The following is a 561251-nucleotide window of genomic DNA, read 5'->3' as shown; positions in this document are numbered from 1 at the left end:
TGTTCTGTTACAGTCCAACCAAATTTCACACAATTTTAATGAGTCTTCATTATTAATATGATATTGATATCGTGAAAGTTCAAGAGGTTGTTTATCGAATATTCTTTTGTGAATATTATATAAAGAAGGTAAGCAAGCAATGGATATAATTGAATCGAGCCGGCCATTTTAAGAATTATCTGTTTGTTTCCGAAATGAGAAAATGCCTAAACAAATTTCAATTTTAAAATTGAAAAGGTATAACCTATATTCAAAATAGAATTCAAAATTCGGCTGGTTTCTTTTTTTTTATACATCGGCATTGGCATACAAGTTGACTTGACTGTTGCCTATATAGAATATATATTGATGAACAATATATGTAGCACTTTATTATGTAACCCCCCTAGTACCACTGACGGACTGAGACTTCACATCGGTGGTCCAGTACTTAAACACACCGACCTACTACCAATGGTCACCGGGCTTGATTCCTCGTACAGAACAAACTTTTGTAAAAGTTGTTTAGTGAAGTTGTTTTACTTTTATAAGAAAGAATATTATTGTTTGTATTAGTCTGAGTATATTGTATGTATATTATGTATGTAATTAATAAAAAATATATTTAAGTATTTGTATTAGTTGTTAATCCATAAAATAAGCTTTCCTTACCTTCGGAATAGATATCGCAGTGTGAATTATCCAGGGTTAATATAATTATTGTGAAGTAGGTTATTAAAAAATGTTCGTATTTGATATAAAATAAAATATTTATTTTACATTAAATAAATATAAAACAATATAATGGCAGGAAGTACAACAATAAATTGTACTTATGTAATTGTAATTATACTTCTCGTATCAGTAATCTTTCACCTTTAAATCATTTTTTTTACTCACACACATTTCCATTCATACGTGTGGAGGCGTCAGGGAGTGAAAGAGTGGACTGTTATAGATTCTCCAATGCGTTTATTACTAGAACTTTATATTACAACGCTTTAGCCCGACATTAATAATACGGAACGCTATGAAAATAAACTAAAGATGCGCGTGCGGTTGTTACGGCGTTAAAAATCAGTGTGTCGCTGTGTGCGGCCGGCAGCCGGCCGCAGCTATATTGTCCGACGCCCCGCGCCCCCGGGTCTCCCCGGGGACATCATCGCGCTCGCTGTTTATGGCTTGACCATAGACTCCCCGCGTTGAAGTGCCAAGTTCAAAGCTCTTGACAGGCAGGGGGCATATGGTATTGTATGCCCGGCGAATGACACCCCTCTTCGTTTGGATGTCTGCAACCCTTGCTACGCCGTCTCTTCCAGGCAGGACACGTACAACGCGTCCCAGAAGCCACATCAAGGGGGCAGACGTCTTCTCCTTGATAACGACGAACATTCCCTCTTTCAGCTCGCCATAGGACCGGTGCCATTTGGTTTTCTGTTGGAGCCATACAACATACTCATTAGAAAATCGACTCCAGAAGTGTTGCTTGAGTAGCTCGATGCGTTGGAAACGCTGAAGAGAGCTAGCTCGGCGATTGACGATATCAGGATGTGGCAAACAGATCAGAGATCGTCCAACAAGGAAGTGAGCAGGAGTAAGGGGATATAAGTCGGATGGATTATCAGATAGAGGTGTGAGGGGGCGAGAATTTAGGATGGCTTCTATTTGAATAAGAAGAGTAGCCATTTCTTCATAGTTTAAGTGAGTCATGTCCAAAACGCGCCTAAGATGATGTTTTACGGATCGCACGAGTGATAAACCACCGAAGTGAGGAGTGTAGGCAGGTATGAATGAAAAGTTGATACCTATTTCAGCTAAACCCGAAGTCAAGGATGATTGTGTGAGAAGTTTGGAGAGCTCATGGAAAGTTCCAACAAAGGTCGTGCCGTTGTCCGAGAACAGCGTCTGCGGCTTACCTCGACGTGCTATAAACCTGTGTAGTGCTGCAATAAAAGCTTCTTTGGTTAAATCAGAGACAAGCTCCAGATGCACGGCCTTTGTGGCTAGACACACAAACACACAAATATATGATTTTATAAGTTTACAGCCTCTACCTTTGCGGTCAGCTATCAGCATTGGTCCAGCATAATCGACACCTGTTTCTAAGAAGGGAAATTCTAAATGGACTCGTTTTTCTGGTAGGTTACCCATCAAGGGCTGGACAGTCTTCCCCTTGAATCTACTGCACCTAACACATGAACGAACTATACGTTTCGCTAAAATAGTGCCGCCTATTGGCCAATAATTATGTCTGGCGGTGGCTAGTAGTAATTGTGGACCAGAGTGCATGTGTTTTTTATGAAGCATTTCGAATATTAATTCACATAAGCGATGTTTACCTGATAGAAGGATAGGATGTTTGACGTTGTAGTCGTAGTGAGAATCACTAAGCCTGCCACCCACGCGGATGAGGTAGTCAGAACCAACAAACGGTGTCAATGACAGAAGTCTATTTTTATGGGGTAAATGCTTATTGAGTAATAGTAACTCACGTTCCTCAGGGAATGAATCCTGCTGAGCTGTACGTAATAGAACATTTGTGGCATTATTTAATTCTAATAATGACAAGTTATTGTGTAATTTACTTGCATTTTTATGGCAGTTATTAATGAACCTTAAGACAAATGCAAGTACACGTTGTAATTTTGTAAGCGATGAAAATTTATTTATTAGTGATGAAATTAAATTGGTGTTATTATTATTTATTGATAGCTTGTTATTAATATGGAATGTTTGAATTGTTTCTGGTAAATTGGAAGTGTATTTATTTGGATTAGTTGGCCATTGAGAGGAATCTAATTTTAAAAAGGCAGGGCCTGTCCACCACAACGAAGAATTACCTAATAAATCTGCTCTAACACCTCGAGACACTAAATCTGCCGGGTTTGATTTAGTAGGTACATACCGCCAATAATGACAATTTTCTTGTATTTCTAAAACTCGGTGACGTACGAATGGTTTAAGATGGTTTGGTGGAGAAGAGAGCCAGCCTAAGACGATGGTAGAATCAGTCCAAAATACACTACGACTAAATTCAAGAGTAACCGACGTCATTACCTTCATGAATAGTCGTGCTCCTAAGAGCGCGCCACATAGTTCAAGTCGTGGAATGGTGGTGGTTTTAATTGGAGCTATCTTATTTTTGGAAGCCAAAAGACGGACATCAATTGATTCATCGCTAGCTATACTTCTTACGTATATGCATGTACCATATGCCTTCTCCGAAGCATCTGTAAATATATGTATTTCTGTTTTATTTGTTTTGTCGTTTTTAATGCACCTAGGAATTTCAAGTTTATTTAACTGTGGTAGAAACTGTATAAACTCTGACCAAATAATTTCTATGTCTTTTGGGACCCTTTCATCCCAAGAGCATTTATGTATCCACAATTTTTGCATTAATATTTTTGCTTCAACAATGCATGGTGATACTAAACCTAGAGGATCAAACACTTGCGAAATTGTAGACAAAATAAATCTCTTTGTTACTTTATCTTGCGGTATAATATTAATAGAAAATGATAAATAATCAGTTGAACACTTCCAATAAATACCTAACGTTTTTGCACATTCTTTTGCACTAAGATCTACGCTACTAGATATCTCATTATTTTGGTTTATACTATTTAAAATAAACAAATTATTTGAATGCCACTTTCTTAAATTAAATTTGGCTGAATTAAGTGTATCAATAACACCTTGACATAATGATATACAGCCTTCAATTGTATCATGACCAGACAAAAAATCGTCAACATAAAAATCATGACAAATAGCGCGTTTTACTTGAGAATCACTGGACTCATGACCTAATTGTGTGAGACATCTAGTGGCTAGAAACGGCGCTGATGCCGTGCCGTAAGTAAGTGTATTTAGGGTATATGATTTAATTGGGTGGGAGGGATCGAACCTCCATAATATTTTTTGTAATGGACGTTGTGATTCATGTAATAATATCTGCCGATACATTTTTTCAATATCGGCTGACACAACAAATTTATGTTGTCGAAAGCGTAATAATATAGCTAATAAATCGTCCTGCACAGTAGGACCTACGCGTTGTATGTCATTAAGAGACTTGCCTGAGGACGTAGGGGCAGAACCATCGAATACAACACGTAGTTGTGTGGTTGTACTAGTTTTAAGGACGCCATGATGTGGCAAGTAGCATTGAATTGTGTTTTTATTACTACTACATGTATCTTCATTCAAATGTCCCAGATTGGCATATTCATTTATAAATTCTATATATAGACGTTTCAAATGTACGTCTCTTTCTAAGCGACGCTCAAGGGAAAGAAATCTATTTTTTGCAGCATTATATGAATTGCCTAAAACGTCAGGAGGCTCCCTGAGCGGCATATAAACTACAAACCGTCCATCTATGTTACGCTGTGTAGAATTTATAAAATCACGTTCACATGCCTGTTCTTCTGGAGTGAACTCATAATTTGATGTAATTGTATCTAGTTCCCAAAATCGGGTTAAGTCGGTATGGTCGTTTGAAAACATACATATATGTTGTTTGGGACTAGGTTGAAAAATGCTACCAGAAACCAACCAACCGAGTTTGGTTTCAAAAAGAGTTGGCTTGTGCTTGCCTAGTTGGATACGATTTGTACCGATCACATTCCAGAAGACGTCCGCACCTACAAGGATATCAATGGATGACGGCACGTTGAAATTTGGATCGGCTAAGCAAACCCCAGGCGGTATTTCTAAGTTATGCACATCTATATATGTATTTGGAAGTAAGGCAGTGATGTTAGGTAAAACGAAACAATTGATATCCGTCCTGTAGACACCACAATAAGACTCCAATGTAAGAGAGCATGACAATGAACTCGTGGATACCTGTTGATTGATGCCTGTTACTCTTGAATTCGTAGCGTTGGTAAGAAGATTGAGTTTGGCACAAAATTCCTTTGTGACAAAGTTTCCTGTGCTTCCATTGTCTAATAAGACTCTAGCGGCATGTGATTTTCCATGGCCGTCGAGCACCTTGACCATAGCTGTGGATAGCAAAACATGGTTTGTGTTAATTAAAGACTGAGATGGTTCAGCAGATAACACAACGCTGTCATGTGCGACAGGCTTATTATGAATATCGAGATGAAGAAGCGTGTTGTGTTTGGATTTGCAATATTTGCAATGTGATAATTTACAGCGTGATTCGTGGTGACCAGGCCGAAGGCAATTTAAGCATATTTTGAAGGTCTTAGCCTTTTCAATACGCGTCTCAACAGGAAGCTTTCTGAAGGCATCACAATTAAATAAATAGTGCTCATGAAAGCATAATGGACATGAAAATGATTTATTTTTACCTGAAGAAATTATAAAGCTATTGGATTTGTGAATATGATTAGATTCAGAATTACCTCTGTTATTTTTTGCCTCCTCCAAAGTCTCCAAAAGATCTGCTCTGTTAGTTAAAAAGGTTAAAAAAATATCTAAAGTAGGTGGATCGTTGCGATTGTTTCTGTATTCCTCCCATTCCCTATTTGTGATAATATCTAATTTAGTTGACATCATATAAATTATTAAAGTATCCCAACTTTCTGTAGGCTGGTCAAGCGTAGCCAAAGCTTTAAGATTTTTATTTGTGACATCAACTATGTAACGCAAGGCTTTACTAGACTCTTTTTTGATGGCATTTACATTGAAAAGGGCGTGAACATGATTGTTTACAAGCAAGCGTTTATTATCGTACCTCTTGCACAACAATTCCCATGCGGCAGCATAATTCTCAACCTTAAAATCTAAGCTTTTGATGACAAGGGCTGCACTGCCTTGCAAACAAGCACGAAGATAATGAAATTTGTTTATGTCGTCAATGACCGTGCTGGAATGAACTATAGAAATGTAGGTATCGCGGAATTCAAGCCAATGCTGGTAACTGCCATTGTAAAAAGGTAGCTGTATCTTGGGAAGACGTACGAAACTATTGTGTTTGTGCGCACAAGCATCATGAGAGCTTACCTCGTGATTTGAGGAATGTGACGAAGTTGATGATGACTGGCACAGGGTTTTAGCAGTCGCGACAGCCGAGTAATACTGGTTCTCGAACACGTCTCGTTCCTGATACCTCTGATCAGGATCGTCAGCGAGTTCCTCGATCTCACCCTGAAGATTATCAAAGTCAGAATATAGTAATTCCATTTTATCAATACGCGATTGCAGTTCAAACTGAATAGCTGCATTGCTAACAGCGGAACTTTCTTTTAAAATATTAATATAATTGCAAAAATTTGTAAGTTTACTTTTAAATGTTCCACGTCTTTTAATTAATTGATTTAGTTGTGTTGATTTAGATTCTGACATTGTAAACGTTAATTAAGATGAGTTGAATGAATACTATATGATGAAGTTGAATTGCAAATAAAAGGAAATAAAAAAGAATAATTATTTTTATTTTGTTATAGCTGATAGTTTTAAATTACTATTTTTATAAAGTAGCAAATAGAAACGATACTAATCTGTTTAATGCTTCTGCACCACGCTTCGCAGTTTTAAAAAACAGTAGTACAAAGTCGAACTACCGAACGACCTAGGAAAAAAAACAAAAATTAATACACAGTAATAGAAATATTGTATACTTATTGGTTATTAGTGAAGCAACTAAACGCAGACTAATGATATTAATTGCATTTCTACTATTTACAAGTTGCAAGATCAATTATTTGTTTTAAGGTTATAATGTTATTAATTACGTTATGATTTTATGAAAGAATGCCACGTATTATGGTTATGAATATGATATTGATTGTGATTAATTCGTTAAATGACTGTGTGTGATTAAAATAATAATAAGATTTGCTAATCAATCACTATCTACGCATTATTATGCAGTACTACGCAGTACACTATGGAATCACGCATATATATACTATGACTGCAAATAACTAATGAAGTAAATGGCAATAACCTTTTATGGTTTGTAATGAAAATGATAATTATATGAATGGTAATTATGATGGAATGATTATGATAATGGAGAAGTTAAAGTGAAGATGATATGAGGATGGATGTGTAAAGATAAGATAATGGAACGATCTCACGGTCTTTATGCACTATCCATATAAGTAATCCTCTTCTTGTTCTTCTCTTAGTGCGTTGTAAGACCCGTAGAATTCTGGTCGGAAGACTAAACAGCAACGTTGAAGTGCGCAGTTGAAAGAAGCCAGTGCGCAGTTGAATGAAGCCAATGCGCCGTTGAAAGAAGCCAGTGCGCCGTAGATGCTGCTTGCGTCGCAATAAAATTCCAGTCGTCCAAGTAGTGGTCGAAGGACCAATTTGGAGGCGTCAGGGAGTGAAAGAGTGGACTGTTATAGATTCTCCAATGCGTTTATTACTAGAACTTTATATTACAACGCTTTAGCCCGACATTAATAATACGGAACGCTATGAAAATAAACTAAAGATGCGCGTGCGGTTGTTACGGCGTTAAAAATCAGTGTGTCGCTGTGTGCGGCCGGCAGCCGGCCGCAGCTATGTCCGACGCCCCGCGCCCCCGGGTCTCCCCGGGGACATCATCGCGCTCGCTGTTTATGGCTTGACCACGTGTTATAATATTTATCATAAAGTATACATTTTCCGAAAAGTTTTCTAAAACATTAGCAATGAAACTGCACATCTATTTGAACTGTTCATTAGTATCCTCCAAAGTAGCCTTTTTAGCATTAAAGCCTGGTCGATTACAAAAAGACAGATTTCAAATTTTAAAATCATAGTATAAATTGGAATTTAGTTTTTTAATTAAAATCGACAAGGTTTTAATGATAATATCAATATGACCATAAGGTATAGCATCCAGAATAATATAAGTCACTAGTTATCCAAAGAATGATGAGAAACTGTTAAAACAGGAAGTATGGAGGGTAACAAGAACGTGACAGACTGAATTGAAAAGAATAAGGAGGTCTTACATCGATATTTCATTTACATTGTTAGAGAGAATAAAATAGTGACCTAAAACAGAATCTTTTATCAAATGGCTCCCAAGGAATTGTTCCTTTTTGATTAACTAATTACACTAATCTATTGGCACGTCGTAATCGTTGTTGTGAACTTAGATAAAAGTCAGATTTTCACAACACTGTTCCAATTCAGGGTGTAAATTAATTTATCTATGACAAACTTAAATTCGCTTTCGACGATTCTACAAATATATTTTCTCTATAAGTAACCAACTTTGAATAGGACTAGAAATAGCTGTTGGATTTACCTAATAATTAATTGTTAAGCATTTATTAGGCATGTTATTTATTTCATATTATATTACATATATTTTGTTTTATTTAAAAGTATTTAAAAAATTACTCATTGTTTATGCTACCATGTAATTTTAAGTGTATCTACAGTGTAGGATAAAAGTACGGAAATCCAATATTATATCATGATTTCTTTGCAACCTTCATTATAAGTATTAATCAACGCTAACGATTGTTGAAGAGGTAATACGACGGTCACTCAACCATACGAACGAGCTAAGATATTGCGACCGTCGACCGACCCTTTCAGACTTCCTACTGTGGTTTAATTTAATCGCATTTTCTTCTTTGCTAAATGACCTCATTCCATTAAAACATATAAGGTTTTGGGATCTTATTACAATAATGTTGATAGACCGTTTCATATGACTGTAAATATACAAAAATATTCATACAAGCTGCGTCTGTGTACCTACGTTTTTAGATACCATCTGTAATAGTCAAACAACAACATATATTAATTTTTTTAAAGAATAATATATGGCGAAAATAATTAAGTCAACCCTTTTTATTTATATCCTATATTTTCGGTAACATTCTAAAGAAAGCTAACGAAAATACTGCGGCTGAAGCGGGTTTGATCAATTTTTAACAACATATTGTGTGAAAAATTTCATTTTAATTCCTCCAGTCATTTTTACGTGAAATAATAACAGAAAACAGTTTTCGCCTCGTCATGACATATTGTATATATAAAGAAATAAGTTTATACCAAGACGTCAACATAGCAAAAAGCTGTGTCTAGTCTACTGTTATTACTCGAAGTAGCATTTTACTATACATATATTATATATACTATATATATAGGAAGAGAGGTTTGTTCCAAGTGGGATGACAATAGCTAGCTATATTATGACGACTGTCAATCAAATTTTAATGATTATATAAATCAATTACATTTCAATATTTCTACTATTGTTAAACCATTATCTTCTATTGTTAGACTTACATTTTAGTACCTTTCTTAGAAAGTTCAGGCTGAAAGCCAGCAGGCAATTATCGTAAAAGGGAATTTGTTGGAAAATACCCACTCTATTATTACATCTATTGTATCCTTTCACAGGTCAAATGCTTCGATGGTGAGGATTAGAGTTTAATCTCTCTATATCTATTATGCTTACGGAATCTTACATAATGGCATTCATTGTTATAATAATTTATTACGCTACGTTAATCTAGAATTAATTTCTATAGCATAAAACGAATCTATTTTAAATAGCTAATCAGATATATACTTACATTCTACATTTATATGTAATCTTAGATTCGTATTCTGTTATGTTTTTTTCTTGATATTTCTTCAATAAATCTCCGTTCTCCGAGTATTTTTCCTATAATGTTAGTTTTAGTAATACTACAAAAGCAAAATTTGGTAACTGTGAATGGATGAATGGTTGTGTTACTCTTTCACGGAAAAAGTATTGAAGGGATTTTATAGCTTGTACATCAGAATAACACATAGCCTATAAACTTGACGTGGCTGTAACCGCGAGCACAGTTTACCTACATATATAAATATCAAAAATTATAACAGTCTTATTGACCAACACTAAAATTATATTAGAAGGAACATACTAGTACATATCAAATCACATACATACTTGTTTTAATCGAGATTTATCTTTTTATACTTAAAAGCAAATATTAAATTAACATTATAAATAGGAAATTTTGTGGGAATGGATGGATGTGTTTATCACAAAACGAACGAATACATTTTGGTACATATTGTAGATTAGCACATAAAATACTTTTTCACCAAATTTCAAGGTACAGCAAGCATTAAATACAATAGCCTATGTTTTAATCAGCTATACTGACATTATTCAACATCGACTTTCCTATTTTAAGAACAGTATCCCCAGTTTCCGGGTAATCAGTATCTGGAGTAATTGCCATAGTAATTAAACCTGTCTTCAGCAATCTGTGGCATGATATACTACTTGTGTAAGCAAACGAAATACTTCTAAATGATTTATTGACGGCTCTCCTTTGTACTCCCCTTGCGAGCTAAATATCAATGACAGTAAGAAAGATTTATGTTCCGCAAGAAACTGTTAGTTTCATCGTGGATGGGTGGCAAATATCTTAAACGGAATGCTATTTCGGTATTTCGAGGCTTTTAATCGTAATTGTTTCAAATTCGTTTAAAATAATTTACTACCATCTTTCGTTTACTATTTTTATCAATTTGTTAGTGTAACCTACATTAACAAATTTTGTGTCAGAAAAATAATCACATAATATTATTCAATATGTAATAGGCATATAGCTAACTGCCAATTTCATTCAACCCCGCAGGCGTTTGCCAGAACAAACAAACAATTATTTGCTTGTATATAATGCTTACAATATTTTTATCATATCTATTATATGTAGGAGGTACAAATATTTTTCTGTAATAAATATTATATACTCGTAGGTTAATAAGATTATTTATATATTACGTAAATAAAATGCTTAAAATTATAGTATAATATTTATAATTAAATATTAGAATAAGACAAGTAGAAGTTCATTTATGCATTAATGAATTTTCTATGACTTCATTCATTTCATTCATTAGTAAGAACAAAAAAAAAATATTATTCCAAAAATAGAAAAACGTATTCCTAAATTTAAACCGGATTAATTACAAATACAGACAGTGTTGTCTAAATTAATTAAAATAATTGATTATGCATTACGAAAGGCTTAAAACCAACACTTTTAATTAAGAGAACTCAAACTGGACAGCTTTTTTCTCTGTAATTACAATAGGCTGATTTTTATAGACAATCTATTAAAATGTGAATGTCATTTTAAATTAATAAATCTCTTTTGAAATGACCTCTATACTAGGTAGTAATATTCATAAACATTTCATTGAATCAATGAAACTAATTGCTTTTATGCATATGTAAATGCTGTCGTATATAGTCGATATAAGAAAAGTAATGAACTAAAATACATTATTCAAACACAATTTCTTACTATTACTATGTCATATTATGTTATCTGTGCTATTACGGACAACTAAATTATAAGCACAATTTAAAATATTACAAAGAAAACATAAGAAACAATGAGCCTAATGAAATATATGTACAGTTTAGGTTAAACATTGCAATGTATACATTTTAAAAATAATTTTATTTTGAAATTATTTAAAATATCTGTATAATATTAATTATTATACCGTCCAATATTACAGGAATGTAATAATATTTTTTATTATATTCCTATAATAAAGAAATATTTATATAATGTATTTAAATTATATAAATATTTCAGTACGTCAAATCGCTGAAGTAAGTAGATACGGTCAAGTAAAAGAGATTAGAGATTATTCAGGTATATAATAAAGATATTATATACCTGAATAATATAAATAGTGATTAATTAGCATTACTACAAGTATTCTTAACATCTGATTCCCACTACTTCCATTAGTCGTATACACTAAATCCTTTCCCAGCTGAAAATAGCACGATTGGATGTTGAAACCCTGAACTGTCCTGTAAATTGTCAATTAACAGGTTGCGAGTTAGATCCATACACTGGCAAAATAGAAAACAAGTGCAAAACAATCTTCTATTTTTTATTGGCTTTCCGTGTTCTATTTTTCTTATGTGTAGATTATTCAAAAGGTTGCTGGTACAGTATATGTCAATCTGAATAAATTTTATATTTGTTAACTTTTGGTGATGTTCCAGTAAGAAAAAAAAATGGCAGTGCAATTACAAGTGATAGAGACATGGTAACTTACCTCTTATGAATTGTAATGGACTTTGTGTAAAGTCTACCGAAGTACTCAAAATCGTCAACATATGGTATCATTTATTTTAAACGCTATGTAGCTAGCTAGCGTTGTAACATGTGTTTGATCATCTTAGTTCTCCGTACTGGCAACGAATTAATGGTACGGCGGCCCTTACATAATAACGTGATTCCAGTGATGCTGTACATTTATATAGAGACACCTACCACTTATAATCAAGTAGAACGCTAGTTTGTTTGCTAGTGTAATTAAATAAAAGAAGTAATGTCCAGTGGATATTGTCCTCTATGGTTCACACGTCTAAAGACGACTTTGCCGCTTTTCATGTGGGCTGTCAGCTTATTTTCCCTTCCAGTTCCACATAAAAAACCATGCTTGTATTTTTTTTACTTCTTGCATGTTATAAAATAACATCAATCACGTTGAGATAGTAAAACGCAACGTAAAACTTACACAGCTAAGTTAACTCACCTGGGCTTCTTTTAGTTTTCAACTCACGTCTCGGGACACTTGCAGCCCTGTTCGACCAATCACCGAACGTTTGAGACAAGAATACATTAAAACTAGATCCACTTCAATATTAAACTTTTAAAAGACCATCCAAAGCCATTTTGGATGATTGCAAATACAATCTTCTCGATGTTTGTACTGCTTTAGTTACAGTTTAGCATAATATACAATCTAATAAATAACATAGAATCATTGAAAATAAAAATAGCTTATAGTTTTTTCTTTGTGTTGTTTTTTCTTTTCTTAGTGAAAAGGAACAACAAACATATAATTATCTAAATTACAAATAAAAATTCTAAACAAATATTACATATTTTAATATATTTAAATTCAGTTCTTTCATCTCGTAGACATTCGTTATGCAAACTTATCTCTAAGAAGTCTTCAGTAAAATCAAGGATGGGAACTAGGAACTGTAAATCCTTAGATAGTATAAAAAAAAAAAGAAATTTAAATTAAATTTCGCATAAGTGAAGCATTTTCTTTTAGAAAGGTTTATAGAAAATATCAATAAATATTAAAAAGTTAATGCATAATTTTAGTTATAACAATTTCATAGATTTTTTTCAATCAGATCTAAGTAAGACAAATAACAAGCTGTGCATAGTTTGAGGCAAGAGGGTTGTTTATTCTAAGATAATCAATGAATTTCTTTGCTGGTTTTGATACCAAAATCACAGCTATATATCGCAGATGAGCATAAAATATTACTGACTATATAGTCAGAAATCTGGCAAAAAGTACACTACATAGAAAAGATACATGTGCTTACAGTATCTTTTTACAATTCCTAATTTACTATTATTAGGTTTATTAAAATAACGACAACTAAGAGTTAAAGACCAACTTTGGCTAAGAGTGAAATAAAGTAAATGAATAACGATTTTTATTACTAGAAATTACAATATAATTTGACGAAATCAATAACATACAACAAACAATAAGCCATGTTTTATCTAGTGCTTTAAATTTTTGTTAACTCTACAATACATTATATGATATAAACTTTACTATAATATCTTAGGAAAAGGAATCGAAAAATAGCAGACAAACAGATGTGAACACAGATGAAAAAAGTTTAGAAATTGGAAATGCTAGATGATTACAGTACACAGAATGGAGTTGCGGCATTATTATGAACTCGCCTTTGTACTGATTCCGAATGTTTCCCTTTAGAAGTTTGGCAAAGTTTATGGCTTAGCCCGGAATTATTATACTTATACAAAAAGTTCAATTTACATTGGACTGTGTAATTTTTTATTGTTCTTTTTTGTTTTTCTTTTCCGTTAACATCTAAATGACAGAAATTCTATCGGATTTTGATGGTTAATCGAGATTGGAGGTTTCTATTTTATACACAACTTAACATATCAGAAAGTGATCACCCTAATATATTATGATTATTATAACAATGTAGAAATTATACGTCTTCCAGCGAAACCACATAATTTAAGTACTCATATGTATTCTCTCTGATTTAGCTAAGTCAAGTAATTCTGACCGTAAGGACTTTCGAACAGTTTAGGAAAAGGAATCTGGCCACTAACTTCCATACCTCAGGATGTTTATGTACCTTTCTGGAAACAAAAGTTTTCAGACCGCCATCGCTCTTTGTCTCGGCATTCATATCAGTTATCCTCATATATCTTAACTACTATAGCATCCTTCTACCTACTCTAACGGTATACGCTAGTATGCCACTAGTGGAAAATTATGGGATACCAATGAAATCAGGTTAGTCTAAGGCAGTCTATGTCATTAAAAAGGATAAATGTCACAAGAATCCATTCCTACCACGGCGTTACCTTCCATAGTCTATACATTATAACACAAGATATATTGCATATTAAGTTACAAAAAGCCTGTTTAAAATCTATCAGTTGTTTGATGTCAATAGTACATGTTCTGCTTGTAACAAATTTGGGACTAGCTGCAGTGTGAATTTTATTATTTAATCCTGAGGTATTATGAATCGTAATTAAAATGTATGTTAAAAAATTTGACGCTGTCACCATTGAAAATGAATATTCGTCTGTACTTGTGGGGCTGCGAAGATCTATACCTACATGTATGTATTATCACATCTACAGCCACATCAAACACAAGTTGCTCGGCGGTGACAATTCTCATTTCCTTTTTTATTACATCTTCTGTAATTGAATTCCTCAGCTGACAGACATGATCTTTGTCATTTAATATGACATTTGTTTATTATTTTGCCCGTTTCGATTGTATATTTTAATACATTCTTTGCGTATATATACATACATTTTTTATATACAGGTGTCTACTTAAATATACATCTCGATGGTATAACGGTTTAACACCCTGCCTTACCTCCGACGATTCGCAGGTTCGATTTCCAAACAATGCAAACATTTATATTCAAACGATTGGATGATTAGAAGTATTGGTGTTGTCCATAGAGCCGATCTGTTCTATGGTTATTGTCGATGAATATATTATATTTAAAAAATAAATATGTGTTTATTTAAGTATTTCTATCGATTGTTTAGTACGCTGTGTACAAATTATTCTTAGAATAGCATTTAAGATGACTGTTAGATAGTATTGTGTCAATTATACTATGTTATCTATATGTATATTACCGCATATATTATTGTACGGGCAACCGCACATACCTGCTTAGGGACAACACAAAATCCGTTTCTTCGCGAAACGTTAAATTTATATTTTCCAGTGTAGATTCAGGGACACAAATAGTTTAAATTATAAGTTCGCATTTAATATAAATGACTTTGTTTATCTTCTTGTTAAAATAATTAACTTGTACCATTTAAGTATATTAAGTAGATTGTCAGAAATTGTTAATAACCAACAATGCTCTGATGAGGTATGTAATATAAATTACATACCTCATCAGAGCATTGTTGTATCATACATATCAATCAAGCATTTTATGTCACATGCATCCTCTCATATCGTGCGGCGGCAGTATGTACGGGCAACCACACATGCCTGCTTACTGTGCAATACACAATTGCCGACTCATGCAATTTCACCTCAATGCATGTCACCACATTATATTTATTTTAGTAATAAAAATCTGTGTTCGAGTAGTATTCAACCGAGGCGGTTTTATTTAGCAAAAACCCCTCATCAATCAATCAATCAATCAATATATCAACTAATATCATACTATATTATCAAAAGTAAAGATTTTGATTCCAAATTTTTTTTAAACAATACATTCTTTGCCTATTTTAATTATTCTTTCTCATATAGCAACATTACCGTATAACATAGCGCGTATACAAGTGGACATCGCCGCGGGATACAGATAGTTACATCATAAATAGGAACACCTTTCCATATCGTGTAGTTAAACTTGCCCTGTTAAGCGGAAGCCGTAACGTCGAGCTGACACAAATTAATCCTATTTAGACGGCGACATTACTTGATCTGAATATTCATAAAGGCTCGGTTTTCTTCAGTGGACCTACAACTTCAAACGAATTAGCCTAACGGGAAACATGAAGATTGCGTCATAAATTTGATTTGATACAATATTCCAGTAAATCTTTAATACTCTGCATAAATTAAGTCGGTTATTGAAGTAGCCGAATATTATAAGAAGATTTTGTAAACGGGATGTTAATTTCTTCGAGAGGAAGACTATATACCAGGCGCCAGTAAGACACGTTCATACTTGAAACTGCTTTACCTACCTTTCAATGGTCGCGAGTTCAATCCTCGGATCGCACAAATATTCACCAATCTGTTTGTTTTGATCTAATTACTTTTTATCGTTATTAAGTACGTATTAAAAGAAAAGGCTGTAGAAATTTCAAATAGAAAAAAATAAGTAGCAGCAATTTTGTGATGATATATTCAATATTGCTGTATCCATCCCACCTGCGGAACTAAGAGATTAAGCCAGTATCCCTCCTATGGAAGAGGCTTATGCCCCGCAGTGAAATTATAAATACCATAAAGAATTTTTATAGAAATAGCTTCCAATCCAAACAACACAGGCTTCACTAAAATCTCCTAGAAAAAGATCAAAATTTGCCGCTAGAATATTTTTATATGATAATTTCTTTAATCCAAATATTTATACTTACTTTTTCGTACAACTTTTTTTTCATACTACATGTCCTAATATTTATAGATAGTACAACAAAAAATAATTAGCGAAATAGCTCTTCTGAAGTGATGCGCTCATAATTCTAAGCGCATAATTAAATTTCTGTTTTATAGAAATAAATATTGCGCGCAAAATATAAGTAATATTTTTTTTCCATGCTAATAAATATAAATCTATCTATTTTGCCTATTCATGACTTAACGACTGATCTACGTTAATGAATTTTAAAGTAAAGATATAGAGTATCTTATATCTCAAAAAGCAGGCGAGATGTAGTCGCATGTAGGAGCGAAATAAAATATAAAAAGAATAAAAAAATATCCGAAAAATATCGTACATATTAATTACCATCATGTACACATTCCAAATTATCCTAATTAAAAAGTCAAAGCATAAATTCTTATAATTTATAATAATAACAATTTTAAAAATCAAATTATCTCATATTTAGTTTGTGGCACAGTTTAACTTGATTAAAATTACTATTTACTTTTTATAATAATATTTAATAAATAGCGTATTGTAAAAATAGGACGATTATATTGGGCATAAAATATCCTGAATTTTGATAAACAAAGTTCTTATTGAAAAACCTTTTATCATGATCATACTCTGCTTCTTCCTTATCCCATATCCTTTTATATACGTTTTATAATATATATTACATATATATTAAATTGCCAATTAGTACTTATTTATACCGGACCCAATATTTTCCCTCCATTATTTTGTGTGGCGTGAAGGTTTCGATAAAGCCAGCCTAATAATACTGGGTGGGGTCGGGTTGAAGGGGAGAGGATGGCTGTCAAATTTCATGCACTAAAGCTCTAGCAATGGTCTTCCACCCTGGTAGCCAGATGCGGACAGGTACAGTGGTTAACATAAAGTTGTTTAACTATTTTATGACATACCACTGTGACCCGCAATTTTGTATGCTTTTTTAGAATAAAAATAGCCTAGGCAAGATAAAGATAATAATCAATCATACTTTCGCATTTATAAAAGAACTAGCTTTTGCCCGCGGCTTCGCTCGCGTTAATTTATCCGATCCTACGTCAGTCACTTTTGAGTTTTATATATATTTAGATAATTTAAACCATAGAAAGCAGTCAACGTTGATCGAAGAAAACAGAGGTACTAACAATTTGTTTTGTATCACAAAAAGATGTTAACCTTATTAAATAATTAAAATTATTTTTCAATGTTTTTTTTTCATATGGTAACATATAATAATAATAATAATAATAATAATAATCTCAGGACAATTCACACAGCGCCATCTAAACCCATTAAGCTAGCTAAAGCTTGTGTTATGGGTACTAGACTCATACATATACATAAATAGTTTTTTTTTTTGTAAATACATACATATTATATATAGAAAACACCCAGACCGATACAAACAATCATACTCATGAATACAAATGTTTGTGCCGTGCGAGGAATCGAACCCGCGACCATCGGTCGTAAATCGGTGTGCTAGACCGCTAGACCACCGAGGTTGTCATATGTTTTACAAAGTTTTATATAAGCAATGTACACTGTAATAATATTTATATATATTACCTATATATACAACCGCAGGAAAATACTGCAAGTATATTTTATGCCAAATAATTATTATACGTAATATATATATACATCCATATAATTAAACACGAAACAACATTTTCTACGTGACTGTACTAAATGCATTCCACTCGACAGGGGTCATCAGTGGTCCGCTTTATCTTCACCATACACTGCCTGATAAGAAGCTTACGAGGCGAACTTAATAAGAGTCGACGCGACCCATCCTAACAAATGAGAATAAACCTTTTGGATGCTCATAATACAGCCTAATTTGGATTATCGGTTTCATTGGTGGACAGACCACCTGGAGGTATATGTTTGGAGCAGTATGCATAATAATGCTGTGGGCTTTTTAGGTTTAAAATGCACAATAGGGATGTAACAATGTTACGTAATCCTCATTGACGTAAGAGGTAAGCAAGGGAAATTTTGTATACATTATGTTTGTTATGTTAGTTTTTTTGATATACCCAACAACTGATTTATATGGTAAATGCAAAGTTCTAACTGTCAGAAAATTGTTTATTATGAAACTAATTTTGCGTAAACATTCAAGTATGGTATTTGATCATAATTTATTTATGAACAAGCGCAGGACTGATCATATTTGTAAACAGTTTCCAAGTAGACTCAGGCTTGTGGATCGACATTTTTGCTTTATTAGTTCTAAAGTTTATAATCGAGTGAATAAGATTTTACAAATATACTCCCTTAATCATCGCGAATGTAAAATTAAAATAATTAACTGGTTATTGAACCTCTCTTATGATGAAACCGAAAATCTAATAGTTTAATTGCTGTATTTATAGTATGTATTCACATAAAACTGATACAAAGTTATGCTTGCGAATACAAAAACAAAAAAAATAATAATTATAATAAATGAATACATAAAACGCATACAGAGGTGCAATACACACACACAGACACACACACACACACACACACACACACACACACACACACACACACACACACACACACACACACACACACACACACTACACTCTTGTTCTAATGCTCATAAATTATAAATATCATTTGTTTTATTTTATATACTTTGTCTTTCTCTAAATGTTCTTAAGGAGTAATATTCATTTATTTTCATTTGTTTTTATTTAAATTGTATACAATGCTCTGGAGATGGGCGCAAATAGCTGCAACACAGTTTTTTGTAAACTAATGTAGTTGTTTACGTTTAATATGTTATTGTTATAACTTTGTTTTTGGTTTAAATAAATTCTTTAATTCTTTAATTCTTTTGCAAAATGTTTCTTCTACTTATCTTTACTTAGGTATATCTCTATGCCTCTTTAAAAATTAACGTTGTTTGATTGATAAAATCATTGACAATGGTCAAAGTTATTTTAATTTCCCGTAAAATATTTTGAATAACAACTATCTACATTTAAAATGAAGAGCTAGAAAGTATTATTTTCGTAGTATTCATAACATTGTCTGGAATATGTAACTGGAACAGTTCAGTAACTAATAATTTCAATTTTATTTAATATGTTTCGCAAATTTTGTCCAATAACGAAAAAATATGTCTAAATTGCTTAAATTTAGGCAGATAAAAAAAACTTATCTACGTAATTCGTTCTCTCTCTCTGGAGATGTTTAGAATACATATATCACAACTTTTTTTCTCAGGACAATTCACACAGCGACATCTAGACCCAAGTTAAGCTAGCTAAAGCTTGTGTTATGGATACTAGATAACTGATACAAATACATAGAAAACACCCAGATTGATATATAGAGATATTGTTTGTATCGGACAAACAATCATACTCATGAATACAAATGACTGTACCGTGCGAGGAATCGAATCCGCGACCATCAGATAGTAAAGCATATAACCACTAGACCACCGAAGCCGTCGAATTATTTTCCTTCCGAGGATGGTGTAAAAGATGATTAGGGATACAGCATATCCCTCCTCTTCAGAAAAAGAGCATATAATCTCAATTGAGAGATTATACCTCAACGCATATCTCACAATTGCAATTGAAATCTGTATAGAATTAAGAAAAATATAGTATAACAAAATAAACAGTTACACTAAGAATTTCTCCCATTTTAACTCGATTAAAATTGCATTACATCAAGTTTATAAGCTTTCTGCATTTCATTATCTCACCCTCAGCGCCTTTTCAATTTCATGGTGGTGTTTAATAAAAGCAAGCCCTTCGACTCGTTTTAAATACGTCTATTAGTATAGTTTACGTTATAAGACTAATTAATTAGTGAACGAAACAGGTGGGAGCGTTATAAATTCTCTTCAGTATTAAGTATACAAAAGCCCAGCGGTTTCGCCTTTCCAAATAGCTCAACTTGAGCTAAGAGGTAGTAGAGCGAAAATGACGTCAATAAAATGAAGTAATACTTTAAAATATTCTAGACTAAATAATTACTATATATGTAGGTTATAGATATATTGTTACACATGAAAATGAACCTTTTCAGACAATATGTAAATAATAAGCACTAAAAAATTATTTTGCGACGTATATATTTAACTTTAACTCACCAACCCATAACATTTCCACACATACAGTAAACTGTCGGTTGTCTTAATCTCTATAATGACTTTTATCATCATAGTCATCTTAAAAACTCGAATTGTAGAGGTAACTACCATACTATATTAGGTATTATTTTTCCCTTCATAATAATTATTATTTATAAAAAAATATTTTTAGAGATAAGCTTTACCATGAATAATAATTATTTTATATAAGATTGATATTCATTGAAAATAACGTAATAAATATTACTATATCCAAATATAAAGATATAAGAATACGTTTTTGTTGCTTCCAAGCTAGATAAAAAAAATCCAAAGATTTTCTGAACCTCTTTTGAAATGTGAAGATGTGTCCAATAATAAATTAGTAATGAAGCTATTTATATTCCTCGTGACATTCAATTTTTAACAGTGAAATGTAGTTACCATTGGCGCTGATTTAACAATGTTCCGTGTTCCACTTTCGAAGCGAATCGTTCGACCAGCGCAGGCGTTAGGGTGATTAAATTGATAAAAAAACAAGACAAATCTATATATTAATACATAAAGCAAAACTTTGTACCCCTTTTATACGAAAATAGCGCTGATGAAGGTTTATGAAATTTCACACCTATTTTTTTTTCTTAATTATGCAGAAAAAATACATTAAATCAATAAAAAAACGTTACATCCTATTTATCATACGCATGCATATATACTCTATTGTTTATTGTTAAAGTCAGTTGTTAAATTGAGAATAGATTAAAATTGTTTATCTTTAATATTATTTGTGTGTAATCTCTACTAAATAATATATTAATTCACCACAAGGCGATCACTGGATTATTAAATACCTGAATAGTTTGGGCAAATATTTACAGTTATTACAAAATTGCAGAATTTCAGTTTGGTATTGACGACAATTACCGAGTACTTATAATGGGATATGAATATAGAAATATATTAATAAGGGTAACTTGTTTGTATTGATTTATGAAATTGATAGGCTGTTGATTAAATATTCATAAGGGTAACGAATTCACAATGTTATATTTATTATACAAATATTGATCATCATATGAAATCAGCAGAATATACCTATTCTATAGATACCGAATATTCTTTTATAGTACCAATAAACTAAATACTATACTGTTTCGTTCACTAATTAATTAATCTTATAACGTAAACTATACTAATAGACGTATTTAAAACGAGTATATGTATGTACTCGTATGTACTCGTAAGCATGAATTTTAGGGTATAATACAGTGTTTATCTCTATTTTATCTAAAATAATCTGATAGTTATTGATTTTATAGTTTTCTTTTGGTCACACACGAGGGTCATGAGTATAATTTATTTTACAAACAAAACAATAACGGTAATGAATATATTTCTCAAATATATTTTACTTTTGGACGGTAGTCCGCCACTGTCTTGGAGTTGGAACAATTTATGGTAGGACACGTGTGAAGCGCTCTTGGTTTTAATATCAGTTGTAAATTAGACCTAGCTAGCGGATACTGCACAAATTGGCTTTTGTCTATGGTTTTGTATAGAGTACTAAAATATGTTTAGAACAATGTTTCTTTATGTTATAGTAAATTTTAAATGTCAATTGTGATTATAGAATTATATTCTGACTATTATACTTTATACAATAAATTAAGTTTTGTTGCAACATACTTTGTCTATACAATTTTTTACGCTCTTCCATATTACTTTTTTTAATATAATATAGATAGTCTGTGTCTGTCCTCGTAATATCATCTATCTTCATATCAAACATTAAGATCTGTTCAGCTGTTTAGTCATAAAAATATAATAAACAAACAGAGAATTTCAAATTTATAATAGATGTAATAAATTATGAGATACGAGTAGCATACTTGATAAGTAGGTAGTAGAGTAGCGCAATATGTTTATTAGAACTTTCCTTCCAAAAAGTTTTTATTTATTAAAAAAAATACCTAACATCTTACACCGGTCGCTCAAAGGCTCGCCTAATGAAAATAAATTAAGCACCATAAAATTAAATCATAAACTTCTGACGCTAATATAGGAGTACAACCTTTTATTCAATCTAACTTTCTGAACGAAATAGGCCCCGGTAATTCGGTGTTATTTCCTCATTAATGTGACTCTGGAAGTTGGGGCCGGATTAAAAACTCCCGTGGGATCCCATGCCCGCACAATTACTCGGAGTAGGCTAAAGAGGGCCGCTCTGTCCTATCCGCCTAATTGAGAGTGAGTATTATTGGCGTTTCGATTCTGATCTAACTGGATTGCACTACAAATAAATTGCGGTGCTGACAGGCAAATGGTGATATTACGTAGTTATTGGTGAGAGCTAACTAAATTAACATTACATGTTTTATTTTAAAAAACCAGCGTGTAATATTTTGATTATACAAACAATAACAATTTCTGTGTACAGGCTGTAGACCTCATAGTTATTCTAATTTTTAGCTAGATAGTGCGAGAAATCAGATAAGCGAAGAATATAATATATCGTTTTACAACTGTAATAATTCATTTATAAATTAATGTAATTAATATTACATATTTAAAATCAAAATATTTTTATTAATTTATATCAAATCATTAGAGTAATCGTCTATCATGGTATGGACATGTAATGCGTAGGAACGAGGATAATATTTTAAGAAAGGTGTTACAAATGAATGTGGATGGTTATAAGGGCAGAGGAACGCCGAAAAAGAGATGGATGGACTGTGTGAAAGATGATATGGTAAGAAAGGAAGTTAATAACGCGATGACTGCGAACAGGGATGAATGGAAGCGAAAAACATATTACGCCGACCCCAAATAAATGGGATAAGGAAGAAGCAGATGATGATGATGATGATGATTATAACTCTGGATAATGATATAAGTTATGTAATTATGCATAATTTATGTAACAATAGAGTACTGTAAAGTTTGTTACAGAGAATAACTGACTACCGTTCAACAAATGGACGTTAGTCAGTTATTCTCTCAAACAAACTTTACATTATTTGATCCCTCTCCCCATATTACTTGATAGGTAGCAATAGTCCAACTTCCACAATTAATATTCTGCCTCAGGCTACCTGTCGATTTGTTCACGTTATGAATCAGTTACGGGGTTACTTATATAAAACAATTATTATATTATAAAGAAATCATTTACTTTAGAAGAGAGTCTATAACTACAATAATACCTAAAGCATGATAATAATTGAGATTCTAATAATATAAATGTTGACTTTATTCGATTCTTCTCCTGTTCAATTGGATGAAAAATAGGCCTATTCCAACTGAAAACAAATTAAGTACTGTGAACGATTTGAGAATTTCAGTCCTTAAAATAAGTAAAAAATCAATTACAGAAGACTTTGCTTAACGTAATATATTATTTTACCTTACATAAATATTGTTTATTTACTTAACCGGCAGAAGAATTTTAAACAGTCAATTCTGTGTATTTTAAGCCATAAACAAAAATACTAAGCATATGTGCACAGCGTAGATATGACTCGTACGCGGCACTATACTTAAACTAATACTAGTGAAAATTTATATACATAAGTATAAAATTCCATAAAGGTAATTTTTTATTACCTGAAATAAAGTACATTGAAATATTAACTATTAATATCATAATGTCAATTTTCACATAAAAAAATGGGCTCGCGTCATAAAAAATACTAGAATATAATTTTATAGAGACATAAAAATGTGCTTGCCATTTTTCTTTAACGGGCACGTAATATTTTAAGTTTCAAAATAAAAATCACGACTCTATTTTAGGCTTATTTCAAATACGAACATCAATCAAATAAGCACTTATTCGGAAAATACCGCCCATAGGTTAGCTGCCCAGAAATATATCACCGAAACTTCTACGAGGGAAAATTGATTTAGAATTTTTCTTTATGACATTGTTACCTTTATTCAGAGTTACCGAGTTTCGTAAACTTCTTGCGAAGCTTGTGTTATCATTGTAGAGTTATTACTTCCGAATTTGTATTAGAATAACATTTATAAAGTAATTCGTGACGGTAATAATTAATAGTAATTAATAATAATAAGAATGTCGTAGTTAGGTGGATTGCCCTGACTTATACCTAAATAATCGTTACTTTAAATCTGACCCACACAAATAAAGACTTTGTATGTCAATTTATATTTCAACTTAACTCAGCTTCTGGTAAAGGAAATACGGACGACATATAAAAATAGTGCCGACCCTTGCTACATTGGATTCATATATGTATACTCAGCGAAATGTGGACACGTCGTTCGTGCGGTCACTGCGACGCTACGTCGCCAAATGGCAAGGCACCGTCCCCCCTCTGGGATAATAGTCGTATCAGTCGTATCAGTTGTACATAATAATTATTATAATCGAATGTCACAATATCATGGATAAAGTGGCAGAGCACAACGGTGTAACCATCCAGTGGATAAAAGGGCATAGTGGATCATATGGAAATGATGCCGCGGACGAATTGGCGAGAAGAGGATCAGGCATGACGGTAGCACCGCTTCTGCCAATACCATTCTCACAATTTCGATCCTGGATTCGCCAAAGATCCACTGAGATACAAAACCAAAGATGGAAACAAACCACCGATTGCAAACAATCAAAAGTGGCAATTCCCAGAACAAATCAACGAATGACAAAACGCCTAATAAATCTGAACAGGCATAACATGAAAATAATGATAGGGACAATGACGGGCCACTGTCCCTTAAACAAACATTTGTACACAATAGGTGCTACAGACAGTCCCCTATGCCGGGGCTGCTTTGTAGCCGAGGAAACGGCCGCTCACGTAATCCTGGAGTGCGAAGCAGTGACCACACAACGAAATCAAATCCTCGGAACGGCCAGGTCGCTCCGAGAAGCCTGTGAAGACACCAGGAGACTTCTGCGCTTCTGGGAGGAGCTTGGCTGGCTACGTTAGTAGCCTGGCTCTACACGCACAACGGCCCGAATGAGAGGCCAATTGCGGAAAATGGAGTCCAACCTACACTACACTACATACACGTACATAATAATTAATTAACAATACTGAACAACAACTATCTCAAAGTGTCAAACCACCTCAAACCTAATGTTGCGAAATTACATAGAATTTTTATTTAGAAATTAAACATTTAATTATAATTTTAACAATATATCAGACAACGTTTATTATTTTATTGAAATTTCAATAATTCAAATTATACAGACTTAGATAAAAATTTGCTATAAACTATATTTAATTATTTACTACTTCTTATATTTATTTTTTAATACAAGTGACATACATGTCATAAAGGAATCTAAAACTGAATTGAATATTAATAAATACTATCATGACAGAAAAAAAAGCATTTTTGATGCAATTTGTAAAATGTCATTTACCTTTAATGTCTATATTTCACTTTGCCCTTAATTCTTTAAGGGCAAAGTGGAATATAGATTTTAGACATTTTTGTATTGTTGCGTTTTTAATATCTGATATCCTGACCATCTTATATGTAGTATTAATTATATCTTTTTAGGTCCTTAACAGATAAATTACAGTTTGTCACTTATTGGAAATAATACTTGATACTGGTACGGAAGTATAGATAAGCATTTTATACATTTTTTTTCAGTTTGCAGTCTAAATCACTTTATAATGTAAGTAGACAACTAAAATAACCCCAAAAGGGATATTGTATTAAGATTTGTGTTTTACAAATTCGTATTTTATTACATGAAGAAAACAAGATATATTCGTGTATCAAATCAGCGCATCGTTGAAGAAAATTGTAACAAGTCATCGAGTCGTTTAAGTCACATCTTAACGCACCATTAGGGGCAGATTGCGTGAGCGGAATACTAGTTATTTGCTTAATGTTGCTGAGAAAAACCAATTTGTTGCCTCCACGTCTACACGCGGGACTTTGTAATTGAATAGTTTTCAACCGCCTTCCATACTTAATAATTAAATTGGAATTACGACCTCTATGGCTGCGTATTGCTTTGGCTAAATAAATTATAGGTTCCATTCTCAATCACCTTCCACTTTGTAAATTCAAATATTCATTATAATATATTGCCAAGAACTTTTAATGTACCAGCTACGTAATTATTTAAGTGAAAGGTAAGACACGAGAATATACCAATTATCGCAAAAGACAAAAACATAGAAGTACATTAAATTTGTAAGTAACTAAATGACCATAACATTAGAAGCAATAATACAAAAAGCTATATTACTAATTTTTCACCTTCCTTTGCATGAACTATTTTTAAATTATTTCAGTATTAGGGAGTACTCAAATGAATATGGTAGCTCTACATCAGGGTGGGAGGATTTTTTTTATAAAAGGAACTCTGAGCCGTATTAATTGACCTTAATACGGCTCAGACTTCCTTTTATTCAATTCTTCCTCATTCTTCATATACCGTTGTCTGTCCAATATAGCATACATTTGTATTAACTATTCCATCATCATCAACAATAAAAACTATAAATAGAAACAATATTTCATCATATTTACCGTTCTGCCGTCCGTCATCATGACTGTTGATATCGCCAGGGTGATGTATATACAATATTACTAATAAGAAATTAGCAATAAAAATATTTTTGACTACTTTCATGGTAATTATATCACATAGTGAAACTAAAATAGTGCGAAATTGCAATTCTCTGTACACGTAATAAAGTTAGACAAATAATTCAGCACGAGATTAATGCGTCCACTCGACACCTCTCATATGCCCGTGAGACCTTGCCATCCTGAGGCTTATACCGACTCAGCTTATCTACGAGCGGAATAGTGTTATAAACGGAATTCCCGTTTGGTACAGCAGCCGTGGCAGTTTGACCCGTGCTCGTGTCGCCGTCGATCGTAAACTTTACGATCGCCTCTCGAAGGCTTCCTATAATGATCGTCATGCTGAGGCGAATTTTTCTGATAAGACGGCATAGAAACAAACGTTGTGGTACGTAATGAGTTCGCGTAATCGTAAATAAGGATTACGTATCTTCTTATTGGTAAGTAGTACTGTACAATTACTTAATACTTCGTAACTGATCCCATTGTCTGATTCGTTACAAACTACTCTATGTAAATATCTCAACATATAAAAAATCCCAAAAAAAAATAAAGAGAATAAAAAAAAAATATTATTTACGAATTACTTTTGTTTGTCACCTAATAACTGAATGACTAGACTAATTTGGATGAAATTTTATGTCTATATTTCTACTAGTTCCGAATAGTAAGAACATACAATTGGACCTACTACGTGAAACTGCTTGTCCAGGCTTCGATACATGTTTGTATGTTCATATATCAACAAAAATTTATATATCTAATGAAAAATTATACGAACGGGACATCACAACTTATTTCATGTGAAAAGTAAGGGACTAAATAGTACTTAAATTAACTAAACCTACACTATAAACGAGTAATGTATGTAGAATATATTAGAACCATAACCAAAGCCATTAAAAATAATATAAAGAATTAAAATTCTGTAAATAACACAACATTGCATTTATTTTCAGTCGAATTGACAACGAATGTCGCTACAAGAAAGACGTGAATAGAATTCAAATGTGACAAATAAAAGCTTTAATTAAAAACGTCCTTCATTAAAAGGTTGATGAGTAGATAGATGATTGAAAATAGAATGATAAAAGACACCTTTTTTGTAAACTCTGAATTAAATTGAATTGGCAACACGCAGTGAGACTAATATCTTATATTCTCATTTATATGTACAATAGTCTCAGTGTAAATAGTTCCAGTTCTACTTATTTATCTATAATTTTATCACATTTGTATGATTTGTAGGGTGAAGATATGAAAGTGAAATCACTAGGAACGGAGGTATAGAGGAACATTTTGCACCTCCAGAATGGCATATGGCTATTGCAATTATTACGTTCATGGAATTGCTCAGGTATGTAGGCGAGAGGTGCCACGTTTCATCAGATGGACCGTCAGTATGTACGCTTGTAACATAAAAAAATAAAGATAGTTATACAAGGATGCGCTTATCTCTGAAAGAAATCTCTTCCAGCCCATCTAACGCTGTGACAGATATGATAGTTTGCGGGTAAAGATAGTGATCGAGTTTAAGTAATTACAATATTCTAATGTATAATTAAAAAAGAAACATAGATAGACGTACTAAAATATATAAATAATTTGTTTGGCATATCAGATGCATAAAAAAGCTACTTAGAGATTAAGGCAGAGATTCACACGCAGTCAGCTTTATACAAAGTCTACCAGTAAAGAAATCTTTGCAGTTAAATATACTGAGAAGCACGCAGCGCTGAACAAAGTAGCATGCCATTGGCACTAGTTTGTTCCCACACTCCACACGAAACGCTTGACGGCCGATCTCTTTCAATTAACTTGAGGGCTCTCGACATCGTGGTTCGAGAGTCCAACGGCTTATTTAGAAATTCGGGTCAGCTAGTTGTTTTACAGAACAATCAAGAGTAAGCTCGGTTATGTAACGCAGGATAAGTTGACCTTTGTTCGGTCGGGAAGACAGTTTTTGTCTGTTGAATGCTGGCGTGTTCTAGTTAATTATATAAAAAATCGCCAAGTGATGTAGTGCCAAAAAACAATAGTACTGTAACTATTTTTAATATTGAAATTTATTGTCGTTACTTGTTATATTATAAGAAAAAAATAAGTGTATAGACTGTCGCGTCTATATGAACCCAAATCTACAAAAAAAAATCTGAGTATACCTAATTAAAAAGTATCAATTAAAAAACTGACACAAAAATTGTTTATACAAGTTATTTTATATAGGGCACAATATTGTAGCTGGAAATTCAATTAGGCATTTGCGATCGGTCGGGTAGCCACGGGCGAGTCGTGCGTGCCGCCCGCTCGGCGGGCACGTACGCGACAAAGGAACCCTTATTTTTAGATTATGTACCTATTGGGGAATGGTGAAGAATTTTTAAAATATTTACTCATGACAGACATATGATGATTACTGATTTATCAGGTACAACTTGTTCTTAAATCAGGATATTTTTTTATATATACGTAGGATTAAACCTAAAGTACGGGTTCATTTTCTTCGGAATGTGCATTCATAATAAAAAATTTTGATTCTCTTTGTTATCTCTTTCTTTACCGCTATATTTATCTTCTCCTCCTGTTTCTATTGCATTATTTTTAAATTCAAGGATAGTATGTATGTATCGTATGTAAGTATATATGTCAAATAATATGTAATTTACTCATTTATAATTGATACATTGAATATTATGTATATAAATTATGACGTAAAATTCCCACGTAGGTTAGGTTAGGTTATAAACATAACCTATAATACATATATAACGACAGTTTAGGCTGTCAGCTTGTATACCATTCAAATTACACAGAAAAATATAGTAACAGATATTTAACCCTAGACTTGACAACCGGAGGATTTAAAATATTACTAGTAATAATAACGTGACATCTTTTTATAACCAAATAAATAAAAGAATACCTTACGAAACCTGTGTTTAGATTTCGCTGTATAAGTACTGTATTTCTTATCATAAATCCCTAAATTAATAGAATACGTTAAAATAATAATTGTTAACTAATGGTGAAATATATTTTCCCAAAAAAAGCAATGAACTAAACCCCATATTTCTAACCCCAAATTCATGTATCTGTATCTACCCACATATATTCAATGTTTTAAGTTTTTTTTTTCTTAATAATAACCAGATTTATCATCCTTCTAATATATTGGACTGTGTTAATTTTTAACGTGAATGTGTTATGTGTTAATAATAATAACTACGGTCTTATAAATTTAAAACAGTATATCTTATTATCAACGGATATTATACCAAAAAAGGCACGATTCAAAGAGAAGAAAAATTAAATAACAAGATAATTTCAATTGAGCTCACTCAGCTAACGAGACTCGACGAATAAAAATAAAAAGTCGACTTGAAAAAAGCTATCTCAACTACGCATCCGGCCTTTGATTCATTACAGTTTTCGATTAGCTGCCGTTAGTTCGTTCTAAATTCAGCATTTTCAGCAAAGTTAGCAGATTTTTGTATGCAACATTCGTATTTTATTTAATCCAACATATTTTTCCGTGACCACCAAAAAAAGATGTATGTGTTTTCTGTAACTGTTCATTACAAGTAAATAGTTTAACAAATACAACTATTACTTAGGTATTTATATCATACGGTAAAATATGTCTATTTGAATGTAATCTTTTCACAATGACTAAATGGATCTTAAGAACTCCTGAATTTATTATATTGAAAAACATGAATTTATTACATATTGTAGCAAGAGGACGGACATAGGCAGAAATATATGATTGTATTTTATTATTAATACTAGCTGTTGCCGCGACTTCGTCCCCGTGGAATTTAACCTTATTTTTCTAAAATAAAAGAATGTTGAAAGAAGTTTTTGAAAAATAAAACAATTTTCAGAGATCAGCCTGAACAAAGACAAACAAAAATTAAAAATAAATTATTTTGGTGTATGTACACCAAATTTTTTTTTAATGCTTATATTCATATGTATGTAGTAAAAAACGGTTATTTCAATATTACAAACAGACACTCTAATTTTATTTATATGTATACATTAACATAACTTCTAACTAAAAAAAACTATCTAATTATACTACTTGCGCATTCCTATTTCAGAGGACTATTAGTCCTCTGAAATAGATCTTAATACATCTTAATGTCATGCCTCTTATTCTGTAATTTAACTTGTGTAAGTTAAATTAATAATAGAATATAATAGTTTTATCAATGACACATAAATTCCCGATACTTATCGATGGCATGTTAAATATGGATACATTCGTTGTTCAACCTCCACCTGTAAATAACTTTGTTACCAGATTATGTACAACATCATTTCCCTGTAGTTCTCCTATTTCTGCTGTCGAGCAGTTTGCTTTGTAAACTGTATATCTGTCTGAAGGGTCGGATATGGCAGTGAAATTACTTGATACAAAGGTATATCATGTTAGACTCACGAACTGTAGCATGACCGTGATGTTATTCGCAATCTTAGAGAGATAGCAAAATCTTTACCAAGGATGTTTACTATTCCAGTGATATTTTATATAAATTTGTGGTCGCCTAGTGGTGAAATTCGACCATTATTAAGGCTCTATTTTCAAGTACTTGCTTTACGTATAATATTATGATTATTTTAATAACAGAACATAAATAAACCTCTATTTGCTAATTTGACATTGTATTTTTGATATCTGTTTTTATATGTCACTTTTGATTATTGGTACTGTTTGCTCTGAGCCCATTTGGGAAATATACATGATTATAACTATTATTTGATTTTTAATAATAGTCGTTGTGTTCCTTCTCTAGTCACAACAATATTGACATTTTTATTTGATATCAACTCTCTGACATATATGTCTGTGGAACATGAACTGCACCACGGATATCATCATGATGATACATCATCATGATGATATCCGTGATGCCTGTATAGCTCATACGTTATCATTGCTGCGTAATAAGATATCATACCTTCATACCCTGTAATCTCAACAAACCAGTACATAGATTACAAAACAAGCTGCTAGTGGCAGAAATATGTGAGACGGAGATACCCGCTTAGCAGACATGGGATTATAGCTACATGGTTCAAAATATTATACTTGTCATGAGGATAATAATATAAAATTTATGTATCATAAAGAAGTCGCAAGCAAAGCATACTGAAATAACAGTATGCATCGCATCTACAATGTCTATTGTAGAGACCGCTCCAGTTCTTTATTTAGACAATTCGCCTCCTCTACACAGACATTTTCTTTCGTCCCGTACGATATCTATCGTTCGCTAAGTCGAGACGACTGCATAAGCCGCAGCTGACAACTCAGTCAGTCCCTTTCCAATTTGCGTTCGAATAAATGGAAACGCTCGAATCGCATAAATGAAAACGGTGGAACAAATTGATTTCTCACTCAACAGAATGCGCGCTGGTATACCTAGTACTTCGTTGTATTTGTTTGAAAAACATTTCTGTATAAGGCTGTTTCAAAGAATTGTATTCAATCAGGAGAATATAATGCTTTTGTTGAGATAATGAGACCTGGAAAATATAAGTCGCCACCCCTTGTTTGGATATAATTTTTCCAGTTATTGTTATCAGACAAATGTTGCAATTTGTTCGATAGGATTTATATTTTATTATATTCTATTGATAAATGTAACCTTTTTTAATATTCAGCGATAAATTAATATTACATTTCTTTTACAATCAAGAACAATCCATTCGAAACCAGATTATATAATGTTATTATATTTAGAAATATTTGTGTTCAAGAAGTTATGTTTATATTGATTTACATATTTCTTACAGATAATAAAATTTAATATCTACTTTTTTTAGAAGTATAAGATAGCGCATGTTAGTTCATGTCTATCAATATTCGTTCGTTAGTGCTGAAAATATAATTATAAACTATGGATAAGGATGTCTAACAGATATTTAGTATCCGTTTATATAGTTAGAAATCAGGTAGCACTAAGAGATATATTAATATTACTTATTTACAATAACACAACTATACCCATAAAATATTTATTCTAACATCTTTGACAGTCGGATAAAGAAAGCGTTATCAGTTCATATTTATCTTATGTGGGTTAAAGTATAAGTATTTTCATAAGTAAAAGGAACTCAATACTTATAGATATCATAGTGTCATCCCTCGTATAAACTACAGCGATTTAAGGCTGACCACTACGCCACAATGTCTTCACAAATTTTGTAAGGGATCGTTAAACGCAAGTAAGGTCCGGTAAGGACCGTCCTGCACAACGACATATGAATCTCCACAATTTCAGCACTAAACTAACGATATGTAGCATAATACCATGAGTGGAATAGTTTATTTTACGCCTACTTGATTTATTTAATCTTACAGTACAATTTTATATTTTTTATTAGATAAAAGTATTCAGAAATAAATATTCTAAGAATATTACATCGCTTACACGTACTCCATTTACTTTGAAGTTTTCCTTAAATGGGTTAAGATAAAGAGAATTCATAAAAAAAAATACTATTTAAAAAATAATCAATACAGTCGAACTGATTTCATTTAATCGTTTATTATTCTGAATAGCAGTATACTTCTAGAATGAAGCTAATAACCGAGTTTTTCTATTAATTCTAATTCGTGCAAACATCTGCCTCAGGGAAGAATCGATTTAACACCGTCTTTCCATTTATCTACATACAAATCGGAGTGGGACGCCTGTCAGTCGCGGTTGTGCAGTCGCCCCGCGACAAAAGGCCGCCGGCACGCAGCATAAACCGCCCCTTTTTGCGCCACCTCTTTTGAAATGATGGCAGATTGCAAATTAACTTCTTAGTAAACTGAAAAGTTTCGACCTAAATTACTTACATAACAGAAACGAACATTTCAATTTATTATTAAATATGAGTTGATTCCCTTTTTATTAGCTATTCAAAGGTACACAATAAAATAAACTATTTTCTGTATTACAGAGAGCGAGCTATGTAATAATTACCTAACTATTATACAATCATATTGGAAATAGTTTTATTTAAAAATATTATTTTTACGTATTTTACAGATATTAAAAAAATATTATTTTTATAATTATTAAAAAGAACTATTACAAATTAATTTTATTATTCATAACACAGTCTTCTACATACTAAATTTAATTTGGGGTTATATTCAACAAAAAATACAACAATATGAATTTATCGTCTTCAGTTCCACCGTCAAAAGAATATAATTTCATACCTATAAACACCATACAGAAAGCTAGATATCATGTGTACACCACATTAGTGTCACCTTACTCATTATGCGCCCATACTTCAAAACCACTGACACCCCCTTGACACACTGAAGTTGAGAATTATCTGATTAATCCCCCACGTCCCCTATTTTCTTCAAGTTAAAAACTGACGCACCCACGCTCTCCGAGCTTTTCCTCCTTTCACACTTTTTGTGAACGCTTTTGTGACACTTCATTTATAATTCTGCTTAATCCAAGTGAGTGAGTTCTTACCGAATGAATTTGTAATGTAAAGATTAATGATATATGCGCTACAAGTTCTGTGAAGAGTCCTCCCATTCCTATGATTTATCGTATTACAATACGAACTAAATGTATTATATTATTGATAATATGTTTATTATGTAATACAGCAGTGTAGGAGTATTACAAACACTTTTAAATAATGAAAATAATATTTTATTTATTTTGAACTGTTGTTTTCAAAGATATTTTTTTCTTAGTGGATGTAGAAAAAATCACTATGACAATTAGACTATGTTAATAGTCGTTAAAAAAATACAAAACATATTATTTTAAATATAAATATAACTAGATAATGGTCCGGGCCGTCTAATAATTTTATAATCGAATATCTCCCATTAAACGAAACTTCATTCATTACAATATTATATATTTAGAATCATAATCTATAATAGCATAAAGGTGAGAGAGAACAACCGATTCTCTATTGAAATATTATGTTTAGACTTGAGTAAATTTAATTGTCGAAGTTCAGATTGAAAAAGTTATGCGGTCGCATAATTCCACAAAACGAGGTTCTTGCCTGAGGCGTAATTATTAGATATGTTTGTTTCGTACAATTTGGTTAATGTAGCTCGTGCCTCCTACAGGGTTTTATGGGCAGAATTTTCGGGAACCTCTTTAAACGTAGGTGGAAATTATTTCTTAAACTTTTATTGCACGGCCGTAATGAAGGTTCTGGGTTGTGTATCGTCCTATGTACGTGGAGTTGTTTATACGTTGAATTGGTATACGAAATTGTATTACAGAATAAAATAGATGCTAAAAAGTGAATTTGATTATAATCCAATAACATGACGTAATAACAACATTTCAATAAATATCAATTTGATGTCGGATATAGGAGAATGGGAAGGATAAGCTGAAGTGAAAAAGTAACGAACTAGGAAATATTAAGATGTTGAAATGAACGAAGAGTCCGATGAAAATTATTCGGAAAGCCTAGATGCAGCGCCGTTTTAAAAGGGCGACGGCTTTCTAAAGAATATCCTGGAAGGAAATAAGATAAATTAAGGAACATAAAAAGTGAAAACTAAACGTCATGTCTTATAGGAAAGTTAAGAATATGGTTCGGACTAAAACAATGACTACAAGAAATTAAGTACGACGAATAGAACAGTTGCTTCGACAAGTAAAACTTCTTAAATATAATATTATATATGAAAATAAGATATCGTCTCATATATTGTATTAAAAACGATGGCCATTACATCGTTCTGACGAATAGTTCCACGAAAAATATTATGCGAGATACAACCATATGAAATAATAATGGAATATTATTCAAGAACTTTATCAACATAACTGAACCCAAAATAATTTAACAGCTTAACTGTTTTAGTTGCAGTTTTCACTAATATATCCCTTCATATCCATATCGTGGTATAATAACACGTATCATACCACGGTGTGGATATGAAGCCGCGAGTTCAGGTAATTTCAATGTGCATGTGTTATAAATAAATTATTATGGAGGCACATAATAATGTCACTCCGCTTCATCTACTTCCAAACTAAGTAGAGCATATGCTATAGATATAACACATCTAAATACAAACATGCATTGTATTATTATTTTATCATTTAATATTCGTTGAATTACTGACTTTGTTATTTGTTATTGACTAAACACACACTAAAGGATAAAATAATAATACAATTATTTGTATCCTGTGGGAATCAAAGATGCGGTCGTATTTAAACCCGAAGTTAACAATATAGTAGAAGCCTTCATTGATCAATTCTTTCTTTCTCCTCAGCTCATAAGGGTTAAATTCTTAATTAAAAGAAAAAGAAAATCACAGACATTTATAGTGTCTAATAGAGGTTTTAACCATCTTATAAATAATTTAGTAATTCATTTTATATTAGTATACTTGAACTCTTAGAATACTAACTGAAACAAAGTGTAAAATTAGTCTTATGGTAAACATTATTGTTTATTCTCGCTTTTATGTGATCCAAATTTTGTTAAATTTTATTAATTCTCTCATCGTCACTTCATTTAAAATTCTCTCTGTTTCAAGTATAAAGTAAAGATAATAGATTAAAGTGAAAACAATATTGTAGAACAAAGTAATCTCTTAATCATAAATGTAAATCCCAAGGTACGTGTATAGCATTTACGTATTCTATATCGACAATGGAAAACGGAAGAATATTATTCCATTAATTTAGCACCGATAACAAATAATAACACACCTTCACAACTGTTATTCCAGATGGGGATGTCAGTGATATTCACAAATTTCGAGCCGTATATTTGAATCGTACGAACGGGAACGAGAGTACCGCCAGTCAGTATATTTACAAGTGTATGTTAAATGTTTATTTTATGCAATTATATTGAACTGTGGATGAGAACTTCTTAAATGGCAATTCACTTCAATCAGACAAATATTTTACAATGTAATAAAAGCACATTTGTTATTTATAAGATTGTAACTGAAGTTTAGATAGGTATTGTAATAGATATTTAAATGTATAAAGTACAATTCGAATGGATATAAATCAGGGAAACTTTTTGAAGCATTCGTAACTTTCCTTTCTTAACGCACTAGTACAAAGTTCCATTTTAGTATTTCTTATTTGGCGATAGTTTATCGATTTATTCCTTTATATAAAAGTTTTCAAAGGTCTCCACATGTTTTTTAACATCGCCCTACTTGGAGAGACTTTATACTATAATAGTGGTAGATATATAGATAGGTAGATAAAATGTAGATAGGGTGAAAAGAATATATTCATATTTAAGTAGACAGCGGACGTACAGACCGTCATATATTCGTGGCTTAAATTTGTACTTATAGGTAGGTTCTTCTTCTTATGCGATTCGCTCTTGTCAGAACAGTCGTGGTAATGCCCACGACCGTTCTGACAAGAGCATGCATAATGATGCAGTAGAGTGAGAGGCAGATGTCATCCGCCGTACAACAGCTCGCCACTTCTCCCTACTCGCTGCCATTCTGTGCACTCGTGGAGTGGACCGCCCACTGCTGCTTTTACTTGGTCGGTCCGTATATAAATAGGTAGGTACATATATGAATTTTATATATACAAACATAGTTTTACTAGAAACTAGATTATTGGAAACTATTACTTTGATTATACAATATTATACATATATAATTGTTTCTAATTTTGGATTAGAGTACCCCAAAACAGTAAATACCCAAATTTTCCTCTCTGATGTGGCCCCATCTGAGCAATATATACTATAATATTATGGAGGATAGATTTCATTGTATGTATAATGTAGTAGATAAACTGAAAACATAGTACCGATGATGTACATTACTTCAAAATAACATAGGCTATGCATTAATATCTACAAAAATTCAAAAGTGGCACGACCACTGGTTAGGTAATATGCTTCCAAAAATATATTAGAAGTAAAATGTCAGTCTGTCATTGCTAACCGAAGCATAACTTTTCATAGACCTTAAGCGAAATCATCGAAAAAGATTACAAGATTATTCGACATTACAAAGTCTCTGCGATCAATTAATTAATATAAGTATATATATGTATATATATATATATATGTAATTTCTGTAATATAAATCTAACTCTTGTCATACCGCCACCAGTAAATGTTCGTACAATATGTTCCACCATGAATTAATTACAACATGTACAAATACATAAAAAGCTATGCAAATAAGTTGGACCGCATACAGTTACGTTATTTTGGACTCATTAAGCCGGGCCGATTTTACACACATTCGTTGGAGATAACTTTGCGAGTGTTATGCAGTTAAACGGATTAAATTCGGCCGCAGCTGGATTGTTCGCGTAATGGACACAGCGTATATGAAATGATATGCAAACTTGTTAATAAATATCGAATTTTTTATCATATTAGTAGGTACGCGTTTATAGTTCTATCTATAGTTATATATCTGTCCTCCCGTACAAAGTCAAAGCAGATCGCTAGTTAATGACAATAAATACTTAAAAAACAACACAGCGCCATCTAGTCTCATAGTAAGCAGAGTGTATACTATTAGATATTATTTAATACATTTTTTAAAAATACATAGGTTTACAATAACAACCATACCAACACGAACAATCATGTCATTCGAGAATCAAATTCAAGAAGTAAGGCAGTTTATCAAATGGTAGTAAGTAAACGTACCCGTATATGACATTGTAAACTTAAAAAAACTCTTCAGTCTCTTCTTACGTCTCAGGCTTAATATTGTAAATTAGGCGTTGATAAGACAACTTTTATTTATACATTAGTATTTTATCAAATGTACTTTCATAGTAAAAGAAGAAGATGCTAGCTATGTAGTTTTGTGGGCACCTGGATCCAAATACATTTCCGTGTGTCTGCCGCATTTGGTCCACTCTAACCAGAGAGCATAGGACACCTGTATGGATAGGAGCATAGGTAGCCTCTACTCAAAGTAAATTAGAAAACTATCCAGCAGGATCTTTTGGCGATCGGTTAACATTTGAGATGACGCAAAACCGCCGAAGGTTTTGCGTCATCTCAAATGTTAACCGATGTTGTGTGGTGTAGAAGCTCTAGGAGAGCTGACTTAAATAGGACAAAAATGAGGAGAATGATGAAATTTATCATAGTGTTTTAAACGCAAATGACTATGTACTAATGTAATAATTTTGTAGACAAAAAGGATATGGACTATTTATATACACAAAAAGGAGAGAGAGGCACTGATTTACTGAGTTAGAATTACTTTTTATAGAAAAAAATCTAAAAATTTATCTATTTTTAATACTGTAATTAATAGCAATGCATGCAGTAGCATACTCATTATATTATTTTATTCCGAATATTATTAATAACATAAAACAGAAGTAAGAACAAGCATTTAGTGTAAATTTATAAAAGCATTGCCATTGTAAGTTTAATGAATAAAACTGAAAATGTCTAACGAGATTTCGCATTGAAAGGCAACACGAAAATACTATTTTTCGCAAGCACTCTATTTGATTTACTTCGAGAACGTTCACGGTTTTGAAGCGTGCAAACGGATTAAAGCTGACAAAAATATCTATGCCATATTAGCGAATCTTACAATTTTATAACAATAAAGAACGGCAACATTTTTTGGATACTGCAAATTTTAATGGGGCTATATATCCATCACTATTATACGGTATATATATATATATATATATATATATATGAATCCATTATTACTTTTGCTAAATGTTCAAAAAACTATACTACAAATGTAGTATAGCTTTTTGAACATTAGTAACTTAAATAGTTACTCTAATAATAGAGTAACTTAAATGTGGTATAGCTTTTTGTACATTTAGCAAAATTAATAATGGATTCAGCTGTCTTATTATAATTTTGCAACTATATTTACTATAGATAACAATATTCGTACAAATATTTAAAAAAAAATGATAACATGTTGGTGAAACAGAAGATAATGTCGTAAATATACTTTCAAAATACACAATTAATATTAGTAGTACACCATACCAGTAATACACCGTCAATAATAATTTTAATGTTGTAGTTTGTCAGTATATTTTTAATTTATATGGAAATTTTATTGATCCGGTGATAGAAAACCGATCATAAACTAAGTTAATCTTAAAATGGAGTGTCCTCTTTCTAGCTATAATATGTAGATAAGTATTGCATTGCCAGAAATCTTTAATTGCCGACGATATCTATGCCCATTACAATGTATATCTTATTTATCTTGTTTTAAAATAGAGAAAGATAATTTGATATTAATGAAACAGTCATGATTTTATATTTAAACAAAAATGTCGTTCATTTCAAATGTTTAATGAATAAGGTTATTCTAAAAAGTATCTGGAACAAAGAAAAGAAAATTGAAAACATTACAAGATTAAAATAATCTCTTTCTATAAAGAACAAATCATTTCTGTTTCATTTATCAGCACGAAATTGAACAGTGTTCGAAATCAAAGTGGTACATTTGGAAAGAAATTTCAATTTCCTATCGGCAGGCCCGTCTGAGTTAGGACGAGCCTCTGTTATACTAGAATTTTATAGCACCACACTTTATAGTATAATATATAAAAGATATATATTTATTAGTATATAGACTAAGAATTTAGTGTTCCCATTACAATAATATTATAATATGAAAGTTTGTGAATCATTAAAAGTAACAAACAGTTCACGTTTTCAACCGGTTGTAGAGTCCATTAAAACTTAGGAAGACTGTTGCTTTTGACAACAACAAAATTACATGCCTTTTAACATTGTACTATTATTATAAAAATTATATTTAAAAAAAGACGTGAAATTATTTATACTATAATTTTCACTTTATTCGTATATGTGTACTATAATCGACGTAGTGGTAGCTATTTTATTCATGAATGACGCTATACTTTCATATCAAATGGTGAAGAAGATTACTTCCATCTGTATTGAGGAATGGAAGTAATCTTATATAATGTAATCCTATATAAAATTTTTATACGCATAATAAGTCAGTACACCACGATTGACTACGAACGACATATTACCAATACAATAAATAACAAAATGTATCAAGAATATTCACCATTTTCATGATCGATAGATGTTTTACTTATTATATAAATACAGATGATACATTCTGTTCCCTTTAATCTGTAGTCACGGATTCTTTACGAAACTCAGTCAGATGTATTTACTGTAAAATACAATACAATCCAATCAATTACTCAAACAAGATGAAAGCATACATCAGTATCAAAGGCTGCCGTTCCCTAATCAGGTGTATCGCTTACTAATGATCGGATCTCAGCGTTAATCTAGTTTCAGCCAGTTGGAGGGTTGAGGCACTTTTTCTCTTTAATCCCTTCATTAGCGCATGTCTGCTTGAGCTTCGAAAATAAACAGCTTAATCTTGCCTAGGACTCGTAATTCTGGCATTTTATATAAACATATACCTACGTGTAATTCAACAATTGTTATTTACGATAGTATTAGTTTTTAATTAGCAATATTAATTATTTGTGGCGTGACAAACGCGATAAGTTAATCGAGATTAGAATTGCTGTACCGATCCTATCGAGAATAATACTGTCCTACTAACATCCCAATAGATCCCAAAGATAAGGCCTAAAATATTTATATTAATGGGATGGCAAAAAGCTGCTGGCTCACCTGATGGTAAGTGTTAACCTATATATATGTTAACGTATATATATACGTTAACATGTGCACTCATGCGTTACCATTCGGGATACCTCTTTATCCTGTAATTCACTACATTATTTTACCCTTAAACCGAAATACTGCTTACAAATCAAGCTGCATGGTGGCTAAAATAAGTGACAACTTTTTAAAAAGTATATCTCGGTAAAAATGTAATGTCTTAAAAATTAATTATTATACTCATAAAAGAATCACAGAATAAGTGCAAATTAATTGGAATTTACTGAGCCTATCCTACAAAAATTGGTCACAAAAATATAATAATTTATCTATTACCTATTGCAATTCCTATCTTCCGGTAAATATGGTTTCTAACTTCCGGTTAAAGTTAATTCCAACAATCAAATCTAAGAACAACCATCTTATCCGGTCCGGTTGAGCTCGGTCCGGCTTTGGCATTCGGACGAGTAGGTTGTAATATTTTATAGATATTGGACCGCGTTTTCTGTCATTATCGTAAAAGGAGCGTCAGCAAGAAAACTATTCCCTCTTTTCTATTACTTTCATAATACTTAAGTGGATCCGATACTTGCGTAAAGGAAATTGAATCATTTATTGTAATGGTATAATACTGCTTTATCAGATAGGTTTCAGATAGACATACATACGCTTGTTTACTACAAAGGATCTTAGTTAACCCTTCCTCATGCGTGGGTCGTATACTCTGTCTCGCTTATTACAATTAAGGTACCGTATGTATTGAAATTCATTGGACGGGAATGATTATTCCATTAAGGTTGTAATATGTCAAAATAATGAACATGTAAATTCTGTTCTGAGATTTAAATTAATAAACTATAATAATGTAAATGTCATTCAATATTTTTAAAAGTCAGTTGAAAATAAAATCTTGTCGTACATAAGTATTATTTATATTTATTACAAACGACTCCGTCCACAATTTTTTTCATTTATGAAGTTTTATATAATTATGACAAAGGTATTTTTACGTCGTTCCGTATACACGCTGTCATATCCATGTCACTTACTGAACCAGGTCGGTCTGTCAGACCGATGTGAGTGTTTACCACTGTCGTAAAACGGACGGAAAGCATAGTGTTAATTTATTTATGAATGAAGCTAGGCGAATATTTATAAGGATCCGTAAAGGTATCTATCTATCTGAGTACACACTATATATATCAGACGATAGTTTTTTTTAATATACTTTAATGCACTTATAACATTAAAAAGGTTTCAATTTATACGATTACTAAATATTTGCTTTTTTAATATCTTTTTTTAAAATAGTGACGGGACACGTGCTAGTAAGGGGTGATCGCCGTATATATACATGAACAGCACTGACATCATGATATCATATGTCACCTGTAATATTACTTATGCGTTACCATTCCAGAGACCTAATGTCAAACCTCTTACCTTGACATTTCACAGCCTATTCTCACCTTTCATTCATAGCACAGTTACACAGGTACAAAGCAAAAAGAAGAAAGGAAATAGGTGAGACTATGGTAACACGTAACGACCTTTTTCAAAGCTATCTCAATCATTACTATTATATATTTAATCATTTTATTTTATTTATTACTAGCTACTCGCCACGGCTTCACACGGGTGTACATGTATTATATATATTAACCTTCTTCTAAAATCACCCTATCTATTAAAAAAAAAACCGCTTCAAAATCCGTTCCGTAGTTTTAAGCATACATAGGGACAGACAGCGACAGCGAAATTATTTTATACTATGTAATGATAATGATAACGAAGAAAGTAAGGCAGCGTGCTTAACTTCTAGACCACTATGGCCATTGCACATTCGCAAACAATTTTTTACGTACAGTCTATCGTACTATCTTACGTATAGTGAGAATTGGTACTTAAATGCCAAACTATATTAACAATTACGAAAACAAATTGAGAGGAAACGAAATAGGTTATGTACTTAGTCTTTGTTTTTACTTGTTTAACCTTGACCTGGGTGTTGTGTTACAAATACCTACACCTATTTTAAATACGAGTGTTTGTAACGGGAAGACGATTAGCGTACCACCTGTTTCCTTGGGCTCGCAATACGACCCAGGAATGTGGGTCTGGATCCTAATCTCACCTACACTGGCACCTATATCGATACTAAGGTCAAACCATGTACTTGTGTAGTATACATAATAATTATTATCTATGCATATATGTATAGTGCTAACACTTTATTTACTTTGTATTATTACATTACTAATGTAGTTATTATTATTATATGTTTGTTGTAACTCTCACGTGGAGAAATAAAAAAGTTCTCCTTATCGAGAAAAAAATGTCAAGAAAATTTAAGTTGGGAGATCTATAAAAACTACAATGTGTAATATTATTATAGTGTAATATGTTACTATAATTTTAAGCGAGAGGTAGATAATCGTGTGTTTTAAAAAAATATACTATTGAAAACAAATACTGGCCTAATATGCACACGGATATACATAAATCAAAGTAGATACATAATGTGTGTGACAGTACGAAATCTGCATGCCAGCACCGACAGAGTAAATCCCACCAAAAGCTGATTTGAGTTTGGTCCGAACAGATTAACTGAAAAGTTTGTTGCAATTTTTCAATGAAGTCTGACGCCAATATAAATAACAGGTATTCATTCAAATAAAATTAAAGGACCTGTTCATTACCTAAAATAAATAATAATGATAATAATAATAATCTCAGGACAATTCACACAGCGCCATCTAGACCCAAGTTAAGCTAGCTAAAGCTTGTGTTATGGGTACTAGACAACTGATACAAATACATAGATATTTTTTTTTTCGTAAATGCATACATATTATACATAGAAAACACCCAGACCGATACAAACAATCATACTCATGAATACAAATGTTTGTGCCGTGCGAGGAATCGAACCCGCGACCATCGGACGTAAAGCGGTGTGCTAGACCGCTAGACCACCGAGGTCGTCAAATCGTAATATAAATAGTCATTAAATTAATACCTTTTTTGCTGTTGTTTATTGAATTGTTATTGTTTGTTTGTCAATTCTATGTCAGATATGAATGGATTTAATAAATAACTCTGGACAATTAATACTGCGCCATCTAGTCCTACGTTAAGAAGAGCTTGTGTTATGAGTACTAGACAATTGATATAAATACTTAGACTTTTTAAAATATATACATGTATACATGTCATATAAATAGAAAACACTCAGACCATTACAAACAATCACACGCATGATTACAAATATTTGCACCGTGCGAGGAATCGAACCCGCAACCATCAGAAGTAAAGCGGTGTGCTAAACCGCTAAACCATCGAGGTCATCAATATATATAATATATTTTATTTACTGAAAAATATTAGTAATAATTGAAAATGTTATATACAAATTGAAAATACAAAATCACCTGGCAAGTAGCAAATTTTATCACTCACTTTTATGAAGATTGAATTGGTATATATATTATTTCTTTACAAAATAACACAACCGGCTACTACCTGCCTGTTTTCTCGTTAAGCTGAGCATGCTATAAAATCTTTTAGTAGGAACTATGTAGATAAAAATAATCCCACTTTTATGCGTTCTATATGACCGGCTGAAGAAGTTTGAAAAGTAGACCGTGATAAAATGTAACTTGTTAATTATGAGAAATTACTCCACAGAAATAACAAGTTCCGTCGTAAAAAAAATCAAATAAGAGTCTATTCTGTGAAGAATAAAATTATTAAGGCTCTATCCTTAATAATTTTATTCTTCACAGAGCGAGAATAATATGTGTACCTATGTAATCAAGACACAAAATACTTTGGAAATAATAAATACTTAGAGAATTACTATAGCTTACATATTTAATAATATTTTAATGACGTTATAGGGATTAGTATTACTCGCTATATACTATATATTATTGTTATACTACTGTTCTATAATTTATTTTTAAGTACTCTGTCTTCCCTGACATTACATACAAAAACCTAGTAGTAAAAATGTTACTCGGCAGCGCAAGTAAATTTCTAAGATATATTAAAATTTTGTATTGTACTGATATGTCTCTTTGTATGTGTTTATCCTCCTTGGATCATGATACGTGTTTGCGAGCTACAGAAGAAAAAAAAGCATCGCAAAGCTATCGCAGTATAAACAAGGTACTTGACTAACCTTATTGTACGGTTATATTACCGGATTAGCCTAGTAACAAGAGTAGCAAATGCTCTCACGCGCTATTTTTACATCTAAGTTTTTTTTTACTTTTGTATATAGACTATCTTCAGTAAAAACTTTGTTATTTGTTAGCATTGTTTGCTAAAAAGTTGTTTTTCAATACCGAAATTAAACAATGGGCCTATTGAAAGATTTACCTACAAGCCCTGCACTGGCTTGACCTGGCACTGTAATTAATTATTTATCTATCTATCTGTAAAGTTATAGTTACTATATACTTTCCCTGACAAAAAATGCCTGCATTGAATGCAAGAATATCATCTGACCTATACTAACTCGAAAGATTCCATAATAAAGTCATAAAAACTAGAAGAGACATTTCTGAACGAAATTATAAAAGGCAATAAAACATTGATTTGCTCATCATATTTCACCATTAAATATATCTTTGATAAGTGCGATTTTGACACTGAAATTTTATTGATATACAATCATTAGTATTTGGCTTCATGTCACTGTATTAAGGAAAATTGTGAAAAATTTTTCTTTTACCAAAACACTAAATCTAAACACTTTTCAGAGTAAAAATACAAAGTTTTGCAAGCCGTTCTTGCATTATTTAATTAAGATAAAATTAAATAAGCATTTTCAGTTGCTATCGTATTTCTTTAGATAGAGCTTAGTGTAAAGAAAATAGTTTGAATAATTTCATACATTATTCTTGATTTATTTTTTCCTTTTTATTACACAACTAAGCATTCTAGTATATAGTTGATGGCCTCGGTGGTCTAGTAGTATAACGCCTTAATTTCGATGGTTCCATTCCTCGCACGGCACAAACATTTGTATTCATGAGTATGATTTTTGTATTGGTTTGTGTGTTTTCTACGTATAATATGTATTTACAAAAAATATATTTATCTATGTATAGTATTTGAATCAGTTATATAGTACCCATAACACAAGCTTTAGCTAGCTTATCTTGGGTATAGATGGCACTATGTCATTGTCCTGAGATTATTATTATTATAGTTGTCTATTTTATCCACATTTATGAGTAGACAGGGTGTAAACAAAACCTAATTAAAAATTAATCAAAACTCTAACTATGAAGACAGAAAATTGATAACCTACTATCGAGTACATAACTAATAGTATAGTTGATACCTATAATTTAGAAACTGATTTACCACTGTCACACACACAACTGTTTTACACTCGCAAGTGTAAAAGGAATCGCGTGATATTACAATAGTAAAATTCTACATCATTGTTATCATAACAAACCATTACAGTTTAACTGTTTACGGAGTCAATTAAATACAAGTAGCTGGTCTCTACATTCTTCATAATTAAATATTTACATGATTCTATTTTTTTATCTTAATAAATTAGTACTAGTTCGTAGTTTGTATTCACAGATTTCGACTTAAGAATGTCTCCGGTATCCGAATGAGGGGTAAATTAAAAAAATAACTATGACTATTCAAAAGTGCTTAAATTAAGTTTATTTGAATAAAGGACTTTCAATAAAATAATTAAATAAAAAAAATAAAAATAATAATTACAGTGCACTTAGTAATTCCACTTTTCATTTAATTTTATATATATCATTAAATTAATTATGTCATATAAAATAATGCTTAGATTACCATATACACAATATCATAACCAACCAAAACATTTCATTTTTTTATCGTGTACAACAAAAGTTTTTCCATTTGCCGCGATTCCTGTATCGGCGACATTTCCGCAAGCAACTTTTTCATTTTCTGTCCTAACGTTGGTCTACACAAGCGCTCTCTATTCAGAAAGCCTCCTATTGTGCTATGAAAATATTGACGCTGTCTATGTATGGGACATAGAGGTAGACTTTATACAAAGTAGTCTGGATGAATACGTCTCACCCATCCATATTTGGCTTCAAAAAATTTGCTTACTATGTCTTATGAAACGTGAGAATAGAAGTAAAATTAATATGGATGCCTGCCCAGTAACATTAATTGAAAATTTAATATCTTCAGGAATGATAATGTTAGGAGTATTGAAGATTCCATAAGTCAGATACATCGTAGCCTTATGCTACCACGACTTGAACCCCCAAACAGAAATGAAAAGTCCGGGGTATCGAAGAATCCATAGGCCCGATAGCGTCGAGGCCTTACGGTTTACTACCCGGACTTAAACCCTTGAACGCCGTGAGTTCTGACTAAAAAAACTTTGTGTATCAATTTATATTGTTGACTATCTCTCCGGGACAGAAATACGAATACAAAAAACATACCAAAATAAAACTATATACCCATCGAACCCATGCTTATTCACTGTGATATCCGCAGTTGATAATGTTAGGGATATCTGTAAAAACAATTATAAAGAAATATTTTTTGTAACTTACTAAATGCTTACCACGATTAAATATCACTTATTATTTCTGATATTTAAAAAAACATGTCACGAATTTGTATTTAATAAATAAATTCGTTACATATCCAATATAAAAAATCTGTGTCGGGCATCTCTCATTATCCACAGTAATATAAAATATATACAAATATTCCAGCTAATTATCGAAATTCATGAAAACAAAATATTCGCGTATTATTCTCTTCATTTACAGGGTGCTGTTGATGACCACGACTGATAACATTCGTTTGTTGGTGTTGCGTTCGTTAATTGGAAATACAGGCGAAAATTGATAAATAAACCGTTGTGAATGTATATTTTAATTCAAGTTCTGTAATCTTTTATGAAATGATGCGGCTTAAAATAACAACATGTTCATTTATTAACAATTATTTTAACTATCGTTATTATGTATACATAGTAATTTAAAAGTTATTTATGATTATTACAATATCTAGTATATAGAAATTAAATAATACGTCTATTAATATGTAAATATATATATTAATAAAGGTATTATTTAAAGGCAAATTTCTCATGGACTATACTATATATGAATGTATACAAGTAGTACTATCAGTATAATAGGTATAGCGTAAGTATTCAAATCTATAAGGATTTTTTTCATTTAAAAACGGTGTAGATGTTTCAGTATTAAATCAAACTCTACTTGCAGTTCCAACTAAATTATTGCACTAGCTCAGGTTAAAATTTAATTTACAGTAAAACAATGGCGGAATCTACATAAAGATGTCTCTAGCTTCAGATTCTCGCATACTTCGTGGCAACTCATCAGTTATTACGACCTCAACTATCTACTGGAAAAATGGAGTACAGATGGCAAGAATTGCAGTAGAATTTTTATATTACGTACAGTATATGTATGAGATATATGTATTTTGTAGGTACAAACTTGTCATAACTGAGGCATTACACCGTATACGTTAATGCATAGTACTTGTAAAGTCAGTTACCAGTTCCGATAACTTGATGCTTGAAAATTATCGTTTCGAACTACAGCTAACTGTTCACAATTATGGGTGTATCATTTATCGGGTAGAGTTAAAGTTATAATTTTATTTATTTTTTATAACTTTAAATACGAAAAATTTGTTAAGAATTTTTAGTTAATCACCTAAATCACTGTAAATACTATTTATTGAATTCACTTCACTTTTGACACAAGTTAAATAATAAAAAGCAAATAAGGAACTTCAATATGATTGCTTATTTCCAAACATAAAATTCGTTGGTGATTGTACAATCTCAAATTCCACTCGGAACGAACGAGTAAGTTGTAATTTACGAGTAATGCACAAGGGGCTGACGTAGACCTGCAAGTTTATGATTCTAAGCTGAATTGTTCCGTTTTTCGAGTTTATTACTTCTCTAATGTCATAAAGATTTACTTAGGCATATAATAAGTTTATTGCCTTATTTTCTCCTTAATTATAACGTAAATTATAGAAAGTTTGCTCGTAATTAATTAAACAAATTTAACTCAACTACCAATTTCCTTTTAAGTATATAATATATTCAATAATAGTAAATATAAATTAAAAACAAAAATGGCGTAAAGTAAATACAATGTAACTATTTTTCTTACAAAAGTTACTAAAAAGTTGCCAACACTTTGGTGTGATAAAATCAAAATTACAAAAACTAGTTCAAACTAGTACTCCTGAATTATAGCTTGCTTATTGTACGCGTAAATTCTGACTGTTGTTTGCTGTATAATATTTCATAATTTTTCGCATAAACTATAAACAAATCTTGATTACTGGAGTTCATAGCCGTCATTCCATCAACTTTTAGAGCGGAGAATTCGCTATTCCACTTTGAAAACTTATCATTCAAAAGCACTAGAAGTTCATTTATTCTCGTAGGTATCTCTTCAAACTTAGCACATAGCGTTTTACACAAATGTGTACCTTAATAACGTTGACTTAAAATCTAGATGGAACGATGTTTATATTAATTGTGCGTAACATTTCTTTGTACTAATGAAATCAACAATTAGAATCCTAAAAAACTATCTACCCTAAACCAGCTAGGAAGTTTGTGAATGCCATAATGTATATTGCCAATTTCTACATTTCCAAGTTCATTTCATGTAATCAATCCTATTTATGAAAATTTCTATGAAAATATTATATATTATACGCATATAGTTATAAGATTTTACTTAGGTATACAGTTTTTGATTATTAAATATATCCTATTCCAAATATTATAACCAAAATAAAATAAACTGATTTTGATGGATAAACTATCGCAATCAGATCTTATGTAATACAATTGTATTATGATATAAACACATTTTTTTTGTACAATAAGATCGACTTAAAAAATTTAACATTATTTAAAAAAAATTAAACGTTGATTACATCAACCTTCGAATAAATCTAAGTAAAAGCGTACATCAAAAACAATACACAGAAAAAAAAATACTTTTTTATGCATTATTAAGGTCAGCAGTGTGTCTTTATTACCACTCCTTTTCGCCTCGTCCCTTCCAGTAATCCATCCAACACCTCGTACATCTGAACCAAATCGCAAAGTTGGAAGCACGTTGTAATTCCGATGCACTCCAAGATAACTTTCTGGATCGTGCAAGAGCCAAACGAGCTGACAAAGTTGGCGTATCTAGTCTTTGGATTGTTACATTGTATATAAACGCTGAAATATTCCGGTCATCTTCAAAATGAAAGGTATCCAAGCTCCCGCTTTTACGGCATTTCGAGAGAATCGGACTGTCGCATGCCGCAGATGTTTATTTCGAAACACTTTAATACTTTCTCTCAAATAATGTCTTACAGAAATAACATGTTTCGTTATATATATATAACGATATAATATTGTAATAGCCTAATACCTTACTCTATATTAAAATATACATCATTATTATTTCTGCTTCTCTGTCTTGATCCAAGTCGTAGATTCAAAAGACGAAATTTAAACCACATGGACGAAAATTAAAATAATAATCAAATATACACAGATATTTATCATGTCGATGCATTGTTAACTAATCAGTATTCCTATCCAGTTATAATGTATTACCTCGTTATTCGAACTATCTTATGCTCAAAATTAAGATCGAACTGCATAGGCAATCCACGCTTCAACTATTAGATATTCTTACTAACTTAGCGTTGTCACTATTTTGAATCCAAACGCAAACTATACGGTACAAGTTCAAATAATGAGTTGTTTTAACAGTATAGATATCTGTAAAGTTATATATTTATATAGTAATATTAATTACAGATTTTAAATTTATGAGATTTTAAATTTATCTGTCCCATATTATACTAAAAATCTTGAATTCAAATTTCTATTATGGATACACTCCTCAGTAATGGAAACATCGATAACAACCAGAATAATCTGACAACGGTGGGTACATATTTTTACGATTTGGATAATGCTTCCAATGATCCCACCTTAAATCTTTTTTTTCTCCCACTATTTTAAAATATATCGACTTAAATATACCTTGTACTGTTATAGTACGTAGTAATATTGAAAACATTATTTTTTCTCCCAAATACCTAATTTATTTGAATATAACTTCGATATCTCTGCATCTGATTTCTCTGTGAAATTGTAAACTTAAGGGTAATTGTTTGTATTGAATTAGAAATACTTATTATAAATATTCAAGGATCTGCTCCGTAAAACAAATGAAAATTATTAAGAAAATATAATTGTTTTAAAAACTAAAAAAATTTAACTAAAATAGAATAAAATTTATCTTCATTTGAGAAACCTTTTAATTCCGTTTACGCATATATTTTTCAATAACACTACTCGTAGATTCAAAATGTTCATCTTGGCTGAAAACTGACAAGAATTTCGAATTAATTGAATTTGCTGTTTTCAGATAATTCTACAATGTACCGACTTCAGAAGTTTGCTAGGAGTCTTAATAGCCTAATGCTTCTACGGTAATGTGTAGCTAATAATAATGTTTTTGAAACATAAAGAAAATTATATTTACATAACAAAGATAAGTAACTATGCTCTATTGTATTGAATAAACCAACCCATAATTGTAGTTAACTGTCTTTTATGACTTTTTTCTGTAACTGGAATGACAAAGAAGCCTACGGTCAGTCTGGTAATAATGGCATCCGTCGCCTATACCCATATGTACGAAGAACGGTACGAACACATTCGAAACAGTACGAAACATTACGTTATCATATGATGCCTGTACTAACTCCTAACATGCATTACCATTTCAGAGGACCAAGGTTGTAACGAGGAATACCTTGTAATTTTATTCTGTAGCTCACCCTCCAACAGAATTAGCTTACTTAGTATGCTACATGCAGCTGAGTGTATAAGAGTAATACAGAGGTACGCAGAAAATTTTATACATAGGCGCCAATAATTCAGGAGTCATATTGCATTTGACAGATGTAAAATGACTAATTTCATTTATCATTTCATATACAAGTCATCAACGTGCAAAGTTGTATAATAGCATAAATAATATATTTATGAAATTTCAGTGATGATAACAAGCCACAATATTGAACTGTCAATAATGATGAACATTATAACCAGTTCCCGAAATCAGATTCGGCATTTCACGCAGCAGTCCGTGACCGGCACAATAGCAAGATTGAGATTAACGATTGTAGCTACGTGGACGATATGTTTCTCCTTTGTATCATTTGATTGAATGACTTTCCATAAACAATAATAGTACGTTTCGATATTGGATACCACTATAAAGATAATAGGAGATGTATCCCGTACAATTCCTTCTGATTGTTAATAAACGTGAACTTTGGATTTCTATTTCGGAATTCCTTTTGTATTTAATACGGCCGGAATTTTCTTTGCGAAATTTTATTCTATGATAATCAAACTTATGAATTTGTTTCGTCGGATGCTTAAGTTGAAAATTATTAAGTAATTGACCTAGGAATAATAGAAATTATCGTTGATCTTAATGAGAACTTAGAACTGGTTCTATATTTGTATAGGCTTCTATTTTATACCCATTAAGTGAAAAATCTTTATTCTTATACAAACAAATAATTAAAATAATCGCTGTCAATAAAATTGTATATACTTTTATTGTATATAGATAATACATTTTCATATAAAAATTAATAACTTATAAGCATAAATAGTCCAATTTACATTTTACCTAAGTTATCTATCTTCATTGTTCTAGGTATATCCCGTACACCAATTAGAAATAATAAAATATATAGTATAATAACATTTTGTTTCCATTAATAGTACTTTATTAGAATACTTGTAACAACAATTTCGTCCTTAGATCGAATTTTTTAGGAGATAAGTAGGAAGTAATTTGAAATGTAGATTAGTAGACATAAAATATTTAAAGTGTAATATCGTAAATCAGATATAAAAAGAAAAATAAGATTTAATTCCATCGTATTACCGTTGAATTCGTAACTCATTAAAGTTGAATTAATTTTCATACACTTGTTGTTTCTCAAGCAATATTTATAGTAAACATGCTAGAAAAAACTTTGAAACATAGGTTTATTCTCTTAGTAATGCAATAAGGTAGTAAAATCTATAATAAGATGACTCTAACTAATTATTTACTCTCAAAACACGTTCAACATGTAATATTGGCCAATAATTCCAAAATTAATGACTCTTTATGAGACACTGATTGTACATTATAAGACTATTGTTTTATAATGTATGTCAGCATACATAATGTGATTCATAAATTTGTATTTAAAATTAAAATAGGTAGCATTTTTTAAGAACTATAGAGATACAGGAATTCCCGCAATATGTCCCATATGTCGGCATCAACGTCAAGTCTGAAATAGAAGGAAACTGGAGAACACTCATGTAAGAACCTCATTATTCCACAGCACGGCCCTTTGTATGACGAAATAAGATTCTTTAACAAAACCTCACATACCCACATATACCGCCATCGATCAACTACAAAAGGGAATGTACACTTTCAGTTGAGAAAACGTACCACAAAAACTTCCCTAAAAAGATTGTAAGCAATTTCATTAACACATGATATGATTGTTTAGTTATATCAAAACGTCTTCAGTATTAGTATGTAAGACTAAATCAATCACTTTTTTTCTATTTATTCTAACACATTTGTGTATTATATCATATCATATTGTGACATTAAAATACTTAGTGATGACCACTAACTGATAAAAGTAGGAGTTTTCATATTCGCCACTGTAAGTGCTGCACGGTCAATAAAAAATAATGCAAAACCACATCTCTTCATCTTACGTCGAATTAACCGATTTTAATGTAGGTCTTTATTTGATATTTTACGTAATCGATATGGTTATTAGCTATAATATATGAAGATCAATTGTGATGTTTGAAACATTGATGTTGAGGCTTTTTAAAATTGTAATGAAGTCTACTTATTCTTTATAAATCAAATTTTGTTTTAGGTATGCTCGCTTAGGAAATGTAACATTAAACAAGACTACATATCCTCTGTTCTAGTAGACCGATTGTACCACAGATAAGAACAAAGTGATTTTTTGTCATCTTCAAGAAATTTTCTCGCCATCCCGGAGACACGCACGTGTTATAAAATTAATACAATTTTATAGCAAACGCGTGCAGAATTTATTCCTGGAAAAAATATGGAAGTCTTTTTTCATGTAAAAGATAAGGTCAATAAATAATTTACGGTCATACCTTTGTGCCGATATAAAACTTATCATTCGTATTGAACACAATTATTACGAGTTTTTGTTTTAGGAAACAATAGTATATCTATACAATTGTCAGATACCTCATTCTCTAAATTTATCACTAAAATCTTCACCGAAATAGACTTCATACGAAATCGTTTACGTAGGTATTTCAGTACCAAAACAGCTTATTTTGTAAATTGTGTTATGGTTGAAGGGTATCAGTGATTTTTTTATTATATACTATATAATGATGGCAAATAAGCATACGTCTTATCCGATGGTAAATGGTTCCGGTAGCCTATGGACGCCTTAGACTACAGCGGTGTCCAATGAGCGTTGCTGACTCTTAAGAAACCTTAATATACCTTTCTTTAAAAACCTCATACTGTAGTCTCTATAGAAAACCAGTGAAATTATAGGATATGTAGGAAGAACATCCTAATCCTCTCTCCATGAATGGTGCCACTGGCGTATTATGATAACATGCTTTTCATGTATAGAGCCGACTTTTATTATTTACCTCCAAAAACCATTGTTTGGACCTTGTTTGGTATTCCAATTACATAAAAAAATAAGACTGAATGCAACAACAATCATTGTTCTTTTTAATACAATGGTAATCGATTTATTATTTAATAGATTCTTTTGACAATCAAACAAGGTCCAAATAAAGTGGTAAATGCTATGATCAACTGTGAGCTTTACACATTCAACCACTCGACATGACGAGCTAGTACAAGTAATCTAATAATAATAGTAATCGTAAAAGTTTTTATTAAGCTACTCGCCTTAATAAAAACTTTAAATTTAAATCGAACAAAAATGACAATATAGACCGGTTTAAAATAACGGGCTTTAGGTTATGCAACGTACTATGCTGAAAGATCATGTGCTAAGCGTAGAGTAGAAGGTGCTAACTCTATGCTGCGATAGTGTCGAGTCAAATACGCTTTCAATATATTAAACATACGGCGAGAGACCCTGCAGATATTTGTACCAACGTAATATTCCACTTTCTTCTCAGAGTTTAGTCCCGAGTATAATACAACTTTATATTATATATATTTCATAAAAACGATCGTTATAACAGAATGACGCAGTGATATGTAAATAGACAACTTATCACAAACAATATGCTTAATAAATAGAAATTTATTTTGTGAAATATATGAAGTAACTAAACCTAATAAAATGGAAATGCTGCTTGATAAAATATATTATAAGTATGAAACTTTTAAACCGCGAACTACATGGTAACGCTTGCCAAGTAATTTCTTAACTAAACCTTAGAATAAAAATATTTTTTATCCGAACTGAATATAATTTATTTTCAAAATATTTCATTACATAGAACTTTGAACTTTAGAAAAAGTAACAAATATTGGTAATACATTTTTAATCTAAAATACAGTAAAGGTCTAGTGTTTGTACTAAAATAAAGTATTGTAAATTGGAAGTATTAATAATTAATTGAACTGTTATATTGTTCGAATTTATTTTATGGAATTATTGTGTTAATTATGTTTGTATTAAGTGTTATTTTTCGAAAGTCCATTTCACTGAATGAATTTACATTATTTTATTTAATTCCGCTACAATTAGCAGATATGAGATCTCTAATAATCAGTGTGGGTACATGACTACCGTTACGACCTTCTCTAATTGTGATCAAATTCTGACCATTATTAAGTCTATACCCACATTGCGACACGTGTTTCGCCTCTGAACGCCATCATCATCATTGAAAAAGTTCAGATGTAGTTTCGAAGCCTTGTGTTGTTGACTGTTCTACATAGTTTGGCAGCCAAACAAGCCAGTCAAGGCTTCCATGGAATAAAAATATTATACTTTCTAAATCAAATTACACTTATAACTAAATTTATTATTTATTGGTTACAGGTGGAAAATCCTAAATCACACGTCTAGAGAATTACGTTGAGGTAAAACAATGGCTCAACACGACGCGAACAGCTCTCAGACGCGAGTTAGTAAATCATTTCTGTATAGGAAATCACTAAGCTGCCGCGCCGGTCTTAATGCTACGAATGGGTTCCCCTTCATTCCGGTTCTTATTTGCAGTACTAGCTTTTTGAATTGTTCATTTATTTATTTCCTGAAAATAAACCTGATATACTCGTGCCCGTCTTCAATGTGCTTTGAACTCTAATAACGGTAGTACGTATATAATATAATGTAAAGCGCATGTTCCAGCATGACTAGCAATATCATGTTGCCTACAATCAAAATGATTAAAGGCAAAGCTCCTGAAACGTGCAATGAATTAGTGATATTAATTTTGTTTTCATTTAATTTTATAAGTATATATTAAAGATATAAATTTTTTAACAAGAGGGAGACTGTTATTCAAAGATACAATTCTCTCACATTTTCATAAATTCTGCATAAATTAGAGAGAAAAAGACATAGAGTAAGCTTAACCGTAGTATATATACATGAACAGCACTACAAATGTCACTTTATTATGGGATACCCGTGATACCACTTATATGTTGCTATTCAAGATATCATGCATCTTCTCGTGTAATTTCACTACCTAATCTGACCTTACAACGAAAACATAGTTTACAAAGCAAGCTGCACGACGGCAGATATAAGTTATACTGAGATACCCATTTACACGACTTTTACGGTCTACTTTTGTGACTGAATTGACATCCATTTTTGTGCCAGTGCACATTTCTCTCAAAAGTTGAGGCAGTATACCATTAGATTCTAAATAATAACCGGATAATTAAACACTACCACTGATATGGACAAACTAGCATAATAGTAAGTGCACAATGCACATTGGCGGATATTACGTAAAGTGTGGCGCAGTTGTTGTGGGACCTAATTTTCCATACGAGTACTTTATCCAGTCGTTTGTCTCTAACATGTAAAGTACTCTATAATCTCACAGCCCGGAATCATATGAATATAAAATCATGTAATAAAACAATACATCTTTTTAATGTGACAGCTTCGGTAGTCTAGATCCTGACTAACTAGTCTATATATATCTAAATATGTATTTAAGTTCCCATTAGTTCTTTAAAATCCATAGTATTAGCATTATAATGTTGGATACACGATGGAGCTTTGTGGATCATTCTATGTTATTATTATTATTATATCTATAATAATATTTGTTTACATATTATTGTAATTTAGAACAATTTTTTTAAGTTATAAATACTTATTTACTGTAGTTGCTAAATGTAAAAGTTTTCATTAAGTACAATATGACTGTAATCTTCTATACTTAAAACATATCTTTCTTCGTTTTTATATTCATGCACCATCAATAATATTCCGTCTATAGTATTATTTTTAATGAATTTGAATGGAAACAGGCTGATGGTCCATCAGATGTAAAGCGGTAACTGTCGACTATATACAAGAACTTCATCGGACATCACGTCATCATGAGACATCTGTGATACCACTCATAGGATGCGATACTAAAGAATTATCATGGCACGCCTGTTAGCACAATCATCCTGCTATCTACTATTATCGAACAATTTAAATTATTTCCAAACATCTTATTACGAAAAGTTAAATACTCGTACTTTGCAATAAACTTTATTAATAATGCCAATCCACGGCGTGACACAAAATAGCAGAAAGTCAAATAGAATTAAGACTGAGTGCAAATGTAGCTTACTAACTTTATCCAAGATATCTACGTATCGAATGTAACTTGTTTACTTAATTCCTAATCAATGCTGTACTTGGAAACTTTGAACCATTCTCGAGAAGCTACTGTGTAAACTTTCAAAACAAATATGTAATACAAGTGCTATATCCAATTCTATAATACTAACTTATTCGAATCTTACATAACATATTTTAATATTAGATTACGACCCTTGGAATATTTTTATGTATGTTTTATCAGTTCTAATGACGACATATTAAAATCATATTATTAAAAATACATAAATGAGCATCGGTTTATATAAATAATAAGTTTCACGAACCAAGTTTATAATGTATTATTACTTCTAAGTTTTGCTTATAAAAGCTACTTCACAGAAAATACAATACTAGCGATTCGTCCCGGCTTCGCACGGATGCATTACAAATCTTAAGTCAATTACAAATACAAATATGAATTTAAACTTAGTTTAGTTTCATTAAATAAATATCACATAGTCTATAATTTTCCATTGTGTTAATTGTAATTACAATAATTTAAGTATAATCAAGGTATTTTTAAGAAAACTATTAAGATGATAGCGTATAATGCTATCAATAATTTTGAAACCTTCTCTTACCTTATTGTAGTAATACTATTTTAGATTGAACATAATATATTATGGAGTAAATATATACAGTGTTCATTTATTCAGTTATGAAAGGCGTTGAAGTACATGTGTTTACGTTTCCAAACTTCTAACAATATGTATGTAGACGTTACACTTCTAACTAAATATGTATGTAGAAAATTAATGGCATACTATAATTAGATAATGTAACATATATTGGCTTATGTATAATAATAATTATATATTTGTTTTTCATACGCAAATGCAATTCTAAGATACGATACCAAAAATACGATAATATTTTATATCGAAATTTAATGTCAACATTATCATTTAACATACACATACAAATATTATAAAATAAATATTGTAAAAATATTTTAATTTCACACACAACCTGGGTAACCTAGGTACGATATCCCTCTTATTTTTTTAACTAAATAAATATATTTGGAGTTACTAGCTAGGTATTGCAATCCTAATCTAAGGATCCTAACTAAATAGATTTGAAAACTTTCATCCTGAGTGTACAGTCCAGACGAAACATGAACGTAAGTTTAACTTTCGGTAATAGAGGACGGCAGAGAAAGAGCCAAGCTGATTAAACTGCACTACGGAAAGAGATAGGATTTCGAGGGGATTGGAAGATATTTTAAGTACAAATATTATTGGAAAATAATATAAAGTGCTCAGTAAATTGTGGATAAACAAAAATAATTTACTTCGGTATACGATCAAATATTTTCGTTACAATGAAAAACGAAACAAAACGAAACAGTTAGGTATTTATAAATATATGACTATAAAAAGACAGTTGTAGTGTTCATATAAAAAAAAACAATGTAAAAAACGAAATTTTGTTTCAAGAAGTAAGCGGAAAAACAGAATTTGTTTTACATTATATATATGATACATATAAGACAGACAATATTTATAAAAATAATTTACAATACATAAAATTTACATAAAATAAAGTCGCTGTCGCTGTCTGTCCCAATGTATGCGCAAATAGTTAAAACTACGCAACGGATTTTGAAGCTGTTTTTTAATAGATAGAGTGATTCTAGAAGAAGGTTTATATATATAATACATGTACAGTTATACACCCATGCGAAGCCGGGGCGAGTAGCTAATATTCTATAATACACGAATAACAATAAACTGTAATGACCTTATTTAACCGACCTTACTCATGAGATCATTTCAACTGAAAACCATATAAACATACTACTAAATTTCAAAAATGTTGTAGTAGCTACAATAAATAGAGTGTATTCGTTACAGGACAAAATAATTGGCATATGGTTGTGAACAAATATAATATAGTATAAATTTTAAAGGCACATATTTCATGGCGCAGCGCTTACATTTCTAATTTTAACGTGCAGGACCAAATTTATGCCCCGTACATGTGTTGCCATATAGAGAAATGCCGTAATAACATTCGGCATTCGGTGCCTCACACACAAATATTTGTATATCAAATTATACAGGAAAATTTGGATGCACCCTCCTAATCATAACAGGTTATGTTGTTACTCCCAAATTGATTTTGATACAATCAAAATGTGCCATAACTGTCGTGAGTTGAAATCATGGATGTTTATCAGTTATTGTTTGATACTAAATTAACTTGATGATTTACTCGGTTGCCGCAATATCTTATTTTTTTCGTAAAAGAAATAACGTATGTTTTATTCAAGAAAAATCTAATTGAATTTGAACTTATATCTATACATATAATCAATATGGAAATAGTAAAAAGAATAATTATGAATGATATAGAGGTAACTCCCGACCAAATTCAAAAATATTATTGATATTTACTTTTATTGAAAACGTTTCATAATATGTATACAAAAAAATACAGTCTAATTTAGAAATTACTCCATATAACTTATATTGAAAAATAAAACATCCTCAATATCATCATCACTTCATAATTTATTGACACATAAATAGCTGTCGAATTAGTTCCTAATTTATTTTAAATTCGACGATAAAAAGAAAAATACAAGTGAAACCGACATTACATAAATTATAAAAATCGTTTATATTCTAGTATAATATAATATATAAATTAAAAAAAAATATTAGCTGCCTAAATAGGAAAGTTTATGAAAGCTTAACTGAGTAAATACGAGTATATTGAATCGTTTGAAAGACGAACTATATAACAGTTGAAACCGTTAGTCCAGTTGAGAGGTTTCTGAGGTTGAGATCGTAGATCTGTGTAATATATATGTATAGATATATATTACTAACTACTACCTTTGTGGAAGTTTGAAACCTTAGTTTTATAGTAGGTATTATGTTATCTGTGCCTCTGTATCTCTGTAAAAAGATATCTGATGTATTTTATTGAATAAATGGTAATATAATAAATATTGTATTAATTAATATGTTTACATTTCAAAAGCTGTCAGTTTGTCTATATGAGTTAATTTGACATCAATTAATTACCGAAAACACATATTTTTACAATCATATATGTAATGGAAAGGCAGAGAGCGGATTTTGTTGTGAGAAGTATAAACTCTGAAACCACTGCATGAATTTGAGCAATTCTTGATTTTTTTTAAACGTAAGTATGTTCTGGAGTGACAGACGTTATATATTATGTTAATATATACAAAACTCAAGTTATTACCACCTGGATAAAACTGATCACAAGTTAAATAAATAACTAAAATAGCATCACAATTTATATTTATATATGACGAAATAGTTGTCGAAAATTAACGTCATAAGTATAGCAAAACAATTATAAAATCATATAGCGTTGTATTAAAGTTTGTTTCTCAACGAACTTATTTATGACATTGGTAAACGGTAGTCGTAGTAAATACTAAACAGTAATTCAATGCGAAGAGTCGGTTCATCGAATCAGTAGCTAAGTTTTAAAAAACTCCGGGGAATGCGTTAATTCTATTAATAATAATATTACACTTTGTTAAGAAACTATCTAGCCACCAAAGCTTCAAACGTGTGTACATGTACATATAAACCTTCCTCTTGAATCGCTCTTTCAATTACTGAAAACCGCATTAAAATCCGTTGCATAGTTTAAAAGATCTAACCGTACAGACATCGGCAAGCAGAATATTAACAATATTCAACATTATGTCCAGTATACTCAGCTTGTATACAGGCGCGCAAATTTCACAATTTATTACTATACTTTGGATCTCCAAATAGTAGGTAAATATGATTTCGTATAATATCTAGGTAAAATTTAAAGTACCAGCATAATTACAATAGTCTGTAGTTCCATTTCATAATATGAATATATTGTGATGAAACTTTAGATGCAGAGTTACGCGTACACCTTTACAGAAACTAAGATTGCGAGGTAGGAATTTATGCAAATGAATCTTATCTCAGTTGATGGAATGCACTATTCAGATCATGTTTCATGCTATGTTAAAGTTAGTCTACTTGTACACTATCATTTGTTTATTTTTGTTCGTTGAGTATTCACATTATGTATTATAAATTTTGTTAAACTCTTATATCTTTGTATATATGTTTATATATTTTTACAATTAAATTAGATGTCAACTTTTGAAAAAAGTAAAATAATCTTTGTATGTATATTTGACCTTTCTGTATTCCTAAATCAGTTATTTTAATTCAATGTTATAAATACATTATAGTATTTTTCGGATTAATCACCAGGCATATTCGATTTAAAGCAAACACGAAGAAGCACTCAAAATATATTAACTACGAAGAAGTACTGAAACAGTTTTTTTTATTTATTAATTTTAATATTTTCATTCAGGTTCTCGGTGAAAGTAATTCAATGTTATGAACTAAATGGCTACTGCTAACTACCCCTATTATCTATACGAGATTTTGGTATAATAGTTTATTTAGATACAAAATTTAAACTTGTGGTATATTATTTTAAACAAATTTTATTAATATATTTATATCTGCATATCTATTTTGAAAATAAATAACAAATTATTTTTTGAAGCATTTAAGCATAAATCTCATTTCGATAAAAGTATCCGTAGCTACCCAATTTCTTTACTTCTCATTATATTTTAGACGAAAGATTTGACAAATCAAGAAAAATGCAAAATTATATCTTACGCCGAGCTTCATTCTGGATTCAATTTATTATTTGGTATCTCTCGATTCAGAGAAGGGCCCCGTCAAATTTCGTAAGCAACTGATGCCTCGAGGCAACAAATTTGTCATCCACAGGGTCCTTTGTTTTGTTAAGCAATATTGCGATTCAATTAATGATGTCGATATTTTACTGTCTGCCTATCTCTTTGTGATGAATCTTAGCTACTAACATTTGACTTTTCTCCTGTTCATTGAATTAAAAAGAAGCGTCTTTCCATGTCGATGATTTTAGATGTTTGTTGCAAAATTTGTTTCTCTATTTTATACCCTCATCTAAAAATAGGATGTGTTTTATACAATGAAGTGTCGATATTGTTTTACAAAAATTGCTTTTGTTTGGATTTGAAAAATACGAAAATATTAAATATACTTATTAATTTAATAAAAATATTACAGAAAATTATGCTTTTAAATTTGAATAGACGAAACATGGTTATGCTTCATTAAATAAACAATACATAGGTACAATAAATATAATTGAATTCATAAATATATCAACTTAAAAAATAAACACACGTAATTTATAAAAACACGTATCTATTACATAGAATAAATAAAGTTAAGATGGAAATAAAGTTAATAAAATTATTTTTACATACAGCGTATACAAAATAAAAAGGATGAATAATGGATGCAAAATATTATTAATCTTCAAACCACACATTAGCGACTCCCACACACAGTATAAGGATATAGTATATTAATATAGAAGTTGTAGAATCCCAGTTGATGAATAGGAAATGAATTTAGTAGATAGACTGTTTCTTTTAATATTATTATTATTTAACTAGCTTATATAATAGATATTGTCTACAAAGGCGCGAAGTATGAAAATTACAAAGTAAGTCAAAATAGTCGTTAAGTTTTAAATTTTTCCTCTTAAGTATTTTCTACAGATCTAAAAAAAAAGAATTAAATAAGTTGATCGTTCCTAATAATAAAATAGACGTTATCAAGTACATAGAGATTAATATGTACATAGCTTAATTACCTAATATATAATTTTGAACTATACAAAATGTTTTACTTACTTAATATCTTTTATAATGTATTAAAAAGGTATTTATATCGCCAAAATGCTTCTCTCTACAGGATATGAAATCTAAAGATATTAAATGTCAATTCGAGAATATTGTCTTTTTTCCTGCAAACAAAAACGTCTAACATAATTCCATGGAATCTATCGCGTATTTGTATGAGAAATCGAATATTAATTTATTGAAAATTTAATTACATATCGATATTCATTACAACTACAGTTTATTACTAGATACACGAATGTATCCTATATTATTTTATAATAAAAAAACGAAAACCGATTCCATTTATTTATAAAATGACAACAACCTTGCACGTTATTCGGAAAATGAAAAGTGGCAAGATCAATAAAGACCGAAGATAAATTGATGGAATAGCCCGAAAACCCTATGATATATAACTTTAAAACCGATAGCTAATAAATTTTAATTTAATAGATATGTATTCTCAAACAGCAATGGCAAATTCTTAAATGCAACCGAACGCATGAAACTACGAACTTCCACCACGTATTTTGCTATTGAATATAATTTTCCTAATTGAAAAGAATTTAACAAGGGATGTTTCATATCTAGACTACCCCAAAAATATTATCCTGTTTTCTTTGGCAGTATTTCATAATACCGCAATGATGAAATAGTTTTATGTTCAAATTAAATTATTGAAAAATATATAATACTGATTAGTAAAGTAACTATATAATATCATTTTTATATTTCATTCTAAGGTTTGTATTAAAAAAGTTATGGAAAAGAGGAAATTTTCCTGAACAGCGCCCTGGAGCGAAGCGTTAGTTGTTTCTAAAAATCTCGAATTTGGAAGTTTCTCTACTGAAATTGTTTCCAACTCAGAACATCAACACGCCTACTTAATTTGACTTTTTCTAACTTGCACAATAAACTGAGAGGCAACCTTCACGTTTTTATATTTTACGTTTCTTCTTACCAACTTCAATGTTCTCAAGTTCACGAAATTCGGATGTTTCTATTTTTTCCGTAAAAATATTGTTTGAAATTAAAATATAAGATTACGATTCCTTTGAGTGGTATCTCGTAAATGTCATCGTTCGTTAAATTTTAATAATTCTTGCAGTTTAAGTGGCTATTAGGTATATTGAAGTACATTATTGATTTATTATAGTTTATATTTAGGTTTATATATAGGTACTTTTACTTAATTCATTCGATATACCCATGAACTATTTTATTTATTATTAGGTGTGAAGTGGATGTAAAATTCTATACAGACATAGAAGTAAACTAAGGAAATAGATTGGATACATGAAAAATGTATATGAATAAATGTCGGACAAAAGATTGATGAAAAAACATGGCACACATAACATACAAAACAAAGCACACAAGTACAAAGAATATACTCAGTTATAATAATAGAATATAGTAGATTCAATATCATGTACAGCAAACTATTTTATTCAATGTTGACGTTGAATTTTTTATACATAATAATACACAAGATCTAGTTACCAGAATTCTATTAAAGCTAGTGTGAACCCTCTTACAAAACCTTCATACAACAATGTAGTATGACAAATGAATTTTACACCCTCCCATCAAAAAGTTTTCAGTATCTACACGAGGTGTTTTTAATTTGTTTCTTTTCTTCTGCGTTCCATATTCAAAGTTGCTATTAAATTAATAGTCACATCACTCGAGGGGGCGTTTATACAAAATGTTTTAAATAATGCCCGTACGTGTTGTTCCCGTGTCGTGAGGGTTGCCAAATGGCGCTACAACAGATTTTTGTAATGTTCTGTATTGGTAAGCGAGGTCTGGATCTACGCCAATTCGGCCATCGATTTACAAGTTCACTTTATGTTTTCCAGATACTTTTCGTGAAAGACAAAACCTAGGTACTTCAAAAGTTTTTTAATAAATTGCAGATAGCAGATTTTTTTTGCATTTTTTATACTTTAATAGTATACAGTGTTAACTTTAAAGATATACTAAATAAAATAAATACTCAGATATAGTAAAATGTGTTAGCACTATTTTTGTTGACTAGTGATTACAGATATTTGTTAACTATTCGATAATTGCGCATACAATATCTGCACTACTGTAGTGATGAGTGAATTTGTTCGTTTTCTATATTATTTTAAGTATTATATTTACAAAAAATATATTTTAGGCTGCCTATTAATTATCCTAGGAACATAGTATAAGCTATAGTTATTGTATGTATGTTGTATGTGTATTTTGTACATAAGTATTTATTTAAAAAAATAGATCAAAATATGCTTGCAAGTAAATCAAATTAATAAATAAAGTAAAAATCCTTTTCATATACTTTACGTTCCAAGGCATATCAATCAGGTTCACGTAGGTATAGTACAAATTTAGAGTTAATACTAGTTTTAGATGTACAAATATACCAATCCTATAACTATTTTAGTTATCAACATGCCAATATTATTTTCGTCTAGGGAGTCCAACAATTGCCCGGGGCATACAAGAGCAACGCTTGACGATTTTCAAGCGAAACGTGATATGCATCCAGTATTACGTACGTACTTATATCGATTTTGAGAAGTCTATGTACAAAGTGACTAACATTCTACTAGCCAGACACTAGTAGAATGTTATGCTAGACAACAATTTCTGTTAGAATCTATATCTACTGATATATTTTTTAATAGAATGATTTTCTTATAAGCAAAACTACCACTTAGATACTATCAGGTAGATTTTAAGTTTGTTTGCCATTCCAGATACATAAGGAATAAAATGTGTACTATCGTTTCTCCATCCATATAAAAAAGATACAGCTAGACCCAAGAATATATACAGTTTTTATCGAAGAAGACAAGCTACATCTTCAGCAAGGACACTACAAGTAAAAGTCACTACACAGACACTTGTCTGTCACTTACGCATTTTTACGACATCGTAATACAACCGAACATTGTCTTGTCCCACTTTACTACACTACGGTCATTACTGAACCCTTTTTTTAAAATAAATATTAAATTAATTCCACTAGTTTACCAACCGGATGATATCACGTTATTATTTTCAAATCATCATTATTGTAATCATTGTTTAAATCACATTTTGACGATAATTGAAAAATAAAATAAATTAATAAAAATTTAATTTATAAAAAGACAATAAAACTGCACTAGTATCACTTGAAAAGAAATTACAAGTATTTTTTTTAATAAAACATAACTTTATATATATTACCTAAATTTCTTTTTAAAGTCAAAATTAAAAATATATGTAGATTCATTATTCTTCTGCGATAAATTAAGAATATCTAATAAGTCAAATATAAATAACAATCCTATAACTTTAATGTGAAAAGTTAAAACTTAATCCTAAAAAAATGAATTACCTTACGTCTTGAAGAGCACTTTAAAAACTTTTAAGAAGCGTATTTGGTTAAAAAATCTGTTACAGACGATGCAATAAGGGGCAAGTAGTAAATCCCCTGTCTTGAAGCGTGGAGCTAATGGTGCGTAGGAAAATTGCATAAGTTATAGCAATTTTCCTCTACTTTAACTTTAGCAACGCGTCATTTGTCGTTTCGACATGTCGCCATATTATGGTCAAACGGACCATTATATTAGTAAGTAAAAGTAAAATAAAAACCATCACAAGAAATCATCTTATTTCCTTTCCCGTTGAAAACAGTAGTTAACCCTTTCTAAATTATTTCCCTCTAACAACTTATGTGAAGATTTTCTAGTTTGTAGTTATATAATATATTAACTATATAAAGTAACATATATAAAGTGTAAACCTGAAATATTTATATATATAATACGTAGGTTTTATAAGTATCCATATAATAAAACTTGTGATAATCAACAAATGTTTACTGCTGAAATCTTATTGAACATATTTTTTAAAACTATGAAAATTTGTTCTTCTCTCTAAATACCTTCCAAAAAAATACTCAATACCTAGTACTTATCGTATCGAATAAAATGTATATGTAATACATAGGGATATAGGATAAGGATTAATACTTTACTAGCTAAAATTAAAGCACATTAACATGAAACCAAGTCACCCTTCATAGCTTCCATAAAATAATCTTAAAGTTTTAGATGTGAGTAAGTATCGATACTTTGATGGTATTCATATAAGTAGTATTGAAAAGTGTTTGATTACTTCTTAAATGAATAGTATCGATATCTAGTGGGTATCAGAACATCCCTACTGTTATCTCAACATATGACACGCAAAGCATAATACTTCATTTTTCTGTTTCATGCAATAGTTACATGCAAAACATTTCATTAACTAGTCTCTACACTTAATTACTAATCGTCACCCAGATCTAATTAAGTTTATAAAGTGAAGTCGTAACAACGAAAAAAAAACAATTTTCACGTTTTTATTGGCGAAGAACGTCAAGTGTTAAGCCATGAATAATTAATGACACCTTTCCTGTAGGTAGACAAACGGTGCTAGCTGGTCATTTATTTATTGTGAAAACATCTTTATAGCTTACTTTGCATCCTACTTTATAAAATGGCAATTTTTATTTCAACTGTATTTTAATAATGCACAATAGATTTTGATGGATTGAGGTTAGATTTCTGTTTAAAGTAATTTATGGAAGACCATGATTCTTACAAGGTGAATTGATAAAAAGATTTTTGAAATAATTGGCCTTACTTACCTTATTGGTAAATAAGGGCAATAGGTACTTTATTAATTATCATGATTTCTGGTAATAAATAAGGTACTATTTATTACAAATCTGTAGTCAGCATACATAAATAGTTTAAGTATACTGGCTAGCAATACAACATGTTTATGTCAATTGGCAAAAATTCCAATAGATGACTTTCATTCACTTATATATTACAATTTATACCTTTTTGATCCTAGATATATTATAAAAATATTTTACAGAGTATGTTATATTTTATTAAATAACCGAACATATTACTTCAATAAATTAAATATTGGAGAGATTAACGCAAACAAAAGCAGTCCTAACAAATTTGAGGTAACGATGTAATATACCCATAAAACAATATTTTTTTATGTTACTACATAACTTTAATTCATTAGATATTTTAATTATTTTGTATCTAATTGTTTATTTTTGTATATAATGTTAGATATATTAAAAAAAACTATTCAACCGACATAAACTATAAACAAAGATGTTTAATATGAGATGCGTTTCTTTTTGAAGGGACATGACTATAAAATTACAAATTACTACTCAGAGTATAATTTTTGTACAATTGTCCAAAATTATAATATTTTTCCGTCTTACTCCGACTTAACCGACGGTACTCGGGATAACTATACCACTTTTTATAGGTGTATAGGGCAGAATAGGCAGGTATGTAAACCGCGCTGTACATTACGATTGCAAGTTTTTACTGTGTTATCTGAAAAAATAAAAAATCCTTAGTAGTAGTGACTACATGTAATGTTTGTACTTTATATAGCCCTTGTACTAATTTTCACCAAAAGGAAATAGCCATTCCACATAATGGGAATTTAGTTAACTTACAACGATTATGTCTTCTGAAACAATTGTCTATAAAGACTGAAACGGTAAGTTATTAAATTCCGTTATATATAGTCACAATAATAATGGGCGGCTAAAAACTGATCTCTTCCAAGCAACCTTAGGATGGAGACGAATGATTAGACGTGCGTCTAGTTGTAGCAATAACAACAGTATATTGAGAAGTGATGACAAAATAAATATACATACTTGGAATACTAACATACAACTACAAAATAATCGTTTACCACGCGGCGCCGTGTAATATTTACCGTAGCAGCAAACCGCGTTAGTTAGAGATCCGCGCGCGAACATTAATCCTGTGATGTATTGCCGCCGTTCGCACGGCTTATCCTGTACATTTTACTAACAACAAATACTTATCAGTAAACGGATACAATAAACAAATACAAATATATCTTCACGTCTATACACGAGCATAGTCAGAAGGCATTGTCTGTTAATGACGTTATGATAAACGTAATACTTGACATGCCCTAATTGTGCTGAGTATATTTGTACAGAAAGGAAACCTACTGTCGTCTCTTAGAAAACTTTAGGTTTATTGTATTTTGATCACCAAAGAGTTAATCAAATTATTGGTGGCAGCCAAATACAAACTCACGACTTTCTGGTATGCACTTGTATTAATAGGATTTTTTCTTTATTCACCAAAAATAGAAATCACTTGTAATGAAAACATAAGGACTATTTTCATTTAAAACCTGGTCCGTATAGATCTCATAACATGATCGAAAGAAAAATTACTAAAATATGATTTACTTAAATATATTTTATAAAAATACTACTCTATAAACATTAATATTTCCAAAAACAAAGACAGAAGTTAGGTTGTGTATTGTAATCTATGTGAAATAGAATAAAAATCATTTATTCATGTAGAATATTTTGAGGCGTTTATGATCGTCGACGTTTAGTATTAATATTTTATTAGCCTACCATCCAGTTCAGTATACATAAATTGAAAAGAACTGGCACGATAGCACCTCAATTTCTTTTTTTAAAAATCAGTTTGTTAAGAATGTTACTTATTTTAATATGTCTAACATTAATTATGGATAAATGTTATTATCATTTACAAGTTTTTTTTGCAAACTTGCATCACAAACACTTAAACGGTACTTACTTAGCATTGTATAATGAAAGATAGTTAATATGAATAATTAATTATTATAGAAAAGGAATTGTATAGGAAGAATTAATAATGGAATACTGACTTAATTATCTTCACTCTATCAATTAGTCTGTTTATTGTAAGCACTAGTTTGCGTTCATGATTGCGTGGGATTCGGTTATTGTTCACTAAGAATTTGCACTGAAATCTTATTTATGTGGGACCCACAACGCTGTATAAACCATTCCTATGAAACAACAAAGATAATTCAATTATAAGGGACGAAACAGACACTTGTACCCGAAATTGATATACATGTCAATAGGTAGTTCTGAAATTTTAAGTAAAACCTTAGTATATATGTGTTTTATACTTATTATCCAAATATATGGCATAACTCCCAAAAGGCTAGCTTACATTTTTAATATTATCTCATTTTGAAATTTAAATTACACAATTTCAAACATACATATCGATATTGAATATGAACTCATTAATCAAAAATAGAGACTTTAACGGTAATAACAATATGTCAGATCAATGTAGATTAACGTTAAAAAATATCTAGATAATAATGTGTAGTAAATGCCTAAATTTTAAAAATAGGTAAATATTATTATGAATTATAGGAAATATTTACTGTGGAACCCCAAAAATGACATCGTTGTACAATATTCCACGGGATTAACATAAGATGATAAAAAAATCTTAAAGCTTAAGCTCCCTTTCCCCTTGTCACATCATCAATCAATCTTTGTGTCGTGTGGTCGTATGTAGACAAAAAGTGTAATAAAAATAAACATTTACATTTAATCGTTAAACTTTGTAGCTTCTTAAGTGAATTTTCCGAAAATATATAATAATAATTCCGAAAATAATAATAATAATAAAACAAGTCTCGCAAATTAAAAAACTTTCAAAGTAATAATCGTTAAAATTATTAATCACGTGTAGTATTCCTTCACGGAAAGAAAGGTGTTAATAATTTAACGTTACAAAGAGTAATAATGAATTACAAGTTATAGAACTTAATACATCATTCAAATTACAGACTATTGCACATAGATTGAAAGATTTATATTTACCAAGAATACTTTAAAATTAGATTCCTTTATAACTATGTGATAATTATTTTTTATTCCATACATAACTTGCAATTTAATTATACTCCATATTCTAATCTCGTCCAATCTAATCTAATTTTTATCCATAAAATCTGCGGGTAAGAAAATTATAAGCCATTCGTATGAATTCAGCAATTTCTCCTCAGACACGATTTTCGTGCATCATCTTAGTAGTAAATTATCTTGTACACATCATTAAAGTGTTTTGATGTAGGTACATGTGAAACGGCTAATGCCGGACTAACTAACATGACTTCAAGCCTATCCTTTATATTTCAGTATATAGTATATTTTATTTATAATATACGTGTTAAAAGGGTCTGCCAAATGCCCAGCACATGCCATACGAGTGACATATGTAATTGTACATATATATTTGTATATCCTAATAGAATTTATAAAATTACAAGCTACAAGCCCCCTAATTTGAACAACTAACAGAATATGAAATTTCATGTACTACTAATAAAAGATTCCTCGCCTGTACAGGTCTTAACAATGGCTACAATACAATACCATGATTGGATTAAATAATATTCAGAGACTAAGAGTGAAAGTGCTGTATCCCGGTGACCACGAATTGTGGCAATAAAAATGATTAATGATTGTTGTGATTTAACAAACAGCCGCGTAACATATGACATTTTATGAAGATTTATCACCGACATACAAGCAAAGTTCCAAAAATTAATTATTATCTTTTTAATTATTCTCTCCACTTCAATGTCAAAATCTGTAAAATATATCCCTAGGTCTTTTTACTTAGGTATATTTTTCTATTGATCTAAATACGTTTAGATAAAACGCTAATAGAAACTGTCACAAAATTAATATTAGAGCAACACGGAAATAAACCTATCGTAGTGCAAAAAGAATCATCAAAATAGATACAGAATTGGAGATGTAGACGTAAACATTTATATATATGCTTATTTTCAATATAAAGATACCTAATATATAATTACTATTCAGTATTGTTTTTGTTGAAATAATTGTTTAACAAACAGGCATCTAGTTCAAGATTTCAAAATAATACTTAAACTTCCATCAGTTTGTTTTAAAAATATGTATACAATAAATATATTATCTGCAAGAAAATACTGAATCGGTTCACAATATGAATGTAGTATGGACTTAAATTAAAATCAACTTAACAGGGCTGCTGCAGATAAATGTAAATATGATATAGATTATTAAATAATACATAGAATAATTAGATGACAACTGGTACTGGAATGAAACAAGTAATTTTTAATTTGATACCACATTCCATTCAGAAACTGTAAGCCGTAATCCGAATCCAATAAAAAATATCCTAACACAATTTCATCTTATGAATTTGTTTGTTTCGTTGAAGACATTCTTCTCAGGAATTACTGGCTTGAACTGAAGAATTATTTTAGAAGAATTGTTATCATGACATCACCAATAAGAGCGAATGATCAATTAAAAATGTTCTGAATAAAATGTTGAGGAAATGTAACAAAATATTATAAATCAAATCGAACTGGAAACAGTGTGGCAACCCTAGGGTCAGACTTCAGTCCCCTACCCACAGCTCTAATAAGAGCATCTCGATCTCAACAGCAATTTAATCAGCTTTGTTCTATATAAATAAGGCTCCATTTTCTCCTCCCGTGCACTATTACTAAGCTTTTCTATTTATTTTATGCGTAAGCGTACAACGCATATTTTTCCACTACAAATTAGGTTTAATTAAGAAAATAAGTATTTTGCAAACAACAAAAAACATGCAAAAAATCGTTCTTTACAACTAGTAAAGAATATAGTACGATAAAGATCATACTTATGAAATTAAACCATTTATGCCAAGAAACAAAATGAAAAATCTAAAATGTATAAATTTACAATTATTCATATAAATGGAATACGTAATCGCACAATTTATATAAAGGTTTCTTAGTTTCTTATTGAAGATTATTGCTTATTTGAAAATTGTTCAGTTTTATGAATCATAATTTTTGATATACACTTTAGTATTGTCCAAGTTTAATTTTGTAACTGTTGGAATCAGTTTTATTAATATAGGTATCTTATTTTATTTTCTGTTACGTTTTTTATAAAATTTTATATTTAGACCATTTCAAAATTTCATAAATTATGAAAATTTTGAATTTTCATAATATATATTCAACTAAATTGAATATATATTATTTATTTCATTAATAGCTATAAAACTAGTAAATCTTGTCAATTAAAAAAGAAACAAAATAAATTATTAAATTCATATCCTATTTCTATATAGGTTGAAATTTCATTTTCATGAAATGCCTGTTCAAACGCAGGCAGTGTAATAATTCACAAGAACTAAGTACAGTAGTCTCAACCGGCCAAATGCTATACGATAAAACTATCAATCCAAAGTTTGGTGGGGGGAGTAGAAAAGTGGCACGCTGTGGAGACGGAGCTCTGAACGAACGAGTTCGTTATCTTCGAGGGTGCATCGGTGCATTGGTCCCCTCACCCCGATGTGGACGTGAGGCAACGCTACTAGCTAAGAATACCAGGAGCTTCTTAAACACGGATATTTCATAATATAAAATCGGTATAACATTCACTTTTGGAGTTCTTATTATTATTAATTTAAATTACAACAGCGTCTGATGATGGGTGACACAAGGCATCTTAGTCTACCGGAATGGCGACGACTGAATCACTACGGATGATCACGTGATCACTTCTACCACCTATCCTTAGATGGTCCATGAGATTGTTTATTGACATTTACATAAACAAATACTATAATTTTTTTTTTATTGTATCCCCCGGCTTAGAATGCAAATAAACCATTTAGCGTATTATTTATTTTTTTAATTATTCAATTTGATGATCTTACATTATGATTATAAGATTATTTGTTTCATAAAATCACGTTCAAATATGGCGTATTTCCAGAGACTACTTAGACTATCTCTTGACTTAAAGTCTTAAGCCGCTCGACCTTATATCGAAAGGGACAGATAAAATCTGAAATAGAATAATTTATATAATTTTTATATATTTTAGATACTAAAGCATAGTAACGTATTAATTTGTTTGTCTATATTTCAAAAACCCTTAGTTCGACCATTTTTAAGGTACTGGGTACATTAACATATAGTAAAAATCTAAATACATAATGTATAAGAAACATAAAAGTCAATTTCAAGTTAACAAAAGCTTCTGAAAATTAAAGGTACAAATGAAACAATACAAACAAGTAATACACGCGTAGGATTGAAATTGGTATTACGAGAAACTATAGCGAATCCAGAATAGAATAAAGATAAAACGAAGCATATATAGAAAAATAACATAGCCTCGGGATTTGCAATAAACAGGCGTGACCGTATTGACAATAGAACAAAGACAGTCCTCGTTTCGCCGCTAAATATGTTACACTATCTATTATCTAAAATATTAACTAGAAAAAGTAAACGATTATTTTATGAATTCTAACTATATTAAGGAGTTATACGCAGTTGCGAGGAATAAAAATGATATTGATGAATAAAGACTGTTAAACCATAAAAAAAATAAAAATACGTCGTTTTTGAGCCTTACAACTTAAAAATAAAGTAATATGTAACAATAAAATAATAATTTTCGAAAATAAATCATTGCTTGATTTCGGTTAAATTCAAAAGGAAATAGTGAAGTCCAATCAGTATAATACCCACAGTAACAACAGTCAGTAACAACTATCCTGCTAATTAATGCAATAATACTAATAAAAACAGGACTTGAGAAATAACGTCAAACTTAAACAAAATTACTTATTTTACTTGCGTTCCCTTTTCCACATATTTTTTTCCTTGAATACTTTAATATTCTGTATAATAAGTTTAACCTGATTAATTACATTATGTAATTTACAAAAAGATTGCAGCAAAATTACCGAACTATTGTATTTCTTTTAAAGCTTATTGTAATTGATAACTGTAAATGTGGTAACTTTTGATGAATAAGCCTTGTTAGTATCTTTCTAACTTCTTGAATTAAAGACACGTCCACTAATTTATACATGCACGCGGCGCTCACTGTGTCTTCGTGAATATCAGGACGTATTCGATGCAGCACCTGTTCCTAACTTTGGTTCACAAGTTTGCTTTAAGTATTACGAAATTTCGAACGTCCGCCTCCCAAGTTGTCCCCATATTATATTTGTGAACTGATCATATCGCCCTCGTAAACTTTCATCTCGTTATTCGCATATACAAAAAATATATTCCTTATTTTCGGTCATAAAAATTAGAAGTGAAACTTCAACTAGAAGTTAACTCGCTCATATCCCTGCGCTTGGAAAAGTTACGTCGAGCAGTTACTTTGGAAAATAACGAATAGTATTTCACAAAGAGGCTTCCGATAACTTGCCAATGCTCGAAAGTTGTTTTAGAATTTTTCTCGTCCTCCATCGAGGTACTCCGGATTATCACTCACTCAATTCTCACTTATACTGGATTATGCCGGTCGCTTACCATGAGAACTGCTTTATTACTGTTATACGGCAGCGAAACGTTCCATTTTTACTGCCACGCTCATGTCTGTGTGTAAACATTTTGAGAGTTGTGAGTGAGAATTGGGTGACTAACGACGTGTCGTAATACCACAAATTTAAAAGAAAATACAACCGCATTTCTTTACGTCGAAAAAATAGATGATCCCCTTTTTACATTTTTCCCTATTTCTAAGCAACAGTTCCTGTGACTTCGTTTGCGCGGACTGAGATTTATTCACAAGGGTTGCTATTTCATTTTGTATTCAATTTGATTGAACATGACTACCTCATTTAGAATTACGGGCGTAAATATATTTAGTGTTATGTACACATAAGAAACCAAAATAATTATGTCTTTGAGACATGTGTTTTTAATGAAATTCTTGCCATTATAGTAACCGTCAAAATCGTATAATTCAATAACACTTCAGCATAATTAATGTTACAGTTTTTAGCGTCGAATCCACAGATGTACATAAATAAATATTGACCACCCGAACATCCCAATTTTAATAAAAGCCACATTTTTTTGTTACATAAACTGTATATAAATAGATAAACTCCCTATTGCAATGTCCCTATCTATTTTTTATCAATCCTCTATGCTTTTTTCCAGATAAATTTTTATATAAGAAAATAATTTTAACGATGTTCAAAATACAATGACTAGTAAATAAGGTATACTTTTAGTATGAAGATATATATCCATATTATTCAAATTCATATTCAAAAATCATTTGAATTTGAATTTGAATTTGAATTGACTGGAATAAATAGAACTCAATTTTCCCTATTAATTGCATAGTACAGATACAAATTCATTTTTCACAACGAAAACCCCATTTTAATAAACTGTCAGCAAAAACGCAAGCAATATTCGATTATCCTGCAACGTCCAATTTAAAATAACAAGGTGCATAGGAATTCGCATAGGCATAATACAGGAAGGGGTACGTGCCATCGGCTTTTGCAAGCTAATCGGAGCTAGGACGCTTGATTGCATGCACCGGGTTCTCTTTTTTTAGAGACGCGTCAAATAACCTGCTTCATTGGACAAAGCAACTATCGCGGAGTCAGATTATTGAGCCAATTTAATTTCAGCGAAATAAGCTTTTTGATGCCGTTGCTTAATGAAGAAAGGACGTGATTGTGTTACTTTTGCTTTGTTGGGGTTGAGCGTTGAGTTGAATTTTGTTTGTTATTTGTGAGTATACAACATTTTTATTTATTTTATAAATTATATCGTTTATTGGTGGTAGAGATCTGAGTAACTATATTTGGGCAGTGAAACAACAATGCGTGCGTTCTTGTAATTCGCACAGATTACATGGAATCCCTATTTACACAGGTAACGCCCAGGGTTCCGGCAGAGTCGTAGTGTATTCATTAGAAAGTACCAGCTTAAGCAATTTTTTACTCTTTTCGTTCATACAATATACTCAAAATCTTTGTTCACAGAATTCCTTGTCGACTTTTTCTCTTAGTTGATTTCTTAAGCCAGCATAACAATGTTTTATCTTATTTCTCTACATCATGTGTATTTACTTAATACAATCACTAATAAACAATACATAAAACAACGACAAGGATAATATTTTTGAAATATCCCAAACCATAATATCCAACGATTAGTACGTTTAGCTAGATATTATACATAGGTAAATTATACACATAATGTATAATATAACATTTTAATAAAAGTAATATTTTTACGACTTCTCTGTCTACAAATTGTATGGGAACAAAATAAATTAAAGTACCAATAAATTTTGTCAAACAAGTAATTATAATATAATTGACTGCAAAAATTTACAACGTGAAATATCAAAAGTGAGAAAATTACAGTGATAATGAAGGCACCAATTATGCGAAGATAATAATTTCTATTTACGAAATATAAGAGGTTCGTTACTCTTGGTCACAATAATGAATAAAACATCATAATCTTGAATTATTCGTTCATTTACTTGCGAAGATGAATTTTGATTTGAGTACACTTAGCACCTTATTTACATGCAAGACAGACATTGATGCGACGGTTTAATCAAATCTACATTTATTTCTATTTACATTTTCTGTAGATATCTAACTGAAAATTACGTATTGCTCTTCGTTGAAAACATTACAAATATGTATTTTTTATGTTGCAATAATAAAATACGTGCAGAAAATAAAAGAGAGACGGTAATGTTATAAATAAAAAAATATTGAATATTAAAATACCTATTGAAAAATATGCAGTGACCTTAGGAATGTAATAATAAAAACCCAGGACAACTGACACAGCGACAACAAGATACAAACTAAGCAGAGCACGTACTATGGATACTAAATAACTAGATACTAAATAACTATAGTATAAATCATTTTATAGGTAATAAGATTATATGTACATATAAAACACCCAGGTTCTTTAAACAAATAATCATACTGATAAATATAAATGTTTAAAAAATTAAATTGTGCTTTGATTTGAAATAAAATATTGATAATTTTGAATGTCTCTAAAGCCAAATTAACACATACAGATCAAGTCCCATGTATTATTTTCAATATCATTTATTATATTTTGTGCATCAAAAGCCGCAAGTGTTCAGTGGCTTTTGATCAAATTTACCTACTAAAATAACTCGTATTTTTTAATATTGGTTTTGTGTCATCATAGTACACGGTTTTACAAAGTTGTATGTTTGGATCCCCCGTTTCGAAGATTGAAGCAAAAATGCAGGGCAGAAGAACAGAAGAACAGAAGAACAGCTATTCGGATAACGTGATTCCATGGTACTGTTTATACATATATACATATTTATATATGTGGGTTAGCACACCACCAGCTTGTTTGCAATTACAGTTGCATAAAAAATAAATCTTAACTACTATCAACAAATTTTTGAAATACGAAACAACATGGCATTCATGGGTCTATATAAAACCAGAAATTTTATAATCTTAATGTGTACATCTACGTGACCTTTATATAAAGAACGAAGTAAATTGAAATAATTTAATCACTGAAGCATAATTTTGAAAATTGAAAAAATTGTCGCCTACTTTTACATCAGATAATTTGTACAATTTTATATCAACCAGTTTATCTGTGTCTTATATCTGGTGTCTTGTATCTTATATCTTAAAACATCATTTTAGATTTAATATGGATGTTACCAGTCCATGTAAATAAATAATAAGTAACAAAATAATAAAGGATTGAGGCAGAAATTCAATTTATTTATTCAGTAGATAGAAGAAAATTTCGTGTCTACGGTGTCGCGAACTCGTTATCTAAAATTCCCGTGAGATTTTCCAAAAAATCTTTCTTAGTGGATACCTAGGTTATATATAGAAACTATATAAACTTAGTACATGTTTCTTATACATTGATACACGTGGACGACGTCGACTTTACTATAATAGCTTTAGACATTCTTCGTCATTATAAAAAGTCGTCCAAGTAGCTGTATCTCTGTTGGCTATTTCTGAAGCCAAACAGCTTGCTAATAGCTAATAAGTTATGTTTGATAAAAAGGTGAGAGATAATTGGAAGCAGTTGGAAGACGTAATTAGAATTCATGGAAGCATGCCATCTTAGTGCTTCGACATGACAAAGCCTGAGTAATATTTTGACCATGAAATAATATGCTGAGATGTCAGGTGTCAGCTTAGGTATCAACTAGTTTATTTTAAGTAAGTAGTTGAATAAAAAATCATAAAAGCAACCTAAAATAAGTTGATGCTGTATGGCAAAAATCTCTACCAATTGCCGTAACGCTCATAACTCATGATTGTCGCAACAAAATCTCAACAGCCATAATAGACCAAAAAGACATTTCCCCAAAATTTATTCCCATCGATAAGAAACAACGAGGCGTACCAACGTTAATCACATAGAGTGATGATCGAAAAAATGGCTAGATAAAACGCGGTTTAAAAATAACCATTCGGCACCACCGGCGTCAGCGGCGTTAATAAATCATGACGGGGTCGTTATGACCCACACCAGCGCTCCATGCCAGCGGCCTACGAAATGCGCAAAAACATCCCGAATCCGTCTGGGCCCACCCTTGTAATCGCTGGATAATGGTAGTGGATTGAAAAATCATTCTCAGAGTATTTTGGGGGCACACGCAGTGCGCCGTGCGACATATGACATACACGAATACCTCATACATACACACGAGTAAATGATGACTGCTTAAAAAAAATTCTCTCAAACATCATCACATCACCTCTTCGTTAAATTTCATAAAGATTCATTCGGTATATTAGTCGTCAATATGTAACAAACAGACGCACAAAACTACGTATTTATTTATTATAATATTTCCCGAGAGTGCTATTATTTTCATAATTAAGAAGAATGCATTTAAGAAACATTCTGACATCTGATATTATGGTTTAATAATCTGACGGCCCATCTATTGCAAAGGGGAAATGCCCGTTGCCTATAGACATGAATAGCATCACGAACAACAAAGGAGTGGGACGTTTGGATTGCTTATATTATAAAGATAGGTATATCTTCGAACCGAGTAATTTCATTCACATGTCCTATTGACGTAAAGGTATCTATCGGAGCTTTCGAAGCGAAACATAACCATGCAAGTTTGACCAGCGTCAAATTAATAGATACGACAACGACTTTGTAAGATGACTTGCTAAGTGTGGATAAATAAATATATTCGTATATATATATATATATATGATAAAAAAGTAGCAATGCCTATTAGTTAACAGCACTTGCATTGGATATTAATGAAATTGTTGGAAAGTATTACACATTAAAAGAGGGTATCCAGCATATATGTCAATCAATGTACATACATTTTAGCCATTTGACATAAATTTCAATTTTAATACAATATTCGTGTTAAAATCTCACTCAGAAAATATTGAATAAAAGCAATATTTTCTTTGACTGTCGTAATTTAAATTTATTGATCAATACTTGCATGAAACGCACATGTACACATTTAGACATTTATGTATTTCGTTTCATTTATTTCATTTTTATATTACTTTCTTAACAGAGGAAGTAGTTCGACGAGTTGTTCAACATCGTCAACTTCGTCACTGTCTCGTAAAATTTTACGGATAAGCATCTAGCCTAGTAAGTTGCTTCCAATTTCAACTGCGAGATACGGCATTGAAATTATAGGATATCTTCGAAGACAGTAACATAGGTGTGACCAATAGCAGTACATGAGTAATATCAGGGACGTCACAACGTATTACGTTAAACACATGTGGTGTGTATAGGTGATATTACTCGCTGATTTGCTTAACCAAGTTCAATAAGAAATCATCGTAATAATATTATAAACGCGGAAGTTTGTGAGTATGAATGAATAGATGGATGGATGGATATTTCTTACTCTTTCACATGTTCAGTAAAAACGAATTTTAATGAAACTTTACAGTATTATAACTTGTACCTACATCAAAATAATGAATAGGCCATAAATGTAATGGAAGCCGCGGGCACAGCTAGTAATATATAAAATGCAAATAAAGTAGTTAATATTGACTTGATGCGTTGACATTTGTGTATATTTCGATCATATTTCTATTCTTACCAATCTCCCACAAGCCAAGACTTATTCAAATCAATTTCTTATTTACTTTTATATCATTTTAAGGAAATATTAAAATTCATATTAACTCGATAAGTTAATTGATATTGAAACATATTTTCCTTTTACGTCTCTTAAGTCGAGACTTGTTAAAGTAAATTTCTTATTTTCTGATTCGAAATTAATATTGTAAAGTATCAAAAGTACTGAGCCAGCTACTTTGCTACTGAAAATAATATATTCCAATCGGTCGCTTCCATCTAAGACTCTTGCAAGGAAATCAATTTTGCTACTACATAGGTACCATCCACTTTACCGGTTATTTCAAAACGATTGGTTTTGTCTAAGAACTATGAAAGCTTTAGCTATTCTTTAAAGAGCATAGTTTTGAGTTTTTATTCCCTTATTTCACCAGTGTCCAAATCATTAGATATCGAAAAGATGATCATCGTAAACGTCAATAGTGTATATGAAATTGCAAATCATTATACGACCTAAAACTGTTGAAAACCTATTGATTCTTCATTCATTTTCTAATTCAATGCATTTTACATTAATTAGTACTTTTTGTGTAAAAGGGTCTTATAATCTAAAAACTGGAAAGTTTTTATAAAACTGTAGAATAAACGGACCGTATGCGGTTTACCTGGATTACATGTAATATGTGAGAGTCATCCGTCAAGCTCCATGCAGACACCGTCCGTATTGAGGATCGCTGGCTTACTGTCGTTTGATGCTGGGCTTATCCTACATACATGCATGCAGAATAGACATGGAGGATTTTTATTTATCTGTCAAGAGTCGAGTTTCTTTAAAAGTCACCTCTGTAAAACTGCTTTCCGAACAAAATATTAAATGAGAATAAACTAGCAATGATTTTATATAAATTACTGCAAGAGTACGATTTTATATATTTATCATTTAAAGAAGTATACTTAACAGAGTAAATAGGGCACAATAGGCGGTCTTATCGCTCAAGCAATCACTTTCAAACAACTTTTAGGTAGAGAAAGAAAAATATTTATTCCGCTATATATTACTTTTTGACTGAAGTAGACTTTGTATAAGTTGTATGCGGGGGTAACTCTGTCTGACCTACTTCTACTGTCAAGCTGCTTACTTGTAAGATGTTCCAGTTTAAAGGATGAGATTTAGCAAAGATTGCAAGGTATGGACGTAAGACACATTTGTGTTCTGAACCGACAAAAGCAACTACGATATGCGTCACATGACGACGCGATATCTGTGATGCTCATGAATAGAGACGACAGTTGTTATTTATCATTATGTAGGCAGTCGGTTTGTTTTGCACCAAAAATATGAACATAATTAGCAATAGCTGGTTTATTCAAGTGGTCTTACTGATTTTGACTGAATTTGATGCTAGAGGATAACCTGCAAGAATTTAGTTGAATGTGATAAACAACTATTATTATCCTATATCTCGACTATCTATATTACTTCTGTTCAGTATACATATGTAATGGTCGAGGACATGAACAAAATGAATAAGCAATTATAAAAAATAATATTAGGTAATATATATATATATATATATATATATATATATATATATATATATATATATATATATATATATATATATATATATATATATATATATATATATATATATATATATATATAAAACATGAAAAAATGGGTATATTGTACTCTAATGTGGCAAGAGAGAATGACAGTCTGCCGCCGACTCCTGGATTATTCTTATGTTTGTTATCAATATTTTCTTTACGGAAGAATCAGTCAGAAAAATAAATTAACTCACAAATTTTTTTTTTGTATCGTTCATATTTCAACTCACGTCCTTTCGAGTGGAAGTTGAGACAGGAAACCACTAGGCCACGACGCTTTCTTTATTAAGATTTATCAAGATATTATTAATTACAATGCTGGTCAAATACAATGGTAAGTTTAAATTAAATGTAACTCGTGCGCAAAATATCGGATTACGCGGGATGTCTGTCGGCCGTTTTATGTCTACTGCATCGGTCGTGTTACACAGCCGGATCCAATTTGCATAAATAGTCAAACACACAAGGGCCAAAGTAAACCATTCTAAATTCGATGGTCCAAAAGTTGTATCTCAGCAAACATGGACATTCGGAGCGGCAAATGTGACCTGAATTAATATTTGACTGGGCTATTTGTCCCTCTACAAGTTGTACCTTCATTTGGCTTCTGTAGAGACTTTATGAATGATAATTTTCTATGAACTCTAATTTCCTAGTTAGTAGGGCTACCTCGCTTGTGCATAGGTACCTACTTAAATATTTGCCTTCTGTGAATGATTAAAATACTTTATATTCACGACTTCTTGTTTTCTTTTATCTCTTAATAGGATCTATGGATATGATTGACAAACTATGAATTAATATAATTTCATGGTATTAGAAACAGAGTTTTTGAGAGAGAATATATTATTACACTGAAGTTAAACTAAATACATACATAAAGAATTTTGTACATAAATAAGTAAGATGTAAAATAATATAGGTACATAAGTAAGTAATAATAATCGCCTAAGCCTTAGACCTCAGAGTCTCAGTTCCAAGAAGTTTTAATTCATTTTTTTATAGGTACTTGTTAATTAACTTACCTAATTGTATTACTATAATTTCATTCTTACTTTTTAGAGGGTATCATTCTATTTTATATATATTATGTAAATTAAAGTGTGAATATTAAATAATACGAATATGAAACCATTTATAACACCCCACAATAATCCGACGCGGAATGAAAAAGATTAATGTTAATATACAGGCATATTCAATTAACTGATTAACCTTTTCTAGATGAACCTTAGTGTGCGACCATTAACTCGAATCTGTTCATAAAATAAGGCTGATAGAAGCCCGAATTCTCTTTATAGGTTGATAACTAATTTAATTGTCCTCTATATATGAGCCCGTAGTAGGGCTGCCATCTTTCCCCGGGTTTGTCCTAATTTGAAGGGCGTCCGGCGAGCGACCCGCTGACTTTCACTAAAAAGAGCTTAATTTTTTAATAATTGAAAACAATTTTATAAATTTACATTCATTTTAATCTACTTCAAATATTTTGTATAGGTACTCTAGCAGACACTTAGTAACATAGAAGCTCATACTTTTCAGATTATTCTAATTCAACATAAAATAAGGGATTTAATGATTATGTGGCAACCTTAAATCGGATTGGCGTATATAGTCCCTGCACGAAACGAAAGACAGAGATGAATGGAAACCCTGTCAATAATTCAAAGAAACCCTTTTAGAAAGGAATATAGTGCTTTTCTGTTTCTGGCTTATCGGTCAAACATCTGTATGAGAATAAAATTTCTTATTTCTTTATTGTACTTAGATTTCCTGATGATAATGATTATTAACCAAAATTAATATTCATTATCAACGATAATATTCAGGTGGTTGAATATTTTGTTATTAACTTGATATATTAGAGTAGAAGTAGCATCAAGAAGTTTTGAAAGAAATTTTTTCATTGCGGTAATTTGTAAATGAATTTAGTATAAGCCTTTATATTTAAGTAATAAGACTGATCTCCTGTTATAAACATATATTAGACAGTTCTTTAAAACCAACGAATGCCGGTGTGTTGAGTTACTCTTTTTAGCACTAAAAAGTAAATATTTTGTTAAAAAAGAATTAACACTGTGTTACCTCTATATTGTAATTATGTTGTTTTTTTTTAATCACATCTATACTCTGCCTCGGCCCCATTTTTCTTCATACAATCCTTTATAATGAGCTTGCCTAAATTATCAAAAACGTAAAGTACATTTACTGTTAAGCATGCTATATTTATTTACACAAATCAAGCGAATACTAGTTAGTGCACCACCAAGCGGAGTTCAAGAATCACAGTATACTATTTCATTGAGACTATACAATAGAATTTATTCATGGTACTATATGCTGCTATTTAACTATAAAATCCCTACTTTAGGCCCCACAATAGGCAATGGTAACCATTTACAATTAGGCAAGAAACTACTTTCTTTTTAATAGTATAAAAGACATATTTCATTTTAAAATAGTGCAGTTATCATTGGAAAGGGCGAGGTAAGCCCTCAAGCGGGGTGGCATTAAATATTTCATTTTAGAGAAGTTTTTATTACAGCAGCCGAACGTGTCCGCGATAAACGTAACGGACGTGACTAGAGAACGTTGCTTAGATCACCGTGCACCTATCAGTCAGAGATTTAACATTCTACTGGAAGAGCCTTAAGTTAGTAAATATGACGTAGCATAACTCTACGAATGTTATCCAGAGGAAGGTAGTCAGACGCTATTTCAACTATCGACGTTGTTAAAGTTTCTATATGTTAAGTTAATATTAAGAGAGCAAAGTTAATATTATACTATTACGTTATTATTCTACTAGGTATGCCCGTGTTTTCACGCGCGTGAAATTTATATGGCCTATGGGTTATTCTGATGGTAAAGCCTTATTATATTACTGTAATGTTTCATTAAAATACGTTCAGTAGTTCCGTTATTCGTTAAAGATTGATAAACTTCCATTCATTTGTCCATCCATCCATCCATCCATATTGTCAAACTTTCACGATTATAATATTGGTAACATATCTAAACGCCTATTAGCTTAAAATGACATAATATGACTTAAAATGAATGACAAATACATCACATTATTTTTGTGCTAATACATAATTATGGGTTATAATTCATTTTCTGTGTACCTTGTTTATTCAGATATTATCATTCGAATTTTTAAAAGTAACTCTTTGCCACCGTTTTAACGCAATCACGTACTATTATTCAAGAAAACTATCTTTAATTCCATTAATCGAATGCAACTTGAATGTTACATGCCCACAGTCTCACAGAACACATTAATAAGTATGTTTGAGTTAATATTAAAGTTTGAATTTTAACTTAAGCTGACAACTTCGTACACGCATGAAGCATACTTGTTAGGCAATGAAAACAATTCAACGTTGAATTCCAGGTAACTAACCGTACAAATGATATACTATTGACTGACTAACATTACAATGTTAATAAATATATGTTGGTTCAATCTCAAGTGTCTTAAAGATCCAGTCAGCCGTTTAGTCGCGAAAAGGTAACGAACTGATACAACGATATTTAAATACTAAAATTAAATCTATATAATATAGAATCAAATGTTACTGTGGATGTGTACTTTTTGGAAGAAAAATTATGACGTACTTTATGCTATCTCATTACAATGGTACCTCTCCGATCGATCCCCCGTCCAATTCAAACGAGGACCGAAATTACGACGGCCTAAGCCGAGGTTCCAATCCCTAGCGGTGCCCTCAGGTTGGCCTTCAGCCCCTCCATAAGTCCTTCCGCGGGTTTGGAGTGTCATCTGCACTCACCCCGTATCGTCCGGTGAAGCTGAAAAGGCCAGCTGCGGCCAACAGCATTACATTAGTCCGAAAAAAATAAAATGATACGGATTATTTTCAATGTTTTTTTTTACAGTTAATGGAATGATGTCCTACATTGATTACATGCAAAACTTTGTCGCAGTCGACTCATTCTGTGACATATCTATAATGTAATTGTTGTAGATACTATCAGCTATTCCAGTTAATTTAATTCGAAGCAATCGATCGACGTGCACGCTTCGGCGACTAAACTTTGTGTAATACACTTTTCAATAAGTAATACCGTGTTCTATTCACTAAATGTTTTTCATTTTCTTCGACAAATAATCCTAATATAATTAATCATACTCTCCATCAGAATATTTTTTATATCATTCTGATGAAGAGTATTATACTCATTTATGATACTCATATTTAATTTTCAAGTACCTTCCGACTACAGCCGCGAATTATAATAATTAATCTAGATAATTTTAACTATTTGTTTTTAAATAAAAAAGACCGCATTTATTGATCTCGAAGGCGTCTAAATAATGATTACTTTTTGCCTTTTTAAGTTTTTCTCTATAGGTACTGAACAAATGTATTCGTAAGTATATAGTAAGTAAATCTATTTGTAAGTTTTTTACAAGAATGATAGAACCATAATGAAATTCGATATGAAGATAAATTGTATCACGAGGAAGGCTATAGGTCAAGATAATATAAGACCTTCCTGTACATCTTTCAGATACGTAAAAATAAGACATTTGCATAATAATATTTTAAATATCTAGGTTCTTAAAGTACCATAAGAACCTATTCCTTAAAGTAATGCAAAAACTAAATAATGACATCTGATAATTATTTTTAAACATTATTAATATCCATAACCTAAAGGAAGTCCTAGCACACGCCTGGTGACCACAACTAGTGCAACTTAGCCGAAATGTTAAGAAAGGTAAATACCTTCATTTACCATAGAATTATTCATATTAAGATCCGGTATTAATAACGAGTTCTGATAATACGTTAAGAAGTCTAACTAGAGCAACTAACTCAAGATACTCTTAAAGAATCTCATTACTGCTATTTACCAAGCAATGCGGATTATATTGTAAGTAACCTAGTTAACCTTTATACTACTTCCAAGTAAATGAGGCATATATAGACTCCGGATTTTTAGTCTTTGTTAACTAAATTCCAATGTCGTAATATAAAAATACAAATTAAAGGATCTACCTTTAATTTCATCCCCCAAATGTTTAGGTTATATAGGGATACTTTAGCTGCAAAACAAAGGAGGAAAATCAAAAGCTAATGTAATTCATAAAAATAGCATGATATTAACAATGCTAAGAATACTTAGTAAATAATAGGATCACCATGAGGAATAAAACAGGTTTTTTTTATATTTATTCATTAAAATTTGTCATTAGTTCTCTTCAAGAAATCTGCAGGAGTAAATTTTTGTATTATGTCCTACCCACATCTTTCATCTTTTTTCACAATGGGCCTTCCAGCTGAAAAACGACAATCAACATATATATACGCTTAAAATAGACAACAAATTCATATATTTTTTTATATGGACAATCTAAGGCAGAAGCATCTAATAATGACATCAGTAGCAATATTTTACCGATGTCTACTCCCAACTCCTCGTGCCAAACAAAACAAAGTGCTTGCACACACAAGCCATTTGAAACGATACCAAATCACGGATCTCGTTAATCACACGTATTACTCTATGTTTACTGTTTATGTATACTGTTTGTGTTATTTTATTTCTTTACTATCCTCTATCAACCTTAACATATATTCTTACATCGAGTCCTAGCGGTATCTGGTTGAAATTAAGGGATCGTGTTAATTTATATTTCCAACTGACTCTCCGGTATTGCAAGCACCGTTAATAAACTAGTTTAATTAGAAAGGTAGCACTATACTAGCTCCCTGCCACTTTGAATTCACGAAAAACGTGATCAAATTACAAAATAAAATATGTATAAAGGATGTTCTATAGTTTTGTGAAAACCGTATATAAATCTATTGCGTGGTGTAGTAAAAGTAATTGACAATAATTTACATTACTTTATACTATTTCAGATAAAATTATATAGATTGTACAGGCAGCCTCCTTTTCCTTTTCAGTAACTACTTATTATGACATATAGACACATTATCCGAGAGACCAATAGATGTCCTTATCATATCAAATGGGAAGTATATATACAACAATTTTGTTCTAACAGCACAATACAAAACCCCAAAAATGATCCTTCCCTCATTTTGTAGATAACACGGCTTCTTGCCAGCTGGGGACATGAGAATACACTGAGAATTTCTGTGTTCCAATTTTGCACACGACGGTGCACAAATTTGCCTCAAATAAGTGGCCTGCGCGGTTATCGAAAATTCAATGGCGGGCAGAAATGTGAATACTGTGTATCAAGCCAAAAAGGAAATGTAAATTGGAGGGATCTAAGCGGAAATTGTATTTTGACTAGATTAAAATGCGCGATGCAATTTATTCGTTTCACACGTACAGACGTATGTGTTAATAACGTATGTAAACATGTACTCGTATATACAAATCGAACCCGCGAAATCGGTGTGCTAGACCGCTAGACCACCGAGGCCATTCAATGAATTTTTTAAGTAAATTACAAGTAATTGCAGGATGTGAAAACATGAAGTCTAGACCTCGAGAAACGCGTGAGGGATGTAACTGGCAGTTTGTATGTCATTCTTTTTCTAAATCTTATTTTGATACTATTTTTATGTTATTATTATTGTAAACTTTTTCTACTTTTTATTTAAGATTAATCACATAGCAATCTCGCTCTAGTCACAAGGTGTCTATTATAGGCTAACGTAATGTCCATGATGCTGTTCAAATATGATGTCAACGGGATTTTTAAGGTTTATAGAATCTCCTATTTATCTTTACTATTAAGATACTCTGTAAACCTAAAACAGTTCCACTATCTGTGTACACTCGATAGTATTCAATAGTAGTAGTAGACGGTTGCTTACTATCAGATGAGCCATTACCTTATTTGCCATTACAGTTACATAAAAAAAAGTTTCCAGCGTTCACTGTCGGCCTAAACTTATTTCCTTCAAAAACTACATCTAAATATCTCCTATTTGGTATAGACCATAAATCATTGTGACATTTCAGCGGAGGCGACATCGGTCGTTAGTCGCGCCTCCGCCCGCTGCCGATAACACGCAAAAACAGGAAAACTAGCTCCAGCTACTACGACAGCACTATTTCGTACACTGTCTTTATATTGATAGTTGGGAGATTGAAAGCACTATCGCGTTTCACTAGATCTATGTTCTGTTTCTATGCAAAGAATTACAAATATGATTTCATAATACTCGTATTTCTTTAATGATAACTAGGGGAATATTACTATATATATATGTATACGAGTATATTAATATACCCATTAACATACTCGTAAATACCCACCGTTGGTGACCAAAAGTTACAAACTCTTTTGATAATTTTAAAATTAATATTTTTGAAATAGTCCTTGTTCTATTATTTAATACATTTCACGTATTATCTTATTTTCTTTACAATAGTTCGCCGATTCGTTATATTTTGGTCTTTTGAGGGTGTCTAAATTATGAAAACACATAGATTATGATAATAAAATGTATTAATATGCAGCTACTCTTTCAAGCAAAGACCAATGAATAAATCTATCTCAATTAAATTTGGCATACTTCTCATACATTTTCACCGCAGATTTGATACAGTATACATGCATTGCATATATTATTGCGATGCATTCAATTAGACGTTTCTGAAGCCATATAGTATGTTTCTATATGAAAATCTTTAATTGATTTAAGTACTAAAATATCGTTCAATAAAACTTTTGAATAATTTGATATGAAATGTGGTCGTGGTTCAAAAGCTAAAATTAATAAAATGACTCGGGAATACTCGTAATCTATTAGTCTTTTAGTAATATACAAATCAATATACTTACGAGAAATTTAACGAATTAACGGAGCCACTGTTTCTAAAGTTGGTTAATAAAATAATATTAATGGAAAATTTTCGTACAATAATCATATTGAAATTTATTTTAACGTTGTCTTTTACAGAATACTGCAACAGACAGGCTTCATTTATATTTTCATGTTTCCAACTTAAAACGTATTCTACGTATTATACATTCCCATATCTTAATATTCAGGGGTTAAGCAGTTTTGCTTATCTGGGGAATAATAGATTTTTACATATTGCGTGTTATCTAGAAATAAAAAAAAAATCGTGTTATTTATAAGGTTTCGTTTTGATAGATATTATTATATTATTATATTTTCATTGTAGTAAAATAAAATAGGTACATTTCAGTACTAATGAATGTATCTGTATAAATACAATAGAGCAGCTATAGGATAGTGTCGTTTTATTTTTTTTTACTTTCCATATATTTATTCTCTAGGTAGACTTTGTACAGTGCCATGGACGTAGCTGCCTCAGTCTCACCTATTATCAGTACTATCTATATTTTTATTGAGGTAAAATATGACAGTCAAATCACAGTGTACAGAGTCGCCTAACATAAATACTGTGGGGAGGTATTATGTGTGTTAGAAGTCAAGGGGAAACAAACAGCTAATAATAAATACAATGACATGTATTGTATTGACGACATTAATATTTTACGCATTTGAAAATCCACCTACTTTTATAATTGTATATGGGAAATATATTTTTTATTACATAAATATATATTATTTTATTACATAAATTTTATATCGAAAAACACGTTTCATAATAAGCATTGTTGATTGATTGCCGAGTGCTTGCGTGGATCGGAAAGATCAATTAGGTAAAAATTACTGACAACGTTTGCCCTAGATTGAATGTCATACGTAAAATAAATCGATAAATGTTACAAAAATGTCACTATGTGACATATAACGACCCAGTGACCCGAGATATAGAGAAATTAATCGTTACAGATATATAGGTGTAATAAACTTTCCATTTCTCATATCTTATTAGATATAACATGTTTGAATACTGGGCCCATGTTTATGCACTTCTTTGTTTCTGTATTATATATGATAAATAGAAAGAACTTGTTTTGTTTATAACGAAACTACTTGACTAAATTAAAATATCTTATAATATATCAAATATTATAGATTTGTTTGATATTGTCAACGAATAAAATTGGCTGTAAAGGTAAGTTATTTTTCAATTAATTCGGGTAAATTATTCAATTACAAATTTCATTCGATTTTATTTACAAAACTGAGAGAGAGTAAGACAGAGATTAAAGAACATGTTGTACATGTAGAAAGAAACACCTATGAAAAAAATTTTTTTTATGTATATTAAAACACAACAAAACGGAATCAACGTCATTTAATTTGGATCGAATCTATCCAACAGTATATCTATCGTTACATTTTAGCTTAATACAAGTATAACGACATCCTAATTGTTTCTATCGAAAACAATAGAACATACGGTGAAGGGAAGCAAGTAGTTACAAATATTTGTCTGCAGAAGTCCTTGGCAGATCCTTTGAAAGCCCCGATTCACTCACGCTACAGATTTCACTCTTATTAGTTTGTCGTAGTACTTTAGAAATTGTTGTTCAAATAAATGAATAAAGTAAGTGAATAGTTGAACATAAACTTATTAGTTAAAATTTAACTACTCACATAATTCATCTGAAGACTAAGTTAAAACAGATAAACACTTTAGAACGACTTTTGAATTTTCAAGTGTAATAAATGTAAAAACGTACAATATTCTTATGTTGCCGATTGGAATAAACAATACCTATCCGAATAAAATAATATCAATAAAATAATAGAAGAACATTCCCAGACTGCCAAATCTATAATAAGTTCTATTTCTAACATAAAATGCCTTTACCTATTAGTCCTTTATATAATCGAAATGTCAAAAATGATGGTCCTCTGGATAGAAAATTGTAACCGTCACTTATACACGCACGAATAGTATAAAAAGAATATTGCATAACCACGAATTTAATATTTTCCACTTTTATTATTAAATTTTATGAGTACAGCTTCAGAGTTGAGTGTCTACATAAAAGTGGATCGATATTTCAAAAATTCCCACAAGTTCCACCATAAAGAAACACTTCAGTGCGTTTTGCCCACTTGGCGAGCAGAGAATTCTTCAAACTTAGGAAAATTCTCAACTTCGCCACGATTCATCATTCCTTATATAGAAGCGGCAGCGGTAGCTTATAATATCTTCTGCGCCATTAAATCTAAATTATTCTCCCTCCTGTATTCAGTAATAAGGTAGCCACATTTCTTAATAAGCACCTGAAATGTTTATCCGAATATTACATAAAAAATATGACAGAATTTTATGTAACGGCTGTTACATTCGGTTTCATTAAAAACTAAATTCTTGACATTAATACAAAATAACCGTTTGAAGCTTATTTTTTTATCCACTTTAATACAAACCACATAGAAGAATTTCAGTATATAAAAAAACAATATGATTTATACTTATATTTTAAGCTATCGACGAAGCGAATCGTACAAAATTCTACCACCAGTAAACTTTTTAGACAACTCTGTATTTGTATACTGTCTCTTTCGTATTACGTGAAACAAAAAGGAAAAGCAATATGGCAACATCTGCGTGGAGTTTTCCGACGGCTTTTCTTTTCATGTAACAACAGTGGAATCTTGCAGATCTCATTTAGGATACCATCCCCTTTGTTCTTTGACGGATAATCAAAGAACAAACCGCATAAAAGAAATAGTGATCTTTTGAAATCCAACAAACACCTATCTGGCGTCGATTGTGAAGGTATACATACCTACGTATATGAGTAGATATACCTTCGTGAGGTTTACAAAGATAGTATCTATGTAAACCTATATATTCTACAATTCCTAGCAACTTATATAATGTACCCCAACTTGCAGTTATTTAAGAGTTAAATAATGAAATATTTTTGTCAAATAAGAAATAAATAGTGCTCCATTCTGTTGATATATTATATTGGCTGTAACCTACAACTTCGTCTGCTTCCTAGAGATACAATCTGCCTTCTTATAAAGATCCATTCAGAAGCTTATCTCTAAAGAGGTAACCAACAGACAGTTATACTTTTGAATAAGGAAACTTTTAAGGAATAAATAATTATTGAAATATATTAAAACTATATATTTTGATGTTGTTTAAACTTGAAATTATTAAATTTCTGTACCTATAAGTCATATAGAAACTCGTATAATATAAATATGTATGTAAATGTATATTTTATTAAGGTACCACCATAACAAGATATACGTACCTATGTACCTATAGGTAAATATTGATTCATAATGACACCCGGGATTAGAACTCATTATAGGCGGATTTGTGGGTGGAAATCGAACCTTTATATTCAGTCGATGCGTTTATATCCTTCATTAAAATGCCATCGCACGGCATTAATATCAAAGGCAGAAAAGCGTGATGGCCGAATAATATGGCCGAAGTTTATGCTTCAAAGTGAGATCGTTTAGGGAATTCCACGAGCTTTATAGAAGCACGAATAAATACGTATATTTGTATATCAATATATTTATATTTTCAAAGTGAATGGAGCGAATATTGAGTGCAATATGAGAATTATGCATCAAAAATAGTAGAAAAATAGGCATCACAAAACTAGACTCGTCTTTCGTAATCAAATTGGCAATATATTCTTTATGGCATTCGAAAATACAGTAATAGTTACAATTAGACATAAATGAAAAAGTTTATCCGAATAAATATTGAAGTCATCATCATCATCATCATCGCAGCCCGAAGACGTCCACACATAGGCCTCCCAAAGATCTCCACGACGATCGGTCCTAATGCTCGCATCCAGTTCTATCTTGACCAGATCGTCGGTCCATGCCTTTACCTATTAGTCCATTATATAATCCCAACGGCCATCTGTCAAAAATGATGGTCCTGCCCATTGCCATAGAAAATTGTTCGGACTATGTCCATCACTTCTGCGGATCTCCTCATTTCGATTCGATCAGTATAAAAAGAATATTCTCCAATTTAATATTTTCCAGCTTTTGATGGGGCCCATTATTAAATCTCTGTTCCGTAAGTCATCACTGGCAACACACATTGGTCGTAAACCTTCGTCTTGAGACACTGCGGAAATTTGGACGAAAAGATATATCGGAGCTTCACAACGCTGCCCATCCGAAACATTCGACGATTGACCTTTTGCTCGAAATTGGCGACCAGAGGATAGTTCTTCAAACTTAGGATCGACAATTTCGAGACGTTTGACATAATTTTCGTCTTGTCCATGTATATAAGACCTACTCCGGTGAGACTTATAAGGTCTTCTGCGCCATTAAATCTAAATTTCCATTCTCAGCCATGACCACGATATCGTCAGTAAATCGAAGGTGATTGATGTACTCGCCGTTAATGTTGATAAGCACCTCCAGTCCAGAAGCTTGAATATTAACGCATGCGGTAAACAAATATGACAAATGACATCGCCTTGTCTGACACCTCGCTGCAGTTGGATAGGCATTCGGTTTCATTAAAAACATTTCAACGCTTCGATATATCAATACAAAATGGCACCGCTGGAGAGACTGTAGCACATTTTTTCTCGATCGAATCAAAGGCTTTTTCAATACAAACCACATAGAAGTTGTATTCTTCGGTATTCTAAAACAATATGATTTATACTTATATTTTAAGCTATCGACGGCGTCGTCAAACCTCGTACAAGACGATTCGTACCACCAGTAAACTTTTATAAACAACTCTGCATGTTACGTAAATTCTTCTCTTTCGTCTTACTTGAAGAACAAAACCAAAAGCCCCTTATGCCATCTGCGTTTTGTTTTGACGACGGCTTTTCTTTTCATGTAGAACAGGGAATCTTCCAGCCCTCTCATTTAGCAGTAACTCCATCATCGCCCGGCGCCTTTTGTTTTTGACGGATTCAAAGAACAAATCTCGTACAGGAAATACGTCCGATATCTTCGGAAATCCAACAAACACTCTATCTTTCGCCGATTGTTAACAGGTGCCCGTGTTGTCGTGTATAACTGTCCAGATATCTCAATTTCCCTCAAAAGTTCGGGTTTAGACGAAACGATCCTGCCGTCATCCGTAAAGTCGCTATATATTCTACAATTCCTGTTAAAGACTTATATTGTTTCTCTCCAATAGCCTCTTGCAATTTGTGTTAAAGTGGCGTAAGTCACGAAATAATTAGAATATTTTTGTCGAATAGCAGAAAGACTAAATAGTGCCTTTCATCCATCAATTTGATATATTAGATATTTTTCCGGTTCTTTCTGCGCGGCGGGTTTTGTCTGCTTAGACCCAGAGACGGACAATCTGCCTGTTGTTGTAATCGTCCACGTCAACGCAGTCACCATGGCTTAAAACGGTTTTGCAACAGACAGTTATACTTTTGAATCTGTATAGGTGTAAACGGAGCGTTTTAATCAGTCTGGATCGTTCGAGTTTCAGATTCAATTATTGAAATATATTCCAAACTGTATATTTTGAAAATCTGTTGTTTAAACTTGAAATTATTAAATTTTTGTACCTATAATCCACGTCATTTAGAAACTCCGTTCCTATAAATATTCATCATAAATGTATATTTTCCATGAAGTCGTACCAGCATAACAAGATATACGATACCTATATACCTATCTCAGGTAAATTTGTTTGCCCAATTTTGCGTTAAAGTCCCCCATGATAACGTTATTATAGGCTTTGTACTATGTATGGCTCTGGAAATCCTCATACATTTATATCGTCGGAGTCGATGGAGCGTTTATGACCTTCATTAAAAATTCCATCAGGTACGCTACCCTAGTCGACATTAACCTATAACATTATTCACAAAAGGGACTTGTGGACGAATAACACCGCCTTGGGACAGTTGATCGCCCTCAAAGTAAAGCAGATTGCCCGATTCCAGGGATCGAGTCCTCCCCTTTCTTCGACTTTATATAATCCCACGAATAAATCTGCTCAACTTTCCTCCATTCAATATATTCGGTATATGTTTGAACGTTGTATGTTGCCAGGGCCAGTGGTCGTCGTTTGTGGTAGTGGTCTTATGAGAATTATGCATCAAAAATTTCCATGACCGCTAGAAAAACTAGGCCGCCGGGGACCGGGGCCTTGTGTAAATTCATTTGGGGGGATATTGCCATAATCGCCACGCTATGGCATGCGGGTTGGCAATCGCAGTATGATGGTAGGTAAATACAGTAATAGTTCCAATTCGATGATAGTATGAGAAACGGGAAGGTTTATTCTTACAGCGACAATTCAATATTGAAGTAAACAAATGAAAAATTAATATTGTAATTTTAAAGTCTATGGTTTACAAAAATAATATTCCAGTACGGGGTCATAAGATGTTTAATGCGTATAGTACAATCTCCACTAAGGTAGAGACTATGTGGTTAAAATAGGTTGTTATTGAGGTTATAGGTTGAGACAATATCAATATATTAATAAAATTAACATATTTATTTGATCATTCTAGATTTAACTCGTCTTCTGCTTTCGTCCACTTTCATATTTTAAGTTCTTAACATATTTCATCATAGATCAATAGTGATTTATTGTGAAGGTAATTGATATAATTTTATTACCGTTAACAGCTTCCCACATTCAAGTTATGATAACAATACTCAATCAGTTTAGACAGTTTTATCTAAACTGACAATTCATGTTAAATAGAGTAAAGAGCAGTCGATGAATTCTCCGAGCATCGATTATTTCTATTGAAATATTTACGAAATTAGGTGTATAAACACCTGATTTCGTATATATTTGAAACGAGTGAAGGATATACCTACCTACCCTCTCACCTCTCACGCCAACTCTTACATGATATACACATATTAATATGAGACATAAGAAATTAGTTATGTTATTTTCATACACGAAAAAAATAAGGTGATTTTTATGTACATTAATCCCCATTTATCGCAAGATATTTTGGTATAAAAGTAGAATTTATATTTCTTAGTTTATAAGAGAATATTGTCTTTATAGAGTAAGAAATATAAATTGTATTGTTATACTGTACCGAATTTTACTAATGAAAATATAACTTAGAATTTAAAACTTGACGATTATAACCAAAAATATTAATGTTAATAATTATATATAATATATAAAATTATATATATAATAAATATAAATTTTATTACTTCATCTTTATCTAACCTTATTATACCACTTTTTTTCGGGACGGCACACAAAATATTACAATTATGGATATTTCATAATTTTGGAAAATCACTTAATTGTTACTCCTCCGCCACCATTAATTCGTTGAAACGGCATCAGTTGATAATACCTCACATTACCTCACAAGCTATTATGTATATCTCATGAAATAATTTCATAAAAAGGACAGGGGTAAATATTTTAATTTTATAAATAAATCATTCGTATATTAGATAACTACGACAATATAAAGAAAAGTATGTTTTAACTGCTGTTACTTTTTTAACCAGTTCTATATATTTCCGCATAGGGACACGTAACTATCCAAGACGGCTCTTTCTGAAACAAAGTAAAAAGAAATTCTAAAAAATCTATAAAAAAATATCGTTTAACAGAGTTTACCTAAAACGTATATAGACTTTAATAATAGTAGAAACCGTGAACCAAAAAACTGTGACATTTACAGATGTGGGTAAATCAATTCGGAACGGGGGTGCAAACATAACCCGCGTCACAACGAAGGCCGCCCGTCCAACATACGATTGTTTCTCATAAAATTGATTTGAACCCTATCTAAACGACATAAATTTCAGAACGAGGATAATATTTCAGAACGCTCATCGCGACTTTATAGGACACATTATGTTACTAAAAAGCGACTGTCCCGTACGAGTTGCAACTACAAGGCGTTTTAGATATAGAAAATAGAATAGTATGTTATAAAATATGGTACAAGGCATTCTTTTTTATATATTTGTGTTTATTTAGTTCCTATATTTAAACTCAATGAAAAGATTACTGATTTTTTTTTTCATCCAGATTACACATATGCTGACAGTAATATTACAGTGGTTAACGCACAATAACTAATGGAAAAGGTAAAAAAATACATAACTGATTTCAGTCATTCATGTAGCTACATAAAGCTACTATATGAGCAAGCAGCAGGAACTGTATTTTGTCTTAAAATTATTCTAGTCTCTACAATAATTGCACATATGCGTGCCATGGCGAGTCTGTTCTGCGAGTACATAATAATATTATTTTATTAGTCGAGAGGTAATTTCAAATATTAAAGTGATTTTTATATGGTTTCCTGGTAAATAAAGACTCCCTATGTTTATTTAAAAATTCTTATCAAAAATATACCAATTATGACATAAAATGCTATAGAATAGATATATATATTTAACGGCGTATGTTAAATATGTATATATATCTATTCTATAGCATTTTATATCATAATTGGTTTATTTTTGATAAGAATTTTTATTGCGATTGGTAGAGACAGTTGTCACAGGAAATAGAACGACCGACACCAACTGAGGTAAACATTCGTTTCGTCAAATATTATGCGGATGAAATTTCAAGCAGGTATTCTTAATCTAATCCCGTGGAATATTTCTCGGTTATTCACCTAACTTTTCTTTCAACACTGCAACTGTTTCCAGCATTTAATATCACAATATCGAGTATATGCATTTTGTATAAAGTATTTATACTGTATTAACACCTGTCTGTAAATATAAAACACAAGGTATGTCAAACCCAGATCTGTCAATTCAAAACAGCCCAAATCCAATTGGACTTGTGACTTATTGGGAACTTATTATAATCTTCTACATCTTAGTCTTAAGAGAATACTATAACAAGCTGTTGTTATATATTCTGTTAAGACTATGAAATTATCACAAGAGTAGCTTAGAGTAGAGAAACAAGGTAGACTTTGTAGAAAGTTCATCAGTCTCACCTATTTCAGCCGCCAAGTAGCTAACCTTACCCAGTTTTTACATCCTACAACTGAAACATAGCTTATGTTTCAGTTGTTGTAGGGTGCAAAACTGGGCATCACATATTAACATTTGGTTCTGTAGTGTTTACTATTTATGTATTTAGAATACAGTTACCAGTTACTATCGGGTGGGTGGTATTCCAATTACATAAAAAAAAAGAAAGGAAAAATAAAATATGAGACAAGTAAAAGCTTGTAAAAATTTGTATTTTTTAACTAATCACCGATTTCATGCGTCATTAACCAGACATACGATACTTACACTGGTGGGTAGATTTTTTATAAAATCCTATACTAGGTATTAACTGGCTTGGCATTAAAGGGGTCCGGGAGCGGTATGAGGTTTAAGGGGGGGTGAAGGGCGGTGTCCGTCAGTTGATCCGATCGCGCCGGGACGAGCTGATTGATGACGCCGATTAGTGATGCCCAACCCGCCCCAGAATAAATTGTCGAACGTTTTTTGCTTTGTAAACTCGATAGAACCTTTTTGTATGTCGAAAATTTAATGAGTATGTGGTCTGCACTTTCATTTATATTATGTATATACACTGGAGTGCCTGCATAAGTTCAGTATAAGGTTTTATATCGAGTTTGAGTTTTCTTAAACTGTTGTGTTGCTATAATCCCGAAGTTACCAATTTATTTATTTATTTACTTACATTGAACATTATTTCATTTCATTATTAATTTTAACCTAATAAATCTAAACATATGCAAGTCAGCCAGACTTCAATGTAAGGTAAAATTCAGAAAGAAAGTAGGAAAAGTCGCGACGACATTATTCTCCTTAACTTAATGTATAACCCCCTTAAAATATAAGTCATGTCATGACTTGTCTACAACTTACAAGTACGTACTACTTAACAGTTGAGTACGTCGGAACAGATTGTCTCTACAGAAGCATTAGAACAACCATCAATCATACGTTATACAGACTACAAACCACCACTCGATAAGCGAGCCAAAGAACAAAACATGATCACCGTTACAGTGTAATCTTCTATACGAAATACTCTCCAACGTTCTCTTATCTAAAAGTTAATCGTGGCTAAAAGCTGTTTTCTTTAAGATGTCAACGGTAAATGACTTATTACATATTGAGATAAACGAATGCGCTTGAACTCAGGTTAGTTACGCTATTCTAGCAAATTCACCAGGGATTAACCATTATGGTTTCAGTAAAACCGCATGGATGTCGATCTGACCTATTGCTAGCACTAAAAACTTTACATAAAGATTTATTGACATAGTAATATTGTTTTTTATTATTTTACGTTAGTAAAGTGATATACTACAATTATTATAACTTATTAAAAATATATCACAGTAAGTACCCTAATAAAAAAATCTAAGCGTTCAACAATTAAATGTTCCAATAAATAGACGCTCGGAAGTGACATCTACACATCTTGGATCAAATTAGTAATTTGTGATACTATTATACCCGCGTAATGTTTCCATGATAGATATAATTTATAGTAATGTATAATATTAATATTTATATATTTTTTACAAGATTCATTATCGATATGAAAAAAACAATTTGCCTGAAACTACTGTTAATACGTCCCTTCAAAGTTGCGTAGTCACGGGCGGCTACCTCCGTTTCGTTTAAGAGTTGAAATAATTTCAGCTTTACGCTTTATTTATTTTCCATAATGGAACGTGAACCAGCATTTTTTTCTACACCCGACTACCGTAGGCTGTATTTACAGAGGATATTGTTGAAAAAACGTTTATTGCCCACTTGTAAATACGGCATTACTCGTTTATTGAATATAATACAACCTTATTTTGTACGGTTAAATATTTGCGTTGTCTGCAAGGAAATTAGAAGGCAAGAAAATAAACAAATTATTAGCTATGTAAGTAATATAAATATTTACTATTGTTTCAGAAATAATCAAACGATATTGTTGTTATCCAATAACAATAATATCATGATTTATATCTAACATTTCTAATTCTCATAAAAGCATGTCAATATTGATATGTATATAGAGACATAATTAACCCAGAGGAAAGTAGAAATAGACTATATACGAAACAGATAAAATGTCATTTACATCGTATTTTTTTATTTATACATTTTCTTTATTGGGTTAGTTTGGTTATTCCCAAATATTTTTAATTTGTAGAACTACGACCTTAAAAGATTTAACTAGATTTATATTGAATATTTTTGGGCTGCCAGTCAAAAAATATGACACCTTTGTGGCTGGTATAAGCTGGTGTAATAAAGTAAGGACGCTGTCATACAACAATAATATTACTATCAATATAATATATCCTATAGTTAGGTACCTCCGTCGGTGCAGTGGAAAGGCTGGCGCACATCAGCAGCGTCCGGCGCCGCGTCCGCTCCCACCGGACGTGACGCGTCTTCGCCCATACCTCCATCTTCCGAACCGCACACTAACATTCAAGTTAATATTTTATTACCAGTGCACTACGTGCTGTTTAAGTAGGAAATATATTTAAAATTATATAAGATAGAACGTAAATGCTATTTGGTTGCCTGTAGAGAAATTATATAATAATAATAATGTCCCTGGATAATTCACACAGCGCCAGCTAGTTTTAAATTAAACAGAGCTTGTGTTGTGAGTACTATACAACTAATATAAATAGATAGATACATTTTTTGTCAATATACATAAAAAACACTTCGACCAATAACAACAATTATAACGCGACTATCAGAAATAGCGGTCTGCAAAAATTCTAGACCACCGAGAGGGAAGAATTAATAAAAATGTATTATAAAAATTCTTGATATTTGCATCGTAGCACCCACCACTTATCGTTAATTCGGACTTTTTGCAAAGTCTCTGAGGATCGTAGCATGATTTTTATTATGGACTAGCTGGACCCGCGACTTTGTCCGCGTGGAATTTAACTTTATTTTTCTAAAATAAAAGAATTTTTCAAAATAAAAGTAGCCTAAACTTTCAAATCCGTCTGGCTGTTCTAAACGTTTATACATTCAACAAAGCGTTCAGTATTATATTATGTACGCACCTACTTAATACAATAGCACGCTAGAGTATTACTCTCTATTTGTCTGTGCGTTTGTGCATATTTCGAATCACATAGACAAAGTCGTAGGCACATCTGTTAATCAAAATATTCATAATATTACCATTTTCTTCCATCTCTTGACACCGACTTTCCCTTCTATATTATAATTATATTGTTTTACTTGTAATAATATTTATGCTTAAAGTTTATGAAACCGTTATTTTGAATATACTTTTATATGCATTAAAAATATTATTTTAGTTTCTGAATAAAATGACAGTCTATTTACGTCATACTAATCTAAAAATAAATTGAAGTTAATAATTATTATAAATGGTCAAATCTGGAAGTTTTGCCAATCTGAAGAGGAAATGCCGCTACATATCCTATATGGTTGTAGCCCACTCATGCATAATAGTATACACTATCCTGAGGAGATAAAAATCATCCTTACTAGGAATATCCTTCAATTTTTGTCCCTGACGGGTCTATGTAGCAAACTTTGAAAAGCGGCAAGCACAACAGATCTACGCAAGTCGCAGTGCTAAGAGTATATAGTCTTAGCACCTGACAATAGCTCAAAATTCTCAATTGAAAAAAACTGGTCAAATTCATCTCATTTTAGTACTTACTTATACTCAATCTAGTATATGGTCATCTTATGTACAAGATGAATTTAGAGATACAATTTGTATTAATGACATTTTTCATTAACTTTCATGTAAATTTTTAAGTCCCGTAAAAAGTTTAAAAATGTATACGTTTTTATAATGACGTTTTAACTACTACACTACTATCTATTAAAGAACCCCTATAAAGCAATCGTGCTTTTAGAATCGTCGACTTAGCTGCAAAACTTTTATTATACAATTCTATTATATAGTCAATTAATGTAATTTTTATTTACTTGCAAATCCTTCCAAAATATTTATAAATTCCATCTCTCTCCTTCTCAATAAAATATTACTTTAAGTTGACTAAACGCTTTAATGTGACCAATAACAAACAGTTAAAGTTTAAGAAGATGTATTTTCAGCTACAAAAAAATACAGGCGAAATGATGATTTGAATAAATTACCTATTTTTTTATGTATATTACTGAACCCATGACTATGGCTCGCATTATAAATAGACTGATATAATACAAATAAATGTTTATCGAAAATTGGCTATAAATACTGATGTTTTGGAACGAAATTTAATCACCAACAATCAACATTAACTTTAGGATAGTGACAAAACTTATTACAATTTCCTTTTTACTAGCGTATTTTCTTAGTAAAAACTAATTAAATTTTCACTTCAGAAAGTTAATGGGGTCAACCTTTCAGACTGTTTGAACGTGTGCCTAAATTAATTAATTAAGACATAAAAGCAAAGTAGACCATCCATAAAAACGTATCAAAGGAACGATTTATTCTTTGATGTCAATCGTTCGATTGTCGACCTTAATCTTGTAGTATATTCATTTTGAAGAACAAATCATAATCAACGGCCTCCAATGCCGGGGATCAAAGAAAACAATCGTGTCTTTGATAACAGAATTCCGGTAGAAAAGGTCATGTCGAAAATTAATGGAATGCTCAAAACATTATACGATGGCATGATGCGTATGTTGTAGTCCATACTGATATTATAAATATAAAACTATATGTGTCTATTTGTCCATCCATTTATTATCTTTTCACTACTGTTGATCAATACTTCGTAATATTTGAACTGAAGATATCACTAACACAGAGCAAAGGAAGTGCCGGTATATATAAAATTCTTGTGTCACAGTTTTCGTTCCCATACTCCTCCGGCTGACCGATTGACCGATTCTCATGAAATTTTGTGAGCGTATTGAGTAGGTCTGAGAATCGGCCAACATCTATTTTTCATCCCCCTAAATGTTAGGGGTAGTCCACCCCTAAATATTTTTTTTTATATTAAGGCAAAACAACGTTTGCCGGGACAGCTAGTATATGTATATATTTGGTCATAAAATCGGAAGTGAATATGTCACTTCTTATATAAATACACATCTTCTCATTTTACATACTTTATCGTAATAAATTTAAGATATCATTTACGTAAGACGGGACTGCGCCTTTCTCCTGATTTCGTTTTTTAGAAATGTTTTTTTCATTAATACTCTTGGTCACTGACAACTTTTACAGATTAATTAAATGTTAAATATGGGAGCGCTACAAAAAGATTTACGATGCAACTTAAAGGAAGATTCTTCCGGACTGATACGATAAGGATATAAAGGTACCTTAATTAAGCAGACCAAAATAGGCCATTAATTAAAAAGAATATTCAGTAACGGGAGTAGAAACCATGAAATAATATTTTTAAAGAGGTTAAAAGAAGAAAAAGTCAGTCACGACAATAATCCCTTTACCGTGTACGTTAAATAAGATAGTAAGTTATATGTTTGACTTTATTTCTTCACTAGGTGTGCTCGCGGTTCCACAGACGTAAAATTTATAGCTTATTTTGATATATCTATAAGCCATATTATTGTTAAGTTTCATTAAAATCCATTCTGTAGTTTTTGCGTGAGTAGAAGGAGTAAAAAAATCCATTCATACTCACATACTTTAACAGCGTGTATAATATTACTAAGATTATTTATTTAGGTACATAAATACCTACCGTACCTACGGACGATTTTTTTTTATTTACAACATTACAATTAGAAGTATACTTTAATTTGACCCACGCTGTCTCTCTCCAAGCAAAATGCTCTTGAAATCTCAAATTTCTAACGGACTCCGTAAGCCAAATGAAGGATATGCTTTCTTTGATGAAAATATTAATTGATTTTCTAATAAATCACGGCGGATGTCTGTGTATTTGCCGCGAGGCACTTACCTTGTAATTTGAGGAATACAATTAATTAAACAGAAATCAATGTCTCTCGGTTCCTTACTTTGTGTTTGTAATTGACAGTTTATTTCTAATTGTTCTATGTAAAACAATATTACTCATAACTCTTGATCCGATGGCCTCAGCGGTTTAGAACATCATTTTACTTACAATGGTGCATACCTCGGACCTAAATTCAAGAGTAAAGTTGTTTTTATGGGTCTGGGTGTTTACAATATATTTATATAAAAAAACTATTAATTATTCTATCAGTTCCTTAGTAACAAATGCAGAAGCTATACTTAATTTGGGACAAGATTCTGCTATATAAATAGTGTTATGTAATTGTTACTAAATATATGATTTTCATTCGTCGATTTTATAGTATTTCCGTAAAGTGGTCTATTTCCCTTTACTATTCTAAATTATAACTCACTATTAATAAGCTTTCTGTAAACACAAGAGTTCTTAAAAGTAAAGACACCTAATTACTCCACGATTATTATCTGGAATGGGTGTAGTCACAGTTATTGCTAGATGTCGATGTCGCGTCATAGTAAACGTATTTGTCCTGCGTAAATTCTATATAAGTATATATGTCTTTAATCTATTTACGAGAATTATGATTGATTAGATAATATAATTGGATGACACTCAAAACATCTTATTTTATAATAAGATCCACTTCAATTTTTTTCTTCGTAACAATTAATAAATATAACAACGTAACAACTTTCCCAATTTTTTCGTAACAATACCAAATCAGCGTCAGATACAGCGAGTACGCGACATAAGATAGAGAGTGAAAAGCCTTTTCATATCAAGTCTGTTGAAGACACGCTGATTGATGACGAAGCTACGACAATAAATCTATACTTGAACTATATATCTACAAGTATCAGTAGTAGATGTTGCTCAAAACGTACATGTATGTTTGTACTGTGTTTGGAGTAGTACAATTGATTTCAACGTTTGTACTTTAATGGCAAAGTAACTGATTAAAGATTATAATGTCAGTAAGCTTAACTCCAACTATCTAGGAGCTGGAGTGTAAGATACCCTAATATTTTGTACGTATCCCAACTAAAGAAGGATGAGAAATGTTTTCAAATTTTTATGCTCAACATATAGGCTATCGTTGACGCAGTTGTTACGTTGACATATTTTGAAGAACGCTTTATTCTTAGATTATTTATGACAAATAATACTAATATTGATTGTGTTAAATACACTATTTATGTATTTGTTTATCTTATAAATACCGTATGACTCCATTATTTTTTATCAGTAGCAAACCATTATTAGCGCTTCATACCAATCAGATTTGGTTAAATGAGATAGGTATCTTGCTTCATTTATATTGTATCGACTGTTTATTAATAGATAATACATCTAGTATATTTCTTGTTGTGAAACTGAACAACATTTTCATTTTTTATTCTATCATTTTAATTCCAGCAATAAGTTACGACTAAGTATTTACATAATATCAACGACAACAAAATCTCACCCTCGTTCCGTCACAATTCCAGCAACATATTAAAATAGGAGGTCAAAAAACAAAACGAATATTTACGACATATTTTATGTTTCTCATTTTCTATTTGAAGCATTAATGAAATTTTTTCCCATTCACGATATGAGGTAAACGAACGTTATTCGAGCTGAAATATGGGCTACCATATGTTCCCCGGGTTCCCGTGTAATTGACTTCACCCTAATGAAACGTCATTGGGGTGTTTACCATTTTAACATCCAGACGTCTACTTAACGAAGACGTATATTACCGTCGTATCAGATTCAGAGAATTGTGATTTAAATTTTATGAATCTTACTGATAAAACTTTAGGAAGAATGGTAATATAAGAATAAATTGCATTTCAATACATGTTGATAAATGCTATGCAATAGATTTTGGAAATATGTTACTAACTAGTCATACTAATGTAATAAGAATAATTAAATTGTATGCAATATATAATATGTATTATATATATACACAATGCATAAAAGTATTAAGAATAAAGTAATTATGTAACAGGCAGTTAGGAACAAGCTAAGAAGAATGAATAATAACAGAATAAGAATGTTTACTTGGAGCGATAGTGAGATTTAACAGAGTTCTTTAAAATCGGGTAGTGAGACACTAGATATAGTGTTTCGATATTATTTTAAAAATAAACTACAGGCCATGTTACTGGCAGTTAGTGTAACTTATTGAGAAAAAATGGTAAGATTATGTTTAAAATAGCCATGAGTAACATTTCATTTTAACGAGTAGAGCCATAACATATAAATATTTCTTCTTTAATAACTATTATATTAATACCAGTTATCTAGCTTTACTTCTTTTTTAATGGATTAACATAATTTTCATAAAACAATTGACAAGAAGATAGACAACAAAGTCTGTATATCATTTACATAATATGCAGCATTTCTCAACACGATCTTAGCTTTTATCTTGTTATTTGAGAACTCATCATCGTCTCGTATTCTATTATGATAACTCATTTATTTTCATTTTATATTTTTTCTTAAATAAATATAATATACGTGCAAGCATGACTGTAAACCAAGGTTGGATAGTCACGGGTATTTTTCATTAATTGATTATAATGGAATAGTGCACCCGCCTACGCTTACTGTCCACGTTGATTGGGCATCTGTGATATTGATGGAATAATAGCATTTGCCAATCACGGTGTATTTCCTAAGAGTTGAGAACGTGATATAATACTTTGCTACCAATCAGTCTTTCTATTAAAAGTCAATCAGAATTTATATTTATAAATTTTCACACCTCAACCCATATACCCAATAAGCCACATTCAACCTCACGACCGTCCGTTTGGGTCCAGTTAGTGTACCACTAAGCCACTACGCTCAGGCTTATCTTTTCTCAATAAATGGGAAATGTTTAAATAAGCATAAAATGTTGTTTTTCTTCTTGAAATCTTCTTCTAGCTTAAAATGATAACAAAGGGGCAGGTGAGAGGTAATAAACAGAATGGCTTTGTCCTCTTAACGAGCTTTCGCGGAAAGACTTAGCCGTGCAAATATAAATAAACTGCTATTGTTTTCTCCTTTGTACTCGTACCTACTGTCCGGACCTTTGCTTTACTATTACATCAAATCAGGACAATCTCCCATTACTTTCATTTTCACGCTGAAGTCAATTATCTCTATATATATTCATAGGTAAGTAAGGCAGTTATTCCTTTTATATATTAAATATACTTTTAATTATATTATAAACTAGTTATTACCGATGCCTTTGTGTGCTTTCTTTTAGACAAAAGATGTTCTATATGCGACACAATCTATTTTCATACCAAATTTTAATTTAATCCGCTGCAGCCATAAAGGCCATCTACGGCTATTAGAATAGTTCGAAAAAACCATTAAGCCTTTTTATCAAACAAAAGGTAAGAAATATATAGACAGACAATTTTTTAACAGAATTAGTGTGGAATGTGATCTTTAATATGTTTATCTCTTGAATGGCCAAACCAATTGTCTAAAAATTTTGTGTAAACATGTCATTCTGGGACAGAGGAATAGTGGTAAACTTAAGCGACTACTTAAAAAAAATTACCTATTATATTTTTTTCAAATGATATAAGAAACACCGCGGGCGAGCATAATAGCTCTACACGGGTCGCAGTATTTTACAGGTATCATTAGCAGCGAGTAATAGCCCAAACCCCTTAATAAAAAAAGACCATTGTGTACTTTTTACTTAGGTCAATCAGCTAGAAGAACAAGTTCAGATGAAGTCGCAGGTAACAACTAGTTCGAATTCCAAAATTATGTAAATCGCAGCTATCTACTTAATAGGGTACAATCATGAAAATATTACCCCATGCAGGCATTCACGAAGAATTCCAGTTAATTTTAAATTATTTTAAACGTTAACTTGAATAAAGTGTCGTAAAAAAGATACGAAACTCAGTTTTTATTGTCATTAGACTCATACCTGAGTTGGTTCGTTTCCCGACTTTTTATTTCAATCTCTCTACATTTGAAATAGGGTAGTAAAATAAATTTGAATAATATAACCAGATTTACAAGTAGGTATATGTTTTAATATATGACAATGCGTTCTGTTGTCCTTTAAAAGGTTTTTTTGAACAGTTTTATATTTTACTAAACAAATATATACACTTTTAAATTTATAATTGTTAGAATTAAATCATGTAAAGAATATAAATTCGAACTATTTATGCTACGATAATGAGTGCCCACTGTTGCTAATCGCATCGGACAATTGGCAGCTTATAGTTACAAGAAAATTAAAAATGGGAAAGGAAAACGTGCCAGCCGCGTCACTAACGCAGTTAGGCTGGGTATTGTACGGTACTACTCCCTGCGTAACAATACGTATGACAAAAGGGAGTCGGCATTCATTCATGTCACAACAGTAGCAAAAAATAAACGATTGCACGAGCTCTTCGAACAACACTTCGTATTCGACGCGATGGATATCGAGAGTAAAATTAAAATAAAGTCATAATAAAACAGATCAACGAGCAATTAATTGTTTCGAGACAAACGCGCGCCGTAGGGACGACGGTGCATACGAAGTCGGCTCGCCGTGGCGTAAATATGACGTCACACTGCCATCGAGTTATAACATGACACTGAAACGACTGAAAACACCTGATAAGCGTTTGGGACGATCACCAAGCGATAATAATCAGTACACACAACAAATGAAAAATTTGTTTAAGAAACAGTTTGCTAAAAGTTGCGATAGGACCGACAAAAACAGTCCAGTAGCATGGCACTTGCCGCATTTTCCTGTAAGTAACGTGAATAAGCCGGGAAAACTACGGCTTGTATTCGACGCTGCAAGCAAGAAGCTACTGAAAATCATTGAACAATATTCTACTTAACGGCCCTGACCTCTTAAGAAATTTGCAAGGAATATTATTCAAATTTAGAGAGGTGACAGTGACCTATGACATTGAAGAAATGTTCTTACCAATAAAGGTACGAAAGGAGGATCAATCCGCTCAAATGTTTCTATGGAGAAATGATAAGAACGCTCCGACCGCGAAATATAAATTAACATCCCTAATGTTCGTGGCATCGTACTCTTCCTTTCTCGTGCAACGCATAAGCGATAAGAATGCGCAGGAGCACGCCGAGACACACCTCAAGGCGCCCGCACCGCTGTAGAGCAGGTAGATGACGTTCATGAAAGAGCAAAATTTGTACTACGCGGTTTGAATACAAACAATGATGCACCTATAGCCTCCATAGATAACCAATGACGGACTACACATCCACAACACAGCCGAGGCAAGTGAAAAAGCATATGCAGCCGCAGTGTATTAGCGGCTCAAATCCGTGGACGGACTAATACGAACCATTCTCGTCACGTCTAAGGCCAAGGTAGCGCCTCTGCGGGCGCAAACTATACCTAAAATGGAGCTACAAGCTTGCTTAATGGGTGCAAAGTGAGCTGACGCTGTACTATAGCAACATAGATAGCGTGCCGACATCGTTACGTATCCTCTGGTCTGACTCGCAAACAGCTTTACACAGGATAAAAAACGAGCAATAAATATACACCGTACGTTGCGTACGATTTGAGTGAAATCGCTGAACGATAGAGCAACAATAGCGCTGGGTACCTACGACACTTAACATAGCCGACTACTATCTCGTCCACAGCGAAAAAACGGTACCGGTGTATTCAACAAACTGTAGTGAACGTAGCCTACCGCGCTACAACGATTCTGTTTCTGTTTGGAGATAAATGTCGCCATAAGAACACACGTCTCGACATTGAACACCTAAAAAAGGCTGAGCTGGTATGGATTAAAGATGTACAGCGCGACTCTTTCGGCGCTGAAATAGAGACATTGAGAAAAGAAGGAAAATTATCAAAATCGAACCCTCTATTTAAGCTAGATCCGCACCGATAAATGCCGTGAACGTGTCATTAGAAACAAAAGGACCTATCGTATTGGACGGTCGGTACTCATACACTAGACGTCTTATAGAGAAAGCGCACCGATCTGCTGGGCACAATAACAACGAGAGAGTCGTAAATGATATGCCACAAAAATATTATATAATAAAACTCTGATCAACCGTACGAGTCGTAGCAAGAAGCTTTATCTGGCAAAGTATGAGAAATTTCATAAGAAATTCTAGCCTGCCGTTTAGCTTGTCTATGGTTCGTTCCATTATGTCTGTCAGCATTGAAGTTAGTCTTCATGGTTCTATGTCTTGATGTGGGTTTTTAATCGTCCCTGGTTCACGTGGTGAGTCGGTTTGGTGCTTGTAGATACCGGTTCCTCTCGTATATTGTCCTCGGGTGGTCCATTTTGTTTCAACCACTTTTATTTTCTTCCATTTTATGATTCACGTCCTGTACGCTTGTCATTATACGGACGGTGTCGGTGTTCCCTTTCTATAATGTGACTTCTTTCTTCATCGCGGTGAAGGTTGACGGCGTATTGTTCGGTGCCAACCATCCAGTTTTCAACCTGATAACTACGACGTGTAAAGGGTACGGTATCACAGGAGCTTCAATGTTCTAGGGGGCTCTCCCTATTCATTAACGGTGACTGTGGTGATTTTTCAGATAGCGTTGCCGCTTGTTCATCACATTCCGCATCACCTCTTGTGATTAACATTTTATCTCGTTAGGTCGCTGTCAGCAGATCCGGCGCTTGAAGGTGCAACACTGTTGGCGACAGCTGTATTGGGTCTATATGAAACTACTGTGACTAACTATTGTAGAGTAGTAACGGACTATAACTTCCGGTCTTACTATCTCTGACTATAACAGCCGCCGGAGTATAACTATCCGGCTATGTCTGTCTGATTACAACTCTCGATTATAACTAATTTAATACTAAAAATCCTCGCCTTTTATGTGGAGGTATGGAATGTAGAGGAGACTACAGTCCTTACAAAATTCTTACTGGCAATAAACCAAAACCTTATTTCAAACAGACAATGCACAAGAATATACAATTTTATAACAATATCCTTTAACATTGCCGAAATCCCATTACTTACTTTTTCTCACAAACTAATAGTTATTCGAAAGGAATCAATTACATATTACAACTCTACCTAAGAATATTTAACAATGATGTAATTACCAATTTCCTTGCCTAATTACAATGCACTGTAAACACGAATGTTACAGTATTCATAAAGACATGAAAGACCGTGGTCCGTCTGTTAGTCTACAATAACAATATGTTTATAACAAGAAACCCTACGGTCATTATAAAACCCGATGGCTTGTGGATAGTACAAGCGTTATTTTATCACAAAAAGCCAACAAATATTCATTGTGTTGCTAAACAATGAACGTCAAATGAACGCCGATACCCAAACAGATGTTCAACCGTTATCGTAGTTTTGTACAGCTAATTTATGTCTTATTCTAAAATGGCATATTTAAAACCAAAAATTATTTCTAAGGAATTGTCTGATTACAATACTTATTGTCTACCTAATCTACACAGATATTATAGGTGGGTCGCGACGCTGCTCATATGTGTTGCCTGTCGTCAATATTAGTATTACAGATAAAATAATATTACATAGTATTAGTATGAATGTCTTAAAGTTTAACTTGTCTGTGATATCACAGCTCCTAAACCACATATAATATGTTATTTATAAAAGCTGACGTAATCAATATCTAATTCGATAGTATTTGAATATTCAAATCTGCCGCATTAAAATAAGCGGCGACTTTGTCGGTCTTATTACAAAAAATCTGTTAAAACTCGGACGAAACGTGGTCTAAATGGTCGTGGTTTAAACCATTCCTAAAGTTAATACTTGGAATAAACCTAACATTATTACGAATCCAGATCTAACAGAGGACTACTTAGCACGTTCATTATGTATTCCATACAGAAATCAGTCACTCATGTCTGTCACCGTACAATTACGTTCCATTTTACCAGAAAACTGAAAAGATCAAAAATAATATTAGTTCAAAGAAAAATGTATAAACTAAAAATAAATTTATTTCTATTTATCTAGGTCTTCATTATAACTATTTCATTGATATATAATATTTGTTAATGTACTATTAGGCTGAAAATCAGTTTTAAATTACAAGTAGGAGTCCTATACGGAGAAAAGGAACGGCGAGATATTTTTATTGGATCGTTCGAATGATGACTATTTCAAAGTCAAATGAGTGAAAAAATAATAATTAACGTCTTTTATATGTTTTTATTGTCGTAAAATTTGCTTTAAATATTTTTAGTTAATATATTTTTAATTTAGTTAAAATATTTTTCCAAAAACTACAGCTAATAATAGAATTTTTAAAATGGAGTTTGTATTTTTGCATTTAGACCACTGTTAAACTAGGGGCATCGCAGGTCTAACTTTAGACCATAGACGAATCACGATTTAGAGATAAACTTCATTTTGTAATAAGGAATACATTGGTGAATGGTTTATTACTAGTGCTAAACCAGATTTATCTTTTTGTAATAAGGCCGTGTATGTCTATTTAAATTAAAAATAGCCGACTTTCGACATGACGCAATCGTGAGTGATGTTTTATCATAGATATTTTTAAATTATTTATAGAAAATCATTATAATTGTTTACATTATGATAATATTTTCAACACATACATTTCTAATCAAATCTATAACTAAATTTTGGTTATTCACGGTTATTGTTATTATTATAATAATAAAAAAAAATATTTTCACACAAGTGAAACGGAAAGGAAATAGAGTCAAAGTATTTTATTTATCATTTCACGGGTCTTCCATAATACGGTCTACCCATTTTACCATCATACTTAAGAATTATCGGCATCGCCACCGTCCATTGGAGCCACAGGGATAAACAAATAGAGCTTATTCGCAAAATTGGCATGTAGCCAGTTATGCAAACTACCTACAATGTATACACTGTAGATTTGGGAAACCTACTTTTTATGTCCTAAACCAGAATACAATATTCTATAGTGAAAATTCTCGTTTGATAATTGTCTCGTTGTCTCAAAGTCGTTAAGTTAGAACCTTTTTCTTTTATTTCATAATCGTGGAGTTTACTACAATAATGAAGTAAAAAAATAACAATTACCACGCAGACAAACTCGCAGGCTTCTAGTATACAATATTATTATATGTATAATATTTAATTTACCCTATAGAATGTGACTTGCCCTATATTATAAACTAAATTTATTTCTCAATTACGTCACAATTTATAAAGCTAATTTACTCTGCATACCGAATGAAAAAAGTTCATGCAGATCTGCTACACAGTAGACATTCATAAGATAGCTACTTTCTTAGCTACATATGTCACATAACATGCCATACAATATAATTCCAGAAACATGTTTCCGGCACTCCACTATTCTTCTTGCGCATTGTTTGCCAGGTTGACTGGAAGAAATCTTATTGAGATAAATGAGCCCAATAATTATATATTGTAATAGTCATAAATTATTTCCTTAATTAATCTATATCCTGATTTTTACAATACACTATATTTTATAGGTATACATATCACTTAACAACAAAAATATCCACTCTAAAAAAATATCTAATGGCACGGTATATCTATTACTAACACATAAGCCTGGACCGTGGGTCAGCTGATACGGGCAGCCTGTGGTTTAATGTTAAGTACTTCTTACTGAATACTGACGCTTTTAGGCCCCCGATAACTGGTATGTGTGCTGGAAACTCGGCTTTTAAGAGGTTATTTAAAACCGACACTATCTTGAAAATAGTCTGCTGAAAGAAGTAGTGTCTTGCTGGATTTATAAGATATTACCTTTTACATGCAATTTCATGCCACCCATTATAGTATTAATAAGTATTTAAAAAAATAACCATATGTTGTATTTAAGATATTTAACTATAAAAACCAATTAAATTAGATTTTGCATTACGGTAAAAAGAAATGTATAATTATTATTTACATTTTATCTTTAATATTACAGTACTTAGTAAATTGAAAATATACCTATAACTAAAAGTAAAGTATTTATTAACTTCCATATATATATATACAAATATGTATTATGATTAGATACCACAGTATTCATATGTCACCAATATTTTAGTAACTCTGCAAAATATCTATAGAAAACGGTATATAATATTACCTATATAAATTACAAAGATAAGCCGACCAATATTCCAAACCACGATGCGTTTAGTTTACACTCAATTTGATGATGCGAATAAAGGTGTAACTCCACATAGAATATTATACGTCGCCGTTTCGACAGACAACGGACTATGTGTAGAGCAGGGATGCCAACCGTACTAGACATAGTCTGTACATTTTTTTACGGACTCTAATGTTATTGACCGCAGTCCTTTATAGCTTCACCGGACCGGATGGCAGTCCAAACCCGTGTAACTATTTATGGAGCGGCTGAAGGCCTCCAGTATGAGGGCACCGCTAGGAGTTCGAACCTCAGCTCGGGCCGTCGCGAGTTCGATCCCTGTTTGAATTGGACGGCAGTGGCAACTTCTGAGTGGTATGGCGGGTGTCACATGATAACGTGATGTTTGTAGTTCCGTTCATGTATTATGTAATATATGTACCTTATTTTAATTACATAAAAAAGCCGTACGAAGATCTTCATACAAATATGAGATTATTGACTGATACGGGGCATTTTTATCTTAAATTAATTTATCTTAATTCTTATTGAATTTCAAACTGAGGCAAATTAGAATTGTAGGAGGTGTGTAAGTGTTTTAAGGGTGGCAACCCTTGTGTGGAGTCGATTGCGAAAAATGCTTCATCAATTCAGTTCCAGTTCAACGGATCTGATCGATGACAGTACTCTGATATTTGTCAACGGCACGACATGTAAAATACGCTTGTTACTACTACACAACCCATTTTGTATATATCTTTTATATTGTATACATGTATACATTTTTAAAGCCTTCTCCATATTTTTACTCAATTGTGAAATTCTTTTTTATATATTTTTATGTGATTTTCACCTTGTCTCAATAATACTTTATTAAAGTAGTTAAAAAATGTTAGTATTTCTCCACTATGTTTACTACGACACGTTATATTTTTTATATTGTATGAAAAATTAAAACATATGTCCTTTCTATATTGCAAAAAATATTGATAAAAACACCATTTTATGTGCATATTTCAATTACATAACCACAATCAGTTCAATTACTTCTAATAAAATTCTGTATAAATATATAGATACTAGCTGTCCCGGCAAACGTTGTTTTGCCATATAAATTAATAACACTATAAAAAAATAGGGGTTGATGATATAAGGGTGAAAATTTAAGATTGTATGTATTTTAGTATGTTGTATCATAAAAAAATAGAAACTAAAAAATTTGCCTAAAAAATATAAAAAAAATTAGGGGTGGACTACCCCTAACATTTAGAGGAATAAAAAATAGATGTTTGCCGATTCTCAGATCTACTCAATACGCTCACAAAATTTCATGAGAATCGGTAAAGCCGTTTCGGAGGAGTATGGGAACGCGAGAATTTTATATATAAGATTATTAATAACAAATTCTATAAGACCTATTAGAAATAGGTCTTATAGAATTTGTTAATTAATTAATTAACTAATTCTAATTAATGCATGTACATTATATACGTGCAGTAAGTATTATAGTCGGGTATACTCAATTTTGTAACCAAGCTCACTAAACCTAGTGTCATTTATTAAGAGCGTGTTATAATTAAACTAATCTATTAGACAAGTGTGTATCACTATTTTCCCAGTGTAACCAGAGCTCTGGAGCCACTAGACATTCTTTGGTCGTCGAAAATTTTCTAGACGCTGGAGGGATCTTTTTATAATGGATATGTGTAGTAGCTCGTCTGATCTCGTAGACGCCTTCTTGTGCTGGCAGGCTCCTTTAATTAATGTCTCTGGAACTACATGAGCCACACGTATCCAATATTTCGTATATACACGACAGAAATTCTAAGTTAGATAGTTTGATTAGATACCGCGGCGAATATTACAAGGCGCTAAATGAACACGCATTAATTTGTTAAACAATATTTCAACCATAAGCTTAGGTCATGTTTATGTAATTATAAAGTACGAGACTTGACTTTCGTTAAATAATATATATATATATATAATATTACTATATTATAACCTGAGTTAGAATCTGTCTTGTTCTCCACACTCCTAAATTAGATAAAGTATCCGTATATATATATTAACCTTAAACCTTAATATCTTTTTAACCATTGTATATGTCATAATTATTATTCACTAGTGGTCCACCCACTCCCAGATACTCATATTTTATATGAATATAGTATACAGTCTGTGTAAACAAATAAGTTGAAACAATATATTTATATTTAAATTAAAATAATATGCCTCATTTTATTTAAATCTGACACAGGCCGTATACTACGTAACATCAGTGAAGAAATTGTTAAACTGAAGCATTGGATCTGTGCCCCTCCGATCGATCTCCCGCCCAATAATTCAAACGGGGATCGAAATTAAGACGGCATGAGCTGAGGTTTGAACCCCTAACAGTACCCTCAGACTAAAATCGTACCCGTTAGGAGGGAGTTGACTTTCAACCGCTCCATAAGTCATTCCGCAGGTTTGGAGTGTCATCTGCACGCCCCTCTTATCATCCGTTGTAAAGATCAGCAGCATTAGAGTTGTCCGAAAAAAAAACTTGTTTATAGTTTATTTGCCTATCAAACAAACAATAAAATTCCCACTCACTGTTTATTTCTTTGTTGAATAAGTATAAATTATTACAATTATCTATCTTTTTTTAAATGACAAGAGGAATGATTATTCTGTTGATGTCAGTACATCAACAGAATAATCTCAATCAAAATATAGTATTATGAATCCTGTATATATTTCACAATATTATTAAGCCAACAATAAATAAAATGACTAAAATGTTCACTGATCGGCCGTACATCATTAATCTGCCACGGCCAAGGACAAAACTGATTGATGACTGATATGGTTGGTACCTATTTCCCGCAATATCAATCAAGCGCACCCAAAGCCTCCAAATATAATATTGGCCATACGAGTATTATCGCAGTCAATATTATGGAAAAATACAGAGACCTTTTCATTATTTTCTTTGGAAAATGTCTAACATTTAACGAAATCGCAAAAGCAGAGAAACTGTACGTGGACATATTTTACTAGTGAATATATTATTATAGTTGGAATTTTTGGCTTGGGTTAGGGATATCTGTAAAAAGACATATATATAGGTCCAGGTTGAATATACATCGATTAAATGATATGAGACATAACTGGACATGTAAAATACATGACACCTAGCAATTACACGAAGGTACGTCATACGAAATAAGTATATGTATTTACATTTCTTTGTACTCTTTTTTATATAAATATTATTGAATAAACTAAATAAGTATTGTACAACCCAACACTAAACTCTGGACTACTACAGCGTCCTTTGGTGTGAATAAATAAAACAACCAGCGATGTTGGATTGCTGAACTTAAAAAAGGGTTTATTTTTATAAAATGGCGTACATATATACACAGTAATACAACGAAACCATATCGACGTCTACTTTTAACACAGCGCCATCTAGTATGTAGCTCGAGTACTAAAGCTTCTATATAAAATAACAAACTTATACATTCCGCCCACCAAGGACATGATTTGTCCTTCACACTTGGAGCCGCCCACCATGGATACGTAATAACAAATGTAGGGCAATAACATATTATAAACAATTAAACTATAGATAGTAGGGCTAAAAAAAATAAACTAAATAATTAATTAACTAAAAATGAGTAAATCAACACTAACACTATAAAAAAAATAACAATTTACTCTGTAATAGGCAGTACACATAACTTTGAAGTGGGGCGTTTAATTAGTGAATTCTGATTCCTAATAGTGACTACCCGAGTGATGTTATCCATGCCTAGATGTTTAGCAACCACTCTCCGAGCAACCATCGACAAGGAGGTAAGTCGTCTTCTTTTACTAAAACTACATCCCCAACGTCAGGTTCTGGTTTTTGATGTGACCACCTATACCGATGAAGAAACCGTGTAAGGTATTCTTGAGACCAACGCCTCCAAAAATCTTGCGTCAATCTTTGAACCAACTGCCACCTACGAAGATTAGATATGTTGGACCTTTCAAAGTTGTAATCTGTAGGAGCTAGTAATGGTCCTCCGATGAGGAAATGCCCTGGTGTCAAAACATTTATTGTATCCTGTTCTGAGTCTATTCTGGATAGTGGACGTGAATTTAAGCACGCTTCTATTTGTGCTAAAGTTGTGGACAATTCCTCGTAAGTTAAAATTAAATCTCCAACTATTCGCCTTAGATGAAATTTGGTAGATTTTATCCCGGCTTCCCATAACCCTCCAAAATTAGGAGAGCGTGGTGGTATAAAATGCCACGTAGTACCTTGTGTGGCTAGAATTTCGGCTACCTCTGTTGAAATTTTTTTATTCTCAGAAGCGAACAAAGTTCGTAATTCGCGCGAGGCGCCAACAAAATTTGTTCCATTATCGCTCCAAATATCTGTACATAAACCTCTGCGAGCAACAAAACGTCTAAAAGCCGCCAAAAACCCTTGTGTGGTAAGGTCTCCAACCAACTCAAGATGTATCGCCTTAGTGGCCATACATATGAATAGACAAATATATCCTTTTGTAGAATGATAACCGCGACCCTTTGTAGTTTTAACATTCACAGGGCCTGCATAGTCAACACCACTACACTGAAAGGGTCTTCCTGGAGATACTCTAGCTGTAGGTAATTGACCCATTAATTGAGTAGAAGTAGTTGCAGAGTAGCGAATACATTTAACACACTTGCGAACATAGGCTTTAACTAAATATTTCGCACTCAAAATATAATATTTAGTCCCAATAAAGGACAACATAAGTTGTGGTCCTCCATGCAAAGTTTTCGTATGCGCATCAGCAATAATAAGTTTTGTAAATGGTGAATTTTTTGGCAATAATATAGGGTGTTTAGCATCTAAATTGAGTTGTGATTTTTCAAGTCGCCCACCTACTCGTAAAACTCCAGAACTATCAATAAACGGATTTAACGATTTCAGCGGACCCTTAACTGTACTGTACTCTATATTTTTATTAATCTGAGCTATTTCTTCATGGAAATTTTGTTTTTGGCAAATTTTTATGCAAGTTTTTAAAGCACCCGCCAATTCCTGTGTTGAAAGAAAAGTAGTACTCTGTCGCTGTTGTCCGGTACGTAGATTTAAAAAACGTTTACAGTATGATATTACTCGAATTAATCTTGTCAATGAATTGTATCGATCCCAAAGTGTAGTTTCAGTGACTGTTAGGTGTACTTTACTTTCTTCTAAATGTGTTGCAATATCCTTTGGTTTATTGTAATGCACCTCATGTTTATGTAAAAACTCCGGTCCGTTAAACCACATTGTATTTTGCCATAGATCTGATGGACTAACACCTCGAGACGCACAATCGGCAGGATTCTGTCCTGATGTTATATGTGCCCATTGTTGAGAATCTAAAGTTGACAAGATCTCGGACACTCTATTGGCAACAAAGGTTTGCCATTTACTTGGATGGCTATTAAGCCACGCTAAAACCACCGTAGAGTCAGTCCAGGCTCGAATGTCTTTTTTAGGGATGCCTAAAACTTCAGCTACCTCGACCAAAAGACGTGTCACCAATACGGCACCACACAATTCCAATCTAGGGACTGAAATTTGTTTGATTGGCGCGACTTTGGTCTTAGCAGAAACCAAAGTGACATGGATATTACCATGTTCGTCTGTTAATCGTATATAAACGGCTGCTGAATATGCTATCTTCGACGCATCTGAGAAGCCATGTAACTCGACTCGTGAAGATGTGAATTTAGTTCCGAACCATCTCGGTATGTTAATTTTTGTTAGCTCCGACAAGCCTGTGCGGTAAGTATGCCACTCATTAATTATATTATTTGGAACTTCATCATCCCAATCAATTCTCAAGATCCAAAGCTTCTGAATTAATACCTTTGCTATAATCACGCTAGGGGCTGCCCAACCCAGCGGATCAAATAATCTTGCTATTTCTGAGATAATCTTTCTTTTTGTTACAGGTCCAGACACCGGAGGAAGATTCACCGAATATTGAAAGGTATCTGCTGAACGATTCCAGGTAAGTCCTAAAAGTTTAACTACTTCATCTAACTTTATCTTCAACCCTTCCTGTGCATGTTCATTTCCCTGCTTTATTTCATTTAACAAATCTTCACTGTTAGTCATCCATTTTTGCAGTTGAAAGCCACCTTTTTGTAATAGTTGATTCATTTCTTGATAAATAATAACACCTTCTTCAACAGTATCACAGCCTGTCAGAAGATCATCCATGTAGAAGTCGTTTTTTACTCTTTGAACTACACTTAGACAATTATCGCCTTCATCTAATGCAACTTGTTGCAGTGTCCTTACAGCTAGATAAGGAGCAGCAGCCGTACCAAAGGTAAGTCTTTTTAATCTATAATCTTCAATTGTTCCATTTTCATTATCTCTCCATAGTACTCGCTGAAATTCTGCATCTTGTTCGTACACCTTAATTTGCCGATACATTTTGTTGATATCAGCAGCTAAACATATCTTATATATTCTCCACCGCATGATTAAATGGCGCAACTCTGGCTGAAGTGTTGGCCCTATCATTAATAACTCGTTTAATGATACACCATATTCATTTTTTGCAGAAGCATCGAATACTACGCGAACCTTTGTTGTATCTTTGGCATTATTTATCACTGCATGATGAGGTAAGTAGAAACTTAATCTATTTTCTTTTTCTGTTTCTGGTATCCTTTCCATGTGCTCTAGATGTAAGTACTCTTTTATAATCTCTGTATACTTTTCTTTCAGTGTCTCATCTCTATTTAATTTCACCATTAATCTCTTCAATCGTTTTGTAGCTATATCTCTCGAGTTTCCGTTAATATATTGCAGATTTTCAGACTTAAATGGGAGTTTGACAATATATCGTCCCTCACTGTCTCGTTTTGTAGTTTCTTTATATAGTTGTTCACAGAGTATTTCTTCTTCTGTCAAGATTCGTTTTAAAGTATAAGGATCACTTTCAATTTCCCAAAATTTTTTAAGGTAATCATTCTCATGCGTACATAAATGCAAGGCTGTAACATTAGTTACTGATCTAAATGATGCTTCCTTTATTGTACCAGAAAGTATCCATCCTAGCGACGTAGCTTGTGCCACTAGTGTACCATGAGGTCCTCTTTTAACCCCATCTTCAATAATCTGTCCATATATCTCAGCTCCCAACAAAATATGGATTTTGTTTGGAGTGTGATATTGAGGATCTGCAAGTTGTATTTCATTTAAATCCAACCAATCCAATTCAACTACTTTCTTATTTGGTAGAAAAGTAGTAATTGTTTTCAGTACATATGCTTGCACCATGATAATTATTTCAGGTTTGATGCGTGAGCGTATCTTCAGCTGGACCATATATTTGGCAGTTACATTTTTATTTCCTTCTAGACCAGATATCGTTCCCTGTACTGGAATTTTCTTTACCCCCAAATATTGAGCAGTCGCTTCTGTGATGAAGGATGCTTGTGAACCTTGATCCAGTAACGCCCTTATAACCCGACTCTCCCCGTTTTGAGTATCAGCTTGAACGAGTGCGGTAGCAAGCAATACTTGACTATGAACTGCAGTTTGACCAGCAGAAAAACATGAAACTATATTACTAGATGTTTCCCCACTATCTATATCTACTTTTTTATCTTTACTTTCGACTTTATTTGTTGAATTACCAGAACCTGAAATTTCTAAATGGTCCCTTTTCTGTGGATGCAAGAGAGAGTGATGCCTACGTTTACAAACTTTACAAATAGTAGTACTCTGGCAGAACTTGGCAGAGTGGTTGCCTCCAAGACAATTGAAACACAAACTATTTTTAGCTACAAATTCATAACGGTGAGTATAATCTAATTTTGCGAATTTTTTGCAGAAACATAATTTATGCGTTTCCGAACAGAATTCACAATTTATTTTAGCCACGTGCATACAAGTTTTAGTTTTAGGATAAGACCCGCTACTAGGAATTAAAGATCGCTGTTTTGGTTCTATACATTCTAAAGCCCGAAATCTACTTTGAAGAAATTCTGAAAATTGATTGAAAGTGGGTAGTTCATTTGAATTCTCAGCTGATATTTTCAATTCCCATTGTTTGCGTGTTTCCTGATCTAGTTTATAATTTATAATGTGTATTATAATAATATCCCATGTGCTAACATCTATATTCAAATTTTTTAACGCGTGTATACAATCAGTTGTAGTATCTAGTAATTCTTTTAAAACTGATGCGGATTCATTACCTAATGATCTTTGGCTAAACAATCTTTTTAAAATACAATTTGCCAAATATCGCTTGTTATTGTACCTATTCTCTAACTGTTGCCAACACTGTATATAGTTTGCAGAAGTAATCGGAACATGTCTAATTAATTGCTCCACTTCTCCGGTCAAATGCCCCTTTAAATAATGTAACTTCTGTACATCATCTATTGAATTATTAGAATGAACCAAAGAAATAAACAAATCCCTGAAGGAATACCACTCCGTATATTTTCCTGAAAATTGCGGAATAATTATTTTCGGAAGTTTTACCGCAGAAGAGGACCCATTGCCTGCTTTAGAAGAACCAGAATCTTTATCACCACTACTAATTTTATTTTCATTAAAACTTTTTAAATATCTTTTAAGTGTGCTTTTATAATCAGAAAATATTTCTTCAGTTTTGTCATATATTTCATCTTTAACATAAAAAGTACGTTGTACATCTTCCCACTTATAATCCTTAAGTATTTGCTGATGTGTAGTGAGAAACTCAACCCACAACTGTTCTATATTATCCAGTTTAGTTTCTACATATGACTCCGTTATTCGGTCTTTCGGAGATTTTTTAAAGTTAATTTGTGCCTTTGATATTCTATTAAAATTGTCTCTTTGACAATTCAATAAACCTTCCATCTTATTTAATTACAGAAATTACAATTATATTTTAAAGAGTTAAAAGTAACAAGAATTGTACTAAGTCTCTAAACCTTTATACTTAGTAAATTATTCTATGTCACCGATATACTAGTACACAAATGAAAACTCAAACTATAAAATATTCTAAGTTCAATTTGAAAGTAAAAAATATAAGTTTTAAATTGTACTAAGTTCCTAAATTTTTAAACTTAGCAAATTATTATATGTTCCCAGTATACTATTACACAATTGAAAATCGAATCTATAAAAAATATTCTAAAACAAATAAAGAAAATGTCCCTAAATTTATAAACTTAACAATTTATTCTATGTAGGTTTATTACTATTCAATTGAAATTTCAAACTATAAAAATATAATAAGGTCAATTTTTAAGTAAAAAATACAAATGAAAATAATTGTACTAAGTTCCTAAATGTTCAAACTCAGCAAATTATTTTATGTTCCTGACATATTACTATACAAATTAAAATTCAAACTATAAACTACTCTAAATTCAGTTTTACAGTTAAGAATTTTACAAGTGTTTGAACGTAATAAATAAAAAATCAGACATAGGTTCTCCGTATCAACTCTTTTCTTAAAACTATTAAGTGTTACAAATTTTACTAAATGTTATATAATAATTATTTTCTAAATTATTATTGTCCATATAACTTCCAACCTTATTTTTTCTCAAATAGAAAGTTCAATTTCGCGTAACTTCCGTAAATAAATTTAAATGTACTCACAATATTTTCCGTTTCACTCACACCACAACAATATTACTGCAACTGCACTTGCACTTGTCACACCATGTGACATTTCAAGGTTACCGTGACGTCGTTGGCTCGCCTCTGACCTCTCACTCCAACGCCGTCTTCAGATCTGCTGTCTCGCTCACTCCTTGAGCGCTTAGCAACTCCGATGTCCTCCGATTGTAAACCGAGTAGCGAACCACTGCCCCTACTAGGTTCTATCTTCCGCCATATTACCACTTAATACTGGGGAAGATCGGCATTCGGCTCGAATTTGGACCAAAAAATGTACAACCCAACACTAAACTCTGGACTACTACAGCGTCCTTTGGTGTGAATAAATAAAACAACCAGCGATGTTGGATTGCTGAACTTAAAAAAGGGGTTTATTTTTACAAAATGGCGTACATATATACACAGTAATACAACGAAACCATATCGACGTCTACTTTTAACACAGCGCCATCTAGTATGTAGCTCGAGTACTAAAGCTTCTATATAAAATAACAAACTTATACAAGTATATATTGTTTTAAATTTGATACGGTCATTATTTATATGTATAATTAGTAAGTCAGGGTAAGATCCCGTGATTTACTGATTATATGTATAAGTAAGCATATTCTAAAATATTTTATTTATTACTATGTAATATTAATGAATATTAGGTACTTTTTTACAATGGATTTTCTGTGTAACATTCAAAGGCAAGTACGCTTTCAATGTACGAGTTTACTCTCAACTCCATAAAAATAACGGATTTAACCATAATAAATTCGATTAGAAATCGTGTGAACAAAACATAATTCTGACGACGATATCGGTAATCAATACTAAAAAAAGACTATCGACTTTCGAAGGAAGAAAATTCTTCCTTTGTCTGTCATACTAAAATTTCAATGCAATTTAATCGACAGCGTTGTCCAACGCTAATATAATAAAGCGTATATATATTATGAAATTCCGTTGCATACCAGTATGTACACCTTTATAAGAACATCTAAAACAGGTAGCATAGAGAAAGTAACTTCGTCGTAAATGGCTCATGTTGCGTGAGTCTCGGGCCGAGCTTGTCCCCATAACAAAATTAACGAAGAATCTTTTACAAGCTACGAATTTTCTCATCACGCAACGCATTTTTCATGGAGAAATATGGGACATCGTTCCCGAAATTATAGTACATTTTTGGCGCGGTACATATTTATGGAAGGCCATTAGAGTATCTACAAAACGATATCTAATCGATATTCAGTATTCCATTAAACACTTTCCTTTACCAATGATTTTGTATGTGATTTATGAGTTATTTTTAGGAATCTGAAACGATACAGTTAAAACAAATATGCGACATTGAATATTAAGGTTGACGATCTATTACAGTACATTTGTATATTTTGTAATGATAGTGAACAAAACTAATAGGATTACGTACTTAATTTAGTGCCGCTTTTTTCCGTAGCAGAAACGTCTAATAATTATGATGGTAAGTGGTAACATTCGCCTATATACATGGATGACATATTATTACGAAACGCCCACGCGTTACCATTCCAGAGATCATAACAGGCCTCTTAACCTATAATTTCACACCCTTTTCTCATCCTACAATCGAAAGACATCTTACAAAACTTTCTGCTTGGCAGGAAAAATAGATGAGACTGCAGTGCCCAAGATGACAACTTTTTACAGTCCACCTTGTTAAAATGTTACTGATATATAATATGAAATGGTGCACCCGCCTGCGATAGGATAGAGTACCAGTGAAGAATAACAGAATAAGCATAAAGTCAGATCAGTTAACCTATCCTAATTAATTCACCACTAATTAACCAGGTTTGTTTCCATGAGGACCATGAAAGGTCTACTTACGCTCTACACTTATTATGATGTCTATATATTTTTTTATATAATCAAACCTAATGATGTCTTCATAAGTCTACACTTATAATGATCTTTACGACTTCATTATCAAGACGGATACTAAAACAACTCGGAATGAACGCCTGTGAAAACTTCATCATCTCTAAAGTTAACAGAAAGTGCATTATAACTTCCACCTGGCTGCGGGTGAAGTGAGGGCTTAAATAGGGACACGTCTGAAAGCTTTCCAATCTTATCTTTATAAACATTGAGAATAGAATTAAATAAAGAATTTTATGACAGTTGATTTTAACTTTACTCATACATATATATTATAAAAAAAACGTCAGGTCATGTATGCCTTTTAATTCTTGTTTTACTAATAATTATAAGTGGAGATCTACGACAACGCATTACGTATAGGGTGTACTAAAAACTGTTTTTAATGATGACGAAATAAATAAACATGAAATAATCATATTTATTTACTTTGCCATCGGTTGAAATTAGCCAAAGGAGATAAAAGTATCTACATTTTAAGAGATCACCTTATAATATATGGTTTCACCGCTATGAAATACCGCATAACCGTATAACCGTATAAAATAACCATAGAGGTGACTTAGTATTAATAGTCAAAATAAATAATTCAATCAATTTACAATCCAATTGTCTAGTTTGGACATATGGAATTTTACTTAATTCTAAGTGTAACATTAAAAATTATATATGTACAAAAGAAAAAAAATTAAACAAGTCACAAACAACTACATATCATTCGCACAAAAAAATAATCATTGTAATACAAGGCGGCACATCGAGGTGTACCCAAGATATTTCCAGCGTTGGCTCTTTGAATAGCCATACTTCTGTACAAAGTGGCTACCAGCTCCCTGTATACTAGTAATCTCAATGAGCCGCGCTGAATTACACGTCATAATAAATAAACAACTTGGATTGGCTATACAGGCTTAACGTATCTACAGCAAATGATAAAAACCAATACGACCGCTCCAGATTCCAGTATTTACGCCTCTTTATAATTACCGACTGCATTGCTACCGCGCCGGCATGAGAGGACGCTCCAAATATATAACTTGATTCCAATATTTGCCACAATAAAGATTTTCTTAGTTCCTACGGCCTTCCGAGGCAGTTTCCCCTCTTTCCGGACAATGTCACTAGGTTACAAAATTATAAAATAATATACTATTATAGAAAATAATAGTTGTAATCGTAGAAAACGTCATAAGACTGAAACAGAAAGAATAATTACAGGCATAAGTAAATAAAAGAAATAATAATTTCAAGATTATGAATATATTCATAATCTTGAAATTATTATTTCTTTGAAATTATTTTCTTTTATACTATACATACATATGTATGTATAGTATAAAAGTACAATGTAGGCATTTAAATAAAGCTACTGAACGTGCATTGATCACTGACTATGACTGATATGGTAGAAACATTTCCATCTGAAATAAAACTACAAGAAAGTGTACTATTCGCATATTCCACTTTCGTATTTGCTATAACATATGTATATTGATAGTTGCATAATCAACATTGCTCAAACTTAATTTCACAGACACGTGATCAAAGATTGATGCAGCTATAGTAATAACAATGTTTTGTTAATCCAAGTAATTATTCTGTAACACATACACATCTTTATTACTGCACAAAAGGGATACTATAGAAGGTCAAATCCCCCAATAAATTTTCCCATACAAAATACACAGGAAACGATAAATCTTCACGAAGTCACTACCAGCAAATATGAATAGACCTTCACCTTTTGCCCGACAAAGGTCAGTAATTTACTCTCAATAATTTACCCATCATATAATCTCACAACTTGTATTCCTATTGTTCATGCGACAAAGGATCTTCATCCCGTTAGAAAATATTTTCATATAAAATTACTATATAAAACTATGAACATTTTGATTTTCCGTGTCATGATTGAATATAATAAAATCCAATGTATATAAAACAACATTTTGTTTATTGACTATTCAATTCAAGTTTTAGAGATATACTTAATTCACAAAATATTCAATTTAAATATTTCCTTTTTCAAAATGAAATTCTGGAAAATTTTAATTTCTGAATTTAAACAAGAAAAATAATAGCAATTTTCCATTATTTTAAGTGAAGATTAAATTGATATTAAAAGTATTGTAATAAAAAAAAACACCTAGCGATTAAGAATAAAATATTTCGTAAGTGTATTATAATATTACTAGCGAACCATCCCGGCTTCGTACAGAAGATACATCACATTTTTTTTTAATTTCTCGACTGTTCTATGCTACAACCTGCATATATTATATTATATTATATAAAAACCTTCCTCTTGAATCACTCTATTTATTGCTGATAACTGCATTAAAATCCGTTATCCGTAATTTAGAAAATATAAGTGAACACACACTATAATACAAAAAAATATGGGTAGTTGGTAGAAGGGTTATAATGTAGGATTGTGTGTATTTTTAATGCCGCATCATAATAACAAATAATATATTAAAATAAAAAATAGTCCAGATAAAATTTTTGGGGTGACCTTATACTTAGGAGTATGACTACACACACAAAATTTCATAAGAATAAGTCAAGGAGTTTTGTTTGCAACACTGTAACACGAGAATTTTGTATATATATATATAGATATACATGTGGGTCTTCTAGAAAACTAAAAATAAGATACACCATACCATATAGAAGGATACCTATATGGTTATATAAGCACTATCAGTATGTACTAGACGTAATATATTGTAATATATATCAACGTGTTATAATTCGCATCTAGTTTTCATTTAAATTAGGTACAAACTTGTATTGCCTATCTACGAGTTACATCTGCCTCCCGTTCGGGATTATAATAGGGAATTTAGACTTAGTACCTAATAATTTTCCACTAGAATAATAATAATTTAATAATTTATTTCATTAACATAGATGTTTTACAATTTTTTTTTTTTACATATCAACAATCACATATTCTTATTTATATATTTCCTTAAGCCGGGGCTGGGATCTCCTTGTAAGCATAATTAAATACTTGTGATAGGAGATCACGCTCTTCTAGGGTTATTTATTATTATATTAAGAATTTGTTTCTACTGTAAAAGACTGTGTGCGTGTGTGTGTGTGTGTGTGTGTGTGTGTGTGTGTGTGTGTGTGTGTAAGTGTGGATGTTGGGTGCAAGTGTGTTTATTAAAATATTATAATCATTGTATATATATATTACATTGTGACTACATTCCTCAGGACTACAGATATCCAGATACAAAATAGCTAAGATTTTAGCCATTGTGTTAAAACTTTTTTACAGGTATAAAGATTCATAGGGTAGATGTTAATGATGTTAAGAATATAGATATAAAATTGTTATTTACATAAAGCTGTAAATTACCATACGAGTCCATACGTTCATATTAAAACGAATGAAGTCGTAAGGTAATTTACAGACTCTAGGATTAAGGCTAAACATATCGAAATATTTAAAATTATATTTAATTATTGTGAAACAGTAAGTAACTGCATTTTTGTTATTCTTAAATATACTAACAATAAAATAAAATATACCATTAATAGAAGCAAGGTACATTAAACGTATACTGAAATAAACTTTAATACTACTTTACAATAATATTTCAAAACATACATAAATATTGCAACTACAACAGAGCACACTCAATGCATTAAAAATAGAGTCCATTTGCAAAAACAAAGCATTGCGAACAAAACTGGTATTTATGGAGCAAAAATAGTCCACTCTATTCCCGGTATGATCAGTCTATTTCCATTAGGCGGCAGATAGTCGGCACAATGGTAAGCAAGCTGTTAGGGCATAATGAAGGCATTGTACGTACAAGCGACACAGCCGAGCGGGCGTCATTATGTGCAACCTCTAGCCGACTCAGCTGCCACGCCAATGTAATATATCACTACGAAAACCCGATTTATTGGTATTTTGTGCTACAACGCATCGTCACAATATTTCCAACAAATGCCGATCGCATATTTTCCTATGGCTGGTCAGCCGTTCATTCTGCTGATGTTGATTATGTAGAAATAAATTGGTGACAAAAACAAAATTATTATCACAGATTTTATGGGTTTGTAAAAAAATATACTTCTGTGGAATGTGTATATGTTGTACGTGACAATATTTTATTATTACTTTAATTACTCTTATTGACAGGAATTGATTGATTCAATAAACCTCTTGGAATCAATACTGATTGAATCCTGGTGAATTGACTACGATTGGCTGACTGACCTGACTTCCTCCATTGGTGCCCAGCCGGCATATACCGGGCAGATCTCCACACCATATTCATAAAAACACGATGAAAAAAGGACAGGTCATGGCGTTTATGCGAGTCCCCACAATTTTTCTTAACTACACTTATCTAATATGAAAGTCACCTCAAATTTCTTATCTTTTAAACTGTATGTGTCAATTAAGTTCTTTTACTCATATACTCGCCAATAGATTGAATACACCCATTAGATACAATAAGTTAGTCTGGGTAAATATTTTGCGACTCTACTTGTTAACATCTCTTCTTTACTTTCTCTGCGAAAATATCGTTGGGATTTGTACAGTGTCGAAATAAATCACCGCCAGTACAATTTATCGGCACATCGACACATTCAATTACATTGAATTTAATAGACGACGACATTTTAGCGTTATTAAGTCGAAAAGTAATATTTTATATGTCTAGACCATTTGAAAAACGCCATCATAGGGAAATACTTAATTGTGTTTTGTATTAGTATAAAAATAGATACAGTATGTTGTCAATCTGGCTTACTTAAGCCTCATATTACGAATTAAAATAATATTGATTGAATATCTTCAACCGCCAAATTTTAATGAGCATAGTTATAAGGTACACAGAGTGCATAAGATTCAGAAATTATAAATAGTCTTTGTAATAAGCAGAATAATAAGAGACGACTCAGGAATAAACATTTTAAGTATAATATTTTGTTGAGTTATTAGAAAATTCTTGTGTCGTCGCACTTTTATAACACAACAAACTATTTTAAATTTTTAAAAGTTTTCTACTTTAAATTATATTTTATCCAAAAGCATATGACTTGTGGACTAAGTGGTGTATGCTGTAGTACTGAAACTTTCAACATACATTGATTTTATGTCGAACAGTACGGAACTGTACTGGCTCAAAAATCGAAGGCATGCATTTCTATTGTTGAAAATTTAAACTTCTTGATATTTATTTCTAATAAAACTTATGGTTATATTTCTAGAACATTGTTATGAACATATACTCATAATATTATATTCAGTGCTGAAACAAAAATAAAAGTTTGTAATACTCTAATAATATATTGTTGCCCCAAAATGTGTCTAGTGCTTGTAATACGTTCACAATAAATCGCTATTCCGTATTGGGTGCTCGGAAGTAGGAAATGACTCGACCCAAATGACGGAAACAAGTTTTGGCTTATTTGTGCTCACTCCGGATGCATACTCTTTATGTATTTCCTCAATGAACTTACGTTTATTTATCCACTAACTTGGTATTTTCCATTCGTCATTTGATATATTTTTCTACTTTTACATAATTGCTCCTAATAATTACTGTCTAATGGGAAACATTTGATCTTCTGAATATTATTATACCAAATTAATCTTGCGAGAACAGCCTCAGAACAGTATACTACCATTCTTAATTTATTAAAAGAAATTTGTTAAAAAAACATTTTATAATTTGTACTCCATGGAAACTAACTCAACTTTTGTTTTAACAATCAGTTGAGCTCAATGAAAACCATAATACCTTTTTTTACTGTACAGCGTAATCAGAATTACATGCAATATTCTTAATTAAATAGTTTGTTAATTAAATAGTTCTATAAGTAACCTATATGTGGAGGAAAAACAACATGTTACGAATTTTTCAGAAGTCACTCAAAACTCTAAACTGAAACCTAACATAATTATTATTATATTTATATACTGTTATAAATATAATAGTAATTATGTTAGGTTAGGTTAGGCGTCAAATGAGAATTCATATAATCCTATAGTAATAGGTAGATATATATTTTCTTCTCTGAAATATCTTTATAATGTTGAATTTGACAAAACAAATCAAAAATCATTTATTTATATAGGACATTTTGACAAGAATATTCATAACAGTAATGAATTTTACTAAGTTCAAGTTTATGAGTTTGCAATATATGTAAAAGTAGTATGCAGTATTGCAAACCTACAAAATTGTACTTCGTAAAACTTTGCAAAAAAATTGGAGAAGTATCGTAAAAGCAACAAAATTGGAGAGACACTACTAAATTAAATTTTGGGTAGTTTCCTCATAACATTATCATATGTTCTTTGAAGTTTATTTAGGTCATCTTTAAAACGGGTCATCATACATTCCACGTTATTGATAAATTTATCAGTAGTTCGGTCCTCCTGAATATTAGCTGTCTCCACGGCTTTGAGGAGACTAAAACATTTGGAATTTCTTTCATTATTAGTGCCGTTGTATTCGGGTTTCATTGCTTCGATTCTCTTCACTGATTCTTTAGTTACATTATATACAATTTTTTAATTTGTGCGCAGCGTGGATTTAATTCTGCAAAATTGCCGTGGTAAATAATGGTTCTTTTTGGTGGTTTCTTTCTTTCAAAAACTATACTCAATGATTTATCTTCAAAGTTCAAATAATCAGACATTATTTATGTTTTATATCACATAATAGAATGTTTCATTATAAGTAGCTTCTTTGGTTTGCGACGTTCAATTTCATCAAAAATATTGATATAAAATATGTATAATACTATCTTGAATGCTAAAAAAATCAAACGAAAATTACTTCAACATTACGATTCACACGTTTGTCCCAAGCATGTGTCACTCAAAATATGTATTATAAAAAGAAAGATGACAATGAAAATTATATTCAAATAGATCATGATAACTAATAAATTACTAATATTAAAAATGCAAAAGTAACTCTCCCTCTCGCTGTCTGTCTCGTTTTCACATCAAACTTTAATGAAATTTGATACATATGAAAAATTAGTTCTAGAGGGTTGAAAGCGGAGATGAAAGGTTGTATGAAAGTATTGTCATTTTTAAAACTAGAAGCTTGAAACTTATTTTTTAGGATGTTGATTAAATATCTATAAATAAATATGACATTCAAAGGCTGTAAAAATGTTACTCTTAATGAGGATAAGACAAAACAGTGAATGAAAGTTTGTATCTAATTATCAAGAACAATTAAATTTTTTGAGGTATTCTACACGGACGAAGTCGCGGGCACGGGCATGGGATCATTCAATGTTTTGAATTTTCGGTTCGGACTACATATTGACTACACATACAATGAAGCAATCTCATATTGGACTAATGTATTTTTTCTATGACACTATGCTGTTTGCTTTGCTTAATTTTGTACTAGATGGCGCTATATGCTAGGTTTTTCAGAAAAAACATGACTTTACATAAAATTAGTGCAATAAAGATTCTTGCACATGATAATGATTTGATCACCACAGATAAAATGAACTCCAATCATACATAAATTTAAAGTCTCTAGCTCCATCTTCCTAAATTTAATCACCGAACTTCTACTAGACAAAGCAACGATTCTGTTACCAGAAGTATAGTACACACATAAATAGATGGCGCTTGTAGTATATTTCACTGTAAATATGTTATTTAAATATTCCTACAGTACTTTGTTCTGCGACTCCAGTAAAATATTATTGCTATAAAAATATACCGTTAGAACTAATAAACTAATTCAATATTTTTTTAGAATCTTAGATACCAATTTATTTAACCATAACGTAATCGCATCTGTGGTTGTACCTAATGAGAGTTTAATTTTTATTTTATGTAAAAGTATCTATATTATACGCATTTCGTATTATCATTCAACCAAGTCATTGGACTTTATTTTGACATTGTTTCTGTTTATAAATGAAAGTGCATTGTTGTATATTTTGCGAATTATTTCTAGGTATATTACCAACATAAGAATAATAATTTTGCTGCTCTCATTTTACTAATACGTTATTTTAGCATAACCACAAGAAAACACGCAAGCCAGTATGCTCCAATAATGTTCTTTTGAATAAACTACATATAAAAATTGTATTAATAATACAATATTAAATAAATAAGTAGATATATAACGAGTAAAGAGAAGGAAATAAAAAAAAACAATCAATATAAGAAAATAGTTATGAAATTTATTTTACACAACAATACATTGAAATCATATACATAAATTATTTGTGATAAAAAACTTCGAGGCACTCGAAATTTTTTATCGCAAATAATTAATATCAAAATAATATTTACATAACAACACACTAAAATATTAAAAATATCACACTGTAGATTTATTCATAAATTTCGACATGCACTCGAACAATACATCATAAATTTAGGTAGAAAAATATTTATCTTTGTAACGATTGAGATGTTGGCATTTTTATTGGGACTGTCATAATAAAATCTTACCTTATGACTACCTACAATACTATGAATATATCGTGCGCGGTTTCGACTCTTGAAAAGAAAGATTCACATCTATTTTGAATAAATCCTAAACGCATAATAATCTAAAATATCAGGACTCATACCGTAATCTGAACGACCACTTAAGAAGCTCATTTGAAACAGTGCTGTACGCGTACTTTTTATGATTTTTAGTTATTGTTACGGGCATATATGATAATACTAGATACACGATTTCCTGCGTCCATGCCTGATAATGCAAATGCGTTACACATCATATAAAAGCATCTACACATCTATCTCCTTGGAATCTAATTATGCAGCTAAATATTACCAATATACATGCATTTAGTTGTATGAGATTTATACTCATGCCTCCATATTGTAATGTTGACTACATATGTATGTAGTTACAACTTACACTGACATTATGCTATATATGTATATACATTAAATGCACCTCAGGTTTTCACTGTACTAAGACATTCATCAACAGTACTATTTGATTTTTGTTCATCTCATTATATTGATATCTTAGCACCTATCAATAATGATAATTAATAGATTAATTTACTCTTCTATATATTATATAATAATAAAAACAGAATGTATAATTATCTACTACCCCGTCGCAAAAATTTAGAAGCAATATATATATATATATATATATATATATATATATATATATATATCTACGTATTTGTATCAATACCTATAACACAAGCTGCTTAACTTGGGTCTAGAGGGCGCGTGATGGCGCGTGTGAATTGTCCTGAGATTATAATTTTATAATAATAATAATAATAATAATTCATTATCAACCCATAAATTAGTATTTTTTTCGATTGATGTATGGAAAATAGTTGTTCCCTACATCAATCGATAAAAGTGAAGATAGATACAGTTTCTTCATTTCATTTACACCCACCAGATCACACAGCAATGACCTCATAGCCGTTTCTTTATTCTAAATGTTTTTTGGTATCAGCTATTTTGTCTTTGAGAATGTCTTGAATATTAGGTTCAAAGACAGTGTTTAAAATCCATCTATACTGCCAACTCTTCGGTGATCTGTCTGTGGTACTAAATAGCCGTCAGCATCTCTGCCTGCCACTATCATAGCTGCAAAACCAGCAGTTCGAGCCAATTCTGTTGTAGAATGTCCACGAGCCCGAAGGGACGCTATCACTGACTGTGAACAGATCATGAAATATATATATACTTTAATGCACTTGTAACAATATCAAATAAATAGATGTTATACGTAAATGTAAGCAAGGTTGGGCTTATCTCTTTCAGAGATAAGCCCACCCTTGCCAACCTAACACTGTGACAGAGATGGTAGTTAGCGGGCAATGATAGAAGCTCGAGTTTAAAAAAAATAACATATAAACGCTTACTAAAATATATAAACGACAATAAAACGTTAATATATATTCAATATATTTAATAAATAAATTTTACATTATAAATATAATAAAATAAACATATATAAATACCTAAACAAATACATAAGCAACGAAAATTACATATAATGATTAACTAAGTAACCTAAATTCTAGGGCACTTTATTGAACATTATATATTCATATAATGACTGATGAATATAATCACTGAACGTTATCATTATAGCTACCTATAATGATAATGTTCAGTGATAAGCAAAAAATCTTGAAAACTGTCTAAAATAGATTTTGTATTTCTCATTATAGAAAAGAATTTCTTAACACATATCAACCGAACAAACACCTTATGTAAACGATGTCAGGACATACTTCAATCTTTAACTAATTATGATTAATTACAGTTTAATGAAATTGGACCAGACGCAATTGAACAGAAATTCTCCTTAGCCTTTCATTCTATACTTGTTTCGCCAATGTATAACAATTATTTATCTCAATCAGAAGTTTTCTTCATCGTGCCCATAAATGAAAGTGTAACAAGATTCTATTTTTGGCGTAATGGTTTAATACACTGTTTTTTGTAATTTCAATTTAGTACTCCCATAATACAACCACTCATACTATTATATAAATCTGAATAGTTTGAGAAAAGGTAACTAGATCACTACTAAATAATAGAATCCCATCCTATCATCCTCCATCAATGACTTGCCGGAGTATACCGTTAGCACCGGTGTATGCATAATTCATCCATAATTTTCGAAGTACGTTCTTTTACTGAATGGGTTAAAAGAACCAACGATAACACATCCTAATTTATGTCTGATATAATTACCTGACTAAAATCTGCCTCATGTTCCACCTCCATAGGTATGAGCTGATGATGTAATCGCGGTCGCTGTACAGTATCTGGTATATCGTTCCCCTCTATAATTGCTTTTCTAACCGCCTGAAACAAAATTATACACATTTGCAATCATAATTTTACACAATACAACATTTGTTAAAAAGAAATATAAATTCGGTACTTTATAGGATGTCAGAATTTGTCCAAAGATGTAAAACAGTATGTAAGGATGCTAAATATTCAAAGGACTTACAGGGCCGTTTCTGATGAATACTAAAACTGAATTACTATATATTGATTAGTTTAAATTTTACATTTAGAAAAGAATAACTTAAAAAAGAAATAATTTTGCGCGTTGTCAATAACGTTGAACATGTTTGATTTCAACATGGTATAGTATGATTCACCAACAGCTATCAAAACTTTGGATATCAAAAGATAATAGACGTCCTAGGTATTTTTAACATTAGTGATAAGGTGAAATAATCTTGCAATAAATAATAATTATAAATAACAAAGTTTACAATAAGTACTAAAACATTTACCAGAGCTACTTGTGTCGTGATCTTAGTGCCTCCCGCAGCCCCCAACAATAGCTCGACCGTTCCATTTCTTAACACTATACTTGGCACCATGGAACTCAAAGGCTGGAGTCCGGGCTCCAACATATTTGCCGGTGAAGGCGGCAGGCCATATGTTGATTTCCGGTTAGGAATCGCAAAGTCATCCATCTCATTATTTAATATTATACCCAATTTGGAGGATCTTCTCTGACAACCCCAACTGAAAATAACAATTTACAATATTTTAAAATAGTTTTACACTCATAAGAAACTATAAAGCCTATCTATCTTACAATATATAAGGGGGGGATTGTTATTAATGAGAATTAGTGCTAGCAATGTCGTGTCAGGTTGAACTCTCCGCTCCCTTCTGGAAACAATCAATAGTTTATTGACCCCGATGGACTGACTAAACTGAGTTCATGGTCATCCTATTATCATCCACTGAATACCAGTCAGCGAATTCACTCAGATCAGGCGAGAGCACTATACCATATTCATCCATTAAAAATAATATATACCTATGACGGGGTAAAGGAGCTGTTAGTAAACTGTACTAATGAACCCATAGCTCGCAGTTTACCAAGTCAGATTCACCTCGACGCGGTTCCTCTGGAAACTATTGAAATAAATTACATCGATATTATGCCGCGATATTTTGCTAACCGGTGACCTAACCTCATGCACCCTATGATTCTCAACTTGGTGCCCCTTCTCTGACAGACCGCTAGCACAGGTAGGATATAAAAGAAAAATTTGGGATACGGGCAAAGTTATATACCTACATTGTAAAACTAAAAATAAGAATTACTTTCCTTATTAAATTGCTTGCTTTGATATTGTTGGGACTAATATAGTATTCTACTACTCTAGACTACTACTACTACTAGAGACTACTCTATTTATTATATTTAGCTGAATTTAACTGAAACAACACTTAGCACCAGGTTGGCCGTCAACTAGTTAAATTGACATCAACAAACCTATCAATGATACGACATCACGTTACCATGTGACGCCCGTGGTATATACCACATTGTAAAACTATTACCAATCCTTAGCTTGCACTGAGACGACATTCCTCCGCAACCTGTAATTTCACTGCCATGCCCTTGCAACTGAAATACAGCTCATAAATTGGTGTTCTTGGTGACTGAAATAGACTTGATAAAAAGTCTACTTTGCTGAAAAATAGACTTAAACTGCTAAACGGTAAGATGATGCTGTCCTTAATATGTCATTAATATACATTTATTACTAAATGGAGTAATACGAACATGTAATTGACAGTACTTGTAACCGAAACTGCACTGCCGTCTGGTGCCACTACCACTATTTGTGCAGTTCCGTGGTCATTAGCCCCTTCGAAGTCACCACCGTAATGCCTCCAGTCGTTGACTGTTTGGTCATCATCTACTAAGTCCCTGTAAGCGGCTGCCCATGATGGAGTGGAAAGGTTACGTTCGAGCTGAAATATTAATAGAAACTAATTCCATGAAATATAAAATTTGAGACACATAAACTTAAGACTTCACAACCAACGTCAAATAATGTATATATTACATGTAATATATGATATGTGAAATATGAAGAACACAAATGAACGACATTAGGAAATAATTTTATAAACTTTCATATAATCAAGAAGAGATCACATAATAAATTTTGTGTGAAAGGGTTAAACATTTGTTTATTATATGTCTGCTATGTTTAATGAAGAATTTATTACATATCTGCTTTTTAGAAACGTCCATTCTCCTGATACAATCTATCTTCACACTAAATATTGATATCAGTTCAGCCGTTAAGTCAAAAATCTATGTTACCCACATACAGACAAACTTTCTCTTCTATAATATTAGTATGGAGCACATGTAAAGGATATGTAAAATATTGCAGTATATTTTTTATCGCCATAGCATTTATAGAAAATTGGACTGAACGAATAAATATAAATCACTTGTTAAACAAATTGTATAATTTTTCCATTGTAATAACGACCTACATTTTATGAAGCATAGAGAATCATTCACCTTGAGTCTTGTAACTGGTACATGTGTTTATGGGTATTAACATTGTGTGTACATATATACTATACATATATAACTCATGGTCACAGTCACGTGGTCTCCATAAAATACAATGATAAATTAAATATACATGCAAAAAACGAAATTTACACGCAAAAAATTAAAATATAATGATGATAATTATAAAGCAAATAATGTTGTTATTTCTGTATTATATCACTTATGTACGTAATTAAAATTATGTAGTTAAGTAATTTTATCTAATCATTCTAATATATCTATGAAATTGGGAAAGTTAATCGGGCGTATTAATCCTATACTTATAGTCCAATATCAAGAATTTTCAAACATGAAGAAAAAACATCTACAATGTAAAATATAAAGGACTGACAACAATGTAAAAATTTAAGGATTTTTTTCCATAATTGATTATTTTCTAGTAGTTCCATATTTTCCAAGTACTCTAAGAATAATAATTTATATCAAATGCAGTTTCTAGTCTATAAACCTCGTTCGTTATATCTATACTAGCAGTGGCCTTTCACACAGCTTTACCTAGATGAAATTTGTTAAAACAAAAATAATGTAGCACTGTATTACATAAATGACATGTAAAAATACACAATAGAATTAAAGAACACAAGCGAATAACATTAGGAAATGCTTTTAATAACTTTCGTACAATCAAAAAGACATCACATAATCACTTTTGTGTGAAAGGTTCAACATCTGTTTATTACGGAAGCCTCGGTGGTCTAGAGGTATTTAGCACACCGCCTAAAAACCGATGGTCGCGGGTTCCATTCCCCACACGGTACAAATATTTGTATTCCTGAATATAATTGTACGTAACAAAAAAAAAATGTATTTAAGTATTTGTATCAGTTGTTTGGCATCCATAACATCTAGTTTCGAGTCAAAATGCTTATTTTGACTCAAAACTAGATGGCGCTGTGTGAATTGTTCTGAGATATCAGATACTATATATTATTGACAGCCTCGGTTGTCTAGTGGTTTAGCATACTGCTTTATTAACCGATGGTCGCGGGTTCGATTCCTCGTACGGTACAAACATTTATATTCATGACTGTGATTGTTTGTATCGGTCTGGGTATTTTCTATGTATAATATGTATTTATTTTTAAAAAATGCATCCATGTATTCATATGAGTTTCGCAAATAAAACCTACATTATTAAAAAATAGGAAGTTGTGTGGCCTGCTCACCTCGGTAATACTGTACGTCAAATTACTCTTATCATAGCGTGTAGGGTCGCCGAGGCCTGTTCGCTTTCCGTACGCATACTTGAAGGTTTCTACGACGCGGTGCCAATACAGATTGGAATCGGGAGGGGCCTCTGTTCCCTCTTCTACCCACCCTCGCAGCATGTTCAGCATGAACGCCAGCACCGAGCCGGTCCCTGGCAGGGGCACGGAATATAGCGTGTGTTGGTCGGTTACCGGCACCTCTATTGGTTCTTGCCACACCACTCTGCAATAATTATTATTATTTCATAATGTCGACAGTTCACAATGACTCAGACTAGGGTAGTCTGAATCTACCCTATTCAGGCAGGCATGTCTTGAATATTATAATATTATTATGTCTACCAAATATAAAATATTGTATATCAACTCTTCATATAACTTAGAAGTTACTTGCTCTTCTAATAATTGGGATGGTCAATGTTGATGAAGTTACGGAAATTAAATTATTTATAGGTCCTATTTATGATAAAATTAATCTATCCATATCACTCATATAAAGGTACCAGTGCCTTTGTAAACTTCTTTCAAATTATCAATTCGTAGTTTTATTAAATTAATTGTTCATTTATCCCTTCAACTTTAATATAATAGTAATAATAATCTGCGTACTTGTAGTTCCTGAGGTCCTCTTCTGTTATGATACCTCCGTGTCCCTGGATATCTTGTACGAGCAGCGCCGTCAAGGAACCGTTGTGAATCGCCTCCGGGCCCTCCTTCGCGATGATATCGAGCGTTCTCGCTAGTGTTGGGTGCCGGACTATGTCGCCTTGTTGCCACACCTCCCCTGTTTCTGGATTCACGTATGCCTCTCTAAAAATATTGAGCAACATCTGATAGAACCTTATAAAAACTGTGATACTATGAAAACGAAATTATTGCACATATATATTATTTTTTGTTTATATTAATTTTTTTTATTATTAATTTGTAATATTAAATCGATACTTCGACTCACATACTTTTTTTTCCTGCTCATATAATTTTTAAGACGTTTAGGAATTTTATTTATTATGTAAGTATTAGAGAGTATGTGAGATTTATAGCTAAGCTGGGAAAAGATGACGCCGTTGTATAAATAAATATCTTTTCCCAAAAACATCAAGCAAGTTGAAAATCGTCGCAATCCCGAATAGATATCTATCTATCAATACCATATAAAATAATTATACATGTTGTAACAGTGTCCGAACACTGGATTTTAATCATTACATATTAAATACAATATGCAGAGACTCTATTCTACAATTTCTCACCTCATGGACGGCTCGGCCTTGATTCTGTCGCTGTGGGTGCCGAGAACGCGACCCATATATTCGGTGATGCGATGGCCGTGGCGACATAGGTCTGCCGTTGGGCGCACTAAATCTGCCCACGGTAAACGGCCGTATCGTCGATGGAGCTCGCCGTAACCTCTCAACTCCCCTGGCACGGCTACAGCCAACCCTCCGACGGTTGATGAGGCGTTCTCGAACATGTTCTTGTGAGCTTTCAGCGGCGCCCGCTCCCGTGCGTTCAGCACTGAAACCTGCCCCGTTGTTGCGTTGTATATCGTCATCAAAAATCCACCCCCGAGTCCCATACATTGTGCACAAGATAAACCTTCACAGAATAGGGTTGCAATAGCAGCATCAGCGGCTGAACCGTTCTTTTCTAATATCTCCCTGGAATTAAAATATTAAATTACCTACAGATACACATAATTATTAATCGTATTACACCATCAACAATTTCGATATCATCAACGTTTAAAATATTTCCTATCATTCATTGTTCTGAGTAATTTATTTATAGTTTCCTTGATAAGGTTAGTGCAAAACGATTTGTTTTCAATGATTGATGTCTAAATGAGATTGGTTATTCTTTCCACAAGTCCGCATAAATATAGCAACATACATTAGGTCCGCAATGAACTTGGAACTCAATAAAGCACGTGTGATATAAGAAGATTAATATGAAAGAAAAAAGTGACAGTTATAAAGGTGATATGGGTGGGAACTATTGCACCTCTGGACCCGGAGTAGCATACCCATATGCTGTTTCTCTGTGACCAGAATGACTCTAGAATGCGATACCTCTTATCCAGATCAAAACAAATCCTAATGCTATATTATAAGTAATACATAAAAAAGTATTGTACCTTCCAATAGAAGCACACTCGTAGCCATTGGCGGCAACAGTGGCGCGCGGGAAGCGCGGGTGGTCGTGGCCGGCCCAAGGCTGCAGCACTAGAACGGCCACCAGCGCGCCCGCTACCAGCGCCACCAACACGCTGCTCACCAAACAACAGCGTCGTGACCTAAAATATTACCACAGTGTGATATGTAGATGCGTATTCATAACTAAAATAATGCATGCATCGTAATATGAGCAGTTCCGATTCTTCACTATTTAAATTACTATTATTATTAAATGTCCAATTTTGAATTTATTGTCAAATACAAGCCGTGATGTTTCAAATAATCAATAAGACACCTGACAAATTAAATAACTATTCATTTATAAATTGCAGTCGGTATCAGGTTACAAAAAAAGGTTTGATTATATAGTCGTAAAATCTATCTACATTTATGTATAAATATATATAATTATGATAAAAATGGAACTGCTCGCAGTTTATACCTACATGATGAAGGAAAAAATTATGGGATGTCTTTGTCAAAATAACCAAGACCCAAAACATTCATCTTTTACTTTATCAGTGCGTTTGTAATCTTAAAAACGGTTTAACCAATAAATACTGTTGTCGCTAAATTATTATTCACTTCACTTAAATTTAAATGGCATGATTTTACATATTACTTAACATATTGCTATTATCCTATATTATAAGACTATTTTTTAGACTTTAGATGGTAGAGATATGAGAAAACTGTAATATCATTGAGGAACTTTATCAATGTATTATATAGGCCAAAACAATGATTCTTCAAATTTTACTGTTTACGCTTGTGCACACTAATTTCAGAAACAGTGTAACCAATTTGACCTACCTCAGTTAGTATCTTACTAATACTTATTATAAACGCGAAAGTGTGTGTATGGATGGATAAATGTTGGTTACTTCTTCGGGCAAAAACTACTGATCGGATTTTAATGAAACTTTACAGTAACATAGCTTATATATCAGAATAACACATAGGATATGAATTTAATGCTGGTGAAATCTCGGGTATAGCTAGTAGTTAATAAGACGAATATAAAAATTAAATAAAACGATTTTAAGACGAATATAAATATATTATAACTTATTCTAAAATTTTCTCACAGGTCTTATAATTAAGTCGTAATTACCTACATATTAATGAATGGTTATGTTTCTTTTATTCGACTCATGCGCCATCCACCACTTTCTTTCTTTTCTCCTTTACCCAAAGTTTGTCTGGAAGAGATCGCTTAAGCAATAAGACTACCTTCCATACATACATACGAAAATAAATACATCACTTCCTACCTTAATATTATTACCAGTTTACTCAAATTCACATCACTCCGGTCCGTAAGTAATTGTGGCATCTTGATGTAGTGACCCTACCTACAATCACGATTATCCGGCTGTTAAAGACCGCTCGAGTCCAGTTTGTTACTGTTTCGCATGCGGTATAACCGTCCCAACTTGTTTAACAATAAGCCATGAAGCGTGTCACTTGTCAGCGTAACTAATATATTCGGAGCAAGGTCACAATACTCGCAGCCACAATCATTCAAACATGAACTCTTGAACTTAGAGATTTACAATGTGATTATTGTTATATAAATACGCAAATTGCCTAATAAAACTAGTACTTAAAACTTAATTAGTAACTGTTACCCGCGACTTCGTCTGGTTTTTTATGTCCGTTTCCGTATCTACACCAAATTTCATTAATACCCGCTCAGCCCTTTAGTCGTGAAAAGTTTACAAACACGCAGACACAGTTTTGCATTTATAATATAAGTAGAAATTCCTATAAATGTCGATCGTATAGATTAAATTTTATATTATATAAATTATGAACCTACAATGTTTTTATTACAATATTATTTAGCAGTACTTGTATGTATTATGAATATGTATGTGTAGGTATATATATATATATATATAATTTTTGTAATATGTTGTATGAATGTTTTGTATGCGCCAAATAATTATATTTTGTTTTATGTCTTTTCTTAATTTATGTGAATTTCTGAATATTATGGTATCTGGACGACATAAAATAAGTATACTTCAAATAAATCTCAATTAGGACTTTCCATCAAATTAAATGTTCTAAATATATACTTTTATTGCCATCTCACATGATGAACAATTTTTAAATGAACGAATAAAAAAAGGCATGCAAATGTTCAATAGGAGCTGCCTTAGATGTTGCTGATATACAGCTAATAAAGCACACTCTCCGTGAAACTCAGTGCACCTAAACAACGTTGATTTTCAGTCAACCCTCATTACTAATGAAAACTTTAACAATCATGCTGGATTTCATAATTCAGAGATCAAAATAATTACTAAATTATCATCAAATAACAATAAAGTATAATTGCGGTATTTATCTATATAAATACCGCAATAATAAAAGCGCGCTTACATAAAACTACAACGACGCCTTTATTAATAATTATATAATAAGTTTACGATATTGTAACACGGTAAACGTACGTATTGTTAACATTATTATTTGTATAGTCGTGACGCGAGAAATCTGTAGTTATATGACAATCTATAATACATAGAAAGGGCCTAATTATGTAAGTAAAACTGTTTATCAATCAATCTGATGTCCGTGATTACGTTTGCTTTGTATTAGCACAGATAAGATAATAATATTACATAGTATTAGTAAATATTTCAAATAGTCTGCTTATTTTTGCGATGTGTTTTATATCCCTTACTTCACAGTATATAAATAATTGGCAAACAAACTATCATGCCCCATTTCACCTCTTCCAAATTATAATCAATAAAACAAAAATATATTTTTATAACAATATAATTTAAAATGTGGATATATTGATGTTATCTACTTATCCCCACTAATATGTAAGTACACTTAAGCCCATCTTTTGTGAAAGCATTAATAGTAATAAAGATAAAATATATTACATTCTTAACTGTATCTTTATGATTGTTACAATATCAAATCCTTGAAACAGAGAAGTTGCTATATCAAACCTGCATAGATACCAGGAAGCTTCTGCTCTTGTGGGAGAAGTATTAGCTAACTACTTTAGTAATCTCAGCCCTGCACGTACAATAAATAGCCCAAATGAGAGGCTAAATGCGTAAAGGGAATTCGCTTTACATTAAACTATCGGAACTAAAATTATTTAGTTGGTGTGTATTAAAATTTTTGGTTATAATGAAAATGAAACAATTTCATTTTTTAAATTAGCTAAGGTAACTAACGTTATTATGTGGAGTTGTATAGTCCATTAGGCACGCACACAGATTTTCTAAGCAATAATGTCACAGTAAAAAATAGTACCTAGTGTATTACTGCAGCCATATTTGTTGCTCTTATTTATGTATTTATACATTTAACTATTATGTATTAGGATGTTTGTTGTAACAACTTTTATTGTTCGTCTATTTCGTTTGTCACAATTATACAAGTGGGTTTGTATATTTTTTGTTGTATATTTATTTATTTTATTCAATCTTTCTATATTCGTAATTATTATAAACCAGGTTATCTCTAAAAGGTTGCAATCCGCGGACACTCTTACAAATTGTATAACTTTGTACTTTTAATACAATTACATTCATACGTACAGTCAACATACGGTAGTAATGATTACAGTGGCGACACACCGTCTTGAATACCAAAATGTGAGACTTTAGTAATCGTCCTCGACCTATTGTTTGATACACTAACATCGATTTAGTGAGATAGATTACGTAATAATTATCTATTCTTATGTTCTGCACCTTACTGAGACTCTGTCCTAGTTAATAGGGATCGAAATTACAACGGTTTAACCTGAGATTCCAACCCTAAAGATATAGAGGTAATATTCTAGAAGACTGCCGTCAGGCACTAGTTGGAAAAAATAATTTGAATAATTGAATTTCTTTGAAAAGTTTCTTTTTCATTTATAAGGTATGTTGTACCTACGTTTTTCAAAAGAGAAATAGGTTTTATTTATTTATTACTGAATAAAGTGAAATCTGAATAAACCGCTATTATATTCGAACTAACTCTATATATTACTTGTAAAATAATACACATACATATATAATGTTATGAAACTAATGTAGTCACATTGTAATTTGTCACGAACTGGTCACTACGTGCTTTGTATATAAAACACGTTACATATACCCATGATTTAATGAGTAATGTCCATAATCATATCGAATACATTATTTTATAGGAACCATAGTTATAACAATACTAGTTAAGAAAACAATGAAATTGAATTATGACGATTTAGTACGGCACGGCAGTAAACTCGATCGGATTGGAAAGAGTAAGAACTATCTGTAAATAGATACGTGCAAGTTACATGAGCAAAACTATTATCTATTATTGGAGTTAGGTATATCAACATAAAATAACCCAAAATAATAATTATAAGAATTTGTATTTGTGCATTTCTACTCGTTAATCTTAGAAACTACACGCACAACGGCCCGAATGAGAGGCCAATTGCGGAAAATGGAGTCCAACCTACACTAATCTTAGAAACTAATTTCCTTTACAGTTTTCAATCATGCATTGAGATAAGCATCAACTTACCTACCTATATACTAGCTTTTGCCCGCAGCTTCGCTCGCGTTAATTTATCCCCTTAGGGGTGGTTTTTATAAAAATCCTTTCTTAGGGGATGCCTACGTCATAGTAGCTTTATGCATGTAAAGTCTCAGCCCGATCGGTTTAAAATTGACAAAGTTTCATACAAACTTTCATCCTCTATTTTATCCCCTTGGGGGTAGAATTAATCAAAATCCTTTCTATCTACCTGCATGCCAAATTTTAGCCCGATCTGTCCAGTGGCTTGGGCTATGTGTTGATAGATCACTATGTCAATCACCTTTGAGTTATATATAGATTACATTTCTTTATTGGAACTCAAAAATGATATTTTACAAAGTAGGTTAGTTAGTGTAACGATAAGAGCCACAGTAAATAATACTGTGGAAAAAGACAGAAACTAGTATGTATGTATATATATATATATATATTAGTTTTATTCCAATTAATTCATTAACAAAAAAGTTTTAAATTATTGGTATTACAGTATTACGAATAGAATTAAATTGTGAACTCTTTATAACACTTAAATTGATCAAGTGACAAAAACTGATAATATTTATTTGTTATTAACTATTGATATTAAATTTTATCTTTTGTTATATTTTTATGTAAGTATAAAAAACGAGTAAACTGCAAAGGAAATGTGTACATACATCAAATTAATATCGACAATAGGAAAAACACAGTTAGATATAGGAATCGCAGCGTCGGTAGGGACAATAATTATATCTCGACAAATTAAGAGTTTTCTTATAGGATAGACAAATACCTAAATATCCATATTGTACCATAGTAATGATGTCTTGTCATATAATTTGCTATATCAGTTGGCTGTAGATATGTTTTTAATATTGGAAGCCAATTTATAATGAACTTTCTGATATTCACTATATTATTATCATTATTAAAAAAATATCTCATTGTATATGACCTCCACTGTCACATTTCAGGGTTTTCTTTAAAAGTAAGTCATAATGATTATTTGAGATAATTCATTTTTAAAATTTGATGAGACCAAGACAAAGTATTATCAAAGATTAGATGAGATCAAGACAAAGTATTATCAAAGATTTTAGATATATACCATTTTTAACTTGTGTCTTCTTGGGGTTCACTAAGACCGTGATTTGCTCCAAACAGATACGAGTTTCGTTAATATTAGTAATGAATTCCATTACCGAGTTAAGTAAGGTTTATAAATATAAATACATAGATGGAAAATTTTCATATTAACATAATGAACGTCTTAGTTTATTAAAGAAATAATATTATTAATAATGCAAGATTATGATAAATTTATATAAGATAAATATATATACTAGTTGTCCCGGCAAACCTCGTTTTGCCATATATATGAAAATCACTATTATAAAATAGCGGTTGATGCTGTAAGGGTGAAAATTTAGAGTTGTATGTATTTTTAATATATACAACTCTAAATTTCCATATTATTATTATATAAATATAAAACAATAAAATATTTGTCCAAAATTTAAAAAGAAATACTAGGTGTGGACTACCTTTCTCACTTAGCGGTATGAAAAATAGATAGTAGCCGATTCTCAGACCTATTGAATATGCATATAAAAATCGGTAAAGCCGTTTCGTTTGTGTATGGTAATACTATATACAAGAATATTATATACAAGATATATATCAAGTTTTTTTATATAACGCTGCGGGTTTGTATCTGAGTCTAAATGAGTTAATTCATTATTCGCTCATAACTGTGGAAGTCATAAGTGTACCATAAGTAATGGTTTTCCTTGTATTCATATTTTCCAACATTTAAGTATCTACTTTATGACATTTTTACAATACTAAACTAATTTCGACATTGTTTTGTTTTAAATATGAGTATGTTTGTCTGTTTGTTGCATATTCTGTGTTAAATGACTAAAAGGTTAATTAATAGATTGTATAATGAAGACACGTTCTGTCTTTTATCGAAAAACAAACATACAAAAAGTACTTAATTTATTTTTTATTTTCAAGTACCTAATTTAAACTGTAAATCTTATCGCGCCTAAAAATTACTTTCTTTTTTATTTATCTAGACTAGATAATTGACAGTTATCTAGAGATATTATTACAGTTTATCCATAATCAGATATGAGTATCATTATTGTATGGTCATTGTAATTACATTATTTCAATGACTATAATACTATAGTGGATTTCTATGTAGTATTTAGACGGGAGAGTGATTGTGATCAGGGATTTCGGATACCACTATAAAATAGCGTCCTAGCGTCCTCTCCATTTGGCCAACCAGACTAGTCCATATAAAAAATGGCGGTCATGTTTCAAGACAATCGATTAATATATTTTAATCGTTTTCTTAACAGTTTTTGCCTTATTGTAACCTGTACACTAGTATAAAAGAGAAAAAACCGGATTAATCACGTATACGAATGCGTAATAACATAATGGCACAGACTTAACTAGCTACATTACCGATAAAATCATGTATTGGGGTATGCCCCTGTTATGGAATATTTAAATAGTTATAGAACTAATTATTCTTAATTTTTTAACTTAAGTATATTGAATTACGATAGAATGTTATAAAATACTGTAATAATTTGGAGTTAAAATTGGTTTTATAGAGTCGTGACTTGGTTTACTACCCTTGCTTAGTCCAGAAATAAGTGAAAACCTTAGAAACATCTTGGAAATTGGAATTTGAACAATACCAAAAAAGTGTGTATCAATTAAAATTTCTGATATACTGTCCGCTAATGTAAACACTGATAACAAAACAAATTCGAGAAACGACGACAATAAACACGCGGACAAGTCAAATATTAAATTACATATACATAGTAGACTATACCAAGTCTGTTAGTTTGTATTATACAAAACACTATTGTTTTACCCATTAAATGCAAGATTGCAATATTTTATTGCCTACAGTCATTTGCTTTGTTGATAAGAGATCGCATTACCTTCTTACTAATCAAAATAACTCCAGAGGTTACACAATTTCAAAAAGTAAAATAGGTTCATTAGATGTTTGATAGTATATTAATAAGGGATACCCATCTGTATGGTTTATTTTAGCATTTTTTCGCATTTCGTGTTTTTCTAAAGTAGTCAGTCGCTTCGCCTTACAGAACAAAACTTGTTAATTAATAATAGTTCTAATAAGACGTAATGTATACGTAACAGTCTGTTTACGTTATAATGACAGGGATGATTGCAACATACGCGAGTTTTAAATAGGGTTGCCAACTGCCCCAATTTAATCGTAATTACGGTCTCTTTTGTATTGTGTACTGAATAAGAGACGGATGGAACATCCCCATTTTAAACACAGTATAATCGGAAGAAGGGGATTTTGAGCAATGAGGACTATTGGCCCCGTTTCTTGCAATACACCATATCGACATCATATATACCTCCACGTGGTTCCCCTGTAAATAGTCGTGGTTAATTTCTGTTCAATTCGCAAGGATGTGTTATCTTCGTGCTCATCCTATTATCCTGTATTGGTGCCCGCCAGCGTACCAAGTGAGTGCACCACTACACTATCACCAATTAAAAACATCTTTTATTCATGTTCTCACCATATTTGTAACTAGCTGCAGTCACATAGTACCGAGTGTCACATAGCCTGTCAGACCAGTACCGTATCTACTATGTAGGTGAAACCTAAAACTAGAAGCGTAAAAGCGGGTAAGCAAGTTCAATAATAGAAAAAATAAATATTTGCTAAGTGTCCGAATTTTTTCTTGTCCTAATTTTTTGTCCATTAGGTATATCCCGGAAAATAATTTATCACTATCAGAGTTGACAACGATAGTTCTAGATTTCATTCATTGCTCCAATATATCGATATCTCTGACGTCAGAGCAAATATTAGGTAAATTGATTTAAGTTTATTTTAATATACAATAGATAAAAGCATACTAGTTGATAATGATGATTCGACGTAATAAACATATATAGATATATACGTAACGTAGATATACTTCATCGATGTACTGCAATATTTTTTATAAACAATGTTGTTATAAACAATAGTAGTAGAATAATAATTATCATAATAACACTCCGTGTCCCCTACAAAATTTTACCACAAAAATAATCGTACTTATTATTATTAATAGCATGATTTATATATGGTTTAATTACAAAATCCGTTCAGGCATTTATGCGTGATTTACTAAGAAACATTGGAAAGTTCAGAGAAACTTTCAGATTTATATACTTACTAACGATCCACACCGGCTCCGCGCGGGTATTTCGAGCAATTTGCAGAAAGGATTTCTGACAACCCACAAACCGAATAAATATATATAAAATATAAATTTAACCTTACTAATAAATAACTCTGTTGACGGATCATAATTGCATGAAAATCCGTTCAGCATAAGTGAATTCAAATGAAAACTATAGGTGGTAATCTATATTACAGGAAATGATCTATCTGAGCACCGAATTGTAATCGAATCCCGGCTGTGTAGTGTGTATACATTATTGAGAAATGTCCAATCATAGGAACTTTCAAATTGATTAGTAGGATTATAAAAGGTTTAACAAACTATACGCCACTATGCTATTGATAATTGCATGACACATCATCGCTTCTGAAATATAAAAAAGTGTGTTTATAACATTTCCTATAATTTCCTAATTACCATATTTATAAACATAATAAAAATTGACAAAAGTAAATTCAATATTCACATATTCAATAATGTAAACAACTAGACAACATATAAAAAATATATTGCGATAAAAAAAAATTATCGGAATGATAATAGAAAGTACCGATATCTCACCTGATCATTTTACGAGTACACACGACAACTGTTGCGTGATTCAATACACAGACTGACGACGACAGACATTTTCCAAAGGACACTCGCCGCTACTACCAACTACTACATTCTAACTTTAATTGGACAGTCTTGTCTTTGGATGCAATACCTGTTGTGATGTAACATCATAGACGAGTTACGGATTATGATTAACACGTAAATTTGATGATTAACAATCATTATGCATATTCAGGTAGTCTAGATAAAAGAAAAATATTTGTGTTATCATCGATATCAATGTGTAATATATTTTAAAATAAGCATATCTATACTAGCATATATACTTTCAATAGGATCATTACATACATAATACGTACGTAGTAATTTATACATAGATTGGTAATAATTAATATGCTTGAACAATAAGAACGCAATTACTAAAACAATTATTTGTTATATTGCTAAACCTTCAGATTAGGTCACAATTGTAGATAAATTAAAAAAAGATTAATATAGTTTAGAAGTCATATCATAAGTACTTACTACTTAGGTACAGAGCCTTGAAAATACACTTAGCAGATGTAAATATGTAACTACTATATGACCATTTCATCAATTTAATACCTTAAAAAATGCCGATAGCCATCATTTTAATTAAAAAATACTTCATAACCTAATTATATCGTTTCAATAAACATATACATTTTTGCAATATTCAATTATTATATTGTTATGATGCACCCGCCTACACTAACGGAATACGCTGGCGAAGCACCAGTGGACGGATAAGCTCCAAATCAAAATATTTTGCAAAGGAAACGGTGTAGAATGTGTAAGTTATAGAACATATCGCTAGCAACTGTGTTACTAGCCCCCACTAGTAATATTTTCTCACCACAAACTGCAAGTTTTGTACAAATATTGATACTATAAATTATACATATAACAGATAGGGCACGTCCCTATCTGTTATATGTATAATAGATTCATAATTAGTTAGTTAATAAGCATAGGAAGTTCATCATGGATCATGTCGCATGCAAATGTGGGTAAGAATATTCTTACGTACCTAATAGCAAATGTTTTACCAGAATTGTTAACATACTGACAGCTCTCCCCATATATATCGGCAATGGTAACCATCGTCATGATGGACACGTCATCGTTGTTACGTGACGCCTCTGGTACGCTAGCATACCTGAGTAGCCTGTAATTTCACTGCCATAATTCTCTCATATAAAACTTTTTTTTTCAGTATCTTTTTTATGTAATATAATTGATAATCAAGCTGACGGTCCACCTGACGTAAGTGTAAGTAAGGTCGCCTATATACATGAACAGCACTACGGACATTAGGTGGTGCCCACTCTTAAGTACTAAAATTACATAACTCTTATCCTGTAATTTCACGAACTTATCGCACCCCTCAATCGAAACAGTTTACAAAGCAAATTGCTTGGCGTCTGAAATAAATGAGACTAACGTACCCAAGCAGACAACTTTAGGTCTACCTAGGTAAAAAAAACTTTAATACTGTATTTAAATATATGGAGCCAAATGTCGTTACGACACTTGAATGTCAGTACCATACGGCCATATGGTACTCACATTCGTGTGTTGCAACGACGTAGAGGTGAATCCTCCACGTCGGCAGTTGACGATATAACATACATTATTAATATATGTTTTTTTACAAGAGTTACATATATATAGTTTACATTTATACAGTTATCGCCAAACTACTTGACAATTTCTTGGAATAAATGCGCTATTTTTTTTCAATTTCGCTTAATTTAAACTATAATATAGAACTCCTGTTACCTACTACTGCAGACTTGCCATAAAAGCTTAGAGCCGATCATTGTAGCCAATGGTTACTCATGACAAGAACTTGGAACATAGGAAATCACTGGAAAACGACATCAAACATCTAATAACCTATTTTTTAAATGAAGATAACACTTTTTAATATGTGTGAGTCACATCACAAAAACCAATTTACTATTTTTTTTCCAGTAACCTTTTTAGTTTTAACTTACTATATGTTTATCTACTTGAACAATGTGACTACTCATCTGGGATTGCAGTTGTGTCTACACTCCTTATTGTTAAATTTCTTACTCGTATTTATAATATAATTTAATTTATCTATAATCTAATTTAATCACTAATTACCTACGTATCTCAGTATCCATGAGTTTAAACATTTAAGGGCAGGGTTACTTTAACTGATAAAAGGCTGGTTGATTGCGACTTAGATTTCTCATATATTATTACTTAACTAAACCAACAGAGCACCGATTACATAATTGAATATTGACAATTCTACATACATCGTATTATCGCACCGTATTTGAAATACGGGTATGAACGAGACTGAATAAATATTGACCATTAAACAAAGCCACAAAACAAGATTCACACGCGGAGTTTCATTCAGAACAAACAAAATTATTCCGAAAAAAAAAAATAATAAGAAAAGAAAACATATAAATTAATTATTTATTTTTGGGTATTCTTTCGTAATGTTTCATTTAAAAAATCGGATAAAATTTATTGTAAACTTTTTATTACATATTTAAACTTTATTTTAAACGTATAATTAGGAAAAATTCCGGGATCTTACCACGTTCTATGTATTTATTTTTATTGTCCCGATATTTCGGCAGTGTTTCAACCGCCATGACTCATTTCAAGAGGTTAAATAACAAATCTTTTATTATTTTCACGGAGGAATAAGAAGATGTATTTATTAGTAGCTATGTAGATTTACGATGTTATCTTACTATTGTTATCGTACTATATAAGTACTAATCCCTATTGAAACCAACAGAAACACTAGAATACAAAATATTCCAATGCAAATAGAAAATTCGCGTCCTCAGTCATTAAAAACCCTGGACAATTAATACAGCTGTCATATCCCACGCTATGCAGAGCTGGTGTTATAAGTACCTACTACACTGATATACATAAATACTTAGACTTTTTTTTATAAATACATACACAATATACAATACAATACCCAGACCGATACAAACAGTCATATTCATGTATACATGTATGTTTGTAATCACGACGAGAGGAATCGAACCCACGAACATCGGGAGTAAAGCGGTGCTAAATTGCTAGACCACCAATGACGTCAGTCATTAATTCTACAGTTACCGACAAATATTTTCATATAAAATTACTGCCTATAACTACTTATTGTAGGGTACCTAAGATCTAATTGTGTTTTTCTTACTATCAGCAAGAGAGCTAATTGATTTAAGGTATCCTTCTCTTATTCTTAGTCGATATACTATTTATCGATATTGTAAATGATTCTTTTAGATTACTTTATAAATACAAGTATATATGACCAATTGCTAGGATCTATCTTTGTATAAAATATGTTACACATAGACACTTTCTAAATGCCACGTTAAATAACAGATTTCTTCAATTGTTTCAAGTAAATTAGTAACTAACAGAAGAAACTAGTTGGATTGATGGTATGTGCAGTTTTTTTATACCAGGATGGTGACATTCGCGGTAGAGACAGAAAAAAAATAAATGCAGAATTGGTAGAAAGATCGTATATGAAGAAATAATTTCAACTTTCTGTATGTTTACACCAAAGGGAGGAACGGATTTTGTCTGGATACATTTTACTACCTCGCGGAACAATTAAATGTGACGCAAAAAGCAGTATCTCTTCGTCTGAAAGCTATGGGAAAGATTCAGAAAGTGGGAAAATGGGTACCACACGAACTGAACGAAAGGCAGCAAGAAAATCGAAAAACCACTTGCCAAATGCTGCTCGTCAGATTTAAAAGAAAATCATTTCTTCATCGAATAGTGACAGGTGATGAAAAGTGGATATATTTTCAGAATCCTAAGCGTCATAAATCATGGGTGAATCCAGGCGAACCATCAACATCCACTGCAAGGCCAAATCGTTTTGGAAAGAAAACAATGCTTTGCGTTTGGTGGGATCAAAAGGGTATAATATATTATGAGCTACTAAAACCTGGTGAAACCGTTAACACTGATCGCTACCAACAACAAATGATCGATTTAAATCGAGCAATACTTGAAAAACGACCGGAATATGCGAAAAGACAACAGAAAGTAATTTTGCTTCATGATAATGCCCCCTCACACACAGCAAAACGGGTCACGGATACGATCGAGGCGTTCAATTGAGAAATACTAGCCCATGCGGATTATTCTCCAGACTGGGCTCCATCTGATTACCATCTATTCGCATCATTGGGACATGCACTTGCTGAGCAACACTTCGATTCGTATGAAAATGTACGAAAATGGCTTGACAACTGGTTTGCTTCAAAGGAAGAGTTTTATTTTTGGCGTGGCATTCATAACCTGCCGAAGAGGTGAGAAAAATGTATAAATTCCAATGGATCCTATTTTGAATAAAATAACTTTTAAAATTTTCAAAATACAAACATGCAATTTTTACAAAAAAATTCCGGTTTCATACTTCTACACTTATGTAAGTAAGGAAAATGGAATAAATTGCGATTTAACATTTAAGAAGTTCAAATTAAGTATAAGAATTAAACAAAAATACTACCCAACTAGTACTAACCTGGTTAATACAATATTTAGATAGGCATATTAATATAGATATATGTTATACATCATGAAAGTCGTTCAAAGGTAACTCAATTGTACCATATAGATAAGGCAAAGTATCTTGTTTCTTATGTAAAATAATTAAGACAGATTAGAGAATAGTATCTCAGGTAGGTCTTAATAACATTATAAGATAAGATGTAAAATTATAAGATTAAACATAAAACATACTACTAGACTACATAGGAAAAGAGTGGCTACCTATGGGCAAAAACAGGAAATCTTGTAAAAAGATGCAGGAGACCTACACTCATAGAAAGGTCCACAAATAATATAATTGTAACACTAACAAGTAGATCATAAAAAAAACAGTAACCACATTTTACTTTTATTTATAAGAACTTCTGATGGATACGGAAATAAAAAGGCTTTATTATGATTATTATTATTATAAACATAAAATAAATGAGTGGATGGCCTCTACTACAGACAGCCTCATGAAAATAGTGTCAAGAACAGTCTATATTATCTGAAGCGTCTAATTAATCAGCGATCAGTTATAATGTTACAGATCACTGTACAAGAAAGATATATGAATAAATATATTATTGGGGGACTTTATCAACGAAACAGAACTAAAAACAATGATTGCTAAAAATTTTTACTGTGCAAAACAATGGTTATTATATTCTCTGTTCTCTTCGCTGTTCTCTGTTCTCTGTTCTCTGTTCTCTGTTCTCTGTTCTCTGTTCTCTGTTCTCTGTTCTCTGTTCTCTGTTCTCTGTTCTCTGTTCTCTGTTCTCTGTTCTCTGTTCTCTGTTCTCTGTTCTCTGTTCTCTGTTCTTTGTTCTTTGTTCTTTGTTCTTTGTTCTTTGTTCTTTGTTCTTTATTGTACACACACAGGAAAAAAAAATTGCAGTAATAAAATAAAAGTAATGTACAAGGGCGAGCTTATCTCTAAAAAGAGATTTCTTCCAGCAAACCTAGAAAATGTTATAGGATAATTTGGTCATTAGATCAGCCATACATACGTGTACGAGAAAAGAGAAGAAAAAAAGGGGAAAGGAAGACATTAAAATTATATAAATATTAATAAGTCACACTATAAGAAGGAATAAACATACACAAATATATAAATATATAGACATACATAAATTGTACATAAATAATATATAAGGTTTCGGTTAATATATAATTGTAATACATATATATGTATAATAATAACAAGCGGCTTTTAAATAACCAATGATTGCTAAAAATTTTTACTGTGCATTTGTACGAATTAATCTCAGGAACGCGTTCATTGGTTTAATGCTGTTTTTACTTACAATGGTTATTATATTTTGATTTATAAAATTATCGCGGTTTCAGCTAGTTTTAAATAAGTCGCTATAATTAATTATCCTTTACAGTGTGATTGAGAACTTTCAAAGCTAAGTAATCATTCATTTTCTTATAGTAATAAAATTATTTCAAGACAATTCACACAGCAACATGTAGTCCTAAAGCAAGCAGAGCTTGTGTTATTGGTACTAGACAACTAATAAAAGTACATTTCTTTTGTAAATACTTACCTATCATGTACAGAAAACACCCAAACCGTTACTAATAATCATACTCTGAATATGAGTGTTTGTATGGTGCAAGAAATCGAACTCGCGTCCATCGGAAGTAAAGCGATGTGTCAAACCGCTATAACGCCTATGCCGTCACTTCATAATAAATATGTGCATATGGGTAACTACAATTTGTTAAGACATAAATAAGTATTAGAAATGCGAACTATGTTCGTTTGTTTGATATCTTTTCATGACTAAACGGTTAATCTTAATCATTGTATAACGAAGCCAGACATAAGATACCTTTTATGCCAAAAGCTAAATGGGGATGAAATTAGGGGAGAAAGTTTGTGACACGAATTTGTAGACAAAATCTACTAGTAGTATATATAATTCAAATTAAGTGTTGAATATTGAAAGTTTTGGTTACGATTACGGAAGCAAATAGAAACATAAATATTATAGAGTGGCAACTCGATGGAGACGCGTTTAACCTGTTCTATGATTCCATGCGCTTTGATCTCAATATAAAATATAGTGACATAACTAAATTTATAGCATGAAATCAATTATATGCAAATGGCATTGATAAATCATTCAAGTTCATAAGATTAACTGCTTCTCACACACTGTAGGCCGTTATGTAAACTTACTCATCATCTGCTTCTTCCTTATTATATTTATATGAGGTCGGCGTAATATTTTTTTCCCTTTCATTCGTTCGCAGTCATCTCGTTATTTACTCTTTTCTTTTTCTAACGGCTTTAGATGAAACTTTACAGTAGGTAATGTAGGTTACATATAAGAATAACATAGACTCTAAATTTCATGCGGGTGAAACCAGGGCACAGCTGGTACCTAATAATGCTGTTAATACCATAAAATAAGAGACTTTCACTGTGAAAGAAAGTAAGAAATTTTCACTGTGATCACCAGTCTTTTTTTTTAATACGGTCTGGTGCGAATCAGATTCCCACTTCTAGTCCGCGAGCCAGATCTTAATTTCATCAAACATTTGCGCTATCTAGACCCAAGTTAAGCTAGCTAAAGCTTGTGTTATAGGTCCTAGACGACTGATACAAATACAGAGATATTTTTTTACGTTAATACAAAAACATATTATACATGGAAAACACCCAGACCGATACAAATAATCATATTCATGAATAAAATGTTTGCACCGTGCGAGGAATCGAACCCGCGACCATCGGAAGTAAACCGTGATATGCATATAAAATATAGTTATACAAAAATGCCTTATATTTTTCAAAATGACATAAAATACACAACCGATCTAAGTTAAGTAAACTGAGCTGCCTTAATCAGTCCTTTAAAAATCATATTATCTTTCACAATTCTATGACATGATCTCTTACAAAATTTCTATCAAACAAAACGGAATTAAAACTTTGATTATTAAAAAAATCATCACTATTAATTCAGAATTGACAAATACACCTAAATATATAACATCCTTTACATATACATAGCTACATAATGACCGAAATTATTTCTTCCACCATCAGATGTAATCCTAACAATCTTGTACATTTGTAACGATTTTGTCGAATCATCTATCTACAGCATCATTATGATTAGTTTGTACAAGTGAGAAGACAAATTTAGAATGTGTTTATTTTATTGATGGCCTCGGTGATCTAGCGGTTTAGCAAACAGCCTTACTTCCGATGGTTGCGGGTTCGATTCCTCGCACGGCACATACATTTTGTATTCATGAGTATGATTGTTAGTATTGGTTTGTGTGTTTTATATATCTATATATATTTACAAAAAAAAAGATATCTATGTATTTGTATCAGTTATCTATTACCCATAGCACAAGCTTTTATTTTAGCTAGCTTATCTTGTGTCTAGTCGCTGTGTCGTGTGTGTCTGTGTCGCTAGTGTCGCTGAGTGAAATGTCCTGAGATTACCTCATAAAAAACAAAAAGGTGAACAATAATGACACAGAATTAAAACGAGTCATTTATTTAACATTTTGTTCAGTGATCCCGAATCCATAATTTTAGAGATCTGGTAAAAAAATATATAATGCATCCATAATTCTTTATACTACATCATAACACTTAAAAGTCTGTCATAAATCTAGACATAGTAACGATTAACTAACAGCTGAATTCTGTTGTTATATCAAAAGGAACCATCTTAAATTACGTCATATGAATTTCATGACATCCCTTAGTCTTTGTCACAACTGGTCACATTTATGTAACTCCATCTCCGTATTGTGATGTCAACAGCATTTTCGAATTTAGTTCTAATTATATTCATAATTATTGATAAAATTATCATTAATAATTATCATTAAAATGCAATTTTTGGAATGTGACATCACTAAATTTATTACCGTGTCACACTCCGTCGTATCCCTCTCCTCCACTTAATATATGACGTAATTTCACGATCACGAATAGGTGTTTTACACTCTTACTCTTTATTTGCGTCTTGTTTGTATTTTGTGTTGTAACTCATACGAGAGCGTAAATCACAAAGTACATATTTTACAAGTACACATATCATATTATCAAATATATTGGATCGCTATATCAATTAGTCAAATTAAGTTCTGTACAATTGATGTATTTTTTATATTACTACGTTATTATCAAAATTATGTGCCTCGTTATAATGATATTAAAAATACATCAATAACTTCATAAATCAACTGTTATGTATCTTTAATCGAATATATTTGAGGATGTATTATAATAAATTCGATCCGTACACAATCGCTATGTATCCTACTGGTTGTTACCTATAAAAATAAAAATATCATGTTACACATCACCTAAAAATCAAATAGAGCAGTATCATCTTCAAGAGCAGAGGCGGATCTACCTAAGGGCTTTTTGGACTGCAGCTCAGGGCCCTGAAGATACAAAGGGCCCCCAGTCACCACTGAAATGATATTTAGAATATAAAAAAATATCTAGAATGTTAAAAAAACCCTATCATAAGGTTGTCAACCATGATCAATCAATCAATCAACCCATGCAAGTGCGCGTCTATCGAAACGGGGATTTTCGAGCCGCTTGTTTTTGGTCGGTGAATTTTTTCAGTTGAGTAATACAATTAGGTAGGCCACTAAGTAGATTTAGCCTAGAGCACCACAAATTCACTATCCGCCCCCGTTCAAGAGTCTACAGTTTAATTAACAATACATCTTTTATGTAGTTGTAATGGCAACCAAGTGGTTGACCTTCCTGATGGTGAATGATTACAATCGTCTATACATGGACATCACGTTATCAAGCGATACCCATAATCACTCATGCGTTGTCACTTCGGAGGACGTAAGATTTTATGCCTCCAAATTCTATAATTTCACTACCATATCTCACCCTTGAACAGAAACTCAGCTTACAAAGCGAGGTGCTTGGCGGCTGAAATAGGTGACACTGAAGTACGCAGACATTTTTTAACAAAATCTTTGTTGGTAAAAATCTATAACAATATACATATAATATAGTATCAGTATCTGTAGAGGACACATTATGAAATTCTGCTCTATTTTTACATACTCATAATAGAAACTATAATTTACAAAATGACTGGTATGTCAAAACTTTATTAAAATTTAATTATTTTGATCTTTGGTCATAGGCATACCTAAATATACAGAGTAATAATAGTATCTATATCTAAAATATCTTTAAACTGTATACGTTCATTGAATACAAAGAAAATATATGGTGCATTTATAACTTAATCCATTTTTTCCATAAAAAAATATTGGTATCAAGAAGAAAACCTTATCAATAATAAAGTAACATCTAGCTTTCTACCAGCTCGCGCTGGACAAATAACAACTACCTATATCAATATGCCATTTTTAGTTACTACTCTTATACATGCTTCCCCACAATTATAATAATTGACATTACACTACAGGTACACCTTTTGTTTTAAGAACGTCGAAAGAATCTAGCTCACTCTATGTATGATCTTTGAGAAAAGTGTAAATTTATCCGCGCCAAATAATCCATAGTAAGCGTATTCTTCATAATCTTAAAAATTATATTTTCTTTGGCTTTTTTGGCGCGGTATTAGCCTATTTGTAAGAGATTTTACTACATTTTAATGTAAAAATCACTATACTGGCAAGAGATTGTGATGTTGGCAATCTTACGTAATTATGGGTAAGTACGGTACTGATTAACACTTAATAACAGTTTAACGGCTATTAAAATATTTACTATATTTTGTTTTTATATTTGATCTATTCTAATGCTGTTGGCCGCAGCTAGCCTTTATAGCATCACTGGACGGATATGGGGGCCAGTGCAAAGAGCACACGACACCCGCGGAAGGACTAAAAGAGTGGCTGAAAGCCAACTCCTGCTCGCCCGTCACCTATTTTATTACTCTAAGCGACTGTTCATGCATTACGCACACAAAATTAACAAATTTATATACTTATGGAGTTACATTTTGATATAGTTAAAATTTGAACTATTTAATATTTACTAATCTTTAAGGCATCTATAAAGCTATAGTCGTTATATTGTAACAGTAAATTCTAATATCATATTTTAAATTTTACTTAATTCAAATATTATATTAAACCCATTTAAATAAGTAGAATTAAATATTTATAACAGAGTGAAGTATTATTTTATACTAAAGTAAAATTTAGGTATGAAAAATGCATAAAGGTTAAAAACATATGAGCGTAGTTCTCATGCAGTGGAATTTAGTACCATAAATTATTGTGGCAAACCATTTTAAGACACTGCTTGTGTTTTAAGTACGGATTATACAATAAATTTGCTATACTATAAATTCAATGTAGTGGACTTAATCTAGTTGATGAGCACTTGTTACTAATCTGGTGGTCTAGTTCTTGGGGATTCATCACCAAAACAATGTTTATGTGCGGGGTCCTTATAAGAATTCTCATGTAGTACACTATGAGAGCTAGTACGACATTTTGTTAAACACAGTTCATAGTCGTCAGTCAGAGAACGAAATAATACATTCTCCTCTGCAGACAGCTTTGACAGTACCAATTCTAGCATGTCTCTCTGAAAATAACAAACATATACATATATATTATAAATAAACATTTCACTATAGGCATTATTTTATACAATATCATGTTTATGGATCTATTATATTTCTGTAACCACTTGGACAGGTTGACATTACATGCTGTGTTCTAGGTTAAAGGCTTTATTAGGCCAGTAAACAACTGGAGGAATATCACCTAAATTCTCCAGAGTGACAAGGCAAGTGTCAAAAGACATTATTTTATCAAGGCCATAGTACCTACAGTTCATGTCTATAGGCCTACAGTTACCACTTTTCATAAGGTGAGTCCTCAGCTTGATTGTAGTTCTAATTAAATAATAAATATACTACATTGTCTATATTAATAACAAAATAAAACAATGTACGAACCTTTCCAGGATCTAAACAACAAGACACACAGTACTCATATATGATACAACAGTTATTTTCTCTACAACTCTCACAACTATATCTGTGTGTAGACTCAGCGTCTATATCACAGCAGCCATTCTTCAAAACATCAGTCCTTTGACAAACATTGCCTGAAAGATACAATGATTACTGTTACTTATAATAATGGGAGATAATTTAAACTCTCTACATTTTCAAGCTCAGGACTTCTCTTGACTTATTCTTAATTTTCTTCTTACTCTTGCTTGTACAGCTATTCTTAGCCATATTTAAAAAAATTACATGGTAAGTCGAAAACTAACTCAAACATCAAGAAATAAAAAGCAAAACTTTTTTAATGTATTTCATTTTCTACCTACAATCAATCCTTGAACTAATAACATAACATATATAACTTTTAAATGTGAGATCAAATAACAGAATGGAGGATTTTCTGATTAGGATGCTTCATGTATATGGACTTTCATTAATGAACCAAGGGAAACCCAAGGGATATTATCCTCAGTATAATATATTACTCCTATTAGATGATGTTTATATGTGACTTTGAGGAATATTTTTGTTAGGAGAAAAACTGAAAATAAATTTCTAACTTTCATACTAAACGGTAACCTTACAATATCTCTATAACCCTACAATATAGAAGTTTTTAACAGCTAGCATTTACAGGTTTACCGAAAGATAGGTGAGTGCAGATGGCATGCCAAACCCTTTGACTTTATTTGTTTCAAATCATATCTTTACCTCTGTCATCAACCAATAATTGTTTCCCTTGTACTGAATTTCTACACATAAATTGGTTGATTGTATCATTGTGTTCTTGCAATGTCCTCCAAATAAATGGTTTTCTTTCTATTGATATATCTTGGTAAATCATATGTCTGGTGTTACTCTGGAAATTAAATACACAAACAGTATAAAGACAAATGTACACGAATGTAAGCAATGTAAGCAATGTTCAGCAGAATAAAATAGATTCTTAAATTAAGTTTCTAAATTTATATTAAAATCAGTTTTTGGTTGAAATAATGTGATATTTGAAACATCTATTATACATTTTTATTAAATAATTAACTTACAAATATAAACCTAGCATAGTTATATAATTAACTAGCTACTCGCCCCGGCTTCGCACGGGTGTACATGTATTATATATATAAGTTGTCAATTGCGTTTTGTTATTTCAAGTCTGATTCTTTTTTGTTATACCATGTTTTATAGTGACTGACGTTTCATGTCAAGTCACACGGGAATGCTGTCGAACGGGATAAAAAGTATCCTATGTCCTTCTCCTGGCTCTAAACTACCTCCCTGCCAATTTTCAGCTAAATCGGTACAGCCGTTCTTGAGTTATAAGTGGAGTAACTAACATGACTTTCTTTTATATATATTAATTATTATTGCCTTAACCATTAAAAGTAATATATCATAATTATAAAAGGTTGCTATACATATCCACATTATTATTATTATTATAAAAAATGAAACATTTGTATTTTTGAATATTTGTAACAAATACACTGAGAACTACTGCACAGAATTTTCCTCTCTGAATAACATATGCTAAAATAGGATCCCTACTATACTAATTTAAACATTACATTACATTGATACCAAAACTGTTCAAAGAATAAATGTTCTCCTGTGCCATAAAGCCTGGATTACTAGCATTAAATGTACAATTAGTTAAATAAAACTTTATTAGGTCACATACTTGAATTTTTATTTGTCTTCTAGTAACAAAAAAAAAGGTTAATTTAAGTATAGTTTAATCATTATTAAATAAGTAATTATTAATATGCTTATTTTTCCTATTAACACTACAAGTACTGATGAACGTAAATAGAAATTACTAACCTCTCGTAAAAAACTGACGATGCAATAAGTCAGTGAAGACGCAAATATTATGCCCAATACTAATCGCCTTCGAATAAACCTGACTAAAGCCGCATACCACATCTTATGTATAATGTTTGCTCTACTAGTGCGTATGCAAAATCTAATATTAAGCACATATAAATGAAAAAACAAGAACATTTTCGTTCAGACGTAGCTTGGTAACATCGTAGTACCAAGCAGAACTTTCTCCCAAACCATTTTATAACAAAGTAAAGCACTATGGTTCAATTACAATGTGTTAAAAAAGATTGTAATAAAAGGATAATTATGTAAAACATGTTTCTTATTAATTTAACTATATCTATTATTGTACCAAAATAATTGTAAATAATCTCTAATATTCTATATGAAGCTACCAGACGTCAGTTTTTTTCCAGTCAGTCAGTTTAGTGTTTACCAGAAGTCAGTTGGACAGTCAGGACGACGACTTTGACGCTGACAATATATGTATGTTCATATAGAGCGTAGTGATTACTTACTTAGTGGTCTGAGGTCTTAAGTAAGAAGGGTTCAAATTCGTAAGGCTCATCATGAATTCATGACTCATCTTTATTACATGATATAAATACCTGCAAAATCTTAAATCTTATTATATATATATACCATAGCTAAGTTTGTACAATATTCATCAATGGTTCAAATGGTTTTATTATTAAATTTTACTTTTGAATTAGATGTTTATATTATAATTTGAGTACTATTTGAGGAAGTTAAATTTATTAATTAAATTAATTAACTAAATTATCAATGAAAGAAATTTTACTATTTTCAGGGACATTAGACAGTGATCTTTTCGGCCAGAAATATTATTGTTTTCATTTTCCTTTCCGATGTGACCAATATCTACAACTGTTCCAAGTTTGAAACTGATAACATTAGTGGGCAAGAGGAGACGAACGAAGCAATAAAGTCGCTGTATGTAATGATTTCTTTTTTCTGTTATGGATCGAAACACAGAGTTTGTGTTTTCAGTGGGTAGTTTTAACGTGATTTTTTTCCGTCTGGCTATTTACAAAGTGAGCAAAAAAAGGACCATGATGGTAGAGTGTAAACCATCAGAATTGGGTAATTTAACACCTAGTTAAAATAGCTACCACTAGTTCTGATGATTCACAATTAATATCGCTATTAAAGTGGCTAAGTTTTAAAAATATAATCAAATGTTCTAAGGCATTCACTTTATCATAGTTTATTTGCTCTTTGACTGCCTACTATGAAATAAAATTAACAGATATTCAATAAAAACATGCTCGGAATTTATATTCCTCATTTCCAATGTCATTATTGAGATACGTCTTATTTGTAAAGCAGTTAGACATAATTACGGCGACTAAAGATAACTTGGTGTTAAATGACCAGCAGAGAACTATTATTGACATATCTAATAAATGGACACACGCAGGTAAGCTACGTGTTTTGGATTTTCATTTTCAGTTTCAGCAGTCGCTCTCAGTCGTGAATCGGTCGAAGGGAGAGATTCACGTTTTATCTCTCCTGTGTATAGCGCTATGAGTTTTCCGACCAGATGAAAATGTTTCCGTGAAATCGATACAATACTTAAGTACATTACAGTCATTTATTAAAGATATAACAATAAAGTTTTGTGACACTTTAAAGGTGTATCATTAATATTAGTCATATGTATTTTTTTTTTTTGTAAAATATGAGAATTGTAACTTAGTAGGTTTAATATAAGATGCTCTTATTAGTGATTCATAAAGAGATTTTGATGGATTGTTCAACATTGTCTTTTTAATTTATTTTTAATATTACAACGCCATTATGAAAGGTAAGACGAACGTATTATTGTATTAGATAGTTGGTACATCTAACTTAACGATTGTGTGTTAATTTTGGACCGTTATTATTTATGTAAATATATATATCGTCATGTCTAAGTAGTACCTACATATCTTAGATATATTAGGCGTATCTTACATAATGCGTGACAACTTGACTACCTATATCTGCACTTTCTATTAGACACCTACTTCACGTAAAATGTAGGTACTAAACAAATACTTAATTAACTTTTACATGCGTTGTTATTCTACCCTGATAGATGACAAATGCATGCGCAATTTAATTCACCTAATGTAAAAATAACAACAATAACGCAGGAAAATTAAAAGCAACTTGGTATAGAGATTAATAAAACAAATGAATTCTTATTAGTTCTGCCACAGATAATATAGATAATATTGCATAGTTTCTAAAGAGATTTATTAAATGTTGATAGTTTTAAAATTAGGTGATTTAAATTATTGACATAACATCTGTTTAGATACAATAAAGTAAATAGACATACATATATACTTCCTTAAAAGTTAGTATGGAGAATAGAGTCTCTAAATAATATAGGTTTACCAGTAGATGTATTCGTAGAACTCAGGAATATGATTCTGGTTCAGCTTATATTTCTTTATATACAGCACCCCAATATCTCATACCGATGACTCATGGCCTGAAGGATGATAATTAGATGATGATGATAGTCATAAAACAAACAGTGTTCTTAACTGAATGTAACGTTATGCAAACATTTATTTAAAAGATCGGCGGCAAAACTTTTGTCTTATCTTTTTGTGCTTTCCGAATCAATTGTAGAATACGAAAAGTGTCATCATTCAATTGATTATATTTCAGTTTATTTAAATAAATATCACCCCTATGCTTTTATTTTACAGTAACACAACAAGTTATACTATTAAGCCTTGTAACGGCGGTCACTCCGGACTTGCACCAGCTTAGAAACAATACAAATTATTTTATGAATAATCCCTGTTCAATAGTAAAACATACTGGCGGTCATTGCGAACTGATTAGTTTTAAACTCACCTGCCGAAATGGATTTACTCAAGAATGGTTGAATGGAGTCATGTAAGTAAAATAATTTGAAAATCGCTATCCATATAAATATTGTCTTGCCTAAATATCAGATTAAATATAGTTCATCTTATTTTTTCGTTTTATATATTTTCAAAATAAAATAAATAGTTAAATATGAGACAGTTTTCATGCTTTTAATTGTAGTTATTAATCTATTTGCGAAATAGAATACGAGTAGGTAGATTTGAAATTGTTGATCATTTCGAAATCAAGCAGTACAAAGGAAATACCTAAATATTAAACTATCAGAGCAAAATTCTGTGAAATAAAATATGCGTGTATAATCATATAAAATAGTATTTTTTACATATCAATGAATTTATGAGTCGGCAAAGTGATTAAGCCGGTCAGTCATGTCGAAGATCTAACAATAATCGTCAATTAATAAAGTAAGATTCTCAAGTATCAAACAAATAAAATGTCGCATGTACGGAAACTTAAATGAAGCTAATACTTCACAAAATGTTCCCCTTTACCCAGGTAGACTAAGTAAAAACTTTATCTCAGTCTCATCCATAGCCGTCAAGCAGCTTGCTAAAAAGACTAAAAAACGCGAAGTCCGCTGTACGTTTGCATATACTTATATTTAAATGGGCGACGGTTAATAAAATATATACCATCAGGTTGACCTTTGTTTACCATTCTAATTACATTAAATGAAAGGAAAAATTCTAATTGCAGTAAATGCACACTTAAAGATTAGATATACCAAACGATGCACATAGATATATTCTATAGTATTTATATAATTAACTAGTAGTATAATAATAATATATCATAAATCATAACTTCCATAGCGAGTCACATTAAACCAGTGTTTCCCAACCTTTCTAGTACCATGGTGGGGACCTTAGCGTTTCTAAAAACTTATGACCCCACCCACCCCATTCCATGTAACTTGAATTGTTCTCTTAAGAAACTTAACTTTAGGAATAACTCACCAGTTAAAGAAACAGTAAGTAAATATTCTAAAATACATTTACTAAAAAGTTAAATAAATATATAAAAGATTATATTCACATTCCATATAATTTTAATAAAGAGTTGTTAGGAAACACTGCATCAAACCATTCGGTATAAACATCATCAATATATAAATTGTTTATGCGCAGGTACGATATATTGCATTTACGTGTAATTGGATGGCCTGGCAAATGTTTCAATATAGGTCGCCTTCAAGAACGTTTTCCTAACTTAAGAAACTTCGAGTTAATTAACTGCACAAAGCTGAATTCTTTCAAAGGAAACTTCGAGGCGTCAACCAGAATAGAGGTACGGCGTATTGCTTTTCCGACTACGAAACTACATATTTTATAAACCTTGTTTTACATTTAGTATCTAATTTATTACATTTTCAATTAATGATATCACATTTATTGAACTTAAATTTGTAATTGTGTTGCATTCGATATAGATATGTAATAAATATGTAGGTACTTTAACTTTATTTTTCTAAAATAAAAGGAGCCTAAGTTACTGCTTATTACATCAATTAAAAAAATATGCTTATTACCTGCCAAAAAAAGACCCGTCAAAATCGGTCCAGCCATTTCAGAGATTAACCGGAAAAAGCAGACAGACAGACAGATAGACAAAAATTGTAAAAAATGTTATTTTGGTGTATATATTTAAATGTATAGATAATCATTTTTTACACATAGATTACACTTCATTTTAGGTGAGATTAAGTGAACCTAATTTTTGACTTCTTTTGATTCAATGACAACTAAATGTATTTCCCCAGAGAGATACAACTTTAGCGGATTTTTTACCTAATGCTTATCTGTTGGGGTATTTCTAAACATATAACTTCAGCTATTCCCAACAAATTAAAAATAAATCTTTCACGGTTGCTTACAATGATAATAACATGATAATGATAAATATCCCGTTTATAGAATGTGCATCTTCTTACAGATCTTAGCAGTACACGGACTTACATCCTTATGGGAAATACCACCAGAAATCGTCAAAAATATGAAAGAACTACGGATTATAGACCTAAGAGGAAATTTGTTGAGACACATTAAACCTGAACTCTTAAGAGGAAATAAATTGCAAGAAGTTTACTTAAGCGGTAAGTTATCTACAGCCGTGCGTGCCTTACTGGAAAAGTTACACATTAGTACTTTGTAATAGTGATACTATTTATTACTACGCGCACCCCGCAACTTCGTCTGCATCACTTACATCACATTTATCGTTGTATTTCGCCCAATTTATATAATATCTTTTAAAATTATATCCTATATGTTATTCTGATGTATAATATGAGCTATATTACTTCTTATAAAGTTAGCTACAATACAACTTATAAAGTTTCATCACAACCCGTTCAGTAGTTTTTGCGTGTAAGACTAACAAACGTCCGTGAAACTGAGCAATCAGTTAAAAATTACATTGATGAACTTAATAACTATAATTGCAAAGGGATTCATAATCTTGTCATGCCGTTTTAAATACAAAAAACAATAAATAGATTGATAACTCGTATTAGCATCCTAGTACATTCTGATTCTTAATAATATTGTTTCATTAAGTAATTATTTATGTCATAGAAGATATTATAATATTAAAAGAAAATATTCTAAATTCGGGCGTTAGGCTGTGAATTAACGGATCATTCGGATAAGATTAGTCTCGTAGTGTACAGCCGCGAGTAGCCAATAAATATATTTTTATTATATATAATTGAATGGCAAACAAGCTGATGACCAGTTGGTAATAGGTAGGTTTTATTTTATATTTTTATTGAGGGTTTTGGGCTATTGTCAGGTGCGTAGTAGTAGTGCGTATCTACATTGCTTGCCCTTTTTTTCAAAGTACTCTACCTAGTCCCACCAGGGACAAGAATTGAAGTATATTCTTAGGAGCGATGGTTTTTATCGCCTCAGGTTATAGTGTATACTTTCCAATGGAGATATTTCGTTTATTAGTGGGCTACAACCACATAGGAATGGTAAGTGGTAACTATAGTACATAAACATGAACACACTACCAACATTACATTTACGTCGTAACGTCCGTCCTACCACTCATAAGTTACCATTCTAGAGAACTAAGATGGCATGCCTCTTATCTAGTAACTTCACTGTATAATCTTACTTTACAAACGAATAAGAAACACAGCATACAAAGCAACCTTCTTAGCGGATGAAATAAATGAGACAAGCTACTTTTGTCTGCGCGTATTATATTTATAAAGTCTACCTCGCATATTTTATTTATTTCAGTCGTGTCGTCACAATGCTTCCACTGTAGATATGAATAGTATTCCGTAACTGAAAGCAGAATCAAATTACTCGACACTATATTCATATTTGCGAGTCTTTTGACCCTTTATTGAAAATGGCAGCGGAGTGATATTTTTGCCCATTTCTGCTATTTTTATACCTATTAATATATATATATATATATATGGTATATTAATGGTAACAACTTATTGCTCCAATAATATAATTATAAAAACACTGTCCTGGTTTTTTCCTAGTAAATAACGTTTCGCAATTTGTCTTCATAAGCAAGAAACAAACTGCGCTTTCTCATTTTTATTTTTCGCAGCATGTCGTCAACAATTAACTGAACCTAAGAAGAATAACTTTAGTTATTCTTCTTAGAGGCAAACAATCAATACGCCCTACTTCGTCTATTAACATAATGGGTTCTATCTGTCAAGTGTAAATATATGCTAGCCTGGTCTTTATAGGGACGACGAAAAGTCGCGATTTTTTGTGATTCCCCCCCTAGCACTTGAAATATTTTTTGTTAATGAATGTGTGAGAAGTTAAAAAATATACCTAAGTATTGGTAAAATATATGTAAAAAAGTACGATCTTAAAATATTAAAATACGTACCAAGTATACTTGAGCCGACTGGTATTGCAGGAGACGATGGTAAGAGACCGGACGGTATGAGTTTGATTCCATGGTAGATGGGCCGGGTGCTGGTATGGGATGCAACCTGTGCAGACACGTTGGCCCCAGCCCATCTACATGGAACCAACAACAGAGCTGGTGCGGCATGTGAAGCGGCTGAAAAAGCCAAAATATGTAAATACAGGGATCTAGTCTCCGAATATGAATTTGTCCCATTCGGTGTCGAGACCCTTGGTCCGTGGGGTCCTAGCGCTATAAGACTTTTCAAAGAAATAACGAAAAGATTAGTCGACATCACAGAAGACCGAAGAGCTGGCAGCTACCTTGGACAAAGAATTAATCTAGCTATTCAAAGAGGGAACGCTGCCAGTATCTTCGGAACGTTGCCTAAACGGGACCCCTTTTAATAATATATTTTAGTCATCATATTATATATTTTTTTTAAGCTTTTTAATTTTAGGTTCTTAGTTGTACAATTAGGTTATGTAAATACTAGTAATAAATTAAAATTTTTATTGTATTATAATACTATTATTTTAAGTATCATTATAACTATAATTTTTTTACAGACAATAAATGGGATTGCTCTGATGGTGGTCTGGATTGGTTGGCGATGGAACGTGACAATAACACACTTAGAAAACGTATCGTAGATTACTACGACTTAATGTGCCATCAAAAACTGTACATGGGGAAGCCGCTCCACAAAGTTATGGATATTATATGGGTAATTAAAATTAATTAGCTAATATTTCTAATTTATCATTTCATGTGACATTATGTGGAGATACTTTCATGAACGTATTAATTAAAGTGATTACATTTAGTAAAGATCATACGTATTATTTAATGTATAGCCAACGCTAGAGTTTTTAAAATAGGCAATATTATGGCAGGCTTTGCCTGAGCGAATTACGTATCATATTGTAAACTAGTATAAGAAATATTTGAGTACCTAACGTTCTTTATAAAGTCTACCCAGCTTATTAAGAATGATTGAGCAATAATTTACCAACCTGTACAAACTATCTCATTTATAATAGAAGTAGGATAGATGACAAATGGATAGCTGTGAGAAAATATAATATAACATATGTAGTATGAAAGTATGTCACCTCAGATCTCATTACAGATGTTACTGTCATGCCTACGTAATGTTGTAACTTTCCCCCCCTTTCCTATGAAAATGTTTCTACGATACCCTCTCTAAATATCAGAGGATCAGCTAAATATAATAGATCAAATACGCAATGGAACACTCAATCCTTTGGCCATATAAATAAATTATTGTGATCGTCTAGTATCGGTGGACCCGTTGTGTATGTAGTAACTATAGATTCTTTTATTGGTATATGATGGAGTAATAACTGCAAGATAAATATATATCTCAATAATATAATTATGATATAGAGTATTTGTTATGAATAATAATTATCAGGTATATAATTAAATCATTGAATCATTATGATTTTAATAAATCAGGTAGGATATGCAAAGTAGGGTTGCACTATACACCATTTGAATATGAAATGGGATGAGTATTCTTAGCACCAAAACAAAATTAGTTTATATTATTAAATCAACATTACAAGTGGTTTCACCAAGCTTGCGATGCTTAAAGTAGGTAGATAAAAATATAGTTGCCAAAGGCAAATCGAGACTGAATTCAGGATCTCACGACACAGAAGCTTACTTATGGATATAGACTCCTTCGGTTCTATGTGGCGATAGAGAGACTGTCAAAGAGACTGCCCGATCTCGAAACTAAATCCCAGCATCACTCGGTCACGTAGCTTACTTAATGGGGAATACCCTTCGGCTACATATAATGTGACATTGGAGATCACCAGTAATTGCAGTACGATAAATAATAATAATAGAGTAGTGTGATAGCTCAATGCCATCAACACCACAATATTGGTCAATCCAATATATAATGTTGATAATTGCTATATTACAAACATAGCATGTAAAGTTTATAAATTTACTTAATACCAAGAATACTCAAGGAATTAAGAATTAGATATTTGTGAATAAGAGCTAGGCTCTAATGTGATTGATTATATGTAAATTAGAATTACTTACATGGCGAAGTAATCTTTATATTGATGAGATATTATAAGCGGGAACTATAAGTCCCAAATCTGAATATAGATGTCTGGATGACACACATAAAGATCAATCATCAACCAAAAGGTAATGTTTAGTTTATAAGAAAGACTGTATGTCCTAATATAGTAATCAGTAATATTTGATTAATCACATAGTGAAATAGTCAAAATAATATAAATAATAGTGTCAGAGGTCTGTGACCTGGATTATTGTGATGTATGGACAACCACGAGGTGGATAGTCAATATGATAGAGGACCGGGGTCCTAGATATAAAAGCCAAGGCCTGATAATTGATAAAATGAGTAACCATAGGATGGATAGTCATAAATTATATTTTCATTGAGGACCGAAGCCCATGAATGTAATTATGTTTATGTATTTATATTTATATATGTATGTATATATACACATATAATATGTATATATAAATTAAAGTACTAAGAGTCCTAATATTATTATACTGAATATTTACGCTCAAGTAATTAGTATTTATTATTAAGGCTAAGGAATTGACTGGAACAAGAAGAATAATATTAAATATATTAATTAATAAAGAACCGAAGTTTCATAAGAATTGATTATAGAATAAAGGTGTAATACTATTATTACATATATGGTTGGTTATGTATTCAAATATATTCAAAATTATACATTAATTTTGATAATTGATCGTTTACATAAATCTCCGATTGTCCAATGGGTGATTGATAGAAATGACTGGAGATGTTACGATCCCATGTCTTATTTATATATTAGTACATTGAAGTTTATTAAATAATAAAACTATATAGTCCTATTATGATACCAGCTTAATTAGCAATTATACTTTTATATGTACATGTTTATTAAACCCACTAGTTATGATGACGATTTAGTCTTCATACCGACCACTGATGATTCAGGGAGAGAACCACAAGTGGTGCCCGAGACTTGTGACTCAGGTGTAGGTCTAAAGGATCCTTTTAGAATGCATTAACACTCACCTTCACTACTTCTGGTAACCTCCCATTCCCAACTAATAACCCCCCAAAAACTACAATATTCACAATTACATATCTTTTTACTTAACTGCTTAATATACACTTCTTCACCTATTAGTTAACGTTAATTTATTACAACCTTAATTATTAGTTTATACTATTCATGTAGAATATACTCAACAGAAAAGATAAGTGCACTTAACGTTACTAATTTCAATGTGATGTATTTTAATAGTTGCATTCGTGTAAATTCAATATGATAATTCTGTATTAATTTGATAGTTCCACTATTTATAGAATGCGAAAGACATCTCTATATCTATAAGGAAGTTATACTGAACCGAATTGCTACTGCTTCAGCTGGTTCATATAAACAATATTCAATATGGATTAATTCGTCTATTAATTACATATTTACTTTGTGCAGTGTATAATAAGTTGTAATATAATAAATGTAATGCGTCCTAAACTTTACCCACACAATGCTGCATATCCAGAGTAGCATCTCTATATTGATACACCAGCCATACAACATGCATACGGTAAAACTTAGGGTGTTAGACCTAGATAACCACTCAGTTATCAACTAAGTTAAATCCCTACTGGTTGTAGAAATCTCCACAGGGATCGTGGTCTAAAACCTTCATTGCGAGCTTTGACTCATCTCTCCTCAAATGATGGAACATGTGACTTCATCATAGATTCATCGATCTGAGCCTCTCTCTCCTCCTGATAAAAACTTCCACAACCTATTTATTATAAACTTCACTTACTTGCTAAAGTCTCCATAGAGATTTACGGTTCACATTTGATCATCATAAATTATTGGAAAATGTTACTTCAATAGTTTATTCATCGATACAAACATTTGCCTCCTTCTAATAAAGCCTTCAGCAAAAATATATATAAGACTCAAGGATCTTCCTCTCACTACATCTTCCGTGTAATGTAATATAGACATGTACTAAATATTAACCATGCAATATCTACATATTCGAAATAGTAAACGTAATTTACTATCCCAAACAAAGAACACCACACAGCAAGACATTTAGTGTGAATAATAGTTTATTTGAAATAAGTAATAAATAGTTGAAATAAGTGAATAAAATATTTATTGTTGATAAGTAACTGAACTATTATTAGCCATCATTATAAGTACAATAGGGTTTTACTATAACTTCCTTAAATTACCTTTATTTTAGACCTAGTAAGTTTATTATTAATATAATCTATAATATATAAAGCTGCATTACGGTGACTCACTCACTGATTGACATAGTTGTTCTCCCAGAAGGAGCGTCCGGGGGTCGAGACGATGTATGGGGGAAATGTTCCTTTGGCTAGGGTGACCACGAGAAAATTCCGAAATTTGGGAAAATCCAAGATGGCGGACAAAGATGGCGGCTAACTTTTACAGTTTCGCTCGGATCGATTCCGTTCAAAGAGTGATTTGGCACGTCTCGGCGGGACCCAGAATATGGCGTAAAAACAAAAAAAAAAAAAAAAATTAAAATCCAAGATGGCGGCGAAAAAATTGCCAAAAACTGGTTGAAAATTTTCTAGGGTTTCAAAAACCGAAATTCCCAGGGTAGTTGCGGGGGTGCTGGCGACACCGGTTGTAGGGCATAGGAAACTCGAAGGACCCGACCTCTAGGGAAAATTATGAAATTTCGAAAATCCAAGATGGCCGACGAGTTGGGGGCGTGTGAATTTGGTCCTAAAAATCCGGATTATTTTCAAAATCATTTTTTAGGTACAGGGCAACCCCGCAGCGAGTCGGCTTCTATGGGGCGATGATGGGTCTCGGTAAGAAGTATTGCCAGCGATAAAAAGAATTTCCGAATTTAGGGTAATTTGGGAGAAATGTCCCAAAAAGTGGGAAAAAATTTTTTCGGCATTTTTGACAAAAGAGGCATCAAGGCCTATCGAGAAACATCCCCTAAAGGGTTTTAGGTGGGTTTTGTTGGAATTTGCTGGCAACACCCATACATGGTTTGACCAAAATAGAAATTGGGGTGTCTCTCCAAAAACTGAAATTCCTAGGGTACTTGCGGGGGAGCTACCGATCCCTATTATAGGGCATTGGGAGGCTGAAAGACCCGGCCTCTAGGGAAAATTATGAAATTTCAAAAATCCAAGATGGCGACCAAGCTATGGGAGATTTAGTTTTTGGAAAAAATTTGGGATATTTTCAATCGAGTTTTTGCTGCACATGGCAACCCTGCAGCTAAACGCCACCTACTGACATGGGTAAGTCTGAGTAAGAAGATTTGCCAGGTCTAAAATTTTTCCCCGATTTTGGGTTAATTTTGGAAAAAAGTCCCATAAAGTGGGAATTTTTTTTTTTTGACATTTTAAATGAAGAACTCGTTTTGGTCTACTACAAATCGTCCCCTGAAGGGTTTTAGGTGGATTTCTTCAGAATTTGCTGGCAACACCCATACATCATCGGACAAATTTTGAAATTGAGGTCTAGCTTCAAAAACTGAAATTGATAGGGTACCTACGAGTACGCTAGCTCAACGCACTGTACGGCGTCGGATAGCCGAAGGACTCGGCCTCTAGGGAAAATTATGAAATTTTAGAAATCCAAGATGGCGGCAGAGATAGGGGAGTTTTGCTTTTCGGAGAAAAATTGGGATATTTTTAAATGTAGTTTTAGGACACTTGGCAACCCCACAGCCAGTCGACTACTATGGAGAGATGATGTGTCTCAACACAAAGTATTACCTGGTATAAAAATTTTCCCCGATTTTAGGGTAATTTTTGAGATAGGTCCTAAAAAGTGGGAAAATTTTTTTTGGACATTTCAAAGAAAAGAATGATGAAAATCTGTCAAAAACAATCCCCCTATTGAGTTTAGGTGTTTTTTGTCAGAATTATCTGGCAACACCTTACATCAGTTTTCTTAGAGAATAGAACTAGAAGGAGTCGCTGAGGCTCTATACAATGTATGAACGAAATGTTTCTGTCACTAGGGTGAATATGTCAAAAGTATTAAAAAGTAAAAATCTAAGATGGCGGCCGAGTTAGGGTACTTAATTTATGTTGACAATTTTAGGGACTTTTTAAAATTCAATTTTGGGGTACAATTAATCCCTGACGCGAGTTGACTTCTATAGAGCAATGGAAACTCTCGGTGGAAAATTTTACCTGGTCTAAAAATTTTCCCCGATTTTGGGGTAATTTCGGAGAAAAGTAAAAAAACGTGGGAATTTTTTTTTTCGTTAATTTGAACAAAACAGTGATGAGCATTGGTTCAAAATCATCCCCCAAAGGATCCTAGGTGGTTTTTGTCAAAATCATCTGGCAGCACCATACATCGATTTTCATAGTAAACCGTACTAAGGAACTAGAGGTGTAACCTGGGCTCTGTACAATGTATATATGAAGTGTTTCTGTCACCAAAATGTATGTGTTAAAAGTATTTAAAAAGGAAAAATCCAAGATGGCGGCCGAATTAGGATACTTTATTTATTATGACAATTTTAAGGTCTTTTTAGTAAATTCAGTTTTGTGGCACCTATCAACCCTGCAGCGAACTGACTTCTATTGAGGAATGGAAACTCTCGGTGCGAAGTATTAACTAATTTTCATAGTAAACAGTACTAAGGAAGTACTAGAAGGAGTCACCTTACATCTGTACAATGTATGGACAAAATGTTTCTGTCACCAAAGTGGATAAGTTAAAAGTATTTAAAAAAGGAAAAATCCAAGGTGGCGGCCGAGTTTGAGTATTTTTTCTCTGATGATAAATTTACCTGGCTTCCCTGCAGCGAGTCGACCTTTATTGAGCCGTGGTAGATTTCGGTTCGAAATATTACCTAGTTTACAAATGTTCCCCGTTTTTTGGGTAATTTTGCAAACCCAAAATGTGGGATTTTTTTTTCGACAAACTATATATAAGAGCAACGGAGATCTATAATAAATATCATTTTAATAGTTATATGCGATTTTTTGTAAAATTAGGTGGCAACACCATGCATCGATTTTCGTAAAAAGTAATATTTACTAAGGACCCACTAGAAGGATCGTGTCTCTGTACAATATATGGACGAAAAAGGAAAAATGGTATGAAAATTTTCCCCGATTTTGGGTAATTTAGAAGACAAGTCCAAAATGTGGGATTTTTTTTTCGATATTTCAAACAAAATAATGATGGATATCTGTCAAAAATCATCCCCTTATTGGTTTTTGTCACAATTATTTGGCAACATCTTAGATCAGTTTTCTTAGGGAATAGTACAAGAAGAAGTCACCGAGACTCTACATAATGTATGGACGAAATGTTTCTGTTATTAGGGTGAATACGTCAAAAGTATTAAGAAGTAAAAATCCAAGATGGCGGCCGAGTTAGGGTACTTTTTTAAATTCAATTTTCAGGTACCCATCGTCACTGCAGCGAGTTGACTTTTATGGAACAGTGGAAACTCTGGGTACGAAGCACTATCTGGTCTAAAAATTTTCCCCGATTTTAGGGTAATATCGGAGAGAAGTAAAAAAAAACGTGGAATTTTTTGTTTCATCATTTTAGACCAAACAATGATGACGATCTGTCAAAAATAATCCCCAAGGGGTCTTAGGTGTTTTTTGTTAAAATGAGCTGGCAACACCATATATAGATTTCCATTGTAAACAGTACTTAGGAACTACTAGAAGGAGTTACCTTGGCTCTGTACAATGTATGGACGAAATGTTTCTCACCAAGGTGTATATGTTAAAACAACTATTTAAAATGGAATCATTCAAGATGGCGGCCGAGTTAGGGTACTTTATTCCCGATGACAAGTTTAGGGACGTTTTAAAACTCATTTTTGGGGTAGTATTTTATTTCTTACAGCAAGTTACTTCTATGGAGCAAAGACGTGAAGTATTATATAGGCTACAAATTTTCCCCGATTTTTGGGTAATTTTGCAAACCTTAAATGTGGGAATTTTTTTTCGACATTTAAACATAAAAGTGACGGGTATCTATAATAAATCTCATCTTAATAGTTTTATGCAATTTTTTGTAAAATTAGGGGGCAACACCATGCATAGATTTTCGTAGAAAGTAATATTTACTAAGGAACCGACCGAATATTTTAAAAGGACCGTGTCTCTGTACATTATATGGACGAAATATATCTGTCGTCATGTAATATATACGTCAGAAGTATCAAAATGGAAAAATCCAAGATGGTCGCCGAGGTTGGCTTTGAACAAAATTTGGAAGATTTTTTTATTTTGGTACATTGTAACCATGCAGCGAGTCCGCTTTTATGGGATGGCATTGAATCTTAGTATTGCCAGCGCTAAAAACTTTCTCCGATTTTAATATTTATGATATTTTAATTAAAAGAGTGTTGAGTGGTTATTATTTATCATAGGTCCTTTACCTACGATAAATAATAACCCTAAGGCTTTTATCAAAATTATTTGGAAAACTTTACTATGAAAACCGATGTAAGTTTGATACATCGGTTTTCATAGTAAACTATTAGAAGGAGTTGACAATGTATGGACGAAATGTTTTTGTCACCCGGGTAGCTAAGCCAAAATAAAAAAAAATAAAAAGTCGAAATGGTATATAGAAAGGTAGGTTAGGTTAGGTTTTGTATTGCGACTCTTACAGTAGAAATTATGGCCTCAGAATAATATAGTAAACAAAAAAGTAGGTTAGGTTAGGTTTTGTATTATGATTTCTACATTATAAACTGTGAACCCAAATTAATATAGTATACAGAAAGGTAGGTAATGTGAGGTTTTGTATTGTGCCTATTGCAATAAAAATTAAAGCCACAGGTCGAAATGGTATACTGAAAGTTACGTTTGGTTAGGATTTCTATTGCGACTCTTACAGTAGAAATTATGCCCTCAGAATAATATAGTAAACAAAAAGGTAGGTTAATCTCTACATTAAAAACTTGACCCTAGACTAATATAGTATACAGAAAGGTAGGTTAGGTTAGGTTTTGTATTGTGAACATTACAACATAAAGTTTTGCCACACTGTTACAATTTGAAGTCACATGAATGATTTCGTATCAAAACAGACAACTCTACTTGCCAACCAAGTCTATTCGAAAAGAAAACCGTCTTCACAAAAAAAATCAGCGACAACGCCTCGCGGGCCTCTTGAGGCCCGCGCACACACGCACCCTCTAGTCTATAATATATAAAGCTGCATTACGGTCACTGACTGATTGACATAGTTGTTCTCCCAGAAGCAGTGCCGGGGGGTCGTGACGATGTATGGGGGAAGTGTACCTCTCGCCAGGGTGACCACGAGAAAATTCCGAAATTTGGGAAAATCCAAGATGGCGGACCAAGATGGCGACTGAACTTTGTCAATTTCCATCGGATCGATTTCGTTCAAGCGGTAGTTCGTAGCGGGCCGCAAACGGTTGTATTTTAGGTTAAAAGAAAAAAATAAAATCCAAGATGGCGGCGTGAAAATGAAAATGAAAATTGTAATTTTTCGAGGGTTTCAAAAACCGAAATTCCCAGGGTAGTTGCGGGGGTGCTGGCGACACCGGTTGTGGGGCATAGGAAAGTCGAAGGACCCGGCCTCTAGGGAAAATTATGAAATTTCGAAAATCCAAGATGGCCGACGAGTTGGGGGCGTGTGAATTTGGTCCTAAAAATCCGGATTATTTCCAAAATCATTTTTTAGGTACAGGGCAACCCCGCAGCGAGTCGGCTTCTATGGGGCGATGATGGGTCTCGGTAAGAAGTATTGCCAGCGCTAAAAAGAATTCCCGAATTTGGGGTAATTTGGGAGAAATGTTCCAAAAAGTGGGAAAAAATTTTTTCGGCATTTTTGACAAAAGAGGCATCAAGGCCTATCGAGAAACATCCCCTAAAGGGTTTTAGGTGGGTTTTGTCGAAATTTGTTGGCAACACCCATACATGGTTTGACCAAAATTGAAATTGGGGTGTCTCTCCAAAAACTGAAATTCCTAGGGTACTAGCAGGGATGCTACCGATCCCTATTGTAGGGTGTTGGGAGGCTGAAAGACCCGGACTGTAGGGAAAATTATGAAATTTCAGAAATCCAAGATGGCGGCCAAGCTATGGGAGATTTAGTTTTTGGAAAAATTTTGGGATATTTTCAATCGCGTTTTTGCTGCACATGGCAACCCCGTAGCTAAACGCCACCTACTGACATGGGTAAGTCTCAGTAAGAAGATTTGCCAGGCCTAAAATTTTTCCCCGATTTTGGGTTAATTTTGGAAAAAAGTCCCATAAAGTGGGAAATTTTTTTTTTGACATTTTAAATGAAGAACTCTTTTTGGTCTACTACAAATCGTCCCCTGAAGGGTTTTAGGTGGATTTTTTCAGAATTTGCTGGCAACACCCATACATCATGGGACAAATTTTGAAATTGAGGTCTAGCTTCAAAAACTGAAATTGATAGGGTACCTACGAGTATGCTAGCTCAACGCACTGTGCGGCGTCGGATAGCCGAAGAACCCGGCCTCTAGGGAAAATTATGAAATTTTAGAAATCCAAGATGGCGGCACAGATAGGGGAGTTTTGCTTTTCGGAGAAAATTTGGGACATTTTTAAATGTTGTTTTAGGACACATGGCAACCCCGCAGCGAGTCGACTTCTATGGAGAGATGATGTCTCTTGACACAAAGTATTACCTGGTATGAAAATTTTCCCCGATTTTGGGGTATTTTTTGAGACAGGTCCTAAAAAGTGGGAAATTTTTTTTTCGACATTTCAAACAAAAGATTGATGAAAATCTGTCAAAAGTCATCCCCTTAAGGATTTTTGGTGGTTTTTGTCAGAATTATCTGGCAACACCGCAGATCAGTTTTCTTAGGGAATAGTACAAGAAGAAGTCACCGAGGCTCTACATAATGTATGGACGAAATGTTTCTGTTACTAAGGTGAATACGTCAAAACTATTAAGAAGTAAAAATCCAAAATGGCGGCAGAGATAGGGGAGTTTTGCTTTTCGGAGAAAATTTGAGATATTTTTAAATGTAGTTTTAGGACACTTGGTAACCCCACAGCCGGTCGAGTTCTATGGAGAGATGATGTATCTCAACACAAAGTATTACCTGGTATAAAAATTTTCCCCGAATTTAGGGTATTTTTTGAGATAGGTCCTAAAAAGTGGGAAAATATTTTTTGGACATTTCAAACAAAAGAATGATGAAAATCTGTCAAAAACAATCCCTTTATTGATTTTAGGTGGTTTTTGTCAGAATTATCTGGCAACACCTTACATCAGTTTTCTTAGAGAATAGTACTAGAAGGAGTCACCGAGGCTCTATACAATGTATGAACGAAATGTTTCTGTCACTAGGGTGAATATGTCAAAAGTATTAAAAAGTAAAAATCTAAGATGGCGGCCGAGTTACGGTACTTAATTTATGTTGACATTTTTAGGGACTTTTAAAAATTCAATTTTGGGGTACCATTAATCTTTGCAGCGACTGACAGTTGACTTTTATGGAGCAGTGGGAACTCTCGATGGGAAATATTACCTGGTCTAAAAAATTCCCCGATTTTGGGGTAGTTTCGGAGAAAAATTAAAAAACGTGGGAAATTTTTTTTTCGTTAAGTTGAACAAAACAGTTATGACCGTTGGTCCAAAATCATCCCCCAAAGGGTCCTAGGTGGTTTTTGTCAAAATCAGCTGGCAACACCATAACTCGATTTTCATAGTAAACCGTACTCAAGAACTACTAAGTGTAACATGGGCTCTGTACAATGTATACATGAAGTGTTTCTGTCACCAAAATGTATGTGTTAAAGGTATTTAAAAAGGAAAAATCCAAGATGGCGGCCGAATTAGGATCTATGATGACAGTTATAAGAACTTTTTAAAATTCAGTTTTGTGGCACCTATCATCCCTGCAACGAATTGACTTGTATTGAGAAATGGAAACTCTCGGTGCGAAGTATTAACTAATTTTCATAGTAAACAGTACTAAGGAACTACTAGAAGGAGTCACCTTAGCTCTGTACAATGTACAATGTATGGACAAAATGTTTCTGTCACCAAAGTGGATAAGTTAAAAATATTCAAAAAGGAAAAAAAGTTTGAGTATTTTATCTCTGGTGATAAATTTAGGAATATATTTTGGGGTACCTGGCTTCCCTGCAGCGAGTCGACCTTTATTGAGCCATGGCAGATTTCGGTTTGAAATATTATCTAGGCTACAAATTTTCCCCGATTTTTGGGTAATTTTGCAAACCCAAAATGTGGGAATTTTTTTTCGACATTCTAACATAAGAGTGACGGGGATCTATAATAAATCTCATCTTAATAGTTTCATGCGATTTTTTTGCAAAATTAGGTGGCATGACCAAGCATACATTTCTGTATACTAATACAGAATGGTAGGTAATGTGAGGTTCTATATTGTGATCATTGCAATAAAAATTAAAGCCACAGGTCCAAATGGTATACAGAAAGGTAGGTTAAGTTAGGTTTTGTATTGCGACTCTTACAGTAGAAATTATGGCCTCAGAATAATATAGTAAACAAAAAGGTAGGTTAGGTTAGGTTTCGTATTATGATCTCTACATTAAAAACTTTGACCCCAGACTAATATAGTATACAGAAAGGTAGGTTAGGTTAGGTTTTGTATTGTGACCATTACAATACAATGTTTCGCCACAGGATGGTACACGATACGTACATGGAACAGAAAACCGTCTTCACAAAAAAAATCAAAGACAACGCCTCGCGGGCCTCTTGAGGCCCGCGCACACACGCACCCACTAGTCTATAATATATAAAGCTGCATTACGGTGACTCACTGATTGACATAGTTGTTCTCCCAGAAGGAGTGCCGGGGGGTCGTGACGATGTATGGGGGAAGTGTACCTCTCGCTAGGGTGACCACGAGAAAATTCCGAAAGTTGGGAAAATCCAAGATGGCGGACCAAGATGGCGGCTGAACTTTGTCAATTTCCATCGGATCGATTTCGTTCAAGCGGTAGTTCGTAGCGGGCCGCAAACGGTTGCATGTCAGGTTAAAAGAAAAAAATAAAATCCAAGATGGCGGCGTGAAAAATGAAAATGGAAATTGTAATTTTTCGAGGGTTTCAAAAACCGAAATTCCCAGGGTAGTTGCGGGGGTGCTGGCGACACCGGTTGTGGGGCATAGGAAAGTCGAAGGACCCGGCCTCTAGGGAAAATTATGAAATTTCGAAAATCCAAGATGGCCGCCGAGTTGCGGGCGTGTGAATTTGGTCCTAAAAATCCGGATTATTTTTAAAGTCATTTTTTAGGTACAGGGCAACCCCGCAGCGAGTCGGCTTCTATGGGGCGATGATGGGTCTCGGTAAGAAGTATTGCCAGCGCTAAAAAAAAATTCCGAATTGGGGGTAATTTGGGAGAAATGTCCCAAAAAGTGGGAAAACATTTTTTCGGCATTTTTAACAAAAGAAGCATCAAGGCCTATCGAGAAACATCCCCTAGAGGGTTTTAGGTGGGTTTTGTTGGAATTTGCTGGCAACACCCATACATGGTTTGACCAAAATAGAAATTGGGGTGTCTCTCCAAAAACTGAAATTCCTAGGGTACTTGCGGGGATGCTACCGATCCCTATTGTAGGGCATTGGGAGGCTGAAAGACCCGGCCTCTAGGGAAAATTATGAAATTTCAGAAATCCAAGATGGCGGCCAAGCTATGGGAGATTTAGTTTTTGGAAAAATTTTGGGATATTTTCAATCGCGTTTTTGCTGCACATGGCAACCCCGAAGCTTGTCTCTTCCTACGGACTTGGATAACTCTCAGTAGGAAGGTTTATAAAGCCTAAAAAATTTCCCCGATTTTGGGTTAACTTTGGAAAAAAGTCCCATAAAGTGGTAAAATTTTTTTTCGACATTTTTAATGAAGAAGCCTTGTTGGTCTACCAAAAATCGTCCCCTGAAGGGTTTTAGGGGGATTTTGTCAGAATTTGCTGGCAACACCCATACATCATGGGACAAATTTTGAAATTGAGGTCTAGCTTCAAAAACTGAAATTGATAGGGTACCTACGAGGGTGCTAGCTTAACGCACTGTGCGGCGTCGGATAGCCGAAGGACCCGGCCTCTAGGGAAAATTATGAAATTTTAGAAATCCAAGATGGTGGCAGAGGTAGGAGAGTTTTGCTTTTCGGAGAAAATTTGGGACATTTTTAAATGTTGTTTTAGGACACATGGCAACCCCGCAGCGAGTCGACTTCTATGGAGAGATGATGTCTCTTGACACAAAGTATTACCTGGTATGAAAATTTTCCCCGATTTTGGGGTATTTTTTGAGACAGGTCCTAAAAAGTGGGAAAATTTTTTTTCAACATTTCAAATAAAAGAATGATGAAAATCTGTCAAAAGTCATCCCCTTAAGGATTTTTGGTGGTTTTTGTCAAAATTATCTGGCAACACCTCAGATCAGTTTTCTAAGGGAATAGTACAAGAAGAAGTCACCGAGGCTCTACATAATGTATGGACGAAATATTTCTGTTACTAAGGTGAATACGTCAAAACTATTAAGAAGTAAAAATCCAAAATGGCGGCAGAGATAGGGGAGTTTTGCTTTTCGGAGAAAATTTGCGATATTTTTAAATGTAGTTTTAGGACACTTGCCAACCCCACAGCCAGTCGACTTCTATGGAGAGATGATGTGTCTCAACACAAAGTATTACCTGGTATAAAAATTTTCCCCAATTTTAGGGTAATTTTTGAGATAAGTCCTAAAAAGTGGGACAATAATTTTCGGACATTTCAAACAAAAGAATGATGAAAATCTGTCAAAAACAATCCCCCTATTGATTTTAGGTGGATTTTGTCAGAATTATCTGGCAACACCTTACATCAGTTTTCTTAGAGAATAGTACTAGGAGTCACCGAGGCTCTATACAATGTATGAACGAAATGTTTCTGTCACTAGGGTGAATATGTCAAAAGTATGTAAAAGTAAAAATCTAAGATGGCGGCCGAGTTAGGGTATACTTAATTTATGTTGACATTTTTAGGGACTTTTAAAAATTCAATTTTGGGGTACCACTAAACCTTGCAGCGAGTTGACTTCTATAGAGCAATGGAAATTCTCGGTGGGAAATATTACCTGGTCCAAAAAATTTTCCCGATTTTGGGGTAATTTCGAAGAAAAGTAAAAAAACGTGGAATTTTTTTTCGTCAATTTGAACAAAACAGTGATGAGAATTGGTCCAAAATTATACCTCAAAGGGCCCTAGGTGGTTTTTGTCAAAATCTCCTGGCAACACCATACATCGATTTTTATAGTAAACCGTACTAAGGAACTCCTAGGTGTATGTAACCTGGGCTCTGTACAATATATGGATGAAATGTTTCTATCACCAGTGTATATGTTAAAAGTATTTAAAAAGAAAAAATCCAAGATGGCGGCCGAATTAGGATACTTTATCTATGATGACAATTTTAAGAACTTTTTAAAATTCAGTTTTGTGGCAGGCAACGAATTGACGTGTATTGAGGAATGGAAACTCTCGGTGCGAAGTATTAACTAATTTTCATAGTAAACAGTACTAAGGAACTACTAGAAGGAGTCACCTTAGCTCTGTACAATGTATGGACAAAATGTTTCAATCGCCAAAGTGGATAAGTTAAAAGTATTCAAAAAGGAAAAATCCAAGATGGCGGCCGAGTTCGAGTATTTTATCTCTGATGATAAATTTAGGAATATATTTTGGGGTACCTGGCTTCCCTGCAGCGAGTCGACCTTTATTGAGCCATGGTAGATTTCGGTTCGAAATATTATCTAGGCTACAAATTTTCCCCGATTTTTGGGTAATTTTGCAAACCCAAAATGTGGGAATTTTTTTTTTCGACATTCTAACATAAGAGTGACGGGGATCCATAATAAATGTCATCTTAATAGTTTCATGCGATTTTTTTTGTAAAATTAGTTGGCAACACCAAGCATACATTTCTACTAATACAGAAAGGTAGGTAATGTGAGGTTTTGTATTGTGACCGTTGCAATAAAAATTAAAGCCACAGGTATCGAAATGGTATACAGAAAGGTAGGTTAGGTTAGGTTTTGTATTGTGACCATTACAATTCAAAGTTTCGCCACAGGATGGTACACGGTAAACAGAAATTCTCTGTTACATTAGGAAGTCACCTAATAGTATCAAAACAGACAACTCTACTTGCCAACCAAGTTTATTCGAAAAGAAAACCGTCTTCACAAAAAAAATCTACGACAACGCCTCGCGGGCCTCTTGAGGCCCGCGCACACACGCACCCTCTAGTTATCATATAAAGTATTAGGGTTATTAACAACTATTAAAGAACACAATTAAATTCATTAGCATCTAACGAGGAAATAGACACATTTAATATTAAACTCCCAAACCTTTCAACCTAACTAAAGAGAATAAATCAATATAATTCAGATTTAGGTACAAATTGAGACTATTATCGTAATATAAGAAAGACACAAATAAACCATGTTCGTTAAATTTTATATTATAAGTAATTAAACTAAATCAATGTATTCGACAACATATTAATTCTACGCAAATCATAAAATAAATAAACACATGTACATTTGCTAATTAACTTGGCAGTTTATCTAAAATATCCCCATAATACAGTCAAATGATGACGGACATACAGTATATTGAAAGAATTAAAATGACTTACCAATATGTTGACAAGAACGGGTATTAAAATTATTAAAATCACTTACTAAAATCTCCTTATTTACGAATATTAAAAGAATTAAATACACACTTGTTACCCCTATGAAAACTCACCGACGACTACGGCTCAACTTTTGTTTCTTCGTCCTTCCTCACAATTCTACCGACTTTGGTTTTGCCAAATATATATATCTAAACATAACTCAACGTGAGAACTTCGTTCTTAGGCAGTTCACACTAATTATACAGGATGATTTTTAAATTTATTTTGTAACACTTTTCTTTATCCTAAATTTTATTTTGTTTTACAATTATTTTTCCTATATAAAATATAAACAACCATTTACCGAGTTTGCATAATATATTTACTTGTTTATTAATTTAATGCTGATATAACATTATAATAGATTGCAAACACATATATAATATGTAATCAAAATTAAAATCTGTAATAAAAAAATAAAAATTTAATTTATAATTTACTTAATAAATAATTATAATTAGATAAACGTTAGTATTCATATATAAATGCTCATTCTGTTGATACTATTATTTTACATACTGTGTTTTTATAAAATTCTAATAAATTCCTTTCTATTATCAAAACCTGAACTAATGTTTCAATACAATTAAATCCTTAGAAATCGTTTTCTATTTATCTATTTAAATCATGATCTCTTACAATGTAGTAAATTGGAACATCCTATGTATGCATGTCGGCTTTCTTTTGTTAAACACAAAGGATGCCGTTCTATTGTCCTATTTGCTAGTAAATATGTTTACAGAAAAATATTTAACAGTTCTTAATGGTTTTGTTTTTAACACACGTGTAATATCTGTAGATAGTGTGTTTGTCGGCCTTCTTTTTGACGAACACAAAAGGATGCCGCCCTATTGTCTTTTCTGCTAGTAAACATGTTTACATATATGCATTTAACAGTTTTTTAATGGCTTTATTTTGACACACAAGTAATATCTATAGATAGTTATAGCGAACTATCGTTTTTCTGGTATTGAAAGCTAAATACACAATATTGTTTTTTTTTAATATTTTGTACTATTTTACATATAACTTATTTTATGTATTTTATTTATCAAATAAGACTTGCTTGACGATGCTTCTATTACAATTATTTTGTCAATTAATAACAGAATATATGCTAATTTATTCTATGTTTAGTTATCAAATACAATTTTTGAAGTGCATATTTTTAATATGTACATTTTTATTGTTATTTCTTTTTATCACCCATTTTATGCAAAATATGACGTTAAAACTAAAATGAGTACTAGGCGAACCGTCACAGTCGACCTCCTAATTATCATGGAGTTTACCAGAGTGATAATTACATTAGATTTATCTACTAATAACTATCCTTTCTTTTGTTTTGTTTGCTTTATTTCCATTATATAACTTATAAGTTTTAATCTTTAAATAATAATTATAATTATTTTCTTTTATCATAATTTTATAAAATATATGATGTTAACTAAAATGAATAACAGGCGAACCGTCACAATGTCCGTGATGCTGTTAGACTTTTGCCATTTTTTATTACATGGCCATTCTAATTACAGCTATAAAAAAATAATACACAAAATAAAAATAATAAATTAGTCACTAGTACACTAAGCCCACAGAGCTACGAATAGACTCGCCTAGTCAAATAGGTAAAAAATGACAATTCCATTTAAAGTCCTGTATTACCGACAACTCCGCGAAGAGAGCAGTGGATTGTATTGTCTCAGAGTGTTCTAAAACAAATGATTGTCTCTTGTAACCGCTTTATTCTCTCCATGGCAGCTGTTACATTAAAATTTCAGATGCTGTGCTCGAACTGAGAGGCGCGCCGACCCCTATCAAGCGCCTGTAGCAACACATTTTCTACACTGTGTTGCTACACGCCTATTTTTTCACAAATCTTTATGTTGCACTTATTAAATTATATTATTTGTTAATTTTACCGAAATAAATGAGAAGTAAAGTACTATAATAGTATTATAATGTTAAATAAATAGGTAACTAAGCATTTGCCTCAAAAAAAAAGATCTGATCTAAAGTTGGTGTAGCTTGTTGTTATAGTATATGCTATTGAATTTAATTAATTAAAAATAGAAAACAGTATTATCATAAACTAAATTTCTTTAATAGTTTCCATATGGTCTGAAATAGTTGTTGCTAACTTTGTTGGGGCGGGTCTGTTGTTGGGACTGGACTGGTCAGGTTGCGAACACTGATTAAACTTTTTGTTTGTTCCAATAGCATATGCTGGTGGTCACCCTATTCTCCCAAATTTGCATTTAAATGAATATGTACAACATTTATTTAAAAAAATACGAGCTAAGTTTCTTGTCAGTTCTTCTCATCTCGAAATCATTCCGAACTTACGATAGATTTGACATATCATAAGAGTCTGTAATAGACCTACATGAATAAAGATATTTTTAATTTGTTGGCTTCAAAAAAAAAGTATCAATGGCGGCGCGTGGCGCTTCTACTGCCTAGGCGCCGGCGCCGCCGCGCCTGTGTGCGCCGCGCCACCTACTTCGCACATAGGGACGGTGCGGCCCTGCTCGAATTGCACTGTCCCTACGATATAACTACTGTGACACTTATCCTATGTTCTGATTGCAAACGTCAGTATGTAACATTCGTCAACTATAACCTATATTCTAAATTTTAAGTGCTCCACTATAACTTGCGGTCCTACTAGAAAACTCTAACTGCCGTTATCAATCTCATATTTATATTGTATCCCCATCTACTAGCCCTATCAATTTTTTTATTGATTAATCGTTTCAAACAGACAATGCAAAATGTTACACAATACTGCAATTTTACAACTGTAAATATACATATATATATATATATACCATCTAATATTATCTTAAATGTGCTTATACCAAAATTACCATTTTTATTATTACTCATTATTTCTTTCAAACTAACCTTTACTCACGAACAATGAACATTTATTGTTATATTTATTCTGTCTTCGTTTACAATGAGAAGATCCTTTGGTTACAACAAAACCCGACGGCTTAATGATAATGGTTATGGTGTTATTTTATTACTCGACAAACAATAGTTATCTATCTATTTAACAAAATTATTTGTATTCTTCTACAATGAATTTAAAAAAGAAATGAAAAAGGCAACACGAAAACCGTGTGATGTGAAAAATATGTTCGACCGTTATGAAAGTTTTAGACACTGAAGAAATATCTTATTCTAAAATAATATAATGTTTAAAAAACTTAAATCAAAGAAATTGTCCATTTACAGAACATTATTACATGCTGCAATAACTTTCTTTTACTAGAAATGAAAGAGGTAGAGTAGAGGTAGAAATGAAGTGGGTAACAGTAGAAATGTATTTGAGGGGTGGAATACAGCAGGATCGGTTTTAGGTGAAAATCTATTGTATCTACTTTTTCATACTATATGCATTTTTCAATATACACAAGTTACTAATGTAATTAAATTAAATAAATCATAAAAATTTAATCCAAAGTAATGTAGTGCGTCATTTTTTCCGACAAAATAAGTTCATTTATATGAATAACTTCAGTACTATAAGATTGAATGTCCTTGAAATTGTACTATTGTTTGCTAAAGTGATATGCAGAAGCGATTTGATAAGTCTGATAGGTACTTAGTTTACTCTCATGCTGGTATCTTAGAAATTATCTACTATTTTTTTGCTAAGTAGAAAGGAGAGATTTCTACTTTATAAAAAGAAATATTTAATTATTTTAGTTATTATATCTCTACAAAATCATAGGACGTTTTAGCGGCTAGTGTGTCCAGTTTTTTGTAATATGTAAATATTTTTCCCTACTATGCAGTTCAGTATACAGATTCTATTGTCCTCAATTGAACTGTTATGAAATTAAATTGAGTTTCTTTTTTAAAAAAGCAACTTTACTTAATTTTATGGTTATATAGGTGTCTATGTCTAACATTAAATGAAACTATTGGCATGTCGGTTTGTCAACTTCTAACGTTATTACGAGATGGAACTATTATTTTTGTATACAACTAATTATGGAATTACTTTATACAAAACTAGCTGACCCGCGCAACTATATTTCACATGTTTATCCAACATTTTTACAACTACAACATCTCCACTCCTGTTGGTGATGTTTCGGTAGCCTTCGTCGATAAATTAGCTATCAAATACTAATGGAGTTTATAAAATCGGTAAATATCAGTAGTCCCGAATATTACCCGCAACATGCAAACTCAGAAACCTTATCCCTTTTTAATATTAGATAGAACAATAATTTCATAGATACCTGGAAACATGGTCACAAATTAAATAAAAGAAGCTGTACAGAGCAATTTTTTTTCCAACATTTTATTTATACTTTGGCCAGACAACAAATGAATAATTAAGTATCACTACACCGTTACTACGTATAATATATATTTTATCTGCCAGCTGTAAACAAAACAAACAAATAACCCAAACCAATGCGAAGCTAAAATTTTGAAAATAACATACAGAGACATTACAGTTTTATTTACGTGGCTAAATCATTAACAGCTACTTAGCTCAAGTGTGGTAAATTCCATAACATGTTATCGGATATAATGTATCCATACAACAGCATTATTGTAAGTGGCAATAGCATTAAGTGGATAGATTTTGGTACCATTTTCGGAACCACTTGATTTTTAAAGGATTGCTCTAGAATTGATTAATATTTTAAAACATATATAAATAAAATTGTATATTAAAAACATTTTATATTAAACATATAAAACGTAAATTAATGTCACTAATAAATATTTAAGTCACACATTTATATAAGATATATTTTATAAATTTGGTTTAAAACGAATATTCATAAAATAAAAAATAATCTGTACTGTGAGAAGGTACATAATTGCTATACCTTAAACTTTAAATGACCTTCACAAAACCCTAAAATCTGAGGAAAAGTGGGGTTGTGATGGTGAGAGTAAAATCAACACGGGCGGCGCGGCGGGGTAGGTACTGTGAGAAATTGATCCTAATTTCCCCTCCCTCCCCAACACTGCTCTGATATTGTGGTTGATTTATAAGCCGTGTGGACGCCGTATAAAAACTAAGATTTTGTTACTTGAAGTAACGCAACGTACTGAATGAATTTGCAACTGACTTGAAAACTGAGTAGTTCTGTAACACTCTATTCCCTACATACCATATACTGAGTGTAATAATTATATAACTATCTCAATACTAACGTAAATACATCGTTGTGATGACCCTGTGATCATCTAGGACTCTATGTTCTTGGAATATATACCTAATGGATAAGAAGTAAAAAAAGTGAAGTGAAGAGTAATAAGAAGCCTACCTGAATATTACGAACAGCGTTATTTGGTTTTATTGTTTATTTTAAAAGATTTTTGTTATTAAATGACTCTGGCCAACATCTAATAAAATATACTAATATTATTAATATACACTTATATATGAATCAGTACGAGATTCCGATTGTGACAGTCACAAGATAAAACCAAAACTTTTACCAGATTAAACTCGTTTTCTTCTAAGTCAGTAGACAGGTACTTATTGTTTGCTAAGGTAATAATTTTCGGTAATTAAAATTACTCTATATTGTTAATTTCGCATTAACGTGTCGCTCCCACTGTATTTTATGTTCTTATTTCTATTATTATTTAGTAAGTATTTAGTATATGTATAATTCATTACGTACATTTTATTATTTGCAACATTTCGCCAACATAACACCAATTTCTATTCACATAATGAAGTAGCGTAAATTAATATTTTTGCAAGTTTTTCATAATTAAAAAACTAAGGCATCGTTTATCAAATTTTCAATACGCGACAATTCTATAAATGCAACTATGTAACATATTACATACCTTTTAAAATCATTAGATAGAACTCCAGACAACAGACCTTACAAGAAATATTCTTAATAATAATAATAAAAATAAAGAATCATCATAACTGGACAGTTTGTACCTTACATTAATTATATACCTACTTAATTTTAATATACTAGCTGTTCCCGCGAGGTAGTCCGAGTGTAATTTAACTTTATTTTTCTAAAATAAAAATAGTCTAAGTTACTCCTAACATTTACATCAGCTAGCTACCTTCCAAAAAAGTCCCGTGAAAATCGGTACAACCATTTCAGAGATTGGCCGGAATAAACGGACAGACAGACAAAAGTTGTAATTAATGTTATTTTTGTGTATGTACCGTATATGCATGTAATAAAAAACGGTTATTTCAATATTAGAAACAGACACTCCTACTTTATTTATCTGAATAGGTTGTACTTTCATTATTGATATCCAAGATGGGGTAGACAGAGACATTGACGTTGCCACATTTTGTAATACAAATTTTAATCCAGCATGGCTTATGGGATTTTTAATCTTTGTTTAAATTTCTAACTAGTCAAGATAAATATAATTAAAGCGCGTTGCTAATAACGAAGAAATTTACTAAATTCAGTGGAAATATATCTATTGTTTGCATAATCAGTTACAATAAATGCTTACATAGAATGTGAATGATACCCAATACCTCATCACTATTCTGCAATCTTGCGACGTTTGCACTTAACTAATGATTCACCACAGTTGGATGACCGGGTAAGCGGAATTCCACCTACAGCGCATTTCGACATTGACATGTGCTACCAGTGCCCTGGTAACTCCATACGTAAGTCGATATAATCCTGATGAAGGTGAACACGGAAACGACTAATTAAAATAATAAAAAAACATGGCTAGTATGTATCGTTGTATTTAAATTGAAAAGTAACTATACATGTACAATAGTTTAAGAAATTGTAAATATTAGATACTAATCATCTCCTTACTAGCAATGAGTACATTAGATCGAGTTCCATGCGATGCTCTCTGAAAATCATAGTGACGAATTCCTAATAAATTTACCATTATGGACCAACTTGCCCGATTTTTACTCAAACTTTCTAGTGTCCACCGCAGGCGAGCACACCAATCCATGATAACACATAAAAAATTGTTTTTTTTTCATCAGAAGATGAACGTGAACATTGTGACTCATCAAAATCATATAGAAACAACTATCGAGTATGATTGTAAATATTTCTTTTTAAAGATACCTATGATCGTAACTTTAACAGTATACCTATACAACTATTCTCGACTAATAATGCAATATATGCCGACTTTATTTTTGACTAGCTGACCCGCGCAACTTCGTCTGCTTGACACCTACGTGACATTTATCATTATATTTCGATATCCAATTTACATAGTATCTTTTTAAATTATTGCCTATGTGCATTGCAGTATATTCTGATGCATAAGCTATATTACTATAAAGTTTCAATAAAATCCGTTCAGTAGTTTTTGCTTAAAAGAGTAACAAACATCCAACTTACAAACTTTCGCAGATATAATATTATTAAGATTCAGATTAATATTTCAATATATTTACGGGGATCGGACACCCGTATGCATTGGAAGATGAGACAGAGCTACCCAAGGAAGTAAGCATAGAAGACATATCAATTTGTGTTTATTAAAATAACGAAGAAAAATGTGATCATACCTTATTCGTTTGGCGAATTGTAAGCAAATTGTTAGATAATGAAAGCCCAATATTTGGTTAAAACGGTATTATCTGTGTATATTTGCCATTCACATTAAGTACTTATAAATAAACGTAATTTTATTATCCGAAATTCATTCATTGTCCTTTTATCTCCATATCACTTTATATTGTTTGACCATACTTATGGAAAAGTCGTATTCTATTTTAAGATTTATAGTCCATAATCACGAACAAAGTGTTAACTGAAAATTGAAAACCTACGGAAAAAACCTAACGATAGGTATTTTTTTTAAATTATTCCACTATGTTAATTCCATACCAAATACCATATGCTATATATGTATAACTCTAGTAATATATGTATAACACGTCCCGAACTGTGTCCTTTTAGCTCAATCAAAGACTCTACTCTATTTACTATGAGAATTGATTTACATTTCACTTTTTCTCTGTTGTTCAATATTTGAATAGCTGTAAAAATAAAAGTTTTAAGACTGTATTGCTTATAAAATGAGTAATAAAAACACAATCACACAATATGTAAATATACCAATTCATAAGAACTAAAGAAAATAAGCGGAAAATAAAAAAAATAGACGTAGTTGATTGATAGATATAGTTGATAGATATATATATCAAATGCAACAGTAAAGAAAAGTTCAGACTAGACTTTTCTAATAATAATAATGTGTATGAAGATGTATTATGAAGAATCAAAACATAGTACCTTGTATACATCTTATTGTTATATATCATTGTAAATTAATACTAAAACATGGAAATCTCTTTTGTGCCATAAGATGATTTTTCTTATCTTCATGCTACTTTCTTTACCCAAAGGTAGTAATCGCATAATGATAAGGCCGCTTTTGTTAATGTTTATGTTAAATATTTTAACTATTTAATTAAATTACTTTCTGTATCTGATGCAATAAGGAGTATAAATAAATATAAGGTGAAATTAGTAATTGGTACTTGGTATGTGGTTTGAGGATTTATTTCCGAGTTTTCATTCTCTATGGTGCAATTTGCAAAAAATTAAATTTGTATTATTGTTTGGATATCAGAGAAAATAAAATGGGAATATTTGTTTTATTCTAACTCATCATCTGCTTCTTCCTTATCCCATTTATTTTGGGGTCGGTGTAATATGTTTTTCTCTTCCATCCATCCCTGTTCGCAATCATCTCTTTATCGGTCTTCCTTTGCCCATATAACCATCCACATTGATATGTAACACCTTCCACTTTGTTTTATTCTAACTGTAATATTTAATTTGTTAACACAGAAAATTCGGCATACATGTCCAGTGCCGTGTGCGTGCATGATGACGCACGTTGTGTCTGATGCAGCCGGTACAGTCATACCACTGATCACAGTCGACTGCGCAGGAAGACGACTAGACCAGCCACCAGCGAACCTTCCGCCTAGCACTACCACACTGCGACTAGAAGGCAATAAGGTAACATTGACACAAGTTCTATAGATTTTACAGAAATATGATTTCGAAAAAGGTTTTTTTTATTTCCCTGCGTAATACCTGCGCGTACCTGAAATTGAAAAATGAACTATTAAAGGCTGCATGTCAAGATATGAGTATAATGTTAAAACATCGGTAATATGAAAAAAAAATCTATCTACAAATATATATGATGACACAATGATGGAATAAAATAAATGATCAAAAACAGTTTATTACAGTGAATCCCTGTTTATTGCCATTTAGCCTCCTTCGAATAAAACATTTATTTCTCTCGCTTTCGTAACAACTGCAGTGATCAGTAGAAGCATTATTTTATAAAGGAAGCGAATAATATTTACAAAGATATTTCGCTATTTCTCATTCTAGTCTTCAACATAATTGTTATAAGTACATAAATAATATAAATATGAAAAATATATAATACCTACATAAAAAAGAATTCTCAAAAATAGTGGACACATTAATTTTTGATACAAAAGTATACCTATAGAGTATAATGTATATATATAAAGTACCTAATGGCATTCAGTGAAAAAACTCTTAGTAGTGTAAGTATAAAATGAAACAACGTATTCATACTAACTGGCTTGAAATATAGTTCCAATACTTATATTTACGTGAGCATTATTAACAACATTTAAAGAAGTTATAAGTACCTATAATTACTTAAATGGTGTGTAAATAACTTGTTAATATCCTGTTCAATTGTTTTAAATGGTTATATTTTAGTTGGCTCATAAATAGTGTTATATACCTATTATCTTTTTAGAACCTCCCTTCCTAGTTTTAATTTATTACTTTATGCTATACTTACATTATAGATTAATCGAAAACACCAATATCCTGGATGTGATGTCATAATGTAATATCAATTCAAATGCAGTGATAACGACTTAACATATTAATTCATGAATCTATTCACAGTAAATTGCTATAATCACATATTTTTAGAAACTGAATTATCTACAATATTGATTTCTAACATAAACATACCCACCTCAGTTCTAGTCTTCAAAATACAATGCAGTATTACGTAATTTTTGACAAATCGATTTACCGAATGGAAAATGGTTACCGTCAATAGACATAATATGTACAATATACAATAAACACCACTAAATACATATCGTTTCAAACTACCGTCTACCTAGGAGTCGGTATCATCTACTCTTCATTGGTGGTACTTTTCAAAATAAATACCTAATAATTAATATAAATAAAACTAAATCAATAACTTTCATAAATTCCAGCGATCATGAATTTTGAGTGTTCTGCTGTAGCATGGACTAGATAGTATACATATCTCTGTATTATTAGATAATAATACCTCCATGATATGACGTCGACATAGGTAACGAAGTGTTTTTTTTTCTGTAATATATCTGTCTAGTATAGCACAGAGGCGGATGCAGCCCAAGGCCCGAGGATTTTTTTTATTGGGTTGTTTGGGCTATTGTCAGATGTGTAGCACCTGTAGCACTGCGACCTACATAGATCTATTGTGCTCGCCCTTTTCAGATTTCGCTACCTAGACCCGTCAGGGACAAGAATTGAAGGATATTCTTAGGAGCGATCGTTTTTATCTCCTCGGGAAAGAGTGTAAACTTTCCAAAGGAGATATTTCGTTTATGCATGAGTGGGCTACAACCACATAGGATGTGAAGCGGCGTTTCCTCTTCAGTTTGGCAGAATCTGCAGATACTTGTCGTGCTTAGGCCTAGCTTAGCCATATGCTTGTTCAATTTGCAGTGTCCTGTGAGGGCCCTAGTCATCATGCATATGTTGTTTTTACTCAATAGCAGTAATCTATTGGAGTATTTGGTCGAGAAGCCCGATATTAGGTCTTTTGAATGTATTAATCCTGGCATTTCTTGCCAGTGATTCAGTGCTTCTCGTTTGGTTATTAATTTGAGATGTCCCAGTTTTAGGCAACGAGGCACACCACAGAAGGGTTCGGGACCCAGTTGGACGGTTTTTGCCCCTAACTTTGCCAGATGGTCGGCATTCTCATTGCCTTCAATATTTGAATGCCCGGGGACCCATCTCAGTATAATATTATTTCTGCTTCCTACTTCATTTAGTAGCAGGATACAGTTTCTAATAAGTGTAGAACGGATTTCGTACGAGTTAAGTGCTAGTAGAGCAGCTTGACTGTCCGAATAAATGTATATGTTCTGATTGATGTAGTTGAGGCTTAGGATTACTTCCAGACATCTAATTAAGGCGTAAGTCTCTGCCTGAAAGATTGAGGCGTATTTTCCTAAGCCTATATAGTTGCAGATTTTGGGTTTTACACCACATATTCCACATCCTACATCATCTCCTATTTTGGACCCGTCTGTAAACCAGACTAGGTCATGCTCTGAGTGAGTCGGTGTATGGTTATTTTGCCATTCGTCTCTTCCTGATATTTCGATTTTGTAATATTGTACAAAGTTACACTCTGGTGCCATGTTGTCTTCAGGCATTCCCAGAATAGGATCATTCATAATCGAGTCTTGTATAGTTTTTATGGCCAGGGAATGCCAAGATATCCTCCTTTGGGAACTTATTCTGAGCATATTGGCTTTCGCCTTTTTCTGTATAAATAAAGGAAGGGGCGTCAAGTCCAATAATGCGTCTAGAGCTGCTCCCGGCGTGGTGCTCATGGCTCCTGTAATAATCAGACTTGCAATTCTCTGTAGGCTGTTTAGCTTGGTGACAGCTGTGGATTGGAGGGTTTTCCTCCACCAGATTGCGCAGGCATAGGTGGGAAGCGGTCTCACCACTGCTGTGTAAAGCCATAGGGCAATTTTAGGGTTGATTCCCCATCTGGGCCCCGCTACCCGTCGGCTTATTCCTAGGGATGTTTTCGCCTTTTGAGTTATGTTATCTATGTGTGTGTTCCATGTCAGTTTTTGGTCGAAGGTTACGCCCAGGTACTTGACTTCTTTGGAGCACTCTAATATTCTTCCATTTACTTTAGGCATGACAAGTTTGTCAAGTTTCTTCCTTTTTGTAAACGGAACAATTACTGTTTTATCAGGATTTACTGATAATTCATTTTCCTTACACCATTTAACTATGATGTTTAGTCCTCTTTGGATGCGGTCTGATATTGTTGTTGCACAGAACCCTCTGACCATGACTACTAAATCGTCTGCGTAGCCTTGTACCTCAAATTGGTTTTTGGTCATAACATCTAAGAGCTGGTCTACCGTTAGTAGCCACAGCAGTGGCGATAAAACGCCTCCTTGAGGGCATCCTTTGGTAGGTCGGATTTCTAACGTACTGTTATGAAGAGTAGTTTTAATGGTTCGATTTGAGAGCATTGCTTTGATCCATTGAGTGGTGGTTTCATCCACTTTCTTGCGGATGAGTCCCTGTGAGATGGTCTCTATGGGCGTGTTATCAAAAGCACCCTCAATATCGAGAAATGCACATAGAGCTATTTGTTTGTCCTCAAAGGCCTTCTCGACCTTGTCGGTGAGTTCGAGCAAGGCGGTCTCTGTGGAATGTCCCTTGCGGTAGGCATGGTGATTCCTATGCAGGGGAGCATTTTCGCGGATTGTAGCTCTAATGTGTTGGTCCAGAACCTTTTCCATGGTTTTTATTATGAAAGAGGTTAGGCTTATAGGCCTGTGAGACTTTGGCTGCGAGTAGTCTCTACGACCGGTTTTCGGTACGTAGGTAACTTTGACCTTCGTTAATGGTTCTGGTATAAAACCCCAGGCAAAGCTGGCTCTAAATATTCTTACCAGATAGGGAGATAGGATGTCAAGCCCTTGTTGTAACAGGGCCGGGAAAATTCCATCTTCTCCCGATGATTTATATGGCTTGAAAGATTTTATAGCCCATATAATTTGTTTTGATCGAAAAATCCTTGCAGGTCTGTTCCACGCCTCATGGTTGGGCTTTTGTAGTTGTGAGCTTGGAGGGTTCTCCTTATCTCTTGAGATATGAACCGAACCAGGGATGTGGGTTGTAGATAGCAGCTGTAGAATTTCTTCCTCTGATGTCGTATAGGTACCATTGGGCCTTTTCATAAGTCCAATTTGGTTATTTGGCGCCTTGGCAAGCATTTTGTGTAATCTGGATCCTTGGGGAGTCTGAGTTATCTCCTCGCAGAAAGCACGCCATGATGCTCTTTTGGCTTTCCTAATTTCGCAGTAGTATTCCGTTTGGGCTTTACTATATTGGGCCCATACGAAAGGTCCCTTTTTAGCCCTGTTGGATAATTTGCGAGGTTTCTTCCTCAGCTTTTCTAGACTCTTATTCCACCAGGGTGTTTTATATTTGGCGGTTTTGATTTTGATGGGACAGTTGTTCTGGTAGGCACTTATTATGCCATTTAGAAGTATGTCCACAGCGAGTTCTAGTTCTAGAGGAGATTTGATACTCTTCGGAAGATCCGCAATTAGGCTTGTAAGACTGTCTCTGTATTTAGGCCAATCTGTAGCCTCGTCATCTGTACATAGTTCTGGAACAGTCAGAAAATCTAGTTTCTTATTAAAAAGAATGCATGCTCTAGGTTTAGTGCCAGTGGTATTAAAAAGAATATTACCTGAGGCATTGAGGCCTAAAGGCGTGGCTTTGTTGAGCCATGGCTCGTTTTTGTCGTTTTTGCGGAAGAGGTTTTCTATGACCGCTGTTGCTGCCATAGCATGATGTAAGTTGACCTGGACAATGTTGGCTCTGATACATTTCTTGCGTGTGGGCGTGTTAGCAGCTTCCTTTCGCCTTCCCTGTGGGACGTGGGCGTCCCTTTGAGTTGCGATTGGAAGCTGTGGCGCTCTTGCCGCGGTCTTTCCGTCCCGTCTTGAAACTGGGGATCCTCGTCTGCGAGGTCTCCTTTGGCTGGGGAAAGCTGCCTCTGGCGGGTTTGGCGTTGGTGTCTACGCCCTTCGCCGCTTCGGATGGTGTGGGTATTTCTGTGGCAGATCTTCCATTACCGTCCGAAGTAGGCTACTGTGTAGGCGTGGAGATCCCCTTGACCCGGAACAGGACCTTTTTAAAGCCAAGGTTGACTTTATAGTCCTGTGTTTTGAGGAAGTCAACCGAAGGCTCGTCCAGAGATACGGTCAGGACTGTACCGTTCTCTTCAGCCTTACGGTTGAGTATTTTCCACAGTTCGGAATTTAGGCAGTTATTTTGGGACTTCAGCATTCTGAGTGCCTCATCGACCGACCTTGTCTCCGAACTGGGGATGAAGGCCGTTCCAATGGCTGGTTTGGGCATCGCTCTCTCGTCCAACACAGAGAGTTCTGCGTCGGCCCAGGGTTTTAGGGAGGGCGTTATGCTCTCCAGCCATATTTTGGTCGGCTCATTCTGGCAGGTGATTAGCAGCCAAACAGGTTTTAAACTGCAACCTACAAATCGAGGGCCCTTCCCAGCTTCCGTGATCTTGCCAACTTCCCGGAGAACCGAGGATACAAAGGGCCCCCAGTTTACACTAAAACGATATTTAGAATATAAAAAATATCTGTAATGTTAAAAAACCTATCATAAGGTTGCAACCCTCAGATCAATCAACCCATGCAAGTGCTCGTTTATCGAAAGGAACAGGGAATTACTGGTCGCTTATTTTTGGTCGGGTTATTTTTTTAGTTGAGTAATATAATTAGGTAGGCCCCTAAGTAGATTTAGCCCAGGGCCCCATAAATTCCCGATCCGCCCCTGGTATAGCACCAAAAAAATCAAATACTTAGTTCAGTTTTGCAATAGCTTCTTAACTAAGTACCTATGTATAATAAATATGTTTAAATAAACAGAAATAGGGTTCATGCAAATATCATGTTAATATTAATATTCTAAAATTGCATTTCACAGATAAGCACCATAAGAAGTATAATTCAGAATCATGAATACCAGAAACTAGCTGATCTGTACCTGGATAATAATAGCATATCAGCGGTGAAAGAACTTGAGGGATCGGAGTGGTTCATGACATTTCGTGTACTCAGCCTCCGTGGGAACATGTTAAAACAGGTGCGTATCAATATGTAACATTCAAATTAAAATTTAAACTCAAAATATCTTTATTCATGTAGGTCTATTACAGAACCTTATGATATGTCAAATCTACCGTCAGGTCGGAATGATTTCGAGATCAGAAGAACTGACTCTTGTCAGTTCTTCTGATCTCGAAAGAAACTCAGTTCGTATTCTTTTCAAATAAATGTTTTACATGTTTATAATACAGATATTGTGCATAACGCACCTTTTTATATGATAATTATATTTTTTTATATATATATTTAAATATTTTATGTTTCGTTCGATTTTTATTGTCACTTTGAAATATATGTCTTTTACCATCAGCGACCGTAGTTTCTCTTGTAACTAAAAATATAATATAAAATATATACAGTCCTTAGAAACATTAATAATTAAAATATTATTATTAATGTTTCTAAGGACTGTATATATATATAATATTGGGTTGGCTTCGCAATGATTCACGATCATACAAAACATTCGTAGCTCATAGAGTAGGTGAGATAATTGAACTCACGGATGTTAGTGAGTGGCGTTGGGTTCCTACTAGTCTTAACGTTGCTGACGATACGACGCGTTTGGACCGAGGTCCATTAACTCCAGACTCGCGTTGGATAAAGGGACCTAACTTTCTTCTTACTTCCGATTGGCCAAAAGAACCTAGTGTTACTCATGCTCACCCTATTGATATCGCTCCTCAACTCGAAACTCATATTCATCTCATTAATGAAACGGTGGTGTTGCATAGTCCGATTTCAGCTGACGCGCGACGTTTTAGTTCATGGATTCGATTAGTTCGTACAACAGGCTATGCTCACCGTTACTTATCATTGTTACGTTTGGTCTCATTAAGAAAAAAAGGCCTTAATATAGAACTCATTCATAAAGTAGAAGGCCACATTTTCACTTTTCATTCACCATTCAATCCAAACATTAATCAGCAATGTAATAATATACGTAGCACACTAAACTCGGACGATTTACTTTTAGCAGAAAATCACGTGTTACGTAGAAGCCAATTAGACTCGTTCTCACAAGAAATAAAATCTATTACAATCGGTATACCTGTGTCACACCGTAGCAGATTATCAAAATTACCAGCTGTTATTGATAAAAACAACATATTACGACTATCCACTCGTATCGTAGCAGCTTCCGACATAAATGAAGATATGAAATCTCCGATATTGCTTGATGGAAAACACCCTACTGTCCGGCTACTCGTGCTACATTATCACCGCAAGGCAGCCCACGCCAACACAGAAATGGTTGTCAACGAGCTACGACAACGTTACTGGATTTTAAATCTTAGAAGCACAGTTAGATCAGTAGCCTTCAATTGTCAATTTTGTAAAGTTCGCCGTTCTGTGACATATCAACCGACTATGGGTAATCTTCCAACAGCCAGACTCGCTCACCACTGCAGACCTTTCTCATTTGTAGGTCTAGATTATTTTGGGCCCGTAACAGTAGCAGTTGGGCGTAGAAGAGAGAAACGTTATGTGGCTCTATTCACATGCTTGTCAGTTCGAGCAATCCATCTTGAGATCGTCCACTCACTTTCATCAGATGCTGCTATAATGGCATTACGACGCTTCATAGCTCGCCGTGGAACACCTTCGGAAATCCATTCTGATAATGGAACTAGCTTTGTGGGAGCAAACAGGGAGCTGAGAGCCTTGTATTCAGAAGTAACTTCCAATTTTGCGGCTGGAGAAATGATTAAGTGGAAATTCATACCTCCATCTGCTCCATTCATGGGAGGGTCTTGGGAGAGACTCGTGAGGTCCGTAAAGACAGCCTTAAAAGTAACCCTGGGCAACAATATTAGATCACCTACTGATGAAGTATTCTCCACATTACTTTGTGAAGCAGAAGCACTGGTAAACTCACGCCCCCTAACACACGTGGCTTGCGATCCCCAATATCCAGAGGCACTAACACCATCACACTTTCTGCTTGGTTACTCTTCAGGACGTCCCATCCCAGCCAATTTAACGGACAGCGATATATGTAGTAGAGCAGGCTGGAGGAGAGCACTACGTATGGCGGATCATTTTTGGAAAAGGTGGATAACCGAGTACCTACCTACATTATCACCAAGAAAATTCGTAGGTAAAGTGCCACAAGTTTCAATTGGAGATATCGTTATAGTCGTTGACGGCACACTACCTAGAGGTACTTGGCCTAAAGGCCGAATTACAGCTATGTATCCGGGTAAGGATGGCGTGACACGGGTCGTAGACGTTAGTACTCAGGCAGGTGTGCTACGTAGACCAATTAAGAAAATCATCCCTATTTGTTAAGGGAGGGAGCATGTGCATAACGCACCTTTTTATATGATAATTATATTTTTTTATATATATATTTAAATATTTTATGTTTCGTTCGATTTTTATTGTCACTTTGAAATATATGTCTTTTACCATCAGCGACCGTAGTTTCTCTTGTAACTAAAAATATAATATAAAATATATACAGTCCTTAGAAACATTAATAATTAAAATATTTGGAGAAGAAAATGATTAGTGACCCAGGCTACGCTGAGCGTTATAGACAAAATATTCACGACCTCGTTAGTAAAGATTACGCTGAAATATGTCAGAATGAGCCATCTTCGAATTCCGTATGTTGGTTTTTACCTCATTTTGGCATAGTGAATCCTATGTATCCGGCTCGAAGGACCAATATTTTAATTATTAATGTTTCTAAGGACTGTATATATTTTATATTATATTTTTAGTTACAAGAGAAACTACGGTCGCTGATGGTAAAAGACATATATTTCAAATTGACAATAAAAATCGAACGAAACATAAAATATTTAAATATATATATAAAAAAATATAATTATCATATAAAAAGGTGCGTTATGCACATGAGGCCGATTTGTAGTTCAACTACAATTAAACCCATTTCTTCAATTGAAAAATCGCCTAGTGACATAACCTTATTAGCACAGGCCATCACCTCATTATCAAATAATAATAAGCACAAGACGTTTGGAGACGGGCGTCTTCCGGTCTTTGACGGGAAGCCTTTGGACTGGTTGACCTTCAAGCGTGTATATGACAATACACAAGCAGCATACTCGGCTTCGGACAACTTGACTCGGATTGGTATGGCGCTGCGAGGAGCGGCACAAGATTCTGTGGCGGTGCTGCTAGTCTCTGCGCGAGACCCTATCGAGGTAATACAGGCTTTAGCATTAAGATTTGGCAGACCTGAATTAATAGTCCTACAAGAAGTTGCGTCAATCCGTTCGTTACCAAAGGTCAACACCGATTCTAGTGATCTTCATAAATTCTCTTGCCGCGTCCGTAATTCAGTGGAGGTAATGAGACTTCTAGAACAAAGGCCCTACTTGGAATCACCAGAGCTCTTTCAATCGGTACTTAGTAAACTTACTCCTCTATTACGAACACGATGGACTGACTACGCAGCTACTCATTTCACCCAGAGGACTACTAAACTTGAGCTGCTAGCCTCCTTCCTTGCACAAGAGGTGGACCTACAACTCAAGTTCGGTCTTCTCAATGAGCCTATTAATTACCCTAAAAAAGCCGACAAAGCCCACACAGTTAACACATACAAACCATCTACGTCCATGGCCCCGTATATTTATCAGTCTGAAAATCATGAAAAATCATCAAATCCCATATCCAAGAATAAAAAGATATGCTTATTTTGTAATAACGAACATAGTTTGTCTCATTGTTGTGATTTTAAGACATTGTCAGTTGATGACAGGTGGAAATTTGTAAAAGGGAAAAAACTTTGTCACAAATGTCTCAAAAAAGGTTTGCACAATTATAAAAACTGTGATATTTCTAAAGAGATTTGTACCAATGAAAAATGTAATTCTAGACATCATAAATTATTACATATTGCCTATGTGGTTGAAAATGAGGATGAACAAAGTGAATCGTCTTCCACTCCTCACTCTGGGGAACTTGAGAGTTCTGATGAATCCTCGAGCAAAGAGACGACTGATTTCGTTGCTCACGCTCGTAGTTCGTTTTCACCATGTAATAATAATAAACATCCGAATTATCGACCTTTCTTAAAAATAATAGCTGTTACGATCTCTGGTCCACGTGGTAGTATCAATACTCATGCTTTATTGGACGACGGGTCTACATCTACTTTTATAGATTCGGAACTCGCAGCTCAAATTGGAGCACGGGGTCCATGTGTACAAACTCACTTAAAATGCGTTGGGGGGTTGTCAAAATATACAAAAATAGAATATGTCAATTTCAACATTAAGGGTTGTCACACGGATGAAATACATCAGGTTAGACAGGCCCGTTCTATTAAAGATTTACAGTTAGCTAGACAATCAATTTATCCTAAAAATATTAATGAATTTTCTTATCTTTCTGACTTAGTACCATTTTTATGTTACGATGATGCACAACCAAAGATTGTGATCGGTATTGACAACTGGCATCTCACTATTCCTCAATGCGTACGGAATGGTACAAAGTCGCAGCCAGCTGCAATTAGAACTGCTTTAGGTTGGGTATTGTTCGGTTTTCGCAGTAGTAGGACTAGTCCGGTCGACATAGTGAATCATGTTCTATTTGACGAGTCTGACTTTCCATCTACTGACAATAGTTCATTAGAAAACCTTATTAAGAATTATTATAGGTTAGATTCAATAGGTATTAGTAAAAAAGAACCACGCAGTACAGCAGATGCGTGCGCTATCGAAATTTTAGAGCGCACTGCCAACCGCCTTCCATGTGGTAGGTTTGAAGTAGGTTTATTATGGAAACCTGACAACCCTATTATACCAAATAGTTATTCTCTTGCTTTATCTCGTTTTTTAAGTTTGGAGAAGAAAATGATTAGTGACCCAGGCTACGCTGAGCGTTATAGACAAAATATTCACGACCTCGTTAGTAAAGATTACGCTGAAATATGTCAGAATGAGCCGTCTTCGAATTCCGTATGTTGGTTTTTACCTCATTTTGGCGTAGTGAATCCTAACAAACCGGCAAAACTGCGTGTAGTCCATGATGCTGCCGCTAAAATTAAAGGGGTTAGTTTAAATTCACTTTTACTTACAGGGCCAGATTTATTACAATCATTATTCGATATTTTGCTTCGATTTAGAGAAGGAAAGGTAGCGATGACAGCTGACATTAAAGAAATGTTTCCTAGATTTAAAATTATTAAACAAGACAGAGATGCGCAACGGTTTTTGTGGCGTGATAACCCTAATGTACCCATAACTACCTACAGGATGTCCTCTATGATTTTTGGTGCAGTGTCGAGTCCCTTTACGGCTATATATATGAAAAATAAAAACGCTTTAGAAGTTAAAGATCAATATCCCGAAGCAGTGCATGGCATTATATATGACACTTATATGGATGACTATATAGGTTCGGTAGATTCCAGTGATAGAGCTGCTCAGTTAGCTGCCGATATTGTCCATGTCCATGCTCGTGCAGGACTTGAAATGCGCGGATGGGTATCGAATGACCCGAATGCACTTCGTTTATTACCAAAACATCTTTTATCGGAATCAGTATCTGACATTAACATCGATCTAGCAAATCTTCCGTCCCTGTCACCATGCGTCCGTGCATTAGGATTATACTGGCGCCCTTCTAGAGATCTCATAGGTTTTAATACCCCAATTAAACAAGGCCAAGAGACCTTGCCCAATCCGCTTACCAAGCGTGTAATATTATCTTTAATCATGCGAGTTTTCGACCCGTTAGGAATCCTCGCGCCTATCGTTATTCGCGGTCGTATTTTACTCCAAAATGCTTGGCGAATGAATTTAGACTGGGATATCGAGCTCCCTAACTCTGAAACCATTGCATGGAATAATTGGTTTCAGGATTTAATTACTACCGCCAAGATAAAAATTCCGCGTTGTTATAATCATCATTTTTTGCAACCAAGTCAAACCGAGTTACACGTCTTTGCCGACGCCAGTGCCCAAGCTTACGGAGCAGTAGCATATTGGCGCTTTACATACTCTAACGGAGACGTACAACTCGCTTTGGTCTGTAGCAAGTCACGTGTAGCTCCTTTGAAACCATCTAGTATTCCTAGATTAGAATTACAAGCTGCATTAATAGCCGCACGTTTAGCTACGACCATTGTAGAAGCAGTAAAATTTAAACCTATAAAACGCACATTTTGGTGCGATTCAATGAATGTTTTGGGTTGGCTTCGCAATGATTCACGATCATACAAAACATTTGTAGCTCATAGAGTAGGTGAGATAATTGAACTCACGGATGTCAGTGAGTGGCGTTGGGTTCCTACTAGTCTTAACGTTGCTGACGATACGACGCGTTTGGACCGAGGTCCATTAACTCCAGACTCGCGTTGGATAAAGGGACCTAACTTTCTTCTTACTTCCGATTGGCCAAAAGAACCTAGTGTTACTCATGCTCACCCTATTGATATCGCTCCTCAACTCGAAACTCATACTCATCTCATTAATGAAACGGTGGTGTTGCATAGTCCGATTTCAGCTGACGCGCGACGTTTTAGTTCATGGATTCGATTAGTTCGTACAACAGGCTATGCTCACCGTTACTTATCATTGTTACGTTTGGTCTCATTAAGAAAAAAAGGCCTTAATATAGAACTCATTCATAAAGTAGAAGGCCACATTTTCACTTTTCATTCACCATTCAATCCAAACATTAATCAGCAATGTAATAATATACGTAGCACACTAAACTCGGACGATTTACTTTTAGCAGAAAATCACGTGTTACGTAGAAGCCAATTAGACTCGTTCTCACAAGAAATAAAATCTATTACAATCGGTATACCTGTGTCACACCGTAGCAGATTATCAAAATTACCAGCTGTTATTGATAAAAACAACATATTACGACTATCCACTCGTATCGTAGCAGCTTCCGACATAAATGAAGATATGAAATCTCCGATATTGCTTGATGGAAAACACCCTACTGTCCGGCTACTCGTGCTACATTATCACCGCAAGGCAGCCCACGCCAACACAGAAATGGTTGTCAACGAGCTACGACAACGTTACTGGATTTTAAATCTTAGAAGCACAGTTAGATCAGTAGCCTTCAATTGTCAATTTTGTAAAGTTCGCCGTTCTGTGACATATCAACCGACTATGGGTAATCTTCCAACAGCCAGACTCGCTCACCACTGCAGACCTTTCTCATTTGTAGGTCTAGATTATTTTGGGCCCGTAACAGTAGCAGTTGGGCGTAGAAGAGAGAAACGTTATGTGGCTCTATTCACATGCTTGTCAGTTCGAGCAATCCATCTTGAGATCGTCCACTCACTTTCATCAGATGCTGCTATAATGGCATTACGACGCTTCATAGCTCGCCGTGGAACACCTTCGGAAATCCATTCTGATAATGGAACTAGCTTTGTGGGAGTAAACAGGGAGCTGAGAGCCTTGTATTCAGAAGTAACTTCCAATTTTGCGGCTGGAGAAATGATTAAGTGGAAATTCATACCTCCATCTGCTCCATTCATGGGAGGGTCTTGGGAGAGACTCGTGAGGTCCGTAAAGACAGCCTTAAAAGTAACTCTGGGCAACAATATTAGATCACCTACTGATGAAGTATTCTCCACATTACTTTGTGAAGCAGAAGCACTGGTAAACTCACGCCCCCTAACACACGTGGCTTGCGACCCCCAATATCCAGAGGCACTAACACCATCACACTTTCTGCTTGGTTACTCTTCAGGACGTCCCATCCCAGCCAATTTAACGGACAGCGATATATGTAGTAGAGCAGGCTGGAGGAGAGCACTACGTATGGCGGATCATTTTTGGAAAAGGTGGATAACCGAGTACCTACCTACATTATCACCAAGAAAATTCGTAGGTAAAGTGCCACAAGTTTCAATTGGAGATATCGTTATAGTCGTTGACGGCACACTACCTAGAGGTACTTGGCCTAAAGGCCGAATTACAGCTATGTATCCGGGTAAGGATGGCGTGACACGGGTCGTAGACGTTAGTACTCAGGCAGGTGTGCTACGTAGACCGATTAAGAAAATCATCCCTATTTGTTAAGGGAGGGAGCATGTGCATAACGCACCTTTTTATATGATAATTATATTTTTTTATATATATATTTAAATATTTTATGTTTCGTTCGATTTTTATTGTCACTTTGAAATATATGTCTTTTACCATCAGCGACCGTAGTTTCTCTTGTAACTAAAAATATAATATAAAATATATACAGTCCTTAGAAACATTAATAATTAAAAGATATAAATATATAATAATAATAATACAGATGTAAATGTAACTGATTGAACTTAAAATGTACCAAATATACTCAACGTTACCTATCAAAAGTTGATAGTTTGTTGTTTATATTGTATTTTTTACATTGCACTGAATAAAATATTTTTCTTTCTTTCTTTCTTTCAAAAAATTCCTGCTATCTCGTAAGAAAAATGGAGATGATTTGTGATTCACCATCACATTAGCGGCAGGAAATCTTAGGCGACAATTTTATTACTTCCTATCGATATCATTCTTGCTCTTCATATTATTGAATCCTCATCTTTGCATCTCTTACTTTTTTATCTATCCGTCTATCGTTTTTTTACGATACCTATGTTTCTTCTTAGATTTAGTATTCTTCCTTTTATATTAAGTTCGAGATCGTTACTATTTCTAATTTGACTTTCCTAATGATCTTATCCCAACTTTATACTCAAATCCGGTTAAAATATCAAAAGCAACTTTTATATATTTTCCTACACCAACGAATTTTTACGAATTTTCCTACGCCAACTTTTATCAATTTGTTCTCATCTTCTAAATCCGCAAATATCCGCAGCTGATTTTTTTTAGTATCGTGCAAATAAATAGTTAGACTATGAACTAATACAAGAAGTAGCGGATAGGGAGACATGGGTTACAGTCATAACTTTCAGTATTTTTTTGTGAAAAATTGGGTAATAGTCTATTTTTCTCAAATAAAAGAAAATTAAAAAGCTGTTTTGTAAAGTACATAAAATTACCTTCCTAAAAATGTAACCCACTGCACTGCTGCTTAATATTTTTTCACAATATTGTTTTGAAACATGAACACCCAAAGTCTTGAGTATAGCTCCTCTATCTTCAATGTACTACTGACTATAAAAATTAGAACTATGTTGCGTATTAGGTAACAAAGTCTTACTGAATATTATAACTTCACTATTTGAGTATCTATTTAAATCAAAATATCACCCAGATTATGATATTCGTAAAAACCATTTATGATATGCTTTAGTTCTACCATTTTCCATAGGTCGAAAAAGACGATACCAACTACACCGCTTTTTGTGTTCGCCAGTCAGGCGCTCCATAAGTCCTTCCGCGGGCTTGGAGGCCAATGTTCGAATCCGATGAAAATGATAAGGCCAGCTACGGCTACAGTATTAGAATATTTGAAAAAAAGGGTCGTCACTCATAAAAACTCTTCTTTAGTATGTCCATATCACGAGTATAATACAAAACCATAACCTGGATACTTGGGTCGAATTGTATAAAAAACAAACAAAAAGTTTGAGTTTATTTTCTATGAATGTGTCTCCACGTATGCATCTTGATAACTTTCAAATCGAACGGTTATGATTTTTTTAATCGACCATGGAATGTTAGTCTCGTCGAATTTTCATACTCGTTTTATCACAATTGTAATTCTATTTTACATTGATTACAATTTCAACTTTTATTTAATTTTTGTACTGCCTATCAATACGTGGATTTCTAATTCATCAATAGTAGTCCTGGTCTATAAAAATATCATCGGATTAGGATTTATCGGTTCATATATGTACCCACTTGTCTGGGTCAATGAGAGAGGATCAAAGTATTCCCAAAGTTAATAAGATAATTTCGACTCTTAAATAACTATAACACTTTAAAAACAAATTCTTATAATAAATATTTCTTACATTTATTATTTTTTTCTACAGATCCCTGTATATGCTTTTGACAAAGCGTTTCAAGCAAATAATAATATAATGCACGTATTCCTGGGCCGCAATCCGTGGAGATGCGACTGCCATTTTATACCTCGATTTCAAAGTTTACTCCTCAAGTACAAGAGAGTCATTCGCGATCTGCCCGACATAAGATGTTCGAAATCCAATGACAAAACAACATCGTTAATGCAGGTAATTATGTATAAATTTTATGTTCTACTAAGTAATAAATAAAACACTGTATTTTATATATAGATATATATATATAAACAAATATCGAAAAGCAAAGACTCTTTCAGCGACTAACGGAAAGTATTTTCAATTTACCAACTTTGGTGCGTGCAAAATGAGTATGCCTCTTTATCTGCTACAATAGCAGCGCAACTATATCTCGCTAAAAATCGCTGTTATCGAAACCTTAGCCCTTAGGTTCTAAGGGAGGACACAAATATGTGAGGACACAATAAGAAGTAGCTTAATAATTTAATATGGCAGTATGTAACAGATTGTTTTATTTTTATCTAACTGTAAATGCGAACAGATTGACAGCCCACCTGATTGGTAGTGGTAACTGTCAACTATTAGACATAGATAGCACCTCGAATAATATTAATCTGACGTCCATGGTCCATCTCAAGTAATGCCATTTCTATTTGACCGCTATAAATTCTCCTTTTTTTTCAGATTAGCACCATGCCCCTCGGTCGTGTTTGCAATGACGATGTAGAGATGCCGATAAGTCCAATCAATATAGCTAACTTAGTTTTATTAGGTCTCATAATATTAATTATGGTCAGGTTCCTTTACGACTGGCATAATTTTAAAACAACTGGAAAATTGCCTTGGTTATCCTCTATACTACCCTAATAAGTTTAATTCATGCAATTGAGGTCGGCGACAGGCTGTACTTATTGACCTAGCTATCAGTTGATAGAAGCTGGTGTTCCTAAAGGGGGTGTTATATTTCTATTGATATGTAGCCTATTCTTTATATGCCACTAATATTCTCAAATGATCATGCCATCTGTACGAAAATTATACAGGCCCTCCATCAAATTAGATCGATAGGATCCTGAAGGATGCGACTTGTTGGAATGATGCGCTTAATTAGGTATATTTACAACTAGCAAACATGGCCACGCATTGCTGTGGCTAAGGTGAAATAATATTGCGACTATAAATTGTGATGTAAGCTTTCCTAACTTTCAAGTTGGATCAAATTGCATACAATGTGCAAATCAAATTTGCAATGGGTTCAGTAGATTAGGAGTCCATTTTTATATATAGAGATTGAACAAAATTGGAAAGCAATCAAAAACCAAGTAGTATACCACTACATTACAAATAGCTCACTACATACATACTCAAATTCTGCTTATTAATTCCTGATATATCCTACCTATTGTTGATATTATTGGTTTACTTAAAAATATAATAAAAAACACTTTGTTTAAAAAAAAACGTTTTTGTTGTACATATTGTGACGCATTTATAAATGACATTAAATTATATAAGCAAATAGAATTGAAAATTAGTATAGGACATTTTTTATATTATTATAGACTTGATCCGCGTGGAATTTAACAACAAAGTTTATTAGAGATTTTTTTAAAAACAAAACTAGTTTTTCTAAGTTATTCCATCAGCTACCTGCCAAAAAAACCCGTCGAAATCGATCCAGTTATTTCAGAGATTAGCCGGAACAAACAGACAGTTAGACAGATGTCCAAAAATTCTAAAAAAAAATATTTTGGTGTATGTACCGTATTTATATTCATATGCATGTAGTAAAAATTCAATACCAACAGACACTCCAATTTTATTTATATGTATAGATATACTTGCATAAATTATTTCTATATTAAAAATATGAGTATTGAAAAGTGCTTGCATTCAATTTATTTGAATAAAGATTATTTATATTTCTATTACATGTTGTCATTGTCACTGAAAAGCCAGAATGATTAAATGCAATTAAAATATGTTTACAATCTCGTCTTTTGATTTGTGTTGTTAAAGATCCTAAGCAACTGAACACTAAAGGGGTCATACAGTCCCAACATAATCATTAAAATCAGCTTACATTGCTAAGATACATACAAAACCCACACAATCCTTGGAAAATACAACGTCCTCCTGTTTTATAAATCGGTTTAAAATGATAAAACATGTATAAGGTAACTTGAAACTGAAGTAATAACAATAATAACCCAGAACAATTCACCATCTAGTGATGGTGATAGAGCGCCATCTAGTCCCAAGTTGAGCAGAGCTTGTGTTATGTTATGGGTACTTGACAACTGATATAAATATTAAAATACATTGTTGTAAACACAATCATGAATACAACTGTTTATACCATGCGAGGAATCGAACCCGATACCACCAGAAGTAAAGCGGTATGCTACACTACTAGACCACCGAAACCTTCATATGAAACTACTTACTAAATAGACCTTCCAACATCATAGAAAACCAAACTTATGCAAGCATATGCTAGGTAAGATAAATAACTTTATGTTTATAATACTCATGTATATTTTAATGCTAACCACAATTGCTAAGAATTGCAATATTAATTAGAATAAACCATGTACTGACATATTACACCAAATTGATACATAATAATGATTTCAACATAAAAGTTAGCTTACATAGTACATAATTTGCTGACAAAATGACACCAGAGTGTAACCCGATTTCATTAACCTACACAAATTGCATTTTTATCCAACTGTACTCGTGATTACACGTAATAATAAACTCATAAGATTAGGTACGATATTATTGTTATATAGATTCTTCTTCTTTCTAGTAATGGCAAACTAAAAATACCTAAATATAGTAAAGTACTATTCCAGAGTTAGCGACGTTTTTAACACATTGGATCGCATTGTTTAGATCTGCTTCAGTACAGGATGATGGGCACGGGATGGGATGAACAAAGGAAGGAAGAGAGGTACAACCCTTCTATGAAGTGACACCTCACAAGATCGTACCAGCATAAATTGTTATTATTATCACCTTAGAAGCAACATTTTTGTTTGTATTGGTATTTTATGCGCTACTCTACCGTTAACTGCCCACTGAGTGAAAACTTTGTCAACTTATTGCCATTTTTTTATACTACAATAGTGGCAACTAAACTATCGGCCCATCGAATGATAAAAAGTTACCGAAGCCTGTGAAGCCTGTGAAAACCGTATTTCATAGGTTTTTTCCATCTTTGGTTTTTTCTTTGCGTCACTCAGTTTACGAAATGGAAAACATAAAATATCGTGTTATCTACGAGTACGAGTTCCTCCGTGGCAGTGTTGCAAAAATGGCTCGAAGGATTAATGATGTGTATGGCGGTGGTGTCGCAAAAGAAAACACAGTGCGGTTTTGGTCCCAACGTTTTCGTTCTAGAAATTTCAACCTGCAAAACAAACCCCGTAGACGGCCGGAGTCCCAGGTTGATAATGAAGAATTGAAGGCTATTGTGGAATCGGATCCATCGCTGAGTTAGCTGCAGGCTGCGGTGTTAGTGACAAAACTGTTTAATCTACTTGAAGCAAATTGATAAGGTGAATTGAATGGAGCAAATCAACAAACGCGCGTAGACTGCTGCGTTACATTAGTCAACTGGCATAATAATGAAGGGATTTTAATTCGAATCATTACCTGTGATGAAAAGCGGATCTTGTACGATAATCGGAAATGCTCATCGCAATGGCTGAACCCTGGCGAACCAGCCAAATCCTACCCCAAGCGAAAATTTACTAAAAAAAAGTTACTTGTGAGCATTTGGTGGACTAGTGCCGGTATTGTTCACTTCAGCTTTCTTAAATCTAGCCAGACGATTACTGCATGTGATTCCAAGATGGAAAAGCTAGCTACTAAACAACCGAGGCTGGTCAATCGCCGTAGGTCACTGCTGCTTCAGGACAACGCTAGACCACACACTGCACAACAAACAGTAACCAAATAAAAAGAGCTTCAATTGGAATGTCTAAGACATTCACCGTACTCCCCGGATCTTGTTCCAACAACCATTTTCGAAAATTGGATAACTTCTTGGAAGGGAAAAAATTCAACTACGATGGGGCAGTCAAAAGCGCCTTCAAAGATTTTATTGATTCCCGACCGAATGGTTTTTTTTAGTAAACTGGTAAAAGATGACACGTAAGTTGGATTGGAGAGAATTCCGTTCTGTATAATACCTAGAAATATTGCGAATTTTACAGTAACAGACGGTTTACTAAGCGAATATGATTCAAGGTTACATAGTATCACGTAGGTCACGCACATAACCCATGTAAAATGTCGTCTGCGTGGGTATTGTCGACTACCGTTAATGATCATTTTTCAACAATCGTATTCAAGGGAGAAAATACAAAAGGCCTTTTGTTAATTTAAAATTGTCTTATTAAGCAGACAATTCCAACATCTGGCAACCCACAAAATGCGAGGGCCAGAGCCTACACGGCGAGTAAAGATAAAAATGTTTATATAAAATAATCGCCCGTAGCCGGCTACATAAATTCGTCCTATACTATAGGGGAAGAAAGATCTAGGGGGGGGTCCACCTGACAGGATGCTCGTATAAGAAGCAAATGATCAACTTCATAAGTGCTTGCGGAAAACCCGAACTGAAAGAATTTGAGGGAAAATATATTTAAGGAATTTAGGTGGGTAAATTAAAATTGACGAGATTCTTATTATTTTTATTACCAATATCAATCATGGTTCTCAATTCTGCAGTTTTAAAAAATTAATTAATTAATTAATCAAATTAAAAAGATAAGTAAAATTAGCGTATATGAAGATCTATCTTAATGACTACCAACTCAGGTAGGCTTTGTTCAAATCATCTTTCAACAATGACATTACATTTTACAACAAACGCGAATTATTAAAATAAAGCACGAGGCCTCGTAGTTAATTAACACCAAAAAATAATCATACTTCCAAATGCCAATTTTACTGTTAGAGGTTTGTATTCCATACTTGCTTATTGGTACCCATTAATTCATTCTTAACATTGTAAACTAGTTACAGAATTAATTAATACGAATATTTTGTTATTGGGGAGGTTGAGGGAAGTTGGTGGAAAAGGAAGTATGTAATACGTAAGTTCTGGTAATACTGCGTACACGCCCAGTGATGCAAGATTGGGGCTTTTCCCCTAAATTTGGAAAACATTGTAGGGTAAAATTAGGAGAAAAATTGTTGCAGGGGAATAGTGGGATACAGATAATATAAGTCAGGTATTTTGATACTTTTAATGGATACCAAAAGAAATCCACAACTCTGCGGGCAGTTATAAAAACCCGACAACGCATAAAACACAACTAACAACGACAAGAATACAAAAGTGGCGAGTTATAAAATGTAAGACAAACATTAATGTATTTGTAAATAGTTACTAATATCTAGTTTCTTCATTGATAGATTTTTAAACCCTGTTTTTTGGGTTTGTTTGGGCGAATCCACGATAGTCATATGGCGACACTGGGCCTGCTCTGCTATGTAGTTTATGTCTAGTATTGCTAATTTAGCATATGTTATGCTACATTCGTCGTGTTTTTACGTTGTTTAACATATTTGTTGTTTATATATTAGTCGATATTTTATATAACAGTAATTATTAAAAAAAAAATTATCATAAAATAAAAAATCCGAATAAAATCACACTGACAAAAGTTTATCTCTGAGATCCTTGCAAGTTGATATGAAGGGAAAAGACTTGTCAGAATTGCCCTTGTCATTGTTAACAATCTGTCGATGAAGGCCAGGATTTCTATTTTGTTCGATAACAATTAACTAAAATACAAGATAAATATAAATTATGTTGATTATTAAAAAAAAATATATTAAATGACGTTTTATTTGACATTGAAAAATGTTAGCATTTTTTTTAGCCTTTATTTAATTAGCATTCGCAAAATTTTGACAGCAGTTTAGCACATTTTATATTAGTCGTGTTGGCAACACTGTTCATGGCTACAGGTAGTCTTATCGTAGTGCTGTACTGCTCGGTTCTTATTCTTAAACGCGAACGTTTTCTACGCAGTTTGATTTGTAAACCGGTTATATTAACAGTACTTGAATACTTTGTGACTTTTTGTGTGTTTGCATAGTGTCTTTTGTGAGATTATTCCAATGTTTTGGAAATAAACTTTTGTGATTCAAGACATAACTTACAAGATTTGGATTTATTATAACTTGTTTAAGGTAAGATGATAATATAACCTTACAACTTAGTATACAAATTACCTATCGTGAGACTTTCTTACTTAAATACTAAAGAATAAAAGAAAGCCATATCGGAGCAGCGTATTCATCAGGCATCAGGAATTAAGAATTAGTTTCTAGGGGACCGCATAAACTTCATATTTTAAAATAATTTTTTTGGGTAACATTTTTACTAATACAAAGTGTTTGTAAAGCCGGCTTTTAAAAATGCCTATGCCAGGAGGCACAGGCATAGCTTATTTATACATATAAGAGGTTTAAGTAGGTACCTAGTAGCGTATTTGTTTACATAAAATATATATCGTAATGCAACTAAATAAATATCGTAATTACCTATAACATTATATACGGAACCACAAAGATTGTTTTTGTTGTTTAATTCAAAGACGCAATGTACGCACTAGTTTATGTTGAATCAAGAGAATATGTAACTTTAGCCCAATATTTCTATTTAATTCTTTACTTTAAAAATCTTATTAATGAATTATTGTGTGTTAATAAGTATATCAAAATATATGTAGATTGCAATTCGTATTGTAGTATTTTCCACTGTATTGTAAATTCTAAAATAACAGTGCCTACATAAATATGAATTATACAAATATAATTACAAAAAAAACAGGAAGATTTTGTAATTGTTATGTTCAATTTGGTACTGAAGCGTCGTTGGCCTTTACCACGTTACATCGCGAGAAAGAGTCGTTCCGCACGTAACGTGGTAGAGGAAGAGCTAGCGAGCGCTGGTGCATAGCGGTCGCGGTCGAACAGCAACACGTAAAACTATCGGGGTTAGGGATGCAAGATTTTGAAAAATATCGATATATACATATATCGAACAAAGTCGATATTGATATATCGGTGTAATAGGCCGATATATCGATATTTTTTTATATGTAGAGATAAAAAGTTAGCTTCTATTCTTTTTCATGTCAAAGGCTACATGCATGCCAAATCTCATCTAAATTCGTTTAGTCGATTTTGCTTGATTGAGTAACAACATCCACACTTTCAAAATCATAATATTGGTAGGATTAATATCAAAAGCTGTTAAGAAGAGGAACTAAAGGCCTATATAAATGTTAAATAAATGCCAAACATATTTTTTTATACCTACATTTATTTAAGAGTTTCGTAGAAAAATATTATTCCATTATTTTATTCCTACTATGGAACTTAAAAATAACAATTTCGGGAGCCTACTCTCTTGAAATCTATTTCTGCTCTGGGTAATACTTGCTCCTTGCCTTTAAAAACAAACAGTCTGAAAGAACACTGGTTGCAACAATAGGCAGATGACTCAGTAACACTTTATTATAAAGATAGGATATACACATTGCAACTCTTGCCATTTTCAAGAACGTTTGCCCTTAAGGTATTTACAGGAGCTGGAAGATATAATATAAGTTTGTCGTCGACATCACTTTTTTTTTCTTTCTTAAAAAGAAAGATCTTTATCTCGCCCGAGAGCTCCCGGGAAGGGAGAAGTGTACAGTCGCTATGACAGTAAGAACCCCAAAGAGTAATATAGAAGAACCAGACACAGATAAAACAGCTTAAGTCGGGGCGGTTGATACCACAAAAAAAAAACGATATATTGAGTTCATATCGATATTTATATTTATATTGATATCGACTCTGTGCCGATATCAGTATATATCAATATTTTCGGGCGTCGATATATCGATATTTATCGGGTTCCCGATATATCATTGCAACGCTAATCGTGCATGAGGTGTACGAAGCGCAGTGCCTGATTTTGAAATACATAATACATAAGTACCTACATAGTATATCACGGCACGGCGTCTCGCCTTAAAACTACATTGCAGTCGCTATCTGTTCGATTAAATCTTTTAAATTATAAGATGTATTTTAATGCAGTTATCTGTAATAGATATAACGATTCTTATTCTCTATGGTTATAGTATAATAAACTATATTCTATATATATTTAACATGTATACTTATTTTATTTGTATAACAGAAAATATAGGGCGAGTATTTTCATTTATTACCCATAAAAATGTAGTTTGTTTTTGACTTTGTATACTCAAAAAATTTGTACTGAGTACCTACTTCGCTTTCTTCTTTTATCTATATATATATATATCTTATATATAGGGTCATATGAAGTTTTTGTCGTTTAAAACAGTGTTTGGATGGATATGTATTAGGAAAAAAAAGTATTTTCCATATTTTATATTTTCATTGCTTTAAAAACGTATTTCTGTGTGCTTTTAGCACATGCTAACATTTTTTTATTATGTGTAAGTGTTGTTAAAGCTTGTTTGAAAAAAAAAACAGTTGCAGCAGACAAGTACTTTCTACACGTGCCACCTTTAGAATTGTTATCGAACGGCACGTGTACTGTAACCCATTATCAACGCAGCTGTAGCGACCTTCAAGCCAGCAACGGCGGGCGCGTGAACGAATGACACGTGTAGGTAAATTTATACAAGTATATACCTAATAAGGCCGAAACATTTTAATCCCATCAAAAACATAAATGTGAAATGATAGCCGAGTTTAATATTATGATATATGCCTTGATTGTTGACTTCTACGACAAAAGAGGTGAGATCTAAATGGGTGCCAAGTTCAATGGTCTGTCCTGAAATGTATTTATAACAATATAAAATATCATTTCTTCTTATAACTTAGGATAATATACTGTAGCCTAAGGTCTGACTTGGCCAGTTCTCATATACCAATTATTACTTTCGATTGCTAGTTACTACTAATAATAAAATAAGAACCGACAAGTAACATGTTTAGAACTTGCGAAGGCTACAGTATATTTCGTATATGAAAACTATAACCAAAAATTAATAACAATTTTAGTATAGTTATAACTATACTAAAATTGTTATTAATTTTTGGTTTAAACTATTGTCTATACCATACGTATTTACTAAAATAATGTAATAATAATATAACCACAAATATATAAGTATAATTTAAGAAAACTATGAATTTCGTAGCATAAATCGCAACCTTATAGGTTAGATATCGAGAAACAAAACATTGAGACATGAGGGCGGCTGCCATTCGCTCGGACAGGTTCTCGTCAATGTTTTATCGCACCGCTCCCACACGGCGCGCCGCGGCGCCCTATACCGAAATGCCTATTATTTAATAATTATTTATAAAAATAATGATCTTACACTATCGATGTGCGCTAAATATTGAAACAATAATTAATACCAAATCTCAGTTAATAACATAATAAATACGAAATTCGACTATACTCCTAGTTATAAGTACGAGTATATTTTAGACAGAATCTAAATTATAGCAACTAGTGTTTACCGCTCAATGCAATATTTGAAGTTTGCTAGTTATCGACACTGATGTAAAGGGGTCAACGTAAATTGGTAATGATCGACGTTTTCATACAATATTACTTTCCGTCCAGTACAAGATGAGCTATTTTGCCAGGGATCAATGTCAATTGGTGGCTATCGACGTTTTCATAGAATTTTAGTAATCGTCCAGTATAAGTTGAAATAAAATCAATTAAAGTGAAAAATTATAGTAAAATGTTAACAATTTACCAGTTTCAGATTTTTTCCTTTATATTCACCTAATTACCTATCTGCATGCCAAATTTGAACTTCCTAGGTCATCTGGAAGTGGGTTATAATTTTGATCTATAGTTGATCAGTGATAAAAATGACGATTTTTGGACATTAATATCTAAATAACCGTTTGAGATATGTTTATGAAATTTGGAATACATATTTATCTCGCAAGTCTCAATATATGAACCAAATTTGACAGGTTTATGTGAAAGAGTTTTTGAGTTATGAGGGGGTCAAAAGTAGCTCCAAATAGTTCGTGTAAATATACACACGGTGCTGCTCGCGAGTTTACTTAAAACTCGGCTTGACACGCTACCGCGTGTCTAGATAAATACACACTTCTATTCTATCTGTCCAGGTTCTCGATGAATTAAGTCATATACCTAATTCCTAAAGATACGTGTACACACACACCCTTAAAAACTTTTGTTTTTGCAGTTTGTTAAAAGAAGACTGGAAATATGACATTCATACTGGAATATTTAGAATCGAAGATTATTTTTATTTCATTTGTAGTGGTTCTAATAATATTACTACATATTATGAAATATATTCTCATATCTCAAGATTGTTTGTATATAAATTTGTATTTTCTTAGTTACATAGATTTCTTAAACATTCAGAATCCTTTTGCACACACTTTGGGTCTGCAAACATGGACAGTGCTGTAGTGTAGGAGTAGTTAAATAGTTTACGACCACAACGGACGTCTACAATGTTACGTAGTGTGACGGTTCACATAGTATTCATTTTAGTTTCAACCCCATATCTTGTATAAAATGGTAATAAAGGAAAAATAAGAATAAAAATGTATAAATTAAAAATATTCACTTCAAAAATTGTATTTGTTTTTAAACAACTTCTTTTAAGAGTTATTTAATTAACTAAACATTGAACAAATTACTATAGATTCGATTATTTGAGAAACAAAATAATTGTGAATAGATGATCATCTTATTTGATAAATAAAATATATAAAATAATTTATATGTTAAAACAGTACAAAAGAAGTATTAAATAAAATGAACCTTGTGTATCTAGAATTTAACCCCAGAAGAGCCGAACTCCCACCTTTAACTAGTAATAGTATGTAAAATTATCTTATAATACAGTTGTCAAAATAAAGATTGAAAAACTTGAAAAACTCGTATTCGTTCCCACTTCTACAGCTCCAGCGTGTACTCGTCTTCGTTCAGTTGTAATATATTATATATCACAGCTTAAATAAAGGGATAGAACGGTTTTCAGGGAATTATTTGTATTAAAAGCACTGGTTAGTTGTCTATAGAAAGGGATTAATTAGGATCTTATATAAACATAGTAGATATAAAATAAAAGTATCAATAGAATGATTCGTTTATATACGAATATTAATGTAAATCTAAATAATTAGTTATTATTTATTTGTTGTGTATTTCATAAACTAAATCTTAATCTTTATCACAGAGCTTAATTACTTATAATAATTTATTATTTGAAAAAAAAAAATTTATAAACGAAGTATTGAATTTATAAACGAAGTATTTACGTTATGCAAACGCAAAATTATTTGTATGACAATAAAAAACAATTAAAAAGAAATATACTTAAACAAAAGGCTTACAAAATAAATTTTAAATAAGGTCAACCTGTAGTAATATGTGGGAACACGAAAAAGCGAGCTTCCCACGGTGATCACACACACGTCTATACGTATAATATATTTGTCAAAAATAAGGCCGGTGGCATTGGGTACAAACGTACGTAACGGGGGAAGGGGAGTCCTGACTTCCTGACAGAGATTTCGTAGGTGAAATAAGTGTTGTCATTAATTCTTTTATTATTCGTCCCTATCATCTTAAATGATAATTTTAATTCATTCACTCCATTCTATTGTGGTCCATAAATATAATTACTATGTATTGTTTTCAGCTAAAATATAACTGTACATAATAAACTTATGAACTCTAATATTTTGAGGGTAGTTGCATATCATATAACATTTAACTTATATTTTCTATGGTTTACTTGTGTCTTTCTTATATTACGATCGTAGTCTCAATATGTTATAGCTAAATTATATTTGTATGTTCTCTTTTGCTAGGCTTAGACGTTTAGGACTTTTTCATTTTAGATGTTTAATGCTGCCGCTACTTATTTGTTAGACGCTACAGGTTGTGGTGGGACTTTTAATATTTGTCGGTAATTCTAATACTTTATATGAGGATTTTCTTTCTAAAAAAAAAGCCCACTACGTCACACAATGTAAAATAGGTACATTAGACTTCATTAGAAGAAGGGACTGTCGCCTGTTACATTGTGATCGGAAGGCCAAGCGACAAAAAACGTTGGCCTACCTGCTCTCACTACAATCATTGTAACTTAGTCAAGTTTTGAAATTTTGACTTGCAATTTTGTAGAAATATTTTTGAACATATAATGTTCAAAAATATTTCTGTTAAAATGTTTTAAAAAACAAAAAAAAATGTTGATTTGACCCATCACAGTGGTTATCACCTATAAGACGATTCGATTGATATTAATTTTGTACCCGTATTAGAAGGAGGTACGGAAAGTCCACTATAGTAATTCTGTTGATCAAACATTAACGATTATTCTTATTTTTGTTACAGATATATTTCTAAATAGATACATACCTACTCAAAATGGGCACAGGTAAGACAGAAACATTTGATATGATTAATATATTTATTTATTTTATGAAAATGGAAAGAGAAATCAACATATTTACTGTCACCATCCTGTTAGGAAAAAAAAACAATTACATGACTACAAATATGTATACGAAACACTCTTACTCAAACTAGAACATTACTGTATTAAAAATGAAGCTCTAAAGATGATGAAATCCTATTTAGATAATAGAATGCAAATTGTTGAAATAAATGGTTTAAGGTCTGAAGGTTCAGTGTTAAAATGGATGTTCCTCAGAGATCTATTCTTGGTCCTTTTTTATTTTTAGTTTACATTAATGACCTCCCTTACTAGAAAAAATAGCAGACATAGTTCTGTTTGCCGATGATACTTCATTAATATTTAAAGTCAATCGACATATTGATGATATGAAAGAAGTAAACAGTGCTCTCTCTTCTGTTTTAAAATAGTTTACTGCTAATAATATGCTATTAAATGGAGATAAAACAAAGTGTATTAAATTTACACTCCCCAATGTAAGGAAAGTTGATTCAAAAATCGTACTGATCAACAAACTTATTAACTTTGTTGATGATGCTGTATTTCTAGATATCACATTAGACTCCAAACTGCAATGGGGTGCTCATATTTCTAAATTGGCGAATAGACTTAGCTCTGCCGCTTATGCGGTAAGAAGAATTAGACAATTAACAGACGTGGCAACGGCTAAACTCGTGTATTTTAGCTATTTTCATAGGATTATGTCATACGTTATTTGATTATGGGGCTAAGCAGCTGATATAAATACAGTATTTATTTTGCCGTATACAGTTTTTTTAAAGAGGGCCATCGCTCCATTTACGGTATGGGTTCCAGAGAGTCTTTGCGTGAATGTTTTAAAGAATCAAATATCCTCACCGTTGCTTCTCAATACATCTACGAAAATATTATGTATGCCAGGAAAAACATTAACAATTTTAAAAAAGTAGGTGATTACACTAATAAAAGCTTACGTAATGTCAACAAACTAGTTTTACCTAAGTGCAGTTTGACGAAAGTCAGTAATTCGTTTTATGGAAATTGCGTAAGGTTTTACAACAAACTCCCAGAGTCTGTAGTCAATTTGCCAGAACAAAAATTCAAATGTGTCATAAAATATTTTCTTTGTAAAAAAGTTTATTATAAAATTGAAGAATTTATAAATGATAATAATGTTTTTGTAGAAAATATCTAACTTAAAATTCATAGCGTTGACAACGTTATCTGATTGAATAGAGATTAAGTGCGTAGCGGTTTCTATGTTGATTGTCGCATGCCTAATCCTTGTTTTTAATTAAATATAAGTAAATCAATATTTATTTAAAAGAGCAACACAGAAGTTTCTTGCTTATTCTTCTTGTGATGAATCTGCATTCCGAATAAGCAAATACAATCAAAATTTGACTATTCAAAAGTGCTTATATTAAGTTTATTTGAATAAAGATTATTTCTATTTCTATATGACTCCGCAATTGTAGGACACCAAACCATAAACTAGATCAAAGAATTGCATCTTAAGATAGAATACCAACGAAGTATACATTGTACCCATGGGTATCTCATCTCACTCTGGTCTATTCCTGCGGTCTATTTTTATCACAAAAAATAAAATTGTATCGACGGCGCTGCTCCTAAACCTATCCTCGGAACCGTAGCTGCCATTAATTAGAATACAACAATAACCATTTTAGAAATTTTTACCTGCTACTTAACCTATCCTCGGAACCGCAGCTGCCATACATTAGAATACAATAATAACCATTTTAGAAATTTTTACCTGCTCCTTAACCTATTCTCGGAACCGCAGCTGCCATACATTAGAATCCAATAATAACCATTTAACCATTTTAGAAAGTTTGGCCTGCTCCTTAACTTATCCTCCGTAGTGCAGCTGCCATTCATTACAATACAAACAATAACCATTTTGGAAAATTTTACCTGAACTTTAATTTATCCTCGGAACCGCAGCTGCCATTCTTTGAATAGAACAATAACCATTTTAGAAATATTTACCTGCTACTTAACCTATCCTCGGAACGGTAAGTGCCATATATTAGAATACAACAATAATCATTTTAGAAATATTTACCTGCTACTTAACCTATCCTCGGAACGGTAAGTGCCATATATTAGAATACAACAACAATCATTTTAGAAAATTTTACCTGCTCCTTAACCTATCCTCGGAACCGCAGCTGCCATTCACTAGAATACGAAAATTAACCAATTTAAAAAGTTTACTTAAGAGAAAATTGGTCAGGACCTGTTCTCTAGACTGCTTAAAACGTACATACTAATCCTATTTAAAAGACGACATGTATATGGACGAATCTTTGTTACGCTTTCACGCAAGAACTACAGAACTGATATTCATGATATTTTGTTATTGAATATAAGTTATACTCATAAATAATCTACATGTCTAATCAAAATACTTGTAGAAAATACCACTGTGTAATATATTCAAGATATTTTGTTTGTTGCAGATCTTATACTTACTCGAATGGCAAAATATGACTTCACAGCACCAATTGATGTTGAATTTTTTGAAGAAATGGATGATAAAAATTCAATAGAAATTAAAAACACAGACCCAAACAAAAATAACGATTGTGATGACGATGTAATATATGTTTGTGAATTGCCGACAAATAGTACTGAAAATAACAAGAAAAATTCTAATGAAGTGTTATCTAATAATACAGAAAATAATAATGTATATGATAACATTAATACAAAAAAAAAAGATAATTGTGAGAAAGATATTCACCTTAAACAAATACTTCTTAATCAAGCAACCATGATACCCACAATCCAAAATCAGAATCATGTTCATATGAATCACAGGTTATCTGGTACAATGAAAAGTACAGAATTGGACAAAACTAAAGACCCATTAAATACAGTATCTGAGTGTTTAATAAATATTATGAACGCTTACATTCGTCATGTACATATAAGATATAATCAACAAAATACAGCCTCTACAATTGAAGAATCAAAGAAACACTATTTACATATCAAATATAAATTATTTAAAATTTGTCATGACATAGTGCTCTCTAAAATTGTACCAGAAGAAAATAATAAAACTTTTATAGAAAAATTCTTGAATAATACTATCTCATTTTTATCTGATAAAATTAACAGGATTAAAATCTGTTACATAAGAACAATTTTTCGCGAAATGTTATTTTGGGCAAAGAACAACAAAGCACCCACAGTTGCTTATGGTAAAAATTATCCATTTACGTTACTACAACAGCTAACAAGCCCACCGAAGGCGGTAAGTTTCGGAGGTTCAAACACAATTCATTCTCCGCAAATAAATACAAATAGTGCATCATCACCATCATGCCTATTTACATTTGGTCCACCTGGAAGAGAAATCAGGATTAATACATTAAAAGAAATATACTCCAACAATGGTAGAGAACATATTAGTTCCAACCATGTACCTACTGTTAATGGAACTAATACAGATTACCAGACTCAAAGTACAACAAACACCCTCTATAATAACCAGACTCCAAATGGAATACAATCTAGCGAAAATATGGTCACCAGTAATTTTCAATTAGAAAACCACAACAATATAACAAATATGTACAATCAAGGTCCTCCGCCTAATTATTATACTGCTATGTATCAAAAGAATTCAGCTCTTAATAATAGTGCAATATGTAATCAGCGCCTCAGCTACCCTAATGTTAGTACCATAATTGAAAACAAGGTGCCCAATGAGACATGTATTATACAATATAAAGACAAATCGAACGAAACTTCCCAAAATTCTCCAAACAGACATCTTCGCCAAACTAACAGTTTTACTTCCCACCATCCAGCAAAAAGAGCCCGACATTCTTCACTGTATAATGATTCAAGACCTATTAATACAGATCATGATCTAGAAAATAATTCGAGACTACGTAATGTACAGACAGCACCACCGAGATATGAAATAAATTTACAAAACCAGATCCAGACACAAAATAATAATGGTACTCAGAACAAACATCATTTTAATGTTTCTTCCAATGAATCGGTGATGTTTAATAATGAAATGGGTACTACGTATTGCACGGTAGATATACTGGTAAGCATGTAAAGCCACTATTTATTTAAATAATTACTTTCAGCTTCTTATAAGTCGAGGTAGATATTTATTAGACTACAATGTTCTAATTTAGTTTATGTTTAAAACAACATAAATAAATATTGTAATATTATTAACATTACAGAATACTCTTCTCGAGCTAGAAGATCAAACAGAAAATTTACATTTTGATACAGGAAGATGTTGCGTATGTAATAAAATAACAAAAACCATGTGTTCAGCCTGTTACAACAGATATTACTGCAGTTTAGAGTGCCAGGTATTTATACGTTAATTTTTTGTTTCATATTGATATAATTTATACAGATTCTAAAATTTGACAACCCTAAATATAGTGCAAAGCAGGATGTATACCACCATGTTTTTTGTGATAGTAATATTGATAATGGGTTGCTAAATCATAGTAGATACAATATTTTGTATGACAAACTAATTATTGAAAACAACGTTATCTAAAAAAACGCTGGAATTTTAATGCACTGCCATTTACATTATTGTCAATTTCAATCCATCAAGTATATCAAACTTGATATATTGATGTATAATAAAATATTTAGAGTGCATATTCAAGATACTACTTTTGTTGTGGCCTTGAGACTACATACATTCCTTAGATAAGAATATCCGACACGTGGCGGATGTTTCTACTTCGATCCATTGCTGGACTTAACAGAAATTTTTATGACTCGGGTGGCACGTGTAACTTACTATACATATGCCTCTAGTCTATGACCAATACTAATAGAATAGTCTATGACCACACCTATACGTGCCAGTCATTGCAGACGTATAAGTATATATAAGTTTTTCATCATTATTAACTGCCATTATTGTGTCCTTACATGTGTTTTTTTTGTTCTAGCGTTCTGACTGGAGATTCCACAAAACAAATTGTCTGAAATAAACAATTCCAAAAAGTTAATCAGTGAAATATATTTCTAACGTTATTATTATATTGTATTTGTTTTCTTTTCATAACCCACCAACCTGATAAATCGAATCAAATATAACTAGTCTAACCATAAATACTGTTACATAAAACCTTTTCTTTAATTCAACACGAACGGAATATACGTGCTTCCAAATTCAAAATAATTAGATATTTTGAATTTGGAAGCACGTATATTCTTTTAAAATCTTTCGATTTTGCGCCATTTCACACATTTTATTGTGTTTAATAACAAAAGTACAACGAAATGGGGTGTTAAAGAAAATCTGCTATCCTAGCAGTGATCAAAGTGGGTACGGAGCCGTCGGTCATATTCCAGACACTTCAAAAGCATGGTATCAGCCGTATGACCGTATATCGTACTATCTACATATAGCACAACACTTCGTCTGTCGAAGACCAGAAAAGATCGGGCGGCCGCGTGCTGTTAGAACTACCAAGGCTGCTGCTCCTAAAATGCTGTTAAAGCCTGAATTCGTCAAAACCCCATTAGGAAACAAAAAACATTATCGCGAGAAATGGCGATTCCCACTAGGACTCTGTCGCGTATTATAAAACAAGACCTGAAGTATCGTCGATATAAAATATTGAAGTATAGTCGGAAATGCCCTAAATCAATCTTTACAATTAAACAGAGAGGATCGATCTTTTGATCGATCGCCTTCTGTCGCGATACGCAGGTGAAAGTTACAGAAATATCCTCCCTACTGATTAAAAAATTTCACTATTTAAGAACTACAATGAGTAAAATAATAAAGTTTACATTCGCAGTTCTAAAGAAGCTGCTCAAGTGGTCGGAAAGGTACAACGCGGTCATCAGCCTGCATCAGTGATGGTTTGGTGGAGCGTGTATCAAGGAGTAACGGAACTACATTTTTATGAAAAAGGAGGAGCGAAAACTTCAGCCAAAGTGTATCAAGATAGTCTTGGATCATGTGAAACCTCTCAACAATATACTTTTAAAAAATATACCCTGGACTTTCCAGCAGGACTCTGTACAAGGTCACAAGGCACGAACTACCCAAGCCTGACTTGAAACCAACCTTCTAAACCTTATAAGAGCTGAAGACTTAAAATTATGGTGATTTATAGCGACGTGGTGATATTGAGTCTCTTAAAAATCTTTGGTGTTGTTTTGGTGGAAATTTCCCTTGAAAACAGTGCACAAATAAATAGGTTTGTCGGCAAATAGATTAAAGGCCTGTATAAAAGCCAAAGGTGGACATTTCGAATAGATTATTTTTTTGCTGAGACAAATAAATATGTAGGTATAAATTTTAATAATATTACATTACCTACTTTAAAAAATGCATTTCCTTTTGTAACAGAACTTATTATGGAACAATTATTATAATAATAATAATTGTTCCATAATAACTTTCAATACAACTATCTTAACCAATTTAGAAGAAGTCCGCGAGATGAAATGATTGACCAAATACGTTACTACGCGGTGAGAAGGAAGTTGTAGTAATAGGGATTAGTGACCTTGTTGTCAATATTATCTGGTCAGGTCGACTTTCACGCTGTTCCTCCCTGAAACCATCGTAATTAATTCCTGATAAGTTCTCCGCGCTAGACTAACTAACCTGATATCATACTCAGTTTTGTTTTTAGTCCGTCACGCCTATTAATACACGTATGACATCTGCCTTCATGGTCTTCAAGGAAGTAGTCGATATTTGTCATGGGGCGTGAAACTCATTAATAATGCATGATACGTGTAAAATTGTATAAGGCCCGATAAACCAAAAATGTTGGTAAACAATCTCTGATTTACTGTATTTAGCATTTCATTACTTGCCTTTTTTTTATTGGGTTATTTGGGCTATTGTCAGATGTTTGTACCTGTAGCACTGCGATCTACACAGATCTATTGTGCTCGCCCTTTTTCAAAGTTCGCTACCTAGCCGTCGTACGCTACCCGTGAGGGACAAGAATTGAAGGATATTCTTAGGAGCGATAGTTTTTATCTCCTCGGGAAAGAATGTAAACTTTCCAAAGGAGATATTTCGTTTATGCATGATTGGGCTACAACTACATCGGATGTGAAGCGGCGTTTCCTCTTCAGTTTGGCAGAATCTGCAGATTCTTGTCGTGCATAGGCCTAGTTTAGCCATATGCTTGTTTAATTTGCAGTGTCCTGTGAGGGTCCCAGTCACCATGCATATGTTGTTTTTACTCAATAGCAGTCTATTGGAGTATTTGTTCGAGGAGTCCGATATTAGGGCTTTGAATGTGTTAATCCTGGCATTTCTTGCCAGTGATTCAGTGCTTCTCGTTTGGTTATTAATTTGAGATGTCCCAGTTTTAGGCAACGAGGCACATTACAGAAGGGTTCGGGACCCAGTTGGACTGTTTTTGCCCCTAACTTTGCCAGATGGTCGGCATTTTCATTGCCTTCGATATTTGAATGCCCGGGGACCCATCTCAGTATAATATTATTTCTGCTTCCTACTTCATTTACAGTTTCTAATATGTTTAGAACTGATTTCGTACGAGTGAAGTGCAGCTTGACTTCGAATAAATGTATATGTTCTGATTGATGTAGTTAAGGCTTAGGATTACTTCCAGACATCTAATTAAGGAGTAAGTCTCTGCCTGAAAGATTGAGGCCTATTTTCCTAAGACTATATAGTTGCAGATTTTGGGTTTTACACCGCACATTCCACATCCTACATCTTCTCCTATTTTGGACCCGTCTGTAAACCAAACTAGGTCCTGCTTTGAGAGAGTCGGTGTATGGTTATTTTGCCATTCGTCTCTTACAGATATTTCGATTTTGAAATATTGTACAAAGTTACACTCTGGTGCCATGTTCTCTTCAGGCATTCCCAGAATAGTTGATCAACACTCATCGAGTTTTGTATAGTTTTTATAGCCAGGGAATGAAGACAAGGGCAGATGAAGAAGAAAGAGAAGGGAAAACAAGGTCGAAAAGGCAACATTCTACCATTCTGACCTCCACGGCAATTAAACGACGACATATGACAGTCTTATAGAAAAGGAAAACAAAAAGGCAAAGGAAAGGGTAAAACAACCAAAAAGTACAATTAAAATCTTAAAAAGGAAAGTCCTTCAGGAAAACAATAACTCGTCATTGATCAACGTAGATATTGAACTAAATTTAATTGAAACTGTGTAGATAGTGATGATGATGAGGATCATGAAAGTAAAAGTACAGGATACGTATAACACATGTGTTAGACGTATTTCACCATCATTCTCATGACCACCATTGTCCTCATATGTGGATATTAGTTGTAAAAGTCATTATTTTTTATGTTTATATCTATTAGATGAAACTTGTGGGGTACACAATTAAAAGATCTTCGATTTTCAAAATATGTGGACTGTATTTCAATTTGTTTCTTATTCTATGGGTCGGCCGGCCGGAGTGGGGTTTTCTTGGTCGTTGCGCCGGCGGTGGTTCTTCGTCGGTGGCGTATGCGTAAGAGAGCACGATCGAGAACCAACCCGCCTTTTACGGGCGCCCGAGCGCGTCCTTCCCCACCCCCGCCGAGCTGTGCGCGTCGGCCGTCCCACCCTCCCGACAATTCCTGCACATGTCGGTGACCGACGGGCCGGAACAGCGAATACGCACACATTTAAAATTAGATACAATAGTAACAATACAAAAAACTACAAAAAACCACGTGCGACTAAATGCCACATGTTCAGGCTACACTAAAGCTGTGATCCCTAAGAATTTACACAATGGGCGGACATAGAATTCACAGTATCTATGCCGCTACAAAGGGTATATGGTACAAACAATAGTCTAACCTAGACAATAGTCAAACACTGGAAAAATACAAATTTATACACAAATTTATTTACATGTTTTCGATGCCGACTCGTGGTCCGCAACAGCCTCCCCCCGGCGCAGATCTTCGCAGCCCTTATCCCTAGGGAGGACCAGCCTTCGGGTCGACCTTCGAAAAATTCCCTCGCGTCCGTCCGTCCGTCCGTCCGCGTTCACCGCAACGCCACTTGACCCATTTCCCCGCTTCGGCGGGGCGCTCCCGGCCCAGCTTCCATGCCCGTCGCCTGTATTCTTCTGCGAGCAGCAGCACCTGTGCCGGGGTCCTCCTCACTCGGTCATATGAGGAGAACCGCATTCTGTCCATTACGGGCTTTGCCTTCGCCCGGGCACGGGCTACTGTCTCTGCAGGGACGGGCTTGCTTTCCTTGGGTCGTTCTTTCTCTGGAGCGTACACAAGCGCCGGCCCGACGGATCTGTCGGCGGCGGTCCGTATTGTATATCTCGCGCGGGTCGCGTCGTTAGTTACGTCGTGGGCGGTCGGTACCCAGCGCCACTGTGTTGGTTCTGTATGTTCGGCGCTTTCTGCCATCCGGCGGGCCGCGTGTGGATTGTATCGAGCGGTGTCGTTCCTAGTCCAATGTAGCGTCTTCTTCGAGACCGTCCATAGGAAGACTTCGGCCGCGCGACGACGTCCTTTCAGTACGTCAGCGGCCAGTCGGGGTCCTACCAGGCTCGCCTGAAGCTCCATCCGGGGTATACTCTGCGCTTTCATGGGCGCTACCCTCGCTTTGGCTGCTACTAGGACTGCGTCAACGCTACGATCCCCGCGTTCCGTCCTCCAATACGCGGCTGTGGCATATGCCTGTTCGCTTGCGTCCGTGAATACGTGCAGTTGCGACCGTTGGCTGTCGTTCGTGCCATACCATCGCGGCAATCTCAGTTCCTCTATATAGGCTAAGTCATCTCTCCATTCCTGGAACATCCGCGCTTCCTCGGCGGGCAGAGAGTCATCCCATTCGACCTTCTGCACCCACAGCGCCTGCAAGATGATTTTTGCCGTGATGGTGTAAGGGCTCAGCAGCCCGAGCGGGTCGAACAATGACATCACCGCTCCTAAGGCTTCCCTTTTCGTCGGTATCCGCGTGCCGTGCTTCACTTCTCGTGGGACGCGTGGCATGCCGGTGTTGAACGCCAGCTGGTCTTCGGCTGACATCCACAATAACCTCAATGTCTTTCCGTATGGATGTGCGTTGGCTCCCAGTTCCTTCGGCGTCCTCGCTCGCTGGTCCTCACTCACATTCTCTAGCAGGCTCGGTCGGTTTGTATTCCAACCCGCCAGCGTGAATCCTATCCCGCCATGAACCTCTACTACCTCTCGTATGGCGCGGGCTGCTTCCTCTTCAGAGTCAAAGCTATCGACCCAGTCGTCCATGTAGTGGTTCCTTGTTATGGCGGTGTACGCTGACGGGTGCGACTCTCGGTGCTCTGCCGCGTTCCTGTCGCGAACGCTGTGTGCGATGAACGGTGTGCTTCTCGCCCCGAAAATCATTGAGGTCATTACGTATTTCTGCGGCGGGTTAATCCTGTCATCTCCTCGCCACAGAAACTGTTGTGCTGCTCTATCTTCTTCCCGTATCTTAATCTGCAGGAACATCTCTCGTATGTCCGCCGTGATAGCTACGGGCTTCTCGCGGAAACGGTATAACACACCGTTAAGCGACCGTAGCATATCTGGCCCATCCAGCAGTACGTCGTTCAAGCACATTCCCTTCGAACGGGCCGCGGCGTCGAATACGAGTCGCAGCTTTCCGGGTTTATTCGGATTCGTCACTCCGAAATGGGGAAGGTACCACGCGCGGTCGTTGTTGAACCGGTCGTCGGTTACTTTCTCGGCGTAACCCTTGTCCAACAACTTGTTTATCTCCGCGGTATATGCCAGCCGGAATTCCGTAGAGCGATCCATCCGCCGCTCTATTCCCCTCAGTCGGCTCGCTGCCATGTCGTAGCTGGGAGGTAGAGCGAACTTATCTCTCTCCCACGGCAATCCTACGACGTATCGCCCATCCACTCTCGTCGCTGTACGGTTGAATGTGGCGACGGCGCGCTCCTCCTTAGCGATGGGTAATCTCTTCGACGATATACCCAACGCGTCGATGTCGTAATGCGCTTTTATTATGCCCTCTATATGCCGCATGTCTGGCTCGGCGTTGCGCTGTGTCAACCGCACGTGGAGGACATGTTCCTCGTCTTCCACGACACTTCTGGGTACCGTTCCGTGGATGACCCATCCCAGTCGTGTCAGCGACGCTGCGGGTTGATTGTGCCTTCCTATGAGCAGCTTCCGCGTAACAATCAGATGCCAGTTGTCTGACCCGATCAAGACCTTGGGTCTGGCATCTTCGTAGCACACTTGCTCGCAAGTGAGTTGTCGCAGGTGTCCGTACGCGAGTATTTCCGAGTTCACGCGCTGCGTTCCTAGGGTGAGATCCCGGATCGTACGCGCCCTCACCGAGTGTTCTTCGTCCGTATGGTGTCGCCCTCTGATGATGACATCAGCCACTCGGCTTGAGGCTTCGTGCCAGCTCGAGGCCGCTCCCTGAATTCTCAGAGATCGCGTCGGACCTTCGGCTCCGATCTGTTCTGCGATCTCCGCATCGATGAGTGTAACCGTCGAGCCTTCATCTAGCATCGCGTACGTCTCTACTTCGCGTCCCGTCTTGCCTTTCACGATGATGGGACACACCTTTAACAACACTTGGCTGTTCTCTGGCAAGCGTGCTGCGGCTGTAATCGCGGTGTCCTCTTGCCGCTTCGGCGGCTCTTCTGGGGGGTGCAGCAGGGCGTGGTGTGGCTTACGACACTCTCTCACACCACATTTGCGTGCCTTACACTTGAACCTTCTGTGCGTGCTGTTCATGTATTGGAAGCACATCTTATTTGTTTTCGCCCACTCCCATCTGTCCGATAACGACATGTCGTTCAGCTTCTTACACTTCGGCGTTACGTGTGCGGCGCCGCAACAGAGACATTCGGTACTCTGTTCGCTCTTTTCTACGGCGGCGTATACGGCCGCGCCACGATCCGTCATCTGTCGCCGAGGTGCCGACATCGTTGCTTTCGGTATGGGTTGCCTAGTGGGTTGCTTCGTGGGCTGCTTCGTGGGTAGCGCGCTCGTTCGTCTCGTTGGTGATGCTATTCGCAGATGTCGGGTCATGAGATCGGCTTCGCTCATTAAAAACTCTGCCATCTTGATGATCGTAGGTCTAGTGTCCTCCTTGTTTTTTTCAGCGTAGTGACACCAGTGGACCTGTAAGTGAGGGGTCAGCTTCTCTGACACTTCACTCTCAAGCGCGGGATTATGTAGAAATCTCGCCCCCCTGTCGATATCCGCGACGATGGTGGTGATGTTCTGTAGTTTAATGGCGAAGTCAATCACCTCTGTTGTCGATGTTCCTATTACCGGCATCCTTCTCAGATCTTTGAGGGCGCGGTCGATGATGGCCTCTGCCCGGCCGTACCGCTGCTCCAACGTCCTCATGATCTGCGACGGTTCTGTAGCGGATACGAGTAACGCTGCGACTGTCTCTCTCGCTTTTCCACGTAAGCAGGCCCTCAGCCTGGCCAGGTTCTCCGCTGGTGTGATCCTGTACGTCTTTGTAGACTGGTCTACGGCCGCCTTAAACGCTAGCCATTCACTTGCTTCGCCGCTGAAGGTCGGGAGATCTTGGGCTTGCCTCGGCGCTACCCTATCCGCTCGTTCGTCCACAGCTCGTTCAATAGCTTTGGCCAGCCGGGTGAATCCTTCTTGCATCCCGGCTTCAGGAGCGGGGGACCTCCGTCTTTGCTTCGGCGTCCTCGGCGGTGAAGCTTGCCTTTCTGTTGGCTCTTTCTGCGTAGGCGGTGGGGAATTAATTCTCTGCTCCCCCGTACTTCGGTACGTTGAAACCAATCCGTTATACGTTGCAGGCCGGCACCTTCCTCGGAGCACACGCTATCTCTATCGGTCTCTTCATGTACCGCGGCGACATCGGCTGCCAACTTCTTTCTAATTAAATCAGCCTGTAATTTCGCCATCTGTAGCGCTGCCTCGTACTCCAGCCTCTTTAATTTAGCTATACCGCTAGCGGTAGACCGGCGCGATCGCACCGACGCGGCCCGGGCCGGACGTACATCTGTCGTCGGCGGCTGCGACGGTGGCGCCGGTGCGGAGTCCGAGGTAAACGCGGCGCGGGCGGCTTGTGCCTGTGGCGCGCTCGACGGCGCGGCGGACGCTGACATCTGCGTGGTTTCTGAAGGGGCCGCTTCTGTCTGTTCATTTTCCCGCGTGGTCTTTTTCTCTGCTCCCGGGGCTTGGCTTCTCGTAGTCGGCATCGTGTTCTGGCACTTGCAAGCCCCTAACCTACCGGTCCCTACCTACCTAACCGTCCCTAACAATCCCTCAGGATAACACCCGAGGGGATGGACTATGGGGATAGGAGGGTAGGAATTACCCCGCAGTGGTGCGTATGTACAGACGGGGCGCTCAGGGCCGGTTCGGACTTTCCGACCCCTTTGGCAGTGCCTACAGTCCGGCCCCCGCTATACGATACACACGTACAGGCGTAATAGTGCTATTCGGTTGCGCCACGGTAACAAGCAACAACCGGCAGTGACACACCACTCACTGCACCGCTCAATGGCGTTAACCCACACTCCGACCGTTTGACACCGTTAGGTGGTAAGAGATGTGAGCCGCGGACACACCGCTTAGACGTTATCTATCCTATATGGCGTAGACGTTATTTATCCTATCCTCGCTGCACCCTCAAGTTTTCACCTTACGACGGCAGCTAAATTCGGTAAGCTGCTAGCGTCGCACCGTTGGGTGATCTTCCTCGGCGAGGTACGTCGCACCGTTGGGTGACCTTCCGCGGCGATTCGTCGCACCGTTGGGTGATCTTCCACGGCGATTCGTCGCACCGTTGGGTGATCTTCCACGGCGATTCGTCGCACCGTTGGGTGATCTTCCACGGCGATTCGTCGCACCGTTGGGTGATCTTCGGTCTTGATATCCGGCTCGAAGGACCACAAAATTGTGGGGTACACAATTAAAAGATCTTCGATTTTCAAAATATGTGGACTGTATTTCAATTTGTTTCTTATTCTATGGGTCGGCCGGCCGGAGTGGGGTTTTCTTGGTCGTTGCGCCGGCGGTGGTTCTTCGTCGGTGGCGTATGCGTAAGAGAGCGCGATCGTTTTTTTTTTTTTTTTTTTTTCGGACTACTCTAATGCTGTTGGCCGTAGCTGGCCTTTACAGCTTCACCGGACGTTATGGGGCGAGTGCAGATGGCACTCCAAACCCGCGGAAGGACTTATGGAGCGGCTGAAGGCCAACTCCTGCCCGACGGATACGACTTTAGTCTGAGGGCACTATTACGGCTGGCAACGGCAATGAAATAGGGAAGTATAAATAAAATTACTTACCAAAATTATAGATGTATTTAGTGGTAGCGTATATGACACAATGTAGCAAAACAATATAATAAAAAATATATGTCAAAAATTGTATATAAAAATATATGGTTTAAAAATAGAAATATCTATAAAAAGAGGTCTGTCGCCAACATGGCACGCCCCGGTGCAGAGCACCAATCTATAGTGGCGACTGTGCGCAGTTTTCTTGGGTGCCCTGCTCTAGGAGTAAGGGCAACACTTTGCGCACTGGTCTTTTCAAGATCCCCATGCTTCCCACAATATTACGGCTGGCAACGGCAATGAAATAGGGAAGTATAAATAAAATTACTTACCAAAATTATAGATGTATTTAGTGGTAGCGTATATGACACAATGTAGCAAAACAATATAATAAAAAATATATGTCAAAAATTGTATATAAAAATATATGGTTTAAAAATAGAAATATCTATAAAAAGAGGTCTGTCGCCAACATGGCACGCCCCGGTGCAGAGCACCAATCTATAGTGGCGACTGTGCGCAGTTTTCTTGGGTGCCCTGCTCTAGGAGTAAGGGCAACACTTTGCGCACTGGTCTTTTCAAGATCCCCATGCTTCCCCGGATCTCCACCACCCTGACCACTCCGTCAGGACCGGTGAATATCTTAGAAATACGGCCTTTGGGCCAGGTTCCTCGCGGAAGATTTGGATCCGCCACCAGAACTGGATCTCCCACTTTGAATTTGGCTTGCGTCGATCCGGCCTTTCGTGGAATCAACGTGGGTAGGTATTCATGAAGCCATCTGGCCCAAAACAGCTCCGCTAACCGCAGTACCTTCCTGTGGTCTAAGCGACGGCAAAGATCTGCATCGGTGCGGGGACGGACCAACTCGGTTGATGGTGTGCCCAATAAAAAATGGAAGGGTGTGAGGGCCTGTAGTGTCTCCGGCTCTACTGGTACGTGTGTCAGCGGGCGAGAATTGACTACTGCTTCCGCTTCCAGAAGTAGGGTACTCAATACTTCCTCTCTTGGAGCTTGTTCTTTCAGGGTTACGGAAAGCGCAGACTTTATTGATCGCACTAAGCGTTCCCACGCACCTCCCATTGATGGTGCCGCTGGACAAATGAAGACCCACTCTATTTTATGGTTGGCCGCGAAGTCGAAAACGTCTGTGAGTTGGTTGGCTGCGCCGACAAAAGCCGTGCCGTTATCTGAGATGATTCTCGCTGGACATCCTCTACGAGCAATAAATCTTCTTAGGGCCATGATAGCAGCATCTGCGGAAAGGCTTCCTACGATCTCCAAATGAACGGCTCTGATGGTAAGGCATGTGAATAGAGCTACCCAGCGTTTTTCTCGTCTGCGCCCAACGGCAACTTCAACTGGACCGAAGTAATCAAGACCGCAGAAGGAAAACGCGCGCTGATGATGGGATAACCTATCTTCAGGAAGATCACCAAATTGAGGCGTAGATGGGAGAAGCTTCCTAATCCTACAGAAACTGCATTGTTTGGCAACAGACCTGACACTTGGGCGTAAAGCTATTATATAAAATTTGCCGCGCAGGAAGTTAACGACGGTCTCGATATTACCATGACCAAATTTCCGATGATAGTGATCGAGAAGGAGTTTTATAATTGGATGTCGACCGTCTAAAACAATAGGGTTAATGTCCTGCGCGGGTGCATCTAATACAGCACGAATTCTTCCATTTAAACGGATTAAACCGTCTTCTCCCAACATCAACACAAGACCTCTAAGCCTCCCTTGATTAGTTGGGGGAAGACCCGCGGTAAGCCTCAAGAATTCGTGTTTAAATGATTCCAATTGAGTATATAAAAATAGGTGCCTCTCGGCCTCCAAGATTTCTGCGGCCGAAAGAGGTTTCAAAACTTTGAAGGAGACCTTGGAGGCAGCACTCTTTAATTTTGAATTTGGAGGTTTTTTCAAAAGCGACCGAAATATTTTAGCACAATGATGTGCACGAGCGGTTGCTCTAACCAACCGAACCCAACGACCGAAATGATCGTGATTCGCTACGATCGGAGATGGCATTTCCGGATGTTCGGTTAGCAAAAATGTTAACGCGTGTTCGGGTTTTAGTTCCTCAATTACTAGTGGAGCAATGACCGCAGGCTCGCGAGGCCATTCGTCTGGTGGAGACAAAAGAAAATCTGGACCAGTATACCATCGAGAGGAAGAGGAAAGAGAGTATAGACCGCGTGTAGCATCATCTGCTACATTTAAGGCCGATGGAACATAACGCCAATTGGCAACGTTTGTAGTCTCTAATATTTCTCCTACACGGTGAGCAACAAACGGCTTAAACGTGCGGGCATCGCTACGCAACCACTTTAAAACCGTTAGGGAATCCGTCCAAAAGAAAACTCTAGAAGCAACAAGACGGTGTGCCTCCAGGATGTAAGTTGCGAATCGAGAAGCCATGAGAGCCGCCTGTAACTCGAGCCGTGGGATAGACACAGGCTTTAAAGGGGCTAGGCGCGCTTTTCCACCTATAAGAGCCAAATGAACAGATTGGTCCTGGTGGACAAAACGCCAAAACGCCACACAAGCGTAAGCGGATTCACTTGAGTCGGCTAGGACGTGGAGCTGGCATTCCGCAGCAAATCTGGTTCGGTAACAGCGTGGTATTTTAATTTTGGCCGAGACTTCTGCTATACCGGCGAACCAAGTCTGCCACTTTGCCTTAGCAGAGGCGGGCAACTCCTCGTCCCAGTCAATACCCATTCTCCATGTTTCCTGAAATAAGATGCGACCGGCGATGGTTAGTGGCATCAAAAATCCAAGAGGATCGTAAACCTTCATGAGATGGGACAAGACTACTCTTTTTGTCACACTGGTAGGCAGTTCTGTGGACTTTCTAAAATTAAGAGTATCTTCCTTGATGTTCCAGGCCACCCCTAAAATTCTAACTTGCGAAGGAGATGTCGGTCCGAGACCTACCTCGGATGTGTCGGCAGCCCACAAGTCAGGACTTATTGTTGTAAGCGCTTTGGGGTTGTTGGATACCCATGAGCACATCTCTAAACAGGCTGCTTTATGCACGGTAACGATATCTGCAACTAATCGAGCGGCGAGTTCTGGGCTGTCTACACTTCCAAGGTAGTCGTCCATGTAATGGTCTCTAACAATAGCCTCTGCTGCTTCGGGAAACTTAGTCTGGTGCTCTAAAGCATTTTTATTTTTTAGAAAAATGGCGGTGCACGGACTGGAGGTGGCGCCGAAGATCATGGAAGACATTCTATATTCTGCTATAGGTAGAGAAGGATCGTCTCGCCAGAGAAAACGTTGTGCATCTCTATCTTGTGCCCTAATTTTTGTTTGCGGGAACATTTCACGAATGTCTCCGTTGAGGGCTACCTCACCTTCCCTAAAACGCATGAGAATTCCTAATAAGGGTTGTAAGAGGTCAGGACCAGGGAGTAGCAGAGAATTTAGGCTAACTCCTGAACATTTAGCTGCGGCATCATGAACGAGCCTCAGCTTTTTCTTTTGGGGGTGATATACTCCAAAATGAGGCAAATACCATAAATTACCTAAAGGAGGTACATTAGTACAAAGCTCTGCGTAATCTTTCTCTATCATCCCATTTATATACTGTTTATAAGCTTCGGCATAATTTTGATCCTTTTTAAACTTTCTTTCTAAACTATGAAATCTGGATAAAGCTAATTTATAACTGTTTGGAATTGAGATGATATCAGGTCGCCAGAGCAAACCAGTCTCAAACCTACCTGACGGAAGACGTTGGGTGGTTTCATTTAAAATAGCCAAAGCTCGCTCATCGTTTATGCTGTGGAAGTCCTTTTTTGTAATGCCAATCGAATCGAGATGATAATGTTCTTTTATTAAAGATTCTAAATCGGAAACCGAGCTATGATGGATAAACTCCGCGGATTTACCCGGAAGCCTACCGAACATTGTCCATCCTAGAACGGTTTGGACAGCCACAGGTTGGTTACGAGAACCGCGTCGGATGCCATGCGGTAATGACAAATGCCAATTGTCAATACCAATTATTAAGAGAGGCTTGGCTTCCTCGTAAGACAGTTCTTTTACCAAATCCTGAAGATGAGAGAACTTTGCAACATCTACAGTACGAATTGTTTGGCATGCTACACCCAAATTAGGTATTGAGCGAACTCGTTTTAAATTAAAGGTTTCGACAGAGTGCTTGCCTTTGATGTTAATATCAATGTAGGTTACTACAGAATCTTTCGCCAAGCCGCCCACACAATTAACTTGAATAGTGCCTTTCGGCCCTTGTGCACCGATTGTGTCAGCTACTATTTGGTCAATCAGAGTAACCGTAGACCCGTCGTCCAATAAAGCGTAAATATCCATCTCACCCTTTGGTCCAGTTACAGTTACCGGCAGCACTTTAAGAAGTGAGCGCGAAGGAGGCGTCTCGCATGGTATCGCACTGCTGCCGTGAGCGTGGGCCACAATTACTGGTGCGACTTCACTCTCCGAACTTACTTCACGTTCGCCAGTTGTTGTTGAACTGTAATGAACAGAATTTGTTAACTGTTTGTGAAGTAACTCATGATGGTAATATCCACCTTTGCAATTTATTACCCTGCAGTTACCTTTGCAAGTCCTATAATAATGTTTGCCCCGCTTGAGACATCTTTGACAAACTTTATTATTTTTAACCCAATCCCATCTATCATTAACAGAAATATTTTTAAATAAATCACAATTTGAGACTTCATGACCATTCTTTTTACAGTATAAACAATAAGCAATAGAGGGAGAATTTGAGGGCCTATTGTTATTAACTGCGGCCGTAGATGGAGTAACTTTGCCTTTTGACAACTTACGAGCTATGGAGTTTGAGGCGGTGGCATAACATATGTCACTCGGACTTTCGTCTGAGCTGACATTAGTCGTGACATGCGTGCGAGCCTTTTCTATGGGCTTAGGGCGCGAAATGTCATCGACAATGCCAAACCTCAAATGAACTCGAGACTGATGTGTGAGAAAGGCGGAAAGCAATTCTAATTTATATTGGAACCCGGTATCGGCATTTATGAATGCATAATCAACCCATTTCTCACGTATCAGTGGAGTTAATTTAAGTAGCACACTATGCAACAACTCTGGAGAGGCGAGGTACTCCACAGAACCCAACATCTTTATGGTGTGGACACAGTTGCGTACCACACAAGCTAACTGGTGGAGTTCCTTGCCACCGTCAGATGCTGACAGCTTGGACATGGCCTTAACTTCTGATACTAAGTGACGGATCAGAAGCTCAGGTTGACCAAACTGCTCCTGCAGAGCCGCCATGATTTCCTCTGGGTCTTGCGACAAGGCCAGGAGGGAAATGACAGCATCACGGGCGGCTCCTCGGAGTGCATTATTTAATCGACCTATATTTTCCGTCGCCGAAAACATATTTTTGGAATTTAGATATGAACTTCTAAATGTTAACCAATGAGTGGGTGACGTGCCGGAAAATATAGGCAAGCTAACTACCGTACCTGGGTTAATTTTTCCACTGCTACAACGGGCGAGGTCACTTATGACTTCAGCCAACTTCAGGAAGTCACTGGGTTGGTTTTGTGAAGTGGTAGGTACATGTGAGCCGTCATTTTTATTTTGGTTACAAATAAATTCGTTTTGTGTACCTAACGTGTGTGTCTGTGTACAAGGATTATGAACGTGAGAGGGCGGCTTGGAATGCAACGCGCCGGCTTCATTTGTAGCTCCCAGTGTCGCAGTAGTGCCTGGCTGAGGCACACCGTAGCTGTAGTTTTGGGTGGAGGTTACGCCGTGGGCACTTGATGCTGCCACTGCGTACGGTGCGGGCGCAGAAGGAAGCGCGTGCTCGCGCGTCGCAAATAATATATTTGCAATGCCTGGCGAGGCAGCGCGCTTGCGGCCGCATCGTAATGATGCTTCCGGTACTTCCAATGACGGTTGGACAGATGCGATATGGGGCGCGTGCTCGCGCGCCGCGGCACCGGCACTGATGCCAGTGACACAGACGCCAGGCGAGACCACACGCTCGCAGTCTGTGGCCAGCATTGGGCAGGAAACACCAGGCACTTGTGGCGCAGGTGTGTGCTGGGACGGCATAATCTGTCTCTCAGACAAAGATGCGTTAGTATGAGATACCCAATTTTCTACTCTAGAGCTTCTAAACGACTGTGAGTGCAAGCTGGCAGCTTCATCGATAGCCGCTAATTCAGCCTCTAATTCTAAGTTAGCTACCATACGGTCCCGCTCGGCGGCGGCTCGCTCCCGCTCGGCGGCGGCGCGATCTCGGTCGGCCTCGAGCTCGGCTAAGCGACGTGCATGTAGTGCTTTTGCCGCAAGACGTTGAGTTCGGAGTGAGGTCGATGAATGATGGGAGCCGCGATGTGAACCGTGGGGATTAATGACACGTGAAGCGCTAGCGGATACCTCTGAAGGAGGGATATCTAGATCCGTTGGGGCGCTTTGTGCCGCTGCCATACCTCTTGTCAACACCATTTGTTGAAATATTCGGAAATAAATTATATAAATTTTTGTTGTATATAAAATATTTAATATTAGCTGGTAATTACACCGGTAGAAGGACCAATATTACGGCTGGCAACGGCAATGAAATAGGGAAGTATAAATAAAATTACTTACCAAAATTATAGATGTATTTAGTGGTAGCGTATATGACACAATGTAGCAAAACAATATAATAAAAAATATATGTCAAAAATTGTATATAAAAATATATGGTTTAAAAATAGAAATATCTATAAAAAGAGGTCTGTCGCCAACAGGCACCACTAGGGGTTCGAACCTCGGCTCAGGCCGTCGTAATTTCGATCCCCGTTTGAATTGGACGGGGGATCGATCGGAGGGGCGCCCGGGGGCGCCGGTGTGGAGCGCCCGGTTGAATGCGCGATATTGTGTGTTTGAGGTCGTCGTCTTCGCCGGCGAGGACGGTGTCGTGTGTGTGTGTAAAAGTGTGGTAGGGGTGGAACGGGTGGGCCCGTGGGGAGGTTACCTGCCGTTATGGGGTCGTCGGGGTCAATGAGAACGTGCCTCGGGCGACGTTGTCGCGTATGTCGGATATTACTCCTCGGTGCGTAGTCGACCGCACTGACTATAAGCGGATTAGGGTGGGATTGGGCAGAGTCGAAGTAGCGTCGAGACGCTTCCTTCATAAACTGCTTGATGGAGGGCAGATTAAGATCGCGGTGGAGATCTACGCTGCGAACGAACCACGGCGCACCGGTGGCTCGACGCAGAAACCTATTCTGAATGACCTGCAGTCTGTTGATTAAGCAGTAGGGTATGTGGGCGAATACGGGACTAGCGTAGGTCATGATGGGACGGATGCAAGCCTTGTATAATGTCAGCTTGTTGCGAAGCGACATTTTACTGTGCTTGTTAATAAAAGGATAGAGTCGCCCTAGTATAAAGGCGGCTCGGTCGCGGACACGCTTGATGTGAGGACGAAACGTTAGTTTCCTATCTAGGGTGACGCCGAGATATTTCGTTTTCGAAACCCACGGGATGTTTTGGCCGAATAGTTCGATCGGGTGATTCATAGAGTCGAATTCCCTGCTAAAGTACACTGCTGCACTTTTTTCGGGATTGACTTCTATGCGCCGCCGACGGAACCATTCGCCCAGTATCGTTACGGCTTTCTGAAGCCGTCTGGCTATTGTCGCACGGGACTTGGCGGATGTAAAGAGAGCCGTGTCATCGGCAAACAGCGATATTTCGACTTTTAAGTCGGAGAATTTGGGGATGTCGTTGGTGTACAACCATACGAGCCGGCGCCCTGAGGGACGCCGGCTCGTATGGGGTGCGGGTCGGATAACGCTCCGTTTATACGGTAGCGATAAGAGCGATTCGACAGGAAATCTCGTACAATGAGTACTAGCCTGTCGGGGACACCTAACTGATGAAGCTTGTAAATCAAGCCGTTGTGCCAGACTTTATCGAAAGCCTTAGCCACATCGAAAAATAGGACGCCTGTACCGCCTTTGGGGGACTTGGTGGCGAAGTACAGAGTGTTTTTGTGAATGTGTTCCGTGATGCGGTGCACTTGATGGACGCATGAGTGTTTGGCTCGGAAGCCAAACTGCTCATTGATGAGCAGGCCTTTGGAGTATATAAACTCCTTTAGGCGGGCGAGGAGGATTCGCTCGTACAGCTTGCCTATAGCCTTGAGGAGGCTGATAGGACGATAACTGGACGGGTCGGATTTAAGAGCGCGATCGAGAACCAACCCGCCTTTTACGGGCGCCCGAGCGCGTCCTTCCCCACCCCCGCCGAGCTGTGCGCGTCGGCCGTCCCACCCTCCCGACAATTCCTGCACATGTCGGTGACCGACGGGCCGGAACAGCGAATACGCACACATTTAAAATTAGATACAATAGTAACAATACAAAAAACTACAAAAAACCACGTGCGACTAAATGCCACATGTTCAGGCTACACTAAAGCTGTGATCCCTAAGAATTTACACAATGGGCGGACATAGAATTCACAGTATCTATGCCGCTACAAAGGGTATATGGTACAAACAATAGTCTAACCTAGACAATAGTCAAACACTGGAAAAATACAAATTTATACACAAATTTATTTACATGTTTTCGATGCCGACTCGTGGTCCGCAACAAAACTTTAAAGATGATTGTTTTCATCTTAATTTATAATAGTCATTTAATGTAGAATTGGGATGTTATGTTCCTCATAAAGTGATTTATATTTTAAAGTTTATTTAAAAAATTGTTTGACTGACCGTCATTGTCCCATTATTCCCCATGTTCCTATACCTATCTGCTTCTAATGAATAAAAAGCTAAATGCAATGCTCTCAATTGTTAAAAGAAAAATGTAGTTACATAAAAGTAAGAAATAATATTTGGATCTAAATCGTAATAGACTAGGACAAGCACTTTGTAATTTATTTCTTATCATATCTCATCTGCTTATTAAAATAAACAAAAATGCAATGAAATACTTTGTCCCAAATATTATTTTTCACAAAATACTATAGGTATATTTATTTATCTAGGTTTCAAGTTGAAATATTGTGACGGCCCAAGTATTATGTTAATAGGTATATTAATATGTTATACCTATCCTACCTTTTACTATTTTAAATATTTATAGGTACATCTAACACGTGTCACCCTTGGACTGTGCAATTGTCCTTCGCTGAATTCTTATCTGTCACGGTCCACGGTACTTATGAGTCACTAGCGGCACACCTGCCGCGACCTTCATGCTATCTTATCCGCGGCTCGTGTACTCTGGACACGTAAATTTGTATAAAGAACCGAACATTACAATAAGTACACTGTACATGCTTCCATTCCAATTCTCGATGAAATTTAGCCATTATCTCCATATCAATTGAAAACATACGAAACTTTATATCGTCACATTAAATGGAATACTGCACCGTATAGAGTAGTATACATTTTTTAAACATGTCTTGAGAAAACCTGAGGAGAACTAGGTCTATGCCAGTATATTAGGGACTTTACAATTAATTTACGTATATAATACATCTTAACCTAATTTAAGAACTAGTGCTACATTTTGTTTTTTGTGGATGGCCCTTATAAAGTGTTAAGTTTTTAACAAACAATCAAGTGTTTTCCAAATCGTTTTATTTTTTTATAAATCCTACAAAAATAATATCTTAATTATACAAATTTCAAGGCCGGGTTTCGTTCTTGGGCCTTCGCAGAAATCCTTCTAAGTATATCGGGTAAGGCATGTTATAACCCATAATTTATTGTTGACCATGTAGAAAAAAAACCGGTTCGACGAACAATGTAGTGTAACAATAACAGACCACTGTTCGGGGCAATGAAACACTGTTTGCATCGGTCGCTTATTCCGCGTTTCATATTTCAAGAGACCACGAATTGAGCCAACAAGCATTGACTGGAGGTATTCATAATTACACATATAGTTTTTAAAGGTTTTAAACTAACTTCGATACCAGCATCAGAAATAGACATAGTTATTTTAAAATATTAACTGTGATGATAATAATAAACCATAGTTATTTGTTGTAACCATTTTTGTTTTTTTTAATCCTCCGGCATACCGGATAACCGACCGCCGAAGCTGCTCCTTTACAAAAAATACTTTAAACGTATTCAACGCAGGTAGCCCAGCTCATTTCTTAATTTGACCTATAGGGTAACATTTTTTCTATGATTAAACACGGAACCATTATTTTTTATACATAAAAAAAATAACTACCTACATCTGACACAAAAAACCACATTAAATTTGACAGTTGAATCTAATAGCATAGGTACCTACATACATAGCGTTGCGAATCATCACGATTTTGTCAATATATTAATACATATTGTGAAAAACAAAATTAGTAGTCCCTTGAACGCTTCAGTACAAATAATTAACTATTATGACGTAAAACTTTCGCTGTAGCCGACGATACGATTCAGATACCAAACAAAGATTTAAATATTTGGTGTCATGCATACCGCACTCGGAACAATAACATAGTACCACATCACATTGACTAAAAAGAATAGATAAAACTTCTTTGTTTGTTATCATAGACTGCTGTTTTGATATTTATTAGTTTATATTAAAATGCTTTATTGTATCTCCCATCCCACCAAGGATAACACCATTAGCATTTTTTTCCTGAGATAAATTTTGGTCAGTCAGTGAAAATTTAAGAAAAGTATTGATACACATTTTTTTTTCTATGTCGCTCAGCCAGATTCGTTGTTACTACTTCTCGATTTATGTCGGTCTATATGTATGCCATGATGTTTATCCGATATATATTATACATAAATACAATTATTCTGGCGACTAACTTCCGTTTTACGATAATTATACCATGTTTACCAATTGGCATACAGAAAAAACATTATTTAATGCATATTAGTCATCTTAATAATAAAATAAATTATCAAATCGGTTCACGTAGGAAAATGTTCTAAACCATCACATTTAGAAAGTGCCTTTTTAGAAAAAAATGAGAAACTTATTTTTAAGTTGGTTAAAAGCAGTAGAAAAATAACATTGTTTTAAATAAAAAATGCGAGGGATTTGCATGTCTTATTTAAAACTGTGTTACTTTCCTATCCTGATATTTTTAAGATGCCGGCTATTGCATTCACTTGTCTTAGACAAAAAATCTTTTTTGTTTGCTTCCTTGAATGCTATTTCGGGACAAAAGTACGAGTATTGTTGAATATGACACAGAAAAAAAAATCCTTAAACGCAAGACGTCCGTCGCTGTTGTCTTTAGTAAGTATACATAGATACATATGTCGTAAAGAAACAACACGTCTACTGATAGTCGCATGCTATACAAGTGTCGGTCAAAACAAAGGCATTCTAACCTCTGGGAAGTTGAACTTTAACACGTTCCCACGGTGTAAACAATAGGAAGGGAGTATTTATTTATTTAGTTATTAAAACTTTAATGCACATAATTGAAAGTACATATAGCGGACTTAACACCATGTGGCATTATGTACCAGTCAACCATGGGTGGTGCAGAGAATTTTTGGCGGTGTAAATATAAAAAATATATTAAACAATACACGAAAAGATATACGAATAAATAACTACATATATATAAATACATATTTAATAATTTGACAATGAAATATCATGTACTGCCACAAATAATGGAATTATATAAAAAAATATATATGCATACAAATAAAAAACAATGAGCAAACAGGATACAAGTATGTAAATATTATTCGAAATGTTGCCAACAATTGGTTCTCACGAGCTGTTCAGTCCGAATTTCTATATTTATTTATTTATTTAAACTTTAATGCACAAATAGGTACAAACATACATATATACTGCAAGTCGTTTGTATTACACAGTAAATTAAAATGTGTTTTCTGTGAATCACTATTGGAAAAATAAGGATGTAAGTAACTTCTTAATTAAATTTTGATATGAAATTAGCATTATATTGTTTATTATTATCAAATATATTTACATAGATATACAATATTGTTATAGGATTCACCAAATATGTTTAATGAAGAAACCCCCTATACTTTGAAAAATTACTATTTGTCACCCACCCCGCAATCCATTGAGATTCAAAAACCACGTAAACGATGTGGAACTACTAAGAGCGACTTTATCGTTACATTTTTTGAAATGAAAATGAAAAAACAAACAAGATCCTGCTCTCTTGTAGGTCGTTCTTGCACAGATGGCATGTCATACATAACAACATATAAAGAAGACAGCAGCAATGCAACACACCTCATAAAAATTGAAACATACGACTTAAAGAAAATTGAAGATATTGATGCTGATCAACAATGGAAACATGTGTGACGAATTTACTATCAGCGTGCGGCAACACCGTTGCCTAGTTACGATGGAGCAAGAAAAATTCGAGACCGAATCACAGTCTTGTACATACATATATCTTATTATTGAATTATTCTTGGGAACGGGAACTCTTTCTCGAGAACATTTTCTTAATGAAGGAAATGGGATATCTTGGGATCAATATGCTAAAGGCATATTGATATATATTGTCTGTTGGCTTTTGATCTAACACCCGATTAATCAGCAAACTCATCAAATCATTGGAATCTTATAAAACACGACAGTGTGAGATTAGAAGTTCGTTTTGAAACATCTCTTTTACAAACCATCAACTGTATTGTGTATGCTGAGTTTGATAATGTTATTGAAATTAATACCGTAATGTGAGCGTAGACTATAGTAGCTAAGGAACCATTGTAATAGCATTAAGTTGTAATAAATAAACATATGAACATTACTTATGTTATATTATTTATATTGGTCACTCTTAAATATCAAGTTATGGATTAAAACAGTACACTCGTATGTGATTTTTAGTACTGAAAAGTCCTATAAAGTATGGATACAATAGAGATAGAAAGATTTTTAAAGAAAATTCATCTAGGCTTACAATATAATGTGTATGCTGCAAATCGATTGCCAATGCATGTTCAAAAACCAACATAATGTAATAAGCAATTTACATCCAGACACGATCAGGATCACAACCAGGTCTCATTGGGTAGCCATACACATAGATGAAAACGGTTTCGGCCAATATTTCGATAGCTATGGTCGCCCTCCATCAGGATATCATCTATTCTTTATAAAGAGAAACTCAAGACTGTGGAATTATAATACATATAGGATACAAAATGATTGGACATCAGTGTGCGAGTATTGTTTATTGTATGTATACAATAAAATTAATGGGAATACAATGTAATCATATACTTTTGTGCGATATGTTCAATGTTTATTTTCTAATATAATAATAATATTAAAAGAATTGAAAATAGTAAGAGGTATTATTTATGGAACCCAATCTTGAGTTGATAATGAGGGCGCACATCGTGTGTAATAGTAAGTGATTAGTGCTATTTTTGCAATGGGAAGAGATACAGCCAAACGACCAGTCAGCGACGAAAACACAGGAGCGAGGCAGAACCAGAACAGACATATCCCTACTATTGCCTGCTAATCAATGAGCTGTGTGGTTTCCACGCCAAGCACTCATATGTCCATCGTGTAAACACATTCACCGCAACTGGCAATTCGCCGCCAAAGCTTTGGCACAACGGCTTGCTCCCTGTCAAATTCAGCAATTTAAAATCCTTTAAAATAAGTTCGTTGCGCTTGGGGCGTTCAACGAACTCAATTAGTCTACCACGTATATGGTCGACTATCCTACGCGACAACACCCGGAGCACGTTCTTATTGATCCCGTCGAGGTCATAAAGTCATAACGGCAGCAAACGTCTCTACGGGTCCACCAGTTCCATCCGTAACAAATTATAATACAAATACACGACACCGTCCTCGCTGACGAACACGCGCAATCAAATATTCCTTGAAAAATAAATATTCGCTTCACCTTCTGCTCTGTCTATTAATTAATCATTACCAATACATGCGTTGAGAAAAAGTTGGTGTTTTCATGTTTGTGGTATATGTTGACAATGCTATAGCAAATTGAAACTATCAAGGAATATTCTTTAGCGTTTACATGTAAATAAAATCGCTCTCGGTGGTCTAGATCTAAATGAATACTATTAAATGTCTTTTCAGATTCAGAAAGAAACGAGAACCAATCAATAAATGGAAATCAACCATGCTTTAGAATGAACTGTTCTATGAGCAGTCCTATATTTTTCTGTATAAGTTTGGATATCAACAATAGTAACATAATTGTAACTGCCCAATGGATATGAATTCTCCATTCATTCGCTGATAGCAGAAATATCTATTGCAGACACTTGATAAGTAGATATACCAAAAATAGTCGGAAAACCTGTGGCATAAATCAAATTCAAGAGCATTCAATAGTATTGTTACAGCCAAAACCTACATGATGTGCATTTAAATGACCATTAAAGATTTTGGTAGTCTTTGTTTTATTTGTTTGAGTTTATTAACTAATAGATAGCCGCCCCATGTACATGTATCATACATGTAAACATTCCTCGTATCTTTAACAGACTATGTATCTATTGCTAAAAAAATCTTTGAAACACATCAGAAGCGACTTCGTTTTACACTATGTGAGGATTATTAATATTACCTATAGCTCACTGTAGTCATGGAATTACTGTATTTTATTAATATACCTACCTCTATGTCCACTTATACCATTTTGACTTATGAAGTTATAAACAGGCATATTAAAGTGGCAAATTCTCTCTTAACCACGTGTTGTTAAGTAAGCAAATATCAATATAATTGTCAGTAAATAAAAAAAGTTTTGGTTAGTAAAAATGTATGTATAACATTTCTCATAAGCAAAAGTTTTTATTATAAGTACTTTTATACTGAATTTAAATATTCTAATAAATTATTTAGTCACTTTTAATACTTTTTATTAATATGTTCTTAATAACTAAGGACGTCAGTGAACCTGCTATTATTTCCTAAGGAGACGAGCATTCCAATAAGTCCATTTAGTATATGGTTGCTTTTAATATATTTTCATTTTCATCTTTTGTACTTCAGATATTCAATAGATAATTTATTATTTATTTTGACATGGGTATTATTATTGTTTCTAGAACTAGAACGTAATGTGAGAAAGTCAGTGTCATCCCTTTTTGTATCATCACATTATTGATTTGTTCTGCCATTTTGTACAGGACAACCTCGAGAGATAGCAGGGTGCTGACCACCATAATCCTATTAATACATTGTTAGTCGTGTCTGCTTTACATTCAAAATAATGGAGATTTCCTTTTTTTATCGGACTACTCAAAATGCTGTTAGTCGTAGATGGTATTTCCAGCTTCACCGGACTGTAGTGCAGATGGCACTCCAAACGCCCGGAAGACTTATAGAGTGGTTGAAGGAGTGGATCGTGGCTAGACCACTGAACCATCGTTGAGCGAGTCGATAAAGAAGGCTTTAATTTAAAAGACAAACGATTTCATTGAGGCCACCCCAAACATACAGTCCGTTACGCCCTCTTCTGCAGATCCGAGGTCAATAGTTACTGATAAAGATAGAAAAGTAAAATATTATTATTCTTTGCCGATTTTCCTATACAGGAACGCCTTGTATATTATAACATGATAAGCTTGGAACAAGGCTAGTTCCCCACTTCTACTCTACTATATTCAAAAGATTTTAGGGCCGTGTTTAGACGCTTTATGGCATATAATTAGGTACAGAATATTGTTACATCATGCAAAAGATCATCACAAACTTTTTATGTTGACGAAGCGAAGTTTTACAAAGCATGTAGAGGATTTAAATAAGTACTTTAATTTGTCGACGCACGGCAAGATCGGGTAACAGAATTATCGCAATAGCTGACGAATCAAATTTAACAATTGTTCGAAGTATTGTTTACAAGAATATTTACGAATATGACTTCTAAGACTTTTTAACGTTGTTAATATAAATACATCGGTTAGTTTAGTAATATTTTCATTTAATAAAGGTGTGATTATCATAAAATTCTTAACTGCAATACTTACAATTTTTTTTTATTAAACTCCAACAAAACTAAGTGTATTAAATTCACGCTGCCTAATGTAAGACAAGTAAATACGCAGCTATTGCTTAATGATGAAATAGTAAATTTTATTAGTGATACAGTTTTTTTAGGAATAACAGTGGACTCGAAGTTACAAAGGGGGCCCCATATTTCAAAATTAGCCAGTAGACTTAGTTCTGCTGCTTATGCAATTAGAAGGATAAGGCTATTAAGAGACGTGGCGACGGCAAAACTTGTATATTTTAGTTATTTCCATAGCATTATGGCATATGGCATACTGCTGTGGGGTAAAGCTGCCGATGTAAATACTATATTTATTTTGCAAAAGAGAGCCATACGTTCTATTTATGGTATGGGTTCTAGAGAGTCATTACGTCAATGCTTTAAACAATCAAATATCCTCACCGTTGCCTCACAGTACATTTATGAAAATATTATGTGTACAAGGAAAAACTTAGATAGTTTCAAGAAACTTAAAGACTGTACAAGTAGAAACTTACGCAATAAAAATAAGTTAATTTTACCTAAATAAATATAATACCTACACAAAGTTAGTAATTCATTTTATGGTAATTGCGTAAGATTCTATAATAAACTGCCAGAATCTACGCTAAATCTGACAGATGCAATTAAAACTTTATATTAAACAAATGTTATGTAAAAAGCCTATTATAGGATAAATGAATTTATAGATGATAGCAATATATAGCAAGTATAAGTTTATTTGCGGACAACATTATAATTTGTTTTTCATACTGCTTTCTTGATATATGATAGCGTAGCGGCTTTTGTATGGATTGCCGCATGCATCCTCATGTAAAGTGCGAATAATGTAACTACCATATAGTAATTTTTGTAGCTGTGACGTGGTCGAGTGGAATGAGTAGTCATGCTCACTAAAATGTCCAGACATGTGGCGGCGTGGTGGGCCGGGTCATTGGGCTCCCTAAAATATGGTCGAGCGCAGTGATGGCTGGCTCATCCGTCATACTCATGAACGAGTGCTGCTTGTAGGGACTCTTATCACTACGACTGATTTAATCTTATTGTGTTTTTATATTTGAGCCTAAATAAATTAGTGCTGGTAGTTGAACACACGTTTCGACTTGTAAAATGTGAACTTACAAGGATTGTTTAAAAGAGCAACACACAAGTTTCTTGCTTATTCTTCTTGTGATGAGAAAGCTTTCCGAATAAACCGTAGATTTAAAAAAATGTTGACTATTCAAAAGTGCTTAAATTAAGTTTATTTGAATAAATGATTTTCTATTCTATTCTATTCTAATATTTTTTTAATAGTAGATTATTATGATTATTTGCAGCCTCCTATTGTAACATACATTTTAAAGATGCCTAAGAAAGTTGTATTATGAACTTACGAAGCGTAGACAGATGCTGCTTCAAGGGTGGGTAGAGAAGCAGCACCTTCGCAAACATGTAAAAAATAAAAAAATCTGTTTTTTCCTCCTGGTTCGAAATTGGCATAATATCATAGTAAAACCTATACATTGAAGATAAGAAATAGTCCAATTACACTACATAGGTATGTTTTAGACTTACTTATTGTCTATTATTATCAAAAGCCTACAAATGTGTGCGTTATCATGTCATAAATATTTTTCAAAAAAAATGTCAAATGTCAAAAAAGATTTTTACTAGGTACATGCATATGAATATAAATAGGGCACATACACCAATATTATATAGGGATTTATTTTGACAGGTAACTGATGTACCTAATAAGGAGTAACTTAGGCTACTTTTTTTTTACACAAATAAAGTTTGCTTTTATTTTAGATAAATAAAGCAGCATACTTTCTACACGCGCCACCATCCACGTCTTTACAACTTCCTAGAATCCTAACCAGCTTTTAAACGCAGCTGCAGGTCACGACGCGCGACGGCTCCAAGGTCGCGCAGCTGCGTTTCTAAAGTTACACGTGCCGTGCGATAAGGATTGCAGGAAATTGCAAGGACGTGGATGGTGGCGCGTGTAGAAAATATACTGCTCAAATTCAAGTTAAATTCCACGCGGACGAAGTCGCGGCACAGCTAGTGCTTAATAAAAATAATGTAAAGGAAATAACAAATAAAAAATTAACAGAGTTTACCGAGACATTGCATTTATATTAACTAAAATTCATTTTAATTTTAACCTCGCTCAAGGCTTTCACAATAATATTTATATGTAAAAAAATCCTGGTCCTGGTACAATGCGTTTTGGTGCATAATACGCCCGACGCAACTTTCTTTAAATTAGTCTGAATTTGCAAATTCTACCTTCGTTAAATTGGGGCAAGGGATGTTTTGAGCATCTATCCGAAATACACCATGTTTTTAATATTAAAAACATTCGGGTAGATGCTGCATGTGATTGAGCAAATAATCATTACGTTACTGTTTGTATTGCTTATCCAAAACACAGATAACATAATAATAACCCAAGTACAATACTGACAGTGTGTCAGTGTTAGATCATTCAGTTATATTTCAAAATTATCCTATAATCATTTCCTGTCAGTCCCACACGATATGACAATCATGACATAACTGAATATTATCAATCAAACCATATTTTCCCTCTTTATTTCACGATTGACCGGTAAAAAATATTTTACTCCTTTGTTTTCCAGTGAATCTTAAATATATTGTAAATTTTAACCAATTCATCGAATACACTAAAAGTAATTTGATTGTTAACAAAATAATATTGCAGTGTTCGACATCAGAGTTAAAAATATGGCACATAAACTATCGGAGGGTTCCCTCGAAGTATGTTGTATTTCTGTACCTACATAATAATTATATTAACAATACAGTGTTTTTAATGAAAATACACCATTATTATACTTATAACTATAATATCAATTTAAACCATGCTGGTCGAACATTATATGTTCGACCATCACAAATAAGTTATCTTGTGTACACATGTATAGAACTCCTATCTCTTGTACACATCATCTCAGTCAGATAATAATACATTGTGTGTGTTCTTGGTCTTCTTTTGTTCTTTTATAATAATTTCTTATGTTGATAGGTTTTACTATTGTCTTGCATCTACTGCTTTATGTTAGCCCTCTGTATAGTAATGGTTGAATATATAGCATCCAACTGCACTAATAGTACAGATTGGTCATTTGCTACACCAGTTGCAAATGACCGGATACATATGCAGTGGGTTAGTTCGATTCTAATAACATATTGACCAGGAATCTATCGCAATGGTATCCCATAACTACTATGTTGAGATAGACCTAAGAGCATACATTGCTAGTAATAGAGACTATAGTCCCCATTATATGCCCTTCCTCACAAACACTAGAACACTTATTATTATTGTAACTTTATTCTTCCATATAACACATGTTTTTAACAGATAACTATTATATTTTTGGTTTATTAATTTTTCTTGTTATGCCTACCCTCCATCAAGAACACATCAGCGTTTTTTATTAAGACTATAAGGCTCTATAAAAATTTATTTTCAATTCTGAAACCTTTATTAATTGATTAAAAACATTAAGCATATAAATACAACAAAATTAGTAACTAAAAATAATTTTGTTACTAATTTTACTGTCTCCATAAAGAGGACTTTATGAAAAGTTAACCTCTATTAAAAATGTAAAATGTAAAAACAAGTCATATCTATCGTTCATTTTTGTTATTTATATACCCATAAATGTATATGTATATTCTATGTTTTAGGTTATCATGACGGGTGGTCATTACGACAAACCGGTGATGCAGGTCTTGGGAAGTAAAAAAATACAAGGTAGTGGTGCTAATGAAAGATTCAGATTATTAGTATCTGACGGTAAACATTCCCACAGCTTTGCAATGCTTGCAACACAATTAAATGATAAACTGATTACAGGGGAGCTTTCAGATTATTCTGTTGTGCAAATAGATCGTTTTGTTACATCATTATTGAAAGATACTGGCAAAGGAGAGAAGTAAGTTTTCTTTTTATTACAGTGATGTTATATAGTGTATCTGTCTGTCAGTGTTATATTTCACACACTACTAATACTATAAATTTCAGCCCAATTAGATTGAAAGTGACATATTTGAAATAATTTATTTTCTATCTTTGCAAGCATACTCTTCTAACTGGTAGTCTAAAAGTCAACAAAATTTCGCTATACAAAATTTTATTATAGTTCAATTTTGTAGACATTATCATATAATGAGAATGAGAGAAAAATCTGTTTACATTATACTATGTGTATGGAAGTAGTTGCCAGAATTAAATACTACAATTATCACTCTAAGTAGAATAACAATTATTATATTAATCTCTAAAATTTTGTGAAATAAGATCAAAATTCAATGTAATTAAGCTATAATTCTCTCTTACAGGAGAGTAATGATTATTTTAGATGTGACAATAATTGCTCCCGGTGGAGAAGTAGGCAAGAAACTAGGTAACCCACAGACTTGGAATGAAGGATCAACACCATCTGCCCCACCTACGCCAGCCATGCAAACAGTGCCAAAACCAAGTCCTGTCAAGCCAAACATGATGCCTCGTCCTGCAGCAACAGGTCTAGATTCTAGTATCCTCTCCAGTCAAATGACACATCCCATTGCAAGCCTAAGCCCTTATCAAAATAAGTAAGTATAGTTTCAATTCAGCTACATTCAATTTGGCAAGCGGCATATTTAAGTAGATTTTTAGATTTGTGCCTAACAAAATATTTTCTTATACTTAATTAAATTAATGCATTGTGTTGTCTAACTAACCCACACTGTACAAGTGGAGGCAATAGAATGTTTTATGCTTCCTCTTTCTTATACATTTGTCACAATACAGTACTATGAACCACAATGAAGACTATACACATGCCAATTAAAGAAACAAATATTATTTTTAGGTGGGTAATAAAAGCGCGAGTTATGAACAAATCCGCTATAAGGACATGGAGCAACGCCAGAGGGGAAGGAAAGCTGTTCAGCATGGATCTGTGTGATGAAAGCGGAGAAATTAGAGCTACTGCATTCAAAAATGAATGTGACAAGTTCTATGACATTATACAGGTACACAATGTATATATTTTAGATTATTATACATCAGTGTATTTATTTATGATACCTTTAATCTATAATGCTTTTGCTTTTGGAAAATTGAAGAAATAAGAGCCAACATAAAACTCCTATTGCATCTCTAAATCTACTATATGGCCAGTATCTACACCTATTTCTATATTGCTAATAATATTTTCTACTAACAGGTAGATAAGGTGTACTATATCAGTCGTTGTACACTAAAAACAGCCAATAAGCAATTCACCAGCCTAAAGAATGACTACGAGATGTCATTTACCAATGATACTGTAGTTGTCGAATGCCAGGAGGATGGTGACTCAGTGCCCAACATTAAGTATGAATTTGTGGCAATTAATGAAATTGGCGCCAAAAATCCGGACACATTACTTGGTAGGTAATTTTTAGAAATTCTGTTACTGTTCTTATAGAAATCATTAATATATTTGCCTGAATATAAGCTTTGATACAATCTAGTGCTTTTTAATTTCTTCCAAATTCTGAGCATTATTTATTAACAAAACTATTATTTTCTACAATAATTTCTAGTAGCTTTTAGTGATGGTGTGTTGTCTAATCTTTGTTTTAGACATAATAGGAGTATGCAAATCAGCAGCTGATGTCCAAGAGTTAACAGCTAGAAGCACAGGCAAGCTGTTAAAAAAACGCGAAATCACTCTCGTAGACTCTTCTGGTGGTGCTGTCAGTATTTCTAATTTATTTTTTACTTGTATAATATTATATTATTATATAATTTTAGATGTTTGTGTTAAATTTAAATTAATTTTTAATGATTTCTAATTTTTCAATGTCTTTTCAGATTGTTTTAACTCTTTGGGGAAATGATGCCGAAAAATTTGAAGCGAACAATAATCCAGTTGTGTCTGCAAAGGTATAACAATAACTTAATGAGTTTTTTGTGATGAATTTATGACGAATGTTTATATTTATAATTTATATTATAATTTACGAATTCCAGGGTGCCCGATTAACAGAGTTCAATGGCAGTAAATCTCTGTCGTGTTTGTCTAGTACAATGCTACGTCTTAATCCGGACTTACCGGAAGCCCACAAGTTACGGGGATGGTACGATAATGGCGGTGCGAACATGGAAATCGTTAATATATCTGCTAGGTAACTACTAATATATATATTAATAAACATTACATTTACTTTCTATAATTTTTTTTTGTCTAGAGTAATTTTTATGTTGGATGTTAAATAAATAGTATATATAAATAAATGTTTAAGTATATTTTTATATTTCTGATTAGACCTGGCCAGTCTAGCTCTTTCTTATCTGATGAATGGAAAATTATAGCTTGATGATTTGCTTAATAATATTTTTCTTTATTCTTAGGGTGGGAGGCTACAACACTGGCAGTAATGAATGGATAACTTTCTCTGAGGCGGAGACCCGTCAACTCGGCTCCGGAGACAAAGGAGACTTTTACAATTTACTTGGTGTCCTCACATTCACATTCTCAGATAACGCACTGTACAAAGCGTGTCCACAAGAACAGTGCAATAAGAAAGTTGTGGATCAAGACAATGGCTCCTACAGATGTGAAAAATGTAATCGAGAATACCCTAATTTTAAGCATAGACTACTTTTGGCCGTAAGTATATTAATATCATGAATAATTATAATATTACTGTTTTCCATGTGTCTACTTCCACGAGAACATTTACTTCCCTAATTTCAGCTTATAGACTCAGTAGTTTTAACAGTGTGTCGAAAATCAAGGCAAAGTAATTAATAAGTTTATTGTCAATCATTATTTTTATCACTGTCTGTCCTTACTGGTTCCAAATCGATAAGCAACTCAACTGTCACATTTTTTTTAAATTATCACAGATCCTAAGTTGGTATTTTTTTTAAATAAATTTTATAGGCAAATATATCTGATCCGACTGGAGACCAGCGCATTACAGCTTTCAACGAGACCGCAGAAGCCATGCTCGGCAAGACTGCGGCAGACGTCGGCCAGATGTTCGACTACGACAAGAACGCATATAATCAACTTTTCGAGAATGTCAAATTCAAGACATTCGTATTTAAATTTCGAACTAAAATGGAAACTTACAATGTATGTATAATATCAGTTTCTATTTATAATTATTTTTACTTACGTAAATAGATAAAAATAAATATTTTAACAAAACTAATTTATGACGGAAGAAAGTTGATAATCGATTCACTATCGACGAAATTATATACAATAAAAATAATGTTTATTTTACAATTGGCACTCTGCAAATTACGAATTACACTTGAGCACAGTACACTTACTAGTATATATGGTATATATATTTTATGGATGATTATGAATCGGTGAAAATTTCACGAAATTTAATATTGGTATTAAATGTATAAAAAAAATTTTGCACGATATTTACACTACACTACTTTCTATTGTTGTCTTCTTTTAAACACATACTTGTTGATTTTACTTACTATCATTATTCATTTTATTTTTAGGATGAAGCTCGACTTAAAACAACCATTATGAATGCGCAGCCTGTTGACTACAAAGAAGCCAATTCAAGACTAATTAAAAGCATCAAATCTATAACCGGAGTAGAAGTGTGATATAAAATTGTTTTTTTTTTATTTTTCTAAATAATCGCATAACTTTATTTTAAATACTTGGCGCTCCTATTAGGACTGAAAACTACAGTTAAACTCAAATTAATGGAATATGTTGTTACAACATATTTATTATTATTGATTCATTAAGCCATTTCATGTTATAAAAAAAAATATCAAGATCAAATTGAATGTCATATTTAAGACATTTCGTAATTTCACAGTTATAACGCTTGTTCGGAATACGTCTCGAAATAGCTTTCAGAAAGCAAATAAACTAGTAACTTACACACATCTATTTCAAAAATTGTATGTAATAAATATGAAAAATGTTATAAACACTATGTAACACATACAAATTAAAAGAGATTAGTTATGAGAGTTCCTAAGCTTTAATTATTGAATTAAATGGTCTAGAATTGAAGTAGATGTCCATAATTATGCAGCTATCTGTTTCGAAGCATTTTGTTAGTTTTGTTATCTTTGAATTAAATAAACTTAATTCTTTTCTAGTTTTAAGACGTGAACATAGCACCAAAATGTAACTAAATAAAAAGCAATACCTAATTATTGCAGGCCATGAACGGGTATTTAATTGTTTTGTCGGTGTGAAAGTGCGTAATACACGTCACTCATGTTATATTATTGTTAACAAATATGGGATCGATTGTATCATATTTAATTAAAATACAACTTCCCGTATATACTTATATTTATTTAGAATGTTAACAATAAATGAAAACGTGTAAAACATATTAGTGATTCCGCGCCTGATTGCCAGTGTTGCCACGCGTAAATCGCGACAAGAGGCCACCACACACATTTAAATTAAGTATAATATTACGCCGCGAACAAAACATTGTAAACCATGTACCAACTGTTACTATACAAATTTATATGTAAGATCTAATAAATTTATTTTGCATACGTCGTGTTTATAATTTTTCAATCTCTTAATCATATGGACGCGTAACATCATCAAAAATTATGACGACTTGATTGAACGGTCAAAACACTAAGAGGTAACAAATTCACTTTAAAATTTATTCTAATGTATATATGGAAAGATGTTTAGGCGATGGAACTGAATCTGCTTCAATATTAATGTAAATGAACCTTGAATTGTATATCAAGTATCAATATATCGTACTTTGGGAACAAAAAATGTAACCGGGGAAAACGTCACCTCCTAAGTACGCACACAGAACTGAGGCACACAATAAAACAAATATTTTCACTAGGTACTTTATTTCAATCTCATTGATATGACTCATAATTTGGCTAAAATGGACATTTTTATTTATGTACTCGAGCAACATCAAATTCATGTTTATATATTCCAATTCTGTAATGACAACATAAATGAAATCAAAAATATTCCGTTTTTTTCTTACTGATTAACAACCATTTTAGTGGCACAATAATGATAATTATTCTACTACGCAACTTTTATAAGTATGAGCACAAAATGAACCAAAAAGCAGTCTTATTCATACACAATACAAAGAATAAATTTGGACTTGCGGCAATTTGCGACACCTTGCGGCAATTTAAAATTTGTATTCCAATAATTCATTGTCCTTAAATTAATTTCTTAATAATAAATGTAGCCGCCTGTTCTTGTTCGGACGAAAAAATAATATAATCAATGGTTCGTCTTTCAAAAGTAGTAATACAGCTAAATGGGGATAATACCCAGAATAATTTAATACCAGCCAATTGGCTTAGAATATGGTATGCTTATGTCCACTCACTACAATTTATTACAACTACTCAACTTCTTATATGGTTTATATTAAAACCTATGACTTTTTGCAATATTTAAGAAGTCCAGAATCTAATAAGACTTTTTCACTATTTCAAAATTATAATATTGTCAACTGAACATAATGCTCTGCCAGTTATACAAAATAAAACTATGTAGCGTACAATAGAGAAATAACTTAAAACAGAGCGGAATTAAGATACCCTCGTTGAAATAGTTTGAAATAAATTATTAAATTTAATTACAACTTCTGCACAAATATAATTAAATAATTGACTAGACGCCATTGAATTGCTCGAGTACGACACGTGAAGGTGCATAAAACAAGTAGCTAATTTAACTCGTACATGGGGTACCATTTCTATAGTGTACACTTACTATAAATACATACAATACAACAAGAGTGTAACAAAAGATGACTTATGAACGAAATTAAATAATTATGTTAATTACATGGCAGTGTGATAAGTTACAGTAGACATTTCACATTTAGAGATAAACATCAGATTAATCTTATCATCAATTACAAACACGTATCCTTGATGACTTGTAGCTTCTGCCCGCCACTTCCATTTGCCTAAGTCTCGGTATTTCCTACGTCTGGGATACCACCATATAGATTTAAGAATAGTCTTCTCAATGGCATAACAAATAGGTTATTGGTTTATGAGCCTTTTTAATATTGGAAATCTTAGCATAAAACTTTGATTTTTAAAGGGTTATCACAAAATAAAGACACCACATTCCACATTATTTTTAGCAATAAAAATGTAGAAGAAGCACGTCATTTTTTGTATAGTAAAATAACGTACATTTTAAACATATAGACAAGAATTCTAAATGACATTAGTCTTAAATATTTCATATGTACAGACGGAACTGTCAATTATAGCAGACTTAAAAAAATATAAATTATAAGTAATTAATTTTATACAGGAACATTTAATAATCGATTTAAATCGAGACAATATTTAATTTTTATATAATAATATTCAAAAACAACAAAATTTTTCGATAGAGTGAATTATTTTATTACGTAATGGCTTCCAAATAATTTAATTTCGATCGTATTCAGTTTCTCTTTACTTTACTTTTAGTGCGTAAATAGCTGAGTATTGATGAAGTCAACACCTAAACTGTGTTTATTGATTATTTTTGCATATAAAAGATAGTGTTGTAAGAAGACACAATAAATGTCTGTTTTAATAGCCACATGCATCTTTAAATGTGAATAATGCTGCAATATAATTAGTTGTGTATAATAATTAAACAAATTATTGACACAATTATAAATATAACTAAACCTAGTTGACCTTGTACTTAAACACATAATAAATAAGATTACCACAAGGCTTCACTAATGACTAATAATTGTTAGAAAACACTAAATTGACAAAATTCCCACATGTATGTTAAGTGAAATTTAATGCCTTAATGAGACTTGGCTTTTGATAAGTCATTAATTAGTAAGATTAAAATTATTCAAAAGATAATTAAAATAAATAGTGTTACAATAAATATAAGAGGCCCTTGCATTATGAATCTCCAGGCCTGCATATAGCCACCAAACTATCACAAACTCTTTTTTTACATTATCATATGAAATTAAAGCCATAACCAAGAGATTATAAAGGCGGTTTACTTACAAATAATGAGATAAACTTTAATCTATTTCTTTTAATTGTACAATAATTAAACTGAAGACATCGGATATCATTCTAACATTGCTCTTAAATTATCTTTATAATGATAATTGTAACATTAAGATTACACTTATAATAATAATTACCACTGTAATAATTAATTATAACACTTTATGTTAATTCATCGCTTTGTTTTTTCTTACTTTTACATATACATTAAGAAAATATAATGTTAGTCAATTAATGATGTTCAATTCCAAAAAAGTATTTCAGTTATAAATTCTTACTCTGTAAAAATAATTTTTAACTAACTGGAATGAGATTCTATAATATCACTGAGAAAACAAAGTACAATTTCAGTACAAATCCAAATATAGTGTACATATATATAACCATATTATTATGGTGTATAAATATTAATAAAATAGATTTTACACAAACGCGAGCATATCGCACTATAAGGTAACTTTAATAAAAACATACGTTTAATTCCTTTATATACCTCAGTGGGCGCCGCTCTTAATTTCGTCGCATTCCGTAGTATCCAAAGAACCGTCGGTACGACGGAGCTGTTACGGGGAGCCTGCGATTGCCAATAGAGGTCGCGAGCGTCACACACCGCACTGCTCGCGCACTAACACTACACGAGTTTATTATAAAAATACAAGTCAATAATCAAGAGGTTCGAACGAGCGGAAGGGGTCCGATCTCGCTAGTCGCCTGCCCGAGTACCCGCACGACACGCTACGCCACGTCACACACACACACACACACACCACACGCCACAGATAGTGCAAGTGCAACAGATGCCACCGGAGTTACATCTCCGGCGACACTTCAGCGATAATAAATATAATTGAGTATGTGATACAAAAGATTCGAGCGATCGGAGGGGGTCCGAATCTCGCCAATCGCCTGCCCGAGTAGCCGCACGACACGCTACGCCACGCCACAATACACGCACACACCACACGCCAAGGATTGTGCAACAGATGCCTCCAGAGTTACATCTCCGGTTATACTTATAGCGATAATAAATAAAAGCGAATAAATTAAAGTAACGCTCTTTGGAACGGATTACTTTCTATGTACGAAAGTACGGAAAACATAAGCATGAACATACTCCGGCCGCAACAGAAGAGAAACGCGCGATGGTACGATGCCGGCTGCGGAAATGCGTACATAACACAACTTATAATAAAAACTTAAAATTAAAACATTCGATAAGAAAATAGTTTGGCCCCGACATAGGCATTAATAGTAATTTGTTTATATAATTTAGAAAAATAATTTATATTTTTTTCATGACACGACATGACCTATGATTATAAAGAGTATTTCTAGCGCCCGTCTAGTTATAATTTTTTCATTGTAATACAAATACCATTAAGCAAACAAATTTTTAATATTTTCAAATAACTAACAGATAATCACGTATGTTACATAAGTAACGCGAACAAAATCAATTAATCGTACAAATTTATTATTAACTAAAATTTTAAAAAGGCAAGTATGAAATCTTTACGCTATCTGTGCAAATAAGATTTTCTTTAACACCATTGATCACAACCTTATCGTTAAAATCGATCAACGCATATAACGTGTTAACTACGTACGTAGGTATACATAGAAAACCAATGCAATGTTTAAGGTTTCAATTCTCGATTTCAAACGATAGCGCACCTAATTCCTACATCTAACTACACCAGTTCCGGTACTATAGCTGCCGTTCAAGCGTTTAATACATGAAGCTATACATGATTTGTACAAATACTATCAGACCAAACGTTAAATTACGGATTTTGTTACTTTGATCGGAGGTACTAATCTATAAAGCGGCCAAACTCAGTACCAACAACCGACTACGAACTCGTCAAGACAAAACGGCCAGAGGACATAGACAAGTCGTAACAAAGATATCAATAGCTAATCGATCGCTAACCAAACGCATAAGAAAAAACGAGACAATAATGTCAGTCTTGGTTTTTCTGATGCAGTCGACATGCTATTGATGAATTCATTTATTGCTTGTCTAGAGCCTATGGATCGCCAATAAGTGAGCGAGTTCGTTAGACGTAGAAGACGCGGTGTTCGTGAGTCGCTTGGGGTGCGTGTGGTGCAAGGTGGTGGTGGTGGTGGTGGTGATGGTGGGAGTGGTGAGGGTCGCACTCAGCGCGGCGCTCACGGCACCAGGTCGGGCAGGCGCCCGCGGCCCTAGGGGCGGCCGCCGCCCTCCGCCTGTACCACCTGCAGTTACAATCATACAAAAAAAATTAAATATACTAAATACACGACATATAGATTCAGCATTACATCAGTATTATTATTTACTATATCTTAATAGAATATAATATTATAAACGCGAAAGTTTGTGAGTAAGGATGTTTATTTGTTTGTGAGTATTGCTGTTTACTCTTTCACGCAACTACTGTACGGATTTTGATGAAACTTTACGATAATATAACTTATGCATCAGAATAACAGGCTATATTAAGCTTGGCTATATTTGTTATTGAAATTTAACGCAAATGAATCCGCGGCCACTGCTGGTAATTTAATAGTTAAAATATAATGGTAACATTGAAAATTATTTCCACTCAGCATAAATACTGTAGTACCAAGTTATACTACAGCGCTGATTTTCAGTGGGGCCACGAGACAGCATACATACAGATAACAGAGATAATAAAACATTACAATTAAGACCATTATAAAAATAGGTATGACTATAATGTATAAATAAGTGTAATTTTCATGAATGTATGTAGCAAATTATTGTGTATTATTTAAGTTACGTTCAAATTACACTGAAACTCATTTAAGAAATCATATAAAGAGTTATTTTATGTAATGGTGCAGTAATAATTTTACGCAAAAGTTTTTTTACTCAAACGTTATACATATAGTTTTGTCAGTTATTTTTATTTTGTTCTTTTTCAAAGTGGTGATTAGTTATAAGACTATAAGCTAATGTTTTAAGGACGCTGGATGGACAATAAGGTCAGCAACTCTACTGCCTTTTTACAATTAGATCTCTTCTTCCGTTTTTTGACCATGTGAGAAGGCTCCAATAATTAAGTTGCTTAATAGATTAAATTTTATACATGATTCTAAAATTGTTTTGAAGTTATACTGTGCATCATTATAAAATAAATGTTATTTCATGTTGAAAATTGTATTCTTCGCTCCATAAAATGAACAAGATGTTAGTTATATTAGGTATAATATCAAAAAATTACAATTCATATACATTATAAATATTCTAGGTATTATTGAGCTGTCCGAGTAGAAAAGTAACTAATCTTTATATCTAGCATCTCTAACGCTATATGAAACAAATGCATTGACTCACTTTTCGTTCCTTGTAGTACAGTTCCTCGCTCTCCTTGTCACACAGCAGTAGCACGACGGCGCCGAACAGGAAGATGGCGGCGCCCCAGCCAACACCGTACGCCCAGCCGAACTCCCAAACCGACCGGTTACCTACCAACACAACAATAATAACTACGACGACCTCGGTGATCTAGCCGTGTAGCAAACCTTTACTTCTGATAGTTGCCAGTTCGATTTCTCGATGAGTATGTATGTTTGTATCGATCTGAGAGTTTTCTATGTATATTGTGTATTTACAAAAAAAACAGTATGTATTTGTATCAGTTGTACCCATAACACAAACCCTAGTTAACTTGGAACTAGTTTAACTAAGGCGCTGTGATAATTATTCTGAGATATAAAACAATATTATTAAATTAAATTATTACATGAAATAAATAACTAGTATAATTTACACAGGACCATATAGTCCCAAACTAAACTGAACTTGTGCTATGAGGTATTAAACAACTGATAGATGATACATACTATAAAATTAATATACATAGTAAACCCCAGGCGAATACACAGCCATACTGATGAATACAAATGTTTGTATAGTGTGAGAAACCTGCTTAGGTGGTGCCAAACTGCCACTGAACACAGATAGTCCAGATAGTCAGCTGAAAACTTGTAATAATATAACGAATATTATTAAGTCTAGCGAAAATCGACTGCTGTTTAGTTCGATTGAGGAGCAAACGTGGGTTTAAAGTTATAACTTTAAAGTATAAACTTCATACCAGTTGTTGTTCAGGACATTACATACTTGTAAACAGATAACTACTATTGCTGTAGTGTATTGTAGCAGTGTAAATAAATGTATATACCAACCTAAATAAGAATAGAAATTAACTTTAAAGTAAACTTTAAGGTCTATTTTTATAAGAAAAATATTTTTGTAATCGACTGTGAGGGTCCTGTTCAAGTTTCATGATACCTTAAACATTATAGAAGTTTTTAACAGGGCATGAAATTGATCACACACATTGACCTGTTGCTGACTTGCAGGGCAATAGGCTGTGTCGGGATTAATAATTTTTTTTATATTCTATATAACCTACATTTATTAGCCTAAATTTGTATATCTATACAAATAATACAAAGAGGCAAATTTATGAGTCTGTATGTTTAGGATAATCTGATCCGATTTTGAAATTTCTTTTAATGTTGGATAGCCCTTTCATTGAGGAACCCTATATAACATTGCTACAATCAAGAGCTTATGAAAAATGTCGCAAAACCGAGGACGATGATGCAAAGAAGTTTCGCGAGTCAGTTAGCATATAAAATATATAGAAATTATTATTGATATCACATTTTATAGGATAAATTATTATTTGCGTAACGTAAACAGTGTCGAAAATCTTTGTTTTGCATACATTAAAAAAAATAAACTTACCCAAATTTAACTCGGCGGCAAAACATACTGGGTAGATTACTAGTGCTATTAAAATGCACATCACTGAAAAATAATAAACATTTTGTTAAAAACAGTTCTTAATGTTAATTATGTACCAAGTTCGACTCTTAGCTATATAGTTAAGAGTCTAATTTGGGATAATATATGCGGACGGACCAAAACTTTAAGACGGTGTCTACGGTGCAAGTGCACCAGTGGATTGTAAAATGGTGAAACGATGGTCTTAATAATATTATAAAAGCTAAAGTTTGTGAGTATGGATGGATGGATTGTTACTCTTTCACGCCAAAACTACTGAACGAATTTTGATGAAACTTTACAATAATATAGCACATATTATACATATGTGCTATATTATTGCTATATTACTGTAAAGTTTCAAATGTATATGAAATAACGAGCAGTACAAATAACATATAAGCTATATATAATTAAAAAAGATATTATGTAAACGGAGCGAAATATTATATAATAAATGTCACGTAAGTGTGATGTAGACAAAGTTGCGCGGGTCATGTAGTAGTGTTATACGCGATACTCACATGCAAGCGCCATGGCGAGCACCGCGAACCGATAGTACCGGAACTTGGTGCGGTGGTCGGCGGCGCGCAGGCCGAGTCCAGTCAGCAGCGCGCCGCACACATCTGCGGCCAGCGTCGCCACGCACAGCCCGGCCGCCGCTCTGATGACGCCACATCACAATTATTTATACTAAATTTTTTGGGCTGTTTTGTTTTGACCTGTAGCACTGCGACGTACATAGTTCTATTGTGCTCGCCCTTTTTGGAGTTCGGTACTAAGACCCGTTAAGGACAAGAATTGAAGGATGTTCTTAAGAACGATGATTTTTATCTCCTCTGTATAGAGTATAAACTTTCCAAAGCACAGCTTACTAAATAAGCAGCAAACAAGCGTATTATTATGGCCCATCTGATGGTTACCGTAACCTTTTGACGCCTGGAACACCAGGGGTGTCACGTGCGCATTATCGATACTTAGGAAATTTTAATACACCCTTCTTGAAAAACTCCATGCTGTGGTCTCTAGAGAAAACCTTGGCAAGTAGTTAATTCCACAATATAAGTGTACGCGGAAATAAGCTCCTCTGAAACCGCACTGCCCGGGCATCTAGTCAAACTATGTTTTCTTAATAGTTCAAACGTGTTTAAAAATTGATATATTAGATTATTAGAGTCATGCTCGTGATCACGCCCAGTGCAACCGAACCACTGCACTGATTGGAGAAATTCTTTCACTATTCGAAAAGATTTCATATTGATATAGGTCATAATTGTCATAAAATTCAAAAACATAATACTATACATTACATATAATAATCATCAATATTGTTGCTTAGTTTTTCAAATTATCGCTGAAGTTACTTACTTAATATACGGCGCCGGTCTCGCAGCATAACACCCAGGTTGTGCGGTAATATCGAAGGGTAAAGGCGTAGGCGCTTCGGGGTCTATACAGTGCATGAATAGCCCCTGCCGCCAGCCGGCAGCCATCAACCAGTCCGCGGAGGCCAGTCCCAGCACCATTAGAATTACAACCAACAAGCCGCATATCAGTGCAATCACCTGGAATAATAACATTTTTTATATTATTAAAATGCTCCCAATGTGGATTTTAAAATAATTTAAGACACGAACGATATCTATAGCACATGTTTTCTAGACTACAATTAGTAATTTCATAGTTCGTTATCCTCTTGTATCGTTAATGACATTTTGCTAGACATATTTAAATTTAGCTAACTATTTGAAGTTAAAGACGAAACTAAACGTTGTACTTTGTACAAATGTGTTTAAAGGGAGGTTAAAAACGGTGGAGAGATTCATTATAAATTTGGAGTTAAAACAGAACGGACAATTCGTAAACAATGGACTGTATATATAAGCTAACTTTGTATATTTAGTTGTCGTTACGATGAATCTATTAAGTTCAAACACAGTATACTATCGAAAGCAATAAATGTTACAGGAATGTGACAGTAATCTACTTCGCAAATTTTCTTGCAACTAATAAATTCAATCGAAACATTAACGTGATAGTCTAATGAATATAATTTAACAAATCTACGTAAATACTTTCAGTTACAGTTCATTTACCTACTAATGAAACAATCGATAATAAAAGTTCGACAAATAATCCTATCAGTTTAGTTATAATAAAATCAGTTTCTTTAAATAAGTATCTAATTGGTATATTGGCTTAGGTATAAGCAAGGTACAGATTGTGTGTTCTTCATAAATTATTTTACATTTCTACACTTTATTTAGATCGAAATAAATAAATTGTTTACATTTCTGTTCAATTGAACACGACGGCAACACTAGTACCAACAGAGTACAGGGAGGGAAAGAAAAGCGGCATACTGAGGCGTGTGTCTCGAGGAGAAACGCAAGGGGGGCGCGGTCATCGATCGCTTTGCCCGTCGGCTCTTGGGGGACGTAAGGCAATATCAGCTGTTCGGCGAGGCGGCGCGTCGCTCCGTCTCACGTCTGATTCGGACTACTGAATAGAATAAATAGACAGTACCTACAACTACAGAACATACATAGTTTTAATCTTAAAGAGAAAGAAAGAGATAGAGAGAGACCCTCTGGTATTGTAGTCTAGACTAAATATCCGCCGGTGGGCACTTTTACAGCGGTAGATTTTCTAAAAAGAACTTCACGTGGGTACCTCAGCCTCACCTATTATAAATTTCAGGCGCTTGGAGCCTTAATTTGTAAGCTGTATTTCGGTTATAGGGTGCAGATTAGACAGTAAAATTACCGAATAGGGCATGACATCTCAATCCTCTGGAATAGCAACGCACGAGTGGTGTCATGGGTGTCATATGCTAATGAGATGACCGTAGTACTGTTCACGTATATAGGCGACGATTACCGCTTACCACCAGGTGGTCGGTAAGGTTGTTTGCCATTCGCATTTAAATAAAAAAATAAAAGATTGGAGCATTATTAATATTCTACTTAACCAGTTGAGTTACCAATCAATGTTACACAATAAACCGGAAGTATTAACTACAAGAGGGACATCGTTCATTGAATTACGCACAATGCATTCACGTACCGAGCTATTTGGTGACCATTGGAAGGGGTCACTAACTTAGTCATGTATACCGTATAGGTACATAATACAAATAAATCCATAATATATCTCTATGTATCTCTATCATAATATATCTATATGATCTCTTTTGATTTCCTATCTAAAGAAATACCTAAGCTTCAGAGAGAACGTCAGAGAGATTCCACCCTAGATGCCGATATTATTAGGCTCTTTTTCTAAATATAAATTTTAAAATATATATATATATATATATATATATATATATATATATATATATATTGTACAATCGGCTATAACATAATATATATTAATTTACCATATTCTTTTGATTTACATTAGTTACTTCCTCAATTTATTTGTTTATGAATTGTCCCGAATAGATAAGCGAATATACACGAAGTATTACAATTTCCATACAACCTATATGTTATATTTCTTATAAGATACTTAAACACGCGCATATTCATCCACATAAAATTGTGCTGACGTCACATACCCTATATCGGCATAAGATTTTTGATGACTGGCAAATTTGGCTGGGCTACCTTTGTAGTAAAGGTTATACAAATAAGCGAATATGGTATCTGTGAAATATATATGTAGTTTTCGAGGACAGCCCGGTCTATCTTTGTTAGTTATCAATTTCTATTATTTACTTACATTCCTATGTAGGATTCGATACGAGTGGATAATCTAAAAAAATATAATAAAATACAAAAAAGTGTTGCATATATTGACAAACAACAAGTACATGTCTGTCGAATATCTATCTAGGGAATTATTTACAAAATTCACCGAGGTACGTATACGACCAGCTTAATTACAATATAATTTCGGTTTCCATATAAACCAATCAATTTGTGTTACTTGCTCTAAATGGGTGGGGTACATTTGTATTTGCTCATTCTATTGTAAAGTTTACTGTATTTTTTGGCGGGCAAGTATATAATTTGAATGCACTTAATTTAACGACCATTAAAAACTCCTTAAAACGTCTGTTAAAGCCTGAGAAATTTCAATAGCAAAAACGGCTAAATATTATTAATATTACATTTTACCGATTGATTTATTTTTTTACTACCCGTTACAAAATAATAGTCACTCATTAAATTCACTTAGTCACGAAACTTGCGTACTGTAAAATTTTATGGAAATACAAAGACATTTAATTACTTTTTTGAGTATTTTATTGCTCCCCGTGTCTGTAAGGACAACGTCATAAAAAATAAGAAACTTATAAAATCATATTTCTCCACCTGGGCTATCTGGTTGGCAGGCATCTCGTCGGGTTCTGTAGCGAATTGCGGCGGAGGTGGCAACACAGGTGGAGGGAGGGCGCGCGGGTTTGAGCGGTGCCCGCCCGGGCCAGCGCCCGCGCGCCCCTGCATGCGCTTGCTACCGAACCGCCACCACACCACGCACGTCACCACTGCACTATATACCCACAACTACCCAAAGCATCACACGACCAATTACACGATGTAAAGGTCGATCCCACTAATTCACTCACTCGATGGTCCGGGCACTTAGAGGAACCTTCGGGGGTTATTGATTCGATTAGGTCCCATAAAAATTCAATTTTATTTATTTTATATTTGTGAACAATTCAGTAAACGCTTTACAATTCTGAGTATTTTTGAGTTGCGCTAAATAAAGGCAATCTGAATAACTACAGTGAAGTAAAGAAAAGAACTTATTGGAGTATTAAGAAATATTATAAATAAACGATTGTTAAAAATATGTTTAATATTCCGAAAACTAATTCACGTAAGATAAGCAACTATTTCTCGAAAACGAAACAGAACGAATTGGCTTATTTGTGATATGAGGTCAATAAAGAATAAACCCTAATAAAGTTATATTGCGCGTTATTCTGTTTCAAGGAAAAGAGCATTTTTTTAACTTTATAAAGATAAACGTAAAGTACTGTCTGTCCTCGAATTTTTGTGATTTGACTACCATTGTACCTAGTACATAAGTGTAAATTCAAGTGATATTAGTTTGAGATACCCGTCTATGCTATCAAACAAAGCAAATGGAATAATGTTGGTACGTTAGTAAAATTACTTAATATATAATCAAAGCCAAATGGCTTTGATTATATATTAAACAAGTGGAAGAAATTGTTCAAATACAGGCACAATTATTGCTACCCCTTTCCTGTAGTTTCTGTATTTGGGTCAGACAGAGCAAAATAATTGTACGCTATGGGGGAGAGACTGGCTCCGAATGAGGTCGCCCGCTGGCGTCACTACGGCGTTGGACAAAAATTAGGTGTGTTCCATATAGGCATAGATACCTAGGTATTACATACACACACAGTAATAATACACTCACTAGCTACTAGCAACAATATTGTAGGTCAGAATTTCCAGTAATATATTACGTGAATCAAAAACTTTGAACCTATTTATTGGTAATATTGCGCGAACGAAGGAGACGAAGACACACACTTCTTTAGTTTACATAGAGACTGAATGCAAAAACCTATTTTTTTTAAATTATGCATTAAAAATAAACGCATGTACACTCTTTTGTTTATTATCTGTGCGACTGCCAGTGCCTGCAATTATAGGAGTACAGTCTTTGACAATAAAACCTTAATAATGTTCAAACTTATAATTGAAATTAATTATGTTTGAACCACTAGGCGCCCACCAGTTATATTAATACCTAACAGCAAAATGGTTTAATAATTATACTCTAAAATTTACGACTCTTTTTTACCTTTCAATTTCATTAAGCAGGTGTTATTTATCAGTATCAAAGGCAAAAAGCTACGATAGTATAACACACATAAGGTGATCAAATTGACCTCAGTAATGAATACAGAGATATTTTAGGCGTCACATTGTATTCTGTTATGTTTAAAGTGCCTTTCATGTCTAAAGGCGACGGCTATTTACCACTTTCCATCAGTAGGGCAGTGAGTTTATTTGGGATTTTAAGAATGTCATGTACTTCATTATCATATTAAATCATTATTCACCTTTAAAAAACTATAGGTACAAGAATTATCTATGTACTATTTAACCTATAAATCTTACGGCAAAGTAGTTGTATATATATGTTTAATGTTTATATTTATTAATGTTATTTTATTCTATTTTGTTATTTCTAGTATATGTAATTGGTTTGTATTTATTAGTTGTAATTTTTAATTATTATCATTAATATTTTAAATAGTGCCGTCTCTCTCCCCCCCTTTTATATATATATTTTGGTGCCACTGAAAACCAGCTGTATGTTCACCTAGGACATACATTAAAGCTGAGTGGAGCCATTTCAGTGCATTTTTTGATGTAAAAAATGATTATTTTATGTTTATTTTTAATTATGGTAAATTAAGTTTAATTATATGTACATTTTATTTGCTCTTTTTTTTTCGTTTGTTGTTTATATTGTATTTTTTACATTGCACTGAATAAAATATTTTTCTTTCTTTCTTTCTTTCTACTTAGCTATTTTTACTCATACTCAATAAGAAACAACTACTATTCAACATTGTTTTAACTCTATTTATTTCATTTTTTACTAAGGCTTTCTAATTAATTTTTTTTGTGGTTCTCAGCCTACGGGACTCTAAATAATAAATGCAAATGCACAAAAGATTAATTTCATCAAAAACATCTTATTATTTTGTTACAATAAAGAGTATAATTCATACCTTAAGCGATTAACCCGATTTCTATGCATTGTTTATTAAATGACGGCTGTTTATTCATAACAACGAACAGTACTTGCACAAATAAACCGTCGCTCGAGAATAGTACGCTAAGAAACAGAAACGAATAAAAAGAACAATACACCAAGAATAACAAAACATACGCCAACGGTTTACAGTATATTGTTTTAATGTTAACAAGTGGTGCAATCACCGGAAGAAACATATACACGAAGATACACAAATAAGATGGGTAATCGTTGAAACGGAAGTACCTATCTTCAACGTCATTATGAGCGAGAGTAATGCGTCACACGTGAACTTACCCACTAAGCTTATAAATAGACGTATTTCCATACGAAACTTACAATCAAACTAATCATATATACATATATACCTATAGGTATTGTATAGCCTATCAATTAAATATGAAAGACTGTATTTTCCTATTTATGATTGCATTTGTAGAGTAAAAGAAACATAGGATGCAAAATGGTCCGGCCTAAAGGTAAAAAAAGCCTACATTTAAATCTTTACTTTTTATATATATACTGGATTTCAGTGAGGGTTTTCTAGGAGTGCTTTACACGTAAAACTAATGTTCATCTATCTGCAATTGCTATATTAGCTGTAATTACTCCCACGGGAATGCCCGGCATATAATCAGCAAATAAATGAATTTAAAACGATAGCTTCGATTAGATATTATATCCACAGAAAAAGAATCGTAGCTATTTATATTGTTCTCTGGTTATATCTACGTTTTATACTGTTATATTGTATAATAATGCAAAGATATACAACATAATATTTTTTGCGCATTTATATTATATATACAATGTGATTTATACTTTTTTATATATTTTGAAATAAAATAAGTATATATTCAACGTCGCTTCACATATTTCAAACATAATAATCTGTTCTTATTTTTCTTTCACTAAACAATACATCGTGAATATACCCAGTAAAACTAAATTTCGCTGACCAATTCAATCCTTTAGTAATAACTTGTATATATACTATATTATGTGGTCACTATTTCCATTAAAAATAGCATAATTATAGAAAATAATTTAATTTTTTCTTCTTCAATTTTTATACTTGATGTGATAAAATATCTTTGTCATATATTTATTTTCAATTAATCAATTATGAATCTGAACACATTTTTTACGAAATAACATAACTCTGTATATGTAATATAACAGTAAATCATGCATCAAATTATTTCTACAAAAACTATAATATTTTTCGCCCTAATTTTTTTGGAGTCGTTTGTGTGAATTGCGCATTGGGTCGCGCCGGTTTTGTGCTTCCACAAAAAAATCACCTTAACCAGTATTGTACTTCATTAACACTTTTTCAATGCAGAAAAGTTTGGAAAAATCTTTATCACAAATGTCAGGAATGTTTTGAAAAAGGAATATGAAAGGGATATTAGTAATTGAAAAGGTTGTGATAGGATGGATACACGCGAAGGGCGGGTGGGCCTAAGTAAGCTAGGGCGGTCGGACCGGGCGATACGGCGCCTGACGCGGGACTGCCGCCCGCCCTGCGGGACTCGCCCGCCTCGCATCTGCCGCCCTCCCTCGCGCCAACAAAACACAGATTACAGAGACACATTTAATAGCCAAACGCTACTTAAACTTCGATCGTACTACAAAACAAACACGAAAATGCTTAGCGTTCCAAATTTACACTTTTATGTACTTTTCCATTTATTTTTATCCAACAAAACAATAGCAATATTAAAATTTTTAGTTAAATTGATCAATCTAGGTCTTCTGGCATGTTACACCTGTGTAATCTGTAGGCGAGGTGGATGCGGCGGGCGTCGCGACGGTCGGCGTGGATGTTGTCTACACCAGCCGCCTATAGCCCGAAGACGTTGCGAACAGCTCGCCTTTGAAGGCATAGAACACCATCTTCGAGATTCCCTAGCTCCGAAAGTTGTAGTCATTCTATTTCCTGGTTTGGACACGTCATAAACTATCTTTGGACTTTCTACAGTCTCTGTACCCGGTGTAATACGATATTTGGCGCTTGATATGGCTTTCTTGAATTCATTGAGAGCACGCATTGCCGCATTATCTTCTTTATCTATAGATGTTTCCCTAGGAACTGCTGTGAGTCGGGTTGGAGGCAGCGGACCAACTGGAACATCATTTTGACGACGTGTAAGCCGCTTCAACCTATTGAGTATAGTCTCAGGAGGATCTGTATTTGTTCCAACAGTGCATAAACTAGGTCTGTTGTGCTCATTTTCAATGGTCATAGTTGTGGGAATGTACGTTTGGGATGGTAATGTAGCTGCTCGCCTAGGGACGGGTTCATCTTGCAAATATGTGATATGTAAAGTGCTAATGCTGAGTGGCTGCTGAGGCGCAGGCCAGAGTTCTCTCGTGGGTGATACGGGAGACGGTCGCTCCCCTAGCATGCGACGGGCAAACTCGCCTGGTTGCCACAGATAGCTCGCTGTCAAGTTCCCGTGTGTTTGCATCTCGACACAAGTTTATACTAACGCAAGAACCATTATTACTAATCCAATACTTGGCTTGTGCACTTAAGGGTATTCACCGATGTCTAGTAAAGCCTGTTAAAATGAGATCAGGGCTATTGAATATATATAAAAACATGGGAAGTAATCCATAACGTTATTTTTCAGAACTACCTAACATAATAAAACTAAAAAAATAAATTATATGTACAGTTTATCGACCTCGCTCACGATTTTATCTAGACATCTAACATTCGAAACATTAGAAATTTCGAATAGTAGTAAGAATAATGAAAATAGAAAATATTATTTTAATATAATACTACAAGTTTAAATGCCGCACAATTGGCTTTTTTATTAGGAACTCCAAAAATGGCTGTTTGGAGCTTATTTTTAGTTTGTTAACAATTATATGTTGCTCTATTTTGCACATTTATGAGTCCCTCATTTGGAATGTTGTGCATATTTTGTAAACCATTATTGTACTGCAAATATTTTTAATATATAATTAATATAAGTCTAACTCACCTTCAGTGGTCTGGTTATAGTAACTGTCTCGATCATAGTAGTGGATGCCATTTTCTAAAATTAATTGTTTCCTGAAATCAAAATATTATTTTGAAAGGTAAAGATAAAGTAATAAAAACAGGTTACAAAAAAGATTCTGCGAAAATATCATCGTAATTTTTATATGAAATATTAAAAAATATGGTTTGGGCTTGTTTTATGAAATTATTGCATATATAAAAAACATAAAGATATAACTTAAGTCAAAGAAATTATATATGCTAACTCAATGCTTACAACATTGAGTTCATTGAGTATCACTAGATCACTAGATCTGATTAAAGTGAACAAAGAATAATAATAATTAACAATTTATCACATTCTTTGGGATACCTGTTTTTATTTTAGATACATATACAACAAGGGCAACTGAATTATTAACTTTTATTCCTTAAATTTTACAACAATGTTTATTATTTACACTGAGAATCTGTAAATTGCTATGAACCCATAGTTATAACATGATACTGATCAAAGGCTTTTTCAGACCATCATTTCACACAATTCCTTTTGTTGCTATAAATTATTCTAATTGCAGCAGAATAATTATCTGCTGAGTTTTTTCTCCAAATAACAAATTATTATATTTTAATTATGTGAATTTTGTGCTAACATAATTGATATATAAATTAGCAGAAAAATATTCCGACACTAAATAAATTACAATGCACATGAGTATCAGTAAATTTGTATGTGTTCAGGTATATGTCAGATATCATTTTAACTATTTTAGTGCTAAACAATTTTAGCTATGTAGTGCAAATGTAGCATTCAAATAGTTAAATAATACTAACATAAGAATAAATAACTGCTATTCTGTGATAAATTCTGTATTATATTGATTATTATCTAGTAATTTTATTACCAAGTACAGAGGCCTAGTTATGTTATTGATCATTTTCAATTATAGCATATCAAATTTCATGATTTTTGCAATTATCTATATACCTATTGTGAGCAGCAGATGCAAACTAAATAGTACTGTTTCAAACTGTTACATAAATTGTAGGTAATGTTGTTACTTAATTAAGCAGTTTTATGCCTCACTATATAGGCTATAATTGGAATAATTAGATAGAATAAGTATTCCATTATCAATTCAGTAGCTCAAATGAAATATAAACTGGCACCACATATAGCTTCAAGTAGAGTTTTTGTATGTGTTAATATATTTTATGAACAAACATTTGTATATTTCTATAACACTTGTTTTTACAGCAAACATCATAATTTGTAAAATCATATATGTTCACAAATTTCATGCACAAAGTCCAGTATTGAATAAGTAACATAAGGGCACATTTGGTTCCAATATATTGAAAGATTTTCAAATATCCTCTTAAACCCTTGAAGCTGTCTGGTACCGAGCTTATATTGTACGCCTTCCATGTACATATATCGTCACAAATGAATCAGAGCAATTCAACATATCTACTACTTCGGGTGTACAAAACCTTGAATTTCTCAATTAGTGCGGTAATGTAAATGACAAATATCAAAACATACCTCTTATTGTATTGAATGTTTATAAAATGATATGTAAATTTCACTTCAACACAACTTACACAACACAAAATGTGTCTTTAATTTTAGCGATTTATAAATAATGTTATGGAATTTATTGGTGTTGACGATTTGCATTATACATTTTACGACTATCACGACTAAAATCCAAATAATAAATATTGTAAAATGAACAATAGCACATTATTAGTCACTGATATTAATTAAAAATTATTAAAGACTATAAATTGAAATTTTGTAAATAAAGAAGTAGAAACCCATAAGCTTTCTTCGCCAATGCAGTCACAGATTAGAAAATATGTCTCAACAACAATGAATCACTGTCACAGACTACACTAATATTGACAGTCTTAAAATTTTTACCTCCCTGTGAAAAAATTAGACAAATTGGATAGTTGTCAGTACTTATTATGTTACTTACACAAACTAAACAAGTTATGCAAAGTTTAAAACTTAATAAAAAATATTGCAAAATAGCTTCAGTGAATAAATTATTCAGAGATTTCTATATGTTAAAATATTGTACGTAATTAAAAAATACGTACTGATTCGTACCCATTATAAAGTCTTTTGGTTGGCAACCCTAGATCGTAGACAGCTTTCTTCGACAACGTTGCCATCTTAATGATTTTACCACTACATCTGGTGGATTTGATGGCATTGGAGGTCTAAACCTGGTAGATATTTATTTTTTAGTAGCCTTAATAAACATACTAAATTATTATTGTACATTAAAAACATTTCTATTCAGAAGTTACACTTTGAATATGCTTAGACAACAAGTTAGAAATAAAATGGTATAACCATAATATTAAAAGATTCTAAGGGACATTTAAGGAAATGTATACAATAAAACACACAAATAGCGTATATCAATTATTTGTAGTTGCTCGCAAGTTCTACCTTAAAACTCATTAAAGTCTCTAAAACGATTAAATTAGTGTAATTAGTAATTATTGTTGCGTTTTATTTCTCCCTTTTAAGAAAATATGTTGTTTATAATATATATAATAATAATGTTTATTTAATCTTGATACACATTTACATTTTAGTTTACTGTAGTTCTATATATAATTTTGGAAAGGATTAAACAATTAATGAAACTTTTCTTTACTTTCGTTGATAATAATCAACGAAAGTGAAAAAAAATCATACTTAGGGGAATTTCGGTTACTAGACGGTAAATTTCTGGCGACTCAAAACAGATGTTAATTGGCAACACTGGCACGCGATGCTACCTTTGCGTTTACTGCTACGCTTAAAATAATTTACTTTAGCCGGTTATTCCATTCTTTAATGTAAATCTCATTGGCGCGAAATAGTCCCTTTTGTTTTACAACAACAAAATGGCTGGTGTTAAATCATTAGCAGTAAGAGGAATACGAAGTTTCGGTCCAGAAGAAGTTGATGAACAACGTATAATATTTGATAAACCTTTAACTCTCATATTGGGACAAAATGGTTGTGGTAAAACAACCATTATTGAGTGTCTGCGTTATGCTATCACAGGCCAAATGCCACCGGGCAGCCGCAATGAGTGCTTTGTACATGATCCTAAAGTTAATAGGAGCACTGAGGTTATGGCTCAAGTTAAACTGAAGGTAAACATTATTTTATGTAAAAAAAAAAACAATAGCGACCAATTTATTTCTAACCTTAAAATACTTCAAGTGTCAGTTTTAAATTAAATAAACATAACCGACTAGTATAAATAAACTTAAGAAGTATTGCTTCTAATCTGTCACTAATGTTTTTTTTAATATTCGTAATATCAATAATAATAAAAGTTAAAGCATTCTAGATCTAGTATAGTCAAATCTAGATTCAATTGTGGTTTAACAGTTTAATTTTTTTTTCGCAAACAGCGCTGTTTTCCTAAAATAAATATATGTTATTTAAATATTTCCTTCGTTATTATTATGATGCATCAGATTGTTCAATATTATTTACATTTTTGATCTATCTACCTATTGGTAATAGAAGTAACAACATCACATGTAATTTATGTATGGCCCTATCACTTTATCAAAATATTGGTTTATTTAATATAATAAATGTTGTGAAACCTAGATAACAGGATGGTAAGTACAGTTACATTAAGAATAAAAGTTTTCAAAACACTAACATTAAATAATACCCTTTCACTATGATTATTGCAGATATCTAACATATTAATCTATGACTATAAATAAAATTGAAGTGTCTGTTTGTAATATTGAAATAATCAATTCTTACTGTATGCATATAAATATAAATATGCATACACCAAAATTTCCTTTTTTTACAATTTTTGTGTCTGTCTGTTTGTTCTGGCTAATCTCTGAAATGGCTGGACCGATTTTGACGGGACTTTTATTGGCAAGTAGCTGATATAATATGGACTTAGGCAATTTTTATTTTAGAAAATGAAAGTTAAATTCCATGTGGACAAAATCGTGGGGAACATAGTTTGTCATTAGTTTGTTTAACTCAATAATATTTTAGGATTACTGGGAAATGTATTCTACCTATTTTCTTAATTTTGTATGCTTAAACAAGGTATAAGATCACACATGACATAAACACAATAATTCATTGTCAATATTTAAATTTTTTTTAGATTATGAATGCAAAAGATAAACAACTTGAAGTCTCGAGATCTATGAGAGTGACGGCTTTGCATAATAAGAAAACAAAATTTCAGACATTAGATTCCTTTTTATCAATAGTTGATGAGGGAGGCAAAACAAAAGATATATCATCAAGATGTGCTGATTTGGATTTTGTAATGTTTGAAGAACTTGGTATTTAATTTTTATATATTTAAATATTCATTGCCATAATATAATATAAGTAAATATGCAACAATTTTGATACTTACTGATACTGCAAGAAAAAGTATATTGTTATAAATGATTTTTAATTTTTATTATAAAATTGAATGTTTTAATATTTGTATTTAAAGGTGTCTCAAAAGCTATCCTGAATTCTGTTATATTTTGTCATCAAGAAGATTCCAGTTGGCCTCTTGATGAGGGGAAAAAGGTAAAGGAAAGATTTGATGAAATTTTTGATGCAGATAAATACAGTGATTGCTTTGACCGTCTCAAGAAAATTAGAAAAGAATATGCCCAAACCCTTAAATTGCTTGGTAAGTATGCATTAAACTTATCAATAATTATCAACATATGTTAGTAGTATAATGTGCATATTTATATAACATGAATATTTATATAACAGAGCAAGAAGTAAAGCATTTAACAGAAAAGAAAGAAGACTTAGATAAAAGAAAGTTAGATATGGTCAACACAGAGTCTAAAATATCTGAAAATGAACTCAAGATTACAGAAATGGCTCAAGAACTTAAACCCGTTACAGAAAAAATAAAAGCTATTCAGACTTTAGAGAAGAATTTGGCTACATTTGAAGCCAATAAAGAGAAAATTAAAGCAAGGTTACATTTTTTTACTATTTATATTATGTACTATAATAAATTTGCTAAGCCATATATACAAGCTGTTTTCAAGAGTCATCACAAATCAACTCCCGCGAAAGTTTGACGAGTTTCAACCCCCGGAACAGGCCGGGTTTCGAAGTGGTTATGGCACCATAGATCACATTCAGACAGTTAGGCAGATTATACAGAAAACCGAAGAGTATAATCAACCTCTGTGTCTAGCCTTTGTTGACTATGAGAAGGCCTTTTACTCTATCGAGACCTGGTCTGTTCTGGAGTCTCTGCAGCGATGCTAAGTCGCCTGGCGATACATCGAAGTGCTGAGATGTCTCTATAACGCTGCTACAATGACCGTCCAAGTACAAAACCAGCAGACTAAGCATATCCACCTGAAACGTGGAGTAAGACAGGGGATGTTATATCCCTAAGTTGTTTAGCGATGCTAAGTCGCCTGGCGATACATCGAAGTGCTGAGATGTCTCTATAACGCTGCTACAATGACCGTCCAAGTACAAAACCAGCGTTGCGGGTAAAAAATGGAAGAGAAGGGCTGAAGATCGTGCCCAGTGGCGTGCCTTGGGAGAGGCCTATGTCCAGCAGTGGACTGCAGTGGGCTGATGATGATGATGATGATTATAATAAATACAAATTGAAACTACATCTATTAGATTTTTTGCAGTTTCAAAAGTTATGTAATTTTATAATATTATTAAATTTCAGATTAGAGCACTGTCGAACCCAGGAAGAAGAATTGAAGAAAACTATTAAGAATATGTTTGAAGGAACTACTGCTGAATTGCAAGAAAAAATCGGTAGGTATATTTTGATAGAAAATAAATCAAAATGTCAGTTTTATGTTAAATAATTGTATCATGAAACTTTAATTTTAGCTAACTATGCAACAACACATAAACAAAAGCAAAAGGAACTTGAAGAATCTTATAAAAAAAACTCAAGCTTTAATAAAGAAGAAGAAAAAATTGCCAATGAGAAAACCTCCAATGAATTGAAATTAAACAAATTTATTTTGCTTGAGGGTCAAAATCAAGAGAAAATTGATAAAAGAAATAAAATGCTAGTAGAAACAGCAAAACTCGCTGAAATTGATGGTGTAACTGAAGTAGAAACAAATGAAGATGCTGATAAAGTTATAAAGGAAATAACAAACAAAATTAATAGCTTAAAGCAAGATCTTAATGAACTGAAATCTGTAGCTGATAGTGAGGAAAAGAAAATGCAAGTTTTTGTTGACGAAAGTAGGGATGCACTTTCACGACATAAACAAAAGATTTCTGGTAAAGAATCTGAAATTAATAAGAATAAGAGAGACATCAATAAGTTGGATAGAGACATAAATGATGCCAATGAATCAAAAGTTAAATTGGAAACTTTGGAATCGAAAATGAATGTTGCTGAGGAGGAGTACCAACAGGCAGTGAGCGAACTGAATCCTGAAGAAGCCCAACAGGAAATAAATGATGATGAAAAAGCTTTAGAGACACATGAAAATGAAATTGTAGATTTAGATGACAAGGTCTGTTAATATATAACTAAACAATTGAAATTAATGAATTATTGTAATATAATTTTATTTGTCAATTTGGTATTAATTTATTAAATCAAATAATCTTTCAGACCTATCAAAATGAAATAAATTTATATACTATTTGCAAATAATTTGGTTATTATACCGGAGGGAGATTTTTGTACAAAATCGTCTCTGTGGGTACCTCTGTCTCACCTATTTCTGCTGCCAAGGAAGTTTGAAGGGTGAGATATGTGAGTCATAGTACTTTAATCTTGTATAATTACAATTCATGAGTGATACCATGAGAATCGTAATATATTTTCTTATAACAATGATCTTCATATGTATAAGCACTCATAACTACATTTTAAAACGTATGAAGGCAGTCACCTTTTCTTGATGGACATTCACAAAAAACAAAAACATGTTACCTTTTCCAAGATAATAATTATTTTTACAGATTACAAAATTACAAAAACACAATGAAAAGATGAAAGAAAGGGACATGATTGAAGGTACATTGAAACAAAAAGAGAAACAGTCATTGGTATTAAAGAATAAACACAAGTCGGCAATAACAGAGCTTCTTGGTAATATGCCAGAAAAGGACTTTGCAATCTCCATAAATAAGTATGAATATGACATACGCAATGAAGTAGAAACTATGAAGCAAAAATTGAAAGATCAGCAACTAGAGGTGAAATTTTGTTAATATCAACAAGTTTGTTAGATACCTGTTTTTTTAATCTGTAACTAAATTTGGTTGATATTATTCCCCTTTACAGAAATTTGTATTTCATACACGCTCATTGACACATTATCAAAATTTCAAACTTTTATATCAGTTTATATACACAGTGAATTTAGAAAAATTTCATTAATATTATTAAAGCAGAATTTCTATTTATTTATAGGCAAAAAGCCTAGAAACAGAACGTAAACATGTACGGGAGACATTAAATGAACGTCGCAGCGAACTGACCAAGGCAGAGGACCAAATATATCAAGCTTGTGGTACTCAGTCGTATACAGCTACATTAGACAAGATCACTAACTCGGTGGACAAATTACAGGTTGAATTTTTATTACTAATTAATTATGTGTCTAAGACAAAAGAGAGACTAGGAGACTCTCTTTTTGTGCAAATGAGAGGTGGTCTGACTGATCACTTAATTAGTCAGACCACTTGTATTAACAATCTGTAAGAGAGACACTGGCTATGTGTCTGATTGTATTCCCATTCTTTCTAATCTTCACTAGATCATAGCAGCGCCATACAATTTAGGCAGCCAGAAGTATCATTATATCACTATTTAAAGATAATAGTAAGTATGATATATTTAATAAATAGGTAGACATAATACAGTTCTAAAATTTCCTTGTTAACAATTTTAAGGGTGAGTTCTCCTATGCTACTATAAGAAGAAAGAACTTTTGGGCATTCTTATGGACCTTTGTGTCCATAAGAATGCCCAAATGAGTTATGATCTTAATTCTCTATTAATGAACTGTACAACTTACTCATTTTCATTACAGGATGAACAAAATGTTCTTCAATCTTCAATTTTCATTATTAATAAATATAAAGGACAACTCAAGGACAACAACTGTTGTCCATTATGCAGCCGAGGATTTGAGAATGAATCAGAGGTATGTACTTTTAATATTAGAATTAATTCTGCGATTTTATATTTTCTGTACATTGATCACGACGCAAGTGTTGAAAAAAACCTTTTTAAAGTGAGTATACGTATCTAACGACCCCAGCACGGTTTGTGGAGTATATGTGAGGTCAAATAACTTTTTTTTTTTAAATATCTGAGTAATTCCCGACAATATAGTAAAAAACGTATCAAAATCTGTTTTTTGATGACAAATAAACTGGCGGCTGTGATGGTAACAGTAACCGGCATTATTATACATGTACAACACGTTATCATGTGACACTTGTGCCATGCCATTTCAAGGACCAAATACCTCTGTTGCATGGTTTAGAAGAAGGATGCGTAGAAACATTATATTTCAGATTTTAGAATTACAGATTTCTTTTTATTTCTCATTCAGGTAACCGATCTGATATCACAAATGACAACACAAGTGATGAATGTGCCTGCTAAACTTGAAAAAGTCACTGAAGAGTTGCAAAAAATATCTGCTAAGAAGGATGAATTGATAAGCATGAAATCTCTGAACGAAAGAATTATCACACTAAAGGAAACCGATATTCCGCAATTAGAAAAACGATTGAAAGACATTGAGCAGGTGTTTATACAGAAATCTACCTTTACTATATTATGCGTGTCCATCAGGCGGCAGATGGCCTTCAGCCGCTCTGTCATGTCTTCCGCAGTTTTTGAGTACCCTCTGCAGGCCCAAAGCCTTAAAATATTTTTGTAAAGAAAAAATATATTATTTCTTTAAATCAATATATTGTTGAAATAAGATCATTGTAGAATGATTAAAATTTTTAAAATATGGTTTTATTATGTAGAGATATTACTGGGTTAGTAACAAACTATTGTTTAATGGTTTATTTCAAGACTTATTATTCAAATGGTCTTTTTCTAATGTATTATATATTTTAATGTTGTATATACTTATGTAAACTATATTGTTAATCAACTGTTTTATTAAATTGCAGAAAATATCAGTTTTATCTGAATCATCGGAAGAGATAACAAAGAGTTTAATAGAGCCGGAACAGAAGATGCAGACGGCTAAAATCCTTCAAGGTGAAATGCCGTTGCTTGACAGATATAATCAAGATATCAAATCAATTTCTAATATGGTGAGCAATTTTTTAATTGTGATGAAACCAAACCACTTGAACAAGAACCCAGCATGTAAACTGTAATATTTTTTAAATAATCAGACTAATTGTCTGATTGACTAGTTTGGATTTTTTTGATGATGGGTCGATGTACGGTGGGGACCATTCGATTGGATGATCCATGAAATAAATATGTTCACATTTATAGAAGTACTAGCAAACCCGGCCACGCGTTGCTCTGACTAATAATAGACAAATAATCTGCAATAAAATAATATTGTGACTATAAATTGAGATGTAAAACAATCTTTCAAGTTGGATCAAAATGCACACAATGTGCGCATTTTGATGCAAATCTAATTTGCAATCGGTTCAGTAGTTTAACGTTTTACGTTTCACGTTCAACAACACGACACGTAATATATATTATGATATATTACATTAATTTTACACTTTATATTAAGTAAGTTGAAATTTACAGTTGGAGACTGCTCAAGCACAATGTGCAGATTTAGGATTTAACATGACATTGGATGATGCAAATGCAAAAAAGGTAGATCTACGGCAAAAAATTGTTACAATGAAAGCCCGAATCAAGAGCAACCAAAGAAAACTAAATGCACATAACAAGAAAATACAAACTATGGCTGACAAAAAGAACAAATTGAAGGAGCAGTACCTGAATGTGCAGAAAAAGGTATAATATAACTTTGTTTTCTTAAAATGATATAATTATGTTATTTTTTCATAATCAGCCCACACGCGAACAAAGATATCCATGCAGATGGCTTTGTAAAGTCTACCTCGGCAACATGTATTGATATATAAAAATATACGGTATTTTATATAGTCTTATCAATCAAAAAGACTAAATTTAATAAAAACTATATAATTTTATAATAAATATTTAGACTTTCTCTGGAAACTATAACCAAATTTATTTATAAAATATTAATTCGTAGGTTCAAGAAATAGTTAACCTGCAAGAAAAGAAGAAACAATTAGAGTCGGATGCACAAAAATTCGTAGAGGAATTAAAAGAATTACAAGAGTCCATCGCGCCATTGGAAGTTACTCTCAAGGAAAAAGAAGCTGCTAAAAATGAAACGGTAAAAAAACACAGGTATGTTAGTTAAAACCTTAAAACATTGAATAACAATAGGTTTCATAAATTGAAATGCCATGCAGTGTCTGCTATTGGTTTTTCATGTTAGCGAAGTAGCCTAATGGAATGTGTACCTGCAGATTTGAAGTAAATACTTCATGCTTTTGAGAAAAAAGTGTTATATTAACTAAATAAGTAATTTGGCAAAAGTCCGTCAATGTCATGGAACTGTATTAAAATATAAAATATTATAATTTGTTAAAAAAATGTAAGATGTATTGACTTTGCTAGAGTTTGTTCAACATCACTTAGAAATAATTAACTTTATTAATTAAAATTTATTATAGTTATGTATCTAACCCTATATAATTCTGATTTGCCTATAATTTTATTATGTTGAGTATGGTGTATAAGTGTTTTAACATTATAGATTAGTTAGAATTCTGAGATCTCATTAATTGAATCGAGATCATATTCATTCTAACAGCATTGACATATCAGGTATCTCAGTCTAGGTTATATTTTCATCCGCTAAGCGGCTTGCTTTAAGAATTGTGTTGGTGGAAGGGTGAATGGGGCAGAGAAATTACGAGATAAGGCGCATAATAATCCTCCAGAATGGCAATGTATCACGAGAGTCACATAACGGAAGTGCGTGGTTCAGTTCATGTATATCATCATGTGAGCTTTTTACCATTCCAGTTACATATAAAAAAGTGTATTTTTATATTTCTTTAGAGATATTGTAGACACGAAGAATACCTATATAGTAAAAGTGAATAACGAATTTGATAAAGTTAAAACAATTCTTTCTGAAATAAAACAACACAAAGATCGAAACATTCCCCGTGAGATGGAGAAGATAAAGGAAGCTAATAACAAACTTATGGAGAAACAAAAACAAATCATGATTGACAGAGATGTGCTCACCAAAAGAATAGATAGTTTGAAAGATGAAATTGCCAAACAAGAAGTGAGTAGTAAACATTTTTACATAGACATAGAGACTATTATTTGTTTCAAGAAAATAAATAATTCTGTAATAAATTTCTATGTTTACTTTAACATATACAACATTAATATAAAGAAATAAATGTTTAAAACTAGCCGGCTATGAATACAGTAATCCCATATTTATCTCTTGTGCCTTACAAAATATCAGATACAACCTAATCATTCATAAATTTTCTTAATATTTTTTAAGATATACAAACGTGATCTGGATGACAACTCTAAATTGCGTAAAACCCAAGAAGACATTGAAAATTGTCATAAGGACGAAGTCAAAAATAACGAGAGGATGAGCGGTGTGAACATGGACTCTTTGTCAGAAAAGGAAGCACTGATTTCTAAGCAAACGAAGCTGTTCCGTGAGAAGGCACATCTGGAAGGCAGTTTAAATGAACAACAGGTGACGTAAAAATATTATTTATTCATTTTTAATAATTTATATGTTATGTATAGACTTTGATGTGAGATCATTACATAGACATAATTATTCCGGAACAATTTTTTGTTCATTGCAAAATATTAAAGTATTTAAGTAAGTTACGTCATCTTAACTCACTTAATTACTTTAATATTTTATGCTGTGTTTACATTTGTCCATAGATAACACAGCCTATTAGAGATATGTCTAGTACTAGTCTAATATAATTAATTCTAGTAATTGCATTTTTATTTTATAGGTAAGATTAAAACAAATTAAACAAGAAGTTAAGAAACTTGAAAGTAAAGATATAGAAAGAAAGTATAAAGAGAAGTATTATGAATTCAATGTTACTAAAGTCCTGGATAAAGACATCAGGGATTACTCAGTTGCACTGGAGAAGTGTCTAATGGAATTCCACAAAGAGAAAATGGAAAACATTAACCTGATTATCAGGTATAATAAATCAAATATATTAAAAACGTGATTAAATTTTATTTAGTTAGTTTTTATTGGTGTTGTTAATAAAAACATTTGTTTCTTCATTTAGGGAGATGTGGCGAAAGATATACAGAGGAAACGATATTGATTATATTGAAATAAAAACTGAAAGTAGCATGTCTGCTGATTCAGAACGTCGCAAATATGATTATAGGTAAAACATTGACTTTTTTATTAGTAAGTATTGGTAGTGCAAGATCTTTTTTTAAGTTTGGTGTATATTGATTTGACGTCATATTTTCAGAGTTGTGCAATGTAAAAATAATGTGGAAATCGATATGCGTGGTAGATGCAGTGCGGGACAGAAAGTTTTAGCTTGTCTTATTATAAGATTGGCACTTGCTGAGACATTCAGCTCCAGGTAATTATTTTGAACAAAGGCACTTGTCGCATAATATACGCTTTAATATTTTTTCATGTTAATGAAATGTAATGAAAATAACGAGCATAGTTAATGCTCGCGCCTTGATTGGCATGGTATTCTTCTGTAAATATATATTTTATAATGGAATAACTGTAGTAAATATTTTTAAATACTTAGATGATAAAAATCAAAATACAGATGCATAAAATTTTAAATACGCAAACCGTTTTCGCTCTTACAATTTATAATATATTCGATAACAGAAGAGATTATTTGTAATAACAAAATATTGTTCTATTTAGATTTGGAATCTTAGCCCTGGATGAGCCAACAACAAATTTGGACCAAGAGAACATTAGAAGCCTTTGTGCGGCGCTCGGCGAAATAGTACAGGAGCGAATGTCGCAGAAAAATTTCATGTTCATCATTATCACACATGACAGGGAATTTATTGAATCTCTTGGTAACATCGATAAAGTCTCCCACTTCTATGAAGTGTCAAGAAATGATGAAGGCAAGTCCAGAATTAAAAGGATTCGATTCTCATAAGAGTAGTGTTTAATTACAAATTTATATGGAACAGCCATTCCTTAGATATATTTTTTCTAGTATGCGTTAAATAAGGCTGTGCCTTACAGAATGAATACATTTTATCTTAATTAATCTGTTTTATGTAAGAAATTTATCATTAAATTTTTTTTACTCATGTACTCACTCTTATTATTTATTTTGACTTTGAACTCTTTAGTAACAAATAAGTTCATGTTTTTTTCTTAATAAACCTGTTGTTTTCCGAAAATTTTGCTATCACTAGTATGACTCGCCATATTATATTTACTACATTTAGTAATCATAGTTAATAAATGATAATCCATCATTTCAATGAAAAGAATAAATAAAAATATTATATTTTTCATTAGTTATTTCCTTTCTATTTTGGATTTTAGTTCTGTGATCTGGAATCAGCATTACAATGTGCAGAAAAGTTCATTAAACAACAATATTATCGCTTGAGTCACGTCGATAAAAATTATGAGTCCTCTTTATCACATTATAAGATTATGAGTCTATAAATCGCCGTAAACAGTTTGATATGGTTTTCTTATATAAATTGTTGAATAGTCAAATTGATTCCCCCTTTCTCCTGTCATCTATAAATTTTAACGTACAAATACGTAGACCTGCACGTCTCTAGACGCTCCAGTAATTGCTTTATACCCCGTTCCATCAATATGTATAACACTAAGTTTGTTGACTTGGATCCGTTTTCTTCTTTTTTTTTTGTAAGTTTATTGCATATTCCTAAAACTTGTAGTTTCAGCCGTCGTCGTCAGCATTAAAGGACTATCATCGTGCTTTGCTTTTTCTAAGGAGTAAGGTGTCATGCATCTGTACTCAGTAATTATCTACAATGTCTCACCTTCAACACGACCACAGCTTACAAAGTAAAATGCTTGGCGACTGAAATAGCTAAGGGAAAGGTACCCATGCAGGCGACTTTTTATAAAGACTCGGCAAAAGTACAGTGGAATTAAGAACCTTCTCCTTTTTAAGTCCTTTAGAAGAATGATAGTTGTTCATGACATCTAAATAAGCAAGTAAACAATAAATTCCACTTCAATATAAGTTTATTAGAATAAAGAATTTTCTATTTTATTCTTTTTAAAAAATAATTTCAGTTAACTTCGACATCGTTATATAGATGGTTGGCTGGCGCACTATTCTTTTTAGGCAGCCAGCGACGCAGGGGATACCGCGCTATCTTGCTTGTATTGAATCTGTAGTACTGAACTCGACAGTTGGGGAAAAATATTAATACACAAAGAACTTCCGGATCAGAAGCAACTAAAATGTTCTACATTGATTGATAATAATATAGGAATGCTTTTATTCTGAACTGTGACATAATCTCTGGTACTTCAGCCCCGGATCTTCATTATTTAGAGGCGGGGCCAAAATTAAAAACTACCGCCTCCCAAGAATTGCCCCGGCCCTCCCCCTCCGGTCCATTTTTGAATATACATATTAACATACAATTTGTCCAATTAATATTGTTTTATTTACTTATTACAATTACAATTTTCTTGACGTCTCAGTGGTCAAGTTGTCAACGACGCGGTAATGATGAGTTCTGTGTTCATTTGCCAAATTCGAATTTGCAGCCCCAGTTGTTTGTGTCGCTACCACACCACAACTTCAGGATAAACCAAATATTTTTAGACAGTAAAAATCGCAACTATATAACTAACTTTAATAATATAAAAATCTCTTACTCGATATAACATATTACATTTATCTTTTCATCACATCCCATATAGAATAATAGTATTATGATCACAAAATTATTTTTTGTAGAATAGATTAATTAATTGGTAATTTTATTATAGGGCCAAGGCGCTCACAGATAACTATTTGGTCTATATAAAGAATTTTACTTTCTTGTAAAACTGATAACGTAATCCCCAACAACTCTGCTATCTGTGTGGATGGGAAAGACTGTGATAAACATTTCGTTATGTAAGGCACTAAATCTTCACAGAAACTTACACAAAACAAAACAAAGTTTTGTCTCTCAATGTCTGAAAAGCTCTGTTGTTCCTTATGATAAAATGCTACTAATATGTGGACTGCTTTCTCTAATGATTTTCTAAATCCTTTGTAAACATCTTTAACGATATTTAATGGGGCAGTAATCCTCAGTGAATTCAGTACAGTCAATAAACCATTACAAAACTCAGCTAAAGGATAGTAATCAAGTAAGTTCTCTGGAGGACCAGATGCCATGTTTTCATTCACTGGTCGTGGCACATTCTTAATACTGGGTACCTTGTATGACCGCATTTGCTTCTCTAATTGACTAACCACTCTTTCAAGACCACTATTTAATTGCAACAGAATATTATTTCGGAATAAAGGTGTCAACACACATCTCATATCAGCACCTACTCTCCCGAAGGACAGACACAAAAACATGCACTGATTTAATAAGGCCTCAAAGCTTGATTCATCCTCCCTCAATAGGTCTTGGTTCAATATGTGAGCTAAAATTTCCACCTAAAAATGCAAAATTATTTAATGTCATTTCACTATATAGGTGTACAATAATAAACAAATGATGCCTGGGTACCTTTTCTTTTAGCCAGCATGAAAGAGCACTTGTCCCATTTAACTCTTCATCTTTTATTTTAGAATCTTGGGTGTCTGATAGAAATATTGATTTATGCTGAGTTAATACATTGAAAAGGTGAATTCTATGCAGTTCCACAATTTTCCTCAATAATTTCTCAGGAGCTACAAATAATAAAAATTACATGATCTTAGATAATTTTACTATCATATCATCATTGAATGCAGTAGACAAACAAGAGTAACATCACCAATAACAATAATGAGTTATAAATATTTTCTGGAAAGATTTTAAATTTGTCATTAATTAGTTCTTATATTGTTATTTGTACTCACTTTCGGTATTCTTAGCATCCTCTAAAGCTTTTTGAAACCATGCATTTCTTGCCTTTAAAAAATGTAAATGTAACCCATCTGATGTAAAGATATTGTTTTTACTCCCTGCTACATATTGCAACCCATTCTCTTCATCATCTGTAGCTCGGTATACTGTATTTGCTCTACGAAGATATCCTAAAATCTAATAAGTTAAATTTATTACCATTATAGTAAATGTAAGAAATTATGATATTTACAAAAATAATTGAAAAACTTACTTGCAAACATTGTGGTAAAGGCAAATCATAACGAAGTTGATTAAATAAGTGATATAAAGTTTCAAACCACAGTGTCATTATTTCTGAAGTTGTATTCTGTAAATGAAAATAATATTATTATTTTTCAAAATATAAATATTCTCAATATAAAGACCTGGAATAGAATATTTTAATACAAAATTATATATCCATGAAATACCATTTAATGTTATAAGAAGACATACTTGCACTATAGGTATCTCAGAATATCTTTTTGATAAATTACGAACAAATGTAAATATATCCAATGCGCTCTCATAGTCTTCAGCATTAAGAGCTTCTCGCATAATGGATGGCAACTCTAGAAGTTCCAACATTTTGTCAACTTGATTACGAATACCACTGTACTGGCTGAAATTAAAAAAATTATATCAGCTAAGTCAAAATTTAATAATTGAATTTACAGAATAGGAATAGGAGTAATAGGCGTAACTTGTTTATTTTTAATACATATTCTAATTTGTATTTATTGGAATAAAATAGTTGTTTTTACAAATTTAATTTAACATTTAAAATTATAGAAGTATTAACTATTTCAATCATAAAAAATCAATTAACATTGATTTCACCTTTTCTCTTTGACAATATTCCCAACAATCTGTGAAAATTTCTCACATTCATGTAAGAAATTAGGTGTCATATTCAGAAATAGATCCAGTGACTCTTTCGACTTTCCCAAATCCTTCATTATAGTTTTTGAGGTCTCTGCTGTCTCAACAAAGGTTTTGTAATTGGTGAAAGCCAATTCCTGTGTCTGTTCTGTCAATTGTTTCATTTCCTCGGTTAATCTCTCCGGCTCTTTACGAACATACTCCCAGTTCTGTGAGCCTAACTTTTTTATGTAGTCATTGATTTCATTAAAATTCTCCAATGATTCTGTAAGTAAATTAGGGTTTCTGAGGTCTATTTAAAAGTGTATAATTGCTCATTTTTCTGTTGTGCTACGTAACACGATTAATAAAAGTTTTTTTTAATAATAAACCGAAATTATTTACCTTCCGTAGAATCGGGAAACAATAAATGACACAATTCCTTTAGTTCTTGCGCCATTTGGTAACAAAATATATATTAAAAAAATAAATACTATTATATTACAATTAATATTTGGGCACGTAACTTAATCCTTTAGATTTTATTTAAATTATTATATTTATTTTCTTCGATATCAGGCATACAATCGAGAGTGATGTGTCAGTGTCATCTTGACTATGTCAAATTGACAATTAAAAGGCACTATCTTTTTTATACACATTTATTATTGGATTTGGATACAATTGATCAAATTATAATGTAATGTGATTATAGGTAAATTCTTATAAAAACCATTGCAATATACGACAGCAGAAAGTTTTTGTTTTCTATCCTCGCAACGTTATTGCGCCCACGAATTACTGCAGTTACTCACCTTCACTGCTGCCGCGTTTGAGATGTTTACCTACTTGGTAGCACAACTTACCACAACTAGTAAAATTAACTTATAATCATATTATTACTACTTTCATTTCAACAATCTAAATCTACAGTAAATAGTTTCAATTAAAATCCGCGCCACGAGAGGAGCCGGACGGAGGAGGAGAGACACGAGAGGAGGAGGACGTTAGTAAATGTAATCTATCCATATCAAAAAGGACGGTGACAAATCGAGGAGATTGATATGTGGCCTTCTTAACACAATGATAATAGTAGAGCGATGATGATAATAATAATAATGTAATTGTATTGGTATTGCTTTATTGCTGCATAGGTACACATTTTCTTACATTTATGAGATATTAAACATGCAGTTTGCATGAACATATATCCCGGTAAATGAGGATGACTACTGAATTATGTTACACTAATGAAAATATTTTGTATCTTATTTTTATGTATTCATTTTAAAATAACATTATTATTTTACTAATTTTAAAAATGTCCTCTTCCTATTTACAGTAATAATAATTTTACATATTGGAGACCTACTACACATAACTATAACATTTACTTTAAAATTATTCCATGATTACAATTTATTCGTTATGAATTTACCTGTTCAAGAATACTATCGAGATCTTTCCGTTGAATAATTTACTAAATTGGTATTGTCAGTGACTGGCTGTCATTATTGTATGGCACAAGAATATTGGCATCTTGTGTAATCTAGATAAATGTTTACTGCACTAAGGTGATGATAATTAAAGGACCTTAAATTTTATTCATCTACTTAAAAAAAAAACACGACGGTGATCTGAAACATTATATATATACTTATGTACAAATTATGTCTAGTTTAAACAATAATTTTGAAACTAATAGATAAATCAGTCCATTAGTGAAAATATAATACCCATTTACATGTACTTATAAAAATAAGTCAAAAGAAATCGAAATTATTATGAAATATTTAGAACACACCAAGAAATACAGTATAATTATACAGTGTTTAGCCTCGAGATGTCCTTCAGTGTTTTGTAAAAAAAAATTACACAAGTAACTATTTACAATAATTGACATCCATCATTAAACAGCTCTAACTTTATTGTAAAGACAAATAAAATAAAGAGTAGCTCAATTCATTTTCAATAATACAGAATTATTTAACAATCACACACTTAAAAGTAGAGTCTTAATAATCATGTATTACCAATAACACTTTCACATCTACATTTCATACATTCTCTAAAACATTTATTTAACACCTAAATTAATACATACATAGTTACACTATATATGAAGTCATCCACTTCAATTAGAAATTATCATGATCATAACAAATCCCTTTCCTTGGATTATGGCAATTTCAACATTGAAATCATATATTATAATAATTAAATTGTGAAGTACCTTACATTAGTCATTACTATTAAATACAATTCCTATGATTGTCATCCCATTAAGGATATGGCAATACTCATTACTGTCAATAGAGATTCATCAATGAAAATGGAATAATCTTATTACAGTCATGATGTAGAAATGTTTAATTAGGCCGCTTACTCATTATTTGGTATTAGGCGTAGTATCAACACAACGTGTGCCTAATGAAGTTTATAAACCACTAGATATTATTATGCCCTGCCTATTAATATCTAAAACTTATCGACTTCATTTCGAAACGAGAGCGACACACGACTTGTTTTGGATATACTTGTTTTGTGTGCAGTTGACGTTTGGGGTTTAAAAATTTTGACATTATTATTTAAAAAGTGATGAATAAATGTAGCACTTTAAAATTACTCAACACCGATTTTTGGAAAGTATACATATATACGTACTACGTATTACATATACATTTATACATATATATGTATAAGTAATACACAGTACCAATATTTCATTTAGTGGTCTCATCAAAATTCAGAGATACTATAGATTTTACCAGTTTATCAGTTTTTTTCATTCTGGGATCTAAAACTACTTCGTTACATGATCATCATATGAATTGCTTTGCGTTTCTAAACAATATTGCATATTGGGACTCATGTAAATTATCATAGAAATATATTTTTAATTTTATCAAACATGTAAATATTTCTAATATGTATACTAGTTATCTAGTATTCATAACACAATATATTTTTAGATTGGGGCTAGATGGCACTATGTGGATTTTCTAGCATTATTATTGTTATTTATATATATTGCTATATATATACATATTTCTGACAGAAATTTCTCATTTATTTTAATAAAAGGTGAATAGTATTGCAATAATCCCACGGGAATTAATTAATACCGAAAAATAACGAACTTCATCTTTATTACACATCATCACTTTCAAGAGAAGATATCTGATTAAGATACAATCTCCAATTATTGTTATGATCAAGGCATATCATATCAATTGTTAAAAAACGTGATTTCACAATATGTCAATACTTGACGTAATTCTGTCGTCTGTATTGTGGTATGATGTCGATTCTGCGATCTCGCTACGACATATACGTATAGTTACCGGTCGTGTATACGACGGGCTTAGCGGCGACGTCGCGAGCGTCGCAGTAGTCGCGGTTCTCGTCAAATGTGTATGGGCACGTGTAGTAGCAGCGCGTCGCGGCGGGGAAACTCCAGCGAACACATCTCGCACTTGAACGCGCCGCCTGGAACCGCGTGCTCCGCCGGCGGAGACTGTGGGGACGGCGGCGACGGCGGCGACAACGGGGGCGGGGGCGACGCGCGGGGCGGGGACACCGCGGGGGATCGCGCCCGGATGGCACGCAAGTCGTCGGCCGGGTGACGAGGGGGCCTTCTCGTACGAATCTGTAACAAATGTTTACTTCTTGATAAACTTGTAACGACTATTATATGGAGTGGTATATAGAATATATTTATATATGTACAAAACTATATAAAATTAAAGAGCAATTTTTACTGTATTTACAGTGACAATAGAAAATGTGGACATCCACAACCTCATAACCATAGGTTAGATTAAATAAAAGCTTCCACTCAACTGAAAAGGGATATTTTCTGACGGCTAAATAAAAAAAAGTATAGTCAAGAGGTTTGGCTAATGGTAACTTAAACACAGACCTGTTTGGTCCTGGGCCGCGGCTGCTCCGTGTGTATCATGCGGGGGCGCGGCGCGCGCGGCGGGGGCGCGGGGCGGCGGCGGCGGCGGCGTGCGGGCGGCGGGGAGCGCGGCGCGGGGGAGGGCGGCGGCGAGGGGGACGTCGGCGAGGGGGGCGGCGACGGGGACCGCGACGGGGGCGAGGGGGGCGAGGGGGGCGACAGCCGCGCGGGCGATCCGCTCGCCGACCGCGACGCCCGCTCCCACGGGTTCTCCACTGGCGACTCCACTTTCACTCTCCGCCGCCGCTTGTACTTGCGCGGACCCGACTGTGTAGGTAATATAAGTTAACTTATATTTGTTAAATCTTCTATTTCTAATATAGGTGTATCAATGTTTTCCAAAGTGAAGTGCACCATGACCTATCCTACCTATGAATATAAACGTCCAAACTTAGAACTCTTATATCATTTCTTCGTCTATCTTAAAGTCGCTTATTATTCGCTCGAGAACCACCCGACGGAAATTCATATAACAATGCGATGTTATGTTACAATCTAATTTCTTGTTATTGAAATTTTACTTCTTAGTTTTCAAGCAACAAATTAGAGGCATAGTATCTTTTTGTGCATGGTACTCCTAATCAATAAACCCTATTAGTCGTAAATAAAACAGACTGTTATTAATTGTAATGTGAAGATAAATATAAATCTTTATCTCTAATAAAACTCCACAGCCATTTTGGATTAATATTGTTGGTATTTCAATAGGCCAGTAAATCAATTCAAATTTGACTCACCTGAGGTTGCCTTTTAAGAGCTGTATTTGCATCGCAATGTTGAATTAAATGCTGGACTAGTTCTGCACTGGAATGTAACGTCCTTTCACAAACCACGCAACAATATGCAGGCCCACCTGAAATGTTACAAGAATAATAAATAATTGATGAAATACACATACATTTTAATCCTATGCTAAAAATGGACTTCTACAAATTACTGATTTTAGGAAGAAGTATTCCTTCTAGTGGAGTATGTTTATTTTTTTGTTCAAATAAAATGGTAAACAAGCTGATGGTTAGCTCACCAATATATACACTTAAAAAGCTTCACGGACATCGACTGACGACTATGGTACCTCACAAGCGTTATCATACCGGAGGTCTACGATATTACGCCTCTGTACTCTGTAATTTTGGTACCATTTCTCTGTCTTCAATGGAAACAAACTGTTTGACGGTGAAGTAAGCGAGAGCGGAAAAATCAAGGTATATAATATGTATAATCAAGTGGTACGCGGAATAGTAAAAAATAGTAAAGGAAAAAATATATAGATCTCAAGTGATTGCTAATTTTAATATTCTACTATTTCTTCGAATATAAAAATGGCATACTGAATTTTATTAATTAAATATATATATAGTATACATTTCTTAATAATTAAGTGAATTACATGTTATTATTATTATTTAAATAATAATTTTATAATTATATAACAATGAACTCTTCCTCCTCTCTTCTCTTCCGCTAGCCAAGTAAATCAATTATGTGCCCTGTGCGCCCAACACAGGGTACATAATTGATTTACTTTGAATTTCCTACCTACCTTGGTTTAGTGTAAAATGATGGAATGCAAAGCTTAAGTAAATAAGAGTAGTGGGCACTGACCGTTGGCGCGGCGGTCGGGCGCGGAGTGGTGCGAGCGCACGTGCTCGCGGAGCACCACGCGCTGGTTGAAGGCGCGCGGGCACACCGCGCACGCGTACGGCTTCTCGCCTGCAACACAATACCTTAACACAATACTTTTATACTCTAAACTTTTTTATATTTCTAGCATTACGCTTATTTGTTGTCCATATTGACTCTATTTTTTAATGTGTATGTTATTGCTTTTTTTTATTTTGTGTGAAACGAGTCAATAAAATTATCTTAATCTTAATATAATATTATAAACGCGAAAGTTTGCCAGTATGGATGTTTGTTTCTTTCACGCATATACTATTTTGATGAAATCTTACAGTAATATAATTTATGCATCAGAAAAACATATAGGCTATATTTTTTATTGAAATTTAACGCGGGAGAAACCGCGGGCACAGCCAGTATTCTATATATTCTATTCTATTACGACGGTGGCAAACAAGCATTCGGGCCATCTGATAGTAAACGCCTATCGTAGCCTATGGACGCCCGAAACACCAGGGGCTCATGTTACGGCATGATAATGAATTCCCGCTCGGCATCTTGTTACTAAACTACCGAGGTCGTCATCGAGCTGCCTGGTTGCGATAGTCGCGGCTCGCACGGTACAAACATGTGTATTCATGAGTATGATTGTTTGAATTGGTCTGGGTATTTCCTATGTATAATATGTATGTATATCCAAAAAAAAGTATTTATGTATTTATATCAGTTGTCCAGTACCCATAACACAAGTTCTGCTTATTTTGGAGCTAGAAGGCACTTTGAGAACTGCCCTGAGATATTATTATAATATATTAATATGAGCATGGCTACTGATATGTTTTTACAGTATTGGGCTTTTTACTTATTTTATACTAAAACCTGAGTTGCATTTCCAGATATGCATATTTAAATGTACATTGCAATTTGTGAATAAGAGAATAAAGATGACGGTCATATTTTTCGTACTTGAGTACAGAAAAAAAAACAATAATAATATCAGCATAACAGTGACCTGTGTGTATTCTTTCGTGCTTGCGAAGCGTGCCGCCGTCCGCAAACGCCTTCCAACAAAATCTACACGCATACGGCCGCTCGCCCGTGTGAATCCGTATGTGGATCTGCTGGGAGCTCCGCGATCCGAACACTTTACCTGCAAAAATTGGGAGTGTGTATTTTATCTACATTGACATCTTTCAACGAGCTATTGCATAAAGTAACATACAAGCCAAATGTTGGTTGTTTATGGTCAGAATTGTCAATATTGTATGACCAAATAAGTAAATGATGTAAATAGATTCGAGTTTCTTGCCAGCTCCTCATAACGAATATTGTCATTTGAATTGTCGGTAGGTTTAAAATATATTTAAAATGATGACACGTGTTTTTTAAAACCATTTAAAAAAAATGGCTTTAATCGCTCTTATCACTTACCACATTCTCTACAGGGAAATTGCCTCGAACTGTTAGACGACGACGTATTATTTCTACCTCGACTCATCTTCTTTAATCTAAAAAATAAAAATATGTAATCTTTTACTGCAGTCATTTAACAGTTACAAAATAAATCTCCTATGCCATCCTTAACGTTGGCAACAATTTTAGCGGTATTTGGTAGCTTCTAAAAGGAGCAGGAAGTCTTGAAATTAATTTACTTAATATGTAGTGCAAGCTCAGGACTATAATTACTTTGAGTGAAATTAATTAATTCCATAGTAAAAGATAACGTTCCAGGTTCCAGATACTGTAATAGGGGTCAGTGCAGGTATGGAGGGGGTCAGCGAGTGTCGGTAGTACCTGGGGGCCCGCGGGCGCTCCGCGTGCCGCTCTGCGTGCGCCAGCAGTTGCAGCGCGTCGGTGCAGCTCTCCCCGCACACGTCGCACGTGTGCTCCGCCCACGTGCTGCTCGTGCTGTCGTGCCGCTTATAACTAGTGTAATACAACATTTGATAATCTGAACAATCCATGTATTTTGATAGTATGTAGTTAAATTTGACGCGGTCATTATTTATACATACAATTTTTTATTAATTAAAAAAAAAGTATAGTATAGTATATAGTCAAGCCGCGTACCTGTGCGCGGCGGCCACGTGTCTGCGCAGTAGGTCCGCACGCTGGAAGGCAACGCCGCAGTCCTGGCAAAACAGCTCCGGCCCCCTCATTTGCTCGTAGGCAGGCCGTTCCGCGCCACCTGACGCCTGCGACAGCCGGAAGTCCATGTCCTCGTCTACATTGAGGAAGGGGTTTATCATTTGCTATTTTATTTATTTACTTAATTCAAGTCATGTAGAGCATATTACAAATACCTTGTAGACTATTATTATAACTATTATTTTTATTATTTTTTCATATGTATGTACATATGAAAAAATAATAAAATATAAATTGCTCAATATCTATAATTATCAGCACGTAGATGGGGACCAGGGCCACAAATGCCTTGATACTTGTGTACGTTGGGGTCGGGGTCGGGGTCGACTCGCGCGCGCGCGCGGCGGGCGCGGCAGGTGCGGGTGGTGCAGTGTTCCTATAAAAGCTAGCGCGTGCCCCGCGGGGTCGGGGTCGGGGTCGGCGCGCGCGCGGCGGGCGCGGCAGGTGCGGGTGGTGCAGTGTTCCTATAAAAGAGTGTGTACTCGCGCCCCGGGGGGTCGTGTGTGGTGCAGTGTTCCTTTAAAATAGTGTGTCCTCACCGGAGTCGTCCCCGGGGGCGGGGTCGGGGTCGGGGTCTGCGCGCGCGCGCGGCGGGCGCGGCAGGTGCGGGTGGTGCAGTGTTCCTATAAAAGAGTGTGTCCTCACCGGAGTCGTCCCCGGGGGCGGGGTCGGGGTCGGGGTCTGCGCGCGCGCGCGGCGGGCGCGGCAGGTGCGGGTGGTTTCCATAAAAGAGTGTGTACTCACCGGAGTCGTCCCCGGGGTCGGGGTCGGGGTCTGCGCGCGCGCGCGGCGGGCGCGGCAGGTGCGGGTGGTGCAGTGTTCCTATAAAAGAGTGTGTACTCACCGGAGTCGTCCCCGGGGTCGGGGTCGGGGTCGGGGTCTGCGCGCGCGCGCGGCGGGCGCGGCAGGTGCGGGTGGTGCAGTGTTCCTATAAAAGAGTGTGTACGCGCGCGCGCGGGGTCGGCGCGCGCGCGGCGGGCGCGGCAGGTGCGGGTGGTGCAGTGTTCCTATAAAAGAGTGTGTACTCACCGGAGTCGTCCCCGGGGTCGGGGTCGGGGTCGGGGTCTGCGCGCGCGCGCGGCGGGCGCGGCAGGTGCGGGTGGTGCAGTGTTCCTATAAAAGAGTGTGTACTCACCGGAGTCGTCCCCGGGGTCGGGGTCGGGGTCGGGGTCTGCGCGCGCGCGCGGCGGGCGCGGCAGGTGCGGGTGGCGCGCGGCGGCGTGTGCGGCCAGCGCCTCGCGCGACCAGCACAGTTCGCCGCACGATGCGCACTCCACCGGCGAGTCGCCGCCGTGCACCTGCACATGCGCAGTACCTCACGGCTTAGGTCAATAACATACATTCGGTAACTCAAAACGTCGTCGCATTCCAACCGAGCGTATGGCTCGTAATATATTGTTTTCTGTATCCATCTTGCAATCGGTCGAACTCTATGAGCATATGCGGTAAAAGTTACGTCGCGGGTAGAGTGTGATTCTCAGTGGAATCATCGTATCTTGAGATGGTCCTGATTAGTCATCGAATTTCCACATGTTGTCGGGGACTATCAGTTATTATTAAATAATAATGGAATAATATACCGGCATGACATTAGATAGGGGAGTCAGAAACACTGACAACTGTTGTCGTCCTTGTGGACGGTGGCGATTGATTACTAAATATCTGAATCCAACCTTACCATTCACCACAAAATTATTAATAGTAATCTGGAGCAACAATTAAAATAGATTCTATAATCTTCGTAAACAATCGGTAATCATATATCTCCTGATCATACTCACCTATTCGAATTAATTTTACACGGGAACTACGATATTCAATCGAATTCTACCGAGTCTATGTTCTGTCGTACATTTACACAAACGAGTAATTGAAGTTTTACTTATATCAAACGATAAGTACCCGAGCGTGCGACTGCAGCGCCTTCTCCCTCGCGAAGCCGACCCCGCAGTGGCGACACACGAAGGGGCGCGAGGGGTCGGTGGGGGGCGGCGGGGGCGACGGCGGCAGCGGCGGCGGCGGCGGCGTGGGCGGCGACGGCGGGGCGGCGGCGGCCGGCCGCGCGCGCCGCGACCACTGCTGCGTCCGCGCCGACGTCATATTCTCCCACATGCCATTCTGTTAAGAATAGCTCCCATTACGCGTACGCTCTTTCACGCGTGAATAGACTTTCACCCAGAAAAGTATATGCATGTACAGGTAGAAATAGAAATAATCTCTATTCAAGTAAACTTAATATAAGCATTTTTATAATAGACACCTTTTTTTTATTCTACCACTCATTCAGAACGCAGACTCATCACAAAAAGAATGAGCAAGAAACTTGTGTGTTGCTCTTTTAAAGAAATGTTGTTTTAAGTAGATTTAGATTTTTAATGTAGACAAAGAGAAAAAGAAACCGCGCAGGCCGTCATCACGCGCATTCCCGCGTCCTTCTAAATGGTATATATTTTTTTTACATATATTACATTTCTTTTGATAATATTATATTGGTATTATTACAATACTCACCTCTACTGGTTCTGGATTCTTTTTCCGTCTACCTCTTTTTTTCTTTGGTTTGACAATTTGATCACTATCTAATAAATCATCTGAAAAAATTGGTAATTTACATTATTAATTTCATTAACAAATCATTTTCAGACATTTCAATCCATTTAAGATTGTTTAGGCTGTATATGGTTATTCCGTTGCCATATAATTATAAGAAGAAAATATTCTTATAATTTTTTCTTGAATAAAATATGGTGGGAAATACATAGAAATTATATTATTAAATAAAGTATTTTTATTCCATCAACCTCGGATTTATTCAAAGATTGATTCGCAACTTCTTTCTACAATGGTAACAGACACTTATACAATATACTAAAACCAATTAAAATAAATTCTATTCATCCTTTTTAAATATCATCAGGAAACTTCAATAAAAGTACAAAAATACAAGTATGTTGTAAAAATACTACATTGATATTGTAACTTCTCTTGTTGGTAGTGTCTAACAATAAGAGCCACAGCTAAGACTGTTGACAATCGTTTAGTTGTTATATTACCCAAATGCGAATTACTTTCCAGGAGTTCCAAAGCATAAAGAGGAAAGTATGTAGCCACTTTCCTCTTTACGCTTTGAAACTCCGGCGATTATTCATTGAAGTGGTACCTAATCGTGTCCTAGTAACCTGACAGCTACCGTTTCACCGGTCTAAGTCGCGAAGGGATAGCAATGTGTGTGTGTTACTAACATTTTACCATCGCACCACTCGCCATCGAGAGAGAATTTATCTCCACACACTGGAACCTAAGTGGCCTCGGACAGCACGATTTCAAAGGAGCTTGCTTCCACATCTACTTACATTATAGAATGAACTACCTGCCGAAGTTTACTCACGAGACAACAGCATGGGGTGTTTCAAGAAGGGTATATTAAAGTTTCTTAAGTGTCGGCAACAAGCACGTGACGCCCTTAGTGTTACAGGTGTCCATAGGCTGCGATAACCATTTACCATCCGCCATTAGACGGGCCATTTGCTTGTTTGCAACCATTTGTTTGTATATACATATATAGCCGCCTTTGTGTGTACTCATTATGTAAAAAATCTGACTAACCATAGTGCAGGGAATCCTGGTCGTGGTCATCGGGTACGAAGGCGTGGACCTTCAAGTGATTCATGAGATCGCACTTTCTCACGTACCGTACGCCGCAGAGGTTACACGCGTGCGGTCGGTCGTTTTGATGCGCAACCATATGGTTCATAAGCGCCGCTTTTTTGCGAAACCGCCTTGAGCAGAAGTCACATGGCCACGGCCGCATCGCTGTGTACTCGTCCTGAGATCACGCCCACACTCAAATTTAGAAGAGTTAGAAGGGAACACTACATACTAAAGTAAAGCTAGATTTTATATGTGAGTCATGAAAGTGCAAGATAAGCCATTTTTTCGAATTATTAAATACTGGAATTTACAGCTTCACTGAACAAAAATGAGATGGCTGAATGCCAAGCACCTCTACAGGGCTCCAACCGCTGCTAAGGCCGTCATTTCGATCCCCATATCGTCGGTTAAATAGAATAATGGCAGTATTCAAAATGTACTTTTCTTTACAAGACAAGCATTTAAAGTTTTTTTTTAATTTATTTAAATTATTTTTGCCTTTAAAATTTTAGTTTACACAGAAATATTATATATCATTTTAAAAGTATTTAGATAATGATTAAGACAGTGTGGTTAATTTAATTGACTTATACAAAAAGAGGCAAAATGTCTTATTTCTATTTAATCAACGATATAAATGGGACAGGGGTTAAATCATCAATAATCAGATAACAAATAGATTTGTATATAAGTACAGGAATGTAGGAGGGGAATTATAGTAGTAATAGTGATGTGAACTAATAACCCGATTTTGCTAGTAATACATATGAGTCCCATTGAAATAAATTGTGTACAATTAACAGCCTCTGTGGTCTAGTAGATTTGCAAACTACTTTACTTCTTGTGGTGCCTGTATGGGTGTTTAATATGCATGTATTTATTTACATCATACTGCCTATTATGTATGTATTTATTTACATCAGTGGTCTATTACCTATAACATAATAATAAATAGAGCTACAATAAACACAACAATAAAATTAAAACTCATAATAAAATACAGGAATGTACAATAAGTTTATCAATAATGTAGAACACTAACCTGATCAGTTGGAAGGGGTACATCAATATCATTTTCTTCTTTTATATCTAACACTGGATTTGCTAAATGCTCTAGCGATACTTCCACTCTGAAAGAGAACATTTAAAGTAAATAAATAGGATTCTTAATCAATTGTAATTAGTGAACAAATAATACAAATACAACATAATAATAAAAATAATAAGATTCCTTGGAAAAAAAATAAACAAGTTACAAATTTTGACATCCAACATTAAATTTAATATTAGCCCAACATTGCTTGCAATATAATAGTATATAGCAAGCAATGTTCCAAGCAGTGTCAGGTCAACTTCCATACAGTCACCCATGTAAACTATATTCAATAATTTCTGGTTAATTCACCACTATGAGCTAACTAACCTGACTTGATATGGACACACAATTCTATCCATAGAAACTAAAAACAGTAATATGGTTGGTCTTAATGATTGTGTAATATAATAATTTACCTTTCCTGCCCTCCTGATATCACCCAATCATCAGTAATCACTTCTTCAGTGACACACTCCACATTTGGATCCTCTACAAGCTCTGCCGTTTCTGTATAACTCACAACATCTTGTGATAAATACATCAAGTTCTCGGCTGCTGTTTGATCCATATTTGTAATAATTTCTTCTGAAGTCTAAAATTGACATACATATAAATATGTATAATTTACACAAAGAATAACATTATAGTGTTTGTTATGTAGTGGTACATCAACTTATAATCTATTCAATTAATCACTAAACATTTGTGAATTTAGGCATAGAGAACATTTTAATGATATCCATTTTTATTTGTAAATATTTAATCACAAGAAGCAATTCTTTTTAAAAGTAGTCTTCTCTACCTCTCTTCCCCTGTTAAGTTTATCATTATATTTACAAATGTAAGAACAGAATGATATAATAACATTTACCATATTGGAAAAACTTCCAGTTTGCACATTGTCAAGGTCACATATCTCCTCATCACCTACTGGATGGACAGGGCTTTGCTAAAAAAAGTTTAATTATTTTCTTTAAAAATGCACCTTTTACTATTTTCCAGCAACATATTATTGAGATGTAAAGAGTAGAAAATAGTATTTTTTCCAGCAACATTATTTCTTTTACAGCTTTGTTTTTTTTAGAATAAATAAATACTATGCTGTATTTATTTATTTATTCTATAAAAAACAAAAGAAGAGCCTTGATATTTCTGTCTGAGAAAAAAAGAATTCTTTTCGGACAGAAATATCAAGTCAAGAATAGAATAGAAAATCATTTATTCAAATAAACTTAACTTAAGCACTTTTGAATAGTCAACATTGTTTTAAATCTACCGCTAATTCGGAAAGCTGTCTCATCACAAGAAGAATAAGCAAGAAACTTGAGTGTTGCTCTTTTAAACAATCCTTGTAAGTTCACATTTTACAAGTCGAAACGTGTGAATACAAACTACCAACACTACTTCATTTAGGCTCAAATATAAAAACACAATAAGATAAAATCAGTTGTAGTGATAAGAGCAGGCCAGTCCCTACAAGCAGTACTCGTTCACGAGTATGACGGATGAGCCAGCCATCACTGCGCTCAACCATGTTTTAGGGAGCCAATTACCCGGCCCACCACGCCGCCACATGTCTGGACATTTTAGTGAGCATGACTACTCATTCCACTCGACCACGTCACAGCTACAAAAATTACTATATGGATTATTACATGAGGATGCATGCGGTAATCAATACAAAAGCCGCTACACTATCATATATCAAGAAAGCAAGAGTTCAAGAGTCTCTGAACTACTGAGCACTGACTTAAAAATACTTCTTACATTAAGTATTAAGTATTCTTCCTAACATACTATTTTATTATAAAGTATATCAATATATATACATGTATATATATTAATGTAGTTCATTCATAATAATTTCTTCATACAATATCATCAACACACATACATTTCAAGGAAGAAAAAAATAAAGTCCAAAGGAGTGCAAAATAAAAAAGGTGTCCAAAGGAGTAAAAACAAATGTATTGTCACTTACTTTTACTTCTACTTCCTCCCAATGGAGGAAGTCTCCGTCACCATCCATGTTGTTATGTTATGATCTCTCCCATAACTAAAATTGTATATCCTAAATATTGTTTTCTTCACAAATTTCACTAAAAAGTACTTTTTATAGCTATCATATCTTCATGTTTTTGTTACAGTTACTGTAAAAAAACTTACATTTCATATAGGGAAATAAATATATAGAATTCTACTCCAACGGAAACCAAATATATATAAATATATTAATAAATACATATTATATTAATTGGATTAATTAAACCAGGAATAAAACATAGTTTTCAATCTAAATCTATACAAATCTATCACAGTGCAAAATATATACATTTAATATTAATCATACATGTATTAATTACATATATTGAATTCTCCCTCTTAGTTCTGACTTTCCCTTAAGCTAATTGGGAGATAATGTCCAATATATGTATGCAAAGACTTACTGACTGACTATGAAATGATTACTCTATATTATGGTTTTGAAGGCTTTTCCTTTTATTCAACAAATTTCGAAATAGAGAATGCTAAATTGTGTTCTAAATAATAAGTTATTTACTGTCGAAATTATAACTCTATTTTAAAAACTAATCTGGCTGCCATGATCATGTCAACGACTAAACTAAATACCTAAGTACGCCTTCTAAAACCAAAACATCAACATAACCTTATTAACTATGAGATTCGAAATAATGTTTATATTACTAATTTCAGTTAATATTTGCAGACATTAGTAATCTTTAATAGGACCATATATAAATATTTCACATTAAATTGTTTTATGAAAAGCAATAATGGTGTCAAAATAAAAAAACCATAGGTTATCTCTGTCAAATGAAAGGTTAAGATCACCAATACCGTACAGGAAATAATTATAGTTTTAGTCACTAGAACTAAAAAAGTAATAGCATTATAATGAAGGCTAACGATTTTCACTTTTCCTAGGACCTCATCGTATATCTATAAGTTTACATGACGCAATCATTGAATTTAACGATAGTACATAGACGACAACAATAATATAACCAAAGTTGTAGCAAAATATAACAGACACTAACCGTGTAGTATCAAACTTAAAATATTTTTACCATATTAAACACGTTACATTACATGAAATACACTATATATTTTATTCTTTGGTTATTGGATAAATATACATATTTCATTCGCAACTGCAACAATGAAAGTAGGTAGGTATAACATATAGAGTAGAACCACAGACTACATAGAGAATTAGAACTATAGATTATTTACGGTATTGACCTAAAGACCAAATCCAAACTAGACGAAATCGAATATTTCTGAATGATAATGGTATGGTTACTTAGCTGCATTAAAGGCAAAGCAATGTTAGTCTCGTTTACGACTATACGATACAATGCTTAATTAGGTACAAAATTACAAATTCTATATATATAAGAGCTTGCGTCGAGCCACTGGCGCGCCATGGTGCGTTCACAATGTGGATCTCTACAAATTCTACCTGCCATCATCTAGCATTTCATAAAGGATGGACAGTGCTAATAACAATAATTCCACCCAATCACACTCAATCCTCTTATTATCAGTATGCTTGTGTATATACCTAGGAAAAATGTCTCGATACAATAACGCTGTTGGATGCACGTTCATATTTACCCTAAAGATCCCATAACGGCAACAAACTTAACTACGGTTCTTTTCGCCCTGTACAACTACGCTATCACACAAAACCGACCTCGTCGACGAAGACGACATAATTAAACAGTCCAGTGCGTCTAAAAGTTATTCTTTAGCGGTTTCCTATACGTTCATCCGCAGCTTTGGAGTATCTACCCTCTACACTTACTCCTTTTTCGTCCGGTGTTACATTAAAGGCCGATAAAGCAGCAGAAGGATGGAACTTCTGCTCCTCGAGTTAGTTTTTTTAAAAATTAAAATTGCATGCGGGCGCTGATGACCCTAGCGTCGGCCCTGTGTGTATGATATGATAGTAGTACTCTGGAGGAAATTGCAGAAAGTAATTGAAGTGAAAGATTACAAGGTCGTTGGTATGTTTATGTAGGTCTAAATTATTAAAGACTGCTGGTTAAATTTAAATGAAAAAAAAAATAAAGAGGAACTGTATCGAAAAGTGTATATTGAAGTAAACTATTGGATCATAAGCAGCATTAAAATTGTGAATAGTCTGTTAATACATTTGTTGGTGTATTTTTTTAATAACCCGATTTTTTAGGAGTTTCTACAAAATTTAGGGTAAGCAAGCAAAGAGTAAAGCCAGCCGGACCTAGGATATCGGTATTCTGTGGACCAGACAGTCATTTGTCCGTTTGGATATTGGTGTTCTGTGGTCATTTGGCAACACTGATGACGTGACGACTGACAAATTGAGGAATTTGACGATTGTTTTATTTTTCGTATTCAATTCAATTCTTTCTAACTTAGATAATTTGAACAAAAATATGTGTAAAAAATTTATGTTATTATTCTTCTGGAAATAATTTTTATTTTTTCAAGCTTGAAACAGTAACTTCCAGTATCAGTTTGCGACTGTGTTAATAATTTCATGAGTACGTGTATTGCAACGAATTGACATCAAATTAATCGAGTTAAAGTTGACGTATACTGTATAATAATTATCCATCAAAACGGCGGGTCGAAGCAACATGCGTCGTCCCCGAGACGGGTATTCTTACCAGCCACTTCCTAGGGTCACAACAGAGGATGCACTTGAAAATGACAACGACAGAATGGCTGAAGAACTCAGCGGGAAGATAAGTACATTAAAGCATATGTCAATACAAATTGGCGATGAAGTTCGTTATCAAGACAAGATGCTGCGTGGGCTCGATGATGATGTTGATAGGAGTTCTGGGTTCCTTGGCAAAACAATGGGTCGAGTTCTCAAACTTGGAAAAGGGAATCATAACTACTATATATTTTATTTATTTATATTTTCAATATTTGTTTTCTTTGTGTTATATATAGTTCTTAAATTTAGGTGATCTAAATCTATATCATTGTTTTCATTCCCAAGATTGAAAAAATATTAATCTATTGTAAATAATTGTGTAAAATAATATAAATAAAGGATTCTATTTTATGATTTAAAATTTATACCTAATAACATTACTGTATATGCAATGTTACTTTTCCGTCTAAAACTTCCTATATTATCATTTACAAAGACCTAAAATTATAAACTTGGATTACACAGTAATTTCATCTTTGTCAAAGTGAATGAAAATGCATTGTAAATTTGGAATTTAGATTTAGTTTATGAATAATATATTGTACTACTACTGTAATAACATAATGTATAAGCTGAATATGGAGTTATTACAAATTGTGGATTGAATTACTGAATTTTGAAGAGGCAAATTTCTTAGTATTGCATGTATTCACCATTGGGAATAAAATTCATTGTGTGGCAGATAGGGAAACGGAGCCGTTCCTCAGATTTGTGACCGGAGTGTAGGTTATTATTATAATAATAATAAAACCTTTTATTCAGACATACCATTAATAGTCATTATTTATCTTTAATGTGTATGTCTATTTGGCTTTTGGTAAAGGCCTTTACCAACATATTCCACCCCATTCATCATCAGTAAAAGGCTATGCCAGTTTTACTCATTGTCATACCTATACAAATATAAAATCTATTGTGGGTAACACCACCTATTTATTTATTATTATATTTACACCACTTATTATTATCTCCCAATTATACTATTATATTAAGCAATCACTTTTAAATAAAACTCTTTATAAAATGAAATTATTTACTATCCACCTCAACAGTTAAAAAAATTATATATTCATTCATTAACACTATGTATACAATTCTCTCAACATATTGCCATATTCATCACCTACACTACCTTTAGAGACTGAAATATAAAGATTGCAAGACACTTTCAGAACATCTGCACAACTTTTTATTGTATCAATCAATAATGCTACAGTACCACATGCAATTTGTGCATTTATTTTTTCATAATAACCATTTAAATTTTCTAGTATTATTGTAGACGGGATATTCTGCCACTCTGGCAAAGTAGAAAGACTTTCTATTAATGATTCCAATGTCTTTGCATATAGAAAACTTATCATCTTCATATAATGCTTGCTTGCTAAATGTAAATCTCGAGATAACTGTGGCAGCTCATTCAATTCCTCATGCCGTATGTACAGTACTTTACCATGTGCAGCAAGAGATAATGCTTTGTAAAATAAAGTATTACAATTGGAAATTGGATCATCTAACAAAAAATATATATTAACATTTTTTGATTCCATTGTATCATTATATTATCAAGGATATATAAACAGCTCTTCTGAAACTTTCAATATTATATTAATATTCACAGGATTGTAGCATTTTATGCAAGGCTAAATTATTATATGGAAAAAATATGTTTACTATTATGTATATCGCATAGTACAGTTCACAACACTATAGATATGAACATCCCAAGTACAATAACTGTGTAGACAAAAAGTTTAAAATAAAACTATATATGCCGCGATAAAAGAACTTACATTTATTCTTTCAAATACAGATTTAAAAAGAAGGGTGTGTGGAAGCAGTGAATTTCTATGGACGGAAGCCAACTAAGTATTATCAACTTGAGATTGACAAGTAACAAGTGTCAACGTCAAATAAATGTCAACCAGGTTTCCTAGGGCTGTATGGGCTTAGACTCTTTGCCTTTCCTGTTTTTTTTACCTTTATTTATCATAAAGGTAAAAAAAAACAGGTTCCCTAGGAAGAAATCTACAGATAAAAAGATGACGGAAAAGCGAGATGAGCTCTTCGCTGTGATGGATTTCGTAGTCTTGAATAGGGTGCTCGTTGTATAGAGAAATTTGGCGGTTGGGGTGTATGTATTCCGATGTCTCGGGGTTCTTTTATACGGCTAGTTGTTCCGTCAGGGGACTTTCTTCAGAAACTATGAAGACTCTCAAAATGTACAATGCAGAAGGCATTGTACATTATGTAATTAATTCGAGACAAAATAAAGTATATAAGAAAATTAAAAACATCAAAGACATGGCTATCTGGGCAGTTTCCTTTGACTTTCTGTTAAAGATTAAACAAATAAAAAAAATTGTTTCTTAAAATGTCAAGTACAAAAAAAATTTTGTAACCTGTTCCGCTACATAATACTCTAAAAAGTAGTAATCTTAAAATATTTAATACCTTCGAAGTGTACATCCGTAGAACTTAGTATAGAATCAATTCACAGACTATTAAATTTGATGCATATGAAGAATTTACTGGCGTATATTAAGGTTGATTTTGAGAATTGTTCTAAATAAACTAATTATATTGACCAAATAAATTTATTGTTGCCAAGAAAATAAATGCCAGAAAGCAATATTTTATGTTTATAATAAAATTGCTCGCTTTTTACACACATTGGTTTCGTCATTTTACAATACATATACTGTACATACTTAAAACTAGTGATATTTTGCTACTATTAATATTACTAAAACACTAGTTCACAAACTGTTTCTCAAAGGTAGATCAAATAATTGATCAGCCTTTAAGAACATGATTACATTTTACTCAAACATATAACTTGTACAATACTAACAAATCGAAATTGACCTTCAACACTATATACACGTTTACATGAATATTCTATTAATTAAATACACTTCGATATTCTATGACTTGATATTAAATTATTCGTTTTTATTATTATTATTTATTAATTTGAGTGCAATATAACAAGTCAGAATTAGAAATCAGGCAATACCTTAAAAAATAGGTAGTTTTGCAAAAATAATACCTTTTTAGCAATACTATAATTTAAACACGATTGATAGCCAATTCTGTTGCATGTAAATCAATGTGTATTATAATTATCCATACATACATATGTATTTATTTAAGGTATTATGTAATAGAAAAGCAATAATTCAGTATTAGTGAAATTTCTTAGATCATTTTTTACATTGCAATGTTAAGAATTAGTATAATATATTTACATGCTTTTCATGTTTGGCATCTGTTGGCTAGTCCATTAGTTTGCAATACTAAATATTATTTCATATAATATACATAAATGCAAAACTAAATTGCAGGTATACTCCGCTCGTTGCAAAATTATGTATGTAATAACAGACAACTAGACAGAAAACTGCTAAAAATTTGATATTTTTGGAGTCAAAATTAATTTAATAATTACAGCAGTTTTATAAAATATACAGTAAACATTCGTAAATTGTTTTATTGACCCGCAATATGTAAAGCACAGAGTCGATCTTTCAATATTATATTCTAAACTATCATAATTATTTTTTCACTCTTGCACCTTGCTGGCTTCTGTAATAGACTCATATTGTTCTTTGTCCAACTCAGTCATTGTTAATGTTCCATCGGGCAGCATGAGAACTACTCGTCGTGTGCCTCCTGTATAAATATCATTATTTAATATTGTTACATAATACATTATGTACTTTTTATAAAATTGAAATAACCTGAATACTGACAAAATAATCTGCTCGTAGTTTTTAACAGATTGGAGGAAAGTGTACAAAGAGATAAATGAATAATAAAAAAAAATATAGTTAACCTGGCGACGGGAGGTCAGCCTGCAGTAGCTGCGCGATGACTTGCGTGGCATCCTCGCCGGGCTCGCCCTCCACTTGCACGGCGACTTGCTGCAGCGCGGGTGCCGCTTCGCCAGGCATCAGCTGCGCCAGCTGCGACGGGTCGATTGCCAACACGTCCTGTGGCATAATATTTCGATAGAAAATCATTCTGACACCATACCTTAAAAGTGACATATCAGTATAATATCAATAACAGTGATAAATATTGGGTGGTTGAAGTTTTCCAAGTTAGACACCTGTTCTGTGTCATAAGAAAAGAGTCATAAGCTTCAATACAACACAGTTAAGTAGCTACACTAATATTATATAGAGGTAAAAATTGTGGTTTATAAGATATAATAAGTTTCTGGAACAATTTCAAATATGATTTCATCATTAGAACGCTGCATTATCTCATAAGTAACAATTCATTACTGGAAAAAATAGGAATCCCTACTAAATCTTCTATAATGCAAGGCACTTTGGTTTGCATTAATAACAAAATTGCCTTAACATGTATTGTATTGTGTGCACTGAGGAAATGTCTACCTATGCAAAGCCGGGTCGCTAGTTTATTGTAATTGTGGATTTTGTATGTGCATGGATGACCAAATTTTGTTATATATGTAGTTCTTGACTAATCAACACTATTAAAACTTTAAATTTTACACTTTGTTTAAGGAGATGTATCTATAAGAAATTTTTAGTTTTTCCATTTGCTATTGTATTTATTTTACATTTTGTATTACATTTATTTCGAACAAAACATAGTCATTTGTTTAAACTCTATCATTGAGTAATAAATGATGACCATATTAAAACAAATGTTTTAATTACAGAATCGCAGAAAGAAATGAAAGTAGGCATATCATTTTAGGTTTCAAACAAACACAGTTTTTAAAGTTTGAGGATCTAAACTAAAAGTAAATAGAATTAGTAAACTAAATTGTGTAAGCTTTAATTTACTAATTCTTTTATTAATACTACTGACCTGTCCGTCATCTCTCGTAACATACATAACTCCGTCGCCGTCTGTCTCCACAGCGCCCTCGACGCCTTCTACCGCCCCTTCGACACCCTCTGCTGCCACTAGTAGCGTTTGTCCGGCTTCATTTTCTCCAGCCACCTAATGAGTTTATTTTATGATTCGTATACACATATTTTTTTATATTCTTTGATCTTTGCTATTCTGAGCATTATGTCCTGATAAACTTATAGTATGTTTAGTAATTTTGACTTGTAACAGGAAATAAAATTTGTTCTATGCCGAAATAATCTTGGTCTCTTTCTTTTAAAAAAATATAATTGCATAAGCATACCTATATAATGCCAGCTCTGATAACCAATAAATATAATTGGAAATTGGATTTAATAAAACAAAGTAAAGTTCAGACGACTACTGATTGACTGATGACATATTCACATCATCAGTCTACCTTTTTTTTATTTGAAAATAACTTACTTGATATAGAACCCCATCTTCTCCGCGGATCATAATAGGAGGGTGACCCGTGTGTAAGAGGCTTACTTCTTCACCATCATCAGTACCTTCTAGAAGTTGCTTTACTGTACTTGCTTCTACTTTAACTTCAGTCTAAAAAAAAAAATTTTATAAAGAACCTAAATTATATAATCTAATACATCCTCAAATGTATGTAAGTATATGCCTGATGTGATTGGTTCGGGAAAAACTATCATTTAGGTTAAAATGATAAATAAATATTTCTACAACTTACGCCATCTTCGTCTGTTAACACAGGTAACGAGGGCTGGGCTCCGTCACCTTGTACAAGCATTCCAGTGGTCCCGCCGGGAGACATTTCCACCTACAAAAAACATTATTGACATAGTATACACTTCCTTACAGTTTGAAACTTGTTAGGTCATTTTGTAATTTCCTGTTGCTGATGTTGGTGCTAAACAGAAACCACTAGTCTTTGTAGTAGTTACTTTTTGAATATAACTTTATAAAAAGATTTTAACATAAATTTTATATATCAGAAAGTATCAGTATTCAGATTTTGTATCTATATTCAGAATGAGAAAAAAATATGAATACATTATTGAAAGATAAATTATTGATTTCCTATATTTTGTATATACTAAAATGTTTCTGGTTTAAATAATAATACATTACACAAGTACATCTTAATTGTTTGCAGATCAATCTTTAAGTCTTCAAATAGAAACACCTATTTGAAGGCGGGCGACAATTGTTAGTAATATGGACTAATAACACCAATGCTAGCAAAAAAAAGCATGCTAGGTTGACCTCCATGTGGTTCTTCATGGAAACCATCATGACAAATTCATGACGAATGAACCGATATAAATGAAATTTGGTATACAGATACTTTAGACCCTAAAAAGGATATAGGCCACTACTTAATGCCAAAAAAGGGTTGTAAAGGGGGGTCGAAAGGGGAGACAAATGGTTGTATGGAAGTGTCGTTAAGCTTATCCTTGAAACTTACTTTTTAGGTAGTTGACTAAATATAAAATAAAAAGGGGATAAAAGATTGTATGAATATTCGGACGAATTCTACGGCGCAGCTAGTCCATAAAAAATAGGTGTGTAGGGCGCGTCGTCGCGGGTGTTACCTTCATGAGCATAGCGCCGGAATGTTCGGGCGGCGGCGTGGATGGCGTGATAGGTGTGCGGGGCGCGTCGTCGCGGGTGTTACCTTCATGAGCATAGCGCCGGAATGTTCGGGCGGCGGCGTGGATGGCGTGATAGGTGTGCGGGGCGCGTCGTCGCGGGTGTTACCTTCATGAGCATAGCGCCGGAATGTTCGGGCGGCGGCGTCGTCGCGGCGTCGTCGCGGGTGTTACCTTCATGAGCATAGCGCCGGAATGTTCGGGCGGCGGCGTGGATGGCGTGATAGGTGTGCGGGGCGCGTCGTCGCGGGTGTTACCTTCATGAGCATAGCGCCGGAATGTTCGGGCGGCGGCGTGGATGGCGTGATAGGTGTGCGGGGCGCGTCGTCGCGGGTGTTACCTTCATGAGCATAGCGCCGGAATGTTCGGGCGGCGGCGTGGATGGCGTGATAGGTGTGCGGGGCGCGTCGTCGCGGGTGTTACCTTCATGAGCATAGCGCCGGAATGTTCGGGCGGCGGCGTGGGCGGCGGCGAGGGCGTGGGCGGCGTGGGTGGCGGCGTGGGCTCGCCCTCTGCGCGCGCCAGGCGGCGGCCGGTGAGCGGACACAGCGACAGCGGCCGCTCGGGGCTCGGCGGCGGCAGCGGGCCCGGCGACCGCGGGAACGGGTCCTCGATGCCGTCCGACGTGTCCGACGAGCCCTCCCACTGCGCAAACACACACTCCATCGTACACGATACTTTGATATTGGTTAAATGCAAAGGCAAAGCTAAACCAGGAGTAACAAAAAAAACAGGATTGTTAGTAATGTTGACTAATAATATATGTTTTACTCGAGGCCAAGAAATCAAACAACACCGAATTGGATAGTAAACAAAGATATATTCGGGTGTAAATCGAACTCAATAATTACAAAATTCCGTACAGTGGTCATAATCAAAGAAAACGAAACTATAGCGCGTTGTACATTTCACCTGGCGCCACATAGTATAAATATTGAGAACTTTAATTGATATTGGTCGAACATATATATAATAAAACTGTATTTATTCACAATGTTGAAAATTACTGTAATTTTTCAATATTCTGTAATTAGTATAAATAGTAACTTTTAATATGTATTTACTTTGAAATGTTGCCTAACATTTATTATTATTTAAATAATAATATGTGAGCCATTACAAATTAGTGCAAAGTAAAATATAACACATAATCGGGATTAGGTTCTCCATGTACTATAAATGTATATTATGTATAAAAGTATGTGATAGCGGCATTGAATCGAAGGAAATATTAGAATCGTCAATTATAATACATTAGTTTCAATAAGAAGAAATCAAACCTGGTCGAAGTCGAAAGTAATAGGAACGGGAGCTTTTTCGCGAATGCGTACGACATTCCCGGCGGCTGTAGAGACTGCGGAGTAGGAGCCGCGACCGCGACCACGCGCCGACGCACCGCGCCGCAGTAGACTATCCCCCTGAGTTACAAGACATTTATTAACCACTTATGCGAGGGTTTTTCTGTGAAATGAGGTCAAAAAAAGCAATTTTTTATTAAATTATAATATTGATAAAGTATAAATCATAATAAAAACATAAAAATAAAAGAAAATCGGTACTTAAAAAAAACAAATTTGTGTGATAAATCTTAAAACAAGGTGTCAAACATAAACCCATGTTGCAGTCAGGGCAATACTACCGACTTTCATGCCACTAGCGCACGCACTGAACTCGAACTAGCACCCAATAAATATACACTAAGTTCTTTGAAATACAAACGAGCGAGAAGGTATCGCTCCAGATAAAAATATAAACATAATATTTATAAGTGGCGAGAGGTACTCGGAAAAAAGGAAATCGGAACACATTTGATGTGTTCACAGACACAAATGAATTGCCTCTCTATTGCACATACTGTGTGGAAGCAATACAGTATTCTGAAAATGCTATGCAAATTTCGACAGCCTAATATATTATTTTCGGACTAAAATGGTTATTAGGGGTACTTAAATAATGTAATATTCAATTATAGGAACACTAACATACACTCAGTTAATTTTTGGTTAACAAATATAGATCTAATATAAAATTATTATTATTGTAAATAGATAAAATTAATTTCGGTTGAGACATTAGGTCATAAAATAAGTGATTATTTTTTATATAAGACGAAAACACTTTTATCTACTATTATTTAACTTTATAGGGACTAACCTGTGCAAGTTTCTTGTTTAATATAGTTACAGGCGATTTTCCCTCATTATGACCAGATGGTCGCTGTATTGTACGTTGTATGATTTTTTGGCCAGAGGGCGTAGTTATAGTTCTCTCAGTCACCTGTGGACCACTTGATGCAAATGTCTTCTTAATCTGTAATAAAGTGTACATAGGTATATAATATGATAAAAAATAAAATTATGAAATAGGATACATTGATTAATAAGAAAATTTAATGTGAGAATTTTACAAATTTGTTCTTGTATTAAATGCAGGAAAAGATTATTTGTTATGTTTCTTACAAATAACGTTTTAATGAGCCAACTACTAAACACCGTTTGTAACAGTACTATGTTACAAACGGTGTTTACTAGTATACTCTGCTCGGTTTTGTGATAAAGTAGGCTCAAGATCAAGGCATGCCAGTTATGACTGTAAGTCTAAAATGTGATATGAACCTAAATTTATTTAACAAATGCCAATCGTACAACTTAGCTCACAATTGCTGCTCTCAAACGATCCACACAATATCGCAAATATATAAATTTTTATGTATTACTATTACAACATCATTATATAATTAAGGGAAAATGCATCCATCATATACGTCAGGTATAGGTGTTCCATGTATATGGTAATAGTTATAGTGTGTTACGTAAATATCTAGTTCAAGATTATACAATAGCATTCAATACATTTATTTCAGACCTTTATGAGTGACCTTTCAAAAATATACTATAGTTGTAGTATAACAATAGTTACGAATAAAAAATGAGTACAACGATATTTTATATTTTACCTGTGTAGAAAGTGGTGTTCGTACTGGTGATGATTTTTTTACTTCCTCTGCCTTTTTCTGTTATTAATAAGTTATAATTTTATAAATAATGCAAAATACATATTCGAAATTTTCATATGTATTATGAAATAATAATTCAAATAGAAGTAACTTTTATAAAAAATGTGAAAAAATTCTTAGAAATTGTACCTGTTTTGCAGCTAATATTTGTTTTCTGATCACATCTTGATCTATATTGAGTCCAGGTCCTAATTTTCCAGGGGAATCAATTTTCATAATACCTGAACTCTTTGACATTATGTAAACACCTATAACAATAAATTAAAATACATCATAAAAATATATAAAATAATGGTCTATGTCTAATAGATCACAATTTATATCTAAGGAAAAATAACAAATTATTATAGACTCAGATATTACACACCTGTAGTGAGATTCGGCATGTGTTTAGGATCAACTTTGATGACACCCTTAATGTTTGGCATTCCCTTTCCGCTAAGACCCAGAGACTTCACTAGTTCTGGATCTAGTGCTGATTTTGGGGATGACTGCCCATTCATTACTTTTTTCTCTGTTGAAATATGCACACACATACATTTTTACATTCATATTTTACTTATACATGTTATATGCATATATATCTTTGAATATAAAAAAATATATTAGCAGAGATTATTTGCAAGCCTAATCATGTAGAATAATGTGTATGGACGTTTTTCTTTTCAAGTTAATCTAATATGTCATATAATTGAATAGTATATAAAATATACATTTTAAGAAAGACAGTGTAGTTGACTTTTGTCTAAATAGTAACTGTAATGCCATGTGGTAGTCACCGAGCTAAGCTGGATTTCTAATTGCTCCATTATATTTGTGTTTCATTAATTACCTTTGAGAAGATCAGAATCTGAGTAATCATCATCTTCGCTAGATATTTCCTTCTTGACTTTCTTGATTGCAGGTTCGTCTTCAGCACCACACCATGCTTTTACTTGATCGAGTGCTCGTGCTTTACTTGTACGTTGGAGACGCCTACAATCGAGATTTACATTATTTATGTATATATCTTATTAAACACTTTTGTATAGTCTTTTTTTTTTAGTCTACCACTAATTCAGAAAGCAAACTCATACCATGAAGAACGAGCATCACCAACCAACTTGCGTGTTTCTCTTTAGGATAACTGTTGTTCAATTTTACATTTTTAAGATTTTGTGAAAATAAAATCAAATTGTAATAAAACTTCACTTACCCAGTAGGGGTCAATGCGGGACTATCCGTTTTCTTCACAACCTGCTTTACAATCTGTGGCAAAGGTGCATTGATTTGTTTTACCTAAATAAGTAATTCAATGTAAGTAATTTAAACCAATAGAATAGATAATAACAATAGTATCAGTAGTATTAACACCTGAATTACATTTCTATATATATTCTTATTCTATATATATTCCTATAGCTTATTCATTATTATATTTAGTTGAATAGCAACTAAATATAATAATGAATAAGCTAGAGAAGGATATTCTGACATATTTATGGTATGATATCATACAGTTTTTGAATAGAGGTAGGATAACAGAAAACTCTCGCTTTTACAATGTAAGTATTGTTAACCTGCACTGGATGTTGCTGCTGTTGCTGTGCCCTCAGAGCTTTGAGCTCCTTCTGGCGTGCTAGTTGCTTCTCAAATGCTTCTAAAAGATGTTTACATGTTTCCATATTTTCTACGGGTTCCCATGTGTTTTGTTCACTGCATAAGAAACAAAAGTATATTATATGAATGAAACGAAGCAGAACAATCATACTCATGAATAATAAAAATAATTGCATTGTTTTAGGAATTGAACCCTACCATCTGAAATAAAGCAATGTTTTGCTAAACTACAGAAGTCTAAATATAGTAATAGACTATATGTATACTGTATAATTGTATACAGCAAACAAGCATGTCTCATGTTTCCCCATTTCAAGACCAGACAATATTTATAACTAAAGTTATAAATATTATGAGATAAATGTAAAAATAATAGAAAGTAACTAACTGTGGATATCCTTCCCATTTCAGCAGGTACTCATACTGTTTTCGACGCGGGTTAAACCTCTTGGCCAGTATTTTTTCTACAACAAATTCGCCGGCTTCTGAAGGATCGCCGCCTTCTCGTTCAGTGCGACGTGCTATACGCTCCTCGGGAGGAACACGTTCTTGAGCATTTCGTACCGATTCCTTATCCATCAATTCCTACAAAATAAAATACAAGTTTATTCATATTTGTGCATTGTATGTTCACGGTTATTTACTATTTGAAATATCAAAAGTAGTTTGTTGATAATGACCAAATGGAAATATCCGATTTTGAGGCACATATAAATTAAAGTAATCTTGCCAACTTATGAATTATATTGTACAATGTATGTCGTAAACAAAAACATGTAGCATGAAGTTTTATTTTCCTTTTAAAGATTTCAAGGTGCTATTAAAATAGGTAAATAGTTCCTACCATTTCTTTTAATTTGTCAAGAAAGATTTTAAAAATATATTAATAGTATTGGTATACCTTAGATTTAGCAATATTTTGGCTAACAGGTGTTTTGTTTATAACAACTTTCTGTGTTTTGACCACATCATCACTTTCCTCACCCCCTTCAGAATCCTCCTACAACGAAATATTAAAAATAGTATAGTATATCTGCTACTACATTACCCAACTGATCCATAAGAGATTGCTTTTGTGAGAAAATCATCAATTTAGAGCACAGAATTTATTCTTTATTATGTATATATGAGTATACATTTGTATGTACATATATGTATGTATGAGTATCCATTTTTGTAACATTATTATTCAAATATGCCACCATTATTATATTATATTTTATATAATAAATTTATGTCAGTTTGAAGGCCTATTTGTTACTTTGTACCAAGGCTGACAGCTCTCCTGATGATAATTGATAACAATCACCTGTACATTACATTATGGTCACAGTACCCCTCCTAAGTTTATTAATTTTAATAAAATAATCTATTTCCTTATAAATATTTTAGTAAATCAGATTTCAACTTACAATTTTGACATTCTTCCTAGGTCTTCCACGCTTTTTAACTTCTGATGTTGGCACTTGTACTGGTACTAATTGATCATCAGTCTTGACTTCCATCTGAATGAGACAATAATAATATATGTGAATACATTTGACAACAATTACAGATAAAAAAAATTGTTCATTATCATAAAATAAAAAAAAGCATTATTACTTATTCATTTAAAACATACCAATTTAGAACTTTTATCCTTTTCAACATTATAGTTTCTTGTATAATGTGTAGTCACTCAGACCAAAATTCAACACTAAATACATAATTACTAGTTTAGAAATAAAGAAAAAAATACTTACAACTTTAGCATGTGCAAATTTAGAGAGAGACTGCACATTGGCTCCAGCAGTAATCCAAGCAGTCCGTTGTGCTTCAGCCATACGACACCATTGCTGGTATAGTTTCCAACTGTTGTCAGCATTTATGACAGAGCTGTCTCTAGCCGAGGAACACTTCCACAGTAGAAATGCCCACACTTGCGCTTTACTTTCATTCTGTAGAATAAATGCTAAATAAATGTCTAGACTTGAAATAATGATGTAAATAAAAAGCGATATAAACATAACAAATAATCAATGCATGCTTGTGTAAATTTGTGCTGATTGTTAATTTATAATAAAGTTTAAAAGGGTTCTCCAAAAAAACAAAAATTTATTCAATGTAGATCTGACTAACTCTCAATGATTTTGAATACACAATGTTTTTATTTTCATTATATGTTACTTTATACAAATGAGTTAGGATAGAACAGCAAACTCTTTTGTCTAACAGAAACACAAGAATTATTATATATTTTTGAATATGAATCTAGGAATGCATATTTATATTTATTGTAATCATTAGGAATAATAAATTATAACAGTTTATATAATTACTTAAGTGCTAGCTATTTAAAATTCTTATTATATACTGTTTTAAGTTTGATGCGGTCATTATTTATAAGTATAATTAACTCCTTAGTTTAAAGTTTACCCTTGATCATGGCCGTTGAAACACTGCTGAAATATCGAGAACTCAACAAAAATAAAATGTGGTAAGATCCCATGATTTACTAATTATACTTATAAAATTCTTAATGTGGAGACCTATTGAAAACAGAAAAATTATTAATTCCTTCATAATGAAAAAAACCCGAATTAATAATAATGTCTAGTAAAAAATTAATTAGCATAATTAACATGAACTTACTATCTAGGATTAAGCAGGTAAAAATGGTGTTAAGGGGGCGATAATGTATGAGGAATACAAGAAAAATCTTACACTATCTCTAACTGGTGATTTTCCTGTACAATTGTTATCACTTTTATGTTCTTTGAATTCTTCTATAAAATGAAACGCAGAATGACACTGACCACACACCAACACATCCATAGTAGCCATCTGTTCATGAGCCTCTGAAAATAAATTTGAAGATAATAATCGGTGACACAGGATGGTGTTTGAAATTCACATGGATAGAAGAGTTATATACTCTACAACATTTTTTGTTTTTTTATTATACCTTTAAAACAGAGATCAACTACTAAAAATATTTATTATCAATATATAATTTCATAAGTTAATATTTCTATATTATTTTACTTTACATCATTAAACTTAAGATTGTCTGCCGTCAGTAATACTAATATATAATAATGTATATTTTAGTGAAAGAAATTGAAACATTCAACAGATTAATCACAATATTCAATACAATTATTTCTTTTTAATGCAGTACCATTAAAAGTAGTAAAATCAATCAACACTAAACTATCTATGGATAGATTATGGCTAGTAACCTCTTTGTTAACTATATTTCTAAGTTCTATTGGAAAGGTACTTTCCAATATGTATATGTAACTTTCAGCATCTCTACATATGCATACTGCATATGTAGAGATGCTGAAAGTTACATATACAGCTAGTATATTACAGTATTATAATGCATAGTCCATATGTATTTGAGATAATATGAGTATATACTCTATATATTGATGAATTAGCTTAAATACATATGAAATATGCCATTTAATCATAGTGTTGTCTGTCTCTTCTCGATAGGGAGTAATGGTAGGACAAAATACTGACTTTTTAATTTATAATAATAATTTAATTATATTTTATTTCTAAAATAATCATATTGTGAATTTAGATTACCTTTTAGTGCCGCTGGGTTTTTAGTGAGCTCTTCAGGATTTCCTGCAGGCACTTCTTCAGTAGATTGCGACTCCTCTTCGACAGAAGCCATGTTTACACTTGCAACTCCTAAGATTTTAGGAGAAATAAGTCGTAAATAAGCGATATTAACAACATAATAAGACAGATTTTCCAAAAAGTCTAATCCTAACCTTCAATTAAACCGGCGTCTTCTCGCTCCCGCCAACGCCAACTCACATAAATTTTACTGATTAGTCAACGTGAAAGGTAAATAAAATTAATATTTTCAAACTAGTCCACTGCATTGTTAAAGCTTCGGCTACTAAACATTTATTTAAGGAAATGTACTTTTTTAATTATTATAATGACACGCCGAGAATTGTTTTATTATACACAAATGCTACAAGAGGTTCAAATTTAAATTATTCACGAATTATGACTATTTCAAGAAAATACTAGTACCAATGAGCAGACATTTATATAGCATTTCACAGATATTGTATCGTTTATTAAAAATACATAAAACATATCTTTTTCAGTATTTGACACTTACCAAAACAATAACTTTTTTCTCAACAAAAAATATAAATTACAGAAGTGAGAACGTAACGCAACTCAAAACGACAATCAGTCCAAGAATCAAATATTTTATGGGCAAAAAATCGGCGTCACCGACTCCTTATTACTGCACCCCGACGTACGCCGACATTCTATGTTTTCTTTGTTTCATTTAACCAAAACTACCAATAACGGCCACGGATTTGGTTCCACAGAATATGCTTAACCAATCACATAAAACTAAAAAACAAACATATCGTAACACACTTGCTATCTCATATTTAGCGTCATTTTATACCGACAAGATTTTTATACCGTCATGTTATGTCGACAAGCCAATTATTTCGTTATATCTACCTAAAGGAATAAAAAAATATAAAAGATATAACTTTTTATAAGACTAGTTGGATTCGTTAAAATATATTCAATCATATTCACAAGAACATTACTTAAATTAGGCATATTTTTTGTTCTCTATTAGATAGTAGATATAAGTAATAGGCAAATAAGGTATAGGTCTGAGTGTCTGAGCAAATACTATATCAGAATACAAGGGCTTAACAAAAACTTTTGAAAATCGTAGCGTAAATAGCTCGTTAAATATTATTGAACTAGATTAATTAATAATAAAAATAAATTTGACATCTGTCAAAATTTCATTGACTGACTTATTTATATATTTAATCGGATCTTAATGAACATACCTACAATCTACATGCCCGACAACCAGCAGGCATAACCTACTGAAGAGGAATAACGGACAAAATTGGATTAGTAAATATAGCAGTATGTATGATGAGTAAATATTCAAGACTATATTATTTGCCTTTAGAAGGAACGAACAATTTACATCAGCTATCTTACGAAACTTTATGTATACACAAAATTCAATCCAGTTAAAGTAACTCACAAATTAACATAACAAAACCTTCGATAGCCGATAAGATCAAAGCGCACATTGCATTTGTTTCAAAAAGACAACCACAAACTCTGCGATTGCCAATCGTGAGAATGAGAATGTAGAGTCAATGTGACTTTAGGCGCGTGCAGCCTAAGTGTTATTGATTGCCTTAATGCTTAAATTTTGACGAGAAAATTTCTCTAAATTGGAGAAGGAAATTATTAGTAATGTGGACTGTTGACCCCATCGCTAGCATGTCAGGCTGATCCCATATCAGGTTGACCTCCACGCGGTTCCCCCTAAAAACCATCATTATAAATTACTAGTGGATTTGTCACGATGGGCTAACTGACCTGACCTGACATCTTATCATCCTACACTGGTGGGCACCAGTAAGCAAACAGACGGGGAAAGCAATCCATTATAATCTATGAAAAATATTAAGTACACAATGCCTGTGTACCTACGTATGGTAATGTTACAGACGCTACCTACACCTGTACCTACTTGGATTTTTTAGACAAAAATCTACTTAGATTATTTTATGAATAATAATAATCTTTATCTTTACTTAGTATAAAAAAGTCGCCGTCGTCAATATTTTTTAAATTACGCAAGGGATTTTAATGCGGTTTTCAATAATAGATCGTGATTTAAAACATTCCTCGTTTATAAGTATAATATATTGAGTATTATAGTATATATAGACGAATCGCTAGTATAATTTAAATGTAACAGTAGATAATAAATTAAATACATAAACCTAATCGATTAAATCAGAGTAGTTTCTTGTAATGGCTGTCATTCATTACATTTCTCATTCTCGCGCGATTAGGAGTGTGCGCGTTTTAGCGCGGGAAAGCCAGTTCGCACAAACGTAAGTGATTGTTTCTATGTTCGTTTCATTCTTTCCCACGTTGTTGCGCGTATGTCATTTGTTGCCCTTCAATTTTTTATATTTCATTCTCTTTTAAAAAATAGTTTTATATGCAACAGAAATTATTAGTTTGATGTAATAAGATTATTCACAACATTTGAAATTTAATATGTTTTTACTTATCTATTTTTTAAATATAAATTGATCCCATTACCATTAATTAACAAACGATAAATTCTAACAATAAACAATAAAAAAAAGTAGGTTAATAATAAAACACAATTTCACAGGTTATTCCAAATTTGTCCAGTAATGCATTTTAGTAGGTAGTAGTGGTATATTTTATCCACAATTTGTCCCATACAGCCTAATGCATTTTAGTAGGTCCGTCTAGGATTTATAACAAATTTTTTTATTTATTAAAATTTTACGGCTCTGGATATAAGTCCTTTTTAGCCCAACTCCAAATTAATAAAAGCAGTGTTGCTAGTGTATTTTTCATGGCATCTTTTAAAGCATTTTTTTTTCTTCAATAATGAATATCGAATGGCGTCGCCGTCCACAGGTGGAAATACCGAATAATATGATTCAAACACATAAATATATACATAATATAGATATAGGCATACATACAACATAAAAAATCGATAGAAACAATCACAATCATGAATATATGTAAGTAAAGCTGTGTTCTAAACCGTTAGGCATAGGCTAGGCTACCATAGAGGCATATTAACATATAGGTATATATATATACTTGCAGAGATATTTATCGATAACCTTACCCTTTGAATCTACGTTAATACCCCTAATTTAGTCTCCTTTATCCCGGCATGACTAAGAGGGTCACAATCGCCGGGTGGCTAGGTTACAAGCCTCTTAGGGCGGGTTACTTAAAACTAACTTAAGCTAGGGACTGTTACAAGATAAAGATATTCATAATAATATTAACTTGTAGACTGGTATTTTTGAGTTTTTTTTTTTAGTTTTATAGTAATAGAGATTAAAAAACAGGTTATAGGTTATGGTACTTCACTCTACAGTTTGTTTTTTAATCTCGGCTACAAAATTGATAGATGCAAAATTAATATTTTCAAATAATGTTACCAGCTGGGACAGTGCTGTACCTGCAATACGAAGTAATAATACGTAGTTTTTTTTACTTTATACAAAGTTTTCTACCTAGTTTTCAAAACATAGTTTCTTTGTATTAAACCACACAAAAATATTATTGGGATTTCCGTACACGAAATTCAAATGCACGGTAGTGATGTCGATAGTTTATTTTCGGAATCCAAAGTCAAAAATTTATGTCAAAAAAAAACAATTTCCTATGAAATTTTATTTATAACATTCCAGTAACTGTCTACTACTATTTATGTAGTGTACAATAACATTTCTACAGAATAATGTAATTATTTATCAGGTGATTTATTTAGATGCCTAAAAATATGACGCCTAATTTTTATAGCCTAGCAAATAAGAATGTATTTGTTTATTTGTAGTAAACAATAACAAATAAAATTATGTCAAGATGCCAGGACTGACATCTACACAAGTAGTTGTCTGGATGGTAAGTTAGCAGAATCTCTTAAGGTGGTCAATAACATAAGGAATTTGTGTGGGTTTGGAAACCAGCATCAAACTATAGTAATGAATATAGCCTATAGCCATTGCGAACATTAAAATTGCCAATCTCATTTCAGTTCATGAAATCTGTTGCAGCAGGAGATATGTAGCCCTTTGGATATGTTCAATGTGTCGGAGAATCACAGTGTGACCACTATGCAACCTATATAAGAATGTGTAGAAGCAGGAATATTCATCTTTCACACTTTACACTCAATTTAAAAACAACAATACTTACTCTCACACAGACTAACTATTGTTTTACTTACTTGAAAGTGCAAATAAAAAATACAATTATTAAGTATTATTTAAAAAAATAGACAGGACAAGACCTTCACATGTGCAAAAAGTGATACAATAAGCATGCTCTCTCGCATTATCACATACAGCAACTATGGAATAAACATATGTTTATAGGGAATTTGGTTAGTGTTTGTATGAATACATCAGACCTATGTTATTTAATCGAAGAATTACTTTGGTATTTCTTTGATTAGGTAATAGATGCAATTAGAAGAAAAAAAAACAATCTACATTTACCCTAATATTAAAATGGAAAGTAATATTTTTAGGCCAAAACTTGGAACCAGTATACCCATTTAAATAATTATATTAATATTGTAAAGATATAGTAATATATATCCATGTGCAATATAAAATATATATTAACCTGACTTATCTGTTTCATTTTGTCTGTCTACTGTTTTTTTTATTTGATTGTCTTCAATCCCTTTTTTGTATAAGGAAGGTATGACTCCTCTCTTCAGCCTGTGTCGATTTAACTTTAAGCCTGTAGTATAAAATAACGAAATTATCAAACTGTATTGCCGTTATTCTATTGTATTATCTATTAATTCTATGTAAAAGTTCATAGTGTCAGTATAATTCTACTTAAGTATTAAGTTTTTATTTAGTAAAATTGTTATTTAAAGCTAAAAGAGTCTATCTTTATTTACATTGTATAAGAAATAAGGTATAACTTATTTTAAGAACGAATTTATAATACGTATTCATTAACCTGACTGAAATCCTTCAATAATATAATCCTCAGATTTAAAATGATCTGAACAAAGTCTTGAGTGTTTACTGGCTTTAAAGTTTTTACGACACACAGCGATTTCCCATTTCTTTCGGACTTCAGTATCACGAGGGAATAAATGGATACCTACATTTTTGCATGCAATTGCACAACAACGATGCATAATTACTTTACAATTTAAATATTTAAAAGTTTTAAATATGTTTTAACAACTTTATTTTCTACGTCCGTCAGCCACTATTGACAGCGTAAGTTTGTTTACGTTATAATACAAAGACGCCATCTTTTAATCCAAGTTATCCAATAATTTGTATTCTATTTTAATAATGGCAACTCGTCAACTTTTACAAAAAACAAAAAATACTGTTTTCTAATTTTAATTGCGAATTTTACAGCAATTTCCCCATTTTTCGATTTGCATTTGTTTTTTGTACGATCATTAACGTGGTTACTATTTCAGATGCAATAACTATTTCGTCCTATATTTTAGTGAAAGATCCGCAGCGCATACTTCATTTTCGTTCAGTTACGTTGTAAGAGAGTTTGAATAAATTGGAGAAAATACGACAATGTACGAGGATAGAAAGTCAAGTTATGCAAATATATTAAATTTTTGACTGATTCAGTCGTACGAGGCTAAATGTTTTAAAGTTGGCAACCCTGTCTGATATCTACTAGTGTTGTAACAATATTTATAAAAATCGATTATTAATTTATTTTTATAATATTATAATCGATTATAATAGATCCATTAATCTCCGAGTGGTTTCATTAAGCTCATCACTTGTTTTTAATTTTTTCTTGTAGATATGATTAGTTAAAAAAATATGTGAAAAACTCGATCATTATTTCATAGATTTTTGGGAAATTTAAAAACTCATAAATATCTACGTATCAAAATAGATTTTTATAATCGATTTTTTCGTTACATCCCTAAGACATACTGCCATACATCCTGAGACAGACGCTTTAATTACGTTGTGTTAAATAAATTTCTATAATATTTGCTTACGATAACTATAAGTTCGTAATAATAACTTCCTATTTTTAATATAAATTTTAATTAGGTATACAAAAATTAAAAATATTACTTGCTATTTTAGGAAGGACAGAAAATGTCTGGCATTGCAAGTGCACGTTTAGCAGAAGAAAGGAAAGCTTGGCGGAAGGATCATCCCTTTGTAAGTACATATTTAATACCTATTGTGATTGTTGTACCCAAGATGCAACTGCCTCACCTTACAATATGTACTTCTTTTTTAGGGTTTTGTAGCTAGACCAATGAAGAATCCAGATGGCTCTTTGAATCTTATGACTTGGGAGTGTGCTATTCCCGGAAAAAAAGGGGTTAGTATTTTATAAGTATATTCTATTAAATTTTAGTTTTATTAAGTACTAAAAAGACTAATTCTCGAGTATATGTATTGCTTTTTAAAGAGTTACATGTTATTCAAATTTAGTTTTACTTCTTTCCATTTGATTTTTCTGTAGTTGAAATATTTGTAAAATCACTTTTATTGATTTTATAGATTCATGCAAGTTAATGACTGGTTTGTTTTACTAAATATGTAACCTGTTTTACAGACACCTTGGGAAGGCGGTCTATATAAATTACGGATGATCTTTAAAGATGATTATCCTTCAAGTCCACCAAAATGCAAATTTGAGCCACCATTATTCCACCCAAATGTCTATCCATCAGGAACAGTATGCTTGTCACTTCTAGATGAGGAGAAAGATTGGCGCCCTGCCATCACAATTAAACAGATCCTCCTTGGTATCCAAGACCTACTCAATGAACCAAATGTCAAAGATCCTGCACAAGCTGAGGCATATACAATTTACTGGTATGTATTGTTACAACTTCAATGAGATATACGGGCAATTTCTATATTTATTTATGAACATTAAAAAGTAAAAAACTATAGTAAAACATATACTCCTATCTTCTTTCTTAATATTGTTAGTATTAATTTTGTTTTAGCCCTGGCTTTCGAAATAGATAAACCCGTGCTATGAAAGCTTATTTCATTCAACATACTATAAACATTTAAAATATACAAGTGAAAATCAGTGGTAGTTTGTATTCACACATGTTAAATATGTAATACTGAACAACACAAGAAGTATCTGGCCACTTTTTCTTTACCATTGATCAGTAGAATATGGAAAAGTTCATGACTATTCAAAAGTGTTTATATTAAATTAATTTGAAGAAGATTGTTACTATTTCTATTAATTATTTTTTGTTTTATAGTCAAAATAGGTTAGAATATGATAAAAGAGTTCGAGCACAGGCACGCGCAATGGCTGCCACTGAATGAATCTTGCAGAAACATCAGGAGGAATATTGGCCGTGGTGCTGTCATGGTCATCTCGCTAAGTGGCAGGAGACTAACAAAACTGAACTTCATAATAGCCACTGGATGTTTAATTGGCTATTTATATGTTCATTATAAAAAAATAAATGGAATATTTATTACATTGTCAAGATATACTGTGAATCTCTGGAGATTATTGACATTGCTCTTTCAATCATAGCTTTGTTCTGAAAAAGTATGCACAATCTTAGTTTTTATAATTATGATGATACCTATGTAACCTTGCTTGCTGTATTGAAAAGTACCAACTATAATTAATTCAAATATGGAATATATTACAAATACCGTGAAAATCAGTGTTCTACTATTCTGGTTACATTTAATACAGAATGCAATATAAGTAAATAAATAATGTTAATATTTATTTAAGTAAGTATGATTTATTTTTCTCACTTGTACAATCATATTACTATAATTATTTTCTTTGATATATATCATATACTATTAAGCACCTGAATTATGAAATAGATTAATTTTCAAGTGGGCATATTACAACATTGTCTACTAATCTCCTGTCACAAAGTTTCATACTTTAGAAAGAGTCATTGTACCCTTGAATTATGTGTGTCCTAAACTGTGGTAGGGATACAGTAATTCATTAATACTTATTTCTATGTAATAAAGTATTCTAATTACAATGTCTGTCTAAACACCATTCACACAGCTTTGAATCTAGAATTAAAGATTAGAAGTAAGTCTCCTGAGGTGTTTATTATTTATTTCTACTATGACAGCATTTGTGATACAGTATTGGTATTGTTCCAAAAAAATTAATAATAATCTGTAGTTAACTATTCCTCTTGTTATAAACATTAAAGTCATGGTGAGAATCTGCTATTATTTTAACTATTTTTGTATGTTTATGTTAGTTTTATGGAACAATAAATCTAGAAAATTATATATTGTGTATTCTTGTTCTTTTCATTAAAACCAAAACTAAACAAAGTTTTTTCAATAGCCCAGAAGAACAATGGCTCAGTAAGAGATGTTTTAACTTTTTAAATTCAGAGCGTGCGACATAGTGTCTTAACTAATGAGAATCATTCTTACACGTGACATACTTAATTTTTAAATAAATGTTTTTACATTAGTGTCAATAATAATTCAGTCCTTAATAACTACAATTATGTAACTTAGGAGGTCCACTCATTTTTTTAAGATCAGCCAACGGTTCATTTGACTTTAAAATCTATCAGGACTACAGTATAGTTATCGTGGTGATACCACTAAAGCGGCAATATAGATTAGTATTTTTTTATATACTTGGAAAAGGCAGTTATCCAAGCCATGCTTTTCGTCTGTCCTAATTAGGTGAATTTTAACAACATTGGATGAATTAACCTGAAAATTAGTGACTACTCATTCGTTGCCATTTCGGAAGATTAAGATAATAATATTATCCCCCGTATCCTGTAAATTCACTGCTTATCCTTCAACTGAAACAGTATTTATCCGGAAAGCAGCTTGCTTTGTAAGGTACAAAACTTTGTGGATGAGATGAGACTAGGGTACCCCCGTAAATTACTTTTTATAATGTAGTTCATAGAATATACTGATGTAGTTATTGTTGAGCGATTTACATGCATATCGATATTATGATATTAACTAGGAAATATCGATATTACTGTATAATATACCATATGAAATATATTTCTTTAATATTTTAGTTGAACCTTTTTTTTCAGACACGATAGTATCGATGAATATTGCCATGCCTAGAACTTCTTTATAAAATAGTAATTTTGTGTTTATGCCTGTATGAGCGCAGTTCCCTAGCCTTTCTTTTGAATAGTAAACACAACCAATAAAAAAACATTTTCAAAATAGTTATCGCATGTTGTTTATTGCATATTGGAAAGCTATTATTTATTTATAATTATTCATAGTTCTCTTTAGTAATTAAATACTAATCTATATAGTATCGTATAGTTATATAATTAATAATAGTATTTTTATCATTACCTAAACAATAAAGTTGTCAGTAAGACTAAATTTATAAATTTTATTAGAGTAAAATCCCAATTAATTTAATCCTAGGGATTAAGATTTTATATAATGGCAGATGACGATCAGGACCTTAAGGAATATCGGTGGGAGACAGGTTATGAGAAAACATGGTAAGTTGTTTATTTGGTTAAAACAGTGATACATTAAAAAAGATGACTATTAAATATATGGCTAATTTTAACATCCTATTTGCAAGTAAATGTTATTCAATTACATATTCCCAATTAGTTAAATTAATTCTAACAAAAAAAAAATATTATAACAAATTAGAGACCTATTTTGTTGTAATAAATTTCTTTTAGTATCTATTAGTTGGATCTCAAACTTGTGAACAGTTTTTTATCTTAATAGATGTAACGTTTCTATTACATTTTCCGAATGCTACTTTGATTTAGGTGCTTTTTAGAAGAGTTACAGTTTACAGAGTTAAGAAATTTAGACATCTAAATAAATTAATTACAAATGCAGATTAGCTATGGGTGAAATAGTTCACAATTTTTTTCTTATGTCTGAAATGCAATAAGAACATTGAATTCCTTGTTTTATTGTATGTATGTACTAGCTCTACATGCGACTATGTCTAAAAGTAGCCTAAGTTACTCCTTATTACATCAGCTACCTGCCAAAAAGTCACATCAAAATAGGTCCATCCATTTCAGAGATTAGTGGGAACAAACAGACAGACAGACAAAAATTTAAAAAAATGATTATTTTGTGTATATACCGTATTTATATTCATATGCATGTAGTAAAAAATGGTTATTTCAATATTACAAACAGACACTCTAATTTTATTTATATGTATAGATATAATACATAATACATACAATTTTACTCCAATACAAATGTATGCATTGTGCAAGGATTAAACTTGCGACCTGCAGAAGTAAGATTTTGTACTAAACCCCAGAGACTGTCAAATACATATTAAATTATAATAAACAAGATATTATTTCAATCTGTAATTTTATTAAAAGGTGTTTATGCATATTTCTCAATGTATGTATTATATAGTACATAAAATTATCCATACATAGCAAATTGTGCAGTACATACTTGCAATGTTATTTCATATGATTCATAATGCACATTCTGCTGAAAGAATGGCTAAGGAATATGAGTAATCAAACAAAAGTAGCTTCTAAAGTAATTAGACATATTATTTGTAGGGAAGCTATAAAAGAAGACGAGGATGGCTTAGTGGAAGGATTAGTGGCAGAGTTTGCACAAAAGGCGGCCCGGAAGGCTGCCGCGCCTCGACGTGGTCCCATCAGGCTCGGTATGATGAGACATCTTCTTGTAGCCATTGATTGTTCTGAAGCTATGAATGCACAAGATTTGAAGCCCTCACGTTTTCTATGTACTTTGAAGGTATTAAGTGTGTTTTTTTGTACGAGTGGTTGTTTGGTTTTGTGACTTGTAAGAGTGGTATCATGTGGTATGAAATGGTTAATTATGCATTTTTAAAAGTATAACAAATTAATGAAATTCATATTACACTATATCCTCATATTAAAACAAAGATCTATTAATATAACAAAATTTTTAGCTGTTGCAGAAGTTTATTGAAGAGTTTTTTGACCAAAACCCTTTGAGCCAACTTGGTATAGTAGTAATGAAGAACAAAAGAGCTGAGAGAATCACTGAGCTGTCAGGCAATGTTAGAAAGCATATAAAAGCTGTGGAAAGGTATGTAGGTAATGTAATTAATATAATTTATCTGTCCTTTTCTGAACATAAAATTTTATTTTTATGTGACACAACACAATGTAGATATATACTCAACTAATGAGACACAGATGGAGCAATAGTTAAAGAAAAAATACTCAACTGTATTTGACATGGAAGATTGTGGATTTACAGGAATGTTCTATCAAATGCATTTTCCATTACAATTAAATAATAATAATAATCTTAGGACAATGCACCCAGCGCTGTATAGACCCAAGTTAAGCTAGCTAAAGCTTGTATTATGGGTACTAGATAACTGATACAAATACATTGATATTTTTTTTTCATATACATAATACATATTACACATAGATAGAACACTAAGAAAGATACAAACAATCATACTTATGAATACAAATATTTGTGATGTGCGTGGAATCGAACCCGCGACCATCGGAAGTAAGGCGGTGTGGTAAACAGCTAGACCACTGAGGTCGTCAATAAAAATGTGTTAATATTACACACATTGTTGTTTTCATTAATTTTTACAGTTTGTCCACTATGGCCCTGGTTGGTGAGCCATCACTACAGAATACATTGGAATACGCAGGGAGGGTATTGAGACCACTGCCGGCGCACGCGTCTAGAGAGCTGTTGGTATTGTTTGCATCACTCACTACCTGTGACCCATCCGACATAACTACTACTATTCAGGTGAGTGCTTTTCAAATGGCTATGTGTTTTAAATTAGAGGAACGGTACTAACGAACTTTTTGATTGGCCAATCGTTTGGTGATAATATTTTTTATATAAATATTATAAACTCCATTGTATACTTTCAGTAAAACACTTGATAAGCAGCACAAGCAGACAAGTATCAATAATGCATAAAGCAATCTTTCTCTAATAATATTAGAGAACTTATTTAATAATGGAATTATTGTAATACTAATAATTATAATATATACAAATAAATTTATCCGAGAGATAGTGGTAGGCTCGCCACATTGGGTTCAAATACTTTTCCAAATGTGGGCATATTAACTGTTTGCCACTTCGCAACGTCGACAATGGAATACTTAGAACTTTTAATAATTACTAACTATTTTAATTTATTTTTAGACCCTGAAAACAGATGGAATTAGATGTTCCGTTATTGGATTAGCAGCGGAAGTAAGAATTTGCAAAAAATTGTGCCAAGACACAGGTGGCGAATATGGGGTATATTTTAATTTATGTCTTACTGTTAAGTTATCAGATAATAAAAGTAAGTGTAACAACAAGTAAAATACTGAAAAATATAAAAGCACTTCCTTTTACTTTATACATTCTGTTAAAATGAATCTTTAGAAATATTTTTAAATTGTATTTATAGTTAAGAAATTACTTATATTTAGTGCCAATTTAATTCAAATCCATTATAATCGTATTTAAATATAATCCAGAACAATTCACGTATTTATATATAACGTTATTTGTGAATTCAGTTTAAAAATGATTACGATTCAAAAGAACTAGTCTCTACTCGCTCTACTGGTTGAAAATATCAAAAACTAATACAGTTTTTGAAATTTTCAATCAGTACCGACAAATAGCTCCATAAGAATAAAATGTGAGTATGCAGGTGGTTTTGGACGATGTACACTACCGGTCGCTGTTGTTGGAGCGCAGCAGTCCTCCGGCGCAGGCGGCCGATCGGCCCCTGCACGCCGGCCTGGTTAAGATGGGCTTCCCGCATTCCGCGCCCCCAGTCGCTACCTCGGAGCCCGGGGCCAATACTGATCCGCCTATCACAGTTTGCATGTGGTCTCTATTTTATTTACATACACTAAAAAATACACACAGTTCGCATAGTACATCTCTATTGCCATTATTAATTATATAATTACGATATGTATATATATATATATATATAAACACCTCTTTGGGCACTTTGTTGATCAGGCCACGACCTAAACACTTGCCGATTCCACCTTTTGCACTGAATAACTTGACTCCTATCGCGTATATCTCAGGCGGTATGGCAACGTCGCATTCTATTTTGCGATGTGGCCATATATATTCGTCGATAGTACGATATACTCGACACTTTTTTTACTAATAATTCGTGACTGAATGGCTCCGAACGGCTAAATTTTTGGTATACATAAAGACTTTTTGGCTCTGAATATATTCCAAAAATCAATTAATTATGTTGATCACTTTATATACTCGTCCTTACTGCGATACTTATTTACATCCGAATATATATAGATACCGTAACGGTCTATCAATTATGAATTTATTAATTTACTAATGTAGATATTTTATATTCGCAATGCTCCATACATGCAAGCTCCAGCAACGGTGGAGGCAGGGTCCCCCCTGCACCGTACACCGCACCCCGCGCACACAAACAAATTAGATATTTTTTGAATACACAAAGACTTTTTGGCTCTGTATATATATTTCAAAAATCAATTAATTATGTTGATCACTTTATATACTGGTCCTTACTGCGATACTTATTTTAATCCGAATATATATAGATACCGTAACGGTCTATCAATTATGAATTTACTAATCTAGATATTTTATATTCGCAATGCTCCATACATGCAAGCTCCAGCAACGGTGGAGGCAGGGGGGAGCACCGTACACCGCACCCCGCGCACACAAACAAATTAGAATAAATTAAATTCATAAGATTATTTATATATTTCAACTGCCTCGGTGGTCACACCGCTTTACATCCGATGGTCGCGGGTTCGATTTCTCGCACGGTGCAAACAATTGTACTCATCGGTCATCGATTGTTTTCATCGGTCTGGGTGTTTTATATGTATATTATATGTGTATTTACAAAATAAAAATATCTATATCAGTTCAGTATCAGTCTGTGTTAATTGTCCAGGGCTATTTATTATATATTTATAAACGGTTATCTTTTTCCATCCCACCGCTCGCTATCGACAGTGAATTCATAGAAATGTCACTCTAAAAACAATAATAGTTTCGTTTTTGTATTTCAAATACTAAATGCAAAATAGGTATTTTCAAAATACTTTTTCAAAATAAAGTACCTTTTGAATTTTTGTCCAAACCTCAGATATTTTATTTATTTTAGGTATATCAATCATTACATAGTAATATAAAAACAAAGTCGCTGTCGCATCTAACAGTACATAAACAAAGAAAGAAGACTTTGGCTCTGATACCGTAACGGCCTATGAATTATGAATTTATTATACCTAATCTAGATATTTTATATTCGCAATGCTACGTACATTGTAATATCCGCCTCTATTCATTGTAACGGTGGAGGGACTAAATAGTTGAATAAAACTGAATAAGCAGTTGCTCCACTCTATAGGTACTGCGTCGTCGTCGTATGCTGTTCATTTTTTCACTCGTTTTGGCGCCAAGAGAGGGTCACATAGTCGTGGTCAAGTTAAGAACTTATAATTTAATTTTGATAACAATAGATACAAGTAAAAAGTAGGTATTATATTAATGTACGTAAGTACTGTACTTAAAAATATTTATTCTTTATTGTACATTTGAAAAACTTAACACTTAAGGACTTGTGTGTGACATATACACGTACATACTGCCATTTTCTCTTAAAGACATCCAGAGAAGCACTATTTATCAAATACGCGGGGTGCACCGACCTTTGACCTTATAACAGCTGATTCGCGCGTAACGAATTACATTGCTACTTTTTGGTATTTTATAGTGGATATTTCACTATAAAATATTATTATTTCTTTAGATTATGACATAATAACATAGTTTACATGATTTTAAGGGAAACATACGATAAAAAAAATTCCCGTAAAATGTAAAAGATAAAAAATGGTTATTGTTGGTTATCCTTAAGACATCTCAAAGCACTAGACAATACGCATTTTCATTAAACAGTATTGTATTTTTTTTATTTCTTTAACTTTAATGCACAAAAAAATTTGTACATGTGGCGGACTTAATATTTTGCCGCGTTATTTACCAGGCAACCATGAGTGGTGCAGCGAAAGATTATTGGCGGTGCACTAATATAAATAAGAAATGTCAAAAAAAGATTTAGAAAGATAAGCAAAATATACATTTCTATAACAATATACATACATAAATATATATGTAAATATAACCCATAAATGTATAAATAAATACATAATGATCCGATAATCAAATTATAAGTACAGTCTCAAATTGAAAGTAAGAAAAACAGAAAATATAGAGAGAACTATAGGCATATAACAGAAAGATGTGAAAAAAGGAGAAGGACAGTAAAAAAGTTACAAATTTAAATAATGTTCCCGCAATTTCTGTTTAAATGAATTTATTACATTATTATATATATTAGGCATACGACTAGCCTTATGACTGTTACTTTTTTTTTAATCTATACATCTATACATGTAAATAAAATTGGAGTGTCTGTTTGTAATATTGAAATAACCGTTTTTTACTACTTGCATATGAATATAAATACGGTACATACACCAAAATAACATATTTTACAAGTTTTGTCTGTCTGTCTGTCTGTTTGTTCCGGCTAATCTCTGAAATAGCTGGACCGATTTTGACAGGACTGTTTTTGGCAAGTAGCTGATGTAATAAGGATTAACTTACGCTACTGTTATTTTAGAAAAATAAAATAAAATTTCACGCGGACGAAGTCGCTGGGGCCAACTAGTCTATAGATATACCGAGATTTAATATTTAAGTTGCTATTATGTTGTTGACAAAATTTTACTGTAATGTTACTATTACGTTATCCTACACAATTTGTATTATTTTGGGATGAATAAATAAATAAATAAATAAATAATAATCTCTACATCTATACATTTAATAAAAATTGGAGTGTCTGTTTGTAATATTGAAAAAACCGTTTTTTACTACATGCATATGAATATATATAAGGTACATATACCAAAATAACAATTTTTATAATTTTTGTCTGTCTGTCTGTCGGTCTGTTTGTTCCGGCTAATCTCTGAAATGGCTGGACCGATTTTGACGGTACTTTTTTTGGCAGGTAGCTGATTTATAAGGAGTAACTTAGGCTACTTTTATTTTAGAAAAATAAAGTTAAGTTCCACGCGGACGAAGTCGCGGGAACAGCTTGTTTTTAATAAAAACGGTTTATTTGATAGAAAAAACATCTTTTTTGTGGTACTTGAGAATGTTGAAGCCTGTTGTTTGTAATATTGAAATAACCGTTTTTTACTACTTGCATATGAATATAAATACGGTACATACACCAAAATAACATATTTTACAATTTTTGTCCGTCTGTCTGTTTGTTCCAGCTAATCTCTGAAATGGCTGGACCGATTTTGACGGGACTTTTTTTGGCAGGTAGCTGATGTAATAAGGAGTAACTTAGGCTACTTTTATTTTAGAAAAATAAAGTTAAAAACCACGTGGACGAAGTCGCGGGAACAGCTAGTGTATAATATATTAGAGATACCTACGTGTTTTTTTATTGATGACTAGCTGTACACGGGATTTCGTCCGTGTTGAATTTAACTTTATTTTTCTAAAATATAAGAAGTTAAATTCCACGCGGACGAAGTCGCGTGTACAGCTAGTTGTCGGTAGTCTAGCGATTTAGCTAGCACACTGCTTTGATTCCTGCTTGGTGGTCGAGGGTTCGATTCCTCGCACGCTGCAAACATTTGTATTCATGAGTATGATTGTTTGTAACGGTCTGGGTGTTTTCTATGTATAGATAATATATAGGTATTTACGAAAAAAAATCTTTGTATTTATATCAGTACCCATAACATAATCTTCAGCTAGCTTAACTTGGGTCTAGATGAAGCTGTGTGAATTGTCCTGAGATTACTATTATTACTATAATAAATCTTTTCAAATCAGCCGATGTTTATTTTTGCCATAATACGTGCTGTTACCATGTGATAATATTGCGTACGTACTTATTAAACTATTAACTTATTATTAAATTGTTTGTAACGGTCTGGGTGTTTTCTATGTATAGATAATATATATGTATTTACGAAAAAAATCTTTGTATTTATATCAGTTGTCTAGTACCCATAACATAATCTTCAGCTAGCTTAACTTGGGTCTAGATGAAGCTGTGTGAATTGTCCTGAGATTACTATTATTATTAATTGGTACACAGGTAAACTACTAACTAGGCCATATTGGTGTTGTTTGTTATGGTGAAAAAACTAGTATATATATATAAGTTACACGTACAATTTCAAAGACTTATTTCTTCAAAACTACTGGCTATTCTGAAATAAAACTTTAGGGTTTGTATATGTAATGTTTGCATATAAAATATGATTAAAGGTTACCAGTGTATTTACACTTTACTGAACAAACAGAGTTGTTTAATAGTGAAAATATTGTGTGGAAGACATCAATTACTTTCAGTGCATGTATAGCTTTTCTCTTTTCCTAATTATTATTATTATTAAGTTTAAAGTGGTTGAATTTTACGTAAGGGGTATTTATACATTATTTCTAATTTACCATTTATTTTAAGTTTTTTAAACTCTATTCATCGAGACCTATCTAATGAGTCCAAACACGATATTTCTGCTGTAAGTTTTCGAAGAGTATGTTCATCATCTGATAATACTGTTGCCAGCATGAAGTCAAGGTTAACAGATAACTAATTACTTTTATTTCGTCAAAATCTTTAGATTACGTATAATAAATTCATAATATCGCTACCTATTCAATTCAAAACAAGTATTAGGTACTTCATGTACTAGTATATAAATTCATCAACACACAAGTAAATGATTTTTAAATATATTCAGAGCCAAAAAATCTTTGTGCATTTAAAAAAAATTGCCGATACGGATTCACTATTGCAGGAAATTGTTGAAAAAATATATATCGCGTATACGTATCTACTACTATCGACGAATACATTTGGCAACAACGCGCAACATATGCGATGTTGCCGTTCCGGCCGAGACCATGACGGAACGGCAACATCGCATATTAGAATACAAAGATAGTGACAGAAAGAGAGAGACAGTGGAATCAGCAATATCTACGGATCGTGGCTGGATCAACTAAGTGTGCAAGTTTATATAAATGTATATATATATATATATACATTTGTCTTTAATTCAAAGGAAATATAAATAATGAACGCATCACATTTAAAACAGTATAAATAGTTAATAATTTAATAATAAGTTAATGGTTTAATAAGTACGTACGTAATATTATCACATGGTAACAGCACGTATTATGGCAAAAATAAACATCGGCTGATTTGAAAAGATTTATTATAGTAATAATAGTAATCTCAGGACAATTCACACAGCTTCATCTAGACCCAAGTTAAGCTAGCTGAAGATTATGTTATGGGTACTGATATAAATACAAAGATATTTTTTCGTAAATACATATATATTATCTATACATAGAAAACACCCAGACCGTTACAAACAATCCTACTCATGAATACAAATGTTTGCAGCGTGCGAGGAATCGAACCCTCGACCACCAAGCAGGAATCAAAGCAGTGTGCTAGCTAAATCGCTAGACTACCGACAACTAGTTGTACACGCGACTTCGTCCGCGTGGAATTTAACTTCTTATATTTTAGAAAAATAAAGTTAAATTCCACACGGACGAAATCCCGTGTACAGCTAGTCATCAATAAAAAAACACGTAGGTATCTCTAATATATTATACACTAGCTGTTCCCGCGACTTCGTCCACGTGGTTTTTAACTTTATTTTTCTAAAATAAAAGTAGCCTAAGTTACTCCTTATTACATCAGCTACCTGCCAAAAAAAGTCCCGTCAAAATCAGTCCAGCCATTTCAGAGATTAGCCGGAACAAACAGACAGACAGACAAAAATTGTAAAATATGTTATTTTGGTGTATGTACCGTATTTATATTCATATGCAAGTAGTAAAAAACGGTTATTTCAATATTACAAACAACAGGCTTCAACATTCTCAAGTACCACAAAAAAGATGTTTTTATTAAAAACAAGCTGTTCCCGCGACTTCGTCCGCGTGGAATTTAACTTTATTTTTCTAAAATAAAAGTAACCTAAGTTACTCCTTATAAATCAGCTACCTGCCAAAAAAAGTACCGTCAAAATCGGTCCAGCCATTTCAGAGATTAGCCGGAACAAACAGACCGACAGACAGACTAAAATTATAAAAATAGTTATTTTGGTATATGTACCTTATATATATTCATATGCAAGTAGTAAAATACGGTTATTTCAATATTACAAACAGACACTCCAATTTTATTTATATGTATAGATTATTATTTATTTATTTATTTATTCATCCAAAATAATACAAATTGTGTAGGATAACGTAATAGTAACATTATAGTAAAATTTTGTCAACAACATAATAGCAACTTAAATATTAAATCTCGGTATATCTATAGACAAGCTTTCGTCCGCGTGAAATTTTATTTTATTTTTCTAAAATAACAGTAGCGTAAGTTAATCCTTATTGCATCAGCTACTTGCCAAAAAAAGTCCCGTCAAAATCGGTCCAGCTATTTCAGAGATTAGCCGGAACAAACAGACAGACAGACAGACAAAACTTGTAAAATATGTTATTTTGGTGTATACCGTATTTATATTCATATGCAAGTAGTAAAAACGGTTATTTCAATATTGCAAACAGACACTCCAATTTTATTTACATGTATAGATGTATAGATTAAAAAAAAGTAACAGTCATAAGGCTAGTCGTATGCCTAATATATATAATAATGTAATACTCCGAGTTCGAATCCTACACTTTTTTTTTATTATTTATTTTTTTGGTTTTTTTTTTATTTTGTATTTTAATAATTAATTTATGATTATATACGATTATGAATTTATAATAAAAACGTAGTTAAGTATTAAATTAATTTTACTAGTTAGGAGTGTACCTGTGTACCAACTTACCACACAGACACCCCGGGTTCGATTCCCACCATTGACTATTGTTATTTACTTCTTTTTGTTTTTTTTTAATTTAATATTTTAATAATTACATTAATTTATACGAGAAAAACGTAGTTAAGTATTAAATTAATTTTACTAGTTAGGAGTGTATCTGTGTACCAACTTACCACACAGACACCCCGGGTTCGATTCCCACCATTGACTTTTTTTTTGTTTTTTTTTAAAGTAATATTTAAAATTAACTATTTTAATAATTAAATGAATTTAATCGATAAAAACGTTGTTTAATATTAAATAAATTTTAAGTGACATTAACTATTATAGCATGCACAAAAAATATTTTGTAATAATAAAGAAAATACATTTGAAATGTTGTTGTGTTAATTATTTATAAGATCTTACTATAATTGTTAGCTGCTTTACAATTCAGAAAGTATAATAGTTAATGTAAATTAAAATTAATTTAATACTTGACAACTTTTTGTTCGATTAAATTCATTTAATTATTAAAATAGTTAATTTAAAATATAACATAAAGTCAAAACAAAAAAAAATCTATGGCGGGAATCGAACCTTGAGCGTCCGTTTGGTAAGTTGATTTGAAATTCAAAGGCTTATTTCTTCGAAATTACTGGTCATTTTGTAATAATACTTAGGGTTCGCATACCCTTATCGGATACTACTACTACACGGAGTTTCGTCAAAATAAAATATCTAGGTTAGGTATAATAAATTCATAATTAATAGACCGTTACGGTATCTGTATATATTCGGATCAAAACAAGTACTATGAAATAAGAACGAGTATATAAATTGATTAACACAAGTAATTGATTTTTGAAATATATTCAGAGCCAAAAAGTCTTCTTTCTTTATTTATGTACTTGTTAGATGCGACAGCGACTTTGTTTTATACTATACTATACTATGTAATGATTGATATACCTAAAATAAATATAATATCTGAGGTTTGAACAAAAACTCAAAGGGTAATTTATTTTGAAAAAGTATTTTGAAAATACCTATTTTGCTTTTAGTGTTATAGTACTTTAACTGTTATGTTTTAAGTAACAATGTTTAATTATAATTAATACTACTGCACCAACACTCCGATCGTGCAAAAAATTTAGCTGTTTCATTATTTTTTAGTTCAATTAGTGGTCTACCTAAGTCCTGGGCTAAGGGAGGGGAGAGTCATGACCCCCCATGACTCCCAAGACCTCCATGACGCTCCCCCCTGGATCCGCCGTTACGTCTTCTCTTCATTCGCTCAGTAACGTTGTTACAAAAGGAAAAATTCCCGTCCAAAAAATAACAAGTATTGAGGTTTGATCTGGAGTCACGTTACTCCAGACTGATTTCTATAAATATTTAGATTAGGTAGACTATTATTTTTGAAATACTAGCTAGACATTATTAAGTTACTGTAGCCATAATGTAGTAGCCCAAACGTGCCAATGAGGAAGCCCTTGGCAAATGCTGCACCCTGATTGGCCCGTTTGAATTGGATCAAGAAGTGGTCGTATGCCAAAAAGGTGGATTTGTATAAAATCGTGTATAAATCGCTTAATTATTATTATTACTCGTCGTGACAGTTGTGGCTCAAAACGGATCAACATTTATATATGGTCATCTGGCATTAGATCAACAAAAGGCCTCCGGATCAACAAGTGAAAAAGGATCAACAAAAAACTACCTATACGGCACGTCTGAGCCACAAAGTGCCCAAGGGGATATTTATATATATATATATATATATATATATATATATATATATAATAATATATATATATATAATAATAATATAATAATGTATTAGTAATGTATTTTGCAAGGTTTGTTCAATTGAAGTAGTTAGCAAGTCTAGACGATAGGGTTAAAATAGTGATAAAACATTTTTTTGTAAATTGATGGCAAAAGCTTCCCTATCTGAGTAAATGCTTTTGACTTTTTAAGGTAATGCTGCATATATTAAAATTTTTTAAAATAAAATATATACTTCTCATGTGCTGTTCGAAGTTTCTATTAGATTGCCGTTATCCGATTTAAAAGTTAACAAAAATTATACCCAATTTTTAAGACAGGTCCATTCCTGTTTAACAACAGAAATATCCTTGATAGGTTACATATTTTAAGGTTTGACATCTGCACGTATTCATGCAAAGGAAAGTGTAGTAGCATGAAATACTTTATAAGCGTTCACAGTGGGAATTTAATTGCGATATCATCAGCGTTTTATCCTGATAAAGTAATAAAGGCAAACTTTCATCTGGTTGCAGTCACTTGGAGGAAGGTGAGGGCGTGGGTGGTGAAGGGCATCTGTGTCCGCAGTGCCGCAGCAAGTACTGCTCGTTGCCGGCACAGTGTCGTACTTGCGGACTTACGCTCGCCTCAGCGCCGCATCTTGCTAGGTACGCAAACTTCTATACTCTACATATAATAAGAGTAATCGAACCCACGATTATAGGAAGTAAAGCGATATGCTAAACCGCTAGACCGCTAGGCCGTCACATATGGGTGAATATATTTCAGCTTATTTAAAGAAAGTTGATTGAAAGGATGATATATCGAATGAATAGTTTTAATACGCCATCTAAAATTGTATTAGTTTATTAATACAATAATATGTAATGTTTCCGTATTTACTTAGTTGCAAGCACAACTAGTTACAGAATAAGTTTAAATTTATTTATTTAAATATATGCTGCAGACCACGGGTCATACAATTATGTTAAAAAATATCAAATTTATTAATATAGAATATATTTGGTCTGTGTACTAAATTTATTTTAAATCCGTCCAGTAGTTTTCATAAAACACTACAAATCAAATTATTCAACTCTATTTTATTGGAACTATATGATCGGCATGCTCCCGTACGACCAGTACGAGTTAAGCATCTCCCTGCACCTTGGTTGACCGACGAGATCAAAACTCTTCAAATAAAAAAAAATAGAGCCAAAGCCAAATTCCGATAAATACCGAGAATATTACATTCGGGCAAGAAATCTCTGCAATAGAGCTTGTAGAAATGCTCAACGTCGCCACATTCATAATTCTGTAGAGGATAGTGATCCGGCTAAGGTCTGGAGATTTCTTAGATCACTAGGAGTTGGAAAAACCCATAGTCCCGGACAGAATAACATAGACGTCGAAAGTCTTAACAAGCATTTCTGCTCTTCTGTTGTGTTTGACAACAACGATAAATTAAGCACACTAAATGTTCTTTCTACCTTCTCAACTCCTGACATATCTCCTTTTTCTTTTAGTCAATTTACCGATTGTGATGTTAAGAAGAATATACTTGCCATAACCACGAATGCCATGGGTAATGATAGCATTAGTCGTAATATGATCATTCCTATCCTTGACATTATCCTTACTACTGTAACAATTATACTCAATAATTCTATTTCCTTCCACGTGGAAAGATGCACATATAATACCTCTCCCCAAAAATAAAAATCCTTTGACCTTTTCAGAATACCGACCCATCTCCATTCTACCATTCCTATCTAAGGTTTTAGAACGCCTTGTTCACAAACAGATATATAATTTCCTTTCTGTGAACAATCTCCTTAATCCACTCCAGTCTGGTTTCCGTCCTGGTCATATACCATAGTACGACTACCGCTCTCATCAAGATCACCGATGATATTCGGCTTGGCATGAACAAATCGCAACTGACAGTGCTAACGCTATTAGATTTCAGTAATGCGTTCAATACTGTTGATTTCGACATTTTACTCAGTATACTTAGTTCTCTTAACATATCTCCAACGGTGATTGAATGGTTTCATACTTACCTGTATGGGCGCCGGCAGCGTATTCGTATCGAGGATATCTGTACATCATGGTGCACAACGACTGCGGGCATACCTCAGTGTGGCGTTTTATCTCCTCTTCTCTTCGCATTGTTTATCAATTCTATCACACTTCATCTTCGTTCATCCTACCACCTCTATGCAGACGATTTACAAATTTATTCTCAAGGCACTTTGTCCAATATCAATGATGCGATTCGTGATATCAATCTTGACCTCATCTATATCTCTGATTGGAGCAAAGCCTATGGCCTTATTATTAATCCAAAAAAAACACAATGTATCATTAGTGGAAGCCCATATTTTGTGTCTAAATTAAATAAAACAAGTCTCCCGCCTATTACCTTCAATGGCCATGTCATTGAATTCAGTGCCCAGGTAAAAAACCTCGGTATTTATTTCGATGAAACATTATCATGGTCGCACCAAATTTCGCAATTAAGTCGTAAAATATTTGGGTCTCTCGGAAGCCTAAATAGATTGCGAAATTTCCTGCCAGTAGATACCAAGACTGCGCTCGCACATTCGTTGTTACTCCCAATCCTAGATTATGCAGGTTCCTGCTATGTAAATCTTACTGAAGAACAATTGAATAAACTTGAGCGACTCCAAAACATTTGTATACGAGTTATATTTGGTCTTAGTAAGTATGACCACATATCTCAATTTCGCAAACAACTCAAATGGCTTCCCATTCGTCTTCGCAGGAACTACCATTTTCTATCCCTCCTTTATACAATCCTCTCCCACCCTCATACTCCTCAATACTTAAAAAAGAACTTTCAGTTCCATTCTAAACACCCGGGTTCTGAATTACGCAGCACAAGAAGCCTCTGTCTTATCTTCCCACCTCATTCTTCTAAATATTACGCTGATTCTTTTACTGTACAAGCTATTCGTCTCTGGAACTCCTTACCATTTCCCATTCGATCAGCACAATCATATGCCATTTTTCAAAAATTATTAAATAATAACACATCCTCTCATTCATTATTATGTAGTATATGTATGTATATTGTATGTATTGGTGTGTAAGTTTATTTATTTATGTTTATAAAATGTATGTTTATTGTATGTTTGTTGTAAAATACTCTATTTATTATATGTATATATAATAAATAGAGTGTTTAGTGCGCCTCCTACCTTCTCTCTTTATGTAAATACTCTCTGTTAACACCGGGTTCTCTGTAAGAGATTGCTGATAGCGATAAGACCGCCTTTTGTAAAACATTTATTTTCATTGTTTTGTACTTACTGTCCTATGTTTATGTATGCGCAATAAAGAGTTATTATTATTATTACAAAACAACCAACCATTTATCCAACCTCATAAACTTTCTCATTTATAATTTCCATAATATTTTTTGTGTATCATCTTAATCTAAAACATATGCTATATAAAAAAACTTCATTACACAGTTTTGTACGACAGCCATATTTTATGGTTTCCGTGAAAAGTAATATTTACAATTACAATTAATTAACAAAATCGTTTTGTTTTCTTGTTTCAGATCATATCACCATTTGTTTCCAGTAGAGCCATACGAAGAATTAAAAAATGAAGGGCAAGCACAAAGTTGTTTTGCTTGTTTGAGGTCATTCACAGATGTGGATAAACAGGTAAATAACGGACTTTACGGTTATTTAATACAGCTATCAAAATAAAAACTCATGTAATTAATTTAAAAGTAATTGACAAGCCGCCGTCGTAAAAGAAGAAATTGTTTGAATAAATTTTGATGACATTTATCGAACTTTCGGGTTGGGTTGGGTTTCTGTTTTGATAAAAAATTGGTTGAAACAAAGATTGAAACTATACTATACTTACTGCACTTGCTGGTAGTAATTACTTAACATTGACAAGAGATGAAATGAGCCATTTTACTATAGCAAATGTTTGTAACATTCATTTGTTAAATAATTATTTCTATGAATAAAAACATAATATATACAATTACACAGAAGAATGAAATTTGGAATAAATAAATTTCCCGATTTTCGAATGTTTTCGATTGAAAATAATTTATTTTCAGTCATAGTTAGCATAGTATTCATTGCCTGATAATGCCTCGTTTAGAGGCGCAACACGTGTTGTAATATGGTAGATTTAATAACGGTCTGCGTTTTATCACTAGTGGGGAAGGTCACCAGTAGCGGTAATCCGTTTTCCGCACTGAATGTTTGTATTGTATTCTCGAACATACTAATAGTAGCGGAATTAAACAAAATAAAAATTAATTCAATCATTTATGTTTATATAAACTGTTATCGTTACACTACCCTAGATTTTATAATATTGGTTTTGAGTTACAATAAAGATAATTATTATGATTATTTTCATTAGATCTACCGGTGCAACCGGTGTACGGAGCACTATTGTTGGGAGTGCGAGGGCGTGGTCGGTGGCTCGTTGCATGTGTGCCCGGGATGCGCCTCTCGCCCACACCTCTACCAGCGGCTGCCGGAGGCGCAGCCCCCCTCTCATCAACCACAGCTGTCTCATTACCTCACACAGCCGCTCGGGTGAACAAGAGTTAAAATAACTCTACATTGACTAGTAGACAAACATGGAAGTGATTACTACTGATTGGTGAACTTAGTGTACTCTTACATATTTATTTTAACAATCTGTACCCGCGTGAAGTTTATAGTCTATGTGTTTTGATATATAAACTATATTATAGTAAATTTTCATTAAAATTCCTTTAGTAGTTTGCTTTGCTTTGCTTGAAAGAGTAACAAACATCCATCATTGTAATTTTTCGAGCAAAAGGTCTTCTGTTTTTTAGTAATAAAAAAGAGCACTATCACAGTGTCAGAAAGTCTAGTATTTCAGTAATTTGGCCAAATTCAGTCGTAAGTCATTTTACATTAGAAAACCGCGTTAAAGCTATGTGTTTTGCAAAGTAGCAAACGTAAAGCATGTAAGTGCCAGAGTGCTAGAAATAAAAATATTCAATGGTTCTAAATAAGTGACAATTGATTGTATAGTAAACACAGTTAAAGTGCCTCTTAAAATTGAGATTACACTTCAAGACGACACAGACGACTAATATTTATCATGATGGCAAAATACCTATATTGTTCAATGGGATCAGGTTGTAACAGAACTAACTGTGTATAGTAATATTAGTTTTCTTGATGTTATGGCGGCTTAAAAATAGGTGTCAGATCAATTGATATAGACTAGGGTTCATGATTTCTCGATTTTCATTTCTCGGGTCTCGAGAATTCTCGAGGTTAATTTCTCGGGTCTTCTCGGGTTGTCGAGAAATTTACATTTAAATATTATTTGGTTCCTTTCAAAAAACTCAGTGGTTTCATTTGTTACGAAAACCACTGCATTTTTTGTTAAATATTAAATATAAATTTAACTATAAAATTAATTATAAAACCCTTATTGGATTGGTATATTTAAAAACATTATACATATTATGAATAAGCAATTTTTTTTAAAAATACTCAAATATATAAGGTTACGTATGAAATTAGCGTTTTGTCGTACTGGCCACTTTGATCTTAAATATCTCCTCTTTGGTTAGAAATTTCAATTTCAAATTTATACCGCTATATTTTAAGTTTTCCATTTTGTAAGCTGAGTGTTACAAAATGGAAAACTTAAAATATCATTTACAAGTACGAGTCACGAGTTCCGCCATAGCACTAGTGCTGCAGAAACGGCTCGAAGGATTAATGATGTGTATAGTGGTGGTGTCGCAAAAGAAAACACAATGCATTGTTGGTTGCAACTTTTTCGTTCTGGAAATTTCGACCTGCTAAATAATCCCCGTGGGCGGCTGGAGTCCAAGGTTGGTAATGAAGGATTGAAGGCAATTGTTATAGCAGATCCATCGCAAACCACGTCCGAGTTAGTTGCAGGTTGCGGTGTTAGTGACAAAACTGTATTAATCCACTTGTAGCAAATTGGGAGGGTGAAAAAGCTTAAAAGGTGGGTCCCTCATGAATTGAGTAGACAATTCGCGTTTCGATCGACAAACGCGCGTAAACCGCTGCGTTACATTAGTCAACCGGCATAATAATAAAGGGATTTTAAACTGAATCATTACCTGTGATGATGTGGGTCTTGTATGATAATTGGAAACGCTCATCGCAATGGCTGAACCCTGGTAAACCAACCAAAACCTGCCCCAAGCGAAATTTGACCCAAAAAAGTTACTTGCGAGCGTTTAGTGGACTAGTTCCGGTGTTGTTCACTTCACCTTTCTTAAATCTGGCTAGATGATTACGGCACAGCAATTGAGAAACCATAATGGTAAAGCTAGCTACTAAACAACCGAGTTAAGGCTACTGCTGCTTCAGGACAACGCTAAACCACACACTGTACAACTGACATTTACCAAATAAGAAGAGATTCAATTGTAATGTCTAAGACTTTACAATTGCTCCCCGGATCTTGCTCCAACAGATTACCATTTTTTTCGAAATTTGGATAACTGATTGAGAAAAAACTCAAATTCGATGGGGCAGTCCAAAGTTCAAAGATTTTATTGATATGTCCAAATGTTCCCGTTCAAATGTTTTTTCAGTAAAGGGATCAATGAAGTACCTATGAGATGGCAAAAGTGCATAAATAGCAATGGTACATAGTTTGATTAAATAAACATGTTATATTTTGAAAAAAAAAATACTTCAGATTACTCCCTTACAAAACACCACTTTCATATGTTAGGACCCAATATTATTCAGACTTATATTTATAATGACAGCACCATTTTTGGCTGGTTATTTAGAAAAAATCTACCTTAAACTTGTAAACAAAAATAGTTTCTGTAAAACAAAAAAAAAATACATGGAAGAAAACCTTAATATCTTAAATTATTGCGCCGCCACGCAATACAACAAACGGCAATTTAATTTCTATATAGGTACTTGATTTCTCGAGTTCTCGACTTTTCTCGAGCTTGATTTCCCGGGAACAAAACCCAATTGGGAATTCTCGGGTCGAGAATTCCCGGTGAACCCTAGTGTAGACTTAAGTGTAGTGTATTTTATTTATTGTATATAAAGTGAATAAAGAATTAAGAAAATTACAGAAAACATGTATATTATTTATTTGTTATATTTTTATCACAATTTGTAAAATTCTATTTGTTAATGCGATTACAAAATATTTTCTTCATAAGTACATGATACAGTAAGTTATTATTATGTACTTAACAACACGGCCATTATTTAGATCACAGATAAAAATCTCGTAATATAAAATGATTGTTTTCTCAAGTATATAGTAACGACGAGCTTCCATAGTACATCATTTGTTGTTTCGTGGTACTCAATAACGTCACTGTTATATCTCGCGCCCTTATATATGTTTACTTAACTATAAACAAGTCAAATACATATTATATCACGAATATATGTAATGCTGGATTTACATGCACTTTATAAAACCGTCAAATGTTTACAAACGCTTTACAGACATTGAATAGTTATTGCATATGTAAATCCTGCATAACATAAATTTATAGTTTACATTAAATGCACTACTTAAATGTGTCATCTGAAAAATAAGTACAATATACAATTCGAACAAGCCACTTGTTTACACATCACAGTTATTAATTACATTTACATAGTTAAAAATTGATTTATAAGTAAATCTTAGCATGAAGACATTTCGATCTCTCTTAATTTTTAGATATTATATGTATTGCCTTTGTAAATAGTAAACACCAAAATGTATAGGTCTGATTGAACATTATAATACTTTGCGGTAATTAAATATTACACACTAAATACCAGATATTGGACGATAATTTAGACACAATACAATACTCTTATAATAATAAGCATATAGAGATAGTCTATTTGATTAATACCTTATTAGGTTTATTGTAATGTAAAAATCTTGACCGGCTCTCTTCCATTAATGCCCATCACCGTGTCAAAGATTCACCTTCAAATATTCGAGAATATCTTAAATACATATATCTGAGACGTGAGTAAACAATAGTCAGGGTCTAAAAATTAAATTGTAAATGATATAATAAAACTAGTAAGTAGTGTTTGATGTTGAATCACTTAATTACTTAATCACTCAAAACCGAAGCAAACTTTGAAACCAAATTTTCAATACGAATTTCTAGTGATTCACACATTAGGACTATCAGTTTTCTTCCGCGTTAACCAGAAGAAGTTCGGTTTCTGGTAATACTGTTCAATTTGTATTAATGATTTTCCTTTAGTTTCTGGTAGCATGAGGTAAAGTATTATAGTGGCGAGTAAGGCAGACGCGCCGAACAAACCAAACACGCCGCTCATTCCGATAGCGCGCTTCATTATAGGAAACAACTTTGTGAAACCGAATAGGACTGAATTGAAAAGACAAAATATGTAACCACCACACAGACCTCTGACTTTAGTGGGCAATAATTCCCCAATCATCAACCCTGGTAATAAAAAGAAACCTAACGTGTTGAATGCCACGTAGCCGAGAATGAGGGTGGGAGGTAGGAATCCGTAGCCGGGACCTTGTGACAGTACGATGGCTAGGCCAAGAGTGCACAAGGCTGTTCCGGCGCCAGAGACCAGCACCAGCCCTCGCCGAGTCACCTTCAGCAGTAGTATGCACGCAACTATTGTCATGGCTAGTCGGACTAAAGCCGTTGCATTTGCAGCCATCTGTAATAGAAATAACAATACATGTATATATATATATTATTTATATATATTTTTTTAACTATTGACATAGTGCCATCTAGACCCAAGCTAAGAAGAGTTTGTGTTATGGGTACTAGACAACTGGTATATAAATACATATTTTTTTGTAATTAGATACATAATATACATAGTAAACATCCACATCTATACAGACAATCATGTATACAAACAAATGTTTGTACTGTTCGAGGAATTGAACCCACGATCATCGGATTTAAGGCGGTGTGCTAAACCGCTAGACTACTGAAGCTGTCATAGCTAAATATATATCCATCATTGTGTCATTCTTAAGTTTAACCGTCTGAGGCTAAATCTTATATATACATGTAAATAAAATGAGTGAGAGTGTCTGTTTGTAACATTGAAATAACAGTTTTTTACTACATACATATGAATATAAATATGCCATATACATAACAAGACGTGTTTTAAACGTACTGTTCAACAAGTCCCGGTGTCCCCGAAATTAACTCTGGGACGCAAAATTGTCCCGTTTTTGGAAACTCGGTGAAAATATGTTTAGTCGAGCGGGCCGGTTGTGATGTAGATTATTGTTGATAATTAAGGTGAATATAAAAAACGTGCCATTTTTATATTGTCTTGTAGACAAGCAATTAAAGTTTTTAAATTAATTTAAATTATTTTTCCTTTTAAAGTTTTAAATTTACAAAGAAGTATCATATATAATTTTAAAAGTATTTAGATAATGTATTTTAATTGAATTATATAAAAGGTGCTAAATATATAAAAATGTCATTTTTCTATTTAATCGACGATATGTTCTCTCTTCTAGGTTTAACCGTCTATAGCGTGAAGAATGCCTATTGTAATTACTTATATATATTGTTTATTTTGTGTACACAATAAAGAGTTAATTATTATTATTCTTTTATATATGAGTCTCCCTTTTTAGAGTGTAATACTTTTTTAAAGATTGAAATAAATTGTTTTTTATTGACTACATTAATAGATATAATAAATGTCCCGTTTTGAAATAAATGGTCACGTTACATATACACCAAATTAACATTTTTTACAATTTTTGCCTGTCTGTCTGTTTGTTCTGGCTAATCTCGAAAATGGCTGGACCGATTTTGACGGGACTTTTTTTGGCAGGCACCTGATGTAATAAAGAGTAGATTACGCTACTTTTATTTTAGAAAAAATATTTTAGTTTAGAAAATAAAATTATATTCTACGCGAACAAAGTCGCGGGAACAGCTAGTAATTAATATATTTTTATATAAGTCATTTGTAGATACTTACATGTGGGTCTAGTGATCCACCAGAGCCCTTTACTATATCTACAGCATAAAATATGACAACATAGCTTCCCGACATGATCTGCAGCATGTTGAATGCATTAATAAGTAGCAGTGGTTTAAGGACTGGTGCACGAGTCACTGTCGCGAAGAATCTAACACTCTCTTCACCTCTCGCTTTCTCTTTCTCGCGTGCTGATATCAATTCATGGAGTTCACGTTGGGCCTGAAAAAAAACAACTGTAATCTGTACCCTTTTTTATTTTAGTAACATTTTGATTTATTTTATTTATTAGGTTACTCTGTTGTCATATGTAAACAATGTCATGATCGATGGTAATTGTTTAGGTATACCTAATCCATAAACGTTTAGACTTTACTTAGAATAATGACAATTATCCGTATCATTACGTAACTTAAATTGTTCAAACAGTCTGCTTGCTGGTAGAATTTATAGGTGAGACCATTAAAACATCTATAGATGTTTTAATGGTTAACAAAGAAGATTGTAAGTGGTATGGACGAGCGATGAAATTGGTAACAATGTCGTGTCAACTTCTATGGGATCCTACTGGAATTCGTCACGATTTATTCGCTACGAATCCCTAACTGGCTAAATTTCATCCTCATCGTTTTATCTTTCAACAGTAATCTGCCAGGATATACCTTTAGTGCAAGCGGATCACTGTTATGAAAAAGAAAAGCCTCAACTGAACGTGGACGTTACAAATTTAAAATGTCGTCTCATCTATACACACTCATTTACTGAAAAAAAACGTAAATTAACTAAAAATATAAAAATTATTCAATTTTTTACTGAATACAGTACATAGAGTTAAATGTAGTCATAATTAACAACAAAATTACGCATATACCTTAATTCAGCAATGATATCGTTAATATTTAGGTAGGTATTCTTGAATTATATTCATGGGATCAACCGACCAATGATTACTATTTGATGACATATAAGTAGATAAGTACCATGCTATTAAATTCCATAAGTTACCTTATAAACATATATTTTAAAATTACTTAATGAGTATTAAATTACAGGCTGGCTTTTAATACTTAAACCCGATCTAGGCCTAATATATTTATTCTTATAGAATAGCATTACAATGAATGAGTCTTCGATGTATTATAGGTTGTATATTTGTACGTACATTTGTTTGAATTTCATAAAGCCGGTTAGTTCACGAACATACTCTTCAATTGTAAGTGGACTCTTGTTGAGCTCATTAAAAAATCATTTAATTTATTGGCGGAATCATCGTCGAGTATTTTTTTCAATAGTTTTCGGAATGAGCAAAACAAAACTTAATGTACATAAGTGAGTATAACATACGTACGTACATGGTTTACTAGGTCAGTTAGGAAAGCATATACCAAGCTTAAAGCCAGAAAATAATATATTTATTAAGACGTTACCTTTAATATTTATTAAAATTAAAATATATAAGTGATAAGTTTAGTGTAAACGTAAAAAAATGTACTTGATCTTACGTTTTCAATTTGATTTCTTGTACTTTCTTCTGGTTAAGTTTTACGAGCATTCTACGTGGTTTTTGACTGGATATTTGTATTATTAACGCCGAATAAGTAAACTTTTACATAATAACAGAAGCAAATAAGTACCTATGATATACAAACTACTGTTACATGTATTGAAATATGCATGTATATACATGTTTAATTGCTATTTCTATTTTATACCTAGTACTAAAATAAACATTAAAATTAAATTACTAAAAGATAACTTTAATCATAGGAGGGGTATATAACTATTCACCATATTTATGCTAAATATTGCTTCGTATAGATTTATCGTGTATTTGAAATCAAAATCAAAAATACATACCATACCAAAAAGGGGAAAATAAAATAAATGATAATAAAGATATTTTAATAGCTTCGTCAGTTGACTCTACCATAGATGTAGACATTATCATACATACACTATCATAGATGGGTGAATACTTACCGTTGATTGAATATTTAAAATTGAAGCCAATTATGAAACTGATAATAATTACAATAATGAACGACTTACAGTTTCAGAGTTGCCTCGTAAACATGACATAGCGGCCATGGCGTCGTGGAAACGTCCACGCCGCGCAAGCCACGTGGGGCTCTCAGGAGAGAAACACAACGCCACGAATGCCAAGATGGGTAGCACGATAGATAGGAACGCCACTGTTCTCCATGGTAGGGCACCGCCTAGTGCGTATACGTATAACACTCCTAGTGAGTAGGCCACGAATGGCGTTCCTATGAGTAAACCACGAAGTCTCGGCTCTGATATTTCGCCCAGATAAACCTGTGGAAGATATTATTTCAAATAAAATAAAAATTATATTAATTTTACTAAATATATATGCAGCATTGCAGTGGTGAGTGATTTTTCACTTATGTCCTTGAAAGATCAATGCGTGTGTTGTTGCTTCAGCTATTGTAACAGCTAACTGTTAGATATGTTACGGTTCATTGGGACAGAGTGTTCCGCTATACAAGTAGGCACTAGAATAGTAAAAATATTAGGGATACCTTTACTGATGTTACAGTATTTTTGATTGTTTACACACAGAGACTCAAATGCGAGACTAAGAAAACATATGCATCAACCCCATATATCGTACAAGTAGCTATTTGTCATCGTCAACATGATATGACCACCACTCCACTTCTACCATCACTCGTAGTTCTTTGTAATTAAAGCTTAGAGATTGAAAGATGCTATATACCACCAGTAATTATTTTGACGTATACTGTATGCAATCCACAAATATCGCGAAAACAATTAGAGTATGTAATGATTAAAACAAAATACAACTACATTTTTAATATTACTATTATACTTTTAAAATTTTTATGTATATCTATATTATCGAACATTTTTTCTTGGGTCAAACGTAAGAAAAATGCTTTAAAATCTGTTTTACTTACCTCTTATTTCAGTCTTATTACTTTAGTAACTTTAGTTTAACTTAATATACAATATAGTATCTTTAGTACGACACGTTTTTTATCCCATACCTCTATTTTTTTATCAGAGTTTTGACTACAACAAGTAATTGAACTAATACTAGTGTTCTTGTAATTATACCTACATAAAGTTTGAGTATCATAATACAAATACATACCTGTGAGGGTGCTGCCATAATGCCTACAGCAAACCCACAGACAATTCTGCCAAGAAGCATCAATGCATGGTGAGCGGCAGTGCCAATGATAATCCATCCTAAGATAAGTGGCAATATGCACGCTTGCAATGTTCGACGACGACCAATTGCTTCCATTACAGGGCCGGACAACATCGAACCCAGGGGCGTAGCTGCTGAATGTATACTAGCTGCCGACAATTATAGGTAGTGATTAATTTAAAACATTTTCGTTTCTCATACAAAACCTAACTTGTCTTGTTTAGCAAATACTGAGGTTCACAGAGATTTTTTCTTTGCTTCATTTTATGTCATGCTCGTTTGTTGGCTTACATAATAGCTGATTTGATATGGCAATCAGTTAATGCACCTTTATTGAAAAGTGGTAAGCATTGTTATAGACTTGAACAAACCTAGCTTTGGCCAATCCAAGGGGATTGTTGCTAATGGGAACTAGTAGCTATCATATACATTGTTGTGATTGGAGAATAAACAATAGTTTATTGGTACATATTATTTTCTAAGCTACAAGCACAGAATAATACAGATTAGAAATACGAGAAAAAAAATATGAAGGATAAATATGAAAAATATGAAGATAACCATTGAATTCAAATAATATAACCAAAGAATTAGATGTATCTGCTCGGTCGAAGATGTGAGTATCATCCAGTTTTAATTTCATTGTATTGTTTTTCTTACAACTGAAATGCCATGTGATTGTTACCTACGTAACTACTTATTTGTATTCATACCAGGGGCATACTAATTACACGGTTTACTGACAATCTCTGGACATGCGATCGTTATTCATATAGATTTTAACTTTTAGATATGGCACGTGTTTTTTCGCAACATTTTCAATAGTATGTACATATTGGTACTAAGATTATAAAATGAGTGTAAGGATTATATCATTATTAATAATATCTATAAATCCGAAAGTAACTCAATCTGCCTGTATGTCTCTCACGTTTTCTCGCCAAAACTACTGAACCCGTTTTAAATGAAATTTGGTACACATATGTCTAGAGCCTGAGAAAGAACATAGACAACTTTTTAATGCGATAAAAGGGTTGTAAGCGGATGAAAGAGGAAATGAAAGGTTGTATGGAAGTGTTGTCGTGTTTAACGCTAGAAGCATGAAATTTAGTTTAATGCTATTAATTAAATATAAATAAATATGACTTTATAGTTTGTAAAAACCCCCTTAAGGGGTAAAATAAAAATGAAAGTTTGTATGGAAATCCGTCAAAGTGCGTGTCTTATTTGTAAAATAATTAAAAATGCTATCCAAGGTCACTATTCCAAGCCGACGAAATCGTGGGCACAGCTAGTAATTAACATAATTAAAATATAGGAAAACTTAACTATAAATAATCTAGTAACGATGATACATCGTTACTATCCAGTTTAGAGACAAGTATATTGCCTAAGGATTTCATAAAAATTGTAAGTAGATATATGGGAATAGTATACTTGATTTAGTTTAATTTGTACACACTTTTGTGTATGACACACATTTACATCATCGAGACTTGTGATAAGTAAAGACTAGAATTTTAAGAGAATAAATAGAGTAGGTTTCACTTAGACTTTTAGTCTTGTTTCAATGAATTGACGTATACCGTAGTTAGAATTACTACTATTTCAATATAATTATTGTTTTTTACCTATAGGTATATATTTTATTATAAGACTGGTAGAGCAGTGCATACGAATTGAATTGCTATTAATTAGATGCCTAAATATAGTTTCTTTTGTAAATACATATAAATATATAATGTACTAAAAACAGCTTTTAATGCTGTTTTTAGTACATTATATATTTATATTACAAATGTTTGACTTATGTATGGAATGATCGAACATATGACCATTGGAAGTAAGATGGTGTATTAAATCATAGATCAGCGAGGTTATCTATGGTAGAATTATCGCCTACTACCTTATATACTATAATAATATAAAAATAATATTCTCATGTCACAATGTAACTCCTCCGAAACGGCTTGACCGATTTTTTTTATTTAAATTTTATATGTATAATTCAGTAGATCTGAGAATCGGCTACTATCAATTTTTCGTACCTCTAAGTGGTAAGGGTTACCTACTCCTAACATTTTATTTTTGTAATTAAATTTTTAGTTGTTATTTTTTTTTAATACTGAAGTCTGAAAATTTAGGGTTTAATACCCTAAATTTTCAGACTTCTACCATCACCCCCATTTTTTAATAGCGATTTTAATTTATTCGGGGACCGGGACAGCTATTATACTATAAACTACCTACTTATATCGCTGTTGGAACTAAAAAAAGGAAAAGGACGCTATGACGGTAGTCTTTAAGAAGCTAGGTGGTATCTACTACTACGAAATACAGTATATTCTAACACTGAAGTAAATACGTGACAGTAGCGTGTTGACCGTGACTTTTCAGTGGAGCACGGTTACGTGAGTTTGAGCGACAAGCGTTAACGAGGGATTATAGTACTTGTAGAATTAATATTAATTGCTTTCACTTGCTGTCAGTCAGCTCTGTAAAGGATAATTATAATAGAGATAATGGGCCAATACTACTACACTACTACTACTTACACCCAATGAAATTAAGAACTAAATTATCGTCGTCTGCCTGAGTAACTCTAGCTTGCCTATTATAATCACTTATGGTTAGAGATTGAAATGGCAGAGTTCGGAGACATTGCATCTAAGTGTTCTGTGGCAACAGATGCGGTTTTTATGGATGGCAATGGAAGGCTTACGTACGTAGGAGAAGAAAAAGAACAGTTGCGAATGATATGATGAGTCATAAGTCAGGTCAGTCAGTTCATCGTAGCGAATTTACCAGGAATCAACTATAACGGATTCCAGGCCGATCATACAATATTATTATAGTTTCTAACTCTATATCGTTATGCTACTAACGGTGCCATTACTTGTTGTGATTGATGAGTTTAATTAGTTATCCATATGCATAAAAAGGCCTTTGTTCAGCAGTGGACGTCTTCCGGCCTGAGATGATGATGATGATGTATAAAAAAAAGAACCTGTATTTACTTATTATAAGGAGATGGATATTATTTTTCTTATTAGTACTTAGTTCTTTGGATTTATTTATTCGTTGGATTTGAATAAGCATAGCAAATGTCAGCAACTTGACAATTACCAAATTTGAACTAGTCAATAAAATCTCTTCGACTTGATTGCCCTGGGATTAAAATCTTGAACATTTAAACCTAATTACATTTTGAATTATGCTTTTTAAAGCTATGATATTTTCGAAGTAATTTATATTTAGCACTTAACCTAGGTACTACCAAATTTCTGATTAGGGCGATATTATAATTATTCAATATAGTCATTTTGATAGTAGGTATGGTATATGACATACCTACTATTGAATACAGTAAGATTAAAAAAATAATAGTGATGAAATTAAAACTATATATAATATAAATAAGTAGGAAAAATGTCCTATATGAATCAATGTTTTTGATTTAGACTTTAACGGTTGTAGGAAGTTATGGTTAGTAAGGATATTATTTTCAGGCATTGACAACCTTTTGTTTCTACATTCAGGAAGCGAACCGGATCTCTTGTTGATTACAGTTAATGAGAACCAGTACCTATTCAATGCCCAATGAGAAATATAATATGTATGTCCTTTAGTATGTCTATAATAAGTGGTTCTAATGCCTTACATACAGGAAGTGATATATATTTCCCTTGTAATCGTTATCAAGATTTATGAGAAGTGACAACACGTGTAAGTGATGTTGAGTAGAGAACGCATTGATTGAAATTTATCATCTGATATAATTCAGCTGATAAATGAAATAAAAACGGTAAGTGGGTATAATGTTCACAAGATACTCACCAGTTAACATATAACAATATAATGACAAATAGAGTCTATTTTAATAATTAAATAAGCTCTATAATACAACAATCTATTTTCGTAGGCAAGACTTTTAGCTACTATATAAGTATGTATAGTTAGTAGTTAACTCACAAAAAAGAAGAAAAATAAAAAAGAAATGCTATTAAGAGTTACCTAGATAATACAAATGAAAGTACGAGTTAAAGTAAAATAAAGATTTGATAACAATCTTTAATCCTAATATGGGATTCCATAGCAGGTAAAATTACGGTTTTGTGATTATTTTTTGTGATGCTGATACAACCCTGTTACAACTTATCAATGTATTGAAGCAGATATGTATGAGTATGAGGTCAGGTAGCCAGTGAGCATCATTAAGAGTGATACTTATATATCATAGAAGGTTAAACTGTATGCGGTAGTGCCTATGAGAGCAACGTTGACTATTTTTATGTTATTTCCTATTTATTCTCTGTAAATATACATTCAATAAGAGATAATCTTTAAGTTAAAATACCTATCCATGATCCCATCTCCTCGTCTATTCTCATGGTAGAGTTCTCGTCTCTGAGTTGTGGTAGAGCAACGGCGGAAAACCCAATGGGATGGCCTGCCCCTGCGGCCAATATTAATACAGCACATGTTATGAGACCCTGTAACAATATAATAAGATTAATTCGAAATTCTATTGCAGTTAGACATTGAAATAAGATTGTAGTAATAAATTTACTGAGCCACCGTAAGATGTATAGGTAGAGCATGCGAACAATGTGCATTATAGCAATGAATTTAATTTTATTCATATCTGCGATACATGTGGATACATATCCGAAATAAATGAATAAAAAAAAAACAGTGGGCAGTTACGGAATTAACGAAACCGGCCGGCACGGCATCAGAAGATAAAAACTGCGGGCACATAATGCCCACTTTACCAAGGAGCGATACCAAAGAGGCCACCCGCCCAAACGATGACGATATAGCAAAGTACATGCTTAATCGGAACCAACGAGCTTATATTAATAAATATATTAAGATTAATTAATGAATAGGATGGAATGATAGGGGTCTGTTGATGTCCTATTATTTCTGTTTACCACAGTGTAAGATAGGAGTATCGTATAAATTAAGAGTATGTATGTACCTACAAGTACATCTGCTTCCTTTAGGTTAAGTAAGGAAATTAAATAACTTGTTAATTCTCGTTAGATTGGACTCGTAATTTCCACTTAAAATATTTATTTTAAATCATGACGTATTGGTTAAAAAAAGGTAGATAAGAATAAAAAAAGTACAAGTCACGCTTACGATTCGACGAGTGCGATATTATTAGGTATTTATGTACTCGTCTGATATTATGACCGACACTTGTAGTGTTGGGTATCTAATGACGTAAATACATGTCCATTTGTAATTTAAATTGGTACTGGAATTTTTTTCCACCATAAGATGAAAACTGTGCGGCTTTAAAAAATAAAACCCGTTTTGGAATCACAGAAATAGAATTATACAAATAAGCCATTTTCAAACGGTACTGCATTTAAGTATCGTATGTACAGTATTATTTATGTAAGTATGTATTGAATATAATTGAATAGGTATGTAGGTACTTACTTATGCTAACAGAATTAGTGAGTGTAGCTTCTATAGCGAACTTTCGTGCCGAGACATAGAAAATATTTTTGTAGTTTTCGTTTTAATAATGATTGAATCCTGTGATCCTGACATTTAGTATCTATTACAATATTTACTTATAACTTATGGTATGTACGACATTGCAAGGTACAAATAAACCTTGTAGCTTATTTATACCTTAAGGAAATAAGGAAATTACTACAAATTAAAAAAAAACGAGTGAATATACAACGATAGCGACAAGGACATGATATAGGTAAATGAAAAAAAGAACGGCGTTTAAACTCCTCTAGGATATAGGAGATAATAACTCTACTACATTTTGTTCTAATAGTAATTCATAAAAACTATATCTAATAGATAATCAACTAGATTCTATAGCTATATATATAAACATGACAACAAATAACATAAATAACACCAAACAATGTTTGCATGTTACGTGTTTAGTCTACCTGTTTAGTAGGTACGGCTTCATTCTTATAAAAAGGTGTAAAAAAAATTTAAACTATGAGAAATTTTGGAATTGCTTTGAGATTTTGAAATACTAGAAATTACTCATAGTTTTAAAATTCACGAATTACTATTAGCCTTTCAACAGCAGTAGGTCCTTAGCGTAGATGAATGTTTTTTTTCAGCGTACAATACAAAAATCTCGTACACCTTCATTCTTATAAGAATGAAGACACGTGTATATTTGATTTTAATATAACTCAGTATCGTTTTTGTGAGTTAATTACTTATTAGTGCACGTATACTAATGTTTACCGTATGTACCTACTCGTATTTTGTAGTACCTAACATGCAAACATTGTTTGGTGTTATTGTGGTTATATTGTCATATTTATTATCATATTTATTGTCATATTTATACCTTTATAGCTTATGAATGGTTGGTTACAAAATAATTAGTTGCAAATTTATTTTATACTAAATTTAAAAGCAAGTGTTACATTCTATTTAGTATATACCTACTAAAACTATCACACTCATGGATTATCATTTGTTGTGAAATATCAACAGCATTTACAATTAAAAACGTAAACAGTATAGTCCATGGTACTCATTCTATGTTTAATTGTCTGTTTTTATTAAATATTATTATTGTGAACAGTTTTAAAAATTAATTAATGCTCTGTAAATTACAGTTTACATTGATCTCCACTGTAACATATAATATCATAAATATAAGTACTACTTATATAAAAAATAAAGAGCCTCTGAGAGATAGAAGAGAAGTACTTATTAAGTACTTACCTATTAAACGTACTAAATTTACCTATTAATAATATAGTATACATAATAAATACAAATATTTAATATACTCTAATCATTTAACCTAACCTAACCATTCTTAATTTAATTGGTTGTTTAAATCGTTCTGTGCTAAGTAATGAAAGAAAAAAAACTGTATAATTAGACGAAACAATGCTATATTATTACATACTATACATTGTACATGCTGAGAACGGTAGTGTGCACGTGTTAGTAATTAAACTTAGTTTTGTAGTTTTGTTTATTTTGTTGCTACTGTACACTGACTGGTCACATGTCTAGTACGAGTATGTTTAATTGGGATCAATTGATCTTTGGTGTTACTTTGCTTCGCCGCGATATCAGCTTACTTGAGATGATAGCAATTTGTAATTAACCAACTACAAATACTAATTAATATTTTTTTAAAGCTACTCATCCTTTTTTTGTTTTTCCTCCTTTTATCGGCCTATTTTTTTAATAGGAGGGGGGGAAATTATACTATGATATAGTAACAGAGATATGATTATGCTACAGATATTAGATATGTATATATTAATAATAGTTATGGAAAAGAAACTAGGGCTATTTGTGTGGCAATTTAAATTATATAAAAAATTTATTAAGATAATATGTATATAGGTACCTATAGTAGATATTAGGTGTATAATGAAAAATTAGGCGTGGTGTTCTAATTTTCGTAATGTATATTGAATGATTTTACAGATAGATATTAATTAGTATTAGACGAACTCGAAGAACCTAGGTGTCTTTATAATAAAGAATTGGCCTTGGAAATCCATTTTTTTTAAAAAAAAAGGTAATTATTTATACAATTTAGACTATATGTAGGTATGTGGCAACTTGTTACATAACCACAGTACCACACTACTCTATTATGTCAAACAAACTTTGTACCGTTGGACTTTGCTACACACCAATTGCTGCATGAAATTATCATATATATATTTTTATGGCAAATAAAATCGCAGGTAATAATAAATTTCCTGTTTGAGGCGTTTTTATCCTTGAACGCGTGCATGGTCATTCACACAAGGATATGTATTCTTGTAGATTTTATAGGTAGAAATGTATGGTAAGGAAAGTTGTCGTTTGTATATTATTATTGTTTTTATTATACATTCGATTTGTATTTAATATACATTCGATGTCATTGTAGGTAACAAAAGTAATGTACATCTATTTTTTACTGTTTTTTTAAACGTTATATGATATAACTTTGTTGAATTTGAATGAATGTTACATATATATTTTTATAAATGAGAAATACATAGTTCACCAATACAGGTTCTAGAAGGTTATTTTTTTTCTAATTTATGAGTTACCATAGCAACTAAATCACACACATCTGAACAACTCGTTGCGAAGTGCACTCTAGTCTAAGAATACCCAGGATGTCTAGATAAAACAATATTAGAGAATTTATAAACAATATTAGCGAATGTACCCTTGTTGGCTGACGCTCTGAAGGTGAAAGAGTTTATTGGCAATGTCATCAAATATTTGCGAGTTGTGTTTTTATTCCAAATGTTTCTAAATAGAATTATAAACATAGAAATAGACAATGTATCTCAATTTATAGGAAGACAAATATGCCAATAATAAAACAAGCGTTACCCTATATTCCTGCGTGAAATTGATGTAGTGATTGATGATTGATGCAATTTTAATGATGAGGCGATGCAGCTTGTCTGTCAATACATTTTCTAGGTATATAGTTGTTATTTTTCATGTTAGTAACACGTATGACGACCCTATAACATGATGACGTATTGTGTTCTAGTTCTAAATAAATTACAAGAAATCTAGAATAATTCTTCTTTATATTTAAAAAAAGAAATCTTTATACAATATATTTTTAAGGTTTGAAAGCAGTTTCAGACAAAAGAATGTGAAATTTCAAAACAGTTATATTGGAATAGATTTCATTTTAACTGACTTCATACTGATTAAGTGAGAATATAGATGCACTGTATGTGCAAATAGTATCTAATCAGTAACTTTTTTGCGTCACAATGTTTTAGCCATGCATGCATAATTTCATCTAGCAGCAGTATCTAAGAAAATTTTTATATAGTCAGTCATAATAGTCAATGTTATGATCTAGGTTTTATTTAGGACGTATTCAATGTATAAGGACTTCAATGTATTTAATGTTTTTATTAATTTCAGCAAGTGTTACCGGACCACATTCTTGCTTTATCCTCAAATCTTAAAAATCAACTGTTTCCGTTATTCCACAAAAAATCCCTGAATGAGAGAAACAGAGAGAAACTCCTTAATCTGCCATCACTTGTTTAAACTCCCTGTTATCAAAAATACCTATTATTGTTGTATCCATAAAAAAATGTATTTAGGTATAGATTAAAAATATAGCGTAATAAATATCATAGTTTTCAAGGATGACATTGAAACGGTTTGTTAGTCGTCGGTATTCGTCTTCATTCAGTGGAAATGTTCCTTTTTGTTCGAGATTATTTTACTACTCAAGGTGGTATACACTTATCTACTTTTTGCGAATGGTTAAACTTCCTTGTTATAATTTGAATTTATTTATTCTAGGAAGCTTAATGGTGCAGCGTCTCAGTTTACTATTCATGTCAATATTATTCTCTAGCAATTATAATTTTTCATCAATAATAATTTATTCAGTTTCAATAATAATTATTAATTCTCGTTGGTACGTGGTGATGCGGCTCGAATGCTCAGATGGTCGGTGAGGTTGTCTTCAGCAGATTACGGGTTGTAGATAAATGATAGATTTCGCTTGATAGTCTCGAATTTATTGGGCAAATATACTATTTATTACAAATTTGGTGGAGTGAACAAATGTACGTTAGATCGGTCGGTTGATATTTTAAGTCTGTTGCATTACGGTGCGTATTTGAATTGGATGGGTGTGCGCTCCAATCAGAACGCTCCTTTTGTGTTGCGTTTTGTTGCTGCTTGTACGCGACATGCCCCCGGCCTTGGAAGCTCTTGAGTGGTTCCAAATTGAACTGCGGTTGAGTCTTCGCTTGTTTGCAGCTCCGACATGTGTTTTTGTGCCCGAAATGCACGAAAGTTGATGACAAATCTGCTCAACTCCTTGATTATGATAGAGTAATTCCCTGTATCAGTCCTCACATCCTGACATACTAACGACCAACCAGGAAGTGTGCAGGACTTAAGGGTTGAAGGTTATTAGGATAGGGTATCATTGTGTAAGTGGCAAATGAATTAGGACTACTTAGCCATATAGTCACATATTGTGCGTATTCCACCATCCAAAAGCTCACCAAATGAGGAGAACACAGGGGGAATAAAACTTGATTTAATTGCTTAATTGATATGTCTTTCAATAACTAGATGAAAGTTTGAAATTCCGTGTATGGCATCTACGAAATTTAATTTTGTTATGTTGAATGATTTGGCCGGTTTACTACGACGCGAAATAAATCGTTTCAGAGTGATAAGGCATGCTTCAGTGGATAGATCCCTTAAAAGTTTCAAATGTACTGTGCATGTTATGAAACATAGAAGTAAACATTTATTTTTATATTTATATGATTTAACAATTTTAGCGCCCATTCCTTTACAATTCAATGTAAACACCGGTCCCACATAATCAACACCATAGGTTATAAATGGATAAGTAGCATTCAACTTTGAAACTATACCGTGGTAGTCGAAAGATAGTTCACGAAGGGATGATAGGCTGTTCCACCATAAAAAGGCTAGATAAGGCAATGATGTACCGCGCGACACCAAATCAGCCGGGTTTTCCTTACCACTAACGTGCAACCATGGTAATTCCTTCGTTAATTCGTGAATCTCGGCTACTCTATTTTGAACGAATGTTTGTAATAAATTCGGTGACATGTGCAACCACCCCAAAACAATAGTGGAGTCAGTCCAGAACACTACACTGTTAAACTGACAGCGTAATGACTCATGCATCTTTGTACATAACGGCAAAATTTTTAAAGATAATGAAAATATAGTGTAAATAGTCATATTTTTGTTAATTTTAAAATGGTTAATATAATAAAATTCATCATAAGGAATTTTACCTAAGCCTAACCTAATATTACAAACTAATTGTTTTATATAAATTTGGGTTCCACACAAATTAACACGCGTTATATGACCCAGTTGTATAAATTCATTAATAAAATTGCAGTATAGAAATTTGTAATAATCATGATTTTGTAATCGCTTTTCTAATGATGAAAATCGGTTTAGGGTTTGAGGATATGATTCGCCTAATTCATGTGGTGATGACTTGAGAGGAATGCGAATGCAAAACCTTCCATCATTATTGCGCATTGTAGTTGTAATGAATGGATTTTCGCACTCTCGCTGGTCATCAGTTTGCGTCTCACATGATTTAGTAACCTTTTCAAGGTCCTTAAATTGTTGTGATTGAGTATCGATAACGTGTGTAAAATTACACTGGATATGACCGGTATTCTGCGTGTTTACACCTACAGAACCCGATATAATCCAGCCTAATCGTGTATTTTGCAGAAACGGACCGTTAGGTAATCTCATTCTACCACTACTTAATAAATCCCAGAATATATCTGCGCCTATTAAAATATCGATACTCTGGGATTCATAAAAGTACGGATCTGCTAACTGCACACTGTCAGGGATACGAAACTGCGCGCATTGTTTCGGTATCATTGGCAGCGTAGACGTGATATGCGGCAATACAATACATCGCATGCACGCTGTGTATGAACTAATACGGGATTTCAATTCAATATCACACATCTTTGTCGATTGTGTTATCGAATTACCAACCCCACGAATTTCTTGAGTGGACTGTATAATTGGTAAATCTAGTATATCGCATAAAGATTGCGTCATAATACATCGTTCGCTACCTGAATCTAAAAGCGCGCGAACAGAGTGAATATTATTGTATTTGTCATAAACATCGACTAACGCTGTCGATAAAAGAACCGGCTGCGTACAGGGATACTGAGCGCATAATGTATTAGTGTGCGTAGATGAGCGTGAGCATTTGTTAATGTTAAGATCCGGGCCTATGACGGCGGCTGCGGGGCGCCCCCCTGCCTCGGTGAATGAAGAGTGCATAGATAATGCAGCTGTGTTCCGTTCGCTTACCGGTGACAAGTTGCAAACTTCACTATCTTTATGAATCAATGAGTTATGTTTTTTGTTACACTTTCTACATCCACCGAACCTGCACTCATTCGGGCGATGCCCCGGTCGCAAGCAGTTGTCGCATAATTTATTTTCACTGACGAACTTTAGCCTAGAATCTAGATCAGTGCTTATAAATGTTTGACACGCATATAATGGATGATAACCGTTGTCACAGAATAAACAAGATCGCTTCGTGTGAATTTGTGGCTTATTGCTAGAAACATTACAATGTACGTTGTGTTTTATCGTGTTTGCAATTTGTTTATTATTTGAATCGTGTTTATAATTGTTGTGCGACGCAAGTAATGTTTCTAACATGTCGGCCCGATCTTTTAGGAATGCTAATAACGTATCTACCGTCAATCGCGATTCGGAGTTACCAGAAAGTTTTAAAACTGTGATTTTATATTGTTCCCATTCGCGTTCAGATATTTTGTCTAATTTAGATACGATTATGTATATAATTAGTGTATCCCAGCTATCGACTGGTTCGCCTAATAGTTTTAATGCGCGTAGATTTTTTAAAATATTGTCGATTAAATATCGCAATTGATCTGGCGACTCCTTAGTCACGGTTTGAAGAGTAAATAATGCCTTTACGTGGTTATGTATTAATAATCTACTATTATTGAACCGATTTAAGAGTAGTTCCCATGCCACCGAATAATTATTAGCCGAAAATTCTAACGAATCGATAACCAAAGCTGCAGTACCCTTTAATGACGATTTTAAATAGTGAAACTTTTGAATGCTACTTATATTCGTATTATTATGTACCAATGATAAGAAGATGTCCCTATACTGTAACCACTCATCGCTGAGCCCTGTGAAGGTAGGTACCGAAATTACTGGAAGTTTCAAGGAATCGTTAGAATTGGGGCATGATTTGGAATATGACGCGTCATCTTCTCCACTGAGCATACATTCAGCTTGAGACAGTGTGTTGAAATAGCTGTCTTCAAACTGACCTCTCTGTTCGATTTGCTCGTCTAAATCTATCTCTAATACTAGTTCTTCTAATTTAGATTGAAGCTCATCAAACTCAGAGAACAGATTTGCTGCGTTTTGGATTCGTAGTTTTAAATCTGCCTTTGTTTGACGAGATAAAATTGCATTGACTTCAAACGTATTGATAAAGTTTTGAAATCTGGTAAACCGGCCTTTGATAATTGATCGCTTTTTAACTAAATCACGAATTAACTGATTCGTGTTGTCATCGCCTGTAATTGATATTTTACAGGGTGATTTAGAATGAGACTTTAATGTGGATGATTGTTCACTCATATTGGTAGACAGTGAAAGGTGGAGTACTCACGTATGAAACAGTAGAAGCAGTTGCTAGCTGCCGGCAAGCTGCTCTGTTGTGCAACACTGGTAACTCACTGCGTCTCAGACACTGCAATAGATGTTTACCACAATAATGAACACAAGTACAGGATAGGGGTAGGATAGGATATCTGGTGGTCGTACCGATATGCGCTGTATTCTCGGAGTTGATCAGCCAGGTATCTCGTCTGTCCAGGTCTCCCACTATGCGTTGCTGCTGCCCAAGGTTCTGGCTTGATATTGTAGACGTTGTTAGGTCTTGATGTGGAGTAATCTGATGAAGTTCTCAGTGGTTCGCTCGTTCTTTGCTTGATCGTTCGGCTCGAAGGTCCAAATGGTACGTGATGATGCGGCTCGAATGCTCAGATGGTCGGTGAGGTTGTCTTCAGCAGATTACAGGGTTGTAGAAATGATAGATTTCGCTTGATAGTCTCGAATTTAATGGCAAATATACTATTTATTACAAATTTGGTGGAGTGAACAAAATGTACGTTAGATCGGTCGGTTGATATTTTAAGTCTGTTGCATTACGGTGCGTATTTGAATTGGATGGGTGTGCGCTCCAATCAGAACGCTCCTTTTGTGTTGCGTTTTGTTGCTGCTTGTACGCGACACTCGTAGCAACCATTGAAATGCAGTATAGTTGAAAGAATTCTATCAATTATATCAAACGTAGATACATATCTCTCCTCGTAAGAGAGTATTTTTTATACTTAACGTTTCAAAACATGTAAACACATACAAACCTACATGCATACTCTCTTCGTCACCAAATTCCGGCTTCATGTTTTGTTTTATGCGTACAGCAGTGGGACAAAAGAATATTATGATAATTACGATGAAGCTTGAAGTTGTTCTCTAAAATAACAGCACAACAGATAATTTCTACATACTTACGCTATGCAGTAAATGTTACGTACCTGGTTTAAGACACCGCGAACTGAAGAATATGTTTCTCCTTTGACGTAGGGTGGTAGTGTAGCAGTCGAACTGATGCTGCGGAGAAAGCTCTGAAGAGCTTCATACTCTTCGTCTTTTCTGTTATCTTTACTTAAAATTTTTGGCTTTTGACTTTCAGTGAGCATAGCCTCGTGAGCTCCATCCCTGTTAATAAAAATACGAATATGTAGATAAACTATTTGTATACGTCAAAAACGGCAATAATTAATCTAACTTCTTAGACTCGTTATATTACTTCCTTTGGATAAGGTTTTTTCTTTATTGGCTATTTTCGCTGGTTATAAGATAATTCGGTTATATTAACAAAATATGTTATACAAAAATATATTTTCTAATAAATAATTTTTTTATTAAAAAGACAATTTGAGTGAAAAATTCTGAGAGTACTTAATTTTTTATACGTTGGTGGTGTATAAAAAAGTAAGTTAAGTATATATTTTTATTTAATTAAATATGGAGAACAGGCGACCTAACCGGTTTACGACTTCCCCAAGGTGAGTTTTGCAAACGCGTGCCAAGTACAAATTGTTGCGAAAAACTACGACACGGTGTCAGTGATTAGGTATGTATGTGTATTTAATATTGGGGGTTTAATCAAAATTATTCTATAGATTCTGTTAATTGTTTATTCATAATTAATGGATGCATAAATATTAATTACTTGACCTTGCCTTGTTGCTAAACAAGCGTTCCAACTTCTAAGTGACTTGTCATAGGCATTATGTACATAAATAGATTTTATATTAACTATGGCACATTTTAAACTATTTGTTTGTATTGTTTGTATATTAATACCTGAAGCCAACATTTTTTACAACTTTTTACAAAAGTTGCGCAGACGGAGGGGCATGAAATTTCTCACACTTATAGTTTACTAGCTGTGCCCGTGGTTTCATCCGCATGAAATTTGTAGCCTATACGTTATTCTGTTGTATAATCTATATTACTATAAAATTTCATCAAAATCCGTTCCATGAAAGAGTAACAAACATCCAATCCATCCATTTATCACGTATCCATCCATATTCACAAACTTTTGCTTTCATAATATTAGTAAGAGAAGCGGTAGCATAGTGTCAATATCATTTGCTGGCCCTGCCGAGATGGATACCTGTTATTTTATTATATATTTCCTATTATTATGACGTGTCGCGTTAGGTCGCGTGTCGTGTGTAGTATATTATCAATTGAATAAATTATACCCCAGATTATTGATATATAACCGATGATACATACCTAACACAGTGCCAGCTTTATGAGATAACCTCATGACGAATGTAAAGGCGGAATGATAAATATACCGATTAATTTCAATTATTATTAAACATTCAGCAATTGTTTAATTTATAATCTCAAATAATATCTATTGAAGAATAGATGTAATTGACTTAAATAGTTTAAATTTTTATTTATGTAATTGAAAGACGTAGTCATTAATGGCGGAATGGAACTAAATAAAATCTTGATGAAAAGTTCAAGGGCAGGATCAATTTAAACTTCATTTTGTATTATATGTTAGCCCTGCCGAGGTTGGACACCTGTATTTTAATTATTTATTTATAGTGTCGCCATAGGTCGTGTGTCATGTGTTACAGTAAATTTTGTCTATGGAATAAATTATACTCCAGATTATTGATACATAACTGATAAGAAGTAATTCCGTGCTAGTTTTAATAGATAACCTCATAACGAATGTAACGTACCTATAATAAATATACCCCTTTGTTTCAATAACGATTGAACATTAAGTAATTATTTAATGTATAGTCCATAATTAATCAGAAAATAATCTTTTAATAATAAATATGAAGAATTTAAGAAAATCGATCTAAAAATATCACTTTATATTATCAAAACGTTTCACTTTTCTTGGCTTAGTGGTCATTCCTTCTATATCCTTTGTGCTCTGATTCTTAGTGGCGTAATGCAATGATTATTAACCTACAGAACCTTTCTCAATAATTTGGTATTACAAACAGATTTTTTAAATTCGACCAGCTAAGTTCTAATGATTAGCGCGTTCAAACAAACAAACCCTTAAGCTATGTACTTACAATAGTACAGATTTCTATTACGGAGGAGTACAAAAATACAAACATAAAACTGAATAATGAGCTATTTATTGTTGAAACATATATGATAATATGTTATATGACTTTATAGTAATTTATAATTTAAACTGCCATACGGGCCAGTTTTATTTACTGTCATTGTAGTTATACAGTGAACTCGTTCACTGAATTTAGTATCACAAAAAGTACATAGAACCAGCGATGAGACTGGACTGCGTCGCCAATAATTAATTGAAGCCCGAGAACCGGTTTTTATGTTTAACCAATTCAGTTGTTATAATAAAATATATCTATATATATAATATATATTTAATTCCTACATTACGTTATTAAATCGTAATGTCTTTATAAACAACGTACCTAAATTTATAAACGCACTTTAAAATTGTACCTAAGGAGTAATGATTCTATTGAACTCGAAATGAAACAATACTGATATAAATCAATAAATTTTCAAATATAGAGAGAATAGTGATTAATTGTATATCTAGAATTCAGTGTTCTGGGTTTGTGTTGTCTTGTTGTTTTGATTTTAATCATAACAATCAACTCGTTAAACGAAACATTGATCATGTCGATACTTATGTATCAATGGCGCTTTTGTGTAATACGGGACAAATCAATTGCGTAATTACCACGTCGATTTATTAATGTAATAATAAATTACAATAAATAACATTAACATAGTTTATGAAATAGTTACATATAATTACAGCATTGACATTCTGAATGAGAATATAGCAAATTATTACTAGAATCTAGTCTACCAATACCAGAGCTTCTTTGTTATTAGGTAGTGGGTATTTATTATTCTATACCTATGTTTAAATTAAGTATAATTTACGCTATTCAATTAACCCTTGAAAGACTTTGTAAGTAGCATTTATTCATACTCATTTTAGTCACTTATGTGAGCCCAGTTTATGATAAAGTTTCAGTTTCTGGATCATTGAACTCGAAATAAATAAATAAGACAAATACTCACTTTTGAACTTTTATAACTTTAAAACTTCGGGATAAATGTATGACGTAACCAAATAACAACACCATTGCATTAGAATATTTTAATTTGTAAAGGTAGTTAATTATAAATGTGGTAACGTCTTGTTCCTGGATATGTCTAGCAATACTGACTATTAATATTCATATTGTCTTTATCTCGTAATTCATTAACCTTTGACATAAGGGTTAATATATTAGGAATAATTTATTTGATTCATATAATACTTAGACACGACCTTTCCGACTAATGTGTGTAGCTAATAGTATAAATTGAAAGATATTTAACCCACTATTTTCATTACTTCTTTTATGTTCCTAAGTACTTCTTGTACTATTAGTTAATTATTAATTTATAATATGGTATAGATATGCAAGTCACAATTAACTTATCAAATTCGTAATATTTATTAATATAGTACTCTTCCTTATTTTATCACGCAATTACCTACATATTGTAATAGGACTACTATTTATAAATCTAAATAAAAATTGTAAATTTCCTAGAATGTATTAGTTATGAGGATATTTATTATACAATAAAATGTAAAGAAGGAAGAACAAATATAAATGCTTGTAATAATGAAAATTACATTCCTAGTAAATGTGTTTAAAATGATAAATATGACTATGTTGCTGTTTTATATTGGGACAAATATAAAGTTTTTTATGATTTACCTATTGGGCGACGATTACAAAAGGTCTGAATTTGTATCTAATCACTGCCGCCTTCTATTATGCTGTTAGTAAGATGAGTTCAAAAGTTAGTTAAATGAAGTTTAGTTCAAGTTTTTTAACTCTAGCCAAGTTTACCTATAGGTAGGTAACGTATATCTTTTGGTTTACCATTCTAATTCCTATTCGCTTGTTTACCTATAACGGTCAACTCACCCGTCATAAACTCTCCAAGTCCGACTACGGTTAAATTTTATTCTGCACACAGGTGTTTACCGTACGATAACTATGCAGATGTCGAGACATTGATCTTTTTTATTTATAGAGGACTCTGATTGACATCTGCGATTATATATATATATATATATATATATATATATATATATATATATATATATATATATATGCATTATTTCTTCTTAAGTTATATTACATTATAAGAAATCAGTTCTTTGGACTTTTATTTTTTACATAATTTATGTATGCAGAACCCGAATGCATAATAGTTTTTTCTTAGTTTATTTTACAGAAATTTATGTTATGCTTTGTAATTGACAAATCAGTCATATTAACTAGCCAATTAATAAAGATCAATTAGGTATTTATACTGTTCCACGTGACCTCATATGAGCCGTCAAATTGTATCAAATGATTATCTTCACCTATTTTGATAATACCACAGATAACGTAATATTACAATAATATCTACATACGCCGCATTTTAGCATGAATTCAATTTTAACTATATTGGAAAGAGTATGTGCAATAAGTATTACTGACATTTTGAATCAAAATATTAAAGAAATATTTCCAAACTTCAAAAGCAATACACGAAATAGCTTTTTATCAAATTACCAAATACACATAGGTACATGACAAAATGACAGTGTTCTAAATGAAATCACAAACAAAAGTTATGTATTTTAGTAATTAATATTGTAATAGTACAAAAGTTTATTTTAAATATTCTTACGTTATTACTATCATAACAACCCATTATATTTATTACATTTTCAGCCAGGTGTATTTGTTTGCACGTGTAGAGTTTTGTTTCGAATTTTCCTTTTTCCTTTCAACCACGTACACAATATTCTACATGTTATCTTGTGTTTTAGCGTTTTAGTTCAGACAAAGGTTAGTATAAATAATAGAGAACTTGGGTCAAGATGGAATTTTATTAATTCAGTTCAGTCTCCGAGACGTATTAAATTAGTATTTAAGAAAACGTACGTCTTTTCCTTTTATAATAAATGTCAAGGATGTTTCCCAAATACGGCATGGAATGATTTGCCTATAATGAACTAAATGTCAAACTTTACTTTATCCTCAGATTTAAATAGATGCGCTTGTCTGGGTCTTTGTATACATATAAATAATTTAGCATTTATTGAATAATACATAAATACAATGCAATATTTCCATGTCTTTGATAAAAAGTATACCTACATATGTAAAACATTAATTATTTATTTTCATAATATGTCGCGTGTCCCTGGTCGTGACATTTTTCATCTTTACTACTACTACGTAATATTATGTTATCTGTGCTAATGCCACGCTAGTACTTACCTACAATTGGTACCTAAGTAAGGTATACTTCTAGATGTTGTGTTATCTGTGTTAATACCGACTTCCGCCTGTTCGACTCGATTTGTGTATCTCCCATACCAATAATGAAGCTCAATTATTCTTATGTATGGAGCTACTATATTGCCACAATGATATTGCTAAATAAATACAAGAGCATTTAATTGAGAGCACACAATTGTTGTGCTGTACAATAAATTATAAGCTATGAACTTTGGAATACCTAACTGGATATTAAGTTAATAAAGGTAGGCGAGATTAAAGATTTCTCGGGGCGTATAAATCCGTGCCATAATAATGTAATTCTTTTTCTTTTCTTTATTAAAAACCAATTGTAGATTTTTTTTTAAACAACAGAGTGCAATAAAATTAATTATGATACGAAAAAAAACTTGAAAAGTAATAAAATAATAGGGCAAAGAGATATATGTTATTATTATTAATATAAATAGCAAAATGTTCGTAAACTTAAGAAACACTAGCAAACAGTATATAATTTAATACTATTGGTGTCCGATATTTGACCAAATAAAATATTCAATAATCTATAAAAAATAAGATAAAGTTTCTTAATTTTCACTTCAAAAATGATGTATTTTAAATACAAATTTTCATTCCCTATTTTATTTACCCCCTTAATGGTAACATTTTTCAAACTTTGAATGTCATAGACAGCCTTCCATATTTTACCCTTTCAACCCTTTTTCGCATTAAAAAGTAATGTTCTCATTCTAGACTATCTATGTACCAAATTTAATTTAAATGGGTTTAGTAGTTTTGACTTGAAAGCGAGACAGACAGACAGAGTTACTTTCGCATTTATAATATTTGTAAGGATAAATGGTAAAAGGTTCCTTACCCGATAATTGCATATGCTGTAATATGTGGATGTATATAGATGGCAAAGACTGGTCCCATGGTATATATAAGAACAACATACACGTGTTGCTGTACATAAATAACTATCCATGGTAATATTTGTTTAGTATTTTATCATTAACCTACGTGCATAACACAAGCATGATGAAGTACTGAACACGTGCGTTTATCATTTAAATATAATATTAAAACTAAATTAAAAAAATAATAACAGATGCGTAAACACTCGCTTTGTTTCTTTAACTAGTGTGTAATTTAAACAATTGTGTAACATAGATATATGTATACAAACTAATACAAAGAAAAAGGGAACGCATAGAGCCTACCAGGTATATAGTTTATTGATCCATCTTTCTATAAATTAAAAGGCACATTTTCATATCAAGATATGTATCTTGATAACAAACTGCGTCTTTTAATTTTATGTACGGTACGTGGTATTAAGTGTTATCACTTTTCGAGAGCAGTGGGGCACAAGATGGCGGCCTATGAACAGGGACAGAAAAAGGGTATTACATATAATAACCTTTTTTTCTGAGCTCATAAGCAACAGACAAAATCGAATGGAACAGACCTATCTAATAGAAGTTGCAATTTCTTATCGAAAGGTATAGCTATCAAATGGCTATGATTGCAGCGCTAACATTTATATCTTACGTTCGTCTTTAGCAGCAAGAAGGTGAAAGGAATTGAAGAGATCTATGTATGTACATATACTGTAGAGATATTTCCAGGTGGTAAAAACAGGATTTGTACATAATAAATATAGTATATTACAACTTGTTACTTTTCTTTCCAGCATCATTACTAGGCACCTCTGTTGCGGCATGATGTAACTAAATTCGCTACAGGTGCTTATTTTGGTCTTAAACCCTAGTAAAATAAAATTTCTAATATCATTGGCAATATTAATAAAAAATATTATAGTCGCATATTATCAATTTATCTTAATTTTGATATTATCTAGAAAGTAACTGAATAATCATATTTTTTTATAAAGAAAGGACAAGTAATGTAAAATTAAACTATCCTAAACTGTATTACGTATTAAATTTACTGTGAACATATAAATGAATCCAATTTCTCATAGTGCAAATTCTATAACTAAATTCGCCACGGGTGCTTATTTTGGTCTTAAATCACAGTAAAATAATGGTTTTAATGTCATTTGCAATATTAATAAAAAACACTATAGGCGCATATTATCAATTTATGTAGATATTATCTAGAAACTAACTATAATGGAAAATAAAGCTATCCTAAACTGTATTACTTATTAAATTTACTGTGAACAAATAAACGAATCCGATACCTCAGAGTGCAAATTCTACAAACTATATTTCAAAATTCTAGAGCAACCTGTTTGTTTTTGTTATATCACCATATACTATATTGTTATGCAATACTTATGTACATACTTATAAGTACATTCTTAGTCCGGTTTTCGACCGAATAAATTATTATTATTCGTATGAGGTTCCCCTGATAACAAATTTTCCTGTTGGGTATCCTTATTCTTGCTGTCCGTAGCAATATCTTTCCTTATACAGTATAAGCAGAAGTATTTATTACAGTATTTTAAAATGTACTGTAAATTTATGATACGGTAGTTTAATAAGTACCTACATATATAATTATTCTTTTTAGAATAAACATATGTATCAACCTATTACGCATCGTAGGTGTATTTATAAGTGACAGTAAGTAGAGTAATAGTAACAAACTCAGTCCTGCCTTTGGCTTTGTCTTGGGACAGTACTACAAAGACAAACAAACTGACGTTCCCACCTAATGTAAACCCAAATCTGCCCGTTGCTTAATTATGGATATGAACAAAGTTATGCATATTACAAAGCAAAGCCTGTGGTACTCGTAGATATCTCTGAGGTTTTTAAATATTACGGCATTGGAATCATGAAGCTGATAGATATGTTTTGAGAAATTCTTTTTGCATGATGAATGCCATCAACTTTATTCATTCATTATTTATTCTTTCCTCATTAATATCCAATATAGGTATATTAAAGAATAGAGAATAAATAATGTTAAAAAAATTAATTTCATTATTATAATTTTACTGATGTGGCAAAACAATAATTAAATAATGGCTTAGTAACGCGGAAGACACTGCCGACATTCTTTGTTTATCTAAGTGATTTTGAATATCTTGATAGATATATTGATAGATACACTGATTATAAAAAAGAGTGCATGAAAAGTCACGGGAAATCAGACAAAGTCATGGGCAATCATCAATCAAATTACAGATAATTCGTGAAAGTACAAGTATTGATATCGAAACATGGCCGATAATGTCGACTATTGCTTTGTAATGCGGACGTATATGATATGTGATTTGGAATCTATTTTGTAATGATAATATCTCTATACTTAGTTGCTCTTATATTAGAGAATGTGTTATTAAAATAAAGTTATAATTTTAAAGACCACTGATAGATAGAGATACCTCTGACTCATCTACTTATACTTTTTATAAATGATAATGATATGATGCATTCGCCTACGCGAACAGTTTACGCTAGTGGGGCACCAGTGGAGGATGGCAAAATGAGCATGACCTCAGGTCAGTTGGCCCAAGTTAGCAAATGGCAATTTATCATGATGGCTTTTAGGAGGAACCGCTTGGAGGGCAACCTGACATGGTATATTGTTATAGGGTTATTAGTTCACATTATTAACAAATCTTTTTCCACAAAGAGAGAGTCAAGTATTATATTGTACTAACCACTATAGTTATATGTCCCTTTGAAGAGTGAGATACGGTAGTGAAATTATTTGGCAAAGAGTTATAATACAGTAATCTTGCAGAATTGTAAAGGATATACAACATGTATGTGTAGGTACATAAATAAATGTTGAAGGACACGGTTTATGGCAGTCAATTATTATTGTACTCTCAATGACGAAGTCGTTAGTATGAACCGAATAACTATACAAAGAAACCATAGACCGAAACTCACGACAGAATTGAATATTTTTTTAAAACAGTATATTATGTACCATAACTTTTTGTTCTTTGAAATATATTTATTTACAACAATATATTTTTGTATTTTTTTATTGTTAGAGATACTGAGTTGCTTGTTGTGTGTTGTGAAGTTTAGAGATTAAGAAGTTGATGGTTCTTCATGTGTAAAGAAGAAAAGATAAAGATAGGAAGGAAGGAAAATAATAATATAATATTTCTTTCGTCAAAATAAGTAATAGTAATAATACAAAATTAGAAAGGACTACATAAATCAATATTCAGTACTAGTGTTTTGAGAACTGAACAACTTTCTCTATTCGTTAATATTACTTAACATGTGATCCTGTTGTCGCTGTCGCACCGGCCTACCTCGCGAGTATCAAGATAACTCTTGTTTTTTCTGTTAATAAATGCTGTATTATTAACTCTGGTTTAAACACGTATTTCTTACCATAAATAAAAAAATATATAGACCCGTAATTACCTAATTACAAATCTATCAGTGATCAATGTACCACATTCCGTAAGGCACTTCACTGTAAGGCAGCTCTATATTTTGAACATCATTCTCAGACTCTATTTTGGTATATTCGTGACACTGCAACACTCTGATGTCTAAGCGGAGGCAATTGAATATCAGCAGTATGTCCAAATTTAAGAGCTCATTCATGGAAATATTACTTTGCTACTAAGGCAATATACAGTAAAAGAAATTAATTAATTCATATAAACCCTATGACTACTTATATAGAATAATGACTGTTACACTATAACTATATAAAAAAGTGTATTAGGACATAGATCCAAAAGCTAACTTATGATAAAACAGTAAACTTTTTCGGAAAACAAAAATAGACATTGATAAAAATTATATTTGTACTGCATGGAAATTAGCAATTAATAATTGTATAACTGGCATTTTTGTTGGGTGTTACTGTTATTTTTTCTTGTTTGGAAGCTCATTGAAAATAATGCATACTGCAAAGGTGACATATAGTATAATCCTATATTAGTTCAGGTGGTACTAACATTAGTATGTTTTTATGCAATTTTACAATTACGTACAACTGAACTAATTAAACTAAATTACAACTAAATCAACTAACTTGCAAGAAAAATAATTATTATATTGTAAAGAGCCTACTCTCCTTTTTCTTTAATGACAAATATACATTTAAACATTTTTTAAATCTTAGTATGAAGTAATTTTTATTGAAAAATTAAACAAACATTTTTTTACGTAAATGTTGCTAGCCAGTTTTTACCCTTGTCTTCATCGCGTGATGGGAACAAATTGATCGACTGGGACAAAAAATGCTTGTCATTCTCCGTCGAAAATACTACCTGTATATCTAACTCAATGACAGTGGATCATTAAGACGGTTATAGAGCAAATAAAAATGGACACGCCATACTAGATAGCGACCATTAGATAACAAACTCGCCTTCACATTACTTTATATTAGTTCATAAGTATTCAATTTCAAAAAAGGATATAGTTCTAAATTCCACTACATTTTCTTAATGTATATTAGTTTTATTTTTTTTTCTACATAAAAGGATTTTCATAATTACTTTTTTTATTTGACGCTGGTCTTGTGGTTCCAATTTGGCTTAAAATTTACCTTTAGTTTTTTAGGACTAGACGCGTTATTATTTCTTAATCCATCCATATTATTTCTAATCAATCAAGTGGGTATTGGTATTAATAGTGCCAGTATACTCAGTTGGTGTATATTGTGTTAAAGTTGGTTACAAACATAAATATGTCTACAGGTCACGATACACGTCTGATCTCCCTGCTATTATCGGTCACTGTCGGTTGCATCTCTATGCCGATGATACTCAACTTTAACACCAGAACATCTCAGGCAAGCAGAAATTGACATAAATGAAGATCTTGATTCTCTCTTTAAATGGTCTAAAAACAACCATCTTGTCCTAAACCCCTTGAAATCGAAATGTTTAATTCTAGGTACTAAAGTACAATGTAAAAAAACTAGACATCAAAATCCACAGATTTTTATCGGTAACCAATCAATAGAAAGAGTAGATACAGCAAAGAATCTCGGCTTGTTAATTGATTCACAATTACGTTTTCATAGATCATATAAACTGTAAAATAAGAACGTCCTTTTACAAACTAAAAACACTTTACAGTATAAGAAAACACTTAAGTATTCCCATACGAGAAACTCTAGTAGATAATATTGTCTCTTTTTAACTATTGCGATACAGTATGTGGTCCAAGATTGTTGGAGGAAACTCGCAAGTCTATCCAAAGAGTTCAAAATGCTTGCCTTCGCTTTTGTTAACATGTTACACCTTAATACCACAAAAATGGAATATTAAATATGACTTCCCGTACAGAGCACTTCTCCTGCTTAATTCAAAAAATTGTCCATCGCGGTCGTCCGCAGTATCTATATGAGAAATTGGAGTGGGCAAAGAGTAGATATAACAGAAGACTTCGTGAATGCAGACGTTATATGTTAAGCATACCTATACACAAATCCGTTAATTATAGAAGAGGTTTCAAATTCACTGCCGCTAAAATCTGGAACGATTTGCCTCCGCCATTACGCCAAATGATAATACCGCTAAAATTTAAAAATTCTTTAAGGAAAATTATATTAGATAGACAGAGACAGCCCTTGGATAGCGGCGACAAATCTCGACATAAAATGTGTTTTTTTTTTGTGTAGATACACATGCATTGCATGCATGTCACGTGTGAATCCGTATGGATATTATTATTATTTATGTATTAATTTGTTAAATTTTTATTTCATTATGTTGTGGTATTATTATTTAGCACGTGTGATTAGGTACGCCTGCGTAGGTACAAACTGAAAACCAGCGCTGGACGCCCATCAGTCCAGCAATGTGTGATATTAATCATATTAAATATGTATAAATGTGTAACTATGTAACTATACTGATATTGGCAATAAATGGTTTTATTATTATTATTATTATAATCCCTGCAAGTACAACTTACAGAAACAACCCCCTCTTCACATAGGTATGTTTATCAATAGTTATAGAAATTGTATAGACAATGGACCTCGTTATATCCACATGTTAGTGGTCCTTCGTAGAAACAATCTAGCTTCATTTCTGCCGAATTCATCGCATTGACCTGATTATATCGTTATTTCGTTTTGTCTATTCAGGCAGGTTCACGATTCCATTATTATCCAAAAAATAAAACAACTGTCCATGTATCGGGCGCTCTATGTAGAGCTAATGATCATGCGTCGTTTGTTTTTTAGACTTGGCACAGGTAGTTAGTAAACAACATCTTTGTTTATTTTCATACTATACTCAATATAAACTAAAGTAAGAAACATAATAGCTATAATAATAGTATTATTTGATTACGTATAATGTTATTAACAATATGACTATGAATCTTATATCTTTGAAAAATTGAGGGCTCACATAATATATTTTCGTGATAAAAAAGCACGTTATACATATATATAATGTATAATAATAATATATAAATGTGTTAACATCCATGCAAAGAGTACAAAACGGTATTTATTAGTAATTGTCTATTTTATTATTAAATGATTAATTTTAACAGAAGATACCTAAATATTCTGAATTTATGTTACTAACTATAAAAATATATTCTAAATATAAAAAACTAATAACAGCTATACATTGCATACTTAATATACTGCCACTCAATGTCAATCAACATGAATGCTGTAATGAATTCAGAATAGAAACCTCTTACCTACCTATACTTGTATGCAACGCACAGCAATATATATATATACATTTATATTTATTTTAAAGTATTATCTATTGCTTTCTTTATGGCGACATCATTTTGGAATATGTCTTATTATGACGACCCTGTATTCCTCCGTCGTTTTATTGTTATAATTATTTTCATAATATTCTATTAGAATTACAATGAATTGAAATAAACTTAATTTAATTTCAAGATGAGGATAGATAAGGTAGGACAATATTAGGATCTTCCGTAGAAATCTAGACATGCGGTAGCGTGTCAAGCCGAGTTTCAAGTACTGGCGAGCAGCACCGTGTGTATATTTACACGAACCATTTGGAGCCACTTTTGACCCCCTCATAACTCAAAAACTCTTTCACATAAACCTGTCAAATTTTGTTCATATATTGAGACTTGCGAGATAAATATGTGTTCCTAATTTCATAAACATATCTCAAACGGTTATTTAGATATTAACGTCCAAATATCGTCATTTTTATCACTGATCAACTATAGATCAAAATTATAACCCACTTCCAGATGACCTAGGAAGTTCAAATTTGGCATGCAGATAGGTAATTAGGTGAATATAAAATTGGTAAATTATTATCATTTTATTATAATTTTTCACTTTAATTGATTCTATTTCAACTTATATTGGACGATTACTAAAATTCTATGAAAACGTCGATAGCCACCAATTAACATTGATCCCTGGCAAAAATAGCTCATCTTGTACTGGACGGAAAGTAATATTGTATGAAAACGTCGATAGCCACCAATTAACTTTGATCCATCACTGGCTACCAGGTAGCTCATCTTGTACTGGACGGAAAGTAATATTGTATGAAAACGTCGATCATTACCAATTTACGTTAACCCCTTCACATCAGTGTCGACAACTAGCAAGCTTCAAATATTGCATTGAGCGGTAAACACTAGTTGCTATAATTCAGATTCTGTCTAAAATATACTCGTACTTATAAATAAGAGTATAGTCGAATTTCGTATTTATTATGTTATTAACTGAGATTTGGTATTAATTATAATATTTAGCGCACATATATCAAACATTTAAAAGTATATAGAAAATAACACAAAAAAAGACAATTATACCCCGTAAACATACAAAAATACAGTAGCTTATCAAAAATAATTTGGTATTAATTTAGTTATAAATAAGGACCTCGTATAATTTATTGACAAAAAGTAATGATATCCCATCAAAAACATAAATGTGAAGTGATAGCCGAGTTTAATATTATGATATATATATGCCTTGATTGTTCACTTCTACGACAAAAGAAGTGAGATCTAATGGGTGCCAAGTTCAATGGTCTGTCCTGAAATGTACTTATAACAATATAAAATATCATTTCTTATAACTTAAGATAATATACTGTAGCCTAAGGTCTAACTTGGCTAGTTTTCATATACGAAATATACTGTAGCCTTCGCAAGTTCTAAACATGTTACTTGTCGGTTCCTATTTTTTTATTAGTAATAACTAGCAATCGAAAGTAATAATTGGTATATGAGAACTGGCCAAGTATGTATTTCTATATATATATATATATATATATATATAGAAATACATAACATTACATACATATCAGTGATATTATCCGTACCTACACATCTGAATATTCACTGTTAACATGTATAATATTTAATTGTATGTGTATATGTAGGTATACGAGTATGTAGTACATATATAAATATTGTGTATATACGTGCTTTAAAGTTTTAATGGATCGATAAATGTTTATAAATATCTATATATAATAATTGTAATCCAAATTCGTTAATTTATTAAGAACTAAGTAATCATTATAACATATAATAAACTATCAATAACCAATACAACATAATAAAAAATAATTTATTATTGTGTTGACAGTGTTAAAATACGACTTATCGTGTGGTTGTTTAGATACGTACCTAACCTATCCTTAACATCAATCACGTCAATCACATGTAAATATTTCCAGTTTAATTCTAATCAAAAAAAAAGTAGGTACTATTAAGTAAATACTTAACATACATGTATATTTTTCTATGAATTATATATAATAATTTAAAGTAACTCAACTTACCTTCCTTTTTTTTCCTTCATGATGGATCAATCAATAATAAATTTTAATTCTAAATATCAAGAGATTTCTAAACAACCTTCACTGAGTTCAAATTACAATTACAGGATAGAGATTTGAAAATAATAAATGTATTATTTTTGTATCAAATTATAATAACCGGCATGATGTACTGATTCGTTGTGAGTCGCCAAAACATTGTGAATGAATCCGATCGATAGATGGGGGTTGTCACCGTACTGTAGTCGCGGTGACTCCAACGGCCGAAGCTGAGCAACTGCGGTTTATGACCGCGAGTTCGCGAGTCGGCCGAAGCCGAACGCTAGGAAACGCTCTACGGGCTCTACCGCTCTACGTATGGAGAGCCTGACGTCACTGACGATCAATGGGCTGCAGACCTTGAACTGCCATGATAGAATTCGCAATGTGCGGATAAGCTTACAATAATGTACATTCCCGTATATAAGAGCGCAGAAGTTTACAACTAACTTTGTAAAGGCGGAGAATATCAAACCGATTGCAATTTTCAATATCTTCAACAAATTTGAACCGATTTTTATATCTAATGCGTTAATTAGTTTGAAATTTAAGTTCGCTTTATTTTGGGGATTTTTCAGCTAAATATCTAAATACCTATATAAATAATAGTAATAAATTTCATTAGATATAGATTTTTTCTACAAGATATAAAACTTTTTATATTCTATCTTAACTTTGAAATACTCCAGCCTTACTTTATTCAACCTAATGATCGGATTGATATATTGACTATAATAAATTATAGTGCCTTACTGAAAAACATTACCATATTTTAGTAAATAATATTCATATTTAATAGCTGTATCTGCCAAAATTTCACTCGAATCCGTGCAGTATATGTTAGTCTTTACATGAAAGTAAAGATAAACATACAAACACAAATATACATCTATCTATTCTCGCAAATATTCGCGTTCATAACACGGGTATTAGCAGGGTCAAGCAGACCATACCTTCTCGTAGTGCCGTCTCAAAGTCACTCTGTATTACGTTATATTAAGATTTTCTATTGTTTGTAGTAAAAGTAATATATAGTGTATATGTAAATATACAATGTAATCTGAAAACTGCCATACAATGAAGTATTTGCTTAGGTGTAGTTAAAGTATCGTGAGAATATTGCGTCATGTCGAATAGATATAAGTAATATCTATAATATTGCGCAAGATTGCGATAGTAGATTCTTAGTTATCCGTGACTTTTAAAACGAGTTCTCTAGTTGACGTTTTTTTATTGTTCTTTAATGAAAGTGTCATGGTCTATTTATTACTACCCAGACGTATACCTTAAAGATTATGGATTAAATTCTAGCAAAAAATTGTGTATCGATTTTTATTTCTGACTGATTATCCGATAGTGTAAACATCGGTAGCAAATCAAATTGATACGAGCGCTAGGATCGGTACCCGGCACTGAATGACATGTCAGGTACCTTTGGTTATTTTGTTGGGATATAGTCATAAGATAACTAAATATATTTTCTTAATGGCACATTCACTTTTCCAATTTGTTTATCTGAATTATATGACTATCACAATACGAATTCTTGTACGATTTTGTCAAAGTGATGTTAGTAAATAATATGGAACTAATATGCAAAACGAGTTGATACGTAGATTTACAAAACTTATCAGCAAAATGTAATTAATAATAATGACCCTGGACAATTCATCTATGTCCATCTAGTTCCAAACGAAGAAGAGTTTGTACTGTGGGAAGATACTAAATAACCATTATTTGGTAATATATCCTATCTATTGGTACATACACAAAATTGCAACCAGATTTATTCTAACAATTATAATCGCGCATAATATAAGTGATTGTGAGAAATCTAATACGCGACTATCGGTAGTAAAGCAGCCTACACAGTTAGATAACCGAAACCGTCAAATTGGCAAAGACATACATAAGTAGTACGGAGAAGATAATGATGAGAGCCATGCGATGTCGTGTGACAGACTGTCAGTAGTAGTAGTAGTAGTAGTATTAGAATTAGCAATATTCTCCCGTCCAAAGTCAGTTAGAATTTCAAGTCAGATTTTCTACCATGTATATAATTTCAATATAGAGGTATCTAATCTTATACATAAAATTCTCTTGTCACAACGTTAGTTACCAAACTTCTCCGAAATTCAATAGCTCTGAGAATCGGCTATCTATTTTTCATGCCCCTAAGTGATAAGGGTTGTCCACATCTAACATATTTTTTATTTTTTGCCATAATTTTTTTTTTATAATGTGGCATTAAAATGCATATAACCCTAAATTTCCACCCTTCTATCACCAACCCCTATTTTTTAACAGCGATATTAATTATACGGCAATACGTTTGCCGGGACGTCTAGTTATCTAAATATAAACGACGTAAAAATATCTACATACGAGGCGTTAAAGAGTGATTTGTCATTTGTTCTAAGTATAAACAGAAATCAGCATATGGGATTTATAGTGATTCGTGGAATTTGACAATTGCTCAGGTAGGTAGGTAGAGTAAAGTTTATTAGCTTCATAATATAGTTGTTGTTACAAATGTGAATCATTTGTAGTTACATTGTGAAGTACGCAAATCTTTGAAGCGCATGTAGTCTTATTCATAGTCAGCACATAGTTGATTTTTAATATTGTTCTGATTTAGGTAATCTAGGAGGAAGAATATATGAAGAGCCAACTATTTTTGATGACATGTGGCTTGCTTCCCTGCAGTTAATGTTAATGGCAATTAAATGGTACATCCAACTGCACTAGCGGTATGCCCTGACGGGCCACGTTGGAGGATGATAGAATGGGCTTCAATTCATGTGAGTTAGCCCATCGGGACATATTCATCAGCGTGTTCATTTCACAGGGACTTCGTGGTGGCAAGATAATTGTAGTATTGCATCATTAGGCCCCCAATGTTGTCCATAGCCCTCAGATTCCAAGCTTATTGGCGAAGATACGTAGATACATAATATTCAATATCTATTGCTAACATACTTCCTGTTTTTTTTAATATTATTTTATTCATAAATTATCTGAACTACTCCACCTTTGTACTGTGTCTTCATAGTTGCTGATAATATTAATTCTCATGTAATATTTATGATACATTAAATTAAACCATAAAAATGTACCTAGTACTTATCTGATTTTCTATATATAATCTAAAGGCAACACTATATGTTGTGTGTATAATGTTGTATTTAGATAAGTTCGAAATTGAACAAAAAATGTGACTTAAATTTTAATTTCTATAATTACATCTCATGAATTCTGGCTATACATTTCATCTGATCAGTAGATTAATTGAATTGGATCTTATTTAATTAGGTACGAGGATATATTTTGTAAATAGCAATAGCACCTACTTACTTTTTAATAACACAGAATACAAGTTAATACTACAGTAGGTATTTCTTATTCGTTAAATGAATAGATAATATTATTAATTGTTATGATCTGACAAACTGATCTTTCTTCTTTTTTACGAGGCGATTTTACAGGCATCACAAGTGCAGGACCGATTCAGAATGAAAAACCAAATATATAAAGAAGACTACCATGAATTTGAGTTTTACTTAAACTTTAGTTAAAGTTAAAATAATAACCAAACTAAAATTGAGGTAGTAATGTTTAGGGCTGTTAACTCGGACTATGAATATGGATGGAGGTGTTAATTGGAGGCGACCGTATGAGTTATGACCCGTTACACTTCCGAAAACACCACCGTTCTGCAAACAGATGCACCCAATGTGTGTCACTCGGACCATTCAAGTTCTATAAATATGAATGAAGCCTATGCTGATTAAACACAACAGATTAGCCATCGTCGGTATCATAACCAACGGGAATTAGTTTAATAATGGATCAAATGTATAAATTGTTCGGAATTGTTTTACTACTCTTCTATTTTGTACTTCAAAGTGAAACAAAGCCAATGGAAACAGGTGCATTATTAGATCAAGATGAAATGATGGAGACTGCAGAGGGGCAACATCCTTTCTTACCCCGATTTACTATGAGGATACTGAAGGAGAGACGTCGGCTAGCTCAAGCGCAAAGGAAAGCCTATTTGGCTCAAAGGAGAACGAACCCACCCTGCATGAGACGACAAAAGATAAAAATTGCATATGCGGTTAGTATACATTCGGTATCTGTAGTTGCTTATATATTTTATGCCACCATACAGCTATTTGTCAACCTGTATGTTTGAATGCTAAAATTTCACTGAAACATGAGTTGTAGTAAAATTACTGGGGTAACATATCAGTTCTTAGAATACGATTATCTATGTGTGTTTGTCTCATGTCCATTTGCGATCATAGGACTCCTTTTTCATCCGTGGGACCGTTCGCGTAATTATTTCGTTTTCGGTATACAGGATACGGACGGGAGCTTGATTATTTCGGTCGTATATACGTTCAGTAAATTGTCCGTCTAATAAGGATAGTAATATGCACAATAAAGTACCAGTAACAGTACGTATTTCACACATTCTTTCAAACCAATTGTAAATATTTACTCAAATTATTCATTTTATTGAGGACACCTTTCTTTGACCTATATTTTGAGCATTATAAACCTACGTAGGCCATTACATTCTATAATACTCTGTTGGTAGTAAGATAGTCATATTGTCATTACAGTGAAAATGAAGATGCGAGCGATTATGCTGTTGGCGGTGTGTTTAACCAGTGGCATTGCAGATTCTATTTCAAAACAAAAACTTTCGGCCGATAACAAGCAGCCTTTGTCAGAAACTAAACCAAGAGAAACAAAACACAGCAATGAAGCATTGTTAAACAATGTTGAACCAGAACAAAAGAAAGACGTAATAACCATAAATTCTGCGGCAAATATGAATGACGACAACGGTGAATACAGTGATTCCAATGTGCAGATTATAATAGAGAGTATTGACAGCCCAGCGGAGGAGATGCCGTCAAAATCTGAATCCGTGTTTATCAATAATGAGATTGCATTAAACAGTGATAATTATCGTGATACATATATTGATAGTGATCCGAATGAAATAATGGAAACAGCTGCTGGTTTTGTGCCGATCCCAATATTTAGAAAGAGACAAAATGCACGCAGAAGATTTGCAACGCGACGTCACTTTAAAAGAAACCCATACCCATATACATACAAGAGACTGTATTATTATTATCCATATTATGGATTTTATTATCCTAGCTCTCTAAAATATTACTAAACTTTTAGAAAATATTTTTAAGTACACTTATTATTTATGTATCATATATCAATATCATATAAAAGGAATAAAATAGTATAATGATCAACTTTGTTTTAAAACATTTATTTAAAAAAAATTAAAACTATGAGCAAATCCCTTACCAATTACAATAATTTTTAAATTATATATTACTAAATCTTAATTATATTTACAGTGATTGAAATATCATTTTGTTCGCTATAGCTAAATTATTATTATTATATTATTACAGGGAAAACATGATACAGTAAGTTGTATTACATTCATGGCAGTTGTTATTGTGATACAATACAATTTTTATTTTTATCTTTTTCTGTGTAGACATATGACACAATAATATAATTAGTATACAGTTATAGTGATATACGTACGTACGTAAATCACAAATAGCTTATATTCATTTCTGATCTTAAAATAATGTATTTACGTAATATCTATTAAGAAAACATAAACATTACACGCAGTTAAATGTACTTATATTATTAAATTATGGTTTGTAAAATTTTCCAAATTTTTATATAAAGCCCGCGCGCTGGTACTTGTAATACAGAGTGACTGATGGCATTGAAATTTTCATCTTTTACATATGCACTTTACGGGAATTTAGTTGCTATGTATCAAATTGTTAAGTTTAACTACTTGACGCTTGATCAATACTTATTCACGAAAATAGAAACCATTCAAGGTCAGCGTAAAATACTAAGTATAAAAGTACAACTAGTTATTTATTTAGTTGAATCGATACAATGGATTTTTCAACAGTATACTCTGTATAGTAGATTTGCGTGTGCGGCTATTGTCACTCATTTGCCGGGACCGACAAGTGCTTCGTCCATGAGTTCATCATCGGTAATACATGGTGAATTAGAGTGTGGTGACGGAGCAACTAAAGGAGAAGCTGCGGGACTCTTCGCTAATTGCAAAGCAAGCGCCGGCGAAGCGGGGTACACTGACCGTACGGCAACCATTCCTGATACTTTACTTCCTGACGAAGACGAAAAGTCAAGAAGCATTTCTGCCGCTTCCTGCGGTGTGGTCGCTCCGCTTCGCGCTACAGCTCCACTAGCAGGCGGCTTCATGCAAGAATCGGCTCCCTTTCTATCCTCCGAACTTCCTTTAGGGGCAGGAAACCCCTTTACCATATCCGTCTTAAAGTCTAAAGGCAACAATGGGTAAGATCCAGAGAAATCTTTCGGATCCTCTTTGCTACGCTGCGGACTTTCTCCTTTAGACAGAGTTTCTGACATTGCTTTTGAAAATTCTATTGGCCTATCAGATTGGTCCCCTTTGTTTGGTGTATTAGTTTTAGGGCTTATACCACCCATATTCAGTAAAGGTTTGGGAACGTTTAAAGTAAATGTGGACTTTTGCAAGTCTGCGTTTCTAGTGTTTGCACTCTCAAAATGAGGGAACGGATATTTATTTTGATCCAAAGACCTAGAAAAATCATTTACCATAGAACGACTGTCATATTGTGATACTGGACTATTTTTATCAGGAGTGCTTTGGTTTTTTAATTTTGGAATTTGAAATTTGCTAGTATCTAGAGGCTTCATTAGGCCTTCTACCAGGAAATTTGCATCTTTAGAGGACTTATATCTATCTGAGTCCACTTCATCTCTTGAGCTACTGGGACTAGAGTGACGTTCTGATTTAGAGGAAAATATAGATTTTTCTGAATTACTCATGAGTTTAGTTCTAGCTTTTTCACGTTCTCTATCTCTGACAATTTTTGATATTTGATCCGTATTACTACTCTTAGGTGAACCAGAACTGGATTTGGATGCAGATTTTGATAGATTAATGCCAGTACTACTAGATGTTTTAGAATAAGGCACTTTAGATACGTTACTGCTGTTGCCTGATTCTGAAGGGCTCAAATTCGCTTTAGGTGGTGTTGAGGAACTTGTTGTTGCACTGCTAGATTTCGAAGACTGTAATGCTTGGGTTTTTTTAGATGCCGGCCCGCTTATGACGCCTGGTTTGAGGCCCGTGTGCGTTTTAGGCGAACCTTGGCTCGGTGGGGTTAGTTGAGGGGATGATTTATTAGAATTCGAACTACTGTAGTTCAATTTTGAGCTACCACTTGAGGACTCTTTTGTTCTAGTTTTGTTTATAGTAATTTTCATACCGTCTAGACTAGGCTTAACCATATATTCTTGGTTTTTACTTTCACTTACTTTAGTACTACCAGGTGAACTGTTTTTTGGATCAGAGAATTTATTAGCATTATTTGTAGAGCTAGACTTAGCAGCTGCCAATTCTGCGGTATCGGTGCCGCAATGTTGTGCGGATTTTAATTTGTCTATCACAGCACTGAGGGACCCTTTACGATTACGAGCCTGACTGGGAGCATTTGACTTATTTATTTCAACATTAGGCGGGGATATTAACGGTTCCGTGACCGGGCTATCACAGGATATAGGAGTTATTTCTAATTGTTTTAATTTAATGGGGTTTTTTAATTTAGGACTACTTCTACCTGAACTGGAAAAAGATAAACTGGAATGTTTCTTTTCTTTATCCCTAGAGGTTATTGAACTACTTCCATAAGAGTCTTTCGATATTTTTTTTGTTAAATCATATCCAGTAGTTCCAGATTTACTAGAAGGAGAACCGCTTGTAGCAGATTTTAACGTGGACATACTAGGTTTTCCGGAACCCGAAGAACTGTGTTTTGGTGAGGATACACTATGGTTTTTTGGGCTAGAATACCCTGGCAAGTGTTTAGGACTGTTTTGTACCGGTGAATGTCTCGGACTACTGTGGTGAGATGTCCCTGATGATTTACTCATGCCCTTAACTGTGTTGGGGCTAGGTGATTTAGTGATAGAAACAGACCTACCGTGAGTTGGACTTGGACTAAATTTTCTTAAAAGGGAGTTTGGCGACGTGGATCTCATGGGAGAGCCATCAGTGGGTTTAATGCTGACCGACACGGGTTTAGTTAAAGGATCTTGTTTGGGTGGCACCTTTTCCGGTGGTCCCATGGAATCATCACGGCGTCTTTTCTTTTTCTTTTCTTTGCTCCGCTCTTCTCCAGATCTGCTTGATTTCTTTTCAGATCTGTTGCGGTCGTCGATTGATTTAAGTTGTGAAGAAGTAATAGGTGTAATAGTTATCGAGCTGGGTAAGGTGGCAGGTGCTGCAGATGTGATTGGTATTATCTCTATGCCAGGACGTCGGTCCAAGCAAAGCATAGACGATATATTAGATCCTGAACTACTGCTATTTGAAGAGTTGGATCCTATTGGAGTTATGCTAACAGAGGACGGCATGTAGGATTTACCTTCAGTAAGATCTAAAAGCAGTGATGATGTACTTCTACTTCGGTTTTCTGAATCTTTACTTTTGAGTTTTTGCCGTTTGTGATCAGACTTCTGAAAAGAATTCCTGTAACAAATTAGTTTTAATTACCAATTATATTCAATGATATAAAATATTATACAGACAGGAGAGTAAAATATATTTTAATGCGGCCGGACGGACAAAGACTATCTATCTAAATATACATGCAATGAAGCCGTAACAGGGCTCAATAAAATAGGAACAAATCGTGCCACAGAAATAATTAGGCCAAAATTCAAGTAAAAATATTTTTTCATTAGTGTTTGTTTAACATATTTATGAAATACTAGCTGTGACCAAGGTTAATGTATAAGCTATATTACTGTAAAGTTTAATCATAATCAGTTCAGTAGTTTCTGCGTGAAACTATAACAGACATCAATCTATCCATCCATACTCACAAACTTTCTCATTTATAATATTCATAAGACGAAAATATGAAATTCTTGCAAATTTTTCGGACAACACATGAAATACAATTCGTGTGTTATCAGGAACATATGTAATTTTGGATCCCTACCATTTTACTATATTTTTTATAGATATTATTGATTTGATACATACCTGATTAAATCCTCTACGTCTCCATCATTCGAATTGTCTACATCAGACGAAGTTCTATTATCTTGGCTGCCGAGTGCGTCCGTTGTATCCATTGCAGATAATTCCAGATCGGACGTGAATTCGTTTTGAGATACGGAAGATTCTTGGCCTTCTATGTCGTCATTCGTCGAGTTACTATTCATAGTGTTTTCATCTTCATTGACATATGTTTCTGAATTATCGCTTTCACTTTCCGAATCAACCATTTCACTGAGGCCCGGCTTACCTTTCTTTTGAGTTGACCAGATATCAGTATCAGACTTTCGTTTCTTCGGTTTACGATCTTCTAAAAGTTGGGGCTTAGTTTCATTCACCGCAGAGTCTTGACACATCATAGATAGGTGGTGTTGCTGATCCGACATATAGGGACCTGTTAATATAAAGGTTTTATTGAAGTATTCGTTTCTATATTTCGTAATAGGTAGAACATAGCTACTCATTCCTATGAAATATATGATTTAATACTTGCTGAACATTTTTTCTTCAAAACTGGTAGAAACCAGTTCCTCTTTAATTGATCAATATATACAATGCGTGTACAAGGCAGGTTTACATAGAATATCGCTACAGACAAGAGATATTAGTGGGCAGAGAGAAATACTAGGTATAGATAGTGGCCAGTAATTGAAACATGATTTTGATCACATTTTTTATATAAATTAACATGCATTGCATACCCATATACACGTAAAGGCAATCTATTTTAATATTCTCTAGCACCTCAAATATTTTTTATTATTTACGTTAACGGAACGGGAAACAAGGTGACCGTTCAGCTGATTAAAAGAGGCAATCATTGCAGACAGACACAAATAGCATTATGAGCACTGCTTCAAATGATGATGATGCTGAGTGTATCAACTGCACATATGTATTCATAGTGTGAGAGGTACAGACCAGGCTGATGCTGCTGGTGGTTCTGGTGGTGCTGGTGATGCTGGTGTGGCTGGTGCGCGTGGGAGGAAGGGTAGTGCGCGCGGCCGTGCATGTTGGCGGGAGGCTTTACGTCTCCCCCGTCCATGCCTCCCAGGCCGCAGCTAAAATTCGACTCCAGCGCGGAGTAGTTGCCATTCATTTGTTTCGTCGCAGCCTCCCGCTCCCATATCTTTACCAACGATCTGGAGGAGAACACGTATTTGTATTTGCATTTTATTTATTAGTTAATATGAATAATATGCTTATATCCCATGTAGTCGTTACGGGCAACTTCTAACCTTGTGTTTACGTAAACCACGAGGTTGCTTCCATTCTAATACATTTTAACTAGATTTTTTCTTGGAAGCGATTTTGATTATATAAAACAGTTGGTAAGTATTAATGTCACTTTATATTTTTTTCTATTCTGAAAGAAAACTGTATTTACAATACGAATATATATATAATTGAATACTATTCATACAGCAAAATGAACATGAACTAGGCTACAGTGTACGTAATGGAGGTTGTAAAATTATACATGTACATTATAATTACATTACTGAAGGAATTCTGTAAATTATAATTTACAGAATTTCTCTACAGAATTACAATATTAAGGTACTATTTATATACTATACTAGTTGTAATAATATAGTTATTTATATATTACTATAGTAAATTATAATTTTCAGAATTTCATTATAGTGAAAACCGTAACAAAATCCGTTGAGTGACTTAGACGTAACTGTGATTATTAGAGTAGTAGCATGGTAGCGAGTACATAGAGGTGAAGAGTGACCTGAGCGTGACGGGTATGGAGTGGCTCCTGTGCAGCACCCTGGTGACGTAGTCGTCGAGCTGGTCGCGCTGCGCGTGCAGAGCGTGGAGCCTGGCGCGCGGCGCCGCGGGCTCGGACAGGTCCAGCTCGAGCGTGGCCAGGCTCTCGTCGGCCGGGTGCTCCAGCGCCACAGAGATGTGCTGCCACGACAGCGCGCTCACCTCGAACGTCACCGCGCCCTCCGCCTCCGCCGCTGCACGCGACACAGTGTTAGTGATGCGGACACGCCTCAATATGGTAGCCATTATCACAGAAACAAAAACGAATCGACCACCCCAAACAGAACACACCATAAACTAATCCTAAAGTAATGTAGAGTTTAATTTAGTTCTACTATATGGCTTTTCTGATTAAGTTCAATTTGACATAACTTACATACAGTAGATACATTAAGTGTATGTAAGCTGATTATGTCCAAATTTTTATAACCCAAGTACATATAGGATAATTTAACCTACCTAATTATAAATATTCATATAGACTTTCGTTTTCGTAAAGTTTGTATTAAACACGCCATCTTTCTACTGTTATCTATAAAAAAAATATGAGTGTAAACATCACCACAACCACCTTGCATCCGAAAATAAAGGTGAGCTTTAGTTGTTTGAACAGATTTTTCAGGCGTTGATTACAATAAGGTAAAGGGCCATATTATGGAACATTGTACTAGTTTATGAAACAAGTGATAAAAATCTGAATTACAAATAATTTCTAACGTATTCAGTATTTATAATATTATCTTTATGATCTTTAATAACCTATTTATTGATTAAATTAATTTATTTTGGTAAACACCTTAAAATGTATAGAAAAAAAAAATAGTGAAATGCACGTGTCAGGTTGCATGAAAAAAGACTGTCTTTTAGAGTTAGAGAATGACAGGTGTCATCACAATTGTTTTAACAATTCGAAATATTTGTCAATGATTCAAAAATACTTGAAACATGTTAATCAAAAGTTTGACTTATAATCTATTGATTGATAATGAATTTAAAGTACTTTAATAAGGTATTTATTTTTTATTTAGGTGTTTCATAATTGCCGCAAAAATTTCTAAACAGACCGTATTTATGGAACAGTATATTCAGTGTTCCACATCCCCCTCACATTCGATTTTCTAAGTTGTCCGTAATTATGAAACAGCAATAAGTGGACAATATTTAGTTAATTTCGTGTTAATCATTGTTAATTAATTATAACAAAGCAATTTACGTTAGAACAGTTTATATTTATAAAAATTTGCATTTAGATAAGTACATAGATTGTAAATTTCCATGAAAATAAAAAACTAACCTCAAAAATGAATAAGCTGGATGATAAATATTGTTTTATGTTAATTAAAACATATGCTTAAGTGGAAAACCTGCCTGAAAAAATTAATAACACTTTATTTTATTCAAAATTTTTACGAAGCACCTACATATCACATTTTTATAGATGTTTTTAAATTAATAATTTTTGTAGGTACATTTTTTTTATTGAATTTGATATCTTTATTCTATAGACTTGTTTTATATTGTTATTATTAATTTTGATTGTTTGGTATAATTTTTATAATTTGATATTGGTTGGTTTTCATGAAATAAATAAACTAACTGTCAAAGAAGTGACGTTGGTAAATTTTAATTTTTAGAGAAAGAACAGAACAGTAAGAAAATAATTTGATTAATAATCAAGTCGAATGATAAAACTAATGATTACATGACACTTAACAATGATTGTCATTCTTCTAATAAATATTCTCCTCTGATAAATACCAGTACCCAGTCTCAACAAAGCAGCCATTCCTGAGGTAATTACTGTATGAAATTATAGTAGAAAATGAACCTTTAGATATGGTTACTGAAGCTCATTCTGGTATTAATGAAAGTAGTAATTTAAATTGACTAAATTTAACTAATATTTTGTTAATATAAATTTAATATTGTGCGTAATGTTGGTGATGAATTAATATTTGAGTTGAATTTGAAGTCAAGAAAAATGGATTAAAGTTGAGTCATCAGGTAAACTCAAACTACCTTCTGCTGGCATATCTGATCAATGGATGCAATATGACTCAAAAAAAGAAACTGAAGAAAAAAAAGTAAAACTAAAGAAGAAAAGCTACATAAAAGAAAACAATTACTAAAGGAGAAAAAAGTGATAGCTGATGAACGGAAAAAGCTACTAGAGAACGCATTACTACAAAGGATCAAAGAAGAAATGAAATAGTTGAATTTTTGGTTTAATTTAATGTATATTTGGTTTTTATATCTTGTTTATTAATCCTAAGATTTGAAACTGTTCTTGTCATATTTACTTTGTAAGTGAATATTTATTTATTGCTTGTTTATTCGTATAATTTTTAAATCTAACTGTATTAATAATTAATAATAAAACTTTTGATACTATGAATAAATAAATTAGTAACTGAAAAATGTTTTTAATGCGAGTACTTCAGTTCATTTTGAGTTCCATAATTTGGGACATTCCCGATGGAACACCCGTACGTGTTGCTTTAGACTGTTTCATAAATACGGCCGTATGTACTTGTCTGTTATTTTATTCAATTTATTAGCATTTTCAACTAAAACTCACTTGATAATAATTATTATCACTTCAGTAGATATCAGGCAAACTATTAACTTAGAAAAATTCAATGTTTCAACTCTATTTTTTTTTAAACAATGTAAAATATTCAACTCCTACTCAAAAGGTGTTTCATAATATGGCCCTTTACCTTACTATACTTGTTGCAAATTACGTTGCATGCCATATGTAACCTATAGTTAATTCTCACCGTGTTTGGTCTGCGTGCGGACGCAGCTGGCGATGAGTGCATTGAATAATGCCTGCTGTCGGAGGCAGGCGAGCAGCGGCGCCACGTGTGATGGGTGGGTGAATGGTATGCTGTTCACCACGCAGCCTTCCAGTCCGCGCCGCTCCATCACGAAGTAACATTGCGTCTGCTCCGGTAGATTCTGACAAGTTGTAATGTATTACATCTCTGCCAAATATATATACAATATTCATGTCATTGCATTATTAGCTGCTGTAATGGCCGCCGTACTGACGGAAATAGAAATAATTTTTATTCAAATAAACTCATTACAAGCACTTTTGAATAGTCATATTTTGATTCTACCACTCATTCGGAATGCAGATTCATCACAAGAAGAATGAGCAAGAAACTTGTGTGTTGCTCTTTTTAATAGATGTTTTTTTTATATAAATAATTACAGTATAAGTAAGAGGCATGCGATAATCAACATAGAAGTCGCTACGCACTCATTATTAATGTAATCAGTTAATATTGTCAGTGCTATAGATTTAAAGTTTTTCTATAAAAACATTATTATCGTTAACGAATTCTTCAATTTTATAGTAAGCTTTTTTGCAAAGGAACTGTTTTATTTGACATTTAAATCTTTTTTCTGGCAGATTTATAACAGACTGGTATTTTATTGTAAAACCTTACGCAATTGCCATAAAACGAATTACTAACTTTAGCCAAACGACATTTAGGTAAAATCAGTTTGTTATTGTTACGTAAGCTTTTATTAGTGCAATCACTAACTCTTTTGAAACTGTCTATATTCCTTCTGGCATAGATGATATTTTCATAAATGTATTGAGAATCAACGGTGAGGATATTTGATTCCTTAAAACACTCTCGCATTGACTCCCTGGAACCCATACCATAAATGGAGCGAATGGACCTCTTTTGTAAAGTAAATATTGTATTTATATCAGCTGCTTTGCCCCATAACAAAATACCATACGACATAATGCTATGGAAATAGCTAAAATAGACAAGTTTAGCCGTTGCCACGACGGTTTCGGGGACTAGTGGTTTAGTTCACTGCTTTATTTCCGACTAGCTACGTGCTTCGACTTCGCACGGGTGTACATGTAAACCTTCCTCTTGAATCACTCTATCTATTTAAAAAAAACTTCTTCAAAATCCGTTGCGTACAGCGACTTTGTTTTATATATAATATGTAATAATAATGATGGACGCATGTTTGATTCCTCGAACGGTACGAACAATTGTATTCATGAGTATAGTTGTTTGTATCGGTCTGCGTGTTTTCTATGTATTAACAAAAAAAAGTATCTATGTATTTATATCAGTCGTCTAGCACCCATCACAAGATCTGTTTAACTTGGGACTAGATGACACTGTGACTAGATGATCTCTTAAGGATATTATTATGTTACTAGTATGTTGTGATCGCATGACCACCGTCAATAACAATAGCTTTCAGTTTAAATATTATGCGAAATAAGATGAACATTTAATTTCATATTATTCAAAATCATAACCCTCTTTTTTTATTCGTCGTATTTGTGTAGGAATTTATACAATGCACATAAAACGGTAGTTGTCATACTTACAACATAGAGCCCCTTGCTAAGATTCAACTCGATATTTTTTCCTGGGTTCAGTTTGTTGTATGCTTGCTGGGCTACAAGTCCAAGCATTGGTTTTGCGTTAGTCCAATCACCAGCTACTTCCACCTATAAATATAAATGTACTGTAATGAAGTGTACCATTACACAAGTGTACCATTAACCTGAATAATTGGAATGCCCCCCCTTTGGAAATATTAATATCTATTAAAGGAGAGTTGTTGGTAATGCGGATTAATGATCTTATGCTAGCACCATATCAGGTTGACCTCCACGCGGTTCTCCCTGGAAAACATCGTGATTAATTCTTGGTGATTTTGGCACGATGGGCTAACTGACCGGACCTCATGCTCATCTTATCATTCTCCACTGGTGCCCCGCTAGCGTAAACAGTTAACGCAGGCGAGAACACCATTCCATTATCATCCATAAAAATAAAATTCAATGTGACAACATTGAATTTTATTTTTATTATATTCACTAACTTATTGAATTTTACCATTTTTCACTTATGACCATTATCATCCATAGAAAAAAAGTATTATGACAGCAATACTTAACTTACATTTAAATAGAAGATAAAGTTCTTTTGCGAGTTTCTTGTCACATTAATTTGAAATATACTCAGACATGTGGACATGACAAGAATTGTATCCATCATGACGTTAAGAATAGATAATTATCAGGCATAACAGTTACATAGGTATATATTATTTATTATTACAAAATAATGTAAAAAATGCGACCAGCTGGTCATAATATCATTGACTCTATAACCTCTAATCTACTAAAAATAATTTAAATATGTGAAACAGGAACCTATTTATTAAATTGACACAATTTTATAAATGATTATCCTTTTCAGTATCTGAATAATGTCTTTTTAATAATACATGTTGAAAAATAAAAGTATAATACTTCTGTTGTTGCGTGTATAAGCTTGGCGAGTCCGGAGCACAGGGGCATAGGCTGCGATAGTTTAAGTGTAAAGCACGCCGGCAGCATGGCACTGTTCTGTGGCACCAATTGTGCATAAACTGGACCATTACTGTGTAATTGTACAAATTCAATTAATATATGCTAAATGGTACTATATTTATACATACACTTCTTTAATAAATAGTATATTGGGGGACACAAACAAGACGGTTTAGGAACACTACACTTATTTTTATAATCTCTGTAAAGGTATATTGTGAGACCCCAAAATATTGTTTATCCTGCTTTGTTGTATGTGCCCCATTTTCTTTCATGATTGTCAAGAGTAGTTGTAGTTTGATTACATGTTTCAACTCGATGAATACCTATTTGATACTTTACAATTACGCAAATTTTAATTCAGTAAAGTATAATTAGCTCTTTTAGAGCAAGGTCTTTGGAAAAAGCTAAATTCTTGCTCATTTTTCTTGACTCCATTCTAAATGAGAAGTAGAATAACAAATGTGATTTTTGAGAAGTTTCAATATTACATACTTTATTTGAATAAAGATTAAATTATAATATGTTAATTAATTAAGTGTTTATTTTGTGCGTACCCTTTCCCTGATCGTTGTCCTCCTGATATGATAGGTGATAGCTGTAATTTATTAGCTGTGGATCCTTCTAAAAGAACAGTTGCGGAGTGGCCTATTGGTGTATATGATGGTGCGGCCAATGCCGAGTGACCAGTCGCCAATAAGGGCTTGCCTAGTGTCAGCAGTTCTGTTGACAGAGGTTGCAGACCTTTGTCTCGATCTAGTAGTTCATATGGCGAGACAAAGTACGTGAGCCGCATTGCGTGACCTTTAATAAATCATTAAAATTAATTCAGTAGTGGTTTTGTATATGTCAAGAGATGTGTTTCTTCTTTATTCAAACATGACTTTTAAATCAATTGAGAAATCAGGATATAAACATGAAAAAAGGTTAATTAGTTTAATTAAAACTTTTAAAATTAATATGCAATTGACCACAATTGACTCGTGGTTTATGTACTAAATAATATGAATTCATACAATTATTTAAAAATACCATAAATCTATTATTAATTTGTAAGAAAATATTTATCATTAAATGCTTCTAGATTATTTTGACATGATGTATGCTTTAACATTTTTATAGGAGGTACAGTACTGATTAATTGGTTACAGTAGTAACAATATTTCACCCTTTGCTGGGGGACTAAAGGGGAAGGTCAGATGAGACACATTACCTTATAGGTTTTAAAGTTATAATTGTTTCATACCTCCTCTTCGTTTCTGTAAAAAACCGATAGGGCTTTGGTGAACTTGTGCCCAAGGGTCCTTAATGAAGCTTTGTAGTTGACGTAGTGTACAAAGATCTTCTTCTAAACTTTGTAAGGCACTGAAAGCTTTACATTTCACCTGGAATTATTCAATAGAACTTAACTAGAAAATAAAAATGGAGATTAGTCATTATATCTGGTTTAAAATTGGAATAACAAACGCGCAATTACAGTACCTATGTTATCATCGTCATCATGGTAATAGGAGGGAAACATTGAGGACATTAGTCTTCTTTGTATTAACAAAAAAGATTTAGTTAGTTAAATTAATTTATTATTTAATACTATAATCTTAACTCAATGTACAATCATATAAATTTCATTCTATTGATATGGAGTATCAATTATTACCAAAACAATTCAGCAAATTAAACAGCTATTTGGAAGGTTACAATTTGTGTATATGATTTTACAGAACATAATTACGATTATGGCTCTAAGATGAACATATCTTTGACTTACTTTTTTTTCAGCATTTAACTGATAAACTGCAGTCAGTCCTTCTAATTGTGCTGTGAAATCAGCAAAGTCACCTCTAGTTATACATGAAACTAGTTCTTCGCAACTTTGCTGTTCAATCTAAAAGAATGATTACTTAATTAATAATAATAATAATAATAATAATAATCATTTATTCAGCATACAAAAGAGTACAGAGTAAAAAAGAAAACTTAAATACTAATAATTGTCTATGCTGAAAAGGCTTCCACTCAGCTGGTGCCGCAGCGTGTCACTACAGCGCTGATTTTCAGTGGAGCCACTTGAAAAAAAGAAATAGCATTGGTGATGAATTTAAATATCTAAAATGAAGAATCAGTTAAATGGATGAATTATAAGTATGTGTGATAAATAGAATAAAAATATATAAGGATAAAAAAGTATTGATAGAAAGACTTTTGTGTAATATAATATAGCTTGAATATATTTATTTATTTAATCAATATATATGTATATATGACTACTGTATTTATCTGCCACGTTTAAGATTTTTGTACTTTAAGTAAATATTTTTTAAAATTATGTTTATAAGACGAAACTGACTGAATAGTATTTTGAATCGGGGGTGGTAAATTGTTCCAGCATTTCGTGGCAGTATATTTAAAACTTCCACGAAATGCTGCAGTTTCATATTGAGGACAGATCATGTACGGATGTGACAATCGATGATTTCGCATAGAAAATGAAAGTGTTTCAAATAAATACATTGGTTTCTTATACTTCACTACTCCAAAAAGCAATACTGCAAAATGTAGAGATCGCCAGTGTTCCATTTTTAGCCAGTTGCATTGATTTATATAGGGAGTAACATTACCTTATCATATATATTATATACTATACTATATAATAGTGAGTACTGTACTATTTGCATATACATATTCTACAATGTTTAAGTATGTATATCAGATTTAGAAATGAAAATGAATGGCTTGGTTTTCAAAAGAGACTTAGGGAAGTCAAGGGTTTATAATGGTATATTTTTAATAGAAATCAATATTTTCTAACATACACTTTTTTATTTACAGTGAAATAATATTTTTTATAGAATTTATAGATTACTAAAGTAAATAATAGTAAAGGAAATCCGCAGCCTATAAACACAAATGATATCTTCAGGATACCTTTTGAACTAAGTACAAAGTCTACTTAAATTTCAATGCAATTATAGCTTCCTTAACAGGATCTTATAGAACATCTTATAGAATCAATTGGATTTAGGAAACCTTTGAGTTGTTTAAAAAAAAATAAAAACAAGTTCTTGTATAAATAAACTATATTACCCTTCCTTCATGATGAATTTTAACATCCTTCACTGAACCACTAAATTCCACTAGAATCTCTAGATAGAACATGTCTGATGATATGAAGATGTTTGCCCCTGATGTGCCCACTACAAATTTCAATCTGTAATAAAATATTATTTTAATTTTAGACAATATAGACATATAGATTTAAGAATTTACCAATTAATTGTAATAATACCAGAGGAACAAATAATTAATCTAGATGCTTTAACTTCAAGAAAAAAAGTTAATATCAATTTGATTATAACATTATTTAAATAACCTTTTATGTATATTTTAATGTGCATACTAAAATTTAATGATTGTCTTATTGAAAAGAAAAATAATTCAGTAATGTCAGTGTTAAAATAAAAGTTTGTTTCTGATAGTAATAATAAGTAATTCATATTATTTTAATAGGGGATTGTAAACAATTATAGTTGTAGGGAACTGTTGTTATGTTTTAGTAAAATGATTTTATATTTTTAGCATAGGAAATTAAAGATACTAACCCAAGCTGTCTTGATAAGCACTCAAGCCTTTCTATTAAGCTTTGAAGAGAACTGATTTTAATGCAGTGTTGTAAACTGTCCAGGCATTTTTGAAGAGTCATGCGGTCTGCGTTATCAAGAGCCCATCTTTTGTCCTATAAAATAATATAGATATTTGTAGGTGATGTTGACAAAAATCGATACCTAATAAAAATATAAAAATTCGTACCAATAAAGCCATTCGTACTGCTTTAGAAGTTTCTGACAAATTTTTAAACTGTGATGTCTTTGATCTCAGTTTCTCCATGAGAATTTCCTTTTGGAGCTCCTTGGATTTATTTACCAACCCATTAGCAGACGCCATGGCTAATGGTTTATTGTCCGTCATTTTGCAGAATTTTTTATTTCACCACAAAATCCATAAATAATGTTATCACACTGTACCACGGAACATCTGATACGTTTTGTTTTGATATTTGTTATCAGTCATATTATATAATTAAATATTTATATATATGCACTTGAGTAATTTTCACACTTATAAAATACAATGATATCAAAATTACTTATATTATTCGATAAAAACTACTTTTCTTTCTTAGTTCACATATCAGCAAAATCTGTCATTTTCACGCGATGCCATTTGCTATAACGCACACTGTTTAAAAAGTATTTGTCAATGTAAACTGAATCCATTGTAGCGTTAGATCGCCATATTAAAAACGTGCCCGACTTCAGAGTACAGTAAAACAGCAAAGTCTTTTTATTATAGCTGTATAATACTAATGCCAAATAGCCAACAGCTCTGTTGCGTTCAGAAACCAAAAGGATTCATGTTTCAATTTGTAAGTTCATTGTTTTTTATTAATAGTAATTGATGTTATATTTTTTATTTGTTATATTATTTTGTTGATATCCTTGAATTATTCATAATACAGCGGTTTTTGTGTGTGCCATATTTCGTAATTTGTTTCTTGAGATAGCCCACCCTTGTTCCAAGCATGCTCTTATTACTAACAATCCTGTCGTTCATAGTGATGATTACAAAACGAAAAAAATAATTGGAAGAATTCATGATGAACTGGAAAAAAGCGCGGGAAACGTTCGAAACGCCGGGAGTGTTTTTTGGATTTATTTTTGTTTAATTTAATTTTACTATATATAAGGATTAGTTTTATTTATATATTGTAGACTAGATTAATTGTTTAATTATATATTTATTAATAGTAGTAGCAGTTGCTGCAAATATTGGTAAGTAACTTTAATATATAATATCTATTGAGAATGGACCCGCCTATAGACCCTGGGGGAACAGTCCCCCAGGTGTCTGCAAATATAAGTATTCCATTTAACAATTCTTTTGATATTTTATGTGAATCTAGTATGGATACTGATGGGTCTAATATTACAACCACAAAACGTAAGCGAGTAAGGGGCGAACGCCGCATTTGCAAACACTGCAATAAAAAGCGTAGGAGACATCAAAAAGGTACCGAGACAAAATTAAAAGACAGTGACTGTCAATGTGTCGAAGAGGAAAAAAATAATTTAGAAATAATACCTGTAATTGACAATCAAAATTCAGATGTAATACCAGTAGTTGAAAATAATAATACATCCAAAAAAGCCACTCCTTCACCCACTTCTGTAAATAGGACTTTGTACAATACTGAAGATGTAGCACCTTTTGTAGTTCATGTTAAAAAAAATTAAACAAATCCTACAGATAATGTAACATTATATATATTTGGTATATATACATACAAATAAGATTTATAATATATAATATAAAAGAATAGGAAGAAACAGATTGGCTCTTGCTTTTTCAAACTTTTTAGATGCTAACTCTTTTTTAAACCACAGTAGTTTAATTGCCTATAATTATAATGCATTTATTCCTTCTTTTAATGTGACCCGCATGGGTATTGTAAGAGGTATTCCTAAAGACTGGACAGATGATGAAGTAATTAGCAATATTTCAGTACCTATAGGCTGTGGAAAAATTTTAAAAATATGTAGAATAAAAAAAAAGACTATAAATGAGGGAGAAACGAACTTTATTAACACTGAAACAGTTGTTATAACATTTGATGGGCAAATTTTGCCAAAAAGAGTATTTATGTTTTATACATCATTAACTGTAGATCTATACATTTATCCAACCATACAGTGCTACAATTGTTGTAGATTTGGACATGTTAAGATGCAGTGTCGTTCAAATCCAAGGTGCTATAAGTGCAAACAAAGTCATACTGGTGATAAATGTGAAGCAGATGAAGACAGAATATGCTGTATTCTATGTAATGGTTGTCATTTCGCTATTAGTAAGAAGTGTCCTGAATATTCCCACCAAAAAGCTATTAAAGAAACCATGGCTCACAGCTGTGTTTCATATGCTGAAGCTATGAAATTTCATCCTCCAACCAGTAAATTATACTCAGATGTATTAACATCGCCACCACCTTCATCAATTAAACCACATATCCAATCTTCTCCACAAAAAGACAAATCAGGCCATGTTCAATCTTCTTATAAAAAAACTGTTACACTTAAACCACGTTCTCCACAGAAACCACAACGAGGATATGATCGTTCTGCTCATGAGGCCTTAATTAATGAATATAACATTCCTGCGCCCTCAAATGGCTGTGCACTAAGTAATAATAATAATACTAATAATCAATCTGTTGCTGATATTATATTTATGTTAATTAAATTCTTGACGCAATCTAATATGACACAAACCAATTTTTCACCGTCCAACGCTGCCAACCTGAATGTTATATATCAAATTTTATCAACTCACAATGGACAACAAAGCCCACATTATTCAGTGGAACTGTCGTAGCATAACAAATAAGAAATCTGATCTATTTTATTTAATAAACAATTTCTCCCCTTTCATTATAGCTCTTCAAGAGACATGGTTAAAACCTGGATATTCATTTAAGATTCCAGGTTACTCATGTTTTCGTGATGATAGAGCCGACGGATATGGCGGTGTTGCCATATTGGTCAAAAACTCCCTTTCATATTTATTATTTTCCCTTCCTTCATTTAATGGAATTAATGCTATTGCATTAATAGTAAATAGTATTTGTTTTGTTAGTTTATATATTCCTACCCCCTCTTCTCAATTATATTCAGAATTAGAAAAAATTATATCTATTTTACCTAAACCTTTTCTTATTATGGGTGATTTTAATGCCCAACATCAATCGTGGGGCAGTACCACCTCCAATTATTACGGTGAGAAAATTATAAGTATAATCGACAGTCATAACTTATGTATAGTTAACTCGGGTGTACCAACACGTAGAACTGGCCCAAATGAAGGTGTTAGCGTCCCTGATATTTCTCTGTGTTCTTCTGATTTAGCTTCTTCGTTTTCGTGGTCTCCTCACTACTCATCCTTCGGAAGTGATCACTTTCCCCTTATTTTATCTTTACCTCATTCCATTCCTCCAAATCGGAAAACCGGTCCTCGTCTTAAATATAACTTAATGAATGCAGATTGGGTGACGTTTAAACAATATGTAGGCAATAGGATTTCAAAACTACCTCCTGTTTCTCACGGAAATGAGCACCAATGTTCGAATAGTTTAGTAATGGTTATGAAGGAAGTTGCTGATATGCTATTTCCTATAAAAAATAGTGCTTCAGGAAAAATTCCATCCCCTCCTTGGTGGGATAAAGAATGTACGACGTCATTAAACAGCGTAAGGAAGCTGAAAAGAATTATAACAAGTATATGACATCAGAAAACTATGAAATTTATTGTGAAATATCTCGTTCCACCCGGAAACTACTAAAAAAGAAGAAGTTGGAAGGTTGGAGAAAGTTTTGTTCCTCAATCTGTCCCGAAGTTAACCTCTCTGTCGTTTGGAATAATATTAAAAGATTTAGATCTGTATATACCGGACACAATTCGCTTTCCATAATGGATTCAAAATTAGCAGACGAATTTTTAGACCGCCTTGCACCTAGTTACGTTCCAGAATATCATAATCAGCTTTCTCCACCAACCCAATTATCGAAACTCGATTCCCCTTTTAGTCTTATTGAATTTAAAGGGGTATTATCATATATTAAAGATTCTGCACCGGGAGAGGACGGTATACCGTACTCATTTTTTAAAAATTCTAATGATACAACACTAGATTACTTTTTAGATTTAATTAATTCAGTAATGATATCCGGTAAGATACCTCCGTCATGGAAATCACAAATTATTATACCTTTTCTGAAACCTAATAAACCACCTTCGGAGCCCTCTTCTTATCGCCCTATAGCACTTTCATCGGTATTACTGAAATTGGCTGAACACTTGGTGAAAAATCGTCTGGAGTGGTTTGTAGAAAATAATAACTTACTTTCATCAAACCAGTTTGGATTTAGGAAGGGTAGAGGTACGTTAGATAACGTTAGTATTTTAACCTCAGATATTCACATAGCATTTTCGCAAAATGTGTCGATTTTATCAGCTTTCTTGGATATTAGTTCTGCCTATGACAACGTCCTAATTACAATTCTTAGAACTAAATTGATAGCCTTGAATATTCCATTTATGCTTGCTAATTTTATTATTAATATTTTGTCAGAGAGAACAATAAAATTGGATTTAGGTGATGATAACAAACTATCCAGATCAGTATGGAAAGGTCTGCCTCAGGGATCAGTACTTAGTCCAATTTTATTTAATATATATACATATGACCTTGAAACATCTCTTAGCAAATCCGTTAAAGTATTGCAATACGCGGATGACCTATTAATTTATTTAATAGATCATTCAATTCAATCTGCCTGTCAAAAATTGTCTGATAATCTTGACTTGTTGAAATTATGGTTAGACGCAAATGGTCTCGAACTTTCTGTATAGAAAAGTACTGTAGTACTATTTACAAGAATGCGATCACCACCGCAAGTTAAGGTTTTCTATGATAGTTGTTACATCCCGGTTAAAACAGAGATTAAATTTTTAGGCATCGTCTTAGATAATAAATTAACTGGTTTATCCCACTGTAATTATATTTCTGCTAAATGCGAACGAAATCTAAATATTCTTAGATGTCTAGCAGGTGTATGGTGGGGAGCACATCCGTATTCTTTAAAACTAGCGTATAATGGCCTTATAAGGAGCGTCCTTGATTATGGAACTTTTTTGTTAGCGCCGGGAAGTTCTTTTGCCTTTAAGAAACTGGACCTAATACAATCCAAAGCTTTGAGAATTATATCCGGAGCAATGAAATCAAGCCCAATCAATGCTTTACGGGTTGAAATTGTAGATCCACCTCTAGATTTAAGAAGACAATATCTAGCTGATCGTTTTCATGTTCGCTGCTTACAGTTGTCTAACCATCCACTTATCTTAAAACTTCCACAAATACATCAGTATGTTACCTCAACTTCTTATTGGATACACAAAAAACCTCCATGTTTAATAAAAAGCTTTGAAAAATATAAAGGAATATCTGCACCAATGTTTACTTCCTCTTGTTCTCCAGTCTATAAATGCTCATATGAATCTCTGAATTTATGCCCTAACATTTATTATGACATAGGAATTTACAAAAATGATACGGAACAGGCAGCTAAATTCAAATTTATAATAGACACACAATGGAATGGATGGCATTGCATTTTCACAGACGCCTCAAAATCAAATAATTGTAGTTGTGTAGGTGTTGGTGTATTTCACGTGCAGTATAATATCGTTCAAAAAATTAAACTTCCACCAGAGTCATCAGTGTTTACTGGGGAATGTATGGGTATTTTAAAAGCAATAGAATATGTACATATAATGAAATTACAAAAAGCAATCATTTTTACTGACTCAATGTCTTCACTACAAGCGTTAGCCAAATATCCTTTAAAATCGAAATCACTTCATTCTATTATTTACGATATACGAGAAAAACTTCAACTTTGTACATTAAAAGAATATTCCGTTTCTTTTGCTTGGCTACCGGGACATTCTGGTATTCCAGGAAATAATAGGGCAGACCAAATTGCGAAGGAAGCTGTGCTTTGTGGAGATATGTTTCCTTATAAAAACTATTACAATGACCTAGCGTGTCTTCCAAAGTTGTATCTTAATAAATCTTGGAAGGAATATTGGCAGAACAGTAGTAAAACGAAAGGAAACCTTTACTGTCAGGTACAACCCGACATTCCTATAAAGCCCTGGTTTTGTGGGATAAAGCTCGGAAAGACCGCGACAACTATATTAACTCGTATGCGTCTTGGTCACGTGTGCACACCGTCTCACCTTTATAAACTTGGTATTGTAGAATGTTCCTGTTGTACCTGCGGTACTGAAGTGGCTGATCTAAATCACATTTTTTTCTCATGTCCGGATCTTGATCATTCCTCCTTTTTAAAACATCTCAGATCCATCCGTATCCCTTTCCCTACCTCTATTACAACTCTTCTTTTTTCCAATGATCCTATTATTTATAAAATTTTAGCTGAATTTATATATTTAAATAGTATTAAAATTTAATATAATGTGTTCCGTATTGTATGTATATTATTTGTAAATATCGTATCCTATATAATTTCCTAACCTAATCCTTATCCCTATGCTACAAAATTTTCGTTGCTAGATATAAATTAATGACGTTTCCCCGTTTTGTTTTTGGCGAAATACCCTAAAATCGGGGTGAATGCCATACCACAAGAGAAAAAAAAAAAAAAAATTCATGATCTCATGAACGTGTGTTATCATCATTTTTTACATAGTATAAAACAATGTCGCTGTCGCTGTCTTTCCCTATGTATTCTTAAGTCTTTAAAACTACGTAACGGATTTTAAAGTGGTTATTTTAATAGATAGAGTGATTCAAAAGGAAGGTTTATAAATATACATAATACACTAGTTGTACCCGCGACGTCGTCCGCGTAGAATTTAGCTTTATTTTTCTAAAATAAAGGTAGCCTAAGTTACTCATTATTACATCAGCTACGTGCCAATAAAAGTCCCGTCAAAATCGGTCCAATAATTTTAGAGATTAGCTGGAACAAAGAGACAGACAAAAATTGTAAAAAATGTTATTTTGGTGTATCTACTGTATTTATATTCATATGCATGTAGTAAAAAACGGTTAATTCAATATTACCACAGATAACATAATAAATATTACTAACAGACACTCCAATTTTATTTATTTATATAGATATAGGTATAGATATACTATACAGATATATATATATATATATATATAAACACCTCTTTGGGCACTTTGTTGATCACGCCACAACCTAAACACTTGCTGATTCCACCTTGTGCACTGAATAACTTGACTCCTATCGCGTATATCTCAGGCGGTATGGCAACGTCGCATTCTATTTTGCGATGTGGCCATATATATTCGTCGATAGTACGATATACTCGACACATTTTTTACTAATAATTCGTGCATGACTGGCTCCGAACGGCTAAATTTTTGGTATACACAAAGACTTTTTGGCTCTGAATATATTTCAAAAATCAATTAATTATGTTGATCACTTTATATACTCGTCCTTACTGCGATACTTATTTTCATCCGAATATATATAGATACCGTAACGGTCTATCAATTATGAATTTATTAATTTACTAATCTAGATATTTTATATTCGCAATGCTCCATACATGCAAGCTCCAGCAACGGTGGAGGCAGGGTCCCCCTGCACCGTACACCGCACCCCGCGCACACAAACAAATTAGATATTTTTTGAATACACAAAGACTTTTTGGCTCTGTATATATATTTCAAAAATCAATTAATTGTGTTGATCACTTTATATACTGGTCCTTACTGCGATACTTATTTTAATCCGAATATATATAGATACCGTAACGGTCTATCAATTATGAATTTATTAATTTACTAATCTAGATATTTTATATTCGCAATGCTCCATACATGCAAGCTCCAGCAACGGTGGAGGCAGGGGGGAGCACCGTACACCGCACCCCGCGCACACAAACAAATTAGAATAAATTAAATTCATAAGATTATTCATATATTTCGACTGCCTCGGTGGTCACACCGCTTTACATCCGATGGTCGCGGGTTCGATTTCTCGCACGGTGCAAACATTTGTACTCATCGGTCAGCGATTATTTTCATCGGTCTGGGTGTTTTATATGTATATTATATATGTATTTACAAAATAAAAATATCTATTTATATCAGTTCAGTATCAGTCTGTGTTAATTGTCCAGGGCAATTTATTATATTTTTATAAACGGTTATCTTTTTCCATCGCACCGCTCGCTATCGACAGTGAATTCATAGAAATGTCACTCTAAAAACAAAAATAGTTTTGTGTTTTGTATTTCAAATACTAAATGCAAAATAGGTATTTTCAAAATACTTTTTCAAAATAAAGTACCTTTTGAATTGTTGTCCAAACCTCAGATATTTTATTTATTTTAGGTATATCAATCATTAGATAGTGTAGTATAAAACAAAGTCGCTATCGCATCTAACAGTACATAAACAAAGAAAGAAGACTTTTTTGGCTCTGATACCGTAACGGCCTATCAATTATGAATTTATTATACCTAATCTAGATATTTTATATTCGCAAAGCTACATACATTGTAATATCCGCCTCCATTCATTGTAACGGTGGAGGGACTAAATAGTTGAATAAAACTGAATAAGCAGTTGCTCCACTCTATAGGTACTGCGTCGTCGTCGTATGCTGTTCATTTTTTCACTCGTTTTGGCGCCAAGAGAGGGTCACATAGTCGTGGTCAAGTTAAGAACTTATAATTTAATTTTGATAACAATAGATACAAGTAAAAAGTAGGTATTATATTAATGTACGTAAGTACTGTACTTAAAAATATTTATTCTTTATTGTACATTTGAAAAACTTAACACTTAAGGACTTGTACATATACACGTACATACTGCCATTTTCTCTTAAAGACATCCAGAGAAGCACTATTTATCAAATACGCGGGGTGCACCGACCTTTGACCTTATAACAGCTGATTCGCGCGTAACGAATTACATTGCTATTTTTTGGTATTTTATAGTGGATATTTCACTATAAAATATTATTATTTCTTTAGATTATGACGTAATAACATAGTTTACATGATTTTAAGGGAAACATACGATAAAAAAAATTCCCGTAAAATGTAAAAGATAAAAAATGGTTATTGTTGGTTATCCTTAAGAGATAGACATATACCATCACGGACTTTTTTGTTGACCTTATATTGATACATCTCAAAGCACTAGACAATACTTTTTCATTAGACAGTAGTGTATTTTTATTTATTTATTTAACTTTAATGCACAAAAAATTTGTACATGTGGTGGACGTAATATCTTGCCGCGTTAATTACCAGGCAACTATGAGTGGTGCAGAAAAAGATTATTGGCGGTGCACTAATATAAATATATATGTAAATATAACCCATAAATGTATAAATATTCTATATAAATAAATACATATTGATCCGATAATCAAATTATAAGTACAGTCTCAAATTGAAAGTAAGAAAAACAGAAAATATAGACAGAACTATAGGGATATATCAGAAAGATGTGAAAACAGGAGAAGGACAGTAAAAAAGTTAGAAATTTAAATAATGTTCCCGCAATTTCTGTTTAAATGAATTTATTACATTATTATATATATTAGGCATACGACTAGCCTTGTGACTGTTACTTTTTTTTTAATCTATACATCTATACATGTAAATAAAATTGGAGTGTCTGTTTGTAATATTGAAATAACCGTTTTTTACTACTTGCATATGAATATAAATACGGTACATACACCAAAATAACATATTTTACAAGTTTTGTCTGTCTGTCTGTCTTGTTCCGGCTAATCTCTGAAATAGCTGGACCGATTTTGACGGGACTTTTTTTTGGCAAGTAGCTGATGTAATAAGGAGTAACTTACGCTACTATTATTTTAGAAAAATAAAATAAAATTTCACGCGGACGAAGTCGCTGGGGCCAACTAGTCTATAGATATACCGAGATTTAATGTTTAAGTTGCTATTATGTTGTTGACAAAATTTTACTGTAATGTTACTATTACGTTATCCTATACAATTTGTATTATTTTGGATGAATAAATAAATAAATAAATAATAATCTGTACATCTATACATATAAATAAAATTGGAGTGTCTGTTTGTAATATTGAAATAACCGTTTTTTACTACATGCATATGAATATATATAAGGTACATATACCAAAATAACAATTTTTATAATTTTTGTCTGTCTGTCTGTTTGTTCCGGCTAATCTCTGAAATGGCTGGACCGATTTTGACGGTACTTTTTTTGGCAGGTAGCTGATTTATAAGGAGTAACTTAGGCTACTTTTATTTTAGAAAAATAAAGTTAAATTCCACGCGGACGAAGTCGCGGGAACAGCTTGTTTTTAATAAAAACGGTTTATTTGATAGAAAAAACATCTTTTTTGTGGTACTTGAGAATGTTGAAGCCTGTTGTTTGTAATATTGAAATAACCGTTGTTTACTATTTGCATATGAATATAAATACGGTACATACACCAAAATAACATATTTTACAATTTTTGTCTGTCTGTCTGTTTGTTCCGGCTAATCTCTGAAATGGCTGGACCGATTTTGACGGGACTTTTTTTGGCAGGTAGCTGATGTAATAAGGAGTAACTTAGGCTACTTTTATTTTAGAAAAATAAAGTTAAATTCCACGCGGACGAAGTCGCGGGAACAGCTTGTTTTTAATAAAAACGGTTTATTTGATAGAAAAAACATCTTTTTTGTGGTACTTGAGAATGTTGAAGCCTGTTGTTTGTAATATTGAAATAACCGTTGTTTACTACTTGCATATGAATATAAATACGGTACATACACCAAAATAACATATTTTACAATTTTTGTCTGTCTGTCTGTTTGTTCCGGCTAATCTCTGAAATGGCTGGACCGATTTTGAAGGGACTTTTTTTGGCAGGTAGCTGATGTAACAAGGAGTAACTTAGGCTACTTTTATTTTAGAAAAATAAAGTTAAAAACCATGTGGACGAAGTTGCGGGAACAGCTAGTGTATAATATATTAGAGATACCTACGTGTTTTTTTATTGATGATTAGCTGTACACGGGATTTCGTCCGTGTGGAATTTCACTTTATTTTTCTAAAATATAAGAAGTTAAATTCCACGCGGACGAAGTCGCGTGTACAGCTAGTTGTCGGTAGTCTAGAGATTTAGCTAGCACACCGCTTTGATTCCTGCTTGGTGGTCGAGGGTTCGATTCCTCGCACGCTGCAAACATTTGTATTCATGAGTATGATTGTTTGTAACGGTCTGGGTGTTTTCTATGTATAGATAATATATATGTATTTACGAAAAAAAATCTTTGTATTTATATCAGTTGTCTAGTACCCATAACATAATCTTCAGCTAGCTTAACTTGGGTCTAGATGAAGCTGTGTGAATTGTCCTGAGATTACTATTATTACTATAATAAATCTTTTCACTGATTTGAAAACCGATGTTTATTTTTGCCATAATACGTGCTGTTACCATGTGATAATATTACGTACGTACTTATTACTGTTTTAAATGTGATGCGTTCATTATTTATATTTCCTTTGAATTAAAGACAAATGTATATATATATATATATATATATATAAACACCTCTTTGGGCACTTTGTTGATCACGCCACAACCTAAACACTTGCCGATTCCACCTTTTGCACTGAATAACTTGACTCCTATCGCGTATATCTCAGGCGGTATGGCAACGTCGCATTCTATTTTGCGATGCGGCCATATATATTCGTCGATAGTACGATATACTCGACACTTTTTTTACTAATAATTCGTGACTGAATGGCTCCGAACGACTAAATTTTTGGTATACACAAAGACTTTTTGGCTCTGAATATATTTCAAAAATCAATTAATTATGTTGATCACTTTATATACTCGTCATTACTGCGATACTTATCTTCATCCGAATATATATAGATACCGTAACGGTCTATCAATTATTAATTTATTCATTTACTAATGTAGATATTTTATATTCGCAATGCTCCATACATGCAAGCTCCAGCAACGGTGGAGGCAGGGTCCCCCCTGCACCGTACACCGCACCCCGCGCACACAAACAAATTAGATATTTTTTGAATACACAAAGACTTTTTGGCTCTGTATATATATTTCAAAAATCAATTAATTATGTTGATCACTTTATATACTCGTCATTACTGCGATACTTATCTTCATCCGAATATATATAGATACCGTAACGGTCTATCAATTATTAATTTATTCATTTACTAATGTAGATATTTTATATTCGCAATGCTCCATACATGCAAGCTCCAGCAACGGTGGAGGCAGGGTCCCCCCTGCACCGTACACCGCACCCCGCGCACACAAACAAATTAGATATTTTTTGAATACACAAAGACTTTTTGGCTCTGTATATATATTTCAAAAATCAATTAATTATGTTGATCACTTTATATACTGGTCCTTACTGCGATACTTATTTTAATCCGAATATATATAGATACCGTAACGGTCTATCAATTATGAATTTATTAATTTACTAATCTAGATATTTTATATTCGCAATGCTCCATACATGCAAGCTCCAGCAACGGTGGAGGCAAGGGGGAGCACCGTACACCGCACCCCGCGCACACAAACAAATTAGAATAAATTAAATTCATAAGATTATTTATATATTTCGACTGCCTCGGTGGTCACACCGCTTTACATCCGATGGTCGCGGGTTCGATTTCTCGCACGATGCAAACATTTGTACTCATCGGTCATCGATTGTTTTCATCGGTCTGGGTGTTTTATATGTATATTATATATGTATTTACAAAATAAAAATATCTATTTATCAGTTCAGTATCAGTCTGTGTTAATTGTCCAGGGTTATTTATTATATTTTTATAAACGGTTATCTTTTTCCATCGCACCGCTCGCTATCGACAGTGAATTCATAGAAATGTCACTCTAAAAACAAAAATAGTTTTGTGTTTTGTATTTCAAATACTAAATGCAAAATAGGTATTTTCAAAATACTTTTTAAAAATTAAGTACCTTTTGAATTTTTGTCCAAACCTCAGATATTTTATTTATTTTAGGTATATCAATAATTACATAGTAATATAAAAACAAAGTCGCTGTCGCATCTAACAGTACATAAACAAAGAAAGAAGACTTTGGCTCTGATACCGTAACGGCCTATGAATTATGAATTTATTATACCTAATCTAGATATTTTATATTCGCAATGCTACGTACATTGTAATATCCGCCTCCATTCATTGTAACGGTGGAGGGACTAAATAGTTGAATAAAACTGAATAAGCAGTTGCTCCACTCTATAGGTACTGCGTCGTCGTCGTATGCTGTTCATTTTTTCACTCGTTTTGTCGCCAAGAGAGGGTCACATAGTCGTGGTCAAGTTAAGAACTTATAATTTAATTTTGATAACAATAGATACAAGTAAAAAGTAGGTATTATATTAATGTACGTAAGTACTGTACTTAAAAATATTTATTCTTTATTGTACATTTGAAAAACTTAACACTTAAGGACTTGTACATATACACGTACATACTGCCATTTTCTCTTAAAGACATCCAGAGAAGCACTATTTATCAAATACGCGGGGTGCACCGACCTTTGACCTTATAACACCTGATTCGCGCGTAACGAATTACATTGCTACTTTTTGGTATTTTATAGTGGATATGTCACTATAAAATATTATTATTTCTTTAGATTATGACATAATAACATAGTTTACATGATTTTAAGGGAAACATACGATAAAAAAAAATCCCGTAAAATGTAAAAGATAAAAAATGGTTATTGTTGGTTATCCTTAAGAGATAGACATATACCATCACGGACTTTTTTGTTGACCTTATTTTGATACATCTCAAAGCACTAGACAACACGCATTTTCATTAAACAGTATTGTATTTTTTTATTTCTTTAACTTTAATGCACAAAAAAATTTGTACATGTGGCGGACTTAATATTTTGCCGCGTTATTTACCAGGCAACCATGAGTGGTGCAGCGAAAGATTATTGGCGGTGCACTAATATAAATAAGAAATGTCAAAAAAAGATTTATAAAGATAATAAAGATAAGCAAAATATACATTTCTACAAAAAAATAACAATATACATACATAAATATATATGTAAATATAACCCATAAATGTATAAATATTATATATAAGTAAATACATAATGATCCGATAATCAAATTATAAGTACAGTCTCAAATTGAAAGTAAGAAAAACAGAAAATATAGAGAGAACTATATGGATATAACAGAAAGATGTGAAAAAAGGAGAAGGACAGTAAAAAAGTTACAAATTTAAATAATGTTCCCGCAATTTCTGTTTAAATGAATTTATTACATTATTATATATATTAGGCATACGACTAGCCTTATGACTGTTACTTTTTTTTTAATCTATACATCTATACATGTAAATAAAATTGGAGTGTCTGTTTGTAATATTGAAATAACCGTTTTTTACTACTTGCATATGAATATAAATACGGTACATACACCAAAATAACATATTTTACAAGTTTTGTCTGTCTGTCTGTCTGTTTGTTCCGGCTAATCTCTGAAATAGCTGGACCGATTTTGACGGGACTTTTTTTTTGGCAAGTAGCTGATGTAATAAGGAGTAACTTACGCTACTGTTATTTTAGAAAAATAAAATAAAATTTCACGCGGACGAAGTCGCTGGGGCCAGCTAGTCTATAGATATACCGAGATACTATTATGTTGTTCACAAAATTTTACTGTAATGTTACTATTACGTTATCCTACACAATTTGTATTATTTTGGATGAATAAATAAATAAATAAATAATAATCTATACATCTATACATATAAATAAAATTGGAGTGTCTGTTTGTAATATTGAAATAACCGTTTTTTACTACATGCATATGAATATATATAAGGTACATATACCAAATTAACAATTTTTATAATTTTTGTCTGTCTGTCTGTCGGTCTGTTTGATCCGGCTAATATCTGAAATGGCTGGACCGATTTTGACGGTACTTTTTTTGGCAGGTAGCTGATTTATAAGGAGTAACTTAGGCTACTTTTATTTTAGAAAAATAAAGTTAAATTCCACGCGGACGAAGTCGCGGGAACAGCTTGTTTTTAATAAAAACGGTTTATTCGATAGAAAAAACATCTTTTTTGTGGTACTTGAGGATGTTGAAGCCTAGTTTATAATATTGAAATAATAGTTTTTGACTACGAGCATATGAATATAAATACGGTACATATACTCAAATTTATTTTTATACAATTTTTGTCTGTCTGTCTGTCTGTTTGTTCCGGCTAATCTCTGAAATGGCTGGACCGATTTTGATGGGACCTTTTTTGACAGGTAGCTGATGTAATAAGGAGTAACTTAGGCTACTTTTATTTTAGAAAAATAAAGTTAAAAACCACGTGGACGAAGTCGCCGGAATAGCTAGTGTATAATATATTAGAGATACCTACGTGTTTTTTTTTATTGATGACTAGCTGTACACGGGATTTCGTCCGTGTGGAATTTAATTTAATTTTTTAAAATATAAGAAGTTACATTCCACGCGAACGAAGTCGCGTGTACAGCTAGTTGTCGGTAGTCTAGCGATTTAGCTAGCACACCGCTTTGATTCCTGCTTGATGGTCGAGGGTTCGATTCCTCGCACGCTGCAAACATTTGTATTCATGAGTATGATTGTTTGTAACGGTCTGGGTGTTTTCTATGTATAGATAATATATATGTATTTACGAAAAAAAATCTTTGTATTTATATCAGTACCCATAACATAATCTTCAGCTAGCTTAACTTGGGTCTAGATGAAGCTGTGTGAATTGTCCTGAGATTACTATTATTACTATAATAAATCTTTTCAAATCAGCCGATGTTTATTTTTGCCATAATACGTGCTGTTACCATGTGATAATATTACGTACGTACTTATTAAACTATTAACTTATTACTAAATTGTTTGTAACGGTCTGGGTGCTTTCTATGTATAGATAATATATATGTATTTACGAAAAAAATCTTTGTATTTATATCAGTACCCATAACATAATCTTCAGCTAGCTTAACTTGGGTCTAGATGAAGCTGTATGAATTGTCCTGAGATTACTATTATTATTAATTGGTACACAGGTAAACTACTAACTAGGTCATATAGGTGTTGTTTGTTATGGTGAAAAAACTAGTAGGTATATATATAAGTTACACGTACAATTTCAAAGACTTATTTCTTGAAAACTACTGGCTATTCTGAAATAAAACTTTAGTGTTTGTATATGTAATGTTTGCATATAAAATATGATTAAAGGTTACCAGTGTATTTACACTTTTACTGAACAAACAGAGTTGTTTAATACTGAAAATATTGTGTGGAAGGCATCAATTACTTTCAGTGCATGTATAGCTTTTCTCTTTTCCTAATTATTATTATTATTAAGTTTAAAGTGGTTGAATTTTACGTAAGGGGTTTTTATACATTATTTCTAATTTACCATTTATTTTAAGTTTTTTAAACTCTATTCATCGAGACCTATCTAATGAGTCCAAACACGATATTTCTGCTGTAAGTTTTCGAAGAGTATGTTCATTATCTGATAATACTGGTGCCAGCATGAAGTCAAGGTTAACAGATAACTAATTACTTTTATTTCGTCAAAATCTTTAGATTACGTATAATAAATTCATAATATCGCTACCTATTCAAATCAAAACAAGTATTAGGTACTTCATGTACTAGTATATAAATTCATCAACACACAAGTAAATGATTTTTAAATATATTCAGAGCCAAAAAATCTTTGTGCATTTAAAAAAAATGCCGATACGGATTCACTATTGCAGGAAATTGTTGAAAAAATATATATCGAGTATAAGTATCTACTACTATCGACGAATACATTTGGCAACAACGCATGGTCTCGGCCGGAACGGCAACATCGCATATTAGAATACAAAGATAGTGATAGAAAGAGAGAGACAGTGGATCAGCAATATCTACGGATCGTGGCTGGATCAACTAAGTGTGCAAGTGTATATAAATATATATATATATATATATACATTTGTCTTTAATTCAAAGGAAATATAAATGATGAACGCATCACATTTAAAACAGTATAAATAGTTAATAATTTAATAATAAGTTAATAGTTTAATAAGTACGTACGTAATATTATCACATGGTAACAGCACGTATTATGGCAAAAATAAACATCGGCTGATTTGAAAAGATTTGTTATAGTAATAATAGTAATCTCAGGACAATTCACACAGCTTCATCTAGACCAAAGTTAAGCTAGCTGAAGATTATGTTATGGGTACTGATATAAATACAAAGATTTTTTTTCGTAAATACATATTACATATTATCTATACATAGAAAACACCCAGACCGTTACAAACAATCATACTCATGAATACAAATGTTTGCAGCGTGCGAGGAATCGAACCCTCGACCACCAAGCAGGAATCAAAGCAGTGTGCTAGCTAAATCGCTAGACTACCGACAACTAGCTGTACACGCGACTTCGTCCGTGTGGAATTTAACTTTATTTTTTAGAAAAATAAAGTTAAATTCAACACAGACGAAATCCCGTGTACAGCTAATCGTCAATAAAAAAACACGTAGGTATCTCTAATATATTATACACTAGCTGTTCCCGCGACTTCGTCCACGTGGTTTTTAACTTTATTTTTCTAAAATAAAAGTAGCCTAAGTTACTCCTTATTACATCAGCTACCTGCCAAAAAAAGTCTCGTCAAAATCAGTCCAGCCATTTCAGAGATTAGCCGGAACAAACAGACAGACAGACAAAAATTGTAAAATATGTTATTTTGGTGTATGTACCGTATTTATATTCATATGCAAGTAGTAAAAAACGGTTATTTCAATATTACAAACAACAGGCTTCAACATTCTCAAGTACCACAAAAAAGATGTTTTTATTAAAAACAAGGTGTTCCCGCGACTTCGTCCGCGTGGAATTTAACTTTATTTTTCTAAAATAAAAGTAACCTAAGTTACTCCTTATAAATCAGCTACCTGCCAAAAAAAAGTACCGTCAAAATCGGTCCAGCCATTTCAGAGATTAGCCGGAACAAACAGACAGACAGACAGACTAAAATTATAAAAATAGTTATTTTGGTATATGTACCTTATATATATTCATATGCATGTAGTAAAAAACGGTTTTTTCAATATTACAAACAGACACTCCAATTTTTATTAAATGTATAGATGTATAGATTGTTATTTATTTATTTATTTATTCATCCAAAATAATACAAATTGTGTAGGATAACGTAATAGTAACATTACAGTAAAATTTTGTCAATAACATAATAGCAACTTAAACATTAAATCTCGGTATATCTATAGACTAGTTGGCCCCAGCGACTTCGTCCGCGTGAAATTTTATTTTATTTTTCTAAAATAACAGTAGCGTAAGTTACTCCTTATTACATCAGCTACTTGCCAAAAAAGTCCCGTCAAAATCGGTCCAGCTATTTCAGAGATTAGCCGGAACAAACAGACAGACAGACAGACTGTACTATGCTATACTATGTATTGATTGATATACCTAAAATAAATAAAATATCTGAGGTTTGGACAAAAACTCAAAGGGTAATTTATTTTGAAAAAGTATTTTGAAAATACCTATTTTGCTTTTAGTATTATAGTACTTTAACTGTTATGTTTTAAGTAACAATGTTTAATTATAATTAATACTACTGCACCAACACTCCGATCGTGCAAAAAAATTTGCTGTTTCATTATTTTTTAGTTCAATTAGTGGTCTACCTAAGTTCTGGGCTAAGGGGGGGGGGGAGAGTCATGACGCCCCCATGACTCCCATGACCTCCATGACGCTCCCCCCTGGATCCGCCGTTGCGTCTTCTCTTCATTCGCTCAGTAACGTTGTTACAAAAGAAAAGATTCCCGTCCAAAAAATAACAAGTATTGAGGTTTGATCTGGAGTCTCGTTACTCCAGACTGATTTCTATAAATATTTAGATTATATAGACTATTATTCTTGAAATACTAGCTAGACATTATTAAGTTACTGTAGCCATAATGTAGTAGCCCAAACGTGCCAATGAGGAAGCCCTTGGCAAATGCTGCACCCTGATTGGCCCGTTTGAATTGGATCAAGAACTGCTCGTATGCCAAAAAGGTGGATTTGTATAAAATCGTGTATAAATCGCTTAATTATTATTATTACTCGTCGTGACAGTTGTGGCTCAAAACGGATCAACATTTATATATGGTCATCTGGCATTAGATCAACAAAAGGCCTCCGGATCAACAAGTGAAAAAGGATCAACAAAAAACTACCTATACGGCACGTCTGAGCCACAAAGTGCCCAAGGGGATATTTATATATATATATATATATATATATATATATATACACTTGCTCACTTAGTTGATCCAGCCACGATCCGTACATATTGCTGATTCCACTATCTCTCTCTTTCTACCACTATAACGGTAGCGTGGCGGAACGGCAACATGTTGCCGTTCCGCGTTCTACCACTATCTTTGTATTCTAATATGCGATGTTGCCGTTCCGACCGAGACCATGCGTTGTTGCCAAATGTATTCGTCGATAGTAGTAGATACCTATACTCGATATATATTTTTTCAACAATTTCCTGCAATAGTGAATCCGTATCGGCAAAATTTTTTAAATGCACAAAGATTTTTTGGCTCTGAATATATTTAAAAATCATTTACTTGTGTGTTGATGAATTTATATACTAGTACATGAAGTACCTAATACTGGTTTTGATTTGAATAGGTAGCGATATTATGAATTTATTATACGTAATCTAAAAATTTTGACGAAATAAAAGTAATTAGTTATCTGTTAACCTTGACTTCATGCTGGCACCAGTATTATCAGATGATGAACATACTCTTCGAAAACTTACAGCAGAAATATCGTGTTTGGACTCATTAGATAGGTCTCGATGAATAGAGTTTAAAAAACTTAAAATAAATGGTAAATTAGAAATAACGTATAAATACCCCTTACGTAAAATTCAACCACTTTAAAACTTAATAATAATAATTAAGAAAAGAGCAAAGCTATAAATGCACTGAAAGTAATTGATGCCTTCCATACAATATTTTCAGTATTAAACAACTCTGTTTGTTCAGTAAAAGTGTAAATACACTGGTAACCTTTAATCCTATTTTATATGCAAACATTACATATGCAAACCCTAAAGTTTTATTTCAGAATGGCCAGTAGTTTTGAAGAAATAAGTCTTTGAAATTGTACGTGTAACTTATATATATACTAGTTTTTTCACCATAACAAGTAACGCCAATATGGCCTAGTTAGTAGTGTACCTGTGTAACAATACCACATTACCACACAGACACTCCGAGTTCGAATTTCTTTACGTCCGTTTACTTTTATTATTTATTTTTTGTTTTTTTTTTTAATTTAATATTTTAATAATCAATTTAATTTATACGACTATTAATTTATAATAAAAACGCAGTTAAGCATTAAATTAATTTTACTAGTTAGGAATGTACCTGTGTACCAACTTACCACACAGCCATCCTGGGTTCGATTCCTACCATTGGCTTTTTTTTGTTTTTTTTTTTAAAGTAATATTTAAAATTAACTATTTTAATAATTAAATGAATTTAATCGATAAAAACGTCGTTAAGTATTAAATTAATTTTAAGTGATATTAACTATTATATTACGCATAAAAAATATTTTGTGATAATAAAGAAAATACATTAAAAATGTTTTACTTGTTGTGTTAATTATTTATAAGATCTTACTATAATTGTTAGCTGCTTTACAATTTAGAAAGTATAATAGGTAATGTAAATTAAAATTAATTTAATACTTAACAACGTTTTGTTCGATTAAATTCATTTCATTATTAAAATAGTTAATTTAAAATATAAAATAAAGACAAAACAAAAAAAAAATAACAAAAAAAAAATTGGTGGCGGGAATCGAACCTTGAGCATCCGTTTGGTAAGTTATTTGAAATATATTATTTCTTCGAAATTACTGGTCATTTTGAAATAATACTTAGGGTTCGCATACCCTTATCGGATACTACTACTACACGGAGTCTCGTCAAAATAAAATATCTAGGTTAGGTATAATAAATTCATAATTAATAGACCAAAAGAACGAGTATATAAATTGATATTGATTTTTGAAATATATTCAGAGCCAAAAAGTCTTCTTTCTTTATTTATGTACTTGTTAGATGCGACAGCGACTTTGTTTTATACTATACTATGTAATGATTGATATACCTAAAATAAATAAAATATCTGAGGTTTGGACAAAAACTCAAAAGGTAATTTATTCTGTAAAAGTATTTTGAAAATACTTATTTTGCTTTTAGTGTTATAGTACTTTAAGTATTATATTTTAAGTAACAATGTTTAATTATAATTAATACTACTGCAACAACACTCCGACGTGCAAAAAATTTTGCTGTTTCATTATTTTTTAGTTCAATTAGTTGTCTATCTAAGTCCTGGGCTAAGCGGGGGGAGAGTCATGACCCCCCATGACTCCCAAGACCTCCATGACGCTCCCCCCTAGATCCGCTGTTGCGTCTTCTCTTCATTCGCTCAGTACGTTGTTACAAAAGGAAAAATTCCCGTCTAAAAAATAACAAGTATTGAGTTTTGATCTGGAGTCACGTTACTCCAGACTGATTTCTATAAATATTTAGATTAGATAGACTATTATTCTTGAAATACTAGCTAGACATTATTAAGTTACTGTAGCCATAATGTAGTAGCCCAAACGTGCCAATGAGGAAGCCCTTGGCAAATGCTGCACCCTGATTGGCCCGTTTGAATTGGATCAAGAACTGCTCGTATGCCAAAAAGGTGGATTTGTATAAAATCGTGTATAAATCGCTTAATTATTATTATTACCCGTCGTGACAGTTGTGGCTCAAAACGGATCAACATTTATATATGGTCAGCTGGCATTAGATCAACAAAAGGCCTCCGGATCAACAAGTGAAAATGGATCAACAAAAAACTACCTATACGGCACGTCTGAGCCACAAAGTGCCCAAGGGGATATTTATATATATATAATAGATGTATAGATAATAGGCTTGTCATATTCCTACCCTATAAGATAAAATATTATATCCTGTGAATTTTAATGTTTTATGTAGTAGGTGGGTAGAGATAATAGCAAAACAAGTAGGTACTATCTACAATAAAATGGTGTGATAGATATTATTTAAACACAATAGCTTAGTTACAAGAAAACAATCAGATTCGTTGTACCTATCTCTTCGTAATGTTTGCATAACCATTTTGTGGGTAACATTGTTACAGTCTATAAATCATTACAAAACTAATAAAAATATATTTTAAAATTGAAAATTGAATAAATAAAAAAAACTATTTTAATACTAACAAGATTCTGTAACCAACATTGTAGATGCATTCAAGTGTATTTTAACAGATACATGATGTTTTTAGATTTTAAATAGTTTATTTTTAATTAAAAATAGTTTACTAATGTTGGTTATTGTGTCGAACTAAATAATGTTGATATTTTATTACGTAACGTACGCCAGTTCCACTACGAATGTCTATCTTTACTAATTTGTTCTATACCAGTAGGGTAGCGAGGGGTAATAGCGCTCCCCAGGTAATGGCGCTCACTTCTGTAACTCTATCAAAATGGAATGTAGTAACACGCCACGTTGCTTAAAGCACGAGGATAGGTAGCCTCTAAAAGACAACAATGCAAACATACAGTCAGCTCGCGTCATGTGATTGTGAGGTGCGGATTTTCGTTTGTGGCCAAACTGATTTAATTTTTGCATAAGTTTTTTATGATGGTAAGTCTAAAATTTTAATGCTTATTTAATTATTAAGTATACTTTTCTGATAATAAAACTATTTTATTTTATGGTAATGTAATCAATTTTTAGCAATTGATTTTTTTAAATTTCTAATTAATTACAAAATGACTGGTTGGGGGTTGGTACCGCTCACTTGAGCGCCATTATCCCTTGTGACTTATTTTTTTTATTGTTGTAGATATGCTAAGAAAACGTCAAAGGATCTCCGCTAAAGTTGTAAAGACCGAAAAAGACCTTCTATCAGCTAAAACTATAATTGAAATAAGTTTGTCCAAAAGAAAGAAAAAAAAACAAGCTAAAAAATATTAAACAACATTTTAGATGAAAATTCTTCAGATACTGAAGATAAAAAGCACCTTTGCGATAATGACAGTGACGACACAATGAATGTGGATGATAGAAATTATAACAAATGTATTATTTAACAGGAATTTGGAAAAAATATGAATTCTGGTACCGCTGCACCATCTGCGGGCTGTGGGCTCATGCTATAAGTTCAGGATGGAATTCGCAGATAGATATGTTATTTATGAACCAAGGATAAAATATTTTTATTTCTAATTTCTCTTACCTGTAATTATTATTATTATTTTATATTATATTACAATAATTGAAGTTGATTTGACATCTAAGCCTGTATTTATATTTAGCCTATATTTATTCAATTGAAAAAGGCTAATTTTACGTAGAAATGGGGATAATTGAGGATTGTAGATTTTACTTTTATTATATAAGATTGATCTTATGAATATTTCTTTAATTAATATATTTTAGTGGTTATTAGACATTACCCCGTACCCTGAGCGGCATTACCCATAGTCAGGGGCAATGCCGCTCAAACATAGGTAGAATAAAGTTATATGCTTTTGATGTTAAATTGTTGGTTACTCGAGAATTAAAGACTTTGTTACTTTTCTTAATTTTGATTTCCAATAAATAATTTATAAAATACACCATGTTTTCCTAAAGTGAACTCCCCTACTACTTACTATACCGATTGCTACAGCACAGTTGCCTTTGTAAGTTGTGCCTTTTGAATTTGGATCATTGTGTTTGTAACCTACTCACGTCGCTCGCTGAACTAAAGGGATCAAATGGTTAGGATAAGTGAGACACCTTAATGAATCAAATAAAGATGCTTTTTCTCTACATTATTTTAACCGATTTCAGAGAGCTCTTCGTTTAAAAAATTTGTTAGCTTTTTTCCCTTTTGTTTAAAATAATTTCTAGGTCTGATATTTTTTTTACAATCGAGTTTACTATTATATATGTTACATATTGGTTTAATATTTACCGTAAAAACACAAAGCCTCATAGTTTTTTATATACCTATTACTTTTTAATACATATGAAATATGTCTAAGTTCTTTGTAATAAAAAAATAAAATATTGTTATAACCAACGGCATAATACGTGTTTTTGCCTTTTTGTTTATTGTGAAAATTATTTACATTATTGCATTATGGCTAACGCGTACAAGGGCGTATTTTCGTGAATCCTCTCTTTATCGTCTTATTGGCCGTTATATCTAATTTTTTCTCTCGTCCGTGTCCGCCCCGCTCTGCCGTCTATACGGCGTGAACATCTTCCCCCCCTCGAATACGTCCAGGATTCGAGAGGTTACAAATGAGCTTGAAGAAGTCGGTAGAAGACAAACTTTCGCAACTGCTCGACGCAGGATGCCCTTAGCAGTATGAGCATCGATAACTCTTGTAACGCCATCTGAGCCGGGATAAAGACGACTAACTCGTCCTACACGCCATTGTAGTGGAGGTAAATTGGGGTCCTTTAAGACAACCATGTCTCCTTCTTGAACTGAATTTTGCTTCGTCTGCCATTTGCTCCGTTGTTGTATTTCACTGAGGTACTCATGTCGCCACCTTTCCCAGAAATGCTGCCGGATACGTTCAAGTTTTTGATATCGATCCAGGTGGTTAACGTTAATATCCAGAAGAGCAGGTGAAGGTAATGATGTAAATGCTCTGCCAATCAAGAAGTGGCCAGGGGTAAAAGGAGATAGGTCGTTAGGATCAGTTGACAGTGGAGTTAGGCGACGGGAATTAAGGAGAGCCTCAATTTGAGCAAATAAAGTAGACAACTCCTCGAACGTCAAATGTTGATTTCCCAAAATTTTAAGTATGTGAAATTTAGCGGACTTCACGCCTGCTTCCCAGATCCCTCCAAAATGGGGGGAATAAGCAGGTGAAAATTTAAATTTAATGCCTTCACTAGCGGCATATGTGTAGATGCGTTCATTGCTCGACTTGAGAAAACTATTAATTTCATTATTAGCACCTATAAAGTTTGTACCATTGTCGCAAAATAATTCACTTGGCTTCCCTCTACGAGAAATGAATCGTCTTAAAAACAAAATAAAAATATCTGTAGTCAAATCACTTGCTACTTCGAGGTGTAAGGATTTTGTGGCGAAACAGATAAAAAGACATAAATAACATTTAGTTATACGACAGCCGCGACCCTTACGATCAGTTATTAAAAATGGCCCAGCAAAATCAACACCACTTATTTGGAAAGGAAAATTTTGCGTCACGCGTGGAGCAGGTAAGTTGCCCATTATTGGATTATTACTTTTAGCCTTTAGAATTCTACATAAGACACTTTGTCTTATCGAATTGCAAGTTAACCATAATTCGTTTTTTAATTAAAATACGAGATCATTACAAATATTTTAAACAGAGAGCTAAGTCTATTATGAGTAAAAGTCCGAATATAATTCTGAATTTAAGAAAATTTTCATATTTTAATTGCACGTACATGGTACATAATATAACAAGATAATATTTTATTTTATATTAACTCATAAAGTAAGATATTACTGTCAATCTATTCTAGTTCTTGTACTTGTCTACTGCATTGTGGGAACAGTCTGCGACATTCGTCGAGTGCAATTGTTGATAGATCGACTAGAAGAGTACCTAAGGAATTTATTATTATTATATTAGGTAACAAAAGACCTCTCATCTCATAATTTTCGTTAACATCTGTTCGTCCCTTGTGACATCTTTCCTCAATTTTTTACTCTAGTAAGAATGTTATATATTTTTTAATGTCTGTATATCAACATGATAATAAAATATTAAATTTAAATTCATTTTAAATTCATATTTATTATATTCCTACTGTTTAATTTACAAGTTTAAAATAGATAAGATCTATCTATATAATGAATCAACAGCAGATAACTTATTACAGAGCATTAATTATATGCCATGAATATAGGTCGTGATACTGCAATAATTTGCAGATGAATCTATTCACCAACGGTTTATAATTATATTTTATGTCAAAGGCTCTGTCCATTTTTTTTATATAGATACCTACTTATAATTTTATTAACTATGTAGAGTAAAACGTAAGATTTAATTAAATTCTGTTGCCACTATGTAAGTAATAAAATAATTACTTTATATTGTCTTTATATATGTCTGTCTTCTATTCATTTGCATTTGTATTGCATTCAGTGCATATTCTCTTTCTGTGTTCTAAACCAACTGCGTGCAGTTGACGAGTTACAAAACAACTTTTTCCATTGTCCCCCACGTGTTGTACTCTTTTATTTCTTGAATAAATTGCACACTAATATAAGTTTATGAATTCCGTTTAAGTATAATTAATAAATTGTATAATGTAACATTAATATTCTGAAAGTGAACGTATGTTTATTAAGTTTTAACATCATGAAATTTGGTATTTGGGACAGAGAACATAAAGGTTGTTTATCGAAGTCACTTTATTGATCACAATCACACATCTGAGTTAAGGCTAAAAGCCAACCATAGGTAAATTTTATTTGAAATATATTAGTAGATTTTATACTATTTGTATTTAATATATATATACTTTTATTATTATATTTGAAGAGATGAACTAATGTATAGGTACTGTAAATTACAGGTAATAACAAATTTTTTGTTATAGCACAGGGCACAAACGATCATGCGGCTCACCTGATGGTAAGTGATTACCGTCGCCCATGAGTACTGGCAATGAGTGCGTTGTTGGCTTTTTAAAAAGGAATGAGTTCTTTTATTGATGGTTTCAATGTTAAAAACCATTGTTGGATGGTTTGGCACTATGGACGACCGCCATTCATCCAGATGATCAGGATGGTATTTTAGTTACTGGCGTGGGTATCTAATTAGCTGTTAGACTTTTGCTGCCTATAATATCTAATAGATAAGAGGCAGAGTCATAAATTTAAGGTTTAGTTAATTGACCTCTTTGCAAAATGTCATAGGCCCTCTAAATTGTTTTTTTTCCTTATGTGAAGAATAAAATAATGTATATTTACTTATGCATATACGAGTATAAAGTTATCGTTATTATAACAATCTTACATCTTTGTAGTAGAATAAATTTGAGAACATAATAAGCTCTACATTATATTTGTGCCAGTCTAATTAAAAGCTTGTAACTAATAAGCTATGATACTCGTTATATTGTTTAATATTATTAACATTTATTTGTATTTTTTTCTACACTTTGTACCTATACACCAATTTATTATGGAAGACATAAATGTAGATAATATCCCAATAATTGTAATTCTTTCCATTTATAAACCAATGGCTAATTATTAAACTTAAAAAGTTGACAAAAGATGACAAATTTCTTGGGAAATTAATATTTCTACCTCTTACAGACATTTTATGTACATTTATTAAAAATATATTTTACCTATTGTTCATCAATAGCTTTTTTGCTTAATTATTATTACCGTTAGCATCATTTTCCCTATTTTATATGAATATTCTAATAATGAAATATTTTATTGTGGTTTCCAAGTCAACAAGTAATCAACAACACTATGTTTCTCGTATGATATACATAAGTAATATTATCTTATATGTGATATAAGTAACAAATTTAATATATATTGAACTAACTACCGCGTTAATAAATAACTTTGAATCCACTTTATTTAGGAGGCAATAACTGACTTACTAACTAACTGAACGTCAACTATTGGAAAGTTCGCTCTAACTACGTAACCACAACTATTTCGTTTCAGCTATGAAATTTTGTCGGAAGTAGTACTGCTGGATAATTGGAAGATAATTAATTGTTATATTTTCTAAAGCGCTACAAGTTTTTTTGATTTATTAATAGCACACACAACATAATATAATAGTGAAGATTATTTTATTTCATACACTATACGTTGCTTATACGTTATATGTTACATATATTATATATTAGATACTTGATTTTATCACACGATACAAGTATCTAATACACGACACGACATGAAGTTCTACTAAAATAACAAAATATTATTTTTTAAACTAAATACTGAACTGAACTGAACTGGAAACCTAGATTGATTGAATGTTTTATAATACCTAAAGTTTGTATTTAAGAATGTATTGTACTACTAATAAAATATACCTTTCAAATATATATATAAAATGATTTTGGTTTGTAACTCTTATACTAATATAGTTTAATTATGTAAAAAACTAATTCTACTTCGAACTATACAAAGCAATGGAGATATTATTAAATTATAACTTCCTTATAAATGAGTAGATTTATAAGAGAGTTATAAGAAACAATCAATGTAATTTTTATACTGTGAGTACTAGAGAAAATTATATCATATTTAATTATTTTCTGACATACTTAGGCATGTATTTCGTTTAACAAAATTCAAAAAAATTATGGTAGGCAAATGGAAAATTAATAATTAATTAATTATTATCTGTTATTTAATATGTTTTTTTGATAATTAGGATATAATCTAGGTAACAATTTATTATTTACAGATTGGTACGAGTCCATTTTCGAAATTGATTTAATGCTTTTAGTTTAAGTGCACTCAATACTCGATACAGTCCATGAATCGGCATCGAAATGAAATTTTCGTCCTACATAATGTTATCAGTTAACTTACTTAGATTCTGTTGAAATATTTTCTCCGTTTCTTTCACAGTAGAAATTTTTTGTAGAAATAAGCTGGATTTATTAGTGTTATATACATTATAGTAATAGCTGAGTAAAACAATACAGTCTTATTCATAAAAAACCTACGCCATTTGTGTCACCTATTGGTCCCATTGTTAATAAAATATAGGTCAGGTAGATCTTCCAGCCGCCTCGCTGGGAACCATCCTGATTAGTTCCTGATAATTTGGTCATGAACTAGCATGACTTCATCCATTCATTATCTTCCACTAGTATCGCGATAGAGTGTGCCTTCAGCGCAGACGAGTACCATTACCTATTGGTCCCATTGTTAATAAAATATAGGTCAGGTAGATCTTCCAGCCGCCTCGCTGGGAACCATCCTGATTAGTTCCTGATAATTTGGTCATGAACTAGCATGACTTCATCCATTCATTATCTTCCACTAGTATCGCGATAGAGTGTGCCTTCAGCGCAGACGAGTACCATTACCTACATATTTATCCATTATTAAAAAAACCTTATGTATGTAGATACTCTTGTCTCTATACGTCCCTATGTAGGTTTTTGTGTTAAGGTTATTCGTATGTTATAGCTGAACATAAATTGTTTGAATTGAATCGAATAGCCTGCTCGTAATATCGATCCCTGTAGGTAATATAAGCACATGTTTCTTTTTTACGTGTCAGTTAATAGATGGGTACGCTTTGTTATTGTTTTTTCGTATTAGATATTATGAGGAAGTAGAATTACACCACAATTGTCAAGTGAATTTATATCTTTTACTTGTTGTGCACAGACGGCCCGTTCCATTAGGTTAAGGCCATTCGTTTCTCGTATTTCGATATAGGGCGGGGCGTAGCAACTTGATAATGTGAAGCACATATGAACTCCACATGTCGGTAAGGGCTCTAATCTTATTTATACGCAATAATTTACCTATAAAGTACTAGTTTTAAAGTAAGCAAATATATATTTAATATAAAAAATAGTTGATATTTAACACGTTAAACCCGTCACCATACAGATGACTGTACTAGTAGACATAAGAATCCTTTATGTACCAGACATAAAAACTTCTTTGTATTTATTTTAAATTTCGAACGCGCTTCGCATTCATTTGTTTTAAGAATAAAAAATATTGTTAGAGATGTGAAAATTCCATCATGGCGTTTCATTTATCTCCACAAATTTTTAAGTATGATTTATACACTTGTCATTCCTTCGATATATCTCTGTAAGAAAGGTTATATATGACTTCTGAAAGGCATAAAAACTAAATGCCCACAAAGATAGTCTGTTGTCTTGTCTTTAAGATACATATATTATTCTCCTAGTATCAGAAAGAACACGTAGTGTTGTTATTGCCACAGTTATAAGTACCTAACTAGAAAAAAAAACTAGAAATGTATGCCGCGTTTTATGTGCAAAAAAATATTTTTTGGTGATAGTTATTACAATGTAACCTAAGATAATATGTGAGTTTATAAAATATACACTGGCTACATTAATTGTATTTCATTCATGTGGAAATAGAATAATATACTAAGGGCATACTCTCGTTGGATTCGCTTTCAATTCGCTTTGGGATTTCGGTAGATAAATATCAATTTTACTGACTACTGTAGGCTATTATTATATCTTACTTTACCTATTTATGATCCGTTACTATATCCCTCAATCCAAATTACATAAGAAGCAAATAATGTAGGTATAAAAACAGAACAAAATAGGTATTGTTGGTATACCATAACAGCTGTACGTATAAGAAAAAAACAAAAATAATCCAGTTGTCATGGTCATATTGCTTTAATACCTGACTTACGCCCAAAAGTCGTGAGGTCATATTTAGTCCTCATAGTGTCTATAGGTCCTAAAAATACTTTGTGTGGCAAAATATATTTTTAACCGACGGTAAAGGAAACAGTTATCAAACCAAAAATGAATCCCATAGAATGGATATAACTCTTGGATTCTAAAATCCAACGTCGCAGGTGAAAACCTGCGACATTGGATTTTAGATATATCTTTCGATATGTGTGCATATGAAATGCAGCGTTTACATCCTGTGAAATAACAGTCGTAATGGTACATCATTTTAGTCTATTGTCTATTGTTCTATTGTAAGCCATGTAAGTGTTTTTGGTATTTTTTTCACTTTGAGATACATTATGAAAGTTTTCGTACAGATCCCTAACCGTCAGGTATAATGAATAATTTTAATAGTATAATTTTTTGAATCTGGCTAATTCCTTATAATATTACTACAGATAACAATAATCGATAGAAAAAAAAATACAACAATAAGTTACATGCGTATTTTTATATATCTTAGTTTATTTTAATATTGAAATTATACAGACAGTGCTACCGAATCCACACAAAAATATGGCGAACCACAAAATATTTTACCAATAAATAAATTCAAATTAAGTTAATTGTAACTCCATAATATATTATATGTCGCTTTGATAAAGGAGTTGTTGATGAGGTAAGCAGAAAATGACGTGTAGGATTACCAAGGAGCGTGTAGCCTAGATAGATCATGTAGCCGACAGCCAAAATCAAAGCCTTCTTAAATCTTAACAAAAATATTCTCATATAAAATCATATAAAATATCTCATATGCGTTCACATGTAATTCGAGATGGAAGTTAGAGTTACTGGCCACTTCATTAAATATTTGAAACTTGCATTTTAAGGTTATATTCAAAGGTCACTTGCGAAAATTCAATATAATAAAGTTATAAAATTTCACTTTTAAATTGTCATAGGCAAAACAATCCGATTAAAATAAACTGTGACTTTATAAATGGCGGAATTACTATTTGCTTCCTTGATTTACTTGATGGAGTCTGGTAAAACCACTGATTGTATTTTTTATGTTGACATACTTAATTACAAATGAGTTTGGATACGTACTATGTTACAAATATTGAAATTCATTTTTTCTTTTTTATATAGTCTATGAAAACATCATCAGATAAGTTTTCTCTAATTGTATGAAGGCCCAGTTTTCTTATAAGTTTCGCAGACACCGATAAGTAATTAAGTTTGCATTCGACATATCGCCTCAAACTTTGGTATGGATGTATTGTTGAACAAACTTTGATAAGTTAGGAATGGCAGAATTGTGCTTAGATTTATGCGAACCCAAATCCAATCTAAACGTTGAATTCATGATTGATAGCAGGGATCAGAGTCTCATCTCTTGCAACAAGTTTAAGGACTTATGATGCATATTAAACGGTATACATTAGCGTGCGGTCGCTCGGCTCTTACTAATAATAAAGTTTTCGTTTCAGTAATAAAAGTTTAAATTTGTTTGTTTATAAAGAAATAGCCATAAAAATATATAATATAGGTTCTTTTAAATGTGTTGTTTGTTGTTTTATTTTAGGTTATAAAATGAATATAATTAGTGGCACGCACATAAAATTTTGTGATGACATGAGATATAATAAAGTCGGAGTTTTACGTATCAACAGTCTTAGTATTACAAACTGGAGTTGTAGAACTTTCTACACAAATTGTACTCGTAGATGCTCGGATCCTGGTAAAACTCTGTCGTACTATGATAATTAATTCACAATATATTATACAAGTTGTACTTAGTTTAATTTAAATTGTTATACTTATTTCATTTTATATTTATTTGTTTTATTTATGTAAAAGCGACTGGCCTTGACACATCATCCATATTTTTAATTATTGTAGTACAATAATTTTAATAATGTTACAATAGAAACTCTATAATGATATTTATCAAGAAGTTACAACACAAAAAGAAAATTATGTTTCTTTATTTGATGATGTTTTGTTTAGATATAATACATAGTTATCAATGTTGCTATGACACGTATGATTCATATAATACAAATGATTAAGAGTAAATTTAAGAACTAAAGGGACTAATTATTCCCCTAGTAATTAATAGAGTTTACTCTAGTATGTATCTCTGCATTTTAAAAAAAGTTCATTAAGTAAGAAGTAAACAATACTTTTAAAGCTTTACTACAAGAGTTACAACTTACGTAGTAATAATAGTCTAGGGTTTTTTTATTTATTAAATGAAAGATGAATCGCTGAAACAATTATCATTGCGATAGATCATCTGTAGAACTAGAGTAAACTTATTGTTACAATACCTATAAGTTTACTCAAAATATTTGTAATAAAAATATAACTGATCACTATTTATATATGAAAGATGTGCAAACTTCATCACCTAACAGAACTCAATTGTAATTTAAAAATTTTCTGCGCTTTGTTATGATTTTAGAAATGCCTTAACCTATTTGGGTGCGATTTTCACTGATGTATTGCGATAAGATTCAGTTATTATTTAGTTTTTGTTTTATTCCAAACAAAAAGTTATATTGTATCTATGTTGCGGGCTTGGCTTGTAATGAAAATGTTATATCTACATTTTTTCTTCACTGATAAGACTAGCATATTTCGGTAGGTAAATATATCTACGAAATTCCTTCAAGAATCATGTTAAACATGCCTCTAGTATAATTGGCAGTAGAAAGTTTGCATTCCATTGTTATGGAACTTAACTAAAGGAAGATTAACGTCTTCCTTTACACTTTATTGTACATAGAATCTTGTATTTTACATTCTGTTGATTTATATCCTTAATAGATATATTTTATTTTATGTAATGTATTATAACAACATGGTACTAATAATTAAACACGCAATTAAATTAAATTTATTGCAGCTTATGAGTTGCGTAAATAATTCTATCCTTTTTATGTATGATAAAATAAGGGACAGAGGCCCATTTTCTTATGCTCGTCGAATTTCAGTCATTTTAGTAGGTATGTAATTTTAGGTAATCTGAACCCCTGTAACAAATTTCAACGCTCCGTGATTTTCAGAAGCGGAAGACATTTTCCTGCATTAAATATGTATATTGGCTTTTAAATAAACTTAGATATTCACTACCATAAATAAACCAAGACATTATTTAAGGTACTGAGAAAGGCACAACAAGCGGTTTACTAATGCATAATACCACTGCTAAAATAACCTTACTAACATTCTATTTTGTTTTAATTATATCTAAGAGCGCGTGACACAGTCAATCTTTAGTACAGATATAAGTTTATAAAGAACATTGTTTACCTATGATTCCGATTATCATCGGTACCTAATAAAATAAATATCACAAGTACCTACTTCAAATGCATACGAGGATGGCAATTAGTGAACCTATCTTTTGTCATTGAAATCAAAATCTTGCTTACAAAATGAGACGTGTGCCTAATTGGAATGAATTGCATTCCAATGACCTATAAAATTTTGAAGGATGCATATAAGTAGATTTTATTTGAATCTACTTAATAAAATTACATTAAAAAATATTAATTTCTGAAATGTTTTTGTCAATTTTATTTGATTATTTTTTATCATAATGGAAGGAAGTGTAAATTATTTCAAGACTTACTTGGCTTATTTTAAGTAACCTCGCCATTTTAGTAGATATAAATTGAAGTGTCGTTAAAATTTTGTCAACCGATTATAATATTAAGTACTTACTTAGATCGGTTTACCTATCTCTCGGTTAATAGAAAATTTAAACCCTTAAGTAATAACTATAACAGTAACTTATTATCTCTGATCAACTCGATGGTTGAATGGTAGGGATTGCCATCAGGCTTTTATTTTGCGGACTGCTCAAATGCCGCAGCTGGCGTTTACAGCTTTACAGGACGATTAGGGGCGAGTGCAGATGGCACTCCCAACCCGCAGAAGGACTTACGGAACGGCTGAAGGCCAACTCCCGCCTCACGGATATGACTTTAGTTTGACCCGCTAGGGGTTCGAGCATCGGCTCAGGCCGTCGTAATTTCGATCCCCGTTTAAATTGGACGGGGGACCAATCGATGGGGTGCCATCAGGCATTAAGTCAATTACAATTTTAAGTTACAATTTTGTGTGCAAAAGAATAGTAAACAAAATGAAATAACTTTATGAAATATATATATAAATAATACTACTCATTGATGATTACCAATTTATTTATATATTATATAATATTATACTCATGTGAATAAAATAAAATGCCAAATTGTATAAGTATGGCAATTCAGTTGATATTAGCAAAACACAAAGTAATTATTGAGGATATGATAACTATAGCACTCTCAATATTAAACTTAACGAGATACATTATGGAGATTGCGTGTGCTAATTGCAATCTTTTTAATATAGAGTTCAAAATGTTTTATTTTATTATACTATTTAAGAAATTTAAATTTATTAGATAAGAAAGTGTTAAGGTTCAGAAAGATTAGCCTTTAATAAATAGCAAGTTCTAGGCAGAAACTAGTTAGAAGTTCTAACTTTAATTTATTGGTTTCGTGCTGTATTTTGTAATGACATAGTAAACTGAAAAAGACAGAAGTGTATCAGTACATATTTTCTAAAGAGATTTTTATTATTATTGTTGTTATTGTTAGGTCCTACCTATATTTGAAGTATACTTCGTTTTATGCATTAAATTAGGTTCAATAAGAATAGGAGAAAAAATCAGAACAGGAATATTAAATGTTTAATAAACCTTTTTGTTGTAGAAAATTAATACTGAGAACTTGGGCTTAACCCTCTGAAGTAGTAACCAGTATGGTAAGTTAGGTGCTTACTCAAACTTCATCTACTTCAATTTTTTTAAACATATAAATATTTTAATAAGTAGAAGAGAAATTTCAATACCTATCCTTATAATATTTTATACAAAGATGTTCGAAACTTACAATACCTCACATGTTTAATCATAATAAATCTTAGAAGTCAATATTGACCCACTTTTACATAGAGAGTTTATCTACTTAAGTCGGATGACAATGCAACATTATGTGTCAATGATTGAGCGGATCGGAAGGGCGGAGGGTAGGGTATAGGTTTCCGCTACTGTTAAATATAATGTAGCTAATACCAATTTGAAATCAATTTGCCTTTACATGTTCAGCTGATATGACAGGCAGTGAATGAAGTCATGGACTTAGGAAAAGCTTTTACCCATAAATTACACACCGAAGGTAGCAAAATCAAATAGAAATTAAAACTATTTTACTAGGTCGGTAGGTATCCAGTAATATAATAAAAAAATTGTTTACAAATATTATAAATATTCGGGCTATCCATGTAATAGTAAAATAAAAAAAAACAAATTAAAAACCGATTCGAAGGCAAATAAAAGGTCTAAAGTACTGTCTTAAATAATGACAATATTTGAATAGTGAATTAATATTTTATTAGGAATGAGGTGTTTATCTCAAATCTAAAGTTGTCATATATTTTTTTATAATATCTAATATAAAATTCGGATGACATTCTAACTATACTGGACCTATCTATGTACCTACTGTATAGATTTTGAATAAATTATGCAAAACGTTTTAGAAATAGATAGATTAACTCGATGGAGTGACTTTACATTCTATATATTATAGTGTTACATATTGATAGGTAGTGTGATATAGCCCTAAGCGAAATGTAATAAACCGCCGACGATTTGTCATAGTTCAGATTGTTTTGAAGATTGACCGTATCACAGTACTGAAACAAGTTTAATTAATCTAAAACGCAATTCACCACTATTCACCACACCCGGTTTTATGATTTGCGTATCTATCGTGGAACTAAGCTACAGCGTAAATACACTTAAATTAATTTGTTTTATTTTTCATTGCGCACGTACGCCACTTACTTTTAATATTTCTTTCTTTTTATAATATTGCTATGTTTGACATCATTGTAGTATAAAAAAACATCATTGCCTTGCCTTTACTTCATTATTTGAGTTCGGCGCAGTATACCATTATTTTTTAGTTAATATAATAGTCGTCATGTCTGTACATTACCTTTTATGCCTATAATTTTTCCTAATCCATCTTTTTTTTTTGTTCTTACTTTTAAGTAGTCTATTACTACTTAAAAGTAAGAACAAAAAAAAACTTCAATAAATTGTAGCAATTATCCATTTAAGAGCAACATTCAAATAAACATAATATAAAACTTAGAACATCACTATTTTTGCGTGAACCCTATTTGGGGTTATTAAGGATTTTAGTAAAATAATAAAAACTAATTAAGAAGATTCATAGTCTTTTATTCATTATCAATATAATAATCTATTAAAAATAAATTAAATATGCATCTTAAATCACAAAACATGAAAAACTTACATATACAATCTTAATAAATTGTTGTTCTGACGATATCGATATAACACTCAGATATTCTAAACCTCTCCCTTAAAGTTAATTTAATATCTAAGTTTGAGTATCTCAAATTTACATTATTTAACGTAATACCAAGTTTATGAAAGTTAGAGCAGTTTTCAAGAAGTTGATTTAACGAACAAAGAGGGAACTTTGCCATGCACAATAAACTCTGCTTCCTGACCGCATGGTGACGAATTTTAAATATAACTGCATACTGATATCTGACATCTGATATTCATTAATTATTAGGAAGGAAAGCTGTATTTAAACTTGAAACATTTGTCATTATTAATATCTATAGTAACAGCGGTATCAATATTTTTATATGAGTAGGATATCTAAATTAACGCACGGGACGAAAACTGTCTTGCGATCTCTTGGAGCCAATGGGGAAATGTGACAGATCAATCTCATCCATGGGGAAGTCGAGCCTGTACCTCTTTTTGTCGAAACTCGACCTGTAAATAGATTAAGATATGAGTTTACCTTAATATTAAGAATGAAATCAACATCAGTAGGTTTGAACAAAAACAAAGATTCGTAATGAAAAGCAAATGAAATTAACTTGGCATTTTATCCTGAGAAATTATTTCCTTAGTAGATATTGTAAAATTTGTTATTTCTTACAGAATAATATTTTTAGCAAAAGATTCTACTTTCAATAGTGTTGTGTGGGTACTTATATATAGTGGGGTTGTATATAGTGGGTAAAAAATCTAATGAGGATAATAAGAATCTTTGACATATCAGGTAATAAAATACTGAAATTTTGTTACTAATGTTAAGAAATAATTGTAGAAATTAATAATTAGAATTAATATTAAAATTAAAACTAATAATTAATAATTAGAATTAATATATAATTCAAACTTAATTTATAGAGTCACATTATAAAAGTTTGCAATATTTGTAATAAAAAAAATTAAATTGACTGTAAATTATGCATAAAGTAATAAAATTAGAGAAGCATCTTACGCTGGTGAGTCAATGTCAAGATAGTTAGGTCCGAAGTGATAGAACCGCTTGGTAGCGTAAGGGAACGGCATCGAAGTTTGGTCGATTTCATCGAAGTTCCTTTTCTTTACGAAGTTGTCAAGCCCAGATCTTGTGGAAGGGTGCCATGAAAAGATTTTAATACATAAATTATATATATTTAGTTTTTTCTCACATCTTTTTTTCATCTCATCACAGTATATACAGAAATTACTATAGACTACACTATTTCTATATTTACTTTATTCTTTATAATAAATCTAAATCATGTATAAAAGGTTTGCTCAATGTATCATGTTATTCTCTACCTGTACTGTAACTACTCTGTAGGTATAACAAGAAACCTTGTCGTAGCGTATGCATTACATAAATAGAAATTAGATACTTAGCAATAATATTAATTCCTAAACCTAAACACTATTTTATTAGGTATTTTTTACAGTTTACAGCTGGTAACTGGAAACAGTAAAAAATTTGTAAATGAATAAATAAAAAATGTACTTCTAAAGTAATATAAAATTACCAAGGTAGCTCTCACAGTTAAAGAGTTCTCCATTACTATTTAATTTAGATTACGATTAAAATGAAAAACTTATGTTAGCTACAATTCTCATAAATTGAAAATACCAAAAGTTCTTTAGAAATACCCAGTCCCCAAAGTCATCATCAAAAAGAGCAAGTTTACTTTGCAAGCAGCCAACAAAAGAAACATTCCAACTAATTCAATTAGCTTACCGATCTACGGGCAAGTTAATGTACTCATACATATTTAATATAGAAATATACCTATCTGTGTAAATACCAAAATATAACAATTAAAAGGTTTATTTTCCTTCACAATGTAAGTATAAACAGCTATGATTGAATTTTTTATTTCAGGAGGGAAATACTGACTAATTTTATGATTTCTCCGAAATCTTTTTCATACTTTCAGATGTTTGATATTTATGATTAATCAATTTTATATATACATTTAGAAAGAAGGGAAATATGATGAATTAATCTGGTAAATTTTTGAGAACAGCAACAACAAATTTTTACCTTACAAGAACTAAACTAAATGAAACACGCACTTCGTTTATTACTTCTGGAAGTAAGAAAGTTAGAAGGATTCATAAGGACAAAATAGCGTCAAAGTTTTTTATGACCGTAGTTGGAAACATGATTTATATAAAATAAATACGAAAAAGATAATATTTGAAATTACATGAGTTCTGAAAATTACCTCGACCATTTTCAACTTGTAGTAGGTACTATCACTTACCTGTCTATTTCATCGAAATTGCGCTTGGGAAGGCCATCGGAGTAATATCCGCCATATTGAACGGGTGTTAAAGGCCAAAACTCGCGCTTTCCGCCTCCTCCGTACGGGCTAGAGGCAAATTAGAGCTTCATAGGTCTTATTCACATCTATTTGTATAGAGTATTTTTTATTAATTGAATTGCTATTAGGACTGTATAGATTATATTATTAGTGTCCTATTATAAATTTTATATTAGACGAAATTTTTATGTGGCTGTTACTAACATATTTTTTTTTGTGTTAGAAAAGATAAGAAAAGGCAATTTCTTGAATGTTTACAAGAACAATTCAAATTTAATATTAGAAAGATGATCACAGCTCATTATCTCTCAGGCAGTTATACGCACATTCTATATCAGTAAGTAGAAATAAATCGGACTCCTCCTTGCTACAATTCAACATCACCCTCATCCTTAAATTTTTCATGCAGGTACCATACATCCTTGGAGTAAGCGAGATGGCTATTCTATTATCGGCCATAAAAATGTTGCTATTATATATACATACTTTCTGTAAATGGACTAGTCCAATATATTACATTCTGATAATAGAAGTACTAAAATTCACTGTTAAATTCTATTTCAAGAAGTTTCACTTCGTCTATTAAAAAATGTAACACTTACCGGTATCTTAAATATGAATTATCATATGATTTTTTATATACTTCAAATATAATAAAAATAAGATCCCAATTACAACGTACCTTGCGTAATCATAACGTCTGGATAAAAGGTAGGGCACGAAGTGCCGGGAGTCGCGCACCTCTCGTACTTCTCGCACCAAATTACCGCCGCTCAGGGGATCTAGGTTTCGAGGCTTGTGACCTATTTGTATAATTTAATCAGATGTACGTTAAGAAACTGGAAATATAATCTACATAAATCAAACGATATATCTTACCTCTGACCCGTGTAGGATCGCTTGGAAAGGATATGAAGAATAAATTTATATTGCAATGTATGGGTATTTATTGGAAATATTTATCAACACCAATAATAACGACAATTTAAACACAACTATTTGTATGTATCACATTTTATACGTTGTACGTGTTTGTGGAAATATTAACAAATGTAGGACATAATTGGAAAGTATTGTTATTTAAACGAGGTTTGCGCCTCCAATTGAGTCCAATTCACGAACGAAATTGCCACCGCCGAGAGAATCTAGGTTGCGTACAAAGTTTGCGCCACCCAAGGAATCTAGAGTCTTCTTCACAAGGTTAGGACCTCCCAATTGGTCGAGGTTTTTCTTCACTAAATTTGCACCGCCAATTGAATCTAGGTTCCTTACCAAATTCGCACCTCCAATAGAATCTAAGTTACGTACGAAGTTGCTACCGCCGAGGGAGTCAAGATATCTGGAATACTTTCTTTTATTTCCGAGAAGAGTAGAGCTACCAGCTCCATTACCATTTCTGTGGTATCCATAAGTGCTTTCCAGACTTCTTCCAGGTATTCCTGAACCACCAACCCCGTGAAGATTACGTAATTCGTATCCACCAAACCCAGGAAGATTTCGTCCTAGCATAGATGAACCTCCTAGACCTCCTCCTCCTGCGCTTTTTCCCTCTGATGAGTAGTACTCTTCAAATGCATCTAGATTTCGACCTAGCATACCAGTGCCTCCAAGGTCATTCAGATTTCTGCCGACTAGATTACCTCCGATTCCATTCAAGTTATGATTGTCTACAGAGCTTTCGTATAAGTAGAGAAATCGTAGAAAATCTTCAAGATCTTGTTTTTGATGGAGTCCTGTAATAAATCCAGTAAATCTATTAATGTATTTGCGAATATGACAGACAACATGCATAATACAAGAATGCATAATCAGAATTGAAAGTTACTCACCACAATGTAGAGTGAAAACAGTTGCGCAGTGCTCAACAAGCTTGTGACTTATCGATGTGCAAAAGTATGTTCTGGATAGTGCGAAGATCCATCACCATTAACAGATAAGTGATTATAAAATTTTTGAAAAGTGCATATAAGTAGGTAGTTACTGTGTAATTATGATAAGTGAATATCATCGTACGTGAACAGGTGTTATATATTCAAGTGCAAGGGACTAAGAGGAACATTTATTTAAAAATATTGTGGTATGGTGTACAAGGGAGACAAATATCGTGTCAGGGTTTGCCGTTAATCATAAATTGTGCAGAGATTGTTCTTAAGAATCGTACACATCAAAAATATATCTACTGTAGATATAAGTACAGATTAAATTGCTTTATATAAATTATAAAGACCCCTAGATGGCCAAATTATGAATAGAAATATTTAGTTTTATGTTACTAAAAAAATCTGTCCTGTTTGACTAGAACTTTTTAATTGTTACAAGATAAAGTTTAATGACGTTTTGTAGAGAAATAAAACGTCACGTTTTTCTGGTGTGGACGATTCCTTTAGTGCGAAACATTGTGGACATTATCAAACAATAATGTTGGTTTATGGGTTCAACTTGATAATATAAGATCTTACCAGCATCATAACGGTCGCCGGAGTTGTGTTCATTACCGCTTACTTCAGATTCCTGTCAAATAATTATCAATATAACCTTTACTTGTACAAGGAAAGTGGGAATTACTTTATTAAATTTAAAATTGGTTATTACGTTGCAAGTTTTTATTTTAGGGTAGAAAAATTATTGTTTGTACCATTATAGAGTACGGATGTATAACTCGGTCCTCAGGAATGAGAACGTATAAAAGGCATCACGGGTGTCATGATAAAAATACATTAGTATTTTGTCTATAGCGCTGTTTAGGTATATAGGGAGCGGTTATTACTTTACACCAGTTACAACTTTAACATTTCCCAATGAAGTTAAACTAGTGGTTCGGACTTTGCGATTTAAATAATGTAATTAAATTTAAAACATTAAGAGCATTGTGGTTTTCTTTATCATTGTTAGAAAATAAAAAAGAGATAAATGCTTCATCACATTGCCGTCGGGACGGCCGGCGCCTCAACGCTAGCGCGACGATTGTAGTTGTAATTTACAGAAATATATAAAAAACGACACATACAGCCACTATGGTCAGTTCAAAGTCGTCGTATCCTATACGAAAGTATTTTTATATTAAGTAACTCAATTTATGTAAGAGTATATAATAGTGTATAAGATAAATTAATATAGGAACCACTGTATAAAACTACAACAGGAAAAAACTGAGTAGAAAAGCGTCATGGCATGTCCTTCAAAGTTTATAAAATACTTAAATTGGAGTTTCAATAATATTTCACTACACTGCTGCCCTAGGGATATTAGACACAACGTAACTATATTTGTGTTCGACATCGATCAAATAAGTTGTGATTACTTCTAAAACTTATCTTTGCGTTTATTTTATACAACAATTGTGGCAAACATACATTTATACAACCAAAATACCTACATACGATTACCTACTACGATACGACAATTTTGACCCAAGTTTTACATTTTAGAATGTAATTGATGCTCGTTAAATTTCGATCTCAATTGAGAGCATTATTAAAATAATTAATAGTTGGTATGATATCAATAAAATGAAATGTCTAAAAATGATGTTTCGTTTATATTGTATTTGCTGTAGTCACAAGCATCTTAAGATCTGACAATCTACATATGTATATTAAAAACGCGTTTTCAATATAAATTGGGTTTAATTCTACTAATACGCCATGTCGATCTATATTTGTGTTCATTAGAACTATTCTGTATATTCGTGATAACAAAGTTTCTATATTACCTGATTTCTATAACAGTAGATACATTCTTACACGTATAAATTATATCCATTATTTAATTATCATATTATACGGTAAAATAAAAAATAAAACTGTATTAGTATACAGTTTTATTTTTCTATCCTATCAAACATTAAGGCCTAAGATTTTACTCTTAACTACAGTAAGAATAAATTTCAACAAGAAATTATACAAAATGTAATTATCTAAATATAAGTTTGTTTATAAAGTCACGATGATTATGTAGTATTTGATTGCAGGCTTACGGAATTAACATAGTCTAAGTGGAACAAAGCTTTCTGAATAGCTCTTAACGGACTGAAATGTTGTATATTTATTGTTCAGAGATTAACATTATTTTATTTAAAATTAGAAATGTTATATTAATAATTCCGTATAGAAGAACATTCATTATAATTTATATGCCTACATATGTAGCTAAGATTCTATCCAAGAAACCTGGTGTGAAGATAGTTGTATAGTTCTATTAATATACCTATACTTTTTCTCTACTGTCTAATCTCAGCCAATACTAAGGATAAATTCAATTACTGCTCTTTTAAAATATTCATAACTATTTCATTATTTTCGATGTATGTATAATCGATTAATATAAATAAACATTAATTCTATATATATCTATAATATATTACATATATCGAAATTAGATACATTTAACAACTTTAATATCCTGTGCATGATCAACTAACACTACACTCGTCTGTAAATATTTTAAGTACATATATAACATTACTTTATCTGTGGTATCAAGTGACCACGAAGTAAGTCAATGGATATATATTTCTACAATATAATATGAACATAAATCAAGTAACATGACAATATATAAATTCTAGGCGAACTCAAGCTATTTGACATTAGTAACTTTGTGGCAATATAAGAATGGAATACGTAAATGATTAAAATATTTCAATTAAGTACAAATATTTAATTTTGACTTGTTCCGAAAAATAAAACCAGCGAGCCGAAGATGAAAAGCAAATATAACTCGCAGCCTCAAAGGGATTAAGGGGTTAATTTATATTGTGACTTTACGGTAGGTCTAATAAAACTAAAGTAGGTATATCTGTAATATGTATAAGTTGTTATATTATGTTGAATTGGATATTGTTATATTTATTATAATGTACTAGCTGCCTGCCCCGGCTTTGTGCGGGTATAGGTACATATTATACATATAAACTTTTCTCTTGAGTCACCGTAACTATTGCTGAAAACTGCATTAAAATCCGTTGTATAGTTTAAAATCACAGTACAGTGACTACCTTTTTTATACTATACTATATACAGATATTTCCCAAAACAGTATATGTTTGTCAGATACAATAGCAATAAGTAGATATAATAAGTTTGTCAGATACAATACAATAGTATAAGTGGGAGATAGGTGGTTACCTATCTCCCACTTACCTATAATTTCATAGTTTTTAATGAATTAATTATAGTTATGTAATATACAGAATAAGTAAATTGTAAATACCATTCTATTTAACCCAATATACTACAAGAATAATAGATCTGTAACATTAAGATTAAAAAGAAATAATAATAATAAAAAAGCACACATTAAATCATCAAGATTGTTTTAGACGTATATTATTATATCTATAATTGTATACATAATATGGAAGTGCTTCTAAATAGTAAGTAATATATCACCTGGTGAGGATCAGCACTACAACATACAAGCAGCGCGGCAACGGCCACTGCCAGCGCTCCGCCGGCTCCACGCATCGTTGTTCCTTTTGACCTGTTTGTTATACAGATACATATATGATAATTGATTTAAAAATACTCACTGTTACTTTTAATTTCTTCTATTCGCATGTAGCGGTAGAGGTCTCCAAGATAAAACACTGATAAATATGTATTAGCCCACGAATCTCTCTTTCTTTGTGAATGGAATTATAGAGTTCGAGTTGTTTACAAGACCCTTTGGCTCCATCACCAGAATGAAACATGAAATTTAATATTATATATATCAATATTTTCCAATCGAAATTTCTATGTTACGGATATTATTCAGAGAATCTGGTATAATATAGGAAAAAATGCTGCATATTCTGTCGGAAGATTTAACATTGAATAGTCACGCAGAATAGATATAAAATTTGCAATATTCACATAGCTATGATTCTATTCCGTTTATGTTAAAACGGGTGGAAATAAGTGAATAGTAATCTTATTTTGATGTGAAATAAGTTGGTTGTAAATGCGATCATTTATTTGATTTATTACTTTATTCTTTGTTACCCGGAGAGAGAAAAATAGTAGAGTGTAGAATGCACTTTATATGCACTTATTTCAAAAACAGATGTGTATATTGAAAAAATATATAATACTTATTCAAATTTATTCCTATTGATAATAGGAGAATAATTGGAACAGAGGATCAAAATATTTAAAATACTAATTAAATTAACTTTGAGCTATGTTTATTGCTTTTAATAATCTCATTTCAATTGTTTAGTTTGTATAAAAAAGACATCAACGAGATGTTCACGAAAATGTACAGAATTTTCAAATATTTATAATCTACATATGTATGTCAATTTCTGTATCTATACATTCTAGTAGTACTTTAAAATATTCGTAAAGTCATATATCTCTTGTTACGACGTTACAAATAATTAGTATCAGTGGATCAAAATAAATAATGCATTAATGTTTCTGAACAGTTGCGTAGCAATGTAGCTCGTAAGCTATTGTAGACGGTAATTCTTACAATACGAAAAAGTAAACAGGAAATATGTATGTATTTGTTATATTTGATAATAATAAGTATTAATTGTGTCGTAAAAATTTGGGATTCTTCAAATAGAGTGCAATAACATTTTTATATGGCACGCATGAAAGGTGATTGTGAAAAACAATATTTCCTTCAAGTATTATTAGTTGGCAATAAATGTGTATTCAATATTAAAGCATTTATTATTTCTTTTCAGCTCCTATTCTTTTTTATAAGGATTCTTGACGTTCGTTGGGCGTGTATAATTCTAAAGAAGAAGGATTCGTCAATAATGGCGCAGGAATTTTATGTGAAGCCACCGCCATCTAATCATAGACCGCAGGGAATATCAGACCCTTCTCAGCTTAGATTGTTTGAACATTGTGTTATTTAATTGTAACAATAGGGTCCAATACTATCTCAATATCTTTTTCATTGTTTTGATACTCATGTCTCGACTAGAGTAAATGTAATAAATATAGTATAATTTTCTACATTTTTATTAAATATATGGTTTTATAGTTAATATGAATAGGTCAACTTGGAAGTAAAACAGGAATTCAAGCATTATTTTATTAACAAATAATAAAGTACAAGTCGTCGAATATAGAGCTTATTAATTAAAGAAACTTTTCAATAATTTCCTAATATTCTCATTGAAACGCGAATATAAGGTTCTAGATATGTATTCTCATGTCGAAATATATTTACTATGGTCATAATGGTAAGTTTTTAATAAATTCGGAGGCTTAGTGACCTCATTCGATTATAATTTCTTTGGCGCCCCGTCAGTACATTAAGAAATCCTTCCATTTTTTTAATAAAAAAAATGGAATAAAGTGATTCCGCCCCAAAAAATAATTAGAAAATATGTTTATTTACCGACATTATAAGTATAAGATGACGCGGCTACAACCTCGATAGTCTAGTAGTAAATTGGTGTTTCTTTACTTCCAATGATTGTGAGTTTTACTCCTGTATAATACAAACATTAATATTTATGGTTATATTTGTTTAAATAGGTTTGGGTTTCCTATTTAGATTATGTACGTATTTTTTAAATTATACTAGAGTATCCATAGTAGAATCCCCGCTTAGTTTGGAATCGCAATTATAATTACTCTGATTATATAACATAAGTATTGATGTCTAATACACGAGTATGGCTATAAAAAAATTGTGAGTAAAATTCGAAAAAGTGCGGTACATGTCACTAGTACAGTAAAGAAATGACGAACCCCTCTCACATACTCTTTAAATTCCAATTACAGTACACAATTTCAGTAGAAGTCAATTGATTCAATTTCACCATTATCGGCGTGCATCGACATACGTGTTTCGTCACTCAACAAGGCATTGTTAGCCAATGAATAGGATATTGTACCCACCCCTCACGTTTACGTTACTACGTTTGAAGAATAATATCGCAAATTTTTACAATTATTTTACTACTTAACGATTACCAATATTACTTAATATTATGTCTGGTGGCTGATTCCGACTAAAGAAAAGTCTACACGTGCACGTAACCTCGACATATGATTGCCAGCAATTTTCTTACTCTAAGTATAGAATGATAATTTATATTCAATAATAAACCGCATTTTGTTATCCATTCATAAATTATTTTTATCTTACTTAAAAAAGTTCTAAATATTGTTCAACAGTTTCAGGTGCATTTGAGATATAATTTCACAATTTCAAATAAGTTGATGAATTTGAAATATCATTGTTCATATGAATAATTTATATTCAGATGGAATTATTATATTTAAATATGATTATATGTATAAGTAGTACCATGACGGATTATTGATATAAATTCGTTGTTTAGTTGTAAGACATACACATATTTTACCGTCGCGTTCCTTGGGATAAATGGGGTATGCCAGAGTAGCAATTGACTTGTATATCTTTATTTATACACTTTGATTACTTCATTTATCAATACATATTTATTATAAAACTGTATTTATATTTGTTTTATTCTCTATATATCTACAAAGCTGTCTAAAGAGGAACCCTAGCTGATTAATTGACCGATTTATTGAGCCAAATGGGGCTAAAATACACAGCTCATTAAGAAAACATTATCTGAAATTGTCAGTTTAATAAGTGACAATGTGGTCACGATAACAAAGGTACAGAAAACAGTGGGTACGATATATTCTCGAAAACTATAAAAGTTTATTTTATACTTTGTTATTCTATTCGACGGAAAAATTGTGAGGTTATACCTATCGGAAAGTAGACATTATTCAGTTGAGATAAAGACCTTTCTATATTGAAAGCTTTAAAAATAATACTCAATATTACATAAACGAAATCAAAAATTATTTATTCATGTTATATAAAGCGGCTTTTTTGTATTAATATTTTCCCTACCGCAAATAAAATAATTTTATTTTCCTGCTACAAGTAAACGTAACGATTGTTCCTAAATAATCCAAATTTATATTAATTTATTATTTATGTATATATTAGGAATAGTAACTTTTATGAAAAATTCATATTATATCATAAACAAATTTCACTTTCACTCTTCCACCGAAGAATGGTAGGGTAATGTGTTTAGATGTATTATATGATCGAAAATTAGGCATGACGCATAGCCTAAATCGCTTGATGGTTTTAAGTATAAATAGGTTAGATTTATTCTATGAACCTACATGGAAATATTCTAAAGTAAATGCCAGACATGTATAAAAAAACTTGTTAGTGTTAGTGGATTTTTAAGTTTGCCAGGTTAAAACAATTCTCCTACTAATATGACGAAATTAATATTTCAGTACAAAGGTCATGCATATCCAGACTCAAGTCAATTAACCATGGAATAAATTCTGGATCCTATATAATGTGAGTATATTCTTGATGTAGTAGGGTTGCGATTATAACAAACGCGCTTTGTGCATTTCAATTAGAAATTATAAAATAAAAGGCTATATGTATGGTAATATGTGTTCACATTTGCGTTAGACATTTTACTATGCTTGTGCTAGTGTGTTTGCAAGCGAAATTCATTTGAGTTTATACTTTGAAATGCAGCTCTCGAGAACAGAATAAATTAAGGGAGAAATTTCATGTAATTCTAACGTCGTAATGTTAGAATTATATTTCATAATACAGAATTAGGTATATTAAAAGTACTTCAAAAGTTGTGTATGTTTACAGTTTAACATATATATAATATTTCATATTAATATTATAACTGCGGTAGTGTTTCACTGTTGTCAGTTACTTTTTTATGACTAAACGGCTGAACGGATATTAATAAAGTTTGGAATTAAGATTGTGGACTTTTTCATCTCAAAAAAAGCAAACGAATTCTGATGATAACTGCTAGTAAATTGATATTTTCATTACATAAAGCTATAATTAAAATACACTAAAATATTAACAAAGTTAATAATTGTTATCACATTATTATTTAGCAAGCGATATATCTATATTCATAAGACAAAAATTGAAACTTTTCAATTGACTAAGTTAAATTATTAATATTATTATTGTTATTATTATTGTGAAGTTAAATTTTTCATAAGTTAATGATTTTTTTACTTATATATGACATGAAAATTAAATGAGTATATTTTTATAATAAAAATATAGATGAATAATTATTTAACAAAATATACATACGTTACATAGTATACAAAAGTACTGCTGTGACGTTTTACAAATCGACAACACAGAATAGACGTAAAAAAACGCCACGAACCTGTTAGTGACGGGGTGAGAGGAGCTACCGGTATGTCGGTTGTGCTGCGATGTGCCGGAGATGTCCTGACGGCGGCTTATATACGCGTCGGTTGGGCGGGCGGCCGCCCCCTTGTTATCGCTCTGCAGTAGGTACTACTTGCAAACCACTTGCACTCGACTTTGATACTTCTGCCGATTTTGATATTTGTTTTTATAGTATAATAATAATAATATATACATGCACAGTAATAGGAGGCTAAGATTTCCTTGTTTGAGAAAAGATGCTTTCTTCGTAGAGGACTTTAATATATTGTCCAAATACTCGTACTTATGTTATGTACCTGATGCTTATTATTAGTAACTAATGTACTAGTTCTTTTTTGTTACTTCTGGTTTACATTATTATACGAGTATATGTGACCAAAACCATTTTCAGTATAAGCCTAACGTAACCCACATACACAACTTATTGGAAATTAATGTATTGCCTACTAATGTATGACGTATTTGGCATATTAAGGCTATATAATAATGTTTTTTTAAAATAATAGGATTAGTACTTTTACAATATTTGATGAAATCAAAGTTTACTACAATTTTCAATTCAAATAATAAATTTAATTTCCATTGGTCCTAATTATTTTCTACCTAACGTGTGTAACCGATATTTACATTTTTTGTTGATATTTATTTATTTAGTTGGTATTTAGTTAGTGATTTTTTAAACTACGAAATTATCGTCTAAGTTTATACTTAGACGATAATTTTGTAGTTTTAAAACCGCTAACGAATAGCACTTACTACTGGAACTTATGTTCCAGTAGTATGTGCTATTCGTTAGCGGTTGCATCGTATCCATGCTAGTTTAATATCTACATACATACATAGCACTTGGCAACGCCATACGATATTTTTTTATACAATTGGAATTGCAAATAAGTTGACCGCACACTTCATGGAAAATACTTATAGACACGAAGTATACCATCATAGTTCGTATCTTGCAATTATAATACATCTTATCCGTGTTCTTATATTTCTGAGGAATAAGGTATAAATATATTCAATCTTTTGTATTGTTTCAACAAATGCGAAATAATCTGAAAAATGGTAGAAGTAGGTGTGAAAGAGGTAGCTGTAGTTTGCTTATACATACATAATTAAGAATCGATCCGTCAAAACAAAATACAGCAGTGTTTTGGTTTTTAGGATGAGCTATTACAGTAACATTACTACTAGTAATATTAACTTTGCTTTTGGAAAACATATTTCCGTAAGTGGGAACATAGGAACATGTAGGTCGGGTCGTTAGCAATATGGGAGTGATGCATCTTTTACTTGTCAATTACTCGTCTTCATGAACTGCAGTAACCGAAAACCATATGCTCAATTGTCATTCTGGTCATAGTGGTGTCCTACACCGCTACACTACCGAGGTCATTAAATGCTTTAAAATCATCGTATCGATGACAATATTACTGACTACTGTCACTGTGAATGAAGCTTTATAAGTTATTTAAATATAAGACTAATGTTCATGACGTCATCGATACGCGTGAAAATTTATGCGGATGGTTTCTTTAGCTGTAAATTACGACGACTCTCTTAAAAATACTATACCTAGGTAATTATTTTATATATATATTTTGATATCGAAGAGATAATATGAAATCCCAGATAACCTTAATGAGATTATATGAATTTATTACGGCATTCATTGGATTGAACTAAATCAAATAAATGCGATTAATATCTACAGATATATAGGTAAATGAAATGAATACTTCATATACCAGTATATAAATACGTAATGTAGGTAAGTAACTATTCAATGTTAGTCACAAACCTTTTGATCGCAAAACGAAATTATAATAATTGGGAATAAGGGGATTGTCAGTAGTGTGAACTATTGACCCCATTGCTAGCAGTGTACCATGTCAGGTTGACCTCCACGTTTTTGAACCTAGAAGCGATTGTCATAAATTCCTCCTGAATTTACCACGATGGATCGACTGCTCTGTTCGCATGCCCACCAGTGTAAAACACATATATATATATATATATATATATATATATATATAGACAAATTTCGTAGAAGAAATCGCATATAATAGACACATGTGAAAAATACAGTTGAGTTTTATTTGGTAGTCGGTCGAAAGTAAGTAGGCATCAGACTACAGAGGGATTAAATTACGACACGTTATGTAAATTATGATATGAGAAACTCAAACTTGATCCTTAACTGAATCAATCCAAGACAACAATATTTTTTTACAACAGATGTAACTAGTTAGCTTTTAATGTTCTTATATTTTATATATATAGATTTTACGTACCTTGAATAGTGATAAAGAAATTTCGTTTTTTTGATAACTAAGCTGAACCCGCAACTTCATGACTCATAGTTGTAGTCTATAATTTATTTGTTTGTATGCTGATTGGAAGAAATAATAATAAATTACACTTAATTAGATACAAATTAAGTTTATTATAATAAATTTGTGAAAACTGAACCCAAATTGGTTAAGCTGTTTCTGAGATTATCATGTACAAAGTTACAATATACTACAACTATTTTAATAATCTTTGTCTTCGGTTCTGTTACTGATTTATTATTAGACTATTCGTTTATGGCATTTAATTTCATTTTTATGTAGGCTAGGGTATACAGAAGTATTTCATCTACTCCAATATATATTTATTATTTAAGTTAAAGCAAGGTAATTAAAGTTAAATCAATCTTCTATGTCTACTAAGTAGGCTCACTTCACGTTCCTTTCAGTGTAAATAATCAAACACCGTCTACTTATATCCGATTAAAGAATCCTTCATGAGTATGACAAAAGTTAGGGTTGTTATTTATTAGTTAATACTGTATTGCTGCGGTACAAAAATATAATTTTCAAAAACTGTGCCTATTACTAATTAGTGGACAATATAAACAATTTTACATTCAAAACTAATTTTAGTTTCTTTTAATGTTTGATATTAGTGTACTTCAGTAAAACTTGTTTCAGGAAAGTATCAGTTTTCTTGGGACGGTTTTGCAGATACGCCCATAATTGATTTCAGGTATTGAGGAAATAAATTTCATAAAATCATTGAAGAGTACACCACGTTACCTGTTTCAGCAATTTCGGAAATTCTATCAAACGGATCACCTATTATTAGATTGATGAATTTCATTTCAGTATAAATCCAATACGGGCGATAATTTTGAAATTGAATGGTTTAATGAAGTGTTGCTCTTATTCTCATTTCGTCATGATTTAAGTGGGCTCTGTATTGGAATTAAACCCCTTAGCTTCCTTTTTAAATATATAATATTCATTATAGTAATACTTTTAATTGCTCATATTAAATATAACTAAATTGCCGGATCACTTACAGAGTCAACTCTTGAGGATCGATACCGATTAGTCTTATCGGCCCTATTTAAAGTATAATAAGAATGTCAAAATGATCATTATAGATATGATATTGACATTTTCTACTAGCAAATACCTATTGCGCCAAGATAACTTTGACATCAACATTTAATGGATACACTTCAGTGGCAATCAACACGAGTGGCAAAATTCAATTATACATACTGGTTTCTGGGTTCGCTTACGTATGTAGTATCTAACTTTAGTACGATGATTTTATATTCATATTTGGCAGCCGTAAACTGATGTTAGTGCCTATAAATTTCCCTAATCTAAAATTTAGAGTGGATAGAATATTGGTATTTGGTTGGGTCACCTTTAATATTAAATACTGTACCAAAGAAACGTACTTTGTACAGTCTAGTACTAAATAATAGTTGATTTGATAACTGCCTGCTGTTTTTTATTAGTTTTATATGACTATGTCGGTAAGAAGACAACAAACAGCCAGCAGCTGGTGAATTGACAGTCGTTGCCTACAGCTATGTTAGTAGTTATATCATTATAAAATAAATAGATACAAACATAGACTATATTTGTATCTATTTATTTTACATACAGGACCCACCAAATTTTTCACCGCAATAATCGCTCAACAAGAGTCCCTAATCTGTCACGTAGAAAATTAAGTATACCATTTTGTGTTGGTATAATTTTCATCTTGCGACGGTCACCCGCGGTTATTTTGTCAACATTTGCAAGTCTTTGAGTGCTCATGTATGCAGAGCACGATCATCTCATCTTTATTAACTAAGCTGAGTATTTTTCTTTAACATTTACATCACGGTGCGTCCGCCCTCTTAATTATCGTTTTCTTGTCTGATGAACTAGATCACTAATGATTTAGTACAAAATATAATTTGCGATTGTCGTTCCTCACTCTACGTTTTTGGCAATTAAAGCTTTATGAGCCGTGGCGTCACTCTCGAATTCAAAAAGGAGTTAAATTGAGACTATATTTATGTTTTAGATGCAGTAGGTTTTATTATTTTGAATGGATTTTAATCATTCTATTTTTATGAAAAAAAATCTTCTGAGTTCTACTTTTCTTTGTGCATATGCCAAGTTTAATGTTATTTTTTAAAGAAGAAAATAATAAATTCTCATTCATTATTCTCAGTTATATTCCAATACTAAGTCCCGCCATAATATCATATGCAAGAATATTGTATTAAAAAGTAAGTACAGATGATATTAAAGGAAGCATATCGCAGTTTTAATAATATCAAGACAAGTAGTTCACCGACACGTTTATTTATCATTTAAATTGCAGCAAAGAAAAATTATAGGTTATAAACATATGGAGTTCGCCGTCGCCTATCACAAAACGGTAGGTTTTAGTAAATCAACTCCCGACTACTATACTTCACAAATACTTATTATATAGGTATATACGAACCTCTTAAATAAAATTTGACGAATCTGAAAAAAATATTTTCTCGTACTTCTATCTAATAATTATCTATAGCTACACAAAAAAAACTGTTTGTACTTAACTGCAATCATAATAATAAATAAAATTACTTGTAAATTTACACACACATCTTGGTTAGCCACTGTCACCATAAATGTGAAATGAAATGAGTTCTATTCTGTCATCGAAATGTAGGACAATTAATTTAAGGTAAATATTTAATGTTTTTTTCTAGTATATTCTAATTAATTATACTATAATACTCAATGGGTAAGTAATAGTAAGTAACTATCGTGACTAATAGTAAATCTACCGACGTTTGTAATGAAAGGTCATTTTGTTTAAAATGAATCCGAGTATGAGTAAGAGGAAATAACTAAACAATTATTATTGAGTATAATAATAATATAATTTATTATGGGGAAATATACTGTTGTTTAGTCCGTGGTGGTGTTCATGTATATAAGGTATACACCATCGTTAATTGACATTCCAAATTAAAAAAAATATTGGTTTGTACATGTAATCTAAGTTTCTTGTGGTAGGTATTGAGAATAAGTATATATGACAAAACAGTACACTAATTAATAATATAATTAAAATTTTACTATTACGAGGACGAACTTACCTTTACCTTTACTGCAGTGCAATATTTAAAATTTTGAACTGGATACTTTACGTTAGGCAGGTTTGTTCAAGAATATGAGTGGATCCAGGGATAGAAAGCTCTGACCATCGAAGGGTTTTACAGTATAACAAAAAAAATCTTAAAATAAATTTATTTGATTAAGCATTATGGATACACAAAAACAAGTGTAACTTCAATTATGTTACATTGCGCTTTTTTATTTTTTTTATATGAGGAGTTTAATGATTTGTCAAAAAATGTATTATGTACATAGCCAACTCACTGACGCTTAGGTATCATAAAAATATGAAGTGGTAGACACAGTACTTTCCCCATTAAAGGTTATAATAAAAAATATAATATAGGTAGTAACCAACAAAATGACTTTATAGCCTTCAGTATACGTTCTGCACATATATATATATATATATATATATATATGAATACACAATACACATACCACCGACATTGTTATTAGATTTGTTAAAGCCACGTTATTGGCCTTGATACAGTCATATTTTTAAATTGGGCATGTTAACAATTGGTTTCCCATTTTTTTGTTTCCAGTTAATTTCTGCCCGGAAACCTGATATTGTATTTACATCGGGTGTCGAAACGATAAATCTCGAAAATACAAACTTCTACATACTCATTTCCTTATAGAATAAATGGCATCAAATTTAAATAAGTGTATATAATAAAAATGATAAGTAGGTGTATTGGGTTCTATAGAAAGTTCGACAATTGATCGTATCAATATAAATACTGGATCAAAAATTTCAAAGTATGTTTAGAAACTAAAGAAATATAATTGTGAAAGTTGTCTTTCATCCAGGATAGGTGTTCGACTCTTATGGAATAAAACTTTTATGTGGGTTTATATATAATGTACCTAGTATATATTTTCATCTAATATTTTGATTTATGATACTTACATATGTATGTCATATACACACAGCTTTTTTAACTGTGGTATATATTTTATCTAGTTGGATATGTGTGCTCGTATTTTGGTAGGTAAATCTAGAGAGCCGCCAATCAAAACGTCAAATCATGCGTGAAAGTATTCCATGTGTTTGTATATGGTTCAATTTGATCAATACATAGCTACCTACTCACTACTCATGAAGGACATATTGTAATTTACCATATATGTATTTTTTTAAAACATACGTGTTTGTTTGCTACAATTAATATAATAAATATAATAAGTGTAGCGAATTCCTTGATGCACTATTGTTATATTATAAAAAAATGTTTTATATGAAATTTTCTAATTATATTTTTTTGACATATTCTGTTTTGTAATAATCTATTAAATATTGCTTTTGTATTGGTCACATATTGCATTATCTCCATATTTTTTCTCGAAATCAAAATCCTCGTTATATCTCACTCAATAGGTATTTACGATACCTGCGGTTTAATATTCAATAAGAATTATTATCAGACACATTGTCACATTGTGACAATTATAGATTTCAAAATTGGAAATCGCACCCACAGTAACTACATGCGAACAGGACATGACACCCATTCATTAAGTTATGTATAAATTATTATATATGATAGATATTAATTATTATTATTTATTAGGAATAATAATCAAAATTACTTCAATATTTAGACCAGGCACTTGTCTTGTATAAATACTATAGGTTTTTTATATATTAGAAAAAAATATACGTTTATATTTTATTGTGAAAAGTATTCGACGTGGCTTTGTAGCCTTTTAACCGCTACATAATGGAATTTTATTTGAGTACTATAAATACATAAGTAATAATATAGGTTTTTGACAGTATGCATTGTGACGTGTAACCATATGGTATCAGCGATAGTGCGAACAATCACGGAACGGATTTTGCGTGTCCTCTATCTATAGTGGGTACCTATGTTAATAAAAACCATTGGTTCATCGCTTTAGTGCATACGTTTTGTGGCAATTCCATTATCTAGAGTGCTCTTCAGAGTTAATAATTCTCACTTGACGTCGATTGCGGTGCGGTAGGCAGTACAAATTGAACAACATTCAGATTGCGATATGCTACCGGATGATGTCACGCAATAGTGTACTCCGTCAGTACTAGCTCTTGACCAATTTGAATATGTAGGTATTTACTTTACTTTTGATTAATAGCTATGTACCAACATTGGCACTATATTTAATTAATTGAAAAATGAGGCAGGCCAAAATTCTTCTTTTATTTAAAATTCTAATTTTTAAATTGCAAGTAAATTACCATATCAATCAATCAGATAATCTAACCATCAAAGCCTATAGTTATATAAGTAAGTTTTATAGTTAATCTATATAATACGGCTTCCGTAATGAAATTCTCGTCGCATAAACGACGAAAATAAATAAATTCGGAAATATTTTTTTTCTTCTTTATAATATTTATCTTTTCTAATTAACGTTGGCATTTAAATATATGTAGATTAACTGGATACAATAATTAATTTCAAATAATATAATACTGTTTATCCCACCAGTGGTTTTTCTTATTACAGCTGCAAGAGTTGTAATAAATTAAGATTCTATTTTTCATTTCGTAGCCACGTTGTAAATGCTGGAGACTTAGTTATTTTGAAGTGAGAAATAAATAGCTCATTTTAGTTTAACTTATTTAAGTAATTTTATTATAAAAATGAATATAGTAATATTACAAATTGTATCTAGAATATAAGTAGGTATATTTGCAATCTTAGGTAAGTGAGTTTACATTGTCAGTTTATGCACAATTTGTCTTAGCTTTCTAATTGAAAACACAATAACGCTATGATTGCGATCCTGCGTTAGAAATAGAGTAATCCACTCAAATATATCAAAATTATATAAAAAAAGAAGGCTACTAAGTAAGTCACTGACTCATCAACGTTCAGCCAACTCTCTCATACCTTGAAAACTGTATTCTTCACAGTAGTCGTAGTGTTTTTAAGAGTAGCAATAACAAATGATTTATCGAAATTCAATCACTAAGGTAGATTTAATTTAATGTTTGTATGGGGAAACTATATAAAATATACATTTCGACTTTATACTTCATAGGGGCATGACAAAAATGAAAAATGAAAAGTACTAAACTAATTTTATGATTTTTCATTTATATTCTATTCTATAGTCTAGTGTAATATTATGATTACAATAATCTCGTTATATTGTAAGTACTTAATACATCACAAACTTTATTATTTAGAAAATTAAGAGCGCATGTCCTTTCCAACTATGGAAAATTCAGCTCAACATTATGCAGATTTTAATAACAAATGGAAGGGTGTGCTTTTTCCTAAAAAACGAGTTCATTTTGACAGTTCCCATAAGACTTAAAAGAAATATAGGTGACCCATTTTCCTCATAGTCTGTTTGCTTTTCTGAGTATTGGAATCTTGAATTGGTTTTTGTATTCACGCAAGATTGGTATTTTTGTAGAGTTGATTGAAGGTAATATATTGTACAAAATTAACGTGCATTGTTTTAATATCAGATTCAAATATGCAATAACAAAGATGTACTAACAATATAGCTTATGTATTAAAGTAGGTAACTTATATTTGTCATTCTTCTTATATCTGAACATACCACATAAGGACATGTATTTCAATATCTAGTACTTAAAGAATCACAGTAATGAGGTGATATGAAGTTATGTGAGCCACGATTTATAACATTTCATTAATATCTTTACGCTGTATAGTGACGAATTGAAATGTTGTAACACTTACAAATATATTACACTAGCTGTACCCGCGACTTCGTCCGCGTAAAATAGTGACCTTGAGCAAATAATAAAAAATATATATTAATAATCTAACCCAATAAAAAAGTTTCATCGTTCTAGCTTCAAAAATGAAATTTCCATACATAATTCCATACAATTCAATCAACAGCCAAAAACTAAGTTTCAAACTACTATCTTTAAAATGAAGATACTTCCATACATACCATACATACATTACATCTCCCCTTTCAACCCCTTATAACCCTTTTTCTTGTTTTTTTTAATGCTACTTATATTAGTGTCATCATGTACCAATGATAAGATGTCGCTATACTGTAACCATTTATGGCTGAGTCCTGTGGCGGTAGGTACTGATATTTTCTCAACAGCCTAAAAAATGGGTTTCAAGTTTCTAGCTTTAAAAAATGACAATACATGCATACAACATTTTAACTCCCCTTTTGACCCTTACAACCCATTTTCGTTAATTATATTTAATCAATACGCAATAAAATAAGATTGAAGCTTAAACTTTTAAAAAATTCCTCTTTCAGTCTCTTATAACCCTTTTTAGCATTAAAAAGTAACCTATGTCCTATCTCAAGATCTAGACTTTAAATTTCATTTAAATCAGTTCAGAAGTTTTGGCTTTTAAGACAGACAGACAGAGTCACTTTCACTTTCATAATATTAGTAAGGTATTTATTAAATAAACTGACCCAAAAAAGCGTAAGAAAAAAGCTTCATCGTTCTAGCTTATTATGTGACGAATTTCCATAAAAACTTTTATCTGCTATTTTATTTTACCCCTTGGATGGTGACAATGTGATATTTACAAATTTAAATGTCATATTTATTTATATTTAATAAACAGTTTAAACATTTCTTTAAATTCTTTTGAAAATTGGTGGTCCAGTTGGCCAATAACATAATAAAATTTTGTTAAATCAAAATAATAGATGTGATATTTTAAATTGCAAACTATCCCTCTACTTGCGCGAAGCATATCTCTGACTCTACTGGCCAGAATGGAGAAACGCGTATTCCGAACCTGAATAGCTCGGATGGAACGGTAGATGTTGTTTCTTCCAAGGAAATGTTGTTCATATGTATTGACAACATTTTTAATATTATATGTTGTTTTATTCTTCAAAAATATTAATAATATGTTCTTACGCTCTTGTCCAAGAGCAGGGTCATCAGATATAGGCTATACCAGGATTATATTTATGTATTTATAAAATAAAATTGCAGAGCTAACGTTTATTTATTTAAATTCATAAGGAGACAACGGATTGACAATAATCAGTTGCGCGCGCAACGCTGCTTATACAAATGACATATGTTTATTTATGACATATGAGCGTTAATAAGTCGCATATCTAGTACAATACTGGTGTAATTCAGAAATTAAAAATTTTTGAAAATAGACTTAATAACACAATTATAAAGTAGACTTTCCAAAATATCTAATTTTTTAGTTAAGCCATTATTATAATAAGTGTGTATTCAACCGCATAAAGATAACCTTGCATTACCATTTTCAACCCCTTACAACCCTTTTTTCGCATTAAAAAGTAGCCTATGTCCTTCCTCGGCGTCTAGACTATATGGGTACCAAATTTCATTTAAATCAGTTCAGTAGTTTTGGCGTGAAAGCGAGACAGACAGACAGACAGACAGACAGAGTTACTTTCGCATTTATAATATTAGTAAGGATTATACATATATAAATAGAAAAACACACTAAAATACTTAACACTTTTATATTCATAAATAATGAAGCTAGTACTTACCTATTAAGTCTAATAGGATACTTTTTAGCCTAGAATAAATATTGATTACGTTTTCTGTTATTATTTAAGCCTTTACGACGGACTCGGTTTAAGGCGGACGTCTCGGACGTCGGAAGTAAGGCGGTTTAGCACACCGCCTTACTTCCGACGGTCACGTCTTCGATTATGATTATCGATCAGGGTGTTTTCTATGTATATATTTACGAAAAAAATCTATGTATGTATTCCTATCAGTTATCTAGTACCCATAACACAACCTTTAGCTAGGTTAACTTGAGTCTAGATGGCGCTGTGTCAATTGTTCTGAGATTATTTATTTACATATTATCTGTGTCACTAATACTACATAAAATGCAATATGTTTTTTTTTTGCTTAGAATATGAAATTAAATTTAATATCTTAGTGCTAAATAACATACTTTGTAAAATGTAATTAATTTACACTAATTCTTAAACTGAAACAAGCTACTAATTAAAATTGAATGTAACTTAATTCATAATTTACTATCTGACTTTATAATCAAATTACAGATTACCTTAGGCGTAGATAATATGGGTTTATTATATTTATTATGTTTGACTGTACTAAGCGTGACGTCAATGTATTGTTGTAAGTAATTGAGAATACAGCAGTCGATGTGAATGTAGAGTCGGCGGATATAGTTTATCCGTTCCTATCGAGGCGCATGATAAGGGTTGGGTCTCATGTTATTGTCTGCGGAGCCCTAAAAAAGAACTCTTATACTTTCTAAGTGGAGGCGTTTGATGTCACCAAACTCGATGATATTTGAGGTTTGGATTTGTTGGTAATTGAAAAAGTTGATTAATGAATCCCCATTATTGTGTCAGAAAATCGTCGGAGTAATGCGGCTGACAGATCGACACTGATCGTCACGACTCGGATCTATGTCGTTTTTAATGGATATTCGATTAAAAATTAAGTGAAGCGGGCTTTCCTAATGTATTTGTTATCATATTTATATATATAATATACATATATTGAACTAAGTTCAACTGAGAGAACTACTAATACATCACTTGTCTACGCAAACATTACCCAAATTAATTATCATCATAAACTCAACCAGAAACCGTTAAATAAAATTTCGTCACTACAAAAATAAAATTGAATTCAGTTTTTTACAAACCAGAAAGTACACCAGACATCCAAAATATTGTTCTTGCGAAATGTGTTCCGTTTTTAATAAGTTTGTGTAATAAATATAGACTATGATTTCGATCATCACTAACGCCAGTGAAAGGTGAACACTGAAAATTCTAAAACAAATAAAACAAAAATCTGTATAAGAAATTAGGGTTTTTATTACAAATCGATAATATATAATAATATTAACAATTGAAATAATAAACCGAGATGGTTAATTTAAATTATAATATTTTGCTTTACATATCACGCTTGGGGATCCTTTGGTAACGAAATCTTGAACTGCAGTAAGACTATTAAATATATGGTTATCGTATTGACTGCCTGAAAAAGAAATATATTCTATTACGTATCATCCTTCCAATGCTGTTTTATTTTATTCTAATATTGCTTTTTTCCGGCTTGGACATAATGTTCAATTGTAGCGTCGTATATTGTCGTCGACAGTGCTATTCATTTCTACATTACTTGACAATAGATGGCTTTGAAAGAAATAATATTATAAAACCTTTAGTAAGTTGAAATTCTAACAAGTCTATTGTTTCTATAATCTATTTACCTTTAGCTTGAAAAACTAGTTGTAGATACTGTTTGTAAAAAGTAAGTATCTACATTTTTTACAAACAGTCTACCTACAGCCAGTTTCTCAACTCATACAAACAAACATACATCGTTTTATGATATATAAATTAAATAAACAATAACTGGCTTAAACAGAAAATTCTTAAAAGCATTATGAATACTCCTCTTTGCATAATATAATAGCCACCCACAGTTCTGACAACGTAAATAGTACAATTACTGACATATCACGTAATTAGGAAACGATTTTTAAAGAAATAATTAAAGTTAAATAAAATTTTTTATGTAAGTAGATTCACAAACAAGCCGACTGTCTACTTGATAAAAAATAGCAACCTCTCGCCTATACATAGTACTTACTCATATATGATTACAAAGCAAGCTGCTTAGAGAAATAGGTTTTTTTATGTAATTGGAAGAGCAAATAAGCTGACAACCTGATGGTAACCGTTACCGAACAGCATCACCGACATCATGCTATCATGCGATACTCGTGAGAATGAAAATGTCATGTCTCCTATCCTGTAATTTCACAGCCTAACCTATATTCTACAACTGATACGCAGTTTATAAAGCAAGGTACTTTGCGGCAGAAATATTAGAGACAGACGTACCCGTATAAAATTTATAATAACACGCTATACCCAGATATTTACAAAATCAATGAGCCCTGTGATTTTTTTAACAAATATAACAAACACAAAACTACATACTACTTTTTCAACTAATCGATACTAACAGATGTAAGTAGTTCTCTGTTCACGTCAGTATATCCTTTCAGACTAACGACAGCTGGATTCATCTCAATTGCTTGAATGAAATGGTCGATCTACGGTAAAAAGACTTTATATTAAAATAATTATTATTACATTCCAATTATCATTACATTTATTGCAAGGGCGTAGCCAAGTAGCTACGTAGAGGGGAGCAGCAAACAAACCGTGGGTGAGCGCGCGGAGCGAGTGCTTTCGAAACAAACAGTGAATAATGACAAGCAATTTTATATATATTTAAAATAAATTTAAAATGTGTTGCATCATTTCATTTTCATTTTGTATATATACAATTACCTTATTGACCCCTATAATAAATCTTTATTAGACCGATTTTATTTTAGTTGGGTTTCTATAGACAACAATACACTTACACTTAAGGAAAGAAATATTTCTGACTGAACTGGATAGTCGGAAGTATTTCGTTATTTAATTGTAAGTTTATCCCAGATCATCTCAGATAAAATTGGTGAAGTTATATTTTTGTTTTAGTTTTATAGTTACAGTATTAGTTTGACATTACATAATCCATCTGAAAATATACTAAAAAATATTTCTCATATATTACTATATTCGTAGCTTTGTCGTATTCTGTTATCTGTGGGAATGCCACCAACTGTAATTGTATAAACATCCAGACACATACGTTATAATACAGAGGATAATTAGCTTTTACATTCTTTTTGATGACATATAAATGTTCCCTGTTCTTTTATACCTATTCATAGATGTAAAAGACGGCAATAGCAATCACAAATTAACTAAGAGTTATTTTAAACATTCCTGCTAAAATAAAGCTTATGATCACGCATCTAATCTTTTTGTTTATTATTATAACCTATTTAACTTGTGTACGTAATAATATGCTGCATGCATATTACATAATAATAGATACCTATATAGTTTGTTAGACACATAATATTACTTTAGTTTAAAAAGAAGTTTACCTTACCTCTTTTTGCGCAGGTCTATCTACAGACAGTACATCTATAGATAGAAGTGTCTCCTGAACACCTGCAGCTACCTGTGAAAAGTTGGCCAAAAATTTCTTATTGCAAAATAGTTACAGGAATTGTCTGAAGATACCTACATAAAATACAAAAGAAAATTCCTGTGTCCTATTCAAACGAATTAGAAATGTAAATGTACGTATATATGTAACCAGTAACAAAAAAAAATATTTGACTATACCATGATGAATAGATATGTATAATTACTTAGATATCTCTTAATGAATCAAATGCTACATTCTATATATGTAGACCGACACCGCCCTGTCTATGGTTAATTTCAGATGCATTTATCACAATCTGCTAATTGACCTGACCTCATGCTACTCTTATCATTTTCCACTAGTTCACCGCCAGCATACACCTTTATTGTAAACATGTGAACCATTTTATTGTCATCCATTAAAAAAATACAAATTACCTTTAGTGTAGACTTGTGTGAACAATCCACAAATATGAATAGTAAAATAGAACAATAAGCGGCGACAACGAATAAACCCATTTCCTTGAAACTGAATCCAAATCCGTGATCTACTATCTCAGATAAGGCGCCATATATCGCAATAGTGATATTTGTAAACCTGCAGTATAATTATTGTTTAATTGTATTGAGATGCTACTAAAACTTTATATTGTTAAATACTTTTGATGATTTGATGACATTCATATGTTTTGTCTATTTTTATTTAGGCTTTTTATTGCACCAAACATAGAAAATAATAAAAATAGTAAATAAACATGAACTACAACACAAAAAGCTGTTGCTGAGCAATTTCTTCTAGACTACCTTTGGGTAGAGAAAGTAAAGATAAGAAAGAAAATGGTAGGCGGCGGACGTAATAAACATAAATATTTATCACTAATTATATCTATCTATATAATTAACAGGTCATCCTGTTAGATCCAAATATTTAATTTCGATAATTGTTCGTGCAAATAAGAATAGGAATGATTATTACTATTCTTATTTACGTACCTACGAGGTACTTTTCTCCGTTGTAATTTTTATAGTATATTTCACATATAGGTACTTACAACATTAGAAAGGATTACAAAAAATATTGTTCATTTTTAAAACATTATTGTTGTTAAACAAACTATTAACCTCTGAAGTAATAAAATAAAAATTAATAAAATATTAGGAATTGCAAAACTTACATGAAAAGACAATAGGTAGAATAAGTGCGTGCGTAAGCATTACCAAGCGTTTGAAGCAATTCAGAAAGATTCAACCACAGGAAACGGTAGCGCGATATCATTTTAGCTGAACACTCTACTCCTACGTCCTGCAAACAGGAAACTGTTAAATAAATAAATATATTACAAAAGGATTAAAATCTTTGTCTTTTTATTAAGCTTCTGCGTGTGATCCTGAATCAGACACTAAAAATGGTAGTAAATAATGCATATTTAATTATAAACAAATAGTGAAGACTGGTTTTCGGACATATATACATAGGTACTAATAACTAAACTAAATGAGAAGTTTAAAAATTGTACAAGTAGGTAATAAAATGTAAAGGAAAATTTACATGCGCATCTAAGCAAGTACAAGTTTAAAGTATGTAGAAAAGTTTTACAGGTATCTTTACGAAGAATAAAAAATATGAGTAATAAAAATGTTTTAGTTATATATAAAATTACCCTGAGAAAACAGTCAGAGAGACTTTGCGAAGCAATTTTAATAGCCTTGGAGTTGATGTACCATAGTGCACAGTTCATGTTTATCATAATTATGATGTGATAATACGCCGCTGTATGCTTTAGTAAAAATCCATCTAATAATGCACACAGACTAAGCAGAAAGCATATAGCGAGAAGTAAACAACCAATACTTATAATGACAATTGACGTCTTCAGATTGGGAAATTGGAGGTTCTCTCCAGTCACTCTATAGTATCTGACCTGAAAAAATAAGGTCATTAGATCTTGACGGCCTCGCAGGTTTAGTGGTTTATCACACATCACCTTAATTCTGATGGTCGCGGGTGCAATTCCTCTCACTTTACAAACATTTGTATTCACAAGTAGCTATGATTGTTTGTTCGGTCTGAATGTTTTCTAAGTATGCATTACAAATTTACAAATTCCAAATTCAATTCCATTTCTGAAAATATTTTGGTAATAGGCTTAAAATATTTTTTACAGATTGTGATGAAATGATAATCCCGTCTGTACACACAACACCAGTAGCCTTAGCCACACAACAGTGCCCTTTGTAGCGAATTTAACTGGATTTAACTGCGACAGCCTGTTTGTGATATGGCTAATAGCCCCTTTAGGTACTAACAATGCGCTCCTCTCAACAAACAGGATTAAGTGGGTGAGTTCAGCCAAGGCCACAATGGATTTGAATATGCGTGACTAAAACTGGACAAATTGAGTGTATGCCACCATCAACCTAGGTAGACCTCGAACAAAGTCGCCTGTGTGTCCTATTTCAAGCAGCTAGATTTGAAAATTGTTCCAGTTTAAGGGTGAGATAAGGCAGTGAAATTACAAGTACGACGTGGTATTGTTCTCAAACGGATGCGCATGAATGGTACAATGCGCATCACATATTGACAAATTGTCCGTGGTTCATATATAAATAAATAATTACAAAAAATATATTTTTCGGCTCCTCTGAAAAGTAGCAATTTTGTATTAATTCCTTTCTCACTAGGGGTGCCCCTAGTAAAATACAATTAGTACATAAAATATGTGCATATTTTATGTACTAATTGTACTTTTATAACAGTGCCAATAGTATTTAACTGGCACAAGTCACTGGTATCTTACCTGCTGTGGCATTTAAGAAACTTACTTGAAACTTTGCCCAGCTTGTTTTATAAATAGCAACCTGATGCGCCACTCCCCAACCAACAAATGGAATCCAGAAATGCGGTACCAAGAATGTGACAAAAAGAATGGCGTAGATGTAGTCGTCGAACTTTCGGATGGCGTGTAATATTAGGATACGCTCGTAGCCCACAATCAAAACAACAATAGTCGCTATTACGTAAAAGCAGATAGCGTAAGCCATAGCACTTGACTTCCAACTGAAGGTGACAGTACCTAAAAATATAATAATATAGATACCCTTAAATATCGTTGCATAGAAGGAAATGCAGTTAGCATATTATAGTTATTACCTGATGTAATAACTATATGCTGATACTAATGATATATACCCATATTTTAGGGAGCCGTGATCTATAATTTCTAGCGACAGATCTCTAAGATACTGAGCTGATGTATCTGGCATTATTATAGGTAGGTATACAAAAACCGCTATGATAAAATATTTTGGTAAATTGGTTACGATTTTTGTATACCTATAATAATGACAATAATATCTATTTATATATAAACATTGAAGTTAATATTGATTATAAAAGCTGATAAACATTATTTTACTAAGCAGTAAAGGATAAACTATATTTTAAGGTGAACTATAGATAAACTGGAAATGGAAAAAACTAGTTTTTGTAAGATTGATCTCTTGACCAACGGAATGAATAGCGACAAGGAATTAAAATTATCCAAGTATTGGCTTGTTACAATTGTAAATAAAAGTCATGTATCACAGTAGTGTATATTAAATTATGTACCTGGTCCTGATCTGATGATGGGCATAACAGCGAGTGCGCGGAACAGAACCAGCAACAATTTATGGTCTCGATAAAATTGATCGTGGATTTCACATGTGTCTCCATCTTGAGACGAAAGTTGATCCCGCTGTTCTTGTTCCTGGTAGAGTTAATTTAATGTATTATATTTTTCATAATGTTTCCTCGTTTTTTTTTACAAAATTATTATTATAACAAATTAGCATAGCAAAAATATTACGCCCCCAAATAAAGGCCATAAAGAAGAAGTAGATAAATAAACGCTAATATCAATCATCATCATCATCGATGATGATCAATAGATATTAGCATTTATTTATAAATATAATTTAATATTGCATAAAATCATCATACATTCCCAAAATAAGGATTACTTTTGTAGCTATTCCGCATAGATACTTCCTTCCAAAAGCAAACAGCCAATAAAAACATGCGGCTACTTAAATTTAGAAGAAAAATATGTAATTGAAAATAAAAACTGGCAGGCAAAAGACGCTTCAATATTTTTTTTTAAGAAGAAAATGACTGAATGTAATATTTCATATAATTGTTTTTAATAAATAATACTCTCTAGAGTGGTCACTAAACACGTTGGGACGTTCCTGAGATGTTTCTTGCTCCTGAGCAAAGGTTTGGTGTTACTTTGCATAGTTTGGGGTGTACACGTACCTAAGTATTTCAATTCCCGAAATACTTAAGCAAAACTGGACTTCTCGTTCTTATCTTTTCTTGTGCTCTTAAAGTTGTAGTTTATATTCAGGGGTTGTTATTGATAAGGGTGGTGAAAGGAGATAGTTTAGATTTTGAAAAATGAATTGTCTTCAAGCAACACGTACAATTTATCTATAATTTTAGGCAGATAATTATATACAGTAACTTTGCGACTTGTTTGTCTTGAAAACTTACGTAGTCCCTTTGTGTTTTCTCGTACATTGCCTTGTTAATGTTCTTTTGAATGTTCATGTCATTTTGCAACATTGTATTGCTAATTCCTTCATCGAATAGATGATCGGGGATCATCATTTTAACGCGCTAATAGCGGAAAGTACGTGAACGTAATGCCGCAGCTTCGAATTAATGGAGGCTTATTAAATATGCGGGACATTATCGCACCTACGGGTAAACAAGAAGTGTAAATTTCATTAAATTTTAAAGCAAACGACGAAGTCGCTTTTCGCATTTCAATGTCACGCGCTAACCTTAAACACGCCCACAATACTTAACTAAGAAGTTTAAGTAGCTTTTACTTACCACTACATAGGTAGTCCTCGACTTTATAAATTTATAGAGCGCTCAATATTATGCTGCGTATTAATGCTTTTTAAATTCATGAATTGTTGTAATAATATATCATTATAAATACCTACATATACAGTGGTAGACGCATAATAAGAAACAATACCGACGGTCCTTGACATTATGTGAGATACTTCACCGCAATCATTTTTATTTTGAAATTAAACAATAAATAAGACAACAATGTGTTCAACAATTTATAATTTATTATAAAAACAATATAAATTCCACTACATAGGTATAGTTTGAATGTTACATTACCGGCAACGATTTAAGGTAAGGTTCAGTGGGCTAATTATGTAACTTCGTTCGCAACGATTTTCGTATGTAACGTAGTGAAAATGACGTCATCTGTCAATAATGCGATCATATAGACGCCATTTGACGCTGTCAAATAAAACGTAAACGCAACTTTACATATCGATAAAAATTATTTCTATCGAATGTCGATTTAATTGCAACGTCACGTAATCGCTATTTTGCCGAAATGACAGCGTGAATTGAAACGTTTTTACATTATGAGAAACAATTTAGAAGGTGTTTCTTTTGGTTACAATCTTTAAAATATCAGCATTAGCAGCATTATTTATCTTGTTTTGGTAATTTTCAGTATTACATATATTTTTATTATATTAAATATTACGTAGAAAGTCGTGAAAAGGTTTTATTTTTATTAAAATGGGAAAATTGTCACAACTCACAACACGACATCAGTGTTGCCAATTCGATATTTTATTTTCGTCCCATAGAATGTTGTATTAACTAGAGTAAATGTTTAATATAAAATTAGGGTTGATTATGATATTAATATAATTAAAAAACTATTTCAATGAATACGGTGCTCTGTGAACGGAATACAACGTTTATGATGCTCTGTGATTTGTTTAAAGTAAATAAAAACTTATAATGTTTATTATAAAAATTTAAAAAGATGTGCAATCATTTTAAGAGATATAGGAAAAGAAAATTTAATTTGTAGGTTAGATATTTATTAATGATTATAAATAGGCTTTTATATTCAAAATTATTAACCTTATTTTTTCATTAGAATAGAATAGACTTTCTTTTTTTTATTTTATTAAATGTCTATTAATAAAATTAAAATAAAAGAACAAATGAACGCTGCAGTATATTTTGTAATTTTTGAACGCAATAAAAATTGTTTCAAATCAACCAACTAGTGTAACAACCCAATAAATTAAAATGTATCCCTCTAAAGGATAAGCTATCTAATGTGATTTTTAAAATTAACAATATTCCGGTATAGTTTTTTATCGATAGAAATGATTACATTCGACCTTACCGAAATGATTTCATATTGCATCACAACTTCAACAGAAACAATTTCATATCGTGTTACATAATTAGCCCACAGTTCTAAGGTATGAGCAATAATGGTCAACTAATTAGAAACAACAACAAAAATTATAAAAAACTATATTTTTTTAAGTATTAGTAATTTGTATTGTTATTTACGAAATAGCTACTACCTACAGCCTACCAATAGTTATAATTAATATTAAGTGGCATATCCCTTATCTTCTATCTATATTAATAATTTCGTCAAGCGGGACGGTAGATTCGAACGAAATCTTATGTGAACAACAAGACATAAAAAAATATTGATTTCGAGTCGACAATATATATCCGCAAAATTCGGATTATGGAGTATTTCGTTAAATTCTACTGACACTGACAAACAAACTGCAGTCGCCATCTTTTCATTTCACTAGCATTTTCTTCGGTCGTTGACGTTTCGCGAAAATATTGTTTTTGACACTTGTTTATGATAAAAGAGTATGTGTTTTTTTTTAAACCTGAAATTGGCCGATTGCGAGACAAATTCGGCAATTTTTTATTATTAATTTGTTTCACGGCTCTGGATACAAGTTCTTTTTAGCTCAACTTAAAGTTTTACAAAAAAATAAAAATTATTTGTATAAAACCTTTTGCACTTTTTATTTACTATATTTATTAAACACAATGAACGAAGCTTTACAAATCTATGCCTTGCTTACTTTTAATATTACATGAGGACCGATGACTGCAGAAATATCTACCCACATTTCACCGGAGCGAAGCCGGGTTTTCAACTAGTTTTTAATAATAGCAACGACATGGCATAGATTCAATCTATGTCATACATTTTTCTAGGGGGATTGAATTCCATGCTTTAACAAATGATTCATATAGTTTTGACTTGTGTTACGTTTGTTTAAGACTGTCTTTTTAACAATATACCAAAGATTTTCTATAGGGTTTAAATTCTGACTATTTTATGGCCAGTTAAAACAGATGTACGCGGTTCGGTAAGAAAATATTTGGCGCTATTGACCGTGTTTTAGGGTCAGGTCAGTGTCATGCTGAAAGATCTAGTTTACAGGCAAACGATCGTCCAAGTAGAGAATCATAGTGTGCTCTAACATATTTTTGTACTGACATTGATTCATTGTACCTTCAATCTTCCAAATGTGATCCCATTTGGAAGATTGAAGGTCTCCTCCACTTCACATCCGGAAAAACATCCCCAAACTATAATGTTAGCGCCACCGCGCTTGACTATACTCCTTGTGTATTTATAATTAAAAGCATTGTTTAAAGAACGTCTAATATAGCGCTTTCATCGGAATTTACCATATTTATTTTTGTTTCATCTGAAAAAAAAACACTTTTTTTTCATTCTCGTACTGTCCAATTACTACATTCTTTAGCAAATAATAAATGCTTCTCTCGGTGTTGCTTGGTAAAAAGCGGTACCTTTCGAGAGGTTCATCCAAACAATTTAGCTTCCACTAATCTTTGGCGTATCAGTCTTGATGAGATGTTTCTCGGGTCATCAGACAAAAAAACTCATTTTTAATCTGGTTGGAGCCTTTAAATGAGTCTTTTTTAGTAACACGAACGATTAACTTATCCTCTTTCGGAGAGGATTTTCTTGGCCGAGCCTTTCTAAGACCATTTTCAACTGTTTCATCATTTCCATATGTTTTCTAATGATGAATTGCATTAAAAACATTCTTAATAGAACAATGTAAATGCTCATTTATTCTCCTGTATGCCCATTTATGATCTACATGTGAATTTACAATTATTTCTCTAGTTGACGCGTCACAATTTTTATTTTTGCCCATTTTGAACAAAGTAGAATTCATATTAAATTTTGAATTACCGCCGAAATAATAGAAAAAGGCAAGAAAAAATATTATTCTTCAATTTAAAAACAAGAACGATTATGGATGCTTTTTTAAAATGTTTCTAATAAGGCGTCCAAGTGGCAAGTAACTGTAAATAAACTCCTACATGTTTAAGACTCATTTTGTAATTGAAAGTAAAATATGGTTTATATTTTATCCATTTAATGAGTTTTTAATTTGAGTGGCTATATTATTGCATGATTATTAATTATTGAATGTGTATATTATGATAATTTGTACGTTTAAGTTATACTGTCTTTATTCATAAGAAGTGTTTCTAATTATATGACCACCACTGTATGTAGGTATTCAGTTCGAAATCTCCGAAAGTAGTAATAAAATTTCTGCCCGTTTTGCACCACATGCTCCTTTCGTTATTATATTTATACCCTGTTACTTAATATATTTATAAATTCTAATATATTTACATAGGTCTCTGTACAAAGAAAAGCATAATTTATATTTCATAGGTGAATTTATAAAAAAAATACTGGATTAGGAAGCAAAAATTTATTTTTGTACAATAAATTAAAAATTTAAAAATTAAATGGACGTTTTATATTTTATCATTTACAGTAATACTTTCAATTGTAATAAATATACATGTATACAAAAATTATTTATATTAATATTACAATATATTCGTAGCAGGCACTGGGTTTCTCCATTGTTTAGCAATGTAGATGGATGATAGATTTAGTTTATTTTATTTTTAGTCATATTATTATTAGTTGATTTCATTAGATTATCTTTTTATCTATAAGAGGTAAAGCTTGTGAGTTTGGATGTGTTGGGGTAACCTACGATACTACCGTCTGATTTTGTAAATAATTTTTCGTGTTGGATAGCCCATTAAACAAGAAAGGCCAATAATAGCCAATAGCTGGATAACATCAAACTATGACAACGCATCTCCAATGAAAAATGTTGTAAAAACGAAGAAAATGTGAAGCAGACGAAATTGACGTAGGTCAGCTAGTGTGTACGAAGCACGATTTTCGTCTAGGATAAACTATAAAAATACTATATGTACTAAATTAGGTGATATTTAAATCGTACCAAATTATATTGAGTAGTTTTTGGTCCAATTTAAACATATTATAGTAGTGTTTATTCCTATTGCAAATCACATATTTTGATCCTGATCAGCTAATATACGATCATAAATTGAATCGCCAGCAAATGTGATATAAAAAAAATTACAAAATCAGATTATTTCGGTTAGTACTTACATATTATTTTGATCTGTTCTAGGCAAAAATTAGAGTTTGGCAGAATCATACCATACACTCAAATAATTAGCGTTATAGATGTCATCATCATTATCATCATCATCATCAAATGTTTATTTCATTTCTTTATTGAAATATTTTATAATTCTTTTATATTTAATTATAAGTTGATTTTATTTTTACTTATAATAATGATGATGATAATTTATGTTCTATTTGTGTTGTAGTCTTAATTAGTTGGTATCCCCTCAAAATCCCGGTCAATATGAAAAAATATAAATGACAGAAGATCCACCAATAATATGATCTTGAGGTCCGAAAATAATACAAAGAATGTTTGAAAACGTAACATTACTAAGTAAGCCGTAATATACTACAAGATATATAGTCACATCGAGATCCATTCTGCATTTTTGTAGTATAATATATTACGACATACGCGTTATTTTTGTGAACAACCCTAATTCAATCCGATAAATATTTTATAACTGCTATATAGGAGTTACTCACGCATTTATACATATTTTACTTTAATTAAAATATACTCTTCGCTTCCGTGGATTTTACTTTTTATTTCGGTTAAACAAATATTGATATACGGTCAATACATTTCGTACATATATATTAAATTCATTATATGAATGACATTACAAATGTGTTTTGATTTATTACTTACACTTACTGTAGGTATATTTATCACAAAAGTAAACAAGTCACGATTTTTAACAACGTATAACAACAAATCTTATAGAATAACCGCCTCATATAAAAAATAAAATGTCGTGTCAACTTTCTTTACAAAAAATAAACTGTTTTGTCCTTTACTTCTTTTGCTTTATGTAAAAGAAAGTGACAAAACAGTTAAATACTAAACATTTCGTTTTAGTTTTTTTTAACAAGGCAGTGTATAAATATACAATAAATGGTACGATTTCGTAATAATTAAATGTTAGGCATTAAATATTTGAAGGCACTATGATTTTAGGCGCTCTAATTGCGCCATTAGTTCCTTATCTTCATCAGTGGTTGAAGCACCAATTTTTCCTCTAGCGACTGAAGGAGCATTGGCCATCTGAAAATAATATAGAATTTCTTTATTAAATTGAAACCAGTCAATTAATTTACACTTATAAATAAAAAAAATAATAAATATTATACTCATATTATAATTAAATATTTTATAGTTTGTTTGCATTGAATAGGCTTCGAACTAATGAGCCAATTTAAAAAATTCTTAACTTTTGGCTTACCTTTCCACTAATTTCAATTCCAATCTCATCAAGCACCTTATTAACAACACCCTCAGTTTCTTCTTCATCACCGGACTCGGCCATGATATCATCAAGTGTATCTGAAACTAAAAACAAAGAAATATAATAAATCTAATATTGAATTCAATTATTGACTTAGTACATTGCAGTATTGTTATCCAAAAAATTGTTATTCAGTGACCAATACATAGTGGGATTGCATTAGGTGTTGCCCAAACTCATTTGTTTTCTGAGAATATAAAGAGAAAAAATTAAAAAATTAATGTATATCTTATATATAAAATTCTTGTGTCACAGTTTTCGTTCCCATACTCCTCAGACACGGCTTGACCGATTCTCATGAATTTTTGTGAGCGTATTGAGTAGGTCTGAGAATCGGCCAACATCTATTTTTCATCCCCCTAAATCTTAGGAATAGTCCACCACTAATTTTTTTTTTTATTTTAAGGCAAAACAATGTTTGCCGGGACAGCTAGTATATAATAAAGGGCTCACAACAAGAGTCAAAAGTGACATTTAAAAAAAGAGTATAAAAATAAAATAGATATTTATAAAAAAATATCTTGACGTACTCATTTCATCTGTCATATCCATCTTAGCATTTGCTTGTTTGAATGCTTCCATATCCTTCGCTATCTGGTGTGGATTCATGACCTTATTCATATTACCCATTGTCTTAGCTGTGGTACCCATTGCATTTGCAATAGCTATGTTTGCTCCCATTGCTTTGTTTTGAATTTGAACACTGGATATCTGTAATGAATACATTATGGACAATTTAACTGATTTGTATTTGTCAAACTTGTTTGAAAACAACATTACTATATAAACGGTTTAGCAGATTAATAGTACTTAATTAATTAATTATAATATGTAGGTATTCATATTTAAATTTAGTATACATGATCTTATTAATAATTTTGAAAAAATAACAATTTCTTAATCAAGAAAGAAAATAGTTCATTAACTTATGTACAAATTACATTATTCACAATAACTATTGAAAGATTAATTGTTCACTTAATACAACTACTGTTAATTGTTTGTAGAAAAATGGCCATTTTGAATGCACTATATTATGAAATCTTTTATGCCACTATTAATATTTGCTTTGTAAGCTATGGTAAAGGTTAAACAAAATTACAGGTTAAGAGGCATAATAACATCTTAGTCTTCTGTCTGACTGGCAATGCATGAGTGGTACCATGATAATACTGCTCATGTACATGGGTGACAGTTACCACTTACCATTAGGTGGGCCATCAGCTTGTTTGCAATTCAAATTATACAAAACAATATGTTTTCAAAAATTGAAAATAAATTTGACCTGCAAGTATTAATGCTATTTATATCATATAATTTATTAGAGTTATCTTATTGGATTTCTAATATTTACCTTACTATTTGCTGCATATATCCTAGTTTTTTGCTTTCTTAATTGTACCAATTGTTTCGCTAATATTTTACAGCCTTCATTGTTACCCTCTTTAGCCATTTTTTTTATTTCCAACTCCTGAAATGAGCAGTATAATATACAAATATGTGTAAATTTGATGCAGAAGTTTCAAATGATAGGCATATAGTACTATGAAATTATTGTTACAAAAGTCAGCAATGTACAATATAAACAATCTGATGTTGAAAGCATTCATATGATTATTGTCATGAATAAGATCAAATACTTGACTGTTAAATTAAAAAATATAGACTTATGTATATGTATATAATAAGTATAAATATGACAACTTTATGCATCTACCTAAATATTGCTAGTAATGCTTACAATATTGACTTTATTTCTATAGAATGTTTAAGTATATTCTGGCAGACAGATTATGTTATCCATACATTTTAAGACTATACTAGTGAATTGCAACAATAGTTATGAACATAATTTGAATTAGTATTGCCACAAAAAAATTAATAACATATAATAAAATTAATAATATATAATAAAACAATCATACTAACCAATTTTTTTTCTTCTCTTTCCAGAGCAGCCTTGTCCCTTTCCAAATCCCGTCCAGCTTTGCGTAAATCTCTGTCATTTTGCCTCTGTTGTTCTGTAGGTTATAATTAATTATAGTTACTTCAATATTTATTCAATGAGGTGAAGGTGATTGTTAGGACTCTTGACCTCATTGCTAGCAATGTACTATAAAGTTGACCTCCACACAGTTCCCTGGAAACTATCATGATAAATTCCTAGTGAGTGTGTCATGCTGGCCTAACTGACCTGATCTCATATTTATCTAACATCCTCCACTGGTGTCCCCCAGCGCAGAAGGGTGCACCATTCCACTATTATCCATTAAAAATATACTTATTTACTTAACAAGCTAACAATTAAAAAGTATGGATATTTTAAAATTTAATTCAAAGATTTATTTATATTTTGAATTAATAATTTTCTAATTATAATAAACTATACAATATCACATTTCATACAAGACTGTCGGATATTGTGAGTAGCTGTTTATTTTTTTACAGAACTGGATATTTTGATTGCATAATTCGCAGGGAAATTTAATTCAACAATGATTAACTATTAACGTAGATTTCTCTTATTGTTTATGTACATACCTTTTACAGTAGGTTCTGTTTTAAAAAAGTTCATGTCGTTTATATATATATATATGTATAATAATAATAATAAATGACAAAAATGTTATTATAGCTATAATTTACAAAAAAAACAATGATGTACAAAATTACTTAAGTAAGGTACGTAATTAAATATTGTAACTTTAGAAAATATAAAACCAGTTAACATTAATAACAAAAATACATAGGACATCAATGAAAATGATAAGGAAAATCTGATGTGCGATGACTAATATCAATAATCAGTATCACAACTTAAATCTATGACTAACTAGTAAAGCAGTGTTTATTTTGTTGGTATTTTAATCTGTCACCGCAATCAGCCCCTGCCACAATCTACTCTGTGTTCAGTGTGACCAGACTTATATACGCGATTTTTCTAATTTCTGGTTCGGTAGATTTTTATATCGTACTTACTAAAAAAAAATCTTGTCCATTACAGGTCTATTATCCTGTTGTATGTTTTATTTGTATTATATATTATTATGCAGATATACATGTATCATCTATTCTCATGATGAGGTGTCGCAACTTTAAAACGAAAAGCGAAATTTTGCAATCATTTCCTCTGGTGTGAAAATTTCAACTGACGTTTATTTCATCATGATACAGCAGCAGACGAATTTATGTATTCATAATTTAAAGTAACATCTGACAGATTTTGAGGAAAACACTTTTTTTTTTCGGACTATTCTAATGCTGTTGGCCGCAGCTGACCTTTACAGCTTCACCGGACGATACGGAGCGAGTGCAGATGGTACGCCAACCTCGTGGTAGGACTTATGGAGCGGCTAAAGACCAACTTCTGCCTAACGGTTACGATTTTCGTCTGAGGGCACCGCTACGGGTTCAAACCTTGGCACGGGCCGGCGTCGTAATATCGATGCTCGTTTGAATTGGACGGGGGATCGATCGGAGGGGAAAAACACTTCTTCAATCACATTTTTTATATGTTTGTGGTATCCGCTGACATATAATGTTCTATGTTATAGTCAGCTGACCATTTATTTCAAGATATAGGTTTAAAAATAATTGGATAATAAATTGTACCGGGACAAAAGGACTGATTTTTTACATATTTGCGAGGGTGGTGCACTTCTTAGCTCACCCTCGGAACCGCTGCTAACTTTTACTAGAGTTAATAAAAAAAAACTATCATAATAATTTAAAACTCTTCGCCGAGATGAAATCTTTGACTAAATTTATCTCTGTATGTTTGTAATAGTTTCCAGGTTTGCAAAATATATTTTTTTTATAATTGATAGGTATTTTGAGATTAATTGTGTTTTGTTACAAAGTCATGTACATCATAAAAGCATTAGGTTGAATGCCATCCAACGAATCATTTAATAATGTCATCTAATTTAGACACTACTTCACTGCACTTGGTGTTAAACAGTTTTTAAGAACTACTCGTATTAAATATACTTATATACTGCGTATAGAAACTATTGAGTCCATTTTAAAACTAGTTTTTTGTACAATATACTTAATATTTTAATTATAAAACCTAATTAAAGATTTTACAATATTTTGGTAGTATGTCTAGAACTAAATATATATACATAGATATCACAATTTTGTATATAGTTTGTAAATCAAATGACGACACTAGCAATATTGTATAAGTTTATTTTCAAGAGAATAATTAAAAAAAATTCTGAGTCACTTCATCTTTATTAAAAATAATATATATTAAAATTACAGTCAATAAAATATATCATATACTTTTATCATACGTAATTATTATGATTTTAGTTTTACAATAAATAATAATAGGTATCAATTAAGTAACAACAAACAACACAAGTGCCTAGGTAGCAATTACATAGGTCGAGTCGGTAAAGTAAAATATTCAAAATTTTTAGAGCATACTTGCTTACTTATATAAAGATAATTTAATTTTCTGTGTACTTGTGTATATTCTTAAAAGTGGATATCACAAATAACTATAGTAATAAATTATTTAAAAATAAAACACGTAGCAAAAGAACACAAACGAAACTACTTAACATATCCAATAAATAAATAATTTAAAAAAATTATATAGGTTAAAGTTTGGTAATAAATATAGAAGTAGCTTGTATATTATTTCTATACTGGGAATATGGAATTTTTTTTTCTTAAATTATCCACGAGGAAGGTACAAAAATTATGACTTTGAACTAGTAACAAAATTATTATTACAATAAAAAAATATGTTCTTTCATAATATTGCATTATGATTGCATTGTGGTTGTATATTGCTTTAACATATCTAATAGTAAACTAATGAGACAATTTGCTTTATGAAAAGAGATTCACCAAGACCATTGTGGCTTGAAAATTTCGAATTCCCATTTATCTGGAAGACCTCTATGTGGTTTATTTTTAAAATCGCTTTCAGACCACTGGAATGGTTTAACCACGTCTCTGTTGAGAATGTCTAAGGTTTCCTGTTCAGCTTCCTCCAGTTGTTGCTTTACGAGATCCCTGATTTCGAGGCCATCGATGCTTGGTTTGTCGTCAAACTGATGTGTGTATATGGGCGCTATATTTCCTTTGTTTATATTTGTATTATTTGACTTTGATACATGTGTGTATGGTGGGCCGGATATTGCAACAAATCCTAATGCGGTATCGTTCAAAATGCCTGTAAGTAATTATAAAATATAGCTTTGAAACACTATCGGAATCCAGATATCAAGGCTCAGTAAAGTTTAAATTCTCAATTTCGTAAGAGTCAGGTTAAATTAATTTTACAATTACTCTATAGATGCTTCATGGCGTTTACTTGTTCATGCACGTGATTATAACTATATTGAACATGTTACACTCAAATAAGCAAACGTTGTTCTAATAGAACAATATAACAGTTCATTCATTTTAACTGTTCATTCATGTTATTTTGTTCTATTAGAATATTTATATTGTATTTATTAGATAGTTCACATGTTATATTCTATTTAATTAAATTTGAATTAGAATGGTCTTATCTTATGTAGACGATAAGTTTCATAATGGTTTATTTGTTGTGACAATCAGCATAGATTCTACATTTTAAATTGATATAAAAGATTCTCTATCAATACTACATATTAGTAATATAATACCAGAAGAGTATTTGCACTCTGTACTTACCGCTCACGACTTTTGTGTCTATAACGCCGTATGCTTCTTTATAGCGCTGCACCATGTCGCCACGAGCTCCTAACACTGACCAGTAGCCTTCCTCTTGGATGAAGCATTCCCAACTATTAGCGCACGATTCAGTTTCGTTGCTTGCACGATTAATTGCAGTTACGTTGTTCTGTCTCATTAATTTAATAATACTTTCAAGTGATGTTGCGTTTTTGTATCCATTTTTAAACATAACAGCGCGTGGTGATTCAGTTTCAGAGAAAATATTTCCATATATCTCTTCCATTTTGGTGATTTGCGTCAGTTCTGCTATATCCTGTAAACAATGAAGGTATAGGTAATACAACATTTTTATTAATAATGTATTTTTACAGAATCTAATTTAGGTGTATATGTTGAGGAATATATATGTAAATTATTATAGTCTTCGTATAGGTTTACTTCAACCAAATTATGTTATCTGTGCTTCAACTATGAAACTAAGTAATATCCAATAAAAAAATTTAATAAATAGAAAATAAGAACAATCTCTATCACGCAGCTTTGAAACAAAAAAAAACGTATAAAAATATTTCCATTCGTTGCCAAGCTACGACCAAGATTACACAGGTAACTACGACATACATATAACACCGGTTATTTTCTGCGACGGGATTAAAAATAGTCTATTCAATACGATTTCGTTTACACGGTATATATTGTAAAATGTATTGAAATGTTACCTTAAAGAACGGTAGTCCATAGATAGCCCAGTAGCCTTGCTCCAAGAACATGTCGGTCAGGTCAGCGGAGTGTGTACGTCCAGGTACCTGCTCTACAAGCAACAACAATCCTTTTCCATGCCCATTGTATGTTCGGTAAACAGTGTGCTTGATATCTCTGAAAAAATGAATATTATTGTCATGTCATGTTTAAAATTACATTTGACTTACATGACCTCTTCTCAACCAATCCTGAAAATATAGAGCAATGATGAACGATATTAGGCTGATCGGTGAATGTCTTTGTATTCTAGTTGTGTCAGTTTTATACAAATACTAGCTGTGCCCCCGACTTCGTGTGCGTGGTTATCCAAAACATTTTTTTGGGTAACTTGAACCGTTTACGCAGCGCACGCAATCACTCAAATATTTTATAGAATTTTCCCCGTTTTCGCAACATTTTTCACTGATGCTTCACTTCTATTGGTCGTAGCGTAATGTTTTATAAAACCTTTCTCGCCAAATGAACTATCTAACACAAAAATATTTTTTTTCAATTCGAAACAGTAGTTTCTGAGATTAGCGCGTTCAAACAAACAAACAAACAAACTCTTCAGCTTTATAATATTAGTATAGATTATGTTTAACGTAAATTATTAATGTCACAATTGAACAATTTGGTTGTGTACTGTCTACTCAGATTTTCATTAATAGTCATTGATCTCTATAGTTAATGATTTCTAGTTTTTATTAAGTAAGCCGTCAGATTATAATTGTATAATAACTGTTTCTATTATAGGGATGATTTATTTATACATATGTAGGCGTATAAAGAAATTAACCTTAGAAACAAGTAATTATTATTATGGAGAAAATAATACTCACTTTGTAATTGTGCTTTCAGAGAAGACTTCGTTTTTAAAATATCTTGATAGATGCACTTTATTTGACACAGTAGGTTCATGGTATTGGTTGAATTTATCAAAGTCCACAACAAGCCATTGCTTGCAAGAGGTGCCTGAATTGCTACTAGCAAGAGTTCGGCCCCACGAGCTTACATTTGTGGCAAGATGGTTGGCTGCAAATACACGCGGACCTGCTGGCACCTGCAATGAAATTGATTAAAATTGATACGCAGATAATTTATGAATGATCCCATTTATAACCTAGGATAATTCCCACAGCGCTATCTAGTTCCAAACTAAACACAGCTTGTGTTATGGTATACGACTGATACAATATTTAAGAATACCTAAACACTTTTTTTAGAAATACAGGAATACAAACAATTGTACTCTTAAACGTTTAAGTACTATGAGAGGAAAGGAACTCGCACCCGCAACCAAAGCCAAGCCAAGCCAAGTTAAAGCATTAAAGCGGTGTGCTATAATGCTGGACTAACAAGACCAGTCACATTGAGAATCAATCAAATAATTATATTACAGAAACAATTTTAATAGGAGTTAATTGTATCCAGTAGAATTATTTTCCCAATGATAAACAGGAATTACTTATACTATATACTTACTTGATCTGTGATGTTAACTTCTTTCCACAATTTGCTATTGTAATTTCGCAGTGAAGTACCAGTAACAGCTATTCTATGTTCTTTGCCTCTAATAATGTAGAATTCGTCTTGACTGGTGATAGAGCCAGGATATCCTGAGAAATCTACTGAGGTACCAGGCACAACAGTCGTATCTTCGGATGTAAGGTGATAGTTTAATTTGTACCTTTTAAGGATACGTGTCATAGAAGTGTAGCTAAAATAAAGTAAATGACAATAATTTATTAATAATAGGTATTATAGGTACCTGCGTTTACTTTGATATCGTTTGATTATATGTTTGCCACCTATGTGGTATAAAAAAAATGTAACTGTTATTTGCTATAGTATGGTTTTATGTGAGTATCATAGCCGGTACCCATATTACTAAGATCACACATACTGTGGACTAAGGTTAAGTCACAGTCTATAGGTATATCACCAGATATAGTATTATCCCACCGTATAGTATCACCCTAATAAGCAAAAGGGATCTTATAAGCTAGGCAGCATATTTTATGACACCTGTTTGTGTACAATAACCAAGACCATTATCTATAAACTATCGGAATATTCTATTAGTATTTACATATATATGTATGTTGTTATCTTATTATATATTTGTTAATATGTATACTTGTGTACATATATTGTGATGTTTATTATGCGCGCCATCTACACCTACCCTATTACTATCTTTACTTTCTCTATCGACCCAAAGGTAGTCTGGAAGAGACTGCTTTGCGAGAAGACCGCCTTTGGTATCAGTTAATAATATCTACTGTTATAATTATTTTCTGTAATTGGTGCAATAAAGAGTAGAAATAAATATAAATATATAGAATATGATTTCTATGGTACATGTATTTTTTTTTCAATTTTAATTCTTAATTATTTTTACCTTCCAGCCCTGTTCTGCGCTAAATACAGTTTCTTGTAATTAATATCATCGGCAGAGGTCTCGTTGGTAATTGTTATGAATGCACTGGATAAGTCAGGCAAAGTGGTTAATATTGGATCCTCCAGAGAGATATTTAGTTTCTGTTGTAATTCTATTACTTCCGCTAAAGAGTTCAACCAGTATAAATCTGAAATGTCGGTGTCGTATTCAGACATACTGCGCTCCACTCCATGTTTCCAACCAGTCGAGATTCCACTAATCTGAGTGTAGTATAAAGATACCTGAAATATCAATATGACATTTATGTTAAATGTAATCATTTTCTTACACTTATTCTATATCATTCTGATTCATCATAATTTTTGTACAAACTTTCAGCACCATTTTCATAGTCTGTCATCATCATCTGTAATCGTCTTCGTGATAAAATTATCTTTCAATGAATTTTTAAAAACTTCCAATTAGTAGTTTAGTAGTGAAATGGTAAGAAATAGACAATCAGATAAACTTTCGCGTTCATAATATTAGTATAACTGAAAAACATTATACCTGATGCCAAAAAGGATCGGCATTGCCGCGTTCCGCCGCATACGCCTTCCATCTATCTGCTGATCTATCTAGTGTGTCTCTCAGTTTATTGCATTGTTTTTCTAATGGTTTGTTTTCACATTTCTCTCTGATTGTGTTCTGAAGGTGGGTATGAATTAGGTACCAAGTAAGTGCACCCTCGACGATACCAGCGGCATACGCTTGAACCTCATCTGGGTATGAACCATCAGTTTCAACCTCTAAGAGCGACCACCTAATAATAGAAATAATATTTCAAAAATGTTGGATCCATATGTAAATAGATGCGTACTTAATACCTACATGTGGTGTGTAAGTACATTGATCTTCAGAAATCAGGAGAATTTCCACTTGACCTTATATTTTTTGTACGTTACATGTTATCTTTGCCACGTGTAAACACATTTTATTATTTTTTATTTAATCGAAAGAATTTTCTTGCGTTATCCCTTTATATTAAAATTATCAGAATTGAAGTTTTGTGATACACAAATTTCATCTAGTCAAAAGTCGCTATAATTTTTTATTAAAATTATATATATAATTATATATTATAAATTTGATAAACAATGGTCGGAAGAATCGACCATTGTCATGAAATGTAATATTATTGATCTACTTAACTAAAATTGATTATTTTCCAAAAAATATCAATATCATCCCGAAGTTCAATTTTGCGTAAATATCGGCACTTATGTAATATGTCTCGTACGTTTATGTGATAAATATCTCAATGAGATGTCTCATTAGCATAACGTGAATCACGACATTCATTCTTCTGTTTCGTGATCTTGTTCGGTGACATAAAATATCGGTACCACTTTGTTCGTACTAAATATACTAATAGTATGACAATTAACTCCAGTTAGTTTTTTTATGACAAAAAAGTAAAATCTTATTGTTCGTATATTATAATTAATAAGCGAATAGAAACTGCTGAGCTTATACCTACGTATTCTTTTCGCGAATTCGAGCAAACATGTACATGTTTGCTCGAATTCGTTATGTGCTATCCTAGCTAATGGACACATTTGTGTACCTCATTCAAATCTATTACGAATTTAATCGTAATTGCCAATTTACTTTTATAAAACAACGTCACTAACTCCAAAGCAATATTCATTACTGTTTAACTAAACAAAAACGTTAAAATGTGTGTTTAATTCTATAGGCTTTGTGCAAAGTTGTCGAAATATCTACCTCAGTCCACCTGTTTCAGTTGAAGAGTGCGATATGATAGTGATATTATAGGGAGTCGTAACATCTTCCTTTGGAATGACAATATGGTGGTAATGGTATGGTTTGCTATTCCAGTAATATATCAAAAAAATTGATTTTCCCGAAAATCAAGGTTTCTACCAAAATCGCATTCATGGAGTGGATTGTTCGGCTTTTGTCTGTATTGGGTACTCAATATATGAGAGAAGCTGAAAGTACACTTAGAACTCTTGCCAAAAAGCACACACCACAACCATTGCCCTACTATTCTATTTTCATGTAATTCAGTCACTGTCCAGTTTTATAGTTAGACCATATATACATCACAGTTATTATAAAGGCGAATAATCATGAACGTTTTATGTAAAGTAACTATTAAGGTTATCAGATACGATTTTCCTTGATATAGTCTATTTATTAATTATACAAAAACGCTGTCTAATCGCAATTTTTATGTTATGTAAGTACTCAACTCTCTCTTACTCTTAGCTTAACTTTGTCTGAAGAATATTAGACCGCGTTTGTTTTTATCACTATAACATAATCTAAAGTAGAGTTTCATTTAGAGACATCCCGATTAAGTTGTTAATAACTCGTAGCGCTATTGGTGGTCAATTCTATGTAAATTCTGAAAGCGTTCTTGAATATTAGACTTTATACCAATATATACATTGTAGCAAGTCGCATGTCAGATGTCAGTCAAATGAGGCGTCAGCTTGTTGGCCATAGTTCTTATAAAAAAATTATATAACTTACCCGGTAATATCAACATCCATTCTGAAGTGTGCCCGAGCTACTCCTTTTGGTATATTAGCTAGTTCATTGCTTTGGCCCCAGTATTCAATACGATAACCAGTCTTGTCGGAATAAAAAACGGTGGCTGCATAATTTCCATCTTCTTGTATTCTGAAAACAAAAACTTATGTTACCAAATATTTCTCGTTCTATTACCAATAAGCAAATACAAATAATATTTTGGAGGCCCGCCAATATATAACGTAAACCCTCGGATATAAACCTACGTCATTAAATGGGTACATTATGATAAGGTTTAAAGTGTGATAGAAATAAAATGACCCAACCAATAAGAGCATCATGTGAGTGTTTTCCGAATATTTTTTTTATTACATTGGCCAAATATATTTTTAATTAATAGGGGTAACATCTACATCCTCTTGCTACTATATATAGGTATACTTTAGACAACTTTAGGTAAGGAATGCCTAAACAACCTACATTTGATTAGAGATTAAAGATAAAAAATAATCATCAAAAACAGCGGTGTTTATGGTCACTACAATATTTCCAGAAACTGTCTCTATTATCAATATTTATTACTTGTGAATAACAATGAAAATGAAGAAACCGTAATAAAGAGGCCGTTTAAGATGCTTTGTTAATGATTTATGTCGTTTTATTATTCTACGGAAAATAGTTAGAAATTAGAATACACGAAAAACATAGTATATTTCAGATAACTTACCTTTCAATCTGTCCGACAAAGAGAGCCAGGAAAGCGAGGACTCCAAGTATTCCAAGAATGTAGGAACTAATCTTAGTCCGAACCCACGAGGCGCCAACTACTTTCAGTATCTTACTCATTTTTTGTTATATAATAGATATATATAAATAAACAATGACTATAAAATAAAAAAGATATTGAGAAATTTAATAATAATGAAGTGACAGTATGAATAGATGACTTTTTCAAGTAGAGATGAGAGCATCAAAGATGCGATGTTTCACTGTAGTGTTCACGGTAACACTGATGACGCTCCGGTGCTTGGTCCCGGAGTCGACATTGGAATCAGCTTCAGCACGATATGTATTTTGGTGTAAAACCACACCTGATTCTAGTATACTTCCTTTTACCCTGTAAACAAACAGAAACGAAATTTAGATGTCAAGTTTTTATCAATAATATGTAGGCTATATTATGTTAACATAACTAAAACCCACACAGTTATGATACACAATACACATATATAAAACACAAATCACAGAAAACGTGAGAATTATGTATCTATAATATTTTTTTAATTTAAATTATACTAATAAAAATTATGATACGTTATTATTATGTATATATTACTGAATTTTCATAAATAATAAATGTGAATGTTTTATTCAAAGTGAGGTATGTAGTCTACTATATTGCTATATCCTGTACTTGTCGTCGTGACAAAACCAATAGTTACGTTTAGTTTCTTAATGACTTCATATTGTTTAGGCGTGAAAAGTAGCAATCAGACAGATAAACATATTTTTGTATTTACAATATTATTATAGTAGAGATAGCTTTATATACATATGAGCCATACGCCTAGTTTACTATACATATGAGCACTTTCTAAATATCTTGGTCTTGAAAATTTACAGATAATGCATACGTATACGCTGCGAACAATGAGAAGAATGGTCATAAATAAACAAATACTACAAAACTCTAAATACTAAATCTACATTTTATTAATCCAATTAATAATAGGTGTAGATAGTTAAATCAAATAAATAGTTACAACATATAAAGAGAATTGCACAAATTGATTGATGTTTATTTTTATCACAGTAATACTAAATAGATACAAACGAATAAACAAATAGTTCGAATAAAAAATTCTACAGGAATTATTATAGGTAAATATAATATCGCATATGATTTTCTATAGGCCGTTTATAGTAACAATAAAACTCACCAGAACTACTGTCTTTTTACTTTAAATTAAATTTCAAGTGAGAACTGTGTAATTAATTTCAATAGATGTTTATTTCGTCTGTGTTATAAGATAGTACTAGAAAACGAACATCAGAAGCCATGTATATTTCTTGTTATCATTATATCAATAAGAGATACACAAATGTATATCCATTGCGCTCTCCTGTTATCTTCGACTTGCGAGCAATTACCTACCTAGTCAATAGGAACAACATGGTGTTTACAAATGCATTAATATAGAAAATGAAAGAATTTTTATCCAGACACAGTCTCATACATAGATCTAGATCACAGTCAGATATTAAAAAAGATTCTTAACTTTAGTAAAAAAAATAGTACTTAATTTCTAAATTTAATGTACTGCCTAAAACTTGCGAACATTAACAGTTCAGATTTTAAAGTAAATTATTTATGAGAATAATATGAAAATACCTCATAACAATTGTTTTGTTATTCCCGAATATTAATGTTTGTAGATAAATAAACTTATTCTGTTTTTACAATATTTCACTTAAAAAGTTGTCCCGGAATCGCGTTTAACAGGTAAAGTTACACTACTGTGTTTCGACATTATAGAGTAACGTATCTTCAGATTGCTGAAATTGAACACTACCTGCCTACTTTACACGAGGCGACGACTAGCCGATGGTGAATAAGATCATTTTTATTTTACTTGTTTAGATATATTTCTGTAAAGTGATATCATGCATCAAGGGTTCAATTTTGTCAGTATATTATTCCAAAGAAACAAGCCATTTAAATTTCGGTATAATTAATAGAAACTACGATAATATAAAAATAATTTATCAAAATCAGATATCGCAAAACACTTGAAACTAATTTTAATTGTTATTGAAAAGTTTTTGTTTTTGTGATACAATAATTGATTCTACAGTAGAAACATTTAAAAAGACAGTACCGACCGGCAGACCCAACGACCTTAAGAAATAAATTGCCATGGTGTATTTATTCCAAATAACGGATTTCATCCAGTCAACCTATGAATGACTGAAAGGAATTGTGGACTGGTGGAAATAGTGGTGATACATAAATTATATTAACAAAACGACAAAAAAGTAAACGCATTATATATATCTAAAATATGTATTTATATAACAACTCTTTGTTGCCGAAATAAACAGAAAAAAAGGAGCAACGATGCATTAAAATACAGTAAGTTTTAATCTCTATTTTTGTATGTATCTGTTGTGGATACGACCATTTTCAATTAAAAATTGATTGGTATAATACACAGGTTTATATGCCTGAATGTGCGAAATTACTTAATTATATGTTCAATTAAGCAATTTTACACATTCCAGAAAAAGGGTAGTCTGAAATAATTAAGTAATTAAATAATATAAATAAATACCTAATACAGTGTATATATATTAAATGTACTAACTAAAATGACTAAAATAGTTATTAGAGGTACAGTGATAATGGTAATGTAAACTCGGAAGTGTCGTTGTCTGTTTGTTACCTTATCACGACTAAATGGAATTTATCTCATGAAATTTAGTACGGCAATATTATCCAATATATAGTAATATAATCTATTGATAGGTATCTTTTATCACAAAAAAGTATCTTAGTAACACATTATAAAAGTGAGACTTAAAGGCCTGTGCCTACATAGGCTCATGTGGCATGTCATCTTCCGAAGTTTCTGTTAATTTTACGGGATGTTTTATATATATATATTTATTTATTTATTATATATTATATATATTTCGACTCAGCGATCAGCAGATAATTAAAATTAAATGTAGAGAATAGACTTGAATATGCGCTTCCGCATTTAACCTAACAATACACTATTGAGCAATTAATCGGCATAGCAACATGTACACAACTCTTATTTCAACATACTCCATTTCAGAATACACTATTGAAGATAAGAAACCGATAGGTTTATTGAATTTTATTGTTTTCCATGTAGTGTCGCCTTTCCCTAAGATGTAGTTAGAAGCAATTAGGGGAACAAAGCAAGAAAGACCTTGCAACTACATTCTAAATGAACTTGATCAGCGTGGTTTGCCTTAATCGTCCTTTTATTTCGTATTTGACACTTCTTCGTGACTTATGTCCAGCAGTGGAAGACAGTAGGTAGTCATGATGATAAGCTTTGGAGACACTAACAACATAAGTACCAAACAGTTGTTTTTATTTTTGTTGATTTAGTTTAGTAACGACATGGTTACAACTTACCATATTTAAATTATATTATTTAATAAGTCTACTTACATATATTTATAAAACGGAGTGAGCTTCTAAAACTTTTAATCCAAAAATTCGAATTGATATTTCTACATTGAACCATAAAGGTCAATAATGAAATAAGGGTACCTGATCATACGCTATTCTGGTGCTGATGCCTAAAGTCGTTTCCTAGAATATATATATATATTTATAAATATGAATAGCGAAATTGTAAAAGTACGTCCGTCGATAACGTAAACATCACTGAAGTAAATCAATACTGTCGGGGCAAATACATTTGGTTTTATGATTTTTACGATCATGTACTGGTGTGGTGGAATATATCTTTGATGGCACGAGTAGTGATCTATCAATACTGTAATAATAAATATATGCGAAGACTAAGCCAATAATCAGATAAAGTATTATATTTAGAAATTACATTCTACATCCTTTTAAAATATTGTGTTAAAAACTGGCGCCAAGTCGGCGTCATTATTTTGGTGTCTTAATTAGAGCCAAGTTTGGTATTTTGTTTCTTCTTGTTCAATATAATAGTTTTCAAATATAAATACAGCAGGGTATATGAAAAAAGTAGTCCAATGTTGTATTGCTTTTCAATACTTGAACGACTTTTTCCTCCAAATGATTACGCAGAAATTAGGATCTCCGTCGTTACCAAACTCTCTCGAACTACTTGAAAAGGCTTTATTTTAATTTGGATCATTACTCTGGATATCATAGTATTATTCTGGGACTTCTTAGCTGATTTTGTTAAGTTAAAATCTTTTACTTAGGTAATCAGTCGCATTCAACACTATTTAAAATTAAATGCAAAAAACCAAGTAGTAACAGTTATCAACGATAAATATTATAAGTATATAAATCCCTAGAAATCTAAATTAAACATGCACCTACCTAGTTCATAACAAATTACGTAGCTAAATGTATATATACATTTATAGTACAAAATATTCTGGCGCCAGAAAGATTCTGATGTCATAGAATGCCTTCTGCATATATAAAAATAAATCTTATAGAATATTTGTTTATTTCTAAATATATATGAGACGCAATATAAAGTGTAATAACAAGTAGGTACCTAGTTAAATTTGAATGAATATCTCGTTATTTTGGCACTGTGGCCTCAAATACCTAGTAGGTTATAAATATATAGGTATATGTATCTCATAGGTTTGAGCGTTCGTATTACCATTTGCAATGTTTTTACATATTATTATACTGTATGTAGCAGTAATAATAAGGTCGTAATGAAAATACCTACATCAATGACTGAAAAATTACATACGAGTAGATTTTTCTGTGTAATATCATAAATCATGAAACAATTCTACGCAATTCTATTATATTTATGCTTCTCGGCATGTTTCCTCGAATTTATATAATACACTGAGCACTTTAAAATGAAATAAAGATTTAAAGCATTATCAAGAGATCATAAACGACGTCCTGAATTGTAGAAATACGTTTCCTTACTCTTGATAGGGCTGCTATTGTTAAAAATCTTATTTCACATCCCTTCCTCTGTTAAAATTATATCGTAAATAGTATATAATTTTAACAGAGAAAGGGGAATCTTTTCTATATGTTTCACAATCATCGTTTTAACTTTTATGTAATAAATATATTAAATGAAAAATAAAATATTTAAAAGCGGGGTTACAATATATCACAAATCTAATCTATAACATTTAGAATAAACCATAGAAACGTACAACGTGTAGTTCTTTATTGTATTGTATATTTAGTCTCTACTTTTGAGCTAAATTATTAATTTGAGGATGGGAGCGGCCAATATATAAATTGTAATATTTTATATTTTTTATGTTGTGTCTGATCCATTATGGATATAATGACGTTGAATACTTACAAATACTTGTAGGTATTTAACGTTATTATACGTCATTTGTGTTTTCTATTTTGCTTACATTACCGAGACCTACCCCTAAGTGATATTAAAATTAAAAAGATATTTATGCTTGATTTAGACAATTTAAAAAGATTATTACAAGCTTGACTATATTTAGAATTTTTGTTTAAATCATCATTTTTTGATCATGACATTATAAGAATGACAGTCAACTGGAAGACATAGTAATATAACACAACGAACATCATCCCTTTATTAAGAATTTACTGAATTGGATGAGAGATGATACTTTGTAGGTGCCAACCCTGACTACTGAACGCACACATATGTCCTTGAATGTGATGCTATTTGCAGCATATGTTAAGTGCTTCACTTAAGGCAACACAAAATAATATAAACCATGGCTAAATAATAAGGTTATCAAGATGCTATATTGAATTTACAGTTTTACACCAACAAGAATGTATTATTTATATACCGTTAAAAAAGGAAATTTATTAAATTTATCAATATTTTTTTAATGTTTATGAGAAAAATAAAAGAAGTTAGAGAAATAAAATACTATTCATAAAGGAGTAATAAGAGAGAAAGGTATTTCTAACTACAAGAAGACTTATTTATTCCATTTATTTATAAATATCTCAATACAATATAATTATTATAAAACGTTAAAATTATAATTAAGGTTAATTAATGTTAACAGACGAAAGAAAACATTATTGAAAGAGTATAACCGTTTTAAATCCGTTTTAAGTGAAAAACGGATTTAAAACGGTTATACTCGTATGTATTGTACGTTTTCATTCTTGTCCTTACTAACTAATTACAAACCAGGTAGAATACCAACATTATTCAGATATTTTAGCGAGAATATGGATATTGTGTGACTTACGATGACAAGGCGACAAGCTATTGTATTGTTTAGAAACAGGGTTGTCAACCTTCGAGAAATTAGCCTCGTGACAAGAAGTCAAAAATCTTAATCGATTATCGTGAGTCTAAATCTGGTTCAAACTTCTACAAGACTAACGATTTTCTTGTACCGAAGACCAAAAATGTTATGCTTGCAAGTAGCATACTACGGTTTGCATCAATTTTTTTAAAGTAATGACAAGGAAACACGGCTGTACTTGTTATAGATATTGCGTATAGAAATAGGGTTTTTTTTTGTAAATACATATATCATTATCAAGATACTTCAAATTATAATTAATTACAAGTATGTATATATAACAGCAGCTTCGGATGGGTGTAATGGTGGGTAAATCAATTTTTATAATCTCTGATAATGTAGCTTTTTATAGCTGAAAGATTTTTAAAATCTATTAAGTAGGTATACATTACAACCAAAAAATATATACACTCCTTTTTAGAGTATTACATGTCTATGTTTTTATACATTGTGATGCTATTTCTGGCAGGAGTCAATAGTCTCCGAAACCAGTGTATGCGAGAGAGAGTTAAGAAAGTAAATAAACCATCCGTTGTCTGTAAGGCAGTATGCATACTTATGTATGAGGCTGTTTATTTCGTAAGGAACTGGGTGTAATAATAGAAATATGTTTTTTTTACAAATTATTTAAGTAATTACTTAGGATAGATTTTAAATATGTAGCAGAGCTTACAGATAAAGAAATGACTAAATTTTTCAGGGCTTATCTGTAGCTATCTAAAAAGGTACTCTGTGATTGCTACTTACGAATATAATGAGTAATGCGGAAATAAATATGACAAATTTGAATTTTCCTTGAATGAGACAGATAAGCACAATTTTTCATAAAATATTGAAGCTTTTAAAAGGAAATCATATTTCCTTACAAATAATATTTTTTAAATTGTTGATATAAATTATTAACACATATTATTAAAATTGTCTATTATTCAGTATAAGTTCACTGTAGTATTAAATTTTTACAAGTTACATAATGTCATAGCAACATTGCTATGACATTATGTAACTTGTGATTGAAAGTCTATCTTATATTATATAGCTTCTGGAGCCTATATTATATTATATAGTCAATCCCAAGGGGTTATACTACATTTACTACTAGAAGGAAACAAAAAGTCGGGGTGAATGTCCTTAAATGTGCATGTGTGGTGCATTGAATACATTGCACCGAAGGGGTCTCTATTGAGGCCAATGATCGCGGACGAGTTGACTTGTTCAGACATTCCCGTGTTACAGAATATTAATATTGCAGAGTATTCCAGTTATATAGGTTTATAATTTATATATGTACATAAAAGAAATAAAAGAGATTCCCCTAGTTTAGACAGACATATTGTTTACTGCATTGTAGTAATTAATCACTACGTTTTATTTTACTGCATAGAGAGAGAGGTATTCTGGTTCAATTACATGTTTGGTAAACTTAGGACTGGTTTATTTTAAAAAAAGTTAATGTCTGAATATATCCCCATTCTAAGTTGTATGTACATAGATGACTCAGGCCGGTATTTTTAGCGATTCTCAAGAATGTGTAGTACAATAAGTGATAAACAAATGAATTATCTATATTGGCAATTGGATCTATAATATATAATTGACATCGGCATAGTTCACATAATTTGAATAGAACCTATATCATCTATTCATTCTAATTACATAAAAAGGCATTAAAATCATTATTATTATAATGATCATATTAATTTAGCTTTTATAAATATTTACTGTAATGCGATGCAAATTCAATTAATTAAAATAGACCTCCAAAATTATTCGAAATATTATGACATCCTAAGTGGACCCCACTAAAAAGAAAACTCTCGTGTATCTTTTATTATTATTTATATATATAAATATGTTCTATACATCAAAACTAATCGAGCCGTTCAATTCATTTAATGTCATACTAGTATCATTATTATTTTATATATGGTATATAAGTACATACATTAGTTGTACAGTTAGGTTATGTAAATACTAGTAATAAATACGATCAAAATATATTCTATATGACATTCAATACCGAAATCTTGTCCTGTTGACTTGTCTTGTTTACTTTTCTATCCCAGTACATACATACAAGCAAACATTCGCAAAATTCTACGCTTCTTTTGTAAGCATTCAAGTAAATATAGGTATATATTTTCAAGTAGAGTAAATGTAGACCTCGTATAATTTAGGGTCACTGGTGAGTTAGCTCATTGTAACATAAATGAAGGGTTACTTACTGCGTCAGTGGTATGACCACAAACACGATATGTCGGCGTACTCAACCCATCGGGAAGGGACTGTGAACTGCGTTGTGTGACGGTCGACCACTGATCTAGACCGCGACAGATCTGCAACAATCAAACAATAATTACTTTATCTTTTGAGCACAAAATATGACATACCTACAACGATTAATGAACCATTTGTTGTCTATAAATATGTAGCTATAAATTACCGAGGTAGAGTTAGCAGAAAATAATTTCAGTCGCTAAACAGATTGCTTTTGTAAACTGTTTTAGTTTGAAAGTTAATGTCGTGATGGATAAGTACTACCGTGTGTTATCTGTGGTACTTCGGATTTCACATAACAACGTGATTTCCATGGTATAGGTTACTCTACTCATGTATATTGAGACGGTTTTTATTTGCCATTCCTGTTACATAAAAGAATATACGAACGAAGTAGTATCTAATCTTATTTCAATAAAATATTGCAGCAGCGCAATTCTTGCATAACTTATTCATACTGGCATGGATCAGTATGGTGGGTGAGTAAGTAACAATACATTATAACGGGGGGAAAATGTGAAAAAGTAAAAATTAAATTAACTATAGATTAAAAATGCAGAAAATAAGATTCGTATCCGGGTTTGATGTGTGTTTGTGTGAAAAGTAACAATAGATAAACGTTATGCCTATTCTTTGTCAGGATGTGATTGTAGCGGTTTAGAGAAACAAAGGATTCTACAGCTACAACTCATTAGGATAAGGAAAATAGACACTATACGCCAGTCCAGCATAATAGTATTATTAATATTCCACATAATTAAATTGCTATATCTCATCCCTTAAAATTAAAATTCAGCTTGAGATAAAGTGGTTACTACCCACGTGGACTCAAAGTCCACGTCTGTAGACAACCGCTTAGTCCCTTTCAACATAGTTTCTTTCTGGCACTATGACTGTATTGATATGATTATTATTTATATTGATGTATTTTTTTATATATATTCTTACTTAGTTAATACATTGTAGTTAGTTAATTGTCTGATGAGGAAAATAATTGTGTTTAAAACATTTGTTCAGTAGGTACCATCGATTGTGAGTTTGACTCACCCTTTATCAATTTATTACTATATTAAAATTCTTTAAAAAATATTAATTGTCATACTCTCACAATCAATTCTTTATTAAAGTGAGTGATCATATAATGTTTTGATGATTTATTTTATAGCGTTTTTTAACTTATCATTTTTGAGAAACTTATTTATTTGACTTATATTGGTTTGCGCTTGGTCTATATATATAATATATACATAGGATGTAGCGCGCTTACCCAGAAGATATCTATTCATCATAGACATGAAGAATCCGGGGTTCGATTTATCCGGGAACACGTAAGCTGGATGTGTTCTTTTGGCAGTACGTATTAAAAATGACGACGCGAATCACTCGGTGCGAATATGTGGAATTTCCAGGATGTAAGGATGAAGTTCTAGTAACTATAATTTTAATTGATGAATTCTCTATACTTGCGTGAAAAGTTATCTTTGGTTGTAATCTTGTCTTTTCCTGGCTCGAGCGTAGCAACAATTAACCACGCCGTCATTGCGTGGAGCGTGTTAATGATATTATGACTCGCATAATGTATAGGTATATAACATGAAAGTCCAGCTAATTGACTGGCTTAACAACAGCGCGGCGGGCGACGGCGGCGGTTATATGACGCTTATGGCATTGTTATAAGTGGGAATCACCTGGTGAGGTATAAACAAACAATTGTCTGCGAAATAAGATGAGATGAATGATAGAGTGTTTGCTGCCCACCACGTCAAGAGTTAATACCGTAAATATAAATATAGTTAGATATATAAATGATTAAAATATAACTTCTAATTGAACTTATATAGTTCATCTCTATTCTTCAAACGGTACACAAATAGTTAATAGGTTTAAATCTGTATAGTTATTTTGAATATATATTAATCATTGTTATTTGGTACCAAAACATTTTAGAATATTGGATTGGCTACATGATATTATTGTCAATCGTCTAAACCTTTATGATATAAATTTTATGTAAGTATGTAGTATATACCTACTTAAAAATAAAATTCAATATACAGATTTGGTGTTATGGTATTTAAATATGTACCTACATCCATCTATTACCCTAATGTTGAGCAGGAAATTCGCCTTATAAGAGGAAAAATTACCCAAGTAGTAGTTTTCTGTCTATTGCACCAGTAGGTGTACTTATGATATCCCAAGGCGTACTGGCACATTACATCCTTACTCCAACGGGAGTTGACTTATATGGGATATGTCATAATTCAATTTTGTCGTATCCCATACAAATTAGTCAATTACAACCAACCGCCAATCCACCGCACTTGTGATAAATAAAACCTTTAATTTAACGTGTCTATAGGGCAAATATCGTAAATTCGTCTCGAGTTATGATTAGATGAAAAAAAGATCCTATTAAATGTTGTTACTTTGTGTTGAAATCCGGTGGTAATAACAATTAATTGCCTTGAGAAGCAATAGGTCAATAATAGTAGAATTACTTTCGATTTCTAAAGTGTTAATTGCAGACTTCACTGTAACTGTGATGATTTCTAAATCAGTTAGGATCTAGACGTGACTGTTAATTCTGTGATTAGAATAAGATTGAATATCTGAAACACAGAGTTCAACGCAAACAATACAAATTTGACAACATAAAATAATCTAAATATGCCTACTTAATTGCATACTACCAAAGTAAGCAAATGTCGTAACCGTCACGTGGTTTATGTTACGTACCTACTAGTTTACGTGACAATACAGTTGTCAAATTTAACATAGTAGTTCACCGCAATTTTTTATAACTGTACACATTCCTACATTGTTACCGTACTATCTGATAAATATCTTGTATTATCAGATACAGATGTCACATCGACCTACATCTGCGTACAAAAATATGTAACAACTAACAATGTATGTATATGCCATATAAAAACACTAGCTTGCAAACTAACTGACCTAAATTTAAATTTGAATTACTACATTAATTAAATATAGAATAAAGACTACGACTGACAATAATGACATTGTTAATAATATTTTGAAAATTATATTCTGTGGAAGGGGATTTGCTCTCAATAAATAGCTTTCTAAGATTATATAAAGAAGTATTGATGTAATTGCACCGTCTTTCTTTATCAATATCTGCATTAAGTATAGGTAATATTGTTATGTAAAGTTGCCACTAATTTATTTATAAGTATTTCAAGTTATTTACATCAGCATAGCATGCATCATTGTCTATGACATAACTTTTTAATTGACTATTTTTAATATAATATCTAATAATATATATAATATATTTTAAATAATTGTCATTGATTTCATTGTAGTGTAACGATGACAGTTCACGTGCCTATATTAAATATATATCTAATCCGAAAAAAATCATTTTTATTATTTATATATATATATATATATATATATATGTATCGTTATACACAAAGTTGTGTTACAAACATTAATTGAAGTGTTTCAGATTGAAAATAATATCAATTTTGTTACTTAAGAAATGTTAGATATCTGTACGTCACGACGCGACGTGACATCCTGGAGATCGTCGTAGATCTATATGTATAGGTAAAGATTTTTAATTACAAAATTTAATGACGAAATTATCACAATTAAGTATAAAGATCACTTGTACGTGCTTACTCTTGGAAATTAATTAAATTAATCTGTAGATCTAAAGCAATAATATTTTATGTAAATATTCTAAGAATTCATTCATGTTTTACGTAGGTACCTAAGTATTCCCATGATTCCAAGATGGAAATAATTACGAGTTGGAATATTGTCAATACCAGTAGGGAGTTTATATTTAAATTTCTAAATAAGACTTTGATGATATTTGATTATAGATTTTTTTATTTACCCAGGCCAATTTCCACAGCGCTACCTAGTGATGTGCTAAGTAGAGTTTATGTTATGGATACTACACAACCAATTGATTTTTTTTCGTAAGTATATACATCATAATAATATACATAAAAACATTCAGACCGGATACAGACATTTGTAGTCATGTATACATATTTTTGCACCATGCGAGGAATCGAATCCACAACCATCTGAAATAAAGTAGCTAGATCGTATATAAATTAAAAAAATATATACTTAGTACCTGTTACGTTGGTTTTAATTGCCAAAATATCAATATTTCTAGTACTTCAATAGTCCGCTTATACACGTGAGCAATTTTCATGTAAATGTCAATATACTATTGCTATATATATATATATATTTTTTTCTTTTAGGTACTCCTATTTGGCACAGTAAATACATAATTAAGTAGATTGATTACACAATCCATATAAAACATTGAGAGTCCAATAGTCTATAATGATTTAACCATTGGACTGTCAATGTTTTTACCTTAAACAAAGTATTTAAAATTGTCTTCTTTTTTGTTATTTACGTTAAATATAATACAGAGATAAATATAGCTTAAACTTTGGAATACCGATTATTAGGAACTACACGCTTTACTACTTTCTAAAATAAATCTGTACACAAAGTATATATGTATAACAATATAGAATATACTTTATAGATGTAAATATGTAACTTATGGATAAACTATAGCAAATTAAATCTTGATTAAATGACGTATAAATATGTACATAAATGGAAAATATTGTTTAGATGAAGGAAAACATCTCTTACGGTCACTATTATGTACACACTAAAGGAAGTGTTATGGTTAAAATAGCTATTAATAATAAATGTTTCAATGTGAAACAAATACCTAGAGACGTAAGTAGGTAAGTGCTACAGGGTGAATATTGTCTCATTTATCAGTTAAACCTAGCGTGATTTAGTCGTTGAAATTAATTATAAAATTATAACAAAAAAATGTCTTATTTTCATTAAAGCTCTAGTATGTAGAGTTATCGTCAACGATACACTCGTTAGGTCAATGAACACAAGGATATTGTTTGTATGTTGGCCCATTGTTCATATGAGAACGTATAATAATTTCGATATTCATTCTCATTAATCGGCTGATCAATGGGAATTAATATAGAAATTATTTCAATTACACATTATCTTGTTATAAAAATGAGAAGAGATTGATGTCGATTATAATTAAAAATATAAACGTAGAAGATCACAGCGATGTATATACGAAAACCCGACATTATTCGGAAACTACTAGCTTTATGCCCAAACAACTTATATAAATATTGCTTATAAAACATGCGTTTATTTCTTTCTTATTCAATCTTAAAATCGAAATAAACTATGCCTGCTTTATCATTATGTTGTGAGAAAGATTTGTATCGTAACTATAACAGATTTTTACATTTACAAGAAATTACTTTTAGGAGCTGAATTTCATTACATGATTTACTCTCTCGTTATGGATCTCTATCATCAATCGTGGATGATCAATCACAATTTCAATATTATTATAACAATTTATTAACTCAAAATATTGCTGGGAGGCCATTGTCATGGTATTTTCCGCAATGTCAATACATTATCTAAATGTCCAATCTTATCACATAGTAACCAAACCGTAGATAACGCGATGTATAATTCATGAGTTAAAGTAACTGAACCGGTGTAATTATCAGAATAATAAATTAAACGTACTTCAAGGTAGACTGCAAACATTAAGGTAATGATTTCCGAAAATACTTTATTTCCTTGCGAATTATGGCGGCTGAAGCTGCTAAACAAAGATTTAGACTAGAATAAAGTGATTACAGGAACTGAATGATATGTAAGTAACTAACTTATGACTAATTAGCACGAGCCCACGACTGGTTCGCATCGTGCTCTAAATTTACCGACCACGTGCTCTGGGATATTATTCTGACGTATTCGGTTCACCAAACCGATTGGGGTCAAATGCTGCACGTCTAGACAGCGCTCTCGTCTCTCGTACCCTTTCCTCTTTTAATTTTCTTAACGTTATGAATTACAGTGAAATTACGCCTGATGGCGTACTCCATTTAGATAAAATAATATGTCAATTAGAAATGTTATTTATTAAATAAGGACGACAAACAGATAAATGCGAGGTGGAGAGAAAGAAAGTATTCCAAACATCAAATTGAAGTAACTGGTATGTAGTGTAATATGAGTAAAGTCAATTTTCAAAATGTGGAACTCTTAACAGGAAATATCTACGAAATGACGTGAAAAAATTGTGCAATTTGTCAATGGAAGTAGAGAAAATAATTGAGAACTTACGTTTTCATTGATTTTCCTTTCGAAGTTCAGAAGGTGGCCTTTGACGTGGGCAACACAAAAAGGACTACATTTGAATAGGCACAGATAAGGGCTTTCGTGCGAACTACAATGAGCCCTGTAGCAACACGACCGCTCTCGTTTACATCGAATTGACGAGTGGTCGTCTGGTGGGTTGGTTTGGTTAGCAATGTTGGTATGGTTCCACTTCGTAATCATTCGGTGAGGCACGTTCGATCGAGCGCAAGCGACGACGGCGGCGCGGCGACGCAACGCGACGACGTGATACTCGCGTATACGTCACAAAACGCGTATGCCTGGTTAACGTCAAACTAAATCAATTGTTGTGGTAGTATAGAAGCACTTTTAACACCCTGTGCTAATATAATTTTAATTCTCTAATGTATTATATGTAGTTCTAAATTAAAATTTCATCATTGTTTTAATACAAGTGGAATGGTATTTACAGGAATCGATGATCAGACATAAAAGTTGAAACGAAGAAGACATAATTGTAGTAGGTAATATTGATTTTGAATGTAATTGTTTTCATAAGAAATATTTTAATTATTACTCTATCCTATTATCATTTAACGTAAAACGTTATTATTTTTATAAATTTGCAGAACGAATGATAAAGATTTTGTATAGTTTTATACGTAGCGACATCTATAAAACAGTATCTGTACTGTTAGCATGCGTGAATTGCTCTGCTAACGCGCTGCTCCATGAAAAGTACATTTAATTTGTAGCAATATAAAAAGATGGAAGTAATCAAATTATACAATATGACATGTATTTCATTATATACCCAGATAATATCGGCTGTTTTCCTGGAATAATCTTCTCATCATAAACTGTTAGATTTTCAATCTCAAATTGTATGTGTTATTTTCAGGTATAAATTTTACTTATTAATTCTAATAATCTATTAGCATATAGCTACAATAGTTATTCTTAAGCACATTAACCCCCATTAGTTAGTAATTGATATCTACTGAATTACTATATTTAACTAAACGCGTTTTGCATCATAAATTTATATGGATTAGCTAGTTGAATGGACTAGAAAGTAATAAAATAAATAAACTATGGATTAGAAAGTATTGATATAAAAAAAGAATAGGCATGTTAGTTATATTATTTCGCGCATCATACAAGCGTTGTCATATGGAAAAAGGGCTTATACTATACATGATGAAACATATTAGGTAGGTACAACTAAAGTAAAAGAATGGCGGTACTCGTGGTGGAATAATTTTTTTAAACATATACCTGTTAGGTAGAGTTTTATCTGATGAAGGTGTTAAGAAAAAAGGCTTTTTCATTAATAAACTCTTCTAAAATATAGATAATTGAAGAAAAACGAATATTTCTTAGCGTCGGCTATTCGAGTTGCATATAAAGTATTTATTTTTGTATGTAGATAACAGTTAACCATTTGGCACTGTAACAAATACGCGACGATCATTCCCGAGTGAACATACTTACAATTTATTTTGATTTCATTACTACTGGCAAATTAGAAATATGTTCGTGTTGAAATAACTATTTTGATTCCTTGTTGCTACTGTAGCTCTACTGTAGAGCAAATTTGCTCATGCTTTATTATGTTAACCATAATGATTTATGTGAACTGCACCCATATTTTTAAGTAATTTTAAGACCATATCTCGCCTTTCAAATCAAAACACGAAAAAATAGTAGCTCGAGTAGAAGTAGTCGATCATCTGCTGGAACTAATCACTGGTTAGAACTGCATGCGTCTAAAGACCTTTCTATTGATCACTACTAATATCCGATAATGGTACGAGGGACCATAGAAATAAAGCCCAAATACCCCAATTTTTACCGATAAAAAGGGGTTAAAATTATCATCTGCGTGGAATAGAGTGATTAATAAATTTTTAGGAAGTTCGATAGTATCGGTCAATAAGTATACAGATTTTTTTTTACTTTTTTTTATTGGGTTGTTTGGGCTATTTTGAGATACCTGCACCTGTAGCACTACGACCAACATAGATCTATTGTGCTCGCCCTTTTTCAAAGTTCGCTACCTAGACCCGTCAGGGACAAGAATTGAAGGATATTCTTAGGAGCGATGGTTTTTAACTACTCGAGAAAGAGTGTAAACTTTCCAAAGGAGATATCGTTTATGCATGAGTGGGCTACAACACATAGGATGTGTAGTGGCGTTTCCTCTTCAGTTTGGCAGAATCTGCAGATTTTTGTCGTGCATAGGCCTAGGTAAGCCCTATTCTTGTTTAATTTGCAGTGTCCTGTGAGGGCCCTAGTTATCATGCAACATATGCATGTTTTTACTCAATAGCAGTAGTCTATTGGAGTATTTGTTCGAGTAGCCCGATATTAGGGCTTTTGAATGTGTCAATCCTGGCATTTCTTGCCAGCGATTCAGTGCTTTTCGTTTGGTTACTAATTTGAGATGTCCCAGTTTTAGGCAACGAGGCACACCACAGAAGGGTTCGGGGCCATATTGTGCGGTTTTTGCCCCTAACTTTGCCAGATGGTCGGCATTTTCATTGCCTACGATGTTTGAGTACCCGGGGACCCATCTCAGTATAATATAATTTCTGCTTCAGGAAGCAGAAATAATATTATACTGAGAAGGGTCTTGAGAACTGTATCTTTCTACTAAATAAAGCAGGCTTTATTCAGTAGGAAGATACAGTTTCTAATAAGTTAAGATCGGATTTCGTATAAGTAAAGTGCTGGTAGAGCAGCTTGACTGTCTGAATAAATGTATATGTTCTGATTGATGCAGTTAAGGTTTAGCATTACTTCCAGACATCTAATTATAGTATACAGATACCATGAGTACTATGTGTCGCGATTTTTCGTTGGATATTCTAATAACGGTAGTTAAACAAACTGTCAACATTGACATTCGCTGTTACTTCAGTCAGCTCGTGACCACGTGACTACACCTAGTCGAAACGTAGAGTGAGGTGAATACCATTATTCGTATTTTACCCGTTTAACTATATAAATACTCGTGATAGTACTTAAGTAAAAAACACAAATAAAAGTGGTATTCTTGTAGATAATTTGAACGCTCTATGTCTGGCCAATCGTAAATGTTTGATCTGACCAATAATTATTCAAATAAACCAACCAACAATAATTCGAACCAAATATTTAACATTACCAGATTTTGTTCCAATTATTTTATTTATAACCCCCTACTGCACTACTAACTAGCCCTAGCGGCTTCGCACAGGTTTATATGTATTCTACATTTAAACCTTCCTATTAAATAACTCTATCCAATGCCAAAAACTGCATTAAAATGCGTAGTTTAAAAAATATAAGCGAACGCGATTTCATTTTATACTATGTAAAGAGGGCAAAGCTTTTTGAAATTGGATATCTCCACTTATTTCGTTGTTCCGTACTTATATTGCCACCCTTTACACAAACTTATTTATGCAATAGCTATATATATATATGTGTGTAACATAAATATTACAAATTATGTGCATAACAGGTAAAGGGGATTGTTAGTAAAGCAGTAGGTATATCCATACCAATTATATAATGCCAAAGTATCTATCAAGTGGTTATTGGTTACTTTATCACGAGCAGAATGAATCTTAATGAAATTAATAAGTATAGAGTGGAGCGAAGCGGACCTTTTATCTCAAAAAAGTGGACGAAGTTATGAATAACTGTTTATTGGCTTTATTCCTAGTAATGTTGGTACTATGAGGTTCTCTGCTAATAAGAAAAGACAGACTACATGATCTGACTTTATATTGAATGGTATATATCTATCTGAGGAGGCAGGATAATTAAGGTGAGATGAAGAGAGGGATTGAAGGTAAGTACTTATCTAATTACCTACCTACAACCCCTCTCTTCACCTTAGTAATATTCATAAACTCTTAAGTCATAGCGTGCAAGTGAGGTTGACTGTTAACCTGTGATCCATTCTAGTTTGTAGTTTAGGGACCGTTATTCATTTCCCATCCACGACCTGCCTCAAGGTGCGCAATGGATCAGTGTACGAATATTATTTAATCTGTAGTATTACTTACAGCCGATGCATCAAGATAATAACACACGTACGAGATTTTGGACTTCGGTTCAAGGGTGGAAGACATTTTAGTAATTTTTATAAAGAGAATTTGATTTAGGGAAAATTTTACTGTGACTATATTTTGTATTATTTTTAGCATATTTATGACTTCTAATTAAATAATAACGATAATTGCTCCCCAGCCGTCTTCAGCCGTCTTTGTCCCGTCATCAAAATATGACGATATACGACGTTCGAAGCTAAATCCAGTCCATATAATATATATATGTTTGATGTTAGCAATTCAAGTTAAATATCAGGCTAGTAAAGCCTGATTTTGACAATATGCTTCCTAAACACACTCAAAATAACTCCTAAGTTTTTACCAACTTTTAAGAAGTATACTTTTATAAGGTGAGGTACACAGTAGGTGAGCAAAACAGAGGTAATTTATATGCATCAAAAATCTATATAGGTGTATCGAAGTATGTATTTTTTACCGAATAATTACAGTCTCTCATGACTGGACTGCGATACGCCAATTTCACTACGTTTTGTATGCACAAAAATATTAATGTAACTGAGTGATTAAGATCAGACTCCCAGTAGTTTTCAATGTATTTCACCAAATATTACAGTGAATGAGTCTCGTTATGTATGGCAAGAATCACTTTATACTAGAGTTTAGTTTTAGTTTTAAGAGTCTATACCAAAACCACTACACCCCCAATATTGAGTTAAATTTGACATATCTTATTTAAGATATCCAGGCAAGATAGGGAAGGCGGCAGGGTTGTAAGAAACCAACATAAACAATAATGTTCAATCTTATACATGATCACAGTAAACCCACAACATTGGCAAAATTGAAGCAAAACATCGTTGAAGCAATGGTGGCAAGAGTGTGTCGGGGAGTTATGAATAATTTCCGTGTAAGATTGGAAGGCTACTTGCAGTGTGTTTTGTATTTAAAAAAGCACTTCCGTTTGGATGGTAAAAATATAATTTAATACCTCTTATATATCCGCAGTGCTACCGTATTAAATTTAGCATAACATAAACCAACTTTTACGATACTGTAGCATTATCAGGAAAAGTCATGGAATACGTGTGTGATTATTTATTATGACTGCTTCTGTTGGTATTTTTGTTTCCTCATACAAACTTTGAACTTTCATTGTTTCATTGGTTTTTTCGAAATTACATTTCTAAGGAATCAAAATTCTTTAGAAATGTAATTTAGAAAAAACCTTTCATTATTTCTTGTTTACATCTTGAAAACAACAGCTGTAAGGGCTTAAAATGAGTTATGATGAGTCATCAAGCCAGGTCTACTCGTTTTATATATACTACATATTGGATTATTAGAATAACATTTATTGTCATGATAGTAAAAGATTTGACATCGACTTTGCAGGCATAACGGTCAAATGGAATCTAATCTAAAATGAAACGTGACTCTATAGGCGATCTAGGGTCGACGTTAAATAATTTATATAGATTTAAGCCCATGTATTATAATTAATATTGAAAACTGTTCTAAAACAAGAATATCGTAATGTTCAGAGGATATGTTACAATTCGGTAACGATGATATTTGAACCTCACCTCTGGATTAATGAATAACAAAATTATTTACTTCATAAAAAGAAACGTAGACTTGTGTATTGGGTATATGGTAGGTATATATATCATCAATTCAGCTTACGCATGCCACAGTTCTAATTTCAGATTGGTTATTTTGGTTATTGGGCATGTTTTGTTTGAGTATCACAAAATTGATCCAATTTACTCCATATTGTATATGTCGAAACACGTTCCATTTGTATACCTACGAAGTTATTTATTTAGTACAGTTTATAAATTATATAAACATAAGTAATTATATTACAGAGCAGTTCCCGCAGAAATATAAATTTGAAATTTGATAAATGTAAATTTGTGATACATATGTTAAGTCTTTAGAAATTTCACTAAAAACTTTGTCAGGCGATTGGTTCGTCATTATTCGTATGTTACATACAAATTGGTATTTTTTGCCAATCCGAACCATTTAGGGCAAATTCTCTGAAAATATATTAAATTATTAGAATACGACTTTTTTACAAAATAGCGTATTAAAATAAAAATACTACTAAATAAAATAACAGAAAATTAAAATATTTCATTTAAATAACATCGACTCATTAAAACAATTCAAGAATAAACAATAGAACTATTGGATTATACTTTTTCTACTTCAATCAATGTGCGCGTATTAAAAATACTACAAAAAAAAATTTGAAATTAAAATATTTCTATATATTTTCATACATTCAACAATATACATTCAACAAGTAAACAATGTTCATATAAGCTATATACCGAAACCGCTTACCATTAGGCGGATTGTATGTTTTGATTATTTGCCACTTCAGAGATTTTAAAAATATGTGTTATTTACGAAAATTATTGTTTATTGAATGTAATTTATAAAAACGTTTCTTTCACCTTAATCGTAGCTTCCAAGTTTATATGTGTATATAAATAGACCATTAGGTACAATATATTTATAGGTATATAATAATCCGAAACGAGCAATATTTCGTATTATTAAATATGCTTGCTGATGACGTAGGTACAGGAAATATGTATTTTTTTTGCTTGTATAAGATTTATTTTTAGATCAACATACAATTGAATTAATTATTTACGAACACCATGTGATGTTAACGGAGCGTTAACTGTAGTGATTTTATTTAGGCAGTAGGTAACTAGTGAGCTTTTTACAAACCGGTATCTCGAGTACCTAAAGTCATCCATTCCCATTTTATCATCACATACATACATTTTATATAACCGCAGCCTCTGTAAGAACGCCTTCAAACGCAGCACGTTGGGCCGCAGAGAACTGCAGAGCTCAACCCAAAGTAGTATCTCGATACCAGCTTTCGTATACAGAGTCTTAGCGTCCTTTACCTCGGGTGTGGCTTTAAATACCACTTATATGGACTTTACACAGAAAACCTCTCGGCACATACTTTCGGCCCCTGCGTTGAGGTCCTGTAGTTTAGCCTTATAAGACTAGTGCGCACGAACTTTCTATTATAAATATTCTATACTATTCTATATAAAAATTTAGTGGAGAGTCAATTTGACACCAATTTTTCCACTACTTATGAATAAAATCCGCTTCAAACCACTTACACCTTAAAGTCGTTCCTCTGAAAAAGGTGACTCTCAGTCTGCAATTCTCAAGTAGGCCTTCAACAATTACATTGCCGACATCACGTTAACTACAACCTGATTATTCACAGACAATTCTCCGCTCCCATTCTTCAATGGTCGACCAGAGAGATGCCCTTATAATAATAATAATATATAATGGAGCAAATCACTAACCTATCATTAATACTCAGACCACCAAGCTAGGTTTTAGTCTTCATGAAATTTCCTATGTGGTCAGACTAACAGACTCATACTAAGTCATTCATATGGGGGGAAGGGGATTGTTAGTAATGTGGATTGATAACCCCACTGCTAGCAATGGACCAATTCAGGTCGACCTCCACGCGGTTCCTTCTGGAAACCATCGTGTTAAACTCCTGATAAATTTGTCACGATGGGCTAACCGACCTGATCTCATGCTCATCTTATCATCCTCCACTGGTGCCACGCCAGCGTAAACCGTTAGCGCAGGCGGGAGCACCATTTCATTATGAACCACAAAAAAAAAGTCATTCATGTTTCAAAGTTAATTCGAAAACTTTTACCATTAGAGCGTCAAATCAGACTACGCCAGTGCACATGTTTCTGAAGTACCTACTGGTAGTATTTTCAATTATATTTTATTGTTAGACTCGCGTACAATTGAATAAATCATTTACATAAAACAATGTTGCTTCTTAAATAGTTTTAAGTCAAGGCTGCTTTGGGGTTTATAAATAAATTAGTCTCGGTTTACTTTCTTAATATTTCTTAACGAATATCACATATATTAGACATACAGATTGTTTTATATTTCAATTACTGGGCCAGCAAAAGAGATCGTCATCGTATTGATCTGCAACAATAAAAATATCTATGTAAATTGACAGTTAACGTAAAAGGTTGATTGGCTCTGTTAAGACAACTAGTACAACGTAACGGCGTACTTTACTAAACTGCTGTATATATGAAAGGAATGAAATGTGGAAATTCAAACTTCTATTGCTTAATTTTACAGAATAAACATTAGCGAATTTAAAAGATTTTGACTTCGGCACTTTGTCGAGATCGGTATGACTTTCTATCTTGAATTTAATATTATGGCGAAATCTGTTATCTCTCTGTATGTGCGAACACGTACATAGAAGAATATAGAAACACATATATGTATTTTAAATAAGAACTAATAAATAATATAGTTGTTTAATAACTGTTTACCTTTTTTAAAATTTTCAGGACAATACTTGATAGTGTGTGCTCGCTGGCCAGTGGCACCACACAACGGACACGTATAGTTTCGTAAAATCGGACAGCGGACGCGTCCTCTGTTATCCTTCAAAATGTGCATTGAATACCACGAGACTGCTTCTCCATTATTTTTGCAAAACGCGCACTCCTATATACAGAAAATATTGTAATAAATTATATACAATTACTAAAATTAAAAAACTGATTTCAAAATTCTACTGTTACCTACTAATACCACTAATGCACAATAATCAGGAATAATTAAGGACCAATATTTTATATTTTCTTTTTCTTGATAAATCTGAAAAAATATTGAACTAATTGCAAAATTCATAGGCTCGCTAGTAATAACATGGGCTATATTTTATTACAAAAAAAATGCGAAACATAGATTAAATGTACCCTTGGGAAGTTTTTTGGTTGTTTGGCGGGATTGATAATAGTTATAAGGTTCATTGGCCTACGGAACTTACTAATATAATAATTATTGCCAATAATAATGTACAATCTATCGTATGATTTGGATTTATTTGCAATGAACGAGCCATAACCCTTAATTGTGAACATAAGATCTGCTCTATACTTAATATCGTGATAATTTAATTGTGAATACTAAATAACACTTTCCACTTTGAAAGCATAAAATAGGACTGCCAATTTTCACAAGAACGAGCATATTTGATAAAACTAATTTTCTCGCATCTCTAAAGTAACAACTTCGTCTTCACTTTCATATTAGACGCCTGAATATTATATTATATTACAGGCCGTGAATAAAAAAGAAAGTTTCTTGAAGTTAAAATATTCTCGCTTAGATTAAAAGTCTGTATATATAGAAGTTTTCGTTCAACTTCAGAAGTAAGTAAAATAAGTATTTCTTTCTTATATAATATTATGTCAAGAGAAGAAGTGACATACAGTGTGTCCTGATTAGTCACATAACTTAAATAGGAAATAACGTTATAAAGACTGATATTATACTTGCTCTAACGAGCTTACACCTTTTAATAAACTATATATTCTAACTATATTAAGTTTATATAGGTAGGTAGTAAGTACTTTGCTACCTATACCATAAGTATAACTAATAAAATAGTTCTGGTCAATTTACACAGTGTCAAGCTAAGCAGTGTTTGTTAATAGAGTCTCTGCTTAGCTTGGGAATTTATAGAAATACTTAAATATTTTTTTGTAAATATATACGTAATCTACATAGAAAACACAAATAATCATATTCATGATTACTAATATTTTTATTGTGCGAGGAATCCAACCCGCATCATCGGAAGTAAGGTTGTGTGCTAAACTTCTAGACCATCGATGCCGTAAAATACAAGGAATGCTAATAAACTTTAAATAAAGTAATGTAATTAATTATTTTGTTTTCTCACCAAACATCTTTGAATACTTCGTCTCTGTTGCCTTAAGGTATCCGTAAATTTCATCAGCAGTTCAAACTGGTATGGTGTTAGGGACAATAGAGCTGTTTTTTGCATCAGCATCATTCTTTCGAAAGTCAACGGAGCAGGAGCACATTGTGCCAATGCTGAAATACAAAATTAAAAATTATTATTTCTCCGTATCAAAAAGTGACTCCTGAACGCGTTTTTCTGTGCGTGTATTCATTCTGTAACATGATTCTTCTTCTTCGTTCTGTAACATACATTCAGAAACTACCTATAAATACTATCAATTTTAGATATGATCGTTTTCAAATATTATACTTCTAGCCCAATATTAGGTATTGGGAAATGAATTTTAATATCTTTAAGAGTCTAAATACATAAATACCTAAATTGTATCTATATTGATTATAGTACATATATGATGATAATACGTTGATTGTATCTATATTGCATATTGTTAACTGACCAATATATATAATTACTCTGTACCTATTTCTTTATATTACCTTGTATCTTGTGTGTGTGTGTTCTTTAACATAAATAAAAATTTTATCTATCTGTCTTGATAGATATCTGAATATACAAAGGTAATAAGTTACATTTTTTGTAAAATTACATTTCTTTTTCGTATATAGTGAAATCTTCCAAAGATTTAACATGTTGAAGGAAACAGTAGAGTGTGTGAAATTTTTAGCGAACAAAAACCCATTGACATACTTTTAAAAAACGCTATGATAAGCGGAAATCAATAGTTTGGGATAGCATGAGACTAGCTCCTATAGGGTTGTATCGCATTACGTTATTCCTTCTCAAGATATTACGTGGGTATCCACGCGCCCTTTATATATTTGGATATAATTGCGTATAATAGCTTCTTGGAAGGCTACTTAGACATTAAATACTATATACTCTAAAATAGATGAAGATTTCCAAATAAATAAAACCATAACAAGTGCTCATACCTTTTCTTTCTTGGTTGCTTTTTGTAACTTTATTGTTGTTGATCGGGTTGTTGGCAACCTGTACATCTAATACAGCTGGGTCCAATTTGACCGCGTGCATTGCATCTTCAAAGTAAAACCCATTGATATAGCATTTATCATTGTATTTAAAAAAAAATTAACAATCTGTATAGATATAACGCAATGGCTGCATTCAATTAACTATTATATATGCAGCAACTCAGGATTAATGTTATAATATAATGTTAATAACCTTCATTCAAAAAATAATTTTGTACAACCTTGGGTAGCGTAATGATAAATAACATTAATAAATAGTCATGGCTGAGATAATACCTGATCATAATTTCTCAATTTAGATTCAATCTAGATTTCTCATCTGCACGGCAATATGTTTCACCTGTTGTATGTGTCACCTCACTATGCAAGCACATCTGCTGCTTAGCAGATGTGCTTGCATAGCTGTATTTTGGTTTAAAAAGTTAAACATTACTACGGTACTGAGGTCTATCCAACTTCACTTATCTACATCCTTTCCTCAGAAATCGTAAGTACCACGTACATGGTACATTTTGGGCCAACTATACAGTACCACAAAACAAAAAGTTTTAGTTTGATTATAATTATAATATATAGTGCATATCTTTAATATAGAGTATGTTTCAGTAATTTGATGATAGTTTAATAATCACAGAATGAAATATGATCTTGCCTATTCAACTACCAATAACGTAATCTGATGATTCACTAAAGAGAAATGAGATTTATAAATAACTATTTGTTTATTTTATAAAGTACTTAGTATAAGTAAGAAATTAAATGGACCCTAATTACCTGCTAGGTCTTCACCGGGTTTATTTTGAATTGAAGATACTGACAAATCTTTGTTCTGAAATTGATAAAAATATTTAATTAACATAAACTGGTACGAAACGCAATATCACTCACTGGACAATCACGAAATCAATATACAGCCTTGACATTATAAAATATAGATATTCTTCATGTAACTTAATGCAGTTAGACAGACACTATGTGATAAGAATACTCATTAAATTACTTTTTTAAATATCTGCAGAAATTGTGTCAGTTTTATTGATAATCTCGAATATAAATATAAAATATATACTAATGTGTATTAATTTATATAAGTATATAAATGTTTGTAGCATTAGTAATAATAATATTTCCAAATATAGCCTATTATAAATTTTTGAACAATGAGTTTGTTTTATATTCACCATTTCACTTCGTTACGGATTCAAATAATAATTTGTCATTAAAACTGGAATATAAACCCATGTAACGAACACACGCTACATTTTCTATCCTACTCAGCTATTGTAAAGCATAACCCGGTCAAATGAACTAAGTCGTGTCAACTTCAAGTACCTAATGAATATAATATTATATCAGCTAATACTAAATTCATTAGGTATTAAGTAGTATTACAATTTCAAATTATCTATTAATGTGGCATCTTCATAATAGTCATTTAATAATGATAATATTCAGTAAGCTAAGAAAGGAAAACTTACGTTTGCAGTAGAAAATGGTGTAAATACTCCCAAAGTTTGTTTACAAGAATAAGATAAATCTTTAAGATCTTTTATATCCATAGCTATATTTTAACTGAGCAACTTTAAACATCAACGATAATATGGAAATGAATAAAATAAATACGTTACCTGCAAATTGTAGGTAGTAATGGTAATTGTGTCTTTCAAATTAATAATTTAAATATGACGGTAGGTACCTACCTACCGTCACATCTACCTACCTAGGTAGTAGTTTTGAATATGTAAGGCAGTTGAGTAAGTATAAACAGTACTAAAACTATAATGTACTATGTTTATTTTTAATATCTTTACTTAAAATGTTAGCTCATTTTGTATACACTTTTAGTACTGGTAGCAACTTTTCGTGTACACTCCTTATCCAATATATGTCAACAGGGAAATTACAGGGTAAGTACGGAGGTATATAATGTCTTTGTATTATGGATACTACAGACATAGGACGTTATATGATAGCTTCATAATTGTGGTGTTGTGTACGGTTATTTTAATTTCAACCCTCACCCCCACCTTCCCTCGAAGTTTAACAGCACAAATATACAAATTTTGTATATTCTAACATTATATAGTAATAGCCAACAAGCTTTTTGACTTGCTTCAAATTTTATCTGGTTTATCAAAATGTTATTTTGCTATTAATATTTGTTTACATAGGTTATAAAATTTTATATGTCCTCCCGGAGTAACTGCCACCTAAAACAATATTTTGTTTATTATCTGCCTACTTGGTAAAAAGTGTTAGTATGCCTATTATTATTAGATGTCAAGATATGACGTAGTTTTACAAGAGCTGACAAACCGATCTGGATTTGATGTTTTTAAATTAACTTTGAATCTATATTATTTTTAAATAAACTACTTATATATATATACTTCCTTGTCTGCCTGTACAAGTAGCAATGCATACATGAAATATTTCTTTAGTTACAAACAAGAAAATTATATCTTGTCTACATCTGTCTTAGCCTTATAAATCCAGATTTTTATGATTTTTGACCGCCGTACTTAGATAACGCCCCAAGTTTATAATTCTTTGTCGCTAGGATTAGTCGTAGTATTTTTTTGTGGATAATGATCGAATGGTGTACCAGTGCACGATGATAGAAGATAAAGTCAGATCAGTTAGCCCAACGATACGAATTAGACGAACCAGGAATTAACCAGCATGGTTTCCAAAGGAAGCAGCGTAAAGTTCGACATGATATTGGTATAAGGGCTCCTATTACTGACAATCTCGTCCTCCGTCGATTGGTCGCTTTATGCGTGGCTAAATAAATTCACAGGTATATATTCAAACATTTGAATTCACTCATTTCTTACGCAGTCATGTAACAAACATATATTTATTATCTTTGACGTCAAACGACAAATGTTCTGTGCGACTGTTTGTACACTATTACACGTGTTACTTGTAATAGTGTACAAGTGTAGTGCTTACTGTTATAAATCAAGAAATTCCTTGGAATACTAACATTTTTATAATGTTTTATAATTAAACTGTCTTGAACTAGCTCGAGCCGTTACTTCGCACCTTCTACGTGATGGAGATCGTATAATCATATGCACATAAACCTTTCCTAAGAATTAGTTAACTAATAATGAAAATCGTATCCAAACCCGTTGCATGATCTAAAAAAGTTAATTAAACATACGTAAACATCGACCTTGTGTCTATTAGAGACAGTGAACTACATTTTTAATCCGAATTATGAAATATATGTTTTTAATTTTCGTTTTATATCTTAAATTTACTTGCATACTAATTATTTGTCAGTTCTTTTTACTGTAACATTTTTCTTCTTATTTTGCATGAATTTTTACCTAAGTAGGTTATATGTACAGTTAACTGCGTGAATATTTGTACCTCATCTAATTCAGTTGCCAAATACCTTACTTTGGAGGATGTCTTTAAGGCTTAGAAAAGGTAGTGAAATTAAGGGGGTCTTCCTATGTGATGGGTTGAAAAAATCGATTTTTTTTTTCATAAATTGCTCCCTTAACATGTCTAGAATACGGTAGTAAAGCGATTTTAGAAAATTCGAAGTCGTTTTAAAGATACAGCAGGTAAAAGAAAGAGCGGTTCGGAGCGGTGAGTTGGCAGTTAGAGACCGGGCCTATTGTGTACCGTCGGCTTTATACCTGGCCTCCCTTTTATTAATATATTTGTTTATACAAGTTTAGACACGTTTCTACAGACTTAAAAAGGATAAAACCAATAAAGGAATAGGAGGAAAAGGAGCAGGTAAACTTACTGATAAAGTTATCCAAGAAATTACAAAATTCTACGGATTAGCAATGCGACGCCATCCAGATTCGCTTGAAGATATGAGAAAGGAAGTTTGGGCAACGTACTATCACAAATGTTCTTCTGATGAAAACCCTCAGCATCAATTTTGTCCAGAAGGCGAAGACAGTTGGTGTAAATGGCGTAAGGCTGAAGCTAATAATGAACTGGACCAATTTCATCACGATAAACCACCTCTAATTCCGCAAGTCCAAGAAGCTATCAAACCGGTTTTCGAAGATTTATCGAAAGACGAATTATTAATTCGTTGTTTAGGAGCAGAGACACAAAACAATAACGAATCTTTGAATTCTTTGATTTGGACTTTCGCTCCTAAACATCTTCATTCTGGTCCCAAAGTTGTTGAAATTGCTAGCTACTTAGCAGTTATTATCTTTAATGAAGGTTTTCAAGGTATTTTAAAAGTTATGTCGATTATGGGATGCCCTGTTGGTCGTGAAGCCCAAGCGTATGTTGAGAAACGGGATGAAAAGCGAATCTTACGCTCTGAGCGGCGCGTAAGTGATGTCGTTAAACAAGCCAGGATTGACTCAAGAGCTGAACAATCTGCTTTAAAAGAGTTTCACGAGGAAGAGGAAGGAATACTCTATGGACCAGGCATCGCCGATTGAGAGTAAGTTGATATTTTAATAGTTTTTAACGGACTTGAAACTTTAAACGCGTTTTTCTCAAAACTGTGTTTTTCAAACTTTCCTCCATTGTATCTCAGAAACGGCTGGACCGAATTACTTGAAATTTACAGGGCACACTCAATATATGTAAACGCATGGAATGAACTATTATCAATCGAAAATTTTCAAAACTTCGATTTTTTTATAGCAAATAAACAAAAAAAAAAACGCCTAATTTGCAACTTTTATTTCAAATGTCTATCAAAAATCCAATTTTTTTTATATTCATTTGATTATAGGTCATTCCGTGCTTTTAAGCCTACAAATTAAAACGCCGTTTTTTTTTTTTCAGATAAGCCGATCAGCCGGAATCGTGGAGGAAGTGGGAGCTCTTTTTTTCGAGGCGGGGGTGTTCAGAGCGCTGTAACTCTAGTTTGACTGAATATTTTTAGCTGAAATTTTATATTTATACTGTCCAAATATGTGTTAATAAATGATAAAAAACTTGAAGCTCTAAATATTTACTGGTCGTAGAAAAAAAATCCTAAAATATCCCTAAAAAACAGGCCGTCACATAGGAAGACCCCCTTAAAGGGTACGGAGGCAAGACATATCAGTCCTCTGGAATGGCAACACATAAGTTGATGTGTGTTTTGCCATTGTGGCCCAATAAGCGACGGTAATCACTTACCATCAAGTAAGTGTTGAGATTTTTACTCTGTGGTTTAAATATAGTACCTATATACTCTATAATATTTCTATGTTACTGCGAAGCTTTGTGATTGAGTGGTGGAACATTGAAATTAATGTCGTAATTGCTCTGCTCATTTTTATTAAATGTGTTAGTCTTAACCAACAATTTGCAGGGTATCACAATTGGCTATAGGAGCAAATTTCACTAATTGGAAAATTCCTATAAATGTCCTATTAGACGAAAAGGGGAAGAAATTTGAACGTTTAAGATGAGGAGAGCAAGGCTAAATAAAAAGTCAATCCGTTAAGGAAACCTGATTATTTACCATTTCATGTGTAATACAATAATGTATTATTTATGCTTATTTATCCTGCGATTTACCGTTGTCTAACCTAAATAAAATGTGGTCTATGTCCTTCTCTGTCCTTATAGAAAGAAGATGCTCGCACTGGTAACTACAGCATTGCATAGTAACAAGTCTGCATTGCGATGACGACACACTCGACAGAGTCAAGTTCAATGCTCCAATCAAGATAAAGGAGTGTTTTCTTAGCATTAAACGGAACCATAATTGGTTCCGTTTAAGTGATGAGGATTAATACATCTTAATACACTAATGCGAAGCTCATTTGATATTATACATTAAAACGTAGAAAATAACATGAATTAACACGTTGACGTTGATGCAGACGAAGTTACGCAGACTTTGTCTGCATCACACTTGATACTCTATATTTCGCCCAATTTACATAATATATTTTTAAATTATTGTCTATTTGTTATTCTGATGTATAACTTATATTACTGTAAAGTTTCATCCAAATCTGTACAGTAGTGCTTGCGTGAAAGAGTAACGAACATCCATCCAAATTCACAAAAATTCGCTTTTTTAAAATTAGTAAGAAGTAAGATCTAAAACAACATAAACACAGTAATGTATTATTTTGTGTAATTAACAAACTAATAGTACCTATTTCTTCTGATGTCTAACTTAGAAACGCGAGTTAAAATTTTGTAACTCTGTCAGGTTGAGTCGTTATAATTTAGAATGTTATAATACAATTGATTAGTCTATTACATTGTTTTTTCACTCTATTATAATACTATATCAAAACTTTTGTTATTTCAATAATGTATAACTCTCACTTAATGTATCTTATATAAAGAATTTATTTATCAATCATACTAAAACACTATGTCCGTTATTATTTTGCCTCTGTCAGCTTATCAGCTATCCTAAAGCTTGGTGTCGTTTGTGACGGTAGCAGGAGACCAGATGGTATGTCACTTGTTCCTTGTAAGATGGGTCGAGTGCTAGTTTGAGATGTCAACCCATTTATGTCAATGTGCTAGCTCTGTCGCATATTCCGGTAAGAAGTGGAAAAATGGATCGGCAGCAGAGGAGACAATTCAAAATCGACTAGGTACAGATTCATTAACTTTGAATATATATTTGTGTAGTTCGGAGTCCATGGGGTTCCAACGGCCTTAAATTCGTTAACAACCTTTCGATGTGCCTGGTAGAGGACTACTAGACTGCACTGGGATCCAAGAGTTGGCACTTTCAACAGATCAGCCTGGTGATTCAACGAATTACCAGCATTATGAAAACATTTCCACTAACTATTATCTTTTAACATAAATTTCTGATGTAATAATTTATAATTGTAAAAATAACGTTTAATAACAATTTGACATAAAACTACCTTTATATAGGATTATTAACTGTAATATACGTAGTCTGTTTGTGCCTGTAATCCTTTTATAATGGGAGGTTGCGTCATAAAAGGAAAATATATTCAACCCTCTAACCACAGCGGTTTAGACTGTGCTTTGAAGGATCAGTCAGACAATAAGCCTCAGTCAATTGTAATAAGTAACAAACCATATATGATACATTTAGATTTTTCTTAGTACGATTTCTTATTAAGAACGAGTATCCAAATTAAGTAAGGAATTTGGACACTAAAACTGATGAAACTGAATAACTTTCCCCGAGGAACGAAGTTCGGCAGTTTGTATAAATGAAGATATGTGTAATATTTTGACTTTATTACATATTTCTAACTGATGCTGTTGAAATCTCAAAACTCATGGCATTTCGCGGCATAAAATATAAATTGACATAAGGTTTTATAATGTCGCACTGGGGGTTTAAATTGTGGTAAAGAATCACTAGGCACACTTCGAAAATTACTTAATGAGGAAAACTATTTAATCATTCTTAAATTATATTTGTGTGTATTTTGACGACCTCGGTGGTCTAGTGGTTTAGCACGCCGCTTTACGTCCGATGGTCGCGGGTTCGATTCCTCGCACGGCACAAACATTTATATTCATGAGTATGATTGTTTGTATCGGTCTGGGTGTTTTCTATGTATAATATGTATGTATTTACGAAAAAAAATATCTATGTATTTGTATCAGTTATCTAGTACTCATAACACAAACTTTAGCTAGCTTAACTTGGGTGTAGATGGCGCTGTGTGAATTGTCCTCAGACTATTATTATTGTGGGGGTTTAAGCCCACAGTTTATTATTATTATTATTCTTAAATTATAGTTGTGTAATACCTAATTATAGAACAAAATATCTTAAATGTTGCTTAGATAGCAACTGTCCGATCCTGTCCTTTCGCGGTTCAAAAGCTTTCATAAGGATGGACTGGCCATGTTAACATTCCATATGCATAACTTACATATTGTCTAAGATACGACACAAAAAATACATACTCTCATGTGTTATTTCATAATGATAATGTTTGTATATTACTCACTAATCGAGTATTTATTTTTTATTACGATTGCGATATATTATTACTAAATCTAAAGCCTACCAATCCGTGTGCTAATTAAAACGAACATTAGATAATCGATGTTATTAACAAATAACATGTGAGGGTGTACATTTCTTAAGCCATATCTCCTACTGGTGTGTATACCTTGGTGTTTGTATAGTTTTTAAATAATCTCGGTAAATTAATCTCAATACGTAATTATGGTGTTATCGAACAAATTGTTACAATCATTTGTTTACGATATTCCTTATCACATGTAGGGTACGTAGGGTACCAGCGGCAGTAAGAAAACCGTGTTTACATTATCCAATTGCTTTACTGTAGGCTTTATTTTTAGTAAGTACATATAGTAGCATTGGTAATGGCTTCATGTCCTCTACCTTTGAACATATATGTATATGTAGATGTCCAATTAAAATAGAAATTTACGATTTTTCCATAAAGTAAGTTTTTATTTTATTTTATAAGAGCATTATTCCTGGCTTAGTATTTTACAATCTTGTTTAATTAAGAGGTCGTGAGTTGTAATCTGTTATTTTTGAAAATTGCCGAAGACTATTGAATTCTTACGTCCGATTTTATTTTATTTACAATTATATAGCTTTAACGTCTATAACAATTTTTTGTACATAAATGATTGATGCCTACTTAAATAGTTTATTTTAATATAAAAATAATAATGTTGTATTAAACACCTATTTTTCTAAGCTCTTTATGTACATCTCTATATGTGTCCTATGGCACTGTACCTTTTTTTTCTTTTTATGACCTACATCCAACCCTATAGCCGGTAGTTTGAATATACATATATAGAATTTATAAAGTTTCGAACAGATAATCATTTTATGCAAAATAAAATAATTAATCTGGAACTCAATGGACGACTTCATAATTGCAATCTTGTTTTTTATATATGCTCAGGAAAATATAGGCTTTTTTGGCGTGTACCTTACTAGTTTATCGCATGAAAATCAGCGTTCACAGAAGGCAGTTGCTCCAGTTACTTCTTCCCTCCGAAATTCATCATTTACAATGATCATAACATCAATTAATTGTTGTCCAATTAGCAGGCACTTTTCTATTTTCATACAAAGATTTAGATGTAGGTAGATATATTACTGTACCTATCTCTTTTCCTAATTCCTAAATAAAAAGACTATATGAAATTTCCAATTAAATATAATAATGCACAGTGGCATGCGCATTTATTAATTCTAATTCTACGACTGTCAGCTTGTGTCAATACTCTTATCCTTTGCTTATACGACCAAAATGGCATACCACTGTTGGTATATCTGGTAGAAAGTGGCCTGCATCACAAGTGAATCTAAATTTCGACCGTACTGTGGCGAGCGTGATATCGACTCCTTACGCGTTGCCATTCAAACTTTAGTCCATATAATTTCACTTCCATTATCTCGCGTAAGAACATGGAGCAGAGCGCGTAAGATCATCAATGCAGTGGAGGCATAATTAAACAGACTACTTTGTATAGTCATACGTATGTAAATACTTTAGTACTTTGTCTCAGTCAAATAACTGATAGTATCAAACATTTTAGCATATTTCCAGTAAATCGTTACTGCGACAAGAATTTACACATTATCATATTGCTCATGACCTAAAGTCTCCTCTTGATAACATGATCGTTTAATGGATATAGTTCGTCTGTAAGCCCTGGATATTTTAATATTATATATTTACTATCGAGTACTATTTTTACTTTAATCATTATCACCATTACAATCCATAATAGCGTCTCGTATCTCTTCTACTAATAAAGGAAGGATTTATCTTACACTATCACTACCCTAGTATACGATTTGATGTTTCCGAAAGATTATTTTCCAACTTGCTCGTGTTTAGATCATACTATAAGTGCTCAAATTCAGCTATTATTATCATAAGTAGACATAGATACGATTGACTACTTATTTACAAAGGTGGCCTTTATATTCCAGACGGCACGTGTATGTATCATTAACTATACAATATAAAAAGTCGCGTCATAATATCGTTATGTATTATACATTTTTATCAAATTTAATGATGAATGCATAGCCATAAATGTGTAACTATGATTAGATATTGTATAATAATTGTACTAAGTTGTCTTCTTATATGAGTAACTGAAGTTTCAGAAGGAGTATGAAAATACAAAAGTAAAATGGAAGAGTAAAAAAATACAAAAATGAATGACATTAACAAAAGGGACAACCCATTTGATATAAACGGGTACTTATACCTCGCCATGGACAAGTAGTATGGACGTCACAAAATAATATTGTATTGATATTTTTTTATTGGTGGTGGTTGTGTTAATATTCCCATACAACTTATACAAATTATGTCTCTCGATGTAAATTATGTCTGTAAAACAGTATTCAAGTTACTCACTTGAATACTATTTTACAGACAACTCTTCCATAAAATATATTTTTGTACTGTGATGTATTTGTGTATGTATTTGATATATAAATAATAGATAAATATTTGACCTGGGGACCAAGAATTGAGTTACATATCCGAACCGGATGCAACAAATAGCACAAATGTGACGTATACCTAATGCACATGCATTAAAGATATCGTGTTCGGCGCGGGACTATATTAGCATCTAGAAATGTAGTGGAATTGTGTAATATAAACGGTTGTTGCTAAGGTTTTTGCCTTGTTTATATAATTGCTTAAATATAATGTTTCCCTATAAACTCTACTACAATAGTAATAGCAAATTGCAAGTTGACTCATACGCCGAGGGTTTTAAACAAGTAGGTTATATAATATTCATCTAAGTATAATATATATACTTAGTAAAAATAAACGGAAGACACTAATGTGATTAATATTTCCTTGGTTTGCATTGTAAAACCTTTGAACATATATCTAAGTTCTTTTATGTGGAACGTTTTTGATAATTTGTTAAAACCATTGTGTTTTATTTACCTCATCATCTGCTTCTTCCTTCCCATTTATTTGGAGTTGGCGTAATATATTTTTGTCTTCTAGTCGTCCCTGTTCGCAGTCATTTCATTATTTACTCCCTTACCTTTCTGCTCTTATAACCATCTCGACAGAAAATATTTAGATTAGAGGAGGATTTATAATGAACCCCCAATATCTATGTTATTGGGAGTTCATTACAAATAACATAATATTACAATACTCTACCTCATTCTTAAAAATAGCCAGTAAAATTTATATATTATTTTTAAACTCGTGTGAGTGAAGAAGGATTAGATGTAAGTTATTATAAGTAGGTAACTCTTCTCGTATATGGTCTACCTATCTAGGTTAGAATTTTGGAAATGTCACGTAAAATAAAACTGCATAGGTACTGTATTCTTGCGTAGTACTCGTATTCACATACCTAACGTATTGTAACGTAATTTATTGCTGTGACGTGGTATTTGCATGGAAACATTACAATTTTCCACTACACACATTACATACAGTTTATTACTGTAGTTCGAAATATAAGTACCTACCTAGAGATAAATTGTAACGATTTATCGAGATATTGTATAGTCTGCATAAAACGGTCTACACATGATATTAAATTAGTGGCAATAACGGAGCAGTAATAGTGCCAATAGACTAACCGAATCCGAACGCAATCTAGGGCTCTCCCCGCCACTGCATTTGTACCAGCCACTGACATTAGGGTCGAGTGTAGGCCTTTTAAAAGATTTGTTTGCTACTGCACGTGTGTATGTAGATAACGTTAAGTCATAACATGCATTATTAACCATTACTTACATTGTAAACGAATATAAATTACTTAAGCCAAGACTAATAGCATAATTAATTCTTATGCTAATAGCATATTCTATTATGACGTAATCTGCAACGTGACCTCCCCGGTATTATTAACTCTTCTATTTATTGAAAACATATAGAACACATTTTTTAAATCAACGAACACGTAATATTGCTTCCTCTCTCGCTAACGGTATACGCTAAGTGACAACATGTTAGCCATCGTAGCTACTTTATAGTTTTATCGTATGTAACAGACACAGGCGACTACTAGACTCAAAGGTGACTGACATAGTGATCTATCAACGCACAGCCCAAACCACTGGACGTATCGGGCTGAAATTTGGCATGCAGGTAGATGTTATAACGTAGGCATCCGCTAAGAAAGGATTTTGATTAATTCTACCCCCAAAGGGATAAAATAGGGGATGAAAGTTTGTATGAAACTTTGTCAATTTTTAACCGATTGGGCTGAGACTTTGCATGCATAAAGATACTATAACATAGGCATCCCCTAAGAAAGGATTTTGATAAATTCCACCACTAAGGGGATAAATTAACGCGAGCGAAGCTGGGTATCATATTTTTTCTATTTACACTAAATCTTTATGACAATATTATCTTCATTAATTATGAATGTGCGAATTCTTTGTGAAGGATTTTGGTTTTTCTATTACAGTTCACACACATTCTTTTGTAAATTAAAGTTATATAAAAATTCTGAGACGTTGAATATGGTAGATTTTATTAATTTCACTCATCAGCAAAGGCTACGCAGCATAAGCATAGCCTACCTAGTAAAATAAAACCGAATATTGAATCCAGTTAACTTGTACGATAAATATTATATGTCACAGAAATAAATCTAATTAAGGTAGATATAAGGTTTATTCCTAAACTTTAGGTGTTTTGCAGAAAAAATCAATTCCAACAAAGTTTTAGAAAACATGATTAAAAACAGTTAAGCTGTTCTCAAATTACGGCGTAATCAGGTGAAATAAATATTTATATAACTATACCTACATAGCTTACTAAATATAAACTACTAATGCTCTGATTGATAATAAAAATATAACAGCAATATATCTACGTGCGGTTATTAATATTGTTTTAAAAACTTAACTTATAATATGTATAATATTTCCAAAATTTGACGATCATTAATAAACTGTAGGTTAGAAAGGAAAATAATTAGATGTAAGGAACTGATCGAACAGCTCAGGACAAGGTCACGGAGCGTTTCCCGGGCAACATCGATAGGACGCCAAGCCAGTTACAAAACTGCTATTACAATTTTAACAAAACAACCTCGTTATTTCCATTAAGAACTAGTTTCAGCCTTGGTTATAAGATAGAATAAATAAAAACCTAGCTATTTGTGTGAATTTGCATTGCAACCTAGAAACCGATCGGCTTTTGCTCGTTGCCCGGCAACCGCCCGGACCGCGCCAGCCAGCCAGCCCCTCGCTACCCAGTTGCACCATCCACCTCCATTTTCCTGACGACTCAACGCCCTTATATCTACCGCACGAATTTATACCATAAATTAATAGAGAAACGAATGATATTCTTTTGCGTCATTCGCGGAGTGGCAACGATTTTAATATTTAATACATTATACTTGATCGTGTAAATGTTTTTGTAGTAGAGTAAATTCTGGGTCTAAGGCATAAAGATTCTATTTTGTTTGTACTTCTCGATATAATAGCCCTATGATGCACGACGTAAACAACTTGGATACCTATTTATGATAAAGGTGGACGTGGAAGAATACAGGAACATAGCAAAGTGACAACTACTTACGTTGATAAATAAGTAATTCCTACGTTCTAAATTAAGTATCCCGGCCATACCGGATAAAGTAGTTACTTAGATTTGAAAAATAAATAGTAGTTATTAGATAACGTTTCAATAAAACAAAAATGTGAAACATCGCTGATAACGTAGTCACCAATTGAAAAAAATAGCCGGTTTTTAATTGTTTATTCTTATTATATGAGTTTTCACCAAATTAGGTTACAAAGGTTTCTCAGATAACTACCCAGAATAACTCCCACATTTCTACACTATTAAGTTAGGCCAAGACACATCTCAAGAGGTTTTCTTTTTCCCAGCTTGAAAGTACGAGAAAAAAACGTTAATATATTTAATTCCAATGTGCAAATTCTTTCAATACAGGTCCTTTACATTACAATATTCATCATTGAATATGACAAATAAATTATTCGTCCCGCCTTGAATCTTAAATTTGAACAATTGTTTTCAGTTTAGTTCAAAGTAATAGAATAAAGAACAAAACAATATGTTACTGTAAATAGCATTTTACTAAGTAAATAATATAATAAGTACTTATATCGCATTTAATATTATTAATTTATTATGTATACATGTAAGCCTTGTCAGCCGAAAACTCGACATTTGTCTTTTGTCATAAGATAAGATGATCCAGTCATTGTCATCATTTCAGTAATTCATTATGCAGTATTGGGTAGCTTAATATGGCTTCTTTAAAACAAAATTCAACCTCTGGAAACGAAATTGTGAAATGGCAAGCAATTACACAACTTCGAACATGAATACCGCAATTATTCTTCTTAAAAATGAAATCAAATTATGTCTTTGAGAAGAAAATTAATAGGTACTTGGTTAATAAATATATCATATACTCTTAATTTAATTAATAATGAATATGTAAAATATTTACGTATGATTTTATTTACAACTAGCTGTTGCCCGCGACTTCGTCCGCGTTTCTGTCGTTTTTCGTAATTAATAAATGAATAAAACAGTTACATTACCGACCTAAGTTTTATTTTTCTACTATTACAATGTAAGTATGTTTAGAACACTTAGGTACATGTAAATATATATAGAAGTCAGTCCTTATCAATGCAATTACAGACATCTAACCAAGGCCGTGAATGCATTAGTCTAACGTCATAGCGTGTGGTACGAATGTTTATTGAAACCGCAATGCGAAGTTGTCCTGTTTATCGTTATTATAGATTTTTTATAATGATGGAAAGGCAACACTAGCTGATGTAGTGATATTATAATAATTATGTTATGGAATATATAGCGGCGAAGTTAAGAAATTTATTATCAGAATACATGGGTTAACTTAATTAAGAAAACTTCTAGAATATTTCCAATTACTAACAATATTTTCAACGTCTATCACTGCACCAAATAATAGCTATAAAGAAATTATATAAGCAATGTACTCTAACTGGGTACCTATTTCATTTTAAAGTTTATCTTAGGCGAGAGTGCACGATACAAAGATAACATTATCAATAGCTAAGTATATTGTTCTCTTCGCTATAATGCGCTGCCTGAGAGGTGGGCTGTGTGTAAGACAAGGACGACTGCTTGTAATATAAGTGGTAGTCGTATAAACTGGCACTGCTGTGAGGCGAACTGGGTCGTTGCAAGAGCAAAGTCACCTTTAAACTAAGATAAAACTCCCCTCTATTCGATGCACTCTGTCGGTCTCGCGTCACGACTAGAACTACAAGACACATAATATACTTGTAAATATATAATCCTTGCTCCCGACTATCCGACGTTATTAGAATTTCGTACCAAAAGTGTTGTCCCATAGGTACTATCCTCGATCGTTTTATTAAGAACAAAGAAGGAACTGTGTAGGCTGCAACAATAGTTGTAATTTAAAAAATCATGCATCAATCATGAATATGAATGATTGTTTATAGAAAGTAGGTATCTAATTTTATTTATGATCAATCAATATTATCTTTGTAGTAATTCTAATTGTTATTCAGTTATGAGTCAATGTATTCAGTTATTAGTGTAGTATTGTATTTACCATTCAATTCTGAATGACAGATACTTACATACAAACGACAGCGCGTGATGTGACATAGTAGATGAGTATGTGATTGTTAAAAATGTGAATGTGTGCATCAAGTCGTGTGGCGTGGGTTCCCGCGGAAAGCGAAGCATACACTTCGATTATAAGAGGGCACCTTCAAACACTGCCGTTGACCGTGGTCAGGGTCGAACGATCCCTGACCTTGTACGTCGACATCGCTCGCCGACATTCCACATGGCCCAAATCGGCCTGATGTAATAACTGCATGACTTTATTGTTGGTGCAAATTATAGGACCAGTCGACAACACAATGTTACCTACTATGTTGTATGGTAGGAAATCAGGTGTGGATAAAGTGTTGCTATGAAATAAGAAGCGTTATATTGGATTTCTATATATAAATATATATAGATATAAGTAGTAGATTAGTAGAACTTTCAACCTTACAATTTTTTATATGTTTTTATGCGTAATTAATAACAATTTAATTCAGAAGATTTAATCACAACAGGACTGAGCATCGAAGTAGGTTCAAAGTTGGACAAATGTCAATTAACGTCGCCATCTAAACTAATCGGGGGGAAAGGATTGTTAGTAAGACTGACTAGTAGGACTGATAAACCCATTGCTACTAATGGTTAATATAGGTACCAGGTTGAACTTCACGCGGCACCCCTGGAAACCATTGTGATAAACTTCTCGTAATTTGCTACGATGGGCTGACTTACCTAGCCTCATGTCTATGTCTATCTTTATCTTATCATCCTCCACTGGCATTCCACCAGCTTAAACCGTTAGTGCAGGCGGGATTTCGCACGGGATTTCGGGCACCATTTCATTATCATTATTAAAAAAACACATGCGTATATATTATAACATAATATAATAATAATAATAATAATAAACTTTATTGTCCAATAAAACACTTATATATTGGGAATTAGTTTCCAGAGCAAACCAGCTAGTCCGAAAAGAGCTTGATGATTCTCAATTTCTGAGCTACTTACGCGTTTAATCTCATACGAGGATTTCTATCTCCAAGCTATAAGGCGACTTAGTATATTACCACTACGATACAGTATAGGTACATATGTTCGGGAAGTTTTGTATATCTACCGTATATAAAAACACTCCGACAAATCCGCAATTTACAATAATGCATATATTTATAATATTGTAATCAAACAAGTAGCAAATCCTATGACAATAAAACTACAATATGTGAATATGACATTGATATTATCGCGATATATTTATCATTGTCCCGTACAAATAAGTTACGTCATACGTCAACTCGCTAAAGCAATAGGTAAATCGATTTGATTTAAATTTGCCTATCTTTTAGAATGACTATATCTAAGGTGTCTCTGTGTGTAGATAAACATTTATTAGTATTTAACTGTAATTTTATCAAATCGATAATATCACGTCGTCATGTTACAGCATCAATATTTATTTCTAATAATAATTAGATGTAAGGAACTGATCGAACAGCTCAGGACAAGGTCACGGAGCGTTTCCCGGGCAACATCGATAGGACGCCAAGCCAGTTACAAAACTGCTATTACAATTTTAACAAAACAACCTCGTTATTTCCATTAAGAACTAGTTTCAGCCTTGGTTATAAGATAGAATAAATAAAAACCTAGCTATTTGTGTGAATTTGCATTGCAACCTAGAAACCGATCGGCTTTTGCTCGTTGCCCGGCAACCGCCCGGACCGCGCCAGCCAGCCAGCCCCTCGCTACCCAGTTGCACCATCCACCTCCATTTTCCTGACGACTCAACGCCCTTATATCTACCGCACGAATTTATACCATAAATTAATAGAGAAACGAATGATATTCTTTTGCGTCATTCGCGGAGTGGCAACGATTTTAATATTTAATACATTATACTTGATCGTGTAAATGTTTTTGTAGTAGAGTAAATTCTGGGTCTAAGGCATAAAGATTCTATTTTGTTTGTACTTCTCGATATAATAGCCCTATGATGCACGACGTAAACAACTTGGATACCTATTTATGATAAAGGTGGACGTGGAAGAATACAGGAACATAGCAAAGTGACAACTACTTACGTTGATAAATAAGTAATTCCTACGTTCTAAATTAAGTATCCCGGCCATACCGGATAAAGTAGTTACTTAGATTTGAAAAATAAATAGTAGTTATTAGATAACGTTTCAATAAAACAAAAATGTGAAACATCGCTGATAACGTAGTCACCAATTGAAAAAAATAGCCGGTTTTTAATTGTTTATTCTTATTATATGAGTTTTCACCAAATTAGGTTACAAAGGTTTCTCAGATAACTACCCAGAATAACTCCCACATTTCTACACTATTAAGTTAGGCCAAGACACATCTCAAGAGGTTTTCTTTTTCCCAGCTTGAAAGTACGAGAAAAAAACGTTAATATATTTAATTCCAATGTGCAAATTCTTTCAATACAGGTCCTTTACATTACAATATTCATCATTGAATATGACAAATAAATTATTCGTCCCGCCTTGAATCTTAAATTTGAACAATTGTTTTCAGTTTAGTTCAAAGTAATAGAATAAAGAACAAAACAATATGTTACTGTAAATAGCATTTTACTAAGTAAATAATATAATAAGTACTTATATCGCATTTAATATTATTAATTTTTTATGTATACATGTAAGCCTTGTCAGCCGAAAACTCGACATTTGTCTTTTGTCATAAGATAAGATGATCCAGTCATTGTCATCATTTCAGTAATTCATTATGCAGTATTGGGTAGCTTAATATGGCTTCTTTAAAACAAAATTCAACCTCTGGAAACGAAATTGTGAAATGGCAAGCAATTACACAACTTCGAACATGAATACCGCAATTATTCTTCTTAAAAATGAAATCAAATTATGTCTTTGAGAAGAAAATTAATAGGTACTTGGTTAATAAATATATCATATACTCTTAATTTAATTAATAATGAATATGTAAAATATTTACGTATGATTTTATTTACAACTAGCTGTTGCCCGCGACTTCGTCCGCGTTTCTGTCGTTTTTCGTAATTAATAAATGAATAAAACAGTTACATTACCGACCTAAGTTTTATTTTTCTACTATTACAATGTAAGTATGTTTAGAACACTTAGGTACATGTAAATATATATAGAAGTCAGTCCTTATCAATGCAATTACAGACATCTAACCAAGGCCGTGAATGCATTAGTCTAACGTCATAGCGTGTGGTACGAATGTTTATTGAAACCGCAATGCAAAGTTGTCCTGTTTATCGTTATTATAGATTTTTTATAATGATGGAAAGGCAACACTAGCTGATGTAGTGATATTATAATAATTATGTTATGGAATATATAGCGGCGAAGTTAAGAAATTTATTATCAGAATACATGGGTTAACTTAATTAAGAAAACTTCTAGAATATTTCCAATTACTAACAATATTTTCAACGTCTATCACTGCACCAAATAATAGCTATAAAGAAATTATATAAGCAATGTACTCTAACTGGGTACCTATTTCATTTTAAAGTTTATCTTAGGCGAGAGTGCACGATACAAAGATAACATTATCAATAGCTAAGTATATTGTTCTCTTCGCTATAATGCGCTGCCTGAGAGGTGGGCTGTGTGTAAGACAAGGACGACTGCTTGTAATATAAGTGGTAGTCGTATAAACTGGCACTGCTGTGAGGCGAACTGGGTCGTTGCAAGAGCAAAGTCACCTTTAAACTAAGATAAAACTCCCCTCTATTCGATGCACTCTGTCGGTCTCGCGTCACGACTAGAACTACAAGACACATAATATACTTGTAAATATATAATCCTTGCTCCCGACTATCCGACGTTATTAGAATTTCGTACCAAAAGTGTTGTCCCATAGGTACTATCCTCGATCGTTTTATTAAGAACAAAGAAGGAACTGTGTAGGCTGCAACAATAGTTGTAATTTAAAAAATCATGCATCAATCATGAATATGAATGATTGTTTATAGAAAGTAGGTATCTAATTTTATTTATGATCAATCAATATTATCTTTGTAGTAATTCTAATTGTTATTCAGTTATGAGTCAATGTATTCAGTTATTAGTGTAGTATTGTATTTACCATTCAATTCTGAATGACAGATACTTACATACAAACGACAGCGCGTGATGTGACATAGTAGATGAGTATGTGATTGTTAAAAATGTGAATGTGTGCATCAAGTCGTGTGGCGTGGGTTCCCGCGGAAAGCGAAGCATACACTTCGATTATAAGAGGGCACCTTCAAACACTGCCGTTGACCGTGGTCAGGGTCGAACGATCCCTGACCTTGTACGTCGACATCGCTCGCCGACATTCCACATGGCCCAAATCGGCCTGATGTAATAACTGCATGACTTTATTGTTGGTGCAAATTATAGGACCAGTCGACAACACAATGTTACCTACTATGTTGTATGGTAGGAAATCAGGTGTGGATAAAGTGTTGCTATGAAATAAGAAGCGTTATATTGGATTTCTATATATAAATATATATAGATATAAGTAGTAGATTAGTAGAACTTTCAACCTTACAATTTTTTATATGTTTTTATGCGTAATTAATAACAATTTAATTCAGAAGATTTAATCACAACAGGACTGAGCATCGAAGTAGGTTCAAAGTTGGACAAATGTCAATTAACGTCGCCATCTAAACTAATCGGGGGGAAAGGATTGTTAGTAAGACTGACTAGTAGGACTGATAAACCCATTGCTACTAATGGTTAATATAGGTACCAGGTTGAACTTCACGCGGCACCCCTGGAAACCATTGTGATAAACTTCTCGTAATTTGCTACGATGGGCTGACTTACCTAGCCTCATGTCTATGTCTATCTTTATCTTATCATCCTCCACTGGCATTCCACCAGCTTAAACCGTTAGTGCAGGCGGGATTTCGCACGGGATTTCGGGCACCATTTCATTATCATTATTAAAAAAACACATGCGTATATATTATAACATAATATAATAATAATAATAATAATAAACTTTATTGTCCAATAAAACACTTATATATTGGGAATTAGTTTCCAGAGCAAACCAGCTAGTCCGAAAAGAGCTTGATGATTCTCAATTTCTGAGCTACTTACGCGTTTAATCTCATACGAGGATTTCTATCTCCAAGCTATAAGGCGACTTAGTATATTACCACTACGATACAGTATAGGTACATATGTTCGGCCAGTTTTGTATATCTACCGTATATAAAAACACTCCGACAAATCCGCAATTTACAATAATGCATATATTTATAATATTGTAATCAAACAAGTAGCAAATCCTATGACAATAAAACTACAATATGTGAATATGACATTGATATTATCGCGATATATTTATCATTGTCCCGTACAAATAAGTTACGTCATACGTCAACTCGCTAAAGCAATAGGTAAATCGATTTGATTTAAATTTGCCTATCTTTTAGAATGACTATATCTAAGGTGTCTCTGTGTGTAGATAAACATTTATTAGTATTTAACTGTAATTTTATCAAATCGATAATATCACGTCGTCATGTTACAGCATCAATATTTATTTCTGTTTCTATATAAAAATTCCTATTTATTTATCTAACAGAGATACATCAAATGCTTATAACCATAAAATACCAATATTTACATTGGTATTTTTATTGCATTAGATTTTAGTACCTAGTTAAACATAATAAAAAATGTAGGTTTTTTTTAAAGATTATTTACAGTCACAAGTTCTTAATAGTTTGAGCTGTGAACCCTTTACAACTAGTGATATATGTGACGTATGGCATTTGTTAAATTTTAGCTTCTTTTACAAAAATATATCATTAACTAATATCACCTGTATTCCCTGCTAAGAATAGGAAATCTATTTAGCTAAGTACCTAGTACGTTCTGCATTTCCGCAATGCAATATTTGTACGAAAACTTATAAACAATGACCAATTTGTTACTTTGTTTCCTTTTAGTTAGCTTCCGTAATAGAGTATTCTTATTTCTAAATAACCTTCTTCTATATGCAAGTCACAACATCGTATGCAAAAGTACACACTTGTACACTACAAACGATGATAGGGGGTTTTATCCTCGAACGTTACATTTGTAATCATGAGTATGACTGTTTGTATTCGTCTGGGTGTTTTCTATGTATATTATGTTGGTGTGTATTTACAAAATAAATACATTTCTATTCATTGTATAAGTTCTGCTTAATTTGGGACTAGATGGCGCTGTATGAATTATTGTTGGTATTATTATTAGTATATGTATGTTGTTTATACCTATAACAATATAAAGACAAGTAAACGGAGTAACATAGTTATTTAAAGACTCAATATTAGTATTTTTTAATTAAATCATGTAACGGTTCATAAACAAACAACAAAGACTGCAATTAACGTAATATTTATATGTTCCTTACTGTTACTAGTAATGTCTAACCAAGATAAGTATACGAACATAAGCAGGTTTTTCAGTGACCAAATGGCATTGAAGCAGTGCTTCATCATGAGTTGTCACATTGTCAGTATTTTTTATTTATATTTACTTGAAATAAATGCTGTTGACGTTTGTCTAAGCATCGACTCTATATTATTAGTTGTTTTCAGCATAGTGAGTTTTAACGAATGTGGCAAAAAGACACGTAAATCGAGCCAATCATTGAAAATTTACAAACAAAAAATACAATCGAATTAAGAATTCTGTTTACGAAGCAAAGTGAAAATAAAAAGGTGACCACGACTCATCACCACTTGTGTGGTACAAACAATACCGACATAACGAATATGCGGACTTAGAAGAACTACTATACAAAATATTATTTGCCTTTTTTAATAACACTAACAACGGTAATAAATGAAATTGTAGTAAAGAAAAGAAATGATAACAAATAAAGAAACAAATATACAATTAATCGATTTATTACATCAATAATATCAATGTAACATTTAATTTCTTCCACAAACATCGGTCATTATAAACCTACCTACTAATACAATTTACGCTGCTTCAAACATCAAATTCTATTTAATTGATTACATTCATCGCAAGAACAATTCTTTTCCACTTATTTTAACTTAAAAAATAATGTCCTTATTATAATATACCTACATAACACTTACTTATTGACTTGAAAACGATAATCGTCACAACCCTTACATACATTCAATAAAAATACTAAAATAATTACAAAAAAGAATGTACCTACACAATAGTTTGTGTAGGCAAATATTTCTTCGGTTATACGTGTTTACTATTTACAATTGGCATACTTAAACCTATGCGTAATTATTTCAAGATGGCGTGGTTTACAATTTATTATTTACTAGGCCTTTTTCAATAAGATCACACATTTAATATAACGATAAATGTTTATTGACTATATCAATCGTATCAATCATATACCTATGGAGTCAATAACTCATAAATACAAGTAATGAGACATCTACGAACATTTATAATTGATAATTTAATTACAGATTCGTGTTACATTTAGAAATGCATACAACTGCAAATATTATAAACAAAGTAATTAGATACCACGGTAGGTACTCGAGAACATTCGATGTACAATATAACAATTTCTAAGTCAATTAGCACAATTTATAGAAAACCTTTAATTACATTACATATTGGCAAGATTATTAACCTGTATTTTGAGAAATTCTGTAATCAATATTTAATACTGTCGAATTATAAGTTATTTTTACTAATTTCATTCATTTACATTCTTATTATTCATTTATGATGGTCTCGGTGGTCTGGTGGTTTACACCGCCTTACTCCCGATGTAAGTTCGATTCCTGGCATGGTATCATAAATATGTATTTGTATTCATGAGTAGAATTATTTGTATCAGTTTGAGTGTTTTCTATGTATTTACAAAAAATGTATTTATATATATATTTCTATCAGCTGTCTTGTACCCATAACACAAGCACTGCTTAGCTTGGGACTAGATGGCGCTGTGTGAATTATCCAGGGTTATTACTATTATTATATAAGTACATATTCTAAATAAGAGACGTCATTACCAGAATACATCATCAACAATCTGTTATGGCGAATAGTTACGAACACATTTTATAATAATTTATATAGAACCGACAATCATTGGACAATTTCCGATATTTCTACTGTAATTGTTTTAAGTATTGTATCAAATATTAAAATTTAACGTTGAATACAGATCAAAAAATAAAAGTGGAAAATGGAGGCGAACAACCTCTATACAATCTGGTGAAAAGTGTGTAATGTCAGAATAGTAGGATAGGGCAGAGTTGCCAACCTTAGACATACTTAGCCTGGTACGAAGAAATAAAAAATCTGATAAAATCTCGTACAAAGGCCCAATTTAGCTCTCTAATCTGACAAATCTCATTTCACCTATATATTATATCATTTCCAGGTTCCCATATGTAGGATTGGCATCCCTGGGCTAGCTTTTCACAATTTTTCTTCAATTGCGTTTGATATCAGCTGTTGAGTTTACAGAATATACAACAGTATGCTCCAGATCAAACCACTAATAAAATGCTCAGACCAAATATCATCCATTACCAATTCGTAGTTACCATTACCAAAGCCCGCGAAAATGGATGGCATTGGCACAGGAAGATATATCACGATGCAGTAAAGAGGAGGCATATATTCAGCACATACGTACGTAATATAATAATGAATTTGCTGATAGACAGACTATTCCAGTGCTTTTGACGCCTAAATGATAAATTTACATAATGCAGTTTTGGTGGCAAGGTATCAAATGTCGGCATGCCATCCAGAAACCATTGTGCCAAGTGCATTGTATTACATTAAGCCGACTACACAAAACTGCGCTGTACTAGTACTATTGAAATAAGTATGAATATAATTTTGCTTAATAAATGTGCCATTTTACTCTACACTAGGATTCTCTTAATGTACGACAGATAAAAAAGTAAAGTTTGTTTATACTAGCTACTACTTACATCTAACGAATTCATCAGTAAATGACATCTTAGATATAGAAAGTTTGTGGTACATAATTATACCAAACATTGGTACAACCTTCCAGTCAATGTTATAAAAAAACGACAACTATTTCTAACTTTACCCTGCTGTAGCAGTACATATTGTCACTTGTTAAAACAAGTGTCCTACCCATCATTTACCTACTTTCCAAACATTTATTCCTTAATTAAAAAACCAACCCTGATATTATTACCATAAATTCGAATAAACTGTTAGATAATTGCGTACCTACAGATACCTGCTATATAGCTGGTATCCACGGAATATCTAATGGTAGACGCGACAGAGTAGCGCACCATTGTTTAGTATCCCATACATGTTCACAGTTTACAGTAGCTACGTATCAATCTCGCCTTAATAATCATCTAATAATACACATAGTTCTTTTTATCAAATTCTTACACATTTAATGAAGAAAGTATGAGAATAATATCCAGAAACATTATGGTAAATCATGTAAATATACAATTACATATATTATATTTGTTTGGATGGCAAAATATATATATACAGTATAGTCTGTATCCCCACAAACGCAAGGGAATGAAAAAAAATGTTGCCCGTTCCTCAGACCTTCCAGATATGGACACAAAATTTCATAAAATCGGTAAGCCGTTTCGGAGGAGTTTGGTTACAAACACAATACGAGAATTTTATATCCACGAATACATATATAAATATCTAAACAAAAGTATTTTATTAGGCACCTAGTACAGAAAGCCCTAACATAAAAATCTTAAGGTGCAAGTTGAAATCCAAATCTTTTATCATCATATTTAAAAATACTGTTCATAACTATAAGGGTTTCTATACTTGTAAATACAAATTATAAATCAGTAGTTGTTTAAATAAAATATTACATACAAATACTCTTTCTAGCTATTTAGGTACAACTATTATGGAAGTAACAAAAAGTTATAATTATGGCCACCTGATGCAGTAGACTATTTTGACTGCCACATTTCAATAAGACCTTCATACCGTTTTGTACCACGAGTAGTATAAATAATATTGTCCGACATAGTTGATATATGTATTTTGTAATTGTTGTTTAATAAAATGGCGCCGGCAGGATTGCGCACTTCTGGGGGAACGTCCTGACATGTGGTAAGGTAGGTTTGTCAGATGATATGGGATCAGAGATTACCTAACATATCCTTAATAGGCTTTACATCTAAACATTGTCAATCGTTCAATAAATCGGTTAGGTAACATTGTCCCTTTTAGGTTTTAGAGTTAAAAGGGGGCAAAGTTACCAAGCGTAACATAAAATTCCCATCAACTACTAAAATGTTAATAAAACTCAACATAAATACAATAGTATGGAAACAGACCTAATTTCTATGTATAGTATTCTTCTTGTAAATAATTATATTTCCGTTGTTCTGTATAGTGCTAATGTAAGCTAAGTATCTTACGTGACCGATTTTGTCTGAATCCTAATAATTTGTACTATGTATAAGTATACATAATATACATTATTGGAACTCAGTCATAAAACGGTCACAATGTAATCTGTATTCACAGATATCCGTATCGGTATCGAAACTGTAAATTCTTAATTTTTTTTCTAACCTTAGTGTTCGTATTGAAGTCAAGCTCTTTTTAATGCTTTTAATTTATATTTAAGGAAAGATAAAATTTAATTTAAAAAAAAACTACCTTATTTATAAATAGTTTTAACAGAGTCTTTTAAATTACATATTAGATGAAGATATTTTAGGAGCTTTTTTTAATTGGACCTTTTTTTTAGTTAAATGCTACTTTAACTAACATTAGATGTATGCAGTCATCTTTTACAACTGTACTAGCGACTTTGCTGGTGTCTACTACCATTCAAAATGAGTTTTACGCAGTCATTTGTCTAGAAGATAGAATTGCTATACCTATTTTTGGGCAATAAGTTTCATTGACAAGAAGTTTGGAAAAAGTTAGGTACTATTTAACCTACTTACTGGTTAACATATTTACTTACATATGTTAAAGTTATATGACAGTACGGGTTATATACATATATATTTAATAATAAATACTGTGAAATTTTCATCACAATCAGTCGAAGTCAGTCACGGTCAGTTAGTGTTTTTACGAGAAACCCTAGTACATAAAAAGTCAAACCCTTAAACCTACAAACACAGAAGAATCTAAGCTACAGGTCTGTAAAGTTTTCGCTTCGTTACTGTTTTATGTATGTAATGATTGTATAATTTTTACAAATATTTAATCAGTTATTCTGGAATATTTTTTTTAACTACATATATATTTCGGATGTAAGTATATGATTAATAGCATATTAGTAAATATAATAATGTACCTTTGATAGGGTAAAATAATTTTTAGGTTTTATTGCACAACATACAAATGGTGGTAATAAAATTCGCAGTTTCACATTAAAAAGAGTTGTTTAGTTTTCATAAATAAATTAATAATGTTATAAACACTGATATATATAACAAACTTCTATAATATATAGTAACCGTTAAGTTTATTTAAAATGTGGTAAACTATCGGAGTTTTACCGCAACATGTATATATTATAGATAGACTTAAACAAATGGCTTTTAGAAAAAGAAAGAATCAATCTACGAGTACCAGTAGTCACAAGCTCTTAAACATATTTTAACAGAAATATTTGCCTTAATTCTTCTAATGCATGTGATATTTAAATAATAATAATTTCGGGTTATGAACTTGTTTTTAGTGATTACATATATTACGACACCGGTAACAGTAATTAGGATCCAAAGAAAAATCTAAACTAAATAATACTAATATTTATTTGGGCACTGCTGTCGTACAAAATGCTTTCAGAAATTATGTTGTATATTAGCATTTAAAGTTATTAAATTTATTAGAAACAACAAAGAAACCATTTAGCCGGCTTTGGTGGTCTAGTGGTTTAGTATTATAAAAAAAATATTATTCTCAAAAACAGCCTATGAATATTTTGTCATCTCTATGTATAGAAAAAAAAACATATAAAATATGTTTTTTTTTATGGATTTATTCTAGTACTTTATTGAAAATAGGACTCCATTGATACAGTAGAATGCAAAACATTGATTTTAACATTTTATCTGTTTGTTTGTGGGAGCGTGTCAGTAACGAATTTGGACACAGTGCATGTGTTATGGTAAGCCTAATTTAAAAATTTGTGTTAATTGGATTTAAATTGGTTTCCAAACAAAATGAAATCGTTGGCGAAAGTGGTCAATAATATGATGGTAAGGTATTACACATGGAAATATTTAAGTTATATATGTAACTATTTGTATTTAGTCAATAATATATGATGCAATGCTTTGTTTATTTATAATTTGTCCACACTAACAATATGTATTATATATATGTTTTATTTTGATATATGGAGTTTAGTTTATGTTTAGTTAGAATTATATCAGAAATTAGCATTTCAAATACAGGGCAGACCTTTGGCACAGTAACAAATTGTGCATACAGGCATTGTTTATGACTACTCACTATTAATATCATCCAATACACCTAGGTATTATATTTGACATATCTTTTTAAAAAGCAATCCTCCTAGGTATTTCAGATTCACTCAGTCTTATGATTTTAAAATTAAGGGGTTCAAGATTCTTTATATTGTCATGGCATGGAAACACCAACAATGGAAATTGGAATTAATATTTGGATAAAAATTCTATTAAGTCTTATAAGACATACTATAATTGTGTATATTATGTGTTTAGGTACAATAACTGAATATTAAACAATCACTGAAAATTAATTCCATTAATTCCAAACTGACCTTTATCACTTTCCCTTATTTTCAAATAATGTCAATCGCCCTAAACAATGCCTGTTCAACACTTCAGTCACTCAATATAAATTGTACCAAAATTACATTTATGTAAACATACTAATATAATGAACTATTTGGTCAAGTATGCTATTCACCATCCACATAATATTTAGCAAGGTACATTATTAAGTCTTAGGAACATAAAATCACGAATATCAAACAGCCCTGACAGTTATAAAAACACAACTTAGAATTTGTAATCCTGTAGTCCACTATGCCTTTTCAAACTTTCACTATTCAGGTCATCTGGCTTTTTCCTTTTTCTGGAATCAAACTTTATACCAGTTTCTTGTACAACCCGCTCACTGTTCTTTATAGCTGTTATTATATTTTGTTTTGAGGGGACTACAAGTTTTAAGTCATCATTCTTAGACTTAGGAGATGGAGATTCCACCAGATGCATAACAATTCTCTCCAGTCGCTTTGGATGCTCAACTGGAGCTTCATCAAATGATTCAAAGCTATCGTTTTGTTGTTGGTCTATGTCCACTATGACTGAATACTTACGTTTCATTTCATCCATCATACGTCGACCATATTCTTCACCAACTACACTGTTTACACACACAAAACTTTGAACATTCTTCGATTCTTTATCAATTTCAAGGAAACCCCTGGTTCTCATATATATAAAATGACCAGACCTAGACATAAGTCTGTAATATGATTCTCCAAATTCCCGGCTTTGATCATACATTTGCCTCAGAACACATATTACCCAGCGTACATCTTCTTTATGCATGAACACAAATGCAGATGCTCCCGTCACTTCCTCAGTCATATACCCAGCTGCCAATGAAATACTTTGATCGCATTGTACTATACGACCATCAATTAAATGCCTCGTCCAATACTCTGTATATGCAGTTGGAGGCATCACACGAGCAGGCAATGCATTTGACAATATGTGAATCATTCCAATAAACACAATGTCATTACCGCTAGATGAAAATGTGTGATTCCGTCTAACTCGTTGTCTTCTTATTGTCTGTTCATCCTGTACTGTATTTGCAGTGGCCCTGTCTGAACGTCTCAATACTCCATTTATGCGACACCGTTCATACCGTTGTGGATCTGATTTAGCAGATGCTCTCATAATGCGGATATTAAAGTTATGGTGCTCTTCAAATAACTGTCGTTGACATCCACTACGTAATTCAGGGGGATATATATGTCGTTTAAGTATGTCCCTATCATCAATGTGTATGTAATTATACAAATCTTGTCCCAACATATCCACATGACAATATCCTAATTTCTCTTGAACATTTGGAGATACAATAAAAATACGACCACGACAAGTCACTGCAATCATAATACCGCCAAAAAGATCGAAATACTTCAGAAATGCTGGAGACCATGAGTCTAAGTGAACACATTTGATAGTATCACCAAAGACATGTTCATTGCGCAACTTATTAACTCCCAGTCTCAAAACACTGGTTTTGTCAACTTTACGCTGAGACTGACCAATATCAGAGAGTAATGCAGTAATCTGTGATATCTGGGCGTTGTACAAGCTTCGGCGCTGTTTTTCTGCTATAATGCGAGATTCACGGTCACTTGCTTTAATCGTTGGCATCTCCGGCGAATGGGACTCGGAAGAAGAGTCGCTGCAGCCAGCAACATGGAAATCATATCCAATGCCTGATGACGGGGGCGGTACAGCAACCGCCCTACCAAAATCCACAGAAGAATTTAAGTGACTTGCCATTGCAGTGTGATGATTAGTGCTTATTCGCGTATTCACACCACTCGGGGATGTCATGCCACTCCGCAATATTATTTCACAGAGATTATGTCCTTGTTTGTCATAATTACCAACACGATCGGTATTTACTACTATTTTAAGATACAAAATCTCGATTGACATGCATTTGGGTAGAACTATAAAAAACAAAATATCGACAACACTAAACTCTTGTCAACAAGCAATCTGATTTAATATTAATAATTTAAATAAGACGCAGCAGGTGGGTGAAGAAAACCTGCAATCACAACATCACATTTACCGAAACGTAAATAACTAATCAAGTCGACCATTGATGTGAGGAATTGGATTGAAATAATCTCAAGCGGTCAGTCAGTTGTCATTTTTGCAGTCAGTCTTACAAATACCGAATATTAACACGCGTTGTGATTCTTTGCTCAGTATGAGTGTTGTCAGATTATTGTCGTGATTTTCTTCAAAATTTTCCCTTCATAAATATTTGTTTTTCGCCACAAGTGCTCTACTTCTATTTGTGGCGATTGTTTATTATTATTACTCTACTTCGTAGAGTGCATAACTCTGATGTTCTTATTTTCTGAAAATATAAAAAAAAATAACTGACAGAAGGT

At 32.7% G+C, this 561251-nt stretch overlaps 27 protein-coding genes, 2 long non-coding RNA genes and 1 pseudogene across 42 annotated transcripts; 10 read left to right on the top strand and 20 right to left on the bottom strand.

The window, feature by feature from the left end:
• Positions 1–915: 915 nt before the first annotated feature.
• LOC131845200 (uncharacterized) lies at positions 916–6513 on the bottom strand. 2 transcript variants are annotated; one of them, XM_059194244.1, is made up of 3 exons: positions 5959–6179; positions 4834–5401; positions 916–1413 (listed from the first exon to the last, which is right to left on the bottom strand). In XM_059194244.1, the coding sequence occupies exons 1-3, from the start codon at positions 6177–6179 to the stop codon at positions 1057–1059; spliced, it is 1146 nt and encodes a 381-aa protein (XP_059050227.1). In that variant the 3' UTR covers positions 916–1056. The 2 variants fall into 2 exon arrangements, with proteins under 2 accessions (XP_059050227.1, XP_059050233.1); XM_059194250.1 differs by lacking the exon at positions 4834–5401 and having other exon boundaries at positions 5959–6513.
• Positions 6514–120741: 114228 nt separating this feature from the next.
• On the bottom strand, positions 120742–125832 carry LOC131848156 (uncharacterized). The gene has a single exon (XM_059197924.1). The coding sequence runs from the start codon at positions 125830–125832 to the stop codon at positions 120742–120744; it is 5091 nt and encodes a 1696-aa protein (XP_059053907.1).
• Positions 125833–137787: 11955 nt separating this feature from the next.
• LOC131846253 (glutathione hydrolase 1 proenzyme-like) lies at positions 137788–145393 on the bottom strand. Its single transcript, XM_059195517.1, has 8 exons — positions 145239–145393; positions 144355–144762; positions 143711–143911; positions 143060–143324; positions 141081–141271; positions 139786–140023; positions 139229–139342; positions 137788–138179 (listed from the first exon to the last, which is right to left on the bottom strand). Exons 2-8 carry the CDS (start codon positions 144678–144680, stop codon positions 138024–138026), a joined length of 1491 nt encoding a protein of 496 aa, XP_059051500.1. The 5' UTR covers positions 144681–144762; positions 145239–145393; the 3' UTR covers positions 137788–138023.
• A 19668-nt stretch (positions 145394–165061) lies between these two features.
• On the bottom strand, positions 165062–168426 carry LOC131845601 (SREBP regulating gene protein). Its single transcript, XM_059194680.1, has 4 exons — positions 168047–168426; positions 166934–167081; positions 166169–166320; positions 165062–165792 (listed from the first exon to the last, which is right to left on the bottom strand). Exons 1-4 carry the CDS (start codon positions 168224–168226, stop codon positions 165592–165594), a joined length of 681 nt encoding a protein of 226 aa, XP_059050663.1. The 5' UTR covers positions 168227–168426; the 3' UTR covers positions 165062–165591.
• A 937-nt stretch (positions 168427–169363) lies between these two features.
• LOC131848137 (protein singed wings 2) lies at positions 169364–217550 on the top strand. The gene is made up of 9 exons (XM_059197904.1): positions 169364–169490; positions 170776–170968; positions 172090–172249; positions 172895–173054; positions 175423–175580; positions 200440–200613; positions 206443–206601; positions 216568–216768; positions 217261–217550. The coding sequence occupies exons 1-9, from the start codon at positions 169364–169366 to the stop codon at positions 217441–217443; spliced, it is 1515 nt and encodes a 504-aa protein (XP_059053887.1). The 3' UTR covers positions 217444–217550.
• A 5005-nt stretch (positions 217551–222555) lies between these two features.
• On the top strand, positions 222556–234137 carry LOC131847134 (probable serine/threonine-protein kinase clkA). The gene is made up of 5 exons (XM_059196605.1): positions 222556–222792; positions 229007–229049; positions 231554–233163; positions 233309–233443; positions 234047–234137. Exons 2-5 carry the CDS (start codon positions 229040–229042, stop codon positions 234086–234088), a joined length of 1797 nt encoding a protein of 598 aa, XP_059052588.1. The 5' UTR covers positions 222556–222792; positions 229007–229039; the 3' UTR covers positions 234089–234137.
• A 3904-nt stretch (positions 234138–238041) lies between these two features.
• On the bottom strand, positions 238042–242270 carry LOC131848089 (uncharacterized). Its single transcript, XM_059197847.1, has 2 exons — positions 241830–242270; positions 238042–241788 (listed from the first exon to the last, which is right to left on the bottom strand). Exons 1-2 carry the CDS (start codon positions 242268–242270, stop codon positions 238042–238044), a joined length of 4188 nt encoding a protein of 1395 aa, XP_059053830.1.
• A 1584-nt stretch (positions 242271–243854) lies between these two features.
• On the bottom strand, positions 243855–249815 carry LOC131848071 (uncharacterized). The gene has a single exon (XM_059197831.1). It carries the CDS (start codon positions 249813–249815, stop codon positions 243855–243857), a length of 5961 nt encoding a protein of 1986 aa, XP_059053814.1.
• Positions 249816–261894: 12079 nt separating this feature from the next.
• On the top strand, positions 261895–269411 carry LOC131847124 (replication protein A 70 kDa DNA-binding subunit). The gene is made up of 11 exons (XM_059196593.1): positions 261895–262127; positions 263067–263314; positions 263721–263975; positions 264236–264398; positions 264593–264797; positions 264994–265106; positions 265225–265296; positions 265384–265538; positions 265765–266023; positions 266300–266494; positions 266887–269411. The coding sequence occupies exons 1-11, from the start codon at positions 262095–262097 to the stop codon at positions 266995–266997; spliced, it is 1809 nt and encodes a 602-aa protein (XP_059052576.1). The 5' UTR covers positions 261895–262094; the 3' UTR covers positions 266998–269411.
• Positions 269412–272031: 2620 nt separating this feature from the next.
• On the bottom strand, positions 272032–285050 carry LOC131847143 (transmembrane protein 47). Of its 6 annotated transcripts, XM_059196625.1 has the most exons (7): positions 283279–283473; positions 279538–279817; positions 276584–276780; positions 275740–275879; positions 275177–275239; positions 273755–273885; positions 272032–272649 (listed from the first exon to the last, which is right to left on the bottom strand). In XM_059196625.1, the coding sequence occupies exons 2-7, from the start codon at positions 279667–279669 to the stop codon at positions 272617–272619; spliced, it is 696 nt and encodes a 231-aa protein (XP_059052608.1). In that variant the 5' UTR covers positions 279670–279817; positions 283279–283473; the 3' UTR covers positions 272032–272616. The 6 variants fall into 6 exon arrangements, with proteins under 6 accessions (XP_059052608.1, XP_059052625.1, XP_059052641.1 ...); XM_059196642.1 differs by lacking the exons at positions 279538–279817; positions 283279–283473 and adding an exon at positions 284974–285050; XM_059196658.1 differs by lacking the exons at positions 279538–279817; positions 283279–283473 and adding an exon at positions 281949–282131.
• A 2711-nt stretch (positions 285051–287761) lies between these two features.
• LOC131844739 (DNA repair protein RAD50) lies at positions 287762–298379 on the top strand. Its single transcript, XM_059193701.1, has 19 exons — positions 287762–288137; positions 289136–289319; positions 289481–289666; positions 289756–289969; positions 290693–290784; positions 290863–291506; positions 291961–292197; positions 292415–292573; positions 293037–293150; positions 293565–293762; positions 294142–294288; positions 294752–294967; positions 295233–295393; positions 296114–296348; positions 296580–296786; positions 297064–297260; positions 297355–297459; positions 297550–297666; positions 297972–298379. The coding sequence occupies exons 1-19, from the start codon at positions 287883–287885 to the stop codon at positions 298216–298218; spliced, it is 3915 nt and encodes a 1304-aa protein (XP_059049684.1). The 5' UTR covers positions 287762–287882; the 3' UTR covers positions 298219–298379.
• Positions 298380–299497: 1118 nt separating this feature from the next.
• LOC131846271 (conserved oligomeric Golgi complex subunit 8) lies at positions 299498–302606 on the bottom strand. The gene is made up of 7 exons (XM_059195534.1): positions 302426–302606; positions 302000–302306; positions 301616–301781; positions 301392–301487; positions 301132–301315; positions 300797–300960; positions 299498–300723 (listed from the first exon to the last, which is right to left on the bottom strand). Exons 1-7 carry the CDS (start codon positions 302478–302480, stop codon positions 300031–300033), a joined length of 1665 nt encoding a protein of 554 aa, XP_059051517.1. The 5' UTR covers positions 302481–302606; the 3' UTR covers positions 299498–300030.
• Positions 302607–304754: 2148 nt separating this feature from the next.
• On the bottom strand, positions 304755–317701 carry LOC131846766 (zinc finger protein 48-like). The gene is made up of 17 exons (XM_059196163.1): positions 317428–317701; positions 316481–316649; positions 315371–315448; positions 314916–315091; positions 314446–314533; positions 313359–313578; positions 312264–312343; positions 311655–311870; positions 310888–311050; positions 309675–309828; positions 309399–309530; positions 309036–309112; positions 308617–308754; positions 307587–307694; positions 306719–306834; positions 305943–306248; positions 304755–305669 (listed from the first exon to the last, which is right to left on the bottom strand). The coding sequence occupies exons 2-17, from the start codon at positions 316526–316528 to the stop codon at positions 305427–305429; spliced, it is 2343 nt and encodes a 780-aa protein (XP_059052146.1). The 5' UTR covers positions 316529–316649; positions 317428–317701; the 3' UTR covers positions 304755–305426.
• Positions 317702–319059: 1358 nt separating this feature from the next.
• Positions 319060–319566, top strand: LOC131846846 (BET1 homolog). The gene has a single exon (XM_059196268.1). The coding sequence runs from the start codon at positions 319146–319148 to the stop codon at positions 319482–319484; it is 339 nt and encodes a 112-aa protein (XP_059052251.1). The 5' UTR covers positions 319060–319145; the 3' UTR covers positions 319485–319566.
• A 2779-nt stretch (positions 319567–322345) lies between these two features.
• On the bottom strand, positions 322346–334068 carry LOC131844993 (uncharacterized). 3 transcript variants are annotated; one of them, XM_059194006.1, is made up of 20 exons: positions 333941–334068; positions 333065–333198; positions 332104–332298; positions 331774–331866; positions 331263–331361; positions 330750–330946; positions 330322–330457; positions 329958–330040; positions 329595–329737; positions 329130–329276; positions 328892–329010; positions 328703–328759; positions 327901–328056; positions 327027–327164; positions 326170–326391; positions 324825–324914; positions 324551–324682; positions 324080–324214; positions 323070–323226; positions 322346–322906 (listed from the first exon to the last, which is right to left on the bottom strand). In XM_059194006.1, exons 1-20 carry the CDS (start codon positions 334029–334031, stop codon positions 322797–322799), a joined length of 2634 nt encoding a protein of 877 aa, XP_059049989.1. In that variant the 5' UTR covers positions 334032–334068; the 3' UTR covers positions 322346–322796. The 3 variants fall into 3 exon arrangements, with proteins under 3 accessions (XP_059049989.1, XP_059049995.1, XP_059050002.1); XM_059194012.1 differs by having other exon boundaries at positions 329958–330010; XM_059194019.1 differs by lacking the exon at positions 331263–331361.
• A 1091-nt stretch (positions 334069–335159) lies between these two features.
• On the top strand, positions 335160–338408 carry LOC131845159 (uncharacterized). Its single transcript, XR_009357624.1, has 3 exons — positions 335160–335284; positions 337782–337849; positions 337983–338408. It is a non-coding gene; the product is annotated as an uncharacterized LOC131845159 (long non-coding RNA).
• Positions 338409–339868: 1460 nt separating this feature from the next.
• On the top strand, positions 339869–341972 carry LOC131845121 (SUMO-conjugating enzyme UBC9-A). 2 transcript variants are annotated; one of them, XM_059194162.1, is made up of 5 exons: positions 339869–339967; positions 340048–340125; positions 340208–340291; positions 340529–340791; positions 341202–341972. In XM_059194162.1, exons 2-5 carry the CDS (start codon positions 340060–340062, stop codon positions 341266–341268), a joined length of 480 nt encoding a protein of 159 aa, XP_059050145.1. In that variant the 5' UTR covers positions 339869–339967; positions 340048–340059; the 3' UTR covers positions 341269–341972. The 2 variants fall into 2 exon arrangements, with proteins under 2 accessions (XP_059050145.1, XP_059050152.1); XM_059194169.1 differs by having other exon boundaries at positions 339882–340125.
• Positions 341973–343168: 1196 nt separating this feature from the next.
• On the top strand, positions 343169–360272 carry LOC131845077 (general transcription factor IIH subunit 2). The gene is made up of 9 exons (XM_059194097.1): positions 343169–343442; positions 344502–344703; positions 344882–345021; positions 345555–345717; positions 346126–346224; positions 346628–346809; positions 356195–356326; positions 359251–359359; positions 360084–360272. Exons 1-9 carry the CDS (start codon positions 343381–343383, stop codon positions 360264–360266), a joined length of 1272 nt encoding a protein of 423 aa, XP_059050080.1. The 5' UTR covers positions 343169–343380; the 3' UTR covers positions 360267–360272.
• Positions 360273–362803: 2531 nt separating this feature from the next.
• LOC131845031 (facilitated trehalose transporter Tret1-like) lies at positions 362804–398396 on the bottom strand. Its single transcript, XM_059194054.1, has 7 exons — positions 398124–398396; positions 383039–383222; positions 373243–373378; positions 368826–369034; positions 367736–368002; positions 365687–365908; positions 362804–364381 (listed from the first exon to the last, which is right to left on the bottom strand). The coding sequence occupies exons 1-7, from the start codon at positions 398141–398143 to the stop codon at positions 363851–363853; spliced, it is 1569 nt and encodes a 522-aa protein (XP_059050037.1). The 5' UTR covers positions 398144–398396; the 3' UTR covers positions 362804–363850.
• Positions 398397–402792: 4396 nt separating this feature from the next.
• LOC131845112 (uncharacterized) lies at positions 402793–403375 on the top strand. Its single transcript, XM_059194152.1, has one exon. It carries the CDS (start codon positions 402793–402795, stop codon positions 403354–403356), a length of 564 nt encoding a protein of 187 aa, XP_059050135.1. The 3' UTR covers positions 403357–403375.
• Positions 403376–403488: 113 nt separating this feature from the next.
• On the bottom strand, positions 403489–418737 carry LOC131844985 (mediator of RNA polymerase II transcription subunit 1-like). Its single transcript, XM_059193996.1, has 13 exons — positions 418262–418737; positions 418054–418187; positions 417539–417662; positions 416223–416339; positions 415701–415839; positions 415012–415258; positions 414395–414524; positions 413462–413584; positions 411864–412044; positions 409046–409277; positions 408226–408446; positions 407290–407698; positions 403489–406770 (listed from the first exon to the last, which is right to left on the bottom strand). Exons 1-13 carry the CDS (start codon positions 418418–418420, stop codon positions 404181–404183), a joined length of 4806 nt encoding a protein of 1601 aa, XP_059049979.1. The 5' UTR covers positions 418421–418737; the 3' UTR covers positions 403489–404180.
• A 23782-nt stretch (positions 418738–442519) lies between these two features.
• LOC131848062 (uncharacterized) lies at positions 442520–443566 on the bottom strand. Its single transcript, XM_059197821.1, has one exon. It carries the CDS (start codon positions 443564–443566, stop codon positions 442520–442522), a length of 1047 nt encoding a protein of 348 aa, XP_059053804.1.
• An 11526-nt stretch (positions 443567–455092) lies between these two features.
• Positions 455093–467689, bottom strand: LOC131845150 (uncharacterized). The gene is made up of 8 exons (XM_059194189.1): positions 467648–467689; positions 462861–462951; positions 459930–459981; positions 458557–459203; positions 458153–458265; positions 457411–457518; positions 456129–456257; positions 455093–455611 (listed from the first exon to the last, which is right to left on the bottom strand). The coding sequence occupies exons 2-8, from the start codon at positions 462933–462935 to the stop codon at positions 455497–455499; spliced, it is 1239 nt and encodes a 412-aa protein (XP_059050172.1). The 5' UTR covers positions 462936–462951; positions 467648–467689; the 3' UTR covers positions 455093–455496.
• Positions 467690–479943: 12254 nt separating this feature from the next.
• On the bottom strand, positions 479944–488820 carry LOC131845043 (gustatory and odorant receptor 22-like). 5 transcript variants are annotated; one of them, XM_059194079.1, is made up of 10 exons: positions 488754–488820; positions 486667–486873; positions 485743–485881; positions 484956–485206; positions 483794–484054; positions 483308–483435; positions 482571–482730; positions 482092–482163; positions 481106–481195; positions 479944–480108 (listed from the first exon to the last, which is right to left on the bottom strand). In XM_059194079.1, exons 2-10 carry the CDS (start codon positions 486781–486783, stop codon positions 480031–480033), a joined length of 1296 nt encoding a protein of 431 aa, XP_059050062.1. In that variant the 5' UTR covers positions 486784–486873; positions 488754–488820; the 3' UTR covers positions 479944–480030. The 5 variants fall into 5 exon arrangements, with proteins under 5 accessions (XP_059050062.1, XP_059050049.1, XP_059050041.1 ...); XM_059194066.1 differs by having other exon boundaries at positions 488748–488817; XM_059194058.1 differs by lacking the exon at positions 488754–488820 and adding an exon at positions 487012–487338.
• Positions 488821–489651: 831 nt separating this feature from the next.
• LOC131848051 (uncharacterized) lies at positions 489652–490187 on the bottom strand (annotated as a pseudogene).
• Positions 490188–491792: 1605 nt separating this feature from the next.
• LOC131845105 (charged multivesicular body protein 2b) lies at positions 491793–495681 on the bottom strand. The gene is made up of 6 exons (XM_059194142.1): positions 495337–495681; positions 494725–494816; positions 494150–494266; positions 493326–493506; positions 492733–492839; positions 491793–492554 (listed from the first exon to the last, which is right to left on the bottom strand). Exons 1-6 carry the CDS (start codon positions 495368–495370, stop codon positions 492456–492458), a joined length of 630 nt encoding a protein of 209 aa, XP_059050125.1. The 5' UTR covers positions 495371–495681; the 3' UTR covers positions 491793–492455.
• A 1575-nt stretch (positions 495682–497256) lies between these two features.
• Positions 497257–519823, bottom strand: LOC131845013 (putative phospholipase B-like lamina ancestor). Its single transcript, XM_059194031.1, has 11 exons — positions 519653–519823; positions 513397–513507; positions 504894–505283; positions 504167–504316; positions 502175–502427; positions 501626–501906; positions 500707–500941; positions 500064–500284; positions 499200–499356; positions 498478–498793; positions 497257–497989 (listed from the first exon to the last, which is right to left on the bottom strand). The coding sequence occupies exons 3-11, from the start codon at positions 505010–505012 to the stop codon at positions 497658–497660; spliced, it is 2064 nt and encodes a 687-aa protein (XP_059050014.1). The 5' UTR covers positions 505013–505283; positions 513397–513507; positions 519653–519823; the 3' UTR covers positions 497257–497657.
• Positions 519824–527654: 7831 nt separating this feature from the next.
• Positions 527655–532106, bottom strand: LOC131845139 (uncharacterized). Its single transcript, XM_059194178.1, has 6 exons — positions 532026–532106; positions 531322–531376; positions 530488–530592; positions 529511–529665; positions 528090–528267; positions 527655–527727 (listed from the first exon to the last, which is right to left on the bottom strand). The coding sequence occupies exons 1-6, from the start codon at positions 532104–532106 to the stop codon at positions 527687–527689; spliced, it is 615 nt and encodes a 204-aa protein (XP_059050161.1). The 3' UTR covers positions 527655–527686.
• A 759-nt stretch (positions 532107–532865) lies between these two features.
• LOC131845165 (uncharacterized) lies at positions 532866–536449 on the top strand. Its single transcript, XR_009357625.1, has 3 exons — positions 532866–533347; positions 535847–536009; positions 536107–536449. It is a non-coding gene; the product is annotated as an uncharacterized LOC131845165 (long non-coding RNA).
• A 21330-nt stretch (positions 536450–557779) lies between these two features.
• LOC131845022 (basic helix-loop-helix ARNT-like protein 1) lies at positions 557780–560943 on the bottom strand. The gene has a single exon (XM_059194042.1). It carries the CDS (start codon positions 560782–560784, stop codon positions 559099–559101), a length of 1686 nt encoding a protein of 561 aa, XP_059050025.1. The 5' UTR covers positions 560785–560943; the 3' UTR covers positions 557780–559098.
• Positions 560944–561251: the final 308 nt, after the last annotated feature.

This window comes from Achroia grisella, unplaced genomic scaffold, assembly GCF_030625045.1.
Source record: "Achroia grisella isolate CSIRO2021 unplaced genomic scaffold, CSIRO_AGI_Agris_v1 utg109, whole genome shotgun sequence".
Taxonomy (NCBI): Eukaryota; Metazoa; Arthropoda; class Insecta; order Lepidoptera; family Pyralidae; genus Achroia; species Achroia grisella.
Note: the sequence above shows the minus strand (reverse complement) of the source record. Positions and strands in the feature narration are given on the sequence as shown.

What these genes read in the sequence shown, in the direction of transcription:
- LOC131848089 (XM_059197847.1), bottom strand. Translation starts at nt 242,270, where the DNA reads ATGCCGACTACGAGAAGCCAAGCCCCGGGAGCAGAGAAAAAGACCACG. An exon ending in ATTGGTTTCAACGTACCGAA is followed by an intron (nt 241,789 to 241,829) that starts GTACGGGGGAGC and finishes CCGCCTACGCAG; the next exon opens with AAAGAGCCAACAGAAAGGCA.
- LOC131845150 (XM_059194189.1), bottom strand. Translation starts at nt 462,935, where the DNA reads ATGCGTGGAGCCGGCGGAGCGCTGGCAGTGGCCGTTGCCGCGCTGCTT. An exon ending in GTAGTGCTGATCCTCACCAG is followed by an intron (nt 459,982 to 462,860) that starts GTGATATATTAC and finishes ATTATTTGACAG; the next exon opens with GAATCTGAAGTAAGCGGTAA. An exon ending in CAATTGGAGGCGCAAACCTC is followed by an intron (nt 458,266 to 458,556) that starts GTTTAAATAACA and finishes ATAGGTCACAAG; the next exon opens with CCTCGAAACCTAGATCCCCT.
- LOC131845112 (XM_059194152.1), top strand. Translation starts at nt 402,793, where the DNA reads ATGAAGATGCGAGCGATTATGCTGTTGGCGGTGTGTTTAACCAGTGGC.
- LOC131848156 (XM_059197924.1), bottom strand. Translation starts at nt 125,832, where the DNA reads ATGGAAGGTTTATTGAATTGTCAAAGAGACAATTTTAATAGAATATCA.
- LOC131845200 (XM_059194244.1), bottom strand. Translation starts at nt 6,179, where the DNA reads ATGCAGCTATTCAGTTTGAACTGCAATCGCGTATTGATAAAATGGAAT. An exon ending in CACATTCCTCAAATCACGAG is followed by an intron (nt 5,402 to 5,958) that starts GTAAGCTCTCAT and finishes TTTAACTAACAG; the next exon opens with AGCAGATCTTTTGGAGACTT. An exon ending in TAACAGGCATCAATCAACAG is followed by an intron (nt 1,414 to 4,833) that starts GTATCCACGAGT and finishes TGGCTCCAACAG; the next exon opens with AAAACCAAATGGCACCGGTC.
- LOC131845139 (XM_059194178.1), bottom strand. Translation starts at nt 532,106, where the DNA reads ATGGATATAAAAGATCTTAAAGATTTATCTTATTCTTGTAAACAAACT. An exon ending in ACCCGGTGAAGACCTAGCAG is followed by an intron (nt 530,593 to 531,321) that starts GTAATTAGGGTC and finishes TTTACTTTGAAG; the next exon opens with ATGCAATGCACGCGGTCAAA. An exon ending in TCCTGAAAATTTTAAAAAAG is followed by an intron (nt 527,728 to 528,089) that starts GTAAACAGTTAT and finishes TTATTGTTGCAG; the next exon opens with ATCAATACGATGACGATCTC.
- LOC131845077 (XM_059194097.1), top strand. Translation starts at nt 343,381, where the DNA reads ATGGCAGATGACGATCAGGACCTTAAGGAATATCGGTGGGAGACAGGT. An exon ending in ACAGGTTATGAGAAAACATG is followed by an intron (nt 343,443 to 344,501) that starts GTAAGTTGTTTA and finishes TATTATTTGTAG; the next exon opens with GGAAGCTATAAAAGAAGACG. An exon ending in GTTTTCTATGTACTTTGAAG is followed by an intron (nt 344,704 to 344,881) that starts GTATTAAGTGTG and finishes CAAAATTTTTAG; the next exon opens with CTGTTGCAGAAGTTTATTGA.
- LOC131846766 (XM_059196163.1), bottom strand. Translation starts at nt 316,528, where the DNA reads ATGGATGGTGACGGAGACTTCCTCCATTGGGAGGAAGTAGAAGTAAAA. An exon ending in AGAATCCAGAACCAGTAGAG is followed by an intron (nt 311,871 to 312,263) that starts GTGAGTATTGTA and finishes TATTCTTAACAG; the next exon opens with AATGGCATGTGGGAGAATAT. An exon ending in CGCTGCAGTCGCACGCTCGG is followed by an intron (nt 311,051 to 311,654) that starts GTACTTATCGTT and finishes GCGCATGTGCAG; the next exon opens with GTGCACGGCGGCGACTCGCC.
- LOC131846253 (XM_059195517.1), bottom strand. Translation starts at nt 144,680, where the DNA reads ATGGGACTCGGGGGTGGATTTTTGATGACGATATACAACGCAACAACG. An exon ending in AAGGCCGAGCCGTCCATGAG is followed by an intron (nt 143,912 to 144,354) that starts GTGAGAAATTGT and finishes CAATATTTTTAG; the next exon opens with AGAGGCATACGTGAATCCAG. An exon ending in TCACGACACAAGTAGCTCTG is followed by an intron (nt 139,343 to 139,785) that starts GTAAATGTTTTA and finishes ATTTTGTTTCAG; the next exon opens with GCGGTTAGAAAAGCAATTAT.
- LOC131844993 (XM_059194006.1), bottom strand. Translation starts at nt 334,031, where the DNA reads ATGGCTTCTGTCGAAGAGGAGTCGCAATCTACTGAAGAAGTGCCTGCA. An exon ending in CTAGGAAGAATGTCAAAATT is followed by an intron (nt 331,362 to 331,773) that starts GTAAGTTGAAAT and finishes ATTTCGTTGTAG; the next exon opens with GAGGATTCTGAAGGGGGTGA. An exon ending in AAGATGGGGTTCTATATCAA is followed by an intron (nt 324,215 to 324,550) that starts GTAAGTTATTTT and finishes TAAACTCATTAG; the next exon opens with GTGGCTGGAGAAAATGAAGC.
- LOC131848062 (XM_059197821.1), bottom strand. Translation starts at nt 443,566, where the DNA reads ATGGGCAACTTACCTGCTCCACGCGTGACGCAAAATTTTCCTTTCCAA.
- LOC131844739 (XM_059193701.1), top strand. Translation starts at nt 287,883, where the DNA reads ATGGCTGGTGTTAAATCATTAGCAGTAAGAGGAATACGAAGTTTCGGT. An exon ending in TTGTAGATTTAGATGACAAG is followed by an intron (nt 291,507 to 291,960) that starts GTCTGTTAATAT and finishes TTATTTTTACAG; the next exon opens with ATTACAAAATTACAAAAACA. An exon ending in ACTCGGTGGACAAATTACAG is followed by an intron (nt 292,574 to 293,036) that starts GTTGAATTTTTA and finishes TTTTCATTACAG; the next exon opens with GATGAACAAAATGTTCTTCA.
- LOC131846846 (XM_059196268.1), top strand. Translation starts at nt 319,146, where the DNA reads ATGCGTCGTCCCCGAGACGGGTATTCTTACCAGCCACTTCCTAGGGTC.
- LOC131845013 (XM_059194031.1), bottom strand. Translation starts at nt 505,012, where the DNA reads ATGAGTAAGATACTGAAAGTAGTTGGCGCCTCGTGGGTTCGGACTAAG. An exon ending in AAGTTAACATCACAGATCAA is followed by an intron (nt 500,285 to 500,706) that starts GTAAGTATATAG and finishes ATTTCATTGCAG; the next exon opens with GTGCCAGCAGGTCCGCGTGT. An exon ending in AGACACAAAAGTCGTGAGCG is followed by an intron (nt 497,990 to 498,477) that starts GTAAGTACAGAG and finishes AATTACTTACAG; the next exon opens with GCATTTTGAACGATACCGCA.
- LOC131847134 (XM_059196605.1), top strand. An exon ending in ATTGCACGGTAGATATACTG is followed by an intron (nt 233,164 to 233,308) that starts GTAAGCATGTAA and finishes TTAACATTACAG; the next exon opens with AATACTCTTCTCGAGCTAGA. An exon ending in ACTGCAGTTTAGAGTGCCAG is followed by an intron (nt 233,444 to 234,046) that starts GTATTTATACGT and finishes TTTTTGTTCTAG; the next exon opens with CGTTCTGACTGGAGATTCCA.
- LOC131845031 (XM_059194054.1), bottom strand. Translation starts at nt 398,143, where the DNA reads ATGAAGGAAAAAAAAGGAAG. An exon ending in ATGAAGGAAAAAAAAGGAAG is followed by an intron (nt 383,223 to 398,123) that starts GTAAGTTGAGTT and finishes TTTTATTAACAG; the next exon opens with GGATGGAGCTCACGAGGCTA. An exon ending in TTATGGCAGCACCCTCACAG is followed by an intron (nt 368,003 to 368,825) that starts GTATGTATTTGT and finishes TATCTTCCACAG; the next exon opens with GTTTATCTGGGCGAAATATC.
- LOC131844985 (XM_059193996.1), bottom strand. Translation starts at nt 418,420, where the DNA reads ATGACGGACAATAAACCATTAGCCATGGCGTCTGCTAATGGGTTGGTA. An exon ending in TGCTTATCAAGACAGCTTGG is followed by an intron (nt 417,663 to 418,053) that starts GTTAGTATCTTT and finishes ATTTTATTACAG; the next exon opens with ATTGAAATTTGTAGTGGGCA. An exon ending in TCCATACCCGTCACGCTCAG is followed by an intron (nt 408,447 to 409,045) that starts GTCACTCTTCAC and finishes GTTCTCCTCCAG; the next exon opens with ATCGTTGGTAAAGATATGGG.
- LOC131845022 (XM_059194042.1), bottom strand. Translation starts at nt 560,784, where the DNA reads ATGTCAATCGAGATTTTGTATCTTAAAATAGTAGTAAATACCGATCGT.
- LOC131847143 (XM_059196617.1), bottom strand. Translation starts at nt 284,448, where the DNA reads ATGCAAACACACGGGAACTTGACAGCGAGCTATCTGTGGCAACCAGGC.
- LOC131845105 (XM_059194142.1), bottom strand. Translation starts at nt 495,370, where the DNA reads ATGAACTTTTTTAAAACAGAACCTACTGTAAAAG. An exon ending in AAAGAGAAGAAAAAAAATTG is followed by an intron (nt 494,267 to 494,724) that starts GTTAGTATGATT and finishes TGCTCATTTCAG; the next exon opens with GAGTTGGAAATAAAAAAAAT. An exon ending in TATATGCAGCAAATAGTAAG is followed by an intron (nt 493,507 to 494,149) that starts GTAAATATTAGA and finishes TATTCATTACAG; the next exon opens with ATATCCAGTGTTCAAATTCA.
- LOC131845043 (XM_059194079.1), bottom strand. Translation starts at nt 486,783, where the DNA reads ATGATGATCCCCGATCATCTATTCGATGAAGGAATTAGCAATACAATG. An exon ending in ATAGACCTGCGCAAAAAGAG is followed by an intron (nt 481,196 to 482,091) that starts GTAAGGTAAACT and finishes TTTTTACCGTAG; the next exon opens with ATCGACCATTTCATTCAAGC. An exon ending in ACAGAGAACTACTTACATCT is followed by an intron (nt 480,109 to 481,105) that starts GTTAGTATCGAT and finishes TTTCTTTTTCAG; the next exon opens with GCAGTCAATACGATAACCAT.
- LOC131847124 (XM_059196593.1), top strand. Translation starts at nt 262,095, where the DNA reads ATGGCACATAAACTATCGGAGGGTTCCCTCGAA. An exon ending in TAGACTCTTCTGGTGGTGCT is followed by an intron (nt 265,107 to 265,224) that starts GTCAGTATTTCT and finishes ATGTCTTTTCAG; the next exon opens with ATTGTTTTAACTCTTTGGGG. An exon ending in CTAAAATGGAAACTTACAAT is followed by an intron (nt 266,495 to 266,886) that starts GTATGTATAATA and finishes TTTTATTTTTAG; the next exon opens with GATGAAGCTCGACTTAAAAC.
- LOC131848137 (XM_059197904.1), top strand. Translation starts at nt 169,364, where the DNA reads ATGTCATTATTGAGATACGTCTTATTTGTAAAGCAGTTAGACATAATT. An exon ending in TAATAAATGGACACACGCAG is followed by an intron (nt 169,491 to 170,775) that starts GTAAGCTACGTG and finishes TTTATTTTACAG; the next exon opens with TAACACAACAAGTTATACTA. An exon ending in GAATGGTTGAATGGAGTCAT is followed by an intron (nt 170,969 to 172,089) that starts GTAAGTAAAATA and finishes GTTTATGCGCAG; the next exon opens with GTACGATATATTGCATTTAC.
- LOC131845601 (XM_059194680.1), bottom strand. Translation starts at nt 168,226, where the DNA reads ATGTTCTTGTTTTTTCATTTATATGTGCTTAATATTAGATTTTGCATA. An exon ending in TCGTCAGTTTTTTACGAGAG is followed by an intron (nt 167,082 to 168,046) that starts GTTAGTAATTTC and finishes TTTAATTTCCAG; the next exon opens with AGTAACACCAGACATATGAT. An exon ending in ATTATTGGTTGATGACAGAG is followed by an intron (nt 166,321 to 166,933) that starts GTAAAGATATGA and finishes TGTATCTTTCAG; the next exon opens with GCAATGTTTGTCAAAGGACT.
- LOC131848071 (XM_059197831.1), bottom strand. Translation starts at nt 249,815, where the DNA reads ATGGCAGCGGCACAAAGCGCCCCAACGGATCTAGATATCCCTCCTTCA.
- LOC131846271 (XM_059195534.1), bottom strand. Translation starts at nt 302,480, where the DNA reads ATGGCGCAAGAACTAAAGGAATTGTGTCATTTATTGTTTCCCGATTCT. An exon ending in CTGAGATACCTATAGTGCAA is followed by an intron (nt 301,488 to 301,615) that starts GTATGTCTTCTT and finishes TTTCATTTACAG; the next exon opens with AATACAACTTCAGAAATAAT. An exon ending in GGATGCTAAGAATACCGAAA is followed by an intron (nt 300,961 to 301,131) that starts GTGAGTACAAAT and finishes TATTATTTGTAG; the next exon opens with CTCCTGAGAAATTATTGAGG.
- LOC131845121 (XM_059194162.1), top strand. Translation starts at nt 340,060, where the DNA reads ATGTCTGGCATTGCAAGTGCACGTTTAGCAGAAGAAAGGAAAGCTTGG. An exon ending in GGCGGAAGGATCATCCCTTT is followed by an intron (nt 340,126 to 340,207) that starts GTAAGTACATAT and finishes CTTCTTTTTTAG; the next exon opens with GGTTTTGTAGCTAGACCAAT. An exon ending in CTATTCCCGGAAAAAAAGGG is followed by an intron (nt 340,292 to 340,528) that starts GTTAGTATTTTA and finishes CCTGTTTTACAG; the next exon opens with ACACCTTGGGAAGGCGGTCT.